This window comes from Prionailurus viverrinus, chromosome A1, assembly GCF_022837055.1.
Source record: "Prionailurus viverrinus isolate Anna chromosome A1, UM_Priviv_1.0, whole genome shotgun sequence".
In the NCBI taxonomy this organism is placed as follows: Eukaryota; Metazoa; Chordata; class Mammalia; order Carnivora; family Felidae; genus Prionailurus; species Prionailurus viverrinus.
In genome coordinates this window covers 170329631-170906346 of record NC_062561.1, presented here as the reverse complement: position 1 = coordinate 170906346, position 576716 = coordinate 170329631, and the positions used below count along the sequence as shown (strand labels likewise).

General features: G+C 38.4%; 2 protein-coding genes across 6 annotated transcripts; one reads left to right on the top strand and one right to left on the bottom strand.

Moving 5' to 3' along the window:
• Positions 1–91332: 91332 nt before the first annotated feature.
• On the bottom strand, positions 91333–260226 carry MAN2A1 (mannosidase alpha class 2A member 1). Of its 2 annotated transcripts, XM_047862940.1 has the most exons (22): positions 259745–260226; positions 234948–235205; positions 232224–232368; positions 217500–217671; positions 198155–198282; positions 193884–194057; positions 190757–190943; positions 185963–186140; positions 179989–180191; positions 176997–177179; positions 172026–172140; positions 170662–170729; positions 142708–142873; positions 140802–141020; positions 139927–140049; positions 136603–136717; positions 121290–121423; positions 118100–118241; positions 115220–115353; positions 108390–108584; positions 95716–95826; positions 91333–94127 (listed from the first exon to the last, which is right to left on the bottom strand). In XM_047862940.1, exons 1-22 carry the CDS (start codon positions 259877–259879, stop codon positions 93975–93977), a joined length of 3438 nt encoding a protein of 1145 aa, XP_047718896.1. In that variant the 5' UTR covers positions 259880–260226; the 3' UTR covers positions 91333–93974. The 2 variants fall into 2 exon arrangements, with proteins under 2 accessions (XP_047718896.1, XP_047718904.1); XM_047862948.1 differs by lacking the exons at positions 232224–232368; positions 234948–235205; positions 259745–260226 and adding an exon at positions 226103–226123.
• Positions 260227–260992: 766 nt separating this feature from the next.
• On the top strand, positions 260993–572871 carry PJA2 (praja ring finger ubiquitin ligase 2). 4 transcript variants are annotated; one of them, XM_047862964.1, is made up of 19 exons: positions 260993–261108; positions 269480–269669; positions 432183–432302; positions 441513–441588; positions 445269–445329; positions 454993–455106; positions 456262–456375; positions 463055–463155; positions 468679–468769; positions 471652–471803; positions 521939–522056; positions 524012–524212; positions 525813–526866; positions 536366–536551; positions 548008–548193; positions 553455–553566; positions 567056–567170; positions 567553–567674; positions 569535–572871. In XM_047862964.1, exons 11-19 carry the CDS (start codon positions 522026–522028, stop codon positions 569658–569660), a joined length of 2133 nt encoding a protein of 710 aa, XP_047718920.1. In that variant the 5' UTR covers positions 260993–261108; positions 269480–269669; positions 432183–432302; positions 441513–441588; positions 445269–445329; positions 454993–455106; positions 456262–456375; positions 463055–463155; positions 468679–468769; positions 471652–471803; positions 521939–522025; the 3' UTR covers positions 569661–572871. The 4 variants fall into 4 exon arrangements, with proteins under 4 accessions (XP_047718920.1, XP_047718931.1, XP_047718910.1 ...); XM_047862975.1 differs by lacking the exon at positions 260993–261108 and adding an exon at positions 261425–261439; XM_047862982.1 differs by lacking the exons at positions 260993–261108; positions 269480–269669; positions 432183–432302; ... (5 more) ...; positions 468679–468769; positions 471652–471803 and adding exons at positions 502376–502500; positions 502937–503061.
• The last annotated feature ends 3845 nt before the right edge of the window (positions 572872–576716 follow it).

Genomic DNA, 576716 nt, shown 5'->3' with positions numbered 1-576716 from the left:
TCAGCATATCTGGCAACATTGGGTCACAATTCCCACCTGGCAAAGGGAAGCAGTGGTGTAAAACCACTTTTAAACAGACTTTGTCTCTAGTTCATCACAGTGCCCACCCAGCTCACTTTGCTCATTTCTGTTCCTTCATGCATATCCCCATGCCCTTTAGAGTATTTATATTCCACTTTTTTGAGGGAAAAAATGTGTGGAGGTGATTCTGAGACTGGGATAGGATACACAATTTTCTTCCCAATTTATAAGGTCAGTGTATCCAACAGGGCCAAAAAAAAAATATCTTTATTTCTTTTTTTTTTTTTTTTTAAGGACATTCTCAGGGCCCATGCACCTTAGGTTGAACCTCTTGCTTTTGCTCTCTAACCTGAATAACATCAGGCAGCCCTCACTGGATGACCTCAGGGAAACCTGCTGTTTTGTCAAATGGTTACAATTCTCAGGAAACTTCTCACTAAATTGGCCCCCCTATAAAATCCGCCATCCACTGGTTCTACCTCCAGTTCAGTCCTTGGGGGCCCTCTTCACCTGACACCTCATCAAATATTTGGGAGCGGCTCTCATATCTTCTCTAAGCCTTAAACACCTGATGTTTCTTACAAAAAGCTGCCTGTGTTCTCCACAGGGAAATGTGCATGGTTTCAAAGTCATGGTCATGGTCATCGCGATATGGTCAGCGACATATGACTCTATCAGAAGTGGGGGAGGGCAGCAGTGCCTGAATATCTCCTCTTTTTATATTATTATATCTTAAGAACATGAACATCCTGACAACCAAAGATAATCTTCCAAGCTCACAGGACAGGATTCCCTGAGGCGTTTATGCAGGAGGATGCCTTAGTGGGCAGAAACAGTGTCTCCACCTCTGAATTACATAAATGTTCTGCAAGTTGTCAGTTTCGCAGTGTGCTTAGGACACTCCAGCCTTATTGATAAGTAAAAATTCTCCTAAGCCAAACTCAGTTCAAAAATAATACAAAATGACAAATTCTAAATTTCCTCTAATTTTCCAGAAGTGAATCCCAAGAGCATATGTGTTTGTGTTAAAAATCAAAAGGAGCATTACCCTACCTTATGATACTTGCCAGACAGACAATCAAAGACACCCCAGATCAGCTTAGGACAGGTGGAAATGTCTCTGGGCAGGAGGGGCACATTGGAGAGATGAGGGGGCAAGGAGATAGCTATTGTCCTTTCGTGTGTATAATCTCATATATGATAAATATGAGTCTAGTTTTTAATACATATTTACTATTTATGCAGCCTTTAGGAAGTTAAGAAATCTAAGAAAAACAAAGACAGTGATCCTTTAAAAAAAAAACTTGTACACAATAGAAATCAAAGTTAGAACAATTTGTGGGGAAAATAAAAAGAACAATTTGCGAGGGCTCTAATTATAGAAAAGTTTCAGATTCTCATGAAAGGAGAAAAGTTTAGAATGATTTAGTAAAAGCTTCTTTCTACTCGGAAAGAAAACATCAGAGTGAAGTCTCTCCAGCAAAAGTTGGGTGACCATAACCTTTCTTTTTGAATAGATTGTCTTCTAGTTACTGCTAAAAATAAATCTCAAAGGCAATTTAAGGATGAAAAAAAGAAACACCAAAATCTACCTGAATTAAGCAGAAGAATCGAGGCACCAAGTTTCCTGGGTTAAGTATATTATAGTTCTTAAACCAAAGTGTTGGCCACTGGGAATAATCTTTGTTTGCCCAGATGCATAGAAATGGTAAGACTTAATTCTAGGACTTATGTTTGTACTATAATGGAAACGACACTGGCATAACATGAGCCTCAAGTTCCAGGGTCAAGCAAGTAAGTCTAAGAATAAGGGAACGGTGGAAAAAGAGCAAGAACAGCTGCACAACTCCAGAGAGCACCACTCACCCAGTTTTCCATGTAACAGGAGTTCTACAACAGTGGTTCTGGCTCACAAGCAGATCGGATGACATCATCTACGCACTGAATAAAGCCCCTCCTAAAGACAGCTCTAATCTTGGACCTAGTCAGTTATAGAAGCCAATAAGTTTTCTTTTTCACTTAAGCTAGGTCATAAAGTATGTGCAATTTATACATTTACTTTATAAGCCTCTCATAAACACTAAACAAGGTAATGGATATCGAGTATCTAGCACGTGTTGAAGATGTAATAGGCACAGTTTAACATTAGCTCTCTTCCTCTCCCAAATGTTTCTACTTCATTAAATCCTCACTTAAATTGGACACAATACATTAAATAGTTATTAGTAATTCCAGTAAATGTGATTAACTCAGTTAATTACCATTTCTCCTCTGCTGTTATAAGGATCTTAATCTACTTCTGCCCTTTTGTGCTGAAGTGCCGGAAGAAAGGAAGGAGGAAGGAAGGAAGGAAGGAAGGAAGGAAGGAAGGAAGGAAGAAGGGAGGAGGAAGGAAGGAAGGAAGGAAGGAGGGAAGGAAGGAAGGAAGAAGGGGGAAGGGAGGAAGGGGGGAGGGAGGAAGGGAGGAACGAAGACAAAAGGAGGAACAGGGGAGGGCCTAAGGGGGAGGAAGAAAGGAAGGAAAGGAGGAGGGAAGGATGGGGGGAGGAGAAAGAAAAAGAAACAGTCAACACAGAAAACCTCCAGCCATATTCACAATCTCTCTCTCACCTGCCTCTTTGCCTATGTTAGAAACATGGGCTCAGACTTCTAGAACAAAGTATACATCCCCCTGTATTAATCTGTACTTTTTGGCTGAAAGTAACAGTAAAAAAATTCAAAGAATTAAAAAAAAATTTTAATATTATTTACTGGATCATGGAACCAACACGCAGAAAGGAAGGAGTACAGTGTCCCCCGGAATACAAAACGGAAAAGAGTTTAAGTATTCTCACTGTCTAACCTACACCCTCTCCCCCTCTCATCCACTCCACTTCTACCCATTCCTCATCTTGGTTTCTGTCCCCAGTGACTTCATCCTGTCTGCTCTACTGCCCATTCTGAGGGATCTGGAAACTTTGAGGTCATATCTCTGCAGGTCACTGTGCAAAGGGAAAGAGAGCTCTTCTTCTCAACTTCCACAAAGAGCACTGATTATATAAGCTTGGTTGACCTACCCGTTAGACATCACAGAGATAAGGGCTGTAGGTGCCAATTCTCACAAAAGCACTTGAGTGGAGGAGGACCAGTTTCTCAGGGGAAGTGGGTGCTGTCATAAAAAAAAAAAAAAAAAAAAAAAAGAAGAGATGCTGTTTGGAAACAAACAACAGTTGTTCACTGTATCTACCCTCCTCTCTTTGAGCCTGGAGCAAGACTTAGACTTACGTGGCTAGCACATGCCCTCTTTCTCCTCAGTGAGCCTCATGATGGTTTGAGTCTACAAAGTCAAGGTTGTCCTGCAAGCATTATGCAAAGACAGACACAGATAGAGAATCCCTAAAACCCCAAACTCCAAAATCCACATGGCAGAAGAGCCCCAGGGAACTAAAAAGATGAATTTTTATTATTCCTACTCTTACCTGAGTTTCACTCCTATCCTCTTCCTGGAGGTTCCAGGAAATGTAATTGTTGATCAAAAAGTCTGCCTGCCAAACCTCAATCCCAATATGAAAAACCATTCTACTGCATCTCAGTCTCGCTGGTCCATATTATCCAACTGTTGTGTTTGTTTGTTTTCATCTAAGGACTGACCCCCTATTTTCCCCTGCTGGTCATCTAAGGCTCTCCCTGGAGGAAGCTGAAGTCAATAGGATGCCCAAAGAAGCCCAACGCAGTGACTTTAGGTCACACTAATATCTGTTAGGACAAGGTACCCTTATTCTTTACTTCCAATGTCAGCTCACTTGAACTGTGGGCATAATAGTAAGCAAGGAAAAAATGGCATGTAGCACAAACACATTGTACACTAGCTTTACAATGTAGTTTGAAAGGAACACAGAAAGATAAAAGAAAGACGTTTTTTATTTTTTTTTTCCCCTTATATGTTAATTCTTTTTTTTTTTTTTTTATGAAATTTATTGACAAATTGGTTTCCATACAACACCCAGTGCTCATCCCAAAAGGTGCCCTCCTCAATACCCATCACCCACCCTCTCCTCCCTCCCACCCCCCATCAACCCTCAGTTTGTTCTCAGTTTTTAAGTCTCTTATGCTTTGGCTCTCTCCCATTCTAACCTCTTTTTTTTTTTTTTTCCTTCCCCTCCCCCATGGGTTCCTGTGAAAGGAAAGACGTTTTTTAAATCAAATATTCAAGTACACGATATCAATCTAATATAGAACTGTGGCAGTGGTTCTTTCCTGTATATTTAAATAATAAAACCTTGGAAAAAAGAAAAACACCTATACTCTACCACCCAGCTCAATTACTTTAATTCTTATAGGTGTTCACTCAGTCTTAGACATTGATTTTAAATTGTCTTAACTGTAGTCTTGATACCCCTTAATTTTATTCAAAACCAATCTTGGAAAGACAATTTTCTGCAAACACATGGGCCTATCAAGGATAGTCCCACTGGTAATCATGGATGGTGGCAAAATGACTTCTTATCTGTGTTAGCACGCTGGTGAATACATACCTTAATCTGCACAATCCTAGCTTCACGCAAAAAGATTGAGCAAAATATATAGAACAAAAAGGTGAAGATCAGAAATATCAGCAGGAGGATTTGATTTCACTTGAGACTCTTTTTCAAAGAGGTATATAATCATATACCCATCAAAGTGTGGTTTGCAGGTGTGTGTAGGACAATAGAGGTCTCTTCCAGTCTTATCTCTAACCATGTTGAGACAGGGGTTGTAATAAGATGAGGTGTGATATTGGTTGTGTCTAGTCTGAAAGCTGAATAAGTGATTAAAAGTTTGAACCATATAGAGAGCCACTTATTTGTATCCTACAGGAAAGTTCTGGTAAAAATGACTTGTTCTTGCACTCTAGGCTAGTCTGCCTGCTGGTTGTGATTATCTGCATCCATACCTGTCTCCCTACGTAAGGAGTAAGAACTTTGAGATCTGGGATGGCTGTTCCATCATTTCTGCCTATTAAGTGCTCCCCAACTCCAAGAACTCAGTGTGGTCTGGCTTCAGGTTGGGTGCTCTTCAGTGCATGGGATACATGCACCTCAAACTCATCAGTCCAACACCCACCTCCTTATCTTCCCCATCAAATTACTCCTTCCCTAGTTGGCTCCATTCTACCATCTTAGTACTAGACAGCTCATTCTTCAAATCCTTTAGACCAAGTCCTATAAATATCCTTAATTTCTCTTTCTTTTCTAAATAGCCGATCTACCAGACTCTACTATCACAACATATCAGAATTTACCACTTGCTACTCCCCTGGTCCAGGATGATGACAATACCCCCCTAATGAGTCTCTCGGCTTCCACCTTTACTTTTGCTCCCTTCCCACCCAACACAGTTTCTTCTCAACAGAGAATCCCAAACTTAAATCGGATCATGCATGCCTCTGCCCCAAAATCTCCCATGATTCCCCATCTCCTCTAGAAAAGAAGCCAATATCCCTTCAGTGGTCTGCAAGACCCCACATTTTCTGCCCCTACTATCTCTCTAATCTTATCTTCTGCCACTCTGCCCTTTGTCAAGGTACTCCAGCACAGTGACTTCTTGACTTTTCCTTGAACATGGCAGGAACATTCCTGCCTCAGGAATTTTACACTGTTTCCTTGGTTGGAACACTTTGTACTCAGATATTTGTATGATTCACTCCCTCACTTCCTTTAGGTCTTTGCTCAATGCCACCTTCTCTGTGAAGACTTCCCTGCTTGCTCAATTTAAAATCACCACTCCCCAGCACCTTTCCTCCTTAAATTTTCTCCATAACACCCGTGGTCATTTGTATACTGTACAGCTTAATTATTTATAACCTATTTATTTTCCTTTACTAGATTTTAAACTCTACAAGGGCAGACATTTTCTGGTTTGTTTGCTGCTTTATCCCTACTTCCTGGCCCATATTAGAAATAAATATGTTTTGAAAAGACAAATTGTTGGTTGGATAGATAGATGGAGAGATGGATGGGTAGATAATTGAATGGCTGAATTAATGAATACGTTAGGTCATTTCATTTTAAATTATATGTAAAAAAGTCAATCATGTCAAATGCCCTACCCAAATTTTAGGGAGAGTTAGGAAAAGAACTGGTCTAGATGCTAGGCTGTCAGACTAAAAGATCAGTGCTCTTTCTATGCTGCTAATTTCAAAACACCCCCTAGATTAAACTTTAAATTTGGAAAAGGATTAGAATTAAATGGTTTGGGTGAATAATCACCTCTTTGTGCACATCAGTTATGACAAACAAGCAAGTAAAAATATTTAGGACAAAAAAAATGTGTTGTAGACAGTTTCAGGACACGAAACAGATTAAAATTCCAACCAACTAACCAGAAGTAAAGGGGGAGAGATAGAAAAAAATACACATTGAAGGATGAGTATTCTTGTTTCTTTCTATACTGATAAAAATTAATCACATTTTCCGTGCTTTATTTTATTTTGCACGGTAAGGGTGGAGACTGTACAACTAGGTGTCATCCTTTCCAATTTCTGATCAATAACATTTCATGGCCTTTAAGGATTAGTAGATACTACAATTGGTTTCTCAGGGACATGACTAATAAGCAAGAGAAGCTGACAGATGGCTTTAATGCAGATGGCTGCCTGAAAAGAGATGGTCTTCAGAGAACACGTCAGATCTTATCATTTCATGATAGGATGATGTTCTTTATTGGGGTGAAAAGGAGAGAATATATTGGTCCAAACATTTTGCTTTGTCCTTTTGAGGATAAAGGCAGGAAGCACACGGCCAGGATATCTGCAGTTTGTGGTGTAGGCTTGGATGCTGCCCCTGTCGCCCCACCCCTGCTGTTAATCATTCTTTTTTGCTGTACAAGGTAGGGCTGTCCCTCCTCTCCTGAGAGATTCCATAGAGCCATGTGAGACTGAGGCTTGAAACTAGTGAGTTTGTCTTGACAAGAAGGAGGGTTAAAAATTATGGAAACAACTACAGTTTCAAAACAAGGAGAAGAGATGAACATGAAAGTATTTCCCCCCTTTTTATCATCATGCAGCTGTGTATTATGTCTGTGAAGCAATGTACTATACAGAGCAGTTGAGAGAAAGTGGACAGACGTGTATATGGAAGTGATTACTGCTTCAAAGCCAAGGATGGGGAGATTGCAAGAAAATGAGTACATGGGGTTACGTTGTCTTTTTTTTTTTTTTAATTTTTTTTTCAACGTTTTTTTAATTTATTTTTGGGACAGAGAGAGACACAGCATGAACGGGGGAGGGGCAGAGAGAGAGGGAGACACAGAATCGGAAACAGGCTCCAGGCTCTGAGCCATCAGCCCAGAGCCCGACTCGGGGCTCGAACTCACTGACCGCGAGATCGTGACCTGGCTGAAGTCGGACGCTTAACCGACTGCGCCACCCAGGCGCCCCTTACGTTGTCTTTTTTAAAATATTCTGTGATTTTGTATTGGGAACTAACAGAAGTGGAGAGAACTGATCACGTATGTGACTAAATATTATTTTAAAAATGTACTGGGGCGTCTGGATGCCTCAGTCTTAAATGTCCCATTCTTGATTTCGGCTCAGTTCATGATCTCACAGTTCGTGGGATTGAGCTCTGCATTGGGCTCTGTCCTGACAGTGCGGAACCTGCTTAGGATTCTCGCTCTCCCTTTCTCTCTGCCCCTCCCCTGCTCACATTCTCTCTCCCTCTCTCAAAACCTAAGTTAATTTAACAAAATGTACTGAAACAGCCAAAAGCAAAGGCTACAAAATATGGCATTTCTCAAAATCATGCTCTAGGAAACTTGCTTTAGTCCAAATTTTCATAAAAGATTTTTAGGCTACTATACTGATTTATCCATATATAAATACTACTTTTTTGTAGTCTTTCTTAATAACTGATAAGAATTCATTTTCCCTCCATCTTCCCACTCCCACACACAAATATTTGTTGTAGATGTTTGGGTTTATCTTGCACTTTCGCTGCTTGTCCACTTTCCCTGTCACTTAAGTCCTTCCTCAGACTGCATTCCCAGAGCTTCTTTATCCAATTGCAGTGTTGTTCTCACTCATGTTTAAGTGTCTAATTTCAGCAGACTCTCTTAGAATTGTGATAAGGGGCCCCTACCCTAGGGCTAATTATTCATGCATCAGTGTAAGTCCTTATCATTCTCTACGCATTCTCCATCACTTTACCATAGGCAAGATTTCATTGTAAATCTACTCCTTTTACCTGTCACATTTATGGGTGGCTTTGCCAAGCCAATGAATGAGAAGATGCTTATTTACCTGAGGGCTCACCACTGGTGAATCATCATTTTACTGAAAGCTGTCCAGGCCTTCATTAGTTAGTTCTGCAACTACCCACTGTCTTTTCTACTTCACTTCCAATTTCCTTATTTCTCACCAGTCACTAATAGAAGAAATGTGCTACTCTTAAAATTATAACGTAACTTCTCATGAGGGAAAATAGTGGAGGTCTCTTACCTGTATTGTCATTACCTTTACTGTGATATTTTGGATTCGAATGAGAAACTGTGTGGTGAATTGGAAGGAAAAGTGGATTGAGAGTCAGATCTGAGTTCTAGGATGAGATATGGCCCTGCATAGCTCTATACCTTTAGCCAAGTCATTTAACCAATAGGCTTCAGTTTTTGCAACCAAAAATTGAAAGGATTGTATCAAATCAGGTTTTTCAAGTTGTATGTCTTCCAGAAAACTAGTGTCATGTAGTAAGAACACTTTTTCAAGTTCAGTATTTCATTTCATTCAGAAAAAATTTTCTGAATGCCTACTATATTCTAGGAAAATAGGGCAAATGGTCCTGAACGCAGTGTGAAGAATAAAAAAAGAAAACACAGACAAGAGGGCAAGGGATGGGGAAAATGTAATGACAAGGTAAAAATCCTGGAGAACTAAAATGAGAGAAGAGGCAGAATAGGTCAAGGCAATATTTGAAAAGATGATTTTTTTTTTAAATTTCAAGGACTAATCAGAGCCAGGAATCCAGAGATTTAAGAAATCTAGTGCATCCCAAATGGAATAAATTAAAAGAAATTTTAATACATTATAGTAAAATTGTTGAAAACCAATAAGGGGAAAAATTTTAAAGATGTCAGGGGAAAAAGCCAGATCATAAGAAACAAAATAAGACAGCTGACTTCCCAATACATCAATGGAGTCCTAGTGATAGTGGAATGGAATCGTAAAGAAAATGCCTGCTGATCTGAAAGTCTATATCCTGGGAAACATCTTTCAGGAAAGGAGTAAAAATAAAGACCTTTACAGACCTAAGAGAGTTCATCGTTAGCACACACCCATTAAAAGATCATCTAAAGTAGGTACTTTGGGCAGGAGGAAAGTGATTCTAGATGTAAGCTATGAGATGCAGGATGGAATAAAGTGAACTAATATTAATCAGTTGGTTGTATAAAGCAGTGATAATAATGTCAGCTTTTTAAAAGTAGATTTGAAAATACAACACAATAGCCAAAGTCACAGGGAGATAATGGAATTCAACTTTGAAGAAAACTGGTATTACTGGGAGGAGGGTCCATATTCTGATGAATTTTAAACTTCAACAATTTAAGTATATTTGGTAAAATTCTAGGGTATCCACTAAAAGGAAGAAACAGCACATGTAACTTCCAAACTAGTAGAGGGAAAAATAGAAGATAAAAATCATTCATTCAATCGAGAATAAAAGGCAAGAAAGGAGAGAAAAAACCCACCCCATAATAATCCTGGCACATGGTAAATAGTTTTAGAATATCGGTGGGATAAACAGCTGCATTCATGAAGGAACGGATGGATGAATGCACATGTTGATATTCCTATACTGAAGATACCAGGTAAAAAGAAACAAGGTCCAGGATCTTGCTTAGTTTAGACGTTGCAATTTAGAGATAAATGAGTTTGCTAACCCGACAGACATCAGTACTTGTCCTGAAATATACACAGCTCCTTTGCAATCGTGACTGAGAATTCTCTTTCCTATATCCCCAAGTTCCGTTCCCCTTGAGGTGAGCCAGCTGAAAAGACACCATCTGCATTCCACAGCTCTGATGTATGTTTGGTGGCACCCCAGGATTTCCCCATTCCCCACATGTTTAGGCAAAAGTCATTTTAATTTTTCACTTCATTTCAGTATTTCTGAATGCTACTTACCGCGTAAGATTGCATTTTCAGACTGCCTTGATCAGTAAAGGATTTTCAGTTGTGCTGGCCCCTCTCTCCACTAGATCCCCAGGCGGAACAGCTGCAAAACTTAATCTAGCTTTTGGTAATGAATTCATTCATCTTATTTGTATGCAACTCAGGCAGACTAACCCCAACTTTAAAGGAAAATGAATGCTGATCTTTTTAAAGAGAGTGAATATGGAGCAGCCTGATCCCTGAGAGGCTCCAAGAGATTGAAGTTGTTAAATCTCACCCCCCCCCCCCCCCGGCCTTAAAGGGTAAGGCCGCACAATCAGGAACCTATTTGACCATCCCGTCAATCAGAAAAGCTGCACAGACCTCACTCACCCAGCCTGATTAGCCAGACGGACTTCTCTTAAGATGGTAAAAAGAGCACTGTTAAAAATCAGCAGCTCTGCTCAGTCTCTTAATCTTTCTGAGCCTCAATTTACTCATCTGTGAATTAGGATGAGTTCAAACATAAGCATCTACAACCCTGCTTCTTCAACTTTTGGGTGCATTAAAAGTACCCAGTGTGGTGTGTTGGTTTGTTATGAGTTCAAATCCACTTGTTTACAACTTAAGTGACATGGTTTTGATCTACTTGTTTATCACTTGAGTGAAGTTGTTTTTCTCTAAGGGAAAATTTGGGAAGCCTGGTCAAGATGATATTGGCAAAATTGTTGTGCTAGGGAATGCTTATCGCTACGAATATACAGAGGAGCTACTCTGGTGTAATGCACATCTAAACTTTAAATACCAAGAATTTGTGAGGACTTACTGAGAGTGTTGTCTGGGCAAGACGACTCTTTGCTGATCTAAATAGCTCTCCAAAGATCTTGAGACGCTTGCTCCTTCCATAGCCTCTTGGTTGGCCGTGGTGGTAAACCGTGCAGCAGACTCGGGAGAGAAGGGACACCTGTTGCAGCCTTAGCAAGGCTACTCCTTGCAGACAGTGGTGCAGGCCATACAGAGATCCCTGCAATAATAATAACCTTTGGAGGAGCCCACTTTGCCTTCCAATACCAGTACCATCGTCCGTTAGGTATGTGCCCCCAGCAGCAACGGACCTTAGCTAGAAGCTGATTCACAGTTTTTAGTTGGAAGTTTTTAGTTGGAAGCTGATTCACAGTTTTTGTTTTAATAAGATACATCACCCTATCTGCTTTTGGCTTGTGCAATGTTACTATTAAAACTTATAATTCTGGGGTGCCAGGGCGGCTAACTCGGTTGAGCACCCAACTCGATTTCAGCTCGGGTCATGATTCCAGGGTCATGGGATTGAACCCCACGTCGGGCTCCACACCGAGTATGGAGCCTGCTTGAGATTCTCTCCCCTGTCTCCCTCTGCCTCTCTCTCTCTCACTCTCGCTCAAAAAAATTATAATTCCCACAATAAACCTGTGTTACATAAATTATTGACAAAAACAGATCTCAGTCTCTGAGCATAATTTGCCCCCTGAAAACACTCAGAGAGCTTGTTAAAACACTGACTGCTGGGCTCGCCCCCAGAGTTTTTGATGTGATATGGGAAAGTGTGCTGGTATAAAGACCACACTTTCAAAACACTGAGCTTTAAAGCTCCTTTTAGCTTTATTATTGTACCGTAGAGTGTGCAAAATTCAAGTTACAGAAATTTTGATTTTAATATTAATTTTATATGTAAAATGGCTTTTGCTAGTTTTTATAAGCATGCATATTATCAGACTATGTTGCTGCATTGTAGTTAAGGATAATTTATATTTACTCTCATTATTTGCCTTTAATAGTGAACAAAAGGTCTTGGCACACAGTTTATTTTTCTCTTCAAGTGAATATTTAATATGCAAGGTCAGTGTTCTAAGTATGCAGTAAAAGTGGCCATTTATGTGTTCATGAGCATTAGAAAGAAACGTTCAACTCCAAAAATATGCTTGGTTGACCAGTTCCTTACTTCTAGAATGCATTAATTCTTTTGGTTGAAGACTGGAATTCTATTAAAATGCAAATGTCCCAGAATATAATAGAAATAAACAAACAAACAGATCTTGCCAATCACCTGTTACTGCAAGTGATTTTCTCAAATTATTTCATGAGCCCCAGGTTTGATAGGAGCAGGAAAGTGGAGTCATAGGCATGATTCACCAGAGGTGGCCTCACCATGACAGGAAAAGGAGATGCCATATTGGGAAAGTTCAACACTGACAAAGTTCACCAACGTCACCATTTGGCCTAGGCCTGGACTGGTCTAGACATCTAGCAAGGCCTTCGCTCAGTAGGCTAAACCCTCTCAGTGATCTGAAGTTAAAGACTGTGGAATCAAAATGAATAAAAGCTCCATGGATTCAGATTTACCTAATAAAATATGGTGTCCTCAAAATTCATGTGGTTCCCTGAACATGTTACTGATGACATCTATATAATATAGTATTCTATCTTCTGGACCACAAGTTACCTGTCCATTTGGTAGAAATGGTTAGGGCAATGGCTTCTGCAATCAAGGATGGAAATCTAAGATCCAACCATTCTCTGTGGCACAGAAAGGAGTTAAACATTGCAGATCTCTGCGTATATGCTATAAATGAGAACAAGCAGAATGAAATTTAGCAGCTGTGTGTTCTCCTGAGTGCTTCTTATTACCTTATAACTTGTTTCTTTCTCTCTAACTAGAAAGCATTAGAATATTTGAGAACTCCTGGGGCCTGGAATGTCTTAGGCTACCGTATCCATTTGAACCCAAAATACACTCTCTGTTACAAGCAAGGCAAATTTGTGAAAGAAAAACAAGCAAAATGTTGAGCATAAAAGAAGTTGGAGTATGCATAAATCAGACAACCAAAATCATGAATTCCCATAAAAATAACATCACAAAAGCCCGCCTATGTATAGCTAACAAAGATGGTATACTCTGTGATCTTGCCATGACATTGTATCTACTTGGCATATCATTAAAGCAAGGTATATTTCCAAGATAACAAAATGAGCAGACATTTAATTTGATTTCAGTAAATATGGGTTAGAATCCCTGCTGCTACCTAACTGCTCTAAAATTAGATGCCAGTGACACAATCCTAGAAGAAGCATATCTTTAACTTTGGGTAGCAAAGCCTTTGGGTTGCTGAGATAGAGGGAACTCTTTCTGCTAACTGCCATTTTGCTTTGTACACAACTCTATTACCATGATATAAAGCCCACGGGGCTATAAGTAGCGATCATTGCCTCCACTGTGCAAGAACTTTGGCGCTGGGCTGCCAGGGCTTAAATCCTAGCTCTGCCACTGAAAGACTGTGACTTCAGCAACATACGTAAACACTGGGTGCCTGTTTCTTCAGCTGTAAAATCAGAGAACAATAGTATCTACATAATGGTGTTATTGTGAGGATTAAGTGACTGAAACACTAATACACGTAAAGCACTTAAAACAGTGCCTGGCACACACTAGGTGCTAAATAAACATTAGCTATTGAAAGCTGATCATTTCTGCTGTCTTTCTTCTGCAAGTCTATCCATGATCATAAATGTGTCCATGGGCTCCCCTTGGGAATGAAAATCCTTGTTCAAAGAGAAACTATTCATTCAAAGAGAAAACTCTGCTTGCAAAATGCTAACACACAACGAGACGGGTGCCTTCAAGACACACAAGAGAATAGACCAACACGGAGAAATGTCCAAAGACTGCCCACAACCCAAAGCCAGCACTCCAGCTGGCCTGCAAAGGTCTGCTTTGAGAACTCACCATTCAGGGCTTATGGATCAACCACATTACAAAATATGGTTGCGGGAACTGAACTCGAGATCAAATCTCAGATCTACCGCTTAATTGCCTTGCAGCCTTGGGAAAGTTGCTTACCTTCGCTAAGCCTCAGTTTCTGAAGTTCTAGAATGGCGATGGTCATGCCACCTCGCAGGGTGAGTGTGAGTGCTAGAGAAATGCAGCATGAACTGTGGGGCCTCACACCGTTGTTCAACAGCAAAGGGAAGGCCGTTTCCAAAGGGAACCTCTGTGCTGCTAACCTGTGACCCAAGTATTCACACTAGGTCAGACTCTTTTGTCTCTCTAGCTAGACCTCCGTGTACATTTTTCCCCTAAGTTTAACAGCAAATTTTTATCATTACTGTTAATAATAACAATAGTAACCTGCGCTTTAGTACTTACCATGTGCTGCTTGCTGCTTTGCTCCGTTTCTTGATCATAGGAACTGATGCATTGGGAGCTATGTACATATAATCTATTATTGTCTATATATGAAGTGTACATTTATACATTACCACGACACATGTATATATATCCTTCACATATGTTTATGTCTACGTGTGCAAGTAATGTGTATGTGCATGTGTGCATACACACATATACACACACGTACATGTACATAATTTTTAAAGATTTTTAAATGCCTACTCCAAGACCTATTCTTAGGAAGCTAGGCAGATGTGGATTTCAAAGAAACTTCCCTCTGTGAGTTAGTATTAAAATAATGAGGTGCTCCTTTTTGGATTCAATTGTCTCTTTATTGTCTCTTCAGGCTGAACTTGGTTGTAAGGTCACACAATTTTGTCGAATCAGCTCAATTTGTTCCTTTAAAGTCTTACCATCTTTCCCACTGATGTGACTTTAAGTGAGAACAGTTCAGATCTTGTAAGTTGGTGACATCCTCAGGTCCTCTGGGCTCTAGATCACTGCTGAACCCCTCGACCTACCCCACCCTCTCAGCTTTTACAGGAATGTTAGTGGTCAGTCCCTTGACGCTTTCTATCCACTTGTATCTACTTGTATCTATCTCCCGAGTCATTATTCACCTTAGAATGTCAGGAGCTCAGGCATTAAGATTCAGGCCCCATACAGTCCACCTACTGGTAAACCTAATGTCCATTAACCTCACCTGAAGTCATGCAGCTCAGCAAAGGCAGAGAGAAAGCTTCAGTTCACTCAGAGAGAGTCTACTGAAGTCCTTCAGGGCAGCTCCCACGTTGTCTTATGAAGCCTACAGTAAAACCAAAGACCGTGCAAAGGCCATAGAATTTATTTTTACTAGAATTGTCTCCTGAACTACAAGGAGCAATAATGGTGAACTAGCAGGAGCTTGAATATTTTACAAGAAAATTTTCTACTCACAATAATTGAGTTGTTCAAGCTATGTCCCTACCTTCCTTGTCTCTGTTTCTCCTAAATGTTCCAGTTCTTGAACACACATGCAAGCTCTGTGTGTACGTATATGTTTATGTGTTTGAGGAAAATCTTCAGAGAAAAATATAAGAAATAGTACAACAAACAATCCCATAACATATTAACTACTGGAAAAAATAGCATTGACTATTAAAAATATCCTGAGAAACTTAATAGAAGACCATGAGGGAAGGGAAGGGGAAAAAAAGTTACAGAGAGGGAAGGAGGCAAACCATAAGAGATTCTTAAAAACTGAGAATAAACTGAGGGTTGATGGGGGGTGGGAGGGAGGGGAAAGTGGGTGATGGGCATTGAGGAGGGCACCTGTTGGGATGAGCACTGGGTGTTGTATGGAGACCAATTTGACAATAAATTTTATATTAAAAAAATAAAATAAAATAAAAATATTTTGTTGTATATGCTTTGGACTTTTTATTTTATAAAATAAAAATAGGTCACATTGCAATCTTCTCTGACCATTCTCTCTGAATCCATTAGCATTAATTAGCATGTATATACTTCTAGTCCAGTTTTTATACTTTAACATATATGTGTGTGTGTGTGTGTGTGACCATTAAAAATATGGTATAGTATATATCATTTTTTAAAATTTTTTTAACGTTTATTTATTTTTAAGACAGAGAGAGACAGAGCATAAACAGAGGAGGGTCAGAGAGAGGGAGACACAGAATCTGAAACAGGCTCCAGGCTCTGAGCTGTCAGCACAGAGCCTGACACGGGACTTGAGCCCACGGACCGCGAAATCATGACCTGAGCCAAAGTCGGCCGCTTAACCGACTGAGTCACCCAGGCACCCCTATATATCATTTTTTTAAATTTACCTAGATGATATCATCCTTTATCATTCTGCAAGTTTCTATTTTCACTCAACATTCTGTTGTGATGTATACATATTGATATACATGGATCTATTTATTTTTAATTGCCCAAGGTCACATGATACACTAGTGTAGGAGAAATAAAACCTGCCCATTTTACCACTCATGTACAAGAGGCTAGGAACTCCAAACCATAATCAGCATACAGCAATGCTCTTGGGGAAAAAAAAAAGCATCAGTTAATATTTCCCAAACTGTAGTACTATCTGAGAGTGTTCATGCCCTACACCTAGCTACATAAATAAATTAAAATCACAAAGGGGTACTACCATTGCCAAATTCATAAATGAACTGGGAATAAAAATTTAACACTTGAAATAATTAAAAGATAATGAAATAGATTCTTAAGGGTATTTTTTTAAGGATAAAATCATTTCAGAGCTGGGAGAGAACACCATGGACAGGTACAGTTAGAGAAATGTTTCTAGAAGAGGCAGTAATTGGGACAGGCAATGAAAGCTGGTGAAAAGCTCAAATACCATAAGAGAATGGGAGAGATACTACAGACTGGGAACATAATTATATATTAAAAAAAAAAAAAAGGTTTACAGGTTGGAATAAATATGGAGTATGTAGAATAATCCTGAATGGAGCAGGAAACAGCTCTTAGAGGTTAAGGTAGGGTAAACGTGGAGATTTACCATAGGAATTAGAGGAAGGGTAGGGTAAACGTGGAGAAATCTGCAAACCAGATGACCAGCCTGTGCTTGTTACCAATAGGGAGCCCTTTAAGGGCATCCATGTAGGCTTGGCTCTAACTGCTCTACCTGCAGCTCCTAGGATGTTCCCGGCCTTCTCACACTCCTGTACCTTTGAACACACTCTTCCCTCAGCCAGGAATACCATCTCTGACCTCTTCAGCGTTCATCTCAGGCAGCATAGCTGCAAAGCCTTCCCTGACAAATGTCCCCTGCCCAGAATTAGGTTCTCCTTCTCCTTCGTCTCACATACTCTTATATCTTGGGCTTCATTCTAGCATAGAACTTGTCAAAATGTGTTGTAATTATGTTTAGCTGTCTTTACCATTAAATTATAAAGTCACTGGGAAGAAGGACTTTGACTTATTTATCTTTGTGCTCCAGAATATAACATGTCATCTGTTTCAATTATTGTTTGAATCAATGCCTTAATTAATGATTCCTTAAAGAATATGTATACTCATATAATTTCCCATATTTTAAAATATTTGCATGTAAATATTACCCACTTAGGCTAAAACAGACTCATTATTTTGATGCCTCTTGACTTTTAGAATATTTCTCACTAGAAAAAAAATTATAGGCAACACAAAGAACTGTCAATAATACATGAAATTAGTGATGTAAATTCTGAAAGGTAAATCGAAGTTCTATTTGTCCTGAAATTGTACAAAAACTTAAAACCTTCTCATCTATAGAAAAGAAAAACTACCAAAACTTCGACGTAACAGACTCTGACACTTCAATCATGCCATCTTCAAATGGATATATTGTTAAAAAAGAAAAAAAATTGAAATTTCCCATAAAATCTACTCATAAAATATTAATTTGTCAAACCATCGTTTATCCAAAAAGTGTGTTTTGAGTTCTGGCCCCGGGGATACTGAGTGAGTAAGCCAAATGCCCCATTCATATGCAGCTTATAGTCCAATGGATGGGAGATACAGAAACAAATAATGAATAAATAAATGCAATCATTGCAGAGTATAGCAAGTCATGAAGAAACAAGAAACAAAGAAAAATCACAGAGTGGGTGGGCCAGCCATTAGATCTGTGGTCAGTAGTCTCATCTTGGAAGAGGATAAGCAGCCATGGGCCAAGGCTTTGAGGGAGAAGACATTCCGGGCAGAGGCAGTGGAGGGGAAAGGCTAGGAATGCTCAAGAAAGCACAAGATCCCATGTGCCTGAGGGTGGGGGGGCAGCATGACAAGAAATCACAGAGGCGGGCAGAACCAGAGCAGGCAGACCCTAGTGAGAGGTATGGATATTTTTCTAGGAAAATGAGAAGCCATGAAGGGGTTTTAACAGCAGCAGCATAATCGTACATCGAGCACCTGCTAAGTGCCAGACATGGTGCAAAGGGTGGAAGTGAAGAGCATTAATCCGAAGGCACTGCCTGGGTTCAAATCCTGGCTCTGCCACTTGCCAACCATGTGACCTTGGGCAACCAAGTGACCCACTTAGCCTCTGGGCACAGCATAGGGTGGTGTGAAGATTGAATTAGTGATCAGAGATTAGTGATTAGTGATTAGTAGATCAGAGCCTGACACACCATAAGTGCTTTATATATGTTTTAATTAAAACCTGTGAATATGTCAGGGTTTCCCAACACACTTAAAATAATACCCTAAGTCTTTCTTTTGGTTTACAAGGCCCTACATGATACGACTCCTTATCTAACCTCATTTCCTATGACTCTTCCCTTTCCTACCAGCTTTTAGTCATTTCCCAAGCACACCAAGTCTGTTCCAGTCTCAGGGTTTTCTTTGTTGTTCCCACAACCTAGAATGGTCTTCCCCGAGAGAAAGGCATGGCTTGCTCCCACTGCTCATTCATGGCTCCTCAAATGTCCCCTTCAGACAAGAAGCCCCACCTAATACCCCTTCACTTCCTCTACTCATCCTGCTGCACTTTGCTTCTATCACTGCTTAGGAGCTGACACTGTCTTTTATATTTCTACGTTGAGTTGTTCATTGTCTGTGTCCTCCGTGGAGGCAGCGACTTTATTTTTACACTGATATCCTCACTACCCAGAAAACAAATAGACGAATGAGTTAATGAATAAACCACTGCATGACCTCATTTGATACTCACAATTCTATACGTGTATCCTCGTTACACAGGTGACAAAAGAAAGGCCTAGTGAGGAGAAGCGAGCTGTCCATGCTTGGTTGCATCCACTCCCGGGGTCTCATTCACGACAGTGCCCAGTCTGTGCCTGACTTTGAACCACCCACCCACCCTCAGCCATGCCCACACAGATGAATGAAGCTATACTGGTGCCCAGCCCATGATGATGTTTCTAGCACTTGGCAATTCCTGTCAGGGAAAGGGGGGCAGTCCCTCATACTTCTGCCAACTTTCACCCCACCCCGGAGTGATGTCCATGTCAGAGTGGTACCTCAAGCTCTACTGAGTTCTCCCTTCATCAGACATACATGCTGCTCTCCCGTCACATCATTGCCAGCTGAGCCACCACTTTCTCCCCACTCCCAGCTCTTTTTCCTCTTGATCTTTTCTGGGTGGACTCAAAGATGCAGACCGCATTGGAACGAGGGAGCTATGAATAGACAACCTCCCTTGATGCCTTTCCCTAGCTGCCTACGATCTTCAATAAAAAGGCTACCTCATTCTGCCAGCAACCTGTTGGTGGTACCTGACCTTCTGTGGTTTGATCTTTTCTCAGCCTGTCTTTGCAATCCCCTCAAACCTGGTTTCCCTTTCAGTGCCCAGAATACTGATTTATTTTGAAAGAGCACCATCGGCTGTGTCTTCTCTGCTCCATAAGTTAATCAATAACTGAGTCCAGCCCAGCAGTGGCTCAACTAATATTCCCCTTCTGCTCACCCCAGCCTTCCAACTCTGCTTTGCCCTGAGTTATGAAAGCATTGAGTTCCAGGGCCTGGGAGGGCAAGGTGTACCAGGAAAGCAGAAATGCAAGAGCAGATCAATCAATCTGCAGAAAGTAGGGTAAACCCAACTTCCTTTTGAGGGCAAACCTCTACTCTCTTAGCTCTTTCAAAAGGAAATACAGAAAGAAAAATTCATGCTGCTTCCTCTCCCCCCATTTCCATGGAACCCTGAACATCCTGTGAAGAGATGTGATAGCTAGACACTTCCACCCCAGCTGAAGGAACTATTTCAGGCTCCACCTCCCACTTACTTCTCCAAGCCTGCAATCTGTGGGCTCACCAGGCTTTTCATCACATTGGCTTTAAAATCTAGAATTTCTCTCTCTGCCTAGCCCCTTCAGGCTCATGACTGAAGCAGCCACATAATATTTTGAGATATTAATTTAGGTAGATTTCTTTCCTGTGCTTTCCCCTTTTTCTTCCTTCATCAAAGCAGGTAGCCAACTCTTTGATTCATTGCCTTAGGGCAGGTACATGGCAAAGTACAAAACAAGAAGCCTGTTAGATTTTCTGGTTTGTGCTTCCTTAACCCTAAACACACTGAAGAGGAGAAGGTCTGACAGAAGACGCAGAGGGGCTTGGGAGAAGTAGCAAATACCTGGCGGGATTTCCCCGGGCAGGGGAGAGAGAGTGATGGGCACCCAAAGAACAGGATGACAGCATGGTCTTCTCTGAGGTGGCCACTTGTGGCACAAAGACCTCAGAAAGAGGTGGTTCCATGGGCATCTAAGGGGACAGAAACCTAAGCATGGAGGGTCCTGACTCTGTCAAATGCCCATATCCCATATGATGTGGAAACAGAGAGCTACCGGATGTCAGGAGACACTGAAGGTTTGGATAGTGAGGATGCCAGCGATGGACACAGTGGACTTCGAAAACTTTTTTTTTTTTTTTTTGGTGCAATCCCAAGGGGAAGAAGGAACTCCAATGACAGATGTGCCACTATCTGAACAGGATGGGCGTTCAGGGTCCCAAATCAAGTTGGTTTTTTAAAAAACAAAATGACATTGCTTCTACAATGGGGTTTATTGGAATGAGTTCAAACACAGATTTAGACATCCTCCTGGCTTTTCAATATGCTTTCCCCCAGATGTTATTTCTTAAATCTACCCAAGGCGCACCTCAAGTCCAGGCACTGCCAGCAACCTGCACGGAGATTCCATGCCCGACTCCAGACCAAAGGCTCACTCCTGCTTTGCTAGAGTGCAGAGGGAACATCTTCAGACAGACATCTTAATTCACTAAGGGTTACTGTGTTAAGTAGTTAATTTTTAATTTCCTTCATGTCAATTGGCACCTTGAATCCATCATTCCCAGAACTCAGTTAAGGCTGTCTCCAAGAGGAAAAGCTCAGCTATCCAAATCCTTCTTCCTCTACATAGAATCACTTTCCTGGGGATTCTATATTAAAATGTCCTTCAGATATATCTTTTTTATCTCCACCACCATAATCTTTCAGAACTTTACTAGTCTTTGCTAATATTATATTAGTACACGTTGACAGACACATCATGAGCATTTAAATGAATATGCAATAGCAGTGAGGTAAAGAACCATGTAGCATGTATTTTCTTATATGAATTTAAATGAAGTTCTAATATTTATGATTGGAATTTATTTTGTAGAAAGAGCCTTAAATGTGATATGACTCTCCATTTTACTATTTTCTTACATGTATCTGTTATCTTTGCATGCAATGGGGTTTGGACACTGTTTTACCCAAATGCTAACATTAGTTGAGGTAAATTGGCATGGTCAAGAAATTTGTCTTGTGACAAAATACCCAGCCTGTCAACCAGTCATTTGGACTCAGTTCAGCTTGGGAGGCCAACCAAGGTCAATAGTTGCTATCTAATAAAGTCAAAGGTCTTTCTAATTAATGCTGCAACAATCACAGATTTGCAAAAATGCACCCTGGAAAAAAAAGTTGATGCTAGAATTGACATGGTTATTCTTTCTTGGTGGAACTGCATTTGATCAGAAAGCTTGCCAGAAATTCTTATTCCTTTTTCAGCACTACAGCAGCCAGGGAAAGGGGGTTTGTTTCAGTGGATGTGAATTCATTAGATTATATTTCAGTAATGTGAAGATGGTAGGTTTTGGTGATTAATGGCAGGAAACTTGGACATAGTAACTTATAAGAACATATAAAATAGGACACTGACATCGAGCAGACATGGGAGTGTAGGGCGTGCTGGCAAGCCTCAAAACCAGCATCCTCCAGCAAGGAAAAAGAGACCAGCCTTCTTGTGCCAGAAGAGCAAGGAAGGGAAGCAGATGCTTCATTGAGAGCCACATGCCTCCACTCTTCCAAGTTTGGATGTAACAAATGACATTTTCAATATTCATAGGGTGGGGAAGGTAACCACTACATTCCCAAAATGATTTTTTACCTTTTAGTCATTTGCTATCTATTTATGCTGTCACAAGGAGGTGGCAAAACAGATTTTTTTGAATTTTACATTGACTCCCAGTACAGATATATTTGCAACCAACTTTCTATTGATTCTTCATAGCTACAATAGTTTGTACTTGTCATGTATCCTTTTCTCCTGGTTTGTACTCACCCCCTCACCATCCTAACAGAACAGATGTTATATCTAATGTTTTATTTTATGTAACTGTAGAGCTACAGATGATTCATGGGCTTCACTTAGGACATGATCCTGATGGACTAGCTGTTCTCTTCCCTGAGACCTCTACCTGGGCATCCAGCAGCCAGTGCAGTCCAACCTATTCTGTCCCAGGGCCTCCATTCCCATCCATGCAATTAACCCCCAGGCTTGGCAGTCAGTGTTTGCAAATCATCTTCTGTGATTTTATTTCACCCTGTGCTATCTGAAGCAGAACTCATTATCTTAAAGTTCCATCATCTAAAACTTGCAGATATATGCTCGTTGTCTGTTCTTTTATCTAGACTAAGTGTTTTAGGCAATGGGGCCTCTGCGGAGTAAGTGCTTTCATGTGGAGAACCTTTCCTGTAGTTCATCCATTCCATTCCCTTTAAAAAAAAAATGGGTCTTTTAAAGATGGAGAAAAAAAAAGAACAGTTTCAGTATTAAAAGTATACTAAGGATCAGAGATTTTAATGTTAATTAGGGGAAAATTGTGACTGTTCCTCCCTCTCCCTCTTCCACAATGATCTTTTCTAAGCTCTCTTTCTTAATTTATAATTCTTGAAGTCAAATACCTTCCAATACTTTGTCAGAGTGTCCTAGGCTTCTAAGACCAAGAGAATAATGATCCTGGTCAGAAACTTGGCAGAGTTTGGAAAGGCACCTATAAATCAAGTTGAACATTTTTGATAAAATATATCAAGGTAAATTGGTAGACAAATGATGTCTAGATATGGATTTATTAGCACAGGCAGAATTGCAAGGATATATACCAAAATGCTAGCAGTACTTATCACTAAGGAGTATACTTCCAATGATTTCTATCATCTTATGTAAGCTTTTTGTAAAAAACCTCATTGTTTTCAGGGCGCCTAGGTGGTTCAGTCGGTTGAGTGTCTGACTTCGGCTCAGGTCATGATCTCATGGCTTGTGGGTTCAAGCCCTACATTGGGCTCTGTGCTGACAGCTCAGAGCCTGGAGCCTGCTTCAGATTCTGTGTCCCCCTCTCTCTATCTCTCCCTCTCCCCTTCCTCCATTCATGCTGTCTTTGTCTCTCAAAAATAAATATTTAAAAATTTTTTAAAAACTTCATTTTTTTGAGCAATTAATGCTCACAGCAAAATTGAGGGTAAGGTACAGATATATTATGTACATACCCTGCCTCCACTCAACATAGTTTCCCCCGATATCAACATCCCACAACAGGGCCTTGCATTTGTTACAACTGATGACCATACATTGACACATTATCGTCATCCAGAGTCCATAGTTTACCTTAGGGCTCCCTCTTGGTGTTGTGCATTCTATGGGTTTGGAGAAATGTGCAATGACATGTTTCCAACATTATAGTATCATATAGAGTGTTTTTACTGCCCTCTGTGTTCTGCCTATTCATCCCTCTCCCTACCCCCACCCATATTTCTTTTTTTTTTTTTCCAGTTTTCTTCTACAATGAGAAATTGTAGTTTGCAATGAGAAAAAATGTTTTAGAGTAAAATAAAAACAGAAATGGTCTAAAAAAACTTGGAAAACCCAGAGAGTGGATAAGATTCCAACCACCACTTGGACTTCTTATGTAATTTTTCAAGAGAGAATGTAGAAACTGCTGACATTCTTAAGTCTAGGTCTAGAAATGGGCAATATCACTTCTGCTGTATTCTGTTGGGCAAAGCAATCACAAGTGAGCCCAGGTTCAAGTACACTGCAGAGACGGAGATTATGCCTCTCAGTGTGGGAATGACATGTGTATACACACAGGGAAGGAACTGAAGGAACTGTCATTTTTTAAGATAATTACCATATATTTCCAGAAGGATCTGATAGGGAAGAGAAGTTAAAAGTCTCAGTGTGTTGGCTTCTACCTGATTCTTCAGAGGAACTCTGGAGAGAGAGAGAGAGTCATGTCTCAGAGTTGTCTCAGCCTAAGAGATTACAGTGAAATGTTCTCACACCAAAAAGTTATTCGCCAACAGGGTAGATGAACCCAATTAAAAAAATAGGCAAAGAATGTTAATAGACATTTCTCTAAGAAAGATATAAATGGCCAATAAGCACATTTTAAAAACTATTCCACGTCATTAGTGATCAAGGAAATGTAAATTAAAACCACAATGAGATATGACTTCACACCCACTAGGATGGCTAGAATTAAAAAGTCACATAATAACAAATGTTGGTGACAATATGGAAAAATCAGAACCCTCATACACTAAGGATAGGAAAATGTAAAATGGTGTGTGGCCACTTTAAAAAATAATCTGGCAGTTCCTTAAGCAATTAAAATAAAGTTACCTTATGACCCAGCCAAGTCTACTCCTCAGTATGTGTACAAGGGAAATGAAGGCACATGTGCACAGAAAAACACATACATGAATGTTTATAGCAGCATTATTCACAGTAGCCAAAAAGTGGAAACAATCCACATGCTCACTGGTTGATGAATGAATAAATAAAACGTGGTACATCCATGCAATGGAATATTATTTGGCCACAGAAAGGAATAAAGCACTGAAAGGAAGAAAGCACTGGTACCTGGGTGAACCTCAAAAAACATGGGTGAACCTCAAAAAACACGCTCAGTAAAAGAAGCCAGTCACAAGATATCACATATGATCCAGTTCATATGAAATGTCCAGAATAGGTGCAAATACATAGAGACAGAAGGTTGATTAGCAATTGCTTAGAGATGGAGGTGGATAGAAGGTTAGTTGCTACAGAGTATGGGTTTTGTTTTTGAGGTGATGAAGATGTGCTAAAACTGACCGTGGTGGTAGTTGTACACATCTGTGAATATACAAAAACCACTGAAGTGCACATTTAAATGGGTGATGTGTATGAGATGTGACTTACAGTTCAACAAAATTATTTTTGTTTAACTGGCCAAAATCATGGAAAACAAAAGCAAAAGCTTGAGGGGAAGGTTTAGGGTAGGTAATAAAACTCTTTGGCACCTCCAGTTGTCTGTAGTTGGGGCAAAGTGGCTGGCATAGTCCAAGAGTGGTCCTCAGAAGAATGACCATGGTGTGTGCTCTTGAGAACACATTGAAGGTGTAGGGATAGACAGGGGAAGAGGTTCAAAGAAATGGTAAAAAGAGCTCCCAGGGTATGTAAACTGGATCAGCTTGAGGAATGTACCATTCCTTAACCAATCACCATGATCAAGAAGACACCAAATTGTGATTGTCCACGGCTAGGTCGTATGCCCACCCCAAAAGTAGACCAAAGAGAAGAGAAGAGGGAGCCTGCGAAAGAAAAGTGAAGTGCCTGCATCAGAAAGGAAAGGAAAGCTGAGCAAGTGGCAAACAAAACATGCCCACTCTAAGAAAGCAGGTTTGAGGGTTCAATCTCAGGAATTTTAAAAGTTGAATGGAAAAATCTTCCCCAGAAGTGACTAAGCTTCCTGTACAAGAAGTATGCAGACAAAGATGTGGTTGCCTGAGGGGTCTAAATGGATGGCCCTGAGGTAGGCAGCTTTAAAAGAATCCCCAATGACTCAATCCCCCAGCATTCATGCCCTTGTGTAATCCCTTCTTCATGACTATGGGCCTGATTTACTGACTTTCTTCTAGAGAAAAAGACCCAGCAAAGATGATGGGAAGTCACTTTGGAGATTAGATAACTTCCATATTGGGTGCCTTCTCTCCCTTTCTTGACCTCTTGTTCACTTGCTCACTTATTCTGAGGGAAGCCAGCTGCCAGCCTCTCTGTGGAACCCTTGTGGAGGGAACTGATGTCTCTGGCCAACAGCCAGTGAGCACCCAGGACCTGTCAATAGCCCTTATAAATAAGTTTAGGAGCAGATCCTCCCCCCTGTGAGCCTTGAGACAATGGCAGCCTCAACTGACACCTTAATTGCAGTCTTGTAAGATACCCTGAGCCAGAGGCACCTGAGCCTTGTCAGTTTCCTGCCTTGGCCTCTGTGAGAGAATCAGTGTTTGTTCATTATAGTTGCTAAGTTTTGGAGTACTTTGTAACACAGCACAGCCTTTAAAGCCCCTTCTCATCCTAATATTACATTAGTTTGAGAATCTATTTTTTCAAAGGGACTCTTACTGTGGGATGAATGTGCATGTGTCTATCTGTGTGAACACAGCTGTGTGTTTGTATGTGCCTGCATGTATTTTGAAGGGGAGGCCAGGAAGGTGATGCATAGACAAGGAAAAAGGACAATAATTTCAGACTCCAGACCATTTCAATGCTGATATATCCTGGCTCTGCCTAGTAACACACTGGTTTCTGCGAACAGAACTTGCCTCATCTTTCAAAAAGAAGGAAAATGTGGCTGTGACAATGGTCACTAAAGGACTAGAGCTATCTCTCTTAACCATGTCTCATGCCCTGAGATTGCAGCCAGCCCCTGAATTTGAGCAAGCCAAATTGGCAACCTCCCAAAAATTGTTTAAAGTGTAATCAGCATTACTTAGACTTTTTTTGTGATTAGTATGGGATTGGTCATGAGCTTCTCGAGGACCATTTATCTCACTAATTCTATTCTTTGCTCCACAAGAATATGTTAGCCTCCTTTTCTGCCCAGAAATCTATGGCTGCCCATTCTAAAGCCATAAATTATGCAGGAAGCTTTTCTGTGCAAAGATCAAACCTGGATTACTACATGGCTTTTATTCATGCCCAAAGCATGCAGCCTGTCTTGCCCTGGAGAGAGGGGCCCTCCCCCCAGCAGGAGCTACAGAAACATTGTTGACATGATCAGAAGCCCAGTTTTGCTCCCGCTTCCCTCCTGCCCCCAACAATTAGCCTCACTCAGAATGTCAGCTCACCCTTATCCTAACGGTATACAATCACAAAAGAACAAGAGCTGGCATCTCAGAGCAGTGAGTGAGGGCCTGTCTAGGATTCTTCTCCTCCAACGATAATCAAGTGACCCCTCCCCCCCACCCAAGGTGGCAGAGGCCATCATCTTCATCACCTGAGGCTTTCCAGGGAAGGACTTCCAGAAACTGATCCTAGGGTGGTTGGAGGTCATACAGGAATCAGGAATCCAAGGGTCCAGGAGTTTTTCAGGTTTGCCATTCAGATAGTCATGTGGAGGGGCCACAGTATGGATTTTTGCTCCAGCCTGAGTGAGGATGAGCCCTGGGTGTCAGTAGATCATCCAGTTCGGAAACTACCTGGGGCAAAGCACTGGAGGGAAGGCCCATTTGGGGAATAACCTCTGGTCTGTGCTCCCTGGCTCCACCAGGAAATGGCTGAGCTATCACAAAATAATTCTTCCCCTGTGGTCTGCAGTCAAACTAAGAGACAAAAAGTCTGGTAATGTGGGCAATAGGACCTCCAGGGAAGGAAGATCTGGGTTTCAGTCCTGAAACTTTCTTGGATCAATTTGTCTTCATCAAACTTCTTTTTTTTTTAATAGCAATAAAGCTAAACCCACTCAAATTAGCTTAAGCCAAATAAGGTCTCAGGTATAGGTCTTCTATAGAACTCAAGGCAAATGAGTAGAATTGAACCCCAGAAAAAACTGGAACTGGAAACTAGAAGGTGACCAAGATCCAAGACAGCTTTTCTCTCTCTTACTCCTTTCTACTCCCTCCACCTCCCCCCCACAACACCCCACAACCTCTCCCCACTCCCCTCTTCATGTTCTCTCATCTAGCAATGCTGTATGACTATCATTCCTGCCTGCTTGGGCACGCCCACATGAGTTGGCCCTCCAAGTGCAAATGTTCTTAAGTTAAAACACTGCTGAACTGACAAGTATTGCTGAATTCCATTTGTAAACTCCCAGATGAGAGACGCTGACCAGACAGATGGGGTCAGGGTCCGATCCTGGTCCCATCACCTGTGGCCTAGAACCAGGGTTGAGGTGAGATTCAGGCTCACACAGCACAGGAGAGCTGTTAGCAACAGGCTCCGAGGATTGGGAAGGGGGTGGTGAAAGGGCAGTCATCAGGAGGGGTCTCTTAGGCTGGGCACACTGTCACAATGCATACGTTCTAATACATAGCCTGTTTTGATGCAATTCTTTGAAGAGCTGAAACTTCTAGTGCCTAAACTCCTCCCTTGTGAGTTCAGAGTTCTGTGCAATGAAGACAAACAACCTTGGAGTAGGATAACATATCCTAACTGTGCCTTCAGGAAGAGCAGACAATCACTGAGACAATGTAGGAAGACTTTGGTCACAAGATACAGAATAATAAGGACAAGCCTGAAAAAAAGAGGAGTGAGAGCATAGTAACCATTCACTCATACACTGCACCACCCTCTCCCCAGTGTCTAAGCAAGGAGATGGCTGAAGTCTGATGGAGGTGCTTTAATTAACCTATTGAGGCCCAGAGGGACTCATTGATAGCATCATCACTGCACTAAATGGATCAGAAGTTCCCAATGTCTTGCTAAGGTTTTTTTGGATCCCTAAAGGCTTAGAGACAGTCAATGTGCCACCCTAACTACCAAGCTCTCTGCTCTACCACAGAGCAGATGGGGCACTGGGGAGAGGAAGACTACCTGTGTGGCCAGCAGAGAACTCTTCTAAGGCTATTCACACAAGTGGCAAAGACACTACTCTAGCTTGTACGGAGACATGTGCCCCATATTATACACTCAGGCCCTTTTAGGGATTTCTTACTCTAGTACATTCATGTTGGTTTACTTCCTATCTTAGCCCATGCATCATCTCTTTTTCACTGTCCTGTCTTCCTGCAAATGGTTCAGAAATTATATGACCCAAAGACACCATCCTTGGACTGAGGTTTCCTTTGGTGTCAGTCACTTTTGAATCAAGTACATTTAGCTGCAGTCTTGCTATTTTTCTAAATTACTGTCTTCAGCAAATGCTTCAATAAAACAGTCTTTTTATTATTCTGATGGAATTCAGCAAACAGTGTCTATGGGACTTTTGTTTTTTGTGAAGTGCTCTGTTGCCAGGATACCCAGGGTGAAGATGTCAAAAGAAGACACATTGAAAGGACAAGCTATAGTGACTATCCCAGACTCAGCCCCATGCATACTAATTATTATGATTTACCCTATGTTGCTTCTGTTTGCTATAGGAAAGATCTTCGAGTCCACAGTTTCTAAATAATAAACTATCCAGAGAATAGAAAACATGTATTATTAAGGAGGGCAATGCATGCTTAACTCCCTTCTTTTTCCTTTTCTCCATTCTTTTAAAATGTGGCACTAGGACCATTAGAGACAAATTCTGGTGTTTCGTTAATGCAAGTAGGGAGATGAAAGAGAAATATATTTCTTCACTGACAACTTCAGGAAGAATTCAAAATACAGTAAAAAGGAAAAGGAAAGGAGGAGAGGAACTAAAGCGACTTCTAACAATGGCAGAAAGACTCTGTGGTCACCTAATTATTTCAAAAGCATATATTAAGCATTTTGTTAACAAGCATTTATTAAACACCTTCTAGGGGCGCCTGGGTGGCTCAGTCGGTTAAGCGTCCGACTTCGGCTCAGGTCATGATCTCACGGTCCGTGCGGTCCGTGAGTTCGAGCCCCGAGTCGGGCTCTGTGCTGACAGCTCAGAGCCTGGAGCCTGTTTCGGATTCTGTGTCTCCCTCTCTCTCTGACCCTCCCCCATTCATGCTCTGTCTCTCTCTGTCTCAAAAATAAATAAACGTTAAAAAAAAAATTTTAAACACCTTCTAGGTACATAGTATGATATTATGGCCTTAAACTTAAACTAGATGCATTTGAAATGACATAGATGTAAAGTCCTATATTCAAATAAATAGAAAAGGGAAAAGGCAATTCTACAAGCTCAGAATAAATAGACTCGAGATTATCTTGGTAGTAACTCCCAAGGCCATAGCAGACTTATGATTTATGATAAGCAAAGGGTATGATGTGTGTGGCGATTTAACTTTGCACTGTCTCAGTGGTAGGATCCTGATCACATGAATATATTACACTATTAGAATGTGGGCTAGCCAATTAGATGACACACGATGGAGTATGTTAATGTAGACACAATACTTCAAAAAAAAAAAAAACTTCAAAAGGAGTGTTTCAAGAAAAATTCTGGATGAGACCAACAAGCTTGGTGGTCTTGTGGAGGAGGCTGACCAGAGGTAAAGTTCTAGAAACTACTCTACCAGAATAATTATTTAAGACACTGAGGATGTTTAAGCCAGGAGAAAAGACATTTACAAGGTTAGTAAAAATGCTACTGGAGTTGTAGAAAGCACCAAAATTAACTCTAAACACATCCATCTTGACCGAAACTTGTCTGAGCTCCAGACTAGCACTATTCACTCATTGTTCAACAGAGTAGAAACTTGAATGCTGTATTCTCCAAAGAAAGTTAGTTGGCAGTCACCCCACTGGCCATGCACCGCTAAGTCATAGCACAGGGCCTGGGGTGTGATGGGACCCTTGCTCTCAGATATGGCATCGTGATCCGAGTCCAAGGTATGATCTTGGTTCGGAGGGACTCTTCTCTCTTGGCCCAAGAGAAAGACAATTCAGAGCGCTATTCTCTTCTGGAGAGGAGAGGTTTCTCTCTTGCCAATAACAAGTTCTGAGAGAGCCACAGAGAGGTGGAAGCTGTCATTTTGGACCTGAACTTTCACCTCAAGGAGACACAAAGCAACTACAGATCCTGAACCCCCACTTATGGAAATCCATTCCAAAATTTCTGCCCAATTTTTACAATGCTCATCCACAGAAGCTAAAATAAGATAAAACTCATTCTTTTTAAAACTGAAACATTTTCTCCACAATTTGTGTGCAAATATAAGAAGTGTAGCCCACCTGAGACTTCTTAAGCGGTTTCTAATGGAAGAAATGTCTGCCCTTCCTCTCTTCATGCTGCTAGCTTGGCTTTTAAAGTAATTTTAATACAAAGATGAGCAAAAAAAGGTATCATTAAGACTCTAAGAAAAACATCAAGCCATGAAAAAACATAAGAGTAATAGAATCAACCTCTGTTATTCTAGTATCCAATACTGCATATCACCCATCTTAAGTACAGAAAAGCCAAAATATTTATATTGAAATCTAGATTAACCCATATGCTGTCTTGACCAGCATATGTTACAGAGTGTGGTAAGGATTAATTGCAATGATTATACTTAGTGCCTATTACATATCATTAAAAGATTTTGAAAAGAACACTAATTGTGAATTGATCACAGTAGTTTAAAATATCTTCTCAGTTTTTCAGTAGGCATAAAGAACTTTCAAATGTTCATACCTTTGTCCCTATAATTCTTCTTCCTTAATTTTTATACTAAAGAAATAATCCCAAATGCAGATAAAGACTTATACACAAACATGTGTATTTCATAAATTTGAGACAAATGAACTCTAATATTTGAAGAATAATTATGTAAGCTTTAGAAAATTAATCCAGTAGAATTTCAACATGGTAAAATTATAGCGTGAGCAAAAAGAAAAAGAAAAGGAATAAAAAATTGTGGAAATATGACCAAATAAAATATGCCAACACAGTGGTTGCATATCAATGGTAGAAATGGAGATAATATTTCCCATAATAAGCATGCACTATATCGATGATGCACTAAATACAAACATGTTAAAGGCTCTCACTTCTTGTGTACTTATCTTGACTCTAGGTGAAGTAGTAAGCGATTATAGATACAGAAAAAAGTAGAACCTGGTTGTGCCTGGAACTTTACATCTTGCAGACACAGGACACCTGTCACTGTACTGTATTTCATGTTTAACCAGCCGAAACCAACTGCCTGAGAATGGTTGTGTCTGGATCATCCTTTCTCTTGGTCTCCCCAGCATGGCAATCTGGTTGTTTGTTGTTGTTATTGTTTTTCAGATTAATTTTTTTCTGTTATTGGAGACCCAAGTCTCAGAACACCCACAAGTCTTTCCACAGAAATGCCATGTTTGCAGAGGAAACGAGCTTACTTCAAAAGAACATGAGAGAGGGGCTAGAGCATAGAAAAGCATCAAAACCTCAATACATATAAAATACATTGACAAACCTCAAACATGCCCTGGAGGATTCACGTGCAATTATCATGTAACCCTGAGTGGAAATAATTTCCATTCTGTGTCTAAAATCAGCATTCTTGTGTCTTGCACTAGAATTACTTCTAATTCATTTCCCCTCTTACCTTCTAGCTTTCGTCTTTCACTTAATTCTCTGCCCCATTTCCATCACAAAAATTCATTTAAACTGCAGCCAGGTACAATCCGTCCCTACCCTCACTACAGGTGAAAAACGTTGTCTTTAAACAAACATCATAACTCCTTATTGGGTTCCATGGACATGTCTAGGTGTTTTCATAAATGTATTGACCCAGTTAACACTCACAAAAACTATGAGGTACTATTACTTCCATTCTCTGGGTGAGGAAACTGAGGCTCAGAGAGACTTAAGTTGTCCCACCAGCCATGGAAAATACCTAGGGTGAAGGGTTTCAAAGATGCTGTTTAGTTCTAGTCCTCATTTTTCAACTATACCACAGTGTATGTCCATGGGATATTTGCTCTGGGTCCCCCAGAAATGGCATAACCATATCATTTACCATCCAAATTTGGCCAATTTCTAGAGGGGAAGTGATATTATTCATAATATTAGGCATAAATTTGGGTTAGCCAAGGAAAACTGGGAATAGTTACCCTAAAGTGGGAAAGGTATAAAATATGGTCAAGGGCCTCCTTCAGGCCACCATACACATAACCATGTGTATAAGGAACATGTCACAATCTGATGAATAAATAAAAAGTTGTCAGCTGAATGGAAGTCATTAAATCATTTTTGTGTCTCAAGAAACCATCCATGTTCTTAAGAGAACATGGGCAGGGACAATTCAACCTGTACAGCTACTCAAAATAATCATGCTTGAGAGGAAGCCACACTGTATATCATTAAAGACAGAAAATTCAAAATTGACCTTTAATGATTTCCAAACAGAAGAGTAGGCTTCCTTCCACTAATCATGGAGACGACTGCTTCATAAATCTGTTTCTTAGTTATGATTTAAGTGTTAATAAATTCATCCTTCTGTGTAAATGGTATGTACCAATGCAACATTTTTATTTGGTCCCTTTGCTCCATCACCCTTAGGTAAAACTCTGTGGGCCCAACTGAAAAACAACTGAAAACCACTGCTGGCTGTATTGACTGGGGCTGAGGCAAGGCCCAAGCCAATGGTTGACTTTCAAAGGAAACTTTGCATCTCTTTCCTTCTATCAGGAGATAATGATCAGAACATCAGAAGACCTAGAATTAGCTAGAATTTTACATCAAAGGAGGACAATATCCACAAACATAAGCAATACATTTCAGCTTTGAAGTCAATGGGCATCTCAAGGAAGCCCTTCAATGCCCATTCCTCAAAGGGACACACGATAGGTCATCCCCCACCTGCCAAGCAAGGTCTTCTCTCTAGCAAAAGAGCCAAATGAGGTTTAAGGTTGAAACAGTCTCAGATGGCACTACTTTGGAGGCAAATAAACTACTTCCTGTCAGGTAGAAAAAGCTGAAAGTGTGACAAGGGACAGCCATAGGAGATAAAGAAGAGGAAGATGAGACATTCAAAATGCCTTTAAAAAGGTGAGAGTTTCAGGGAAGCATATTTCTTATCAGAGTTTAAAATTACCAGCAGAGACCAACAGAAAACTCTGGCAAAATCAAACCAATAATTCATGTTAAAGCTGGAATTTCTGGAAAGATCTCCTGGGCTTAGGAAATCAATTGGGTTGTATTTAAGTCTACATGTATTACAGCTCCTGAAGAGTAGCTCTGTACAGTCACTACCTTCAGAATAGCTGATCCAAAATAGTTCACTAAGCACCAATGGATACATTCATGTTTTCACTCATCACATGCATGTTAGTGCACCAGAGGGAGGCAACATCACAGTGGTCAAAGGGCTGGTGTCTCCACTCAGAGTAGAAGATTTCAAGTCTTGGTGCCACCACTCCTTAAATGTGTGGCTTTGCAGGGGTTACTTAATGGCTCTAGGTTTCAATTTCCTTCTCCTCAGCATGTAGGGAGGGGACAATAATGGGGCTTAACTCAAAGGAGTATGGGAGAATTAAGTGAGTCAATATATATGAAATGATGAAACAATGCCTGGCAAATCATACATGCTTTATATAGGTGTTGACTATCATTATGAATAATAGAAACACATTGATTGCTTTTCATAGCTGGACAGATTATTCGTGCTTGTTGTTTGAGTCCCTCTTATTCTGGAAAGAATGTGATACAGCTAACAAAAATAAGTAAAATACAGTAGGATAGCATACTTTTCAAGTAGGAGCAAAAGAAGTTAAAAGCAAGGGTGGAGATGAAATGAAGTTAGAATGTTTGCTGATTGTATTTTTTAAATTGTGAATTGACCTCTCAAAGACAATAACAGGTCAGAGACATGGAGAAGGTGAATCCGCACGTCTGATGTGCCTTATATTAATGTCACAGTCTATTCTTAAACAATTCTCAGGTTGATGTCTCACTATTGCTTCCTCTGAAGTCAACATTTTTCCCGGTTTTGGTCTCTTTCCTTTGCATCACTGATCCTTAATGTTCATGTCAGAAATGTATAGCAGAAAGGAGGAACACACTACTAAGGAGAAGAGGGGGAGGCGGTGAGGAGGTGGAAGCTAAGCACAAAGGTGTCACAGAGCACAGGAAAGGAAAAAGATCAGAAAGTCTAAGGGGCTTAAAACACTCCCTGCCCAGCCCTCAAAAGATGTGCTGTATCTCTGCCAGAGTCCTCTCGAGCTCCCAGGATCCACAGGGAACTCCCAGAATGACCTCTGCTTCCAATTAGTGCTGCCCATTAACATTTTCATGAGGTGATGCATTTGTCTTCTGAATATGGTAATGATGTCAGTGTTCTTCCTAGTCTTGGGAGAATTTATTCACCAAAAGTGTCTGCTCCAGGAAGCAATTAGGAGAGCACTGTCTTGAAGAATTTTACTGTGGTTTGAACATCAGGATTAACTTCAGTGTAGGTCATGTTTATGTGTCACATAAACAAAGAAGTTATTGATATTCTAGAACTAGATTATTACAATAACAACTCATGTTTAGATTCATGAAACTAGAAGGGACCTTTTAGAGACCATTGAATCCTGCTTCCCTATTTACCAGCTGTGATGAAGTGATTTTCCCCAGACCACCATACCTTGTTCTCATTAGAGTAAGAGCAGATTCACAAACGTAAATTTTTGTCAAGAGAGATTAATGGAACACAGTGCATGATTTCCCTTTTTATCTGTGTGTGAGCGTCTTTCACTGCTTCAAGCTGTTGTCTCAGGGGCTGGGTGTGTCAGGATGTTCACCACAGTTGCTTTGTAGTGGGCCATTTGGGACCTTCTGTTGATTCCTTTCCAGCTGTCCAGCTGCCATCTGTCAGTGTGGCCATGGTTATTTCTCATGAGAATCAACTATGATTTGAGAAGAGTTGCCACGGGGCTCCTGGGTGGCGCAGTCGGTTGAGCGTCCGACTTCAGCCAGGTCACGATCTCGCGGTCCGGGAGTTCGAGCCCCGCGTCAGGCTCTGGGCTGATGGCTCAGAGCCTGGAGCCAGTTTCCGATTCTGTGTCTCCCTCTCTGCCCCTCCCCCATTCATGCTCTGTCTCTCTCTGTCCCAAAAATAAATAAACGTTGAGAAGAGTTGCCACTTGTCAGAGTAACCAAGTAACATCACCAAGATGATTACACTGCAAAGCATAATTTTGTTCAGAATGCAGTCAGTAAACTCTACCTGGATACCGGAAGGAGAATCCATACTTATGTGCATGAGTTTCATGGCACCTATTTTCCCACTTCTTGGAAACATGGTAGCAAAAGGAGTGGCCTCTGTAAATAGATTGTCTTGGTTATCAGCTACATGATCTTAGGCCAACCTCTCTAAGCCTATCTTCTCCTTACTGAAATGGAGACTCTGACGATAGTACCTATAACATATGGTTATTGTAAGATGTGAATGAGATTAACCAAGCACTAGTACATGTAAGCATTAAATGAAGCAAACAAGGGGCACCTGTGTGGCTCAGTCAGTTAAGCACCTGACTTCAGCTCAGGTCATGATCTTGCAGTTCACGGGTTTGAGCCCCGCATCGGTCTCTGCGCTGACAGTTCAGAGCCTGGAGCCTGCTTCAGATTCTATGTCTCCCTCTCTCTCTATCCCTCCCCCACTTGCTCTCTCTCTCTCTCAGAAATAAATAAACATTTTTTAAAAATTTTAATAAATAAATGAAGCAAAGAAGTAAGTCAAGACTGGGGAGCAGACAGACACTCCTTCAGCATAATAAAGTAATAAAAGAAGATGCCGTGCTATGAGACATTTTTGCTTCACTAGACAACTGGGGCTTGGAGAAGGGATATATTGTTTTTCCTCATCCTCACATCCGATTTCTAGCAAGTAATTTAGAAGGTAGAGAGAAACAGGGACAGTATTTGGGAACCAAAATAATAACTGACTCAGACAAGAATGATCATAGGATGATAAAACAGTTGGGTGAACATTTGATAAGAAACAGGATAGTTATACAGTTTCCAAATACTTTATTTAAGCAATTAGAAAGAAAAAAGTGGCAACTTTACAGTGGATGCCTCATAACCACACAATCCAAGCCAACATCACCAATAATGAGACAAAGTGACATGATGTGCCTCCTGGTATGATGCAATAGGATAGACACAATATTACTTATGTAGTATTCCTGCAAAAAAATTCATAACTTAACAGTAATCATGAGGAGTCAGAGAAACACAAATCAAGGAAGCATTGTACAAAACAGTTGTCTAGGTAGTTTTTCAAAATGTAAAAGCTCTGAGAGACAACTAAAGGCTAAGGAACTATTCCAGATTAAAAGTGACCAATGAGTACAGTGAATTTTCTTAGATTTGACCATGGATCAAGAAAACATGGTGTAAGAGATGAGATCGAAATATGAATTGTATATTAGGCAATATTATATCAGTGTTAAGCTTCCTGAATCTGATCATTGTATGATGAGTAAGTAAAAGAATATTCTTGTTCTTAAGAGATACACACAGAACTATTCAGAGGCCAATGCCATGGCATCTCAAACTCTTGGCAAGTTTCATAAGAAGAAAGAAGAGGAGGAGAAAGAAGGAGGGGAGAGAAAGAGCAGAAGTGTGGTGGGAGGTTCTGTAGAAAGAGAGAAACAAAGCAACGATTGCAAAATGTTAACACTTGTGAATCTAGGCAAAGGGTATATAAAGTTCAATACATTATACTTGAATTTTTCCATTAAGTTGGAAAATTTTGCAAAATAAAACATTTCTGTAAAACATTGCACAAAAAGGGAAAAAAGAGAAAGCAAGAGATTCTAAGACAACAAGGTGATTGCAAGAGAGATTTGTTATTGAAGGCACTATCCCCTTCCATGAAAGGCCCACTGGCCTGGGTCACACTTCCCTTGGGGGTGCTTGGCTAAGCTCCCATAGTGTTTCTGTCTCCAAGGGTATGACCATCGGTCATTGTGCTTTCACTGTAAACCTAGACTGCTGATCTCGTGTGCCCTCAACTCTTTTTGAATTTACTAATTTTTTCTTTAGTCGAATTCCTAGGCTACCTACCAATCAGAAAAAAATTGCTGACTGGCTAATTATAAAAAGTTTAGGAAGGCAGCAAACTATTTCCAAAAAGTATACATACATGGTTTAAATATTTCTTTTCCCATGAAACTTTAAGTGTACTTCTTTGAGTGGGTGTTTGCCAATTGGAGCTGCATATTGTCTTTCTTGCATCGAGCACACTCACACAGCCCCTACATCAATTATTGCTAGACTTAGTTTCTTTAAAAGTTGAAAGCGTATTTTTCTTAGATGTTTACTTATTTTCAATCACTTACAGGCATCGTGCCCACTAATTTCATAGACTTTTAAACCTGACTTTATTGAATTCCTCTAGAATGTTCCATTTATTTTTCAGAGGGGAAACTCACTTTCCCTAAAGATAACATCAGTTGATGTAATACTTAACTGAATTCTAGAACTACAATCTAAGGCCAAGTAGATGGAAGAGATTCAGAAGCAAACATAACTGGCTCTTGGTAAGCATATAGGCATACAGCTAGCGGAGCAGAAGAAGCATAGGGGCATAATTCTGCGTGGCACCTGGCTATATGTATTCACAAGCTTCAGTCACCATGTATTAGAGAAGAAACGGAAGTCCACTGGTGAAATCCATGAGTTGGGTGTCAGTTAAATGGAGGTCCTTATGAGATCTTCAATAGGACTTATTTTCAACAAGCAAAAGATTTGCTCTCTGCGGGAGTAAAAACATCTCTTCTGGTGATGAATATTAATTCTTTACAAAGTTTATCACCTATCAGAGAAACTAAAATAATGAGTGGTGATTTGGTTAACATAGAGCAACTGAGTGCCTACTATGTGCCGGGCACTGTAAGGTGCAGATTTCCTTTCTGGAGCTTCCATCTAGTGGGTCTAGTTCTGTGGGCGGCTGGGTGTCCCTTCTTTACCCCAGTAAGTCTGCAAAAAATGTCTACTTGACTCAATAAGTAAGGAATTAATTCAAGGCTGTCCTTTTTCTCTTCTGAGGGACTGGAAGGATGAAAACATGGGAGTTTTTTTTTGTCCTGTGTCAAGTCAAATGATGTTATCATTTGCCACATGTGCAACATGTTGTTTATGGTACAGTCAATTGATCATGACGCCTGAAACCAAGTGATAGATGGGACATGGCTGTAGCAGCAGCAGAGAAACAAGGAAAAATAGCCATAATTAACATATGGAGGCACACTGATGCAATTTTGTGTCTTCCTTTATTTAAGCAATTTTCTAAATTTGAGATGATTCCTTTAATTAATCATGGAGTGAAGGCTTTTTAGTTTTCAGTATTTATCTCTGCCTTCAAATTACTTACAAAAGACTGCTGCTGCTATTAGTAGAAAGAACCTTGCCTTAAAGTGGGGAAGCGACTGGGAAGATTAAAAAATGCGTTAAAGAACATAGCCATCGGTTCCAGTGTTGAAATCTGCATTGCCCATCCTCCTAATTGGCTCTGCCCATCTCTGCCTATAACATGTATCCACTCCCCTCCTGCGCTCACCTCTGCACACACACACCTACCTCTAGGTTTGATGCATAGAAGGGGGCACCTGGCTAGCCAGCCGGTAGAGCACATGACCCTTAATTAAGGGTTGTGAGTTCAAGCCCTACGTTGGGCAAGGAGCTCTTTAAAGAAAAAAAAAAGTATCTCTAAGAATGGCTCTTCCTTCATCTCTATAAATTAAATCCTACATTCTGCTAAATGCTCAAATCAAGACTCCCTTTCTCTGAGCAATTTTCTGTCCCTACTCGTGTCTCATGGATACATGATCCGTTACATGAATACTCTTTAGCAATGACAATGTTCAAACTCTTATTTTATCAATGAGAAAAGTGAGACTGGGAGAGCATGAATAAATAGCGCAGACACTGTCATGTGGTAGAACTGGAGCAAAACCCCAAGTCTCCTCTGTCCCAGCTAAGGGCTTTTTCCACTAGACCACACTCTCTTAGTTTTATCACATTAATACTTATTCACATAGACTGCATAACTGCCCTGAACTTGCTTTCCATCAGAATCCCTCTGATTCAGGTATGTAGAGCATGCCCACCCAATTAGCATGCAGGTTCCTTGAGGGCAGGGACTGTGCCTTTCATGTCCTCCGCATGCACTGAGTGCGGAGACACTGGCTTAAGGACGGTAGGTTTAATTAGCTAAATCTCAGATCAGACAGCATCGAAAGCTTCCTCCCAAGAACCCTCAGGTCCCCCAGTAATCTCAGACAGCACACGTCTTCTGATTGCATTTCCAGGCCCCCCCTGTGCTTTTGATTAACTTCTGTATTTTTCAGCCATAGTATTGCCAAAGCATCCGTTTTGTTCCCCAGGTGGGATATAGAACTGTAGGTAACAGGCAGTTAATAAGCTTAACAGGTAGGGACAGAGGCTCATTAATGGTTGCTCTGTGATTTGTGGCCAGTGCCCCCAGCACCTAAATCTTGAAATAAATATATTCAGAGACTCCGTTATCCCAGAAGAGGACATGGATCATTTTTCTTTCATTAACAATGGAGCCGCTACAGCAACATTTTTATTTATATGCACATTTCCAAGCCTAAAAGCTTGTCCCTTTAAACCTGCTTGCACTAAATTCTGATCAGCCCTTGATGAAAGAAGACTTATGGATCGGAGACAACCTGGTAACCATCTGTGCCCAATGCATATTAAAGGAAATGTAAATTCACATAAGACTCCCCAGCATACATCAGTTTATCCACCCAGGGAAGACAGAGGATGATTACATAATCTGGGACAAAATCTCCAGATTCAGAAGGGCCATGTTAATGTGGTACTTTGCTGATGTACAAAGCAGAAAGGTGCCTAAAAAAAAAAAAAGAAAAGAAAAAAGAAAAGAAATTTCTAGATAAAAGGTGGATCCAACTTTCCTCTCTCTATCTGGTTATCTATCTGATGTGGTAGATACGCTGGAGGTTTCCATCCAACCATAAGGCCACACTCTCTCTCTCTCTCTCCCACACACACACACACACACACACACACACACAAATACACATCTCTGAGCCCTAGTGAATGAGGGTCCAGGCAAGCATGTTAATATTTTATGACATTCTCTCTAGTACCACTCCCCTCCCCCACCATTCTCTCTACCTTGTCCCACCAACCTATGATCATAGCCTTGGAGCTGCTCTGGCCCCAGGCTACTAGACATACGATCAGAACTGAGGCAATGACCATATCCCTCCCTCCCAACACTTTAACCTGCTCTGACTTAATCTTAAATTAATCGGATTCCTTTCTGTGACTTCAGAATTTCTGTGACGACCAGCTCAACCGAGGGTTTTGCAAAATTAGGAGCTAAGAGGCGGCCATCTTCTGCCATGTGCTTGAAGAAATAGCTAATGTTAGTGCAGTGAGAGAAAAATAAAGCAGATACATAATGGCATGTGGAGAGCCAGAGTCTGGCAAGTCCCAGAGTGAAACAAAGAGAAAGAAATTGTGTTGCTTTCTGAACATTTTCCAGGTGCTAGTCCCTGCCAGCCCTGGGCCCAAGCCTAGCCACACGTTCTTCCCTTTGGTTTCAGGCAATAGCCCCATTTTCTTAGCATCAGTCCACCATTTTGCCTGCTTTGTGTGCAATCAAAACGAACTTTGAGGAAGCCCTCTGGCCAAGTGAGGGCAAAGTCCAGTCCAGACTTCGGGGCCATGCTGGGATGGGAACCTGCCCACCGCCTGGCCTGACCAGTGCCTGGCCCGTTTCAGAGCCAGATCCTCCTGCTGGCTCTGAAAGAATCTTTTCAACGCTCTGCCTTTGCCAGAAGCACGCGGAGCTAGAAGACAGGCACCAAGGATGAAGGAGAGAGCCTCTGGCAGAAGTGAGAGCAAAGCCAGAGATCGCTGTTCACAACTGCATCTCTCCCTGGCTGTTCTCAAACTATAACTTATTACGGATCCACTGAAGTGTCCCTGAGCTGTGCCCTGGGGTCAAGGACAAAGAAGCTAGGCCACATCACTACAATGGGCAGTGGGTCACACCTGAAAGCTGCAGGCTTCAGTGCCTGTGGCTAGAACACAGTCCTCCTGCGCAGACCCAGAAGGAAAGATAGGTGGGTAACTCCCTTCCTCTCTACCACTCCAGAGGCCTGTTCTTTCTTTCAAAGATACTTTGTATACTATTCCAATTTTATTGAAAGCTCAATACCAAACCTGGTTAAAGTTTTGTTTCTCCTTACCTCTAACACATATTCTAAGATCTGATCACTGGACTGAAAACTCCCCAAGCAAAGCCCGAGCGTGTCCACTCACAGATTTCTCCAAGGCACCCCCATTCCCCACCGGCCCGTCTTGCCCCGGCTTTCCTCCACCCTAATTCCTGGATAAGCCTCCCCATTCATTCTGCAGATTGCCTGAGCCATCGGTACCACACAGGACACCTTATCCTTGGAGTGCTAAATACAAGTTAAGACTTGTGACTCTTTTCAGATCTAATCACAGACTAATTTCTCTGATAAAGCCACTCCGGATTTCTATTCAGCTCAGACCCTTGGCATCGGGCCTTGGAACTCTTCTGGGCCCAGGCTGCAGGGCAGATCCTGTGATCTGAGCTCAGGCAGTCACCACATCCCCTCCCCCTTCAGACCTTTCTACCTGCTTTGTTTTGATTATTTTAAAATCCTGCCAAACCCATTAGGGCTAATGCTCAGCTGAAAGCAGCCACGACCTCCTGTCAGCCCTTGGCAGTGTGCAGAGCCATTGGGGACAAGAAGGAAACTCACCATCTTCTCTGAAAGGGGCGGGCAGACTTCGCTTCCAAAGGGAGGGGGGTGGGGAGCAACCGTGGAAAAGGCACCTCCCACCTCAACCACTGAAGCCAAAGGCTCCCCTCCCCCACCAACAGCTCAGGCCTCCCCTCTTTGAAGGACACAAGCAGCTGCGGAAGCAACAGCCGCCTCCTGGTTCAGAAAGTCCCACCAGCAGCTCACGGAGTTTGTAATCAAAACAAAAGCACACCTGTGTTTTGGCAGGCTTCAAAGAGGTTACGAGTGAGAGCAAAAGCAAGATGGTTAAGAGAGCAGTGCTGTGAGCCCTCGACTGTGTGGATACACCACGGCAATCTGGCACCATGGCTGCTTAGTGACCTTGAGGGGGTCACCTAGCGGACCCTTGACATGCGGGAGATTCACACTTGATTTGCCTTGAACAAGGGTGCCCTCGGGAACTCAGTGCACAGTCAAAGACCCTCACAGCCTATCCTTCTGTGGCTTAGAATTGTTCCACTTTTCTTGAACATTGAACAAATGCTTCCTATAACCTCCCCCTTTGTTCTTGACTCTGAGGACGTCCTTCCCTCCCCCTACTCAAATCTGGCGCATTCCCTAAGACCAAGCTTTACTTACTTTTTCTTAAAGCCTGTCTTAGCTACCTACTGGAGCCTTCAGGTCTCCTCCTACAATCTTTTCAGACAGCCGCACATAATTCTGCAGTCATCTGAGACTCCTTTCTGTTGTTCTCAAGTACTATGCCTGTGTTATCACTGCATCCCTCTGCATCATTAGCTCCTTGAGTCCAAATCAGTTCAGCACACTCTTGGACTGCATGATTGATTAGAAGGAAAAGTAAATAAAACAGTGACAATACACATCCCAGGGCATGGTTTCGCAGTCCCTTCCCATTCATGCTCTGAGTCAAGAGAACACAGCACTCTGTCATTCCCAAAGGTCAGAAAAAGGTGATCTTGGTCAGCCAACAGAGGCCTGGCAAGCCTTGTCCATATGGATGTTCCTGCTGTCTATTTCTGTGTAATCCTCCCCTCAGTGAGGGAGTCAGTGATACAACAGTGGTGGCTTCCAATCCATAACTGTAGCATCTTTCTTTAGTCCCAACTGTGGAGCTGTTCTGGGTCTCTCGCCTTGGCAGCCAAAGGCCTTATCTGGCCCCTATGAACTGCACGAGATGGTGACAGGACCATGAGCCTCCTGCAGTTGCAGGGATGGACAGCAGGTGGCCAGTAATGACTAGAAATGACCTTGAGTGTCCTGGGAGGGCCAGACCCCATTGAGAGAGAGCTGGGGAAATTTGAAATGAGGTTTGCAACGAAGCTCTGGTCGAAGCTAGCTGTGTAGACCCTCACAGGTAAAAAGTCTTATACGACAGAAGGACGAAAATCCCTACCCCCACCATACTCTCCAGGATCCACACAGGCATGCCCTTGACTGTGGCTTATCAACAGTCCTGCCTTCTATATGCCCCAGAAAGCAAGGGGCAGGGACTGTCATGGGCCTTGGAGAACATGATCACTTGCAGTGGTTGAGGAGGAAGAGAAAGAAAGAAAATCCATTCCAAGTCGGATTCTAGCAGAGTCTAAATAAGAGGACTTGGATTTTTTTTTTTTAAGTAATTTTAGAAGGCTCTGGGACCTCAGTCATTGACAAATTTATCAGTACCAAATCCATCATGGACAGTAAATGTTTAGGCTCAAGTGTTTCTAGATTGGGGTATGAAGTGAGGAAATATTTTATCTTTTATTTTGTTCTGAGGAGAAGAAACCAATTCTCAAGGGCAGAATTGTTGGGGAAGAGAAACATAAGCATTAAAAAAAAATGAGATAGAAAAAAATAGAAATGAACACATCCAAAAATGCCTCTTAAGACGTCAATAGTGTCTTTGTGTGCACCTTTGACAGAGCTTTTTGCCCTAAGAGGCCCAGCCAGACCTCTTTGACTTGGACCTTCTTTTTCTTAAAACTGCTCTGTTGTCTGCTCACCACTTCCCTCCCAATACCACACTCCAAGACTTCTGTGCACCCCTCAGCTCCTCTCCACGCGCACACCAGCCCAGCAGCTCCACGGCTGTCAGGAGAATTGCCTGTTATCAGGCTTATGTGAGATTAAATTTAGTCATTATCTTGGAAGAGAGTTATCTCATGTTGACAAAATCCCTCAGAGTTCACTGTAGAGAACTTTAATTTCCACATTCAAATGAGATTTGCATTTGATCAGGCATCAATTAAACACTGTGCATTACTCAGTGACCTAACTTCTAAGAAGAGGCACTGCCTGCTCTCTGCTTATTCAGCTCCAGGGTTTTGTTTCCTCCTGAAACCATCATCTGAGGCTATAGGTCAGACTTGGAAATAATGGGCAATACACTTGCAGTGGTACGCATGGGTTTGATTGCTGCGTTTAAAACGAGCCACAGCATTCTAAATTATAGGCTCACTTTCATGGGTCAGCTCGATCCCAATGAGGACAACACCACGTGGCCGTTAAGAGCAACCAGACAGGCCTGAGTGCAAATCTTACTCTGTCACTTTTAGCCATGTTAAATCAGGTAAGACAATGAAGCTCTCCAAGCTCAGTTTCCTGGTCTATAACATGGGAAATAACAATAACATAATGAACACAAAAAGCTTAGCACAATGCCTGATGTAGAGTAAGCACTCAACAAACAATGGCTACCACTTATCAGTACCTCTCTTCGAGCATTAATCATTTTCTACATTTAATTATGTATTTATTCAACCATCAACATTTGTTGACCACCTACCAAGTCACTGGGGAAGATAATGGGGATAGAGAAATAAGAATATGTGGTCTCTGCTCTCAAAGAGCTTATGGTTTTGCGGTGAGACATATTTCTTGACATGAGCTTATGAGATTGTATGTACAAAATGTTAGGAGAGCATTGGAGAAGAAGCATCCAAAGTTGGCTGAAGAAATCAAGGAAGGCTTTACAGAGGGGGTAGCTGCTGAGCTCAGGTCTGAGGAGTAAGTGTGTGTTGGGGACACAATGCAGGGAGGCCACTCCCTTCCATGGAAATGGCTTGTGCCTCTCAGAGGCTTGCGAGAGTACAACTCACCTAGGTAACTCCAAGCTGGCCGGTGAGAAGTAAAGTAAACGGGAAGAAGCAAGCAAAAGCCAGCTAACAAAAGCCCACCATAGGCTCTCTTTAAGGGAGAAATGATTTTAGTAGTTTTGTACATTGGGGATAAGGCCCAGATCTTATTTATTTGTACCTAGAACAAAGACCTGCTGTGATGGTTAATTTTATATGTCAACTTGACTGGGCCACAAGATGCCCAGGTACCTGGTTAAAAATTATTCCTGGATGTGTCTGTGAAGTTGCTTCCAGAATAGATTAGCATATTCATTGGTAGACTGAATAAAGCAGATTGTCCTCCCCACTGTGGGTGGACACCACCCAACCCACTGAGGATCCAAATAGAACAAAGGGCAGAAGGAAGTTGAATTTAGTCTACCTGACTGCTGAGCTGATGCAGTCTTCTCAGACTGGGACCTAGGCCATCAGGCGCTCCTGGTTCTCAGACCTTTGGACTCAGACTAGAATTTACACTGCTGGCTTTCCTGGGTCTCCAGCTTGCAGAAAACAGGTAGTGGTGTTTCTTCACCTCCTTAATCATGGGAAACCAATTAAGCCAATTCTTTATTAGAAATCATATACATATATATATATATATGAATATATACGTATATATGAATATATAATATATATATATATATATATATAAGTTCTATTTATCTGGAGAACTGTATCTGCACATAGATGATGCTCAATTAATGTTGTGTGAAAGACAGATTAGTTAATGCAGCATTCCAGGATTATTATCTTACCTTCAGGAGTCAGATCAAATTTTGAAGGAGAAAATATTCATAAGGTAGAAATGGAAGTTCCCACATAAACTGAGTCCAAAGCCTCTGTATTTTCCACTGGGAAATCCCCAAGACCCTTTTGATCATCTCAAATATGTTAGATCATAAGACATACCTGAACAACACTTTCCCAGCTCTGTGACTATCACGCAATCAGTTTCTACTCAGGCGACATTGGCTCTCTCTGACCATCATCATTTTCACTCCCAAAACGGGGAACACTTACTGCAGAGTTTGGGTAAGAATCAATATCTCTGGTAGAATCACCCAGCACTTTTCAAAACAAAGAATTTAAACATATGGTTTAGGAATTCAGAAGAGCTAGAGCCAGTCCTCAAGTCTGTAAGCACATCTGATGTGGGAGCGAAAGAAGGGCTGGGCTGGTGGGTGGGAAATGGCTGAGATCCCTGAGGAAAGAAAGCTTCTACCAGGTTCCTCTACAGAAAGGGAACTAGAATGGACGCAGGTGCTTGCCTTCATTTTCTAGGCATTGTATTTCTTTATTAATCATTTTGCTCTCCACTTCCCACGCACATCCCTATGGGCAGAAAACAGTATCTAAATGTATGTTCTATACTTTGCTTATGTTGACATTTAAATAAATATGGCACAATAATGAAAACTGTGCATATACAAGCACCACTTAGTTGGCTAATGAAGGGGAAATATACATACCACACAGAAGAGGCTTTATGAGGTGCCAGTTTGGGGGACTCATCCACATACTCCCTGGCTATTCGAGATTACACAGGAAATACAGTACACCAGAAGGCATGAACCACCTGTTCTCCATATTCATTGTTTTTGGTAGGCACTAAAAGTAACTTCAGGATCTTGGTAGAAAGGCAGAGTAATGTGACTGCTTGTAAGGGTTCAGGGAAGCATAACCCTGTTAATTACAAGAGAAGAGCAAGAATGCCTTGCTCAGTGGAGTGTCCCAGGAAGGGTTTGTCAAGAGCTCTTTCCCAGAGAAAGAGCAATTTGGATGCTGTTTCCATTGATTCTAGTGTGTGTGTGTGTGTGTGTGTGTGTGTGTGTGTGTTTTAAGTTCTTCCATGAAGAGAATTCTGAACAGAAATTAACCTCCAAGGGAAAAGTACCAGCATTGGTAATACATTTTTTTGTAACTCCATTTATGCTCCATCCTTTCTCTGACCTTGGGCATGAGTTAGGAGAGAGCCCCAGACACAAGAAATGCATTTTGAAAGCTGGAGAGTCCTTTGTTGTTCACTTGAAAGAGTTAAGTCTGGGTCTCTCAGACTGAACAGATTTCCCTGCCTGTGCTCCATTAAAACAACCAGGCTGCTTCTCTCTGTGAAATGACCATTTTTGTCACTGAGTGAGACTCTTTTTTCCTCCGAAAGGTCTCCCTGGCAATGTTAGCATGCATGTGAACTCTTATTCTCACGTGTTGGTCAAGACCACGCTTGTTAATTAGATTCCATGGTGACTTGGATGAGTGGTCAAAATCACTTTGCATTTGTCTCATTAACGACTTCACACTTGGAGTCAGGCTTCCTCTGAGTCTCAGCTGCCTGGAGAGGGTGATGTGGGAAGAACCAGAAGGTACCCACCAACCCTTGGTTGAAGATATCTGCACTACCCAGGAGCTACAGGACCAGAAATGTTGCCGTTTTCAATTTGTTCTTGCAAAGTTAGCATAACCTTTCCAAGGATTTCTATATTTTACGTTCAGCAAATATATATTAAGCATCCTTCATGCCCAGGCATTGTGGGAAACACAGAAATACAATATCCTAGACTACATAGACTCTATAGGGAGATGGATATGTATTGGTAATCATTACCTAGGATAAAAAGTATAAATATCTTAAGAGAGTTTCAGATAAAATTCTATGGGAATTCAGAAGAGGAAGTTATTGATCATTTCTGATTCAGAGAATCATTTGGCATTTCAACTGAACCTTAAAAGGTGGATATGATTTAGACCTATCTGGAAGGCATTCTAAAAGCAATGAAATTTGCAAGCTTTTTTCCTACTTTTTGACTAGTAAATAATTTTAAATAAATAAGTAATTTTGTTTTCTAGATACATTTTGTCTCTGACAAAAGAGATCTGGGGCCAGCAACTGTTTAAACAGGTACCACACCAAGCATTTCAAATAAAATGGCACTAAAATACTGGGAAAACACAAGCTAGACTGGTGAACGTTCTAGATTCACATTTTTATTTATACCAGGAAAAACTTGGATACAAGTGATAGAAATGGATGTTTCCCAGTAAGGTCTTTGGGGGTAGATGACCAATGGAGATATGTACAAACCTTGCCCCAGAGTAGCAGGAGAACAAAGCCCTGACTATGGCCGAGTGTGGGGACTTGGAAGGGACTGTCCTTATGCTGGGAGTATAGGTAGGAAAGGTGGACTAGCTGTGGCAAACAGTCCACATTTCTAGAGCTGTCAGTCCGAAGATAGCAGGTGTGATGTCACAGAGACTCTGGGGCACAGGTTTAAATCCAGCAGTTCCTTGAGATTCTGAGAGTAGGCACATGGAATTTTTTAAAGTATTTTTTTAAATTGCTGATTGTGGTAAGATATATTTAACATAAAATTTATCATCGGAGCACCTGGGTGACTCAGTCAGTTAAGCATCCGTTCTTGATTTCAGCTCAGGTCATGATCTCATGGTTGGTGAGATCGAGCCCAGAGTCTGGCTCTGCACTGATAGCATGGGCCCTGCTTGGGATTCTCTCTCTCTCTCTCTCTCTCTCTCTCTCTCTCTCTCTCTTTCTCTCCCTCTTTCTCTGTCTCAAAATAAATAAACAATAAAAAATATATAAAAAATTTATCATCTTAATCATTTTCAAGTATATAATAGTGTTTAGCTCATTCACATTGTTGTACAACCAATCTCCAGAACTCTATTCATCTTGCAAAACTGAAACTTTAGGACAGTTTCAAAAACTGAAAAAGGACAAACAACAACTCTCCATTGAATCGTACGGTATTTGTCCTTTCTGTGACTGGCTTATTTCCCTTAGCATAATGTCCTCAAGTTTCATCCATGCCATGGCACATGCTAGACTTTCCCTACTTCTCAAGGCTGAGTAATATTCCATTGGGTGTGTACACCACATTTTGTGTAGCACTGATTCATTGACGGACACTTGGGTTGCTTCTACTTTTTGGCTATTGTAAATATTTCTGCAATTAGTGTGAGTGTATAAATAGTTCTTCAAGACCATGCTTTCAACTATTTTGGATATATAATCAGAAGTGAGATTATTAGGTCATATAAGAATTACGTTTTTAATTTTTTAAGGGACGACCACACTGTTTTCCATAGCAACTGCACCATTTGACCTCGCCATCAATAGTGCACATGGGTTCCAGTCTCTCTATGTATTTCCAACACTGGTCATTTTCTGAATTTTTGAAAGTAGCCATTCTAATAGGTATGAGGTGACAGAGGGCCTTATAAAATTGTGCCCAATGGACAAGCCTGTTCATGCAGGGAGGGAGCTCTTAGAAGTGAGAGTTGGTGCTATGACCCTTAGTAAGCCTACAAAATAAGGCAGAAGGGAGGCTCCCCAAACAAGTGTTCCCTGCATGGGCAAGACACCCATGGCCGACTATGAAGCTCTTGAGAGATGCATGTGCCCCCCACAGTCTGAAGCTGTGGTGGAACTCCCCAGAACAGTGTAATCAGGTAAAGCCTGCATTTGGCAGTATTATGGAAAGGGAAAATATTTCTCAAAGAAGCAGCTCTTAGGAGGTGAAGGGGGAAATGCCTAACCCTTTCTCTTAGCCCTGATGCAAGCAGAGGGCAGTGCCACAGTCATTAGCAAAGGAATCCAACTAATGGGAGGCAATGCAAGATACTGAAGATATAGCTGGTCCTATCTTGAGCTGAAAACGTTCTGTAGGTCATAGAACAGAAACTTTTTTAGTGGCATTGGATAATACAATTAGCCCATCATACTGCAAGTTCTTGGAGAAAGGAGGATACTGAGTATTTTCTAGGACACTGGTGTGGGTGCTTTCGGGGACCATCTGTTATTAAACTGCTTTTCTGGCCCAATCAGAGAAATCCCCAAGATTCCAAGTAAAATCTTCAACTAACTGAAGGATGACTCCTTGCAAGGTAGGTTGGCTCCTTTCTTGCTGGTATCTCTAACCCTGAGATCACACTGAAATTTCCTCCAAAGATCATATCCTCTGGTAAATAGCCCACCGTCTCTCAGCCAACTTGAACTCTGTCTACTTGTGGCTGCAGTGTCCAGATGCTAGGATCCAACAGTGTAATCTGAAAACATAAGCATCCAAGCAATTCATAATGATATTTTGGGATACAATCTGCTATTTAAAACAGCTGTTGTTGATTTACTTGGGACACATGCTGATTTTACGTCAAACAGAATGTCATGCAAACTTCTCCAAGGAGTCCTAGGGTAACAAAAAAAGAAGAGTATAGAAGATAAGAACAGCATTTATAAACGTTTGCCTACATTCAAAATTCCCCTGTATAAAATTTTTCAGACACTCTTAGAAATAATGTGCCTATCTAACTGACTTTAGATTTCCTATTTCATCATCCATGCTCCTTTGCTGATGTGAGCAAAAGAGAAAAAGGGAAAAATTTCCCCCATTGATGGGGAAGCACTAGCTACACTGAGGAAGCCTTTGGGAAATACTGAAATAATAATGCAAAACAAAAAAAAAGACAATTCTTTATTTTCAAGGAGGCACCTCATGTCTTCAGATCTTCTCTTTTCTGTTTAACCTTCCTTTTGTCTCCTAATTACCATCATCTCAACCAATTACCATCATCTTTATCTTTCTGAAACTAAACCAAGTTTATTTAGTTTAATGAAGATTTGTTACATACACAGGTTTACCAATGACAAAGACACATCAGACTGTGAGTACTTTTGAGGACGTAGAATGGACCTTTTAGCTTCTGGTCAGAAAGCTTGGAAGATGTGGGCACTTCATAATAGCAGTTCAGTTGAATGAAGTGTGTGATTAGTGCTCCTGAAAGCTATCTGAGGGACTCCCCGAGTAGACATTTGTTTCTCCTTTACCACCATGTCCTCTTTTCTGCAGACTGCTATCTACTTTTCTGGCCCAGTCTCATGATCACCTCTTCTGCCTTGCCATTGGCCTGCAATAGCCTCCTACCTTCCAGCAACCAGACATCTTTGCTCTGCCTCAAGGTATCATCTCAGTCTGTGCACCAGACCCTCAGTTCTGCTTTCTTCACTGTTCTGAGACCAAGCCTCAACCTGGCTTACTCTTTTGCCAACTCACTCTCCTCTATTCTCAAGTCTAATTGCTTTAACCCACAGTGTCCATACTGACACATCTGTGTCTCAGGAAGATGATCAAAAAGGAAGAACCCAGATTTTTTATACTTTCATCAAAAAGCCAATTCCAAAGCACATACAAGTGGTCAATTTTTCTTGTGATCTATGATACACGGACATATCTAGGATTCCTTAGGAAGAAAAAACACAGGAGTTATAAAGAATCAGCCACTAAACAAATACTGCTATTCAACTATGAGAATAAAGAATAACACATTGGAGTTAGCTAATACAGCAGGTATCTTCTGGCTCCATGAAGAAGACCTGGTCTCCTTAGGCATCAAAAGTCAAACATAACAAAACAATTTTTAAATAAATGTAAAGAGTGTGGTGAATTAATAAGGTGCAAAAAAAAATCACTACGAAGCACATCTGAGTCAATTCAGGCTGGTCTAACGAAAACCATAGACTGGGTAGCTTATAAACAACAGAAATTTCTTTCTTGCATCTCTGAAGCCTGGGAAGTCCAAGATCAAGGAGCTGGCATGGCCACATTTTGGTGAGGGTCCTCTTCCTGGCTCAAACCAGCACTTTCTCTTTATTTCCTCACATGGTAGAAGGGGTGAGTAAACTCTGTGGGATCTCTTTTATGAGGGCACTAATCCCATTCATGATGGCTTCACCCTTATGACCTAATCACCTCCCAAAGGCCCTACCTAATAATACCATCACTTTGGGGGTTAGGATTTCTACATGTGAATTTGGTGGGAGGGGGACAGGGGCCCAGGAGACATAAACATTCATATGATAGCAGAGTCTTTACTGTATGCCAGGTTTATTCTAGGTACTAAGTATCCAACAATAAACTTACATTTAAGTGCCTTTCAGGAACTTACATTTATTGGGTAGACAGGGAAAAACAAGTGAAAACAAAAAAGGTGTAACTTCAGATAGCAATAAATGCTCTGAAGAAAATACAATCAGGTTTAGGAATTGTGGGGTGACAGGACTATTTCAAATAGGACAGTCAGAAAAAGATTCTTCATGAAAACTCTTTCAAAGATCTTGAAGAAACCCTTCAGACAGAGTTGGAAGAGAAATTACAAGGATCCTGTGGAAGAAATAAGCCTGGTGTGTTCACAGAAACTGAGAAAGTTCATGTGACCAAATGGACTATGTAATGGGCACAAAATCAGGAAATTAGAATAGAGGTAAAAGCCAAATTATATGGGACTTGTTGGCCTGATAAAGAATTTGAATTTTATCATAGGTGTGATAGGAATGTATTAGAAAATTCTAAATGAGAAGTGACAGAATCTGACTTAGGTTTTCGAAAGATCACTGAGGCTATATTGTGGGGATTGTATTTAGGCAGTTTCAAGCTGAAGCAAGACAATTCATTATGGGTCTTTTGCACTAAATGAGGGCATATGGTGATACAGTAGAATAATAGTCTACTATTACTAGAGGAGTAGTTAGTCTCCTCTACTAGAGGAGTAGTTAGATTTGAGATGTAATCTGAAAAATGGACAGGATTTGCTTATGCATATGATCTCAGAAATGAAGGGGAGAAAAAAGATTAAAAGACCACTCCTGTAATTTTGACCCGAATAACTGAATTAATTTATTGGGCATGCTGAGTTTGAGTAATGTATTAGACATTGGAGATGCCAACAAGGCACCTCGATGTGAGTTTGGAGTTCAGAGGAGGGGCTGCAGCTGAGACAGGAGACACATAATGTTTAAAGCCATGAGACTGGACGGAATCACCTAAGGATATAGAGAAGACAGGGTTCTGAGAAATGAATCCTAGAACACCCTAGAATAGTGGTCAGAAAGAAGAGGTGGAATCAGCGAAAAAGCCTGAGAAGTAGTTGAGGTTATACGAATGAATATGAGAATGGCTAGAAGCCAAGTGAAGAGTGTTTCAAAAACAAGAAGTGAAAATGTATGTCAAATGATGCTGTAAGTTCACAAAAGATGGGAGGGCTGTAAGGCAACCAGTAGATTTGGCAATAGGGAAGTGATAGGTGATTTTACCATGATGGTTTCAAAGAGTGGTGAGGGCAAAATCCAAGGGAATGAGTGACAAAAGAGACTCAAAATTGAGCTAGTGGAAGCAGGGTAGACAATTCTATTGGAGTGTTCTGTTATCAAGGTGAGCAATGAAATTGGCAGTAGGTAGAGGAAGATGTGAAACTTGGGGTCAAAGAAGTTTTGTGTCTTTGTCGTTTGTTTTACGATGAGAAATATTATAAGTGCGTGCCTGTGGGAATGATCCAGTAGAGAGGAGAAAATTGATGGTAGATGCTATGGACTGAATGTTTGTGTCTCCCCAGAAGTCCTATGTTGAAGCCCTATTCCTTAATGTGATGGTAGTGGGAGGTAGCACCTTGGAACTCCCATGAATGGGATTAGTGCCCTTTTAAGAAGATACATGAAAGAAATTACCTCTCTCCACCATGTGAGACCACAGCAAGAAGGAGTCCATCTGCAAACCAGGAGGAGAGCCCTCAGCAGGAACTGAATCTGCCAGCACCTTGGTCTTGGACTTCCCAACCTCTGGACTGTGAGAAATAAATTTCTGCTGTTTAAGATACCCAGTTTATGATATTTTTTAAAGCTTATTTATTTATTTTTGAGAAAGACAGAAAGAGCACAAATGGGGGAGGGCCAGAGAGAGAGAGAGAGGGAGACAGAGAATCCAAGCAGGCTCCAGGCTCTGAGATCTCAGCACAGAGCCCAAGGCAGGACTCCAACCCACGAACCATGAGATCATGACCTGAGCCGAAGTCAGATGCCCAGCCGACTGAGCCACCCAAGCACCCCCAGTTTATGATATTTTTGGTATAGAATCGCAAACTGACTAAGACAATAAGGGATGGAAAATCAGGAATTGCTGGAGTTTAAGTAAAAGAGGATAAGCTCCAGTTCCTAAATGGATAGAGGACTTGGCTTTGATAGGACACATTTTTCTAGCCTAAGTGCTTTTCTTTCGGAATACATATATTAATTGCTTCCATTTTTTCCCTTTTTTTAATAGAGACAACCCTGTGGGCTATATATGAAAGATAGGGATTTTTTTTTCACCTTTCACACACCAGGAAACTGAGACAATATGGTTAGGCAACTTGTCTGAAATCAAACAGCTAATATAAATATCAGAGCCAGGACTCGTACTCTGAGCTTCTGAGGCCTCACCCCTGGTTCTCTCTGCTTTTCCACACAGCATGTGCGTCAGTGATAGGCAGTTGAGTGCCACTCTCCGGAGGCCAATTCAAAGCCACTAGTTTAGTATCTTGTGGAAATTAAGTAAGGCAAACTTTTGACAAATCCATTCAGAACAAGTGTTTTCAACTTTGATCTGCACCTGTCTTTTCCCTCGCTAGCCTAGCCCAGAGACTCAGAGCTGACAGATGGTCGTTATTCTTATCAAGGGAGCACTCCTATCTCTCCTCTTCTGCCAGTCCTTCCAGATGCATTTCCTCTCAGATGGCCGTCTTATCGAGGATATAGTTCATTCTGTTAGCAAATAGCCAAGGGACACACTAGAAACATATTAGACAGCAGAGGAAAGATGGCCTGGAATTATTAATTTGCTGGGCCTAATGCTCAAATGCATAATTAGCAGCTGACAATTGTTCTGGGTTGGGCACAGTCTTATAATGGTCAGATCAAGGCATCATCTACAGTACTGAAATCTGACGTTTGCAATTCTCCTCTCCTTAATATAAATTAGGAAGTTGGAAGCTTGCTTTCTTAAACAGATTTTTCTCTTTCCTTTTTTTTTTTTAATCTCTACCACTACCTAACTTGCCCTTTAAAAATATGCTCATGCTCTTCCAAGGATGAACCAGAGTGAGAGACAAAGAGGATATGAATCTGAAAGGTGGTCTTCGCTGTTTTGCCACATCTGCTTGAAATTTCACAGCTGGCACCGAATCTCAGAGATTACCACAATGACTAATGAGTCACACCGTTCCCAGTCTTAAACGCATTTGTGAAAATGTTCAGGGATTTGACCACAGCTTCTCAACATCAAGAAGGAGAGGTGTGAGAGCTCCCAGACATCAGCTAGCTCGTCTCTTGCCAGGTCTGGATTTTTCCCTTCTGGATAGGATTCTAGCACATGCTTTAGCTAGTCTTGTTTTAAATATCTTAAATGATATAACTCCCTCCCCTTTCCACTGAAAGGCTATTTCACAGTCCAGTGGATCTTATCACCAGTCTGTGTTTTCCAGAAAGTTGCCTAAAACTCATCTTTTGTTAATTTCTTAGCGTAACTCACGTTTATTCACTTTGGCAACTCACCTGTGAGCAGCCTTCCTCCCTCATTGGCAATTAAGCAAGTAAATCTACAAAGAAGCGATCATCAGCCAATTGCCTCCCTCTATTCCTTTTTCCTGTTGGATAAACCCAGCTCATGGAGAAACTTGGGGCACTGACGCCCAGTGGTTTTCTCTACTTTGTCCTCTGTCTCTTCAATTATCACCTTGTCACTCTCAGGGGCTGCATGGACTGTTCCATCCACTGGGTTTGACAAGCGTATGCTGTCATCAACAAAGTACAGTGGTTCCCATGGATTCCTCGCTGGCCCTGACTCCACAAGGATTCTTGAATTCTGCTGTCACTGATTGCAGAGTGGGGACAAGCAGCAGAAGGTATACGCTGCAAAGATGGCCAAAGTGGAAGATGCCACCCATCTCCCTCAAGCGGCTCCACATTTCCCACCTCCACAGTGCCTTGTCCATTCCCATGCTAGCTCCTTTCTGCTCACTCACTGATGCTTTTCTTTCTGTGCATCCTCCTGAGTGTAGCCACCACACTTGCCCCCTTTCTCTTCACTAACAAATTCCTCTGAACCTACTTTCCACCAAGCACATTTCCCTCCCCCTGAAATATGTAAATCCCACTCATCTTTTTCTCCTTTGTTAAAGACCACCCTGTGGCCCGTATCAGTCAGATAGTGTTCCTTTCCCCTTATTACAGATAAGAAGCGGAGACAATGTGGTCAAGTGACTTGTCTGAAGTCAGGCAACTAATATCAGTGTCACAGCAGAGCTCACACCCTGAGCCTCTGATGCCCTATCTGTGGTTCTTCCTGCTTTTCCACACAACATGTGTGTCAGAGAATGACACACAATGGAAACAGGCTTTGCTCTTGACTCCGATGTTTTTCTAGGAAGGTGTTTCATACCTAAATACACATATTTTAGGGGCGCTCAGTCGGTTAAACCTCCAACTTTGGTTCAGGTCATGATTCACGTTGGTGAGTTAGAGCCCCGCCTTGGGCTCTGTGCTGACAGCTTGGAGCCTGGAGCCTACTTTGGATTCTCTGTCTCTATCTCTCTGCTTCTGCCCCTCCCCTGCTTGCATTTGCTCTTTCTCTTTCTCTCTCTCTCTCTCTCTCTCTCTCTCAAAAATAAATAAACATTAACAAAATTAATAAAAATACATATATTTATTTTATATGCCATAAAGAATCAACTTTCTAACTTCCCTTTTTTAGTAATTGTGTATCATGGGTGTTATTTTAATGATTATCAACAAAGGAACATTTTTTGCCAAGTTAAATATTTTCTCCCCTTGCACTTAGGCCAAATGTATTTCACTATCTAGAAATGCTTAAGTACATTATATGATGACTGGAAAGTAATTTAATAGAATCTAGGTTTTGAATCCAAGAAAATTACATTAGGCTAAGGATTTATAAAGACAGCTTTTATTTTGCTCGGTTCTTGCTTGAACTAAACAGCCACCCAGCCACAATCAAACAAAAAGTTTCTTTTGTCTTCAGGAACTGATGTCACTTGAGTTGTTCTGCTTTAGAATCCACAGGACTACAGCAAAAAACAACAAAAAGAACAAGCAGTAACTGGAAAGTGAACAAGCAGGGAGGATGTGACTAACATACCTGCATACTGCTTACTAGATCGCTTTGCATTTCCACACAATATAAACTGCGGTCTGCTTCCATTTCCACACTGTATTTTAAGTTTTTGCTTCACTACTCTGGTTTAATTTCTAAAAAAACACGGGGTTTCACAGTTATAGCCAACTGCTTATCCCAGGCAAATTAAATTAAGCCCCTGGCATGCAACTAAAAGTTTGTTTCGCCTAATTGAGCAGCTAATGGGTATGGATGAATTTGAGGTACAGATAAAAATATTGTTTTCAAAGAGCCTCTCTGATTAGCATGCGCTGAAATGGGCAAAGAAAAATATTTATGCAGTCATTTTTATACGCGTGTTCAAATCCGTTGGTTAAGCTCCAGGGAAGATTTCAGAGGGCTCAGTCCTGTCTTTACATGAGGTGATCTGATCATTGCTGAAAGAAGGCTAAAACCCTTCACCAAACACATTCTGACTTTCTGCTGTCAGAAATAATGCTGGGCATTATTAAAGCCCCCTTTAATAATGCCTGTGGACAGGTGCTCTTGCCATCACCAGTCTGTGTCTTCCCTCAGTGACTGGACAGGTCTCTACTCCGGTAAAACTTCATTGTTTGATCTTACAAATGGCCTCATCTAATAACTGTCCCTATGCCACTGTGCCACTGTGTTAGTGGGATGGAGGAGAGAAAAAACAAATAGTTGGGGAGGCTTCTCTGAAATATTAATGTTCTGGAACTTGTTGTATTAGTTCCCTATCACTTTGCTGTGTTTGCTTTTACAGATGGCCATCTCTCTGAAAGAATCTCCTTCTTTGACATTGTGTACTTTTTAACAACATTAACAACCAAACAAATATATGTTGTTTTCCCCATTTTCTAATCATAAAGGAAATGCAAAAAAAAAAATCCATAATGCTTATCCAGTTCACATGCCATTTAGAAGTCAATTAAACAAAACTTTAAAGAGCTGTTTTAAATGATAGCTATCGTTCTGACAGATTTGCCTCCAATTCCATCTATTATTCCCATACATATATGATCTTCCAAGGGTTTTATATTTCTTTTTTTCTGTAGGTTTGGTTTTCATTTTATATCTCTTGCCCCTTTGTAATGAAAGAATGGAGGATAGAGACAGGTAGAGATTAGTTTATGCAAGATGCACAGATCAAGTCCCAGAAGCATCATTTCCTGAAAGCTGACATCAGGTTGTTGTGGGGATAATCCTGCAGCAGATGCATATGCCTCAATGGTCCTCTGTATCTTTGCTTCAGTTAGTCTGTAGGTGAACTTGTCACATCACGTCTGCTGGTCACATCACATCACACTTGCTTTGTTAAGTACTTCCTCAGCCTTCAGTGAGCAACTCCTAGAAGTGTCCTGTATCCAAGTAAACTGCTTTCCATACCTATGTGCAGGACTGATCATCAGAGACACAAAAATAGCCATCTTATGATTTGGCTCCTCGTTTGCTGAGCTAGAAGCATAGCATCTAATGGAGACTTTCAAGTTGTAGACTTGTTAATAAAATTCAATTGAATTGTACCCTTTACCTTCACACCAAATTCATATGTTAAAGTTCTAATCCCAAGTTCCTCAGAATATGGCCAAATTGGAGAGAGGGTCCTAAGAGAGGTAATCAAGTTAGAATGAGGACATTAGTGTGAACCCTAATCTAATATGACTGGTGTCCTTTAGAAAGGGACAACTCGGGACTGGGTGGTTTAGTTAGCTAAGCCTCCGACTCTTGATATCAGCTCAAGTCATGATCTCATGGTTCGTGAGTTCGAGCCCCTCATCCCTGCATGGGATTCTCATTCTTTCTCTCTCTCTCTCTCTCTCTCTGCGCTGCCCATGCACTCTCTCCCTCAAAGTAAATAAATATAATTTTTTTTTGAAAGAAAGGGGCGACTTGGAGACAGAGACAAATAGAGGGAGGATGATGTGAAGGTATAGGGAGAAGACAGCCATCAACAAGCCAAGGAGAAAGGCCTGGAACAGATCCTTCCTTTACCGCTCTCAGAAGGAACCAATCCCACTGACATCTTGTTTTTTGACTTTTAGGCTCCAGAACTATGAGAGAATATATGTCTGTTGTTTAAGCCCCCCAGTTCGTGGCATTTTGTTACGGCAGCCCTAGCAAATTAATGCAGGTATTCATTTAACCATCCGTGTCCCATGCTCATTTAATAAATAATGGAGACAGGGGCGCCTGGGTGGCGCAGTCGGTTAAGCGTCCGACTTCAGCCAGGTCACGATCTCGCGGTCCGTGAGTTCGAGCCCCGCGTCGGGCTCTGGGCTGATGGCTCAGAGCCTGGAGCCTGTTTCCGATTCTGTGTCTCCCTCTCTCTCTGCCCCTCCCCCGTTCATGCTCTGTCTCTCTCTGTCCCAAAACTAAATAAACGTTGAAAAAAAAAATTAAAAAAAAATAATGGAGACTGACCCGAAAAGGCTTCTACATCTACCAGTGGAAATCCCTCACTCTGGTTATTGAGCAATCTTTAAAAGGGAAATTCTGATTTTTCTGTGCCACTCATCAGTCTGCCTCAGATTATATTTGTTCTCATTCCTGGCTCGAGTAAGAAACTTTTACTTTTGTTTGCCCCTTTACAGTTGTAGAACTTTTTTTTTCCCCCTATGGGCTAACATTAGTCTGGCAACTCCTCTCCACATTGAGATCAAGAGTCCAATAACATTCTCCTGTGGGTGCAAAAGTAACAGATTCTAATTGCACATCATTTTGTTGTTCACTTACTATATCAAAATACATAGCAATCATAAGCTTCCCTTTATATAGCATATGGACATGAGCCATATGCACACACATGTACGTACACATATTTATCAATCTACTTTTCCCCTTTCCACAAATTCTAGCTATGTACCCTGAAGTGGTCTACCCTGGAGATCACAGGTAGAGCTCTCACCTGGAATGCAAGGGAAGGAAGGAAGGAAGGAACGTAACATGTATTTACCACCTACTATAAGTATATAAAGTTAAGACATATATTATCTTCATTAATACTCCCAACACCCTGTGAGTTGTGTACTATTACTTTTACAGATAAAACAAAACGAACTCACAGTGATATCACTCATATTTGTGTGTTCTGGCCAGTACCAACACCCTCCTGTTTTCCCAAGTCTTCATTGCAATCCCACCCACGTTCATATATCCGGGTTTCCTCCTTATTTGGAGGTAACTTCTGAAAGATCCAGAAAAGGGCACCATTCAGTCCTCATGACCACAGCAGAGTTTCCTCCTTGAAAGTTTCCATAACAGGGCCATTACTTGGGGCCAGGAACACCTGGAGGCAGGGATCTTTTCTCCCTACCTGTCAGGACTTGGTTCACATGCCATCCATCTCACAGGCCCAGGGAGTGTTTAATGAAGTTGATTTGGATCAGTGGAGATGGGTGTTTAGGCCATCCTCCAAGACCTCTGAAATGTCTGGGAAACATGCCCATTTTTGGCAAGAAGTCCAGTGCTTATTGTAGTTTTATTTCTAAATAAACCTCTCTAACATTTTTTTAGTTGCTTATTTTTATTGAAAGCTCTTTCAATTATTCAAATCAATTCAATCGGAATTTATGGAGCACCTATTTTGTGCCAGGCACAGCAGGGGCATAAAAAGATCAGTGACATACTGCTCCAGGAACTTGAGGAACTAGGAAGATACAGTAAACCCACACATAATGCTAAGAGGCAAAGATGAGAGCTATAAAGGAGTACAGCTAAAGAGCTACAGGACAAAAGAGACTCATTTTTGATTGGAAAAAATCAGGAAAGACATCATCAATAAGGAGTTAGCATTTGATACACACCTTTAGGAATTCATTCAGTCATTCAGTCAATAAATATTTAGTGAACATCTAGGCATGTGCTAAGAACTAGAAACACAAGAGGGACATAATCCTTGCTCTCAAGGCCTCTACAATATAGTGATAAATTAGACAATGAACAAGTCAACAAGTTAATTGAATATGGATTACTATGGATACTAAGAATTGAATGACTAGTATGTCCTGATGGTAGTGACCTAACAGGGGTAGGTGGTATTGGTGGTAGGGGTAAGGGTACCTAGTTTGGCAAAGTGGTCTGAGAAGGTCTTACTAAGGAATTGATTTTTTAGTGATGACCTGAGGAATGAGAAAAAACAAGCCATTTGAAAAGCAGAGGTTGGAATGTTCAAGATACCGTGAGCAGTGAGTAAAAATTTCCTTAAAAAAAAAAAAAACATTTGGGGATTATGAAGGAAAACTCACAAGGTCACTGTAGCTAGAGAATGGGAGAAATGGGCAGGCCAGCTTGAAAAGAGGCTGGAGAAGTAGAGGAGGTTCAGGTTTTGTCAGGCCTTTGGCCATGGGGGGTATTCTTGATTTTCTCCTAATTGTAGCAGGATCTTTGAAGAGTGTTAAGCTGGGCAGTGGCATGAGGCCAATTTGCATTTTGAAAGGAGGAGTTGAGTCAGAATGCCATGGAGAATGCATTGGAGCCAGGAGGTGAGTTAGGAGACAATAGCATTGGTCCACTTGTGGTATGTCTTGTAAGAGGGTGAAGCTGATAGATATAAATTAGATCAATTTGAGATGCATTTTGGAAGAAAAAGACAACAAAAATTTACTAGATGAAGATGGGGGAGGGTATTTAAGCAGAGAAAACAACACAAGCAAAAATTCAGGGGAGAAAAAATTGTGGGTCTGCATGGGCTTCGGTGAGACTAGAACAGCATAACTCTTCCTTGCAACAGAGTCTTGGGGCATGATATAGCATTATCCCCACTCCTTAATTCCAGCTTTATTTTCTACCCCCCACCTCCACTCTTCACATATGACTCATAATTATCAAAGAAGTAAAGTTTGGTAGAGATGACAGAACCCTAAGAATACATCCCCCAGAATGGAGGTCAACATCCCCCAGAATGTATTATTGTAATACTTGTCACATGAGACGCATTTTGAAAAAAAAGTGGAGGGGCTTTGTGGTCAAATAAGTTTAGAAAGTGACTTTCACATCCCCTTCCTGGAAAATGACAAAGCATATTAACATACTAAAGACTTTGTGATGTCCTCAAACACAGAAATCTATTTAGTTTTGTTAACAGTTAACATATTTTTTTCCAAACTAATAGGACATTGGCTCCCTTATGCCACAGAACAAACCTAGGGATCGTATGGAACCCAGAGGACCAGCTACATAATTTGTAGGTCCCGGTACAAAGTGAAAATGGGCCCCTTATTAAAAGTCATTAAGAATGTCAAGACAGGGACAGGAAAGCACTAACCCAAGTGTGGGACCATTCTAAGCATGGGATTCTGAGGGACTGCTCTGAGCTAGCACAACCATGAAGTAAGCCTTGGGGGCTCACTACCTTCAAGTTACAGAGGAGGAAGCAAACCCCGAAAAGTGAAGTGGCCTCCCCATTATCTCACATTAGGACAATGGAGGCACCAGATCTGATCCTGTGCCTTGTGATCATTTACAGTATGCCAGATTGGCTCCTAAAAGATAAACCAGATATTTGGGGGGAGGGATTCCTACTGTGCCATTTGTAATTGATGTCACTCCCCAGTCAGGCACACCAACACCATCTCTGGTTTTGACTCAACTTTAACAGGCTCTACCCACCCTGAGGGACCAATTCTCACACCACTCACCACTAACTTGCTACTCAAGCTAATTCCACGCTTTTTTAGTCGTCACTCTGGTTTATTACACCTGGTCACAGAACCTAATTACTAGCCTAACAGCAGTTCGGGGAACAAAATATAGTTCTTAAAAATATCATAAGCTGTGGGGCACCTGGGTGGCTCAGTTGGTTGAGCGACTGACTTTGGCTCAGGTCATGATCTCACAGCTCGTGAGTTCGAGCCCTGCGTCGGGCTCTGTGCTGACAGCTCGGAGCCTGGAGCCTGCTTCTGATTCTGTGTCTCCCTCTCTCTCTGCCCCTAACCCACTCGCATTCTGTCTCTGTCTCTCTCAAAAATAAATAAACATTAAAAAAATTTTTTTTAAATATCATAAGCTGCTTGATCAGATATGAGTAAGAAAGCAAGGTTAGCAGAGGGGAGGAGAAAACCATGATTATCCGACTCTTGCCCTGTTTGTGAGAAAGAACCAAGTATTTCCTATCCATATTCCATAAGACATTTAACACATTTAAGACATTGTTTTGTGCATAGTAGGTGGACAAAAAAATGTGCTTTATTCCTTAAAGGTAGGGAATCTAGAAAAATCTATGTGGAAACAGAATGAGCAGACGTGAGGAACTCCAGTGCCCTGTGAAACTATAAAGTAGGTGATGCCTAGTTTTTCAAGAATAAAATAAAGGAGGACTTTAAAGGAGAAGTTAAGGATGAGCTCTGGAATAGGATACCCACATATTTCAGGGATAGGAAGGAGAAGATGCAAATAGATAGAACAGAGGGTCTTAAAGAAAACAGAGATTTAGAGAGGAAATGGAGAATGTTGAGAGTTTCTACTGTTTTGCCCACTTTATTAATCAGGGTTCTCCAAAGACACAGAACAAGGATATTTCTATAAATATAAAGATGTTTATTAAAGGAATTGGCTCACACTATTATGGAGGATGACAAGTCCCCAGATCTGCAGGGTGATTCCACAAGCTGGAGACCTGATGGTATAGTTACAGTCTGAATCTGAAGGCCTGAGAACAGGGAGAACCAGTGGTGTAAGTTTCAATCCAAAGTCTCAGGATCCAGGAGGAGCTGATGTTTCAGTTTGAGTCTGAAGGCAAGGAAAAGCCCAGTTCAAATGTATTCAGATACAGAGAATTCTCTTTCACTTGGGGGAAGGTCAACATTTTTCTATTCAGGCCTGCAACTGATTGGGTAATGCCCACCAACATTAGGGAGAGCAGTCTGACTTACTCAATCTACTGATTTAAATGTAATTTCACCCCCAAACAAATACCCAAAATAATTTGACCAAATATCCAGGCACCCTGAGACCCAAACAACTGACACATAAAATTAACCATTGTATCTACTCAAGATCCATTCCTTCGTATTTTAACTCCATGACTGGATTTTCCTTTAGGGAACCAACCCTTGTCCACATTTGATCTATGTAGTTGGTCCAGGGCTGACCTCAAGCCTAAATTTCTGGTAATGGACATTGAGAACATTTCAATCCTCAAGGAAGAGTGTCTGATTCTGAGACAGACCACTGAGTTTCAGATGGTGGGACTTTGGCTATCAGCTATTAGGAGAGACGAAAATAAAATGAAAAGGGAAGTTTTCTTGTGAGTTTAACACGTGAGTAGGATATAGAGCAAGCACTGCTAAAGACCTGTGGGAAGGACCGACCTAAGATTGATGCCAACACACAAGAACAGAGCTGAAAGGTGAAGAGAGAGAAAAAGAGAGAAACTGAAGCTTGGGGACAGGGCTTGGTTTGAACCCCCAACTCAACTTTCCCTGGACATTTTAATTGCACAGGTTACATGAGTTATATGAGTTAGTTGCTTTGAGTTTCATTTCATGCTTAAACTGATTTAAGGTAAGTCCTTTTTTGTGTGTGAGCAATGAGTCCTGACAGATGCTGTGAGCTCATTATGGTCAGAGAATAAGTGAAGGGAATGGGCCTCCCTTATCTTAGGTGCAGTGAGCAAGCAGCTGGCAACTCTGCTTTCCAAACGGTCCTTTTGAACTAAGTTATAGCATTGCTGAAGGCAGTTGAGTGAGCTGGATTTAGCTTCTGAGGCTGAAGCTAAATCTATCAATTACTAACGTCACACTATTAACTGGAAATGATCCTGTCCCTAAAATTCCATCACTTTGACAATAAAAATCATCTGGTGCCATTTAATGTGAGCATATACAGTGCACTGTCAGGACTGGGATTGGGGAGAGTGAGCCAAGAGCTTAAAATCCCATTCCTACCGCTTTGAGTGATGGGGACAGAATTTAGGACCCTGGAGGGTTCCAGGAACTAGTTACAAGTACAGGCTGGGGCTCTCTTGACATCAGGAATATTGTGGAATAGGAAGCCCTAAACGTTCCCTCCTTGTGTAGACACAATGATTCAACAACAGCACATGGATCAAAACCCTTTGTGAGAAATCCAGAAACTAGGTGAAAGGTTCCTACACCCTGGGCAAGTGCAAATCCAGCCACATCAAAGCCAGTATTAAAAACAGAGAACACTCATCATAATCCCCACTCCTGGTACAGAGCCATATGACCAGGAAGGAACTCCCATCTCCCAGTTCGTCCCTAAGGAGCAAAGGAGTTGGAACATAGATGTAGCGTTCCAACTTTGCTGAGTGCCACCCAAGGGTCTGGCTTATACCTAGCCTCTCTCAGAGAGTTGGCAGGGCCGGCATTGGCTAGTCCCCTGGGGTTACAGAGAACAAAGTGGTAGTTTGAATTGGTGTGCCGGTGGCAGTCACCATGGCTCCTCCCTCAAGCTCCGCACAGAGTGAGCTGGCCATAAGCCCCAACTGCTCCCTGAGGAGGGAGAGTTGAATTACACACCTGAAGTCCCAGCTTTTCCTATGCTGCCTGAGGAACTGGCTTCAGTCTTGCCCGTCTCAGAGCCTTGAGGGGGCCTCACATACACTAGACCTGTGTAGGCCACAGAGAACAAAGACAGCAGTTTGATCCAGCACACCACTGGTCACCACAGCTGTTCCTGCCGACCCAGAACAGAGCAGACAGGCAAAACCCCTCAAATCCCAGTTTCTCTTTGGAGAGGGAAAGAGTCGGACAGAGTGTTCAACAATTCAACTTTTCTGGGACTGCCGGAAGAATTGGCTTTAGTCTCATTTGTCTCGGAGTACTGACAGGACCTGGTGAACTCTGGATGCTTTGGGGCTGCTAAGAACAAAGAGAACAGGTTGGATAAGCACAAAGCTGTGAGAGGCCTCCAGAATCTCTGGCTGGGCATATTGCTGAGGGTCTTCTCTTTTACAAGGTCAGTCCATGAAGACTGGGAGAAGTGGAAATTTAAAAAAATATTTTTAATGTATATTGATTTTTGAGAGAGAGAGAGAGAGAGAGAGAAAGACAGAGCCTGAGCAGGGGACGGGCAGAGAGAGAGAGAGAGAGGGAGACACAGAATCTGAAGCAGGCTCCAGGTTCTGAGCTGTTAGCACAGTGCCCAATGCTGGGCTCAAGTTCACCGACCACAAGATCATGACCTGAGCCAAAGTCAGACGCTTGACTAACCGAGCCACCCAGGTTCCTGAGAAGTGCTATTTTATACAACACACAGACACCAACATAAAGAGTCAAGAAAAATAGAGAAACAGGAAAATATGTTCCTTCCCCAAAAGGAACCAGATAAATCTCCAGAAACTGATCATAATCAAATGAGATATATGATTTACCTCATATTCAAAATAACCATGATAATGATGCTTACTGAGGTCAGGAGAACAATGCATGAACAAAGTGAGAATGTCAGCAAACAGATAAGATTTTTTTTTAAGTATCAAGTAACGATCAGGTTGCTGAAAAACACAATAACTGGGCTGAATAATATACCAGCCAGACAAAAACACCACAAGAAAACTAAAGGCCAATATTGCTGATGTACATAGATACAAAAATCCTCTATAAAATCCTAGCAAACCAAATTCAGCAGCACATTAAAGGGATCATACACCATGACCAAGTGATATTTTCCCTGGGATGCAAAGATGGTTCAACATATGAAAATCAATTAATGTGATATGCTTCATTAACAGGCTGAAGGATAAAAATCACATGATCATCTCAATAGATGCAGAAAGGGTGTCTGATAAAATTCAAATCCCTTTCATGATGAAAATGCTCAATAAAGTATGTATAGGAGAAATGTACCTCAATCTAATAAAAGCTATACATGAAAGTCCACAGCTAACATCATACTAAAGCTGAAAACTAGTATCAAGAACAGTGCAAAGATGTCCACTCTTGCCACTTCAATTCCACAAAGTGCTGGAAGACCTAGAAAGAGAAAGTAGGCAGGAAAGAGAAATAAAAGCATGCAAATCAGAAAGAAAAAAGTAAAAGTGTCCCTGTTTGCAAATGGCATGATCTTGTATATAAGAAACCCTAAAGACACCAAACAAATATTAAAACTAATAAACAAATGCAGTAAAGTTGCAGCATACACAAATCAACATATGAAAATCAGTTGCCTTACTATACTCTAACAACAAACTACGTAAAAAGGAGATTGGGGAAAATAGTTTCATTTACAATAGCATCCAAAAGAATAAAATAGGTCAGTGATAGCCAGTGATAACTTCAAACAATCCAGGTTGATTACTAGGTAGTTTCCTTCCTTCTTCTCTCCTTTCCCTCCCTTTTTTCTTTTTCATAATTTTTTGTAAGTAGGTTTCACGTCCAGCACTGAGCCCAATGTGGGTTCTGAACTCATGACCCTGAGATCAAGATCTGAACTGAGATCAAGAGTTGGATGCTTAATCGACTGAGCCACCCAGGTACCTCCTTTTCATAATTTTTGACCCCTCTACTGTACCAAGCACTATGCCAGTCACAGAAGTTATGAAAACAAGCATTGAGGAAGTTTACAGGCTGGGTTTGGGAAGGTCATGGTAGGGGGTAGGGAGGAAAGTATGCATCACTATTATAGTATAGTACCAAAAGTGCTTTGATAGTGACACAGAAATACCTTGAAAGCACTAGCCGGGGGAGGGACGTACTTGCCATTTCTGGGATGTAATCCAAAATGTTTGCCACCACTCTGGGTCTCAGAACTAGGAAAGCAGAAACTCATGAAAATGTAATTTCTATCACTTAATCTTGGAATCTTGTAACTGGTCACAGTGTTTTCTTTGCTCTCATTAATATAATGCTTAGAACTGATAATACATGGCCTATTCTAAAATAACCCTGAGGGATCTTGGGTGGCTCAGTTGTTAAGTGTCAGAGTCTTGATTTCAGCCCAGGGCATGATCTCACGATTTGTGAGATCGAGCTCTGCGCTGACAGATTGTTGTCTCTCTCTCTCTCTCTCTCAAAAATAAACAAACTTTAAAAAAGATAAAGTAATTCTGGTTTACTGTGACAATCATTTCATATCCTAATGTGACCCCTGAATTTACCTTATTTTTAAATTTTTTCTCATCTATTATCATTCTGTTGTACTGTTACATTTGTTTAAAATATTCGAAAGCCTTTGGTAATGAAGCTTTCATAAATAAATTATGTACATACATATCTTAGTGAGTAATTGTTCAGCTCTTTAAATTAAATAGGGTTTTTAAAAATGAAAATTCAAGCACAGACAGTAATTCTTTTGTAGTAACATTATGACTCTTGTTTCAATAAACAAAGTGGTATGAATTGCTTCAAGGAAATATAGGTACATCAATAGGACATAACAAATTGCCAAGAAACCAATACTTGGTTTGTATACACAATATTTAGGGTTTGCATATATAACAATTTAGTGTAAGATAAATGCAGTATCATATCACAATGGGGAAAATAATGAATATTTAATAAATAGTACTAGGTTAACTTCATCACTATTTTGAAGAAAAGAATTGACCTTAACCACATAAAACTTCTGATGGCTTAAAGAGTGAAATGTTAAAAATTAGCCTCAAACAAATGAGAAGACAATATATTTAATACCAGATCTTGATGTTTGGCCTGTCTTTTAAAGAACTGGCCAATGTAAGAATCAAAATAGAAAAGGGCAATAAAATTGGTCATAAAATGGAAACGTTTTCTATACAAAAAAATCTCAATTGTTAAACAATACACTGGGAACTATTATTTGATGTGAAAAATGCTAGTTCAATACCCAAAATCTTTAAAGATGTTAAAGGAAAAAAGTAAGACAAGCAGTAACATGATAATAACCGTGGGCCAAAGGTTTGTTATAACAAACTGAAAAACAAACAAAAAAAACCCCACAAAGGGCCATTAAATACAATCTCTCAACATTCTTGTCTCTGTAAACTGAGTTTTTTCAGATTTTTTCCTAAGGAAACAGTCTGTGGTGAGTCAGAGAGTCATGTTATCCGGATTTAGATGGAGCATAATGCAGAACGGTGAAACACTGGAAATATTCTCAGTGACCAACAAGACAGCAGTTATCAAATAAATGTCCAAGATAAGGTAATAAAATGGGGGGGAGGGAGTTCATAAAACTACTCCAAAAAATAGCATTAAAAAAGTGATAATTTTAAAACAACTTTAAAACACTAATAAGTATGATTCCAAGACTGTGTACATAAAGAAATAAAATAGCAGGCAGTAGGAACATAAGTAATTTTTGAAGCTGCCTTCTGTTTTTTTTTTTCTCAGTTGTCTACAATGAGTATATGTTAATTTTACAGATAACACTGAAATGTTTTGAATTTCAACAAATTTAAGAAAGAAAAAAAGAAAATTCATTTCCTTCATATACTTCACTGATCTTCAGAGAGAAAAGTAGAAGAGAAAAAAGTACATGTAAGAGGACTGTATTTCAGGGGCACCTGGGTGGCTCAGTGGGTCGAGTGACTGACTTCAGTTCAGGTCTTGATCTCATGGTTCACAAGTTCAGGGCCTGCATCTAGCTCACTGCTGTCAGCCTGTCAGCACAGAGCCCATTTCAGATCCTTTGTCCTCCTCTCTCTAACCTTTGCCCCGATTGCACTTTTCCAAAAATAAATAAAATATTAAAAAAAAAAGAGAGAGAGGACTGTATTTCAGCCTTCTGTTCCCAAAACAATCTCAGAATAGAAGGTTCCTCAGGTTTCCATCTCTTACTCAGGAACGCACTGAGTGGGGTCTTATGCAGCCTGAACAAGGTCATGGGCTCTTGCAGCTCTTGAGGTCGGGTGTGGGACAGAAACCACTTTTTCTTTGTAGGAGCTCACTTCCCTGGTCTTCTTGCAGCCAGGCCAACTTCCCAGAATGGGGGAGAGGCGAGGACATATCTAAACTTGTTTTCACATCACACTTGGTACTGAGGAGCTGATAAATGCCGGCCTAGCTAAGAGAAACATCACATAAAGTCTTACCAGACTGGGTACCCTCCTCCCTGTCTTCCTCTAGCTGAGTGACGGGGGCAAAAATACTTAACCTCTTGAGTCTCCATTTCCTTGACTATGAAACAGAGATGGTAATTTCTACCTCATAGTGCTGTGAGCAGGGCTTCCATCCAGATAGCTCACACTCATACAGCTGTATTGACTTAAAATACTGAAATTCTTGAGGTGCCTGGGTGGCTCAGTTGGTTGAGGGACTGACTCTTGATTTCCGCTCAGGTCATTATCTCAGGATTGGTTCAGGAGGTCAAGCCCCACCTCCTGGGTGTGGAGCCTGCTTAAGATTCTCTCCCTCTCCCTTTGCCCCTCATGCACGCACATGCTCTCACTCTCAAAAACAAAACAAAACAAAAAAATTGAAATTCTTCTATATAAGCTGGTAAATAACCACTGCCCCAGGGCCTACAGTGTTCCCCAAGCCTCCTTATCTGCCTTCTCCATAATCTTCTAACTAAAGGTGGAGGGACCTCCAGGACCCTGTTCCAACATTATTCCAGGGTGCCATTTGAATTATCCATAAAGGTGCCTTATTAGTTGTTCAACAGTTTGAGTATTTTCTCTGGTTGTGGGAATTAAATATGAATGAGGTGATCCACAGGGTGAGATCATAGACTGAGGAGATTTGGAGCTTTTTTTCCAAGAAGCATATACTTGCAGTAATCTATTTAGATCAATAGGATATTTTGTCCCCTTGGGACCTACATACTTCCCCTACAAAGGTAAGGAAGACTTGAGGGGAAGTGAAAGAGCACTGAAAGGTATGACCCAGAGGTAATTCTCTGGCCTTTAAGCACTTCCTACTCTAAGTTCAGAGGAGTGGGTGAGGTCAGCCATTCACGAAGCCTCATTATGCAATCACCACAAGTGACCTTCCTTGGCCTCGCTACTTGCACATGAAGAACAAAACTAGTCTTTTTACAATAAAATAGTTTTCCTGAAGAGAAAATACATGGTCTTAGATTTTAATGGATCATCTGAGGGGTTTTGACACTGATAAAGATTAAGAGTTGAATTTCTGGCCTATCTTGCTTTAGGGCTGGGCTGCCAACTCTCAGAAAACAGCCTCTAAGGGGAAAAAAACCTCTTAATTTATGATTCTGGTCTTTTCTTGAAGGCATTTTATCCATTCCATAGAAAAGACAGGCCCGGGACAGTCTGCTCAGAGATATTTCATGGGAGTGATCACTAATTCTGGTAGACATCCCTCATAATGGACAATCGACACTCTTACCCTTCTCAAAAACATTTTTTCCCTTGCCCTTTTTTTGTGAAAATACTGAGAAACCTTCTGGATACTAATCATCTAACACAAATTTGTTTAAAAATATCATCTGAATTTTCTAGGAAATTGGCACATTAATGATACTAAAGTGATTACAACTTACACAAGAATTACTTCTTTCTTGTTTTTGATTAATGAACTATAAAAAATAATATGTGACATTAAACTAGGACAGCTTCAGAGCATTGTTATGTGGTTGGAGTGAGAATTATACTGATCTGAGTGCATGTAAATGGCATATAATTCAGATACTTTTTTTCACATGTTAGATTTCCTGTTGAAAATGTAACTGTATTAACACTATATGCCTTATTCATTCTCAGTCCTTGTAAAGTCCTGGGGAAAAGAGAACAATCCAAATTCTTGTGCCCAAGTCTTTTTTTGGGCACTTAATTTGTATGCCTGTTATACTGATTTGGAGACCTGAAACTCAAAAGGCACCAGAACCCCTAAAGACAGTCTCATGAACCATTATTGTTTTGGTTTTTTTTCTCTAGGATTAGAAAAACCTTCTGAACCTCATAACCAGAGTTTGAATGAGGGCAACTTGCACTTTTCACAGGTGTTCTTGTCTGTGACAAAGGACAAATTAAGTCTCCAAAAAGACTCATCTGCTGGCTTTTTCTGATGACTTCTATTTCAAGGTCTTCTCTCTCTAATTAGCCTCCCCAAATGGACTGTTTAATGCATAACTAATCTTGAACTTGCTCTTTTCTCTGACTGAAGAGAAAATTGCACTTCATTTTGTTGAGCTATGGTGCTTATGTTGCACATTTATCAACGAGTGATATTTTAGAATTCTAGATGGCAGCTGTTCAGAGTTTCCTCATTGGCAATATTAGATTGGGAATTACTAATGATGAATATATAAACCCTCGTTAATATACAATCTAATCAAAATTGTTCTAAATATTTAGCTTCTTAAATTCAAATTATTTTCCAAAGTATACTAGTCTAATGTGAACAAGAAACATTCTCTTTAGGGTCTAGAGAAAAGTTGGAACATTTATAACATTTGTCACATGGCCAAATAAATCATTGATAACAATATAATGCAGTGTGTTGATTTTAATATCTTCCTAGCTCTGCATCTACATCATTTTAATTTATTTCTATTATTTTCTTTTCAACAGTAAACAAAATACGTCAAAAAATTCTTAGTTTGAAAAAGATGGCCATGCTTGCTTTGTGTTGTTTTACCAAAGTCATTTTTTAATTTAAAAAAATTTTTTCCAAAGTCATTTTCTTTTAGTTGGCTTTGTTTGTTCTTCTATTGCGAGTAAAGAAGTGGAAAAAAATACGTACACACAAGCTGAAATACAACTGGCGAAAAGAGTTCACAGCATGATCTTTTTTAGTGCTTGATACCACACTTATGTAGGCAACAGACAACAGTGTCTCTCCGTCCCTACAAGCAGGCAGAGTTTACTCGAAGCGAGAAAGCTCTCTGTCTCTCAAAAATAAATAAACGTTAAAAATTAAAAAAAAAAAGTGGAAGAGGGGAGGAGAAGGCCCCAAACATAAGGAAAGAGAGAGGTGGATAACCCTCAGAGGTTATGTCCTCACCACCCTCTGGTCAGTTGCACAGATCTGTCTCTAACTGAACACAACAGGAAGGTAAAAGCCTCAGTTGAAGCTAAGCTCTAAGACAATAGCTGGAAAGGATTCCCAGATTCTAAAAGGATGCACAAGACTACCTCTGCAAGAATTGTGATGCACGTGGTTCAAATCCAGCTTTGCCTTTCTCAAAAGGAGGGTATAAGAGGAACACGTGGGTGCCTCAGTTGGTTAAGGATCCAACTCTTGGATTTGGCTTAGGTCATGATCTCACAGTTCGTGGGATTGAGACCCAAGTTGGGCTCTGTGCTGACAGCATGGAGCCTGTGTGGGATTGTCTCTCTCCTTCTCTCTTTGCCTTTCCCCCATGTGCATGCTCTCTCTCTCTGTCTCTCTCTGTCTCTCTCTCAAAATAAATAAATAAACTTAAAGAGAAGGATATAAAACGGTTGAAATTAAATACCTGCAGAATAGCAATTAGAGAAAAACATTTCTGTAGAGATTTACCACAGTGCTATGTCTCATCCCTTCCTGCACACTGTACCCTCTCCAACCCCCCAGTTGGGAGAGTGATCAATGTTGCTTTCTCCTGTCTTCTAGTCTAGTGAGGGAGAATAAAGTAGACCACAAGTTGAACCTTCAGTGTGCTCTCTGATACCAGGCTAGCATGAAACCAGTGCCTGAGAAATCTGTGGGTTAACTATGTGGCTGAGGCTTGGTGCTAACAGGAGGCTAAAGGAAAAATGGGCTGTATTTTGGGAAGATGGTGCACTCAGAGATGGAGATGCATCACAAGATACCCAGGAAGCAGGGAGAGAAAGCCGTACTGGTCCTCAAAAGCATGTGCCCACATTGAGAAAAAGGTTGGTGAGAGATTCCCAGCAATGGACAGTCCCAAAGAACCCAGGAAAATGTCCCAGGACAAAGTCAACTTTAAATGCCACAAATTGATGTCAGTCCTTGCCTCTTCTCCTTCCCTCTTATCTTGTCAGGGAGTGGGGGAGGAAGGCAGAGAAGAGCTGGCAGAGTAAGGAAGCCAATCACATTCTGCTCACCTTCACATCTTGGGCCCTGCCAGGTGAAAGCTGGAGGAGGAGAGAGACTGTAGCTTTCAATAAACTTGGAGTTTTGACTGGACAGACATCCAGGTGGCAGAATTGACACTACTCTGCACATGAAAGGGTATTTTATTTTCTGGCGTGTGGTATCATCTGGGGACAGAAAGAACCAGTCTTCGAAGTGGGTTTGCTATATAGTAGTCATAAGAGAAAAAAAAATCAGTTACTTTATGATTGTCCCTTAAAGGTCATTTGTTGAATACAAATGATAACATTAAAATGCACATAAACATATAAACAGGTAGGTGAGAGCAAGTTGTTCTAGAGAACAACTCTAGAAATGGGAATGCATCCTACAGAGGGGAAGTGGAATTAGGTAAGGCTGAATACCTGCTGGAGACATAAAGACAAAAATCTGCATTGCATTTAGGACAACAGAAGAATGGAATTAAAGGGGTCTCTGATGATAGCAACTGGTTCACTGCAATTGTGTCTGAAAAGAAATTGTCCCTGGACTGAAAGCCTAACTTCCTTTCTTGGGGAAAATTAAATAAAAACAATCTATTGATATGGAATAAGCATTCCTGGTCAATCTCTCAAATTAAGAAAGGAATGACATTTGTGGGTGGACGACTGGTCTTGGTCCTGGGTCCACGTGTACCTCCCATATAATACAGGAAATCATTCTCCCAGTATAATGCAATGTTGTATGTGGTTCTGGGTAAGAAGTCAGTTTTTCCAGAACCTCATCACTAAAATGTGCTGATCATCCAAATTCTTGTATTATTGGACTGAGAATGTAACTCCAAGCTGGAAGAGTTTACTGACCTTGTCACATCCATAGGAATGATTACCATATGAACAACAGCTTGGAGAGAGTCATGGAGGTGGAGTGTGGGAAAGAAAAGAACATCGAGTGACTACAAGCCAAGATCAACCAGCCTGGTACATCTTATGCAATGATCCCCAACACCTCTCCATCCTCTTTCTCCATACTGTGTGTAGAAACTGACTCCCTGCATTAATGAACTGTCGACAAGTGTTAATTAGATAAAATCTTGGCTCTTTTTCACTAATCAGTGCAGTGATCCAGACCAAGCCATTTGTTTTGCACTGCAGTTTCCTCATCTGTTACATGAGAGATTGGATAGATCAGTAGTGTGAAGGGCATAAAGCAAATCTGCTATTTAAACTGCAGACCCCAAGTTCATCACTAGAGATTTGTGATTCAGTAAAGGGTAGGGTCCAAGAATCTGAGTTGGAACACAGTTAAGGTGATTCCAATGAAGATTATCCAGAGAAACATTAAAACACATGACCTCTAAGATCTCTTGCAAGTTAACCCTCTTTTGCTCTAGTCTATTGCAAATATTTATGGAGCATTCACAGAATGCACAATGCCTTACAAAAACTAGTGTGCACAAATAACATGTATTTTTATTTGAAATCTGTATTCACTGGGTAATGGGTAGGATAACAAGGATTCCAGTCATCAAAGCACATCACAGCAGTCTGCTGGCTGCACATGGGTAGGCTCATTTTTTTGCTGGTATGGGTTAACTAGGTGGTTGAACTAAAAAATCTCCCTTACCCATGAGATGCTGTGATTTTGAATCTAATTCTATTATATTCTTAGGTCACGCATTAGAAGTGGCTATTTTTTCTCTATTATTTAAGGCTAAATATACATTTACTCCACCAGAAGTCCCCCAAGAAGTTCTCTGTGGGGTTAAGAACACAGAGCATTCAAAAGTTACACACACTTAGTAAAAATAAACTTTCTTGATTCTCTATATATTTGCTATCTAAAAATGCCTCAGTCTTAGTTCAAAATTTGATCTTCTTCTAAGGATTGTTCTGGTCCCTTTCCTTTACCTCATCCTGCTCAAGCTGGATGTGGTCACTTGTGTGTGACCACATACTGTAAATGAAATGTCCTTAGGGTCATGTACTGTCCCCCTGGATCCTTGCTGGTATCTGATGTGCTGTAACTTGTTTCATCTGCTGCCCATGTGACAATAGTGGCTTCCATTGAAGTATACTTTTCCTCACCTGGTTCCTTCATATGCCATGTTGACTCCCGCTGCTGAAGTCACAGCCTTAGTTATAAGGTGACATGTGCAATGCCTTCTTTTTTAAAAGTTTATGTCTTTTGAGAGAGAGAGAGAGAGAGAGAGAGAATGCACAAACAGGATAGGAGCAGAGAGAGAAGGAGAGAATCTCAGCAAGCTCTATGCTGTCAGCACAGAGCCCAACACAGAGCTCGATCTCATGAACTGCAAGATCATGACTTGAGCCAAAAATCAACAGTCGGACACTTAACTGACTAAGCCACCCAAACGCCCCACAATGGCTTCAGTCTGATGTTAGGCTCTTCTGGTCCATTGCTTCTTTCCTTTCCCATCTCTGCAAGGATAAGACATACGGTAGGATATGAATAAATGGGGTGATATCTAAAGCTCAGCCCTCTAGACACCTCCCTCAGCCATTTCTAAATTCCTGTCTGGCACCATGTTAGACGTAGTGTCATGCCAACTGTGGGGATGCTCTGAAATATATGCTAGAATAAACCCACTGTTCTGGAACGTGTTTCCACCACATAATCCAACAAAGTACAACCCCAAGAGGCCAGACTGCTGGGATATTCATGTCTAATGACGTGTATTTCTTCTCCTTTCTCCTCCCCTCCACCTCCTCAGAAATATGAAGGTTTTCCTCTGTTCCTGTAAGGTAGAAACATCCCTTAAAACATATATCAGTCATTTACCCTATGGCTTATAATAAAATTCTGTGACCCAGAGTCCCTAGGCTTAGCATCTGATTTGTAAAAGGAATTTTGGCAAATTTAAACAAACTTTTTCCCCTCCTAACAAAGCCTCGATTTCAATACTATGGTCTCACTGTGAATTTTTAAAAATATGTTTTCCCACTGAAGGCCAAGAAATGACTTCTCTGTTCCAACCTCCTGTGAAATGATGAAGCCCACTGATTTAATAAGTGCAGAACCACACAGCAACATGATTTCTTGGAATGAAAAATTGTCAGTTTAATGTTTGCAAAAATATTTTCCCTGTAAAAACAATAATCTAGATAGATTTGCATCTCAGAAACTGGAAGCTAAGAAGAAAATAATTTGTGCAAATGTAACCATTGCACCTAGGGCCGTAGATGGTAAACTGCTTTAGACCAAATATCATTGAGTTTCCCTACTTTAGGGTCTCTTGAAGATGCTAGAATCAAAGAAATGGGGAGTAAAATACTCTAGAGATCATTACGGAGAAATCTGGTACAAGGAGAGATGACTTTCTTTCAAGAAACTAACATGGTTAGTAGTGTCCATTCTTTGACAACATGGCCCCAAACTAGCATTCCAGTTTTATATCCCACTCCTCACCTCTGCCAGCCTTCTTTTTCAACAAAGCCACCCAACCCATGGACCGTCGGGTCTACTGATTGCATTCCTGTGTCTGTGTCTTTACTTTCATAGTACCTTCAATGGAATGTTCCTAGGTTAGGGCTTTAAAGAGTAGTCAGCAAATCCATTAGGATTAAGTGAGTATCAAAAACCTTGCCTCCTGCTTATATTTCCATCAAACAAAGTAATCTAGTGTTGTGTCAAGGATGGAAGTACCATATTTAGATTCCTTTTACCAAAAAAAAGGTACTATAGCAGCATCTTATTTTGAGGGAAAAAGAGATTCTGTCCAATTTCCATTTGCTATAATTTGTCTATTCTTTTGAAAAGGACTTCTGACTGGGAGCCATAATGCTGAGTCTGGCTCTGAGAAGAGAGAAAAATGGGAGAATAAACACTGAGCAGGAAGCAGGGAGACCACGGTTGTTACCATAGTGATGAACATCCAGTCCGGATGGTGCTGTTGCTGGCTTGTGCTAGTGAGTGGGAGAAAACCACCTTCCTTCTGGACTAGTGTAGCTGAGGACAGAAAAATCTGAGATGACCAATTTAACTCTCTACTTGAGAGTTTAAATTGTATCTCTATAGATATATAGTCAATGCTTATTAAGCACCTAAGTGGTTGGCAATGTGCTGGGCATATTAGAGGATTTAACATATATAAACCCAGAAAGTTAGGGACTAACATCCCCATTTTAAATATGAAGAAAGTAAAGTTCCAAGAGAGTAAATAATTTGTTATTTAATGAACTAGCTAGTAAAAGGACAGGGCCCAGATATAAATACAAATTTTTAAGTTAATTCAATCTAATTTGTTTTCATTGTAAACCTGTTTTCACCAAGCCACAACTGTGTCTGTCAAATGATATGGCAGGAAAATGGTATCCCTTTGAATAATACAAACTTAGGGAACTCTATGGTGGTTACTCCAAGCTTTGACATTTAAAAATTTTTTTTTAATCTTTATTTATTTTGAGAGAGAGACAGAGTGTGAGCAGGGGAAGAGCTGAAGGGAGGGAGACACAGAATCAGAAGCAGGCTCCAGGCCCTGAGCTGTCACCATAGAGCCCGCCACGGGACTCGAACTCATGAACCGTGAGATCATGACCTGAGCCCAAGTTGGACACTTAACTGACTGAGCCACCCAGGCGCCCCTCCAAGTTTTGACATTTTATAGTTTTCTCTGTCTTGCAAGTTTTATAGAAAAATAATTTGTATTAAAGCTTTCTTTCCCTCATTTATAAACTGAATTGGTTTTCTGATAACAGCTTAATTAAATAAGAAATGATCCTAAATGATAGCTTTCAATGTATTTTGCATTAATATGACAACATGAACAGTTCACTGACTGTAGACATTATTTCATAGATAGGCAAAAGTCAGGAATTATACATTCTCTTTTTAAATTTTTCAAATGTTTTTATTTTTTTTTTTTGAGAGAGAGAGACAGAGTGCAAGCAGGGGAGGCGCAGAGAGAGAGTGAGGCACAGAATCTAAGGTGGGCTCCAGGCTCTGAGCTGTCAGCACAGAGCCCAATGTGGGTCTCAAACTTACGAGATCATGACCTGAGCTCAAGTTAGACACTTAACCAACTGAGCCACCAGGTGCCCCCTTTTTCATCCAAAAACAGAAATGCCTTTGAATTTTTAACAACAATCCCATATCACCAATAATTACAATAAACAATATCAAAAAATTAAAGGCATATGTAGTTTCATTCCTATTCCCATCCCTATTTTACAATAGTAACCGTTGGTATTTGTCCCGTTTGAACGTTTATGCAGGCTGTAATGGTGAAGAGCATGGATTCACATTCCAGCTTGGCCACTTAGTGTGAATAGGCAAATTAACCTCTTAGCCCTCAATATTTTATCTGTGAAACACGGATAGGGATACTACCTACCACATGTGGCTATTATATGGAAAAACTGAGATAAACTATGTTAAGTGCTGAGCATAGTACTTGGCACCCTGTAGCAGTTTATAAATTGTTGCATATATATGCTTTATATACATTGTTTACATAAGTGGATCATGCTATACATATCGAACTACAATTCCTACTGAACAAAATATCTTATGACACATTCCCATATCTACATGTAAGAATCTCCCTATCGTTGCTGCATAACCACTATATCCTCACATGGCGTTTCTGCAGAGTGTGTCTGTGGAGAGAGAGCAAGCTCTCTGGTATCTCTTTTTATGAAGGCACTAATGCCATCATGGGGCTCCACCCTCCTGACCTCGTCTAACATTAATTACTTCTCAAAGGCCCCGTCTCCAAAAACCATCACATTATGGGGTTAGGGCTTCAATATGAATTCAATTCAATATGAATTTTGGGAGGAACAGGTATGTTCAGTCCATAATATATTAGATCGGGTAACAGATTTTTAAACAGTAAATGTTAATATGCATATCACATTTTCTACAATTTACACTCCTACCAAAGAATGCAAGAGTGCCCATCCCTCTATATCTCATTATTAACGGTTTTTAATGAACTCACTTTATTCTTTCATAATCTGATGGGCAAAACATTATATCTACCTTTGATTTGCATATATTTGATTATTCATTAGGATAATTATCTTTTCATTCTTCATCTGGGAATTTCCATGGCATATACATTGTCAATTTTTCTTTTTTTTTTTCTAAAGTTTATTTATTTATTTTGAGAGACTGAAAGCACACGCACAAGTTGGGGAGGGGAGAGAGAGAATCCCAAGCAGGTTCTGCACTGTCAGTGCAGAGCTCTGTGCAGGGCTCCATCTCACCGACTGTGAGATCGTGACCTGAGACAAGATCAAGAGTCAAATGCTCAACTAATTGAGCCACCCAGGCACCCTCCTTTGCCAACTTTTCTATACTAATGTTTTTCTCATTGATTTCCATGAGTCCTTTGTACATTAGAGATGTTAACTCTTGTCTGTCACTACTTACCCGTGTCATCCGTTCCCATGGTATCCAGACTTGACCTTTATAATATTCATTACACTCAAAGGTACTTGTTCAGTGTGGATTCCTCACTCAATTCGTGAGGTGAAGCATGCACTTACCTTATTCAGTGTTTTGTTCCCAACTCTGACTACAGTGTCTGGCCCATAGTTGAATAAATAGCTCCAAAAGTGTTGAATAAATTTGCGAATAACACCACTGTATATTGTTTTCTTTTTCTTTTAACTTTATTGATGCCATCTTTGGCCATACAATTTTTAGCTTTTATAATCAAATTTGTCTAATTTTTTTAGCTCTTAAGTTCATACTATGCATTAAGCCTTCTTTACGCTCGAATGATTAAGATATTTTCCTGTACATCTTCTATTATATTTCTAGTCTTGATTTTTGCAATTAAATCTTTCATATGCAAATTATTTTTATGTGTTTTGAGGTGGACATGCAATTTTATTTTTTCTCCAAATAAGCACCATTTATTAATGGTCTACCTCCTTACCCCCAATGTGAAATGCAATCTTTATCATATTCTGTGTAGGACACATGTATATATTTTATATGTGTGTTTTGTTATGTGATAGGAAAAATCTCTATTTTTCTTCTAAAACTTCTTTTTTGTCTGGTCTCGTGCAAGGACATTTCCAAGTAAATATGGTGTCAATTTGTCAAGTCTCTGTTAGGTGCAGTTATTCCCTAAGGGGTAGGTGGGTGAGCAGGGTATTGATTCTGGAAAAATAACCTTCCAATGTGGCTTCCTTCATTAGCTCTCCAGCGTTAAGATGCACAGCTTTGAAAGATCCATAATCATACCTGTCTGACCTGCTTCACAGAGTTATTGTGAGATGAGAGGGTGCAAATTGGTCTGCATATTAAAAGTGCTCTAAAAATTAGAAGTTTCTGAGAAGTGAAAATTATTCATATTCTCTATTATTGACAAGTATCCAGTGATTTCCTCTTGAAAAGACTTTACTCAAATTAGAACTAGATGAGTAACATTCTGTGGTAAATGGTGGCAAATCAGTGAAAACATCTTCCTGTTTTTATTCCAATGTGTATTCTAAACTGTTAGTGGGTAAGTAATCCCACAAAATGAATCAAATACTGAAGGGTTCTTGTCTAGTTTTATGCCTTTCTCATCTTGCCCCAATACCGTGTCTGTCACAAATCAATGTAATCCTGCAGCCTTTCATTCTCTGACAGGATCCTGGGGAGACTGGAGAAACCCCCATACGCTTCTCCAGAAGACAGCAGGATGGTTTAGATAAATGTGTTTTGAGAACGATACTAGTTTTCTGGGCCTGCTGTAGAAATGACCACAAACTGGGTAACTTAACACAACAGAAACCTATTCTTTCACCGTCGTGGATGCCAGAAGTCTGAAATCGAGGCATCAACAGGCCCACACTCCCTCTGCAGATCTAGTGGAGAACCCTTCGTAGCCAGCTTTTGGTAATGGTTGGCATATTTTGACTTACAGCCACATCATTCCAGTCTCTGCCTCTGGGGTCATGTGGCCTCTTTTTCACTGTGTTTTCCAGTCTGTCTCTTATAAGGGTACTTGTCATTAGATTTAGGGCTCACCCAGATAATCCGGGGTGATCTCACTATCTCTGCAAAGGCCCCTTCCCCAAATGAGGTAACATTTGCAGGTTCCTGGAATAAGGACACAGACATCTCTCTTTAGGAGCCACTTTGGACCGACTTCAAATGCCTTGGATCATAAGAGGAGGTGAACACAAAGCAAGCCCAGAACAGGCAGTGTTATATCAGCTTGAGACCCAACAGGCCACAGCTCATATTAGCCACATGGAAGTTCATTTTCAAATCATGCACATGAAGTTCTGACATTTTGCTGTTCCTAAAATATTCGTATAGCTTCTCTCAGACTCAAACTTGACTGAGGTTGAATTCAACGACTTACATTTAATTATCTTCTTCTGGCTCCCACTCCAAATCTTCATACTCTAAATAGGAAAGAGTCAAGACAGGATCACCAAACTAACACGTTTCTTATTTCAAACCACCATGTTGCATCACAGAACAAGACAACGTCCCAATATCAACCTTCCCATCAAATCCTCTTTGTATAAGGCGATAGCTCAGACACTTCTCACAAGGGCAGTCTGTATTTTACTAAACAGTCCTTTCCCTCAATCTTTCAGAGCAAAGCTACACCAGGACTGATTTCAACTATAGAAGGCCAAAGATTGGATTTCTTGAGATCTAAAATGACCCAGCTCTGTTAGTCCTTCAGTGGAAGAATCTCCTGTTCCACAGGCACCTGCACTGATCTGAAGCCCATACTGTGTAGGAGTTTTGGATGTTCCTTCATAGGGTAAAACTCAATGGTTTTCACATAATCTTTTCAGGATTTTTCATATTACTCTTTAACTTGAGGCTTCTACCTCTCCAGAGAAAATGTCAGGCTTAGGTTGTTTCAGGGGAAGGAAACACTGGTGTTCACAAAAAGAAAACAAAAATAGGTCTTTGCATCAAACATATAGTACTATTTCCATCCCCAAACTTCTAACTACTCAAAGGTGCCATAACCAAAACATAGAGAAATAAGACTTCAAAAGGCAACTTGCCAAGGGCTGTGAGAGTTGCCATGGAGAACCAGTGAAATAGCTTCCTGAAAACCAAAAAAAGTGTTTAGGACACCTTCTAATTTGGAAACTTGGCAATGTGGCTTTCATTAGTAGATCAGAAAAAAGATTTCTTAGGAGGCAGAGTGATCGTTCCAAGGTCCCAGGCCACTTTTCGACAGAGGTCGGACTAGAATCCAGAGTTCCAGGTTCCCAGTCTACTGCTCTTTCTTCTACTGCTGCCGCACTTTCCATGCTCTTTTATAACTAAAATACTCCCTGGAGTGACAACTCTCGGGATTCCACATCAGGTGGACTCTACAGTCAGATAGACAAGAGGGCTATTATTTCTCTAAAGGACCATTAGTAAATATTGTTCAGCTTTGGGGGTCATATGGTCTGTGTCACAACCCCTCAACTCTGCCTCTGTAGCCATACAGCAGCCATAGAAAGTACGTAAACAAACAGAGTCACTATGTTCTAATAAAACTTTATTGACAAAAACATGCAGTAGGCTAGCTTTGGCCTGCAGACTGTAGTTCTCAGACCCCTAGATAGACCACGGTTGGAGTTCACTTTCATTAACCCTCACTTTCCCATTCTGTAAAATGGGTATAATAATAGCATAGCTGTATAGGTTGGTTGTAAGGATTAAATGACATAAGTATGTCATGTGTTCACAGTGCCTGGCACATAACGCTCGATAAATGTTGGCAATTATTGAATAGGGGCGCCTGGGTGGCGCAGTCGGTTAAGCGTCCGACTTCAGCCAGGTCACGATCTCGCGGTCCTGGAGTTCGAGCCCCGCGTCAGGCTCTGGGCTGATGGCTCAGAGCCTGGAGCCTGTTTCCGATTCTGTGTCTCCCTCTCTCTCTGCCCCTCCCCCATTCATGCTCTGTCTCTCTCTGTCCCAAAAATAAATAAACATTGAAAAAACAAAATTAAAAAAAAATGTTGGCAATTATTATTATTTTTTTTGTTATTGTATTACCACTGCTTTACTTTTTGCCATACCTTCCAAAAAAGGAAGAGAAACAAAGGAATCAACATTTAGTGCTGCTTTCTTCTTCCCTGGCTTCCAGAAAAGCCAAAATGTGCCCACTGCCATGAGCCCCTCACTGCTTTATGAACATTACTGGGTAGCTGATTGTGACAATCACACAGATGGTAACATCACACTCTGAGCTCCCAGGCCTCTGTATGCCTGAGACAGACAGTTTGTCTTCTACTTGGAACCCTGGCAAGTTCTGAACTCCTACAGCCTCCTGGCTCCCTGACACCAGGTGCTCGAATAGGTAGTTTCTTTTTAAATATTGAACAGCTCTCACTTTCATTGTTTATTTCTAGAGATTTTAATGAAGCCAGGTGCATAGTTTCAAAGACCAGTCGTTTTCACTGGTGCCACCCTGCCCCTTGCATTTCCTTCTAATTTGAAATTTTGTACCCCACAGAACTCCATTTTCCTTGTTAGGAAATGGACAGTTAGGACAGTTTCCTTGTCCTTGTTAAAGCTACAGGAACTTGTTAAAGCTACTGGGGTTTGGACTTTGTTGAAACCCTGCTGGTCTCTCCTCATGCAAATAGGGTGGGATTCAGGATAAGGTGGGCTATTCTTTCACCTTATGCAGTTTTTCACTGAATTACAAAACCTTATTATTATTACATTTCAATGACACAGGCCCAAGAGATTGCATTATGACAAGGATCTACTAAACTTTAAAATATTAAACCCTTTTAAAGTTGAAAGTATTTAATAATGTGTCTCATCAATTCTTTAACCTCCTATCTAGGTGACAAATATTCCTGAATTTATGGTTGACAAATTAAACCCAGGAGATAGTCCTGGAGTAGATTGAGTGTGGACTAATGCAATGCCTTGTAAAATTGTTCTGTCCAAGCTTGGAAAAGGCACTACTATTGCACTGGAAGTCTTCACCATGTGGTCACTACAGATCTCTAGAGTTAAGAGGTTCATAATAAGAAATATACAATTCATAACTGACTTAATCCAGTATCAAGTGGCTCAATAAAAGAACCACAGATTCAGAAATATAGGTGTCCCTTTCTTCACAGTTTTGGCAATTATGTGAAGTTACATTAAAATTTCCTGATAATGACACACCTTCTTCCTGCCTTTCATATTCTTAAATGTGCCTACAGATCAATAGTCATGTGCACACTGCCATATATCCATTTTCTTTGGTCAAGTCCAAAGCCTAGATACAGATTACGGAGAATCTTTAGATTCAGCAAAAATACTTCCAGCCTAACTTCCAGTGATTCCCCTTCACAAAACTTCCACCAGATTTGAGATGTCTTGTTTTGGTGCTGTTGGTTTCATGCCATCTCCTCTTCCACACCTAGTTGGTGATATACTTATATCCTTCCAGGCTCAGCTCAGATCCTCCCACCTCCCTGCCTTCCCTCCTCCGGAAGAAGCCAAGTCTCCTTCCCCTGTACTCCAAATATCCATCATCTGTGCAGCCAGCATTAATGTGGCTCTCTTGCTCCCTGATCGTGTGGCATCTTGACTCCAGACAGGACTTCTCTCCTTTACTAGACCATAGGGCAGGATTATTAAAATCCTCTTCCCTCAGAGCCTGGCATTGGTACCCTGCCCAAATGACAACTTCAGTTAATGTTTATTGAAAGCTCAGTGCAAAATCTAAAACCGATTACCTTCAGACTCTATTAAGGGGAGCTCCATAAATTCAATGAGGATGAATTTGTAGATTTTACCTGAGAAAACAGATTCTAACTTCAAAGTAATCTTATTAACTGCACTTAAAAAAATCCATTTAGCAAGACAGAGGAATGAGTCAAATTGTTTTTCATGAGAACTCACTTCCATACAGCTGGCCCAAAATGATTTCAATCCTGCGTGTGGCAAGGAAATCCATTCCAAGAAAGGCAAGTGCTGTGATCTTCTGCTCCAGAGGGGAGTTTCGGACCTAAACAAAGGCCTCACCACAACTTGAGATCATGTTTTGAAAGCCAACCAATGAAGGCTCCATTTGGTTTAGTGGAATGTTTTATATACCCAGACCCTAGGGACACATCTTGCTTGCTAGCATTGCTATTTAGATTTGGGACCAGAAAATGAGCCCCAAGGCTAAGCCTGTGAATAAAAAAATTGGAAAGCTGTATGAAGCATACGAGCCAAGAACACTAGGCTCCATCAAAGCCCTTAAAATATGCCCTTTTAAATAGCACTATTCCAATTTCCCTCCTTTGCCTATTGGGAGATTCAGAAATTCACTTACAGTCCTTCAATGATATGCACATATTTGGAAAAAAATATTAAAATATTTCAAGTGTTAGCTGACGTACTTCAAAGAAGCTAGTGCCCCTGACTCATTGCTCCCACCCCAGCCCCTTGGTCCTTTTCTCCTCTGCCTCCAGATTTTGTTTGACATTTGGAAGGTTCATCTTGCTACACAGGAGCCGGCCCCAATCCCACATTTGAAGTGAATGAAACACTGACTGTATGTGCCAAAGGAACTCTGCAATCTTTAGGCATGTTGCTAGTACACACATCCTGAATTCACTTTGCATTTTTTAAAACCCTTCTTCTCACCTTACAATTAAAAAACAATCTCTACACAATATAACTAGACACAGTTTTATTAAACATGTTGAGCAAAATATGCAAGGTGGTGATAGCAGTAGGGACAAAGAGGCTGTGTTCTGAGGAACTGACTACCATTGAGCCTTAGTTGCTCAAGTACAAGTGCACCCATTTGGGAAAGTATCTAAACAAGAAAGCGTGGTGCTGGGGCAGCAGTGAGAAGCATCAGTTTACATGTTTTTAGCTCTTTATAACAAAACAGTAAACTCCAAATGGTTTAAATAGTAAAGTGACATTATTTCACATAACAAGAAGGTTGGAGGGGGTTCATTCAGCTGCTCAACATCATCAGGGACCCAGGATCTACTCATTTTTTACTTGGTCATCTAGTTGACTTTTGTCCTCAGCCTTGTTGCTATAGGCTTGCAAAATGGCTGCATCAGCTCCAGCATCAACACTGACATCAATACTGCCTTTAAACATTGCCCTCTAAAGGCAATGCTCTCTCCTTCTGAAGAGAGAGGAGGCCTCTGCCAGGAGTCCCCAGTTGGCTTCCCATGATAGTTCATTGGCCAAAATTGTGTCACATACCAATTCCTAAATTCATTATCCAGCCTGGAGAAGAAAATTATCATGACTAACTTAGAGCAAGAGCAATTCACCTCCTGAAGCTCATGAGTATCTGATTATGAATAAAATCCGGGTTTTATTAGCAAGGAAGGCAGAGGGGCAATGGCTGGTTGTTAAGTAACTATAATATCTTCCCTAAGGAGGCCACATCCTTTAGAGAGATTAGGAATGCAGCTTGAAACGGCTGTACCTTAATTTCTGGTAATAGGACCTTCCTGAAGGTTTTTGAGCAGGAAACTGACATGAACAGATGAAGATGTAAGGAGCTGTTGAAAAACTGTAATTCTGAAAATTACAATTTTTATTTCACAACGTTTCCCGGAGGTAAACGTATCTTTATTTATTTATTGAACAAGTATTTTCTGAGCCCCTGCTGTCCTGTGGATGCAGTGCTGAAGAAATGCTGCGGCTCTTGCCCTCAGGAGAGCTTATGATCCAGTGAGGAAGGCAAACTAAAATCTCAAGTTTGCCTCTATGAAGAAAAGAAGTGGTGTCATAACAATACTCAGTGAGGGCGTGCAGGCGGGACTGATAGAAGTTGGCCGGTCAAGGAAGATCCTTGAGAAGAGGATGCTTGAAGCAAACCAGAATAATAAGGTGCCTGCCAGGGGAAGATTTGAGAGCAACTTTGAAGAAGGGACGAGTGCAAAAAGCCTCCAAGAGGAATAATCTTGGCATGTGAGACACCCATAAGACACCTAGACAACAGTTAGGAGGTGTGGCAGAAGATAAGGCTGAGTGGGGTCAGGAGAGGACTTCTTAAATGCCTCCCCGCTTCCCAAAGTTAAGATGAAGTAGAATAGGGACCAAGCCAGGCAGGGCTTCTAGGCCATGGTGAAAGTTTATATGTTATTCCAAGTAGTAACAGGAAACACAATTTTCAACAGGGAAGAAGTTTTTCCAATTTTACTTTTTGGCTTCTGTGTGAAATAAAAGAGACGTAAGGGGCAGGACCGGAAGTAGACAGAGCTGTTATAAGGCAAAGGCAGAATCCATGTACATGGAGATGGCTTGGAATTGGGTGGCGGTGGGACAAGCGGACAGGTTTTACGGGGTGCTTCCTAGACATTGTAGGGTATAGGAGTTACGGTCAAGAGCTATTTAGAAATGTTCGATAAGAGCATAGAGAAATTACTTCCTGAGGAATGTTCTGGGCCAATGCTTTAGTGTGTATGTGAATCCTCTAGGGATCTTTTTAAAGTGCAGATTGTGACTTAGCAGGTCTGGGGTGGGGCCTGAAATTCTGTATTCCTTTTCTTTCTTTTCTTTTTTTTTTTTTTTTTACTTTTAAAATGTTTACTTTCGAGCGAGAGAGAGGCAGAGCATGAGTGGGGAAGGGCCAGAGAGAGAGGGAGACACAGAATCTGAAGCAGAATATGTTATTCTCCAGCAGGCTTGAGTCTCCCAGCTGTCAGCACAGAGCTGGACTTGGGACTCAAACTCAAGAACTTTGAGATCATGACTTGAGCAGAAGCTGGACACTTAGCTGACTGAACCACCCAAGTGCCCCCTGAGATTCTGCATTTCTAACAGAAACTTCTAACGGAAGTTTCCAGGTGATGCCACTGCTTCTAGTCTGAGGACACTAGCAGCAGGATTCTAGCACAATGTGGCCTTATTTCGTTGTTTTTCCTACTGCTATCTTCTACATACCATGTTCACCACACCGTGCTAAAAACAGTGGCTACATGTTGCTATTTACATTTAATTAAACTAAAATAAGATGCTCAGTTTCTTAGTTGCACTACCACATTTCAAATATTCAAAAGCCACACGGGGCTAGTGGCTGTTATATTGGACAGAGCATTTATAAAGAACTTGCCATTATTAAAGAAAGTTTTATTGGATGGCGCTGCTCCAGACAGAAGAAACTATGTCTAGTTCTCTTTGCTTGCTGTTACCATCTTTCCTCATTCTGGTCTTTTTATGGGGACACGCACATTGTCTCTGTTAAAATCAAATGCATCTTTTAAGAACTATCTCAAGTCTACTTCTTCTATGGAACCTTCCTAGAACTGAAATTAGGTGTGATGCTTCCTTTAAATCTGTATGTTTGGTTTTTCTCTGCCATGTATTTCTACTGTATTTTGTCTGCCTAGTATTTCAAGTATCTCACTCTTTTCTCTGGTTGTAGAATCCCATCTTCTCTGGGTGTGTGGCAGTGGGGTGGGGCAGGTTGGCAGCCAGAGCGGGTGTCGGGGGGGGTGTCTATTTCTCACCCATGTGATTCCATGTGATTCCTTTGACCCTAATTCTGCCCTCACCACAGTCATTAGCATATGAGCCAAATGACAGCAAATGACATCAATGCCAGGACATTTGCTGGAAAATTAGATAAAGGTGCTCTCTTTACAGTGGGGCCACTCAGCTGCATCTTTGCGTCAGCTGCCAGCCATTTTGCCCCCAAATGTGCAGCCCTTGCCCCAAAAGGAGAATGACTGAGAGAAAAGCAAAACCAGGAGATAAAGACAGATCCTGGGTGACATCATCTCATACTTAGCTATGGCTGTATTTGGAGTGCTTTCCATCTATTCTGGACCATCAGTTACTGGGGACAATAAATTTTGTTTTTGCTTAAGCTGGTCTACACTGAGGGGAGTCTTGTCTGTTACAACCTCTCTTCAGGCATCTGTGCTCCGCTTTGACATACAGCAGCAACATGGGCCTTGCTCACCCTCCTCCACAACCCTTCGAGCTACCGCTCAACCACTCAGTAATAAGTTCCCTAAGAACTTAATAAGTTCCCTAAGGTGTGTGAGCATAGACCTACCTAAATTAAGATTTTCTTTACCACTTTTAATACTCAAATTATTTTGACATGTTGATAATCAAATATTATGGAGCCAAAGAATCTTCATTATCTGCTGATGAAATTTTACTGATATTAATATTTAAGTTTTTACAGTTTGGCACATACATATTACAAATTGATTAACCTCTTTACTAACGTCACCCAAAACAAGTCCAAATCCCCCAGTTAGCATGTATCATGTGCCTGGCTGACCATACGAACTTCCCGTATATTTATCCTTCACCTTCTCCCACCTCCTGGATTTGAAGGGACTCCCTGAAAGCTACTACACTGGGTGCTGATTGGGGCCAGCAGGCTGGCAGACTGCCTCGAGATGTCACTCTTGCAACCCACTTTACCTTCCGGATCAGCTCACAAGGAACTTCTTAGCTTATGTGTTGTCTTACTCTCCTCATTTTTATCTTGCAACATATGGAATCTGACCAGCACCTGCCCCTCCAATTGGCTCAGAAGGCTCCACAGGTACCATGTTGTTGAGAAGGCTCTTAGACTCCACGCTCAGAGGTGACCCCTGACCCAGACTTGAAACTCACTACCACCCCTCTCTGCCACTTGCTCTCTAAAACTATCTTTTCTAACTGGAATTGGGCTGAAGATAGAGTGATTCGTTCTTAAAGAAACAAAGAACAGATAGATCCTCACTGCTCCATCCTTCCCCTCAAAATGTATTCATACAGGTTGCTTACAAAATAAGACTGAAGAACCACTCTAGAGGACCATGTACATGGTAAGATTTATCTTTTATTAGAGATCTTATATTACATATTCCCAAAAAGATATAAAATCTTCCAAGAGAAAAATATCAAAACCTATTTGATTCCAAGGTAAGCAACATAATCAAAATGAAAGCAGAGACTTTCTTCCAGACAAAGGAATGTATAAACATTTCGGCACAAGTACAACAAAGACATGGGCAGGTAATTACAACGATTCACCACACGTTTTATAGCATTTTATTTTAATCAGTATTTGAAGAAAACAAGGATGCGGAGTTCTCAAACATGGCAGGTATAAGTTCAAGTTAAAATTAAAAAAAAAAAGCTCATAGAAAGGAAGGAACTACTTGACCAACGGAACACTGTGATAACCAATGTAATAAAACTGATGCAAACAAATATGCCACTGAGATCACAACCGAAGTGTGTGGTTTTTAGTGGGTGCTGGAGACACTGAATTATTTAATCAGTTCTTGACCACAACCCAAAGCAAAAGCATCCTCTGTTCATATCCCTGATGATTTATTCTAAAAATAAAAAGCAGAACCTTGCTGGCTTAAAGAGAATTTCTGCTTTACCTGTGAACGGCTGGTGGTAACACACACTGAAGGCCTGCCTGATGTGGGAGAGACCCATCTTACCCAACCAGGGGTGGCAAAACCACCGTTATTGCATCAAGATTTTTTATGTCAACTGATCAGAATTTCCAGAACGATTAAGCACACCCACTTAACCACAGAACACAGTGAACTCCCAAAGAAGGTTGTACATTTAAGATGCAACGCAAACACTGATCTTGTTCCTGGGATTTGCTTCCAGCAATCCTAACATTGGCAGATGTCCACAAAAAGGAAGTGGTGTTTTTGTTTTCTTTTAGTTGTTTATCCCCCAAAGTGAGGAAGGAAACATACAGTACACGTTTATTGCATGAAATTACTCCCTTGTAATATCTTTATCAACACTAGTATTGTTTCCTTAGTTATTAAAGGCGAAAAAAGTTTATGAATTTCACATAACTTAACAATAATCTTAGGAGCTGCATCTTGGTTAAAAAAAAAAAAATCCAGATGATAATCGGACTACCTGGCAAAACAGAAATTAGGTTTTAACTTCTCTATAACGACGTTGGGATGGCAGGAGGTGAAAGGAAGTTTAAAGTCAGATAATTATTAGGTAACACAAAGAGAGTTTTCAAAAGTGTATGTACTCAAAGAATCCTTTCTATCTTAAAATCAAATACGCTAAATGTTGCTAGTGTGGCTTTTATTTTAATGTCACGTTAGCAATGATCCCAAAATAAATTTTATCAAAAGTATTGTAATGGCACATGGGCTTGGAACTTCACTTTGAGGTTAGCATGTACACAAATTTGGAATTCACTGAACAAACATGTTCTTTAATAAGATAAATCATGATGAGCTACATATAAGTGGGTTTCAAAACAGGGTCCCTTTTAAAGCATTCTCTCTTCCATAGGGTTACCTCCTGTGAAATGGAAACCGCGTATGGATTTTGCAGGTTACAAAATCCTTGCTTCGAGCTGCAGTCTTCTTGGCAGCAGCATATTTTAATAAACAGTATTTTTCTTGTTTTCTGACATCTCAGTACATTCAAATAGTCAAGATGTTTAGAATAACATCACCACAAATTTAATGAAACAGATCAGAATGTGGCCAGCATCGTCAGTCAGGCAAAAATGATACACTTTATGTGTCAAAGGAAGTACCCACCTTCTCCCCCGCCCCCTCCACCTTCCCCCCTTCCCCTAACAGGAATATGGACACCAAAGGATTTAACAAGACTTATAAAAAAATAAGGCACATTTATTTTGATATGGTTATTTTTAAAATAGAAAACCCCTCTCAGAACATCTGTATTCAAATGAGCTGTGTAAAAAGACACCTTGTGGTACCTAAAATAGGTTATGGTACCTATGGAATTGCTTCTTCTATTTTAGTGACAATGGAATAAATTGCACCTATCCCACATTGTCAAGTAATGAAAATATGCCTCTTTTCTACTACTGAATGATTCAAAATCTGGTATTTCTGGAAATACTTACAAAGGGTGAGAAGGGAGGGGTTAAGTGGTACGTTAGAAAAAGGTATGAAGATCAACTCTGTATACGTATCATAAGGGTTGATGGATTGCACTTTGCCACATATTTCAATACACGAAAATTTTCTAATGTGTATGAATGATTGCAACCGTTTTGGCCATTAGCTATTACTCACCAGTTTTTTGTTCCATTTTGGTGAAAATGGGCATTGTTGTAAAACTAATGAAGGATTGGCAACATGAATACTTATAGCAACCTCTTCACAACCCCCAACACAGATATAATTAGTTAGCATTTAACCTGAGATACAATCTGTTGAGAGGCTGTTTTAGACATTTCTTCATTTGTTGTTGCATCAATTCATACTGATGGTGGTGGTTCATGGATGGAACTTAAAAAAAAAAACATTGGCTATAGCATGGCTTTCTTGTTTTTCTTTCTGTACTGGTAAAAAAAAAAAATAGTAATAATCACAGAATTCATGTTCTCACAGTAGCCAGAAGCTAAAATAATGTGCTTCCTTATTGCACGTCAAACCAAGAAGTGTATAAAAGACAACGCTTCCCAATCCAAATTTGAAAGCCAGGTTCATCTCAACTGGATTCGGAATGTGCTGATTTCCATGGGACTCAAACTGATCTCACTTATATTTCGGGCATCTGGAGGTGAATGCATCAAGGATAACGAGGAAGGTATAAGACTTGAGACCGTGAACATGTTAAAAAGCTTCTGTACCAAAATCTAGAAAGTAAATGATAAAAAAAAAGTTGCACAGTTAGGTCTACTTTGAAGAAAGACTAGTAGCTCAACTGTATATTCAGTGGAAAACAGTATGAGAGTGAAATTGCATTTAAAGATTCCTTTTAATGATTAAAAGGGGAACGGGAAGGAGATTCAATACTCCTGTGCATGTTTGGACACACAGACCATCCCAGAAGCGAGGAGAGGGCAGTTCGTTCTCCAGTCCTCTTCTGTATTTCTTGAGAATTTATCATGTGCAGGGGGCACTTTTTCAATAAAAGAAAAAAAAAACCATCTATGGGCCAGCAAGCTTTAAAAACATCTGTATCCTCTTTTACTCAACACTTAACACCTAACAGTGTGGTTCTTCCTGTTCCAAAAGAGCTGAGAGAAAGGACACAGGCCCACTACAAGGGACGTGCATCAGGTCAGTAAGTCCCATTTTCAGGGTGGGAAGACTGCTGGGAAAGTGCTACCCTCACCCCAAGCAGGTTATCCTAATAGGTATCTCCGGATGGTAAATCCCCTTAAGACTTGATGTCTTAATGTGTAAATACAAATGCTCTCACCAAATATACTTATGTCATCAGTAATAAGGTAAAGTATAAACATAATGAAAAAAAAATCAGTGCTTTCTTCACACCAACTCCATATAGGGCATGGTACAAGAAATGGAGAAGCTTATCTGCTTAAGTGGATTTTAACCCCCTACCATATTTTCTTTTCTTTTCAGATCCTACGCACATCCTAATTTGTAGGGTTGAAACTGAATCACTTGAGTCTGATCTGCAGGGTACCTGTGAGGTTTCGGAGAAGAGCTGGGTGAGCTGAGCTGCCCTCTGGGGCAGACCTGCCTGTGTGCTAGGACCTGTTCAAATGTCTTCTTTGAGCACAGCCTGATCAGAGCCAGAGGCAGAACTCAGGAGGTTCATTTCCTTGCAAGGAGGCTTGATGGAACTATCAGCAACAACAGCTTTTTAAAAAAAAAAACTAAAAAATGAGCAGCCAGCAAGTCAGCCTGGGGACCTGTTTGGCCTGCCCAGTACAGACCCACATGCAAATCTGGCTTAATCAGGAGATCTAGATCTGCATTTTCCCCTGGGGAAACTACTGACTGGAGCTAAGTAAGGCTGCTTCAGGGCAGTGGTTAAACTACCCGAATGGCCACAATGTCACTGCTTTCTGCTGCTTCCCTCCTGATACTCCACCCTGCTTTAGTTATTATAAAACGTGCCTTGGCCCTCTAAGACTTCACTGAAATAGATCCTACATGAGTATGTCTGAGAGAAGAGGAAATATGGTGGGGGGGGGGTGCGCTGCAGGGAAGAAGATGCTTTACTTGTTAGCGACGGAAGGCTTAAGAATGGATTAGAGTGTCATCTCCAAACATAAATGTGTTCCAGCCATGCATGTTGATGTTGACAAGGAGAAGAGACTGAAGGTTGGGAAAGTGCTTTCTTAAGATAGAAAGACTTGAGTTAATTATAGCAGCTGAGGGGAACGAGTCAGTGAAGAGGCGAGGTACATCTCACTGTCAAGGATTTCAAAGCGCACTAACTCAACAAGCAAAAGTAACTTTTTAGCTCACCTTTCCCTGGGTGGTGGAACAAAGCAGCCCTGTGTCTCTGCTCGAGAAGCGGCAGTCAAACCCCTTCCTGTGGAGGATCAAGGCTGCCTCATCAGAATGCTTGCCGTCCACCTGCAAATGAGGAGAGGGCCAACATGCCCCAGTGACATTGAGGCAAATACTGACACCACTGTATACTCCACTGGCTTGAAGTCAGCGCCCCCAAAACCACAAAAGCTTGATTTAGTGGGTAAGCTACGGAAATTCGTTTCCCTTCAGGTCCCATGTTCACTGTGCCTTTCCACCTGCTACACCCCCTCTACCTTCCCCACAAGGAGTCAAGAGACATTACGTTTTCAGTCTTCTTGTTAAGCCACCTCACGTTTTGGTTTCCTCCATAGTTCCTGAGGACTTGGGTATCCCTTTCGTCCACATGTTACTGTTTCATAAAAGTTTCTTCAAATAAAGCATTTAATTTTTATTTACTTAGTTTTAACATACACGTTGGTTGAATCATGTGTACCTGAATTTAGTCCTTATCTGGCCACTGAATGATGTATCATCCACCTCAGAACTGAAACACACTTTTTTATTGAATGCTAATTTTTGCTAATTGCATTAACATTTTTAATCTTTAATGCATTGGTTCATTATTTTTATATAAAAGACATTTAAATTGAATTAGTTATGCTTATCACTTGCTAGGCCAACCACATTTATTAGCTTGATGTACCATTTAAATTCACACTACAGAAGCTATTCTTCTTGTGCAGGCCAAGAGAAAAATACTAAATATGACAAGTCAGCTACAGGGATCAAGATACACTTTCTTGCAATAAAATGTCTTGCATCCATTTAAGTAAGGATGCCACGAGTGCTCTGAATATTTTAAGTTATGATTTTCTTAATAAATTTTACATTTCCTAAAGGGAGAAGATGCTTATATAATAAGCAAAATAAATTAAAAAATCCTTGGAAGAATTAAGAAGTGTTCGGCTACTCAAAGGAGTGGAGTATGTTGAGCACCGACCCCATGATGAAAATGATCCCCTTTACAAGTCTGTGGCCACAGATATGAATATGCCCATGTTCTTAATCATCCTCACTAGGGGATACAATTTTTAACTGTGCCATAGAGACATCTTTTCTGAAGAGCTGCCAGCGTTCTCACCACTGATTTGACTTTAATGTGCCTGAACAATTTAAAGCTGTCCTCACCTCAGATTCTTGGCTGGAATAACCTATTTTATGACATTTCACACTGTTATTTTGCAGTGGTACTGCTAAGATTTTGTTTGAAGGGAGACAAAAAAGTCATTTAAGGAATTCTGAGTCATCACGGGACGAACATGATAATCATAGCAAGTTTAAATCATATGATAAAGATTCCTAATACAATTTCAAAAAATTTCACCGAGTTCCAAAATAGCAGGAAAACAGCACAGTCAGAAAATACTTCATTTATCATATACATAAGGTCTGCAGAAGAATAACAAAGAGAATTCTCTCCTGTGCCAATTGTACAGCCTTGGAATATCACTTATCACCTAAGCATCAGTTTCCTTATCTGTAAAATGGAGCTAATACATATCTACCTTCTTCATTGACTCATGGTACATATTAAGCCACTGAAAATACTATGTATGGTGGCTTAGCTTTTAAGACAGAATGTGTTGGTGCAGAAGCTGTAGAAAGTGGGTCAGAACCTGGGGTGGGAGTCAGACAGCTTGAGATCTAGATCCTAGCTCTGCAATTTACTAGCTGCTTTTAGCAAAACCCCATTTTCTTTTACCATAAAATGGAGATGAAATGAAATTCAACTGTTTAACGGGGACTCAGCTCAGTGTCTGTAGCATAGGAAGCCCTCAGTACATTTTAGCTATTATTATTTCTATCAATACAATCAAATAATTATTGGTGATTATTTTAATAATAGCTACAAATTAAACGATAACTCTCATTTAACTTCTTATTCATAAATTTTCTTTACTGACATCATAACTCTGTAGCTTAGGAATCAGAGACCGTCCAAATTATACATAAAACAATTACGCATCAAAATCATAACGAAGTCCCAATTCAGACTCACTGATTAGATGGTTTATTGATGAGACTCTTTTTTTTTAAAATGTTTATTTTTGAGAGGGGACAGGCAGACAGAGAAGGAGGCAGAGAAAATCCCAAGCAGGCTCCATGCTGTCAGTGCAGAGCGCAGCATGGGGCCTGAACTCATTAAACCTGAGATCATGACCTGAGCCGAAATCGAGTCGGGATGCTCAACCAACTGAGCCACCCAGGCTCCCCTGATGAGACTGTTTTAAAAGCACCTATCACTGGGGGGCCTGGGTGGCTCAGTCGGTTCAGACTCCAACTCTTAATTTTGGCTCAGGTCATGATCCCAAAGTCGTGGAATCAAGTCCTGTTTTGGGCTCTGCACTGAGTGTAGAGCCTGCTTAATACTCTATCTCTCTTCCTGTGCCCCTCTCTCCCATTTGCACACTCTCTAAAATAAAAAGAAAAATAAAATGAAATAAAATAAAATAATAAAAGCACATATCACTATAACCTAAAGCTTTGGCCATTTTAATTCACTAGATCATCCATACAAAACCATCTGACAGCAGGTTTTGCTAAAATTCCTGTAACACATTTGCCCTTGAAATAATGAATGTGTGTGTAAGGCCTTTAGCAGACTGGAAGTGACAAATAATAATAATAATAATAAGGAAGGGAAACACCATCTTTGGAATTTTACCATTAATTTTACAAGAGATTTAAATAATACAAAAGTAGAGATTAAAGTAATGAAAAGTAATTTTCATTGATGGGAAAAAAAGTTACACTTTCTCTCAAAACTAAAACTGCACCACTTTTGTTAAGGGCTAGCATACCAACTAAAATAGCAATCATCTTGTCCAAGTTTTTAAAAATTAAATATTCATGAAAGTATCAGTTTTCAAGCAAAAATACCTGAAGCAAAGCAGCAGTTTTTCAGTTTCAAAGTCTGTCTCATCATTTCATTTCCAAGAAAACTGTTTTTCAAAGTAGGGAAACTGTGAATTTAACTTGAATATGCATGCAAGAAAACAGATACCTTCACAAAAAGAGATACTGTATGCTCAAGGGGAGTAAACAGACTGAAAATACCTGCTTTTATATTCATTAATATATTGGGACTATCTGGATCTCAGGAAAAAAAGGGATGGGGGTGAAGTGAAGGAAATTTACAAATTTTCAAATTGTGCCAAGAGCTTCAAATTAAGTGTCTTCGTAAAACAGCTCAGACCACGGTAGAGGCTGACTCCCTTCAGGAAGGCTTGGGCGTTCTGCAGTCACTTGGAAAATCCACTGCAGAACTCACTTCAGGGGAAAAACTGACCTGTGGCTCTGGTCTAGGCAGGGCCTGCGAGGTTTCTCAGGCAACCGGAGGGAGTGGAGAGAAGATGGTCTGGCTTGCAGAACAAAGCCATCGAGGTTAGAAAAAGCTCAATCAGAGGCAAGGTTTGCTTTGGTCCCATCCAAGAACCAGTCATGTGTCTGGGAATACATCATTGAACCTCCAAGAACTTAGAAAACTTGGTGAGACTCGTGAAGCACCCCTTTGGGGATCAGGCACAACCACAGTGACCTTAACAGTAATTATCACTAACACTTTTTTTTTTTTAAGTTTATTTGTTTACTTTGAGAGAGTAAGAGACCGTGCAGGTGGGGAGGGGCAGAGAGAGGGAGCGAGAATCCCAACCAAGCTCTGCACTGTCAGCACAGAACCTGATGTGGGGCCTGAACCCATGAAACTATGAAATTATGACCTGAGCCACAAACCAAGAGTTGGATGCTTAACTGACTGAGCCACCCAGGCACCCCTGCAGCTAACACTTTTTGAGCACTTGTTGTGAGCAGGACCCTGTAGAGAATACTCTTCATGGATAAACTCATCTCATCTCACAAAAGCCTCTGGAATAGTTGAGGCGGTATACAAGTTTGTGTTACTACATTTAAATGCACAGGAATATCCCTATCACAAAGCATCTCCTCTTATACTCCAATAGCAATGATCACTACTTGACCCAACATTTGTCCTTCAGGAGGCTTCCCACAAATGACTGGTAGATCCTTCTAAGCATGTCCCATAATTATGGGGTAGTCACTGAAAAACAGGCAGTGTTCCTCAACATTTTAAGCACTACTGCTCCCCTTCTGTTCTCATGTAAGAGGCAGTCTAAGTTTCTGGGTGAGGATCCAGAGTCACACATGCTGGGATGTGTCTCCCAGCATATCATTTACTGGCTGTGTGACCTGGGTAAGTTACCTACCATCTTTAGGTCAGCTAGTTTCCTCTTCTGTAACAGGGGCGCAATATTGCCTACCTTCATAGAACCGTTGGGAGAGCTGAATATAGAGAAAATACTCGGCCCAACACCTGGCACATAGACAATTTCAGGTGTGTTATTAATAACTGCTCAGCTTTTTCAAAAAATACATGAGGAATACAAGTTAAAGTGATATCAAGATTTACTTTGGGAATGAACTTCAGCCTCCAATTTATACATAAAAAAAAAAACCATGGGGGTGCCTGGCTCAGTCAGTTAAGCGGCCAAGTTCGGCTCAGGTCATGATCTTATCATTTGAGCCCCACGTCAGGCTCTGTGCTGACAGCTCAGAACCTTGAGTCTGCTTCAGATTCTGTGTCTCTCTGTCTCTGTCTGCCCCTCCCCTGCTCATGCCCTGCCTCTCCCTCTATCTCAAAATAAATACACAAGAAAAAAAAGGGCCAACATTTTAATTTCACTTTTAGTAACAATTACAACTACTCATGACTGAACTATCACCATTAAGAAATTTCATTTGTCAAGCACTCAGTGCTTACTACATGCCAGATACTATTCTAAACGCTTCACAACCATTAACTCATTTAATCCTTAGAACATCTCTAAGGGTGGGTACCGTTATCATTGCCATGCTGCTAATGAGGCAAGTGGGAGAATAATGTGACTTGTGCTAAGTCACTTGGCCAGTAATAGAGGGGATACACTCCAAAAAGGTGGTTTGATTCCAAAGTGCATTTAACAGCTTCTTTCTCTTTCTTGCCTTTGCTCTAGCTATGGATTGGTGCCCACAGCTAGCTAGGAGGGAAAAGAGGAAGACTACTTTTGATGTAATATAAGAAAAGCCTAAAACCTGAAGGGGCTCACTCTTTGATTTGAAGTTAGAAAAAGGGAGTACTGGGGTGCTTGGGTGCCTAAGTCAGTTGAGCTTCTGACTTCGGCTCAGGTCATGATCTCATCGTTCATGGGAGATCAGGTCATGATCTCATGGTTCAGCCCTCCATTGGGCTCACTGCTGTCAGCCTGTCAGCACAGAGCCCACTTCAGATCCTCTGTCCCTCTCTATCCCCCCCTGTCCCTCTGTCTCTCTGTCCCTCCCCTGCTGTCTCTTTCTCTCTCCAAAAAATAAATAAAAACAGTAAGAAAATATTATTAACAGAAAAAAAGGAGTATTTATTCAATGGTTCCAGTAGCACTAAAACCATGATTTATCAAAAGAGGTATCAGTTCAGTAAGTAAGGATTAGAAACTGTCATTTCTATCCATCCACAGCCTGCCTACCCATCATCCATCCATTCTTCCCATTATAAACAGGATTTAAGGCCATTCTGAAAATGATACATGCACATGGCACATGGCAGTCCCTCATAAGAAAAGGATGTTCTTTGATGTTCCTTTATCAAAATGGATGAGAGCTCAAAATATAGAGCTGTGCTCTTCCTGTCTCACACCAAAAGAAACTTGATTTGCTCATTAATGATGTGAGGTTCACAGATCAGTAAACTTCTGGAAACTGTAATAAACATTATGTATGTACCTTTTTTTTTTTTTTTTTTTTGTGGAAGAGAGAAAGCCATAACTTTGACTAAATTCTCCAAAAGAAATGTGTCCCCACCCTCCACAAAGAATGTCTAAGATAAATAGAGATTAAGGTATGGCTGAACACCTGGTGGGAAAATTTCTCCAACCTGCCCAGATTCCTCCAAAATGCCTACCACCACCCATCTTTCAGTGTATTCTGGCAACTGGAAAGGTTAGAAAATTGCACGCTGCATTTTCAGTGCTGAGACAGGAAATAACCAGTAGAAATTCATTTTCCAGGGCATTCATTAAAATGTCCAATAACAGTTATCCTTTTTTGATCAACAAGATAAGATGACAGAAAGAAAGGGGAAGGTGAATGACTGACTGTTCTTAGATATGTACAACAAAAGAAATTTTCTCCACAATTTTCACCTTTCCAGAAGTCAGGAAGATTAATAAAGTACTAATCAATTCTTGTAAGAAAGGCAAAATGAAGTAAAAACCTTAAACTGCTTCTTATAAGAAAAGGGGGCAGTGTAAACAAGAGAAAAATCTTATTCAGTAAGTGGTGCTGATGTGTAAATGACGAACTATTTGTAAGAAACAGTTCAGCACAAACCAAACTAAAATGCCATACAGAACAGAGTTAAATGTGGATATAAAGATAACATATCTATAAATGAATTAAATAAAAATATACCTGAACATAAAAGCAGTGGGGGAAAAAAACCTGAACAACGTATCTTTCGTTGTTTGCCTAAATAAACAGCTTCATCAAGTTCCTTCTGGTCCCTAGAATGCCAGCATTCTAGGCTGAACCTATCACTCCAGCCTAAAGAACCCTGACCCCTGATCTGTCACCCTTCCCCTCCCCGGCCCCTGGTGAGAGTCTCCCAGCATCCTCTCTACCAAGACTCCCTTCTCTGTTAATCAATAGGCTTTCCTGACAGCATGGTTTTCCTGTTTGGTGCATTTCAGTGATGTTCCTGTTCTCCAGTTTTCAAGCCTTTAGAGAATCTTCTTTTTAATATCTCAAGCTTTTGATAGTACAAGAAAAGGAGGTTGATAAAGAGAAGGGAGCTGGACGATGAACCTACAGAATGAGAAGGCTAACAGCTACACTCCCAGACAACATTCCCAGACAGGAGTGCGCTGGGGTGCTCAGCATGCTGGGAGGCAGGGTTTTAATAGATGTTTGCTCCTATCTTCACAACTCCAAATATATGACACATAGTTTTTTCCAAAAGCATATATCAAGTATAAAAGCAAGATATACTTTTATAAAAACATAAATTCATCTACCAATAAAGACCAATTCCTGAAAAACTGGACTTTGAGGAACAGACTTGCTGACTCTTAAATAAAAGTCAAACACTACCCTCTGAGGCCCTGTGCAGCACCCAGATTCAGCAAACCTGGATGTGGGTCCTAATTCTGATATTTACTGCTGGGTAATTTTATCTTAGCTATATAATTTCTTATTTATTTATTCTTAGAGAGAGAGAGAGAGAGAGAGAGAGAGAGAGAGAGAGAGAGAACGCATGCACAAGAGACAGAATCCATGCTCTATGCAGAGCCTGATGTGGAGCTCAATCCCACGAACTGTGAGATCATGATCTGAGCTGAAATCAAGGGTCAGATGCTTAACTGACTGATCCACCCAGGCACCCCTAATCTCTAATTCTTACTTTCCCCAATTTAGTAAATGGAGATAATAGCAAGGTCTAGACACATGAGGAGAGTTTTTAAAAATTAGTAATTCCTAAGTTCTCCACACCAGACCTACAGAGTCAGAATCTTAGAGATGGGGAAACCTGTAAAAATCTCTATTTGAAAATCTCCCTGGTACGATCTGCATACAATGACAATAACCACCTGGGTGGATTAGCACATCTCTAGACCCTACCTTGCCTCTCTCACCATTGCATGAGCCCATAATCATTTTCTCAATGAGAAGTCAAGAAGACCAAGTGAGGTGTAGAATTTAAGGAAACTTCAGACAGTGGTCTGGGGAATGGGCAAGTAGGGACATCCTCTATCACACTGCCAATGAGGAAGTTAGGCAGGCAAAAAGGTGTGACTCCATCACATCAAGGTGGTTCTCAGACCCATTTCTCATGGAAATACTGTGAAGTGGTAGGTAGGAAAATGCTTACTTAGATACTAGACCTCTGGTCTTGCTTGGAACCCAATGGCTATGCTGACATTACTTCAATGGGAAAAATGCTGTGCTATCTCTAAAGGAACAATTCATTATCATATGCTGGGAGTTGCCAGAACACAAAAACAGGAACACAATAGAAAATGTTGAGGTCTGGCTTATGGATTTCTTCACGGAGTCATTTTTGTCTTCTTTTAGTGTAACCATGGAATTACACTTGATACATTTTAAGCACCAAGCATTCATTGAATCAGTATCTGCATCAGGCTTCTTTCAAAGATTATTTTCCTATTATTAGAGCTTAGGGGACAGACAGCAACTCTTTAAAGAAGTGATTTTGAATGGACAAATCAATCCCCTAGGATTACTAGTATGATTTTATGTCTGTCTATCTATCTATCTATCTATCTATCTATCTATCTATCTATCTATCTATCTTGAGCATGAGCTGGGGAGGGACAGAGAGAAAGGGAGAGAAAGAATCCCAACCAGGCTCCACACCGTCAGCACAGAGCTTGACATGGGACTTGAACTCATGACCCATGAGATCAAGACCTGAGCTGAAATCAATAGTTGGATGCTTAACTGACTGAGCCACCCAGGCACCCCACGAGTAAGTTTTTAAACAACTGCTAGAAATATGTGCTAAGAATCAAAGACCAACACAGGAACTGGCACCAAGTGATATGATAATGCAAAGCAGACCTAAGTACTTAGTTCTGATCATGTGCCAGCATAGTAGTTATAGTTAAACATGAGCATTTCAGTGTTTATTCTTCCTGGTCAAATTGTTAAATTGCTTTCTATTTCCTCTGCTAAAACCCTACCTTGCACCTGAGCTGGCAAGTACGGTAAGCATCATCAGGGTAATAATGTATGTTTACAAAACACTTCTGTTTTCAAAGGGCTTTCACAGCATTATTTTATCTGTTTCTCACAACAGACCTCAAGCAGGCATATCTCACATCGTTCTCATTTTATAAAGGGTAGCTGAGTCAGCACTCAGCCAGCAATCCAGGAAAGGTGGTGGTCCACCTGTCCACAGGTGAGAAGATCAAGGGAAGCTAGGTGGATACAGTGAGTGGAGGCCAGACCCTAGAAGGTCTGAATGCTCAAGGGTCTGAACCAAATGGGTAGCAATGGAATTTTTCATCTGGGAAGTGATGAGGTTTGTATGACAGGAAGATAGGCAATAAACAGGAAGAATGAAAGGAGCAGGTAACCATAAAAAAGAAATGATCTGGAAAACAAGTGACAGCCCCGCACTGGAGAGGATTAAACCTTCCTCCTACTGACTGCAGTCAGCTGGAACCGCTTCCAGGAAACAATCATGGAAAGGGTCATCTGGAAACAGGCTAAGGAACAGTGGTCACCATGTGCCCCAGAAGTCCTCAGGCTTAGGTTGCTCTACCATCCTCTACCATCCATACCTAGATGTGGCAACCTGAGGCTCAGGGGCTTTGTTACCGCCCCCCCCCCCCCCCCCCATTCTATCCATTCATTCCCTTTAGCACATGAACTGACAGGTAAACTCAGGAAGGCTACCATCTCTGGTGTGTCCTTTCCGTGACTTAAAAAGTAGACCCACAAGAGACTGTAGCAGAACACTAGAAAGAACACTCATTTAAGATCTGCTCAATCAGCAAATTGTTACTGAGCCCTTACTATGTGCAGGCACTCTTTTAGGCAATAAGATGCAGCAAGGAATTAAAGAAAAGGTCAGCTCACGTGGAGCTTCTATTTTCACCACATCATCTGCCTTCAGGCCTCCATACTTTCTCTTAACTCTTCCAGGACCACTCTACCCCCAGAAATCTGCACGAGTCTCTTATTCTCTAACTTCCTGCACATTTTTACTCCATCATCATCTTTTCTGCAAGGTCCTCTGCCAACCACACTCTGCAAACTTGCATCATCATCTAGAATTGCCTTTCCCTTCTCTGTTTTCCTCCTTAACATGTATTACCATCTAATACGTTACGTCTCTCTTAGTTTATCTTCTTTATTTTTCTCCTCCCACCAGAATCCACACTCCAGAAAGGCAGGGGTTATTTTCCATTTTGCTCATGATTGTATGCCTTTAGCTGTAACTGGCACATAGCAGGCCAGGCATGAAGTACATCCTGCAGGTTTGCTCTCATGATCAGACAAGCCTTTGACATACAGAGATACACACGCAGGCCTCTTGCATTCACTTGTATTCATTATTATAAGTCATATGTGTATTCCTACAGAGTTAGGCGTAAGTACCTTATCTTGGTCATACAATTTAAAAAGCCCTAAGTGTCCAAATTCGCAGGCATTTATCCTTACTTTACTTGGTTTGCTTTAGTTCTTTGTTCTTAAACTAAACGTTTTTCTCTTCTTATGTTGTCTTCAAACATGAACACTCTCTCCTTTTCATACTCTGGCCATATATTTCCTACGGAATCCCTGAACACTTACTATTTCCAGCTAGGCATATGCCAGCTCACAATATCAAAACAGCTCTCCAAAAGATAAAGATGATGTCAAACGTCTAATTTTTTATTCATATGTAATCTCTGACTTTAAAAGTAGGCATACATGCCCATAAAAGCAGTCTGAATTAAAATTCCATATCTAATAAAACCTTCCCTGGTTCTTCCTCTAGTGTGTCTTTAGATGTCTCTGAATAGTTGGGTTTCTCAACGCAAGGTCTGAGTTGCAGTGATTTTAAGGAGAAAGATCTGAATGTACAAGGCCTCTGATACAAAAATAATTAAATGTTACGCTTCGTATTTCTCTAACTCCTCAGAACAGTGCCCAACAAGGAGAAACAAATGGAAAATACCAGTAGAGCTGATCTTAAGGCCTAGTTCTCCCACCCACAAATAAGTGACTTCAGGTCAGCTTTTGTTCTCTTATCTAGAAAAAGAAAATATTCCCTGACCTTCTCATCCACAGAACTTTTCTGGGAATAATGTAAATTAGTAGTTGAAGACACTCTAAACTATAGATCAAGTGTCAAATGAAAGGTGTAATGATTTTGCCTAAAGGTAAAGGCCTCTTAACAGTTTCCTGACGCACAGTAAAAACTCACAGTATAGCTGACCCTTGAGTGCAGGGGGTTGGGGATGCAGATACCCCACAGGGTCAAAAATTCGCATGATTTTGACTCCCTCAAAATGGAACTACTAATAGCCTACTGTTGACTGGAAGACTTACTGACAACATAAATGGTTGATTAACACATATTTTGTATGTTATATATATTATACACTGTATTCTTAAAATAAAGTAAGGTGGAGAAAAGTAAATGTTATTAGGAAAGTCACAAGGGGGTGCCCGGGTGGCTCAGTCAGTTAAGTGTCCTACTCTTGGTGTTGGCTCAGATCATGATTTCACGTTTTATAAGTCTGAGCCCTGTGTCAGGCTCTGCACTGGCAGCACAGAGCCTGCTTGAGATCGTTTTTCTCCCTCTCTCTGCCCCTTCCCTGCTTGTGCTCTCTCTCTCTCAAAAGAAATAAAAAAATAAACTTTAAAAAAGAAACACAGGGGCGCCTGGGTGGCGCAGTCAGTTGAGCGTCCGACTTCAGCCAGGTCACGATCTCGCGGTCCGTGAGTTCGAGCCCCGCGTCGGGCTCTGAGCTGATGGCTCAGAGCCTGGAGCCTGTTTCCGATTCTGTGTCTCCCTCTCTCTCTGCCCCTCCCCCGTTCATATTCTGTCTCTCTCTGTCCCAAAAATAAATAAACGTTGAAAAAAAAAATTTTAAAAAAGAAACACATAAAGAAGAGGAAATACATTCAGTACTGTACTGTATTTATCGAAAAAATTTGCATAAGTGGACCAGTCCAGTTGAAACTTATGTTGTTCAAGGGTCAGTTGTAATTAAAAAATTTTTTTTGAAATATAATCCCGACTTCATTAAAAAATATATATATATGCACAGAAAAATGCTTAGAGAGGATAATGTAGTAGCTTAACATGAAGTTTAAAAATAAAAGGAAATTTTATAATAAATCTCAATTGTGATCAAAATATTATTTATGATTTTTATATATTTCCTTCCCATATATCCACATGCACTTAGATTTTATGGTTTTTAAAGAAATTTTTTTAATGTTTATTTTTGAGAGAGAGAGAGAAAGAGTGCGTGAGTGCGGGGGAGGGGCAGAAAGAGAAAGAGAGAGAGAGAGAGAGAGAGAGAGAGAGAGAGAGTGAGTGAGTCACAGAATCTGAAGCAGGCTTCAAGCTCTGAGCTGTCAGCACAGAACCTGTTGTGAGGCTGGAACTCACAAACTGCGATATCATGACCTGAGCCGAAGTCAGATGCTTAACTGAGTCACCCAGGCACTCCTGTTTTATGTTTTTAAGTTCAATAATTAAAAAAAATTTTTTTTGTATTAGAAAATTAATTTTTACATTACCCATACTTAAATAAATTTACTCTTCATGGCTTCTTGAATTTTACTTTTTTTTTTTTTTTTTAATTTAAATCCAAGTTAGTTAACACGTAGTGTAATATTGGTTTTGGGAGTACAATTTAGTGATTCATCACTTACGTATAACACCCAGTGCTCATGCCAACAAGTGCCCTCCTTAGTGCCCATCAGTCATTTAGCCCATCCCCCACCCCAGCTGTATTTTTTTTTCTGCTTCCCATCCCATTATATCAAATATATTACAAAATCGTAATTCTTTATAGATATATCTTGGGATGTACCTTTGACTGTATTGTCCTCAGATTAACGAGATGAATGTCACAAGGCAAAGATGACACTAACGGAGAGAATTCACCTAGCAGCTGAAGGGTTGGCATGGGGATCTTTTCTATCATTGTAAAGACAGGATGATTCAGGAAAGAAGAAGTTATGTGGCTAACAAGGGATGGGTAACTGACAGAGTTCTTTTCTTCTTCCTATCAAGAAAAAACAAAAATGTGTAAGTGATATATATTTGCAGTTTTTGTAATATTAACTAAATTACCCAACAGGGTTTAAGTCGAAAAGAAATATAAACATATATACTCTGATTTTATTATATTTTGTAAATAACAGTCTCAGACAACACACAGATTGCCAATTTCAGTTCTAAGCAATATAAGAAAATGAACAGTGTCCATTTAAACCATGTTTAGAAATAGCTTTTTCCCATTGCTTTAAGCACTAAAAATCCTGAAAATAATTTTTGCCATTTTAGTACAGCGTAAGACTTTTTACGGAAACTCTTTTTCAACTTACCACAAAATTCTTTTGTGGGGAAAAGGTTCTACTTACATAAATGGGTTAGAAAAAGGCTTAGGGCTGAAAGCTGCCACTACGGGGCAAAAGCGCCTGAGGTTAGCTAGCAAGATATTGTAATGGGATCACGAGTAACTTATTATATCACCTGCAGGAAATTGCTTTCCATCTGATGCCAATGTACTATTGTACTTTGATCACAACTCCACTTGTCCCTCAGACCTTTTGCTTCCTGCACACACAAGTTAATGATTACTGTCTGTTTTCTTCACATTCCTCATGTGTGTAAGATCTTGTTTTCTTAATGTTCACCACGCAGGTAGTATCTTGAGAGTTCAATACATATGGAGACAAAACCCCTGTTTGGGGCTCTTATCTCCTCCCGGACATTAGCCTCTCTTGTATTCAATTCTGCGTCCTCTCTCTTGCTGGACAAAAGAGAACTCCAGACTCATAGTCTGTGACATTCTTTAAGTAGATAGGTTGGGATATTCATACATCTCGCATATCATCAAATGTTATCTCTTCTCCCTCAGGTTTTACCCCACATATTCTCATGATTTCTTTTTTTTTTTTCTTTAAATTTATTTGTTTTGAGAGAGAGAGGGAGAGAGAGCAGGGGAAAGGCAGAAAGAGAGGAGAGAGAGAATCCCAAGCAAGCTCTGTACTGTCAGCACAGAGCCCGACATGGAGCTCAATCTCACAGACTGTGAGATCATGACCTGAGCCAAAACCAAGAGTTGGATGCTTAATTGACTGAGCCACCCAAGTGCCTCCATCATGGTTTCATTTAAAAAAAAAAAAATGACATCATGTGTTGATCCAAAGGTGTGCTCTATAAATGTGACCCAATGACAGGATTTTTTTGAAGAAATTCTCAATATGAATAAGGATTTTAAACAACACAGGTAGTAGTATATCTAGATCATCTGTTAAATTTGGTAAATCAATGCCACTTACTTCACTGTACTTTATTCTCCAAACAGAAAGTGTTATATATGTTATGGAATAGTTATTATATACCTACCTAGTACACAATTATTCAGTATAACTTAAAAGTAATTTAGTCACTGCTATGGAATATACTTCCAGACAAGTGGTTCAGCATGTTCAAACATTAAATAAGTCTGCCAGGGCTGGGGATATGCATATGGTAGATGACACACCCAATTAATTAAATCAGTGACTAAGTGGAACCTTAACTAATTATGCCTAAGGTATAAAAGCAGACGTAGAAAAGCACTAAGAAGAGAAAATAATTTATACAGAAAGGTTTTTTAATCAACAGTGACATTTGGAACAAATTTAATTTTGTATCTTCTTTTTTTAAATGTCCATTTCACTGATATCTTCTGATTTTGCACTCTTTTTGCAATACAGGGCTCAAATAAAAGGCTTGGCTACTTATCTGTGAGAAAAGATAGGATTTATAGAGGATACAGAGCTTAAAATTCAGAATGTCAGATTAGCAGAGGGTTAGCAAAGAGTGACAAGCATCTTGCCAGCAGCGAACTGTAGATGTCATTATAATTCAGACTATGGAGAGAGCGAAAAAAAAATTAAAGGCAGCAGAGGGACACTGCAATATTAAGATACTGACAAAAAATATTAGATCTAAAAGAGTTGTAAAAAAAAGTACCCATTCCACACTTTTTTTTTAAAGAAAGATTAAACAAAGCATATATAGCAATATTCTCCAACAATACTGAAATTTAATGCATGTTACTGAATATTGAGGGAAGAGTTTCAATAAGAAACTTTACATGTATTCCAAGATCAAAGGACTTCATAATCTAGGTCAGGATTGCTGACAAAATCACTTTTCAGTAATAAAAGATAAAAGATTCCAAAAGAAAAGAAGACACCTGCCTTATCAGAATTGGAAGGCATTAAGTCCATTCTAGGTCAAGAAACATTCAGAAAAAGCTCTCTGGCTTTGTTCTATGCTCTTGGAGGAATTCCTGGACACTTCAGTGAATAGGTGGGACACTTCTTGATGGATCACCTATACCCTACAAACAGTAATGTGCATATATACCATTCTTCCCAACCCAAACCAGTTCTCCTGACCTTCAGTGCTCCCCCAAATTGACCACACATAAGAATGGCTTGAGGAGCTTTAAACTTAGATCTCTGGGCCTTAATACAAACCTACTAAATCAGAATGTCTGGGAGTGGGCCCTGGGAAGCCGAAGCTTAACAGCTCCCCGAAGTGAATCTCAAATCTCAGTCAGTCACATGTAGCTCTGTGGACATGTGCTGGAAACCATCACCCCCGATATCTTCCCAACCTTGTGGAAGAAAGACAGCTCCTTTTGGAATCAAAAGTATAAGTCTCACCCTTTAACTTTTTCTGGATTAAGAAAATGATTCAGAATCAGAAACATGTGAATGAAAAGTCTTGTCAAAGGAAACAATGTCATGAACGTAAGTACCTCAAGAGTTCAAGAACTAAGCCACTTATTGTCCTAAGTGAGACAAGGAATATAAGTTTATGGTAGAGTGTGGGTCGGGGCTGGGAGAGCACCACCAATAAACAAAACTGCTGGAAGCTGGCCAGGCAGGGTGGGACCAAGTGTCCTGGAAGGCTCCATCATTCATGTACTTTCCTAATATTTTTACAATAACAAGGGGCTCAACAAGATATTTAATTGTTGAATTATCAGTTCTTGATTAATCTCCTGGAAAGGTAATCTTTTAATGTGATCTTTATGATAAACCCAAAGCTTATAAAACATGTTTGCTAGAGGAAAATTTATGTGTTTGTTTAAGCTGTAAATGAATTCCCCAGCCTTGTAGTCACTAATATACTACTATAAACATCATTTGGTTTCTTGTTGGTTGGAAGGCTTCAAGCTGTTCAAGTCTAGCTTTCTCCTTGCAGCCTGTGTGAAATTAAAAATAGTTTCTGGCACATTCTCATCCAAACTGTATCAAGTTGAGATCTCCATTGGGTTCCGGCCCTTATTTCCTAAGTCAGAATTTCTTGCTAGGCTCTGTGGTGCCCTTCATTAAGTCTGCTTAAGTAATCTGATCCCTAATCATCAAAGGTTCCCATTCATCTACATCAGAACTTCCTAATAAATAAGTTATTTAAGATAATAAGAGATGATATTTTGAGTCACTTTTGCTTATTCAGTATGACCTGATTCATGGTGGGACCTTGATAAATGTGTACTGAACTTAATCTATTAAAAGCAAATGAAACATAAATAAATGAGAGAAAAATACAGTAGGGGAAAGGATGGGGTAAAAAGAGAAAAAAATAATGAAGGAAAATTATACTGAATCATGAGTTTTAGAAATAAATATCATTCAATGCAGAGGTGAAGCCTGGTGATGTGTGGGCTAAATTTGCCTATATAGATAGTTTTGGTAGGTCCGCACAACATTAAGAAGTTGTTTGTTTTGGGGCCAACTCTCAAAAAAAGAAAAAAATCCAGGACATTTCACATTAAAGTTGTCAACAAAAGTAACAAAAACTCACAAAAACAGGTGACTTTTTTTTTTTTTAACCCAAAACACTGGAAATCCAAGTCACACTAGGCCCCTACATTCCCTCAAGTGGGACTGAGTTGTAGCTCCTCAGTGGGATATGACCTCATAGTCATCAAAGACCTATGGTCACCTAACTTCAGTGATTCCTGGTTCAATGCCCCTCTTTACTTAGCAGTCATCAGCAGGAAGGGACAGGGAGTAGGCATCAAAGAAACAAATCCTAAAGGGTCAATGCCAAAGAGACAATTCCCATTTACCACTTCTGTTGACCCTTGAGTGTCATAGCCATGGACGACAGTCAGCCTCACATAGCCAGAGCAACCCATCGGGCATCTGTATATCTTAATAGCGATTATCATTCCAGTCCTTGTTCTCAAGGCCTCTCCACAGAACCCTCAAAAACAGGACTCACTTCCATTCAGTCATCCAGATTACTCCCAGGAGGCTCTGGCAGGCTCAAGACTTTCCACTAAAATGCTCTCCTGTACAGAAGAGTGTCTCCTTACCATGGTTTCTATCATTGTTATTTTAAAGATTAGAGTCTGAGTTGAAAATAAAAACACTTTCTAGAAAGTTTAAGTTATATGAGATGGAACATTTCTTTTTTTAAATTTTTTTTTTTCAACGTTTATTTATTTTTGGGACAGAGAGAGACAGAGCATGAACGGGGGAGGGTCAGAGAGAGAGGGAGACACAGAATCAGAAACACGCTCCAGGCTCTGAGCCATCAGCCCAGAGCCCGACGCGGGGCTCGAACTCACGACCCTGCGAGATCGTGACCTGGCTGAAGTCGGATGCTCAACCGACTGCGCCACCCAGGCGCCCCAAGAGATGGAACATTTCTTAATCAAATGTCTTTTTAGTCAACTTCACTAGAAATTAAAATGTATTTTCTCTTCTCTAGTTCATTTTTTATTTAAAAGAAACTATTGATTTAAGTCCAAGAATGTATAGTTGAGCAAAAGGAAAATTTAACCAACACAGGATTATAAAAACATTGGATCAAATTTCAATTACTATCCAAGGAGTTTTGAATGGGAATAAACAAATTATTTCACTTCTAAATGAAAGCTTTATAGATCTGACATGAAAATTCTTATTGCCATAGTTAACAGAAGTTTTGCAAATCAGTGTCTATATAGAGAGAAAAAAACCATAAAAGCCAGAAACATTTTCAGGAGGAGAAAAAGACAGTAGCTGCCAGCACTCAGACAATGATTTTCCTATGCAGTTTTAGACCTAAAATTAAGCCATCTTGTCAGTAATTGATTTAAACCATGAGTCCCAAGAACTGGTATAAATCTTGACATCTAAAAATGGATATTAAAATCTTTTTCCTAAAAGATTCTACATACTGGAAGAATTCTTTGCTTTAATGAGCTGTTGCCATTTCATTCAATCAACTAGTGTTGTATTTATAGAATATGTACCACAGGCAAGAAGGCCCTGTGGGGCACATGAAAAGAAGTAGACAAGTCCCTAGAATCTAGCAGGGGGAGAGAACATGCATAGTATGACAAGGCAGTAAACAGTGGTTGGGACAGATGCAGTGGCACAGTGTGCAATTCTAGCTCGCTCATTTATGTATTTGTGTATTCATTCCTGCACCAAATAGTGACCGCTTCCTCTGCTAGGGACAATCCTAGAAGCAGAGGGAGAGAGCCCCTACTCTCAGGGAAGTTATGGTCCAAAAGAGGAGAAGGACAATGATAAAATAATCACACATGTGCATGGAGGACAGCTGAATAGTCTGAGAAAGCACTGAAGAAGGTGATCTGGCCTGGTCCAGCAGAAGCAGTTGACCAAGAGAACTTTGATCTCAACTACTACGAAGAGTTCCCTGGGCAGAGAATGAAATCACAAGTGGAAAGGTGCTGTAGGCACAGGGTGCATGGGGATTACTTAGGATCGAAAGAAAACCAGTGGGTTCAGAGTAGAAATAGTGAGAGTCATGCTAGATGAAGCTGCGGGAACAGGCAGGGCCCACATCGTGATAGGCTCTTCATGCTACGGTAAGGATTTTGGCTTTTATAATGACAGCACTGAGAAGACATCAGCAGGGTTAAGCAGGGGGAAAGGGTGGGAGTAGATGGCTGATATCTAGAACAGAGAGCACTGTTAAATGGCTTTTCCTTCTGTGAAGTCCATGCGGTCATCTGCTGAAAAGAGTAGAAAAGATTTGAAATGGTCAGTGAAGAAACAAGGAGAGCAGAATAAGAAAAAAAGGGCCATGGAGACGGCCAAATGAGGTGGGATATCAGTATGTATGGAGGACCGTGATGATGACTTCTATGTCACCTTGAAGAAGCATACTATCATATTGGTTCATGTCCAACTGAGCTTTAGCTAGATTATTTAATGGAATGCTGGGGTTTTGTTCTGAGCATGAAAACTGAACAAGACGAACAAGTAAATCAATTTTCAACCGATGAGTCTAAGACTAGAATAGGTACACTAGGTTTTAAATAAATTTTACGAATCAAACTTAATCTCCTAAGTATACAACCACATTCTATCTTTAAATTCAACTCTTTCTTTCAAAATAATTTCATAAAATTTCATCCAAACTGATTCCTTAACATAATTCTCTATCTACATAATAAGCAAAAATAAAAGAAAAAGACGACCTAAATGCAAATCTCACAGGATATGTGTAACTGAAGTTCTCTTTCTTGTCAGTAGAGACTAAGTCTATTACAAAGATATCTCAAAACTAGAAACCATAAATCATAAAACAGTGGAAAGTCAAAATTTCAAATTTTGGATGGCAAAGAACAATCAACATCAGAACATGTGAGTTATTTTTTTTTCTTACCACATTCACAACACTTCTTTTTTCCAGTAGTATTCGAAATAAATTAGCTGTAATCTTGTTATCATGGACACCTTGTTCAAGGCCACGATTATCATCTTGCATGAGTCTTCGATCCATGATAACTTCAATCTGACCTAACAAACAAACAAAAAAAACAAACAAACTGGCCAGGGTTATTAAATACAAACATCCACTGAGGATCACATAAGTATAGGCATGGTCCGACTTAAGTCGAGGAGACCGATCTCTACAACCCACAGTACCAAGGGCTTTCTCTCAAAGCAGCTAGTATAAATACAAAAAAATAGGATTGTATTTCTGTTCTTCATTAATGTCTAGTAAAATGTGAAAAGAAATTTAAAAATCAGACAGATTAAAATTCAAGTGAAATTTAAAAAGAATTAATCTGAAGAGTAAATTATGGCCTCTAAAATTTTTTTTTTTTTAATTTTTTTTTTCAACGTTTATTTATTTTTGGGACAGAGAGAGACAGAGCATGGACGGGGGAGGGGCAGAGAGAGAGGGAGACACAGAATCAGAAACAGGCTCCAGGCTCTGAGCCATCAGCCCAGAGCCTGACGCGGGGCTCGAACTCACGGACCGCGAGATCGTGACCTGGCTGAAGTCGGACGCTTAACCGACTGCGCCACCCAGGCGCCCCTGGCCTCTAAAATTTTTAACGGCAGCATTTGGAATTTAAAAAATGTTTATGAGGTTCACAGAAAATATATATCCATAGAGAATATTAAGACAAATACAGATGCATAGAATCTAAAAAGAATTTGAATACAATTTAACTTACTTGATAAGGTGGCAATTCTCTGAAGAAATGCCAGAATTTGGAGACACCCACCATGTACCCCCTCCTTCCCTCCCTGGTATTATGTTAGTGGCATCAACTGTCCTCCCTCCTCTAGCTCAATAAGGGGTCTTATTTGGTTCCTTCATTTGCTGTGAAATAATCCCACATCTCCTCTAGTTTAAGTTGTAAGATAATAGTTAGGTTATGAGTTGACAAACTAATATATAAATCAATCAACCAATCAATCAAACCAAACCAAAACAACCCAAAAAGCTACCCAGAGCCATATTCATATGTTTATACTAAAAGAGCCCTAGTCATATACACTTAAAAAAAAAAATATATATATATATTCATCCATCCACTCATTCGTATTTGTTACAGTATTAAATGACTGTTCAGCATAAAAGAGCAATATGTAAGCTATTTTAAAAACTATTATTCTGACCTAGTCAAACCAACTCTGTTTAGTTTCTTTCTTCTGAGTTTAGGTATCTAGTACATAAAACTGCCAGTGATGGTTAGAATTCTCGTCATTACTACCTCCATATGTATTGTAGGACACAATGATTTAGAACTTGCTCCTCAGGCAATGGGGCTATCTAGGGTTTGACCATTTCATACCCAAATTAGTACATCAATCTTTTGGCAATTTCTCTCTTCTCCCTGTCTCCAAATGTTAGTCTACACAGTATGTGGCACTTAGTAAATCTCCTGGACTGTTCTCAAATTGTTTTTATGTATGCAGGCATTCAAACCCCAGGGTGCTGGGGGTCTCTAGCAGGAGCAGAGGAGCCTTATCTCTCAGCTCGTCTTTATCAGGAAAGTGGGATAACAATTTAGTCCATGACTGTTCCAGTCCTAATGTCTAGTTCCCTACTGAAGGGCCCAACTTTGAGAACTTAAGGCAAGGTTTAAAATGGGTGGTTCAAGAGTCACAGCTGGCAAAAAGATGTTTTATATTTTGATTTTTAAACAAGCTAAGTCAACATTTACAGATTGGACAGCTTCACATAAAATCCCAGACTTCTGGGTTGCTCAAACACAGAAAAAATTGGCAACAAGGGGCCCCATTCCCCATGGAGATGATGGCCTGCCACCGAGCAGCGGCTGCCCCACTGTGCACGGAGAATGGTGGGCTCCAGTTTGCTGAAGCCCCACCGCTCCCCACTACATCCCTGATGGGAGGCCATTATTATTTTTATAAAGGTAGTAATGTCTTTATGGCATAATCTCATGATTCTGTGTAATGAAAGCCACAAAGAAAAATTAGAAGTAGTATGTTTTTGTGTGTGCATGGACATACAGAATGTATGCATATGCCTAATATAAAAAGTGGGTTTGTGACACAGGGTACACCAGGCACCTTCACTCCTTTATTATCTGCCTGGCTCCTAAGACATTTGTCTTAGCAAGTCTTAGTATGTAAGGAAGAGCAACTGACTACATGTAAAGGATAATTAAAAATATGTATTATAAGGGATATCAGCCTTCCAACAGAAGGTTTTATAAAAATTAATCTGTGTCTACTATTTTTTCTTTCCATCTTGTCTCTTTTACAGAATCCTTAAAGTTGTATCTGTCACTTCTTCATCCCCATATCTGTATCATTACAACTCCCTTTCTTTCTTCTTTCAGGTGGTAGTGCCCTAGAAGGATGTGATTCAGGGAATGACCTAGGTATGGACTATAACCTCCTGCTTTGGGCACTTAGGCTAACTTGGGAATTTCTAACTCTTCTCCCTGCCTCCTTTCCTCCTTAACTTCTGGAGTCTGAGTTTCCACAGCCATTCAATTATGACAATGACAGAGCCTTGTGCAAACAACGAGCTATCAGGAGAGATAAACTATCTTTAAGAAACAATGGTTTCATGGAGTTTCAAGTCCCTCATTCTTCATCAGAAGATTAAGGATATACATTACGTTATTTTCACAAAACCCAAAATTAACTAATATTCTTGTTCTCAAGAGAAGGTGGCTGGTGTCTGAAGATAATAATTAATACATATGACCAACAGAAAAATTATACACTTGGAACTGAAAAAAAAAGAGCAAAAAAGAACCCAAACAATACGCACCACTTTTCAAACTTGAAACCCCTAAAGACTGAGCGGAAAGTAAGGTCAAGCGATGCTTGGCATCCTGGATATAGGCCATTGTTGTCATTGGGTAGACATTTGCTTGAAGAGGTAATTTGCTCATTGTCATTCTAGGCTGAATCTATAAGACCAAACAGTTCACTTTAAAAAAAAGAAATCAAGTGATATTTACATATGTGATTTAAAAAATTAGTACTGACTATGGATGAGTTTTCTTCCAAAGAGAAAAAAGTATAGCTTCCTTTCTTGTTCAAAGACAGAACTAAATTGAAAATTAAAACATTCTTCAAAACAATATTAAAAAAAGAAAATCACAAGGATCTTAGAAAACAACCCTAAAGTGAGAAAGGTAGAACTTATCCTGGTTTTAAAAATAGGCATTCCTATTTAAATTCATAATAAAAATCTTTAACAAAAGTCTTCTAGCTTTCCAGTATTTGCATAAAACAAATTATAAAGGTATTAAGTATTCATTTCTCATCTAAATCTAACATACCGCTTTGGTAATGAATGCTAAGCATAATAGCTCTCTATCCCCTTTCAAGAAATATCTCTTAAAATTCTTGAATCAGTTTTAATAAATACCACAGATCCCCTCATCACATCCTCTAACATATTACATTAAAATAATCAAATTCATATTTATATTTAAAAACTATTCAGTGCTTACTCTTCCTGTTTCGTTTCAACGTAGACAGTTCTAAATTTCAATTTTTCTTGGTCTAGTATCTGAATGCATGAAATACATTATTTTATTTTTTGACTGAAAATGCACTAAGCCGGGTGGGGTCAAGGAGACTCACTCAAACCACACAGGGACTCAGTTATCAAATGTATCTTATTCATACCATAAAAATGACATCTCTACTGTTAAACTCACGAAAGTCTGACATGACAATCGAGAAAAAAAGAAGTACAAAGTTAACATAATAGTTAACACATACTGAGTGCCAATTAACACCAGGCACACTACTGGGTATCTCACAAATAAGATCTCTAATCTTTACAGAAACCCTGTAGTGTGTCCTTCACTTACTGGTTGTACTGAATGGTGTCCCCACAAACCCATGTCCATCCAGAACCTGGGAATGTAATTTTATTTTGCAATGAGATCTCTACAGATATAATCAAGTTATCTTGGATTAGGGTCGGCTCTAATCCAATGACTGGCGTCCTTCGAAGAGGGAAATTGGGACACACAGGGACACATACAGAGATACAAAGAGAACATCATAGCTACTCTGTGACAGCAGAGGCAGAGATTGGAGGGATGTGTCTATAAACCAATGGTGCCCAGGATGGCCTGACGCCACCAGAAGCTAGAATAGTCAAGGAGGCATACTTCCCCAGAGCCTTTGGAGGGAGTGTGGCCCTAAGGACACCTTGACTTTGGACTTGTGGTGTCTAGTACTGTGAGAGAGTAAATTCCTGTTGTTTTAATCCACCCAATTTGTGGTCGTCTGTATCACAGGCCTAGGAAATTAATACACTTGTAGAGAAACAACTGTAAAAGTTGGAGGAAAAAAAAAAAGGATAGCTTGAAAGAATTCTCCATTTCTCCTGTGTAATCCTGATCTTCACATTCAAATTAACTTGTATTCTCATAAAAAGGACATTTAATCTGTCAGAACTCTGGGGCTGTCACTCTCACTCCCTACCTGTGGGTCTAGATTTCTAGTTTTGCCCAAGTACAATTCTATCTGAGGCCTAAAAAATGTTTTTTTTTTTTTTTTGAAGTCTGTTTTTTTAATAGGCCTATTTTAAAAGCAGAAATATTTAGGTTATAAATTTAGAAATAATATTTTCCCATGTATTCAAATGCTTGATCCTTGAAAAGAAAATTCACATTTTTATTCACTTGTACTATTTTTTTTTTCATTCATGTAGACACCCACACATACAAATAATTGCTTCTGTAAGATTTTAAGAAAAGAGTTTCTTTTGTATACAAGGAAAATGAATCACCATAAAGTCGGGGATTCGTTTGAAAACCAAACAGCTGTGGTGGAATTAACATGTAAATTCAAAGTGTATAATGTAATTTTTATGCTTTGAAAAAGGTTTAAATTTAACCTTTGCAGGAAATTGTAGAAGAGAAAATTATCACAATCCCTTTCACTCATTCCAGTTGAAAATCAGACAAAGTAAAAGCATTTGTTGTGAAATTATTTCTATTCATAGCCAGAAATTTCTAAAACGCTAATGTCTCGAAAACATGCTAATGTTTTTAATAGTATTATTTCAAAGATACGTTGTCACACACATACACTCTGAATACAGAAATTTAGGTAACAATCAAAAGAGCCCAATTAAATTAGAGAGCTGACAATCTGAAAAGATTTTTAGTCAATTTTCTCATTACTATTTCAAACTATTTTGTGAACATTTCGATTAAATACATACCTACTCACATTTCTCAATGGATACATGTTTGTATTTGTGTGTCCATGTACACATATGCGTGTGTATTAAGGTGAACATATATACATTATTGATAAAAAGAGGGGAAGAGTTCTCATGAAATTTAAAAGAGCTCATTAATACATTATACATTTAAAAGTATATATGTATTTGGTGTGCCTGTATGGCTCAGTTGGTTAAGTGTCTGACTGTTGATTTTGACTCGGGTCATGATCTCACGGTTCATGAGTTTGAGCCCCGCGTCAGGCTCAGTGCTGACAGTGTGAAGCCTATTTGGGATTCTTTCTCTCCCTGCCACTCTCTCTCTCCTCTCTCTTGAAATAAATAAATAAACCTAAATTTTTTTTTAAAGTATATATGTAATAAGTTAAATATGCACAGACCATTTCCTTATGAGGGAAAAAATACACACTTCTTCAACCCCTGATTATGCTTCCTTTCTATTAGACAAATTTATATACATTTTGGCATCAAGGGAATTAACATGCAAATGGTCACCAAATCTTCCTTTGAGAAAATACACCCTTCCAATCAGATGTTCTACAAACCAATCCCTCAAATATTTGTTTTAACTTTGGAAATCTGATTGAATAAGGAACCTAGAGTACCTGTTAAAATTCAGTTTTATTTTGAAAATAATTTTTAAACTTAAGCATTTTTGAAGTACCCAAAATCAACTGGCCTATTATCATATATAAAAGTTACACACTAACATAGCCATTACTTACAGATTTTAAAGGAAAATTACCTGGTATCCATTCAGGTCAGTATAAAATCTGTTTTGGCTGTTGATGCTAGAAGAAATTCTCATTGCAATCTCACGGTTATGTTCTTTTCGGATGTCCACAATATTGGAAACTTCCACAGACTGTCCATCTATTCCTAAATTTAAAAGAATATGTACCTTAATAGAAGTTTATTGCTCCACTTCTCTTTTAAAAAAAAAAAAACAAACATTTTTAAGTTATACTTTGAGAAAGAGACAGAGACAGAGAGAGACAGAGAGACAGAGACAGAGAGAGTCAGCAAGGGTGAGGAAGAGAGAAAGGGAAAGAAACAGAACCCCAAGCAGGCTCTATGTTGTCAGCGTAGAGCCCAACACAGGGCTCAAACTCACAAAATGTGAGATTATGACCTGAGTCAAAGTCAAGAGGTAGATGTTTAACCAACTGAGTCACCAAGGTACCCTAATTGCTCTGCTTTTCTTATATATGCTGTATAGAACTCCTTGCAAAGTTACACACTTTTTCCTCTTTTCTGTTCTTATTATCTTTACCATCTTTCATGCTAAATGTGTTGCCATTCACCTTTCCCCACCTCCCCCGCCTCTTTTTTTTTTTTTTTTTTAATTGTCAGATGGTAGAAAACAATCACTCCGGGGCACATGTTAACTCAACAGAAGGACGAAGAGGCTGGGATGAGATAAATGCAGATGAAACGTAACATGCAAATGATTCTCCAAAGAGTTCTGCAGGGGAAAGAGGACATTAAACGAGTAAAGGTCAGCTCTGCTACAGGCCAGTCCACCTGTCATCTGCACTGCCATTCCCCAACAGAGCCATGCAAGCCTTTTTCTTCACCATTCACCTTACACACTGGAAATTAGAAGCAGAAATTTACACTCTGTTGGTTCAAGAGACAGTCTATTATTGCCCATGATCTATAATCTAGGAAAAGAGACAAGAGATCCAAGGAGATGATTTATGGCTGAAAGTGATATTACCATATTAGTATTTGTGGAGTATAATCTGGAGAGCTCCCCAGAAGTTAAATCAATTTTAATTGAGTTTGGTATCTCTTAGGACCCCTTGTTATGGAGTGATTCATTTTGCCCTTTGCTATATAAAGCAGAGGACAGCTTGAAAAAGTCCCAGATGTATCAAGCATTTATTTTCTTGGATAAGCCTAAACTGTTCACTAATTTCTATCTGTCATGCTACCCTAACTATACCTACTTGCCCTTAGTGAAGCACTGGGTCTATTTTAGAGATGGAGAGGTGAGTTACAAAGAGATCCAACACTCTTCATACAGACTATGTAGAGGAGATACAGGATCTTCTAAGAAAGACAGCTATCAGGAAAGCAAGCAATCAAAAGAAGAAGGGTTGGTCCTATCCTATTTCATACAGTGTAAGGTTTTTAAGGTTCCAAGAATCCTGGACATTTACCTGCAGTTTTAATTATTCCCCACCACTGCCTACTCCTCACACACAATCTCCCATGGTGTGCTAATAACCAGTACACTCTTTAAACAAAGAGGGCTGTGTAAGGAGAAATGGCGCACAGAAGAAGGGAGCAAGGAGGACTTTTGCTGGGAGCCAAGAAGAATCCCCCGGGCTCAGTGAAGGTACAAGCAAACAGTTAAAGAAAGGAAGTTTGAATCTGTGGGATTTGTGGAAAAGAATGTAAATGCAGGCAGCCCAGGCACTAAAGGTTTATGTGAGAAGTACACTGGAAATTGGAAAACGTAAATAATAATACAGTGACAATACTGAATGGGCTGAAGTGCCCCCACACCCTGCCCCCATCAACAGAATTTTCAGAATTCTCATAGAAGTTCTTTTCTGGTAGATGTCACTCTTGCAACTCAACGACCTCAGTCACAGATGCTTTCAGCTCCTTACTCCGTTCATAAGGCTGTGATGAACAGTAGGACCTCCATGAGTGAGGGAAGGAGGTAGCCTTTTCCCCTTCTGCCATAGTCTGAACCACTAACCTCTTCCCAGTTAGAAAGATACACATATCTTTCCTTCCAAGAATTATGAGAAGAACCTGCCAATATAGCTGGCTGATCCAAACAGCTTCACTAGTATCGGGAAGTTAAAAGAAAAAAAAAATCACATACATTGATGATACAACTTCTCTGAAGTAGGAAATGCATTACTTTATTCTTAAGCCCAAGCGGGGCTCAAGCCATGAATTGTGAGGTCATGATATGAGCCGAAATCAAGAGTCAGATGCCTAACTGACTGAGCCACCCAGATGCCCCGGAAATGTATTACTTTCTAAGCAAACTTTCCTTTTAGTAGGTTTACATTAAAGAACATTTTTCAAAACCAGTGAAGTGTACATGGAATTTTAACAGATAAGCTTCTACAAATGAACCAAAGATGGCCAAAACACACAATGCAACACTAGGGATGAAGTCCCCCATGCGGCATTGGGGAGAACACCAAAGGACAAGTAAACTCTAATCTACTGGAAGCACTCGTAGGGTTTTCAGCATTGTGTTATGCTTTCTCCTCTGTAGACTGATATTCTCTCAGGGGTCAACAGACTACATGAAATGAAAGAAAATCTTAACAAAGAAGAGTGTCATTAATTTCAAGTCATTTATCTCTGGAAAACATATACAAAAAACATGCTTAAAGAAAAAAAAATTAATAATTTCATATTACCTCTAGCAATAATAAATTATTTCTGTTGAGAAAATCATCTTTCTCAAGCTCAGTATTATGCTCAGATCCTGTTGTGGCAACAACTGCTTAAAGATCCTTTAAAAGGAGCCTCGATGTCCATTCACACTTCAGCAAGACATTAATTTAAATTCTGCACCAGGACAGAATAAGATCAAACTTAATATACTTATTATGAATAAACCAAATAAATTTTGTAATGGTAATAAAAGCAAGGAGGTATCCCTGAGTTACCAATGAGAATGTATTACTTTTTAAAGAAGAATCTGTGTGAGAGAGATAACTTATCCTATCCTGTGTCGAGAGCTCCCTAAGGTGTGCAATTCCCAAAGAAGCTCACGGGATTGAGGGGAAAACTCTCTGGAAGGCACAGGTATAAACCCAGTGGTTTCAGTGGTCTGCACAATCTTTGCAGTATGTGGCAGCAAAAGGTACTTTTACCAAAGTGGTTCCACCTGCGCATGAATGGCCAGGAATTTCTAAGCCCCTCTGGGTTTTCTTCAATCCTGGGAATGAAAACAGCCCCTATTTAACAAGGGTAGTCCAAAGGGGTGGGGCTGGGGGATGCCATTCCCAGGTTTTGACAAAAAGAAGGAAGTACCTCCTTGCTGCTAACACCTTACACTCTGCCCCCTGGAAAGAGAGAATGGAGACTGTTTATCTTTCTTAACACAGGTAATGCCAGGTAAGAATAGAGCAAGTTGGGGCACCTGGTTGGCTCAGTTTGTTAAGCATCCTGCTTAGGCTCAGGTCATGATCTCATGGTTTGAGTTCGAGCCCAGCGTCAGACTCACTGCTGTCAGCGCAGAGCCCACTTTGGATCCTCTGTCTCCCTCACTCTTTGCCCCTCCCCACACTTATGTGCACATACATGCTCTTTCTCTCTCTCAAAAACAATAAACAAACAAAAAGAATAGAGCAAGTCCACGGGCGGAAAGCTGTAGCAGAGAAGCCGAAAGAGTCTTTCAGGACCCTGAAGTTTTTTTTCCTTTTTTCCCCTCCCTAGTGCCTGTGACCTTCTTATAGATTGTTTTACACACCATCTTTGCATTCCAGGTGTTAACGACATCTTGGGAATGTAGTAGATGCAGAATCACCATTAAATAGAATTTGTTAAGATGTGATAGGCAGTCCCTCATCATGTAGAAATCAGCTGACATAAGAGGAAAGCAAACTATGCCATGGACAGAGTTTAGCCAGAAAGATAAGGGAATAAGTACTTTAATTTTGAGCAAACCCATGCATGTTACAATGTAAACTCCTGAAGCACAGAGACTATGTCTTCTTTATCTTTATGCTCCCAGGTACATAGTAAGTGTTGCTGAGTGAAGGATAACAGCCATGTGCAAGAACCAGCCAACAATGACCGAATGCTTACTATGTACCATATACTTTGCATGTGATAACTCATTCAATCCTGACCCTAAGCCTACTTGGAAATTCCTTGCTCCCGATCACAAGGTGGACAGAAGTGGCACTAAGCCTCTCAGCCACCATGTCTCACTGGCAAACTCACCACTGGACAAAGTTGAAGTTGCTTTGGGACCAGATTAGAGCAGCTTTGCTCTGACTCTAAGTAGAAAGAAGACCTCCAGATTATTTTTTAAGAAGGGGAGAGGGTACTGACCTGGGATCTGATATCCTGCAAGTGCCACCTGAGTAAAATAAATTAGTAACAGAATAATTAATACAAATAAAATAAAAAATAATGAAAATAGGGTGACAGGCTTGCCAGAATATAAAACTTCTTCAAAACCATCTAAAATCTTTTGTTAAATGTCATAGTCACTTTAGAGGCCAATAAAGTAACACATATGAATTAAAGACACTATGATCTCACTTATCTACCTAAGATAACACTAACGACAAGCCCAAGTGCATTCACTGTGCACTGCTGCCAATGGCAAAATCCTCGGAAAATACGCTGTACGTTCATCAACAGGCAAATGAACAACAAAACCGGAACAATCATGTTAGGGAATGCTCTGTAGCAAACGGAAACAATGAGGTGGCTCTCTGCCCTAGTATAGAAAGATCTGATGCAGAAAGTGAATGCTGCACTTGTACACTGCGATGAACTTCATGCTAAGAACAGACACAGTATTATCTTTCTACAGATGGGCAAATGTATGTGTGTGTGCTTGTATGCATGCATATGAGAGAGAGAGACAGAGAGCGTGTGCGCATGCACAGGTATCTGGATTACCTCTCTTGAGTAGAGGATATGGGCCACACAAGATTCCAGAAATATTTCACCTGATACACTATAATGTGTGAAATTTTTGTGAAAAGAGTACGCGTATACATTACTTGTATACATAGAATTTTAAGCATTTTTATTTGTTTTAAATGTTTATTTATTTTTGAGAGACACATATAAAATAAAAATAATACAAAATAATAGAGATAGAGGACAAGCAGAGGAGGGGCAGAGAAAGAGGGAGATACAGAATCCAAAGCAGGTTGCAGGCTCCAAGCCAGCACAGAGCAAGACTTGGGGCTTGAACTCATGAACTATGAGATCATGACCCGAGCCAAAATCAGACGCTTAACCGACTAAGTCACCCAGGTGCCCCTTAAGCATTTTTAAAAGATGATTATTTTCTAAGAAGGGAGGGAAAAAGATGAAACTGAGTAGGCAAGGGGTCAAAGTAGGGAGGCATCACCTTTTGATTTTGTTGCTAAGCACCAGTCTTAACAAAACTGAGAAGGGTACTCCTTCCTGTGTGGATAGAAACACTGAAAGGCACCTCTGACACATCCTTTGTGGGTGAAAGAGGTAGAAGGAAATGTCGCAGGGGTGGGGAGTGGAGGGGGTAAGTGACTGAGAAATGCAGATGGTGAGCCTGGGGCCATGGCACCAGCAGCTGATGGCCTTTGGAGAATTCTAGGCCTAATTGTCTCACACAGTTTCCTCTCTTCACCATCAGATCAGTACAAAACCTATCTGGACAGGTGAAATTAACGTTGACCTGCAAAACGCCAGAGTTAGTCCAATCCTCTCCACCAACCCAATCACCTTATTCTAGCAGTTTTGAAATGGAAAGTGTACCTTTCCAAGGCGTATACCTTAGAAATCGGACATCACTCACCATACTCCGGTGGTTATAGGAGTGGAAAGGAGCAGCCTGGGAGAAAGGGCAAAACAGAACCTGTCTCACACTTGGCAAGAATTCGGTATCTTCTTAGTGATGCTGAATGTGTGATTAGAACAAGTCCTTACAACAAGATGGAATAATAATGACCCACACCCATCTAAGAAAATGAAAAGTAAAGATGAGAACCCAGGAGAGGTATTTAACTGAATTTGACATAGATATGAAATCATACAAAGTAAATCCTCAAAAAATGCATCTAAGTTTCAAAGAAGGTCTTTAGTGAGTATCCTTAAAATATAGGTTCTTGGGCACAAATGCAACCTTGTTATCAAATTGCTGCCCTCATTCCTTTTTCTTGAATCCGTGTCTGAGCAGAGGGGGTGACTGAGTTGTCACTTCATAGCCGAAGTAGGACAATGGTAACAATAATGACAGCTAACAAAAAAAGCTGCCATGAAAAACCAGGGCGTATTTCCCCTCCAATTTTGGGATTATTTAGTATCTTTTTTGCTATATTTAAATCATCAAAAATATAAAAATACCTTTCCCATTATGTATTTACTTTTGTGACATTGTTTTTGTGAACTTATCCAACTTAACCAGGAGCTGACACTCATGGTTATTAACACACACTGCTTAGTTCAAAACATAAACTTTAATGACAAGTCTTGCAACAATGATAAATTCAGTAGGTCAATATGGAGATGCTGTTTTCTAAAAAGTAAATATTATCATTTTTAAAAACCGTACTCACATTTGAAAGTACCAAGAATAAAAATGGTAATAACTCCCACAACTGGATGACCTTTTTCTCCATGTTGACTTATTCAACTTACCAGCTATTGTGAGATCTAATTTATCCTCTGAGGTACTTGCTGATTTCCAGGTCTGTAAATGTTCACATTGATTATTTCTCCACAAGTGAAAATTTTAACATCTGCTTTCATGAATATAAATTTGAGTAAATTCCATTCCAAGTCTTGAATTTAAGAAAATGGTGATGCACTACTTTGTTTTATTTCTAAAGCACTATATAAATAACTACTACTACTACTTATTGATCAACTTATTATGCGCTTGGCACTAGTCTACATATTTTATGCTTTTCATTGCAGAAATTCTCACAATGACACAAAAGTAAATGTATAACAGGAAAGGTATATAGCATTTTGATTCCATGGATTGCAAATTTTGGTTAAAAATGACACCAATTAACTACAATATATTTGAAGACCTAATGACAGAAAGAATACACAATAAAACTGGAAGCTTTTTTTTTTTTCCCCTAACACACACTGATTTTAAGAAATGACATTTTTTTTTTTTTTTGAAGCTCTGTCTTGGAGGGAACACAACATCTACATCAGTAACATTTTTTAAAATCCCAAACAGGCAAGCTCTAACTAAAGCCCTTCCATAGGAGGTGAATAAAACAGCTCACAACACTGAAGCTTTCCTATTCCGTTCCCCATGATCCACACTTGGCCTGGTCTAGGACAAGTGAGGGAAGAATGCTGGAATAATCACAATGATCCGTTTGAATATCCTCCACACTGACAGCCACTCTGAACTTGCCTACTTCCTGTTCTCCTCGACTTGCTCCTTTCCAAGGCTCCATTAGTCAGGAAGCCTAGATTCTGTACACTCTCATTTCTCAAGCTGATCTTGCCGTTGAGGCAAGAGGTTCTTCCTTGTTTTTGTTTTTGTCTTTAAAACTACATTTTCACCATCCCTTCTCCCAACTTACCAAAAAAGAAGCAATAGCATAGCTCTCATTCACCCTAACTCTAGTGGGCACTGGACAGAGACAGCGTGAAATACTGGTGTCTGGTTGAACTTCGATGGCTGAGTAACAAATATTTTTCCAAAACATGTGACTTTCAATTGTTTGCTTTCAACAAAATTGAAGGGGTATCTAATCAAGTTGCCAGGCAGATCATTAAAAATAATCAACTGAAACTTATGTTTGACATAGACCACTCTGTGATTTATGGAATCTAACTCATAAAGAGTTCAAAGGACTGAATGGCATTCCTATAATAAGATTCCTTCTATTGCCACCTACTTATTTATGGTAGTAACATCATTCCTTTGCCCTACACTTATAAAAATAAAAATTAGTAAAAAAATCGATGCTGAAACCTATCTCATTCTGGCAATACGTAACATTCACCAATGGACACATGAATATATGGGGATACAAAATGTATAATTTATCTCACTGAAAGGCTTCCATTAAAGTTCATGAAATAAATGACAAAATTGGTAATATATAGAGATTGTTTCTGATCAACTGTATACTATTAATAATTTTTAAAACTCAATGCACATCATATTTAATACTTTTAGAATAACAGAAATTTTAAATTTAAATATATAGACACATATATACATACATATTTCTTTTGTAAGAGTAATGAAAGGTTAATCAATAACAAGACTCAAGCATAAGAATATTACTTTAAGCTAAATTTCTGTGAGGAAGTAGAATAGAAATATGAGTTCAAGGAGAAAATAAGGATGTGAAATTTGACTTTAAAAGATGGTCTTGGGGAGCCTGGGTGGCTCCGTTGGTTAAGTCTTGATTTCAGCTCAGGCCATGATCTCACCATCATGAAATCAAGCCTCATGCAGGGCTCTGTGCTGAGGGTAGAGCCTGCTTAAGATTCATTCTCTCTCTCTCTCTCTCTCTCTCTCTCTCTCTCTCTCTCTTTCCCTTTCCCCTGCTTGTGCTCTCTCTGTCTCTCTCTCAAATAAAAAACTTAAAAAAAAAGATCTTATTCAGGCCTTTTTAAAAATGCATGATTTGGTATCAAATTGCTACTCACTGGATATGTTTATTTTTAAATGTCAATATTGATTATATTCCAGGAAAATCATCCTTTGCAATTTTTTAAATGTATAAAGAAAAACTAGATATCAGTTTAAATATATGTAATACAGAGATTTGCAAAAAAAAATTTCTTAATGTTTATTTTTTTGAGACAGAGAGAGACAGAGTATGAATGGGGGAGGAGCAGAGAGAGAGGGAGACACAGAATCTGAAGCAGGCTTCAGGCTCTGAGCTGTCAACACAGAGCCGGACGTGGGGCTTGAACCTACGAACAATGAGATCATGATCTGAGCCAAAGTCAGGTGCTTAACCTACTGAGCCACCCAGGTGCCCCAAGATTTTCAAATTCTTACAGGAACAAGGGTGTCTGATTGATACAACCCCACCTCACACTTTGTAATGTTCTTTTACTCCTTTCTGCCTATTTAAGTGACATTTCTCCAAGATCTGGCATCTCAACAACTCGCTTTATCAATTCTTCCCCAACACTCCCAACCCTCAATGGCTACTCTCTATTGTAACACTTACGCCTTTACTCATCTGGCCTGCACATCCTCCTCAGGAGATGTAATACTTAGTAGGTGCCAGGCTTTATGTATATTAACTCAGTTAATCCTCCAACACTCTTATGAGGTAGACTCTATTATTGCTACCATTTTCAACATTTATTTATTTTTGCGACAGAGAGAGACAGAGCATGAACCGGGGAGGGGCAGAGAGAGGGAGACACAGAATCGGAAACAGGCTCCAGGCTCTGAGCCATCAGCCCAGAGCCTGACGCGGGGCTCGAACTCGCGGACCGCGAGATCGTGACCTGGCTGAAGTCGGATGCTTAACCGACTGCGCCACCCAGGCGCCCCTATTGCTACCATTTTCAAGATGCCAAAACCAAGGACTGTAAAAACCTGCACAAGGTCAAACAGCTGGTAAGCAGCAGAACTGGGATGGGAGCTGGAAATGACACACAGGTGTGTTGACTCTGGAGTCTGAGCTCTTAACCATCACACCTCTCCTACGTTTCCCATCGCCACACCCTTGATCTGAGTTTAGTACGACACATATTTGTGGGGGATGATGCTTCCCTGCTAAGAAGCTATGGCTTCAACACAGCAGCTGCTGTCAAACAGCCCCCAAGATAACCTCTGAGTTCTGAATTTGTGTAACCAGAATGTGCTTATAGTCCCTTAAAATAACCTTCTCTTTCATGCCTGTAGGGAATAATCAGATTCGACACATAGCTACTTATTTCAATTTTTAAAAGTTCCAATTAACAGAAAAAAAATCTTTAGCAGTCAATTGCACATTATGGTATTCCAGAAATGTTTTAATTACCTAAGTCTGCCTAGCCATAACTTACTTAATGCTTTTTACTCTTAAATCAAACTAAATATGGAACATAGTCCTGGGGAAAAAAATATGAGAGATTGATTGCAAACCATTTTAATATCCCCATGAATCTTTTTATGGAAATAAAAACAACTTCAGTGAAGCTCTGAGACCTTGTTTACAAGTAGGAGGACTCCAGGGATAGGAGGCCCAGATTCAAACATCCTTAGAAGATGAATTTAGGAGCAAGGAGTTATGAAAAAGAGAGACTTCATGTGATAACAAGTTTTGTGAAGACTCCTTAATAGTTACACCTACTTGACCATGTCGTTTTTCTATAATTTAAGAAATTGAGTGCATGAGAAATTAAAGGACAAACTCAAGGTCACCCTAGTTGGCTTAAAGGTACAAGTAAAGATTCAGATCTCTAATTCCCAAGGTGATTCTCTTATGTGTTTAACTAGATGAAGTTCACTTTGACTCTCTAAAAGTCAAGGGTCATGTTATGACTCCATTTCGGCTATATATTCAAAAGAGAAAAACTAAGCGACCTCTTTGCGATTGCTAAATGTGCCCAGGCAAGGAAATTATTCAGTCATTTCAGCCAAAGGAAAGTCTTTTCTTCCATACTTCTTGATGGCAGTTCATTACATTTTACCTCCAGGCTACTTGCTTTCTTTTAGTAAGATCCATTACATATAGTACTTTTATAATATGTTGGTGGAAAATAGGCCAGAGTACTGCATTTATGATATTTCTCCTAAGGGTTGAAACATGGTTTATACACATACTCATTCACTCACAAACACCTACCTAGGAGAACGTAGTCCCTGGGGGGGGAAAGCTTGGAGGTATATATTGTAACAGATCTGGAACCTGAACGTTGTGCTAGTGAAAATGTACATGACACATTGGTAACCCATAGCAACCTAATTCTTCAAAGTAGCTGTTGATGTCAGAAAACTAGGGCACCAAAGTCTAATAATTACAGCTCTGAAGACAAATGAAGCCACAGCTATCAAATGTCACTTATTGATCATTATGCCACCGCAAGGTATGTGCTTATTGTGATGGCACAATATCAAATATAACATGAGGGGATACAGGGACTTCTGCTTGTATCACATTCTATCTTCCAATTCAAGATTAACAAAAAAAGCTAAAGTAGTCTATTTAGTAACACTTAAAGTTTCAATTGAATGGAAGATGATTACAGTACAAGAAAAATTAATCCTCACTTCTCCCACATTTTCCTCCAGAAAAATGTTATTTTCTACCAACTAAATAATCTTTGGGGGAAAAAAAAAGGCTCCAAAAGGGCATTTCATTAAATTATGGGTGCTACCAAATGGATTTCTTACTTAACCTGATAAAAGGCAAAGCATTATGTTTCATCAGCAATCTCTCAAATCTCTCTGATCTTGTAGAGCTTTTAACACTAGTGAGCACAAGATTTCCTCTAATTTATTATTTCTTGAACCTTTTTGAATGTAATGTCTGAACAATAATGAAAAGAAACACACCGTGTTTTTCGATAGTTTAAATGATGTTAAGAGAGAACTTTAAGCTGCACTGTACCTCCTACCATTTTCAGAACCTGGAGAGAATGCAAATAGAGAAACTAAAACTTAAATATAAAACCAAGAAAAGAAACAAAGTTGGTTGAACCCATGCCTTCCAACTCAGTTTGTTGTGAAATCAGTAATGACCACATGGTTTTTATAATTTGGAAGTGCTGTTTGATTTATTCCTCATTTTGTTTTCTCTTAAAGCTTAATTTGGGCCAAAAGTTACTTTGAGGAGAAAAGGGTCAAAGTGCAACTAAAACAGAGATTGAGGAATTTAAGGATATTTTATCAGGATTGCATTACTTTAGTTTTTTAAAAGAATATTTCAAATAAACCAAATTTGAAGGATTTAATACAAACAGACATTCAACAAAGATAGATAATTCATAATATCAACTCTTTGTTTCTTTACACTTATTGCTGAGAATAAAATCTTCTGCATAATTAATGGTTTAGTAACCTAACACAATTATAGTATCTAATCATAAAATATTAATAGTTTCTCTCCCCGAAACCCCATTTTTTTTTTCTGGCTCATAAATTTGGTACTAACAACAAACAGGCTCTATTCATTAATACTCATCCAAATAAACTACATCTGGTCAGTTTAATGGGGGCAAAATTAGCATATATCCAAAGATAGATTAATAAGTTAAACTTGAAAGTAGGTATTTTTGTTATTTTAAGAAATATTAAACAAAAGCTGATCTACAAAAGCATGGAAACTGGCTGACGTTTTCTTTGCACGTATTTTGATCAATCACCCAGGTGCTGTGAGGCCAAAGTTCAAAACACCAAAGAACTTTCAAGTATTTCTTAGTATTGCTTTTTTGGTGTGGCATTACCAGACCCCTTTCAGGCACTTTGAACTCCCTGAGATCCAAACACCCTGAAGACTTCACATCTCTTCCTTAGGTTTCGATTAGTGATTTAATTAAAACCCAATGAGCCAGGATGCCAACAACCCGACCCTTCACACAAAGGACAGACGACGTGGGTCAAGAAGGCCACTGAAAAAAGGCTCTCTCCACACCTAGGCTTATTTTTTTTCCAAGAAGGAGATTTGTTGAGAGAGGCTGAGATACGGACATTAGAAGGATGTATATTTTGGATGAAAGCCTTTCAGGTGAGCTGGTATCTTCATCTCCCACCAACTACTTTCATGTTGGGAAAAAAAAAAAAAAATAAATGCTCTGGGCTTGAGAGAGCAAAAAGAAAGATTGCTATGTCACTTCGAATAGTTACATACGCTGGTTTCAGGTTCAATCCAGGCAAGAACAGTAAAACTCATCTGGAAAAGCACTCTAAGTTAACTTCACATTATACCTAACGTATTTATCTGTCATTTCCCACAAACTTCTGAAGCTTTCTGCTCTCAAGCTACAAAAATCTAATACAAATGCTTCAGCCTGTTTATTCCACCCACTGTCACATCCAGAGGCAATCTGAGGTCTGTGTTCTTACTTTTTTTTTATTATTTTTTGTTATGTTAATATTCCAAGTGCCCAGTTGAGAAAAACTTCTGTTTCTTAACTGACTAATCAGAGAGCCGGCACTGTCACCTTGGAGGGCTGGGAATCAGCTAAATCTTGGTGGTTCCTGGTTCTGCTAAGGGGCTATGAATCAGCCGCCACTGGGCATTTTGGACTACTCAGGAGGGAAGAAAGGAAGAGGAGAAAAGAAAGGGATTTAGGGTCTGATAAATACATGTTTGTTGGAATGAGTAAACAGACAAGTCAGAGCCTATTAATTTCCAAATCAACCACTGGGATATGATGGCAAACTAAGCTTATGGTCTCAGTAGCCAAAGAGGGCCCTTTAATTTACAGAAACCATCCTCTGTGATGAGATCTAGATCCCCCGGACAACCTGCAAAAACTGTGAAGCTGCAGTGACAGTGACTGACTCAATTAAAGAAAAGCAAAAGCAATTAGGCAAATATACTTGATTGAGAAGTTGGAATTCTCTGGTGAGCTGCTTCAGCATTAACTCTGAGACACAGCTATCCCTAAGTATTAACTGATGAAAACCAATGCTGAACCACACTTGGTAAACAGGTCTGTGCCACAGTGGGTGCCATGTTGTACTCAAGGAAGACATTTTCCATTAAAAGCAACAGTTGTAAGCAAATCTAAAAGCAGATAAGCAGATCTTCTGTGTGATGATGCCATTTTCACCCATACAATGACACCTTTGGTCATAGCTGAAAGTGTAATTTTAGAGCTCTCAGAGATGTTGAACAATAGCTTATGCAAGAGTAGAGTTGCCCTTGGGGCACCTGGTGGCTCAGTTGGTTAAGCCTCTGACTTCAGCTCGGGTCATGATCTCATCTCATGGTGTGTGGGTTCAAGCCCTGTGTCAGGCTCTGTGCTGACAGTTGGAGCCTGGAGCCTGCTTCAGATTCTGTGTCTCCCTCTCCACCTCTCCCCTGCTCATGCTCATTCTCTCTCTCTCTCTCTCAAAAATAAATAAGCATTAAAAAAAAATGTTTTTAAGAGTAGAAAGGGATGGGGCAAAAAGACTGTGACTTACTAGAGAGCTGAGAAAACTCAATAAAAGATTACTTCAGAACTATGAACTTTCTTACAGGTAGCAAAGCGAACATTCCCTGAACAAAGTACCCTTTGCTTCCCCACATTACCTAAAAAGTAAACAGTGCGTGTCCATATATTTTATCATTAGCTTTAAAATGCTTTATTATTTACTGGTATAAAGACTCAGGGAGGGGTGCCTGGGTAGCTCAGTTGGTTAAGCATCTGACTTCTTCTGCTCAGGTCATGATCTCACTGTTCCTGAGTTCGAGCCCCACGTCAGGCTCTGGGCTGACAGCTCAGAGCCTGGAGCCTGCTTCAGATTCTGTGTCTCCTCTCTCTCTGCCTGTCCTCCGCTCACACTCTCTTTCTCAAAAAATATAAATTAACATTAAAAAAAAAAGATTCAGGGAAACAATTTTTCCTTTCCTAGCTTTTTCAGCATCGCTAATAGCAAAGAAACACCTAAAGTGGCATTTTTATGAGGTCCTTTTCTAAGACAGTTGATACCATGGTTAGTGGTCTGGTTATTAGGATTACATTTGTGGTTAGAAAAGTACTCCATTCTAAAACTGGTGAATTCAACATCAACCAACATAAATGTGCAACTCTTATTGAGATTATCTGGGAATCATAGCTACACCCAAATCCTAGGGAAGGACCAGTGCCAATGCCCGTGGTTAGGTCCCTAAAAGGATTAGAAGCCCACTTACTATTGCTTGGTTGATAAAGACGCTATTCAGTACTGTCCTAAAAGCAATAAACAATCGCCTGATTTTATACTCTACCAGCTAAAAAGTTGTGAATAAAAAGAACTAGTAATGAACATTTTTCTTAAAAGAAAGTTAAATTCCAGTAATACTTGCTATTGCAATACCTTCCATATTTAAGGCAGGCCATATGTGGGGTGTGTGTGTGTGTCAGAGGCAGTCAGTGACCCACTAACTGAAAGCCATATTTGATATAATTTCCATTTTGTAAAATAAAATAAAAATAACATTTTTTAGATCTTAGAAATAAAGTTTCCAATTAATGAACTCATGGCTGGGACACATATTATGATAGAAAAGATACACAGGAAAAAAGAATATGTAGATGCAGAGAGTTAAAAGATTTACCATTTTTGATTATCAAAGGGAAGTATTATATTTTTAAAACACACAATAAGAATGATGGCAAATTTAGAAAGATTATATCTTCAGAAACCACTTGCTAATTGATTAAAAACGACAAACAAAACTCAAGAACCAGTACACATGTTTCACAATTGTGCTTCTCTGTTTTCTTACCCTGTATGTTGTACAGTCGGACTCTATGGGTAACACGTTCAAAAAAGCAAGTCACGTCCGAATAAAACCTTCCATGTTGCACTCTGACAAAGGGTAGTGTTGTGTAAACATAAGGCTGAGGAGGAAATGACATTTTTAAGAAAAAAATTTGGCTTTTAACTTTTCGAAGAAATGTTTATTATAATTTCCAAAATGGCAAATACTTAACACCTGATAATCTGCAATTTCAAGTGAAAACCAAACCTTACAAGTTATCAGAATATGCACAAACTATAAAACTTTACTATAAGGTTTTTCCTTACATAAAAAGTACTAAAAACAGAAAATAATAAAAATGTTTACAACCTGATTGGCCTAGATGATCTACAAACATTCCCTCCCAGCTATAAAAATTTCTAATTAAAATCCTTCTATATTGTCCATTGGTGATTTATTAGAAATACCACTCATTCTACAGCACTGACATTTTCCCAGGCAAACATTTATTAGAACCATGGCCCCTAATGTTCAGGGGTCAGGACAGGTGGTAAGGATGGCCACAGGGAGTCATCTAAGCAAACAGAAAGCAGGATTCACAAACACCATGTAATCACAGTTAGGTTTACTACTCTATAAAACATACTGCCCTTTCACTAGGAAAAGCTAGCAGAATATAACGCAAATTTACAAACTTGAAAAAACTATGGCAACTACTGGTTTAGTTTTCATTATTTAGAATCTAGTGTCAAGAAAAAACTGGGAATAAAACAAGTAACTTCGGTGACATAGAATGGAAAGCATTTGGAAAAGCATAAATGGAAAGCATTTGGAAAAGCATAAATGGAAAGCATTTATAAAGAATTCTAATTTCTTGAGCACTACAGGCTATACAAGCTCAACAAGGTCATGAAGAGTGAGGCTTACAACATGAGCTACCTAAGCAGCATCAGATTTTCAGGACAGTGCAATTTTCTTCCAAATGTACCTCTCTGGCTACAGAAAAATATTTTGAAATTAATACAATGCTTTAGTATTCACAAAGTTCTTGGACCTAATTTTCCCATATACCTAGAAAGTAATGGAAGCAGAGGAAACCTGGCACGGGGATTTCTGGCCTCCTGCCTTTTTCTGATGCACCCTGCTGCCTCCTTGCTGGTGTTCTTTTATTTTCTCTTTGTAAACATACAATAATTCCCTTGGTCTTTTTCTTTAATATTAGAGCTATTTAAAGAGAGAATAATTTTAAATAAATTAGTCCCTATTGGCCATATATAATATTCTGTAAGTACAGCTACTTTCCTTTTTTTAAGCATGAGAACAGTCAATAAAAACAAAATTCCTGTCCAATGACAAAAGCTGTCAAGAGAAAACACACTGACACAGCTTCTACTTAGGCTCCACTGCCCATCCTGCAACAGCTACTATGAGCTATGGTTTACCTTAATTCCTCACTGATTTAAAAAAAATCAAAACAAACAACAACAAACAACTAGAATCCTTCAGGTTGCCAGTGCTACCCTATAAAACCTATTATTTGATGTCGGTTAGCAGGCTCTTCTAAACTGTAGGAAAACAAACAAAAACAAATTAAAATAAATAAATTGTACAACAATTTTTGCAGGAGATAGGTCTCTAGACAACAAAATATGGAGAATCTTTAACTTATCATGAAGTGGAGAAAACCTGTAGAAGTAGAAAAGCAAAAAACAGACAAAAAAAGATGCTGTAAAGAAAAAAAAATACAGGACTACCCCAAAATTAAAAAAACTATAACAACACAAAATAATTAAGTTCAATGACACACTGATGGAAAATTTTGCAATAAATAGGAAAAAGGATTAACTTTTACCATATATAAAGGCGCTTACGTAGGCGCCTGAGTGGCTCAGTTGGTTAAGCACCTGACTCTTGGTCTCGGTTCAGGTCATGATCTCACGGTTCGTGAATTCGAGCCCCACATCAGGCTCTGCACTGACGGCATGGAGCCTGTTTGGGATTCTCTCTCTCTCCCTCTCTCTCTGTCCCTCTCCCACTCTCTCTCAAAATAAATAAATAAAAATAAAAAAAGAATGCTTACAGATCCTTAAGCCATACCAGTAGAACAATGGTCAAAAACTTACATAGGGAGTCACAAAAGAGATATGAGAGACAAATACATAACGTTTAGCCTTCCTAATAACCATAAAATCTCATCAGTGAAATATTTTTTACCTATTACTGTACGGAAAGCTTTTAAATGGCTGATTCTCAGTGCGTGGCATGGTATATTATAGTTACTCTCAAAAACATTGGTGGGAGTGAATATTTATGAAGTCTTTGTAGGGGACAGAGAAGTGGTACATATCAAGTCTTAAAGGCCTCATCCACTGACACAATTATTCTCAGGAAATAATCAACACTGCATAAAAAGAATGTTACAAAGAAGGCTTATCACAATGGCACAGTAGTGAAGTACTGAGAGAAAATCTACATATGCAACAATAGGAAATTCCTTTTTGTCATATATATACACACACACACACAGACACACACGTGTGTGTGTGTCTGTGTGTAAGAACATTTAAGTTCTACTCTCAGCATATTACACAATACAGTATTATGTACTACACTGACCATGTTAGACATTATACCCTCAGACTTTAATCATCTTATATCTCTAAGTTTTTAATCACAACAGTACATATTAAAATTGTTTTCTAAGAACATACCGTCAGATTGTGAGCACTATGACAATGAAAAATAAAATATGTACATGTAGTAAGACCACACTTGAAAATGGGGGAGAAAGGGATGTGCATAAGACAATAAAAAACACATCAAAATATTGGCCCTGGTTTGCACGGCCTTGGAAATAGTTGGTAAATTTTATTGTTCTCTTCAGTTTTCTGTGTTTTCAAAAATGTGTCAAAATTTGCATATATTACCTTTACAGTCAAGGATAGGGGAATTTTTTTTTGTTCTTGTTTTTTAAAGTGCTAGCAGTTAAGGAGATAAATGGCCAGGGGGCAATTTACTTTTCCTGTATGGCTAGATAATTGGTCTCTGGATATATACCATGCCACTTATGTATATACCAGTATAAGAGCACTTGAACCCTAAATCAAATGTAACTTCCATGCGTGCAGAGCAACTGTTCATTGTAGCATCTTCATGGATTCCAAACCTGCAAAAATTATTTGTTTACCTAACATTCGACTACAAATTACCAAATGTCAGTAAGAAAATATCATAGTGGAACCAACTCATCTATGCCTAATAGATGACAAGATAATGAGATGCACTTATTTTTTTCTTCATTATTCTTTCAATCAGTGCTTGTTCACTTCTCAGCTCATTGTCACTTACCTTGGCTTCCCCATCAGGTAAGAAGAGGTAGGCACCACTTTTATCCTTTTTACTCGTCGTTCCATACCATGAAAATTGTACTTTTACTTCATGCCGCTTACCATCTTCTTTATTTATCATTTCCTAAGGATAAAAAAATGTTTAAAGGCAACTCACTATGAAGATATTAATGATGTTGTATTTGGTTCCATGTGTAGGTTGATTAAAAACAAAACAAAAAAAACCTCAGGATAGACTGAAAAATGCTAATAGACTCTAATGTTATAATTCTTGGAGGAACAACCAAAATTTTATACTTAAAAGTATACTTTTATATTTTATACTTAGAATTTAAAACTTTCACAATAGAAACAAAAAGTCAGAACTCCCTTCCTCAAGGAAGAAAGAGATACACAAAGAGATCTGGACCAGTGTTTCTCAAACTTTCTGCACAAAGGAACAGGTTTATTTTTTATCTCCAATATGCATGGACCAATATTTTTGTGGGGTACGATAAAAGTGAATTACTACAAAAATTACATTTAAAGTGACATACCAAACATACACTTGCATTTTTTTATTATTAGATTCAACAGGCATAAATTTACTGTGCCACGGTGCTTTCGAAGTTCCCACAAACATTTCTAAACAGTTATAGCCTCTATACTTATCTTGTGGACCAGTAACAAACAATTCACAAATCAGCACCACCCACAGATCACACCCTTTAGGAACAAGTGACCATAGTGGAACACAAAAATGAGATATATATTGTTCATGCATCCTTTTCCCCAAGAGTGTTTGGGTCAACTTTTCTCCCTTTGCATACCCAGTCTGCACATATTATAATAAAAGTGATAAGCCTTCCATGAATTTGAAAACTATTCAGAACATACCTCCATAAGCCCAGATGGACCAAACTGAAGTTTAAGAAAGGAGTTCTCTAGAGTTATAGCTTCCTCAGCACTTTTTACATTCTTCATGTTGAAAATTCCTTTATCTTTGATGTTACCATTATACAGGACATACTCAGCTAAATGTGGATCTGAATTTGCTGATTCCACAATTGTATACACTTTCATTCCCAATGGTGGTATCTGTACTAGAAAAGAGATCTTTAAAAGGCAGATGAGAGATTTTTTTAAGAAATGTAATCTACTGAAAGAAAAGCATTTATAGGTCTAATAAAAACAAAAAACTACAATATTTTCAAAATCATCTAACACTATTCTACAAACTTCACAGTGGTAGAACTATCAAGGGCATTATGCTTTCATTCAATATATGAAATTATATGAGCATCCTCAATTGTCCTACAGTGCTCTTAATAGATGCCCAGAGGACAAAATTCTCCATGAAGGTAAGGGCTTACTGTGAACAATGATTTTCCCTAATTATCAGGAATCTTTTTATAATACTATGATATTCAAGTACATTAAAAATAAACACGGTAAAAACAATACTATAAATATTAAGCATGTTAACAGCAGTCATCGAATGCCTGGGGTCTAGCAGACAATGCACAAGCATAAAGGATGTGCACACTACAAGACATGACCCCTGCCTTCCAGGAGCTCGATTCGTTTTCTAGATAGGGTGCTTCCTGTAACATCTGACCAAAGCTGCTTTTATACTTTTCCTTTTTACCTTAAATATTATGAATTTATGAAAGCAGCCAGCAATGGCTCTTAACAAGCAAAGTAATTCTCATTTAGAGTTCCTAGCTTATGGTTGTGTCTTCAGAAGTACATGGTTTAAACTACACTCCAGACACCAAATATTGATACTTTCTAGTGAAAAGTTCAGGTTAATATTACTTTAAAAATTTTTTACCAAAAACATCTGTTACTTGAGCCCCAATTTTCCATTGTTATATTTCAGAAAAAAAGCACCTTCTTCTATTTTAGGAAGTCTTTCTCTTTCATGGTGTGTTGTGTCATCTTTGCAATGAAAAGCTGGTAGTATGCTTTTCTGAGACAAATGGCTATTTATCTCAATTTCCATATGCATAACTATCATTAAATTGAGCTAAACAGGGGCACCTGGGTGGCTCTGTCAGTTAAGCGTCCAACTTTGGCTTAGGTCATGATCTCATGATTCATGAGTTTGAGCCTCACATCAGGCTCTGTGCTGAAAACTCAGAGCCTGAAGCCTGCTTCAGATTCTGTGTCTCATTCTCTCTCTGCCCCTTCCCCACTTGTGCTGTCTCTGTCTCTCAAAAATAAATAAATATAAGAAAAAAATTGAGTTAAATGAAAAAATTCACAATTTTATGAGTAATGATTACTTCATTACTTCAGGAAAACATTAGGATATTTATAGAGATATGCAATACATGCTAATAACATATACTAATAATAACATACAGTATACACAGTAACAAAGATATCAGTATTTCAGGAAACACAGGATCTATTTTCCTTTATTCATTTATTTTTAAAGTTTATTTTGAGAGGGAGAGCATGAGCTGGGGAGGGGATAGACTGAAAGAGGAGAGGGAGGGAGGGGGAGAGAGAGAGAGAGAGAGAGAGAGAGAGAGAGAGAGAATCCCGAGCAGGCTCCGCACTGTCAGCACAGAGCCAACATGAGCTCGATCTCGTTAACTGTGAGATCATCACCTGAGCCAACATCAAGAGTCAGATGCTTAACTGATTGAGCCACCCAGGCGCTCCAGGATCTATTTTCCTTTAGCGTCACTTAACTGGCCAGTTAAATCCTCCGGTATTTACAACTTTAACCACTTCACACACATCAGTTTGACAGCTCAAGGGGGCACGTATACAAGCTCCACGGCAAACGTACCTCATAGGCTGTCTGTGAAATAATACTTGCTGTATCCCAAACTGCGCTCATTTGAATTTCCACTGGCTTTCCCGAAGCGGAAGACACTTGTGCTGTGGGGGAACTCACATAGACGGAGACCACCGAGTTTCGGTCTTGTTCTGAAGGATTACAGATGACAAGATACCTGCAAAAACAGCCGTTTCACTTCTTAGGTCTTAAAAATATTTTTACTTCTTTCACACTATGTGTAAGGACTCAGCTCATAGACAGTCATAGAGTCAAACACACAGAGAAGACTTATAAGGAACATTCTGGTAAAATTTCTGGAGGACACGTAGTTTCATCACAAAGAACACAGTACAAAGGGTAACGAAATAATGATTCACTTTCTAAGAATAAAATGCTATACAAATGGAAGACATTAAAAGAACTATAATAAAGTTATTTCCATGGCCCAGAAAATGACCTATATACAACATGGCTTTATTAGTCTTTCTAAAATAATCAGCTTGATACAACTAATATCCTGATCCCTGCCTACTAATCTCACTGAGTAAAAAACCCCATACATTGCCTATTGGTATTTTAGTCACAATTAATTTAAATTAAAATTCTGACATTCCTATTAGACCACTAAAACACAGCAAAAATTTATGGCTATCCATGCAAAATCACATTAATTCACACATATATTATATATATTGGGGACCCTTATTATCCAAGACATTAGTTCTGGTAAAAAGATAATCTGAAGTGAGTCCACTTAAAATAGGGGCTAAAATTTTATAATAAACAGTGCTAGAAAAAGGTTTGATTGTGACTAGCTAGAAAAAGGACAATATAAACTATTAAGGTAAGGTTAGGTAATATTTGCAACTATATGCATTTCTTAGAAGGAACAAAAATAGGGGCGCCTGGGTGGCACAGTCGGTTAAGTGTCCGACTTCAGCCAGGTCACGATCTCGCGGTCCGTGAGTTTGAGCCCCGCGTCAGGCTCTGGGCTGATGGCTCAGAGCCTGGAGCCTGTTTCCGATTCTATGTCTCCCTCTCTCTCTGCCCCTCCCCCGTTCATGCTCTGTCTCTCTCTGTCCCAAAAATAAATAAACGTTGAAAAAAAAAAAAGAAAGAAGGAACAAAAATAATGAATGAACTGGAGTTTCTGGCAGACTTCTTCCAACAATATTTTATATTAGCACATTATGACATCCTTCATGTTACATTTAATTTTTATAGGGTGGTTTTAAACAAAACTACATTTGTAAAAAATATTCAAGGACTTCATCATTTTTCCTAAAGTCCTCTCTCATTTCTTTGATATCGAAAGAATTCTTCGTTGGAGTATCCAGCATCCTTGATTTTCTCAGCTGTGTAACTCTGGCAGATCCCCACTGTTTCATGGCTTTGCCTGTGAGCAGAAACATTCTATACCATCATATCACAGACATGAAATACACAGCCTTTGAAAGATTTATGATTTTACTTTATAATCAATTTGAATCATATTAGATTCAAATAAATCAAAAGGTATTTCAAGAGAGGATGCTTTAATAATGCAACTCTCTGATTTATTAGTGAATATTTTCATGATCTGAAATATTTTGGTTTCCTATGCAATTCTGTAAATGCAGGAACACAGAACTGAATAGTCAGATAGCAATCCCACACCCACTGACTCATAGTAGCTACATCAGAGATGGTAGAAACAAACAAGTTTTGTGTACCTAGTGCATCAGAAAGCCTTGTAGTGCTATTTTATCCTACATGTGCCCTGTGTATTTCAACTGCATTGCCAATCACTTGAGAAACAAAATTAATGCCCACAGCAGTCAAAACTAAAGTGAAGGACAACAGGAAAACACACAAAAAAAGAAAGAGGATGTAGCATAAAATCTATAATATGTTCGACTCATAAATGGTTTATCAGGGGAAGCACTTATGATAGAAATAATATTCTGAGATGCCCAAAGTGACAATAACAGCAATAAGAATGGCGCTTATAGTATGTATCAGGATCACACAAGCTAACTTACATAACTTATGTTCAGTGATACCATATGTATATGAGAGAAGAGAGACTAAAGCCATGTAGTCAAAAACATATTTACAAGGGACACTGAAGCTTAGAGGCACTAGGTAGAACCCTACTTTATCCACAGAAGCAACTCTAAAGGATAGCAAGGGTAATGCCCCTTTGAGAGGTATGCTAAACAGACTTACCTGAGTGATTGTCAACCTATTTGTACCCTCCCACTGCCCTCTACTAGCTGTTGCTTACATGTCACCTGACTTTTTCCATCACAAACCCATCTGGAGAATCACAGCTGCCAGGATTCATTGTTACAGAAAGACAATACCATATTCCTAAGGTGCATTGGGGAAGTAAAACAGTTGAGGATCACCCAACCTCAGCACCAAAGATGTTCAAACCATCATCCTGGAAATGAGTGATTTACTGCTGAACACCATGTTACCAGAGGCTCAGAGGTAGTATGTGAAGAACTCTAAGACACGGTCTAAAGACTCAGGCCAGCTTCCTAATTTTGTAGAAGCCCTGAGCACATCCAGGTACTGAACCTGGAATTCCTACTGGCAAGTCCTTTGGATGCTCCATTACATAGAGCTGGTCATAAAGGCTTTGAATAATAAATTGTAACGTGCCCAAGCAATAAATTAGGTAATAAGCATCCAGAACACTGATTCCTTCCCATTGCCCATAGGGGGTTAAATGATTCACATTTAAAGCAAATAATAGTTTTAACCATACACGTGGTTTTGTACACTATTAAACTGCTTTTTACAATAAGCTGGGAACTAAGTTCTGTTTTGTTTTGTTTTAGTAGCTAATTAGTATTTGACCATAATGATGTTTCTACTATACTGAATGATTATATGATTATCATGCCAGGAATCTATTCAAAAACTACATGTGTAGAGTATATGAGTATAATGCTGAACAAAGAAAATAATTTTTTAACCTAATTAGAAATCCACACGTTTTTCAAGTATATCACAGCACAAATTTACCTAATATACACACACAAACTCCTATCTACATACATTTTAAGTAGAGTACAGAGAAAGTATAATCATAAATGAATTATATTTCCTTTGGAAATAAGTACACAATCAAAAATTAACTAAATATTCATTTTCTTTTTTTTAACTTTTTAAAAAAAGTTTATTTATTTATTTTGAGAAAGATAGTGTGAGCACGCTTTGGGGAGGGGCAAAGAGAGGGGGAGATAGAATCCCAAGCAGGCTGTCTGCACAGAGCCCGACAACGGGGCTTGAACTCACAGAACCATAAGATCATGACCTGAGCCGTAATCAAGACTTGGACTCTTAACGGACTGAGTCACCCAGGCGCTCCTAAATGTTAATTTTCATTATCATATTTGGTGGGTCAAACATTTGTTATTCTGCCAACATCCCTAAATATGAGTTCATTTAAACCCATCAGTTGTGAATAAAACCAACAGGTTTCAATATCCTAAATGTCAAACTCGGTTATTAAAAATTAGTAATATTTGATCCACGCTAACAAAAGAAAACAGTAATATTTATATCTTAAAAATTAGGATAGTTAATTTCTATTTCATCTTGGAAGTAACTGTACAGGAAGCTCAGAACATTCCCCCCCCCCCCCACTTGTCCCCACGTTTACATTCGCTTCCCATCACCTATCACCAAGTCCCATCCAGACTCCTAGTTCTCACTAGGATACTAAGCCCCTTAACTTACTTGGGGTTACAGCAAGTATCCCAATTCTCCAAATAAAAGGAACAACCCTCACCTCATGATAACAAAGCATTCATATGGTACCTGCCAACCCAATTAGATGACAGATTATGATCTACTTTGAGAGAAAAAGGAATGGAGAAAAATGAAGACATCTGCATGCTCATGTCAAACTGGGAATCATTTTATGGGAGAACTAGAATCCCACTGTACACATGGTTCTGTCCTTGAAGACTCTATTGAGGAGGAGTATATTTAGAATTCCTTCACCCCTTTCGTAGAAATGATTCATGTCATGATAAGAAAGACACCTGGGGCAATCCAAGTCCTCTCTTTAAGGCAAATCTAATCAGTGTCCACATGAACAATAGATTAGGACCATTGGGGCTTCCTTCTAGGATTGGATGAAGGGTAGAGTGGAAGGAGTATATCCTTAGTCAGAGTGACCTTGGAGCTATCTCTTAGTTTGCTTCTTGTATGAGGGGCCCAGTCCTCAGGACTGTATGGGTAACCTATAAGACACAGCCTTTCATCCTTCCCACTGGACAGCTAGGAAACTGAGGGTCATCGAGGCTAGGTATTTTGCCAACACTGACCCAGTGAAAAGTGCCACAACAAGGCTCAAAACCTGGCCTTACCTCCCTAGCCATCTTCTTAACCATTTTACTCACGGGACAAGCTTATAAGCACCTTTTTGACAACTGAGGTTTCATGTGGAGATTCCCTTAGTTCCAAATTCATATGTGAAGAACTTTCTCTCCTCACCGATGCCCAAGATCCCCATGGAGCCTCTCTCTTCAGAAAGCTCAGGATGAACAAAAAGCTATTTATATTTCAGTGTATTTGTGAAAGAAAATTTATAAACTGGAACATTGGAACAGAAAAAAATCTTGCAGTATACACTAAGGAGCTCATCTTATAACTTCACTACGTGAGGTAACCAAAACAATATTCAAAGAAAACATTTAAAAAGCATTATGTATATTTATGACTGCGTAAGGGAGACACAAATGAGAAGTATTTGCAAGTCTCCTTTAAATACAGTTTAAAACCGATTAAGCAAACACTAGGTTATATGAACAATCATTGTAGCTTCATGTGCCTAGTGTAGTACCTGACACAGAATAACATTCAATAAATAGTTGATAAATGAGTAATGCACAGAAATCCCACTAGGAGAATATATCATTTATAAATGATTCCTACCAGTGTGGGGCTTTAGAGGTTTATCAGATCATTTTCACTTCTATTACTTCAATTCCATAAAAAAATAGTTTTAAAGTCGACAAGCTATATAATGAACCTCTTTGCAAAGACAGGAAATGACAGATCCAAGATTACAGAGAAAGTTAAGAATAAAGCAGACTAAAGTTCAGTCTGATTCTTAATCAATGACAGCAGAGTAAAAAATTCATTTCAAATAAGAATATATACATCTTCTCTAAGTAGCCTCATTAGTGGAGTGTAATCTAAAGAAAAGTAGTAAACTTACATAATTTTCTGAATGTGGAAATATATAGATTTATATGTTTATAGAAATTTTAATTTCTACACTTGAAGTCTTTTTGATACAGTCCACCTAGTTTTCTGGGTTTAAAACACAATGCTTACCATATTAGCCACTGGGGGGAGGGGAGGGGAATCAAGATATTAAAAACAAAAGGACCCTTTTTGATACATGTCAGTTCTTCAAAAAAATCACACAGTTTTATGATTCCTGGGTTCTGGAATGAAACATATTCAAGCTGAAAACCCCACCATGGCACTTAGAATTTGAGAAGCCTGAGCAAGTAATTTCATTTCTCCAAGCCTTAATATCCTCATCTATAAAATCAGTAGACAAGACTCTTATTAGGGTTAAAAGATAAAATGTTTGGAAAATCACATAGCTCAGACCTGGCACAAAGTGGAATCTCAATAGCGATTAAATCTCTCGTTTTCCTTACAAAATCCTCCTGGCGTCCTGACCAAGGACTCTGGTACATGAATCACACTGGATGGTGGAGTGAATGTTTTAATTAACCCAGGTCACTGAGCTGCCTTAAATGCTTTTCTGTGTAAGGCATATAAAAATCTAAATGATGGAAATTAACAAGACCACATATGTGATAACACAGATCTACCTTGAAACAAGAGTTCAGACGACCAGGGTCAGGGTAGGGGGGGTGGGGGTAGAAATAAATGCACAGGTGCATACAATACATCCATGTACCAAGGGGTTAACCACATGGAATATGGATAAATTAAGAAGCAAGAAAAAAAGTACAGAAGGATATCTCTTGGTATGCATAGCTATAAACTTAAGAATGTGAATACATAGCCCCTGTCCTGGAAGGATCTATAATCTAAGAGAAGAGAGAGAAAATGGGTGATGGGCATTGAGGATGGCACTTGCTGGGATGAGCACTGGGTGTTGTGTGCAGGCAATGAACCATGGGAATCTACGCCCAAATCCAAGAGTACACTTTACACACTGTATGTTAGCCTATTTGACAAAAAAATTATATTAAAAAAAAAAGAAAAAGAAACTGTTAAGTTCAATATAATAGGGTAAGTAATAAGACAAAAGTATGCACAGGGCATCCTGTGACACACACAAAAAGGTGGCAGAATGATTAAGAATTAATCGGGAGAATATACAAAATAGGAAATTAGCTTTATACAAAATGACCGCATATACAGAAAATTACAAAACTTTACTGAGACATAAAAATGAACACATGGAGAGACATTTATTTTAGGAGGGAAAAATTAAAAAAACAAAACAAAACAGAACACAAAAAACAAAAACCAACCAACTTCCCCAAAATTAATTCATGAATCTTACGTGTTGCTAACCAAAATCTTACTGAAATCCTCCTGTTGGGAAAAAGAGGGCAAGAAAATTCTGTAATTTACCTATAATAATAGACAGGCAAGACAAAATGGTTAAACAGACACACTAAAGCAATATGCCAGGACTGATTCTAGATTTAAAAAATTGAGAAATGTAAACAATGACAAGATTAGTAGGAAAAAAAAAAACAAATGTATCATTTGTGGCATAGAGGTCTCTGTAACCATAACAGTAAAAAAAAAAAAATAGCTAAGTGAAAGGCTAGCAGAGTTGATAACAAAAGCTTAAGCATTTTCTGTCTTAAAAATAAGATTAAAGAATAATAAAAAACAGAAAATCAAATTTGGGAAATTTGTAAAGTGCTCTTACAAAATCAATAGCAACATAAACAGCCAAGTAGAAAAAGTGAACATTTTCCAACTATCAAATTTAAGCTGGAATATAAATGTTGCTTCAGCTTCTAGGAGAGATGGAGTAGCTGACAGACAAGAGCTCTCAATTCTATGGCCAACTAGAAAACCCAGATAAATATGGTAATCATCTGCTTGAAAGCAACAGGAACTGCTGAGGAGAGAAAAGAACTTCAGAGAAGTGAGCTTCCTTCTCTAGCCATTTTTACCCTGGGACATGCCAATTCTCAGCACTGGGAAAGGCTGAATTCCATGAAAAGCCTAGAGGAGGATCACAGTGGGAACAGAGAGGCCAAAAAGCACTTAGCTGGAGCTTAGGAGTCTTCAAGTGTACATTTGGCTTTCTCATCGGTTCATGTGCCAAACGCTGGGGTGCTGCATAGAAAGGGAGGCTTACAGCCTAAACAGAAAACTTATGAAAAGTAGAGCAGAGACATCTCATGACATTTTAGAACCCACCAGGGAGTAGTGCCTATAGAATATACTAGACTATCAGTTGAAAACTTGGAGAGCTAGACAAATGAGATATAAATTAGCCTCAGTTTAGCATAGTGCTTGATTGGAGGACGACTGAATGCTTCCTAGAAGAAGATATTTTCTGGAGCCTATGTAAGTGTCTACTACTTGATATAAAATTTTAAGACACCCAAAAGACAGAGCCACATGATTAAACACCAAGGAGAAAAAGACAAAAGAATTAGAACCACACATGATCCAGATAAGGGAGTTAACTGAAAAGACTTTAAAATAATTATTAATATGTCCAAGTAAAGATGAAAATATGAATAAAGAGATGAAAAGATAAACAATTTCACCACAGAAACTGAATACATCAAGACTAAACTGAATGAAATTCTGAAAGGAGAAGTATTTGAAATTACAAATTCCACAGATATATTTAACAACAGAGTATATTCAACAAAAGAAAACTTACATTATTAACAAGGTACTTCCTCTAGATTCTGGTATTATTAGTGAATATTCTGCAACTACTTCTTAATACTTTGGATGTAAAACCATTTTCTACATCAAGTATGTATTTTTAAAGTAATTAGAAAAATACAACAACATAAACAAGAACCTTTTTAAACGTGGGGCAGGGGAGGGATAGCCAGGTAACGGAAAAGTAGGGAAATACAATCTAGGTAGGAAAATTCTAAGAATAAAAGCACAGATGCAAGAAAAAGGATGTTATTTTCAGGACATACAAGCCATCCAACACCACTAAAATCTACACAGTAAGGCGAACTTCTAAAATATCAATATATGAGCTAGAAGGGGAACTAAATCACTAAGTCACAGTGAGGAGTGGGTATATTTAAATCATTATAAGGTGTACAGACCCAATTAGTTATAGGGAGTGACTAAAAGGTTTAACATGGTCAGATTCATTTTGAATAGATATTTCTAGTTGCTAGGTAGAGGAATAATTTAAGGAGTCAAGATTAAAAGCAGGAAGACCAAGCAAGTGGCCATAACAGCCCAGGTAGGAAAGGTGGAGACCTAAGTTACAAAAGTAGTAGAAATGCAAAAAGAACAAATCCGAGAAGCAGGCAGGATAATGTGTCAGTAAAAATTTTTGGATTCCTTGCAGAAGGCTGAGTAAAACCAGAAAAACCATCTACCACAATTCCTGGTTTTCAGTTAGGGTGGGATAGATATGGTGGTGCCATTAATGAAGAATTGAACTACCACCTGGGTAGTGGGAGGAGCTTTCAAGGTGAAGGTGGTAAATCCAGGTTCAGACTTCTTGAATTTGAGGTGCCTGAGATACATCTACATAGATTTATTTTGATGCTCTGAAATTAATTATCCCAAACTCAGAATCCACTTATTCCCTGGAAATACAAAAATTAGGTTTCAAAAGTATGACAGGCAGAACACTTATACTTCCCTCCCCCAAGATGTCCACATCTGAATCCCCAGAACCTATGAATAAGTTATATGGCAAAAGACACTTTGCAGATGCAATTCAATTAAACACCTTGGGATGGTGAGATTTCCTGAATTATCCAACTGAGCCCAATATAATCACAAGGGTCCTTATTAGAGAGACAGAGGAAGGTCCAACTGAGAAGAAGGCCACATGACAACAGAAGCAGGAAGAGGCTGGAATATGTGTGAAAGGGGTCACCGGCCAAGGAATGCAGGCGGCCTGCAGAAGATGAACAAGGCAAAGAAAGAGATCCTCCCCTTGGAGCCTGTGGCAGGAACCAGCCCTGCCAACACTTTGTGGGGCCCATGAAATGGACTCTGGACTTTGGATCTCCAGCACTGTGTGTAAGACAGTAAATGAGTGCTTTTTTAAGAGACTGAGTTTGTGGTAATTTGTTACAGCACAATAGGAAACTAACACCAGGTTACACTATTCCTCTTGAAAATGAAGGCTAAACTCTGGTTTCACAAAGAATGAGACTTTGTACCACCAAGCAAAATAAAGAAAATCTTGAGGTCTGGAAAGTAGGGCAGGGTGGGGGTGGGCAAAGAGCAATGAGAAGAACTTGGGGTCTTTGGAACTGGGCCCAAGGAAAAGACTGCAATGAGGTATATCCAGTGGTCTGACCCTCTCTCCCATGGAAGATGTCCTCCCACATCCTCATCCACTGACCACCAGGCCTGATGTGGCCCAATCCCACCGTCCTAGCACAGGTGGCCACAGCAAACACTACTGAGAAAGCAAATAAGGAAAACCCCAAACCTGTACTTTGTGAGAAGCAAATGACTGAGAGTCCCTTGCAGAGACTAAGGTGGTTATTCCCAGCTTTTTAAAAATTATATTTATTTTCTAATCTTTGAAAACCTTAAACAGACCCCACTCAATGGAGAAATGCACACATGCACAAGATTTTTCATGTAAGTTCCAAGGCCTCCCAGTTTAAACATCTTTCTAATCTTATAAATGAGGCCTTCTCAGGCAAATACTTAACTGTTTTCCCCATAAAAATTTCTCTAGAAACTATATAATAAGTCTTTCTTCTCTTCAATTACCAGATAATGGAATTTATATTTGTAAGAAGAAAAATTAAAAAATTGATGTTTTCTGAAAGCTTCCAGGTGATTAAGTAACAAACATAGTCTCATCTAAGAGGCAAAAAAATTGAACACTAAGGAACAGAACACTCTTTTTCTCAGTAATAAGGATTATACTTGAATATAATAGTGTATAAATGTTACCTGATCTTCCTAACACATGATTATTTCACCATTTTTTCCTATATTTAGGAGAAATAACTTTCTTAAAATTTATGGACAAAAAATATTCTGAATCTATCATCCTATGAACAGTCATCTGCCCAAGGACAGGATTCAAAAGGAAAGTCTACAAGTGCACTGAATATGTGAGTAAATCCAAATGCAAAGCAGTCTTTCAAGAAACAATATGACGACAGCAGGACCTACAATTGCTATTGTCTACTAAGTATTTAATTTCTGAGAAACCCTTCTATCTCAAATCCAAGAATTCCACAAAATATTACCAATAAAAGTTCTTAGTTTCAATGAAAAGTCTGTGATATTGTTAAGCAAATATTCTAGAAAGCTATTCTGTAGGAAATAATTACTTTGAGAAGTATGCTTGTTTGTGATACTAATCGACAAAGCAGTAAATCAGCAACAGCACTGTACCTTAAAGAAATATTTTTGCTATTTTTAACCCAAAGTCAATTTGACTTGGCAGGTGGTGGAGGGTTTCTCAGATATAATGGTAACGATAACAATAATAGTGATAACACCAACAGCTGCACTTAATTTGCGTTTAGAACACTGCCTCACACTCAGTATGTACTTTACTTGAATTAACTCCTTTCAGTTTCACAAGTAACTTATGAAGTCCTAGAATCAGGACTATTTTACAGATGTGTAGGAGTGGTTTGGTATCCTCCTGCTCGTGGGCACATAGCCATTTAAGTGACAGAGCCAGGATTGAAACTCAAGCAATCCAACTCCTGCTGACTGCAGAAGGCAGTCCTGTTTCTCTCCAGGGGGGGAAAGACGCTCAAAGTGTATGTGCTAGAAATACAGCTGCGTCATCTGTAGCACTCGGAGTCCTATCAGAGTCCCCATGTCCCCAAAGCTCTTGGAATGCTGCTTCATTAGAGCTCTGTATCCATCCCAGTGAAAAGCCTACACCTAAGAACCCTCTAACCACCTCCAATGGCAGGACTGTGGTTCAAAGGGGTTTCTTTGAGGTGAAAATAAGGCTAACCTTCCTGAGCTGCTACAGGGCCAACACGTGCTGTTCCCTCAGTCCGTACTTAATTTTTCTAAGAGGTGGTAGGAAGGGAACTGCCATAATAAGTCACCAACTTGCAATAGTGGAGATATTCTGGAAAAGTTTCCTATGTCCCCGTTAATTGGACAAACGTGCTTAATTTCCAGAATTGAGTTTTCTACCCAGAAACTTCCTTTCCTGGTGTTTGCCCAAATGAATGCTTTATATACGATTTATGTTTTAAAAAAACAGACAAGAGGGGTGCCTGGGTGGCTCAGTTGGTTAAGCGTCCAACTTCAGCTTAGGTCATTCTCTCACAGTCAGTGAGTTCAAGCCCCGTGTTGGGCTCTGTGCTGACAGCTCAGAGCCTGGAGCCTGCTTCGGATTCTGTAACTCCTTTTCTCTCTGCCCCTCTGCCTCTCATGCTCTGTCTCTCTCTCAAAAATAAATAAACATTAAAAAAACACTAAAAAAAAAACCAACAGACAAGAAAGTCAATGTTAGCTGGATGTGACCCTAGGAATCACCTACTTGAGCCCCCCTCTCTCCCAACACATGTAGAGACTGGAATTAAATTTTCAAAGAAAAAGATGCTAGTTAGTGACAGCGGTGGGACTAGAATAAGCCCTTGACTCTTGGTCCAGACCATTCATAATACTGTGCTCTTTCTAGGCACCTGACCATGAAATCTGCTCAAAGCTCAGTGGTACAGAAACAAAAGAGTACCATAAATGTTATCAGATATTATCCCTGCAGATACTACTTACAGTTGCAATTCAACATTATAAATTGAAGTGTTAACTTTCAAAAGTACAACTGCTTATTTCAGGAACGGGAAAAGCACTTCTAAAAGCCAAAATACAACCAAAGTAGAATCAACATGCAATTTTGTAACTTTTAAATAGTCCTGAAAAATCTTACAACTATTTCCAGTGCATAACAGAAAATAGCAATAAGAAGGATAAGTACTCCTTTCCAACTATTCTAAAACCTTTGATACTAAAGCAATAATAAGAAACAGATACAAAAACTGTACATAATTTGGCTGACCCTAAGAGTCTTGTCACCAATTAAGTTGCTTTCACTCTGAGAGGAGTTTCGCCTAAAACAAAAATGCCATCTGTTTTACCTAAAACATTAAGATGTTCTATTTTCTTGTCATTTCAGAAATCACATCTGTAGCCATTTTCTGAAAAGACAGCATAAGACATTATATTTATGGGTGACTGCATAAGGAATGATGTTCAATCAAAATGTAATTTTCATCTACTGGGAGAAAATTTCATTTCTCCAATAACTGTAACGCTGTAACTTTGGAGGAACACATAGTACATAAACAGGCTGATTTTCACAAATAAAAAGACCTTAAAAGTTAATGCAGTAAAATAAAGTTGTTTTGTTACTAAAGACAGACAAGGCAAATACGTTTATATTCACTGCGTATGTCTTTGTCGACAACTGAAATCTATCTTGTGTGAGGTTTGTAGGTGAAAAGAAAAAAACAACAACAACTTATTATTGGTGCTAGTGAGCCACCATATAAGAGGTAAAAATATGAAAAGAACAAAACACAAGCCACTTTTACCTTCAAAATACTTTTAGACACAATATTGGTCCTGGGAAAGACATTCTACTCTACAATCCAATGAACCAATTGAAGATACACAAACACTGGAAAAAACATCACTCACAGTGAAGGCAAACACAATGTCACAAGGGATAAAGAACACATGAAGAAAAACACACAAGCCATCCAACTACCTATGATACTTTGAGTATATATTAAGCACCTACAAAAAACCCTAAAACCCAGGTATGTTTTACTTTGAAAGGTAGCCTAATTACACATACAATTTTCTTGCCTAAAATAAAATAAAATAAAATAATGCTGCTCTCCAAATAAGGATGAAATAAATAAGTCCAAAGGCTCTATTTAAAATTTTTCTTTTACCACAAAGTTGTGAAGTGTTCTGAAGTCCAAGATGGGCTTGAAGCCCTTCCTGACTTTTTCAGGATCAGGATACTTTCACTAAAATCCTTTTCCTTGTTCCTCTTGTAGTGCACGCTTTATTAATCTGCATTTAGAAGGAAAAAAAATCTTGTTCAGAAGAACAGAAGACTTTGAAATATGCCATATTACTTCAGTCTTTCCTGTGAACTGCTTTGAGTTAATTAGCTGTATCTTAGTAATTTCAGGAGACAGGATGGACATGGAGAGAAAAGAAGAGAGAGAACAGAAGACTAAATGTGCAAGAAATCAGAAAAACAAACTACGGACTCTCTCTAGTAGAATTATCACCTCCCCCCACCCGAATACACATCACTTTTAAAAATCACTCACATTCCAGATATTTAATTTACTTTATCACTTCCATAGTGCATTCTATAACTCCAACAGGGGGAAAAACTTTGGCACTACAGCAGTAACAGAACAGAATCCCTCAATGATTTGCATTATCCAGCAGATACACCAAAACTAATGCCAGCTTTTCTTTGGCACTGTCTCATCTCCTTTCCAAAATTTTTCTTCGGTTCCACAAAGTAATGTATTTCCAAATACCTTAACTGGAAATTTTTATAATCCTTCCTAGATTGTAGGTGGTAATCCCCAGGGTAACTCTGCCTTTACACTGTAAGGCAAATCTCACCATAATCCAACATGTATAGAACACATATTTTTCCTCTCCATCGTCTGCGCTTTCCTGATTATGATCTCTGATGGGGTAATTGCAAGATGTTGGAAGCAACAAACAAAATCGCTTTAATTTCATTAGACAAACCATGCAACTAAAACACCTTGTATAAACTTAATTCACTGTATAATAATCTGACAATAAACTAGAACCACACAGCTAGTTAAGAAAGTTTGATTTAAAGAATAAACAATAAAAAGGCAATTAAAACACAGACTAACCAGGCAATTTAGCAGGTGTTCACTCAACACATAACTACTTTGCCATTGCTTTTCAAGAAATAAAACTTAAAACTATCATTTCAAATGCAGTCTGTTCAACCACTTCCACAGATAAAATCTAAAGCTAATAAAATCTAAAATAATTTTGTACCTAGGAATAAAATCACAGTAGACTAATTATAACAGCCCGGGAAGGAAGATTCTTTTCAAGTTCACATAAAATTGATGAAAAGAATGATTTAAGATACCATGCCCTGAAAGCAGTAAGAAGACAAATTCTATCCACATTGTAAATCATTTAGAAATCACTATGTGATAATGATAGCAGGCTACTGATAAACATTTTCTTCAAACTTCTAAATGGCAACAAAAATGTATATAATTAATTGACAGTTACAGTATTTAAAGTTGCCTATTACAAACTTTAAACTGCCTAATGCAAGACGTGTAAAAGGTATTATTTCAGGAGGTGCAAGAAAGCATTAAGAATTTCTTTTTTAATTCTGATAATGAGGAAGCCTAAAGCATAGTCAAGAAGCTAGAGCACTAGCAGACAAATAGAGTCAAGGCAAGGACTCTTACAAAGAAGAAAAGTCAACACTTACATTCCTCTGTGCTTACAGAATGTGATACCATGGGCGAAGAGTCAGCACTACTTGACTTAAAAATTTCTTAAGAAACAGACATTTTTCAATTTTTGGAAGGGATGGGAAGCAGAACAAAGAAGAAAAGTTGAGGCACTCAAGCACGATGCTAATAACAATCTGATGTCAGTCAGAGAGTTCTGGTACTTTCTGCTGCAATGTGTCTTTATTAGGCAATTTGCTAATTATTTTAACTAATTACTTCATAATTCCTCCAAACCATTGCTGTGTAAATCTATAATCTCTATCTTCAAAATCTAAAAAACTCTGAAAATCAAGTTTTTCAAAATTCATTTGGTGGCAAAACCTATTCCACTTGATCTTAATATTCGGAAATTTTAAGTTATTTGATAAGCCCTGTCCCAGACCAAAATATTATTTATGCAATATGCCATATATTCATATTAAGTTCCTAAAATTTTAAAAATACTGAATTCACAAAGATTCCAGGTAAAGGACTGAGGATTTTATTTAGAGGTAGGCTATACAGCAGTCCAAGTCATAGACTACTTACAGCAGACATCCTATCTGTGTAGGTTCTGAGCCAAAAGAAAACAAAACAAAAAAACCCACCCAAAACCAAAACCAAACAAAAACCAACAGGAAATGAAAGAAGGAAAACATGAACACATCCCAGCAGAGTGTTACACAAGGCAAGAACACAAAATAAATCTGTCATCGAATGACTATCTGAACTAGGGAGTAAGTATATTTTAACATGGTCCCAAATAGATCACTAAGAAACAGTGAACATTTAAGAATACTGTGTTTTCTTCATACGTGAACACCCCTAATCTCAATAGAACATATGTGCTCTTACTTTCTCTCTCTTCCAATTCTTTATTTTGCAGTATCTAATTAAGTTTTGGTTTTGGAATAAATGGAAAACCTGTTTCTTAATAATTGTGTGGGATATGATTTTTCTACCTAACTGGCAGAAGAGTCTTGAGAACAAGTTTTTAAGAAGCTTCTAGCACCCAGGACTGATTTATTCAGTGCAGATCTGTTTCTACAGTGTACACAACACAACTCTAGTCTGAGGTGACGAGGACAAGGAAGAGTAGTCAATGATCAGAAAACACAGTAGCTAGTCTGGGGTCTAGAAAACGAACCTAATGAGTAGATCATGCTAGCTGCCTACCCACAAGCTGTTTTCATATTTTATTTTACTGAGGATGACAATAACTTTAACTTACAAAAAAAAAAAAAAAAAGCCCTTGATTCCCCATACTTGAGGTGGCCACATAACACAGTTCTGGCCAATGAAATGCAACTAGAATTCACAAAGTGGAGCTTCCCAGAAAATTATTGTATCCTCAATTTAATAAAAGTCAGCAGACTCAAGTGGCATAACTTTCATCCTCTGCTCCTTCTCCCTGCTCCTAGCTGGAACACAATGCAACGTCTGGAGAAGCAGGCACAACCTTGAGACCATGAGAACAACTGCCACAGGCTGAGGCAGGGCTGAAAGGTAAAAGGGGCCCAGTCCTTTAATGACCTTAGGGAACACATCACAAGTCCTGAACTACCTACTATGAAACTCATACCTAAGAAAAATAAACTGCTTTCTTGTGAAGCCAATGTAGTAAGGTTTTCGTTATCTGCAGTTGAATACAATCTGAAGAGAAACACTATACCCACAAGAAACGATGCTGAAGTACCAAGAACTCATATTAATCTTAAAAGAAGATAGCACTGAATGCAAGATGATTCTTCTAATGCAAAAAATTTCCCATAAAGATTGATCACTATAGACATACTTTTCCTTAGAGGGCAGCTTAATTTTAAATCTGTCCTTAACTGCCTATCAAATACTACACATAACTTCTCATAATTGCTACCTTCTCTACCTGAATTTTTAGTTACCAATTCGGCAAACACCTCCACCATATGAAGCACTTCTTCCTCATTTCATTCAACCATATGTAACGTCTTCAATTCAAGCAAGTCTTCTTCATTTTCTCCATGGAAGTTGAAAGGCAGATTTCATAAAAACTTAAGCTCAAACCTCAGAATTTACCAAACCTATGCTCTCTTTAATTTAATACAAAAAGATATGCTAATGTAGGCATTATTTTAAACTTCATATAGAATTTTATGAACCTAAGAGTATTTGACCAATCCCTTCTGGTTATTGATGAACATTTAAGTATTTTAAACATTTAAAGTATTTGTTTGGATGATAAAGCTGAGAGACATATTTTGCCCACAGTTCTCTTCACCTCTATATAGGATTATTTCTGCAAGATACATTTCTTCCAGTGCAATGCCTAATTTGAATGCACCTGGCACATATTACTAGGTTACCTTCCAGAAAGATTGCCAGGTGTCATGTTAGGATGGTGAGCAAAATCCAACCTATGCCTTCATGGGATTTATAGCAAGTTCCTTCAGCAGAATATTACATAGGTGCTAAGTTGGACAACAGTGGTTAAACACATAGTCACATGGGAGCACGTAAGAGTGCCACCTAGTCTAACTCAAGGGTATCAGAAAAAGGTTCCAGGAATATAACATCTAAATTGAGTTCTAAAAAGATAATCAGGAATTTGTGTGTGTGTGTGTGTGTGTGTGTGTGTACGTGCGTGTGTGTATATGACTGGGGATGTGGTGGGAAGGGTTTTTGTTTTGTTTTGTTTCTAGGCAGCAATAGTCTAGAAGTAAGAGAACACAGTATTCAAGAGAATTGATAGTTGAAGGGCTGAAGCACATAGTGCAGGCCGAGGTGACGTGAAAGATGACGCGAGACACCAAAATGCAGACACATGATTCAAGTTAAAGAGTCTGTGAGTTTATCCTTAAGGCAATGGAGAAAAGAAGAGTTTTGAACAGAGAATTTAGAACATCACTGCTAGTATCCAGTACTATTAAGTTCATATAGGTAAACTTATTTAATTCCTCCAACAAATGTAGGAGGGAGGGACACCCACCACTGGGGTGTCACCATCATCCAGGGGAGAGACACTACCAACCTAAAATAGGGTACTGGCACTGAAGATAAGGAGAAGTGGACAAAACTGCAATACATTTAGAAAGTAGAATGAAAAGAGACAAAGATGACCAGGGCAATCCTGAAATTTATTATCCAAATGAATATACCTTTGAGAATCAAAGGGGACCACTAATGAAAAACTGAATACACGCTCACTCTAAAACTGAGGCCCAAGTTGAGGTGCCTGGGTGGCTCATTTGGTTGAACATATGACTTCCGCTTAGGTCATGATCTCACAGTTCATGAGTTCGAGCCCCACATCGGGCTCTGTGCTGACAGCTTAGAGCCTGGAGCCTGCTTCGAATTCTGTGTCTCCCTCTCTCTGCCCCTCCCCACTCATGCTCCGTCTCTCTCTCTCCTTCAAAAATAAATAAAAACATTAAAAAAAAAATTAAATTGAGGCCCAAGTAAGTGGAGGACAAAGCTGACATTTTATTGAAGTGCTTGGGACCACAGAGTGGGTATGAGTAGAGACTAGGAGTTCTGTTTTAGAAAACACTGAGATGGAGGTACAAGTGAGCCATCTCAATGGAGCTATCCACCTGGCCCGTGGGCAGAACTCCAGAGACTTTTCTCAATAGAGATATACATGTGGTGAGTCAACGGTACGCTGACAATAAATGAAGGCAATGGAGTAGGAAATATCACTCTTACCAGGAGCTTTTATCTTTTAAATCTTCCTGAGGCAAAACAATTATTTATTTAAGATCTCTTATATGCTCTTGACTCTCCACCTCTTTCAGATGTTAACATAATCTCAAGCTACACATCTGTATTCCTGTAGATTTTTCTACGGTACACATTTACCTTCAGTTTCGGTAACCGAATTTACAACAATGATTTGGATTCATGACGTCTCCTTACTTCCAGTGCCTTCTTACTTTTGATTCACACATTAGTCAGCTGAGTTGACTTTATCCAGAAAATTTTTAAAGAGTACCTGTGGTACATTTTTATAGGTGTTTTCATATTTGAAAATGTCTTTTTTTGTTGCCTTCGCATATGAAAGAGAACTGTGAGTATAAAATGATTTCAAACCTCCACAGACTTGTCGTTACCGAGAAGAAACCTAAGTCAGTCTAGCTTTTGTTCCATATTATACATGATCTGTCTTTTTGCTTGGGTACTTTTACAATATGTCCTTTTCCTTTTAATTGAACTAAGTTAGCAAGACACACCAGGGGTGACTCTCTTTTCATTTGTATTACCCAGAACTTCACCCTTTTCATCTATAAAGCAAGACCTTCTCGGCTCAGAAAACTTTTCATCAATTGTATCTTTGATCGTTGCCTCTGCTCCATTTTTTTCCCAAAGAAAATCTCTAAGTCTTTTGTTAAAATCTTGCCTTCCATGCCTATCATCTTCTGTCCTGTTGTTTCCACTTGTCTTCCTTGGCGCTGCATTCTGGCAAAGCGTCTCAAGGGTTTTTTCTGTCATATCACTGGACACGCTTGCACAATGTCAGCCTCACTCTTCAGTACAAATAATGAAGATGCTCTCTCATTGCACCCCCACCAATAACCTTTCCTTTTGTGGCTCCCCCATGCCGCTCGCCATCTTTTTATTTCAGCTCTCCGCGTTCTGTTTCAGGCTTCTTAGAGATCATGACTCAAACTTTTTGAGAACACCAAAGAGGTCTTTGTGAAATGTTTTCCTAGTCTCTGTTACAAATCATTTTAAAAGGCAAATCGTTCTCCCAAGTCTTCTTGTACCCCTACTTTTTGTCATTCTGTAGGGCCTTTGCACAGGTTTCCTATGGTAACTTTCCATTTACTTTCCTACCCTCTCAGAAGTAGACATCTACCCAGACTCTGTGTATGCTAAAGGTACCCTTGGTCTTTATTCTGGGATTGGCTGAACTCCCTCTCTTATTCCAGAGTTAGTTTTTTTTTTTGACAAGTATTTGTTGAGCACCTATAATGTGCCAAGTATTTGCCAGGGGATTCAAAAGCAAGTAAGTTCCCTGCCACCATAGAGCTAATATTTTAGCAAGAGAGATGGACAGCAAGAAAGAAATAAAATAACCAGTTTGTTAATAACACTTGAAGGAGGTAAAGAAAATGCAGTGATGGAGAACACTGAATAAGTTTTACCATATATATAATACATATATAAATAATATAATATACATATAATAACATAAATTATAAAATAAGGAATAGAAGTCCAGATGCATAGAGGTAGCCTGAATGCAAAAGGTCCAAAAGGCCAATCAATCAAGGTGGCTATGGCTGTAGTATTCATTCTTTTATGCCAGCTCTGGTGAACAAATGGAGAGGTTCTTTCTTCAGCAAAGAATATCACAGTATCTTTCTGGCCCGTGCCACTGTCAGTAGCAATTTCCATAAATGGGTACTTTCCTAGGTCAGTGCTCTACCATCAGTTCTCCATTTGTTTCTCCCTATTTTATTTCTGTCAGATTGAGTCTCCAAATTGGTTGTAAAATACAGACACAATGGAAGCCCCCTTATTGTGATTAAGGCTGGCAATAGATCTGTTAATTGAAAGAGATAAAATTGACTTGAAAGTCAAAGGTAAAGTAGGACATTTTAAAGTTATACATATATGACTCAATAACTCATATTCATGTATGTTTTACGTATATATAATTTCCTAATCTACTGATACAACAGCAAAGCTACTTTGACTATGGGACCACTAATTCCTGGATTGTACCTACTACATAATCATCATGTGATTGATCATGTATGGTTTCCAGCTTAGGTTTTTGTAAAGTAGACCAAGAACTTCAACATTTAAAAAAAAAATATTAGGCAACAGGAGTACAGACTGCTTCTCCATCTTTATGATTTTCTTCCCAAATATTTTATAGGCATCTCACCGATCAGTGACTTACCTTTGTTGAAAATCTCCAACTTCATGTATAAAAGCAAACTTTTTGTATAATTCATCAGTTTAATAAAAAGTAATCAAATCATGCAAGAAAAGTAACAAGATCAACTGATCTGGGAATAAATAATCGATTCGTGATAATCATACAACTCAACTGAACTACAGAGGGAGAGAATTATACTTGTTTCCCTAGCTAGCAGCTTATTGATGACAAGGTCAAGGTACGATGGGCACCAAAAAGGAATGGAAAGAATCAACTGATCTAGTTGGCTAATTAAATGGAGACTGGTTAACAGAAATCTTAGGCAGAGAGAATGAAAATAATAGCTACCTATCTCCTTAACAGCCTCAAAAAACAGCACTGTCCCTGTATTAAAATATTAGTCCTCTTGTCTGGTTGATAAAATACTGGAATTTCAAAGCTGTGGGAGTAGACACTATAAAAAGGAAAAGGAATCAATCCCCATATCTGCTTCTAGAGACCTGCAATGTTGCTTTTATTTCTAACTGTTTACCACTGGTCAGGGAATAATTGCATTTTTCAGTCTAGTCGATCAACTTTATAGTTTGTGGATATCTTAAATTGTGGCAATAGGTTGACCATCAAGCCAAGGTTTGGTGTTCCTCTGATTGTTCATCATCATCTTTGTTTTCATGAGTTTCATCAGGAAATTGAGAGAGTCAGTCTCAGGGTCCCTAATCAGCCATCACATAAAATGAAAGTGTCAAATTTTTGTTTTTTAATATAATAGGTGTTATTCATCTAAGTCAATATAAGGTTGAAACAGTATTTCAGGAATTAATAACTCATCATGTCTGGTATCATAAAAAAATAGAAATGTTAAGAGTAATAAGACAATCATGGGAAAAGGTAGAGTCTTTTCTCCTTGTCCCTCCCCCAAAGACCTTTATATTTCCCTGGGTGCGGTGGGGGGGAAATACCAGGCAACATACAAGCTGGCAGATGATTGATTTGGAATGGCAAACACCAAAAAACAGTACTTGATGTTGGTATCCAGACATGATTGTTCTAAAATAAGTTCTAACATAAAATTAACTAATATATCTGTTGAAGCTATCTCCAACTCCCTAAGAAACTTTCAGTTACTTCAAGTAATATACTATATTCTACTGAAGTCTTTTCAATATAACATCCTTTCTAAAAATATCCCAGATTACACACAGCCTGAAATGTATTTCTGGATAATTGGAGAACTGGTCAATCTGTATCTTGAAGAAGTCAAAATTAATAAAATATAACTCAGATGCAACAGATGAAAATACACAAACACCTTTCACAAGCAATTAATACTTAAACAGAAAAGCAACTCAGAAGAGAGTTTAGGAACTCATCCTTCAAATCCATTAGTGAGTATTAATTCTTAAGCAGACTAGACTATTAATACCCACAAAGACCTACACTAGACTAGAACAGCTCAGTTTTTTATTTTTGAGATTCTCCACTGCTGTCAGTTAACAATTCCCCCATTAAAAGAAAATTCTAAAGTAGCTTTAAAAGAAAAGGACATTTCAGCTACTCTCATACTAATAGAACCTGCAAAAGGTCCAGAGTGTCAAATCCTAGTCAAATCATGTATTCTATTATTACCTTGAATTCCCTTAGGATAATATTAAAATGCAGCCCGCAATTTTCAAGAATGGAAATCCTCAATCTTCCTGACTTTGTACATTTTCTTGCTAACTAAGGTGAAGGTATTTCTGTACTAGTTTTCTAGTACATGACAAGATTTGAGCTCTCACTATTACAATCCACGAGCAACAAGCACAGTTCTTACACTAGGTATCACTGTTAATCTCCCCCAAGAAAAGCCATGAGGCACAAGTCAAGCTCCATCTTGACATTCATGGCTCTCTCAACAGACTCCAGGTGTTCATATTAAAACCACTCTGGTTCAAGTCATGGAATCTCAGTTCAGTTCTGTACAAATGCTTCTACCAGGTCTGTATTATAATAGATAACACTGACGGAATCTGAGCAGTTAGAATTCTCTCTCTCCTTTTCTTCACTTAAAACTTAAGCTGAAACAACTGTTAGGGATATCAGATATTTTTCTTAGATACTTTCTGAGTGTGACTTGGTATAAAAATACATTGATGACATGGTAACCGATGAGAAAATGATTTCAAGTCTTGAACCTCATTACACTATAGGTAATTATTGTGAGAAGAACTATTTGTGATAACATCAAAAACACAAAATGTGGGATCAGGCAAATCCTCTTTGTCAACAACAACAGAAAGTCTTATGTGTAAAAACTGATCTGATCAAGTCAACTCATTCAGTATCTTTTGAACCCACTCAGTGCAAAGAGCCTCGAAGAATGCAATCTCAACGGAATTAATTCTGTAAGAATACAATGATGCTGAGATGCAACCTAAAATTTTTCAGGTCTCATGGTATGAAACTCTAAAATCTCAAGTGAGCAGCTGTCCAAATGTTGAGCAAATTCAAAGCTCTTCCTAACTGTTGTTTATTTTTGCTTGCAGTAGTAGTGTATTTGGAAACCCTCTGGCATCCAGACTCCAAATATTAGATGAAAGAACTATTTAGGGAAAATATATGCCAGGATACCACATTTTCAAATACAATGTGAGCCATGTCGTATGCACATCTGGTGTCTAAAGTTCAATATTCTCTTCAATCAATAATTAATTGTATTTCAACAAGTCTTTATTCAATTCTTGCTATGTTGAGTAAACTTCCGAAGGTATGTTGGGGGAAATAAATAAAAGAAATAGTTCCTACCATCAAGGAGTTTACAATCTAACAGACTTAACCTCAAATAATTATACTGACAGAAATAAGACAAAATCCATTCACAGCTATATGAGTAAGTCATTTTGGACCTGATTTAGATGAACATTTAGGGCCCCTTCATAATGGGATGACACTTTGGGCATCTAGAGGGGAGGGGGAATACTGTACATATGGTAGGTATGTGCACTGGAGTGGCCAGTGGGTAAACTGTAGTAGACAGACTTCAAGATGACTGCCATCATTCCCTCTGCTTCCTATATATGCTCCTCACATCATGTAATGGAGAAGAATTTCCTCCCCTTGAATCTCGATTGACCTTAATGACTTGCTTGACTAAGAATGTAGTGGGAAGGACCTCCTAGGACTTCTGAGGCTAAGTCCTAGAAGCCTTGCCGCTTTCACTCAGGTGACTTTCTCAGGGTTCTGCTGTGGGTTGATTCCTGTGACAACTACATGCAATAAATCAGAGGCAGAGAGAAACTGATAACAAAAGAGCAGGAAGGCATTGCAGTGGTTCAAGTAAAACGTAAAAAAAAAAAGTGGCTTGAAACCGAAAAGTAACAGGAAGGCAGGAGATGATGGATGTCAGAGATGAGTAGAGGGGAAAATCCAAAAGACTCTCCAGTCCCTGACACTTAAAGAGCAAGAAAAGGTAGAAGTCAAAGTGGGTTCTGGGGTTTTAGAACCTAGACAACCAAAAAGAGAAGGATACTATTAATAAAGATTGTGATCCAGAAGGAAGTATGCATGGAGAAAACCAGAGGAAATTAAATTAGAAGTGCTGGGCAGCCATCCAGGGAGAACCATTCAACAAGCAAATGGCAATGGGGGTATCAAGTGCCTTTTGTGGGATTAAGTGTTTTTTATATCTGGTAGTCTGAAGTCACCCAAGTCCAAAGCACTGACTTCTTTTGTATCTCCACATGCTTGATGGTTTCTTTTAAAATTAAGCCCTTTTTTTTTCGGGCCAAAAGAGACATAAGATCCCTTAACAATAAGTGCCTGGCTTAAAATTAATAGTACTTAATGGTAAATTATAATTGATTTGAATAAATTATTCTCAAACTAAAAAAATTTTCTACTTGAAAAATTAAATTTGCAGATTTACAGAAGTTATCTCAATGTAATTTTAGTTGTATACTTGGTGGCATTTCAAATTATCCACTTTAAAAAAAAAAATTCCTTTATACACTGTCAGAACACACAACTTGCTGGCCTGAGCTATGGCAACACTTGTTTCCATCCTGCCTGAAGGACCAAATGCCAAACCAAGACTGAAATCCCTGCATGTCTCAAAAGTTTACCTTCCATCCTGTATGTCCTCTGCACTCCTAATCCTCTAAATCTTTGTATTAAAGCTTTTTACAATTGTTTCTTTAGGCAATTATATGTGTGCAGAGAGAAAAAGAAACATCTCTGTGCGTTTAAGGATTATTTAAGGCTAGAAAATTTATGACTTGTTCAGGGTGCCCTAACTTTTAACTCTTGTTGTACCTGCTTTCCACACAGACTACAAATGCATACACTACAATAGCTTACGTAACCTTGTGGACTCAAGCAGGTACATGGACATATATCACATCACTGTGAGCAGATTATGGACTACTTTTTAAACACTCACAAACGAAAGTACGTTAAGTTACATAGCTATAACTTATGTTGCCAACAACATGATCAAATTCATTTACATGTGTTACCGAAACTATGGGTTTAGAAACTATGGGTTTCTCATCCTTTTTACATCATAATTCCTTGAAGACTCTTTTGAGACATTTTTTGCTACTCATCCCCCTCATACAATTTTAATATAACACTTAAATGTATGTCTGTTATGCACTATTACATACCATTTTTATGCTATTTTTATATATTTAAAAAAATAGTACTTTTTTTTTTCACACTCTAAGAACCGATTTTTACCCTCCTAAGAAGGACGTCTCCCTCACTGAGAATGCATGTTTTAGTTAGATTAGTAATTTGTTACTTAAATAAGAACTATGCTTATAATCAAAATAATGCTAAGCCTTAGATGATTATGTAAGATTCATGAAGAATATGAGAAAAATGTGTGACCATACTTCTGAAACTTCTAACTCAAAGACTGAGAAGTGCAAACATTTATTTCACTTTCAGTACCTGCTAAATAAAGCTATCAAACTCTTCCATTTTAAAGGTTACCATCATTCCTCATTCTTCAGTGATATTACTGAGAGTGACTCAGTATTTGTGGCTAACAAGTAAAATATAGATTTTAAAACCAGAAGAGTAAGTAGTTCTATTCATGAGGTCCTCAAGTACAAAAGAGATAAAAGTAAGAATTCGACAATTGTTAAGTGCCCCAATTCACCTAACCACAGAAATAGTAGTAGCACTGACGTTTGATAGAAAAGAACTGAGAAGAAGTAATATTAAGATGAAGAACACTGTTTAAATACAAACTGTTTTAAAGGAAATATTAAAAAGTGACAATTTTACTAATAGTCTCAAAAATTCTATTAGATCTCCTCAATATCAAAGCCAAAAAACATATTCCTTAGTTAATACACCTGTATCTCCTTTCTTCCTCCAGCATAAGTAGGACTAAATATCACTGCTAGTTAAAGCAAGGACAGTAGAGGAAAAAGAGAAGCCACAGGGTTTCTCACTCACTGTGGCTCCATCCCACACACCCTTCCATGCACCCAAAGGAAGACGAATAGGGTGCAGAAGGGGCATGAGTTGCTTACAGCAAGCATAACATATTTTTACGGTAGCAGAAACAAAGATCTTTCCCCACCAAAATACAAAAAGGAGGAAAAGTTAAGAGAATTAGGCCTAAAGCCAAAGAGATTTATGGATACCACAATTTATTAGGGGCACAATATTTAAGAAATAGCCATGTAACCCCAAATATTTACTTATTTTAAGACAAAGAAAACATTTAGTAGTTGCAGTATCATTACTCTTCCATGACCTGACAATCTGAAAGCTTTTAAGACTGCAACAAGACTTTCTTTAAAAAAAAAAAAAAAAAAATTTTTATTAAAAAAAAATTTTTAATGTTTATTTATTATTGAGAGACAGAGAGAGACAGAGTATAAGCAGGGAAGAGGCAGAGAGAAGAGGAGACACAGAATCCAAAGCAGGCTTCAGGCTCCGAGCTGTCAGCACAGAGCCTGATACAGGGCTCAAACTCACAAACTATGAGATCATGACCTGAGCCAAAGTCGGACGCCCAACCAACTGAGTCACCCAGGTGCCCCCCCCCCCAATTTTTTTTAATGTTTATTTATTTTTTTTTAGAGAGAGAGAGACTGCAGAGGAGGGAACAGCAGAGAGAGACAGGGAGACATAGAATACGAAGGAGGCTCCAGGCTCTGAGCTGTCAGCACACAGCCTGACGTGGGACTTGAATTCATGAACCAGGTGATCATGACCTGAGCCAAAGTCAGATGCTTATTAACCACTGAGCCACCCAGAAGTCCCCCTGCTTTTTTTTTTTTTAATTTTTTTTTTTAATGTTTATTTTGAGAGAGAAACAGAGTGGGAGCAGGGGAGAGACAGAGAGAGAGGGAGACACAAAATCTGAAGGGACTTTCAAGTTAAGATATAAACTATCAACAGTTAATCCCTTCTTTTTCTGGCCAAAAAAAAGAAATATAGGATTTCTTTGCCATTACTTCAGTGATACTTTATTGTAACTAAAAAATACTTATCTTCTTGTTCTAAGGTATGAACTGTATATGTTTTAAGTCTCTACTTCTTGAAGAAATTTAGCCAACTAAGGCTTTATTCTATGCTTAACCAAAATGTCAACGTTATTACAGCAATTGTGTATTTTCTATAATACTATTATTCCATTTATTTTTAAATAATCTCAATAAAGAATACCTAGTTAAAATTATGAATTATCCTTTACAATTATTCTTTGACCCTACAATTTTTAAATACTAAATTTCTCGGATAGTAAAAAGTTATATAACATAAGAATACACTGTGTATCTGGGTATTGTGGGTACTGATATATTGATATTTGGTTATTAAAAACAGATGATGTGGTTAAATAATTACCAATAAAAACACAAAACATTTCTTTCTAAATGAGAGGTAGCCACCAATTAGTCACTCCATTTTTAGATCACCTGAGCACCCTTCCCAATTACCTTAACATAAACCCACAATGCTAAAATGAGACAGTCTGACCAGCACAATGACAAATAACTAGTAAATAGTTTGCAGTAAAATCCTTAATAATTAAGTTTCTTCCTTCATTTTAAAAATAGGATCAGGGATTAATGAAAATAAGGTAAGTAAAACAATGAGTTAAGAAAGAACATAACCATAAATTGTATTTACCATTCCATCCCAAATATCTGTAAAAAATACTGTTATAATAGTTCATTCAGCAATCAATGTACCAAGCACTGTGTTAGCTATTAACACCGAACATGACAGCCCTGGGAGAAAATTCATTTTTTCAGACAACTTTGTACAATTAATAAATTGATTAAATAAAATACTTCCTCAAAATATATACTGGCTAGAGCAAAAAATGTTGAAAAGCAAGAGTGTCAAGTCAGAACCGCAGCAAAAGTTTGTGAGAAATTATGTATTTACCTTGGATCTGCACTCAGCGTTATTACAGTTTTTTGTGGTAGAGAACTTTGTGAGCTTTGTTTCAAATCCTATAAAAATAAGCAAAAATTTTTTTAATTTTAATTTTAAAACTCAAGTTTCAAAATTAGCTATGTAATAGTACTTACAAGAATCCTAAAAAGGGTAAAATGGGGAAAAAATCCTCTCTCCAGCTACACAAAGTCCATCAAAGTTCAAGATAAGTAATTCTTGTGTGTGTGCATACATGTGTGTGTGCATTTAGATCTCAGGACGGCATATGTCACAGGGACCAGACTCCAATTAGGAACCAAATCAGAGTCCTAAAGATAACTGTGCAAAAAGTTTTACTACTTTACCTTTGTATCACAGGTTTCATTCATATCCTATGCAATGTTTGCCCATTTGTTGGATTTTTTACCTTAATATGAAAATATGAAACCATAATTTGATTACAAGCATCAGTATATGAAAATACTGAAATTATCTCTGATTCCAGATGTGTAAGTTCCAATTACATGCAAAATTTCAAAGCCTATCATTCATAATAGACTCTAATGATAAAAAAAAAAAATTACAATTTTAAAATATCTGAGTCGCCAAGTGGAAGTCTTAAGAGGTCTGCAACCAACCATTTTTTTCAACTGTTCTTTGCTGTGGAATAGCATATTCTTCCTTTCAGAGTATGTTCTGTTTTATTGGCTCATCTGATCCTAACAACAGTATAAGCTATGTCTGGTATCGTCTCATCTTACAGGGCTCATAGATGTTAAGCAACTTTTTCAAGGCCCATGCGATCAGGTTCAGAGGTTGAGGCTAAAAGCTAGTCTCCTAATTCCTCAACCACTCCTCTTCTGTTACACACATCTGAGCACTGCCCACAGCACTCCATGGTCTGATCCTAAAACCAGAAGACAATTTAGGATCATTCAAACTGAAGTTCAGCAAGAACAGATTAAGGATTTACAGCAGCAGTGCAAACACCAAGGGGCTTCTAATTTAAGCCAAGCAAAAATAACTACTTATGATGCCCAGTTATCTCACCATATCATCTTACAATACATTATCATCAACACACTTAAGAGTGTTTTGGAAGCCTGTTATGTTTCACATAACAAAGTAAGTTCATTATTTTATTTTTCATGCTTAGATTTAGTCAGAACAAAATATACACCATAAACCAAATACAGACACACTGATAGGAAAGAAGCACACACAGATATTTCATATAAAATGATATAAATTCTAAGTACAAGGAAATCACAATTTTTTAATGTCTCTTTTCACTAAGCTTCTCATCCCCCTTTCCAAATTAAGAATAAAAGAATCACACACTTTTATGATAAATATAAAAGATATCAACTAACCATGTCTAGGAGGTTATCAAAAGAGTAAGAGTTGTACGAGCTTTTGTCCTTCAAAATAAGAAGTAGTGCAGAATATCCGATTATCTTCTTCAAATTCATTAAGGAATGAAAGAGTCTGTGAACCAAAAATGTTACTGGTCTGAGAAGTAATTCAAATATCTGTATACAGTATTTTCAGTTTCTTTAATAATGGCCAAACCACCATTACTCTCATCCTGTCTTCACAAAGTGCAACCTATAATGAACCTATAAAAGAATTGATACTTTTTTGCCCACAATTAAGTACTTAGAAAAAAAGGAGGGGGGTTAATCACAAGATACCACTAATAAGGATTCATTTAAAGTAGAAAACCTTCTGGACATACCTGAAACACATAAACTTATTCAAAATGATTCTTCTTTTTTCTTTTTTTTTTTTTTTTTTACCTGCTGATACATTCTATGAATATCATGTCAAATAATAACACCCTGCATGATCACTCCAACAGCTTTAAGGCGTTCTTACCAAAAAAGCACTTTGATACTTCAGAAAATTCTTTAGCAAGTGTTGAAATAGCAAGAGAAGACATGAGTTTAACTCTTGCTCACAAAATTCAATCAGTATACACACTTCAAAAAATTCAAATTCTTGTTCAAAAAAAAGAGAAAGTTTTTACAAGTCTGGCTAATGAAATTGTCTTTGTCCCTGTTAAATTTTCTTGGTCATTAAAATTGCTAACTGTATTCAAACTGTATTTTTACGTTAGAGGAACCAAAGAGATGCATACCAGTGAACTGATTCAAGATCAATTCCAGAATATAATCTTAGGACATTACCAGCTATTGCTGAAACACTACACATAGGAAAAGAATTTGTTTGAAGTTTTTCTCAAGTTCAGTCTTGTTTCTTTAAAGAACAAGTATCCCTGTTTATAGAACAGTTATCTCTAAACTCACTGGAGAAATCTGTAGAGAAACTTGGTGACTCATGCTTTAATCAACCACGGAGTCTATTATGTTTTAGAGTGATTATATCATTTTCCCCAACATAGGAAGCAATTTTGCATCTATACATTAGGAAGATTTTTGTGGCATGCAACATCAAAAAAAATTGTAAGAGAATCAGAAATAACTTCTTTTTGCAGAGCATTGAGATTACCTTCAAAGATGTAAGTGATCATAATCGTAAGTTAATTAACTAGGTAAATGTGTTATACATACACAGTATTAAAGTCTTAAGGACATGAGTTCAGGCCATCAACCAGCTAGGCTTCTCAGTCTATTCAAATGTTTTCCTAGATGATAACAAGTGTTCTCTCCAGATTAAGAGACAATATGAATGGCTACAACTCAGTTCTAGAAACAAGCCCCTCGATCTAAGTTTATTTTTATTATCTACATAGCTATCTTTATTAGGCTGTCTGAACCTACAGAATAAAAGTCATGTTTTCCATCAGCTAAAACCTTGTATGTATTACAGCACACTGAAGAGTCCTAATTAAACTGAGGGAATGCCACAAATCAATGTTTGTATCCTAAAGGCACACACACAGTTTTCTAATGAGATAAGCACTAAGTACTGATACAGTATTCCCCAAAGCTTTCTCAGGATGTATAAAGCTGTTTTGTTTAAGGCAAAACAAGACTACACACGGTAAATAAGTTTGGGAAACACTGGGTAAAGCAAAATTTTAATGTTTCACCACTTCAGCATTGTGGGATTTCTCAGAGCCTCTAATTTGCTAACATGCCCTTATCCTATTATTATCAAACAGTTCAGAGAATATCACTTAGAAATCAGTTTTCTCCTTTGTTATCATTACTGCTGTTCAAAGCTGGTATTATCATGTGTTTCAATGAATAGTTTGATCTATATGTTTGGACCCTCATACTCACCCTTTGTTCATTTTTTTCTACCTACCTTAATTACAAGGTATAAACTGGCAGAATTTTAAATCTTTGTGTAGCTGACCTCATTACCATTTCTTCTCTTTTACATAGCCACATTATCCACTTTTAAGCTGAACATTCATCACAAAGTGTCCCAGTCTAACTCATTTTTTCATGCCATGATTAGAATTAACCTTCAAATAGCCATGAGGTATTCTTGCTCTCCACGTTATCATTTTATAAACATTCAATCTACTGTTGAGAGAGCAGTAATGTAAGTATGAATCACCCTTAGATGGCAGAAGAGAAAGCTAGAAGGGTCTGGATCCCTGTTAGCATTGTGGAGCTGCCATACCTGAACCAAGGATCTGCAGAGTTCTTTCATACGGCATAAAAGAACAGAATTTATTCAGTTTCAAGTTGTTATTAGTAGCAGCCAAATGTAATCCTTAACTCATACACTTGTTCACAGGGACACTTCTGCCAATATCTGAATAAACAGTCAACAGTCCAAGAACAAGAGAACACCCAATGCTAGCTGCTTCTTTGTTTGTAATTCTCTAACTTGTGTTTTGAAATTTTCTACTTAAAATGTCTACGCTAATGACTTGATAATTGTGTATGACTTTTCAATGAAGTGTGAAGTGCTTGCAAAGCAAATTTACAAATGTCAAGTACAATTTGAGAATTATTGTGTCTTTTTTCTCTAAGATGCAATTTTGCACGGCATGTTTTCATACGCTAAAAGCGTAACCAAACATATGGAAGAAATAATGACAGGACTTCTGGAAAGTTTACGAGACAGAAAATGTCCTGAAGCAAAAACTCTATGACCTGTACCCAAGTCTCTTTCAATATGGCAGCCAGAGAGAGCAGGTATACAGTGCAGGAGAATGACTTTTTATTTCCTCTTAGAAACTCTGCTCTGAATCTAAGCACCTTCACTTCTAAACTCTCAATAAACCAAGAAGGCAGGAGCAGGTGAAAAGGAAAAAATGGAGGATCGGACCTTACTTTTATTTTTTTTTTAATAATTTATTGTTATACACGCTGTTTTTGCAACTTTTGTTTTGCTTTTGTTTTGTTTTACAATACATCTCACAGAGATTTTTGAATCCATATATTAAGTGTGTCTTTATCCTTTCTTTGTGTTAGTATTAGTATTTCATTATATAAATAACAACTTTTTTCTTTTACTTATGCTCTTAGATCAACATATAGCCACAACATATATTTAAAACGAATACTTGTTTCTAACAAAACAAGGACTAATTTCATAGTACTCTCAGTATGTTAGTAAAATATTTTCCAATGAAAAGTATTTCTTCAGAAATTTTATTTTAGAAAATATTCACTTATAATAATAAATGTATTTGTTTTGCAGGGAAACCAGATTCAGTAACCTCTAAATGCCTCATAGGATGGGGGTTGTGAGGGCAGGGAAGGAGAGTGAATCACCCATGATCTGGGGGAACAGTGGATGGAGAGGGTGGTGCAGACCCTAAAAAGCAAGTTAGTTCGTCTGATCCCATGACTGAACTATTATCATGGACCGATTCCAAGGCCATTTGCTTTGCCTGCAAATGGTTTTTAAGTTTTTGAGGATCTGACCTTACTTTCAAAAATGACTTCTGTGAGTGAAAAACCAGTATCACCATCCATTGAGTGTTTCCCACTTTAAGCCCAGCTCAACCTCAACGGATGCCAAATATATTTGCCACAAGAAAACTGAGACTATATCAAGATATTACCTTGAATGTATTCTCAAGGACTGAAGTCAACTAACGAAACCTCAAGATTTTTCCCCCCAAAGAGTCAAAATATTGTAACTAAAATCTTAATTAACACTTATTACAATTAGTAATATCAGTTGTGGATCAATTTTTAATGTTGACTTTATGTGCTGTATATACTTCACATATGGGAGCATTTATTTCAAAAAGAGTCACCTTTTAAATCTATATTATAAGAAAATAAGAGCATATTTTAACAATTTTAAAATATTATCAAAGCACACCATTATCGATAGGAAAAAATCTTGAAGAAAAAATAATCTAAATCAGTGAAACAATAGTCAAAACTCCTTCCCCAACATAGGAATCTTCTCTACACTGATCCTAATGAATGGTAATCTAAACTTGGGCATGATGGTGAAAATCTATCCTAAAAGGTAAGCCTTTCCATTATTGGGAAGCACTATTTTACAAAGTCCCCTGCTGTTCTGAGCTAAAACCTGTACTCACTGTTTCCAATTCTGCACTGTGAAAACACCTGAGCTTCTACTCCCTCACTCATCTTCATAAACTTTCAGAGAGCTGAAGATGGCTTTGATATCAATACCCAGGCCATCCCCTCTCATCTCAAGTCCTTATATCATCCATCCATATATATCAAGGTTGCAAGGCTCTTCTACTTGCTGGGTATCTTCTAGGCTGATTTTTTTGGTCAATGTCCCTCTAAAAAACAATGAAGTATCTGAGAACAATCGGATATGAAACGGAAATGAAGCTGCTATACAATGAAGTGTGGCTCTTTATCTCCCTGAATTAAAGCTATGATCCATTTGATACCAAATCCTTGGTCAAAAAGGTAACCCCAATTACCACACAATATGTAAGAAAAAACACAATCAGTTTTATATTAATGTGTCAGTACTCCATTTGCAGAAATGCACTACAATAAAAAGTTAGAACAGCTAGTATAACATCAAGAGGTTTCTTGAAAAATGCTTTGAAAACTGATGTTTTTCTATAGCAATACTTATAATGCATATCATTAGTAATATGGTCTAATGTACATTAGCAACTTCATCAAAGATATAAGCCTGTGACCCAAAATTTTTAAAGACTGTTTTATAATCACTTTTTTTCAACGTTTATTTATTTTTGGGGACAGAGAGAGACAGAGCATGAACGGGGGAGGGGCAGAGAGAGAGGGAGACACAGAATCGGAAACAGGCTCCAGGCTCTGAGCCATTAGCCCAGAGCCTGACGCGGGGCTCGAACTCACGGACCGCGAGATTGTGACTTGGCTGAAGTCGGACGCTTAACCGACTGCGCCACCCAGACACCCCTATAATCACTTTTTAAATAATTATATTACCTGGTACCATAATCCACAACCACCCAATCTTTTGCAGTTCCTGTGATAGCATCATGATGTTGAAATAGTCCCAAATTTCTTCTGGCTTCTGTCAGTGCCGTGTAATGGGATGATGAAAGAAATTTACTTATCTTGTATTTCTGAGCTTGTTTCAGGGCGAAATAGTAAAGAATTTCAGCAGCCCTAGTTGCATAAAACAGTCATTAATTTTTATTTCAAAACAAATATTGACTATTTAAAACATGTGGTACTGATACATTTTCAAATGTGGTTTTTCAAAAACCCACAATTTCAGTGCTATTTATTAAAAAAAGATACTGATAATAAAGATTTCTATAAGACCATCAAGGTATCCATCTAATAAATCTAAAGCATTGATCATCAGAGAACATCATGTCTAAATTGATATAAAGGGCCCTTGTTCTAGACGTTCCTGGAAAGAAGCCAGTACCCACTGGCAGCGTGATATTTTTTCACTATGTTCTACGTAAGTTAAACCTATCTCAACACAGCAGTAAGAAGTGGTTAATGGTTTCTGTCCTTTCTATCTCCAAGATCAACACAGACACAAAAGATGAACTTCATCATCAGAAAGCCATTTACTCTCACATATGTACATTAAAGGAGAGATGGTGTGGAGATACATGGTCACATGGGTGGGAAAGTAACAGTAAAGCAGACGCAGAAAAATGATGGCTTGACAGCTCACTGACAATAGCTACTCTAAGTGTTGAATGATAACAATGTAAGTGTTGAATTCAACAATATAAACTGAAAGATGACAAAACATATGCTGTCTTTTCTCATTTATTTAAAAATAAAGCACTTCAGCTTAAGAATAGTTTTTGAGCAAGAATATGGGGATTTATCATTTTAACACTTTTTTATTATTTCATCATCAGAGGATATGGTTCAAGATAGGCTTCAAAAGAAGTTCTTTGAAAGGAGATAATGGCTTGATGAAGTAAAAAATGTAATAAGGCTCTTTATGCCAAACGTATTAAGGATAATGGAGAGAAAATCAAGGCGATATATAAATGCATAAAGATATAGGGAAAAAGAAATGTGAAGTACTTAAAAAAAAAGAATTCCTTTAAATTTTGCAATAATTAAAGGTTACTAAATAATCTCCACTTTTAAATTCTAACCCTTCTAAAATTCATGGCATGAGAAACACTAAATTTGAGTGAAAGAAACTGTATATATGTTCATATATATCCACAGCACATACTCCTGGTTTTGAAAAGAATACACACATATAAGGATATTCCAAAATGTAAAAATGGGATTTAAAAATTATTTTCTTCTTTATACTCTTCTATTTTATCCAAGTATTTTTTTTTACAAATAAGCTATAAGATGAAGTATTTATTACCACACAATAAACTTATTTTCAAATAATTACGTTTTGAAATTCACAATTAAATGGTTTTTTGTTGTTTTATTTTAAAGCAGAATTTCCAAAATATATTACCAGCCCTAAGTACTTCCATTTTAAGTATGATCAATAAATTAAGATTGAAACCACATTTCGTAATTGTCACTAAAAAATAGGTGACACTTTCAAAAAATGCAGTGGTCCAAAAGAAATCTCTATATTACTTAGTACTTTCTCTGTTTTTATCATGGATAGTTTAGAATAACATAATAGATAATTATATTCTATTGGGTAGAAATGCATAAATTTCTCTAATATAGAAATACTATTTTATTACAAATACAATAATATGTATTCTTTTTGCACATTTGTGAGTATCCCAGAAAATAGTCAAAGATCAGGTTTTTGAAATAATGGTAATGACACTTATGGTAACAGTAAAAATAATAAAAACATACTGTTATACCAAAGTACAACGCTTGAAGAAATTCATGATTTTTATAAAAAGGCTTTCCAAAATGTACTGTTTCTACCAGTATATAGAAGAAAGTAGGTGTGACATTACTTTTTAATACTGAGATTCGTCATGAAAATTAATCATCATGAATTCATGATCTGAACGAAGTTGAAAGTGAACTTAACAGGAAAATAAATTAACCTCCTGAGCTACATACACATAGAGAGAGCCTCATGAGTTGCTGGGGTGGTTAATCTTTACCAAAAAACACCAAGACTCAGTTACTTACACTGTCACACTCCTCACTATGACAGCTGCTAGCCACATGTGGTTATTTACACTTAAATTAGTTAAAATTAAATGAAATTAAGAGTTCATTTCCTTAGCCACACTGGTCACATTTCAAGTGCTCAACGGTTACACGTGGCTAGTGGCTACATACTAAACAGTGCAGAAAAGAGAGACAAAATATTTCTATCACTGCAGAAAGTTCTACTGGACACTGATGAAAAGCTCTACTGGATAATGATGGTTTAGAACGTTTTTATTTTCTACCAACTTTTCTGCCTTTTCCAGGTCACTGTACTTTTTCAGCCTATCACTCTGCCTCCATCAGTTCTCATCTCTTTCAAGTTTTGTTCTTCTAAGCAGAAAATCATACCTATAAGAAATATATTTCTAATAAATAAGAACTGAGATGGAGCCTCTAAAGTTCTCCTACATATAAAATACATTAGTTTTGGATTATGTACTTTGAGGCCCACATTTTGGCCACTGAGGGGCCATATTTGTTCCTTTTGACCCTTGTTCTGATTGCTAATCTTCAGACACACATGCTGATGCCAATGTGTGCAAACAATACAGGTGTGCAAACAATACAGGTGTGCAAACAATACAGGTAATTAATTACAAACATATAAAACATAAAATATAGGAGAAAATCTAATTACATAAACTGCTTTTCCTTCCAGAACAAAACCCATGTAATAATTTGATTATGCTTTGGAGACATATCTGATTACATTAAAATTTCGCAATTACATTAAACACATCCTAACACTGCATAAATTTCATATATTATGCAAGACTCTACAAAAAAGGCTATGATAATACAAAAGAGGTGAATAATTAATGTAGCTATCTAAACATAAATGTACCTTAAATGGGATTCCAATATCCTATCCATTCGCTTGTAAAAGGGTCTGGATGTAAAGTAGCCACTCCAGTAATGATCATCTCGGTCAGCGTAAGTGAAAAAATCTCCACTTAGAACAGGGAACATTGATTGGCTATTCTTTCCACTGGTTACATCTTCTTTATCCAGTGCATCAAAGTAATCTGATAAAGTTCCAAACTGTATCTAATGAAAAAAAAAGTTACACTTCAATTATTCATCTCTACCTTAAAATTACATCTAGCACTGAAAGGAGAAGTTAATAATAAATATTTAAGATGTGCTTCCACGTTAAGATGAAAATCTAGCTCAGATTTTACCAAACTCAAAAGCAGGGGGGAAATACACAGTGACTCTTTCTTTTACTTGCATCAAGTCCCAAATTAAATTAAAATAAAACTGATATACCTAAGGGGTTAGAAGAGCTATTGAGATATACCAATTTGGGAATCTGATTAACTCCTTACAAATCTCCAGAATTTCAAAATATGCAGGGGTCATGGCACAGAATTATTCAGAGATGAATGAACGCTGGGAGGAAGCAGAAAAAATAAAACATTTCATTTACATATATTTAGCTATAACATTTTGAGCAAAATGTTCCAGAAGTCTGGAATAACAGTTTTGTTAAGCATTTTCATAGGTCTTATGCACATACACTCTCCTGGCCTCCCCATCTCCCTAGTTTGAGCTCTTATAAGGGAGACTTCAAGAACAGCAGATCATTAAAAATAAACAAAACAGGGGCGCCTGGGTGGCTTGGTCGGTTGGGCGTCCGACTTCGGCTCAGGTCATGATCTCACGGTCGTGAGTTCGAGCCCTGCGTCAGGCTCTGTGCTGACCGCTCAGAGCCTGGAGCCTGTTTCAGATTCTGTGTCTCCCTCTCTCTCTGCCCCTCCCCGTTCATGCTCTGTCTCTGTCTCAAAAATAAATAAACGTTAAAAAAAAATAAACAAAACAAAACAAAAAAGCGACTTTCTCTACCAGCAGGTAACACTGAATAGAAGTAAAACACAAAGAGTGACAAGAATTGAAAGGTTGACTGCTCAAACGTAAAGGTCTTCTGACTAATGATTTAAATTACCAGAACATAAATCCATTTTTATGAGCCCAGACTATTCTATAAATCAAAGGAAAAAAGAAACATTATACCAGACTATGTAAACAGATATTAAAAGGCATGGTTTTTAGAAATAAACAGAGAATTTAACAGGGAATGTATTTCTTTGAGTAACAGTAACATGCTAATTTTGTTGTTTCCTACCTTACACACACACACACACACACACACACACACAGAGAGAGAGAGAGAGAGAGAGAGAGAGAGAGAGAGAGACTAAAACCATTTTGATTCAATGTGGCAGAAAAATAAGAGTAGTTAACAACAGTGAGTAGCATTCTAGTAGAGTGGTTAAGAACAGCACAGAACCTGGATCCAGGTGGAATGGAATTAAATTTCATCTCTACCACTTACCTAACATGTGGTTTTGAGCATATTATATACTGTCTCTGTGTCTTTGTTACAGATAATAGGGTCTAAGTAAAATGCTTAGAAATACAACTGGCAAATAATGGTGTAAGTTTTAGCTATTATTCTTCTATTGTCAAGGCAAATTTCAACTGGAAACACAATGATATTAGAAAGACAAATATAAGTTATCAGAATATAATTGTGACACAATATTTTATGACAGCAAAATAGATGATTTTAAATATTTTAAAATATTTTAATTAATTTTTGTATTAGCCAAGATGAATATACTTCTTTCCTGGCAAATTCCCAGGGCAAAGTTTATGTAAGTGGCCTGGTGGGCTTTCTCACAAACTTAATTCAGTCTCAAAGGACTGAAACGTAATCCTTCATGCTGAGGTTTCAAAAGAAATTATTTAAGACTAAATTTTTCTTACAGAACCTTTTGGTAGCTCAAATAAAGTACATATTTGGGATTCCTAAACAAATAACTAAAAAAATAGTCAAATATTTTTTACATTAAAAGGCAATAAATAATATCTTAAACGTAACTTTAATATTAAAGATCCTCAAACTCCTCTATCTGGACAACATACAGGAAACTTACATAAACTATAAAAAAAAGTGATGATCAATAGCAAACTGACTGTCTTGGCTAGTTCAAGGTCCGTTTTTTAGCCATCTATATTCAATTACTTACTTTTGTTTTTCCTTTCACTAAAAGAAAATAATAAATGTAAGCTTCCAGCTTAGACAAAATAACTTCAAATACCCTACAGAGAAGAGACATAACTAGATAAATCACAAAGAAAAAGAAAAACAAAAAAAAAACACCGAAGAAAAAAAACAACCCACTTTTGTTTGAAAGGTATCTAAGGGCAATCAAAGCAGCCAACACTTGGATGCACAAATTCTGGAAAGAAAGGAAATGCAGGAGGGTTACTGTGTACAAGGTTAGAATGCAAAAGTTAATTACACTTTTTATACATGGACTATACCATGTTCATGGATGGCCTAATATGGATCAATATTCAAATTGATCCATAGGTTCAAAGCAATGCCAATCAAAATCCCAACTTTTTTTTTGGGCGGGGGGGGGGTGGTGGGCAGAAGAAAGAAGACTTATGCTATCAGACATGAAGATCTATTCTAAAACTACAGTAATTAAGACAGTATGAGATGAGTCAAACAGACAAAATTGAATACAGTCTACACAAGATCCACACAAATATAGTTTCATGCATAATGAATGACAAAGATGATGCTACAGTGTAGTGGCAAACTGGTCTTTTCAATAAATAGTGGTAGATATCCATATGGGCAAAAATGCCCTTTGATCCCTACCTTCATAAAATTCATAAAAAATCAATTCCAAATACATTACAGACCTAAATGTTGAAGGTAAAGCAATAAAGCTTCTGGAGGACAACTTCATAAGAAATATATTTTCATGACTATGAGGTATAAACAGAAATTTCTTAAGTAGGACACAATAAGCACTTATCATAAAGGAAAATACTATTATATTATATTTAATTAAAATGAAGGATTTCTGTTTATCAAAAGACAGTATTAAGAAAAAAAAATAGGCTTACATAGTGGGAGACAATATTTGCAAAACTTTCATCTGAAAAAAAAAAGAGTCAAAGGAAAACATATATAAGAACTATAAATGGTACAAAAAGACAGATAACCCAATTTAAGGAAAAGTCATCAAAAGTTTTAAATAGGCACTTCACAAGAAGGTACCTAAATGGCAACAAACTTATGAAAAGAGGTTCAACCTCATAACTACCAGGGAAATACAAAATAAAACAATCACATCTATCATAAAATATAAAAAATGAAAAACAATCATAAGTATACAAAGTCTGAGTAAGGAAGTAGAGCAACTGAAAATGTCATAAAATGCAACAATTAATGCAATCTATTTTGGAATACTGTTTGGCAATATCTGCTGAAGCTCAACATGTGCATACTCAATGACCAAAAATTTCCATCCCACTTTATACCCACATAAACTCACACTTATGTATATCAAAGCATGCACAAAACATTCAAAACGGCTTTATTTATAATAGACAAAAATTGGAAAACAACCCAAATATCCATCAACAATACAATGGACAAATTGTATCATATGGATACTAGAGATATTATACGGCATTAAAAATGAATATGCTGCTACATGCAACAATATGGATGAATGTGGCAAACACAACCTGGAGCAAGGAAATCCAGACACAAAATAACAGATACTTAAGATCCCCTTCTTGTGAAATTTAAAAAGAAACAACACTAATCATGATGACAGAAGGGAAAATAAGCTTACTTTTGTTAAGAGTTGGCAATGATTTGAAGGGGATTTAAGGGACTCTTCTGGATGCTATAAATGTTCTATGTCTTAAACTGGATGGTGATTGCATGGGATTTTTTTAATTTGAAGAAATTCTCTGACACATATGGATTTGTGCGTATCTCCTATGTATGTGATATTTCAATTTTTAATTACTTTAAAAATTGCCCTAGTGGACAAAGGAGGAAATGGGTAAAATACTAAAATCAGGACTTAATTCTGAAGAATCAGGTGGTAGATCCTTTTGTAGACCATAAGAACATTCGTTAGGAAGATGTATTTAGGGATAAAATACCCATATACATATGCCATCTCCCAATCAAGTGTTCGTATATGAGCTTTGTCTTCGAGGAGATTAAGGAGATGATTTAAACACAGACCCCATGCACAGAGTTCATACTTTGGTAGAGAGTCAGTTGTAAATATCTTGAATATACTTGATATTTTATTTAAGTTTATCTGTTTGATACTATTTAAGTTTACTTAATAAACTTGAATTCTCATGACATAGCATGTGGCCTATCATCAGCTTTCTAATCTTCTAAACAGTAACATATGCTTCCTAAACAGAAGCATCTCAGCCCTATGAAAGAAAAAGAGAAAACAAGAATAGTATTAAGAAAAGAACAATGGAGCAACTCATTAAAACGTGTATTATGCTGGGGCACCTGGGTGGCATAGGTGGTTGGGCGTCTGACTTTGGCTCAGGTCATGATCTCACGGTTCGTGTGTTCAAGCTCCATGTCGGGCTCTGCTAACAGTTCAGAGCCTGTAGCCTGCTTCGGATTCCGTGTCTGCCTCTCCCCTGCTCACACTATGTCTCTCAAAAATGAATAAATATTAAAAAATATATATTTTTTAAATAAATAAAAAGTGTATTTTGTTAAAAGAAACTGTTGTATATTTTACCTGAAATCTAGGTTGGTATGATTTATAAGGCAGATTTTTTAAAATTTAAATCCAAGTTAGTTAGCATATAGTGTAATAATGATTTCAGGAATAAAATTTAGTGATTCATCACTTACATATAATGTATAAGGCAGATTTTTTAAAATTGCTTTGCTAATTTTCATTATCCATTTAAAATATTCATAAATTCTTATCACAGAGAAAAACCTCACCTTAGGAAATTAGAAAGCTGATGACAGGCCACATTCTCTTCCTTTCTACAGTATTTTCACAGATATTCTACTGTCTCATGGGTTAGTGTATAAATATAATAAATACACTGGGTAATTTTCTTACAGAGTCTAATATATCACTCTTGTTTGAATGGTGACTCACGAAACATCTGCTAAAAAAAAATGCTTTTATGGGATCAGGAAAATGTGAATCTATCTGGATATATGATATTATTGAATTATTAATTTTGTGATGTAATAATGGCATTATGATTTCATTTGTAAAGTCCTTATCATTTAGAGACAGATACTGAAATGGTTACAGATGAAACTACATGACATCTGAGGTTTCCTCCAAAATCATCCCGGGGAGAAGGGGGAGGGGAGAGTGAGACACAGCTGAAGCTGAAGAGAGTGACCTAGAATTGAGCCATGGATATTGGGAAGGCAGGGTGAGGTTGGGGGGTGGTGGTACTTGAGTCGTTCTCAAAACTTTAGGGTACGTTTTAAATTTTCCACAAGGGGAAAAAAAGAGAACTACAGGCAAATAATTGATTGATTTTAGAAGTCTTCTCATCTAAGAAAAATGCTAGTGTATTCTCTGGACACAAGACATTCATTTGCAAAATTCAGGACATGTCCATCTGCATCTGCCAGTCACACTACTAAATCACCAGGATGCAACTGTCGGAGAGAAACAAACTTTCAATGCCGGTAGAAAAACAGGACATCACTGAAAAATGAACTTCACGCCTTACATGTTTACAGCCACTTAAAACTCATGCCTGTTTACTTCTATGGGAATGGGGAGAAAGGGATCACTTCAGAAACACAACTATAATACTAGAGAATTCTCCTCTGTAAGAACTACAGGTTTACATAAGGACCACATATTCAAGTAAATATTGAGATATGGGAACAAGAAACTAAGGCAACTGTGTTTTAGCCTCACGTAATAATGAGGCCTCAACTTCAAATGCACTTTCATAATTAAATATTTTCTCATTACCTTAACGTTATACTCAGGATGAGAATTCATATAATCAAAAAGCAGCTGGTAATTCTTAAACTGATGATCCCATTCTGTGCGTTCGCAGTAGCGAAAATCATCTCCCAGCGGGGCCAGGAGAACTGTGGTACGGAAGAGCTTTGACTTTTTTCGGTACTGGTCGAGAAGCATCTCAGCCCTACAAAAGAAAAAGGGAAAAAAGGAACAGTAGTAAGAAAAGAACAATGGGGCAACTCATTACAAAGCGTATTATGTTAAAAGAAATTGTATATTTTACCTGAATTCTAGGTTAGTATCATCTATAAGGCAGATTTTTGAAAACTACTATACTAATTTTCGTTGTCCACTTAAAATATTCATAAATTCTTATCACAGAGAAAAACCCATAGTTTTTCTTATCCTTAGAGAAATAAAGTCACAGACCAACTTTGGCATATAATTACTAGGAACATCAATGGCCCTCCTGAAGCCCAGGCACAGATATTGGATCCTGGACAGCCTGTGTTTTAAAATGATTTGGTCCAAAAAGACAATAAGGATTTCTCATCTACATAAACTTTGAAGTTTGCTTTGATTTAACATCTCTTTCTCTAATTTAAGCTAAACTTGCCTGATTAAACATTAAAAAAATAGTTTGAACAAAACCAATTATAGAACCATATTTCCTCTTCAAAAGGAAGAAAAACAACTCATTTAACACCTGCCATCAATAAACTCTGTATCTGTCACAGTGTCCTTCTCAGTACTGATCAACAAATCAAGCTTAGGAATTGAATTAGCTTTTCTGGATTCTACCTCCCTCAGCTCTAACCACCCATGACTCAAAAGGATAGCTAAATACTAAATGTGCTGATGTGCTTTTTTTTTATATTTCATATTCTAGTAATTCTGTAGGAAATCCTTTTGCCAAATGCTGAATTGGGGCAACATTTGAAGAAGACTACGAATATAAGGTATTTAAGAGGAATGGCTTACCAAAGTGAAATTAAACAAGCAGATAAACTCAGAGTAGTTCTCAATGTTGTAATGACACACTTAAGAAATTAGTGATAAATCACTAATATGATTTTTACCCAATGTTCCAATTTTCATTTCAAGGGTTATTCAGAAGTAGGTTCTAATTCACAATATAAAAACTTATGAAAGAAACTCAAAGAACACCAATGATGAAAGAGGTATTTTATAGCAATAGTTAAAAAAAACATTTAACTAAATTTAGAATCTCATGATCTTTCTATAATGATAGTTCTGAAATTGCTTTGCAAATATTAAATTATTAGCAAAATTCGTAACTTGGTGAGTAAAATATAACCATAATATTCTTACAAAACATAGTTTTCTGAGATTAGCATGCAGTGGAGTACTTAATTCTTACTAATAATTTACGAATATTCCACACTTACCAAAACCAATTTTAGATTTTTACTTATAATTAAAAAATACATGTACAATAAGATTAATCAAACAGAAAGACAAATAAAATCAAAATAAATAAGTGAAGAAAACCAAACATATAAATCACAGATTGTAAGATATACTATGTGACAGAGCATCCATCAGATCCCCCAGGCAACCAGAATAAAAAAAAGTAAGTGATCATTTAAATGAATCCCAAGGTTTACTACTAGATACCATATCTTGTGTATATACACATAAGACACATAACAGGAAAGAAATCACAAACATTAAACGTGCCTTTTCCATTTAGCATCTGTCCTCGTGCCCAGGCTCCTGCTCAGAAGGTGTCAACACTGAGAAAGCCAAGGAACCAACCTATACTACCTGGTAGACAGTGGATATTTATTAAATACATGGTACACTACTGACAAATGAACCAATGGAGTATCACTCTGAAGATGTACAGCAGCAATCTGCTCTTCAATTCTTTCACCAGATTCGAAATGTCAACTTACTAGAACCAAGAAAAAAATTCCCTAGAACATCCTACCATTTGACACGTAAATCATCATCATATGTAAAATATTGTGCATGAGAACAAAACCTCAACTTGATAAAGAATGGTGTTTCTTTATTTGGGAAGTAGAGGAACCTGCTGAACTAATAAACAGTATCAAGTGTATCACCTGTAAACTACAGTTCAATTTCATTTCCTTTAGGTTATTAAAACCAAGCACCACTAATCTGGAAGACCTGTGTTTGATCTTCATTCATCAAGAAGTAAAAAGGAAGGTGATGTCTGGATGTGAAGTAACCAGTAGAGTTAAGATTTCAAGACTTGTAAGAAGTTTTTTAAAAAAATCTACTTAAGTATTAAATAGACTCTTTCATCTCTCTGCCCCCAGGTGTCCGGAAACCACTTGCAAAATCAGTGGAACTGACTGAGTGCAAAGTATGTTCCTGGGGGGCAATCTTTGAAGTGTCAGATGGGACACAGCCACAGGATTACACAAAATGGCTTTTTCCCCCCTAAAAATGCACTTTAAACAGATAGGAGGACCAAAAAAAGAGGAGCCTCACAAGGCCTTTGGGTGCACTGAGAGTCCCCAACTGAAGCATCTGGCTGCCTTCAAAGAAATTCCCTATCTTTGACCTCCTGAGCTGAGGATACTCTCCCCACCCTTACCTCTTCTTTTTCACTGTACCTTTTGCTACCTTATACTGGATTACTCTCCCATGCCTAACTAACCTAATCCCAGAAAGCAGGCTATTCACTGTTCCTCAGGGATTTTCATTGCTGTAGGAACCAGGAAAATGAAACCAGGTTGATTCCTAAACTTGGACACTTTAAAAAAAAAAATTATAAATAGATTTTGCTAGAAGGGAACTATGGCTTCAAGAAGGCTGCCACGATAAAACACTTTTGTGTGTGCCACAGTGAGAAGCTCACAATGGAATATTTCATGGCCACAAGGACTCACTCAAGGCAGAGAGACCCAATCTCACCTTCCTCTTCCACACACGATTTTTAAAAAGCAATTTTTTAAAAATAAATAGACTTGACAGTACCTAGTGCAAAGATCTTATTTTATTTAAAAGGCTTTATTGTTGTGCTCTGCAATCACCTGGGGTGATTATGATGGCACTCTATTCTCATTTTTTTGGCCTGGAGACTTTTCAAAAGTTCCCTGGGTGATTTGGGTGGCCGTGGTTGTTAAGTACTGACCTGCCTCACCCTTGCCCGTTTTAACCCTCCTGTGGAAGGTACGATGCTTCGCTTCTTCTCAGCAAGCTGCGCTAGCATGGAGTTCCCTGAAACCATCAAACTTATGACTGGCAAAAAAACTGCACGTAATTATTGTTATATAATCCATGTATTACAATTTGATGAGTTTAAAAATATGTCTACACTTGTGTTACCGTCATGTTACTGAAAAATTTTTTAAGGATGACATGTACAAGAACCTAGGCAGAGTAGGTTTGTGGAAACCTGAAATACTAGGGTCTTAAAACTACGGTTAAAGAATGTTCTGGTTTGTAGAGTTTATGGCTGTCATCATAGTTTAACTGTTTATAGTTTCCCATCTCACTCTCGAAAATTTCCTCATTTGCATAATAAATAACATGATTGATCAAAAAAACAAAATAAAAACCTATTTTACTTTTCTGGCATACATGAGTGGTTTACATTAAAACACAATGGTTTTTTTTAATGTTTTTTACTTTTTTTGAGAGAAAGAGACTGAGCACAACTGGAGGAGGGGCAAAGAGAGAGAGAGAGAGAGAGAGAGAGAGAGAGAGAGAGAGAGAGGAGAAACAGTCTGAAGCAGGATCCAGGCTCTGAGCTGTCAGCACAGAGCCTGACATGGGGCTTGAACCCATGAACCGTGAGATCATGACCTGAGCAGAAGTCAGATGCTTAACCAACTGGGCCACCCAGGCGCCTCTATATTATAACACAATGTTTTATTTATTTATTAATTTTTTAAAATGTTTTTATTTATTTTTGAGATAGAGAGAGACAGAGGGCAAGCGGGGGAAGGGCAGAGAGAGAGAGAGACACACAGAATCTGAAGCAGCTCCAGACTCTGAGATGTCAGCACAGAGCCCGACGCGGGGCTCAAACTCACATACTGTGAGATCATGACCTGAGCTGAAGTTGGACGCCTAACTGACTGAGCCACCCAGGTGCCCCACACAATGTTTTATTTAAATGCATTATACGGCAATAATTTTTAAGTGAAGAAATTAAGCTTCATAAGCACCCAAATTAAAAGTATAGGTAACTAGATAGAATGAGATGCTTCTATCATTAGAGTAATTTTCTTCTTCTTAAAAGAGTGATTCATTCCTTTGATTTTTATTTAGATAAATATGTTTAAATATAAATATTCCTAATTAAAATTTTCTATAAGCCCAAAATGTCAGAAAGATTGAAAGAGTGTATTCATCAGAGCTGGGCAGCATTTACTATTATTGAAATTGTTATTAAAGGAACAGATAATTATACTCTTTATGTGTTCCATTTCAATAAATGTGTTTTTGCAGTTGGGTTGCTTTTCTTACCAATTTATACAATAGAGACCAGAAGTTTTATTATCAACAAAAGTATATGAAATCAATCAAACATAGTAGATGGTTTTTATAATAAGGGCAAAAGAGTTGGTAATAACAGAGTATTATAGGTTCTCCATTGTATATTGATCACCTATTGTTCATTTTCCATTAAATTTTAACACATAAAAAGCACAAAGCTCTGGCATTTTTAAGTCGCTTGAAATCTGGTTTGAATGAACACCTTGAACATGGATAATGTTGGCTACTGAACCCTTTAGCAATGAGCAGCTGAGTTGCTACTTTGTTCGATGGTGTCTTATGAAATGCACATTTTCATACCTCTTTTGGACATTTCCAGGATGTATTGTTTCTGGGGGGACTCCCCAGGGACAACCAAATCTGCCTCCAGGAAGCCGTTTAAAATCAAACTGGCAGCATATTTTAGGATCAGGTCCGCACGTGTGAGGGATGTCATAGCTGTAGAAGGGCATCATGTGGCAAAAAATATCTGTGCCAGATCCCAGATCTAAAATAAAGAGCCAACAGACAAACCTGAATTTATAAATTCTGTTTTCCTATAACTGTTCAAAATGCCAGTACTTTCTACATACGTAATGCAAGTTCGACCCTAAATTCACAACCTACTAAACTACCAGTACATAAGCTTCCATGACATGTAACAACCACCAGGCTGAAGGAGGAGACTCACACCCCAGTCTCTACCTCCTCTATCTAAATTTAGCAGAGACTCATCATTAACCAGCATCCACTGACCTAGGAAGATACAAACCAAACCAAAGCCAAAGCCAAAGTTATGACTGCCTCATCCAAAATTATGGCCATGTCCATCCCTGGCTGCCAGCTCCTGCCCACCCACATCAGTAATGGGAGACACTGAGAAAGACCATTACATTAGCCACAGAAGAAGGGTAAGAAGAGATGAAGAGAATAAAAGGAGAAAAGGAAAAGTAGGGAGGCTTGTGAGAATACTGGGTAAATTCCTATCGACTTCTTGCTGTGAGGAGAAGGAAGTGCCACCAGAAGACTTCAGAGAGTCTCCCAGATGCTCACCAATAAAAAGCCAATGGTACTTTCACCAAGAAGGCAGCACAGGACAAGTAAAAGTAATTTTCAAAACAAAACAAAAAAGCAAAACAAAAACCCACCAAGAATAAAAATAAAGCAAACGAACAAACAATATATATATATTGTGTGTGTGTATATATATGTGTGTGTGTATATATATATATACACACACATATACATATATATACATACATACATATATACATATATGTATATATACATGTGTATATATAAATATAAATACATATCTATACATACATACATACATATATGTATGTATGTATGTATAGATAGATAGATAGATAGATAGATAGAAAGCAAGCACTAGTTCCTGATGCAGAATTGTTTTTATTTAAAACCTCAATGCCAGGAAGTGTTACCACTGCCCTTGAGAGGTCAGAAGCCTACCACCCAGTGAGTGCAGGATTTAACCAGGAGTTAAAAATGGTTATCTTTATAGACTCCTGACCTAGAAGTACCTCCCCGCCTTTACTGAAGTATGGATTTCTACTTTTCAGCAATGGGTATGTACTGCTTTCATAATAAAGAGTTACAACAAATAAAAAATTAAAAGCAACATGCACATTTTAAAAAGTGAAAATACCTGCTTCATTAAGAACCAGAACACACAAAGCAGCTCAACTGAATTCCAACATAATTTTGAAGTAACATCTTCAAATCTATCTGGTGAGCCTACAATACTCCGATTCTATCTCATACTCCATTTAGTTAAAGTCATTACCAGTTCTCTCCCAAATTTCAAAGCTATTATAATCTGTACTTTTCTGTGCTGTAAGTTGTTTCGCTGAATCAGATTCCAGTGTGACATCATGGATGCTGGTCACTAATACCTGCTCTCAACACAGAGGCTGTCACAATCCCAGACACTGATGGCACCTTCTCTTCCTTCTTCCTATAGATCGAAGACACACTCCACATCCCACTGCTTCACCTCACCCCATAATATTTAACAACTCATTTTCACATTGCAGTTTATCTGCTGCATTTGATGTTGTCTTTTATCAAATTAAGACTGTAATTTCCTTACAGGCAAGGGAGTTTTCTGTGTTTTTTCCAAGCATGGTATTAAGTACATAGAAGTACTTAGTAATTTCTTGCTGATTGATATTTATGGACAATTTGAATATAGGCGACTGTTTAAGTAGGGCCTTTTCAAATTAACAATCTTTTTTTTTTTAAATTAATATGCTCTTTGCATTTGATCCAACTATACAGGATATAACCCCCTACAAGTTCTTGTTTTCCCTCCAGGTTTTTATTTTCCAGAATAAAAAATGATACAGTTAATTTCTTTCCTTACTGAAAAAAACAGCAGTACATATAAGGGAGTTACTGTCTAGATTTACAAATGATTTTTTGAGAACACTCGGGAGAGAGCTAAATTACACAGGAAAGAAAATATGATGTAATACAGTAATTCCTGAACATTGTTTTAGCAACAAAATCCTTTTTGCAGATGAAATCTTAAGGAAAACTCAGTATCAGGATGGCAGTGAATACCAGGGAGGTAAAAGCCTGGGTTTGTGAACTACACAAAGACGGATTCAAACCTCACCTCTGTACCTACTTGCCCTTATGACTTTTGGCAAATGGCTTCACGTTCCTAGCATCCATTCCTTCACCATTTAAAAGGAATTATAAGAGAACTGAATTTAAAGGATAAAGATTCAGTGAGAGAGTGGATATAAAGCATACAATACAATGCATGGCCCATAGTAAAAACTCAATAAAGAAGAAATAATAAAGTATTCTGAATTAAATGGGTGTTGGGAAAGGCAAAAATATCTTAAGAAGCCTAAATCTTGTCTTCTCCTCAACCCCCCACCCCCAGCCAAGAGCTGTGAAAGTCTGACCTTGGAACACCTGTGCACCCACAGACCACAACATGAGAACAGCAGTACAGATAACAGGAAGGCTGTTCTAGGAGGGCAGGATTAAGGTTTTAAAAGGCAATTCTTACTAGATGCAGAGACAGGAAAGACAGAAGAAGGAAACAGAGGCTGAACATGAAATAAATGACTGGATACAAGATATAACACATGTTCAACTTTGTATAAAACAGGTTCTTTTTAAAATAGAAAAAAAAAGCATTTAAAAAAGACTAATTCCTTACATTTATTTACTTCCTTTAGGCGTAAAAAAGAATCCACAATGTTCTATAGATAAATATCTTCACCATTGCTTAAAAGAGTCTTAACACAAAAACTCTGGGGAATAAATTCTAAGAATCTGTGTCTTTAAGCAACCTAATTTTCAAGACTGACACTCTGAATAAAACCTGTAAAGCCTGAGTTCATAACCCTTATGAAATAACATCTAGGTCAAGGGAGACCTTCCACGTTCATCAAACCCTACATACCCCAATTCTGTCTCCAAAAAAATTCCAGCGTTTTATGCAATGCAAAATGTTTTTTAACTGCATAATGAACTCTCTGAATAAGCATGTGAGAAAATCCAGCCCGTTTAAGAAGATAAGCCATTGTTGGGGAATGTCCAAAAGGATCAATAGACCAACCAGACCGAGGTTTCACTCCTGTTGATAAAGAAAATAAGTGTTATTTTTTTAACTGACAATGACATGAAAAGAAGTCACATTACCGTCAGAGCCATCAGAGTTTTGTGGTATTCCAGGTATGAGGACAAACGATCTGCCCAGCATTCATTCCCCTTTAGCAAACACTCCCAGCAGGGCTCCCAGAGGAAAGGATCCTGGCCCTGTCATGTCCTCCCAGGCAGGGGAATTGCACAGTAGGTTAATCAAGGAGCTGAAAGAAGTACTCTGCCATCTTTAATAGGTATTAGCAAGCCACTGCCATGCAGGGAAGCTGGAGAAACAAACAGGACCTAACCCCTGCCCTGCCCTCTAAGACCTCACAGTCTTGTTTTGCTTTGAGTTGGACAACCCAGCAACTTGATGTTACAGAATAAAGAAAAGTACGCTAACTCATTTCAACTTGTACTCCTCAATCCCAAGTTAAGGAATTTGTAGGCCATCTTTCATACTTCACAACAGTTCTGTATCATCTTATTATGCAGTGGCAGAACTGGCCCAAATAACTGTTCCGTATTTCGTTAAATCTTAAGACATTTTGATGCTGGTGCTTTCTCTCCACCTAGAAAGGATGAATGGAATTTTTCACAATTGACTCACATCAATTATAAGAGCTATCGACTAAAGATATACCTCAATTTCTCCAAGGATACAATGTAAAAAATAAACATAATAAATGCAAAGACTGGATTAATGAAATATGATTATTTACCTGGCATTATACAAACCTCATCTTTTATTTATTCAGTACACTCAAAGAAAACTTCTACATACAACCTATATAAATCTACATAAGTAGTATTACCTTGTGCATTTTTTTTTTACTCAAACACCAGTTTAGCACCTTCCATAAACCTAAGGCTATGAGAGGTTCTAGGGTTAAAACAGGAGTTAATCCTGATCCTAACAGCACAAAGTATCATGCAAATAGGTATAACAAAGAGTAGCAGAAAAGAGAGGAGAGGGAAGAACTCTGGAGAACAATCCTGAAGATGAACAGAGATGAGAAGCCGGCAAAAGAGACTGATAAGAAAAAGTCAGAACTCTCAGAGGGCCAAGAGCATCTGTCAAAACTCAAAGAACTGCCCACGTATTTTTGCATTTCACATATGTAATTTACCTCTAAAAATTGTAAAGAAATCCTGAACCCTATTTAGTATTTTTGGGTTTTTTCTGGTGATATGGGTTTAACAAATTCTGGAGCTGCTTTTCATGCATTCTGAGATTGAGCAAATTGAGACAAGGGAGCCAAGTTTCACACTGTTAAGAAAAGCAACTACAGAATATGTAAATGTGGGAGAGCAGGATGTACTTTGTGATCTTGAACTGAAACATGAGGTATCAGTACTAACTTATGGCTTTATAACACACACGTGTGCGAGCCTACACAAGAGGGCAAACATGACCTCTTTATAAAAGTTTGGATTTGTTTTATGCTACACTTTTACCTCAATTTGCTCCTTAACTCCTCCTAAAAAAATATGTGCTGTACCAAGGAAAACCTAGCACAGTATTGGCATCCTTTATAGGTCTCTGCCTAGCTCTTACCTCCTTTCATGAAAAAGATTCTGTGCTATTAAAGTAAGATTAAGATTGTCAAAATATATAAAAGTAAAAACTGTTAGGAAAAATAACAGGAAAGCATCATTAAAAAGAATAAGTACACCACTCAATTTCTGGCAAACCTAATAGACTTAAAAATTAGAACTTGAGTAATATGAATAATATAATTAATAAAACTGGATTATTTCAAGTACATTTAGTATTAAAACATAAGACAAGTCAGGGAACAATTATAAAAATGGGTATTTTGGGCAAAAGACAATCTGAAAAACTCAAACTTAAAAAAAAGTTTCTAATGATCATATTAGTTAGTGTAATAAAGTTCATAAAAGCAGAAATTAACAACAAAAACCTAAACAATTTAAAAAAGCATTCCATGGCCAAATATAAAGTATCCAAAATGATATGTTGTTCCAAACTATTTAGAAAACAAAACAGAACATGAATTTACAAGATGCAGCCAAAGCCCACCAGAAGAAACTTCATATTCTCAAATGTATTCATTATCTAAATGTAAGAGCTAAAACCATAAAATTTCTAAGAAAAAAACCACAGAGTTCATGATCGTGGGTTAGATAATGACTTCTTGGTTATGACATCAAAACACAAGTGACAAAAGAAAAAATAACTGGACTTCATCAAAATCAAAACTTTTGTGCATCAAAGGACACCTTCATGGGGCACCTGGGTGGCTCAGTCGGTTAAGCAACTGACTTCAGCTCAGGTCATGATCTCACGGTTCGTGAGTTCGCGCCTTGTGTTGGGCTCTGTACGGAGAGCTCAGAGCCTGGAGTCTGCTTCAGATTCTGTGTCTCCCTCTCTCTCTGTGCATTCCCCCCCCCCCCCACACACACACTCACACTCTGTTTCCCTCTCTCTCTCTCTCAAAAATAAATAAATATTTTAAAAATATTAAGAAAAATTAAAAAAAAAAAGGACACCTTCAAGAAACTGAAAACCCACAGAATGGAAAAAAAATATTTGCAAATCATTGTCTGACAAGAAACTTGTATGAAGAATATATAAAGAACACTTACAAGTCAACATAAAAAGACAAAGAACCCAACTGTAAAAATAGCAAATAATTTGAATAGACAATTTTCCAAACAAGATATACAAACAGCCAATACACACGTGAAAAAATGGTTAACATCATAGTCTTTAGGGAAATGCAAATCAAAGCCATAATGAGGTACCATTTCACACTCACTAGCATGGCTAAAATAAAAAAGACAGTAACAAATGCTGCTGCAGATGTGGAGAAATTAGAACCCTCCTACACTGCTGGTGAGAACGTAGAAGGGTGCGGTCATTTTGGAAACAATTAGGCAGCTCCTCAAAACGCTTAACACAGCACGCTACCCAATGACCCAGCACTTCCGTTCCTAGGTATGTACCCCCAAAGAAATGAAAACATATGTCCTCACAAAAACTTACACAAGTGTGTATAGCAGCATTATTCACAGCAGTCAAAAGGGGAATAATCTAAATGTCCATCAACTGAAAAATGGAGAAACAAATGTGGTATTTCCAAACAACACACTATTCAGCTAAAACCCCTGCCACCCCCATTCACTCTTTATTTTTATTTTGGAAGAATTCAAACTTGAGAAAAGGTGTAGGAATCATATGAAGAACTCCGATAAAGTTTTCAACCAGATTTACCAATTATTAACACATAACAAGTTACAGTGAACATCTGATTTTATCAGTGCAGCATCCTCTTCCAGTAGTAACAGGATTCTTCTTTCGTGGACGACCCATTCACGTGGTTCAGGTGAGGCTTACCCTGCCTTCAACAAACCCTTCCGCCCCATGACCATTTCCAAGAGCTGACTAGGCCTTGGTGATTTCAGCTCCTATACCTCTAGCCACAGAAACTGGCTCAGGGTTATGCACTTAATCCAAAGTGAGCCAATTAGTTAAGGCGTTAAGGAAAACTTCTCCTGGTTCAACTAGGAAGATGAGAGTCCTAGTTGCCTATGGCCATCTTACCATGTGGAGAGAGCCAGGAGAAGATGAAAGCCATGAAAAAATAAGCAGAACCAAAAGAGACAGTGCCTAGACAACAAAATTCGAGTCCCCTGGATCCAACCATACCTGAAGTTACCATATATATCTCTGTAAATCTCAATGACAAAACGAATACCTTCTTTTCATTCTTCTTTTGCTTTTTTTTCTTAGGCAAGTAAATTAGACTTTTGCCTCTTCTAACTAATAGTTTTAACTAATATAAAACTAAAACCCCAGAGGGATATTATTAGAAAAAAACTACTCTAAAATTAATAAGAATAATACATAAAATAATAGATTACAAAGTAGATGACTGTAAAAGTGACCATATTACATTTATGTAACTTAGCTTATGATCAAATAAACATCATAAATTGATGAGGGATAAAAAATACTAGGAAAACTGGTTATTTAAAAAAAAAATAAATAAAGCCTCATCTCATGTTCTCCCAAATTAACTGCCCAAAGTTGTCCAAATGAAGGAGAAAGACGTTAATACATACCTAGATTTTTTTCCAGCCACTGATGTCCTTCAATTAGTTGGTCAATTAAGGCAAAATAATGTGGAGCAGCTTCATCAGGCATAACCCAGCCACCTGTCACAATTTCAAACTGACCATTTTGTAGCAAACTGGAGAGAAAGTAATATAGGAGTTACAATAACACACAAGAAAAGTTCAAATAAAAGATTTGAAACAGCATAAACATTAGGGACAACCCTTAAGTGTAACCAGTATTTATATTAGTTACTAAAAAAAGTTTTTTAAACCAGGGAATAAATTTCAAATTTGTGACTCTGGTGATAAAACATTCTTAGTAAAGTGCCTGTGGTGACACTCGCCCCCACCACTTCCACCCTAGGCAAAGCCACTGTAGGTCACTTTGGAAGTTCCTTTTCATAAAGTTATAATCTCCCGGACAACTTCAAAGATCCTGACGGAAACACATCTGACTTATTTCTGAATCTTGCAAAGCACCTAGCAAAGTGCTTTACTTGTGGTATATGCCAAATGAGGGTTTATTGAAGGACTGTCATTTTAAGTACTACATTTGTTTCAATACACCTATATTGAAAAAAACCAATATTTATTTTAGTCTTTCTGACACTGGTAAGTTAATCATGCAAACTACACAAAAGTAATAATAATAAAGGTAAAGCTAGTAAATATCACATGCTTCTGGGAATATAGAAAACATTATTAAGCACTTTGCTCCAAATTCAGCTAAAATGTTATCTGTATAGTTTATTTTACATCACTGAGTGAAAAGCTCTAACATTACCATTATCCGTCCATTGGGTACTCCTTTGCCATAATGCCATACAAGGTAACTAGATTCCCAGCCCTAGAGCAACTGAATTGTTACAAGATGATAGCTTCCTCCAAGGAAAAAAATGATAAATGACTAAAAATTTGAAGAAGTACCTGAAGAAGTACACAAGTCAAGAATTTAAGCAAACACCTTAAATGTCACAGACTTGTCAGTGTGCAGCACGATGGTTTGAAAAATAGTGTAAATTTTCAGAAAAAAGCAGCAGCTTTAATAGGATACACATCACTGGATACCTACCACTAACAGTCAAGTACCAAGCCAAATTTAGTTGAAGCAGACCAGACATAAAAGATTAACATTTTCCTACAAAGCCTATAACAGAATCCACAGCATTAACACAGCATCTGATTCATTCAAACATATGCATAATCGTATAATCAGTGACAGAGTGGATAATGGACACACTTTTTAAAATGGAATGAATGGGGGCGCCTTGGTGGCTCAGTCGATTAAGTGTCCAACTACAGCTCAGGCAGTGATCTCACAGCTCATGAATTCAAGCCCCTCGTCAGGCTCTCTGCTGTCAGTAAGGAGCCTGCTTCAGATCCTCTGTCTCCCTCTCTCTCTGCACCTCCCCACTCATGCTGTCAAAAATAAGTATTTTTTAAAAATAATAAAATAATTAGAATGAATGAATAATTCTTTGCATAAAGGTTAATCTGTATTGCCATGGGAATCACCAACTAACAATTCACATAAAAGTGTCTAAAAAAACCCAAATGTCCAGTCAAACCTCGGATTCTCATAGGCCCAAATCAAGAATTTATGGTACAGAAGCTGGAAATTAAAAAAAAAAAAAAAAAAAATGCATTTCTTTATGAATACAACTAAATCCAAGGTTCTTCTGACCTGCTTTTACTGTCAAACTACTTCCAGTCAGTTCTCTTTCTTATCTTCCTGGCGACTGCCCGATTTAGCCACACTCTGGAGGCTCTGGCCCAGACCCAGGCTCTTACATCTTATGGCCAGTACTTGGAAGCCTGAGATGTCTGGAAAGATTTGGGATTTAATCTCTGGCCATCAAATATAGAAGTGTGACTCCTTATCTCAGTATTCCAGTAAACAGATCGTTTGGAAAATTTCAGAAATAAATTGGCCAAAGTCTTTGCTGCTTCTGAACAGAGAAGAGAAATTACAGATTAAAAAAACTAAAAGTTAAAATGAAAAAAAAAAAAAAAATCACTCCAATGATGGAACTTTTCATCTATATCAGTTTTATTTTGCTACGTAATTCCTGTCCCATAGGCATGAATGGGCTCCAAGAAACAGCAAACTGAACAAAGAATCACACCTACTATACACAGCAAGTAGTTTCTCAGGTCTCTTTGTAAACAATCTATCTCTTTCCCCTCCCCATGATGCCCAGATGCTACTATGATCATGTATTAATCATGTATGAAAGGTAACACAATGGTTACTTTTTTTTTTTTTAATGTTTAATTTTGAGAGAGAGACACAGAGCATGAGCAGGGGAGGGGCAGAGAGAGGAGGAGACAGAATTCGAAGCAGGCTCCAAGCTCTGAGCGGTCAGCACAGAGCCTGATGTGGGGCTTGAACTCACGAACCATGAGATCATGACCTGAGCCAAGTCAGACACTTAACCGACTGAGCCTCCCAGGCGCCCCTGAACACAACGGTTACCTTAAAGACTGTCTTGTCACTTCATTCTGGGAAGGCATGGAAAGCCTCCCATGCATTAAAATGTTTTCCAAAATATTCTCACCTACTTATTTTCTTCTCTCCTATTCTTCCCAACCTGACTGGTCCCAGTGGTCCTCATGTCTCTGTTCAAATAAAACCTACCCAAAGAAGTCAGCCTGAGCACCTAACCTAAAAATACTCCCACCATACCACCACACTCCATCACACACCAGAATTACCTTGTTCATTTCCATGTCTTCTCTCTCTCCCTCCTCAGCCCCACCCACCATCAGAACACAACATAGGCTCCCAGAGAGCATGAACCAGGATATGCTGTTTTGTTCACTTTTCCACGCCCAGCCCTGAGAAGCATGTTTGGCACATAAATAGGCACTCTGATAGTTGTGAGATGTAAGAGGGATGTGTAACGAGATTCTCAGCTCAGCTTTTTACAGAAAGCTTTACATTAGATGAAGCTCAGAGACATACACAAAATAAACCAGTCAGCACAGGGCCAGGTGGAAAGGAGTCTCGGAATATTCTAGGTATGAGGTGGTACGACCTAGAATACGAAAGTGGTAGGAAATATGGAAGAGGAGAGAGACAGGAGGCGTTTTCATGAAAAATCAGTGCAAATTAGGAAATCAGGGGTGATAGAAGAAAGGATTACAGCCCACATGGCTTGGGACTGTTAATTCCTGGTGTCTGATGGTGGGGCAGTGTTAAAGACACAGTGCAGTTGAGAAGAGAGGTCACTTTGTGATCATAAACGTAAATTTGGATAAGGCTGTTTGATATGACAGTGAGACATCTAAAAGGAGCTAACTGTAAAAGAAAAGTTAAGGAAAAGAGGCCGATATAAAAATTAAGCTTGAGGGGATTAAAACAAAGAGGAAACAGAGAAGGATAGGAAGTCAGGAGAAACAATCAAAAGGAGAGTCAAGGACCAAACAGAAGGGGTAAAAAAAAATAGAGGCAATAAGAAATGTTAAAGATAAAAAGAATCTGAAACATTCTAGAAAACAGTGATGAAGTAAAACCTGCCATTCTACTTGATAAAAGCCATTTTTATAGTTAAAAAACTATCATGTAACTGTGGCTTACTCAAAAATAGACACTTTGGTGGGTCAGACTATAAAGCTATGAAGTCTATTTTTACAGTATTTATACCATTGGGACGACTGTGGCTCAGTCAGTTAAGCGTCCCATTCTTGACTTTGGCGCAGGTCATGATCTCACGATTCAGTCTGTGAGATCAAGCTCCGGGTCAGGCTCTGTGCTGAATGTGCAGCCTGCTTGGGATCTTCTCTCTCTCTCCACCTCTCCCCTGCTCATACTCGCACTCTCTCTCACTCTCAAGATAAATAAACATTAAAAAAATAAAATATTTATACTATTAAAATAGCAAATTAAATAAGTGGAAAAGAATGAGACATAGTTTCATTTATAAAAATTTCAAGCTTGTGGCTAGAACTCACAAACCAAGAGATCATGACCTGAGCCAAAACCACGAGTCGATGCTTAACCGACTGAGCCACACAGCCTCCCCCGCCCCAAAATGTATATAAGCAATAACAGGAAAATAACAGGAAAGCTATGTTAGCCTACAAAAAAGTGCCATATTTAAAATTGTCGCTGTTAGCAACATAATGAAAATAAAATTAAGACGGACCGCAAGTGTACATTTGAGACTTTAATAATTTTTTTAATCACATAACAGGAAATACCTATAACTACAGAAAAAGTTACTTAGAAAAAATACAGGTACTTCCAATTTCCATGTACTCCATATTCAACAAGCATCACCTGAGCTATTTCTCTGCACTAGGAGAATACAAAATCAAAAAAGACATGCTCCCTCCATAGGATCTATTGCTTAGTTTCTGCCAAGAAACTGGCTTTTGGCAAGCTTTTTACGTGTACAATTTTTCCTCATATTTCCTAATAAACATGAGATATAGAAGCAAAAGTGAAAAGACAGGAAAAGGGAAGGAAAGAAAATATATACGCACAGCAAATCTAGAAAAAAGGAAACCAGGCACTAACTTTCAAAATTAACTTTCAAAATCAAAACACTCCTGTTTCACTCTTTTAAATGGCTGACTTGTAACTACTGGTAACGGCATCACACATTTCTATGTTTCTACCATTTCATTGCTTGGGAATTTGGTATAAAAAGCTTAACTAAATAACTGATCAAAATTAGGCTCACTTTGCCTAAGATGTAGAATTTACACTTAAGAATGTACTTGCCAAGCACATGAAGCTGCAAATCATTTTCTCTGAGTGTCACTTTTTCCCTATGTAGGCTCATCACACATTTGGAATTTGGTCACACACAGAAGGATAGACTCAAAGAGCTTTTTTCCCTAATGGGGAAATTGTTACAGATAACTTAGTAGTAAAAAATGCATCATTTAGCAAGCTTCAAAGAATCACAAATTAATTTCACATGAGAAAACGAGTTGAATTTGTAATCATACATCTGGGGAAATATGAAATAATACAAGATGATGTACAGGGATTCATTCTTAAATAAAAATTTAGTTAACTGGAAAATTCAAAAAGATGGAGGCTCCCGATGAATCAATTAATACCCTAAAAACATTTGCTTATCATTTGCTTGATTCGTATGCCTTTCATGGGAAGTACCTAATAAGAAAAGTAAAATCTGTTTTAAGATTCCTCATATAGGAATAATTGGGGAAATTCGTCATATACTTGTCAATATTGTTGATGCCTGTCTTTAAAGATTTAGTACACGAGGCACAAATGGCAAATGAGTTATCTCCCATCATTTCTTCCTCACTTCATTCCAGCCATACTCCTTCTTTTAGTTAACTGTCCGTGCAATCTTTCTTCCTGGAATAACACCACCTCCCCCCAGAAACCATCTACTTCACTGGCTCTTACAGATCCACTGGGAGCCCGTCGTAGCCACCATATCCCATCCCACCTAAATTGTTATCTTTCATGAAAACCCTAAAATTTCTTTCATAGCATTTATCACAAAATCTAATTACACACTGTCTATTTACTGTCTTTCTCCCTCAACAGACTGTAGGCTCCATGAAGGCAGGAGTCTCCTCCAGTTTGGTCAATATTTACCACTCAGGGTTCCTTTTAGAAAAGGGTACCAAGACCTCATAAGACAAGTGAACAAAGAATGTGAAGCATTTATTTCAGAAATTCTTGGCTCCCCAAACTGAAAAGAAATTTAGTCTCACTCAGAAGGAAGTGCAAATTACAACTTCAATGAGATGCCACGTTTACTCATCACACTGGAAACATCAAAATGTTGTGTGTGACGCCACACTATGACATCAAGGATGTATGGACATAGGTATTGTCACATATTGCTAGCAATAACTATCAAATTTTAAAATGCATATATACTTCTGTATATTCATATTCATTAAAATATTCATATTCATTAAAAAAAGTCAGGAAGTATTTTAAAGTATAAAAATAAACAAAAGCATTATGTACACTACATATGAAGATACATTCCATGCATTCACAAAAGACCAGAAATAAAACTACATGGGCATCCATTGCAAAGAGTTAAATAAATTAAGGTCCACTGATAATATAGATTTTTATACCATCTTTAAAAAAGGGGCTCTTCAGAAGCACCTAGGTGGCTCAGTCAGTTAAGCATCTGACTTTATCTCGCAGTTCATGAGTTTAAGCTCCACGTTGGGCTCTGTGCTGACAGCTCAGAGCCTGGATCCTGCTTCGGATTCTATGTCTCTCTCTCTCTCTCTGCTTCTCCTCCAGTCACATTCTGTCTCTCTCTCTCAGAAATAAACATTAAGAAAAAATTTTAATAAATAAACAAACATAAAAAAAGAGGGGGGAGGGTGGGCTCTTCTCTCCTGGAAGGTTCTCCAAGATATTAAGGTTAAAAAGCATGGTACATACACAAAAATAAACTCAAAATGGATGAAAGCCCTAAATGTGAGACAGGAAATCATCAAAATCCTACAGAAGAAAGCAGGCAACAACCTCTTTGACCTCAACCGCAGCAATTTCTTACTCGACACATCTCCAAAGGCAAGAGAATTAAAAGCAAAAGTGAACTACTGGGGCCTCATCAAGATAAAAAGTTTCTGCACTGCAAAGGAAACAAACAACAAAACTGAAAGGCAACCAACAGAATGGGAAAAGATATTTGCAAATGACATATCAGATAAAGGGCTAGTATCCAAAATCTATAAGGAACTTACCAAAACAAATAACCCAGTGAAGAAATGGGCAGAAGACATAAATAGACATTTTTCCAAAGAAGACATCCAGATGGCCAATAGATACATAAAAAGATGCTCAACATCACTCATCATTAGGGAAATATAAATCAAAGCCAAACTGAGATACCACCTCATGCCAGTCAGAGCAGTTAAAATGAACAAATCAGGGGACTATAGATGCTGGCGAGGATGTGGAGAAATGGGAACCCTCTTGCACTGTTGGTGGGAATACAAACTGATGCAGCTACTCTGGAAAACAGTGTGGAGGTTCCTCAAAAAATTAAAAATAGACCTACCCTATGTATGACCCAGCAATAGCACTGCTAGGAATTTACCCAAGGGGGATACAGGAGTGCTGATGCACAGGGGCACTTGTACCCCAATGTTTACAGCAGCACTTTCAACAATAGCCAAATTATGGAAAGAGCCTAAATGTCCATCAACTGATGAATGGATAAAGAAGACGTGGTTTATGCATAAAATGGAATACTACTTGGCAATGAGAAAGAATGAAATCATGCCATTTGCACCAGTGTGGATGGAACTGGAAGGTATCATTATGCTAAGTGAAATAAGTCAGAGAAGGACAGATATCATATGTTTTCACTCATATGTGGATCTTGAGAAACTCAACAGAAGACCATCAGGAAAGAGGAAGGGGAAAATAGTTACAAACACAGAGGGAGGGAGGCAAACCACAAGAGACTCCTAAATACAGAGAACAAACTGAGGGTGGATGCGGGGTGGGGGAGAGGGAAAATGGGTGCTGGGCATTGAGGAGGGCACTTATTGAGATGAGCACCAGGTGTTGTTTGTAAGCCAATCTGACAATAAATTATATTCATAAAAATTTTTTTAAAAAAGCATGGTACAATACACATTAGTATGGAAATTAAAAATAGAAACAAAACAAATTAAAAAAAAAACCCACAGCAAATAGATTCTGATGAGGATGCAAAGTAACTGGAAACCTTGTACATTATGGGTAGCAATGTAAAATGGTGCAATTGCTGTGGGAAACAACATGGGAGTCCTGCAAAAATTTAAACATAGGATTACTACATGATCCAGTAATTCCACTGCTGGATAGATACACAAAAGAATTAAAAGCAGGGACCTGAACAGATATTTGTATACTTATGCTCATAGCAGTATTATTCACAAGAGCCAAAAGGTAGAAATAACCCAGGGGTGCCTGGGTGGCTCAGTCAGTTAAGCATCTGACTCTTAGTGGCTCAGGTCATGATCTCATGGTTCCTAAGTTCCAGCCCTGCACTGGGCTCTGTGCTATTAATGCAGAGCCTGCTTGGGATTCACTCTATCCCTCTCTCTCTCAAAATAAGATAAACTTAAAAAAAGAAAAAAGAAAAGAACAGAAAGAAACTACCCAAATGTCCTTTGATGGATGAATAGATAAACAAAATGTGGTAAATCATGCAATGAATTATCCTGATTCAGCCTTAAAAAGGAAGGGAATTCTGACACATTTCAATATGGATGAACCTTAAAGACTTTATGCTGAGTGAAGCAAAGCCAGACACAATGAGACACATACTATATGATTCCACTTATGAGGTACCTGAAGTAGGCAAACTTCTCGAAACAGAAAATAGAATGGTGGTTGCCAGGGGCTGAGGTGAAGGTGAATGGCAAGTTCTTAACAGGTACGCAGTTAGTTTGAGATGATGAAAAAGTTCTAGAGACAGAGGAAAGTTATAGCTGCACAGCAATGTCAATGGACCTAATGCTACCAAATGGTACACATAAAATCACTAAAGTGGTAAATTTTATGTTATGAATATTTTACCACAATTTAAAAAGAACTCCTAAAAAAACCGGTACAATGTGCACAGCATGCTGCCATTTGCATAATACACATGCATATGTCTTTGTACATATGTATGTATTACATATATTTTCCTGTATATCTAGAAAATAAGTTTGTTCACAGCAGCTGTGTCCCGTGGGAAGAACTAGATGACATGGAGACAGGGGTGGTTTATCTCTTACCCTTCACTATGTACCCTGCATATACTTGGACTTACATTAAAACATTAATGAAAAATTTTTCTAAACTATAAATGTGATACTCTGATTTCTCCAAAGCATTGAAAACTAACACAGCCATAGCATAAGATGGTCATGAAATTTAATTTAAGAATATTTCCCATATTAGATAGCTCAATTAATCATTTCTGTAAAGTTTTTTTTTAATTTTTTTTTTCAACGTTTATTTATTTTGGGGACAGCGAGAGACAGAGCATGAACGGGGGAGGGGCAGAGAGAGAGGGAGACACAGAATCGGAAACAGGCTTCAGGCTCTGAGCCATCAGCCCAGAGCCTGATGCGGGGCTCGAACTCACGGACCGCGAGATCGTGACCTGGCTGAAGTAGGACGCTTAACCGACTGCGCCACCCAGGCGCCCCATTTCTGTAAAGTTTTAATAAGAGGATGTTCTTTATGCAAACTGGTGTAGCCACTGTGGAAAACAGTATGGAAGTTCCTGAAAAAATTAAAAATAGAACTACCCTATGACCCAGCAATTGCACGACTAAGTACTTTTACCCAAAGGATACAAAAATACTAATCCGAAGGGATACATGCACCCCAATGTTTACAGCAGCATTATCAACAATAGCCATTTATGGGAAAAGCCCAAATGTCCATAGACTGATAAGTGGATAAAGAAGAAGTGGTATAAAAAGAATGAAATCTTGCCATTTGCAACAACGTGGATAGAGCTAGAGAGTATCATTCTAAGTGAAATTAGTCAGAGAAAGACAAATAGTGTATGATTTCACTCATGTGGAATTTAAGAAACAAAACAAATGCTCATTGAAGGAAAAAAGAGAGAGACAAACCAAGAAACAGATTCTTGGGTGTAGAGAACAAACTGATGGTTACCAGAGAGAAGATGGGTGAGGGATTGCGTTAATTAGTTGATGGGAATTAAGCACTTGTGATGAGCACTGGGTGTTGTATGTAAGTGTTGAATCACTAAATTGTGCACATGAAACTAATATTACACTGTGTGTTAGCTGCTGGAATTTAAATAAAAACTTAAAAAAATGAAAAGAAAAGAGGCTATCCTTTAAATATTTCACTGTAGAGTAAATATTACTTCATGTTCTCATTTTCCAAAATAAAATAAAATGTTCATTCAAAATGAATCAGAAAATACATAAGAGGTTAAGGAATAGAATTTAAAAATCTAAATATCTTGCTATAAATGCATTAAGGGGTCATGGTAGAGTTTTTAACCAACTTATTTTACTTAATACTATACCATGAGCAACCTATCTTTCCATGTTAATAAATAGACCTATCATTATTTTAGGGCTGCAATGTATTTTCTAAAAGACTTTTAATTGAGACAACAACACACAATATACATGTGTTTAGTCTGATCAGCTTTGACAACTGTTTACATCCCTGTAATCACCAAAACAAGATATGGACTATTTCCATTAACTCAGAGAGTTCCTTCGTGCCTCTTTCCAATCGTTTCCTACCTCAACTGCCCCCAAAGAGAAAGACATTCTTCTTACTTCATGATTTTCATCATAATAGATAAGCTGAGCTACTCCTACACTTGATAAAATAAAATCATACACTATTTACTCTTCTGCATCAGGCTTTTTTTTTTTTTTTGCTTTATACATTCTTTAGATTCATCCATATTACTATGCATCTCAGTAATTCATTATTTTTCATTGTTGAGGAGTATTCCATTGCACAAATATGCCACAAGTTTTTCATCTATTATCTTCTTGATGGGCATTTGAAATGTTTCCAGTTTGAAGTTACTATGAAAACTTCCCTATGAAAATGTGTGAACAAGTCTTTTTGTGAACATGTTTTCATTTCTCTTAGATAAATTCCTAGGAGGGGACTCCTAGGCCACATGATGTATGTTTAACTCTGGAAAACTCTGGTGGCTTTCAGAGAGCAGTTGTACCATTTTACATTCCCACTGGCAATAGGGCAGTTCCAACTGCTGCACCTTCTTCGTGCTGCACCTTCTTCGTCAACTCTTGGTGTTGGCAGTCTTTTTGATTTTAGCCATTCTAAAAGGTTGGGGACAGAATCTTAGAGTAGTTATAATTTGCATCTCCCTGATGACCGTACATTACCCAGCCCAAGCACACACACCTTCCTCCACACTGCTGCAGCCTCAGACACTGCGTCCAGGTGTTTGAACATGCCAAGCTCTTACTAATCCCTGGCCCATAATCACAATTCTCTTCTCATACCCTGGAATTCCTTCCCCACCCTCTGCCACCTCCTACATACCCGGCTAATTCTAACCGCCTTTCAGGTTTCAGCTTGAATACCACCACCTGCTTCAGGAAGTCTTCCAAGACCCCCTTCACGCATCCATAGAAGGAAAACACTTGATTGTGATACTGCATTTAATTATATGTCTTTCCTGCTCTGCCTTGAAGGATGGGATCAGGTCTGTCTTACTGATCACCTATATCCCTGGAGTCTAGCACAGTAAATATTTATTGAATGAAGAGTGGAGTCAATAAGGGAAGGTTTTGGAAATAAGATAATAAAATATTGTCTCAGCTGGGTCTTGAAAAATGAGTAATACTGAGATTAACCAGTGCACAAAAGGGGAAAAACAAACAAACAAACAAACAAACAAACAAACAAACTCTAAGCTCAACTGACAGGCAAATTCCTAAGCAAGAAATAGCAAGAGTCTGCGGACACCCACGTGGCTCAGAAGGGCTAAGTGATGGGAGGTAAGGGTGGACAAGCAGGGAGGAATCAGCGAGCAAAAGCCAGTGTGTGCCAGACAGAGGACATAGATCTGTACCTTTTGACACTGAAGCATCACTGAAGCATTTTAAAGCCAAGAAGGGACATGGACAAAATCATTTATTACAAGCTTAACTCCTGGTGAAATGGAGAACACCTGCAAGAGGCGCAACTAGAAACGGGAAGACCAGGTGGAGGTTTTCAGAATAGCAGGAAAGGAAGAGTAATGGGGCTGGAGCTGGGATTCAGAGCACAGAAATACTAAGGAGGCACAACTCACAAGGCTTGGGGACTGACTGGATGTAGCCTGAGGGCCAGTGGAAAGGTAGAGCACACAATGGGTCAGGGCACCGACTCCAGGTCAAGACGGCCTGGCTCTGGTCCTCATGCCATACTTACTAGCTGGAGGACCCTAGGTGCATCCCTTAACACCTCTGCCTCAGTTTCCTCATAAGGAAACCTAAGTCATCTTAATTCATAAGAAAGCTATAGGACCAACTCAGTAAATACAGGTAAATGCTTACACCATGCCTGGTATACATTAAGCACTCAGGAAGTGTTAGCTGTTAATATTATAACTAAATAGGGAAAAAAAGAAGTTGAGGTTGGAGGTTTGGATCTGGAAGCAGCCCAAACACCCAGTAATTAAAACAATAGTGTGGATGAGCCTGCAAAGTGAAGAGGAGAACAAGGGATGCCACCCCACAGGTGAGTAAAGGGACATTTAGGAAATGAGCAGAGGAAGAAACTGAGGAGATGAAAAAGGAATGCTCAGCAAAGCAGGAATAGGAACAGGAGAGAAAGAGCTCCGGGTCACAGAAGACAAAAATGGGAAGAATTTCAATGAGACTAGAGCGATCAGCGTCGCTGCTGTGAAGAGTCCTCCCAGGAGGACTGAGGAAACATCCGATGCTGGTAGTCCCTCATGGCTTTTGCCAGTATCCACCATGTAAAGAGAAGCCACCAGCTGAAGTGACTGAGGGGTGGAAGAAAAGCAAAGCAGCCTCACTGGAAGTGAACGGGGATTGGACGAAGTGGGGAAGGAATACATACTTTTTCAAATACACATATGCTGCTGCTTCAACTATTAGCACTGAGGTTATTTTAGACACCGGTGAACTGCTTTGATTCCTTTGATGAAATGTTATGTATCTTTAGGCTCTAAACTCAATCTAAATCTGCAATTTACCTTGAACATCACAAGACACACTGTTAACTTCCCATTGCTCTGCAAATTTTACAGCAGCCTTTGGTCAAACACCATAAAATCTGACCTGTATAAAATGTATAATAAGTTAGCCTGTATAAGAACTTTTTCTAGAAACTGAAACCCAAAATGTACATCAATAAGTTAGGATTTATATTATTTAAGAATGTAATCTCAAACATTTCTCTGATTTCAATAAGCAAAGAGAGGGTTAAGAAAAGAGAGTAGAAGGTTCACTTAAATATAGACCTAGGAAAAAAGATGTAAGAGAAGGGTAGAGAGATTAAAGATTTTGCATTCCTGGCAAAGCAATGAAACCCAGCAAGGTGAGGAAGATAAAATATCTTCATTAACTGTAACTTCCATAACAATGCACCGATGGTACCCTTCCTCCCAGCATGTATCTGAAGCCTTATTTCATACCAAAAGGTCCACACAGGGAAGCTGGTCAAGACTCTGGTAAACACACAAACTATTCTAGGTTCTTACAACTCATGGGGCTTCTTCACTGAACACCAGTCTCAACAGCAGGAGCACATACACTGTAAAAACTGTGTTAATGTCTCAGAGCTCAGAGAGGAAAAATGAATATGTAATATGCTGGGTGCTAGTCAAAGGAAATGCTAAGGCTAATGTTTCAGCTGCTTGACTCTGAATAAGGATTCACATTTTGATGTATTATAAACATCATGCAGTATTTAACTGCATTTAGTCGAAAAATATTCAAATATGAAGCCTAAAAAGTAAAAAGAATGTTAACATACTAGTCATTTTCAAAAATAAAACAAGCATAGACAGAAAATGTGCTGATTATTTAACAGGAGGCAGTTTCTTTTAAATGCACTGGCTATGTGTTACAAGTAGGCACCGTGACTATAATTGATTAAATTACACTGAATCACACACACAAAATAAAAAAGCTAGATGTTGTTTGCATGGATCTCCTTTAGTTAACTAGATTCTCATTTTTAAAAGGATGGAGCTGAATACTGCTGCCACAGGGGGTAAGAATCAAACAAGTCACTGCTAGAATAGATTATGGGATCATTTGAGTTATGTTTCTGTTAAGTTTCCACAATCAATTGGTATTCTTCAGGGACAATAAAAGCTTACATGGAACTCTGCTGGAATTAACAGGTTCTGTTCTGCAACAGCTAGCTTGCAAATTTAGGTACAGACATATAATCCATAGACTCATCTTCAAAAAGGAAAAAATAAACCATTGCATAAGCCTTATACTAGCAGTAAAAAAAAAAAAATTCTGTCACTACTGCCAGTTGGGACAAGCTCAGAATTTTAAATAATGAGAGCACACCTATGTATTTATTAACTTTTCCCAAAAAAACATGCATTCAGGCAAGGAGAATTAAGAATGTTATGTTTAAGTAAATAGGAAAAAGAAAATGCTATTACCCTCTTTCCACAGATAAATGTAATAAATGAGTAAAAGTGAATGATTATAACAAGAAGGGAGAAAACTGTGCCAAAGCTTGACCAGAAATAAAACTCGTTTGCCCTATTGTTGCCATAAAGCAATACATTCTTCAAGCAAAATGATATCATTAAGATCAGGCCTATATTGCAGAATATTTCCCATTGCCAAAACAGCATCTCTCAAAGGAAGGTTAAGACAAAAGACTGAACATTAGATTCTAATGTGCATTCCCACTCCCAACATCTTACCATTCTCTCTTCTTAGTATTAGGTTGAATCACGTGAAACTGACATTTTTGTACATCAAAAATGGTACAATTTTGGCAATATCATACAGTTCAACCTAACTAAAATGGCCAAGAGAAAAGAAAAAGGGATAGAAACTTGCATCCAGATAGAATCAGGTAAAGGGGACTACCCTCATGCCATAAAACTGGTGGCATTTCTGACATACTGTGGAGGTGAAAGAAAGAATTCAAGTGTGAAAGAAAGAATTCAAGTACAGACTTGCAATTGCCCTGCAAGAGAAACCAACGAGGAGTCCCGAATCATGAAGAGAAAAGACTCAGAGAGAAATGGGCAACAGCCCCTAAGTTGGAGGGCCAAGGACTGAAGCAAAGCTGAATCCTGGGACAGACACTAATCACAGTCTTCATGCTTCTCTCTTTGGGCTCTTCCTACAGAAGTCTCTCCACCCCAAGGTCTTTACTGCTACAGAGGATGGCTCCCTAATACAGCCACACTGGGAGGAACCAAGCATGGCCTCACCTTACCAAAAGCAGCAGGCAGCAAGCCCAGTTTCCTTCAGACTTGGCTGGACTCTTCCCTACACTCTTATGAAGCAGAACCTTCAGACAGGCCAAAGCTCTTACTTGGCTTACAGGTCATATTAAAAAAAAAAAAAAAATGCTACATGAAGAAAGCCAATCCTGGGCTGCGCAAAGAGCAGACACTTCATAAATTTCTCCATCTTCCCACAGTCCCAGCTCGTCTCTTCCCCTCGGCTAGTGTTGCTCACATCAAGGACATATTTTCCAGCTGCTGGGCCCCTGATGCTCATGCAGCCTTTCAGAATCCAGCTCTCCAACAAAGGATATGAGCAGGGGGAAATACATCAGCTAGCTTTCTTGTTTGCAAGCAACACCTGCTGGCTCTGGAGAGCAACTGCATTGAGAGACTCTCCTGGGCACGCAAAACCAAGGATTAAAAGTCCAGGCTTAACGAAGGGCTGGAAGAAAATGAGAGGCCGTGCTACAGGGATCACAGGGACCATGTCACGGATGGGAAGAGTCTTGGGAATGCACCAGTGCCGTGAGGGATGGCCTGCAACCTTCCCTCCGTGTCTGCTTCCCCTGCTTCCATCTGTCACACTGGCTTCACTCTCCGAAGATTCAGACCCTAGGAAATATTATACTGATCAGCTGAGCTCAGGTCATAGCTGGTCTGTCTGACCTGAGGCAGGAAGATGGAGAGTCTGACTTACGTGTGTGACAGACCATTTCCCAAAAGGAAACCAGGTGGAATGGATGCCGGCCAGCCATTTTAACCAACACCCACCACAAGGAAACAAAGTAGTCAGAACAGGAAGGAACTGGAAGCCTGCTACACTCTCTGTTTTGGGACAAATTCCAGGTGTGGACACATCTGTTATTGCTCAAGGATGAATAAAAAGGAGGAAAATACTTGGACTTACAGGGTGCAATGTAAAGAATGCAGAAGGGCAAAAAACAAACAAAAACAGTTAAAACCAAGCATTCAAAGCCAGAAAAGAACACCTTCCATACCACAAAGAACTGAACCTGAGGAAAAAAAGAAACCTTAAGAAAAATCTCCCAAACACAGGAAATATAACAAAGAAATAAAAAATGCACGTGCAGAAGACTCAGTAACCAGAAAATTTAATCCTAAAACAAAGGAAATAAAAACAGTAAGTAATAAGAGCAGAAAACATAAACTGAAGATGTCTGAATTGATATATGGAAAAGTTAATAGTAAGTTATACACATACCTAGATACATGGTGAAAGTTTAGAATTTTATGGATAAAACTTTTAAAATCCTAAAAACATCTGAGCAGGGAAGTGATGGGGGGGGCGAGGAAGGTTAACTTCACTGAAGCAATACATTAAAAAGTTTTTTTTAATAAAACATTAATTTTATAGTTAAATGCTTTTATTAAAAGATGAAGACTAGGGGCGCCTGGGTGGCTCAGTCGGTTAAGCGTCTGACTCTCGATGTCGGCTCAGGGCGCAATCTCACAGTTCATGAGATCGAGACCCATGTTAGGCTCTGCACTGACAGTGCAGAGCCTGCTTGGGATTCTCTCTCTCTCCCTCTCTCTCTGTCCCTCTCCTGTGCACACACATGCACGCTCTCTCAAAATAAATAAATAAATAAACATTACAAAAAATAAGATGAAGACTCTCATGATGACTTCAAAACTAAAAACTATATTCAGTGTCCAAGAGAAATACTCAGAGTGACAAATAAAAGTTAAAGTAACAAGAGCTTTCAATAGTTATTAAGGACTTAGAATATGCCAGGCATTGTCCTAAGCATTTATTTCTATTCATCCAATCCTTGAAAAAAACCAAAAGAGGTCTCAATATTATCCCCACTTGACAAATGAAGAAAATAAGGCTCACAAAAGTTAAGTAATATGCCCAAAGTTCACACAGTAGATGGGAGTGCCAGGACTTGAATCCAGGTAGCCTCATTCCAGTGACCAGCCATTTGAACTACCACTCTAAATTGCCTGTTTTTAAGGAAAAAGGGCAGCACAAATCAGGTAAATCTAAACAACTACAAGTGACTGGTAGTAATAGCACTTTAGTTCTTAAATGGAGAAAAGATAGTTATTTGTCAATGGTGAAAGATACAATTTACAATCAAGAAGAAAGAAATACTCAGCCCAAGAGTACCCAAACCTCATAGTAACTGGCCCACAGTAGGTGTTCAGAAAGAGCTGTAGAATGAATGAACAAATGAGCTAATAAGCCAACAAAAGATCAGGCATGAACCTTCAGGTACTGAATTTGAAAAATAAAACACCTAAAATAAAAGGAAGCTGACAGGGGAACAGTGGCAAAAAATAGGTATAGTTCCTTACGTGAAAAATTTTTTGTTTCAAAAACAAAAATGTGTTCCAAAGTGATTGATTAGGGAACAAATTTTGTATTGCTTAAGTGAAATTTTGTCCCTGAGAAACAGTAAGTGAAGGAGGCATAAAACTGCACCTAGCTGAACCCATTCACATAGGAATACGTAACTCTCTCTCTCTCTCTCTCTCTCTCTCTCTCTCTCTCTCTCTCTCTCTCCAAGGTCTACCAGCTACCTCAGTCCACTGTCTTCATACCCATGCACATATGCTGAACAACTTTTGATCAGATTTCAGATAACTCCTTTCTACCACTTTGCACCAACTCACAACGTGTACCCTTGCTGACACCCATGTCCACAAGCAAGCTTTACGTCTTTTATCGTAGCATTATGTATTTCTTAATCATCTAACATACATAAAACTCTACTAGCATCTTTATTAGGTTCCCATCTTTTGTGTGTGCATGTCACTAACAAAGTTTTTGAGTGCTGCACCCTATCAAAAAAAGTCTGATGGATAATGATAGAAAACCAATTCCCTCCAAATTATCTTTAAATGTTTATGTCAATTTCCATCAAACCCCCTTTTTTTTTTCCTTTGGTAGGGCAGGAAGATTTTAATAATTAATTCTAAAACTCTTTGGGAAAATGAAGTGGTCACTCATTAGAAGAATTTTTCAGTAAAGAAAGAGGAGATTTTTAACTGTCAATGAAGATAGCAAACCACAATTGCAAACAGAAAAGTCCATGAAAGAGGTCAGGAAGCCCAGAAATCAGTGCATATTTAAAGACAATAAAGATGGCACATCAAATCAGTAGGAAAAAACCGGGACATTTTAGATCTTAGGAAAGCGGCAGAGCACAGCATGGAGGAAAACCTGTGGGGCTGGACAGGCTGCACCAGATAGCACACCAGCACGGCACGTCCCAGCTGGGTGACCCTGGACGACCAGTGTCTCTATCTGTAAAATGAGGACAGTCATTGTACCTACTTCACAGGACCGCTGCAAGGATTATCCGTTATCATTTGTGAAGTATCAGAACAGGCGCTAAAACAGTGAGCGCTGTACATGTGATACTAAATAAAAGAAAGCAATGCATGCTAAGATAATCTTTATACTCTTGGGAGCAGAGAGGAGGGAGGCAGGGGGATCAGAACCTCCCACCATACCATATTAAAAAGATAAATTTCAGGATTTTAAAAAGTGAATGATAAAAAGTTAAACTGGGTGGAAAAAAAGGACTCTTCCTCTGATCTCTAGATTGGGAAAAACCTTTTAAAATATGACAGTAAAGCTATTAAGAAAACAGATTGATATGTTTGATTACAATAAAATGTTTAAAGCATGTATATGAAATGCTAAGATTTAAGAAAATAACTTGAGAAAAAATAAGGGTTAACGCATGTGTGTACAAACTTACAAATCAGTAAGAAGGAAAGTATACCATTAAGCAATTCACAAAAAACTTTGTCAGTACATGAGAAAGTACATAACATTATCAGTAATCAAATTTTCAAATTAAAATATTTCAGCCACCATCAGGGCACCTGGGTGGCTCCCTGGGCTCAGGTCATGATCTCACGGTTCATGAGTTTGAGCCTCCCATGAGGCTCTGTGCTGACAGCTCAGAGCCTGGAGCCTGCTTCGGATTCTGTGTCTCCCTCTCTCTCTGACCCTCCCCCGCTCACCTTCTCTCTCACTCTCTCTTAAAGATGAATAAACCTTAAAAAATTTTTTAAATATTTCAACCACAAAATTGGTCAAAGTTTTAGAAAAAAAATATATTGGTGGCCAAAAGGCAGAGACACTGGTACATGGAAACAATCTTTCCAGGGGTCACTTTGATTATATGCTCCAAAAAGCATTTAAAATATTAAGCCCCTTTGACCTAGTAATTCAATTTCTGGGACAGAGTTGGAACATTAGGATTTCAATAGAACAGTTTCAAGTCACTTTTCCACAGATGAAGCAGAATCAAAGAAAAAAAAGATTTGGAGAAATATTTCAAGTTTCAGATAGAAGGCTAAGAATTTTCATCCTCTAAAAATTCAACACGTGTTTCACTGTATAATTAATATTACCAAATTGCAAAAAAAAAAAAAATCTTGAAACAAACCTTTTAACAGCATCCTTCTTCGGCTTATCTATAGTATCCCACCACTTTGAAAGGTAAGAAATCTCAGACCACATAAATTTCCTCCGTGAGTCTTCTTTCAGCTTGATGACCATGTTATTAAAAATATACTGAGTCATCTCTCTAAAGTAGTCATCAAAAGTCTTCAACCAACCTAAATCAAAACACAAATATACAACAAAGGTCTGATTCATATGTCTGATTTCGACTCAGTCACATTCCATTACATGACCTTTGGATGCCCTTAGATGTTTCATTCATATGAAGACACATTTACAAATTTCACAAATATTTCAAGTAGTGAATTTCAAGTAGTGAAATTCCATTTGAATGCACATGACACTCAAAAAGACACTAATGTTACAATAACAAAAATACCCTGAAATCTGTACAAAGTCAGAAAGAAATGAGAAAAATGAGACAAATGACCTGAGGAAAAAAAGCATTTATTTATGCATGATAATTATAGTACCTGATTCGATTATGTATAATTTATCTCTAATGTAAGGAATTTGTCTTCATTTTAAAAATCTGAACAGCGTTAACAAGTTGGCAGTACTGTTCTCATCATATGGAATTAAGAGTGTATCCTTTCATACCACATCTGAAATTCTCTCCCCATTTTAGTAAGTGAAACTAAGAAAATCGTAAGTACAAACTATATCTAAAAGCCAGCAGCAAAGCAATAAGGTAATTAACAGCACTATTATGAATACAGAGAAGTAGAATTCTGCCAAGCACAGGCATTAGTTTCCAAAGGCTGCAAATTACTCCATTTTTTGGAAGCACAGACTGACACTAATAAAACAACACAAGTGTATATGAAGTCTTTTTCAAAAGAAAATTGTAGATGTTAATGACTTAATTCTACGACTTTTCCTCCTTCTCAAATACCCTGGAAACTTTATCTAAAGATATTTGCAATTTCACTATAAAGAAACCTTTTTAACAAGACCCACAAGTCTAAGCATAGCCCTATCTGGCAGAGTATTAAAGCAACATGATAAGCGGCTGAGGCATACAGTTACCAATTCTATCTACTACCCAAGTGGATCCTCCAAGAACAACCTCTTATCTATGAAATCTTACAGAGATAGAGGTGTTCTATACATCCAGGCTAAACTACCACTCTATTTATTTCCAAAACTCAAACATGTGGGAGGACTAAAATATAAGGAGTCAACTGGTTCTTTTGTCTATAATTAAGTTAATATTTGAAGTACAGTATACTGACTGAAAAAAAAATGAAAATCTGCTAGGGCAGAGAAGACAATACAAGTATTTTGACAATACAAGCATGAGCTTCTGAAAAGGGCATTGCTACTCTGACTGTATTTCTCCCTTCTGCTTTAACTAAAATCTATCGATCTATTCATTCTAGAGTTATTTACTGAGCATGTACAAAGCGACAAGTATGAAACTAGAAGCCAAACAGGAAGGCAGTGGAAAATTGTCTTTACAGGACTTTCTTGATCTGGGGCACTTTCAAGTCACCAAATAAGGGTACCTGGATAATTCAACTTTTCCATGCTAAAAAGCCTGCACCTATAGAAAATTCAAAGATATCTCATGAAACAATGGTCTGCAAAGAATCCCATCTTGCTTGAGGAAGGTACAAACCTGGACTCCTGTCCCAGCGCATGAAGCCAAGATCCACATCTGGATTCCCAGGGACAGGCAAAGAAAATCCAACCTACCCTTAAATGGGAATGTTCAAACTTTCTGCTGACCATGCCAAGAGAAAAAAACATCAAGTGCTCAGACATGAGCCCAGGATATAATATAGCACTTGATAAAGATTAATTGCTATCCATCATCATCATCATGTTTTTAATTGCCCTGTCCCCATCTCTATAATTGAAGCAGGTAAAAAAGGAAATAAAAGATATTTTTAACATGTAAGTTTTGAAAAGGATACCTTTATTTAGAGTGTTTACACAAATTGTTCCACGTCTTAAACATACTGGTTACCCAAAATTATTGTTTTCAAATAATTAATTCTATGCCAGTTGTAGGCTGAATTGTGTCCCCTCAACATGCCTACGTTGAAATCCTAAACCTTAGTACCTCAGAATGTGACTATATCTGGAGACAGGGTCTTTAAAGAGGTGATTAAGGTATAATAGAGTCATGAGGGTGCGCCCTACTCCAATATGCCCTTGTAAGGACAAGCAGATAGACACAGACACACACAGAGGAAAGACAGAGGAGAGAGACCTTCAGAAGAAACCAGCACTGCCAACTCCTCGATTTTGGACTTGCAGCTTCCAGAACTGTAAGGAAATAAGCCACCCAGTCTGCAGAACTTTGGTATGGCAGCCCTAGTAAACTCATATAGTCCTAGAAAAAAATAAGTGCTGCTACCATCCCAAAAATAAAGAATGTAATGTGGAAAGAATTTTTATTTTACTAAGCACCGTCATAATATCTAATTGAATATATAAAGTACCTCCATATTGCAAGACTGAACTGAAATCAAATGCACGTAAGTGACAACAATTTCTGCCCCATGCTATTATTACTCTATATGTGCAGTAAGAACCACGTAAATTATTGAAATGGCTCTATGAGGGGGCGCCTGGGTGGTGCAGTCGGTTAAGCGTCTGACTTCAGCCAGGTCACGATCTCGCGGTCCGTGGGTTCGAGCCCCGCGTTGGGCTCTGGGCTGATGGCTCAGAGCCTGGAGCCTGTTTCCGATTCTGTGTCTCCCTCTCTCTCGCCCCCCCCCCCCCCCGTTCATGCTCTGTCTCTCTCTGTCCCAAAAATAAATAAAAAACGTTGAAAAAAAATTAAAAAAAAAAAAAAGAAATGGCTCTATGAGAACTACCATCTTTAGGCAACACTCACAACTTTTACCTACATTTTTAACAAAGATCAAAACTAAGCCCTAATCATTTGGCTACTCACTCAGTAAAAGAACTACGAACAATGGAATGACTCCAAAATTAACAACAAAACTCTAGTAACCTAACATAGAAAATGAATTTAGAAGAAATCATCTTTATGAAGATGAATAAGTAACAAGTTTTTTTTAAGTACAATTACTTGTTTTCATCAGTTATAATTTATTATTAGCTAAGACCCTTTCAAAGAATAGTTTATTATTGGAGTTGTCATAAAGGAATCACAGTGACTGATTAATCCATTTTGCCTTCGACACTTCATTTGCCCTTCAACAATCATGCAGGATATATGTCAAAGATATTTACATGAGCCAAAGTACATGCTCAGAGATGTCAACTTAAAAGCCTTCCATAAAGCTCATCTATAATAGACATTAATATCACTACAATATAGCACAATTAATGAAGAATGAACTAAAAGATAGCCTCTTGCAGCTTTCAATATTGAGTCATCTAACAGTAAATTAGCTTTTATTGCTCTTATACAATAGAGTAATCAAGTATTCCCTTTTACACTGAATTGGCTATTTCTTTCCCTAAATTACTGTAAAACTACAACTGTATATTAACATGAGACCAATCAGAAGGATAGTATTTTATGAAAAGTTGTATGGGATGAATTTTTGTGACATAAAATTAGATTCCTACCTCTGGATTTAATAATCTTAGGACATTGGGTTGCAAACTGATTTACTTAAGTGGTCAATTCACAGCCTTTTTCTTTCCCTTGAATACACTTGGAAATTGAACCAGGGCTAGAACAGCACACAGAAAACCTTTCCATTTACTGTTTTCCACTCTAACAACACTCTAACCCATAAAACAGCTAATCACTATTTTTAAGTAAGTGAGGAAATATCTGCAACAAAGAATACACAATTAGAAGTTCTGTAAAGGATGAATAACTCTAAATTTGCTCTATTTTATCATAAAAAAAGTTAAGTTCTAGGGACGCCTGGGTGGTTCAGTCGGTTAAGTGCCAACTCTGGACTTTGGCTCAGGTCATGATCTCCCGTTCCTGAGTTCAAGTCTTGTGTCAGGTTTGGGATTCTCTCTCCCCTCTCTCTCTGCCCCTCCCCCACCCACTTGCACACACACAAGAGCGTGCACATGTGCTCTATCTCTCAAAATAAAGAAATAAAACTTGAAAGAATTTAATTTCCATAATATAAAGCCTAGTAATGTTGAAAGCTCTACTGCTTATTTTTTTTTTCAACGTTTATTTATTTAGGGACAGAGAGAGACAGAGCATGAACGGGGGAAGGGCAGAGAGGGAGACACAGAATCAGAAACAGGCTCCAGGCTCTGAGCCATCAGCCCAGAGCCCGACGTGGGGCTCGAACTCACGGACCGCAAGATCGTGACCTGGCTGAAGTCGGACGCTTAACCGACTGCGCCACCCAGGCGCCCCTCTACTGCTTATTTTTTTTTTTTTAATGAAATTTATTGACAAATTGGTTTCCATACAACACCCAGTGCTCATCCCAAAAGGTGCCCTCCTCAATACCCCTCACCCACCCTCCCCTCCCTCCCACCCCCCATCAACCCTCAGTTTGTTCTCAGTTTTTAACAGTCTCTTATGCTTTGGCTCTCTCCCATTCTAACCTCTTTTTTTTTTTTCCTTCCCCTCCCCCATGGGTTCCTGTTAAGTTTCTCAGGGTCCACATAAGAGTGAAACCATATGGTATCTGTCTTTCTCTGTATGGCTTATTTCACTTAGCATCACACTCTCCAGTTCCATCCACGTTGCTACAAAAGGCCATATTTCATTTTTTCTCATTGCCACGTAATATTCCATTGTGTATATAAACCACAATTTCTTTATCCATTCATCAGTTGATGGACATTTAGGCTCTTTCCATAATTTGGCTATTGTTGAGAGTGCTGCTATGAACATTGGGGTACAAGTGGCCCTATGCATCAGTACTCCTGTATCCCTTGGATAAATTCCTAGCAGTGTTATTGCTGGGTCATAGGGTAGGTCTATTTTTAATTTTCTGAGGAACCTCCACACTGCTTTCCAGAGCGGCTGCACCAATTTGCATTCCCACCAACAGTGCAAGAGGGTTCCCGTTTCTCCACATCCTCTCCAGCATCTATAGTCTCCTGATTTGTTCATTTTGGCCACTCTGACTGGCGTGAGGTGATACCTGAGTGTGGTTTTGATTTGTATTTCCCTGATAAGGAGCGACGCTGAACATCTTTTCATGTGCCTGTTGGCCATCCGGATGTCTTCTTTAGAGAAGTGTCTATTCATGTTTTCTGCCCATTTCTTCACTGGGTTATTTGTTTTTCGGGTGTGGAGTTTGGTGAGCTCTTTATAGATTTTGGATACTAGCCCTTTGTCCGATATGTCATTTGCGAATATCTTTTCCCATTCCGTTGGTTGCCTTTTAGTTTTGTTGGTTGTTTCCTTTGCTGTGCAGAAGCTTTTTATCTTCATAAGGTCCCAGTAATTCACTTTTGCTTTTAATTCCCTTGCCTTTGGGGATGTGTCGAGTAAGAGATTGCTACGGCTGAGGTCAGAGAGGTCTTTTCCTGCTTTCTCCTCTAAGGTTTTGATGGTTTCCTGTCTCACATTTAGGTCCTTTATCCATTTTGAGTTTATTTTTGTGAATGGTGTGAGAAAGTGTTCTAGTTTCAACCTTCTGCATGTTGCTGTCCAGTTCTCCCAGCACCATTTGTTAAAGAGGCTGTCTTTTTTCCATTGGATGTTCTTTCCTGCTTTGTCAAAGATGAGTTGGCCATACTCTACTGCTTATTTTTAATGTGCATGAACAATTAAGCACTTAGTGACTGTTCGCTGACAAACCACCATTTTTAGAAATTTGACTCCTGATCTAGCTTTGTAGTCTGAAGACTTTGCGGCAATTTCATCCTCTGGAGGAACACTTAGTTTTATTTGGTTCAAGGGCATACACAGTACTGATTTAGGACCTGGGCAAGGGTATCTCACCCTGAGCACTGGACTTGAGGGATCTTCCTATTCTTCCTCTGACCACATCCCTTTCACAAGGCAAAGAAAGAACTGCCCACCCAGAGCCCGCCTTGACCTGCCCTCCTAAGCACCATGATCCAGAAATGTGTCCAAATAGCCCCAAGCCAGTTTCTAGAGCCCAGAAGGGGCCTTCTATATGTCTTTCTAAAGGACAGTTGACCTGGAGGTGGTAATCTCTGTAGCCTGAGCAATGGCCAGGGGGATACAGTTTGCAGGGATGTGGGAAAAGTGCTGGCGTGTCTGTGCATCTGTGAGCAAAGCCCCTCCTGGTTTAGGACAGGGCCATTTCTGGGCAAGGAGGTTGGGCTGCCCCACAGGCTGGCTTTTCCCACACAAACTCAACACATTCCAGTGGGGAACTAGAGCCCCAGCAATCTCAACCCACATGTGGCCTTCCTGATAACTGTGCTATTCCTCAAGATAGGAGGAAAAGACCTATTCTACTTATCATGTATCAGTTTGATTTATAACTTTCAAATGTTTACACAAAAGGTCTGAGGGCATCCACATACTTTTACACCAAGTCCTACAAATTTGGGAACCTACAACCTGAACTCCCAACTAGTCAATTCTCATGAATCTAGCACCTGGTATGAAGACTACACCATCAAGAGTTGAATAAGTACATGATAGATGAGTGAAATGTATAGCCAAAAGAATAGGGGCAAAAGGGTATATAGAGTATAAATACAAATTTATTACTTCAACTAGAAATGAAACAAAAAGGAAAAGACACCACACACATACACACACACACACACACACACACACACACACACACACACACACAATTAGCTCTAACATAGCCACTGTCTGTTCTGCTAACCTAATCATCTTTGATCAGTATCTTTAAGTTACTAGCTTATATTTAAAAAGGCTCTGTCAGCCTCAAGATGATTTAAAAGATGCATCCCAAAGAAGTCATGCCCCTCAAATCATTGTTACACGGTTGTGGTTTCCACTACTATGACAATTATTTTTTAATGACTACATTAATTCTACTCAGTTAAATAGGTACCAACTGTTAAGAAAAGATAATAAATCTTGCATGAAAAATAATTATAACAAGATAATAAACATTTAAAACCTGCAACTTAAGCTTCATGTTACTTCCATTTTAACATAGTATTCTCTAATTTAAAAATAAGTACAAAGAGGATTCATAAAACAAGAAAGCTTCTTTATTTTAGTAATGAAGTCATCATCTACCAACAAATGATCAACAGGCTTCTTCCATCACTTGTCAAATCCTTCCATATTTGATTGTAACATCCAGTCTTACACTTAAGACATTGCATACCATGTTAATTGGTATTATCATAACTCAAACAATAAACTGTGAGTTTTAATTAATGTCCTGTTCTAGTTTATCCATTCAAACACAAATCAAACATCTAATAAGACAAAGCAAAAAAGCTAATAAATGAAAACAGATTCTACAGTAAAAATAAGAACAAAATGCTATGGGAATAAAGAAGTGATAAATTCCTAGCAGAAGGACAGAAGATTCTTAGAATAGTCATCGTGTGGATAGAGGGAAAAGGGGGTAGATCCCAAATAGAAGCAAGAGCATATGGAAAAGACACTAAGCCATGAAGTCCTGTGTCAATCTCAGGGAGAAGGCAGCCAGGTGTGGCTGTATCGGAGCTTACATGGTGGAGGTACAGTGAGAAATACAAACAGAAGCGGGGGCAGACCACTGAAAATCTTCTGAGCCATTCTTGTTTCTTAGTGAAGGAAGTTAACGTCTTCTGTGTTTTCAAAAATGACTACTGTGAGCGTAAAAGATATACTTCAGTGTACAAGACAAACAGGAAATGAGGCTACTGCACAAGTTCTGCTAGAAAATGATTCTGGAAATAGAAATAAGAGGCCAATGAGGCAAAATGAAGAGCATATGTTGGCTGACTGAAGTTTCCAAGACAGAGTAGAGAGAGTCAAAGATGAAGCTGAGGTTTTCCAAAGACCTAAACCTGCTGAATCCTACAAATGCTTCTGAACTCAAGTTTCCAGAATAACCTCACCTTTTTTCCAGGTGATTCAGTGTCATCTAATAGATTTCAAAGCATATCAGCTTCACTTCCACTAAGGTGTTTGAGATACAGCACTTTTTGAGCCAGTGTAAGATGCTGTCACTGGTAATTCTATCCCACACCACAGGAACCATCTGCATCACTGTTAGGAGAGCTGGAGTTTTGTTCATCCTGCAGCTGTAATATGCACAATGTCCAATTGTGATCCTTTACTCTATTGCTTTTCTAAATGTCCTTTAAAAGACCTGTGTACCTTGATATGTGACACCTGCAATTATGAGATCAACCTCCACAATAATTTCTAAATCTGTGCTAAAGTTACTTCCCTCCTTTGTTAAGGATTCCATCCATGAGCATCAATTCACACGGAGCAGGACACTTCAGGCCTACTAAGTCTTCCCCAAACAGAGCACAGTGGTTTGAAATAATGAGACAGGTCTATAATATGAGAGACATCCTTAGAAGTAAAAGTAACAGTGACTTCCTTCGAGGAGTTACTCTTAGTGTACGTGAGGTTATTTAGCCTTATGAGCAGGCAAATACTGGGCATATAATCAAAGTTTCTAAAAGAAACCATTTAAAAGCTGGAAAATACTGCTTCCAAATTACTTTCTAACTGTAAAATATGTAGCAATGAGGAAAACCACTCACCATCTCATGGACTCAAGTAGTATTTAAGGACAGAGACATCCATTTCAGTAAAGACAGACCAGAAGGAAAAAAAAAAAAAAAAAAAAAAGGATGAGGAACAGTGTGGTGAGGTGTCTACTCTTCCAAGATAGTTCATAAAATGTTTTTTTATCATTAAAAATACTAAAGTAGATGACATTGGCTTGGAAACCCATAAAAGACCTTCCTCCTGGAAGCTTTGCCTGTGGGTTTCAGAAGTATTACCTTCAAGAGACAGTATTAAGTAATGGTTATAAGTCCTAATTCCAGAGTCAGACGGCTTGGGTTAAAGCCCAGCCCTGACACGAACACATTACCTTGAATCTCTTCTGCCTTAGTTTTCTCATTTGTGAAATGAGGGTAATAACAGGACTTTTGTCATGAAGTTGCTAAGAGCAGTAATGGATTTAATACATGTAAAGTACCTAGAATAGTGCCTGAAACATAGTAAAGTCCCATAAGTATTAGCAATAATTTATATAACTGGTGCAGTGGTGAGCTCTGAAGCATCAGTCTCAAAAGACAGACAAAAGTAACCAAAATAGGAGAATGGGGACATGTGTGACAATCACCTGCATCTCTAGGTAATACCTGATACATGTGCTCCTAAAGAATGCAGTTCAGTTAGAGCCCCAATGGACTTTTCCCCTCTAAAACAGAACCTCAATATACCAACTCTAGAGATCTCTTAAAAAGATAATTCTAAAGAGCCATGTAAATATTTAACTCATAATGCCAACATTTTCTTAATTAAGATTACCAGATAAAATACAGGATGCCAAGTTAAATTTGAATTTCAGATAAATAATGAATAAATGTTTACTATAAGTGAATCCCATATGAGATCTGCAAGACATATATACTAAAAAAACTATCCACTGTTTACTGGAAATGTAAACATTTTTTAAGCCAAATCTGGCAATGCTATTAACAGCCAAAGTTCAGATAAATGTGCTGAATTAGCTAATGCCCATAAAGCAAGAAAATCACTTGAACTAAGTAACATATCTTGAGAGGCAGCATAGTAAATGGAAAGAGCATAGACCTCAGAATCAGGCAAATCTGAGCTTTAATTGCCATCCTGTGCCAATATCTAACTGACGGATCTTGAACAAATTAGTATACCTGCTTAGTCTCACTGTCCTCACCTGGTAAATGATGTGTGATTTACTGGTGTTGAGGGTTGCAGAATGTACTACACAAACTAATGTAAGATACACAATGAATACCAGTTCTCACTCCGTTCTTCCTCATACTATCTTAGCTCCAGAAATTCAAATTTCCCACCACAGTAGCCAAAACCAAAGAATTCACCTCATCTCTCAATCACTTAACCAGAACAAAGGACTCCCCAAACTGTCCACAAACAAACTTCCCCTCTCCTCACCATCTCCTTCTATTCAGCAGGTTCCTTTGGAAGCCAGAGTTCCAAGTCCCCCCTGCTTTCGCCCACCCGGGCATTACCCAACTGTGGGGGGACCACAGCTCTTCTCTTATGACTGTTCTTAACAATATTTTGTTAAGAATATTTGTTAAGGATAATAGAGAAGCTTTAAAAATAACATTACACAGTGATTTCCCCATGTTTTTCTTCTTTTGCTTTTTAAGAATAATAGCACATAAACTCATTTCAAATTATAATACAGTACTAAATGCAAAATTCTGTTTTTCAATTTGCCACAAAAGAAAGTCAAAAAATTCTACTCACTCATTTGAATCAATAAAAACTCTGTAAAAGAACTGCAAATGCACAAAAGAAAATTATTTTCCAGTGTGACTCTTGTACCTAGGTCTCCCTTCTATTTGGAGTCAGACCACATGGGGGATTATTTTCTAATGTTCATTTTACAAATTGCTTAACTAACAATATGCTGTCCAACTTTCCATTTAGTACACCTTATCTTCTCTCTACACACTGCGATTTCTTTGAAGGAAAATTAACTAAACATTTCAGCAGTTTAAGTAGTGGGAAGCAAAGAATTAAGATTGTAGATACAAAGGTGCTGTAATTGTGTTTTAATCAGCTTATTAAATATAACATGAACATGTATCAATCAACTAACATTTAATTTCATGGTCTGTGATTCAAAACTTTTTAAAAGCGTAACAGGACAAAGTTATCAGCACTGACTTAACAATTCCCTTCCAATTTTGTTTTAACTCATGTAAACCATATAAAATATATGACAACTGTTACATGTCCTCATGGGCTGGAAGAAGAAATAATTAGAAATTTATTAAAATATAAACATAATTTGAAATTTATCTGTCTTATGAGATATCAGAACATGGTCCAAAAAAGAAAAATATCTACATATATAAAAACACAACAACCTAATTCTTTTTCTTTAACATAATTCTTAAAGTTAGGGAAAATACAGGAATCTTTTAAAAATCTATTTCAGTATTTCTATCCCCAAAAGACAAAACTCCACCAATGAAACAAACTACCGAGCTAAAGTTTTAAATTGTTGCTGTAGAAAATGCAAACAAGTCTCTATAAATCTCATTTAGAAAGTAAACCGCCTAATTGCACATTCATTTAGGCGTATTCCACAAAGATTTCCTGCTACAGAGTCACATTTGGACTTGGAATGTTTGTGCACATACTTCTCTCTATTCCTCAACTGAAAGTATGGTTCTTCATGATCTGAATGATTTGGCTTGTCACAGAACAATTTAGTTTACCTAAATTCTACTTTTGTTAAGGAGTGATGACATTTTTTTAATTTTTTTAAATCTTTTTTTTTGAGAGAGAGAGAGAGAGAGAGAGAGAGAGAGAGAGAGAGACGGAATGCAAGCAGGGGAGGAAGAGAGAGGGAGACACAGAATCCAAAGCGGGCTCCAGGCTCTGAGCTGTCAGCACAAAGCCCAACACGGGGCTCGAACTCATGAACCATGAGATCGTGACCTGGGCTGAAGTCGGACACTTAACCAATTGAGCCACCCAGGCACCCCGGAGCAGTGAAAATTATTTAAAAAGTCAGTGGGTTCTATTCTCTAGCATTTTGCTTTATAGTTAAAAAAAAAAAAAACAAAAGAAAAAATTCCCTGTAGTTTTAAAAGGTCTGTGTCTGACCATTATTTTTTCCTCAAGTGGAGGAGGGCCTGAGGGTTAGGGTCATTAACATCTTTTACTAAGACAAAAAGATTCAATTGTGGTTGCTAAGATACCAAGAGACAGATTCCTCTATTGCAGTCAGACCAGTTATTAGGGATGTCTCCCCACAGAACAACACATGAACCACACCGGGCACTGCTCACCGCACTGCTGAGGCAAACAAAACAGAATCTAAAAGGCGCAGGCAATCCCTGCCCTTGAAGAGCTTAATATCATCTGGTGTTTGTATTTAAAATTACAAAGCATATTTTAAATATTTTTTTAAGGAATAAAAATAAGACAACAGGAAGAAGGGAAGGAGGGAAGATAAAACCACATGTCAAGGTCAAATGCTTCATCTGAAGCTGCAGAGTCAGATGCCCTGGCTCATTTAGCTTATTTAACTGAATGAGTCAGTACTATGTGCCGCTTACTATTCTGGGAGTTAGTGCCTGGTGGTTATAACACAAAGTGTGAGCCCTCATGGAGTTTACATTCTAGAGTAGAGACGATGCAGAAGTGCTATAAATGTTTACATCTGTGCCTATGTACAGGTGTGCATCCAAAGTTCAAGAAGCTAAGGAGGCACACAGAGACAGGTGGAGAAGGCCTTATGTATATTTACCGGTTACTGTATGTCAAGTGGCAGGCTAGGCAATGAGGACGACTGTAACAGGAGGCACATGTACTCTAACTCTCGAGTATACTCAGGTGGGAGATCCAGGTAAACTAATAAGGCATTCTTGTGGGGCCACTTCCTGCCCCCGTAAACTTGGTAACATCTTCCTCATGAATAGTGACACTGATCTCCAAGGGTTATTGTGAGCATTAGATGTTAATAAAACATTCGGCAGACTGCCTGATAAACTACAAATTTTATTACAACAGTTACGTGCGCATGTTATAGAATTACAAGAAATGAGATTGGTGGAAAGTGAGGATGGCAGAAAAGGGGAAAAAGGAAAAAAAAGTCTTTAAAAATCTAAAAAACAGGAGAAATGGATTCACACGAGGGCTCACAAGACATAGCACAAAGTGTATGTATAAACCTATAAGAAATTGGACACAATGGAATCACATCACACACCCAATTAAGTGACAGGAACAGGGGCACCTGGGTGGCTCAGACGGTTGAGCGTCTGACCCTTGACTTGGGCTCAGGTCATGATCTCACGGTTTGTGGGATGGAACGCCACATTGGGCTCTGTGCTGATGGTGTGGAGCCTACCTGAGACTCTCTCCCTCTTCCTGCCCCTCCCCCACTCAGGTGCCCTCTCTCTCCCAAAATAAATACATAAAAACTTAAAAACAAATTAAGTGACAAGAACAAAACTGCAGATGGTTGGCAGAGAAAAAAGGAGAGAACAATTTAAATACTACAGTGGCTCTGCCACTGTTTCACTGAATAAGGGAATGTTTCAGAGTGAATGAGATTTATAATTAGATGTGATTTTCATCACCTTTTGTATTTACTTGATAACTAACTCCTGCTTTAAGATGCTACTCCAACCATATGATCTGCATTTTACAGATACACAAATGTGCCCCCAGGGACATGGGGGCAAGTCTATGGCAGAACCGGGATGCGGGCCTCATTCTGCCAGGTTCCAGACCCCTGCAGTCTTTCCATGATGCCCAGCCATCGGAACTTGGATTTGAAGGGACAGGCTAAGACGAAGGAGGAAAATGATGCAAAACATTTAAGAGGAAAGGTTAATAAGGCTGAAAGGTATTTGTAGGAAAAGGTAAAGTCATTAAGACCAAAGAGAAACCAAGTCAGAAGCTAGTGCAGCAACTGCTCAACACAAATTTCCAGAATAATACTAATTTCCTCTCTTTCATACCTCTCTGCATAATAAACACTGAAGTACTATGGAAATTCAAACATTTCAGCATCCAAACTCTCTCCCTGTGTACCTCACACACCCAAAAAAGCAGCACATGTGCCTGCACCCACCTGTACACACACTTCACCAAATCACACTTCCAGACATAGAGTAACAAGTTCTGTCTTAGCAACAGAAAGAAAGGAATACATGCCAATAAACCAGTGGGAAAGAATGTAAGTCGGAGATAAATGAATGTTGGAATAAAGAAAAAACTTCAAAGTACAGGTGAATAATGGTGCCTCTAATAGTAATGATGAAATGGAGAAGCTGAGAAAAGTAACAAATAGAAGCCTAAGTAAGTCCTTCGGAAGAAGTCTTTGGAAGTGCATTCCCCCCCCAAAAAAATTCCTGCAGTGGAATTCATTAAGTATTTCTTCTGTGCCAGTGTACTCACACTCACAAATATATACATCGAATCATATTTCCCACTGTAATTTTAGCAATTTTCCCTTACCTTGGAGGGAAAAATCTGTGGCACCAATAAGTAACAAAAGTTGTCAAATGAAATAATAACAATGATAACGACAGCAGTTACTTTTGGGCCATGCATCATGCCTTAACATCTCATCCTATGAAGCAGACACTTTAACTTGATTCTATTAGGAAAAAACTTACTTTAATATTAAGTAACTTGCCTAAAGTTGTCTCACACTGATGGGGTTGGGACTCCACACTCACATCTGCCTGACCAAGGCTCTTAACCACTTTACATTTTGCTTCTCCATTTGGAAGATTCAAATGTTCCCATAAACACTCTGCATTTTGTAATGCAGAGTTTATGAACACAAAATAATTCTCTCATGCAATATTTTAGAGAAAAGTAACTAAAATGAACAATCAGCTCCTTAAGTGAGTGCAACTTTTCAATCCCCAAACTAAGACCTTCTTGTGTTTATTATTATTTCATATTGCAGAAGTCCTATCTGTGAATGGCACACAAACTGATAAAGTAAAAACTCAAAATACAAGACATATAAATGGAATATGTTGCTGTCACAAGTCAGCAAATAATGTCTCAAAAATGTGAGAAATTAGGTCTACCACATTCTCATTAAAATACTCTGTGCCTATATGGGCTTAATAACCTGTAGTTTTTTTGAAGTGTAAATTTTACCTGGGTCATTATGGGAATGAGGCACCACAAAGACTTGAAGGGGCTTAGAGTCCCATTCATTAAACACATAGCTAATGTCAAATCCTTGTTTCCAAACTCCACCATCTGGGTTGTCAAAAGGAATCAGACTGTAAACATCCAACATCTAAAAATATAAAAGACACAATAAAGGGGAAAAAAAAGTAAATTTAACCGTGTATTACCATTTTTAATTTAAAGTTAATGTTGGAAAATATTTGCTCAAAGCTATTCATTGCTGTACTGTGTGTATGCACTTTACTAGATAAAGCTATTTCTGCAGACATTAACTGAAGAGTTTAAGGCAGAAAACATTTAATTACCATTCAAATTCTTAAAATGCTACCGTGTTACTTAACTATCCTGATAAATAATCCCCGCCCCCATCTGCTTCTAATGAAAAATAATTCCATTCAATTCCTTCTTGCCCTGTTTTACTTCTATTAAAATCTAGTAGAAATTAATAGGAACTAAACAGCAAGCAAACAATTTCTGATGAAATGTGACTATGAGCAAATATTTCAGCATTTTCAAATACAACACTGGATAATTACTTTTTACTCTGAGTTGTCTTTATTTTATAATTAATCTCATATATTTTAAAACGTGTATCAGAATGGAAATGCATCTACAGCTATGCCTTCAGTTAGCATATGTTCTGTTTGCCCTTTTTATTCTAAAAATAAAACTACAACTGAGTCAACAAGGCATAATCATTTAAAAATAGAAGAATTTTTAAAATTAAGACTCAGTTTCTTAATGTTCAAATGTCGTCTTAAGCTTCCAATGTAGTAGTCCTGGGTAATAACCTATTTGGACACAAAGGAAAAAATACTGCCAAAAAACCCCCACAAAACCTTAAAACCTTGTATTTTTCCCTCTAATACTCTAATATTCCCTCTAATACTAAATGGGACGAAGAACACAAGTGACTGTGGCAAAATTTAAATTATGTAAAAAATTATATCCTAATATATAAGTGGGTTACAAAAAATTTGAAGATATCGAACAAATTATATAAAAAGTGAATACAAAGTATTTTAAGATAGTAACATCTCTCTCACTTCAGAATTTATGACTTTAATAAATATAACACTCCCAAGGATGAGTCAATAAATCTTTGAAAACCAGCTGGGAAGGAGGATGTGTTAGCAGTCTCTGTTATTCCTTCTGGTCCTTTCTCTGGCCCTGCAGCTCTCCTGATTCCCCACTGCCTTGCTCTGCATGCCTTCCATGGTTGTTCTGCAACAGGGCTGTTTCTGTCCAGCCCAGATTTAATACCCCACCTCCAAAGAAAGTTCTGTGGTTCTCCTTTAAAAGGTACTTATTTAAAACCTAAACAAAGCCAAGTGTCACAAAAATAGATACACTTTTAAAGCACAGAATCCTGATACTGTCTGAACTTGGCTACGCACTAGCTGATAAGATTATAGGCACAAGGCCTGGAAAACTCCCATGTCTCCAGCTTAAGGACTGGCCTGTGAGCCATGGCCTCAAGAAAATAACATGTTTTCTGTCCCCAGAAGTTAGTGAAAACATCTACTCTGAAGCAAGGCTAGAGCCAACCCATTTTGTCCAGCTGTAAAATATTCACCCTTCAGGGTCCCATCACCAAGTTCCAGCTTCAGGTCTAAGGTACAGGTTAAATACAACTCTGCTAATTTGCAGAACAGAGCTTATGTGACACACCCTAAATTTAAGAAAAGTAGAAGTCCTTTCTTATATCCTGGTTTACAACTCCACTACCCTCCAGAATGCTATCCAAGAGAAGCAGAATGCAAGCCAAATCCATAATTTTAAATTTTCTGATAAAATTAAGTGAAATTGGGGCGCCTGGGTGGCGCAGTCGGTTAAGCGTCCGACTTCAGCCAGGTCATGATCTCGCGGTCCGTGAGTTCGAGCCCCGCGTCAGGCTCTGGGCTGATGGCTCAGAGCCTGGAGCCTGTTTCCGATTCTGTGTCTCCCTCTCTCTCTGCCCCTCCCCCGTTCATGCTCTGTCTCTCTCTGTCCCAAAAATAAATAAACGTTGAAAAAAAAAATTAAAAAAAAAAATTAAGTGAAATTAATTTTATTGATATATTTTATTTAACCCAATGTATTCATAATATTATTTTCTCAACATACAATCAATATAAAAATGAACAATTTACCTTTGTTTTCGTAAAAAGTCTCAACACTTAGAGCACATCTCACTTCAAACTAGCCACATTTCACATGCTCAGTAGTCGCCTGTGGACAGTGGCTTCCATTCTGAACAGCACAGCTCTACAGTATTTCCCTTCCCTCTTTCACAAAGAGATAGTTAGCAAAAGGAATCTAACCCTACACTGTGTGAAACCTATAGTGTATAACAGAGACATAGTAAGAATACAGCTTTTCTTGTACTCTTTATAGGAAAATGAGAAAATCTCTTTGACCAAATTTAAACCTCTAAACTTCATCTACTAGAGAAAGTCAGACCTTAAAAACATAAAAAAAGGCCACAACGCATAAAATAATAAAAAAAAAAAATTGGAGGAAACACAGAATTACAGAATTTTATCACTAAAAAGAACATTAATGATCAGGTGAATAATCAAGCCAGTTTACAAAAATACAAACTAAACTCCAGACAGTTTAAGCAACTAAGTTAAAACAGACACCAGATCAAAAAAAAAAAGTAAAAGACAAAGAAGCCCAATGATTATTAATGAATGCATACATTACCTGCACATCTGAATGCCTACTTCCACCTTGTAAAGCGAATGAACAGTCTTCAGGGTCCACTACGAGGGACAGCTGTTTTGACGGCAGAAGAGGTAAGCCAGCACCTTGGCTGAAATTGCCTTGTGAACTTTTTGGACCATCCTCCACAGATTCACTCAAATTGATGACCGAGTCTCTAATATTTGAGATGATCTCATTATTCTCAGCTAGCAAACGCTCCAAATGGTCTATTTTTTCTTGCAACATTGAGAGCTGGCCCTACAATAAAAAAGAAAAAGGCAGCTATAGGAAACTCTAATATAGCTCTGCTGAGGCACACACATTTTTTAAAAAAATTATGTGCCTGCCCAAGAGTGCAGCTACTCACCCTTCACTTTCCACTTCTGTAAGTGGGATCACAAAGAGCGTGAATGGCTGGCAGTGCTGAAACACCGACTTACAGCAGAAAATCTCCATGGCTTCAATCTTTGCTTAATCATATTTTAAAATGTGCAACAGAAAGACCGAAAATATTTAGGGATATGCTTCCTACTGCCCCAAACCCAGCCCTAAAAGATCTTTGAGTTCTTTATAATACCTAAGAACCACATACTATGTTCAGGTATGAAATTTTAAATTTAAGTATAATTGATTTTAGTCACTTGAAAGGGTCAAAAAGCGTGAACCTGAAAAAAATCATTCCATCATAATTGGCAACCCTTGTGGACAATCCTAGATAAGAAATATCATCTACAGGAAAATCAGTTAGTCAACTCTTAATTAGCCATGTACATGAAAAAACCTGGAATGCAGGTCCCCCAAGTAATCATACTGTAGGTCATTTGGACTCTCCTACCATACTGTGTGACTTTATGATTTTTTAAGTGATCCTCACATTAAGAGGCTTGTAGTCCTTACAACATAAACCTTGTTATACAGAATAATATCTCAGCTTATGAGAGCAAGGACAATCTTTGTCTTGTTCACTCCTATCTCTGGAATCTCAAATAAACAGGAGATACTTAAATATTTGTCACATGGCCCTTATATTTCTAGAACTCAACAAGAATTCTTTACACCTACTGTACCAGGCATAATGCTACACTGGGGAGACAGATATACGTAAGATAGGAGTCCTTACCTTAACACAAAGTGACACTGTAACTAGCAAGAGACTTCTCAAAAAGTCCGTGCTAGGGTTTAATAAACATAACTATATACATAGTGAAAAACAACTCTGGACACTCAAAAACAAAAGTTCTATCACCAGTAAATAATAGGAAGACAGAAAGAAGGAGGGAGGGAAAAGGGAAAACACCTAAACGTCCAAAGGTAAGGAACTGGTCAAATGGTACATCTATATCATGAAGATGTTCTCAGTCCCTGAAAATACAGAAATATAAATTCTTTAAAAATTAAAATATATGAGAAGGTGTTTTCAGGAGATACAATGGAGAAAAACCACTTTAAAAAGCATGGATAAAAAATTGTAATTTGATACCATCCCTTTTTGAAAAAAAAATACATAATCGAGATGATAAAAACTGATTATGGGTATTTAAATTCTACTTTAGTCTGTTATGAATAGTTGTTGACTGTTTGATAGGGAAGCCAGGAGAAGAAAAGGATTCTACTTCCAGGTTAGTGGCCACTTCAACAAGGGGAGAAGAGAGGTCAGCAGACTGGAGTCTTCCCAGGGAAGGCCACTGCAGCAAACTGTGTAAACTGAAAGACGTCTGAAGGGACTAGAGAAAATATTTTGGAATGAGAAAAGAAATAGCCAAAATTAGAAGCAAATCAGCAGCACATTGTCTTTGTGGGGAGGAGGGAGGTGGAAGAGCAAAAGATAGTCTCCTTAGACCTGAAAGATGCTCTCCCAGGTCTATTTAGAGGCACGTGACAGAAAAAGCCCATGCATGTCAAAACTGTCACCGCTGGGGTGGTGGGCTATTTCTAAGAGGTAGAACTTTGAAACCTGTTCATCAGCATATATAGAAGGAGGAAGTACAAGGTTTTAGCACAGAACTCAACCTGTAAGACAAGCCCCATTTCGTCTACAGAAAAGCAAGAGAAAGAATACGCACCAGGTCACGACTAGAAATGGCAAAGCAAAGGAAATGTGATGGATCAGTACAACACTAGTTCAGGGCTCAAAGAGAAGCTGGCTGAACCAGTTAGATTCCAGGTCAGCAAACCCATTGAGCACTATCATACTACAAACCCTTCTTTATCAGCACATAAGGATGGACAGTGGTTCTCAGTAGAAAGGCCAAAGGGAGTCCCCCAAAGTTCACCCAAAGAAGCTTGGCATAACCCAAAGTTCACCCAAAGAAGCTAAAAACATTTGAATCAGGTATGCAACAGACTAATCTGTGTATATTTTCATAAAATGACATGCTATCAAAGGCTGTCTGAATTAACAGGAAAACTTTTCTTCACTTATTATCAAAACATCAGAGACTGCAGCTTTTTGAAATCACTGCTGATGAATTCTGTTGAATATTTCCAATACTGAAGATACAAGTCTATGTCAGGGATGCTTGCAATTTCTACCACAGCAGGTAACAACAGTAAATCGAGTTCCTGATTCCAAGCAGAATTAGAACATGTTGGCTTATCTTGCCTCTAGTAAAGCTACCCTCATCCATAAAATAAAACTTCTGTCTAAAATACCACCACCCTAGAGCTTTTAAAGATGCAGCATGTTTTATCGGACACTTACAGTGTATAAATTAATACAGTGTCTGCATTTCTCCAGACCTACCTGCACTTTCAGGAAAAGATGATTTTGGAGCCATGCACAAGGCAAAGCTGCCTAGAGCTCAACAAGCACACACTGAGAAACAAGCACACACATCTGGGAATACTCCTACAATGACTCTAGTCCCATAACCCATGGATGAGCATATTATTCAAAATAAATATTACAGGAGGTAGATGTTTCATGAAAAATAATCCTGAAGGCGCTAAAGACGACTTCGATCTCATTGTAGTTTTTAAGATACAATTAATGATCAGTACCTGGAATTCTGTACTGAATTAATAAGTCCATGGAGAAAATTGTGGCCTGAGGATATGTCAGCAGAATGGTCTAATGAAAATCATTTTTTTTAAACTATATTATGCAGTGGAATAAAACCTCCCTCCGGACAGCTGAAATTCTTGAAATATACATACCTCATAAGCAAATTCTTGTACACAAGACAGAAGAAGAGTAGTATGACCTTAAAAGGATGCACTTGTAGTCTGCATTGAAGTAACAGAAATCACAGGTATCGTTTCAATTATGCTGACAAGTCAAAGAATACTGATAGCAATACTGAAAAAGACAATTTTCTGTAGGGTAAGAAAATCACTTGTGAGAAAAACACTTTATTCTTTGATTTGCTAATCAGTTCTATAGGGAGGCCCATGGTGTTTTACTGCTGATGAGTGGAGAAGGAGGTCATGCTATTTGATGTACTCTGCTTTTGATGAAAGGGAAAAACTGAATAATAATAAAAAAAAATTTTCACTGATATCAATGACTTTTGAGGGAGAAAATCTAGAGCCTACTACAAGGCAAAACAGGATCAGTAGCCACTCAGTCCTATGAACAAATCAATCAATGTGCACCTACAGCCAAATCTGAAAGCTTGTTCCGCAATTACTGGCCCCGGGTAAACACTAGCTGCCGGGATCGGCATCACGATGGTCACTGAAACTCGGCTGAATCTGTACATCAGCATCTTCCTTCCTGTTACAGTGGAAAAAATGTGTGCCTTCCCCCTCCCCGCTTCAAAGGCCAACACTTGACTGCGGAGCTCCAAACCCATCTCTCTCAACAGCTCAAAGGCTGTACTCTTTTGGTTAAAACTCTCTCAACACTGCTTCATCAAACTCCCTTTTCAAAAGTAACTCATTCTCAGTAGTATAACATGTAACATTAGGTCAAACTATATGAAATTTGCCATTCTCATAAATCAAATATAGTACAGTTCACCAATTTCCTAGGGTTCAACTTAGCATGATATCCTGTCTAAAACACCAAATCAAACTCCAGTGCTTCCCTTAGCCCCACAATCCCCTTCCAGGGCCCCAGCGCCTTCAGAGACATACAGAGGTTATCAACAGTCGGTACTCACTATATACATTCCTTATAAATTCCTATTCTCTCATCTGCCCGCTGTATTCAGCCTGTGCGTACCACTCCACCCAAACTGCCCCTGAACAGGCCCCAAAGACTTCCATGGAGTCAGTCATGATAAGCACACGCTGTGCTCACCTGACTCATCATCTTGAGGAGCATCTAGCACACCAGACCACTTCTTTCTCCTGGTGACGTTTTCTGCACCTACTCTCAGCCCAGCATGCTCTAGGTTTCCTTCTGCCTCTGGTTTATCAGTCTCCTTCTCTCCCCAGTAACTACATGATGAAGGGCCTTAAGGTTAATTTCTGGGACCTCTGCAGTCTCTATACTATCTTAAACTATCTCATACACTCCATGGTTTAAATTCCATCATTTGTACTGATGTCTCATCTACATTTCTATCTCTAACTGAAGCCTCTTCTCTGGAAAACAAACCCATACATCCAAATGACTACTCCGCTCCTCCACTTGGGTTTCAAACTTATGCCCCAAAGAACCCTCCCAAATAAGCCTTCTGCATCTTCAGATCTTCAGTAAGTAGCTCTATGTCCACCTAGTTAGTCACTCCCCAAATCTTGGTGGCATAACGGATTCTTCCTCCTTCCTCACCCCGCTCACACATCCAGTCTATCTGCAAGCTCTTTCCTTACTACCTCTACAATAGCTGTTGAATCACTCCACGTCTCTCCCTCTCAACTGCAACCATGCTGATCCAATCCTCCGACAATCTCTCCTGTCTCGTACACAGCAGCCTCTTAACTAATTTCCCAATCCTAGGCTTACATCCTTCAACCGTGACCTACGCAGCCGCATTGTATCTTTCTTAATATACAATCCAGAGCTAGTTTCTCACTGCACTTACACTACCATCAGTAAGGACCTGTATCCAACTACCCCCCTCCCCCAATTTAGCTTCACCCTCATCTCATCTCACTTCTAAGCCAGTTCCTCTTCAACCCATCTCGAGACCTTCATACACATTCTTCCTTTATAGAGTACTTCAGATCTCACCTGAAATGTCCCCTCAGCATAGCCTTCCCCAGCCATCCTGTATAAAACAGGCCTTCTCAGGGGCACCTGGGTGGCTCCATCAGTTAAGCGTCAGACGCTTGATTTCAGTTCAGGTTATAATCTCAAGGTTTGTAGGACTGAGCAGTGCAGAGCCTGCTTGGGATTCTCTCTGCCTCTCCCTCCCCCTCTCAAAATAAATAAACATTTCAATAAATAAATAAATAAATAAATAAATAAATAAATAAGCCTTCTCATGTGATTCTCTATTATGTCAACTTATTTTTTGTCTTACTACATCTTTTACCTATTTTATTCATGTACTATTTATTTCCTCATCTTCATCACTAAATAAATATTTACTTGAGAACAGGCACCACAGCTATTGTTTTTCATCACCATACCCTGATGCCTAGCACAATGCCTGATGCACAAAAGAACTGCAAATATTTACTGGGGGCGGGGGAAACTGTGTGCAACATTTTCTCTAAGATAAGGAAGTATTAAATGTCATTTTTTGGCACAGTTTACACCAAAAATAATATGAATAAAAATGAAACACTAACATTTTTTAAGAAGTAAATCAACAAAAATCTTCACTGTGACCCAAAACAGAGGTAAGAATGAGAAGTAAACGATGGGGCGCCTGGGTGGCGCAGTCGGTTAAGCGTCCGACTTCAGCCAGGTCACGATCTCGCGGTCTGTGAGTTCGAGCCCCGCGTCAGGCTCTGGGCTGATGGCTCAGAGCCTGGAGCCTGTTTCCGATTCTGTGTCCCCCTCTCTCTCTGCCCCTCCCCCATTCATGCTCTGTCTCTCTCTGTCCCAAAAATAAATAAACGTTGAAAAAAAAAAATTTTTAGAAAAAAGAATGAGAAGTAAACGTCCTCAATTATAGGGTGATCTTCATCAACTAAGAGGGAAATAATATAGAAATTGAGCCATGTTTGGCCACAGTGACAATCATGACTTTGTGAGTAGGGTAAAATATGTGACTCCTCCTCTAGGGCAAACAGAGATTATGGATTTTCTACAGTCCAACCACAATTTTTCAACTTTCACTACCATTAGTAAGCATGGCTCAATGGGCTCTGACTTTCAACTGATGTGGGGGAGGGAAAGAGTCTGATAAAAGAACCCAACGTGATTCTGAAATTCTTCCTACCATGATAGTGATAGAAAATCTTCACTCAACCAAATCAAGTTTCTAGTTCAGAGACCTATAGAGGAAACAGTATTACATGTTTATAAGATAACCACCAATGCCACCAAAGGCGGCATTCAAAAGAAACAAAACTTCACTCCAAAATGTATGTGTTTGTAAGTCTGAAACTCTAGCTCCATACCACCTACCATTCATGCTTTCTTTTCCTCTGTATTGTTGGATTTTGTTAGATTCAGTATATTACTCCATCACATCAAGATATTTCTGGGCCTGGATTCCATCACTAAATGTGCCCACCATGCAGTAAATGTGACTGGGTAAAAGGCTCTAACAATAACCATCAGAAGCATCTGAAAGACTGCTCAAAATTACAAAACCCAGGAATCCACCCTGGAATCTTGGGAAGAGTCTCAGAAACTGCAGTGTTTATGTTCCACAGGTGATTCCGGTGATCAGCCAGGTTGGGGGCTGATGTCTCTGACTTCACACATGTCAGTGCAATATCTAAGATAAACAAGCCAAAAATAATCCACTTGCCAAATCACCCCTAAACTAGAGGGTAACACAAATTTGTAAACATGCATCTTTTGATAATCTGCTTAACTGGGTATTAATTCTTCTAATTATCCTTGTACCAGATTCTTCCATCTCATGCTCTAGGATATTATACTTCACCACATTTTTATTTTTAAGTAACTGCAAATAATGATTACCTTTATTTTTAATGACTCCTTTTAGCTAATAAAGGCAGTTTAGGTGAATGGTTAAGCACATGGGCACTGGGTCAGATGATGTGGGTCCAACAACAGCTTTGGTACACTAGCACTGTGACCTTCAGAAAATAACTTAATTTTTCTGGGCCTCAGTTTCCTTTTGGGGAAAAAAAGTGCTAATACCTACTGCTTGGAATGGTTACAAAAGAACTTAGCACAGGGCCTGCCAAGAAGCAGGCACTCAAGAAGACATTACTTCTGTTGCTGCTACAATAAAAGTTTGGCTTTGTAAAATCACTTTGAAGAGTACAACTTTCCAGGGTACAACTGTGATTAAGAACAGACTCTAGGGGCACCTGGGTGGCTCAGTCGGTTAAGTGTCAGACTCTTTGATTTTAGCTCAGGTCATGATCTCAAGGCTAGTGAGTTTGAGCCCTGCATCGGGCTCTGAGCTGACAGTGCAGAACCTGCATGGGATTCTCTCCCTCTCTCTCTCTCCCCCCCCCCACCCCTTTCTCTCTGTCCCTCCCCTGCTTGTTCGCTTGCTCTCTCGCTCTCTCTCTCAAAAATAAATAAATAACCTTAAAAAAAAAACAAAAAAAAAAACAAGACTCTAAAGCCAAGAGTATTATCATCAAAACAGCAGCACAGGAGACCCAACCTCCATCCTCCCACAAAGATCAACAATGAAACAGCTATCTGTGAACAAAAACAGCTATGGGACAGCCTTGGAGTCTCCTCACAGCACAGTGGAACAGAACACCTGAGAATAACCACACAGTAAAAGAAGGAAGATGGCTTCATTTTGTGCGCATCATCCCATCCCCCAGGCCGGCACTGTTCAGGGCCACAAGGAAACTCCCCAGTTAGGAACAGTTCCCCTTGGTAGGAAAGAAGAGCAGGGTAAAACCAGGTTTCCCAGTCATTGGGAGTACCACACCAAGAGATATACAGAGATATCTAGGAACAAGGGAAAAAAAAAAAAAAAAAAAAGCAGGGGCTAGCTACCAAGAGCGGCCACACAGCATGAATAAAAATGGTTCACAGTGACCTGCTCTACAAACCCAGCAGCTTTCACCATTGAAGAAGGAACCAGTGGCCAGCACATCTGCCATGGAACCTGTGCAGATTTCACCAACTTTCACCTCACATGTATTGGCATTAACTGATGCCAGCCACCTGTGTCCCTCCTACTCTCTCCCCACTCAGCCTCTCTGGAACTTAGGAACCACACCAGCAGCCAGCCCAGGCCTCTGCGGCTGCTCAAGTGCAAGACTCCGGCCCAGACCCCCGCGGCCGACCCCCACTGCCATGGAGCTAGCCCCTCCAGCTATGCACTTGCATGCCGCCAACCTGATGCTTGTCTCCAACCTCCACTGCCTGCACACGCTCAGGAAGAGACTCTGCAGCCACAGGAGAGCAAGCCTATAGCCAGGGCCTCCACGGCTGCTTACGGGCACGGAGGAGGCCCTGTCTTCGGTCACTAGCCTGCACCGCCACACTCACCTGGCGCCAAACACTCCAGCTGTGCAACTGCATGTCCTCAACCTGACCCCCATCACCAGCCTCCACTGCTGTGTGTCCGTGATGAGACTGAGCCATCGTGGCTCATGGCACATCAACATCCAGGGCCCCTGCAACTACCAGTGCCTCCACGGTTGGCCCCAGCCCTTGCTGCCTGCCTTGGCTCCTACCACTACATGTATGTCTGCAACCAGCCCTCCACCACACAGGCCTCTGCAGCTGAGGGCACCACCAGCTTAGGACACCACTCTTGTCTGCCCTGGCCCCTACCCACTGGGCCTGGAGGTGCCAGTGAGGACTCAAACAGCCCTCACAGCCACTGCAGACACCCTGCAGCATTTGCCAAGGACCACGCAGCTGTCAATGCTGTGGACCCCAGCAACCTGAGCCAAAGAGACATCATGCCACCCTCAAAACCGATGCCGCCACATGCCCCTGCACCGCTAGAACTTGCATCACAGGTGGCAGACCTGGGGTCACATGCTGGGATCACTAGCATGTTCCTGCTTCCCCTCTCCCCTGCGAGTGAAAGACTTCCCTTACCAAAGCCAGTCCATAAAATCTGGAGGTGGAGATTTCTTCAAAGACATAAATTTCCATACAAGGTTATAGAGATCACAGAGGATCTGGAAAACATGACTCTACTAAAGGAATACAGTAAACCTCCAGTAACTGGTCCCCCCCAAAACGGAAATATAGAAATTGCCCAGCAAATAATTCAAAATAATGTTCTAAAGATGCTCAGAGTTACAAGAGAACACAGATAAACAATTTAACAATACCAGGCACACAATATACGAACAAAATGAGAAGTTCAACAAAGAGATGGAAAACATAAATAAAAACCAAACAAATTCGGGAGCTTAAGAAAACAATGACTGAAGTCAACAAAGACCTTTAACATAAGACTTGACCAAGCAGAAGAAAGAATAAGCGAGCTCCAAGACAGAACAATTGAAATTATCCAGAGAAGAAAAAAGAAAAAGGAAAGGAAACGAGTGAAGAAAGCATACATCATCTGTGAGGTAACAACAAAAGAACCAATCTGCATATTATTACAATTCAAGAAGAGGAAGAAAAGAAGGGTTCAGAAAGCTTACTTAAAGAAATAACAGCTGGGGTGTTGGGTGGCTCAGTCAGTTGAAGCCCTCGATTTCATCTCAGGTCAGGATCTTGCAGTTCATGAGTTCAAGCCCCCCATCAGGCTCTGTGCTGACAGCAGGCCAATGGCCTGCTTCGGATTCTGTGTCTCCCTCTCTCTCTGCCCCTCCCCTGCTCGCACTGTCTCTCTCTCTCTCTCAAAAATAAACATTAAAAAAAAAAAAAAGAAAGGAAGAAAGGAAGAAAGAAATAATGGCTGAGAACTTCTCCAATTTGAAGAGATTTGGATATCCAAATTCATGGAGCTAAGAGGTCACCACACCAAATCAACTTAAAGAGATCCTCTCCAAGACTTTACAGGGCAGGAAAGAGTGGGATGATATATTCAAAGTGCTGAAAGAAAAGAAATGCCAACCAAGGATACACTACCTGACAAAGTTGTCCTTCAGAAGTGAAGGAGGGATAGACTTCCCCACACAAACAAAAGCGAAGGGAATTCATCACACAACACCCGCCTTACAAGAAATGCAGAAAATAGTTCTTCAAGCTAAAACACACTAATTAGTAACATGAAAACCTATGAAAATATAAAAACCACTGGTAAAGGTTAAGTATATAGTCAAATTCAAAGTAATATTTTAATATGGTAAAGTGTTATTTAATTCTTGTAAAAATGTTAAAGGACAACAGTACTAAAATAACTATAGCAACAATAATCTGTTAATGGATACACAATAGAAAAAGGGAAGTCGTGACATCAAAAAGGAAAGGAGGGAAAAAGAGTAAAGGGGTAAAGTTTCTGTGTGCAATCGAAGTTGTTATAGTAAAATGGACTATTCTATTTATAAAATGTTCTATGTAAGGATCATAGTAACCACAAAGCAAAATCTACAGCAGATTCACACATGATAAAGAGAAGAGAATCAAAGCCTACCACTATGGAAAATCACCAAGTCACAAAGGAAGGCAGCAAGAGGAAGAAAACACGTGGAAACTATGAAACAGCCAGACAACAATTAATAAAATGGTATAAGTTCTTACTATCAATAATTACTTTAAAACTAAACAGAGGGGCGCCTGGGTGGCTCAGTCGGTTGAGCATCCGACTTCGGCTCAGGTCATGATCTCATGGTTTGTGAGTTCTAGCCCCGCATCGGGCTCTGTGCTGACAGCTCAGAGCCTGGAGCCTGCTTCAGATTCTGTGCCTCTCTCTCTCTCTCTGCCCCTTCCCAACTCACACACTGTCTCTCTCTCCTTCAAAAATGAATAAACATCAAAAAAATTAAAAAAAAAAGTAAATGGACTGAATTCTTCATTCAAAAGACAAAGAATGGCTGGATAGATTAAAAAAAAACAAACAAAAAAACAAGACGTGAGCATATGCTGTCCACCTATCTACATATGGATATATCCCCATACAAAGACGCACACGCACAGTGGAATCTTATTCAAATAGCGACAGAAAAAGGAAACCTTCCATTTGTGACAACATAGATGGATCTTGAGGAAATGCTAAGTGAAATAAGTCAGACAGAAAAAGTCACATACTATATGATAGCACTTGCATGGGGAATCTAAAAAAGGTGAACTCAAAAAAATACTAGAATGGTAGAGGTTGGGAGGCAGAATGGAGAGATGTTGATCAAAGGGTATCAACTTCTACTTATAAAAAACAAAAACAACAAAACTAAGCAAAAAAACTTCTAATCATAAGTTCTGAGACTGTAATATATAGCATGATTATAGTTAATACTGTATTACATAAAGTTGCTAACAGAATAAATCTTAAATGTTCTCATCTTAAGAAATAAATAGTATTTATATGACATGATGGAGGTGTTAGTTAACACTATGGTAATATCCATTTTATAATATCCATGTAAGTGCATCAAATCAACATATTGTACACCTTAAACTTATACAATGTTATACATCAACTATATCTCAATAAAGCTGGAAAATAAAATAAAACAAAATATAAAGCCCAGTCAAATTTAAACTCTGGCTCCACTACCCCAGGGTAACCTTGGGCAAGTTACATAACTTCTCTGTGCCTCAGTTTCCTCATCTGTAAAATGGAGATAATACATCACCCATAGGGTGGTTATGAGTGCTAAATTAGAATGTACAAATCAGCTTAAATGATGCTTGGTGTGGTAGGCAGAATAATGGCCACCCCAATGATGTCCATGTTCTAATCCCTGAAACCTGTGAATCTGTTACTTTACATGGCAAAAGACTCTGCTGATTTGAGTAACTTAAGGATTCTGAGATGGGGAAAACTGTCCCAGAATATTTGGATAGGCCCAATGTAATCACAGGGGTCCTTACAAAGGGAAAAAAGGAGGTGGGAGGCAGAGTCAAAGGAGATCTAAAGATGGAAGAGGAGGTCAGAGTGATGCCATACTGGAAGGGCGCCCTGAGCCAAGAAATGCAGACAGCCTCTAGAAGCTGGAAAAGATGTGGCAATGGATTCTCCCCTAAAGCCCAAAGAAGAGACGCAGCCCTCTCAACATCTTGATTTTAGTCCACTAAGAGCCATTTCAAACTTCTGATCTCCAGAACTGGAAGGTAATACATTTTTCTTGTTTTAAGCCACTAAGTTTGTTACAGAAATTATAGGAAACAAATACACCTGGTAAAGAGCTGACCCTATATAAAGCTTAGAAAGTGTCCTCCCACTTGCAGTCCCTACTAGAGGAAGTCCATCCAAATCCCCATCAGAAGAGTTGGAGCGCTGTGAGCCCCAGCAACCCAGAGCCCATGCAATGGAGGTATGAAAGGTGACACCATGTGACTGCACAACCTCTTTCCGAGGGGCTCCTTTTGGTCTCACAAGACCATTTGAACAAAAGATGTAGGAAAAGACTTTATAGTTAAAAATACTTTTCCAGGAAAGAAACATCAACATCTTCATCTTAGACAGTTGTAGGATCAATGAAGAAAAAGTGTTTTTAAAGCTATTCTGGAGCTGTGGAGGGGCAGTCGGGATAACACCAAACACCAAGGTGGCTTGGACCAAGGCAGGGGAGGCAGAGGAAAGGGGAAGGATTTGACAACACAGAGGAAGTTAGGGAAGGGAGTGACAGGAAAAGAAGAAACATAGCCTTTTGGGGGGTTTTTTGTTTGTTTCTTTTGCTGAGGCAACTGGGAAAATAACGGATGGCATTTTAGGGAAGTAAGGAGTGAGTCCTGGGGAAGGAATGGGGGGGCGGGGGGGGCAAAGGTTCTCTTCTGGAACCATTAGAAAGTGGTCTAATGGTGTCTAATGTGGTATTCGAATAGTGGTGGTATGAGGGTGACAACAAAGTCTGAAAGTCAGGAAAATACACAAACCTGAGTGGTCAGTGTGAATATGAATTTAAAGCAATGGATAAGAATGGGGATTACCTAGACAGAGAGCACAGATCTGCCTTTAATAATTGTAGAAGGCTCACCAGGCAATTCTCACACATCCCCAGTTAAGAGCCGCTGTATTAAAACTAAATATAAAAACAGAGATTTGGTAAAAGAGAGTCTGTATTTGCAGCAGGGTGTCACTGTTACCGCAGTAGTTCCAGGTCAGTCAGCCACCATTCAGCTACACAGAAAACCCTGCTATTTATATTTAGTCAGATCTCAGGCACTTAACAGGAGGGCATTTGGGTTTCATAAAATGACAAGAAACCCCTCAAGTGACCACTCCCCATCTTAAGATATATAGTACTGAGGCCCAAAAAGGCGTGAACTGAGGCAGGGACCGTATTTGTACATGTAACTCTACCAAGTTGTTACAAGCCACAAACCACAGTGACAAATGACCTTTTAATGGTGTTTTCCAGACCTGAAGCTTATCATGCCTGAATCTCTTCCAAGGTATTATGGTCTTTGTGTTTCCACTCGTCCACTCAAAGAAATAAATGCACTCACCAGGTGAGCACAAAGAACACTTAATTACATAAAACCTTGCCAAAACACAGGAGCATCGGGTTTTGCCTTGGCAAATCATTATTCACAAATCTCATGCGCGCCTGGGTATGACGTTAATAGAGACTACTCAGATGCAGGTAGACAAGCGTGCAGGTGACTGTAAAAGGAAGAGCTGGGACTTCAAGCTCACCATGCTTTGCCCCAGGAGGGTACCCCTGGGACTCTGCAGCTGCTGGAATCACTGTGCCTTCCAGTCCAGACCTAGAATTAACAACAGGCCACACCGGTTTTTCCCACTCTTTGTGAACCCCCCCATCCTCTGTGAACACCCATCCTTTTGCCACCTCCAAAAATGGGATCAGGACTCCAGTTGCTGGCGCTTTCTCCAGGCTCCAGGACACAGTCCCATCCCTCCCCCCTCCATGAGTTTCCAGATGTATATTGAGATTAGAACGATATGGCCCCCATCCACACCACCCCAATGCAGCTGCAAAGAAACCACCTCCTGTTAAGACAACATTTTAGACATGAAGCTATTATATAAAGCGAGATTCTGCAAAATGGGTATCTTCTTCAATATGATGATTAGAACAAGGGCTTGTAAGTAGCACAATGTGTTTACACTGTAAAATATTTTCATGCAATGCAGTTTTATAACTTTCAGATACATTTAATGACTGGAAATAAAGTGGTGCTAAGCAAATTAGGTGTTGACGAATAGAATACTTCCTTTAATTTATTACTTCCCAAACTGTTCTGTGGAACATTACCTTTCTTTACATTTTTTTGCAAAATATCTTTTTGAAAACCACACTGGTTTTATTTCTACAACATATTTTTAATGTATTTCTATTCTTATACATAGCACTCTGAGATAATGTCAACAGTGTATCCCACCCAAGAACATGAATGAAAGTTCACGGGATATACTTTCAGACAGCAACAAATCCCAAGGAACCAGGGTCATGCTGTCATATATCACCTGGTCAATGACTGCTGGTCGATGTTGCTACTCTGTCTTATATTTTTGGAGATAGGCCTGTCTTTATGCACAAGGGTTGTCATTATGTACTATTTACATACCACCTAAACTCATTGTGCATGGATGAATGGCATATGTTGTATGCTAGGATCTGATGATAAAAGTTCCGTAGACATGTTTACCCAAGTAATTTTCAGAAACATAATTTCAATGTAAAAAGAGAAGAATTGTAGTGGAAAATACAAATCAACTTAAACAGTGTTAGCCTATTAAAATAAATGCGACTGACATGACTAAGATGGTTTTTCGTACAGAAATAGTATTGGGGGTCTCTGAAGACTTGTTTTAAGTAGATAATCAGCCTGGCTCCAATCTTATTTATACTAATCATCTACTGAATAAGCCCATTTTATTCCTTACTGACCAGAGAAAGGTAAGTATTTAGCCAAGTCCCATCTGAATTATCATAAATTCTGAATTTCCTAACTCTTCTGTACAAGCAGCAAAGATTCTAAAGCTTTTCAAATCCTTTCCTACAGACTTTGTAAAAGTCCATCTGAACCAATCGATCTGTAAGGGTAAGGTGGGGCGTGGTAAATACCACAGAAGGAACAAACGCAATAGTAAGGACAGTATGATATATAAAAATGTAATGAAAACAAATTTCTAAGTACCACACAGTCAGCTATAAAGATGAATTAAGGATACAAATTCCTTGGGTTCTTCTCAAATCTTTTTTTCTTTCTTATAAACAATCATTGGTTAGATCTTCTCCCTGAAAGTTCTAAGAAATACCTTGTATCTCAAGTGTTGTCACTGGACCCTACTAATTTTCAAAAGTTGGCCTTGAGTCAAAGACAGTTATAATTTCTTCAGTCTGGGGGGAGGGTGTGGTCAGCCACTCATCAAAAAGGAAGGGCTCTTCTTTACTATCAACAAGAGGCAGTATGGGGGTACTCAGAAATCTGTCTGACCTTAAAAACAACCGTAAGCTATGAAGTCCCTATTTTAAGTGTTGTTTTTTGATCTTTAATAAACCCATCTCTCCCTCTCTCCTCTCTCTCTCTCTCTCTCTCTCTCTCACACACACACACACACACACACACACACACAGAAAGAAAGAGACAGAGAGAGAGAGAATTACCTATTTTCTGTTCTTATAGCCTAGAAAAAAAAAATCCTTTAGCTCCATAATTTGGGCCCAAAATGAGAAGGGTCTTTTTTAGTTTCCTATTGAAATGCTCCTTTGAAATCCTTCCTTAGGACAGTCTTATCTTTTCTTAGGTATGCTGATCAATGAGCTGGTTTCTGACAATTTGAATACAAGCTGCTTCATTATATTAGCATCTGCTACACACAATAATCTCAATATGAGAAGCATAGCTTTGGCTATAAGAAATGTTCCTTGGCTGTCTGCTCTTCTCACAAAGCACAGTCCAGAGTGAGCTCATCCACTCCGACTTTGCTGATGACTACCAGATCAGCATCGCCCTTCCCTCATCTCTCACTTGGGCACCCCAGCCCCCGTGGCTACTCCACTAACATCCACCTCATCATACATGAACCTGAGGTTGGTTTCCCAAACTGGGTTATCTTCCAAACTATCCCTTTCTGCAAACAGTTTTAGCTAATTCTCCAAACGCCCTAAAGGAAAGAAGTGGGAAAATTTTTCACTCAAGCCACACCCATCGTTACCCTTGATAAAAATCTGTTAGAAAGCCCTGAGGCTTCTTTTCACAAAATGTCTGCACACGTTTTCCTCTTGATTCTAGCCATTTCAATACTGGTACATATAGGGATTTAGTGCCTTATGTCTGTATTACCTCAAACAGATTCTCAGCTGCCTTCCTGCTTCTGAGTCTTCCTACACACTGCTACCAGAATAATCTAGATTGAAAACTCTTAGCTCCCTTCCAGGTCTAAAATTTTCTATGAAATTAATTCTCCAACATGGCTTTTCCTGACATACTCCGTAACTTTCAATGGTTCACTACCATTTCAGTCATGTAACTTCCCAGGCTGGCTCTCAGGGCAATTCACAATCTGATACCATGCTACCTATCATGTTTTCCCAGTTACTCTTTACAAGCACCAAAGATCCTAAATCAAACCAATCTCCTCACCTCTTCTCATGGTGAGAGGCTCTTTCATTACCACAAGCCTTCAGAAGCTCTGTACTCCACACTAGGAATGTTCTTTTTCTCTTCAGAGTCCTACCCAGTCAGAAAAGCCTGTCTTTTGTCCCAGGTCCTTTGGTCAACTTGAGCCAGGCTGTTGTTACCTGGCTTAAGTGCTGAATTCCCTTTAAAGCCTCTGCCCTTAAACCAAGAATAAGAATTAAGATCATGGACTCTTATTGTATTCTTAGGTCCTGTGTCCCAAGAACCCCTGCACAGTGCCTGGTACATGATAGGTACTCCATAAATCTGTGTTCATTGGTAATAACTAGCATTTACTGAATATTTACTATGTGCCAGGCACCGTTCTAACTTTTAAAAATTAACTCTTGTGATGAATAAGTAGCATTCAGCTGTCTCTAATTGTTTCACAAACGGCAGTTGTGTTGCTTCAAATAACTAAAATGCTCTCGCAAAGCAAGTAACATTATCTAGTAACCTCTAAGGTAATTCTCAAATATATGCTGAGTAAAGTACAACAACAAGCACTGAATTATAGGCCAGGATGCATATTCCAGCTATGCTATGACTTGTTACAGGACCCAGGGCAAACTGATGAAGTTAACTTTATGTGTCTCAGTGTTCTTATCTGAAAAATCAAAGACTAAACTACCTGATCTGGAAGGATCCTCCCTACTCTAAATTCTATGCCTGACTTCCTATTATGACTTTTCTAGGGGTGCTCGTGACTATTAAAAGAACGACTATCTCCACAGACTCTCAAAATGCAGATCCAGGACTTTTTTATGGAGAAAATAAATGTGAGAGTAAGTCATATTCTCTGGCTTCTATCTGCTAATGTTCCACAGGTAAAAATGTTACCACAAAGGCCAGGACCCACAAGTCCCACTTTCTTCCATACTTGTGGTATGAAGGAGCAGGGGCAAATTGCTACAAAGTCTATCTTCAGCCCCAAAGTACAGCCTTGCCCTGAATGAGGAGGAATGCTTCCCATCACAAAACACCATCCGTCCTAGAAAAAAACATGTGTTTACAAAGAAAAATCAATCAATCAATCAATCAATCAATCACTGGCAAATTTCCCTGCTCTCGAGACTACTCATTCAGGACAAGGAGGCTGACTGGTGGGAAAAGGTCACATCTGAGGCCCGCTCTGCCTTTGGAAAAGGAATTTCATTTCTCTTGACTCCCAAAGGTGACCGACTGCCTGCAAAGGAAGCCAGTGAGAAATCCAGATGCATGTGAACAATGCACAAATGCATTCATTTAAAAATAGGGGGGAAAATACTTAAAAATTGCAACACCAGTTAGGTTCATTACACTCATTTTGTTCAGACTAAGTGTACTGCAATTTAACGATGACAGTTCAATCTCTGAGGACACAAATGGGATGGTGGCCTGTGCCAAAAGGAATGAAGAAAGTCACACATAACCTTCAAGAAGCATGAAGAAGGATCAAAATTAGCAGGAATTAATTACTCTTGGAAGAGCAGCAGTCCGGTGCCCGTGCAGACATGCTGGTAGTTCTCTGCCTCCGAGGTGAGTAGCCTTCAGGGTCTCAGAGAGGTCTGCCAAGTTCCATCCTAGATCTACAGTTTATGAAGAAGATGCCCGGACCTATGCTCTCCCTCCACAATACTAACTAACCCAAGCAGTCTGATTAGGCTCAGAATTCAGCCTATCTGTGAATTATAGCACATCTAAAATACAATAAAGTCATGGTTTTCGATCTGGAGACTATGGATCAATTTTGCAGTTCATGCCCCAGAACCCTCCATCCCAGAGCAGTCCTGTAGTGAGAAATCTGCAAGTGATAGAAGGGAAACAAATTAAACATGTCAAGCATGTCCATGCTCCAGCACAGAAGTTCCCCAAGGATACTTGGAAATCCGTGAAACATGTATATAACACCAGTTTTAAACCACACTCTGAAAACACAAACTAAGTTTCACTAAGTTTATCTAATAACCAGGTGACAAGAACAAGAATTTTATTTTCAACATACACCTCTGCTTCAACAGATCTAACCATACTATTTGCCTCTAACGTTAATAATAGAAAAACACAGGTTACACCTGGGGTTGGCAAACTTCTTCAGTAAGGGGCCAGAGAAGAAATATTTTAGGCTTTTTGGGCCAGAGAGTTACTGTGGCAACTACTCAGCTCTGTAGTACAGAAGCAGCCAGAGATGATTTGTAGCAAAACGAGTGTGGCTATGTCACGAAATATTTAACCACTTGAAAACATAAGAACCATTTTTAGCTTATGGCCCTACAAAAAACAGGTGGTGGGTCAGATTTGGCCACAGTTAGCTGACTTAGACTGAATTCAAGACCAGACATCTGGGGGCACAAAAGGAAAGGAATAACTGGCAAGAACTTCATTATTTCCCTACCCCACTTCCATCGTCCTTCCTTTAAAAGAAACCTACTTAAAACAAAATGAAATGAACAAGAGGGAAGTCTCTATCCACTTCCTGGTTTTCTTCCAGAAGAAATAGCAAATGCAGTAACTAGAATCATCAAAATTAACATAAATAAAACAAATGCACTTTAGAAAGTAAATAGCTTGCTTGAGAAAACTTCACACATCTCAAATTATGTTTGAGTATGATTTTTATACTACCTTGTTACTAATCAATGTATCTTACCTTCCTAGGCAAAAAGACAAGGGGAATATGCCTAGACTACTTTTAACCTCTAATTCAACCTACAGAAAGTAAAAGATGATTTATTTACTATCACCTGCCATAACATTTTTCTCAGCACAAGTCTATTCAATTAAAAAAAAGGAAGTTTCATTACAATAATCTTCCACTTTTTCTTTAACTTGCATGTGAACATAATATCTACGCTTGTGTTTTCAGTAACATACTGCAATTTAGAATCCTAAAAATGTAAGTGAATTTTCGGCATCCAGAGAAAGGATTCATTTCATATTAAAAAAAATGCTACTTCTCCTTTTGAGAATTAGAGCTAAGTCTTCTGATCTTTCCTTCCTAAAAAGCAAAATGCTAACAAAGTGCAAAGGGTATAAAGAACAGGCCTTTGGCCAAGTGATTTTCAACAGGGTTGATTTCTTCCCCCAGAGGAGATTTAGCAGTGTCTGTAGACATTTTTGGTGGCTACAACTGGGGCAAGAAGAAAGGTGTTTCTGGTTTCTACTGGATGGATGCCAGGGATGCTGCAAAGCATCCTACAATGCACAGAATAGAAAAGGCATGGGAGTTTTCAGCTGAAGTACTTCAAAGGTGACCTTTTATTTAGAAAACAGTATTGTTAGACTTAGAAACACAACATAAAATATTTACTGGATACCAACTATGTGCTTGTCTGCCTAACAGTACAAATAACATGACATTAAATACACTATTTCACAAAAGTTATGTTGTACCCTTGAGAGACTCATTTCATTCAAATCAGATTATTTATTACCCATCACGAGACAAATATACCAATACTCAAGCCCTAGGTCACCAGTATAATCACCCCTCAAATTTGTTTGAACCTAAACATGGTTTCAACCTTAAAATTAGCAGCCTGGCTTGAAATTTATACCCGAAACAGAAACCCACTTTAGCCAAAATAGTCTATCTGCATTCCTGATCAACCTAATAATCACAACTATAAAAAGAAGCAAAACCCACTCTTTGGGAGTTCTTCCTCCTCTCTTTAGCTCTACTTGCACTGTAAAAGCTGATGCTACCTGGAACTCGACCACCAAGACACAACGGGTCAAAAGCACGAGTAAGGCCCTTCCAATCCAGCATCCAGAGGTCATATCCCATGCTTTTGAATATCCTCCCACTTTCTAAAGGTCTCTCTGGAAGCAAGGGAACAACAAGGGAAAACTAGGACCACTGGGATCGAAGAATAAAGCAAGGGATAAACGGCTGCTACTGAACTACTAATTCCAGGAAAAACCTCAACACTTATTCCAGTCTGTTAAAAAAGACCAAAGTTTTAACATCTATCACAAAAAAAAAAAAAAAACAAAAAAAAAAACACCTGACTCAAAGTAAAAACAACAAAGTGGTAATTTTAGTTAATTTGCCCTCAGCCCAGATACCCCATAAAGCTAATTAATGAGTCACAGAGAAGATGCCTTTCTGATAAATAGGATTACAACATCTCCCAAACAAAAGTATTTGTTTAGGCACTGAGAGCAGTGCTGATCTGGAAACAACAAATTCAATTCAATTAAAAAAATAATAGACTTAAGTCTTCAGACCAGATGCACTCTTGCCCCAGGTGGTGTACAGGAAGTGAGCTTGGGTCTTAGTGAGACCTGGTGGGCAGGAGTTCTGCAGAACTGCTGACCTTAAGAGGGGGTGGTGGAGACCAGCCTCTCCAGGGGCTTTCCTGTTCGTGCATTCCTCTTCAATGCCCTTTTGCCACCAATGTCAAAGTTCCATCACGTCCCCAAAGTCACAGATCTCAAAGATTACAGCCCCCTAAATGAAACAAAATCCCTTATACACAAGTGCACAAGCCCTAGCAACAAATGCTATAACCTAGAGAGAGGTTCTCTGCACTAGAGTACGGAGAAGCAAGGCACACCCTATTTTTCTACATAGCATTCTTAAGATTTGCAGATTTCTAAAAGCAAGAAACATAACTGGAAGATTAAAGGCAGCTTTTATTAAATATGAGCTATGTTGGGCTCTTTAAAAGGTACTAGAGATGTAGAGCATTTAAGCATATTTTTATACGGGTTTATTCACAATAGGAGTTAAAAATCCAAAGGTATAAAAGCCTCCACATTCCCAAGTCTTTTAATCAAGTATCTTAAAGACATTCTCACTTTCTTGCTTGATAACTGTTATTTGGGCAAAGATAAAGTCTGACCTTCACTCTCACATTTTCTATCAGAGTCCCAATCTCTGAAGAGATTCCCAAGAGTTAATATTAATACCTATGGTCACAGTCTACACTAGTTATTTAAAGATAAATCATGTGTCATACAAAAGCTGAATTATTAATTTAATTCTCCAGATCCAAACATAAGACATTAATAAGACATCCTATTGCATACAAGGTAGACAGTAAGCAACTTGTTAAATCTGCTTATAAGAAGTGATGAAGAATTTCAGGAAGACCTTAACCAAGTCTCTCTTTTCCAGCTGCTCGAATTCTTGCAATACCTCAAAGCATCTTTCAGGGCATTAGGCCCTGGCCAGCCTCTCAACTGAAGTGTAAGTTTAATTAATTTTTCTAGCTGAGATTTATTAACCCTGAAATATACAGAGAAGCTAACACAGATAAGACCACCTGTTGCCTCCAATCCTCAAAGGAATTCCTCCCAGGAGCACAGGGGATAGATAGCCTTCCAAAGACTATGTCAGAGGCAGGCATCTGCCCCAGGGTGGGACAAATGAAAGTACCCTGAGTTGGGCCTACTTCTGCCCCAGAGTCTGGCCAAGTAGTAGAAAACACAGAGTTGTAGGAGGAAGGAAAACGGATGAAGCCAGAACAACAGCAAATAGACTGCTCTCAATTTAGGATGGCTTTAAAACATATCTTGCTTACAAAGAGACCATATACATTACTAAAGGTTCCACACTGACTAAAAGAAACTAAAATCCTAAATCCTAAACTAAAATTCAGTGGAAATCAATCCCTTTATAGATAAATCATTCTACTAGACACCAAAAATGATGCACAGTGACAGACTAGCTTGCTTCAAATTCACCAAAGATACATAATATATTGCAAGCTCCTTTTGTTATGTCTGGTGTTCTCATCAAATTAAGGTTTACATGGGAGTTAGCAGTAATGAAAAAAAAAATAAAAAAGCAACTCAAAAGACTATATGCTGTGCTGCATAATGGTTTTCATTACAATATTTAGCTGCAAAGTGAGCAACGAGCCATTTTGGGAGAGACATAAATCTCAAACATTAAAGTTTCAGAGAAAGGAGCACATTCATTAGAGCTTCATAATGAAAGTTCCTTTAAAAAAAAAAAAGTCATAAGCTAAGGAACCACAGAGCAACATGCTCTATCTTCCACATCAGACCTTTTCTGCAGAGAGACTGAGGCCTAAACATTAGGCAAGGAACTACTATGAGATAGTATACTATTGAGTGGCTGAGAGCCTAGACTCCACAGGCCACCTGTTCAAATCTCAGCTTTTAGTTGTGTGACTTTGGGCAAGTTAATCTCTCTGTGCCTCAGGTTCCTCATCTACTAGCGGTGGGGATGGAGTTTATCCTGTAAGACACAGAGGTTGATGTCAGACATACAAGAGTTGGACTTACAGAGTGTTTATCGTGTCCACCTGTTTGGGAATTCAGTGGCTCTCCAAAACCAAATCAGTAAAAAGTGCTTTCTTCCTGAAATGAAAATCCAGTCCTGAAAATCTGAGAACAGCAACCTTAAGTATAAAAAGCTCCACCTTCCAAATCCTCTTCCTTGCACACAAAACAGAATACATACAAGAGCCTTCTCTTCCAGCAACCACTGCCACTTTCCATCAAATGCATTCTGCTCTATGCAGAACTTCAGCCCCCTAAGGAGGACTAAGGCTGGATATTAAAATATTGGAATTAACTTTGCCGAAGATTTCCCAGTAACTGAATGAGTCACTCACTTCTTTAGAAACAGTAAAATGTCAAGGTTGCCAGAAAACCCCAGCCCCAGATGTTTGCATAAATCACTTCCAAGTGATCATCAAGCCAAAGCCAAAGGACATTATTCAAGATAACAGCTTAAGTAAAATATATCAACTTTTATGATTTTTCCTGTAATGGAGAAAATTCTGAAAATGTGATTACTGGGGTGAAAAAAAAATCACAGCAAGTTTAGTCCCCAAATTATACAACATATTAAGCAAGGCTTAGAATTCCTTTTGCTATGGCTTCACAGGGTGAACTCCCCACCCCCTTTTATAACTTTTATCCAGTCTCACGAACAGGCACTGGACAGACTCTGAAGTGAAGATTGAAAGATGCTCCACAGTGCTTACTACCTAAGAAGAAGCTTTTAAATTTTTTGAAACATGTTTGTAACAGCATTTCTAATACCTATCACGTGCAAAACATTTTGAGGGCTCTGTATGGATGACAGCATCCACAAAGAGGGCTTTTTTCACTTTCACAATTTAATTTTAATTAAATTCAAGCCTTTCGCCCTAGCATAACACAAGAACAAATGGCAAGGATATTCTCTGACACTTACATGGTCAAAAAAGAAAAACAAAAAACAAAAAACAAAAAAACCTCGTCAACCTGTTCAATATCCCAGGGTCGAGTAGTTAGATCAGCTTGTCACGGCTTTGAGATCTTCAGGTTCATTCATTACAGAGTATACACAACACCCAGTTTTACTAAAATTTCTTAACTGCACAGGTCAGGGGCAAAGAAATTGAAACTGAAATCGCACACGCGGCGCGGTATCCTTACAAACAGAACCGATTGTCTGTTTGCTTATTTTTAGTAACTTTAAATAAAAGACTTAAGACCGGTGGTTTCCCAACTCGATGGAGAATTTGACCACTGGGCGCAGGACTGAGCGCCCCACAGCTTCCGGCTTGAGTATAACACGCGCTTCCCTACTGGGCTCCCACGTCTGCTCCAAACAAACCCTATGTAATAGCTGAAGAATGACGACACTAAAATCAACCCTACAGATTCACATCTAAGAGGTCTGCAACACGAAATAAACTTTTGCTTATTTCTCGAGAGACAGTGGGGTGAAAAAACAGACCAGATGGGGTCTGATCAATTTTGGCGACTGGGGGCGCTCGGGGGGAGGGGGGGGGGGTCTGTGCAGCTTAACCCTGTGTGTGCCGAGGGGCTGCCCAAGAGCGGTAATTGGGCGCTGCGTCGGTTCCCCAACCGGCAGGTGCCCCAGGCCACCCCAACAGGCCCGAATGCGAGTGCGGGAACATGGCCACTACCCTGGAGCGCGATCCCGCCACCGCATGCCGCCCGGCACTTTGTTAACTCGGCGCGCCCGCGAGGAGGAGGCTCACGGGTCGCCGGCACCGTCGTCCGAACGCTGCAGAGCCAAGGCTGTAGGAGGCTCGGAGCCTCCTCCAGTTCGGCCTCGCCCTGCCCCGGCGCGGAACCTCGGCGGGAGGAAGAGGTCGCGAAGCAGCGGGGAACACGGACCCCCACGCCTACGCTCGTGGAGCCCCACGCCGGTGCTTACCTGAGGAAAAGAACCCTCGCGGCGCGGGCTCTTGGGGTAGTCTAAGTGACCCCGGTCCAGCATCAGGTAGAGCGAGAAGATCACCACACAGAAGATCGCGCTGCCGAACACGGTAAACTGCCGGCTTAACTTCATTTTCCTCGATACACTCGGGGCTAGGACACTGTCCTCACCAAAGGAGGAGGAGGGCTGTGGACTCCTGCAAGCGGCCGCCGGAGGCTCTCTGCTCCCGGGCTCCTGCTCTCCGCGCTTTCGGCTGTGGGTGCGGATTCCGACCGCACTCCGCACCTTGTCTCCGGCGCCACCACGCGCCCTCGGCCTTCGCCCGGGCCCACCGCCCTCCCTGGGGTCGGGCGTCCCCTCCTAAGGCGGGACCCGCCTGCAGCCCGGAAGGGGCCCCCGCAAACTTGATCTCGAGCTCGGCGCCGGCACCCGGCAGGGCGCGTAGGGCAGGAGGAGAAGAGGTCGCTGTCCGGACTTCCTGCCACCGCCGCCCCGACCGAGTCAGCAGGAAAAGTTTTCTAGACGAGGGCAGGCGTGTCCCCCTCACCCAAGAGATGCGGGATTGGCGGAGCTGGGGTAGACAGCACCGAGCTGCGTCTGAGCAGCCCAGGGTAAAAGAATCGGGTCGGGAGGAGCCCGGCCCCACAACTTAGCGCCGGGACGGCCAGACCCGCCCCCGCGGCGCCGCCCCCGCCAGAGCGCCTTCCTGCTGCCGCCGCCACCGCCGCCGCCGAGGCCGGGCCAGGGTGCACCCCGGGCGCGGGGACGCACGGAACGGGCAGGAGTTTCCTCCGAGCGCGCGTCCGCCAGCCGGCCTCTCCCGCCCCCCGGCGCCCCTTCCTCTCCCCTCCCGGACCCGGGCTGCGCGGGGAGGGCGCAGGGGGCGGGCGGCGGCGGCGCGCGGAGGAGGAAAAGGAGAGCAAGAAGAGGAGCGTCCCCGGAGAGAAGCCCGCTCCAGCTGCAGCCGCAAGTCCCCTCCCTCCTTCCCGCCCTGTAAATGCGGAGATGGCGGCGGCAGCTGCGAAACGAAGCGCCGGTTCTCCAGCGCCACTCGGCGCTCCTACAACGTCCGCCACGAGCAGGAGGAAACTGCCGCGGCGAGGCGGCTGCTGGGTCAATACGCGCCCGCAGCCCTGGAGCAGAGCAAGCGGCTGGCCCCGCCCATTCTCGACGCGCCGGGATGGGGCGGGGCCTCAGGTGCCCAATCACAGTGCACCGCCCAACGGGCCCGCCCCGCACCCTCCTCCCTGAGCCCAGGCGGAGAGAAGACCTCGGACGGCTTTTGTGAACTGGCAGGCAGCCTGGGTGGAGGTGAGGCCCTCTGAGGCCTTCAGACGCCAGCAGCCCACGTTCCACAGAGTGTGAGCTTTCTCCTCATTTCCTTTTTGGTGCCCAGGTTTCCTGCCCTTGAGGAACCGGGCCTGGCGTGTCTGGGACGGCAACTTGGTGAGGAGCTGTAGAAATAGAGGAGAAAGGGGCTTCTCATTAAGTTCAGGCTCCTCTTTTCCTCTGTTGCTTTTGGTGACTTCCTGATGAAACATGAAGGAAAGGAGACTGCCAACGACAGCTGGCTACAAAATCTATGAGTGGAGCCTAAGAAGTAATGGTCGTGGGGGTTAGTGTTTAATTGCTGCTCAATCCCAAATCAACCCTTTTTGACTGCACCGTGAAAATGGATCTGGGCCCTTTTAAGTAAGTTTTTCTTTGCCAGCAGGTGCTGAAGCTTTGTCAGTAGAGGGCGCTGAAGAGACATCGCAGGAAGAAAAGGGTTTTGCTTCTTGGTTTTGGTACATGGGTAGGCAGGCGCTTGCAGTATACCTGGCTTTCTCCAGTGCCAAGCTCCACTAGCTTGGCACTGGAGATTTTTCCATCAGAAAATTCCTCCATCATCCCTAACTCTAGTGGTTCTGTAGAGGAGGCCCTAAAGTGAGCCACTACCCATGAATAACTCTCCAGGCTCTGTAGAGACAAGATTTGTATTAGGTTCCACAAGGTAGTGTTCTGTAGGTGTGACTTCTCTGCCATTCAGTGAGCCAGAGTTTTAGGACTCTGCCGTCTCCAATAAAGTCTGGATCTTAGCCCTGTGAGGGGCTGGCGAGCTCTTTGGGGAGCTCTGTCCCAGCCCAGGGGTTAATTATAAGATTTCCTCCTTAAAACTGCTGTTTCTATATCTTCTAGAGGTTATCTTCCCCCTAGTGAATCCCTCATTAATTATCTATTGTAGTTTATAATATTTTTGCTTAAGCTTTTTATTTTTTATTAAGCTTTACCTGTAACCCCAAGAGATGAGGTTAGGAATTTGGTTTGATTGGGTCTTTGGCTTGAGCTCGATGCTGAACTCCCTGCCAAAGGGAAATAAGACGCTAGTGATTCATGGCACCCGGGGCATCCCAATAAATCAATGTCCTGTGGCTGATTGTGATGAAATACCAACTAAACCATGTGCCTTGGGGGCCCAAGTAGCTGTGGCTGTAAGGTGACTGGTATGGCTGTAAGGTGACTACAAGGACTATGGTGTGATATGGATTCTTTTGAGTTCCTTTGAATGCTTACAAAGAGAAATGACAAGCACAGATCAAAGGTATGACATGAAAACCAGAGAGCTTCCATAACAACTCTTAAGAGAATTTCAGATAAATGATATTTCTGAAAATTAAACACAAAATTAAAAATTTCTGGTTACTGAATTACAACTTCCATTGAATTCACAGATGTACCAAGTTTCTCATGCAAAAGTTAGGGTATCAGTTATTAAATAATAGGACTTCAAAACTGAGAATGGGTTGGGCCCAGATGAAACTGGCAATTTTGAAACATTAAGTCACTCTGGTCCTTTCTTACCAGTGGAAGTAGGTTGCTCTCCAGTGTCTGAGGAGGTAGATTTCCTCTGCTTGAAAGCTTTGTGACAACCTCACCTGGGGACGATGCTTGAAAGGGAATATATATTCTCCTCAAAACCCACCACAATCACCCTCTGATGCCACTATAGTCTTAACTCTGCATGCTCTTGGGGGATATGTTCACACCAAGGTAACTACAATGTGATTACTATGTTAATACATAGGCAGAAACCTCTTGAACATGTGTGGGAGTGGCTTCTACCGGCATCAGACCATGGAGGGTGGAGTAGAACACTATATTGAACCAAATTCGTTGTTAGGATGTTAATTTTTTGTTTTAGCTTATGCAGCTAGAGGTGGTTCTAACAGTTTGGTTGATTGAAACTTGGACTCATTGGTGGCATACAATTGTTGAAGTTGAGGTGCCCAACTTTCCCAGACATGTGGAACAGGGAATCCATGGTTTAGGGAAATGTTATGCTTATCATATACAATCTGCATACCCGTCTTCAACTGTGTTCCATCAAAGGCCCAGAGACACTCCCTAAGCCGAAAAAATGAGAAATAAATTAGTGAGAGGAAGACATGAATCTTTGAAAATCTGTATGGATGTCCCCCTCTGTAGGCCATGTATGATTATAGAGGATGTACCATTGATTTGGGCATCTGGATTTCAGTGGAGATGACAGAACCTAATAGCAAGAGGACAAGTGGCACTTGGGTATCACATATAATTTGGTTACATTTGTGTTAAAGGGCAACGACAAGTATGTATAGGCACTCAGACTGCCTTGGCCCACAGAGGTGCCCTAGGAACAAAACAGATAGGCAACCAAATAAGAGTACTGCTTGATATTTATAATAGGAAAAGCTGTAAGTCAGGTGGGTAAAATCTAACTTGAGTTAGTATAGTGGACAATCACAGCTTCTCACTCAGTTTTCACACCTAAACCAATTCACAGACTCAAAAACCCCTTGACTGAAGGAGACTCCTTCAGGAAGGACCCTTCACCTTTGCTACAATACACAGTGTAAATGCTCCCTTAAGCGCTGTGTGGCCATTTACTAGAGTGACAGTACATTGAAGAAAATGAAATATGCAAATCTTTTGAGGTTTATTAGACACTGGATCTGAATTGATGCTAATCCCTAAGAATAAAAAACACCACTTTTATGATTCAACCAAAGTTGGAGTTTATCTTGGTCAGTAGTTAAATGAAGTCTTAGCTCATGTCCTACTCACAGTTGGTCCTGTTAATTCATTTGATCCACACACCAACTGTGTGGTTATTTTTTCAGTTCTAGAACTGACAATACCCCCCGCCCATTGGCTTTTTTTCCCATGAGATGAGGGCCATTATGATAAGAAGACCTATATGGGAAACTCCTGGATATTTCACTGTCTTCCAAGATAGCAAACCAGAAACAATACCACGAGAAAAGACTTGAAAGAAGCAATGGTGGTGATACCTATCACATTCCCACTTAACTCACCTATTTAGCCAGTGCAAAAGTCATATGGATCTTGGAAAATGTGGATTACTATAAACTTAATCAGGAGGTAATTCCAATTGTGGCTTTTGTCCCAGATGCAGTATTTTTACTGGAACAAATCAATGTAGCACCTGGTACTTGGTATACAGCTATTGATATAGCTAATGCCATCTTTTCTATACTTATTTATAAAAAAAAACCATCAGAAGCAGTTGGTGATTACCTAACAGGGCCAATGGAATGCCTTTACAGGGTTACCTCAGGGGCACATCAATTCTCCTTAATACAGCCTACAGAAATGTTGATCCTCTTGACATTCCACAAAACATCACACTGGTTCATTTTGGTTGTTCAAAATGACAACATTATGCTAATTGGATCTGATGAACTGGAAGTAGCAGGTATTTCAGATGTCTTGGTATGGTATATTTGAATTAGAGGGCAGGAGAAACTAATCATGAGCATGAGATGACAACTCTAAAGTGGTCCTGGCATGTCCCACACTTTTAGGGTGGGACAAGTTCTAGGATGGTACAAGCTCTACCAAAAAAAAAAAAAAAAAGCCACTGAGAGATGAGATGAATCCAAGAAAATGGCATAGGTTAGAAATGATGAGGATTGGGAAAAAGAATAAAGTGATTGCTGTAGAGACTGGTCATACCAATCATGTGGCTATGGAAGGAAATCAACAGCCTAGCTGGTAGGAAAAGAATACCCTAAACCCTGGGAAGTCAGGGGTTGGGGAAAGAATCACTAAGCTTCTCTTGGCTCTCACTTATAGGACACCTGACCTGGACTGTCCTCTCAGAATTCCTTTGTAAGCTTGAATATCCATCCTTAACTTAAATCCTGGTCTCTTAGATGTTAAAACTCAGATCTGTAGTTTTTAGATCTTAAACTAAGGACTGTTACCTTTCAGGTGGATGACCTCCACCTGAGATGATAGAATAAAATTAATTTTCTGGACATCATTAAGATTCCCACTAGGCTGGTATTATTGTCAGTCCCTTGGGGTCTCTATCATGTAAGGAAAAAAACAAAATTCTCTTGTATGTTTTTTCCAGACCAGCAGTAGCTGAATTTAACTGCTGCATCTATCATTCCCTCCTGACCCTACTGACAAAAACTTAACAGCTTTTCCTTCAAACATTGGAGAATTAAACCTTGACCCCCATGTCAGCAAAATGCCATTGCTGAAGTCACTACAAACATATTAGCAGAATCTAATTCACCTGGAACAGTCCATACCATAAGGGCTAGGCTGGTTGGCTATCATAGCCAGATTGTTCTCTTCAGAAGCATTGCAGCCTGCTTTGCAGGAAATTATTTAGCTCCAATCAAGGAGTTTGCCCACCATAAGGGACACAGAATTGACTCACCTTTATTGTAATAAAGGACATTTAACATTCCTAATACAGTTTATGCCCCCACTAGTGTACTTATACTCATGTGAGTGTACTTATACTCATCAGACCTCTACTTGCCTGACAAACATAAACCATTTTAAACTCTCTAATCCAAGTGATTATAAAAAATCATGTTGCCCCAGACCTCCTGCTAGCCAGTCAAGGGAGAATATTTTCAAATGCCAACACCTATTGTTTCACGTAGATTAATGAATCAGGAAAGTGAAACAGTCTATCTTCTGCCTTAGAAAGCAGTGTGGCTTTCTCAGTTCAGTCTCAACAACACCTGAGACGTACTTAACTGGCTTGGCTGTGGATGGGGAACCTTTTTGTAATTTATCTTTCAAGTTAGACTGACCATCTTTCTAGGAGTCATAGCCATGGTCACTCTGATCTGCTCTGGCCTAAGATGAATGGAAAATATTTGGTCCAAATTTCTACAATCAATCATTATAATTAATTAGGTAATCTAATGGGTGGCCCAGACTCTTGAAAATTATTCTTACTTGGATACATGAAAGGTCAGGGGTGGAGTCAGTGGTATAGAGCCCTGTTGCCACATGACTTTCCATGTCTTTACATAAGCCAAGTCTGATCAGAGTCTTGGTGGAATGCCCTGCAATTCCTCCACGGCCAAGGGGAGATAAGTTTCTTTGGAGAAGCAGACTGCTCTAAAGCCTTTTCTCATCAAACTCCCTAGTTTCAGTTGAGCACAGGACTTTCTATGTTACTCCACCCACTTTCAAATATAAGTTCAAGCTTCTGTGTAAGTCTAGAAACTGCCAGGCTATAGTTTAGATGGCTTCTCAGGAGAAGATCAACCCATAACTCTTCTCTGTCATCAGGTCCCTCCAGTTTACTGTCATCCTGTGGGACTAGAGATGTGGGGAGGTGACACCACACTGATACTGTTTTTGCTGTGTAAGTAATAAATTACCTAAATCCAGTTGAGCCTGTTAGCATCTTAATGGTTGAATCTCTGGAAGCATGGCAAGCCAACATCGTAACTTCAGTAGTTATCCTTGTGGTTCTACCAGCTACCACACCGCTGCATAGGGGGTATTCAACTGCTTGTTGGTTAGAAGCGTAGGATTTTCCTGATCTGGAGAGTGAATAAAGCCACTCTAATGCAGCAGAAAATACTCATGTAGAAAAACAAGGGTGGGCAGAAGCAAGACTTTGACATATTGGGGTAACCGAAGCCTGCAGGGATGAAGCAAGTGGAGAGAGAGATTAAAGACACAGGAAAAGGAAAAGTGAAAGAGCACGGTGGTAGGTAGCAAAGAAGGTATAGTGATGGGAACCAAAAGCTCTGAAAAAGAGAATCACTATGGCAGGAAGAAGACCTCCCCTCCTCCCTCTAAGACCAAAGAAGTCAGCCTCCTCCCTGTCTTCCTATCATAGAGCTCCTGTGATCTTCTGGTCTCTTACTGGATCTCCTGTATGATCTTGTCCTATTGTCACCACTTTCCCAATCCTCCAGCTTTGTGAAAATTTCAATCACATGTTCTTGCCTAAAATCCATCAGTAGTTTCCCAGCACTCTCAGATCTAATTCTAATCACATTGGTATGGACCCTAAGTTCCTTCCAGTTCTGACCCCTGCCTTTCTATCCAGCCTTGTCTCTTCCCGCTCTTTCACACACAATCTTCATCCAAGTTATGCTGAACAACTTGCTTTCTCCCTGTTGAGCCAAGGACACAGGGCCACTATGTACAATTGTATAGACCATACATAGGACACCTTTAATCAGTGCTGTACATATTGCTGATATTGTCAATTTGTGTAGTTATTGGAACTATCTTCTGGAAGATGGCAGTAGAGTATCTTATCATAATGAAATTAATATGACAATTTTGTGATATGTGGAAATAAAGCACCCTGAATAAAGGTCCAATTTTATAAAACTTGAACAAAGGTGCACCTCATATCCTTGGTATAATTCTTTATGTTTAGCATGCCTTTCAGCTGCCTTGTCCATCAGCAAACTCCTACTCATTCCACACAGAAAAAACTCAAACACTCTCTCTTCAAATACATTACCAGGTATTTGTTTATAACTACTTATTTCATGGTCTAGAAGTATTTGTGTTCTTCTCCCTTCTCTGAATTGTCTAGTGATGTGTTTTTAATAGTTATCTTTATGTATTTTATCTTGAATGGGCACATGAGGTGCTCTGGATCAGAGATTTCTTACTACCCCAGAGTAAGTAAGAACTGCATGCTACCCCCTGCCAGCTTGCCCCAGGTATTACCCCTGGGGCAATATCATGAAAGACAATGAAAATTTTTCTACATCAGTGGCCAGGTACTCTACAGACAGGGGACGAGAAGTGATTTTTCTGTGTTTATGAAGGTAAAGGATACAGCTGTTCCTCCTCATCTCCTGAAAGAGTCTCCTCCTTACTCCAGATGTTTCTGAGCTCTGGGGCTTCATTCCTAGTTGGAATTTAAATAACTAGAAAGGTAATAATCCAGTCTCCCAGCACCTTCAGAGCTAACCTAGGTGCCTATCCCAGGACATAATATTTTGCTCTGGGGAAGATAAGAGAAGTTTTATTCTCCCTTTGGATCTGAGCAATTAACTCTGTTATTAGGGAAACAAACAGCTAAAGGTCTCATCCTTATGATATGAGAAAATGTATTAGGAAAAGTAAAAGCAAACATTCTCTATAGTGCTTATGTTTCTGTGGCTTAGGAAGCTAGGGCTTTTTGTACAAACATTTTTTTCTAAGAAGAAGTTTTATTTTACTGTATCTGGAAGCTGCATGAGGGCAGGGCAGGACCCATATCGTAAGGATTCAATCTGATTCCTTCTCCAGGACACATAGCTTTTGTGGCTTTGGGAAAGTTACATGATATCTACAAAACTCCATTTTCCAACATGCCACATGGGGATAGTAATAGCTATTTTTCAGCATTTACTGTAGGATTACAAGAGGTAACACATAACATGTTAGGAGAGCATTCCCCAGACACCTTCCATCTTCTCTGGGAAAGAAGAATGTTTCCAGGAAGCAGTGAGTAGGGTAGAGAACACATGAAATAGCCATTACAGGAAGCAGATAATGGAGCCCTCATTGGACAGCACTGGTATGTCATAGAGGAAGTCTACAATTTTCTCTCCCTGACATTGATCCAAGGAAAGTTGGCTGTAAGGATGAACCAGCAAGGACCCTTTGTAGCAGGATTCAAGAGCAATGGCCATGTGAGGAGTGCTCAGGGAAGGAACATATTATACTATTTTCCCTACCCACATAAGTATATTTTTGCAGCTGAGGTTTGTTAAAATGGGCAATCAATGTAATATTGAACAGGAAAAAAGCCTGGGGTGAGGTTTCTGGAAGGTATGAGGTCTAGTTCCATGCTTCTAATGATGAGAAGGTCTATATCTACAGAAGATCCTGAGGTTATATTTGGTAACAACTGGAAAATTTATCTCTTCCCTTGCCAGCTGCTACTCTAAGTCTGTCTGAACTCTTCAGTTGCCTACATACATCATATCTAAGATAAAAGTTTGGAAGGAGGAAGGAACAAAGTTCTGAGTACTCATAACTTTAGAAAATTTTATAATTGTGATTGCATAAAACATAAAGGATGGAAGGTTCAATCCTTTTATCTCCTACCTGTTTGGAAAATCAGTCTGCCAAGGGCCCTGAGCATCTCTACACATTATTTCTGGGTATGCCAAGAATAAAAGAGACCCTGAGTGCTCTTTATTTGGGTCATTTTTCAGGATTGTATTTGCAGCCAGCAACCTTGAGGAACCAAGTAATACTTCCTTCCAAACAAAGAGTAGGCTTACTTACCAAAACTGTAAAAGCAGTGTGTTCTCCAAGTTCAGTATTCTTTGGCTTATGACAGAAATCTCCTATGTATATGGCACCCACTTGGGCTCCTTCTTTAGACCCTGTGGGATTTGAGGGACATGGGAAACTAACACCAACATCATGCTCATGCTGCTTTGACATGTTCTTTTGTCTCTAATCCAGGCATCTCGTGTTTTCTGCTGGTGTCAATAAAATAGTGACAGACCCAAGACCCTTCGCAGATCTTGAAACTACTCGCCTACCTAAGAGAATCTTGACATTGTTGACATAATCTTCACCTCCCTTTGCTTTTCCTTCCCTGAAAGGAAGCTGAGAGAGAGGATGAGTCAAGTAACAGTAAACTTCGGAGAAGGTAAGGGAAACAGAGCTAAAAGAAGAGTGCCTTTTCTTCATAGTGTTTCTCACTATTTGAAATTACTTATTGTCTTCTGAGTGTCTCTTCCAATAGAATGCAAGCTCCTGAAAGTCAGGGGCCTTTTGATTTTTCACTGTATCTTAGTGAGTAAAATAGTGTCTACAAATGTCAAGGCCTAATAAATATTCATTGACTGAATTAATTATTATTTGGGCCTTGAGGCACCAGTTGGGGTGAATTGGTAACACTCATAATGGGTTGCTCTGGCTCATACTGGAAGTCTCTTTGCTCTTGAACTGCATTTAAACCTACTCCTCTTGTCACTGTGAATCAATCAGCACTCAATCTTTGTGTTCCTATAAGGGTGTTTATATAGATAGAAAGACAGACAGAAGATAGATAAATATACACATATGTAGGTATGTATACAATTTTAATAGAATTTCTCCCCAAATTATTTTACTAATTATCTTAACTACAAAGAGAATTCCAATATGGGGATAGATAGAAATAAACTCCACATAGTGAATGACCAGTGTGTGATATGACCAGTTGTGCTTTTCTTGTGCTGCCCCATGTAATTCTCACAACTCTGGAAGTTTAGCATGTTAAAATCTATTTAATAGATAAAGGAACTTCGATACAGAGTGGTTAAGCAATCTGCTTTGGGATACAGAGATACTAAATGGTGTGGCTTATTTTTTCTGGCTTCCAAACCCCTTGTCTTTTTGATACAGCATTCTACAGAGTTATGGTATCTTATACCTTGTATACAGTGAATAGATTTTCTGAAGTAACTTTCAGGATGTGTATCAGTCAGGGTTTGGTGGTGCGAACAAATAGAAACAATTTTAGTTATTTTTAAGAAGAAAGGCATTTAATAGATTGTGCTTGCAAAAATGAATGTCAGGATTGGAGAAGTGAGTTATAGACGGAGCCTCCAAGAATGAACGATTCCAGTACAGTACAGAGTTGACCTCTCAGTGGAGCTATGACTGCTGAGGACTCTTGGATGCTGGTTTCAATAACATAACCCATGAGGGCAGGTAGAGCCAGAAAACTATTGCTGTCCCAACTGCCACAACTACTTATTGTCATCAGGGGGCTGAATGATGGGCCATGGAACACTACTTCAGAAAAAAAAAAATGTTTCAATGATATTAATTATAAGAGAAATACAGCCAAAAGTGGTCACGAAGATGTCCCGTCTTCTCTTATGTTTTCTAAATCTTGCATGAATGTATCTAATTGACAGTATCCATAGCTCTAGGTGCAAAGAAGTCTAGGAAACGTTGTAAGCTTCCAGTCTGCATTATGAAAGATGCCATAAGAGGAAAGTGGAATGGGCATTAGATGAGCCAACCTGCAGTACTTAACCACCGGCAGTATTAGGAGAAATACAAACACACGAAATGGGTTAAGATGTTTAAAACTGACTCTGTCCAGGAAAACTTATAATATGTAATTATTAATTTGAATTCCAAACTCCTGACATTAAAATCTTTATGGCTATAATTTATCTTGGGGGAAATGTCATCCATGCACATGACAACGAAGGCCAATAATATATCTAGATGTGGATATAACAGAGAAGGGAAAATTATTTGTGGTGTAGGATCACTTTCATTCTTTTATAGTCCTTTGTTTTCTGACACTGTTATTGGCATGGTTTTTGGGAAGAGGAGGCTTATATCTAGCAGGCCCCAGGTCTTCCTCTGGATTATCTTTGGCTCTAGTTTCTCATATGCCAGCACAGTACTCAAATAGGAAAAGCTTAACAATTTAGTACTCCAAAGCTTCAAAGACACTTAGCACATACGAAAATTTTACATGCCCCAGGGAGACACAAAGATTTGCCTGAGATCTCATGGAGACTGGACTTGAAGCCAAGTTCTCTGGCTCCCTGTCCAAACCTTTCTTCATCCCAACAAAATCAAGCCTTGAATTGTATGCCTCCTAAATACAAAGTGATATTGTGTGTGTGTGTGTGTGTGTGTGTGTGTGTGTGTGTGTGTAACAGAGAGAGAGAGAGAGAGAGAGAGAGAGAGAGGGAGGTGGGGGGGGCACCTGGCAGGCTCAGTCAGTTAATCATCCAACTTCAGCTCAGGTCATGATCTCACAGTTCATGACTTCCAGCCCCATGTTGGGCTCTGTGCTGACAGTGCAGAGCCTGGAACCTGCTTCGAGTTCTATGTCTCTTTCTCTTTCACTGCCCCTCCCCTGTTCATGTTCTGTCTGTCTCTCTCAAAAATGAATGAACATTGGGGCGCCTGGGTGACTCAGTTCGGCGTCTGGCTTCGGCTAGGGTCATGATCTCACAGTCTGAGTCCGAGCCCCATGTTGGGCTCTGTGCTGACAGCTCAGAGCCTGGAGCCTGTTTTGGATTCTGTGTCTCCCTCTCTCTCTGCTCCTCCACCACTCGTGCTCTGTCTCTGTCTCTCAAAAATAAATAAACATCAAAAAAATGAATAAACATTAAAAGAGAGAGAGAGAGAGAAAGATTCCATTTATATCAAGTTCAATAGCAGGCAAAACTCAGCTATATTTTCTGGGAAGCATACTTACATGTTAAGTATGAAGCAAAACAAGGACATGTTAACCGTCAAAATCTGGTTAGTAGTGAAGCTAGGGAGTTGTTACCAGTAAAAGGCACATGGGAACTTCTGGGGTGGTGGCATTGTCTCAGGAGACTCAGTTTTGTAGGACTCACGCTTTTTTTGTTGTTGTTGTTAATTTTGAAACCCAGTGTCATGTATTTAACTTTCTTGTCTTTAATAACACTTCATTTTAGTACTTACTGTATAATAGAGACAGGCTAGGTGCTTTTCATGGATTATTTCCTTAAACTGCCAAAAGAACACCCTCATAGAGGCACTGTTATTATCCCCACTTCATAGATGAGGAAACTGAGACACAGCCTTCACTAACCTGCCCAAATCCACACACTTAGGTAGCAGAGCTGATATTTGATTTATCTGGCTCCAGTATGAGCTGCTTAACCACTTTGCTATACTAGCCACCAGAAACTTAAGGGGTGAGTAAATTATGGACCTCTCTTTTCTTTATTATTTTACAGTCATAAAAGTTAGTTATGATAACTATGTTAGTAAGAGAAAAAAGGCAGGATACAAGATTATATGAACACACACATAGTGGTTACATCTATGTTAAAAATATATATGCATAGGTTTAAAAGACCAGAATATAAAACACTGAAAAGTTAGGATGATGAAAATGTGGGTACACCCTCTTCTTTGTTTTCCAAATTTATTTTAAAGTGGCCATATTAAATTTACAATGGGAAATGTGCTATAAAATAAACTTCCCATTTACCTGAAACATAAAATTTCATTTCCACACTCTTCTTTCCTACAGCTTAGTATAATCTTTAGAAGCCTCTTCTGCTCAATAAGTGACTTCATTACTAAATTGATGGCACCAGATCATTCTAGCTATGCAAATCACAAACCCACAGCCAGCTAAGGAAACGGCGGATAAAAGATTACATTAAAAATTAAAGCAACGTGTGGAGATATGGAGATAATGTGCTTACAATTATTTCTACATATTTAATATTTATGCAATTACAAAGCCAGTCATGACAAATCTTAAATCTTGAGTCATATTCTTTTTGTCCTCTGATACTTTTGACCTTGAACTGAGACCGCCAAACAATATATAAAAAATGGATGTGGGAGAAGCATTTCCTTTGGCCTATAAATGATAAATGCTTTCTTCTTAGAAAGTGATCTCATTTCTTCCTAGCCTTTGTTTATTTTCAATGCCTTGTATTTTTTTTTCTGTGTTATATTCTGATCATCCTTGAAAGCACTGGGCTTTCAGTCTTCCACAGTTTGGTTGTGTTGTTTTCTGGTGTTGCTGCTGTGATGTGTTTTCTGTCAGAGGAAATTTACAGGCACATTAGCCTACTTGACAGGCACAATGAGCCACAAGGCTCTCCTAAGGAGAAACTTCCACGTGCTGTGGTAAGGTTTTCTCGGTCTCTCCATCCCACCCTCTCTCTTACATTTTAATACCTCCACCATGATTCAGACACAAATCCCAGCCACTTTCACTTATCGCACTTACCTTGGATCCTGGATTTAACTCTCTGGTTCCTGGTAACAGCAGTACTTTAGTTCTGCATTAATTAATTCATATTTCTGCAACAATCTGGCTACAGTAGTTTGTGGATTAAGCCAATGTCTTTCCTTACAGTCATATAAATACCAAGTAAGAAATGGATGGGAATATTTTTTTTTCCTATGATGAGTCATTGATACAAAGAGGGGAAAATAGCATCCAAGAACTATACAAATGAAAAGCAATATAATTAAATTGTATGTAGGTTGTTTAGAGAGAAAATACTAAAACAATTTACTTTTCTCAGTGTGTCATAGAAAAATGGTCAACAAGAATCAATAAAACTTATTAAAAATTCAAAAACATAAAATGAGACATAACTGAAAGGGTAAACGGTTTTCTTGGCAGATTCCAAATAAATCAAAGTATTTCCCTACAGCCACTGGGGAATGGAAGGCCTGTGCATTTGCAGTTTCATGTATATTATGTTGCCCCTAGGAGAGTAAATTTGCTAAGATATAGCAGTTCTGGTACATTCGGACCCTGACTTCATGCCAAACTATCTCTTCACTGTAACATCTTCCAAGCCTTTTTAGTGAGTTTTGAAGCGTCAGTTAAGTGTCCGACTCTTGACTTCAGCTCAGGTCATGTCACGGTTTATGAGATCAAGCCCTGCATCAGGTTTTGCACTGACAGTGTGGAGCCTCCTTGGGATTCTCTCTTTCTCGCTCAAAAAAAAAAAATTAAAAATAATAATAATAATAATTTTTGAAGGGTGGTTTTGAGATCATCCTCTTTGTCCTTGGTATGTCTGGATCATATGCATGTTAATATGTCACCTACAGAAAGTATTTAGAACAGTCTGTAGGGTGCCTGGCTGTCTCATTTGGAAGAGCATGTGACTTGTGATCTCAGGACCATGAGTTCAAGCCCCATGTTGGGTGTAGAGATTATTTAAATAAATAAACTTTAAAAAAAGGAAGTTATTTAAAATAATCTGAAATCACATGTAAATTTCCTGCATGATTCCATAATCATGAATCCATAATCTTGGTCTGAGCTGCTCTATTTGTTGAATGAATAAAGAAATGAATGAAACTTGCATTATATGGAAAGTTAGAATAGGTGGTTTCCTGGTAGACTCATTCTTTAGAGAATTAATGAGGAACACTCTTAGTTTGACTCTGTCGTAGTTCAGGCTGCTATACAAAGTACCATATACTGGGGAACTTATAAGCTACAGAAATTTATTGCTCACAGACCTGCAGGCTGGAAACCTGAGATCTAGGTACCATCAAGGTTGTGTGAGGGTTGTCTTCTAGGTCGCAGACTTCTTCTTATGTCTTTGTCTTTACATGGTGGAAGGAGCAAGAGGGCTCTCTTTTATAAGAGCACTAATTCCCTTCATGAGGGCTGTACCCTCATGACCTAAGCACCTCCCAAAGGCCGTACCACAAAGTACTATCACCTTTGGGGCTTAGGATTTTAACACATGAATATGGGGAGACACAGGAACATTCAGGCCATTGTTGGCTCCCTTCCCCTTTTTCTTTCTTGGAGCTATACTCTCCAAGTTATTTCAGAGTAGCCAACTGCATCTGTGTTCTCATGTATGCCTCTCTCTCCCTTCCCATCTTTAAAAGGACAAATAAGTCTTCAGTTCTAGCAGCCTACTGGTCCTTAGAGAGAGTGACCCATTCCTTCAGCTCCCTAAGAGTGAGAGCAGGCCATTGATTCCTATCTTTAGAGTGGTTCTTCCTTGGTCCAGTTTTCTGCTATGACAGGGATTCTTCTTTCTGCCCTTTGCTCTTCTGTAATGACTGCAAGGATGAGGAGAGGAAACTAGTTTTCCAGGCTGTCAGGATGACCAGGGACCACCTGCAGCCAGTCCAGAGCAATAATAAGAGGCACCATTAATCTGCCCATCATCTGGAAAACACAAAAAATGTCAAGAACAGGAATTGTTTACCCTCACACAAAGAAAACCAAAGCCCCCGTTCCTGGACTTATATATACCGCCATTGTCCATCTAAAGGTCTTCAGAAATGGAATTCATTCATCTAGAGTGATTTGAGTAAGACTTTTTTCCTGAAATAGGAGGCCAATTTAGACAACACCTCAAGGTGTTTTTAAATTCATTTTTTGTTGGTTTTATTTTTCAGTTCACAGGGTCCTAAAACAATGGATACATTTTTACAAACAATATAAATTTCTGTCCATATCTAAACCAGTGGGAGATTTTCTCTAATTTTAATACTGAATTATTTGTAACAAATAATCATCAAACACTTCTTTTCCAGGCAGGCACTGCTACAGAAGCTGGATATACAATATAATGCAGACTGCATAGAGATGCTGAGAATTATTTGGGCCCTCTGATGAATCCATTCACCTTTTTGTACCCACTCATACTTTAAACTGCACTCAAGTGAGCTCTTCACATTGTAGGTTTCACTTGCCTCCTGGATCCCCTAGGACTAAACCAAAGACACTGAGTTCTAGCTCCTTTATCCCAACCCCAGCCTAGTGGATGAATTTTTATTGGCATGAGCGTATTCAAGAGTAGAGCTTTATTATCTCCCTAAAGTCCTGAGGACGTTTTCTTTTGGTACCAAGAACTCTTTACTAAAAGCCAGTGCCCAGGTAGATGAACTGCCAAAAAGGAGCCTAAAACATGCAAACATTTGCTAGTCTGGATGTCTGTGCTCATAGCTATCTAGGGAGCTGCTACAAGATGGATGGAGAGGCAAAATTACTCACTTGGAAGCTTGGCTGTCAAGAGAAAATCCAAACCCAGGAGCTTTTTTCCTAAGAACCCCTATGACATTTTATTCTTTAAATAAATCTTTTTTTCCTCTCCTTAGGTGAGAGATTGACATTTTAAGATCAATCATGCCTCTGCTTTGCAGGGTTGGTAGACTTAGAACAGGATAAATGGAAATTAAGCAAAATTTCCATTTTTTTGAATAAAAATGCTCAAAATAGCTATATTCTAATTCAGTCTAAAAGAGGGATGCTCTTTCCCCAGTGGTCATTCTTATTACTATGGTTATCTCCAGACCTTTTGATGTCAAAATTTCACCCTGTTTTCTCTAAAAGAACCATTCTGAGCACACACCTGCTGTTTGAATAGCAGCAGAAAGCAAAGGAATCTCATAGTATGTTTTTCTGCATCATAGCCAAGAATGTTTTAGTGCTTCTGATATAGTCACAGGTTACCACCTTTCCAGCCTCTCTGCATCATGAGATAAGTTTCAGCTACTACTATAGGCTACAGATGAATTATTTCCTCCTGTTTATATTCTTCTTCTTTTTGTTTTGTTTTGTTTTGTTTTACTCAAGCTGTAGGTCCAACGTGGGGCTTGAACTCATGACCCTAAGATCAAGAGTAGCATGCTCTACCAACTGAGCCAGCCGATTAGCTCCTCTTCTTATTCGTAATGGTCTTGTTAGCATTTGGCCAGCCTCTCCCCAAACCAGATTTGGTTAGCACTTGTAACTAATTAAAAACTATGTTTTAAAAATATAAGGCTCGGAGGCCATTCAATTAGTCAATACACATTTATTGTGAGCCTACTATGTGCCAGGCATTGTCGTTGGTGCTGGGTGCTATAGAATTCCAGGGAGCATGCTGGGGTCAAAGGAGCACGAGACGAGCATTAGAAAGTGCCATTCTAGGACCAGTCTTACCTCTGACTAGCATGTGAGCTGACCGGGGCAGAGCCTTCAACCTCTGGGGTTCCAGTTTTCTCACATGCAAAATGAGGGGTGGAGAGAGCTACTCTTCCTTCAGACTCCTAATGTTCTGTTGTTGCTGCTAGCTTCATTAACTCACTGCAGTGGAAAACCAATGGCCTCACAAAAGCAAATGCTTTTATAAGCCTTCCCAAAGGGACCTAATTCTAATCCAAGGAGCAATTTCAACGCTAAGACAGATGCCGCTCAGAGACCCAAGAAGACATGTTAAGAATGGGTACATATATGTTTTCATTTAAATCTATATTTGAGCCTAATTACCCCCAAAAGGCTTGCCTGCTTTCCAGTTGCTCAGTAGTATAAAGGAGTAATCTTTAAACATGGAGGGTCAATTAGAACTCCAAACACCATAGTCTAATCTCCCGGGATGATAATAAATCCAACTTACAAAAACAAGCAATAACTCCAGGTAATTCTGGACTTACCATAGTGGCAGGCCATCAGGACATGTTAAAACTCCCCAATTCTGTGGCATTTCAGGAGTTTCAATAGTTTTCAGAGCCCCTGAGACTATTGCTATTTATTTGTTTGTGAGTATTGACAATAAAATGAATGCTTGCTGCTTGTACAATATTGTATTGTTCCTAATTTGCAAGCCGCTAGATATTCTTCTAATATCATGTGAGCACTATGTTTTTTTCTGTCTTCTCACTCTACCAAATATATCTTATAAGATGTTTTTTAAGATGTATCTCAAGTTGCAAAATAATACTCAACAGTTTGGTATTGGGACCAAGCAGATTATTTGAAATTCAGCATGATTCCCCAACTTCTGACATAAAAAACCAGGGGAAAAATAACAAAGGAAGCCTTATATTGCTTTTTATATCTCCTCACTCGGCATTTGTGGTTACTTCATTTCAATTTCTTGTATCAAAAGGATATAGTAGCTTAGCATACACCATTGCTCAGAGGGAGGACAGTTCCTTGTTTCCATTTCTTAAAAAGAAGACCCCACATATACATCATACACATTTTTTTTTTTTTAGTGAAGAACGGTAGTAAGGTATGAGTTACATTGAATGGCTCTGTTTTCCTGACCTGCTGATAACATTTCATGGCTTTCTCTTGTTTCTTTCTTCCTTCTCACTATAAATATCAGAGCTGATGCCTGACTTTTACTGCTGCCTTTCATGCAAATTCATTGGGCTTGCAAATCAGCTACTGATTCTGTGAACCTTCTCCCTGACCTACCCTTGCTCACACAGTTTCCTAATAATGGGGCTAAGGGGCCACTAAAAATACACAAACATTGTATACCACACTGGTTTGAATAGTAAAACTCGAAGGTTGGATTTTGGACTTACTGTTTCAGCTCATTTCTGTCCCTTTGGTGCATGGTACAAGGCAGCTGCCTACTCAACATGTTGCCTATTGGGAGGATGGCAAAAGGGCAACCTGGACAGGTGACACAAATGGAGAAGGAGAATAGAAATGTTTGTAACAAAGCCTTTCTGCAAGCAGTAAGTCTACTCCCACTGCAAACATTGTTGCTCTTTAAAAACAACATTTCAAGGGGCGCCTGGGTGGCGCAGTTGGTTAAGCGTCCGACTTCAGCCAGGTCACGATCTCACAGTCCGTGAGTTCGAGCCCCGCGTCGGGCTCTGGGCTGATGGCTCAGAGCCTGGAGCCTGTTTCCGATCCTGTGTCTCCCTCTCTCTCTGCCCCTCCCCCGTTCATGCTCTGTCTCTCTCTGTCCCAAAAATAAATAAACGTTGAAAAAAAAAATTAAAAAAAAAAAAAACAACATTTCAAGATACTTTACCTTTCTAAAATGAGCCACCTTCTCTACTAATAGTCCAGGTTAACATTCCATCAGACATAGATAGATGTCTGACCTTCTCCTAGCACTTTACACTCACATTCTTATTCTGCCTGATTAAAACTTAGGAAGCAAATGTAGTGGGTGTATTGGGGTGTGTATATATATACACACATACACATACCTCTGTATACTCAAATGCCATACTGATTTAGAAATGGAAGACTAGGATAATTAATCATGGTGATTAGCATTTTTGAGAACATAATATGTGTCAGGCACTATACTCAACACTTTATTACATGCTCACACACACACACACACACACACACTGTCACTGAACACAATATGAGGGAGAAACTATTATCAACTCCATTTTATACATAAGGAAACTTACACACAAAGATGTTAAGTGAGTTTCCCGAATCACACAGCTATAAGGTATCAGAACAGGTAAGCACTAAGCTGCTTTTCCTAAAACCCAAATGCTTATTTACATCAGCCATCAAGTTACGCAATATATGTGTTATTTGGGAACCTGTCTACAAACATTAGATAAACTTGGGTTCTGTTGCCAATCTTCTGGATTTTGTGATCATTCTGTCTTCCCAAAAAAGTGAAAGTTCCTCAGGTTACAGCTCCTGGAAACAAACCTTTAAACCTCAGGCTCTTGGACCATGTTGGCTAATATGATAGCACATATGGGTACTTAAATTAAACTAATGTAAGTTCCTCAGTTGCAGTAGCCACATTTCACATGTTCACATGTGGCTAGTTGCTACTCTGCGAGCCAGCACAGCCATTGAACATTTCCACCATAATAGCAGCACTGCTCCAGGAGGCAGATAACCTGAGGAGATACAGAAGTGCAAATGATCCTTGAGCCCCTTCTAGAAAAGGAACTGACATGTGTTGCCAAAGAAGGACATTTATTGAGAGCCTGCCTTGGCCAGGCACCGTGCTAGATGCCAAAAGCACAATGATCAATATGGATCAATGAGGCAGAAATGACCTCTGCCCTTCCTGGAGCTCCCATAATCAGTCATCCGAGTGAACACTGCTGTGGTAAGGGAGTCTAATGTGCTAGGAGGCCTAGAAGACCTAGAAGATGCATCATCAAACCCTGGCTTCGGAGCAGGAGGAGGGCAAGGCTTTCTGGAGAGAAAGGAATGTAAACTATGATCTTGATCGTGAGAAGGCTCATGAACCACATCCAAGAGGAAAAGTGTTCCTGACTGAATGAACAGCCTGTGTGGAGACTCAGAAGTGTGGATAATGCTTGCTGGGATTTGGGGGAGTTTAAATAAGTCAATAAAATTACTTTCTCCAGCCTGTTTCTTAGAATCAGAGCTTGGATAATTTTTTTCCCCCGCATTTTGACAGAGTTATTTTGCATGGAGGAAAGGCAGTAGAGAAGCAAAAAGCAGAGGACAGTTCAGAGTAGGCATCCAGGAACCATAAGTGGCTGGTAGCTACCCCGTACCACTCAAGTGTTCCAGTATGAAGAATGTGCATGGACAGAAACCTTGGATGATAACAGTACAGCAGCCACTTTATATGAAGGACACTTGCCAGATACTGTGCTGGGCAGTTTACTAGCATTATTTTACCCAGTCCTTACCATAAGCCTAGCTACTTCCCTACATTTATGTTTACAAAATTAAAAATTGGGGGGTGCCTAGGTGGCTTGGTCAGTTAAGCATCTTACTTCAGCTCAGGTCATGGTCTCATGGTTCACGAGTTCAAGCCGCTCTTCGGGCTCTGTGTGGACAGCTCAGAGCCTGGGGCCTGCTTCGGATTCTGTGTCTCCCTTCCTGTTCCCCACCCCCACTTGCACTCTGTCTCTCTGTCAAAAATAAATATAACATTTAAAATTTAAAAAAAAAAATTGGTAGAATGACGCATGAGATAGAACAACCTGAACTCGTGAGCTCTTCTGCTGAAACACCAGATTATACAGTCTCCCCAGTTATTGCTCCTTCCCTGCCCAGGCTAGTACCACCTAAGATGACCAGCTAGAGGAATGGTTTCACTCACATGAAGTCATGGAAGAAAAGCCAAAGAGTAGAAATAAGAAAGCTTGTGCTGCAGAAAAATTAGTTTGTACCAAACTAAAAGTAAAGTGTAACCCAAAAATGAAAGAGGTGGCCAGGGGAAATGCCCTCTTTCTTACAGAACCTGTCTGTTTAATAGTTAACCATTTACTAATACTGATTAATCCCAATAGGAGACTTTTGCTTTTTAGCCCCAGAATTTTCCAGAAAAATAGTAAACCAGGAACACTTGTATTTGTCATCTTATCCAGCAATGATCAGACTAATTTCAAAACATTTATGATTTACAGTGCAATAGTTCAAGCCAACTTTCTTCACAAACTTCTTTCTAAGATTGCCTCAATCTGTTGAAAACTGTTTTATGACTCAACCCAGCTAAAATTTCAGCAGCACGTATCTTCAGATAAAATGCTTCATTCACATCAAGCAGTAATTAAATGTGCAGGGCATGAAATAAGCAGCAAGTTTGGCTTCAGAGCCATCTTGCAATCTGTAAACGATCCAAGATAGACCATATGCCTTTAAATCTAGATGACTGCATACGTATCCAAGAGAAAGCTAACTGCCATTTCTCCACAAGAGTCATCAAAAGATGAAAAAAGAAGAAAAAAAGATGAAAAGGGATTTATGTAGCTTGTCTGATAAATTGTATATTAATATACATTTTCACTGAGACTTGGTAAATGGCTCTTAACTTTCCCCTTTGCTTCTTGATATAGTTCTACTAGAGAAAACATTCAAATTGACAACTCAAACTAACATTATTCTTAAGTAGGTCATTGCAATGGTCTGTGGTAGCTATTTGGACAGACACAGAGTTTTTGTCTGTCTAGCAAGGGTTGCCATTCCTCTTCTTTTGGTTCCTTACAGAAAGTTCTTCCCCATTCTACACTAGGGCTGGCCACCATTGTACCACCCTGACTCTTGAACAAGCTTGCCATGCCGCAGAGGGGTGATGGAGTCAGTCATGAACATGTGAAAGAATAAGGCCAATCTGAATCTCCTTGAGATTGCTGTCCAGATGGGGAAAGGAGAAGTCTTCCATCCATGGGCTTGCAAACCTAAGAGGATGTGAGAGTGGGGCTGCTGGTGGCCATCTTGCTACTGCATGAAGAGTGCCCACGTGAGAACAGTCAAGTGGGGAAAAGCAGAGCTGGGAGATAGAGACAGAGTGCTGACCATGTTGTTTGGGCTTGTGGATTCCATCATGTCTAATGTCACTTCATGAGCATTGAATGAGTTAAATAGTGACTGGCAACAACAGGAGGTGCTCAATAAATGCTATCCCCCATCTCTTTGTCTCTCTCTTTGACTTTGGCAGCTGCCAGATAAAGATTCAAACCATCTTTGGCAGCCAACACTTGTGTTTCAGGCTTTTAGAGGAAAGCCAGTAAGACAGAATGGAAAATGATGAGCACAGTCTGCACCTCAGAGCAATGCAAGCTGCATCTTATAGATATCTCTTTGGGAGCAGCCATTCTTTGCTCAGTGTACTCTCACAGCTCAGACAACCACCTGGCCCATAATCAACTGAGTACAAAAAATGATGCTTTATTTCCTGAAGGAGGAAGGCGGCGAATTGGCCAGACCCTAAAGTGGAACCTACTACAGGAAGCAGGCTACATAAGCACCTCCGTGGGCATGCAGCTTTCCAATGGCCAATCATGTGAAGGTGCCAATCTGTGCTTGTTTGGCTGCTTGCCAGTGGCACCATTCTATAGAAAGCAGGCAATCTAGACTCTTAAAAATACATAACTTATCAACCTCACACAGTGTTTAACCTCATGAAAACCAGACAGCATGGCGGTAATTAGTGCTAAATACTAACAGTGATTTAAAATTCGGTTGCAATTGGGCAAGTAAAGCCACCTCTACTGAATTACATTGGCAAAACATGCATCCTCTCACCCCTGCAAGGTTTTGATGATAAAACCTTGGCTTGCACAATAAATGCTGGTGGTTGATGATCAAATTGGGTTGTTGATACACTACAATCTGTACAATATGAAAATCTTAAAGGTAATTTTTGAGATCTTATGTTTGTGATTGTTCAACTCGATAAGCAACATCATAAATATCATAGAATTAAGAACTGGGATGGATTTTACAGATGAAAGAAACTAAGGCTCAGGAAGGTTTAACGAGCTCTTAAATGGCAAGGCAGGGACTACAAGACATGTCGTCTGGTTTTCAGTTCTGCCACACCCCACTTTCTCAGAGATGAAAGCACAGGACATCAGAGTTGGGCTGGATCCTCAAAGTCATCTAGTCCAACCTACTCATTTACAGGTAAGGCAAGGACATGGGGCCCAAAGAGATGAGGTTTTGCTGAAGATCAGAAAGCAGTTAGGCTAAAACTTATTGACTCCTGGACCAGGGCTTACTCCTTGTGGCCATGGATAAATCGGCTTTATTAAACTTAGTTTTCAAATGCAAGCCATCCCAGGGGTGCCTGGGGGGCTCAGTCAATTGAGTGTCCAACTTTAGTTCAGGTCATGATCTCACAGCTTGTGGGTTCGAGCTCCACATCAGGCTCTGGGCTGACAGCTCAGAGCCTGGAGCCTGCTTCAGATTCTGTGTCTCCCTCTGTTTCTGCCCGTCCCCTGCTTATGCTCTGTCTCTCTCTTTCTCAAAAATAAATAAACATTAAAAAAAAATATTTAAACACAAGTCATCCCACCATGTAACTTCCACCAAAGGGCAAGCAAACTAACAAACACCCAATCTTCAGGGAAATCTGGCAGTAGATAAGGTCTGGCAATAAGTTAGAGAGATGGGGTCTCCTTGTCAAGAAAGTGCATGGTAACATATAAATAAACAACTGAACTGAAAGACTTTGATCTGCCAGGTGTATTATATTTTTACTTTTCTCATAGTCACTGAGATCGAGAGGCTGCAGCTCTTTCTGATACTGAAACTTCACTACTTCAGCAAAAAAGGCCCTTAAATGGCCTAAAGCATCAAGTCTTTTCTCGGTTCTTGGTTCCTAATTTATTCTGATACAGTAGACGGGGTTAAACTAGAGTATGTGTGTTGTTGTTACAGTTTAAAGTTCATTGCTTTCTAAATTCCTGTAGGATATGTGTATACCAGGTAGAGTCTACATAACTGTAAATAAGTCTCAGTCTCTTTCTCCTCTCTAGCTCTTTCTGAAAATTAGAGGAGTTAAGTCATTCTATCTAAGGAAGAGGGGGAAGGTGAGAAGCAAGCCTCTGAGTTGCCTGTCCGCCTACAGAAGAACATTAACATTGTTAATCAGCATTACAGGCTTGGCTTGGCTTCCAGGGAAATGGTTGGTAGAGATATAAAATGTTTTAATCCTTTCTAAGCAATGTTGTCCTTGGTGATAGCCAGGAAGGAGGGATTTCTTCTTTTCATTTATACCTTTTAGCAACCTTGTAAAGTTTTGAGTTACTTACAATAAGAACCAAACTAATGTCAAATTAGGTTAATGAGGAATTATCAGCGGCTTGCTCTATGCCCAACATTGTGCTAAGCCCTCCTGAAGAGATAAAAAATAATATTGTTCTTGCCCTTGAAGAGTTCACTATCTTCATAGAGCAACAATATTTAATAATAAAAATAATAAAATATTGCTGTTCCTTGGGTATAGTGAATTCTAGTAGGGCTGACCCTCATCCAGTGGGGCATGACTCCGGGAAGCAGTCAGAAGGAAAGGAAGGTAGTTCTGAACACTGGGAGTAGTCCAAATATGAACACGAGGGCTGTCTCACAGGAACCCGTGAAAGAAGCCATCTCCATTTTCTTTTTCTTGCTTGTTTTGGCTTCCTGTGATGAAACTCTTAATTAAGGCTACAGTGTGAGTGGTCCCTTGCCCCACACTTTACCCCTTTACGTGTCGTTTTTTATGTGGCTGGGAAAGTGGTGTTGTCAAAGCTTCAGAGAGGTGGTGCAAAAGAGCCCCTTCATTCTTGCTTGTAATACCATCGTTCTCAGGCCCAGGGACTGTTATGGACCTGAACAGGTACTTTCCTCTGATAGTGAGTGATGAGCCTTAAGTGAAACCTGCAGTCTTGATTCTCATTACTGAGATTAAGAGTGTGGTTTTTGTGGGTTTTGTTTTCCTTGTTTATTTATTTTTTTATTTCCCCAGCCCATACCTTTGTCTTTTATGCAAATAATTCCCTTGAGCGATGTCTGGGTGGCTCAGTCAGTTAAGTGTCTGACTCTTGATTTCGGCTCAGGTCATCATCTCATGGTTTGTGAGTTCAAGCCCCACGCTGGGCTCTGTGCTGACATGCAGAACCTGCTTGGTTGGTATCCTTTCTCTCTCTCTCTCTCTCTCTCTCTCTCTCTCTCTCTCTCTCAATAAAATAAATAAACTTTAAAATAAGTTGAGGTAGCAGCCACAATCCTTGAACAAAGAATAATAGTCAACCAACTCCATTTATCCTTTTTGGAGCAAAGTAGATGTGCCTACCAGCTTCCCTTCTAAATTGCTTAAAACAGTCTCCATTATAGTTACTAGAAAGGACTTTGGAGATACACCCAAGGTACTGGGAGTTCCCAAATAAGTTCTTTAATTTCTCAGGATTTCTGCCTCCTTATCTCTAAAATATAGACAACCCTACTTCCTAATGATGTCATGAGAATTAAATGAGGTGGTACAAGCAAGGAGATAAATACTGTGCTTGGCCTGCGGGTGAATATGTAATATTGGCTTTTATTTTTATAATTATCCTTAACATCAATCTGGATCCTCTTTTCATTTAAATTTTATCATATCAAAAAGTATTGGGAGTGAGTCAGGGAAGGCCCACAATGTGCTCTGTCATTAGTAAAAGAAGAGGGAATGGTAAATTCAGGCTCAGATCTGTAACAGATGAATTCTCACAGAAATTTTTATTGTTCATTCAGTGTGTAATAATACCAAACAATAAAAATGAGCAGCAAACCACCTACTACTCCTCCACCCTAACAAATCAATTATTATTTTTCTATATTCTTTTTTGATTTTCTCCATCACCAAACATAATTTTGCAGTTACACTTACAGCAGTTTGGATCTATTCAAAAGCACATAAATGCCCTGATGAGCAATTATTGATTGCCTATGAAGTATCAGGCCTTATTCTATGGTACTGAGAACACAAAGAAGAAAACACCTTGAAAATTCACAGTCAGTCTAAATGAAATATGTTTTTTGTTTTGGTAGTGTGTATATATACATATACATATATATATACACACACATATATATATATACATATACTTCCCACAACACAAGGATTTTTACATGTTGCTACAGAAGAACAGAGGAATAGCAAGAAACAAAAGATAATGCATATTTCAGAGCTGATGGTAAAACAGAGAAATAACTGGAGACTGCCTGGCCAATCTATATACAATGGCTGGGCTCATTCAAAGAGGCATATCCTGCATTAGGAATCATTATATCACAGAAAAGATAAAGATAAGAAATAAAAAGAAGAGGATGAAAGGAATTCACATAATACATGCATTGTGGGATGTCTGCAATAGTGATGACTTCAAAATAAATAGAAATAAGCAATCCAGATGTGAAAAAGAGACTAGTTATAAAATTGAAACCATTCATGAAATGAGAGAGAAGGAAAAAGAAAGCTCTGAAACTTAAAGATAAAATTATGTGTATTCACTCTTAGCTTAATGTTTGTAGGTACTGTAGGTTGTCAACCAAAAGAGAGAAATCTGTCCACTAATAGAAAAGTAAGAAATCAATTGCAATTGCGAAAATTTTTGCTGAAGGTTCAAAAGCAATTAACAACAAAAAACTACAAAAATAAATGAGATAAGTGGGAAGCACTTGGCATATATCATAGGAGAATTGTTGAATTCTCTTTTTCACTTTGAGTTATCTTGCTTTTGTTACTACATTTCTTATGGGAATCATGTGAATAATTAGGCAATGTACACAGGCTCAGTTGAGATCTTACCCATCATCACCTTTCTGGTAAGCATTCGCTGACATCAAAAAGAAAGTTAAATAATCAACCATTAAAATAATCAACTTCCCTAAGTCTTAGCAAATTCTCACCCAGAAATGAAAGTGTAAGTGAATTTTACTGACAAAAGTAATGCTTCTAGGAAGGTTATTGCTTAGTTAACTGGTTTCCACAATATTGCTAGAGAAGCACAATTTGAATCATTGTTGGGACAGCAGCTGGCATGGATTGGATATTGGTGAATTTCAAGTCTTTCCTCTGGTCCATGTTGATGTCCATGACTCAATAATAGGATGGACGATTGAACTGATGTCAATCATTTATTAAAAGTAAGCTAACAACAATGGTAACAACAAAACGCTTGAAATATCTTAAATGTTCATAAATTAAAAATTAAAAATTACATACATCCAACTCAATACTAATCAGCTATGAAAATAACATATATGCACAAATGTATGTAAATACAGAAATCACAAGAACAACAAGGATATATATTGTGGAGAAATATTCAAGATATGGAAAGATATTCAAGATAGCCTTTAAGTAAAATAATTCTAGTTATGTAATGGCATCATATACATATCTTTTTTAAAGGGAAATTATATATACCTATGATTATTTCTGGAAGGATACACAAGAGATTGCAAATAGTGTCTACCTCTACAACAAAACTATGGGGAGAGGTATATTTGTGCTTCTTGGTTATACACCATCATATTCTTTGAATTTTTAGCCATGAGCATGAATTATTATAATAGTAAAGTAGTTTAAAACTGAAAATAAAATATTTAATAAAAAACTGCAAGGACAGTTAATGGCAAATGTCAAATATATCAGAGAAACTATTGAAAGCTTAATTAAGGGAAATCATTTATTGGCCCCCAAAAAGTGAGATAAATAATTTTCAGTGAAAATAAATTTATCTCACGATTCTAAAATAGAACAACCAGAAAATAAATGCTAAACAATACATTAAACACATTAGTTGCCATGTGTTAACAGCACTAAATTATAAGGAAAACTGTGAAACTAATGATTCTTTTTCAGTCAATTGCTTTAATTATCAAGAATCAAATATATAAATGAAACTTTTCTCAAAGAACTTTATGAGCTTCCCCATGAATATGCATCTAAAAGACAGAAGGCCTCTTCCCTTCTTCCTAACCACACTCACGCACACACACAGCTCTGCCACGCACTGTCAGCATATGCTCACTACTGAAGGGAAATTTAATTTCATGACCCACCTAAAATACCGACATCTAAATGTAGACATTCTTTTCATTGGAATAGCTGCTGCAACCATACCCTTACATGGTAAGGAAAAATTCAAAGGGATACATACATTTTTGGAGTTTGTCACGTGGTAATTTAACATGTGGCACTTGCAAAGGATAGGCTTTGCGGTAAGAGGAGCTGCTTCCTTGCTTTACCCATTCTGGGCCAAATCATGCTTATTGTCATCAAATGTGTCTACTCCTTTCAGTATTCATGTTAATATCACAAAGGATTCTTGTAATGCAAAACTTTGTAGTGACAAAGGAAATGACAAAATAAGAATGTCTGGATCCAGACTGGGGAATTAGTACATGGGATCATAAGTAGGAAATTAAGCATACAAATACTCTATGGTTCTCTCAGTAACCCCAAATCCTTCTCATTAAAAGATTGGTGAAGACTTGAGCCTAGTCCCATTTGATTTTTGTTTGTTTAAAGGATATTATTATATTATTATTTTTTAATGTTTATGTATTTTTGAGGGGGAGAGAGAGAGAGCACAAGCAGAGGAAGGGCAAGAGAGAGGGGGGCAGAGGATCCAAAATAGGCTCTGTGCTGATAGCAGAGAACCCATTGCGGTGCTTGAACCGATGAACCATAAGAACATGACCTGAGCTGAAGTTGGATGCTTGACCCACTGAGCCATCCAAGCACCCCGACCCTGGTCTCATTTGGACCCTCACCTTCTTGCATATCTTCCACTGATCCTCATTAATGTTCTTTAACTGTTATTAGTAACTTATTATTAATGATGATTCTTGTTACCGTTTATTGAGAACCTAGAATGGGTTGATCACTGTACCAACCATATTGTATATATTTACTGAATTCTTATAATTCTACAAGGAAGTAAGGGCTCAAAGGAGGCACATGGTTAGAAATAGATAAATAATAAATAATAATTATAATTAATAGTATCAAAGCTGAGATGAGAATACTGAATATCAAATACTGAGATGAGATGTACCAGTTAGGGTTCTGGGTTGCAAATGATAGATTCTGATTCTGGTTAACATAAGCAGAACAGTAATTTACTGGAAGGATATCAGAGACCTCACAATGTTTTTCTTAATTTTTTTTCCTTTTTTAATGTTTATTTATTTTTTAAAGAAAGAGAGACAGAGCGTGAGTAAGGGGAGGGACAGAGAGAGAGGGAGACACAGAATCCAAAGCAGGCTCCAGGCTTCTAGCTGTCAGCACAGCCTGATGTGGGGCTCGAACCCATGAACTGTGAGATCATGCCCTGAGCCAAAGTTGACCACTTAACCAACTGAGCAACCCAGGCACCCCTAATTTTTTCCCTTTAAAAAAGATGTCATATTATGGTGAAGTGGGCTCAAAACTGTTTAGAGGAACAAAGGGGAGGCTAGGCAGTCAGGAGTTTAGCCCAAGTCATACTACTTGTTCATAGTAGAAAACAAAATGGACACATCAAGGAGAATGGCTGGATAAATTATGATGGAATTAATGGAGTATAATGCAGCCATTAATAAAGATGAACTGAGCTCTTGCCAATAGCTTGGAGAGATTTCCACAAGAAGTTGCTGAGTAAGAAAAGCAAGATGGAGATAAGTATCTATAATATGATCCCACCTTTATAAAACATCAGAGCCTAGATAGTTATATACACATACATGAATATGTATTTGTCTACACATGAATACATGGTATGGAGAAAGACATGAAAGGATATATTCTAGCTTGTCACCAGAAGTGTTTTGCTGAAGTGAGGCAGAGGTCAGGATGAAGGATAATAGAATCAAGAACAAAAAAATAAAAAGCATGCTTGTGTATATGATTACATTTCTGCATTTTTGCATAATTATATTCATGTGCAGTACATGTAATAAATAACTTAAAAAATTTTTTTATGTTTCTTAATTTTGAGAGAGAGACCATGAGAATGTGAGTGGGGGAGGGGCCGAGAGAGAGGGAGGCACAGAATCCAAAGCAGGCTCCAGGCTCCAAGCTGTTAGCACAGAGCCTGACGTGGGGCTTGAACCCACAAACCATGAGACCATGACCTGAGCCGAAGTCGGATGCTTAATCGACTGAGCCACCCAGGTGCCCCATGAAGCAGCTTCTTTATTTTTCCTTTCATCATGGGAACCTAGTCCCTGACTTCCACTAGACTCATACACATAGCGGCAGATGCTCCAAACACCTATAGGTGGTTTAGCTGGGTGGCCATTGACACTTAACAAATATGCAGATATCTGACTCTAAAACCCCTGCACACTTTTCACTATTCCAGATAGTTTCCTCTGCAAAGATAACTTGGTGTCTGTGTGTCAATGATGTATCTTTAGTCTGTAGTGATAGGGCCTTTGGCAAGTATATTTCTACTGAATGAGCTACCACTTTTCCTAATTTCTTATTGTACCAATCCAAATTTAATCTGCAATATAATTGCTTTTAGGTTTTTTTTTGGGGGGGGCATAGAGGGTTGAGTAATATCTTTTATATTTCTATATTTTCTCTCTGATGTGTGGTGACAATAAGGATTATACAGATCATCCTGACTTTTGGAGAGAAAGTATCAATTCATACCTGAAAAAGATTCTCCTTCTGAGCAAGAATAACTGGCTACAGTGCTCCTTCTTTTGTCACACCATCAAATACTCCCTGGCTGCAGCCATGACAATTTTGTTATTTAATTATTTCATATCAACCTTAATGGATTAAGCCATTGCACCTAGTTGTTATTGTTTTGCAAGACCTCTTAGTAGGCCAAACGTCCAAAATGACTCCCTACTCTCTAGTCCGAACACAGTTTCTAGGAGACTAAAATCCATGCAGTCATTGTAAATGCATAAAAATTCTTGGAAATCTATTGAACATATGTAACAGAGGTTACATAATGGATACTAAAATTCAAAACCGTGTTTCATAAAAATGCCTCTGAGAAAAGTGAGCCAGAAAAGTACAAAAGATTATAAATACCATGCTACCATTTGTGTAAAAAGAAGTAAGAAAGCATTCACGTACCTACCTATCTTTACAAAAGGAAACATAGGAAGATGTTATGGGCTGAATTGTGTCCCCTCAAAATTCCTAGTTGAAGCCCTAACCCCCACTACCTAAGAATAGGTAGGATCTTTAAGGAGGTAATTAAGTTAAAATGAGGCCATTAGGGTGGGCCCTAATCCAATCTCACTGATATCCTTGTAAGAAGAGAAGACTGGGACACACAGAGAGATAGCAGGAGCATGAGCGTGCAGAGGAGTGACCATTTGAAGAGGCAGTAAGAGGGTGGCCAAGTAGAGAGGCCTCAGAGGAGCACACTTACCCATATTTTGGTGTCTAATATTCTCTTATCAAAAGGAAGCAGGGCTTCCTAGAGAAATAGCAGAAGACTGGGGCAGAATGGGTACAAGATGAACCTATGGCATTTTGTTGTGCCAGAAATAAAGGAAGTGATTTTAAAAAATGATAGAAGTTAGTTTGAAGGGTCTAACACTGGCAAAATTGGGGACAGTGTTATTACCAAAATAACAGTTCATCATTGAATTATAAATTAATAATAAGATAGGAATCCATGTGTTCATACTGATAACAAGATAAATTGAGGGGCACCTGGGTGGCTGATTCGGTTGAGTGTCCAACTTCAGCTCAGGTCATGATCTCACAGTTTGTGGGTTCAAGCCCTGTGTTGGGCTCTGTGATGACAGCTCAGAGCCTGGATCCTGCTTCAGATTCTGTGTCTCCCTCTCTCTCTCAGACCTTCCCCTGCTTGTGTTCTCTCTCTGTCTCTCAAAAACAAATGTTTAAAAAAATTGTTTAATTAAAAATATAGAAGATAAATTGATAAGGGAGAAAAAGGGTTCTTGCTTACAGTATAATGCTGCATGTCAAATGGCAAACATGGAAGGAAGGCTAGAGTTAGATAAATATCAATTTGCAAAGATTGGTCCAGGCAAGAGTCATCAGTGGATGCTATATATAGGACTAATTTTGTTGGGGAACAGAATATTTTCATAGTCTTCAAGAAATTTCCCATAGGCTGCTTGGTAGTTATAAGGGGAAAAATAGTAATTGTGTAGTATACAAATAGCAGGACACCTTTACCATGTAATCAAAATTAACATCACAGTGAAGAATAAATAGACACCATGTGCTTCTGGATGTGATAACCTTGAAAAGGACACAAATTGCTCATGTGATATTCTGGCCAGTAATGTATAACTTGATTTAAATCATGAGGAAATATCAGACAAGCCAAAATAAAAAATATTGTATATTTTTATACTTCAAAAAAAAATCAATAACATGAAAGTCAAATAAAGCCTGTAGAAATTTTCCAGTGAAAGGCTGATAACTAAATGCAATATTTGGATCCTATACTGGAGGGAAAGAAATATTATTGAGATGCTGTTGTGTTACGGGCACCTGGGTGGCTCAGTCAGTTCAGCATCTGACTCTTGATTTCAGTTTGGGTCATGATCTCACAGTTTGTGAGTTTGAACCCTGCTTTGGGTTACTCGCTAACAGTATGGAGCCTGCTTGGAATTCTCTCTCCCTCCCTGTCTCTCTGCCCCTCCCCCATGCTAGTTCACTCACTTTCTCAAAATAAATAAGTAAAGTTAAAAAAAGATGCTATTATTAGTGGACAAAACTCACATATGGATGGTGGACTAGGTAACAGTATTACCATATTTACTGAAGTTGAAAACTATATTGTGATTATTTATGTAAAAAAAATTCCCTAATATTATGAAATATACACTGAAGTATTTAGGGGTAAAGAGCATAACATATACATGCTACTTTAAATTGTTCATGGAAAAATATTATATATATGTGTGTGTGTGTATATATGTATATATGCATATATACATATATGTGTGTATATATATATGCATATATATACATATATATGTTTATATATATATAAACACACCGTGTATAGATAGATGATAGATACCTAAGACAAATGATAAAATAAATGGAGTAAAATACTAACAATAGATGAAACTGGGTAAAGTATATACTAGTATTTTCTGTAATGTTCTTTTTCTTGCATCTTTATATACATTTGAAATTATTTCCAGATTAAAGGGGTTTTTGGTTTGTTTTCTAGGACTTGTTTATGTGTTTTGTATATCTGAGAAGATGCTCTAAGAAAAGGGTTTTTTCATCTGAAGAGATTCCTGTTTAGGAATGGGTGTTCTTACAGTGAGCCAGTTTCCTGTCCTTTAGAGGACACTGATCTATAGAGAAGATGGCAGGAATTAGGAAAGCAGCTAAAGAAGCTGGCTATGACTACTATTTTGATCCAGGAGAAGATAGTTTTTTCCTTACACTGAGGAACTGTTAGCTCAAGAATGAACAAAATTTTAACAGGAAGAATATAAGATTGTGAGTTATAGCAAATTTATTTATAGCTTTAACATTTTATGTGAAAATAAATGACAGTATGGAAGGGAGAACAAACTGCTTTGATTTCCATAGAACAGGTATGGTCTCTTGAGAAGGAAAAAAGCAAAGGTTACAACGCTTCTTTAGAAATCATTGCTGTCGCCTAGTTCTTTCCTCTTTGGGTTAGCTAAGGAATTAATTCCATTCTCTACTTGGTTTTGATTGTGCACCTTCTAGCCTGGTTATGTCTCCCTTGCTCTCCTCATTGTGGGTTAGCAGTAATGCAGCAATTTTCTGAATGCCTGGAACAGCAAAACTCTGTACCTGATCAAAAACCTGGATTTACTTTATTTCAGCTTCAGAGCCATTGGATTATCATTACTTTAAGCACTGATTTGTAATGGATCTAGTTCCAAATGAAGGAACTTTAAAATAGTTCTGTTTGAGGGGCGCCTGGGTGACAGTTGGTTAAGCATCCAACTTCAGCTCCGGTCATGATCTCGCAGTTCATGAGTTTGAGCCCTCTGTCGGGCTCTGTGCTGACAAATTAGAGCCTGGAACCTGCTTTGAATTCTGTCCCTCTCTCTCTCTCTCTGCCCCTCCCCTGCTCATGCTTTGTGTCTCTCAAAAATAAACATTAAAAATTTTTAAAAACTAAAATAGTTCTGTTTGAATTTTTACAAATAGTCATATTCAAGTATATAAAATTGATTGGAATGCTACAAACTCCTTACAGACTACAGTATCTGAAGGCATTTTATAAAATATATATATATATATATATATATATTCTCACTGTATACCTTATAATTTATTTTACTTTGAAACCTTTTTACTACAGAAGTATTCAAATATAGACAAAAGCATAGAACATTATATAATAATCCCCCATGCACCTAGCTTTAACAGTCTTCAACATGTGGACACTCTGGTTTCACCTGTAAACCCACTTTTTCATATCCCATCCAACTGGATCATTTTTGAGGAAAATCTCAGATATTATATCATTTCACTTATAAATACTTCAGTATGTATCTCTTTGAAAAAAATTGCACTGAATAATTTAATAATAATTTAAAAGCAATTCTAAATTAAAATTTTATTTTCAAATAATTGGTTTTTTTCCCCTCTCTTTATGACATTTCTTCTTGATCCTTCTCTTTGAGCTCTAACCTCTCTGTGCAATTTTGGGACATACAAAGGAAGAGGTATTGCTTAAAGTCCAAGAAAACTTCCCAATTATAAGTAGCCTACAGTTATGCTCATAATCTAAAGCTGCAAAAACTAAAATAAAATAAAGCTGCATACACTTACATTTTTAAAAACTCTTTATTGTAAAACAAAACACAGATATAGAAAGCTAGATCAATGTATAGCTTATGGAACTATAAGACGAACACCCTTGTAAACACCTCCCACATCACCTTAGAAGCCTGCCCATATGACTTGTCTCAACCCCAAAGCAATCCCCTCAAAGCAATCACTACCTTGACTTTTATAATTATACCCAACTGCTTTGCTTTATAGTTTTATTACCCAAGAGTGCAAACCTAGACCCTACCTACTGTTTAGCCTTGCCCATTTTTTTTTAACTTGGCATATGTCTTTGAAGCTCCATGTCCTTTAAGACCAGCCACATACTTATTCTGCTGCATTTTCACTACCTTCCCAGCCCATGAAAACTAGGTTTTATTGCTTTAAATGGTCTTTTCTTCCATGTACCATTACTGTAACTAAAATATATCCAACTAAACCCACACAAAAATTAAAAGCAAACACTCTTTCCCTGATGTAAGCAGACAAAATGCTTTGATCTACATTGAGGTAGGAGGCATAAAGCACATTTCTATAATCTCAGCCAACACTAGAAAGCCCAACAGTAAGTATTTCATTGTATTTTGAAAAACTTATGGTGGCAAAGTTTCCTCTTAGTTGTCATGACAATGCTCATTCTTTACAAAGTGGAGACAATTAGAGTACCTGGGAGATTAAAAGCAAAAAAATACATAGAAACTTCTAGACAAAGGTGTTGATTTGGGATAATTAAGGTTAAATAAAAACTAATACATTTAGATCACTTTTGGGTATCACATTTGTTGAAAATCCTTCCACTTTCACTTTTATTGATTAGGGAAACAATATGGCCTCAAAATGACAGCTATGTGATTGATGAAAAATATATAAAAGAGCAACGTTAAAATATGAATTCCCATTTTGTATTCTGTCTCTTTACTAAATCTGTTTACTTGTACATTATAAGGTGAAAGTTCAGAAACAGAGCTGATGCTTTAGAAAGGGTATTCATTTCAGAAATGGTGTCAGCAAAAGTTTTCTTTCCATAAGACAGCGAAGTAAGTAATTGTAACATATTTTTCTTCACCTATATCTCTTAGGCTTACGTGAGAAAGAAACTGGAAAAAAATCTCTAGCATAGCAGTCATATTTGGTAATAAAGATAACAGTAACATTAACTATTTATAACTTGATTTTTTTTTTCAACGTTTATTTATTTTTGGGACAGAGAGAGACAGAGCATGAACAGGGGAGGGGCAGAGAGAGAGGGAGACACAGAATCGGAAACAGGCTCCAGCCTCTGAGCCATCAGCCCAGAGCCTGATGCGGGGCTCGAACTCACGGACCGTGAGATCGTGACCTGGCTGAAGTCAGACGCTTAACCGACTGCGCCACCCAGGCGCCCCATTTATAACTTGATTTTTGTTAAATGTTTTGTATCATGGTAAGAGTGATAGAACCTAGAATTTCATTCTTTTTTTTTTCTTTCCATTTTACATCTAACCTTTCAGAAAAATCAATCAGTCAATCAATCTAGCCTATTAGAAAAATAATCATGTCATTGATTATCTATGAGTTATAACATCAGACATTAATATGAAAAGTGATTTTTCCTCATTAATATGGAAAGTGATTTTTCCTCTTCTAATAGGGTTGTATGGCACTTGAAAGAATAACATAGGTAAAAAACATCCTGAAGGGGCTGATAAAATGCAGCATTATTTAAGTTCTGTCATACTTATCGCCCAATAGAGTGTTAGCGGGGGAAAGAGCCATCATACTATTATCATACATGTACCCCAAGAAATTTTTATTTGAACCTGTATTTTTCCCACTAATATTAGATATGACATAAAGATCCAACTGCATAAATATCTGTCCTTGTGAATTGTGAGACAGCATTTGTTAAACTGTGCTTTCAATTTAATCCTCACTAAATCCTATTATTTATTTTTTCTTAAAAAACTTAATGACTAGAAGTCATTGTTTATCTATGGGATCTTGATATTACCTTAAGCCTTGAAGAGCCTAGCAAAGATGTGACCTCTCTCTTAAGTCTAATATTTCAAATACCTTTAAGAGGAAAAAAAAATGACTTCAAGATATGGTCACCATTTCTCAGCTGTCAAAAATGTCTTTTCTTTTTGGTAGTAGAGAAATATCACACAGCACTGCTTTGTTTCAAGGTCATCTGTCAAGAGTCTCAATTTACCTGCAAGTCTTGATGGATCCTAAACATCAATAAGTGGCTCATTCCTACCTTGCAATACAAAACTGAGTCTGTTCTTGTGTCATGTAATAAGACTATGAATGCTTTTTTTAGCAGGGTTAGCAGTAAACACTCAAAAGCATCACATCTAGTTCCCCTTTCTTTCTTTCTTGAGAGAAGACAAAGATATTTCTCCTAAGGTATAGAAACTTTCTGGCATCATCTCTTTGTCAAAGAGTTATTCATCTCATAGTGAAGCAACAACCTTTCTATATACAGAATCATTTTAAAAAATGTGTTTTGTCCCTATTATGAAAGAGACACTACCCCTGCCTGGACTCCTCCCTTTTTTCAGGGAATTTAAAGCATTTCTGTACATTGATATACTAAATAGACATCTGGACTACACAGCAGTAGGCAGTTTATTAAAGGCAAGTTTTAAATAGACAACTGTAAGCGCCTATTTTATTCTTTACGTTGCAAGTGTAAGGACATCAAATGTCAGTGAATTTATTTTTGTGTGATACTGGGTACCTCTTTGCTGTTGTATGAAACATAAGCTTAATGATTCTTTGTGAAGTTAGAATCCTCATGTCCATGCCCAGGAAGCCTAAATAGGGTGGGATTTGACTGGATATGTTATTTTATGCATTTTCCATAATTATCATTAATGCTAATCATCATAACATTTGTCAGGGCACTCTATTTTATGTGGGCTGGCTTTTTCCTCCACATCTCCCTCCATGCCATTAACTTTTATCCAACAGAGGGTCAGAAAATACATTTTTTTATTTATTCAGCCATCAGCAATATTTATGGGGAGCTTTCTATGTGCAAGGCACTCTTCTTAGTGTTAAAGAATATTCAAATAAGTCTAAAATAAGTCTAAGAAAAGGCCCTTGCTTTCAAGGACCCTATGCTGTTACAGAGACAGTAAGACATGCTCTCAGAAACCCACAATAGAGAGCAATGCTATTTGAGTGCTAAAGGGAAGGGAAATATGTATTGATCATCTAAGTGCACTCACATGTGATCTCATATAATTCTTGTAGCAATCATCCCCCAGAAGTATTACTATCACTCCCATATATATATATATATATATATATATATATATATATATACATATATATAAAGAATAACAAAAACTTACCGAAGGCCATGGGATTTTAAAGTGAATTTGTCTTAGTTCAAAGTCCATACTCATTCTGGTAGGAACACAGTCTTATACTTTGGGGAAAGGAAAAGGTCACTTTGAGGTTTGGTTGAATGGGGGAGAGGGTGTTCCAGGGATAAGGCACAGGGAAGGAAATGGGGTGGAAAGGGAAGAATTTGCTTGGGAAGAACAAGGAGTAATGCTAATACGTAGTGGAAAATAAGGCTAGAATTAGTAGCTGTGGGCCTGAGGAGTAAGGACATTTAGTAGCGGACCGTGGAGGCTACACTTTGTCGTGCAACCAGCAGGAACACTGGAAAATTCTGATCAAGGACATGGGAAGCTCAATGTCATTTTTTCAAAAATATTCTGCCAGTAGGTACAGAGGGAAGAGATACCAGTTATTCTGTCATTTCCACTGCAAGCCACACTCTGGCTTCTGGGCTGGGCCAGGAAGCTGCCAGTTATGTTTTTTTATGGTCTAGGGTGGACATACTCTATTCTTTCCTATGTGAAACTCACAGTTTTTTCTTATTTCTAAGTGTCATGGAGCAGTGCTTCTGTGGCTGACGAGAAAGGGGGGTAGGGCAAAGAAAGGAGAGATGCAAACTAATGATACTGGAATTAAAATAATAATTTTACTCCCTGATTAAAGGAACAGAATAAGCTCAACTTTTCATTGCATTTTTAGATCTCACAGTAAGGCAAATGTCCATACTGGGGGAATGAATGAGAAAAGATAATCTAGAGTCATTGCTTCCAGGTAACAAGACTGTAAATACCTTTCACAAATGCATACATAAGGTTCTATAAGGTGTAGATGAGAAAAGGCAAGGTGTGCCAACCAGCTTAAAAGAGAATGGCATTATTGAAGCTTCTGTAGCATACTATTAGAGATTGAGGGTAGGAGTTTAGTACTAGGAGATGACTACAGGCCAATATCCCTGATGAATATGGATGCAAAAATTCTCAATAAGATACTAGCAAATCGAATTCAACAGCATATAAAAAGAATTATTCACCATGATCAAGTGGGATTCATTCCTGGGATGCAGGGCTGGTTCAACATTCTCAAATCAATCAACGTGATACATCACATTAATAAAAGAAAAGATAAGAACCATATGATCCTGTCAATCGATGCAGAAAAGGCATTTGACAAAATGCAGCAACCTTTCTTAATAAAAACCCTCGAGAAAGTCGGGATAGAAAGAACATACTTAAAGATCATAAAAGCCATTTATGAAAAGCCCACAGCTAACATCATCCTCAATGGGGAAAAACTGAGAGCTTTCTCCCTGAGATCAGGAACATGACAGGGATGTCCACTCTCACTGCTGTTGTTTAACTTAGTGTTGGAAGTTCTAGCATCAGCAATCAGACAACAAAAGGAAATCAAAGGCATCAAAATTGGCAAAGATGAAGTTAAGCTTTCACTTTTTGCAGATGACATGATATTATACATGGAAAATCTGATAGACTCCACCAAAAGTCTGCTAGAACTGATACATGAATTTAGCAAAGTTGCAGGATACAAAATCAATGTACAGAAATCAGTTGCATTCTTATACACTAATAATGAAGCAACAGAAAGACAAATAAAGAAACTAATCCCATTCACAGTTGCACCAAGAAGCATAAAATACCTAGGAATAAATCTAACCAAAGATGTGAAAGATCTGTATGTTGAAAACTATAGAAAGCTTATGAAGGAAATTGAAGAAGATACAAAGAAATGGAAAAACATTCCATGCTCATGGATTGGAAGAATAAATATTGTCAAAATGTCAATACTAGCCAAAGCTACCTACACATTCAATGCAATCCCAATCAAAATTGCACCAGCATTCTTCTCAAAGCTAGAACAAGCAATCCTAAAATTCATATGGAACCGCAAAAGGCCCCGAATAACCAAAGGAATTTTGAAGAAGAAGACCAAAGCAGGAAGCATCACAATCCCAGACTTTAGGATCTAGTTTTTAAAACTAAGATGCCATAAACTTCAGAGACAGTCTTTGACCTTCAGACCACAAGTTGAGCATCCCTAGGGCTAGAGGAAATTCAGACAGAAATGGGACTGATTAATGTCCATCAACTGATGAATGGATAAAGAAATTGTGGTTTATATACACAATGGAATATTACGTGGCAATGAGAAAAAATGAAATATGGCCTTTTGTAGCAACGTGGATGGAACTGGAGAGTGTGATGCTAAGTGAAATAAGCCATACAGAGAAAGACAGATACCATATGGTTTCACTCTTATGTGGATCCTGAGAAACTTAACAGGAACCCATGGGGGAGGGGAAGAAAAAAAAAAAAAGAGGTTAGAATGGGAGAGAGCCAAAGCATAAGAGACTCTTAAAAACTGAGAACAAACTGAGGGTTGATGGGGGGTGGGAGGGAGGAGAGGGTGGGTGATGGGTATTGAGGAGGGCACCTTTTGGGATGAGCACTGGGTGTTGTATGGAAACCAATTTGTCAATAAATTTCATTAAAAAATAAAATAAAATAAAAATTACCTTTAAAATATATTTTGGGCTACATTTACTCAGAGGGTACAGTTTGGCAAGGATCATAATACACAAAATTTTTATATTTTTTCCCTGGCTATTTATACTGGAACATCAAATTAATGATGCATATCAGTGCTCTCTGGGAAGACCATGCAGCATAAGGCCAGGAGATTTTTCCCCTTTGTGATTCAAACCCTTCCCCCTCCACCACCACCAGTGATGTGACCTGAAGGCCTGTTATGGAGGAGTAGTATTATGTGAGAGAAGAGTACAGAGGGCTATTCTTGGTAGTATGATCTGGGCCCCGGAGCTTTACTAGAGACCCTTAGTTTGTTCTGTTATGTACGGAGCATGTAGGAGAGAGAGGGAGCAGCCCAGGGAATTCTGCCAGCACCAGTCTGTCTGAAGGAGGAAGGCTTGCCTTGCGTTGTGCTTCCAAGAACAAGATCTTCTGCATGGAAAAACACTAGAGAATGCCAGACAGCCAAACCCAGTAGAGCACAAAGGAAGGGAAAATAGAACCAGGATTTTAAGGCATTGTTTGACTTCCTTACACCATTAAAACTGCTTCTGAAACATTGATAAGAGGGGGGATTGGGAATGTTATTGGTCTGAAACGTGATTTGAGTAAACATGTAAGCAATTAAACTTGCAAGATATAATTTTATTGTTTGATGTTCATTTCTGGCATTCTTTCTGAGAGAACTGATGACACACAAAACCCCAATTCCTGGAACCAGCTTTCAGAAGCACAGATTTTAAATTCGTATTGGTTATTGACAAAAAGCAAACAAACTCTTAACAAGGCAGAGAAACCACACATGACTTCCATTTCAACTAGCATTAGGCCTAGAAAAATATTTAGTCTCACTTTTAACATTCTGATTTCAGAGATGGGCTAAGAATGAGTGAGTAAATATATGTTAGTTTCGTTAGCTAAATAGAAGCCTTTAGTATCTGCAGATATAAGCATAACTATGAAACAACACCACAGAGTCCTCATGTCCCCTCAACACCCCTGTATGTAAATGGTCACTGAGGGGAATAATGATCAAGAGTTTCCCTTACGCCAGTGAGCAAACTTCGTTACAAGGATTGTCTCATTTAATTCCTGCAACATTTTCATGGTGTTGATCCTGTTATTATATGTTTCACAGGTGAAGGAACTGAGAAGTTATATCACTTATCCAAAGTCAGCAACCTAGCAGGGGGCAGAGGCACACAGGAACCCAGGCAGCCTGATTTCAGACCCAGGGAGAAGCTCAGAATTAATAAGTTCCCACAATAGTGTCCAATATTCATCATCAAAAATACAGCCGAGGGCCCCTGCTGGCCCTATTCAGAGCCAGGATAGGGAAAGCTGGACTGAAACCCATCCCTGGCTTCATTTCCCCTCACCATCCAGGCCTTGGTCAGTCCTCCCAAGAAGAATCGACAGTCAGGTAGTTGTTTTCTCCCCTGACCTCTCTCCTCCCTTTAAGCAACAAGTTCAAAGTGACCAGAAGGACAGTCACGAGATCACTGGTTGGCGTGGCCCCCCTTTGCCTCTCACCTTGTGAACCTGAGGATATTTCAGAACAAGTCAGCAGCAGGCCTGGGCAGTCAGCTGCAGTCGGCTTTCTATTCCCGAACATCTCTACCAGTGTGTCACTGTGCCCTCAAATCTCTCTTTTCAGGGGAACCCGGGTGGCTCATTCGGTTAAGCGTCCAACTTCAGTTCAGGTCATGATCTCATGGCTTGTGGGTTCAAGTCCTGCATTGGGGTCTGTGCTGACAGCTTGGAGCCTGGAGCCTGCTTCACATTCTGTGTCTCCCTCTCTTTCTCTGCCCATCTCCCACTCGCTCTCTTTCTCAAAAATAAATAAAAACATTAAAAAAAAATCTCTCTCTTTTCAACTTTTGAACCAAAGGAATGTATCTGGAGAAATAAGAGTGATAACTAAAGGTCCCGCATAGTACCTATTAACTGCATGCAGCTAAGTAGTTCACATGTACATCTCCCTTCATCCTCATTACAATCCTGTGAGGCAGATATGGAAGTGACCAGCTCATCATCATTTGCTTGCGACTTTCTTGGTTTACACACTGAAAATCCTGTGTCCCAGCGACCTCCTTAGTCTCAAAGAAGTTGGGATGGTTAACCACGCCAGATAGGTACTATAGTAAGTGAAACAAACAAACAAACAAACAAAAAACAATGGAGACCTAGAGAAGTTTAGTGACTTTTTCAAAATCACAGGCTTACCAAGTAGCTGAGGCAAGATTTCAAGCCAGGTGACCTGGCACTACAGCTTTCTCTCTTGACCAATAAGATCTAAATTTTTGTCCCTTGACAGCAGCGGAAACTTAAAGATGGACTAATAGCAAGGAGAATATCCTCCTAAAGACATGTGAGCTAGAAAGTTGGAAAAGGGAGGAGACACTATTGGGACACCGTGATAGGCCCTTTTCCCATATGATTTCGTTTAAGCCTAACAATAAACCTGTTAGATGTCATTGTTCTCATTTTATGGAGGAGAAAACAGGCTGAGGAAAAGTTAAAACTCTTGCTTAAGGTCAAAGAGGTAGGAAGTACAGAGATGGGTTTAAAATCCAATTTTTGCTGTTTCTGAAGTCAACAATTCTTTCATTCTATCTGGCTACCTTTAACAAAAATTTACATTTATAGAGCACTTTACAGTTTGCAAAGCCTTCTTATATGCATCATCTTCTTTGATCCTCATGAACTCACTGAATCAGGTATAGTAGTACTAATAACTCACACATGGAAATACCAAAGACTTGAGAGATTACATGTTCTCCTGAGGTTACATAGATATCATGTGGCTGAGCTGAGACTAAAAGTCGGGTTTCATGAAAAGTTAATGTTATGGAGTGAATGTTTATATTCCCCCAAAATGTAATTCCCAGTGTGACAGCATTAGGAGATGGGGCTTTGGGGGGGGTGATTAGGTCATGAGGGTGGAGCCCTTATAAAAGAGACCCCTTCAGGGTTCTGCTGGTGCCTTGATCTTGTACTTCCCAGCCTCCAGAACCATGAGGAATAAATGTCTGTTGCTTATAAGTTACTCAATTTGTGGTAATTTATTATAGCAGACTGAACAGACTAAGACAGTGTTCTTTTATTCTTTCTTCCTAACTTTTTGGGAACATAACTGTAGGATATCCATGAACCTGTGGGGCAGAAAAAAATGGGTGAGGTAATGGGTGTGAGGTAGGGAGTAGAGGAAATGGTCGGAGCTCTAGTTACAAGAATAAAAGTGACAGGAGGAGTAGGCTAGGAGGCAGTTACCATAGCAACCTCTAAACTGGTAGTTAAAGAGGGGTCAGGATGGACTAGGCCTGGACTTTTTTTTGACATTTCAGCAAACACCAGAACATGTACTTACTATATAAAAAATCCCATGTCTCCAACTTGCTCATTCATTCATTCATTCATTCAACAAACACTTAGTGAAGACCTAACATGCTCCAGGCAAGGAAGATATAAGAATGAACAATGTAGATACAGAACAACTAGACACACAAAGTTTATGGTATGGTGAGGAAATACTACTGCTGCTTATTATTCATGCCAATCCCAGCTCTTTCCACACCAGCTGGGGGTGGCAACACTAATTGGTGTAGCATTTGCCAATTCATGGTGTAAATTGTTCCACCTGTGGCTGATTGTAAACTGCCAAGGTCATGTCAGTTGGCTCTCAAAATTCCTGAAACTTTACCAATCAGCTCTCCAGGCCCAACAGACCACTGATACTACCCCCCTCCCCCACCTCACCCATCCTACCCTCACACAGTTAACAGTGGGAATTATTATTCCTTACAAATTCCAAAGGGTTTTAAAACTAGGAGGGTGTTTCCAGCACTAGGGGGATATCAGTAAAGTTGGTGCACTGTAAAGTAGAATCGATTTTTGCCCAGGGTGACACAAGTGAGGGTACAGGAATCCAGTAATACTGCAAAGCATATCTGGGGAGCTCTAGAGGAAGAAAAGCTAGAATACACTCAGAGCCTGCTAATGATCTAGAAGTGGACCCCCACTCAGGAGATGGACAACTCTAGTAAGTCTGATTTCTCTACAGCTTAGCTTTACTCTTTTAGGTCCAGTCTCTCATGTAAGATCCTTACCTGAGAGATATAACATGAGGACCCATGAATGTGGGTCAGTAGATCACACTGGTCTGCATTTTGCTGAGAATATGTCCTTAAAATTGTTAAAAAGTGGTTTGGACGGAGAGGGCAGGAGCTGGGTTCGGAGGGCCAGAAACTTGCTGGGAGAAAATGTAGGTGAGAACCTAGAAAGCAGAGTGAGGAAAACACCAAAGCCTCATGAATCCCACTTCATAATGTTGCTTGGGCCTGGTGAAATAGGCACATTTGAGCTATCAACAGATATAAAGTGGTGATGATAATAAAAACAGGTCAAAAAATAAAGTAAGATAACTTGGAAGGATTTCTTATCTCTGTCTTTGCTAATAACCCTGAAAAAGACATTTGACAGCAAATGAGAGTTTACAGCTGTTTTGGCTCCCATAGAGATTAAAGGCCAGTCTTGGCAATACTCTGCAGTACTTAGCAGCATGTGTGAAATTACTCATGGAAATGCTTCTCATTTTGTGCATTTTATTTATTTTATATTTTTTAAACCACAGTATGAGGCTGAATTCTTTCTAGATGCAGTAAAGTGAATCCACAAGGTTGCTTTTCAGCAATAGTACAAAACTTTTACCCATCTAACGAAGAAAAAACATTACAAGTGATGTTTGGTACTGCATCAGAGTTCCTTAAGACCTGCTTGATTGGAAATTATTGATGTAATGCTTGAAAGTATTTGATAATCAGAAAATGTTGCAAGTTCATAGCAAGAAATTGGTCAAATGAGTTAGTGGTAATGATATAATTAATTATTTCATTAATACAGAATGTATAAATAAGACCTGTACTCTGAGACATTTACTTGATAAATAATACCCCCCCCCAAAACAAAAAGCAACAACCTGGATGTGATTTTATTTTGCCTGGTCGCCTCAGTGATGATCCATATCTATAACAGAAAGTACTATTCACACAGATGAAAAGATGGTGGCGAAAGAGAGAAAGTGCAGTTTCACTGTGACATTATTGGTCTTAGTATTTCATTGCAATACTTTATCACCATATTTTTGCCAATAACGTCCACTTAATGTGCACATTGCTAAAAAGCACAACTACTATGCACACACAGGCTCTTCTGAAACAATACATTGTAGGATATTCTAGGCAAACTATGGTGGTTCTAAAATTATATCTCAAATAATAAATTCACTTGGACAAAAGTATATGTGAATATACTTTAATTCATAACCTTGTCTATTTTCTAATTCTTGCTTATAAGATCTACTTCCTTTCCGTCTCCCCCTTCCTGTCATTGGGAATTACAGTTTGACAATGTAACAAATGAATATCAAGATTTAGCAGGTGCTTCTTTTAGAAGCTAGATTTTTCTCTTCTTTATAGATTTATAGCCACACCATCTCTAACCTTTATCACAAATGACATTGATCTTAAAGCTCAGTACTCAAGGAATTTAAGTTCCCAATTAAAATTAGGAAAAAATCCCTAAAGAACCAGAAACCCACAAAAATGCAGCACAAACGAGTTAACTCTAGTGTCTAACTTAACTATTTTCCTATTTTATGCTTTAAGTTGTAAGTATAAAACAACTATTAAAGAAAAATATGAAAAAAAGTTTTAAACATCAACTGTCACCTGCATACCAATATAGTTATTTTCAGTTGTACATTTGCTGCTGTATTCCTTAGCTTGAGGTGTAGTTGCAATTGAAGCATGCACTCAAATTTGTATTAGTTTATTTTCATGAATGTCTTTTAGTGATTACTTACTGTCTTTTTTTTTCATTGTTGAATACCCAGTAAGTGCCTAAAATAGTGCCTGGCACATCGTAAGTGGAAGAAATAAATACTTTAATAAAGGATGGCAGACATGTCAGAGTGCCCAGATGTTCTTTAAAAGGATACACTATGTTTCTTACTAAACTGGATCCAGGTAGAGCTGAGTAGCAGTTGTTGCTAGTGAGACAAAGTGTGAGTTAATGAATCACTCCATCCTTTTCACTTTTCTGAGACATTTCAAGTTTCTCCTCTGACAGGATACTCCAGCTTCAAGCCCTATATGAGCTTTGGGTTCCGTCACTATGACCTTGGGCTTGTTATTGAGGACTGTGCACACCATTGGACTCCAGGGCTCCAAGGGGACAAGGAGGACACATTCTTCCCTTGCAACTAGTGTTTGCATTCCCCTGATAATGAAATTAAGCAGTCCATGCTCTTGGAATCTACACAGGGCAGTTGATGGATGAGGCAGGTCATGGTGAGGACCAATGGGACTAAGAGAAATCCGTCTTATTTCTCTGTGGTGTAGCATGGAAGATGAAGATGGGCTTCACCTGAATGGGCCACATTTTCCCAGTGCCAACAGAATTATCTGCTTCAAGGTGGGCTTCTGTGGAGGCTGCCTAAATTCCATCCCACTGCATTTCAAGGTGTGTAAGTGTACTAGAATTGTGGCACAAAAACAGTCCTGTATACTTTTCCCCCTTGTCTGGTCCACAATTAAAGGTGTGTGTAATAAGAAAGTCGATAAACTGTTCTGAGAACTTTCTTGAACAGAAAAGCTCAAAAACATCTCAAATACCATCTTACTGAACTGACCAGATTAATGTCATTTAGTGGAAAGAGCCTGGATTTAGACACATCTGGACTCAAATTCTGGCTTTGCTTCATAATACATTGGTTGTATGATTTACGTCACATGAATGAATTTCTTAGTATCTGGATGTTCCATCTTGGGAAAGGGGGAGAATAGTTCCAACATCGCAGGGGTTTGTGAGTATTAAATAGGATCATCAAAGTCATCATTTGAAATCGCATTAATTGCAAATGATAGGCATTCAATCAGTGAAAAGTTTTCCTTCCTTTCCAGAGATCAACTAAGGGCTTGGGACAACCTGGTTCTGTAAGCACAGCCCTTTGCTTTTTTTTAAGGACGGTGGTCTTCTAGTTTTAAAAATAGAAGTCTACAGCCATTTCAGAAATCATAAAGGTTTGCTAGAAGTTCCTTATGCCCACTGTCACTTTCTAATCGTATGAGAGCAGTTTGGAGACTTGACTGTCCTTACCGGTCTGTATGCTGCCAATCTAACAGAACACTAGGCTCGACCTGAAGACAGATCCTAGGTCTTACATGCTAACTTACACACAGCGAGCAGCCCGACAGCAAATCCCGCAGAGCTCAGATTTCCACTGATAGAATTCAACCCTAGACATAAATTACACGGTGCTTACAAAGCAAATGAAACACAACCTATCAAGATGGAATCACCAAGCTTGCACCTTGCAGCCAAAATGGATGTGATTGAAACAAGTTTCTTTGCAGATTCTTATTTCGGATTCTGACATTTTCCGACAGTTTGTTTAAAAGTTTTCTGAAGTTACTGAAAAGTAATTGTATTTTTTGGCAACATAGAATCCCTAGGAAAGCACTTAAAATGCAGCAGCTGCTGGCATAGGAAGAGGAGATATTAGATTATAGATATTCTGCCAGAGATTTAAAGGTATTTTTGTACACTGAAGAATTGCAACTTAATTATCTTACTTTACCCAAATAACACCTTTTTTGCCTTCAACACAAAATGCTGATAATTTGTCAGTCTACCAGAAACTCTTGACCAGCCTAGTCTTCTCAGAATAAACAATATGCAGTTTTAAGAAAATGAGTGAGCATAGTTGATCATCAAACTGTTTGATCTTTTCCCTTCTGATAGGTGAAAAATTGTATCTCCCTGTATCAACCATGCTGCCAGGTGTGAGCAGGTCCACAGCAATCCTCTCCAGCATGGTTGTAAGTCTCCGTGGGAAGCAGGTGCTAGGCTTGGCAACCGGTGCCCTGGCAGCTGATGTGGGGTTCATTATCATTTGTGCAGCTACCCAATGGGGCACTCATTATCCGCACTACCCTCAAGCAGTGGTCCAGATGGCTTTCACACTGCCATGTGGGTGAGGGAAGAGCTGCAGACAGGGCAGCAGTGGCCAGGTGTGTGGTGTGAGCCCTGTTGTGTGTCGGGGCATGAAAGGGAGTCTTGGGTGGAGAAATGTACCTCCTTCAAACTGTTTCCTCTCCTCCCACTGTCACCTGTCTATTCACTAGGGGTTATAGGGCAATCACACCTGCAGAAACTGCCTCAACTTTCTTGTGTACTGCAGGTGAAATAAGAGAAGATGAACAAGGGGGTATCCTACCTTAGGCCATGGCGGGCTTTTAGGTCACTCTTTGCCATTACCAGAGCATAGGCAGGTAGAAGACAATGTTCTATAGAACTCGTTTGCAAAAAATCATCATTTATTGAATTTCCTATATGAAAATAATTTCTCTGATCTGCTAGATATGTGACTATATTCTGATTCCCTGTCATTTCAATGTCTTTTCTTTTTTGAATTCTCAATTTACTCTAATATTACTCAATATACTCAGTTTTACTACAAAATTGATTGTGACCTTCATCAGGTGACACATCTTAGCATCCATTCTTTTGGACCAGAAACTGACCAGAAACTATTTTTCTCCTCCTTGCTGCATAAGTATTTATCAATAAATTTGAAGAATCAACTTAACATTTATTAATTCGTTTAACAAATATTTTTACTAGGCATTGTGCTAGGGTCTAGGAGTAATAAAGAAAAATGAAATATTGTCCCTGTTCTCAAGATATTTATAGTCTCAGACTACATTTCCCTAAGTATGTTGCAGAGAAGACATGTTCCTATAGTTGTTTCACTCCCTCCTCACATCCCCGTCCTCCTCTGTTCAAACATATTTATATTTTGAAAATGCTGTACACAAGGTACATCAGCTTATTAAAAGCTCTGGAGGTTTGGTGATAAAGAATTCTATTTAATTTTATTTTACTCAGACAAATTTAAATGCACCTTTTGTGTAATACCTGTGGCTGGCCCAAGAAACTAGCATTTCTCAAACAACGAATAAAAAATGTTTTTCTGAACATCTTTCCCAATCTACTGGCGGAAGAATTCAAGAAAAACATTAAGGTTTTAAAACCCAAATACGTATTGAATTCGGAGCATTTTAAGGAGAGAAGGTGTATTATATATTTAAAAGAGTTGTATGCAAGTTCAAATTATGTGTTATTATCACTTATGTAATTGCTTTTTAAAATTCTCAACTCCTCCAGGAAAGGTTTAAAGGATTGTCATAACAGAGCACCTTTCCTTGAAACTATCATTTCGCTTCACTGGTTTCCACCTAATTTTGTAGATCTCCAAGCACTGTATCGTGTCTGGTCCTTTGTTGTAATTAAGGAGATCTCAGGAAGATCAGATGGCTAGTCGCCTGGCATGGGTTGGAAGCAGGAGTCCCCATCCTTTTGGGGGGGCAGGCAAGGCTTACTGTTTTTCTAATGCTCTGACCTCATTGAGGGATTCCTGATAGCATCTGGCTCTGTCACTTTCCTGCTTGAAATACTCTTGAGCAGCTGCCCTTCACAGCAGGGTAGCTGCAAGTGACTGGCTGGGGATCCCTGTTGTAAATGACAGCTGCAGGGTGATTTTGGTCATTGCTGCCAAGAGGCAGAAGTTGAGTGAAACATTATAGAATTTTCATTATTCACAGTGGCAATGTGTTCATGGCCAAACAAAAAGGGTACCAGTTGCATACAGACTAAAATTTGGATCCATTTTCCCAAAAACCTCACTGATGTCCTTTCATACCCAGAAAGTGGAACAAAACTGAAGATGCATTGCATATTTCAGCCCTGGCCCATTCTGTCTGGTTTATATGTCCTTGGCCTGAGAATGTAACAATACTACCGCTAACATCTACCCTTTATGGAGCGCTTACTCTGTACCAGATACCGCTGTCTATAACCCTTATCTGAATTTCTCCTCCCAACACATGTAGGAAGTAACTGCCTTTTTACAGATGAAAAATATGAGATGTTGAGAGGTGTGTAATTTGCCCAAGGTCATAGAGTTAATAGTTTATGAGACAGAGACGCAAACTGAGACAAACACAAACAGGGACTCACTGGAAAGTCTTATGTGATGTGGGAGCATAAGGCAAGCTGACACCCAGCAAACCCCCTCTCCCCCACCAGGTGTACTATGTGTGACATTCCTCAGGCACTCCTGGCTGCCCAAGAACAAAGGAAAGGGAAAAACCAATGGCCAATTGATAGAGATCCAGTCATAAAGGACATGAGTTCCTATCGTTGTTTCACTCCCTTCCCACATCGCCATCCTCCTCTGTTCAAACATATTTATATTTTGAAAATGCTGTACACAAGGTACCTCAGCATATTAAAAGCTCTGGAGGTTTGGTGATAAAGAATTCTATTTAATTTTATTTTACTCAGATAAACAAGGCATTTACAAATGTCTTGGTAAATTACAAGACAAAGGCAATCATATTAGTGGCCTACTCTCCAGAAACTGAAGACTCGGTTTCCTGGAGCCCCAACATCACCATCCCTCCATAGTGATGTGGAGAACAAAGGCAAGAAGGAAATGGTAGATTAAATTAAATGTATTTATAAATTGCAGCTGGCTGACAAATAGTTGAGACAGGCAGAGTATAACATTCCTTCAGGAACTCCCTACTGTCTTGATGTTAATGCCCTAATGGAGGAAAAAACAACCTTAGCTTGACAATAGCTAGGCCTCCAGTATCTCATTAGTCCTTTTAGGCTTATGAAAGTTCTTCTGGAAACCTCCCTTTTGCCTTTACCTCCCTCAACTCCATAATATATAATCAGTCATTCTTCACAACTCCAGTGCAGCTCTTTCTGCCCACAGGTCCTGTCACCATTCTCTAATAAAATCACCTTTTTGCACAAAAGACATCTCAAGAATTCTTTGTTGGCCATCTACTCCAGACCCCACCATCACTCCAAAACTACATCACATGCCATTGACTTATGACTAGGTGAGTTTCTACAGTCTAAGAACAGTAACTGTCATTTAAAGGGATGGCTTTTCCCAGCACTCTGGTCAGAACACAGCACTAGTACAAGGTGGTATTTCTAAGCAAAGGTGAACAATAGGAAATCAAGTTAGCAATTGAATTCCATTTTTGACTGCTAAATTTCAGTGTCAGTTTACAGGGTCAATTTCTGTTCTGGCTTTCCCCTTCAGTAAATAAAGCTAAAGATACTAAATGACTTTTGTGGACATGAAAATGACTACACAGCTTATCCCAATGTAATAGCTTCTTTTAGATTAAAGTGGCTTGATTACTGTTTGCTTCCATTCCTCAAGCACGATCTCGTCCCCTGACTGCACTGACTGAAATGAGGATCAATCCAATCCCTACTTCCCTGCTGAGGGGACAAGTTTGGGGAGTGGGCTATTCATGTGAACGGGGCCTGAAGTTTGTGGAATGCTGTGGAATTATGGGAGGCAAAGCTTGGAAACATCATGATTCCTGTGGAAATGGAAAACTGTACAAGGGAATTGCAGTCAGGCTTCCATCTATGTTGAAGGTGTTGTGTTAGTGCTAAGAGGTGCATTTCTTAGGAGTGCTTTTCTCTCTGAGCACATCTTAGGATTTCCTTTATGGCTGCTCAAAGATTTTCTTTTCCTTTCTTTTAGAGATTAATCAGGGATATTATTCTTAGAGAGCTCAGTTCCAGCGTGAGAAGTCCAGTGATGTCCTGTTCTCGGTCAGGCGGCTTTCAGAGAAAAAGAGATTGGAAACCATTGCATTCATCTCCCAGCCATGGTAGATGGGTGGATGGAGGCATCACAAGGTCTTCAGAAGACCTCTTGACTGAGCGATCTGAAATAACTTCTCTGAGATCATAAGGGGGAGGGGTTCGGTCCCAATGTCACTGTATTTTTCTTGTCCCACATGTCTCACAATTCATCCTGATTTCTTCATTGCCAAGTTTTGACACAGACGTTTCTTTTCTTTTCTTTCTTTCTTTCTTTCTTTCTTTCTTTCTTTCTTTCTTTCTTTTTCTTTCTTTTCTTTCTTTCTTTTTTTTTTTTTTATAAGGCTGAATCCTTGGGGCTGTTGCTCACTGTTCTCAGAGCAGCCAGTGCTGAGGTTTTGGTCAGTATTTGAGATAAACTTTTATTAGAGTGTTTCCATTAAGATGTTCCAAGGCCGTTATGTCAAGGAATAGACACATTTATCTTGTCCTGATTTAATTGTAGAAAGGAAAGTTGGTTTTATATGCTATAAAACTGTTTTCAGGGAAGATAGAGCTTCATATCTATAGTTACAGGCTTTCATTTTGTTGAAACCTTCAGTTTCTCTTAACACTGCTGAGTGTTATAATGCAGTTTCGCTTTATGAGGCCCCTGAAATGGTGGCTTCCGTCACTGCCGGGTTTACCAAATTGACAATGACATGTACAATATGGAGGGCTAGGAGCCAGCTCAGCTGGATTCATGGCAGCAGTTCACAGAATTTGCATGCTCTGCCTTAGGAGACTGCTTTCACATCCGGGAGGATGTCTCTCCCCACCCTTGACCATGTTGCTTTTCTCCTTAACCATACTTCCCCAGAGCCCACCCACGCCTTCTTACTATATCATCCTTAAGTCCTTGACCAAGGTGCTCTGATGAACCAGTCACCTCTAATGGCTCCTCTTAAGATTCTCCTCGTTCTCTTAGCCCAGGTCAGCTTAATGTTGGCAAAGGAATAGACCCAGGTGAAGAGAAGTCAGTGTCCTCGCCTCCTCTTCCAATCATCCAACTTTGTGTACCTTGGGCCCCATCTTGCTCCCTGGCTGAACTGACTGAAATGAGACCCATAAATCAATCTCCAGGCTATTGGTTTGCTGAAACATAAGCACCACTTCTTTTTCTGTTGTTGTTCAAAAGGAATTTCTCACTTGAAAACCAAGTGAAGAACAAACAAGTACCAAAGCATAGAACCTGACAAGTTGAAGACCTCTATGTCCTGGCCTTTTCTACTTCAGAATCAGTGTCTCCTATTGGAATGGCCACAGAAGTTGATTTCTTTCAGACAGTGAGAAAAGATGATTGCCATGTATCAAAGTAATAGGTTCCACTCATCTCCCAAGTGCATCTCCTTAGTGCATTCCTAAGATGAGCCCAAGAGAAACCCTTTCCAAGTCTATCATTAATCTTAAAATGACAAAATTATACATCTACAAATATATCAGGTGTTATTTCAATCTGGGATTAAAAAAAAGTCCTTCTTTTTCATCTCCCCTGAACATGAACCTTCCCATCTTATTTCATTTAACTGAGGTACTCTGGTACTTGGAAGTTAACTCTGTTCCATCCTTTCTATCAATTGAAATCCCAACTCTTTTGTAAGGTTTCCTTTGGTGTCAAGCCTGGCTCTAACTCTCCTGTATTATACTCCAATTGATTGGTCCCATTAATGGAAGAACCTCCAAAGATGTCTATGTCAATTCTTACTTCATTCCTGCAAATAATCAGGGGACTCCATCATATATACAATACATATGTGTGTTCATATATTGTTTGATGTCCTACTGAGATTATCCATTCCTTAATGACAAGGGCTGTGTGTTTAACAGCCTAGGGTTATGACATATATATCTGGTCACTTAGAAAACATTATTTAATGATAATTATATGGAATTTAGGAATTGGGAGATACCTTGTCCATAACTTGAGAATAAGGAGTTATTTCCTTTTAGGCGTAATAAATTGATTCTAGGAAGTTAGGACATTTAGAGATGATACCACTTTGAAAAGAAAACATCAAAAGGATTGCTAATGAGAATCAGTGGAGAAGCTATCCCTCTTATAAAATCCATTATATCTGTACCTTTTTATGGCAAATATTACTTTCTATTTTAAATTATAGTTGAAGGTACAGACATAAGATCTCTGAGGACAGAATTCCTCTTGCAATCATCTTGATTCATTCTTCATATTCACATAAACACCATGTCTTGCAAATATTAAGTACTCAGTGAACTTCTTCTGAATTAATAGTGTTTGGGTGGGCTTTGGAGCCATAATGGAAAGGATGCCGAGAGAGTGGCTTTAAATGATATGCTATCTGTGTAGTTGGTTTGGGCTCCCTTCCTATAGGTGAAGGCCCCTTTATACCACCTCCTTCCTGATCTCTATCTGAAGGGTCACTTTCTATAGAAAAATGTCATGATCATTATTTTCAGCTTCTCACCTATTAATAGCATGTGTGTAGACCTAATCCTTACTTTGTATTTTTGTACCTTTCTCTTTATCTCTCTCCTCTTGTTCTTCCTTTCTGCATCTCTCTTTCCACTCCCGTATCTTTATTTATGAAACCCTTCCTCCCACACTGATTCACTTTCTTCCTACAGACATGAACATTAAAGAGATGAGAATGAGGTACAACAGATAAATACATATATGGAGTGGGATGGAATATACAACACAGTTATTGAACGTGTCTTTATTCTGTGTATACATTAATGCCTGTTTCATAAGATAATTATTTAGGTAATTTTTAAAGACCAGTTCCTTTTCATAACAGGCTTTCTAGTTAAGTGATTAAATGTAGTATTAAATGACAAAACAGTTATGGAATGTTCAATATACTCATGGGTAATTGCAACAATTATAAACTTAATTCCTTTTTTCCTTTCACAAACATTTATTAAGTACAAACTGTATGCCTGGCAAGATATAGGACACTGAGCATACAAAATGGTTAAGACATGATTATTGCTTTTAATGAGCTCTACCAAGCGGGAGGGAGAAAAAATGACAAAATCTCACCTCAAAAGGCCCAGGACAATGTTAGTTCTTCAGTCAGATTTTCTAGGAAATGTTCTTGTTTTGTAGAAAAACACTGCATGAAGCTTACTTTCCAGCACTCCAGGGTGAATATGAGAGAGAGAAACCAACTCTGCACCCCCAGCGTCATTTTAAATTTATGAGTGTTAATACAATACCTATTTGCTATTCGTTTTACTAATCACACAGAGAGTAGAAATAATGATACCACTGGGCAGTTTCTACTCTTCCTCTATAATTTTACCTGTGTTGTTAGTTCACTTATCCTCAAGCTTCACAGAGCATCAGAATCACCTGGGCACCTTCTAAGTATATTCTGATATCTTTTATTCTGATATTCTGATTGAGTTGTCTGAGACGTGGGGAGGTTTTTAATCTCTCCAGGTTATTTTAATGTATAAATTGGGTTGAGAAATATTGATGGAATTGGTTATTAATTAGCTGGATAACTCCTCCATAAAAAATAAAATTAATCATAAATAGCAATAACAATAATTAGGAGCATTTACATAGACGAGGTTGGGGTGGTATAATTCAAATTTTATTTCCCTAAAGGGAGGAAACAAACTAGTGCTTTAGGAAACAGATTTTTCCCTGGCACAAATTCTGAAATTCTCATTCTTGATGACAAATTAAAGGCAGTTTTTTTTTTTAACCATGGTATGCAAGCTTTATTGAGGTATAATTAACATGTGAAAAGCTGTATGTTTTAATGTATACAACTTGATGTGTTTGGAGGTAAATATATGCCCATGCAACTATCACTCCAATGAAGGCAGTTCTTTAAGGAATTATAGGGCTCTGGTTTTAGTCTGTAGTCCTGAGGTCTTCAAATGACACATAGACAGAACTTAGAATACCATACTGGAGGAGTAATCAGATAGCATTTTCCCTACACCTCATCACACCTCACACTTTGAGGATATTACCTTTAAACAGCTCCTCCTGGGAGCTGGTATTATGTGCACCAAATTTCTACTTCCTTAGTAATACCTGAATGAAATGATCTTGTCACTGCTAATTCATTGGCTTTGAAAACCATGTAGATGAGGAGGGGTAAGGGTATTTTATGATGAAAATAAGGCATATTCTTCTCTATGTAGAAGGGCAGGTGTATTTGAAATCCAAGTCAAGATATTTCTTAGGAAACACTTCTGATTTCCTTTTATCACTTGAACCAGTGCTTAAGACCCCATTTACTAAACTGGAGTGTAACCTAAAATAACTCTGGGCCCCAAAAGTATTTAGGCCCACACTAAGCCATGTAAAAGAAAACTATCTGCCATCCATATCATATCTATTTAAAGAGCTCTTTCAAACCAATAGAAAATTCAAAACACTACAGAAATGGGGTCAAAGGTTATGTAAAGAGTTTACAAAAAAACGACCTAAATAACTCTTTAGAAAAGAGGGAAGATGCTTAATCCCACTTATTAAAAAATGCAAATTAAAATTACTCTGATATATCATTTTAAAAATCTTTCATATTGGTAAATATCCAAAAATTATACAGACTGGGAGGAAACATGGACTCTTGTACATTACTGATGAGAGTATAAGTTGACATAGCTCTATGGATGACAGTTTGTCAATATCTAGCAAAATTACAATGCGCATTTGATCTAGCAGTTTGCCTTCTGGAAATTTCACCTGCAGGAATATATAAGGTTACTGCTGCAGAATTATTTGTGAGATCAAAATTTGGATAAACCTAAATGTCTGTATAGTAAAGCCATTATATGTTATATCCATAACACAGAACACTATGAAGCCATTAAAAAAACCTGGGGGATTGTTTAATTTACCAACTAGGGATGATATTCACCTCCTGTTGAGGAAATAAGGCAAGGTACACACAGACACAGACACACACACACACGTATATAATATGTATACATATTTCTATATATATGTATATATAGAAATATGTTTACATATGTATATATATAATAGTATATGTATGTATGTATGTATAAATGTGTATACATATATGATGTTATGTTGTGGCTTGTTTTTTTTTTTTTTTTTTTTTTGATCATCAACCAAATGAAATCCCATCCTAAAGCAAAATGGTCCCCTGGTATGTCTGCCTCTATGGCCAAGTTCAAAACCAAGTTGTTTTTCATATTTACCTACTCTGTGGAAACACTCATTATTGACCTCTCCTATATTGGAGAATGTAAGCAAAAACGATGACTGGAATTTGGCAGCTTTAGTTGATGGGAAACTCACCCCTCTTCACTGCCAGCCAGGATTGAACACATTGTCTTCTTGAAAAATTCTCCCACATGCTCCAACTTTGAACTAACTCCTTTCCCATAACTCCCGATTCTTCTGGTCTTGGCCTACCTATCTATTCCTCCAGAAAGTATGCCTTAATCCCTCCCCCAAGCACCTGGGGTGTGCTCCCAAGTACCCCTTATTAACCATCAGAACGATCTTTATCCTTCTGTATTGTAATCACCTGTTAACTTCTCTTTCTCCTCAAGACTCCTCAAGACTCCTCAAGTTCCCTGTGGGGCAAGGACTGGGTCTTAACTCACTGTTTCCTTATCATCTGTCGCAGCACCTGCCCAGTAATTTACACTCATAATACTTGTCAAATGAGCGAGTATGGGGCATTTTGTTATCAAAGATCACTCCTAAATCACAATAAGGAAACCCTGCTCCCAGTACAAGCTCTCAATTCATTTTTGGAGAGCAGGGAGAATAGGTGGAGAGACATTGAATTTCTCAAAAATAAAATAAACCCTGCAAAGTCATTAGAATGTAAATTCATCAAAAGATAACTCTAAACACATCGTTTTTGTGTTTGTAAAAGTGTCATCACTTGGCATGAAGGGAGGAGTGTTACCAGTAACTTCTGTTCACATTCTTCTCCCCTTGCGGGTTATCTAGCAGGTAACCAGGAGCCCTGCCTCTGAGCAGAGTGTCGCAGTGCCATCCTTGCCAGTTTTGCGTCCGTTCTTTTCAAACAAATGGGCCATTAATTTGAAGCATGGTATTTTTGGAAATTAAATAAATCTGTGGGAGAGCACTTAAAATTAACGTTCAGAATTATTGTCAGAGGACCTATTTTCCTCCAACTAAAGTTTACGCATCAACAGACCAATTGCAAGTCATGACAGGGCATGGAGCCAGTTTCTCATCCTTTCAAACTTTAGTGCTCACAATAATACTTGAATTTTATGTGTGTATACACATGCACGCTGCCCAGTTTGGCTGCTGTTCCCCAAAAAGCTGGTGAGTATATGGCTGACCAATGACTCCAGGCATGGTCAGGAAAAAAAAAAGAGAGAGAGAGAGAGAGACCTCGGTAGATAAAAGCTGTAGTATCCAGAGCAAAAATTAATATTTATAAGCCCCTTCTGACATCTGATTTTATAATTAAAAAGAATATATTAGGGAGGGAAAAGACATTTTGTGGACAAATCCTTGGCTATACTGAGAACATCTTGACTTCCTAAGAGGAGGAGTTTGTTCAAAAGCTTAATGTTTATGTGTGTCGGTTTCAGTATAGGATTTACTCAACTCTCACTGTGTGTGGAATTTTTGTTCCCTTTGAAAGAAAGTTTTCAAACTAACTTCACTGTTCTTTCTTGGTTGAATCTTTTCTTTGCAATGGAAATGGAGGGGGAAAGATTTGGGATGTCTTTATTAATACCAAATTATCAAAACTACCTTCTTTACCCTCTCCCCCTCCTTTCCTTTCGACCAACTTTTTTTCTGGTACTGACTTTAGCAGCTGCCAGAGAGTAAATGCAGAACAAATGAAGAAAATGCCAGACTCTTTCTTCTGCTCTAACTCATCTCTCAGAAGAGGTTGGCTCATGACCTCTAGACCTTGGCAGGCAGAGTTGTGCCTTCTTCTTTTCCCACTACTTCCTGCAGGAATTTGTATGTTCCTTAGGAGTTGAATAAGTGTTTTAAAACAAGCAGTGTGATGGTTGAAGCTTGGAGTAGAGCCCATTATGAGTTGAAAAGAATTCCCAGCTGCGTTTTCACTAGTCCAGAACCCAGCTGCAGCAGTGTGCAGGGGACTCTATTTCTTAAGCCCTGTATGTATATGTACATATTCACATCAGTGTATATGAGTGCATGACTTTGAAGCAGTTAGGAAGCCCTGAACCTTAGAGATGAATTCATTTTCTTTGTGATATAGACCTGAGTATCTACAGAGGCAGGGTAAATACATCATACTTCTCTGTTTATTAAATTGTAAAGATTCCCAGCATGATTTCAGGCATTAGGGGTATCAAAAGAAATCCAAAGCACAGAATCTTCACGTCAAGGCAGGTAAGGGCATGGAAACAAAAAATTATGATTCAAGGTAGGTCAAGGGATATCACCATACATTGAAAATAAGAGCAATGAAGTTTAAAGTGGATTCAAGATTAGTGTATAAAAGGACTCCTTCTCTCTGGCCTTTGATAACATAGTCTAAGTCTGAATTTCCTCCTTACTGGGGGAACTGATTCTCATAAATATATGCTGACTTTCCCTTTAAGATGACACATAAACAAGGGAGAGCTAATTATACTGAAATGAAAAGGAAAATTTGGAAGTGAGGTGCAGAGTGAAGGCAATGCTCTTCTAAACAAAAAAAGGAAATTATAACTTTGGGTATCCGTCACTTTTCAGTGGATCAACAGAAAATGAAGCTCCGGAGCCTAACCCGGAAGACAAAGTCAGAGTTAGAAGAAATGTGTCTTCAACTTTCTTAAACAGTGCTTATGTGATAAGGAATAGGTCCACCATTTGCCACTTTAGTTACAAAGTATAATCCGTCCAAATAAAAGCATCCAGCCCAATATCCCCCATCATCAAGCATGATGCCATTTGTATCTTGACCAGTGTTCCACATCATCTGACACTAACTATAACCCATATTGGGTTTCTGAGTGCCTGATTGAATGACCTCAGATTTCTGTATCAAGTATTGAACGCCGGTTTTCCCCAAACCCTGAGCTTAGGTTTTGCTCTCTTTGTTTACTGGTTCACCCTAGTGTCTTCATTATCTGTCAAATTAGGAGCTTTTGAAACATTATCTTCCATGGAATCATTCACAACCTCCTTGAAAATCCTAATGCATGAAAGGAGTTTTAACACTAAAAGAGCAAACAACAAACTCCTCAACAAATCACAAGGGGAAAACATAGCAAAGGCTAAAATGACCAAATGTCTAAATGTCCTCAAAAAACCTGGGCAGGATGGAGGAGGAAGAAGGCAGTTTGGGAAAGGCGTTGCTATGCCTAGAAAGACAGAGACAATGTTTCAGCCTTAATTGCCAGCAATTTTCTCTGGATTCATTACACTCATTCACAAGCCTCGTATTATTTTGATGTCATTATTCTGCGGATGGCCTTGGTTTTATTTTTTAGAATACAAGAAAGGGACAAAAAGAATTTCATCAGGAGCCTGTCAGGCAAGCATTCTCTTCTCAGAGGAAGTGAGTGGTTGAATCTGTGTCAGCAGAACTATTCATTACAGACAATTTCCCTAGAGCTAGAAACCCAGTGTTCAGGGTGTGACTTGTGGTCTTCTTGTTCTCAGTATCGAGAGTGGGGTCAAATTTGGGGTCTGATTCCTGAGTCTGTGCTGGGCCACAGTTCCTTGGCAGCAGCATTTTTATGATGAAAGGAAAATACACAGCTGACTAGGATTTAGAGATTTGCTCAAGGTCAAAGGGGGCACCTCCATGTGACAAGCTTCCTGTGAAAAGCCCAGGGCACCAGCAGAATCAAAGCTATTTGTTAAGGCATATCAGGCAGCCAAGAGCATCCATTAAGACTCTTTGTAGAGAGTTTAGGGTATTAAATGAAACAGAAGATATGGCCTCTTCTTTTAGGAGTGTGAGATCTAATTGAGGGAAAAAATACACAGGCAAGAAAATGGGACAGTTACAAATGAAAATAGATAGGAACACTTATACAGGATAGCAGCAGAAATATGCAAAGACCATCACTGTGCTAACTGGACATGTAGAGAGATATATACTTGTGTGCTAAAATAGCCTGGTAGTTGCTGGGGTGGGGAGAGTCTGTGTGACCTTCAAAGTGAAAAATAAGATTTTTGGAAAGATACATTAGCTTCAGGTTTCTTGATGACCCATTCCCCCTCTGAGGTCTATATGCTATGTATCCCCTCCACTCTGTCTTGTGTTGAGAATGACTGAACCTGATGCCAGAAAACACAGTATGGGAAGAAAGGAAGCAGACACTTGGGATGGGGGTGGAGAAGGGGTTAAAACAATGTGAAGGAGGGACTTTATGGAGAATTTGCCAGCAATTGATATGGTAGGCATGTGCAGCTCTCCAGAGGGCTAGAAATGTGTGCCCATACCTGTAGACAAGGCATAGGAACAAATTAACCAGACTAGAGACACCTACCACAATTTGATTATGTCCAGTAGATTATATTACATGAATCTGAGGTAAGGAACTAAGAATAGTTTAAGGATTTCTTTGTAACACTGGCCTGGCTGAGAGAAGGGATCAGCCACGCAATTACAGGCCCTTCCACACCCCATCCCTGCTCTACAGACAAACTCAGTTCTTCCAGAGTAGAAGGTAAAGGGAGTCAAGGCAGGGCATGAAGGATCAACCAACCCACCATCCAGTAAAGAAGGCCATGTGACTATCCAACCTGCTTCCTACCCTGGATGGACAGAAGGGCTATATTACAGAGATGTGGACGCCTGTTAAGCATAGGGTGTGTGACAGCCGGAGGAGTTGGTCTGATGAAAGAGTCCAGGGAGCATGACCTCACAAATTTACCTTCAGCGACCATTCCTGATGGATTGCCCAAAGACCTTTCTGTACTGTTTGCACAGCAAGCTTGCTTTTGGTGAACATGCATAGTGGATTATGATAAAACCATACTGTTTTTTATCTGCATTAGAATTGCATCCAAAACATGATACTTCCTTCATCCAGTGTGCAACCCCTCACGTATAAACTTCAACAGGGAGGGGCGCCTGGGTGGCGCAGTCGGTTAAGCGTCCGACTTCAGCCAGGTCACGATCTCGCGGTCCGGGAGTTCGAGCCCCGCGTCGGGCTCTGGGCTGATGATGGCTCGGAGCCTGGAGCCTGTTTCCGATTCTGTGTCTCCCTCTCTCTCTGCCCCTCCCCCGTTCATGCTCTGTCTCTCTCTGTCCCAAAAATAAATAAATGTCGAAAAAAAAAAAAAAAATTTAAACTTCAACAGGGAAAGGGGAAGGCCTACAACTCCTCAGGTCTCCCTCTTCCAAAGCCTTCACTGTGAAGTGACATTCATTGTCCTAAACTCTAGGTAAGAAAATGGTATAAAGTATCCCAGAAACCCTCTCCAACAACTTTCCACTGCCACCGTCCCTGGTTGATAACCCTTTCATTCATTTGCACTAGAGGAAGGAAGAATTCTGACGATGGTAAAAACATATACATTAACTAGTTACTAAAAGTATTATTCACTTTATCTCCAAATAAATGCCCCCAAAGCAACTTCAGGGGCAGATTTCTTCATCCTCTGTTGCTTTTTCTTGCAAAATCAATTCTTTTAAACTATAGACATAGATAAAATTAACATCAAGCATAATCAGAAAAGGTGAGCTGAAAGAATTAATTACACATCCTTAAAAACATGCACCTATCAATACTCCTTTTTATAAATTATTACTTTTAAAATTATGTTTTGTTTCATGATGTTTGTATTTCGGAAACCAACTTTGATAATCTTTTCTTCACTAGGGATACTATGGGGTAAAGAACTTACACTAGCCATGATCGAGGGTTTGTAACTTGTGCCTTTTAAAAAAAGAAAATATTATAAGTGGCAGCAGGAATAATGAATCACTAAACTGTAATGGCAGAAATCCTGGGGATTTTTCATGGAAGGGTTAGAATTCCCACAAACTGCCTTTTACTAGCGGCCTTCAACCCAGTGTATGGGGGAGAAGCTTTGCTCTCAAATGAGGGCCCTCCATCACCAGGTGGAGAACCGAGTGTGTGGAGTAAGTGTCATGAAGGAGCACAGAATTCATATAATTTTCTTCACAATTAAAATTTCTTGCTAACAGTTTGTAAGTGGATTCACAAAAGGTTAATTCTACAGAGAGCAGGAGGGAAATAACTATTAAAAACGGGACAATCACAATTCACCACAGGAACATTTGCCAACACAAAATTTTGGCCCAAGGTACTGATATTGAGCTGCAGATTATAACATTTAGTATGACCGTGGCTGTCTACAATTAATTGAAAGGAAATCATTTCCTAATTAGGATTGCCTCCTATCCAGAGCCTGGGGTTAAAAGAAGGAAGGGGAAAAAAGGAAAGGAAAAAAAACAAAAAAAAATAAAAAAAACTTCTGCATGCTAATTTCATGATCTTTTGTATTTTTAATGCTCAGCTGGCTTAAAGTAGCTCTAAGAAAATGAGATCTGAGCCTAAAAATTTAAATATGGCATTAATTCTTTTTCTAAAAATTAGATTATTGATTCTCTAAACATTTGGTTGCTAAATAGCACTTGTCCCTGGGATTGAGTCTTATTGCATAATACTGAGGAAGTATCAAAATCAGGAAGAACTGAATTTCACTCCAAGTTTTTTCCAAGTACCTAAACAAAGAACACTTCTCCTTTGAGGTCTTCTCTGTTCTTCCTCCCTCAGGAGGGGTAAGGGTTGTTGCAGAAGAACACAGGCCTTGGTGTCAAAGGATAGATGATTCAGATCCACCCCTGATTAGCTCTAGGTCTTGGGACAATCACTTAATCCCTGTAAGCCTCAGTGTGCACATCCATACAAAGGGCATAAACCTACCCTACATATCTATCTTAAAGGTCGTAATGAAAGTTAAATGATATAACACACCCAAAACTGACTAACAGAGGATAGAAGATCACCTGGTTCCCACATTTGTCCTCAACAAGCTATTTATTCACTAGCCACCAAAGAACAGTGTGCCAATAAGAAATCTTTTCACTCCACATAATAGCCAATACAACTCTAAGTGGTTTGAATAAGAAAAGGAACTCATTAGCTCACATCTTTGAAAGTCTAAGGATAAGGCTGGCTTCAGGCATGGCTTAGTCCAGAGACTCAAATCATGGCTTTGGATTCAGTTCTCTGTGTGTTGGACCTCAGTGTTTTCTGTGCAGCCTCACTCTCTGGCTGGCTTCCCTTGAGGCAGCAGGAGGGTTACAGCCCAAAGCCTGGCATCTGCATACCACCATAGTCTGTGGAATAATAACGACAACATTGGAAACAACAGCTGCTACTATCCACTGATCTGTGCACTAGGTACCTCTTCTTTCTTTCTTTTCTTTTTTTCCTTATTGTATATACTTAAGATGTACCACTTAATGATTTGATGTATGTGTATGTTGCGAAATATTCACTACAATCAAAGTAATATCCATCTCCAGTGCCTTTCTAAGCAATACATACACACAGGTACAGAAATAGATACAAGTATATATGGGAGTATATCTGTATTGTATATACTTCTACAGTCTCATTGTGTCTATTTTACACAAGAAAAGGCTGAGACACAGAGGCGCCTGGGTGGCTCAGTCAGCTGAGCCTCCGACTTTGGCTCAGGTCATGATCTCATGGTTTGTGAGTTGGAGCCCTGCATCGGGCTCTGTGCTGACAGCTCAGAGCCCGGAGCCTGCTTCAGATTCTGTGTCTCCCTCTCTCTCTGCCCCTCCCCCGCTCATGCTCTGTCTCTCTCTCTCAAAAATAAATAACATTAAAAACAAAACAAAAAACTGAGACACTGAGAGGTTAAATAATGTTCCCAAGGTTTTTCAGCTAGATGGTTGTGCAACTGAGACTCAGACCCAGTCTAGAGCTAACTTTTGTGCTTATAACTTCTCTGAAGAAGCCTCAACTAAGAGCTGCCAACAGGTCATTGTTTCTGGGTTATGTACCTCTTCTTGAACCAATCACTATGGGCTGCTGCGAACAGCGTATGTTGATTGGCTTGAAGCTATTAGCATCCACCCTGGAGCTGAGAGTCTGGTCAGTCCATTAACAGCACCTGGCTGACAAGGGTGCAGGAGTACTTATCAAAAGGGACTGTTAAAAGAAGAGGGTGTGGACATTAGGCACGTTCCCTAAAGGGTTATGGATAGAAACTGTAGATGGAGCCTCCCAACAAGCTTACAATTTAGAAGGAAAGATAAACACGTATGCGGTACCACAGTCTAAGGTGCTCAACAACATCTCTTAACAACACTGCAGCAGATTGCTTACTGTCTACATGGGATCAGGGTGCCAGCATTTGGGCTCTGATTGGTAAGGCCCTATTCTTTGCCTTCTCTTGCCTTCAGTTGCTCCCCTCCTATTTTTATCCATCCATCCATCCACCCAACAGATCAGAGCACCAACCTTGTGCCATGTATTGGTGACACTGGGAGTTCTGGAGTGAACAAGGTGGGCACACTCACTGCTTACATCACAGAACAGTGGAGGAGCCACTGTTGCAATCACTGTGTAACAAGCCGTTGCAATAGGGAGCTGTGGTTAGGAAAGCGCAAGGTGATATACAAATTCATATCAGAGGAATATAACCTAGGTGTGGGGTAAGAGGAAGTTTCTGGGAATAAATGACCCCTAATTTGAGACTGACAAGTTGGCTAAAAATAGAAGATGGAGATAGGATCCCAGAAACTCTGTCCTGTGAATACTCTGGCCAGCTGTCTTCTGTGAGCCTTACAGCAATGGCCTTCCCTGATGCCTACATCCTCAAAGCCTCCATTACATTTCTTCTAAAGAAAATTAAAATACGAGGGTAATGAACTGACTTACCTATGCTTTATTTTGGTAAGATTGTGCATCACTGAATCATGCTCAGGGGTCTCAGGGGCTTAGGGGGTTGAAAAACTGGGTGAAAATGGAAGATCTTCCTTGCAGAGGGCAAAGAAGCTGAGCAAGATGGGCTCCTGGGTCTCCTTTCCCTGATTTGACCAGACCGGCTCTTCTTGTATACTTTATATAGTGGAAAACATGGGTATATATTATTGGAGAGCTTAAAAATAAATTTTGAATAACTCTGAGATAGCATATGGATTTATTAGAGTTCTTCAAATTTATTGTTCCAGAACATTTCTCTATATTCTAGCAATCAGGTCCTTGACCAAGAGTATAAGCATTATCATGACACAGTCTCCATGACAAAATCCAGATTCATCTTTTGTATTTCAATTACATGCCTTTTCCAGGAATTCAGCCCCCTAAGGCACTATCTGGATGTGGCAAGTAAGATATTGAAACCTGAGGTTTCAACATGTGCAATAAGATTTCAATAAAGAAAAGTGGACTTTTGCTGGGGGTGATCAGTGATGCTTTCACAGACGTGGGGGCTTCTGAACTGGGTTTTGCTGGTTATCAATAGTCATAGATAAGAAAGAGGAGGGCTTTCCACATGAAAGGGAAAAATGGAAAAAAAAAATGGAGGCAGGAACACAAAGCATGTTTGGAGAACAGTACAAAGGATGATTTGGCCGGAGCCTAAGTACTGTGTGGAGTTGTTATATAAGATTAGACTAAAAAACTAGTTTGGATCAACATGGTAAGGTCCAAGAATGACAAATAATTCACCTTCCCTCCTGAGGACCTTTGTACTTGCTGTTTTCTCTATTCAGATGCTTTCCCCACAGATCTCCAGATAATGAGGTTCTGCTTGTTATGTAGGTCTTTAATCAAAGTCATTTCTTCTAAAAAGTCTACCTTGACCAACTTGTTAAAGCAGTTCCCTTTCTATCCAGCAACTCACTCTCTACCCATTACAACACTTCTTTTCCTTCATAGCACCAGGTTATCTTCTTCATTTGCTTGTTTTACTGCCTATCTTATCAAAAGCGATGAGAACAAGAATCCTTTCTATCTTGTTCACTGTCAAATCCCAACATGGCACATATTAGGTGCTCAATAAATATTTGTTCAGTGAGTGATTGCATGAGTTGTTCTTTCGTCAATAAATTAAGAGCTATAAGAATTTTTGAGTAAGGAAATGAAACAATCCCAGCAGTATACGATAAAAGTTTATATGAAAGCAGCTTTTAGGATGGAAGGAGGTAGTATGAGATTAAGGGCAGGAACATCAATAGGAGGCTCTTTTAATAGTCCAGAAAAGGGCTCAGCTCCCAAACTCTGGCAGTGGCAAATGGGCCTGGATATATGGGCTGGATGAGAGAAGTGTGAAGATCAAACACATGCCATTCTGGGACTGATTAGATATGGAGGGCGAGGCACAGCTGGGAATTAAGGGAATGGTGAGACTGTACTTGGAAAGAGAAACTTTGGGAAAAGGAACTAGCTTGGACAGAGTTCAATTCGAAGCATCCTGAGCTTTAAGTGACACATCATTTGGAAACGAAGTAGAAAGTCAAGTAGGAAATGTGTGTCCTTGCCTAGAAAAAGGCGCTAGGGGAGGAAATAAAGATCTGGTAGTTAATAGCTCAGAAGCGGTAGTTGATCCCTTGAGAGTGAATAAGGTCTCTGAGGGAAGGTACAGAAAGAAATGAACAGAGGGCTGAGAATAGTGTGGATGAGAAAAAGGATGGGGCACAGCAGGAATGGAAAGAGCAAATTGTAAAGAGAGGATTTCAAAGTAGCCGTAAGGTGCCAAGAGATGGAGGATGAGGATAAGAAGACAGGAATCTCCCCTTTCTGTCCCTGCAAGAGGAGGAACAGTATTTGGTGCACTCTACTGTTTGTCATCATCAAGACCCTCTGCCGCATCACCATGCTTGCTAGAACCCTGTGGCTCCCCACATATAAATTCTGCATAGCTCCTCAGCAAGCACACCTGTTCAAAGACCCTCCATAATTTAAAAACTCAGTTGCTCTTTACTGCTTTCCCATATGTGAATTTTTTCCTTAATATCTCACACCTTATGGTTAAGATCTAGTTTGAATCTCTTAATTGCTAGACATCAACAGTAGAGCCATGCAAATCACAATAACCGTAGTAATAGTCCGTAACAGTTAATCATTTACACCTAATCTCATTAACATTGCTATTGCTTGTCATCACTGTGTACCTATTTTAAGGATATAAGAAGGAAAAAAAAAAGATAATGACTTCTTTTTCCTTTTTCAAAGTCAGGAACTGTCTTTCTCATCCTCTCTGGAATGTGTCTCTATAGCCTTGTTTTTTTTACTGAGGTCTCACTGAATTTCAGTGACAGTAGAACCTCTGGTGCAGAAAAAAAAAAAAAAAAAAAAGAAAAAGAAAAACTCTATAGCACCAAAATTATGCAGAAGCATAACTAAGGAAATTTAGAGCTTCCACCATCCCTTGAGGACTCCCCTACCTAGAGTCAAGTTAGGTGATAACAACTGCTGCCCTACAGGACTTTAAAAATCAGAGTGATCCAACATCTCCTCAGTCAGCCACATTTATTGAGCACATTTTATGTGTATTCACAGAAAGTGTGAAGAGTATGAGGGGTGTTGACACCAGCTTTGGGCAGCTCACGGGCCAGGGGAGGGGCAAGCCTGGTGCCATGATGATTGTGAGATAAGATGGAAGGTGGGGGACCTGCAGCTTGTGCCCCTGAGCCCTAGCAGTACTTTGTAACCCGGCTGCGGGCAGCAGATGAGGCAGATGGGCCACAAATGAGAACGGCAGGAGCCAAGACAAAGACCAGAGAAGAACAGGGGTCCATGTCATAGTCCTGGATTTTTTGGGCTCAAGACATTGCTCTTTACTGCTTTCCTGTATGTGGTTTTCCCTTAATACTCCACACCTTATGGTTAAGATCTAGTTTGAATCTCTTAATTGCTGGACATCAACAGTAGAGCTATGCAAATCACAATAACCGTAGTCATAGTCCGTAACAGTTAATCATTTACACCTAATCTCATTAACATTGCTATTGCTTGTCATCACTGTGTACCTATTTTAAAGGATATAAGAAGGAAAACATTGATTTGGGTACAAGACCCTATGGTTATGAACCAGAGTTATGTAGCCACTGAACTAAATTAGTCTTTCTGAGGAATGGGCATCATTTGGGACAAGAGGAAATCTGAGACCTAGTGCCCAAGAGAAAATTGCTTCTGTCCCATATTGGAAACTTGGTATTTGTCCAATATACATGTAGGGTGAGGATGTCAGTTGGTATTTAAAAATTAGGAAGAATATAGTTGTCATATGCCTGTTTGAGGTCTCTCACGAGTCACTTGGGGGTTTTTCTACCCTCTGAGATTTAGGTAAACTTTCCTCAAATATCCACCCTCACAACTAGGGATTATTGAGGGCCCACAACTACTATACTCTTCCAGGCTTATTTTTAATGGCTGTCTCTGACTCCACTCCTGCATCGATGTCCTCACCAAACCATGGATCTAACTTGGATGCAAAGCCTATCCCTCATTAACTTTCACACGAAATCCAATCACACAGAGTTCTATCATAATTTTTGTAGTTCTATTGAATATTTGTGGAGGGCAAGGGGCAATCACATCCATTCATTTCTTGAGCACCTACTGTGTTTTAGTTGCTGTCATAAGTGCTTTGGATACAACAGTGATAAAAAGATGAAATTCCTATCTTCCTACAATTTCTAATCAGTGAGACAGATAGAAAATAAACTCCTAGAAGGGTGTAACCATCTGCCAGCTTCCTGTTCCCTAGTCATTCCACCCCTCCTCTTCCACTAGAGCCACTGTGTCATGCTCTGTAGCTTTCTGAAGACCATACTCTGATGTGTGACCTCATGTCCCCACCAGGTTGCTTTGTCTTTCACAGTCCCCCAGCCTTAGAATTCTAGCAGACAAAAATGTCTCTGTCTTGTTACACAAGGTTGTCTAAATCTATAGAGCTAGACTGGCAAGAACTCGTAGGTGCTCAGGCCACCCTGCTGCCAACAGGAACTTAGGATGGTGGATGGGACAATGAGATGAACATAGAAATTTGGGATCAGGCAGTTCTGGGGTCAAATTTCTGCCCCTTGCGGGTTGTACTACATTGCAAATATTCTTTAATCTTTCTAGGCTTTGATTCTTCTCATCTTCAAAATGGGACCATTAATAACTTCTCCTTAATGTGAGAGTAAAGAGTATATGTGATAAAACATAAAAGTTACCAGCACAAGATAGGTCTTCCAATATGACTAGTTTCCTTTGGGTTCTAGAGAGATTCTGCAGTAGACCAAGAAAAGGAATCAATCAGAACTCAGGACCAGACACAGAAAAGTCATATGGTCCAAAGAGAGAAAAGGTTAGCACTTGATGCACTTTAAGGAGCAACACAAATATTTATAGGTCACCCTTAGCACCCTCTGGTGAGCAGTATGGTAACTCGGTCCAATGTCATGAACTAGGTGGGAGATGTAACTAAACACCTCCTTCCCACAGACCTTGGAGCTATGCTTATAGCTCTCACTCCTGCTCCAACAATACTGGTTTAAGATGGAACTGAACTAGAACTAAGCACACAAAGGGAAGTCATCAGTAAGCCAATGAGTGAGTAGCTGGCACACAGAGAGAGACAGGGCAAGGTGAGAAGACAATAAACATTGTGATGAGAGTAGAGGTTGGATATCCCACCTAGCAAGTATGAAAGCCCCAAATATGTCCCAAGAGCAGAGGATGCCCAAGGTGGCCGGGGCTGGCAGAATTCTGACATTTAGTGTAGAAGCAGGCTACTGGCTCTTAGGGCATGGCCCACTGGGGTTGGGAAGCTGAGATTCTCAGAGTCTTCAGCTTTCAAGGGCTCCGAAAGGTCACCTAGTTCAGGAGTTCCTAAACACGGCCCCTGACATGGCACTACTGAATATGAATCCCCCAGGTTTGAGCCAGGCCAAACACTTAAATATTTCTTGGGTGATTCTTGTGGCTTGGGGTGGGGACCCGAGATTCTACATCCCTTTCTCTCTCTTTTTTAAAAAATATTTATCTATTTTGAGAGAGGGAGACAGAAAGAGCATGCATGAATGAGAGAGGAGCAGAGAGAGAGAGAGAGAGGGAGAGAGAGAATTCCAAGTAGGCTCCATGCGGTTAGTATAAAGCCCATTGTGGAGCTCGATTTCATGAACGCTGAGATCATGGCCTAAGCCGAGATCAAGAGTCAGACATTTAACCAACTGAGCCACCCAGGTGCCCTGAGATTCTACATTTCTAACAAAACTCCCCGCAGATGCCTATGTTGCCAGTTCATGGACCATATTTTGGGTAGCAGGGTCCTGACAGACTCCCCAACAGACTCTTGAATCTTTTCTTCTGTATCCCCACCAGGAAGTCATTTAACCTATACTTGATTATCTCCTGTGAAAGAAATCTCATTACTTCTGATGGGGCCCTTTCAAACTTTATCCCTCCTGGTTAAACACCTGTGTGTGTATGTGTGTTTCCCAAGCCCCGCTATTGATATTTCTAGCCTACTCTATCTTTTGGCAGCTCTGCCAGAAAATTCTTACACATGTTTTTCTATCATTTATCTTTTTAAAGGTTATTATATTAACTATAGGTTTTGGTTAGACAATATGGAAAATATATACAGAGAGAAGGAAAAACCTATAACAACCATTAACACTACCAACTAGACATACTTGTTCTTGAAATATTGGAACATTTCCTTCTAGTTCATTCTTATTGTGTTTTTAAATTTATTTTCTTTTATTTAGGGAGAGAGTGTGAGTGAGGGAGAGGGGCAGAGGGAAAGAGAGAGAGGGAGAAAGAGAGAGAGAGAAAGAGAGAGAGAATCTCAAGCAAGTACCATGCTCAGCATGGAGCCTGATATGGGCTCCATCTCACAGCCCTGGGATCATAACCTGAGCCCAAATCAAAAGTCAGACGCTCAACTGACTGATCCACCCCAAGGCCTCTTTCTTATCATGTTTTTAAAATCTGATTCCAGGGCACCTGGGTGGCTCAGTAGGTTAAGCATCCAACTTCAGCTCAGGTCATGGTCTCGTGGTTCATGAGTTGGAGCCCCACGTCGGGCTCTGTGCTGACAGCTCGGAGCCTGGAGTCTGCTTCGGGTTCTGTGTCTCCCTCTCTCTCTGGCCCTCTGTCTCTCTCTGTCCCTCCCTCACTCATGCTGCCTCTCTTTCTCTGTCTCCAAAATAAATAAACATTAAAAAAAATTAAAAATAATTTTAAAAAAAGAAAAAAAATCTGATTCCCGTGTCTTTCTCCCTCAGAGCCTCAGAGAACAAAGCTCAGCTCCGTCTCTCCACTGTCTGGCAGCTTCGGGCAATGGGCAGCAGTTCTCCCCTGGCTGATGCTCCAGTGCCTGTCTTTCCCCCTGACCTTGCAGCCCCCACTCCTTGCAGGAGCAAAGTTTGGGCAGAGATGAGAGGGAGGAAAACCCAGGCCCTCTGGGTGACATGGCACTGCTGGCACTCACTGAGCAGTGGGCTGTTTTTCAAGTCATCAGAATGGCTTTACAATGAGCCATTCTGTTTCTTTCACTTGATACTGCTTGTCACCAACAAGTAAACATTTTAAGTCATCTGTGACCACAAAACAGAATGCTTTTCACTCGAAGAGTAGATTGGCTCATAGCCAATCATATCTTCGCCCTCACTCAGTTGTGTTAGTGTTCTGATCTCCTGAGCGTGGGCTCATGTGTTGGAACACCAGGGTTGAAATCCTGGCTCCATCATTTGTTGCTAACTGAAAAGTTGGACAGGTTACTTAACCCCTCCATGCTTCAGTTTTCTCATCTTTAAATGAAGATAATAATACCACCTACCCCACAAGATTACTCGGATTACATGTGTTAATCCATGTAAGGTTTTTAAAATTTTTTTTAATGTTTATTTCTTTTGGAGAGAGAGAGACAGAACATGAGCAGGGGAGGGGCAGAGAGAGAGGGTGACACAGAATCTGAAAGAGCCTCCAGGCTCTGAGCTGTCGGCACAGAGCCTGACGCGGGGCTCAAACTCACCAATCGCGAGATCATGACCCGAGCCAAAGTCGGACACCTAACCACCTGAGCCACCCAGGCGCCCCTATCCACGTAAGGTTTTTAGAACAGTGTCTACCTCATGGAAGAACTCAGGAGATGGTATCTAAAATGCACACACACAAATAGCCACAAAGTCAAGTTTAATGGATAAGATTTATTGAGATAAGGGGTAAGTTTGGTGCTTATTTCCATGTTTTAACCTTGAGAAAGACCTGGCTAAGAAAAACTTCACCAAGTGCCCAGAGCCAGCTGTGATAAGGAGTATGTTCTTCTTCGGAGGCCACAGCAGAGACTCTTATCTGCCGTCCTGCGCCTGTGCAGGAGGGGCTGGGCTCTAAGCTCTGAGCACAGAAGCTGGGAACAGAACAGGTGCTCAGTAAATGTTGAGTGGTGAGAACTGCTGTTGCCACCTCCCTCACTTTTGCTCATTCTGCCCAGTGGGCAGATTTAGAAAGTTCCCTGGATACAGGGGAAAATCTGGGAAATTGATACTATTTTGGGGGTAGGCCAGGTTCTCCCTATGACAGGGGTTGAAGATTCTGTGTCACTGTCTCTGCATGTTGCCGAGACCTCTGTCTGAGCGTCAGATGCTCTGAGTCTTGAGAGCTTTGCTGAGTCCCCAGGGAGTCACTGGCTCCTCTCTGAGCAATTACTGCATTACTGCAATTATAGCTGGTTTTCTAGAGAGCTGCTAAATGGCACCCTGATGACTAGAAAAAGATAATGTTCAAACCTATACACCTAACTTCCTATTAGAGAATTACTTAGACATGGGAGACAATCTGGCTCATTAATAAATAAGTTCATTTCTGCATTTCCTAATCCAGACTACCTCAGTAAAGCTTACCCCATACACTGATCCATGAATTTATAACCCTTTCTTTTTTTTTCCCTCTCTGTCCATCCCTTTATTTTTTTAACAGCTTGATTGAGGTATAATTGATATACAGTAAACTGCATATATTTTAAACACAATTTTATAAGTTTGACATACACAGACATCTTTGAAACCATCTCCACAATCAAGTTAATGAACTTGTCATGTCCATCACCCCCTAAATTTTCCTTATGCCCCTTTGTAATCCTTCCCTCCTACTTCACATGGTCTCAGGCAGAATCCTGGGCAGTCACTGGCCATCACTGACCTGTCTTCTGTCATTATGGATTAGTGGATTTTTTTTATAACTTTGTATAAATAGAATAATGCAGTATATACTTAATTTTTTTTTTCTTGCACTGGCTAGGACCTCTGTTATGATATTGAATAGGAGTGGTGAGAGCAGATATCTTGTTTTTTATCTTGGGGGGAAAGCTTTCACCTTAGCTGTGGATTTTTTTTATAGATGCCCTCTAAGGAAGCTTTCTTTTACTCCTTATTTGTTAAGAATTTTTATCAAGAATAGGGGTGCTCGGATGGCTTAGTCAGTTGAGCATCTGACTTTGGCTCAGGTCACGATCTCGCGGTCTGTGGGTTCGGGTCCTGCATTGGGCTCTGTGCTGACAACTCAGAGTCTGGAGCTGCTTCACATTCTGCGTCTCCCTCTCTCTCTCTGCCCCTCCCCTGCTCATGCTCTGTCTCTCTCTCTCTCTCTCTCTCTCAAAAATAGACATTAATTTTTTTTAAAGAATTTTTATCAAGAATAGATGCTGGATTTTGTCAAATAATTTTTCTGCATTTATTGAGGTGACACAGAATAAGTTCATTAAAAAGACACATTGATTTGTGAATGCTAACCCAAGCCTATGTTCCTGGGTAAACTGCCCTTGATTTTGATGTATTATTCTTTTTATCTGTTGTTGGATTTGATTTGCTACAATTATGTTTAGAATTTTTGCATGTATATTCATGAGGGGTGTGGGTTGGCAGTTTTCTTTTCTTGCAATGTCTTTGGTTTTAGTATCAAAATCATGTGCTGGCCTCATAGAATGAGTTGGCAAGAATTACCTCCTCTTTGGTTTTCTGGGAGAGTTTTTATAGAATTGGTGTTATTTCTTCTTTATGTATTTAGTAGAATTTACCAGTCAAGGCATTTGGAACTGAAGGTACAAGGGGTAGGGTGAGGAAGGTTTTAAATTACTGAATCTATTTCTTCATTTCTGTAATAAATATGGGTCTGTACTAGTTATGTGTTTTTTCTTGGCTAAAGGAAAACCTTGTCTTTCAAGGAATTTGTCTGTCTTATCTAAGTTTCTTAATTTATTGGCATAAAACTTTAAAATATTCCCTTATTATTCTTTAAATATTTATAGAATCTATGATGATGCCTTCTCTTTCATTTCTGGTATTGATAATTAGTACTCATTGGTTACATTCCTTTAATCCTGATGAATGGGGCTAGAGGTTTATCAATTTTATTGATATTTTCTAAGAAATGGCTTATAATTTCAGCAATTTTTTTTCTGTCACTTTTGGTTTTCTATTTTATCAATTTCTGCTCCGATCTTTTATTATGTCCTTTCTTCTGTTTACTTTGAGATTCATTTGGTCAATTACAGTTATAATCTTTAGAATTTTGATTTGGATCTTTTTCTATCTTAACTTTTTGAACATATGTAATACTGTTATGTATGTTTTGATGTCCTTATCTGCTAATTCTAACATCTTTGTCTGTTCTGTGTCAGTTTAGGTGGATTGAATTTTCTCCTTATTATGGTTCATATTTTTCTATTTCTTTGCATGCCTGGGAATTTTTTATATATGCAAGCTCTTACGAATTTTACCTTTTTAGGTGCTGGATATTTTTGTAAGCCTATAAATGCACTTAACCTTTACTCTGGAATGTAGTTATTTGGAAATAGTTTGGCCCTTTAATATCTTGCTTTTAATATTTTTAATACTTAATATTAGATATTAGATATCTATTAATCTGGATGAAATATTATATATTTAATATTTAATATTAGAACTAGAATAATGTTCAATCTAAGGATATTTGCTTTCTACCACTGAGGTAAGATTTTCTGTGTACTGTCTTTAGTTCCTTTATGAAAACCATGAGGTTTTCCAATTTGGCTGGTTAGAACAGACACTATTCCCAGCCCTGTGTGAGCACCAGGCAGTTGCCACTTGTCTTTTTAATGTTTCTTTCTCTTACATCAAGTAGTTTTGCACACACATGCTCTGCCCAGGCTTCAACTGAGGCAGATTCTCTGCATATCACTACAGTTTTGCTCAGTGAAGCAATCTCGGTCCACTGACCAGTTAGTGGCCTTGATGTCTCTGGATACCCACCTCCATCTCTTCAACTCCAGGAAGCCACGAGACTCCAAATGGGTTTCCTCTCCCTGACCAAGGCCTGAAAACACCCTGAAGGCAGGAAGCTGGGCAATTATAGAGCTCACCTATTTGTGTCCCATCTCTCACGTGTTACTGTCCTTTGTTGTCTTGTATCCAGTGTCCTGCAAACTATCATTTTGCCCCCTTTTTATTTGTTTGTTTCATGTAGGAGAGTAAATCTGGTTTCCGTTATTCTATAGTGGGTGAAAGTGAAACCCCTTTTCTCCTTAAATGTACTCTGATTATTTGCATTTAGATGACATATAATCTAGTCTCCCACCATTAGGTACAATCTGTTGAGTGCCTGGAATGTGGTCTTTTGCATTTAGCTCTTGTATGGACCTCTGGGAGTTACTTCAGAAATTAACAATAGGATCTAGAATGTGTTTCATTCCTCTAAGGTCTTTGTTTCTTTCCTTCACCACTTAGCTGATGCCCCTCTTCTAATGGGTTCCTCCCTTACATTTGTTACATGCGTGTCAACTAGGCTAATTGTTCACAGCACCAGAACTTTTAAGCTTTTATTGATTTTTGTCATCACTTAGTGAGAAATATATGTATGAAACCATTTATTTGATTAACTGTGTAATCGCTGATGTTCTCTAATGTATAAGGGCATCTGGTGGATTAGGAGACAAAATACTGAATCCCATGTAACATGACAATAAATACAGTAAACATAACTAAAACTGATATTTATTGAGAACCTGTTATTGGTCAAGTACTGAATGGATCTCCCTTCCCCCCCCCCCCCTGCCACACACACACATTATCTTAATCTTATAAGGTGGATATTTTGTAAGTTAGATATCTCCCACCCCATTTTTGCAGACAAGGCAATTGAATTTCATAGAGGTTTAGTAATTGCTAAAAGTCATTGGGCTGATAAGTAATGTAACCAGGACAACTCAGGTTGTCTGATCCCAAAGTCCCAATTCTTTCTCTTCCATCATATTGGCCTAAGAAGAAATTAGCCTGTTGCTGATTTTGAGACTTGTCCACATTTGCTCACTAGTGTGCCCAACTATACAAAGGCACTTTAAAATCTTCTCAAAAGCAACTGAAATATCAAAATCCTTTCATGTAGAATTTTTATCAATCCCTTTGTATGTCCTTCTCTCAACCTGAAATCCTTTAAGCAGCACATAAATTAACAACTACAAGTAATAGAGGCAGTGAATGAGATGAAGTTCGTTTCTAGTTAGAGAAAGGTTTATTTGGATTATCTAAGGTTACAGTCAGCCCCAAAATAAATGCCATATGAATTAAATATCTAAGAATAAAAATCAAAGTCATAAAGTATTAAAATGAAATCTGAGATAATTTTTAAAATCTGGATTTGGGAGATACATTTCTAATAAATAAGAAACAAAATCCAGAAACCATAAAGGAAAATAACATATGATGACATAATTTTTTTAGTTCCATCTGTACCAACATTTTTCAAAACCTCCAGAAAAACCCTTTTCAAGCAGCAGAACTGGGAGGAAATATTTGTGACCCTTGTAATGAAGTGTTCATGTTCTTAATGGGGCCATCCTCAGCATTACTCCCCAATGGTTCTTAGCATGCATTTCAAAATGAGGTGCTTGCTGGGTGGAGCTTTGTCTCCCAGGCCAGCTTCCCTCTGGCCATGTCGTTGGGTCTGTCGTCATCTGGAGTTCCTAGTATCCTGAAGAGAGTTAACCAAACTTGGGTTACTGTTCTGGCTCTGCCGTTTACAAACTACATGACACCAGACATGTCATGTAACCTCTCCGAATCTCAGCTTTAATGGCCCAAAGGGGATAGCAACAGTACTCAGCTCATAGCATTTTTGTGAGAATCACTTAGGTTGTCCTTGGTTTATAGTAAATGTTCCATAAATGGTAGCTATTGTTCACTGTTACATCCTTAGTGCAAGAACAACAAATGGTACATACAGACACTCAATTAGAATTTGTTGAATAAATCACTTCTACAAATCAAGAAGAAAAAGGCACTCCATAGAAAAATAAGCAAAGGATATAGTAGACAATACACAGACAAAAGCAAATGTTTGCACTCCCATGGAAAGAGGCTCTATCTTAATAATAAAAATGCAAATTAAAATAATAATACAATTTTTTTAACCTTCCAATTTAAATGGCTGATCAGTGCAGTGCAGGCAAGGCTTTGGGGAAATCTTCCTATATGTGGCTGATAGAGTAGAGATTAGTAAAATAGCCCTAGAAAAATATTGGCAGTAGTTTTTAAAATTTAATATACACAATCAGCAATCCCACTTCTCAGCTCGAGCCTACAGAAACAATACACGTGTTTGGAAAGATACGTATTTAAGGCTGTTTGTTGTACATTGTTTGAAAGGGAAAAAGCATTAGCCATAACCTAAATGTCCATCATTTGATAGCTACTTAAAAAATAGTAATACATCCATATTACTGAATTGATCTAAAAGAAGTTCATGATGATGAGGTTTCTGGGGGTGATGGTGGGGTCTGGAGCCCATAGCCAAGAAAGAATTCTTGAAGACATCTTTGGTGCAAAGAGGTGATTTTATTAAAGAATGGGAACGGGCCCCTGGGGGCAGAAAGAGCTGCACTGAGATTGTGAAGAGTGGCTCCTTATATACTATGGAGTTGGGGAGGTGAAGTCAAAAGGGAGGCCTTCCTAGGGACTTTGATATACTAAAGAAGACTCCTAAGATACCTGAGGCCTTGGTTTTGTCAAGCTAAGGTTGTTTTTTCCATCTAGCAAATCATTAACATTAGGAGGGTAGGGGCTTCCTGGAGAAATGTTATACTCTGTATTTGCCTCAAGTATTTGTCAATGGGCAGCAGGTTATAAGGAAATTTAATTTTACCTGTCATTTCCTTCTTGCCTTTGTTCCCCATATCACTATGGAGGCACAGTGATGTTGGGTCTCCAGGAAACTGAGTCTGTAGGTTTCTGGAGATTAGGCTATTGGTAAGATTGCCTTTTTCTTGTAATTTACTAAGATATTTGCAAACTGATGGAGACCCATGTCCTGATGACTGTGATTATGAGTTAGCCATTTGTTTTCTTTCTTCTCCCTTGTCCTTGGGCAGCCAGGAGTGCCTGAAGAATATCACACATACCCCACCTGGGTGGGAGGTGCACTAGCTTGCAATTTGTCCTCAGCCCCACACTCCCTCATCACATGATTTATATATTTTAAGCATGTATGTTTCAAGAGAAAGCAAGTTATAGACCAGCATACTAATAATGGCTAATATTTATTGAATACATATGTGTTAAGTAGTGTGGTAAGCAGCACATGTGAATTATCTGAATTGTCAGCCCATAGACACCTTTTATGGAATTCAGTTTCTTCAGATGTAAAATAAGAAGATAGAACCAGATAAGCTCTAGGCCCCTTCCCATCCTAGCCCATCCATGCTACCTCTACTGAAATAATATTGTGAGAGACATCGAGCCCTGGATGAGGCCAAGCATGATGATACCTCTAGGAGTTGGACAATTACATTAGTATCTATTCATGTGGTTTCTACCATGGAGACTCTGTAGTACATGATTCTGCCTCCTGGAAAATAGTCACAAACTTATTCTCAAATGTTAAATGCAGTGAGGCTACCGATAACTGGTGAGGAATGACTTTCTTACACTAATGTGAATTGGCTTCTCCTGAAACCCACCATATAAAACAAAGTGAGCTCAGGTGTCCTGTGGAGACCAACCACATGCTCTCCTGAGTGTCTGATTGTGCTACAGAACCTGGTCTGGATCACCCAGTGGAAGAACCAAGTGGCACTGGGAGATCTTGGAAGGCAGGAGGTTTATTTCACACCTACGGGCTCAGAGGAAATCACTCTCCAGAGGTCTGAGTCCCCAGCACAAGCATGGGGGACAATCTAGAGTCTGTTACTTCCGCATTCCGCATCAGTAGTAATTTGGCGCTCCTGGCAAGTGGGGCAGGAAGAAGAACCGGAAGGGGAGTCTTGGGGCAGGGACTGGAATTTCCCTGTCAGCCCTGTCAGCCATCTTATAACATAATTTTTCCCTATCTTCCCCCCTTTGATGCTCCTTTAAACAGATCTAGGCTGTTTTAGAGGGCATCATCTTTATTTATTATGGGCCAATAACCTTGCAGGGCCAACACTTGGGCCATAGCCCAGTTTGTGACAGTGTTTTTGGTGATCTCCTCAAGCTTCTGCTGTGCATAGACCAGCCAGCCTCCGGGATGTGGCGGGAGAAGAGCTGAAGATCCTAGGAATCCAGGACTCTCTGGAAGGTCACTTTGAGCGGGTTCATCGGACTTGGGTCAGTCTTTCAAGTCTGGGGCTCCTCAGGATTGGCCCTTTTGACTCTGGAGTGGTGGACCCATGGAATGATACCTGTGACCTTGAGGGCAGTAGGGGTGGTCGGAATAACAGTATGAGGCCCAGTCTACTGTGGTTTGAGAGGGGCTTTTTTTCCAATATTTGACCCAGACTGAGTTCCCTGGTGAGAAGGGGTGTATGGGGGATCCTAAAGAGATTGGGGCCCTCTCTATGGTATATCATTGTAACTTATTTAGGGTGAAGTTGTTCTCTTATTCCCTTATCCCCTATTTGGTGTAGGTTCTCTGGGAGGCTCCCTAGACATGGAGGGGGGCCTCCCATATCTTACTTTAAAAGGGGAGAAACCGTGAGTTCCTGGTGTGCAATGGCCGGAGCAACAGTCCCGGCCATGGGAGGTCTGTTTCCTGACAGATTGGCTAAGGTTCCCTTAAGAGTGTGATTCATCTTCTCTACTTTCCCTGAGCTTTGAGGTGGGTAAGCAGTAATGTCTGCCACAAACTCAGGCCCATTATTGCTGTGGATTGTGGCCAGTAAGCTCAACTGGGTCTTGGTCTGGGTGGCACCTTTGACCTCAGCCCAGTTGTTTTCTTTTTCTTCTGGGGGCATCAGAGCCACAGTAAGGGAGGGAGCTATGTCTACCTCTGTATTCTTTTGGAAGCCAGATGGCCTCAAAGAGCTTTAGTATTTCCTCAGAAGGTAAGAAACTTGTGGGGTTCAGCGTCCACACTGTTTCGAGAGTGACCCGTGGATTCTTACAGAGGAGCCCCTGGTATTGTGCTAGCCGAGAGTTGTAGAGGAAGCTGTATCCTTTAGTGTTTATGCGAGACATGAGAGCATGAGAGACCTTGACATTTAGTTCTTGTCCCAGGGTAAGTTTATCTGCCTCCTTTTTTTTTTTTTTTTTAACGTTTATTTATTTTTGAGACAGAGAGAGATAGAGCATGAATGGGGGAGGGTCAGAGAGAGGGAGACACAAATCTGAAACAGGCTCCAGGCTCTGAGCTGTCAGCACAGAGCCCGACGCGGGGCTCAAACTCACAGACCGCGAGATCATGACCTGAGCCCAAGTCGGCCGCCTAACTGACTGAGCCACCCAGGGGCCCCTTATCTGCTTCCTTAATGAGCAGAACTGTGGCCCTTAGTGCCCTAAGGCATGGTGGCCATCCTGCCACCACTGGGTCCAGCCTCTCCCACAGGTATGCTACTGGCCATTGCCAAGGGCCAACAGTGTGTGTGACAACCCCTGAGGGCCACCTTTTTCTTCTCAAACACAAAGAGATTAAAAGGCTTTTCTATATCTGGCAGGCCAAGAACTGGTGCCTGCCCCAAGGTGGCCTTTATCTCTAGGAAGGCAGCTTCAGCCTCCTCTGTCCATACAGGGGGTTCTTGATCCAGCCCTGCCAGGAGATTATAGAGGGGTCTTGCTTTTGCTGAGAATCCAGGAATCCAGATTCAGCAGAATCCCACAGTCCCCAGGAATTCTCGTAGCCCCCTGTTAGTTTGGGGTTGGGATAGGGAGGCGATGGCCTTCTTTCTTTCTGGCCCTAGTGCCCTTTTTCCTTGGGTGCGGAGGAATCCTAAGTATTGGACTTGATGTTGGCAGATCTGTGACTTTCTCCATGAGAGCTGAAACCCTGAGTCTGACAGGAATTGGAGGAGGGCCCTTGTGCCCTCTGTACAATTCTCTCAGGTATTGCTGGTAAGGGGGAGGTCATCCACATACTGGAGAAGGGTGCAGAGTGTGGCCTCCCTTGGAAAGCCGGCGAGGTCTCCAGCCAGTGCCTCCCCAAAGAGAGTAGGCAAGTTTTTAAACCCCTGTGGGAGGCGCATCCGAGTCAGTTACATCTGATGCCCTGTGTCTGGTTTGGTCCATTCTAAGGCAAACCAGCTGGCAGAGCCTGGGATCTGGCTAAGGAGGGTGTACGGGTTCGGGACCACCGGGTGCAAGGAGACAATCACTTTGTTTATAGCTCGTAGGTCTTGTACTGGTCAGTATCCTCCTCCCAGCTTCTTGACTGGCAAGAGCGGGGTGTTTCTTGGATGCCTGCCCTTGCCTCTTGCGGGAGGGGGTATTGCTGCTGTCTCTGTGGTTGAGCCCCTGGGATTAACTCTACAATGACAGGGACCCGGATGTGGGCAAGTCCAGGGGTGGGAGGTTTTCCTTGGCCCATACAGTGGGGAAGGCTGTCCTGAATTTGGGCAGGCCACTCGGTTGGGCCTGGGCGCAGAATAGCCTCCATTCTTTCTCTCTTAGTGTAGTGATTGCCATTATAAGGGGGCCTGATTCTTCTTGTCTTTGATCCATTTGGATGCTGGTACATCCCATCAGCTCAAAGGTTATTTGGGCCCCCAGCTTTGAGAGTATTTCCTGGCCGAGGAAAGGGATAGGACACTCAGGTAGGTAGAGGAAATCATGCTGTACCATGTGGCCCCCGAGTTCACATTGCCAGTCTTGGCAGAAGACTTGGTGGCCCCAAAGATGGTTGTGGTCTTCTTGCTAAAGGGGGCCATGGGGAGGTGACCACAGAATGTTCAGCCTCAGTGTCAACCATAGTTTGGCCCCCTACTTTCATTTTGACCGTGGGCTCATGGGGTCCAAGAAGAAGTGAGCCTGGTCCCCCTCAATATCGGCAGGGCTTCTGGGACTTTCCCTGGTTGGGACATTCATTCTTCCAATGTCCTTTATTCTTGCAGTAGGCTCATTGATCCCTTGCTAAGGAGGTTCTGGGCCTCCCCCCTTTTGGTGGCTAGACCTTCCCTGTCCATGACTTTCTTGTGCCTTGGGATCAGACGGGGTGTAAGCCTCGCATAACCTCTCATAGTAATCCCTGGGGGATTCCCCTTGCTGCCGGGCATATTCATGGGCTTTTTAGTCCCTGCTTGGATCCTCCAGAGGAGAGCCTCTTGGTACTAGTGGATGTGGACCAGCACCTGGAGAGTGCCTGGGCCTGGCCAAGGGTGCAATCTGGCTGCTGGTCCAGGGGAGAGAGGATCTGCCAAGTTCAGAGGTCGTGGGGAGAACGAAGGTGACGGAGTATTGGGAACCAGGGGATTTGGGGGCAAGATTGGTTCTTCCTCTGGATCACTGGTGAGAATTTGTGGAGGTCGGGACTTCTGTCGACCTTCCTTGGGCCACTTTGTCGAGGCGACTAAGACCCTAGCCTGTCCCTGTTTGTTGCAGGTAAATCACATCCAAGAGGGGAGGGTTTGGGTAATCTCTAAACAGGAGTTGATATACGGGAACTGATCAGGGTGACCTGGGTCCCTGGTGACAACACTCTAGATGCAGCAGACCATTGGGACATCTAAGGTTCCCTCTGAGGGCCATCCTGCACCAAAAGTGGGCCATTCTAACTCACAGAGTGTCCTTAACTTGCCAGGGGTCATCTTAATTCCATAGTCTCCCAAAAACCCCTTTTTTGCTCTGTCCTGACCCCATGATATTCCTGTGAGACAGAATCCTAAAGACAGACAGAGGGGTAGAGGTGCCCCCTGTAATGGCCTATCTGGCCATGTCCTGTAGGAACTTAGGTGACGCTTAGCCTTAGCTGTAGCAGTGTCAGCTTTGTGACTTACGATTCTTTAGAAAGTATTCCAATGCCACCATAGACTGTATGCCGTTCATCATGGAATCGTAGACAGGCCCATTCAGACTCTGTGGGCTTTGGGGGACCTTAGGGTGCCCACCCGTGGAGCCACAGATTCAGTCCCAACTAGAGGACCAGGTTGGGCTGCACATTCATTCACACATTCAGACCAGAGGTTAATACATTCCCTTCCTGGGAATCCCTACCTGTGAGACCTTTAAAAAAAGGTCTCTATTAGGTGATCTGGTTCCCCTTCCACCCTGACAGTTGGGTCTGCCCGGGTTAGGGGCCCCAGACCTTACCGGTATCCAATGTCTCAAATATCAGGCAGGGCGCGCCTTCTCCGTTGCAATTCCTCCTTGTGTCATCGCCTTGCCATTTTCCCAAACCAGTGGCAACAATGGGCCAGCATGGTTGGGCTTCCCTGTCAGGGAACCAAATGTTATGGAACCTGGTCTGGATCACCCAGTGGAAGAACCAAGCGACACTTTGAGATCTTGGAAGGCAGGAGGTTTATTTCACACTGGCAGGCTCAGAGGAAATCACTCTCCAGAGGTCTGAGTCCCCAGCGCAAGCATTGGGGGACAATTTAGAGTCTGTTTCTTCAGCATTCCACATCAGTAGTAATTTGGTGCTCGTGGCAAGCGGGGCAGGAAGAAGAACCCGGAAGGGGTGTCTTGGGATGGGGACTAGAATTTCCCTATCAGTCCTGTCGGCCCTCTCATAACATAATTTTTCCCTATCAACTGTAGCAGGGGCAACTCTCTTCACTGTCTCCCTACTTGCACAGAGGCTCGCCTCTCAATACTCCTGGGACTGGCATGTTGGCATCTGCTTTCACGTTAGCAGCTGGACAGTAGAGATTGAGAGAAGTGTGACAGGCAGTTGCATGCCCCAGTAGATCTTCACTTTTGGTCACTCACCATGCATACCAGGGAGTGAAAGAAATTGAATACCCTTACATCTGCCCTGTGGAGAAAGGGCAATTTTGAATTGTAAACATGTGTGGAATAGTGTGGGAATATAGAAATGTGAATAGTAAATTCAAGGTTTTGACTAAACACATTTCTAGAAAAATTTTGTTAATATGGTTTGTGGAAATTTATCACAAAGGTTATTTTTATAATTGCCTTAATTTTACCTTTTTCTTTTTTTAAACAACTGAGATATATTCTGTCCCTGGATTAGTATCTGATAAAAATCAATGTGTTTTTCAGTAGGTACAAATTCAAAGTACAAAATAAGCTCTGGTTTTTGCCTATTTATAGAGACTCTTTATCAAGTAAAAAAAACTTAATTGGGTAATTATGTCCCAAGCATTGCCTCTCCAGTTATGCAATCTGTTGGGATTTATTTAGACACCATTAGTAGCACTGGTGTGAAAATGACCATCAGAGACACTAGAAGAATTGGAACCACCTATTCCAAGAAAGGGTGAAAGCCCACTTCTGGGGTGTGTCAGGCAACTGGAGCATTAATTTGGAAATTGATAATTGCCTGCCCCCCAGTATTAGTAGAGAGAAGCATATCCTCTTACATGGGCTGCAATAAATTGTTCCCAAAGTGGTGTTGCATCATTAAAAGCTAAAAAGACAGAAAGAGAGGAGGATAGATCACAAGTCTGTTTTACTCCACTGGAAATCTTTAACTGTTTTATGTACAGATCATTTCTACCAACTCTGATCCTCACAGCAGTTTTAACATGCAGATACTGTATTGATAATCAGGTGTCTACATTATGCCTCAGGCTGGTTGCTGTCTTTTGAGTTGAAGTCTAAACAAAAGCCAATAAAATCACTAAAAAAAGAACCTAACACTATTCCTGATAGATTTCTTTCCAAGGGTAACAGAATATAACAGAAATCAATAATGGACTGGCCATGCCTAAAGCCTACCTATTCCTCATGTACAATATTAGCTTGGAGAACTACAGAGTGCAGATTGAATATTTGTCTAATTTATTACATCTCTGTATTCCACAAGCTGACAATCAGGTAAGAGATGTAAATATGTAACTCTAAGATGAGACAGGGGCGCCTGGGTGGCTCAGTTGGTTGAGTGTCCGACTCTTGTTTCAGCTTAGGTCACGATCCCAGGATCATGGGATCATGTCCCAAGCACGGAGCCTACTTAGGATTCTCTCTCTCTCTCTCTCTCTCTCTCTCTCTCTCTCTCTCTCTCTCCCTCTCCCCAATTTATGTTCTGTCTCTCTCTTCTCAAAAAAAAAAAAAGAGGTTCTGACAGTGGCTACATGACATGATTTGGGCCATGACAAAGACAGAGTTGCTACTTTGAACTCATAGCCAATGGTCTGTTTCAAACCTTACCATCCTTCAATACTAGTCTCACTGAAGGGTGTGAAATATCTTGTTCTCCATTTGTGGCTCCTCTGTTCCATAGGCTAGAGGCGGGACTATGTCGTGCTTTCTGGGCTGTCTGTTTCTTCAAACTTAGGAACAAATCCCAACAACAGAAAGGAGTGGATGCAGAGCCAGAGGAGAAGCCAGATTACACACATGAACAATTTCAAGTAAAATTTGTCTTTACAGGTGATGTGTCTCCTTTAATTCTGACCCCTTTGAGTGAACTCCTTCCTGTGAGGCCTCTGTTCTTTATCTATTCCCAGTGAAGTTACTCCCATGAGGCTCCTCTATTACTTCTGGAAAATCTACTCACTTCCTGGGCTTGGCTGAATACTCCAGGAACCTGGTCTGAGCTCTTACACTGGGATCTCAGGCAAATAGTACGAACCATTTCCTCTACTTGAATTATGAAGAGGAGAATAATTGAAGGAGATATCAGCAACTACTCATTTCTCTTTGAAAAGGCTCTTTCTAATTGAAAAATTAGTGCTCCTCTTAGCCAACTTACCTAAATGTTTTAGGTCTGCTGAAGAACCATTACACCTGCTCTTATTTCTGTAGCTAGAAGGATTCATTACTCTTTTATTCCCTTCCCCCTTTCCATTTCAAACACAGATTCTTTCAGAGGTGCTAAGAAGACTGATCTGTTAGGCTCCCCAATGCCATCAACTGTGGCTCCATATTAGAGCAGAAAAGAAAGACACAATCATCCCTTTGTCAGAAAAAGAGACTTAGAAGAGAAACAACAACAACAACAACAACAACAACAACCTCCAATGACTGTTTTCTAAACTTAAAGCTTTTATTTATTTATGTTGTATCACCAAATGATTTCAATTTAAGGTAGTATTTTAATGCAGAAAAAATTAAAACTATCATATTTGACATTTGAAGTTATGCTGATTGGCTAGCATGTTTTAAAACATATCAGATAAGACAGGCATCAGTGTTTGACAAATTTTTACACAAAATACGTGGTAAGAAACAAGTGAAAGGGAAAGTGTCAACAAATTTCTTTATAAAATTTAAAAGATAAATGCACAGAATAGCAGTAGGTATATTAACTCCATGTAGAATTTAAAGTGACTTTTGTGGTTTATAATCCTTTTAAGATTCAATCTGGAAAATTGCTTTGGAACAATGAAAACATGAAATCAAATCATAAAGCAGACTAATGGATAAAGACTGTAACACAAATGGACATATTTTATCCTGCCTGTTCAAAATGAGAGTACATTTCTTCTTTTATAAGCACAAAGAAGGGTCTACATGAATTTACCTTATAATAGTCATTATTTCCTTTGCAAAATTTTATTTATTTCTAAGCTCTAATCTTATTGTGTTTTTTCTCTTTACTGTTGCTTACTGGTTCAATTCTTGTTTGTGTATGTATATCTGTCTATGTATATCTGACACACGCACCATAAAAATAATAAAAATCATATAGATATTGATTGCACAAAGTCAGGGTGTTACCAAACAGCTATTGCAAGGACTAGATCATACGTAGGACATTTAGGGCATATATTTTACATTGAAATTACCATCTTTGAGCTTGAATCTGCTGGTAATCAGTTTCTGCCAGGCACAGACTAGATAAAGCAGGATCAGAAATCACATCTCTTCATTGAGCTTTTTCCATTCACTGTTTCTGTGTAACTTTTCAGAACACATTGGAATTCTCCGCTGTAGTCGCCATGTGATTGGGTTTTAATGTATGGCAGCATATCCCAAGGGCAGAGCAAATTATGCTACCTGAACCCTTTATCTGTAAGCAGCAATACGACAGGGTGATGTAAAATAGAAGACAGATTTATTTAGACATAAACAATGTAAAAAATATTATTCGATACAAGAAACATAAAATCCAATATCCTAATAAATCTAGCTGGCAAGCCTTACCTTATTGCTAAATGATTGCACAAAAGAACAAACTTTCTTTAATGTTTCCAGGTTGACAAATGCAATATGTTCTGTCTACAGCCTCCTAACTTTGTCAGGAGCTATAAAGTCCTTCTCTCTTGGGTGCCAAAATTTCCAAGGAGGTTTACAGGATTTCTGAATCTATCCTGTTGCATCTTACTGAGGCCCTGGCCTTGTATTTGCCCCATGATATTTTTATGAAAACAGCAGACGCTGCTGGAGTGTAGTATTACAGACTTGCTTATATTTTACCTTAAAATTATTAATCATTTATAAAAATTATGTGGCCCATCCCATCTCAGGCATTAATATGCATGCAGATTACCTAAGGATCTTGTTAAAAAGCAGACTCAGAGTCAGTTATTTTGGGCAAGGCCTGGGATTCTTTGTTTGAACAGGTTCCCAGGTATTGCCAATGATGTGACTCTGGGGGCCATATTTTGTGTTGCAGGGATCTATATGGCCTCATTTACAGAAGAAAAAAATCTTTCCCAAAGTTGAAGATTTAGAAACTTAAATTTCTACAGACACTTAGGATGGTTGTGTTGGAATATTTGTTAATCTCCTACTATGTTCCTGGCCTGGAGCAGGCAGTAGGGATACACAGATAAGGGTGCCACCTTCCTGCCCCCATGGTGCTTAAAAGGTGATGGCGAGCCAGGGCAGAGAAGAAGAGGACTTACACAGAGCTCACAGCTGGAGCCAGAATCCATGCTTCCTGAATTCCAGTCCATGGTCCTGCAGAGCTTTTCAGTCTCTTGCTCTCTCACATCCTCCCTATCTTCTCCTATCATTCCAGGTCTCCTATTCCCTGCAGACTCTATGGTAAACTCCTCCATTATAGAGGCCTAGTCAACAATGATTAATTGTTTCCTGGTAAGGGATGTGACTATTATCCCAATAAGTAATGTGGCATTCTTAAAGGGTTTCAGCAGGAAAATGGCACTCAAAGAGCTGGAGTCTGTATTAACTATTACATCAGCAGCACCTAGGGCAGTGTCTGATAGTAAGAATTCAGTAAGCATTTATGGAATGAAGGAATGAAGGAGTGAATGAATGAATGTTTATTTGTATTTTGGATAGGCTAACTACTTGAAGTGAGGGGAATGGATTAAGCGAGAACAACTCTTCTTTGTGAGAGTTAGTGAGAGTGGGTGGACTGCCTGTTTCGGTCCTCTGTACTAAGCCCTGAGGCTGACGCTGTCATTTAATGAAATGAAATCCTTCCAATGATTGGGCGCCTGAGGCGCAGTCGGTTAAGCGACCGACTTCAGCCAGGTCACGATCTCGCGCTCCGGGAGTTCGAGCCCCGCGTCAGGCTCTGGGCTGATGGCTCAGAGCCTGGAGCCTGTTTCCGATTCTGTGTCTCCCTCTCTCTCTGCCTCTCCCCCGTTCATGCTGTCTTTCTCTGTCCCAAAAATAAATAAACGTTGAAAAAAAAATTTTAAATCCTTCCAATGATCAAAGAGAGCAGTAGCTACAAACCACTTCCTGTCTGAGTTTGAACCCAAGGCTCTCTGACCCCAGCACTTCTGTTTTTGTAGTCACTACTTCAGATGCATGTTACATATATTATATACAGTGCTAGGCAAAACAAATCCATGGTAGATGCAAATGTAAAATGGCAACAGGAAGTGTGGCAAAATGATTAAACACTCAAGCTTAGGAGTCAAACAGATCTGGTTTCAAATTCTGCTTCTGTCACTTAATGAACTTGGGCAAGTTAACTAACCTCTCAGCGTCAGATTCCTCTTCTGTAAATGACAATAACACCTACTTTGCAGAACCGCGTGCAAGAAAAGTAATATAATGTACAAAAAGAGTTTATTAGAGTACTTAGCACACACCTACTGTTCAACACATGGAAATCTTATTACTTATTGTTGTGATTGTTGTTAATAAATGTGCTTAAATTTTACTTGGAAAGATATAGGTTGAAGAATGAAGGAAAATTATTTTCAGCAAGGATGTTGTGAATAAGTTAAAGATTTCTCAGAATAAAATGCAGGACAGTTTATTCCTGATGGGTTAATTATAGCCCTACCAAAAATGCTTTCTAGTTCCACAATTCTTTGTTTTCTCAGCTAAATAAAAAGGGCAGTCATAATACTGACCTACTTTACAGATGTCATAAGCATTGCCAAACTCGAGTGTTTAAAATAGTTTGGAAAATGCAATGTAACATATACATTCTAACTCATAATTATCTTTTCCTCTGAGGTCCAATCCAAAACTACTCTGGTAAGGCACCACCTGAACAGTCTATCTCTATCAGGCATTTGTCAATCCAGTCCAGTGGAAATGCCCCCAAATGGTGTAAGAATACATTTTGGGGAGTTTCCATGGCAACCCATAGACCACTTTAGACTGCCTTAAGTCCTCAAGACTCAGTTCTGTTGCAGTCATGATAATCCATCACAATATTAGGCCAACTTGAAGTTTAGTTCAAACCAATTTTCATTTTTATTGAGAACATCATACTTTATATAGTAATATTTTCTCATAGTATGCTTTTCAACTTATGTGAAAACACAAATCACCTGCTCCACCTCATAATTATCTTACCATTTACACCTAAGCATATCTCATATGTAAATATTTATCTCTTAAACATCTCTTTTCTCTGAAATATTTTCTTGAAGACACCTATTGGACCAACATTTTAGAATACTGTTAAATTTCACTGTATTTTTGATGCAAGACCAAATGAAAATCTGGCTTAATATTCTAACATTTGCAAGAAATGCTGGATGATCATTTGATGAGAACTGCATAATATTTTCTTTGAACTCGATATTCAGTGAACCTGATTGATAATTTCAACTCAGAGATCTAGTTATATAGAGAGAAATTCTAGGACAATAAAATATTTAACATATTAACAATGCACTTTCCTAGCTGAGAAGAAGGTGCAATTAAGTTGTTCTGATTAATCACATGACAAATAGGAAGACTCTACACCACAATGAATGCCGGCAGTCTGAGTCCTCAAATAAAAAGGAACAATTACTTTCAAACCACTATTTAACTTCCAGGAAAATCTTTCCATCATTCAGTGAATTATGCCTTTAGAACACATCTCAGTTGCACATCTCAGCCCACATTGGACAAATGCTAAAGCCTTTGTGGGCAGCTTCAAGTGTATTGGCTTGTAGTTTGTGTATCAACTTCAGACTCCTTCCCCCCTGGAAAATCCATTGGAAAGAGTTGAAGGATCTTTTTTTCTCTTCTTCTGACCCCTTTTTAAAGACCCACAATATTTGAGAACTGTGAGAATTTTCATGATATTTATATAACTAGATGAAAAAAATACTTGCTAGAATTCCAAAAAAAAAAAAATGCTTTTTCCAAGGCAATTGAGGCAAGAAAGTAGTCAATATTTTGGTATCACTTGGGGCCTTTTGGTTGGAGCTTTAGCACTAAGTAGAAAAGAAATAAATGGTGTAGGCGAGAGAATTGAAGGAAAAGCTTTAGAAAGAAAATAGGCAGTTTCTTGGGGGTGCAACCTTGTGGATGAATCAACTTCAGCTGATTCAAAGACTGGGATAGAACAGCTGATTGGTCCAGTCTAGGTCTGAAGGCCCTTCTACCAGGGACTCCAGGGCACCTTGATTGACACTTTGCCCAAAATGGCATGCCATGGGTGTGAGAAGGAAAATCTAGGCCCTATTAATAAAAGAAAGGGGTTGAGAATAAGCCAAAACAGGTCTGAAGGACTCTACAAGTAACCTGCGGGCTCCATACAGGATACAGAGTGTCACATGGCAATAACACAGGTTTTGAAAAGGCAGCAAATGACAGCTAAAGGGAAGTCTGAGAAAGTGGAAGCAAACAGGGGGTCTAGGCAGATGGTGCCAAAATGCTGTGTGGTGTCTAAAGTTATCCTTTCATGCAATGACACAAATCTTCAGGGAAACTCCAAAAATCATGATAAAACTATTGCGTTTGCATTTCTTATGCAAGTCAGAGGGAACAGTTCTGTGAGGATTTGGTTCAGAGAGCAGATTGTAAACGTCCAAGGAAGATTCATCTGGGAAACGCAAAGGATCCCTGGAGAAACACAGCTGGGATGTACCCAGACTGTGAGTATGATGATAGGTAATAAGATAGGTTACAAATGTCTTGCAGTGACAATAAGCCTTTATTTGAAGAGAGGTTTGTATGGCTCTTTGTTCTTATTTTTGTCACTGTTTCTAGGTGGGAAGAGGTCCAGGGCCATCCAAGTGGGTGCAGATCTGGAACTAACTGTCCAGGTACTCAGAGCCTGAAAACAATGTTCACACTGGAACAGTAATGTTTAAATTAACACCAAGGACACCCTTGAAAGAAACATGTGGGCAATTTGACTTTAGAGATAAGGAAAGAAAGGGATTCTCTTGAGTTTTGCTTTGATAGGAGTCTAAAAGTTTTGAATGGATCTTATGTGTATAAAACTCTATCTTTGTGAGCACAAATTGAGGGGCATCCTTCTACCTGCCCTCTGTCCAGCCATCACCATCATGACCCACTCATCCCCAGTTATGAGAACATGATAATTGCCCTGAGTCATTCTACTCTACACAAAATTCAATTCATCTCCATCATATTCACATGGAATATATGAATTCTCTTTCATTCAGTACTTGGGACACTGGATGAAGTGTCAGTCACAGAGATTATCTGCTTATGCAACATACATGGAATACATTACTGAGATGGGTTGCTGAGGGAACCTATTGGCTCTCGATTTCTGGAAACCATAGGTAGATAACTTTCCACTCTGACAGGTTTCGGATGCTAAGACCCAACCTTTTGGACTGAAGATACCTTCACTATTAATTTTATTTTATTATACCTAATCATCCTGTTAAGTGTATGTTAAGGCACATCGCTTTAAAGTTAATTAAACTAAATTTGGGTATTTTGTTGTTGTTGTTGTTGTTGTTGTTTTTAAGTAGGCTCCACACCCAACGTGGGGCTTGAACTCATGACCCTGAGATCAAGGGTCACAAGCTTGGGGGCACCTTGATAACTCAGTCGGTTGAGCATCTGACTCTGGTTCATGAGTCAGTGCAGAGCCTGCTTTGGATCCTTTGTCTCCCTCTCTCTCTCTCTCTGCCCCCCCCCCCCCCCCCCGCTCATGCTCACTCTCCCTCAGAAATAAATAAACCTTAAAAAAAAGAAAGAAAGAAAGAAAGAAAGAAAGAAAGAAAGAAAGAAAGAGAGAAAGAAAGAAAAGAGTCACATGCTCTACTGACTGAGCCAGCCAGGTGCCCCAAGTTTGGGTATTTTAAAAGCCCCTTTGTGCTTCCCTGAATTAAGTCCCAAAAATACATGAAAATTCCTGATTTAGGGGCATTCATTTGAATGAACCAAAAAATTACTCCAGGTTCTTTTTAGTTCCCTCATACTATGAAATCTGAGCACCACCATGTAGCTTCTATTTGATTAGAGGTATACTAGTCTTGGCATTTGGAAAACAAAGGTTCAATACTTACTTTGGCTATATGGAATGAAGACAAAACATTCTAATTGGTCACTAGGACAATGATAAGATCTTTTGAAACTTACCTTAAGCACTACTTTTAGTGGCCTAATGCTCTAGTTCCCATGCAGTCATGAATCATCTGCCAGTATTTACCTAAGGACAAGTTTTTTCAGAGCTAAGAACCACCGAATGGTGTCTGATTATAACAAATTCTTCTCTTTGTTTAAAAAAATTATCTTTTGAAAGCATGCTAACCATATCCTCATGTGAAACCTTTAGTTATATATAAAAGTTGTTTTGTATTTCAAAAGCACTGAAATTTGCTGGATACTAATCTTGCTAGATCTGTCCTAATAATAAAACATAAACCATCTCTGTATTGAAACTGTGGCCTTCCCAGGAAGACAATACTTTTCTCTGATGTGTTTTTGAAAGCCCATGTGAATTGTTCATAAAGGTAGCAAGGAATTGTTCATTTCTTCAGACTGCAAATCTATTCCACTTAGAGTTATCTCCATTGAAACCAGACTGATTCATAGTCTAACTAGGATGTTGTCCAGGGTTGGACCAATCTATGTGCTGTCACAAACAGACTAATAATTTGACATGCCTTCAAATCTATATTTCTTAAATATTATTTTAATATTTATTTAAAGCTGGGAGATAGAAAAGGAGGGGCTAGGGGCAGCCTGGGTCCTTCCTCTGTTTCTTTAGGCAACCCAACTCCAGCCTAAATTTGTGCCCCCAGCCCCCACTAAAGCATAAGGACACCCATCTAGGTTTTAAAGTCATTTTCTTACCATCTGCTATTACTCAAGCATACTTTTTGGTATAGCCTTGATGTTAGAAAAGTAGAACGCAATATGATGCAAAGAGAAAACTGTAATTCTTTTCTTCATTGTTCCTTAAATCCCTCCTGTAGATTAATTCCTTCCTTGCCAATGGATGAAATCTTAGCTTTTATGTGCACTTGTGGATAATGTTTTAAAAGTCCTCCAGGAGCTTCTAGGCAAAGCACAATGTCAGTAATTAAAACGTCCTTCCAATATAGTACTCAAAATCGCAAACTGGAATCAAATTGAAAGCCTCTTTCTTCCTGTATATTGGGCTACTTTCAGCCAAAACTTATCTCCCCTTATCTACAACTGATGCAGTCCAAGACATCCAGTGGATATCTCAAACTGTAGATGGTACAAAACCGTATATATACTATGGTTTTTTCCCTATGCATACATACCTATTATAAAATTTCATTTATAAATTAGGCATGGTGAGAGATTAACAACAGTAACTAATAATAAAATAGAATAATTATGACAAAATACTGCAATCAAAGTTATGTAATGTGGTCTCTATCAAAATATCTTATGCCTTGTACTCATCTTTGTTCTTGTGATGATGGAGATGATAAAATCCCTATGTGATGAGATGAAGTGAGGTGAATGACGTAGGCATTGTGACATAGTGTTAGGCTACTATTGACCTTCTGACCATACTTCAGAAGGAGGATCATCTGCTTCTGAACTGCAGTTGACCATGGGCAGCTGAAACCATGGAAAGCAAAACCATGCAGCTGAAACCATGGAAAGCAAAACCATGCGTAGTGAAACCATAGCTAAGTGGGGGTAGGGGGGACTGCTCAATGGTGAAATGGATGTACAGTCAGGCTCCTCTCAGCCTCTTCTTTATTCTCTGCCTTGTACTTATTCTAGAGCACTCCATTTTTATTAGACTGGCTCAGACTTCTGCCCTAGTTTGGGTTACACAGAAAAGCTAGGCAACAGGAGAGGCCTTACTTGGTGATGCTGTTATGATAAGGCATGAGTGCTCTCTGCACTCAATGTATGTCCCAAGGCTCTCTCTGTCTTGTGTGTTTCTGAATGTTTTTCTGAGATTTACCAACTGGGAATATCCAACTATATTTCATATGATTTGGAGATGTATCTCTTTACATTTGCATTTCATAATTCCTGCCCCAGCCTCTGGTCACTTGCAACTCGTTGATCCCCACTGTTGGAAATTCCATCTATCCTCCATCCTGTCTGTTAAGGTATAATCCAAAGCAGCCACTTCCTAAAGCAGCCTTCTTTTATCTATCATATCAAGGCAGACGTGGGCGACAGCTTTATTACAGCACACTTACAGCCTTGTTCTCCATGTAGGCCACATAGGCAAGGCTTGACCAGTCTGATTCAAGCCTTGGCTAAAGACCCTGCAATTCCTCCCAGAACAAGGAGAGATAAGCAGCCTAGGGAAGACCTGCCCAATGAGTTTTTCATATGCCTTTCTATCTTGTGAGAGACTGCCACAGACCATTTTTCGTCTACCTTCCTAATTTCTGCTGAGCACAGGGCTTTCCTCCCTCTCCCCTTTCTCCTTCTGATACAGATGTAGTCTCCTGTGTAAGTCCATACAACTTCTTGGCTATAGTTTAGAGTTGGCTTCTCAGCAGTAGACTGGCTGCTACCCATACCACCCCTCATATTTGGTGTCACCTCCACACCTGTCCTGTGGGAGAGACACATGGGGAGCTGACACCATGGTGACCTTGCTTTTGCTATGTAGTCAGAATCTACCTGAATCCACTTGGGCTTATGTCACATCGCCAGCCAAATCTCTGGGAGTGTGGCAAGCCTACTTAGCCATTTCTACAGTGACCCTTGTGACTCTTACCCACCTGTTGCTGCTTAGAGAGTGTTTACACACTTGACAGCAGCAAACCAGCCACAGTCTCTCATCTTTGTACTTTTCCAGGCTCTGTTCGCTACAAACTTCAGGGACATAGTCACATTTTTTAAGTAGTTTTTCTGAAGCTTTTTTTCCTTGAGATAGATGTAAACACACCCTACCACGTCAACATTGCCAGTGATGAGCTAGCCACGGTACTCCAACACCTCCCTCCCAAAACACCCTCCCTTGCCCAACATCTTCAACCCAAACCTGTTCATATCCTCAAATATTTGCGTGAGCCTGAAAAATTGATCAACTTTCTTTGCCTGGTTTAGCGCTTCGTTTTGGAATGTAAGCACAACTCAACACCTATAACCTATTATGTTATTCTCAGCTTTTGAAGCCCAGGCTTAAATGAAGACAGAAAGAATTATAAGAAAACTCTTTGTCTGGTTTAGTATCAACCCTATATAACAGATTCAAATTATTCCCTCCAGTAAATTCTAAAAGAAGTTCTGGTTAAAAACCACATCGTGTTTACCCAGTGTGTTACATTATTAGTGACACTCTATCACTCTTTATAGATTGCAACTCTTGGTAGTGTGTGCTAATTGGCCATTATTTAATCCAGTTCTGGTGCCAACCATGAAGAGGTTAAATTCCAGGAGCCATGTTTTGTTCTAGGCCACCAAACAGGCAGATTTAATTTAGAGACTGTTTCATGTCTAATGTTGACTCCTCAGCTGCCTGAGTGAAAGCAAGAGTTAACTTCCGAGCACATTAATCTCAATCACAAAGTTGTTGAATTTATAACCCTCTTGCTTGCCTTGATTAAATAACTGCAAAGCCCAGAAATTGCACTGAGCTTTTTAAAAGTTTGAAGCCCTGAGAGTTTTCATATACCTTACTTGTTTCTAGCTAAATGTAGCTGCAACCAAGTCTCTGAAGTATGGTTGGCCTTGGGAAAAAATTGTGAAATAGCTGCTTTGATATTAGCACTGCTAGTGCCCCCTTGGGCTGCCTTCTACCCCTCAGGAGTACCTAATCCTCTTACAGTTTCACAAAGACATAACCTCTCAGGGCTGGACCCTGGCTCAGAACCACACTCTCTCCCTTTCCTACTAAAACTCACCTTTTCCCCTCATTTATCCTGACAAGTATCTTCCCTGAGTTTATAATGAAGGTTTTGGCTTTTCTTGCTTAGTTTTCTCTCTTCTTCTACTCAAGTAGGAAATCTTTGCTTCTCCATATCAATTCTTCTGAACTTTTATAATACAAGAAAAGAGAAAGAGGAGTGGGACAGGAGATAAGAAATTAATAAATTTATTCTGAGATAGTAATATCTCGTAATAATAATGGTTGTTCATTCCCAGTGTATTCGAAGAAATTAGACCATAATTTCTTTGTAAATTTCAGACATTGCAGCAGAGTAAAAATTTCAGACATTGCAGCAGAGTGGAAGAAGTGCAACCTGAGGCCATGAACCTTTATATTAAACCAAGAAAAATATATTCGTACCAAACTTATTCTTCCATTTAAAAACCTGACTTTGTTGTAAAGCTCTCAGAAGACCTTTCTGTAAACCTTTTAATTTATTTGACAAAGCATACACTTGTGTATAGTATTACTCTTTTTTTTTTAATTTTTTAAATGTTTTATTTTTTTTTTTAATTTTTTTTAACGTTTATTTATTTTTGAGACAGAGAGAGACAGAGTATGAACGGGGGAGGGTCAGAGAGAGAGGGAGACACAGAATCTGAAACAGGCTCCAGGCTCTGAGCCATCAGCACAGATGCCTGACGCGGGGCTTGAACTCACGAACCGCGAGATCATGACCTGAGCTGAAGTCGGATGCTTAACCGACTGAGCCACCCAGGTGCCCCAATGTTTTATTTATTTTTGAGAGAGAGAGAGATGGAGACAGGGTACAAGCGAGGGAGGGGCAGAGAGAGAGGGAGACACAGAATCCGGAGCAGGCTCCAGGCTCTGAGCTGTCAGCACAGAGTCCGATGCGGGGCTCAAACTCGTGAACTGGAAGATCATGACCTGAGTCAAAGTCGGACCCTTAACCGACTGAGCCACTGAGGTGCCCCTATAGTATTACTCTCAAAATAATATTAAATATCTGGGGTGCCTGGGTGGCTCAGTCAGTTAAGGGTCTGACTCAGGTCATGATCTTCCGGTTCACGAGTTCGAGGCCCGCATCGGACTCAGTGCTGACAGCTCAGAGCCTGGAGCCTGCTCTGGATTCTGTGTCTCCCTCTCTCTCTGCCCCTCCCTCACTTGTACCCTGTCTCTCTCTCTCCCTCTCTCTCTCTCTCTCAAAAATAAATAAAACACTTAAAAAATTAAACTAAACTAAATATCAGTTGATGAGCACCTATGAATTAGCAGGTACCATACAAAGTATTTAACACACATTAACTATGGCAGACTGATAGTTGACTTTTCAATGTATTCTCTCCTTCTTCAATGGTAATGGATTTTCAGACAAGCGCATGGTTTTCCATAGTTGGAGACTATTTCTCAGCGCACCCTGTAGGTGAGTAGTCATGTGACTGATCGTTTTTCAAAAGAATGTGGGCAGAATAACATGCAAATTCTGCGTCACTTGAATAAAAATTTCTTATCCTAGGTTATCTCTCTATCTTGCTCTTTTTCTACTGGATGGAATGCAGATGTGCCCATAAACTAGCTTGGCCATGCATGTAGAACAAGAACCCAGGTAATGGAAAAGCAACACAATGAAAAGTACCTGGGCTCTTCATTCTCTGTGTGCAGAAATATCTGGTTATTCTTGACCAACTAAACTTTTAGCAAAGATAGAGAAAAAGAAAAAAAAATGTCTTGTTTGGACTGCTGTAATTTTTGGTCTCATTCTTACAGAACTTCAGCCTATATTCTAAGTAATATCTAAACGTAATTCTGCTTCCAAGTCACAGAGGTCTGTGTTGTTATCCTTTTTTAAAGTAAGGATATGTCTGTATCATTAACTTTAGTTGATAATAAAGAAATTAAAACCAAGAGATTAAATAAAAGTATATTTAAACATAAGTATAAAAGCATAAGATAATACAAGTAAAGTAGTGGCTGAACTAGGATTTAGGTTTATATTTGGCTTTTTAAAGTAATATACTTTCCTACTCTGCCTTATTGTTTTAAATTCCTAAATTAATTTGTATATGTGACAGGACCCAATGTATTTTTTAAAAAAGAAATCAAAAAAAGTTTTGAAGTATCCTAGGCTTTTTATACCAGTAAGTTTGTGAAACACACACTAACATAAGGAAAGAAAAGGTACTTCAGTGTTCTACGTAATATATGTAATGCCATAGTCCATTGGGCTCTCAGTCTAAGACTGTTGTCCTTGTGAGACCATGATTCGCAAACTTTTTAATCTCAAGGTTTACACTAAAAACCTATTGAGGACCCCAGGAATATTTTATGTGAGTTATATCTAATCTTGCTTATTCTCTTCAAAAATGAAACAGAGACATTTTTAAGGGGTAGGGGCTGGGCAAAATGGGTGAAAGGGAGTGAGAGATACAGGCTGCCAGTTATGGAATGGATAAGTCACAGGAATAAAAGGCACAGTATAGGGAATGTATGGTCAGTAATCTTGAAATAGCATTGCATGACAGGTGACAGATGATAGCTACACTTGAGATGAACGTAGCATAATGTATAGAGCACTTAAATCACTATGTTGGACACCTGAAAATAATATTGTGTCAACTATACTTGAATTTTTAAAAATTATTTAAAAATTAACTTTTTTATCATTAAGAATCTCCTCTCAACTTGTAAAATACCCCTGAGAAAGATAACCTGTCATCTCACAGCTCAGTGTCAATTATCAAGTAACTGAGAGAGAAGAGAGCACTCCTGTGGCATTTAAGACAAATGTCAACCACTTATACTTATGGTTGTCCTTGCCTTCCTTTTTGAAGCAAATGTATATCAAATAATAATATAAATAATAACTATCAAAAATTATGTATTTATTTAACAATGATAAACCCATTGCATGTTACCATAAATTCACATTTTAATTAAAAATAGCTGTATTAAAGTACAATTAAAATTAGAGCAATGGCATTGTTTTACATTTTGCAAATCTCTTTAACATCTGGCTTAATAAGACATCTGGATTCTGCATTCAGTGTTGCAGTGTGTTGCTTTGGTTAAAATATACAAAGGAAATCCAACCCCACACAGATATATGCTTAAAAAAGAAACCTTTTAATAACCTTTCCAGATGGTTGTGGATATTCTTCTTTGATACCACACCAAAACTCAACAAGTGGTAGCTACTTAAGGTGAGTTGCAAGGTAGCATTGGACACTATATCAATAAACTCTTGGTACTCTGTAATATTAAAACCCACTGATCTGTCTTGCATTTTGATGGGATCTTTGGCCCATGTGTGATTTTACAGCATCATGTATTGATCATTTGGAAAATACTGGTTCACTGAGTTATGCAGATCTTTCAAATGTTGACACATCTCATTATCAAAAACAAAAACATCACACACATAATAACACGAACAGTCTCATTACAAAAATCTTTGAATATTGGGTAGCTGTCAAGCTCATAGTGTAGGTACAAGTTTTCCAAAATGTTAATTTTTATTTGAAAGCTTGGATTTTAGCATTGGCAACATAGAGTGTAAATTATTTTCCTTGAAGTGACAGGCTCATTTTGTTCATTTTAAAGATCATGTCTGCCAGATATCCAAGTCTGAATAATGATAGTTTGTCTGTCAGTCGTTCTTTCAAGCAAAAATATTGTTCTGTGTAAAACACTGCCTAGTTCGGCTTACAAGTCAATGACAGAAGTGCCTTTCCTTAAGACAGCATTGTACTTTGGTATGCGGCAGGAGCGCTTTATATAGATACTTCTTGTATTGTCAAAAAGGATATTAAAATGATGTATACCCAAGGATTAAGACTTAATAAAATAATAATTTTCACTACTTTATCAAGAGTGTTAGTAAGTGAAATGGCATTTTCATTTTTTTAAATTTTTTAATGTTTATTTATTTTTGAGAGAGAGACAGAGTGTGAGCAGGGGAGGGGCAGAGAAAGAGGGAGACACAGAATCCGAAGCAGGCTCCAGGCTCTGAGCTGTCAGCACAGAGCCCGATGTGGGGCTCGAACCCAGGAATTGCGAGATCATTACCTGAGCCGAAGTCGGACACTTAACGGACTGAGTTGCCCAGGCGCCCCATTTTAATTTATTTTGATGATGCAAGTGCATGGTTGTGAAGAATAGCAGACCTAGACTAGTGCAGCTTGGTACCACTGCTTTGATTCTTGTTAAGTTGCCAGAAGTTTTACCCATTATTGCTTTTGCACAACAGTAGAAATTTGATCATGGCGAAAAAGTCAAATCATGTCTTTATATTATTACAAAAATAACCATGCGTCTCAGAAGCCCCTGAAAGACTCTCAGTGACCCTCAAGGATCTGTGGAATGTCTGCTGTAAACAAACATACAAAGTGCAGCAACGAAAGGAATTTCAAAATGACTAAAATCCCCTATTTGTGTTTCTTGAGCGCACCAGGAAATAGTCATATAGTTCACAGCAGTACTTTTGAAAGTCATTTTCCCCTTCCATCCAAAGATTCAATATTGTAGCTACTCAAGTTTTCTCTCCAACCTTCTTAAAATTCCTTCCCTAATCATTGTCCAAGGTTTTTTTACCTACTTAGTCTTATTTTAAAGACTCAAAATAACTGCTTCTAAAATGTGATGGAAAAACAGAAACAGATCATGGGAAAACCATAATCTTCTACTTATTGGAAAGGCAATAGAAGAAAACTTGAATGTTTATATATTACTTGTTGTTGCCACATTTTAAATATTTTTGCGAAGCTGATGATCATATACTCTGCCAAATATTGATTGTTGCACTCAGCATCACCCTTCCAAACTTTTCCCTATATAGTAGGGTCTGGAAGCCTGAAAAATACATTGCTTCAGCTCCCTCACTGCCTGATTTAGATTCTGCCAGTAAGAGGCATCTTGCACAAAATTTGGAAGGCAGAAGAGAGGACAGCCATTATTCTTCCGTAGCAGTGGCTGATTTGACAGCAAGCATGAAGTTTACATGATGCTTGTGGGTGAGCTCTTGTGAATTACCTGCCTTGAAACTTCAAGAGCTGTAATCACCAGTCATTAACTCTGATCCCTGGGTTTCCAAATTTCCTCAAAGCCAGCAGTATGTTTCCATGAACTTTAATTACCCCAGTCCTCCCAACAGCTTTGTAAGTTTGTAATTCCCTTTGTATTTAATCATCCCTTCCTCTATAAACTGGAGAGGTAAGTGCTTTCCTGGCAAAACCCTGACTGATAACAGTGTTTGGCTCCAGAAGTGGTTCCAGGATACAGAAACTCAAAGACAGGAATCTGGGATCAGTTATCTAACTTCCTTAGATTGGAAAGCAGTTAAGACTTCATAGACAATGAAAAACGTGATACTAGCAGTCCATAGAAAGCAGTAACAAAATAATTATCTATAGTTTTCTGGAGTAAAGTGCTTACTGTAGAAAAGCTTTTGAGAGACTACTAATTATTACAGTAGGATTTTAAGAGGAAAAAAAAAGAGAATTGTTAGGATGGTGGTATGGGCTGGCTGCTTCTAAATAAAAGGTTAAGATTTCAAATTCTTAGCTCAAGGCATAGTTAGAGAGCCAGACAGCTTCTAAGACTGCCCTAAAAATATCTCTTATAGCCATATGGCTAATGTATAAATTTTTTTTATCCTGTAGGTTGCATAATTATAACCCAAATGGAATTCACAAACTTGCCAGGCCTCTTATATAAAAGTTAGGGCATTGATTAGGAAAGAGCAAAAATTGGAATGAAGACATTTGGGTAGATTCCAATGACTCTGAGAATCATGAGCTTCTAAATCCCACTGATCTGCTCCTCTTCCCTGTTTGAGGACATTATCTTTCCCTAGCTTGAAGACCCCAATACAATTTCTTTTCATGAGGATGCAGATTCTCTCTATGGTCCACCTCCACCACTTATTTGCCACCAGACCTGTAACTAGAGTCAGAGCTCAACAAACCCTGGGAGGATATCAGAAACCTGGAAAACATTATTGGAAAGGAATCTCATGGTTTTAAACAAGAGAGGAAGAAACATAATTTGGGTAATAGACAAATTTGTTAATATGGGTACAGTTACCATAGATTATAGATTCAATGTTTAGTTTGAGTGGTTTGAACAACCCTATTGAGTTTGCTTGTTTGGGTGACTAAAACCAGGACTCAACAGTAGCCTTCATTAAGTGAAACTGAGATAGTAAGAGTAAATTCAAAGGATTGGAAAGATAAAATTGTTGGCATGGATCCATCATATGTGACTGGCTCATCCACCATTTACCATGTCGCTAAGGAGAGCCCAGAAGACACTCCCATCATGAAGGCATTGAGGAATATAATAGTGAGCGGAGCACCAGCATCCTTGAAAGTCTCAGTGATATTTGTCCCTTTTAATATTAAGGATGGAAGTATAATATAACACTATTCAGAAGGGCTATCAGGAGTTGCAGAGTCCAGCAGATAGCATTTAGCCACCATGCAGACAAGATTATTATACTAGACAACAGGCCAGAGACCTAATCTGAGTAGTTTTATCTACAGAGATCTTTGGAAGTGACTTTTCATAGTGTCTCTAGGACTGAAATGGATTGTCAACCTAATAAAGTCTTAATTTATGAAATAAAAAAAAAATTACAGGACAGATATCTGAACTAGCCACGTAGAGAGTCATGGACTCACCAATTCCCAGGCCTGAGCTAGTTAACAGGGTGCCCTACAAGAAGGGGAGACTGGCACACTTTGAGGAAGGACCCAATGAGACTACAACAAGAATGTACTATAAAATTTCCTTCTAATTTTTTCCAGAAGGAAATGCATCCATTCATCAGGATGATTGTATACTCTGGGGAAGGGAAAATACCCAGACAGTTTGAGATTTTTGGCTCTGAAATTAATCCCCAAATTTTAGGATTCACCAATGAGAGTGGGGACTTAGGGATGTCAAATACTAGATGGAGTTTTGGCTTGAATCCATCTTGCACAGGGTCCAGAGGGTCTGTAAACATAGCTTTGTGGTTTTTTTCCCCCAGTTTTCAAAAGCATATTTGGCAACTGATCAGACTTCACTTCCTGATCCTTGAAGTGAGGGCTTTTTATGATAGGAAGGGCCAAAAGGAAGCCTCTGGAACTTTCTATCAAAGTAGTAAACTAGTAATAATTTTATAATCCTGGGAGACTTTCAGAGATTAATATCATCACCAAAAGCTCAACAGATACAGGGGTGGCTATTGCTATCACATTTATATAAACCTCCTCTCTTTGTCTTGTTCAGAAGAAAGATGAATTTTGGAGAAAAACAGTGGATTATCATAAACTTAATCAGCTTGTGACACCAGTTACAACTACTGCCTCAAATGTGATTTTTTTTTTTTCTGGAGCAAATTAATTCATCCTCTGGCATCAGGTATGCCACTATTGATCTGGCAAATTCTTTCTTCTTTATATCAATTCATAAAGAACACTTGTTGCAAATGGAAATGCTATATTAGGCCTCTAACAAATCCAGATAAGAGAATAACAATGCAACCCTTGGGATTTTAAGGCAAAACCATATTCTCTTCCACAGATAATTCTCCTTTTGAGAAATAACTCTTGGAATAAAACTGGACCCACATAGAAACAGAATGACTGGACATGGTCCATCAACCAACCATATAGCCTGAGCTGCCCAGCATGAACTGGAAATTGTAAAATTCACCGAGTTACAGACTTGGGCATGGGCAGCAGCATTCCATAATCAAATGGAAGTTTTATAAACAAGATCATGTTCAAGCAAGCCTTGAAAACAGATGAGCTACATGAGCAGTTGGCTCTGATTTCCATAGCACCTAGTCCTCTGCTTTGTCATCTGAATTCTTGATGACCAGTTGGCGGATAAAGACACACCTTGAGCCTGATTTTAAGATGATTCTGCATTGTATACTGGCACCGCCCAAAAATGGAGTCGTATTTCAGCTTTATTCAGGGGATGGCCTAAAAAATGCAATGAAAAGGGTCTATGATGGTTATAGGATGGAGCTACCAGAAGGATAAGAAAGAGATTCCCATGTTAGTCTCCCTGAAACCCACATAAAACATTATAATTTATGTATCAGAGCTTACAATTGCAGGGTTATCACCTGTTCACCACCCCCCTCCCTGGCTGCTCAGTCTGGCTACCATTTATTTCATCAATATTCACTAAATGCTGTCCCACCTTTAAGACTTTGTTCAAGATGATGTTTCTTTCTGAGTGACCATTCCTACCCTACCCACAATGCCACCATCTGACTGAAGCCTTTTTGGACTTCTCACTCCTTATCACCCTTCCTCTCTCCCATAACCCCATATAATTTCTTCTATCTCTTTCTCCCATCTTGTGCTTTATACTGGTATCCCCTAAACCAGGGTTCCCAAATCCAAATACTTAAAGAAGCAAAGCATGTGGCTTAAATGAATGACAAAGGCCTACTAGTTGCACATTAAATACATGGGGTTATATTTACTTCTTTAAAGAAATATGTTCCCTATGGCACCTGGGTGGCTCAGTCGGTTAAACCTCTGACTTCGGCTCAGGTCATGATCTCGCAGTCTGTGAGTCCCACGTCATACTCTGTGCTGACAGCTCAGAGCCTGGAGCCTGCTTCGGATTCTGTGTCTCCCTCTCTCTCTTTCCCTCCCCAGGCTCACACACACTCTCTCTCTCTCTCTCAAAAAATAAACATTAAAAAAAATTAGAAATATGCTCCCTTCCATTTTTCTTGAAACGTGGTCCCTGAGGCCTTTCATTTTCCACGTTTGATACAGACATAGGTATAAAAATATTTCTCAAGTATTTTTCAAACTCATTGATAAGGCCCACCAAGATTCAACCTCTGCCTGAGGAAGAAAGAGGGACTGGTGAGGACTGCAGCAACGACTGGAAAACTGACACTCTGTGAAATGAGGGGGCCGTTGGTGAGTGTGCAGGAATTGTGGGACTAATGGTAACAGACTTTATGATTTTTCAGTAGAAACTGGAAAGTCAGATTTTATGTGAAATCTCAATGTCAAATTTAGTCTCAAATTTGCTAAAGCACTGTGTCAATCAAAAAGAGAAGGAACCTACAGGCAGGAATGGACCTGCAGGCACCAATTTGCAATTTATGCTTCACAGTTCCCTTGAGTTCCTGGAGGGCACAGAATGAGTCTTATTCACTTGTGTATATACAGATCCCAGGACAATGATTGACCCATAACACTTTCTCATTAAATGTTGGTTACCTTTAGTTAGATTTAAGAAATCTAATACAAGTGTATACTGCCTAATTCTACAGATATAGACTCTTGAAGATCTTTTTCTTACTCCTTCTATGTATACCCCACATAGATGCTCAAACGTGTTTGAGTTGCTAAAGAGAAATGCATCAAGTGTTTATTAACAGCTTAGTTTGATTTTGCTCATTAGATGAGTATCAAAATACCTCCTAAGGCATAAGGGCAAAGAACATAAGACAAATGATCTGATAAGGAGAATTAGGTCAAGAGATATAATCAATGCTGCCCTCAGCAGGTGTAATACAGCATCTCAGTGATCTCTGCACAAGAGTGGGTAATTGGGAGAACCCTGAGACTTTGGGGGATTTGGTGACACAATAAATCCAACTGACTTGATATCTGTGGCCTAAGTGACAGTGAGACACAAGGCTTTGCTTCTGTAATAATCAAGCAGCTCTGTGGCTGTCACTCCTGGATGTGACTTCTTTGGAAGGCTGCTCATTTATGGTGGTCACTTTAAACATTGCTCTAAATGTCCTCGCTGAGCAGAACCATAATGTATGAAAAAAGTTTTCAATAAAAGGGAAAATGGGCTTTTTGAATTTTGCAAGTTGAAAAAAATTTCCCAGAGTTATAAATGCTTTCAAAGATTAATCACTCAAAAATAGTTATTTTTTACAAATAGTAGCAAGCAGTGCATTTGTAAGGGAAACCAAATAAATAATAATTGCGCATCTATTCATGTATACTACTGTATATAACGTAACTTTAAAAAATGAAGACAACTATTTTATGTAAGCTAAAAAAAATGACTAATTTGCTGAATAAATATTGAGTTGCACCTAATTAATTAAAAAAAGATCAATTATAAATATTTCCTGGTAAACTATCATGCCATACATCAAGTGATGTATTTGCTTGATATATTTCATTGTTTAAAATATAATGAAAACATTTTTGGCAAACATTTGCCATATGTTAAATAATGCATTTTAAATTTACAATAATGACAATATTTTATTATGCACATATAAAGCTCATATGAATTTGAACAGCATTTAGAATATGGATAAGTGAACAAGCGAATCTTTACTTCCAAAATGCCTTTAGATAGGGCTTTAGATTTAATTTATTTGAGATAACAACCCCCCTTACTTCCCAACCCACAGTTCTAATATTATAGTGGATAAAAAGAAAATATTCAATTGTACACAGAAGTAGGTAACAGTCACTAGTACATGAACTTAGATAAAAATATTTACATCCATAATCATTTCAAAAAATATGTAAATCAAACCATCATGTTATATGCCTTAAATTTATACAGTGATATGTATCAATTCTTTTTTTTTTATTTTTTTTTATTTTTTTTTTTTATGAAATTTATTGACAAATTGGTTTCCATACAACACCCAGTGCTCATCCCAAAAGGTGCCCTCCTCAATACCCATCACCCACCCTCTCCTCCCTCCCACCCCCCATCAACCCTCAGTTTGTTCTCAGTTTTTAAGTCTCTTATGCTTTGGCTCTCTCCCATTCTAGCCTCTTTTTTTTTTTTTTCCTTCCCCTCCCCCATGGGTTCCTGTTAAGTTTCTCAGGATCCACATAAGAGTGAAACCATATGGTATCTGTCTTTCTCTGTGTGGCTTATTTCACTTAGCATCACACTCTCCAGTTCCATCCACGTTGCTACAAAAGGCCATATTTCATTTTTTCTCATTGCCACGTAATATTCCATTGTGTATATAAACCACAATTTCTTTATCCATTCATCAGTTGGTGGACATTTAGGCTCTTTCCATAATTTGGCTATTGTTGAGAGTGCTGCTATGAACATTGGGGTACAAGTGGCCCTATGCATCAGTGCTCCTGTATCCCTTGGATAAATTCCTAGCAGTGCTATTGCTGGGTCATAGGGTAGGTCTATTTTTAATTTTCTGAGGAACCTCCACACTGCTTTCCAGAGTGGCTGCACCAATTTGCATTCCCACCAACAGTGCAAGAGGGTTCCCGTTTCTCCACATCCTCTCCAGCATCTATAGTCTCCTGATTTGTTCATTTTGGCCACTCTGACTGGCGTGAGGTGATACCTGAGTGTGGTTTTGATTTGTATTTCCCTGATAAGGAGCGACGCTGAACATCTTTTCATGTGCCTGTTGGCCATCCGGATGTCTTCTTTAGAGAAGTGTCTATTCATGTTTTCTGCCCATTTCTTCACTGGGTTATTTGTTTTTCAGGTGTGGAGTTTGGTGAGCTCTTTATAGATTTTGGATACTAGCCCTTTGTCCGATATGTCATTTGCGAATATCTTTTCCCATTCCGTTGGTTGCCTTTTAGTTTTGTTGGTTGTTTCCTTTGCTGTGCAGAAGCTTTTTATCTTCATAAGGTCCCAGTAATTCACTTTTGCTTTTAATTCCCTTGCCTTTGGGGATGTGTCGAGTAAGAGATTGCTACGGCTGAGGTCAGAGAGGTCTTTTCCTGCTTTCTCCTCTAAGGTTTTGATGGTTTCCTGTCTCACATTTAGGTCCTTTATCCATTTTGAGTTTATTTTTGTGAATGGTGTGAGAAAGTGGTCTAGTTTCAACCTTCTGCATGTTGCTGTCCAGTTCTCCCAGCACCATTTGTTAAAGAGGCTGTCTTTTTTCCATTGGATGTTCTTTCCTGCTTTGTCAAAGATGAGTTGGCCATACATTTGTGGGTCTAGTTCTGGGGTTTCTATTCTATTCCATTGGTCTATGTGTCTGTCTTTGTGCCAATACCATGCTGTCTTGATGATGACAGCTTTGTAGTAGAGGCTAAAGTCTGGGATTGTGATGCCTCCTGCTTTGGTCTTCTTCTTCAAAATTCCTTTGGCTATTCGGGGCCTTTTGTGGTTCCATATGAATTTTAGGATTGCTTGTTCTAGTTTCGAGAAGAATGCTGGTGCAATTTTGATTGGGATTGCATTGAATGTGTAGATAGCTTTGGGTAGTATTGACATTTTGACAATATTTATTTTTCCAATCCATGAGCAGGGAATGTCTTTCCATTTCTTTAAATCTTCTTCAATTTCCTTCATAAGCTTTCTATAATTTTCAGCATACAGATCCTTTACATCTTTGGTTAGATTTATTCCTAGGTATTTTATGCTTCTTGGTGCAATTGTGAATGGGATCAGTTTCTTTATTTGTCTTTCTGTTGCTTCATTGTTAGTGTATAAGAATGCAACTGATTTCTGTACATTGATTTTGTATCCTGCAACTTTGCTGAATTCCTGTATCAGTTCTAGCAGACTTTTGGTGGAGTCTATCGGATTTTCCATGTACAATATCATGTCATCTGCAAAAAGCGAAAGCTTGACTTCATCTTTGCCAATTTTGATGCCTTTGATTTCCTTTTGTTGTCTGATTGCTGATGCTAGAACTTCCAGCACTATGTTAAACAGCAGCGGTGAGAGTGGGCATCCTTGTCGTGTTCCTGATCTCAGGGAAAAAGCTCTCAGTTTTTCCCCATTGAGGATGATGTTAGCTGTGGGCTTTTCATAAATGGCTTTTATGATCTTTAAGTATGTTCCTTCTATCCCAACTTTCTCAAGGGTTTTTATTAAGAAAGGGTGCTGGATTTTGTCGAAGGCCTTTTCTGCATCGATTGACAGGATCATATGGTTCTTCTCTTTTTTTTTGTTAATGTGATGTATCACGTTGATTGATTTGCGAATGTTGAACCAGCCCTGCATCCCAGGAATGAATCCCACTTGGTCATGGTGAATAATTCTTTTTATATGCCATTGAATTCGATTTGCTAGTACCTTATTGAGAATTTTTGCATCCATATTCATCAGGGATATTGGCCTGTAGTTCTCTTTTTTTACTGGGTCTCTGTCTGGTTTAGGAATCAAGGTAATACTGGCTTCATAGAATGAGTCTGGAAGTTTTCCTTCCCTTTCTATTTCTTGGAATAGCTTGAGAAGGATAGGTATTATCTCTGCTTTAAACGTCTGGTAGAACTCCCCTGGGAAGCCATCTGGTCCTGGACTCTTATTTGTTGGGAGATTTTTGATAACCGATTCAATTTCTTCACTGGTTATGGGTCTGTTCAAGCTTTCTATTTCCTCCTGATTGAGTTTTGGAAGAGTGTGGTTGTTCAGGAATTTGTCCATTTCTTCCAGGTTGTCCAGTTTGTTGGCATATAATTTTTCATAGTATTCCCTGATAATTGTTTGTATCTCTGAGGGATTGGTTGTAATAATTCCATTTTCATTCATGATTTTATCTATTTGGGTCATCTCCCTTTTCTTTTTGAGAAGCCTGGCTAGAGGTTTGTCAATTTTGTTTATTTTTTCAAAAAACCAACTCTTGGTTTTGTTGATCTGCTCTACAGTTTTTTTAGTTTCTATATTGTTTATTTCTGCCCTGATCTTTATTATTTCTCTTCTTCTGCTGGGATTAGGCTGCCTTTGCTGTTCTGCTTCTAGTTCCTTTAGGTGTGCTGTTAGATTTTGTATTTGGGATTTTTCTTGTTTCTTGATATAGGCCTGGATTGCAATGTATTTTCCTCTCAGGACTGACTTCGCTGCGTCCCAAAGCGTTTGGATTGTTGTATTTTCATTTTCATTTGTTTCCATATATTTTTTAATTTCTTCTCTAATTGCCTGGTTGACCCACTCATTCGTTAGCAGGGTGTTCTTTAACCTCCATGCTTTTGGAGGTTTTCCAGACTTTTTTCTGTGGTTGATTTCAAGCTTCATAGCATTGTGGTCTGAAAGTAAGCATGGTATAATTTCAATTCTTGTAAACTTATGAAGGGCTGTTTTGTGACCCAGTATATGATCTATCTTGGAGAATGTTCCATGTGCACTCGAGAAGAAAGTATATTCTGTTGCTTTGGGATGCAGAGTTCTAAATATATCTGTCAAGTCCATCTGATCCAATGTCTCATTCAGGGCCCTTGTTTCTTTATTGACCGTGTGTCTAGATGATCTATCCATTTCTGTAAGTGGTGTATTAAAGTCCCCTGCAATTACCACATTCTTATCAATAAGGTTGCTTATGTTTATGAGTAATTGTTTTATATATTTGGGGGCTCCGGTATTCGGTGCATAGACATTTATAATTGTTAGCTCTTCCTGATGGATAGACCCTGTAACTATTATATAATGTCCTTCTTCATCTCTTGTTACAGCCTTTAATTTAAAGTCTAGTTTGTCTGATAGAAGTATGGCTACTCCAGCTTTCTTTTGGCTTCCAGTCGCATGATAAATAGTTCTCCATCCCCTCACTCTCAATCTAAAGGTGTCCTCAGGTCTAAAATGAGTCTCTTGTAGACAGCAAATAGATGGGTCTTGTTTTTTTTATCCATTCTGATACCCTATGTCTTTTGGTTGGCGCATTTAATCCATTTACATTCAGTGTTATTATAGAAAGATACGGGTTTAGAGTCATTGTGATGTCTGTATTTTTTATGCTTGTAGTGATGTCTCTGGGACTTTGTCTCACAGGGTCCCCCTTAGGATCTCTTGTAGGGCTGGTTTAGTGGTGACAAATTCCTTCAGTTTTTGTTTGTTTGGGAAGACCTTTATCTCTCCTTCTATTCTAAATGACAGACTTGCTGGATAAAGGATTCTTGGCTGCATATTTTTTCTGTCTAGCACCCTGAAAATCTCGTGCCAATTCTTTCTGGCCTGCCAAGTTTCAAAAGAGAGATCAGTCACGAGTCTTATAGGTCTCCCTTTATATGTGAGGGCACGTTTACCCCTTGCTGCTTTCAGAATTTTCTCTTTATCCTTGTATTTTGCCAGTTTCACTATGATATGTTGTGCAGAAGATCGATTCAAGTTACGTCTGAAGGGAGTTCTCTGTGCCTCTTGGATTTCAATGCCTTTTTCCTTCCCCAGTTCAGGGAAGTTCTCAGCTATTATTTCTTCAAGTACCCCTTCAGCACCTTTCCCTCTCTCTTCCTCCTCTGGGATACCAATTATGCGTATATTATTTCTTTTTAGTGTATCACTTAATTCTCTAATTTTCCCCTCATACTCCTGGATTTTTTTATCTCTCTTTTTCTCAGCTTCCTCTTTTTCCATAACTTTATCTTCTAGTTCACCTATTCTCTCCTCTGCCTCTTCAAGCCGAGCTGTGGTGGTTTCCATTTTGTTATGCATTTTGTTTAAAGCGTTTTTCAGCTCCTCGTGACTGTTCCTTAGTCCCTTGATCTCTGTAGCAAGAGATTCTCTGCTGTCCTGTATACTGTTTTCAAGCCCAGCGATTAATTTTATGACTATTATTCTAAATTCACTTTCTGTTATGTTATTTAAGTCCTTTTTGATCAGCTCATTAGCTGTTGTTATTTCCTGGAGATTCTTCTGAGGGGAATTCTTCCGCTTGGTCATTTTGGATAGTCCCTGGCGTGGTGAGGACCTGCAGGGCACTTCCCCTGTGCTGTGGTGTATTACTGGAGTTGGTGGGCGGGGCCGCAGTCAGTCCTGATGTCTGCCCCCAGCCCACCGCTGGGGCCACAGTCAGACTGGTGTGTGCCTTCTCTTCCCCTCTCCTAGGGGCGGGATTCACTGTGGGGTGGTGTGGCTCTTCTGGGCTACTTGCACCGTGCCAGGCTTGTGATGCTGGGGATCTGGCGTATTAGCTGGGGTGGGTAGGCAAGGTGCTCGGGGGCAGGAGGGGCAGGCTTAGATCGCTTCTCCTTAGGTGATCCACTTCAGGAGGGGCCCTGTGGCAGCGGGAGGGAGTCAGATCCGCTGCCGGAGGTTTGGCTCCGCAGAAGCGCAGAGTTGGGTGTTTGCGCGGAGCGAGCAAGTTCCCTGGCAGGAACCAGTTCCCTTTGGGATTTCGGCTGGGGGATGGGCGGGGGAGATGGCGCTGGCGAGCGCCTTTGTTCCCCACCAAACTGAGCTCTGTTGTCAGGGGGCTCAGCAGCTCTCCCTCCCTTTGTCCTCCAGCCTTCCCGCTTTCCGAGCAGAGCTGTTAACTTATGACCTCCCAGACGCTAAGTCGCGCTTGTTGTGGGAACACAGTCCTTCAGGCCCCTCCGCTTTTGCAAGCCAGACTCGGGGGCTCTGCTTGGCCGGCGAGCAGCCCCTCCGCCCCGGCTCCCTCCCGCCAGTCCGTGGAGCGCGCACCGCCTCGCCGCCCTTCCTACCCTCTTCTGTGGGCCTCTCGTCTGCGTTTGGCTCCGGCGACTCCGTTCTGCTAATCCTCTGGCGGTTTTCTGGGTTATTTAGGCAGATGTAGATGGAATCTAAGTGATCAGCAGGACGTGTGGTGAGCCCAGCGTCCTTCTAAGCCGCCATCTTACCGCAACTCCTCTGTATCAATTCTCAATATATCTGGAAAAAACATTTTTTAATATAACATCCTACAATGGTAATGCTATCTTATAAATCAGATCACATATTTTATAAAAATTCATTCATTCAATATTTATTAGTGCACCCCAATGTTTATAGTAGCACTATCAACAATAGCCAAAGTATGGAAAGAGCCCAAATGTCTATCAGCGGATGAACGGGTAAAGAAGATGTGGTATATATGTACAATGGAGTATTACTCTGCAATCAAAAAGAATGAAATCTTGCCATTTGCAACTACGTGGATGGAACTGGAGGGCATTATGCTAGGCAAAATTAGTCAGTCAGAGAAAGACTAATATCATATGACTTCACTCATATGGGGACTTTAAGATACAAAACAGATGAACATAAAGGAAGGGAAGCAAAAATAATATAAAAACAGTGAGGGGGACAAAACATAAAAGACTCTTAAATATAGAGAACAAACAGAGGTGGGATGGTCTAAATGGGTAAGAGGCATTAAGGAATCTACTCCTGAAATCATTGTTGCACCATATGCTAACTAAGCTGGATGTAAATTAAACAATAAATAAATTAAAAAACAATAATATGTATTAGTGCCAACTATGTGTTGGACACTGTTGGCCCTGGAAATATATCAGTGAACAAACAAAAAAAGTCAGCCCATGTGGAGCTTAAATTCTAAATCACTGTAATGCCAATATCCCCATTTTGCATTTTTTGCATATTACATATTCTGAACTAATAATAATAATATCTTACAGTACAAATAAAATATAGTACTTAACTTTTCAAAGTACTTTCAAATACATTCTCAGTTAAATTTTACAGTTGCTTGGCCTTAAAGTAAGCTTGATAGTTGTTACTATTTCAGTGGTAATGATGAGGAAACTAGAGATAATAGATTTTCACAGACACTGTCCTAGGATCAGTCTTATTTCTCTCCATATACAGTTTTGGGAGGATAAGAACAAGGCAAGGGTCAGAGACCGAATAGAGTAAAGGAAGTTGTAATAAGCACAAGAGTATTGTATGGAAGTGATGAATCACTATATTATACACCTGAAACTAATATTACACTGTCTGTTAACTAACTGGAATTTAAATAAAAACTTTTTGTAAAAAATCGTTGCCATGGAGAGAGCAAGCTAATTGGAGAAACATTAAGAATACCAGGAGTAGCTGAGATTGACTGTGACAGACACTGGCTAATCATAAATACTTGAATTTGCTTCTTCTCCTTCCTGGACATAGTAAGAGGCACCTCTCCAGCCCCTTAAACTCGGGCACAGCTACCTGAATTCCTTTGGCCAATATAAGATGAACAGAAGCCTTTCAAAGCCAGTCCACTTATCACCGTGTCCCCATGCCCCTGTTGTAGTGACAGTGGAAGCACAAGCTCAGAAGGTGCCTCCATCCCCCTGAGTCCCTGAATGACTAAGAGAAGCAGAACCCCCTGCCAACCCATTCTGGACTTGCAGGATAGGCAAGAAATAAACTGTGTCAAGCCCTTGATGTTTGAGATTGTCATTAATGTTTTGCTTTGCTTCTTGTTTCATTTTGTTTGTTACTGCAGCATAACCTAGTCTCTCCTGATTGAAAGCATGGGTTTATGCTGCTATCAGTTTTCTGGTTGTATCATTTCTTTCTCTACAGCTGTGTTGAGCAGCTCAAGAATAGATACAGACTGCAGATAGTGAATTTATCTGAGGTTAGGATTTTCCCAGGTGGTTGCAACAAAAATACTTAGAATTTTCTTAAGAGAGTGATTGAAACTATGGACCATGAAATCTAAAGCTTGATTGGGAGGGAGGTCAAGCAGGGAAAGGCCTGTGAGTAAAGAGAAAGTAGATAGGTCAAGGGACTGGCTGTTTTGATAAATTGGATGATCAATTATAAAGAAAGTAAATAAATAGTGAATCTCAAAAAATAAGGAGTTGTCATTGAAGCACAGGATGGTTTAATTAGAAATTTCTGAAGTGGCAAAATTTCAGGTCATAACAAGGTACAAGATGTGAAAATGGAACTTAGTGACTCAGCTGGAGAGAAGGAAATGTTTGGGCAAACAGAAGTCCTGGACCTGAGAGGCTGTGTGCTGGGCAGGGTAGCCACATGCACATTTAAATTCTGCAGAATGGTGACAGGAATTGGGGTAGAGGGTGAGCCGGGTTAGCTAGTTGCTAAAGTCACCCATTAATGAGTGAGGGGAAGCTATAGACGGGGATTGTGTCTAGTTGTCGGGAGCTTCACGGAGGTAAGAGTTTTAATTTGTAAGAGACTACAGGCAGAAGTAATGGGCTGAGGACTCTCCTTCCCAATCCTGAGCTACACAAAGTGTGGGAGAGAAAAAGCAACCTCCACTCAAAAGTTTGCAGGACAAGTGGATGAGGTGATTATAAGCTAAAAGTCTGTGGAGGTAAAAAGATTGAGGAAAGCTTGCCTGAAGAAGTTGAGGATGTGGGAAAATTCAAGACCATGGAAAAGGAGTTGTCAAAGGCTAAAGGAGAGAGTTTGGAAGAATGGGAGAATGTGAGATTGGATCAGGAAGAAGAAGAAAGCATAAGAACAAAGATGTTCTTAACGATGTCCCTCAGTAGTGACTAAGAAGAGGCATTTGAGAATGGGAGGAATTAAGTGGCTGTGATAGTGTGATGAATAATAAGAGATATGTGTATGTATTTGGTTTTTGTCCTTATTTCTGGCAGAGCTCCTAAAACTCTTGGAATTTTCGAGGTGATAAGAGTGATAAAGGCATATTTTCTTATGGTAATGAGGTGACTTTTTAAAAGCACCCAAAGGTGGGGCTAGTTGCCAGGAGAACCACGTGATTAGAAGGTTGGAACTTTCAGTCCTATCTCAACCTCAGGAGGAGGGAAGAAGGACTGGAGGGGAGAGGGGCTGGAGGTTGAATCAAGTGCCAATGGCCAGTGATTTAGTCAGTAATGCCTATGTAATGAACACTCCATAAAACCCCTAAAGGCCTGAGTTCGGAGAGATTCCAGGTTGGTGAGCATGTGGAGGTGCTGGGAGAATTAGGAGTACCCCCTCCCACATACCTTGCCCTATGCATCTCTTCCATCTCCATGCTCATCTGTATCCTTTATCATATCCTTTAATAGACTGGTAAATGTGTTTCCCTCAGCTCCATAAGCTGCTTTTGGAAATTAATTAAACCTGAGGAGGGAGTCCAGGAAATCTCTGATTTATAGTCAGACCATCAGAAGTATAGGTAACTACCTTGGGCTTAGGACTGGTGTCTGAAGGTAGGGGATAGGGAGTCTTGTAGGACTGAACATTTAACCTATGGAACCTGATGCTATTTCAGGATTGATAATGTCAGAATTGAGTTGAATACTCAGACACACTTCTGGTGTCTGAAGACTGCTTGGTGTTGTGTGGGCAGCACCCCCCCCACCCCCCCACCCCACATACCATGTTGGAACTGGATCCAGGAGCCCCAAAATAGTGGCTCTCAAGGATGTGGAGAGGTAGGAGCCAGCTAGGACAGTTGTTCTCAGTGTCTTGTGCTCATTTGTGGGCTGACAGACAAGACTAGTAGCTGTGCTTTGGAAATACATACTCCTTTTTTTGTGGGCATGGACCTCATACATACAGGCTTGAAGCCTGTACCTGTTGAGAGATGCTCCCAGCAAACAGATCTTTGCTATAGCCAATACCATGGAAAATACTTTAAGAAGTGTTTAGATTGTTTTTCACTGGTTTTTAGAAGCCACAGACTCCAGAATGATCAGGTAAAAGATAATTCATCCAAACCCTTCTCATTTATTAGATGAGAAAACTAAGGCCCTAAGAACTTCCCAGCACTGTGTGTTTGGTTTGTCACAGATCTCAGTCTATAACTCAGGTCAGCTGACCCTTGCAGCTCCTTTACTCTAAATATCTAGTCTCCTAGAAGAGCAATGGCAGGTCATTGTCACATAGCTGAGAACCCATCAGTCACCAAGCCCTGTATATCATATCTCATTCTCCTAACAAATGAATGTGATGTAGGTACTATTGTTATCTTCATTATATATATATATATATATGAACTATATAAACATATATATACTATATAAACTATATAACTATATAAACTATATATATAACTATATAAACTATATAAAAATATAACTATATAAACTATAAAAATATATATAATATAAACTATATATAAAGTATATATAGTTTATATATAATATAAACTATATTTATAAACTATATATATATATATATATATATATATATATATATATATATATATAAAAAACTAAGGATTAGAGAAGTTAATGATCCATGATCACAAAACCACAATGTGGCAGATCTGGATTTGAGCTGGGACCCTTCCACTCCAGAGGCCTCACTCTTAGCCGATATAATATGGTTTATCATTCACTGTCACATATATTATGGCTTACCCATTCCCCTTTTTTATTTAACAGAATCATGTACAAAAATAGTGTTTCCCCCCCTCCTAAATATAAACATACAGTCTCAGATGCCAGAACCTGCTCTGCTCAGACATCTGTCTGTTGTGGATGTGCAAACATCTGTTTACAGACTGGCTCTTTCTAACTATCCTTGGCTATCAGTTTCTGGAACTAGCCACCTGTGGAATGAATCAAGAAAGGAGAAGTATAAAAACACAAGTTTAAGAAACTGGGTTTCTAAATTTTATTTTGATTTCTAAAACAACCAATATTATCCGAGAACGACACCTGTCTCTTCTTTCATTGTAAGAAGATAACAGAATGGCTTTAGAGCTGACTTGCATTTGTAGAATTCTTAGGTAGTCATCCCAATCTTCTGTAGTATAGAGAGAACTGTACCAAAGTCAGCTTTGGGATAAAAGCTGAAGTCAGCTTTGAGATAAAACCAGGAACATGTACAATGTGCCTGCTGTTTCCTACAGGCTCTTCGGAGATGCAGAACATCTGATGAGCAGGAGAGGCCTCTGGTTGCAGACTTGGCCTGCTTCTTGGCACAGGATGGCATTTATTCAGCAAACATTTTGTGACTTCCTCCTGTGCACCAGGCATGTGCTAGGTGTCCTTCAGGAAATCATCATCTGGGAGATGAAGTGAATGAATAGAAGCCTGGAATACCATGTGATCATTTCTGCATGGGAACACCATGTAGGGTGCTGGGGAAACCCAGAGGAGGCACTTGGGAGTCCCCAGAAGAGTTCTTCCAAGAAACGTCATGAACTGAAATGATGATGAAGCACCCATTTTCCTTTAGAAAAGCAGAATGGCAATACCATCGGGGATTTATTAGTTTTTATTCTTTGGAATAGACAGGGTCACATTTTGAACATGAACAGATGTTTGCATGCAGACCTACATACCTCTAAAGCACACTAGAGGAAAATTGGCAAGGCAGGTTTCTAAATCCATTCCCCTGGCCCGTCACAATTAATAAAGTTCCCTTCTTTTGTTGCCCTGCCACTCTAAAGCAGTACAGAATCACCTCTGAATTGTTTCAGTGATGTGCAGTTTTGTTCCTGTGAGTACTCCATACTTTAGGTGCCAATTCACCTTTTTCTTCCATAAAGAAAATTCAGGGAAAAGAACAAGAGGAATGGTTGAACAATTGAAAATCCAGCATATTGAAAAGGTCATACTACCTTAGCACACTATTTTAATTTCTAAATGTTTTAGGCATTGTAAGTCCTTTCTGACACTCCATTCTACTGACAAATTCTAAACAGGGGGTGGGAAAGGGCACAAGTGATTTCATCTGCTTGTAAAACATGATGGTAAGAATAGGTAACAGTGCACAGTTAATCCATGCTTTCTGTAACATTTCATTTGGAGGCTTGTTTTGGACATGTCTTGCTGTGAGGAAGGTAACAGTTCTGACCTAGTGGTGTTTACCGTAGTGATGTGATGGAAACTAGGCATCTTTCTAAGGTAACATTTTAACCTTCTCTTCTTATTATATATTCTACTCATTCTCATCCATCATGTATTTAGTGACTGATTTACTTTTGGGAAACTTTCAACTAGGACATTTGCCCAGAGTTTTCACTTTACAAAATGCTGGTGGCAGACACTTATTATCTTATCTAACCTCCTTCTCTCCCTGGCTCTCTCCCACTATAGAGGCTGAAAAGCCAACTGCTTGTCTAGCCTCCCCTGCAGATAGATGAAGCCCTGTCACCCAGTTCTAGAGACTATAAGATACAAGTGAAAGTCTGTTGAAAGAGTTCTGAGAAAAAGGGAATGGACAAAGTTCATGCATACTTCTTTCTGCCTGGAACTCTGGAATGATATCTAGAGATCCAGCTGCCATGTTATGATAATGAAGCAATTAGTTGACCTGCTAAGGAAGCTAGAACAGAAAGATAAAAGGATCTTGAGACATTGATGGCACGGAGCTGCTACACCTGCCTGCCTACCTGCAGATATGTCTTGTGATGAGAAAAAGAAATGAACTCCTATTTTTATTTTTCTGTTACTTGTAACTGAAAATATGTTATTCCTAACTGATAAAGTGCTTTTATAAACAATATCTCATTTGAGCTTCATGGCAAACCTGTCATAGTTTGTCATTATTCCTATTTTACTGATGCAGAAAGAGACTGATAATGGAGTGTCACTTAAGAGCACACACCTAGAAAAAGGTGGGCCAGGACTTGAGTCCTGGAAATCCCAAACACTCTGTGCTTTTTCCACCATTCTCATGTCCCTGTCTGGAACTTATATGGGAAAGGAAGATGAGCCATTAAGATTTATTTGACCCATGTACTGAGTGACTTCAGATTCTTCTCTCCCTCCTCAGTGACCAAAGTATTAGTCAGTGCATCAAGCTTCTGCTTTCTCTATTTAAGTATCATGTTTGCATAATATTTTTCCTGCAAAGTTAGAACTGGGAATATGAAAAATGTCTCCGAATGCAGGAAACACCTGTGAAACTTTCTCATAACCAGAAAGATGGACAGTATTATGAAGATACCTTTTGGAACTGAGGGTAGGGTTGTTTTTTTCTTTCTTTTTAACTTACAGGTGAACAGTCTCAAAATGAGCAATCAAACTTTCTATAGTGCACACTATTGGTGGCTCGTCCACGATCGTTTTCCTTTTTCTCTGCTGGCGGATCATGGTGTTTGAGTGTCCATCCTTTTTCCAAGTGACTAAAGTCCTTTCCCCAGTTAGAGGGTTTCTGTCAGCCAATCATAGTAGCTCCTTTCCCCTTACTAGTGATTAGCCCAGGGTAAACATGTGACCTAGTAATAAAACATGAGAAAGGGTCTTCTAAGAAATATGGCTTCCTCTTCCTCTGGACATTATCAGCTTGGCTGCAACTCCTTTCTCATAACAAGACAAAGCTGGTTCACTATGGATGGCAGAGTGACAAAAGAGAAAGAACCTGGATCCATAATGATAGTGTTGAGTCACGGAAATTAATCCTGGAGCATCCCTACCTTTGGATTTTTGTTGTGCCCCAGATAGTATTTATTAGTAGTAGTAGTATTTATTATTATTATTATTATTATTATTATTATTATTATTATTACTTAAGCAAAATTGAAGGCATAGTGACTGGTTGTAAATCTTCCTGATCTGATCTCTGTGGAGATTTGGCCCCATGTAGAAGCACTGCAAGGTAGCTGACACCTGGGACCACCTAGTCCCAGACAACATGGGGAGACGTTTTCTAGGCAAGTTCTGAAAATTTCCCTGCATACTGGTTCTTGCTGGTGGTCTGAACACTCATTACTGCTCTACACAATAATCATGGTGTGACCCCAGGCCGGAGGCATTCAGCAAAGACTATTGAAAAGCCAAATCTAATTAATGTGAACTGGGATTTCCCAAAATAGAATTGTTAATGCTGTTAACTGAAGTGAGTATGTTATAGGAAATGCCTCATGTTGTGAACCAATCCTCTAAACATTTATCTTTTTCAGAATGAACAGTTCTTTGGAGTTTTGCTCTCTGGGAAACAGTATGCTGTAGAATTTAAGAGTCTGGTTTCTGAGTGTAAGCTGCCAGAATTCAAATCCCATATATGTCATTAACCAGATGTGTGGCATTGAGCAAGTTACAGTACTTCTCTACACCTCAGTTTTCTCATCTGTAAAATGAGCACAATAATAGCACTGACTTCATAGGATTTTTGTGATGGGCTATCATTTTACATCTTGTTAATAAGCTGTTAAGTAACTGTTAGCTCTTTTCATTATTTGTTGTCTCAATTGCAAGTGTCCTGTCTTTCTTCCTTATCCTTTTGATTGAATTGGGGGGGGGGGGTTTCCATGATTATCTGGAAATTTTTGTCTATAGTATGATTGCCTTGTATTTATCTACTTCATGACTGGAGAAAATAATATCTTGAAAACTAATTCTGTTATTTCCTTTTTTATAGTTAAGAGTTCCTACTAAACATGCTTTCAAAATCATACAATCCCTACCACTCATAACCTGGTGAACACATCCTGGCTTATCTTTTTTTATTTTTATTTTTTAATGTTTATTTAGTTTTGACAGAGAGAGAGGGACAGAGCACGAGCAGGGGAGGGGCAGAGAGAAGGAGACACAGAATCCGAAGCAGGCTCCGTGCTCCAAGATTTCAGGACAGAGCCTGACGCGGGGCTCGAACTCACAAACCGTGAGATCATGACCTGAGCTGAAGTCAAACGCTCAACCGACTGAGCCACCCGGGGGCCCCTTTCCTGGCTTATCTTAATTTTGAAGGTTAAGTGGTATTGACTTAAGTAAATGACTCCAAGAAATTCCACCTCTTTGGCTCTCGTTTCTCAGTGACTCACTATTCTTGCAGTAGCTATCATCCACCTGTATACGATAATTTAAAAATTTCCCTTCAAAGTGCAGCCAAGACCCTCACAAATGCTTTCTTGATGGGATGTCTTCCCTCAAGAGTCTAACATTCCATTCTTCTTTGCATATAATTTGGTTTTTCTCTTTTAAGAGAATTATCTCTAAATATCCTGCAAGAAAAGATTCTGGAAGGAACATTATGGTACCTAGCTTTTCTTTCGTAGCATTTTAACTGCAGAATTCTACAGCAGAAGAAATACTCTTGTTTGTTACAGCCACCTTATCTACAGAAAACAGTACTCATGCTCTCAGATAAGGCCACTGGATATATTGGTGTTTAAGTCATAATTATGATGTGAAGATTAATGTCTAACTTGCTTGCTGAGATATTTTCTTTTATACAGCTTCACTTTATTTTTTTAACAAGTTCTCAACCATAAATAAGCCTGTAATTACTGAAATCCTTTTCCTGCATAAAAACCCTTTATTTATTCTTTCAAAATTTCACTGCTTATTCTAGCAGGGGCACAAACAACAATGACAAGAACGTAGATTATTTTCCATAATTTCTATAATTAATAAAAATGTAAATAGTGGCAAATTCATAATCATCTCTTCATTATGCGAGTACAGAAGGATGGCGTAGACAAACACTACTTAAATAAAAGGCAAATGTTTTATTAAATCATTAGCTTCTACAAGACACATCTTTTTCTATATGTGAAAAGGAAAAATAAGAGCTGTGCTCTGTTGTGTTTAAATGTCATAAAGAAAAATCAGGGGCTGATTGAAGAATGACTCCAAAAGAAATTCAAATTAGGAAGATACAGGCTGGTTACAAAAGGTAGAAATTCCACTCAGAATAAATGGCAAGACTGAGAAGGTAGAGTAACATTAAAATCATGCAAAGATATATAAATAATAGTTCATGACAGGGGAAACAGACTCACAAATGTTGCAAATAATTTTATTTATTGAAGGGAAAGAGGAAAAAATGGCCACGTGTTTCCCTATGAAAGATAGGGACAGGCTGAGAGAGCCTGAGAGGCTCAGTAGGTAACAATTAACATGAGATTATTGTCTTTGAGAAATTTAGAACATTAATTAAAGTCATATCCTGGCAGGGAGAAAAACCGGCTATCGGGCCAGCTTTAACCACAGAATTCTGGAAGGAGGACAGCTCCAAGGCATTTGATCCTAGAGGAAGGAAGAGAATAAGATGATGATGACAAAATAGGAAGAGAAAGAGGAGGAGGAGAATAGTTACCTTATAGGGCAGCTAGTATGTAGCAGGTACCGTGCTCAGTGCTTATCTGTCATTTCATTTACTCCTCTGGATGATTCTTGGAGACTGTTGTTACAAATGTTTTACTGTTGAGAAAACCAAGGTGAACAGACTTATACAAGATCGCTATTGGATTGTGACCTGTGGTTTGGTAATTCCTCTAACCTCTCTCACTTGGGACACCTCTGTGTCAAAGCTTCTCCATCCCTTCTTTCCACCTCACTTATAAATCTCCAACCTATGTATACCTTTCCCTATCCAACCAGAGTCAGTAAGGGGGATTTTAGAGCATACAGCAGACCTCTCTGGATGTAGAAGTTTATCTCTGCCTGCACGATAAGCAGATAGATCCTGATTCCTGTTGAAGCAATATTCATGCAAAATAATTGCATGTACTGAAGAGAACTGATATTATTCAGGGGCTGATCACCCAGTCTGTGGATTGAGACTTGATGATAAAACCTTGTCAACAATATTACTTTCAATTCACAGGGAACCTTTCATCTGAAAGGGCTTTGTTGTTAAGAGATGAGTGATTGCCCAGATTTATATCAAATTCTGTGTTGGAATTGAGAAATTACAGTTATGGATTTCCATATCGTATTTTATGTGCAGTGTATTTACAATAATTCCAATTTCCATCCTGTACCTTTTGAACTATAAGATAAAGTTTAAAGCGCTATAGTCATTCTTATAGTTGAAAGTTTGGCAACATAGTTTTGCACTTTTTAAGTTTCCACAAATTAATGAAAATAATAACAACTAATGATTAGACAGCACTTGCAATTCACAGTTGTCTTTGCCAGACAGACAAAAATATTATTTCATTTCTTCAGATGAGAAAACTAAGGGGGGAGGAGTTCAGTAATGTACCCAGGTTCACCCAGCTAGTAAGAGTTAAGGCTGGTCCTTCCAGCTACACATCATCAGATTTTTCTCCTGCCCTGCACTGCCCATAGTTCCAAGTATATGATATATACCTTAGATTAGGACTTAACTCCTCAAGTCAGCGAGGTTGCCTGGAAATAGATTGGTGTTCAAACTGCTTGTTTAATGACTAAATAAGTGAATAGGAAAGTATTTTTACTTAAATTGTTTTCATTCAGCTCATTTCCATATTTCATATCAAAAGCACCTTCCTGTCATAAGTAGAAGCCTACCTGTATAGACAGAAAATGAGGTCCAGAGAGGTTAATTAAGTGCCGAGAGCCATATAAGTGATTTACTAGCAGAACAAGTCACACTGAGCCCCAATTCTATTTCCTCTGAGTCAATCTTTGCCTTCTCAGTGTAAAATGTCAGTCTCCTTCCAGCCCGCTCTGTGTTTCAATGCCTGCACTTCCCTGGTCATAAATGTTTTCTTTCTAGTATGCCTAGCCAAAACACATTTAATGGAAGAAAATGATATGAGCTATATAAAAAAAGATAGTGATTTGTTGTTGAATGTTTCCCATTTGGATCTCAACATCTCAATCTAACGCTATGCCATTGATAAGGACTGTTAATGATCAAGTTTCAGGCAAACAGCTCCATTTTAAACATTGCCCACATTTATTTTTTTTTATTTTATTTTTTTTTTTTTTAATTTTTTTTTTTTTTTTTTCAACGTTTATTTATTTTTGGGACAGAGAGAGACAGAGCATGAACGGGGGAGGGGCAGAGAGAGAGGGAGACACAGAATCGGAAACAGGCTCCAGGCTCCGAGCCATCAGCCCAGAGCCTGACGCGGGGCTCGAACTCACGGACCGCGAGATCGTGACCTGGCTGAAGTCGGACGCTTAACCGACTGCGCCACCCAGGCGCCCCAAACATTGCCCACATTTAAAAAAAAAAATGATTTTGGGGAAAAGAACCATATATAGAATTTTAAAAGAAAGCTAAACAATTTCATGTCATTGCATATAGATAGTGGCAACATACCTTTAAAAATAAGACATTATTTCATTTTGTATAAAAAATAGAGGAAAAAGGATAATAAGTATTGCTAGTTAAAAAAAAAAATCCAGCTCTGAGACGTAAAGATTCACCTTAATGACAATAGGGAAAAAAATGCCTTTTCATAAGCAGGTAGTAAAATCTTAATGATACAAATTAATTTCTAAAAAAAAGAGAAGCTGGAAATTTATTTTAAAATTTTATTTAAAATAACACTTCACTTAAATAATGATGAAGCATAATAAATTTAGTGTTCCTTTTTTTTCCTTTTATTAGTGAATTAGAATCAGCACATTAAATAAAAATGGCAAGTCTCCCTCCTACGGCTTATTGATGGCTTTTGTGCCACTCTGATTTTCATTAACTGAAACTTCTGTAACAAATGCTATCCTGTCATAAATGGAACTTTACTTTTTTAATCAAAGGAAAGCGATTTCATTTTCTACCTCGGAGAGAATCCAATGCAAAACAGAGCCAGCATAATTACATACATACTTTTATAACTTCAATATCATAATATTTTGATTTTGCTTTACATCACACACTTTCCCAGCTGGTGGGCAACTTCTGTTTTAGTTTTGTGGATTATATTAGTAATGGGGGAAAGAGATGCCATACACATTGTGAAACTAATGAGACCAACAGTCTGGTGTCATTTGAGGGTATGATAATATGTCTGTTTGATGGTCTTTGACATGCTTTGTTAGAATGCTTTGTGCCCCAGGTGCATTGGCACTTACAATTATTTACAGCATGTAGGTGCTTAGGCAGCAGAATATAGTGCAAGGTAGGTAGCCAGGAAAGGGGACAGACTTAGAAAGGACTAATGAGGAAGCTAAATACCAAGACAGGGGTGAAACCGGCTGACGTGAACAGGGGTCCACACAGTCAGGACAAATCGGGGGAGCAAATGACAACAAAGCAGTAAGGCAGCAAGAGAATACCTGGAGAGCCAGGTCCCTCTGTTTCGGGGTCAAATAAGCAATTTCCTACCTCAGGAAATTGAGTCCATTGATCTCTGGGAGTTAATTCTTCAGCACTTCTAAAACTTAATGTGCATATAGAATCCCCTAGAGATCTTTTAAAATGCAGATTCTGATTCAAGAGGTCTGAGATGAAGCCCACCAGCCTCCATTTCTAACAAGGGTCTAGCTGCTGCTGCTGCTCTGGGAGCCACATATTGTACAGCTGAGTGTTAAGCCAGCCCATAAACAGGAAAGCAGACAAATGGAAAGCTGGCTCTGGTGAGGAGTATAGGACTGGGGAGCAAGTGTAGTTTCTAATGAAGATAATCTGCAAACTTAATGTGTTTCAGATGAAAAAGCAAATTTTATTGATGGCTGCCTCTTATGGGTTGAATTGTCCCCCCAAAAGATATCATTGAAGTCCCTAACTCCCAGTGCCTCAAAATGTAATATTTGGAAATAGAGTCTCTACAGAAGTAATCAAGTTAAAACGAGGTCATAATCCAATATGACTGGTGTCCTTATAAAAAGGGAAACTTTGGGGGCATTTAGGAGGTTCAGTCGGTTAAGCATCTGACTCTTGATTTTGGCTCAGGTCATGATCTCACAGTTTGTGAGTTTGAGCCCCACATTGGGCTCGTTGCTGACAGCACAGAGCCTGCTTGGGATTCTCTCTCTCTCTTCTCTCTCTGTTCCACCCCCTCCCCGCCATGTCTCTCTCTCAAAAATAGATAAGCATGTTTTTTTTTTTTAAAAAAAAAAGGGAAAATTTGGTCACAAAGATAGCCGCCCACAGAAGAAAGATGATGTGAAGGCACACTAAAGATGGCCATGTGACTGGAGTGGTGCATCTATAAGCCAAGGAACACCAAGGATTGCCTGCAAACACCAGAAGCTACAAAAGGCAAGGCAGGATTCTTCCCTAGAGCCATCAGGGAGCATGGCCCTGCCAATACCTTGATTTCTGATTTCTAGCCTCTGGAACAGAGGCCATACATTTCTGTTACTTTAGACCACCCAGTCTTTGGTACTTTGTTATGTCAGCCCTAGGAAACTAATATACTGTTTTTGTATATTATTTTGTATAATTTTGAACAGAGGAAAGCTAGACCTAGAGAGATTTAGTTTAAGGGCACCTGGGTGGCTCAGTTGGGTAAGCATCTGACTTCAACTCAGGTCATGATCTCATGATTCATGGGTTTGAGCCCCGTGTTGGGCCCCGTGCTGACAGCTCAGAGCCTGGAACCTGCTTCAGATTCTGTGTCTCCCTGTCTCTCTCTCTGCCCCTCCCCTGCTCATGCTCTGTCTCTCTCTCCCTGTCTCTCAAAAATAAACATTAAAACATTGTTTTTAATTTGTAAGAAAGATTTAGTTTATTGCCCAAGGTATCTAACTACTTAATAGAAGCCTGGAAACCACAGCACCTAGTTGTCAGTGCCTTTCTGCTTCAGTAGGCTGCTTCCCAAGAGCACACACAAATGGACTTATCACTAAAGCAACATTTCCGTAACCTGTGTTCTCCAGAACTGTTTTCAAGGTTTTGTTAGCAAGTGATGCAAAAGGTACATCGTTAACTAAGTTTTAAAACTCTTCAAATCCACAAACACATTAACTTAATTAAAGATCTAGGTGAAACCTTTGGGGGGAAAACACCCCTTTGGGGTATTTGAGAAACAGGAGTGAGTGACCACAGCTTTGTAAAAGCTTTGGGGGATAAAAAAACAAAACAAAACAAACAAACAAAAAACAACCTCCAAAAACATGTTAAATGTGCCGAAAAGGCAGTTTCATAATTTTTTAGAGCATAGAATATTTTTTTTCCACCATCCTACAGAATACCACTTTAGGATATACTAGATGAAAGGATAAAATTCATTGCAACTGAGAAAATTCATACCAACAAAGAAGTTACTTTAAAATTTAATTGCCTTTTCCTGTAAGTTATTCAGGAGACTACCTGAGTTGTTTGTTGTCATTGCCTCAAGGCAGAAAAGATGATGCCCTCTGGGATGAATTTAAGAAGTGAATTTAAAGGTCTGTCCCAGAAATGAAGTAAAAGATCAGCCAGTGACAAGGGGCAAAATGGAATTGAGAAAAACTGATGGGGTTTGAGAGGAAATGAGAAATCAAATATTTAAGGCCTATGTATATGGCTATAGTCTTTCTTCAGAAAAATCCCAACGAGCATGAAGAAAAATTTTTGACACTTACAATGCTTTTGAATCACTGCTGAAGAAAAACCACTGCACAAGTATGCCATGGGTGATGCATTTTGGTGTTATATTCTACATCTGGTGCACCTCCTAGGGCTACCATGAACATTTGGGCAGGTACAGTGGCACCATACCATTCACACTGTGGGTGTTACAGATTTGTGCACTGATTAGAACAATTTGGGCAGTAAAATTTCAACAAAATCAGTAGCATGTTACAACATGTGCCAACAGATAGAAATGAAGTTTCCTGAGCAGAGGTACCTTTTTCCAAACCACTCAGGAGTTCCAAGAGCTAGCGGCAGCCCTGGGACCCTCTCCCACCAGCTATAAGGCTCAGAACCCCATTTCAATCAGGAAAGTTGTGTAATGTCACCATCTGACATTGGGATGACAAAAGATTTCCATAAGAAAAATAATGTTGCTTTATCCAGTGTATTTTTACTTTGCGTGGAGACCTGGGGCTTATCCTCCCCACCCCTCATCCTGAGGAGCCAAGAATTTAACCAGACGTGAAGAATAAGTTTCCCATTATGGGACATTCATGAATTCTTCCAAAATGTTTATTTCTAGGTCTATTAATAAGAATCGCTGTGCTAGGAAATAGAAGCAGTTGATACACGGGCTTGAATTTTAAATGCCAGTTTCACATATAAGGAAACTACATTTTGAAACGTTAAAGGAAAGAATTTTAAAGAGATAAACCAAATTATGCATTCAAAAGAGAAACTCTAAAATTAAGTCCATGCATTCCAGACATTATTTTAGTTTTTGGAGACGGCAGGAACAAAATAGGCGCAGCTCCACCTCCAGGGAGTTTATAGTCTAGTGGAAAAGACACACTACACAAATTGTTGCACAAATAATTATAGGGCTACAATTGTAAAAACCCTAAGAAGTAAAATTGCCAGGGCACCTGGCTGGCTCAGCCAGTTAAGCCTCTGACTCTAGAATTTGGCTCAGGTCATGATCTCACTGTTGGATACCTGGAGTGGAGCCCTTCATCAGGCTTGCACCAACAGCACGGAGCCTGCTTGGGATTCTGTCTCTCCCTGTCTCTCTGCCCCTCCTCCACTTATTCTCTCTCTCTCTCTCTCTCTCTCTCTCTCTCTCTCTCTCTCTCTCAGAATAAAGAAACAAAAAGAAGTAAAATTACTAAGTGCTCTAAGAGCTTATGATAGCCCGTCTCAGTCAAGACCAGGGAAGCCCTTCCTGAAGGGCTTCTGTAAGCTGGCACCTGTAAGCTGAGATGTGAGGACTGAGTAGAAATTAAATAGAACGGGCAAGGGGAATGAGAGTTGCAGGTAGTGGAGATGCCCTCAGACAGGAAAGAGTTTGGGGTGTTTGAGAAACAGGAGTGAGTGGCCACAGCTTTGTAAGAAAAGAAGGATTGATTAGAGGAGAGCAGTGAGATTATGCAGGTCCTTCTAGGTTAGGCTACACGTGTTAGTTTCTTTCACAAAAGCAGAAGCCTTTGAAGCTTTTTAAGCAGTGGAGAAATACCAGTTTTTTAAAAAGCCTGCTCTGGCTGCTTTGCATGCAAAGATGGAAAGAGGAAAGGAAAGGAAAGAACAGAGAGACCAATTGGCTATTGTATTTGTTGAAGTGGGAGATAGTAGTTGAGTCTTGAATAATGTCAGTAAGGACAGAAAACCATGGTCAGGTTAGAAATATATATTGGAGGTAAAATCTACCATAAATATAATCAGATAGAAAATGAGTTATTTGTGCTAGAAGAGGCAATTGAGTGAAAATGGATAATCCAAAAAGATGTGTGTATTTACACAGTTGTATGATGACATTTCACGTTTTTATGGTATGTGGGCATTTACTAGCCATTTCCTTCAAGACGAAAAACACTGAGAACTGACTGCAAGCCAGACACCATTCTGAGCACTGAAGATACAGTTACACATGATATAGATAAAGTCCACGCCCTCATAAAGCTTGCCTTCTTGTGGTGGAGGCAATCAGTGGAGAAGTAAGCACACAAAGGCACTGTGTTAGGGGGTAATAGTTAAGGAAAGGAGAAAGATTGGGGAGAGGGAGAACAGTGCTGTTCTGGCTACTCTGCACAGCAGGGAAGGCCTCTCTTGAGGAGGTAATGCTTGGCCAGAGATCTGACACCTGTGAGGGAATGAGGCATGCAAAAAGCTGGAGAGAGGATGGTGGGAGATGATGTTGAAGAATGTAGGTGAGGTTGTACAGGACCCGGATGTCAGGGAATTTGTGTTCTAGCTTCTTCGCTATGAAGTGGTTGTGGACTGGCTACGTTATTCCACCAAAGATCACCCGTCTCTCAGGCTGGTGTACCCTATAACAAACTCTATCTTTGTCCAGGATTGGGAATGGAGCAGCCCTTCTTGTTCTATCCCTTACCGGTCCCATCTCTCCACCCATATCTTTGTAATTAGTCCTCTATAAGTAAACCCTCCTCAAAATATGCTAATATGTGTATTCTGTTTCCTGTTAGAACTCCAACTGATAACAGTGTTCAGTAAATGTTTAGACCGGGAATGAGATGCAATGATGGTGCAGATATACATTTGGACTTTAATTTTTTTTTAATTTTTTAAAATTAATTTAATTTTGAGAGAGAGAGATAGAGACAGAGCGTGAGTGGGGGAGGGGCAGAGAGAGAAAGAGACACAGAATCTGAAGCAGGCTCCAGGCTCTGAGCTGTCAGCACAGAGCCTGATATGGGGCTCAAACCCATGAGCCGTGAGATCATGACCTGAGCTGGAGTCGGATGCTCAACCGACTGAGCCACCCAGGCTCCCCTGGACTTTAATTTTTTATGGATAATCTACAAAGTGAGTTTATAGACATTGATTCAAAGTTGAATACACTTACAAGAAATAAATGCCAACCCATTTTGCCTTGGGTGTTTTAGTTTATTCTATTAACTTTAATTTAGAAAAACATACTTAAGATAACCTTAGATTTCACAATAAAAACTGTTTAAATTTTGCTTTAGTTCCTGATTTGAAACATTGAATACCTAGTCATTTTCATTTCTACTTTAAAATTTTAGGCTTTTCCTCAAGTCTCATTCCATGTAAGAATTGTTTCTTTACATTAGAAAAGTTGCTTAATTTTATTAACCAATAGGCAAAGAAAGGCATACATCAAAATAATAAAATTGGTCAAAATGTTTTAAAATTATAATTTTTATTATTATTTGGTGATGGTACAGGGAAACAAGAAAACTCATACTATGCTGGTGCTGGAATACTTTGACAAAACATTTCTAGAGGATGATGTGACAGTCAAAAGCCTTCAGTTAAGTCAGGGGAGCCTGGGTGGCTCACTTGGTTAAGTGACTTCGGCTCAGGGCATGATCTCACTGTTCGCAAGTTCAAGCACCACATTGGGCTTCATGCTGTCAGCACAGAGCCTGCTTAGGATTCTCTGTCTCAAAACAAATAAACTTAAAAAAAAAAAGCCTTCAGTTAAACTGAACCCAAAACTTTACTACTGGGTATCTAATAGTAGGAAATAATCTGATACTTTGCCCCCCAACCCCACTCCCCCACAAAAAAAAAGAGAACATAAATGTCTGGTAATACTGGGAACAAGTTAAATAGATTATGGTACATACATATGATGACTCCTATGCATCAATTAAAGGGAAAAGAATAGTCAAAAGGATAGTCTCAACCCTGGCTCTGCATTGAGATCAGCTGTTAAAACTTTTTCAAAATACTTATGCCTGGGTCTCTCCAACGAGAGTCAAATCAGTAGCCAGGAGTAATATCCAGGTTTCTGTATTTTTTTAAAAAAATGCACACAGGTGATTATATGGAGAATTTAAAACCATTAAATGCAGGACAATGTATAACAAGATGGGAACATGGTAGAAGCAGAATGCTGGTTATAATTCATTAAAACCTATTGAAATACAGACTCAGAAAATAAATGGTAAGAATAGGGCCAAACTCATGGGTTTTTATCTCTGGGTAGTAGGATCATGAATTACTTTTCTTTTTTACTCCATGTACTTTCTAAGATTTCTAGAATAAAAATGTATTTATTTTAATTTTTAGTAAACAATAGAATGCATGTCTTCCTAGCTCATTTTGTCTTTTATGCTTCCTCAAGACCTCTTTTCACTGGCCTTATTCCTACCTTTATATTCAGTTTTTGTTATTTACTTTTAACTAGTTGTTAAAAACTCCCACTAATTTTAGTGGTGTTTAAAGCCTAATTCCCAAATCTAACAATATATTTGTTTTGTACCAAAGCAAACACTTTGACCTACAGGGGACACTGTAAAGTTATATCTGCTGTGCCCTCTTCAGTAGTAGCACAAATGTGATTGAAGAAGAAATACTTCAGTTTTTTTTAAGAACATGGTGTTTCCCAGGGAAATAGCTGCCACTTCCTTAAATACAATTTAAGAGACACAATAAAAAACAAAGGAAATGTAATCACTGTAAATGTTAAAAAGTATTTTCCTATAACATGCTATTACCTTACAACCTGCCTTTCCTATGAAAGAAATAATTAATTTTATCTAGATAATGCTGTTTATCATTTTGGATTTTGTACAAAGGAAAATAACCTGTTTTTGTTATTCCTTTAATTGGAAAGTGCTTCTACTTAGGTCTCCCTATTAGTCTCATTTAAATAAACTTTTATGGAATACGCACAGAAATAACATGTAAAAATTATAAATGTTTGGCTTGATTAACTTCCATAGTATGAACACACTCTTGTAATTAAGAAACAAAACCTGGGGCGCCTGGGTGGCGCAGTCGGTTAAGCGTCCGACTTCAGCCAGGTCACGATCTCGCAGTCTGTGAGTTCGGGCCCCGCGTCAGGCTCTGGGCTGATGGCTCAGAGCCTGGAGCCTGTTTCCGATTCTGTGTCTCCCTCTCTCTCTGCCCCTCCCCCGTTCATGCTCTGTCTCTCTCTGTCCCAAAAATAAATAAACGTTAAGAAAAAAAAAAATTAAAAAAAAAAAAAAGAAACAAAACCTTCTCTGCACAACAGAAACAACCTTTGTGCTCCCTGCCAGATACTAACCCTTTCGCACCCCAAAGATACCCACTATTCAGAATTGTGATACCACAGATTAGTCTTGTTTTCGAATTTTATATAAATAGTACTAGATAGTGGTTACTTTCTTGTGTGTTTTCCCCTTAGCATTATGCTTGTGGGATTAATCTATGTTGTTAAATATAACATCAAGTGTTCTTTTTTATTGCGACATAGTACTTCTCTATGTACATATACTACAATGTATTTATCCATTCTACTGTTGATGGACATTTGGGTTATCTCAGGGTTGGACGATTATGAATAATGCTGCTAGTAATGTTTTTGACTATGTTTTTATCATACATATTTATGCATTTCTGTTAGGCACCTATCTAGGAATTGAATCTGAGTCAGGATATGAAATTGTTCAGCTTTAGTATATGCTGCAAAACAGTTTTCCATATTTACATAACCACTTTTGTGAATTACCTGTTTTAGCTTTTGTCCAGTTTTTAAAATTGGTTTGTCTGTATTTTGAAGTGTAGGACGTGTGTGTGTGTGTGTGTGTGTGTGTGTGTGTGTGTGTGTATCCTCTTACAAATCATTCTTTGTTTTTATGTACTGCAAATATATTGTCCCACTCTGTGAGCTTATTTATTCTATTAATGGTTTCCTTTGATGAACATAATTTTATGTTAATGTAGTCAAGTTTACCAATCTTTTATAGACTGTACTTTTTTCTGTCCTTTTTAAGAAGTCTTTGCCTCCCTCAAAGTCATAAAAGTATTTTTTAATTTTTTTTTAACGTTTATTTATTTTTGAGACAGAGAGAGACAGACCATGGACAGGGGAGGGGCAGAGAGAGAGGGAGACACAGAATCTGAAACAGGCTCCAGGCTCTGAGCTGTCAGCACAGAGCCCGATGCGGGGCTCAAACTCACGGACCGTGAGATCATGACCTGAGCCGAAGTCGGACGCTTAACCGACCAAGCCACCCAGGTGCCCCATAAAAGTATTTTTTAATATTATTATCCTAAAACTTCTTTTTTTTACCTTTGTCATTTAGACCAATAACCCATCTCGAGTTTGTTATCTGTAAGATGTGAGGCGGAGGTAAAGACTCCTTTCCTCAGACCTATCCATTGACTCACCACTATTTATTGAAAAGATTATATCCCCCATTGCTGCATGTTGACAACTTTGTCATAAATTAAATGTCCACATATATACCTATTTGTCTATCTTTGCATCAGTATCACACTGTCCTAATTACTATCCTGACATTTGCTCACATAAGTCCTCCAATTTTGGCCTTCCTCAACATTGTCATGGCTACTGTAGGCCCTTTATATTTCTACCTATATTTTTTAATATGTTTGCTAATTTTCATCCCCCAAAAACATCACCAAAAAAAAAAGACTGGGATTGAGATTACATTGAATCTGAAGACAAGATGGGGAATATTTACAATATTGTAGCTTTTATTATTATTATTATTATTATTATTATTATTATTATTTAAATTCAAGTTAGTTAACATATAGTGTAGTATTGGTTTTAGGAGTAGAATTTAGTGATTCATCACTTACATATAACACCCAGTGCTCATCCCAATAACTGCCCTCCATAATGCCCATCACCCATTTGGCCCATCCCCCCAACCGTCTCTCCTCAAGCAACCCTCAGTTTGTTCCTGTATTTAAGAATCTCTTATGGTTTGCTTCCCTGTTTTTGTCTTATTTTATTTTTCCTTCCTTTTCCCTATATTTATCTGTTTTGTTTCTTAAATTCTGCATATGAGTGAAATCATGTATTTGTCTTTCTCTGACTGACTTATATAGCTTAGCATAATATACTCTTGTTCCATCCATGTTATTGCAAATGGCAAGAATTCATTTTTTGATTGCCAAGTAATATTCCATTGTGTGTGTGTGTGTGTGTGTGTGTCTGTGTGTGTGTGTGTGTGGAGAGGGAGAGAGAGAGTGTGTTGACAGACATTTGGACTCTTTGCATGGTTTGCCTATTGTTCCATTGTTCATAGTGCTGCTACAAACATTGGGGTGCATGTGCCCCTTAGAAACAGCCCTCCTGTGTCCTTTGGATAAATACCTAATAGTGCAATTCCTGGGTTGTAGGGTAGTTCTATTTTTAGCTTTTTGAAGAACATCCATTCTTTTCTCCAGCGTGGTTGCACCAGTTTGCATCCCCACCAACAGGACAAAAGGGTTCCCCTTTCTCTGCATCCTTGCCAACATCTGATGTTTCCTGAGTTGTTAATTTTAGCTACCCTGACTGGTGTGAGGTGGTATCTCATTGTGGTTTTGATTTGTATTTCCCTGATGATGAGTGATGTTGAGCATCTTTTCATGTATCTGTTAGCCATCTGGATGTCTTCTTTGGAAAAATATCTATTCATGTCTTCGCCCATTTCTTCACAGGATTACTTGTTTTTTGGGTGTTGAGTTTGGTAAGTTCTTTATAGATTTTGGATACTAACCCTTTATCTGATATGTTGCTTGCAAATATTTTCTCCCATTCCGTCAGTTGACTTTTAGTTTTGCTGATTATTTCCTTTGCTGTGCAGAAGCTTTTTATCTTGATCAGGTCCCAATAATTCAATTTTGCTTTTTTTCCCTTGCCTTCCAAGACATGTCAAGTAAGAAGTTGCTGTGGCCGAGGTCAAATAGGTTGCTGCCCATGTTCACCTCTAAGAGTTTGATGGTTTCCTGTCTCACATTTAAGTCTTTCATCCATTTTGAATTTATTTTTGTGCATGGTGTAAGAAAGTGGTCTAGTTTCATTTTTTGCATGTTGCTGTCCAGTTCTCCCAGCACCATTTGCTAAGGTCTTTGTTCCTTTGGATACTTTTTCCTGCTTTGTTGAAGATTAGTTGGTCATACATTTGTGGGTCCTTTCTGGGCTCTCTTATTCTGTTCCATTGATCTATGTGTCTGTTTTTGTGCTGGTACCATACTGTCTTGATGATTACAGCTTTGTAATACACCTTGAAGTCCAGAGTGGTGATGCCTCCAGCTTTGGTTTTCTTTTTCAACATTACTTTGGCTATTCGGGATCTTTTCTGAATTGTTTGTTCTAGCTCTGTGAAGAATGCTGGTGTTGTTTGGATAGGGACTGAATTAAATATGTAGATTGATTTGGGCAGTAGTGACATTTTAACAATATTTATTCTTCCAATCCATGAGTATGGGATGTTTTTCCATTTCTCTGTGTGTCTTTAATTTCTTTCATAAGCTTTCTGTAGTTTTCAGCGTACAGATCTTTTACCTTGTTGTTACATTTATTCCTAGGTATCTTATGGTTTTTGGCACAATTGTAAATGGGATCGATTCCTTGATTTCTTTTCCTGCTGCTTCATTCTTGGTATATAGAAATGCAACTGATTTCTGTACATTGATTTTTATATCCTGAGACTTTGCTGAAATCAGGTATCATTGCTAGCAGTTTTGGGGTTTTCCACATAGAGTAACATGTCATCTGCAAAAAGTGAAAGTTTGCCTTCTTCCTTGCTAATATGTTTGCGTTTTATTCCATTTTATTGTCTGATTGCTGAGGCTAGGATTTCTAGTACTATGTTGAATAACAGTGGTGAGAGTGGACATTCCTATCATGTTCCTGACCTTAGGAGGAAAGCTCTCAGTCTATATAAATATATATTTATAATATATAATATATAAATATATATTTATATATATAATAAATATATATTTAAATATATAATATATATTTATATATCTTATATTTATATAAATATAAATATTGTGACTTCTAATGCTTGAATGTGATAAATCCCTACTTTTATTTACATCATAATTTATTTTTCCTAAATAATGTTTTATTGTGTGTGTGTGTAGGAGTACATCTGTCATTAGATTTAGTTTAAGGTATTAGAATTTTATGCCACTTGAAATATTATTTAAAATTTTATTTTCTAAATCCTTGCCACTTATATCTAGAAATAGAAAATGGTTTTTGTATACTGCTTTTGTATTAATAAACTGCTATTTTCACTTATTAATTCTAATAGTGTGGAATTACACTATCCTTTGCTTATTTTTCTTGACTTGTTGCCCAAGTTAGGACCTTTAAGATAATGATGAATAGAAGTATTGGTAGTAGATGTTCTTGTCTCATTCCTAACCTCAGGGAAATGATTTTAGTCTTTCACTATTTAGTATGATGCTATCTGTAGGCTTTTTTGATAGATAGACTTTGTCTGATTAAGGAAGTTTCTTTCTAATCCTATTTTGGTGAGTTTTTATTGGGTATTGAATTTCATCAAATGTGTTTAATTTATTTACTGAATTAATCATATATTTTTTTTCCTTTGTTCTCTTAATGTAATGAATTATACTGATGGGTTCTTGAATAAGTAAACCAAACTTACATTCTTAGTCATACTGTTTGGCTCCTTTTATGTATCACTGGATTTGGTATGTTAGCATTTGTGTAGGATTATTTGGTATCTGTGTTCATAAAAGAGATTGAAGTAATTTTTCTTTTTTGTGATAGTCATATATGAATTTGCTCTCAAGATGTTGCTGGCCTCAAAAATAAGCTGACTTTTTTCCTGTTCTCTGTAAGCGTTTATGTAAGATTAATATTATTTTGTCCTTTAATGTTTATAAGAATTCATTAGTGGAGCTATCTGTGACTGGAGTTTTCTAGGGGATGGTTTTTCAATAAAAATTTGGCTACTTAAATCAGATATAAGAATACTCAAATTCAAATTTTTCTTACATTATTTTTGGAAAAGTTGGGCTTTTCTATCAATTTTCCCATTTTATTGTTTTTCAATTTACTGGCAAAAAGTGGTTTTTTTTTTGGCAAAAAGTTATTAATACTATCCTCTAATGTGTTTGTAACAAATGAATAATCTGTAGTGATTTCACCTTTTCCACAAGTGGTATTGGAAATTCTTCTCTCTGCATCGTTATCTCTCATAATTCTTGCTAGGAGTTTATCTTTCTCATTAAATCTTTCTACAAGACCAACTTTTACATTTACTTATTCTCATTATTGCATTTGTTGCTATTCTTTTTTTTTTTTTGCATTTTTATATATTATTTCTTCCTTCTACTTTTTGGGGTTCTACTAGGTGTTTTCTTTTTCTTTACCTTTTGAAAAATTTACATCATTGATTTTCAGTTTTTCCGTCATTGCAATATATGCACAAAAAAACTATAAATTTACCTTTAAACATAAGTTTTAGCTGCATTCTACAAGATTTGTTAATTTCTATTTTTATTATATTTCAGTCCAAAATATTTTTAAATTTTTATTGTCATCTCATCCTTAACCAATGGATTATATGTATTTATTGGTATTTGGTGACTTTCTATTTTTGGATAAATTGTTTAGCTTAATATCACTGTAGTGAGAGAATACGCTCACTATTATCTCCTTTGAAATTTGTAGAGGCATACTTTATGGTCCAGTGTAGCTCATTTTGTAAATAATTCAAAATCACTAGAACACAATTTATATTCCACAGTTTTGGAGTAGAGTTTCCTAGATATATCCATAAGTTCTATTTTGTAAATCATGTTGTTAAATTGTCTATATTCTTGCTAACTTTTGTATGCTTCTTCAAGCTGTTACTGAGAGATGTGTGATAAAATCTCCCTCTGTGGTTGTGAGTTTGTCATTTCTCCTTTTATATATGTTAATTTTTGTTTTTTAAGTTTCAAAGCTGTGCTAATGAGTGCTTACAAATTAATACTTGTATGTGACATACTGAAATCATCAACTATAATTTTTGAATCATCTATTTTTTTCTTTCAGAATATATCCTTCATGTATTATGGGCCCCCATTATTAGGTGTATATACACATATAGTTTTTAAATCTTCCTGAAATACTGATCTCTTGTCTGTATAATGTCTCCTTTGTCTCCAGTATTGTTCCTGTTTTAAACTCTATTTTGTCTGATGTTAATATTGTTACTTCAGCTTTCTTCTGGTTACTTTTGTGTGGTTCTCTTGTATCTACTATTTGATTAAGTCATTCCATTGTCTTTTGATTTCCTGTATGTCTATCGTAGAATCAGGCTGAAATCTTTGTTTCCCCTTTCTAGGTGTCTTTTTTCCATAGCTATTTTAAATTCTCTTTGTCATTGGTTTTCAACAGTCATACAATTATGTGCCTAGGTGTGCTTTGCTTTGCATTTATCCTGTATTTTTTTATGTGTGTGTTTGTTTGTTTTTTGTTTTGTTTTGTTTTGTTTTTGTAGCACCTGCTGAATCTGTTGCTTCATACTTCCACCATTTTTTTAAAAAATTCATGGTCATTCACTTTTCATTTATTCTTTTGCTTCATTCTCTCCTGCCAAACTGTTTAACAGAGTGATGATACCATTTAGTGTTCACACCAGCAATGTATGAATGATCCAATCTCTGTATCCTTACCAATATTTATGTATTGTCAGTATATTTTTGTTTTAGTCATGTCAATAAGTGTGCAATGATATCCTGTGATTATAATTTGCATTTCCATAATGGCTAATGTTGACAAATTTTAGGTGTTTATTCTCCATTCTGTATCTTTTTTGGTGAAATATCTCTTCATATCATTTATGATTTCTATGTCTTCTTGGTAGATTGACCTTTGTAATCATTATACATTATCCCTCTCTGTCTTTATTATTGTTCTTTACTCTGAAGTCCATTTTACCTGATATTAACTCAGCTATTCCTGTTTTCTTTTGATTAATGTTTGCATGATATATCTTTTATCCTTTTATTTTTAACCTGCCTATATTACTATATTTGAAGTGAGTTTCTGGTAGATAATATATAATAAGTCATGTTTTGTGATCCACTCTCACAATCTGTCTTTATTGGGTGTATCCACACCATTTATATTTAATGTAATCTTTGATACATGAGAGGTGAGGTTTACAATTTTGTTTTTTGTTTTCTATATGTTCACTCTGTTTTTTGTTTTTCTTTTTTCTGTCTCCTTGTGGGTTACTTGAGCATTTTTTAGAGCTTCATTTTGATTTCTCTGAAGTATTTTTAGTGTATCTCTATAGCTCTTTTAGTGGTTGTCTAAGTATTAAATTACATATACATAACTTATCCCAGTCCTCTGGTGTTGTTCCTTGGAGCCCAAGGACCCTAGGTGATCTGCCTGCTCTTTTTCACCTTTTAGAGTCTTCTTATGTTTATTTCATGTATAAAGCCCAGAGTTTTTAATTGTACTTAGTGAAAAATATGTTTATACTCCCAGAAGTGAGAGTCCAGTTCTGAGAGTTTTCACAAACATGTACAATCATGTAACCACCACTGTGTCTACATTTAGCTCAGTCCCACCATCTCTCCATGTTCCCCAAAGCCCCTTTTTGTCTTTCCTTTTCTTTATGACAGCTGGTCTTATTTCTGTCCCTATAGTTTTACCTTTTTCAGAATGTCGTATAAATAGAATCACACAGCATGTAGCCTTTTGACACTGGCTTCTTTACCTTAGCATGATGCATTGAGAGTCAGCCATGTTGTATGTATGAGTAGATGGTTCTTTCCTGTTGCTGGTTAGTATCCTATTGCACTATAGTTTATATAGCCATTCTGCAGTTGAAGGGTATTTGGTTGTTTTTAGTTTTTGGTGGTTACAAATAAAGCCACTATAAACTTTCATTTGTCTTGAGAAAATAAATAGGGGTAGGGTTGCTAAGTCTAATTTTAAGTGTATATATAATTTTACAAGACATTGCAAACCTTTATTTCTTCAAGTGGTTGTACCACTTTTTGTCCCCACCAGCAATATATGAATATTAGTAGCTTCACACATCCTTGGAAGTATTTGGTTTTGTCTTTTTTTTTTTTTTTGTCATTATAACTAGAGTGAGTGTGTTCTCCTTGTGATTTTATTTCCCTAATGACTAATGATGTTAAGTATTTTCTGTGTGTTTAGTTGTCATATATATATATATATATATATATATATATATCCATTGGTTAAGTCTCCTTTAAAATCTAATGCCCCTTTTTATTTTATTAGAGAGAAAGCCTGAGCAGGGGAGAGGGGCAGAGGAAAAGAAAGAATCCCAGGCAGGCTCCATGCTCACCACAGAGCCTGATGCGGGGCTCAATCCCATGACCCTGGGATCATGACCTGAGAAATCAAGAGTTGGATACTCAACTGCCTGAGCCATCCAGATGCGCCTTATGCCCATTTTTTTCATTGGAAAGTTTGTTTTCTTATTACTGAGTTTTGGAAGTTTTTTACATATTCTAGCTAAAAGTTGTTTCTTTTTTTTTTTTTTACCATTTGATTTACAAATATTTTCCCTCATAGTGTAGCTTCTCTTTTCATTCTCTTAACTGCATCTTTCAAAGAACAGGAAGTCTCAATTTTGAGCAAGTCTAATATATCAACTTATTCTTTGATGGATTGTGCTTTTGATATCATAGTTAAGTAATATTTGCCTAACTTAAGCTCACAAAGACTTTCTTCTATTTTCTTTCTTGATAATTTTAAAATTAAATTCCAGACATTGTTTTTGAAAGATTAGAGATAAGTTGAGGCTCTGGATGATGTCAGCTTCTGCCTGGAGAGAATATACTTCAGCTTCTGTCAGGCAATTAGGTTAGAGGCAGATCATAATGTAATTAGGGATTTAGATGATTCAAATCTTGGTTATAGTTTTTGTGAGAGCGGGTATATTTCTTGTTTGCCCCCAAAGTTGAAGGCTTCATGGTGGGGGGCATTAAAAGTCTAAAGTTTTTGTCAGCTGTCCTCATTGGTGGGTCTTAAGTCCAAATTTTTGTCTCATCAGCCTTGTGAGCCTTCCAGAAGCTATACTTAGCTTCTCTTGATTTTAGCCATTGCTTGTAAATCAGCAAATGGCTCTGGAGAAATGTTCAGCTAAATGTCAGGCTCTTTCTTTGCTTCTCTCCTCTTATGCACTGTAGCCCCCTCAAGCACAGAGAGAAAGTTTTTGGAAGTTCTTGGATGCCTTAAAACATTTTCTTTATTCAGCTTTCATAATTTTAATCAATGGGAGGGTTGTTGTGATATGAGATAGTCTGACATAGCCAGCCTATCAGTTTTTTGACATTGACTGTTCTAGAACCATATTATTAAGTCAGAGTCCCAAAGATTTTTTTTTGAACAATTAGGCTATATTGGGAGCTCAGACATTATAAACCTATAGGTTCATTTAGGTGCAGGAAATGACTGCATTTCCCTGCAGAAGCTGAGGTGAAGAAGAGTGATTCTCTCTCTGATATTTCTGGGAGAATGTGTTTTACCAACTTGGAATGAGAGAAGCTGATACTTAACCACCTGCACCACTTTCATGTAACAACTTTCTTTGCCTAAGTAGCATCAAAAATTTAATTATTTTCTCCTTCAGTCATTTTATGTGTTTATCTCCCCCTCACCCCCACTTATGCCCTCAAAAGGGTACCACTAGCAAACAAATGTGTCAAGTAATATCTAGCATTCCATCCAGGACTTAATAGTGTGGTTCCCTAGGATGATCCAGGATGAAGGAATTTGTCTTCAAAGTGTCAGACAAGAGAGAGAAAGTTTCCACAGTCAACATTAAATCTTTGATAGCAGCTCAAAAATAATTGAAATAAGAAACACCAGATATGAATGCACATGCACCAGCTTTCAAAATCTAAAGTAAAATCCTTCTAAGAATCCTGAATGGAGATGTTGTCAGGGCTGCACTGACAGTTGGACCAACTCCAGTGAGATGATAAGTAAAGTGAGTGAAGGGAAGATTTACAGAAGATACAGAAATAGGAAAAGAGAAGAAGGTAGAAAAGGGGAGCTCTTAAAGGTATAGAAATGTTTAGGTTATAAGAAGAAATGAAGGATTTAGCTTAATAAGGAACAGCTTGACTAAGAGAAATGACTACAACCAATTCACAAAGTATGAGCGTTCTAAACTGACTATCTTTAAAAGATGAGGAACAAATACGTCAGTGGCCATTTGCTCCATATACAGAGACAGTCTGTGGGATTAAGTGACCAAAGGAGAGTGTTAGAATTCCAGCTAATTCATGGAGTAGCCTTGGAAAGTTCACTTATTTTCTCTAGGCTTCTGAAAAATGGCAGGTTTTTAATGAAATCATCTTTTAGGATCTTAAAGGTTTGTATGGCTGTAACTCAACTTTAAATATTGATATAAGGAAGTATTGGACCTATAATATATTTTCCTTGACATTTTGCATTCAGCAAAATTTACTCTGATGGGATTTAGGCTGCTTTTTTTCTCATAGGAACATGAATTGTACAACAATTCTTTCTTTCTCTCATCAATCCTTTAATATATACAAATCAAACTGTAAATACAACTATATACAATTTGCAGAGAACCTGGATTCATAAGCCTGATTGCCCTTGGAAGTCATTACTTCAGACTCATACTGAGCTAAGTTTTGTGAATAATTTTACCCCCTGTGTAGTCCTTTTTGGACGAGTGGTGTATTTACCTCGCTCAAGAAGAAAAGAGACTTTGTCACCAAATATTTATGGAGAAACTAAAATTTCACATCAGCAGTTTAAAAAAAAAGCACAGTGTTAACTCTGTCCTTTACCTGGTGTCACTCATTTTTCATTGTTCTATGTCTGGTTTTGAAACAAAAATCTAAACACTGAAGTTATGACAACTCAAAAGCAACCTACGAAACTGATCCTGGAAATGTATATTCCTTTCAGAGATATTATGGTGGATATTTTTATTTTTAAAGTCCTACTGCCTTACTTAAAAGACAGCTAACATTAGGTACTTGCCTGAAATTATCTTCAACTCTCACAAACACTATTTAGTGACAGTTGGAGGAGGCAGGGGTCTTTGAAGGCAACATAGGTCGATGCTACTATCATACAGGAAAGGGATCAGAATTCACCCCACATGTAAGTCACTTACCCAAGAGGACAGTCTTGTTACCAGCAGAGTCTTGTTCTCCTGGCTCCCTCTTAGCTGTTCTTTGAGTCTAACAGGTTGATCAAGTGTCTATTTAAGTGAAAACCATTTTACCAGATGTATAGACTGAGTTACAAAGCAAAGAAAACATAGTTCTTGTCCTCAAAATTAAAAGCTTCAGGACTTCCAAGTTCATGTGAGTCTTATTCATTGGTGTAGCTCAGTATCTGGCTTAGTGCCTGGTACATAGCAAGTGCTCCCTCAGAATATTAAGTGAAAGGAACTTAGGAGACAAAGTAAACGAAGTGGGAGAAAGCTCACCTGTTGTAAAGATCAAGGAACACCGCATGTCAGAAGGCTCCTGAGCAAAAGACTTTGAGGAATAGTTACTACTGACAGAATGTATTCTGTAGGGGGAGATGGGAAAAATACTCACAGGTCCAAGTATTTCCCCAGGAGTAAGTAGTATTTTTATTTTAAAGATTTTTTTAAAGTTTTATATATAAAGAGCTAGCACTGTTTCTTTAGTTGGGTAGTTGTCTTCGATAATCCAGTCAAAGATCACTTGGTCTAGCCTGATAAAGACCTCATCCTTCTTGTACTGGTAGAAGTACTGGAAGCTCATCTTGAGGCTGGATTCACAGATCAGTGCAGTTTTGAGCAAACACACAAGAGCAGGAACCTGCCGAATTTTTGCCCTCCAATAGAGCCTTCTGGGGTTCAGTTAAGGCAAAAGGAGAGCTACTGTATGCATGTGCTTTTCACATTTTGGGGACACGGTTTTAGTACCTTGCATTTTTAAATGTGTTTAAATGTGTTTGTTTTTTGTGGGGTTTCTTTGTTTTTGTTTTTTATTTTGTTTTGTTTTGTTTTTGTTGTTGCTGTTGTTTTGTTTTGTTTTTAAGTAGGCTTCATGCCCAGTTGCAAGACCAAAAGCCTTGCAACTTGAGGGCTTGCAACTTGCAGCCTTGAGGGCTTGAACTCTCAACCCTGAGATCAAAACCTGAACTGAGATCAAGAGTCAGACACTTAACTGACTGAGACACCTAGATGCTCTTATGTTCTATTTTTTAATTTTTTTTTTTCAACGTTTTTATTTATTTTTGGGACAGAGAGAGACAGAGCATGAACGGGGGAGGGGCAGAGAGAGAGGGAGACACAGAATCGGAAACAGGCTCCAGGCTCTGAGCCATCAGCCCAGAGCCTGACGCGGGGCTCGAACTCACGGACCGCGAGATCGTGACCTGGCTGAAGTCGGACGCTTAACCGACTGCGCCACCCAGGCGCCCCTATTTTTTAATTTTTTTAATGTTCATTTTTGAGAGTGAGAGAGAGACAGAGTGTGAGCAGGGAAGGGCCAGAGAGAGAGGGAGACAGAATCCGAAGCAGGCTCCAGGCTCTGAGCTGTCAGCTCATCCCCGATGCGGAGCTCAAACCCCCGAACCATCAGATCATGACCCAAGCTGAAGTTGGACATTTAACCTAGTGAGCCATCCAGGTGTCCCTATTTTTTAAAACACATAGCCTTTACTATATCCCAGGCATTGTTGTAAGCAGCTTGTAGATGTGAACTCAATGACTGTCAGAATAACCCTACGAGGTAGATACTATCCTTGTACTACAGATGAGGACACTGAAGTGTGAAGTTAAATAACTCACTCAAAGTCATCTTCTTGTAAGTGGCAAAACCAGGATTTGAACCCAGGCAGCTCCAAGCACAATGTCATGGCAGCCTCTAAAATTTCTGGCAGCCTCCAAGCACAATGTCATGCTTACTCCTAGCTGTGAGGAATGGGATGAGGACCCAAAGGAAATAAAGTCAACCTTTTGTCATTGCCTGACTTCTTCCAGCAGATTCTTGAGGTATATCAGGGCTTGGACTAAGCTAAACCTTTCATTCCTATATGCATCATCCCTTCATTAGAACCATCACTAATTGTGCTTAGAAAGTGATGCATGAGAATGACTTTATATCATGGACACTGGTAATGGAAATTGCCCTCTTCCTCGACTGGCAGTAGGGAAGGGACCTGGCTGTCTTCATGGAGGGCTTGAGGAAGCCTGGCTGGCAAATGTGGTAAATAAGTATTCAGGAACTAAGCTGATAAATTGTTCAGGTGCACATGTGTGGAGATTGGCTAATTAAAGTGAAGGTCTGGAAGAGAAGAAAATGCTAACTCATGTGCGTGTAGCATAATTATGTGCTGAGCATTTTACCTACATTAGTTCATTTAATTCTCATAATAATCAGATGAAGTTAAAAACTATCATCTATGTTAAAGCAGCAGTTTTAAAGTTTGGGAAGGTTAACTATTGTGTTCAAGATCACACAGCTTCTGTAAGCAGCAAAGATGGGTCAGACCTCTTGCCTGAGTCCCAAACCATGCCCTTCCTACCCCACCACACTAAACACTGCATCAGGACAGCCAAAGGAGCTGAGCGAAAGGCAAATATGCTGTGGACAGCAGTACAATGATACGGAACACAGCACAGGTTCGTTGCCAGTGCCAGGCAGGGCCAGAAAGGAAGAAAGAAGCAAGATGATGTGGTTCATAAGCTGCGTCTGAGTGCAGAGAAGTCAAGAAACCTGTGAGGAGGCACGTGGCCAGAGCTGGAGGCCGCAGTGAGGATTTCTGCCAAAGAGACCCGGACGGCCTAGGCTTCTTGGAAACTGAAGACTATTTTTTAAAAAGGCAGTCGAGCTCCTTTTGGGCAGGCCCTTGGTGGATGTCAGCAGAACAGGCATACCGTGGAGGGAAGCCTGGTAAACAGGAGTGAACTTGAAGAGCCCCGGTACATAATTGGAAGTGCTGCTCAGACAGTGCAGCTTTCACGGCTGGGACTGTGTGTGCACAGAAGGGGTGAAGGGAGGATTCACCAATCTGGTAATTCAGGTTTTTAGACTAACACTGTTGGTTTGTTTTTACATTATTTCTATATAATGTAAATATATATATATATATATATATATATATATATATAAATCTATATAACGTACGGTAGGAGTTTAATAAGTGTGAGTTGAATGAATGCATATTCCTATTATGTATTGCATACATTGGACTTAGTTATACATTCAGTAGCAAATCAAACTGGGACTGCATAACATTCGTATTCTGGTTCCTGCCTTTTCTTCTATGTTTTTTACAGGGACTGCAAGTACTGAGTTTGCATTTAATATTTGTTCAGTGGAGGAATGGGTGCCCGAATTAGTTGTATGTATGGTATTCATTCTTCACAGGGAACCCCCTGAGAGTATTCTGCTGTTCCTTGCCTGGTGTGTGGCATTGTGCATAGGTACAACTGTACAGAAAATGGAGCCCTTCTCTGAATTTCATAAAACCAATATGGATTTGAGGTGCTCTGAGACTTACAAAAGGACTTACTTTTGTTATCTAAAGCCAGAGACCTTGTTTTAAAGTTCTCAAAAAAAAAATTGTCCCAAAGTCCAGTTAATTTACAACTGGCTACTAAGTTGTATCACTTGCTGCCCTGAATAAAGCTGGATTTGGATTTACTTCTAAGAGTTACACAAATTGAGTAACAAATATTTGCCATTACAACTTCACACTAAAAAAAAAAGGAGGTACCTCCGAATGCTCAGCCTGTTGTCCCATCTTCTCAGTCACAGTCTTAAGCAGCCTAGCTCTCAGTTTCACATGCTGCAAGTCGATCACAATAAAGACAACAGGGAAGAGGGGCTTGCTCCGAGAGAGTACAGCAACTGTTTCCTTAGTAAATAAACCGAATCTGTTTTCACTGATGTCTCAAGTAACACATTAGTCAAGATTTTCCTTCTAGCAAGTTATTGAAAAACTAAATGTTATAAATGTGTATAAGGGTCTCTAAACCTAATGTAAATCCATGATATAGTGATTAATGAAACATCAGTCTTGCTTTACAAACATAACCTGTGGTCACCATTCCAAAAGTTGTTCGAAATTTACCAATAAATTAAAAACAGAGAAAAATGTCACACATAAAGACAATGTTATTCTCAATGCAACTGCCTAAGAAAAGAACTTTTATAAAAGCACTCAGAGGATGTCCCCCCCCCAAAAGATTTCATGGTTTGTTACTAAACCCTATGCAAGCAATTTCAGTTACCTTTATTTTAAAATGAATTTCCAAGAAAAGGAATAAATAAAAAGCCTATGCCTTCATGCAGAACTAATCTATGATATAAAAAAGCTGGCCAGTCTAAAATTAAAAAGAAAGCATTACTATAAACATATAAAGTGTGTCTTTCACTTGGGACAGCTTAGTAATTGGGATTAGCAACATTAGAGACCCAGAAATTGATCTGGCCTAATTTTTTGCCCACTGAGAAGTGGTTATTGGGGGCAATCCCTGTGAGTGACTAACCTTGAGGCAGTTAAACAATTGCCATCTCTAGAGTTGAAGTTGTTCTTATCTTTAAACCACTTATTCATTTATTCAACAAATAGGTATTTCAGTATCAACCCTTTGGTGGGGCCGAGAGATTCGATGGTGAACAGGAAAGGCTGGCCCTCACCTCAGGGAATTCACAGTTTAAGAATCCACTAATTCACACGGACTTCTGCAGCCTTATACCAGGAGGGACTGCTGGTAAGGAACCAGACTCTGACATCAGCCCTGCCTAAGTTAAACAGGAGGAATTGTACCCAGTTGCCAGACAAGAGAAGCACAAAAACATTACCACAGTCACACAACTGTTAGTTTTTATGGGACATGTCTCTGTCCCCTGGCTTCTGGCTCAGCTGGAATCTGGTAAAGTTACCCCTCTTTGATTCATCGCACAGGGAGGAATGCTTGGGATGAGCAGAAAGTTTGGAGTTTAGACTTGAAAATGGAGGGACCATGGTCAGAAACATGGTAGCTGAGAGGATGACCTGAGGTCAGGTGAGATGGAGATAAGATTTAAGAGCTATGAAGTGGTCCTGAAACTTGAGAATATAAAGAGCCTGTAAAAGGACCCAGTGCTACCTCACGAGAACAAAATTAGCATTTATTAAATGCCTGGCACTGGTTGTTAGGATTTGGCATACACTAATTGCTTAAAAACAAAACAAACAAACACAACCTATGTGATAGCTTTCATCTCCACTTTACAGATGAAGAGACACTAAGGCATAGAGAAGTTAAGTAACTTGCTCAAGATAACCCAAGTAGTAAATGACCATGGTGGAATTTGGAACTAGGCAATTTGACCCCAGAGGCTATGACCTTGATCATTATGCTTCAGTACCTCTCTTAAAAAAAGTCAGAGTTCTAGAAGGATATTTGTCTGCCACTCAATGTTCTTTTTTCTTTTTCAGTGACTATGGCATACACAATGACAGCAGCCATTGCTTTCTATTTCCATGCGTACTGGGGCTTTTATAGATGATTATGTTTTCTTCTCTTCTTCTAGAAAAGTTCTTGTTCCTTATCTTGAGGGAATAAAAGGTTGCTCCTATATTCCATTCACTTTCTACTAGCTCTGCCCCAACTGCACATTTCTTGGTGTTCTTTTCCAAGCATTAGCCTTTTTGACCTTCAAAATCAATAGTATTTTAATCTGCAGGGAGCTTAGAAATCAAAGTGCTAGACAAGTATGGGACTATCATTGTCTATGAAAAATGTCATGACAGCGGTGGTACTTTGACCACACAAAATGGAATTTGCCTGTGTGGAAAGCAAAGGACTTTGCTCTAAAATAAGAGGGCTAGAATTCTTTTGGCTATTAAGAAATGGAGGTTATAAAATTACATTACCACTAAGTCCATGTGTGGATGAGTTCCAGGTAACCTGAGGTAAGAATCATTGTGCTTGAATTTACTGGTTAGTTGGGCATGGGTCCATCTTGGCACAGGCCACCCAAATTTTAGTAGGTAAAGAGTCAGCAAAGAGTGGCTCCCCAAAAGAAAATCAAGGTGTAATTTAAAAATCAAATAAAATAGGAGTGGAAGGGGGACAGATACAAACCAACAGCAGGCTAATATGAGAGCCCAGTTTTTACACCTCAGCTTGAAAAACTGGGGCAAATTTCTTTAGCAGGGTAGCATTATGGAAAATTTAGATTTAGCCCATGGTTTTCTCTGAGTAAACTAGACAATACAGGGAAAGTAGGGAATAGAAGTACATTTTTGAGCTTGCTAGTGCCAAACACAGTACTAGATGGGTATTTGCTCACCTCCTCACAACTACTTCTGACTTTACCATAATTTTCTTTGAAAAGTATCACATGAGGCTGTTCTGTCATTCAGCCTGAATTACTGTATTGATACTTAGAGTTCCTTAATTGTGTTCAGGAAAACTAAACAGCCATATGGGTTTTAAGCAAATGAATATTTTATCAGTTCAATAATAAATGTGAAAATGGTAAAGGAAATGTAATTTGAATTTCATATTGCCCTTGTTGTCAATTCACCAGAGATTGTATCTAGTTGGAAATTAAGATAATGTCATGGGATTTGGTGACTCAGAAGTCCCATTTTCTAAATGTCCTTACAAGACTCCATGTAAACACCTGTATCTACATGTTGTAACTGTTCCAGTTATTATGAGTCTGACTTGGTTATTCACAAAATCCAAGTGTCAACAGTGGAAGGAGACTTGGGGAATTTATAGATGAGAGACCAGAGGCCCTAAAACATAAGAATAAAATTCAGGTCACTTCACAGTGGGGGAAAAGTTAAATGTAAAAAACTAAGTTTGAGCATTTAGCCATGATCTAGGATTAGGTCTACCATACTAGTGAAGTGTGGGATCATCTTTTTTTATGTATAGTTTTTGGGTCTTTTTCTTTTAAGAAACATGGGTTTCTTACCAAACTCTGGGTTTTTGTTGACTCATAACCTTACACTGAATTAAAGGAGAGATGAGTGCCCCCATAGCCCCAGCTGCTGGGCCACATACCCAATAATATAGTCTTTATGAATAGAGGCCAATGAACAGAACTCATTCTCATGGTCTGTGGTCCATCTTCATGCTTTGGTACTATGTGGGCTGGGCCAGCCCAAGGCAGACTGTCTTCTATGAAGAATACCAGGGCTTGGTACATGTCCTTCATATTTGAATCTATTAGCCTACTCGCTCAGGCTAACCCTACACAGAGGAAGTATTCTTCAAAGCTTTCAGTATAATTTGAACACAGTGACAACTGCTTGTGACATCTGGGCAGTCAGTGCTATGCATGCCCAAAGTCACTCTTGAGCCATGTATAGTTCTCACAGAATTATATGACAGAACAATCATACAACTCTGCCTTTTTACCTCTTTTAAATTTTATTTGCTACCATTATTCTTTATCCTGCCATTGGTCTTAAAAGAAGAGGAGAAACAGGGACCCTTAAAGAGAAAATAGCCTTCAAAGCTTCATTCCTACATTCTTGATGTTTTGACTGATGACATAGCGGCTAATAAGATTAGTGCCTTCCCTTCTGTTCATTTTCTAGCAGAATTAGTTGCTGCATTTACACCCTCTGCTGCTAATTTTGCTGGCAAATCTCCGGAGGATTCTAGCCTAATTTTCTGCTACCAGAAGCAGAACTGCCGTTCTAGTAGGTCACCTAACATTATTCAATTCCTTTAGGGGATCTCAAAGAATAAAACCTATAGTAGTAATTTAGACATAAATATCAAATACAAATTAGGGACCAATTTTTTAGACGGTCAAATCGATTTCTTCAAAGCAGATAATTTCTATTTCCCATAATCCTTATACCATAGAGTTGTTTTAACAAGTAAATTATATATAGGTGGATGTACTTAGATGTGTTATATATATATGTGTGTTTAGTATATTATATATTTAGTATATATATGTTACACATACTTAGTATATATATTGTATATTTAGTGATTTATGTTACATTGCAATATATTACATTATGTCATATTGTATATTCAGGTATAATATAGCACTATATCTATATATTGATTATATTATATTATAACTGACCTCTTGAAATGTAATAAATATAAATTTTTTAAAGCAAACAGGAACAATTTCAGCTTCGTAAATATGCATCTAGGTCATCCTTTGTTTATTTGGGGCTTGAATTACGTAGCCTAAGGATTATACAAGCAACTTCCATTTTCTTCTGTTGATTCCCTTTTCTTCATTTTGTTTACTTTGGAAACACTATCAAAAAGAAGATGAGGAAAGGTAGAGGTGATGCACTTCAGATTCCTCTAGATTAGCACTATTGATGTAATGAAAGATGGCTTGGCATCTCTCCCCCTAGGTGTAATGAAAACAAGGGATAGGCAGAGTCCGGGACATCCTAGGACAGTAGTGGGGATGCTCTACTTGATGTCAATTTTATTCACCACCCATAGCAGAGTCATGAGAAGAAGGGGACTGGTAATGGGGACTCAGAATGATGTACCCAGACCATTCCAGTGAAAAGGAGAAATTTAAACTATATCAGAGAATATAAGTAAAAAATGGAGAAAACTATCCCAGATTGGTGATAGGAGTACTCATGAGACCTCTGTGCTAAATTTACACAAGTATCTTTATCTTTCTGGAGGTGAGAGCCAATGGCAAATACTGTAGAATTCCCCCGAGGGTGTTAAAAGCACCAGTTGGTCTCTGGCAATACACTGGATATAACTGTTGAGTAAGAGACATCTAAAATGTTAACAAAACAGTATGTGTTTTTTAAATTTTTTTTGTTTTCCTGAAGACACACACACACACATTATTCCATGGAAGTAAGGCATGGAAGCACAGCTCATTTAGATTGAATGATGTGAGAATTGTGGCAGCAGGGTCATTAACAGGATAAAAGCTCAATAAGGTGATAGCACAACTCACAAATCACCTCTACCAGATGCCACAAAATGATTTGTAATTGACATAATAGGCTAAAATTGAAAGCACTGTACATTAACGAGCCTATGGACTTAATCGTTTGGGCAGGTTTGTAATTGAGGAAAGCAGCAATTAATGTTGGCTGGTTACAAAGTTGTATTTAAATTTGTAATTATTTAGAACTGATTAAAGATTATGTGGAAAGATACTGGAAATTTAAGTGGACACTACAACAAAGTGATATTAGTAATAGCATAGCCTTCAGTACTCAATAGAAAGTAAAGAAGGGAAGGAGGACACAACAAAACCCAGTGAGGCCTTGGTTCAGTGTTAATGTTGTTCATAGAGGAAACTCCAGCCTGCACATTTTGAGCAGAATGTTTTTCTGATACTATTGTCCCAAAACATGCTTTCATTATGGTATCATGACTCATAATGTATCAGAATCAACTGTATATTTGCTAAAAGTAATGCATACCAAACTTCAAAATTGATTTGCCTTTTAAAATAAATTAGAGGAGATTCAAGATTATCCTTGGCCTAATGCCATTACTCTTACTAACAAAATTATACAGATCTTCCTCAACTTAAGATGGGGTTACTTCCCAATAGACCCATCATAAGTGGAATATATTGTAAGTCCAAAGTGCATTAATATTCCTAACTTACCAAACATCATAACTTAGCCTAGCTTACTTGAGACATGCTCAGAAACTCTTAGATATATATAAGCCTGTAGTTGGGAAAAATCATCTTAACACAACAAAGCCTTTATAGTGACATGTTGTCATGTAATTAATTGGATACTCTACTGAAAGTGAAAGATAGAATGGTTGCACAGGTATAGAGTGGTTGTAAATGTATGGGTTGTTTATCCTAGTGATCAGCATGGCTGACTGGGAGATGCAGCTTGCTGCCACTGCCCAGCATAAGAGAGAATCTTTTTTATTTTTTTTTAAATTCCAATTCTTTTTTTCAACGTTTATTTATTTTTGGGACAGAGAGAGACAGAGCATGAACGGGGGAGGGGCAGAGAGAGGGAGACACAGAATCGGAAACAGGCTCCAGGCTCCGAGCCATCAGCCCGGAGCCTGACGCGGGGCTCGAACTCACAGACCGCGAGATCGTGACCTGGCTGAAGTCGGACGCTTACCCGACTGCGCCACCCAGGCGCCCCTGAGAGAATCTTACTGAATATCCCTAGCCTGAGAAAAGATCAAAATCCAAAAAATCAAACTACAGTTTCTACTAAATGTGTATGACTTTGGCACCATGTAAAGTCAAATATCATAAGTTGAACCGTTGCAAATCAAGGACTGTCTTTACACCCTTGAGTGAGAAGAGTGAGAAGCTGCCTAAAGACTGAGAAAGTTTAAGTGAGGTGAAGGTAAAGAACAGTGTGACACAGGTGGAAGAAAGACTGGAAAAGAGCATTAACCCAATTTGTCTGGTCATAGAACATACCCTCATTTTCTCATGCAATGATTACTTCATGTCCTAAAATTCTGTGGTGTGCTTTTGTCATTTTTTGACTGAGCAGTACCTGAGCCCCTTGGTGATTTGGGAGACCTCCACCTAATAAGCCATGGTTCAGTTCCCCTTGGAGAAAATGAAAACACCTGAGACACATTTTTCTAGTTGACCCTGGAGCCAGTGTACAGACGCAAGACATAAGCATGGCTAAGCTGATGAGCCTCTTCCAGACACTGAATCACAAGATGGTAACAAGTAGAATCAGGAACTGCAAGGACACATTATAATTAAATTTGCAAAATATAGCAGTAAAGAAAAAGTCTTAAAAGCAGCAAGACTAAAGAAATTCCTAACTTACAAGGGAAGACCCCCTAAGGCTTAGCTGCAGATCTCTCCAGAGAAGCATGGCAAGTCAGAAGGGAGTGGCTATTCAATGTGCTGAATGAGAAAAATCAGTTGCCAAGAATACTCTCTTCAGCAAGGCTATCATTCAGAATAGAAGGAGAGATTAAGATTTTCCAGACAAACAAAAACTGAAGGAGTTCATGACCACTAAACCAGCCCTGCAAGAAATGTTAAAGGGGATTCTGAGTGAAAAAAAAAAAAAAAAAAGACCAAAAGTGACAAAAACAAGAATGGAACAGAGAAAATCTCCAAAAACAATGACAAAAACAAGTAATAAAATGGCACTAAATACATATCTAGCAGTAATTACTCTGAATGTAAATGGATTAAACACTCCAATCCAAAGACATGGTGTCAGAATTGATTTAAAAAAAAAACAACAAAAGACCCATCTATTCCATCTATATGCTGCCTATAAGAGACTAAAACACCTGTTAGAACTAAAAACACCTGCAGATTGAAAGTGAGAGGGTGGAGAACCATTTATCATGCTAATGGACATGAAAAGAAAACCAGAGTAGCAATACCTATTATCAGACAAACTAGACTTTAAAACAAAGACTGTAACAAGAGATGAAGAAGAGCTATATCATGATAAAGGGGACATCCAACAAGAAGTTCTAACAACTGTAAATATTTATGCCCTCAAAATGGGAACACCCAAATATATAAAACAATTAATAACAAACATAAAGGAACTCATTGATAATAATACAATAATAGTAGGGGACTTTAACCTCCCACTTACAGCAATGGACAGATTATCTAAGCAGAAAATCAATGAGGAAACAATGGTTTTGAATGACACACTTGGACCAGATGGACTTAACAGATATATTCAGAACATTCCATCCTAAAGCAACAAAATACGTATTCTTTTCAAGTGCACATGGGACATTCTCCAGATTAGATTACATAGTAGGTCACAAGTCAGGCCTCAACAAGTACAAAACTACCAAGATCATACCATGCATGTTTTCTGACCACAATGCTATGAAACTTGATGCCAACCACAAGAAAAGATTTGGAAAAGCTACAAATACTTGAAGTTAAACAACATGCTACTGAACAATGAATGGGAAAACCAGGAAATCAAAAAAAAAAAAAAAAAAAGAAATTCATGGAAACAAATGAAAATGAAAACACAAAGTCCAAAACCTCTGGGATGCAGCAAAAGGAGTCCTAAAAGGGAAGTATATAGCAATACAGGCCTAAATTAAGAAGCATGAAAAATCTTAAATAAACAACCTAACCCTACACCTAAAGGAGCTAAAAAGAACAACAAGTGGAGTCAAAAGCCAGCAAAAGAATGGAAATAATAAAGAGTAGAGCAGAAGTAAATGATATAGAAACTAAAAAAAATAGAACAAATTAATTAAACCAGGAGGTGGTTCTTTGAAAAAATTAATAAAATTGATAAACCCTTACCCAGGCTTATCAAAAAGAAAAGAGAAAGGACCCAAATAGTTGAAATCACAAAAGAGAGAGGAGAAATAACAACCAACACCACAGAAATACAAACAATTAGAAGACAATATTATGAAAACCTCTATATACCAACAAATTGGACAACCTAGAAGAAATGGACCGGAAGAAATGATGAATTCCTAGAAATATGTAAACTACCAAAACTGAAACAGGAAGAAATAGAAAACTTGAACAGACCAGTAACCAGCAAAGAAATGGAATCAGTAATCAAAAGTTTCCCAAAATACAAAAGTCCAGGACCTGATGACTTCCAGAAGAATTCTACCAGACCTTTAAAGAAGAGTTAATACCTATTCCTTCCAAACTATTCCAAAAATATATATAAATGGAAGGAAAACTTCCAAATTCATTCTATGAGGCTAGTATTACCTTGATACCAAAACCAGATAAAGACTACATTAAAAAAGAGGTCTACAGGCCAATATTGCTGATGAGTATGGATGCAAAAAGTCTCAATAAAATACTAGCAAACAAATCCAACAGTACATTACAAGAATCATTCACCATAATCAAGTGGGTTTTATTCCCAGGCTGCAAGGGTGGTTCAATATTTGCAAATCAATAAATATGCTACATCGCATTAATAAAAGAAAGATAAGAACCTTATGATCCTTTCAACTGATGCAGAAAAAGTATTTAACAAAGTACACTATCCATTCATAATAAAATCCAGCAACAAAGTAGGGATAGAGGGAGCATACTTCAACATCATAAAGCCATATATGAAAGGCCTATAGCTAATATCATCCTCAATGGGGAAAAACTGAGAGCTTTTCCTCGCTGGTCAGGAACAAGACAGGGATGTCCACTCACATGACTATTATTAACATAATACTGGAAGTCCTAGCTACAGCAAGCAGACAACAACAACAAAATAAAAGGCATCCAAATCAGCATGGAAGAAGTCAAACTTTCACTCTTTTCACTCTTTCCACTCTGTGGAAAACCCAAAAGACTCCACCAAAAAAAACGGTATAACTGATACATGAATTCAGAAAAGTCACAGGATATAAAATAAATGTACAGAAATTAGTTGCTTTTCTATACACCGATAATGAAATAGCAGAAAGAGAAATCAAGGAATCAGTCCCATCTACAATTGTGCCAAAATCATGAGACCTAGGAATAAAGTTAACCAATGAGGTAGAAGATATGCACTCTGAAAACTGTCGAAAACTTTTGAAGGAAATTGAAGATGACACAAAGAAATGGAAAAATATCCAATGCTCATGGATTGGAAGAACAAATATTGTTAAAATGTCTATACCACCCAAAGCAATCTACACATTTAATGCAGTCCCAATCAAAAGAACATCAGAATTCTTCACAGAGCTAGAACAAACAATCTGAAAATTTGTATGGAACCATAAGAAAAAACAAATAGCCAAAGCAATCCTGAAAAAGAAAACCAAACCTGGAGGCATCACAATTCTGTACTTCAAGCTGTATTACAAAGCTGTAATCATTAAGACAGTACGGTATTGGCACAAAAATAGACACATACATCAATGGAACCGAATAAAGAACCCAGAATTGGACACACACATGTATGGCCAACTAATCTTAGACAAAGGAGGAAAGAATATCCAATGGAAAAAAGTCTCTTTAGTAAATGATGTTGGGAAGACTGGACGACGACATGCATAAGAATGAAACCGGACCACTTTCTTACACCATACACAAAAATAAATTCAAAATGGATGAAAGATGTAAATGTAAGACAGGAAAACCGTCAAAATCCTACAGGAGAAAACAGGCAGCAACTTCCTACTAGACATGTCTCAGAAGTCAAGGGAAACAAAAGCAAAAATGAACTATTGAGACTTCATCAAAATAAAACCTTCTGCACAGTGAAGGAAATCAACAAAACTATAAGGCAAAACTATAAGGCAACTGACAGAATGGGAGAAGACAATGACATATGACATAATCAGATAAAGGATTAGTATCCAAAATCTACAAAGAACTTATCAAACTCAACACCCAAAAACCAAATAATCCAGTGAAGAAATGAACAAAAGACATGAATAGACACTTTTCCAATGAGGAAATACAGCTGGCTAACAGACACATGAAAAGATGCTCAACATCACTCATCACCAGAGAAATACAAATCACAACCACAATGAGATACCATGTCACACCTGTCAGAATGGCTACAATTAACAACTCAGGAAGCAACAGATATTGGTGAGGATGTGGAGAAAGGGGAACGCTCTTGTGCTGTTGGTGGGAATGCAGACTGGTGCAGCCACTCTGGAAAATAGTATGGAGGTTCCTCAAAAAGTTTAAAATAGAACTACCCTACAATCCAGGAATCACACTACTGGGTATTTACCCAAAGAACACAAAAATACTAATTTAAAGGGATACATGCATGTATTCTGTATTTTCTTACATGAAAGGTAAGAAAGGGATGTATGCATACATACATGTACATTTGATCCTCTTGAGAGAATATTCCTCAATTTCTGTTTTTGAGTGTTTTTATTGTGAATGGATGTTTAATTTTGAGGTAAGTTTTTTCAGTATCAATGGAGATGATCATGTGATTGATAAATTTTTTTATATCATATACTAATAGATTTCCTATTATTGAAAAACCTTCACATTCCTAGAAGAAATCCTACATGCTCATGGTATATTTGTTCATGTGTTATCAGATTCTGCTCGCTAATATTTATTTAGTATTTTGGGTCATTACCAAAAGGATATTGGTTTGTAGGGGTTTTTTTGCATTGCCCTTTGCCTTTCTTCCATTCCTATTACTTTCTCTCTGAGTTTTTTTTTTTTTTTTTTTTTTTTACTTTCTTTTTACTTAATCCTCTTAGTATTTTCCTGCCTTTGTTCTGCACCTATTAAATTTTTATGTGAGTCTTTCTCCCTTGGCCACCTTATAATGTATCATTTTTAAATTGCAGATATTTTTGTCTTTTTAATCCATTTCCTTCCTGAATTCAATCAGTTCTCTCTTTATTTCTTCCAGTTTTCATCCTTTTCTGTTCTTAGTTTTTGAATTTCTAATTTAAGGGGTTTTCTTATATCTTTGAGTGAATGAGTATATATGATTCAGTTTGGAGTGTTGACTTAAAAACTTCTGCTTCTTGTGGGAGATGGGTTGTTACTCAGTTGGTATATGTAAAAATTTATAACATGATTTTTTGCAATGGCTCTGTATGAATTTGTTGATATTTCCTTTTAAAAGACATTTGGGGCGTGAAGGGGCAGAGAGAGAGACAGAATCATAAGCAGACTCCATGTTCAGTGCAGAGTGCAATGTGGGGCTCAATCTTTCAACCCTGGGATCATTACCTGAACCAAATCAAGAGTTTGACCCTAAGGGGCACCTGGGTGACTCAGTTGGTTAAGCACCCAACTCTTGGTTTCGGCTCAGGTCATGATCTCACGGTTTTGTGAGTTTGAGCCCCACGTCAGGCTCTGTGCTGGCAGTGTGGAGCCTGCTTGGGATTCTCTCTCTCCCTCTCTCTTTGTCCCTCCCCCACTCTCACTGTCTCTGTCCCTCTCAAAATAAATAAATAAAACTTAAAAAAAAAAGAGTCAGACCCTCACCCAACTGAGCCACCCACACATCTCTCTGTTCATTTTTATGGTATTGTGGTGACTTACAAGATTCCTCACTTAATGGTTATATCTTTTAGCAATACAGCAAGATCCATATGCATTAGAGGTTATTTTGATTATTTGTTTTAGTCACCAGAGGAAGAGCTTTAAGTCCTTCAATGTGGCTTTTCTCGTTGATTTTACAGGGCCCTAAATTTTTCACCTTTTGCTTCTTTTTCCATTCACAACCCAATTACAGAGTGCCCCTCCTTTCTTTTTTGTCTCTTTTTTCTCCCCTTAAACAATGTTTTGAACGATGCCCTTTAAGTAACTCTTGATCATTTTAATCACGCATACTCTGAAGTCCTTTCCCTGAGCCCTGTTATGCTCTGCCTGGACACTGTTATCATGTTTTCATAAAGAGGGCAAACCGAGTCTCTTTGATGGCAGTTTCTGATGAACCTTAAGCCCTCTTGCTAGTTTTCCTTTTTTGGCTTTTCTGGGATGTTTTTCAGTGTGCTTTTTCTCACTACATAGCCTTGTAGCAGTCCAGAGGTTGACCCAGAGAATGAGAGATCATGCACTGGGATGTGTTGACATTTCCCTATTTAGTCACAGTAATTTTTAAGGTTTGGCATTTTCTGTCTTTAAGTTAATGCCGAAGAGTACGGTTTTGCGTAGATTTACATATCCTCTCTTGTTGTTTTGAATCATTCAAGGAGAAAATATCAGGAGGGAAGTAGTTAGGCAGCTGTCAGTATTTTCAGCTACCCAGAAGTCCCCAGTTATTGTGTTTTTAAAGTTCTTGTCTGCTAACTGCAATTATGCAGATCATCTGTCTGTTTGCTTTTGTTGTTTTTTTCCTCTTGATTCTTGGTCATATGACCTTGCCTCTTCACATGTGTAGGAATTCTTGATTGTAGGTATGATACTGTGTATAAAAGACCCATAGAGGTTCCAGATATTATTCTATTCCACAAGAAAAAGTTTCACCTTTTGCTCCTGCTTGTAGATGAACTGTGTCTTTCCAAAATTCATATATTGGTACTCTAACACACAATGTGATTGTATTTAGAGATGGGGTCTCTGAGGAAGTAATTAAGATTAAATGAGGTCATAAAAGTGGGGCCCTAATCTGAAAGGATTAGTGCCCTTATAAGAAAGAGAACTACCCCCCTCCAGCTCCTGTTCTCATGTACTGAGGAAAGACCACAGTGAGGAGACCACCAGCAAGCCAGGAAGAAAACTCTCATTAGAAAAAGAAGACATCCGGATGGCCAACAGGCACATGAAAAGATGTTCAGCGTCGCTCCTTATCAGGGAAATACAAATCAAAACCACACTCAGGTATCACCTCACGCCAGTCAGAGTGGCCAAAATGAACAAATCAGGAGACTATAGATGCTGGAGAGGATGTGGAGAAACGGGAACCCTCTTGCACTGTTGGTGGTAATGCAAATTGGTGCAGCCGCTCTGGAAAGCAGTGTGGAGGTTCCTCAGAAAATTAAAAATAGACCTACCCTATGACCCAGCAATAGCACTGCTAGGAATTTATCCAAGGGATACAGGAGCACTGATGCATAGGGCCACTTGTACCCCAATGTTCATAGCAGCACTCTCAACAATAGCCAAATTATGGAAAGAGCCTAAATGTCCATCAACTGATGAATGGATAAAGAAATTGTGGTTTATATACACAATGGAATATTACGTGGCAATGAGAAAAAATGAAATATGGCCTTTTGTAGCAACGTGGATGGAACTGGAGAGTGTGATGCTAAGTGAAATAAGCCATACAGAGAAAGACAGATACCATATGGTTTCACTCTTATGTGGATCCTGAGAAACTTAACAGGAACCCATGGGGGAGGGGAAGGAAAAAAAAAAAAAAGAGGTTAGAATGGGAGAGAGCCAAAGCATAAGAGACTTAAAAACTGAGAACAAACTGAGGGTTGATGGGGGGTGGGAGGGAGGAGAGGGTGGGTGATGGGTATTGAGGAGGGCACCTTTTGGGATGAGCACTGGGTGTTGTATGGAAACCAATTTGTCAATAAATTTCATAAAAAAAAAAAAAAAAAAGAAATTGAATTGCCCAGAACCTTGATCTTGCACTCCCAGCCTCTAGCAATGAGAAATAAATTCCTGTTTATGTAAACTACCCAGTCTACAGTATTTCATTATGGAAGCCCAAACAGACAAAATGCCTCTTTTAGGCAGAGAATGGGGCCTAATCCAATCAGGCACTAGACTGGGATAACATTTTAGTAAGATTCAGTCTGCTTCTGGTTTACTCATGGTCCTGCTGCATGGCTACCTGGGGCTTTTCACTGCAAGCATGGTGGCTCTTGGCCTCTTTAGTGCTGAAAGGCTTCAGGAGATACATTTCTGCCCTTCAGAAGTTTTCAGCTTTTTCTCTGTCACATGCAACTTTAATATTTGACAAATGTCTTTAGCAGGAGACTGGCCATGGGTTTGAGATAAACCTCTTCCCTGCTGAGAATTTGTTTTCTAAGTTTTGGGAGACTGTGGGAAATTCCAATACTGTGGGGAGAACCAGGCATGCATTTGAGGCTTCTCAAGTATCCAGCACTCCTTCAGATTGCCAGAAGCTCTACTGGTTGCTCTTCTTCCAGCAGAGCCCCTCGACTTTGGTGGAGCCCAAGGATCTGTGCATCCCCCAGACTGACCAGTGCCCCAGGAGAAAAGGAATTGGCTATCATCAGATCCCCTCAGATCATTCTCTCTCTCTCTCTCTCTCTCTCTCTCTCTCTCTCTCTCGAGATTTGATTCATTTAGACTTCATTGCTTTCACAGCTCTCTGATGTTCCTGAAAATGACTTTTGTAATATTTTGTTTGTTTAAGAGTAAGAGTATTAGCCTATTGCTATTAGCACTATACTTCTCAGAAGCAGAAGTCTTTCTTTACACCATTTCTAATATTTACAACAACTCTTGACTTCCTAAAGGGTTTAACAGAACTAAACGTGTGTTTTTTGGAATGAGCAAATAAATAAATAATGCTGATTTTGCCTGCTTCTTGATCTTAACTGAGTTAAATTTTCTACTCTGTTGGGCAAGGGAAAGGAGACAACACTATTTTGGTGAAACAGCGAAAGTGCTGTGGTCAAGAATCAGGAATATGTGTCAAAGGCCATATTTGTGAAGCAGGAACCAATCAGACCCTGTAAGTTTAGGCTCTTGGACTTTCAGTTTTTATTTTCACTAGGTCTTGCTTTTCAAGTTCTCCACTACCACCATAAGGTGGGAAGCAGTGGGTGCAATAGTTGCTTACTAGCTTGTGATCTGTTTTCCTAACTAGACTCCAGGAGGGCAGAGACGTTGTCTTGAATGCTATTTTATCTTCAGGATCCAGCAGCATGTCCAACCTATAGTAGGTGCTCAAATCATTTGGATGAATGAATAGATGAATGAATATAACTAAACTTTTTCACAGTCTGGATTGCTAGCAGATCAATCTGATTGAATGCATAAATTAGAAATAAAACTTGATGGAAATAATGACAGTTACTAACATTGATACACACGTATTATGCATTGACTTTGAGAAACTTGAGAACTACTTTAACAATAAACTGTGATCTAAAAGAAACAGAAGTAAGGGGCACCTGGGTGGCTCAGTCGATTAAGCAACCAACTTCAGCTCAGGTGATGATCTCATGGTTTATGAGTTCCAGCTCCATGTTGGGCTCTGTGCTGACAGCTCAGAGTCTGGAGTCTGCTTTGGATTCTGTATCTCACTCTGTCTCTTCCCCCTTGTGCTCTCTCTCTCTCTCTCAAAAATAAATAACCATTAAAAAATAAAGAAATAAATAAAAATAAAAGAAACAGAAGTTCAAGGATACATTCTATCACATGGTCATTTATGAGGTTAAATTGTCCTAAAATCCCTCAAATAAAATAAGATCCTATCCATTAGAGTAAGAAGAACTTTGGAGAAAATAAACCACAAGCAAAACTGCAAAACGTAGATAACCTTGGAAATATTCTCAACTTCCAGTGCTAAGTGTAATTGTTGGCCGCTTGGAACCTGGCAAAGCACTTTCATCAATAGTTGTATTATACATATCACCACCAAATAAGATCATACAAACTGAAGTTATTCTGAGGAAACCAGAGTTAACCTTGTATATTATTTATCACTTCCTTCTTCTCCTCTGGAGACTATTCTTCCATCAGATTTTTATAAAAGCAGTATAATTTTCTTAAAAATTGCAAGGCTATATGAAATGATTGATTCTTGCTAAAAATCTGGGGAGAAAACAAATCAATTTTAGATGTCTGTAAGTGAAATAATAATAATTAAAACATTATAATGTGTGAACATATACATTTTCTTTATATGTTGTTGAAAATGTTCAACAGCAGGATAATTGGCCATAGGGGATGATTCATGATAAATAATCCAAAAGTCCATACCCTTACAATGTAATTTTCTAAGTCAATCACAAATGATGCAATTATGAGAGAAGCCATAGTAAGAAGCAAAGGATATGGGCTTTGGAATAAAACAGTTCTGAATTCAAATCTTTGCCCTAGTGTTACTAATGATGTAACTAACTTCTCTGAACATCATTGTTTTCATTTGTAAACCGAGAATTATTGAGAGAGCTCAGAGGAGCCATCTGTCATATAGGAGGATAACTAGGGCTACCTAGTAGAAAAAGCAAGCATTTATCTAATAAAGGAGAGGAACTGCATAGATCAACCAGAGCACAGGGAGAGACAAAGACAAAACAAGGAAAGAAAGAGGCAGAACTATGATACGATATTCATTCTTTTAACCATAGAGTAGAAATCTCAGGAGCAAAGTAGGACTCTGCCCAGATAGAAATAAAGGTCTTGATCAAAAGTACATAATTACATTTTACATCAGATTTCCCTGACAATAGGATCTATGCTTTGACATGATGACATTACAAGGAAAACAGTTCCTTCTAATTGTATTTGTTTTGCCTTAAGAATTATGTGGGAGAGAGTTTGGAAAGGGATTAGGTTACACACGAAGATGTATATCAAGATGGAGAATATTAGGCAGGAATGGTTGTCATGCTCTGCTGATGACCTGCTGCTTCTTTTGAAGGGCTGAGTTTGGTGAGAGACAGAGGTAAATAATAGATCGAGTAGTTGCACATCTACATTTTGCCACCTAGTCTAATCAGACTGCTGCTTGGAAGGAAACTCCAGAAATCAGGGTTCCAGGACTGGGAAGTGGCAGGTAGCCCCCCTCCTGGCACTTGCTCATAGAGGTTTGGAACATGCTGGCCTCCCAGAGGGCTCTCCTGGTTCTTACAACTGCCTTGGAGGATGGGGTCTGCCTGGGGAGGGACAAGAGAGCAGAATGGTCCCTTGGGATAAATGTGCCAATCTCTGATGTTCTGAGAATTAATTGAAAAAACTTAGGAAAGTACTTAGTGCAGGGTACCTGGGTGGCTCAGTCAGTTAAGTGTCAGACTCTTGATGTCGGCTCAGGTCATGATCTCATGGTCGTGAGATCAACCCTCAAGTTGGGCTCTATGCTGACAGCGTGGGGCCTGCTTGGGATTCTCTGTCTCCTTCTGTCTCTGCCCCTCCTCCCCCACTCTCTTCCTCTCACTCTCTCTCTCAAAATAAATAAAAAATAAATTAAAAAATGTACTTAGCGCATTAGTGCATAATAAGTGGTGGTTTTCTTACTATCTCTTTTAGCATTTGCCATAGGTTACACATTTACTTTTAAAAAATATATTAAAGTGTTTTCATGTCTTATTTTAAACCTTAACCTACCCATCAGGGCAATATTAGATATATGTGTTTGTAGATAAACTCAGATAAATCAATATACAGTTGACCTTTGAACATCATGGGTTTGAACTGTTGTAAGTCCACTTAGATGGGATTTTTTTGATAAACACAGTACAGTACTCTGTGTTTTCTTTTCCTTATGATTTTCCTAATAATATTTTCTTTTCTGTAGCTTACTTTATTGTAAGAAGACAGTATATAATACATATAACATACAAAATATGTGATAATCAACTATTTATATTATTGGTAATGCTTCCAGTCAACAAGTAGGTTATTAGTTAGTAGTCAGGTTTTCAGAGGGTCAAAAATTATATAAGGATTTTCAACTTAACTCCCTCACTGTTCAAGGGTCAGTTGTTTGTGACTTACAAACTAGGTTCTGGTTTAAGTTGCTTGCCCAAAATTCACTCTATAATTTGGGGGCTTAGGAGTTTTCAAATGAAAACATTAAAAACACTACTGAGATTTTTAGAGTAAGGAAAACAAAAAGCAATCTAAAAATTAACTTGCTCACCCCTCTCTGCCACTAGACAGTGAGAACATGTCTTGCTAGGCTGTGTGTACCAAGTCTGCAGTTCTTGAAAATTTCTGTTATTAGAAAAAAAGGAAGGAACGAAGGAAGGAAGGAACGAATGAATGAAGTAAAGAAGGAACAAAGGAGGGAGGGAGGGAGGAAGAAAGGAAGGAAGTGGGGAGGGAGGAAGGGAAAAAAGAAACACCACTTAAAACTGGACAGCAACATGCAGAAGGTTGAAACTAGACCACTTTCTCACACCATTCACAAACATAAACTCAAAATGGATAAAGGACCTGAATGTGAGACAGGAAACCACCAAAACCCTAGAGGAGAAAACAGGAAAAGACCTCTCTGACCTCAGCCGCAGCAATTTCTTACTTGACACATCTCCAAAGGCAAGGGAATTAAAAGCAAAAATGAACTATTGGGACCTCATGAAGATAAAAAGCTTCTGCACATCAAAGGAAACAATCAACAAAACTAAAAGGCAACCAACGTAATGGGAAAAGATATTTGCAAATGACATGTCGGACAAAAGGCTAGTATCCAAAATCTATAAAGAGCTCACCAAACTCCACACCCGAAAAACAAATAATCTAGTGAAGAAATGGGCAGAAAACATGAATAGACACTTCTCTAAAGAAGACATCTGGATGGCCAACAGGCACATGAAAAGATGCTCAACATCGCTCCTCATCAGGGAAATACAAATCAAAACCACACTCAGATGTCACCTCACGCCAGTCAGAGTGGCCAAAATGAACAAATCAGGAGACTATAGGTGCTGGAGAGGATGTGGAGAAATGGGAACCCTCTTGCACTGTTGGTGTGAATGCAAATTGGTGCAGCCACTCTGGAAAACAGTGTGGAGGTTCCTCAAAAAATTAAAAATAGACCTACCCTATGACCCAGCAATAGCACGCTAGGAATTTACCCAAGGGATACAGGAGTACTGATGCATAGGGGCACTCGCCTATATATATATAAACCCCAATGTTTATAGCAGCACTCTCAACAATAGCCAAATTATGGAAAGAGCCTAAATGTCCATCAACTGATGAATGGATAAAGAAATTGTGGTTTATATACACAATGGAGTACTACGTGGCAATGAGAAAGAATGAAATATGACCCTTTGTAGCAACGTGGATGGAACTGGAGAGTGTGATGCTAAGTGAAATAAGCCATACAGAGAAAGACAGATACCATATGCGTTCACTCTTATGTGGATCCCGAGAAACTTAACAGGAAGGGGAAGGGGAAAAAAAAAAGAGGTTAGAGTGGGAGAGAGCCAAAGCATAAGAGACTGTTAAAAACTGAGAACAAACTGAGGGCTGATCTGGGGTGAGAGGGAGGGGAGAGTGGGTGATGGGTATTGAGGAGGGCACCTGTTGGGATGAGCACTGGGTGTTGTATGGAAACCAATTTGACGATAAATTTCATATATTTAAACATAAATAAATAAATAAATAAATAAATAAATAAATAAATAAAACAGTGTCTCCGTTTAAAAAAAAAAGAAAAAGAAAGAAACACCATTTAAAAAATGCTTCTATCCTGGGGATTTCAGACCTTTACTTTTAGGGACCATTCTTCCCTTTTCAGTTCTGAATAGTAAGTAAACCATGTAGAACTACCTTCTCATGGAATCTCTCTAAAACCTAAAGTGTGTTTTCAAGGGAAACTAGCAGGATTATAAAGAGGTTATGAGTAAGAGACTAGAGTGTTGTGATGAAATCAGTGTACCATGTTTATTGGATCATTTTAAATGTCTGTGATCTTTAAAATAAAAGATTGCACTTTATTATAGCAACTGAAAATGCCATTAACTTTGCAAGCATATAACTGTTTCTGGTCTCAGGATTTCATAATAGAATTTACTTTTCATTAAGAAATAAAATTTTATATCACTGTAGGCTATGTGTTCCCCAAAACATATTTCAGTTGTTCACTAAACATCAAGAAAAGGGGAAGGCTGAATCTTGTGGACTGCACACCTAAGGATTTATGGGGCTAAATGGTCATTGTCCCTAATTATTATTTTTCAGACAAAGAGATACAAAGTCACTGGGGGAAAAAAAGTTGATTGTTTTTTTCCTGAATTAGAACTCTTAATAGCAAGTGACAGAAACACACATCAAAGTGGTGTAAAAAGAAATAAAACAAGAGAAAGAACAACAAAAAGGAATTTATTGGCCTAATTATCTAAGTTGTATGTAACTCTCACTTCAGGCATGGCCAGGTCCAGGGTTTGACATAATACTAGGATTCAGTTTTCTTCTGTTTCTTTACTCAGATTTTCTCTGTATTGGCTTAACTCTCAGACCCTTTCAGTGCTGTGGACCTTACAAGCTCTATAGAGACTCAAATACTTCCATCCTCAAATCAAGGAAGGAAGGAAGGAAGGGAGGGAGAAGGGAGAGATGAAAGGAATAAAAAGAGTCCCCTCCCCCCCACCATGGTCCCAACAAAAGTCCCAAATTTGAGTCTCAGTGATTTAGCTGGGGTAGTGTGACCAATGACATCCAGGATGTGAAGCTTCTTTCTGTTCAGTTCTATATTAGATCATATACCACTCCAGAGGTCACAAGGTCAAGGGTGAAGTCCTACCCAATCCTAATGTTATTTGTTTACAATTACTGTACCTATGTGTGTTTCCTCTAGTGCAGGCCCGGCCTCTCTACCATGTTTGAATTCTGCCTTTGGGTAAGTCATTTCTGAGTAGTCAGTCAGCTTATATTGTTATGCTAGCAATACACACCTAGCTTTATCTCTTTCTTAAGCTTATCAAACTTGGCTTGCTGTATATTAAAATTTGGCTCTGCAGGGAACACCATGATAATTTGGGTTGTTGCAAGAAAGGAAAATATGTGCTGGAGATAACATCATTGGGAAGATGTGTGTTAGTTTGCTTTGAGGGATGAGTCTGATTTCTCTGTGCATGGGACTTAATTGGATTTTAAAGTTGCTATTGCTGAAGCATAGAAAACTTGGGGTATAGTATAAGTTTGTTTTTCTGTTATTAACAGATAGAGGGAATATAATATTAGCCTATTTAATGAATTCGTAAACATATTTTATGATTCATGACATAAATGGCAAGGGTCAGTAAGGTGGTCATATCAGCAATGCTGACTTCAGAAGTTTCTGTAGGTAGGACATTTGCACTATGTAGCGAGGCAATGAGAAAAATGTAAATTTGAAATTATAAAATTAGCTTAATGTTTTGGTCCTACACTTACTATTTGTAGCACCCTGGACAATTTATTTAATCCTCATGTAACCCTCCATGTCTTTACCTATCATGACAATAACAACATATGTCCTACTTAATTGTCTTAGTCCATTCAGTACTGAGCGACAGCAAAATACCACAGACCAGGTGGCCTATAAGCAAATAGGCCTATAAGCAAACAGATAAACTCAGATAAATCAATATACAGTTGACCTTTGAACAACTGAAACTTACCACATTTCTGGAGGCTGAAAGTCAAGATCATAGTGCCAATATGGTCAGATGAGGTCCCCCTTCCATGTCACAGACTTCTCATTGTGTCTTCCCATGGAATAAAGAGATAAGATCTTTGGAGCCTCTTTTAAAAGGCATGAACTCTATTCATGAGGCTTCACCCTTACGAACTAACTACTTCCCAAAGGCCTGACATCCTAACTCTATCATCCTTGGGGGGATAGGATTTCAATATATGAATTTGTGGTGGGGGAGGAGAGACACATACATTCAGACTGTAGCACTAACTTACAGGGCTGGTTTGATGTTGGAATAGAATAAAGTACTTATATGATACTCATTCATTCCCATGTCTCTCCTCTAAATGAAATGCCTTAATAGAAAGTCAAAGTGTGCCCAACAACTTTATTGGATGAATAGATATATAAATGAACCAATGATCAAACAGATGAATGAATTAATGATAGCCGTAGAGGGAAATAGAAAATACTGTTCAGCACTGGCTCAGGGAAGTTCTGAGATTGACAATATTCTAACAATATTTCAGAATGTAGAATCCCTGTATTTGACTCTGCATACCTTTTCTTAGATTGCTCTTAGTAGAAAAGAAGCTGAAGATCAAGATGTGGAAAGAATAGCAAATCTCTTAGTGAAGAAACAGTCAAGAAAATTACTGCTCTCTTAACTTAAAGAGAAACATTAATTAAAGGTAAGACACAGACAAGAAGTAAAATGGAGAACTTACAAAAGTAAATTATATTATAATTAACACTTAGTAATTTTTCTAAATTTTGGAGCATGATTATCTTGTTCCAGAGGCTCTCAAATTAAAGTCTTTCTGAAGGAAGCCTTTGAAATCCCTGGAGATGACTTTTTACCTTTTTATAAAGGTTATTTTCACCCCATTCAGATTCTCTGCACGAGTTCATGTGATCTGTAGTTGAGGAAAATGGGAATGGATTTAGGTAAACCTGAGACTACCTGTTTATTTACAATGACATCAATTGGGAGGGCGGGGATGGTCTCCACCATGGAAAAATATTTCATATGTGTGATTATCTGATCTCCAGAATTATGGTTTGTTTAACCATTTCTGGTGATAAAAATATCTCTCTGATTACTATTGCTAAATCTTGGTGACCATAGAAAAATTCCAATGTCTATACAAAACTGCATATGGGTGTTTGAATAGGGGAGTAAATATTATGGAGAGAGGGTACTGATGCCAAAGGATTTTGAGACAGGTACTATATTATACTCTTCTTGGTTTTTCTGATTAACATATTTGTATTCTATTCCTCATGGCTATAACTACACAGAATGCATGATAGAAACACTTTCACATGTTCATTCAGCCACAAGCACAAGCATGAGGCAAATTACCACCAAGAACCTCTGCAATTTGTGTCAGGGGAGAGAAATATATGGAAGTGGGAAGAAGTCTCTGTGATCACATTTGGATTTTCTCAGAATACCTTGTAGGTGAGGGATGTTTCTCAGCTCTGTGCCAAAATTTTAGAAACTGAAGGTGGTTGGTGAAAAGAGATAGAAGAATCTTGGTTCTCACCCCCACCCCTCCACTGGGAATATTCTGTTTACACTTCCTAGCCCAGAGTACAGGGAAGAATCCAAAGTTACCACAATAATTTCTAGACTGGTAGCAAAGGCAACAGTGTACTGGGGGTGGGGTTTGAGGAAAGATCAGGATCTTCATTGCTCCTTCCCATTCATGGGCATAATCACTAACCCTATGGGTTGGCTGGAGGGGACAACCAGTAATGAAGTCATTACAGAAATAAACTTAGTAATCCAATGGGAATGGGATAAAAACATGAGCTGAGAATTCACATATACACAAAAAGCAAATGGCTTTTAAACACATGAAAATAAACTAAATCTCTCTAATAAAGAAAAATAAGGCAAAGTAAGACTACAGTGAGATACCATTTTCACGTGACAGATTTAGTAAGACCCAAACATTTTATGCTTCAGTGGATAGATGGGGGTGAAGGCCATGTTGGTGGAAATGGAAACTGATAAAATTTTTGGAAGTCTGTTTGGATATATCTACCAAAATGTGAAATGAACAGAGCAAAACTTATAATACACACACATCTCTAGGACTCTTACAGATACAGTCACCCTAATGTACAAAACCATATGTACAATGATATTTATTATAGCACAAATACTATTTGTAAAAACAAAAGAATGTGGACAATCTAAACATCTGACAACAAAATGCTAAAATAAATTTATGCCTGTACAATAGGATATCATGCAATCTTTAAGGAGAGGGAGGTTCTGATCTGGACTGATTTTCAGGATATTTTGCCAAGTGAAATAAGGTAGATACAGGAAAGGGCAGATATTCTGCTCCTCTTCTTCATTCACTGTCCTCCACCCTTTCCCCCAGATAAGAGAGCCAGGCCTTTCTTTCAGATAAGCCAAACTCAGTTCAGCCTCAGGGCCTTTGTACTTGCTAGCTCTTCTATCTGGACTATCAAGATTTTCACATAGTTGGCATCTGCTCATCTTTTAGGTTTTAGTGCAAATTCCTCCTCTATAGAGAGAACTTATACCTACTAGTAACCATATCTTATTGAAGGAGTTAGCCTATTTTGCCAGAAACTGTGTGATATTACTAATATGTTTGTGAAATAGGGTCTATAAATAGCTACAGTGCCCCAACGCCATCACTTGTATTGAGTCACCTGGTTTGATTTTCTTCATAGAACATAGCACTACTTAAAAACATCTCATTTTAAAAATTGTTTTATAGGGTTATTACCAACCTCTTGCACACACTGCAACTTATTAGGATTTAAGGTCCAAAAGGACAGGAGTTTTGTCATGTTTATCTCTATGACTCCAATATTCAGAACTGTGCCCAATACAGAGAGTAGGGTTTTTTGTTTTTTGTTTTTGTTTTTTGTTTTTTTGTTTTGTGAGAGACAGCACACACGTGCACAGGCACAAGCAAGCAGGGGAAGGGCAGAGAGAGGGGGAGAGAGATAATTTTTTTTTAAGTTTATTTATTTATTTTGGGAGAGAGAGAGAAAAAAAGCACAAGTGGGGAAGGGGCAGAGAGAGAGAGGGAGACAGAGAATCCCAAGCAGGCTCTGCAGTGTCAGCGCGGAGCCAGACATGGGGTTCAATCTTACAAACCTGAGATCGTGACTTCAGCTGAAATCAAGAGTCACTTAACTGACTGAGCCACCCAGCTGAAGAGAGTAGGTTATTAATAAATGTTGAATAAATGGGTGAATAAAGGGGATTCCATATATGCAAAAAATATTTCTGGGAAGTACCAAGAAAATGTTAGTCTGCTTCTTCCAGGGGAGGATCGGGAAGGAAACTCATGTTCTGGTTTCAGCATGAGAGAAAAACCAGGTGAGACAGCATGCCTGACCTAAGTCTGCTAATAGGCTAGGAGAAGTTACTTTGCCCTCGTAGGACCATCGTAATAATGCCTCCCTTAATAGTCTTCACTTTATATTCATTCAAGAACTGCATACCTGCTGTGAAAGCAGAGTTGTCACCTCACATTGAAAATCAAGAAATATTCAGAAGCCATTTCTCAGCTCCAAGCTTACCTTCTCTCCTGGTGAATTGGACTTGCTCAATCTGAATCTCCAAGACTTCCTTGCCAACTGGCTTCCTGTCAGGTTCTACCAATGGGAATCACCAGAGGAATATCGGAGGCAACAAGGAGATGAGGAGGGGTTTATTTTCTCTTTCTACTTTCTGTGAGCAATCTTCAGTAATAACCCACAATAATACTTAGCTACCTTCCTCCAGCATTCAGAGTTCCTTTCTCACCAAGCTGCCTGGTAACAGCCAAGTTGAGACCCTTGGCAATCCTCGTAGGGGGCACATAGCATTTCCTTACCAACTGTGCTACTCCTCCTGTGCCCTGGGAGAACCCAATGGGCTGTGTGTGCCCCTCCTCTAGGGTTCAAACACCAGCTGCATGGAGATTTATTCCAGAGGCCTAGCCACTAGATCTGTAGAGCCCCTCCTCCTAGCTCTGGTTAATGGCCTCTTCCTTAAGTTCTCCAAGTTTGAGAGTAGTAGCTGCTTCCTACTGACATTAGCTTCTAGGCACCTCAGCATCTTCCTTTTGCTCCTTCAGCCTTCCAACTTCCACATAACCAGTTCCCTATACAGTTGAACTTCAAATACCATGGGTTTGAACTGCACAAAATACACTTACAAGCAGATTTTTTTCGTTAAGTACAGTACATTACTGTAAATGTATTGTTCCTTATCATTTTCTTAATAATATTTTCTGTTTTGGGGGTGCCTGGGTGGCTCAGTCGGTTAAGCATCCAACTTCAGCTTAGGTCATGATCTTGCAGTCTGTGAATTCAAGCCCCTGTGTCGGGCTCTGGGCTGACCGCTCAGAGCCTGGAGCCTGCTTCTGATTCTGTGTCTCCTTCTCTCTCTGCCCCTCCCCCACTTACACTCTGTCTCTGTCTCTCAAAAATGAGTAAATTGTTAAAAAAAACCCTTTTTTAATAAAAAAATAAATATTTTCTGTTCTCTAGCTTACTTCACTGTGAGAATATAGCATATAATACAGGTAACATATAAAATATGTATTAATTGATTGCTATCGATAAGGCTTCATTCAACAGTAGGCTATTTGTAGTTAAGCTTATGGGGAGTCAAAAGTTTTATGTGGATTTTTGACTACACAGGGATTGGCACCCCTAACCCCTGCATTGTTCAATTTAATTCTAATTATTGTGATTTCTTTTTCCTTCCTGGAAGGTCACCAGTGCAATACTTATTCTGGGCCTTCTCTTGGTCTGTGCTCTTGCCCTGGGCAAACTTCATTAATCTTGACCCATCTATACCCCTCAAAATGCATATGCCACTTCCTGTCTGCTGCTTACATCTTTGTGTCTAATATATACCTCAAAATTTATCTTGTCAAAAGATGAATTCCTGGTGCACCCATCTTTTCCTCTACCAAAATTTGCTGTCTTGGTAAACGGCATTTGCTTAATCCGTTCATTTTTTCAATCCTAAATCCTAGCAGCCACCCTTGCTTCCCATCCTTGCCTGGCTGTTCACATCCAGTGACATCTGTCAGTATGCCATCTTGACCCACCTCCAAAACCACACACCTGTCTATACCTTTCCATCTCCATGTCATTACCCTAGTCTAGGTTATCATTATCTGTCACTCTGCCTCTTATAAGTTGCCTTCTAAGTGGTTTCTATCTTTTAACGCTCTCCTCCCTAGAGTTGTTTTTCTACATCAGGGTCATAATAATATTTTTTAAATGTAAGTCACAATGAAAATTAAATCCAGACTCCTAACCATGGTCCTATAGGATCCGATTCCTGCCAGCACTTCCAGCCTCATCTCTTACCGCTACCTGCTGGCACTAACTGTGCTCTCAGCACAAAGGCCCCTTTCCTGTCTCACACCACATCAAGCTTTTTACAGACTGAGGTCCTTGCAATTCACTGCCTCTTATACCAGGAAGTTTATTCTTTTGGTTGTTCACATGGTCTGTGCTCTCATATTTTCAAGGAGGCTTTTCCTTACCAAATCGAAAATAGCCTTCCTCCCCTGATTCTTTTCTAGGACAGAATCTAATTTATCTGCTTCATACTTTTATCTATAGATTATTTGTCCTTTCCTGTGTTTGTTGGTACTGTTGTATCTCCAGCATTCTCAGCACCTATTTCCTGAAAGGTTCTCAGTGACTATTTGCTGACTAAATTATTGAATGAATGATTTTGGTATCCTCTAATTTAAAGCACTCCAATATCCAAGTCCTAAAACTGTGTAAAGCTTTTCACTACATTGGAATGGAAACCTATAGGATTAGGTTTGTCTTCCATCTACTCTCCTTTCCTATCACACTTTCTATCAAATTTCTTGAGGAAAAGAATCTTAAAAGGCCAAGCCTTGGTGACATGACTGGCATTTTCTTTGGATAAATAATGCATGATTATAAGTCAAAGATGAAGATACAATAGAATCTATGAGATTTTAACAACAGCGAGAACCATGCCCTTTAAACATTTGTAGAACAAGATGAAACAAATGTTTGCAGTAGATGTTCAGGTGCTTTTCCCTAAAAATAACATACGTAACCACAAATCAATGTTTAAAACCAGATGGTTAATGAAGGCCAGCCAGAAAACTCCTATAATTCACAGTAATGAGTATGGTTATATGTTCCAATTATAAACCAAACTACAGCATGACACACGGTATCTATTTCAAATAACAGTAACTTGATTGTTTCATATTTTTCAAAGTTCTAAACTTAATTTACAGGGAAAAATGTTAGAAAGCCTGATTGATGAAATTAATCATTCCCACTTAGTCAAATGGAATATTTTATTAACATGACCTATTCAAATATCAGATGTCATCAGAAAGAAAGAAATACTCAAACCCAAATAAAAGTTAAGATCTTTCAAAACAGGAAAGAAGTCTCATCACTATGGTTGATGGTTGAAGAGAAATATTTTTTTCCCTCAACCCTTTGATGTCTTTATAAATAGGACCCTAGGGGAAAAAATATTCTCTTGAGCCAAGAGCTTTAGGGGCACTACTACTATAGATAAATGCCAGGGATTGAATTTTACTTTAGTTTCGACAGCAAATATTTATTTTTACCTTAATATTCACCTTGATCTCAGAGAGGTAGTTTGAAAAGGCATTCCAACTTACCCTAAGTGATTGGGGCAGGAACACATTGCAATATAGATGATTGAATGTGATTTATATGGAGTCATTCTGCTCATGGGAGACAAGTTACTCTGGGCCACCTTCTCGTAAAAGGATAGAATGCTCAGGATTGAATACTAAGAAAACAAGGGCTTCAATACCCATCATTTCCATCTAATTTGAAGTTTGCTACTAACACAATATATATTTGGAATACAAACCATTATGATAGATATGTATGTTTGATGCTTCATATTTTTGTCATTTTTATTAATCTATTATTTTCCCTTAGAAATTTTTAAGCATCCTTTTGCCCAAAATGTGGCAAGACTATAGTCAGACATGCTTGGGCAAATTCTGTTCTTATATAAGATTTCTGAATGGACATCAGTTATGTTTATTGAGGACTGGAGGTTTATTTTCTGAATTGTGTAAGGCAGAGGATCTTTGGTCTGGGAACAAAAATAAAAAGTTGAGGGTATGAGTACTATATCGAAAATTGGAGAATTAAGTAAATTTAGCCATTTTCCACCACTCTGCTTCCCATATGCTGGTAGCCAGGCCTTCACCATCCAGAGAAGAGATTAAAGGTCTTGTAAACAATATCAACTCAAGAGGAAGTTCTAAAGATGCTGTCATCAGAAATCAGTAGATAACCCAACCCGATTACCCTCCAATGACATTCATAATCTATAAGACACATTAATGCACTCAGTACTAGAAACTATGAAAAGACAATGTATGCCCATGTGAGAAGACAATAATACATCTGCGTATATAATTATATAAAAATATTATAAAATATGAGAAGACAACCAGGGGTTACCAGACAGTGGAAACTAGCATATAATTTGAAAGCTAGAAACCAAAACAAACAGATTTAAAGCAACTTGGAGATAATGGAGACTGTGCAGGAAAAAGGAAACCTAAAAATAAAAACAAAACAGCATTAATATTACAGAAATGAGAGATCGTGAAGCCAAAAGCAAGAACAGGATGCTATAATACAGATTCAGTTCAGTCAGATTACAAAACAGAGCTTTTACAAATGAAAAATATTATAGTTAAAAATGAAAAGAGAGGAGCTTTCAGGAAGACTCCTGAGAGATTTAGATAATGGTAGGAAAGAGGTTGAGTAGTGATTACACACATAGAAAACGAAGCAAATGAAAACAATTGTAACCCTAGGGAAAACAAAATTCTGTGCAGGAAAAGAATAGTGCTCATAGTGTAAACTATGTCTCATCTAGAAACAGAATTTTTGTAGTCATAACAATGTATTAACATGTAAATATTAATTTAACCAAAACTACAATATAACTGTACTGGAGGAGAAGGAAATGAGAAGACCATGCGTATGTGGAGAGAGAAGGGAGGAAGAAGAGGCAAGACAGATACATGGTCTCATCTTCTATAATAGGAAGTCAGTTAACAATGCCAGAAATGGAAAATTTGAAAAGGAGCAATGAAGAATGCTACTAGAGTCAGGAAGCCAAATGACAACATAATCAGGTGAAAGAGATGAAAGTGATTAATTCTGGGGAGGACAAAAGTTGAAGAAGGGGTGCAGTTATGCAGTGTTCCATAGCAAACCTTATAAACTAGGAGAGTCATCAGATACTGTATATGATCGACCTTAACTATGAATAAAAACTGAAAGGAAAATGAGGGTGGAGACGTGGTAGAGGCAGTGACCCACCTCAGGATCAGTGAATACAAGGGAAAGAGATCTGGGCTGGTGATGGTTTAACGTTAGATCTCCAGCTGTCTCCAGCATTGATAACATGTGGGAAAAGAGAAGTCACTGCCCACGTGGTGAGCAGAGCAGAGGCACAAACATGGCTTAGTGCAGGAGTCATTGATGGTACTTAAGGATCCTTGGCCTCCAGCTGTGTCTTGTTTGTTAATTTCTGGCTTTGCCTGAACATAGATGGGTGACCTTGGACAAGTCAGCTAATCTGCATGCCCCGTTAGCCTAGCTGTTTCTCATTTTGTATGCTTCACAGTGTGTAGCAGAGAGCTTTGTAGAGAGTAAGCACCCAGAGGCTTCTTTATGGATTATCTGGATTGCTATTTTCTTTGGGAAAATGTTCCCCATATTTAAACAAATACGTAAAATATATTTTTGTAGAATGTGTTTGGAAACTGACAAGACGTAGGGGTAGTCCTGAGTGATCAGCGCATGAAGCTTTTACATAATAACCCACACATGAACAAAATGTTTTTGAAATTCCTTCATTGTAATCACCCTCAAAATTCAAATCACTTAAAAATGTATGCCTGTTTTTTTTAATACAAAATAATACATGCTTTTTATTGAAAACTTTGAAAAATATGAAACATTTACAGAATCAATGTTAATCTTACCACTCAGAAATAATCATAAAAGAGTGTGGGTATATATTACAGTTATTTTTCTTATTTACCTACATATGCATGTATGTATAAATTTGGAAAATATACTGTACATTTTGTGACCTGATTTTTTTCAGTTAATATGTTATAAATATCTCCCCTTATCATTAAATGTAATTGTCACTATCATTTTTAATAGGTTCATAGTGTTCAACAGATGTATAATAATTCATTACCAGGTGTAGCTTAATGTTTTCCATGATTTGTTTTTAAAAATAACATCGTAATGAATAACTTATATAAATTTTGTACACATCTATTTATTTCAATGGAAGTAGAATTTCAATTTCTAGAAGTTATTTTAATTTCTAGAGGTAGAATTTCTGGAAAAGGGAGAATGTATATTTTTTAAAACTCTTATTACTACCAATTACTCTCCAACTGACTCATTCATCAGCATCCCACATTTCATACTTTTGAATACACTCAAAATTGACAAAACTTGATTTTTGGAAACACTTAAATTCCTTAGTAGATATCCTACTTTGACTCATAGATTATAAACTTTGAACTTGGAGATCACTTTCTAAAAATTCACCTTTTGTATTCCCCAAAACATCAAGAAAAAGTAATTTTGTATTAGTTCTTGGTAAATAAGGTCAGTGATCAAACTGGGTGATGCTGTTTAAGCTAAAATAATATGACTGTAAAGTAATAACACTGATTGTGTACATTGCCAATAGGCTTTGGAATACAGATATATACTCACTTGTGAGCATAGAGAACAACTATTATAGAAGTCAAATGGAAGATAATGTGGGATTTCCTCTGGTGGCCTCTTCAAGTTGGTGGTTGTTTTTTCAGATTATCCAAAGGTGATACCCATTAAGAGGAATCCCAAAAGAAGAGAACACTCACATGATGACAGAAGTGCATGCTGGTTAGTGTTGTTTTACATAATGAGACAAAATTGAAGCAAATATGTAAAAGTAGATGAATAAAGTAAACCTCAATGAAAAAGCCTCTGAGAAAAACAAGCATTCCTTTTTGTTGTTTTTAATTGTCTTTTGAAAAAATAGCAAAATAGGATTCTAAAAGTGGCTCTCAAGAAAAACTTCCTTCAGCTAAGAGAGCACTGTTCAGAAATCGTTTTTAAAACTATTCATGGTGTTTGCACCAAGGCAGGACAAACAGAAGCTTGACTTCTACCTTTCCAGGTCATGAAAGAGATGAAGTTAGATGACCTATACATAGACTATGTTAATGGCCAATTATCTCTGTCAAAGACACTGGAAGGGGTGCCTGGGTGACTCAGTTCGTTAAGCTTTCGACTCTTGATTTTGACAGGTCATGATCTCACAATTAGTGAGACTGAGCCCCGTGTCAGACTCTGCGCTGAGCGTGGAGCCTGCTTAAGACTCTCTCTCTCTCTCTCTCTCTCTCTCTCTCTCTCTCTCTCTCTCTCTCTCTCCCCTCTCTCTCTCTCTCTCTCTTTCTCTGTATTCCTCTCTCCCACTAATGGGAGCACACCTTCTCCCTCTGTCTCTCAAAATAAATAAATAAACTTTAAAAAAAGACACTGGAAATAGGACTCTACTTCCCATAAATCTGTTTAGCCTCTGGGAAGTGCTTGCCTGGCCTCTCCAACTGTGGGCATCCTTCGTGATTCACCTGGGACTCCTCCCTCAGTGCTAGGTGACACAGACTTTCTTCTGTCATTGGTAAATTCTTTCCACCAGCCAACTTGACAGCCTTCCACGTCAAGCCAGCCTAGAGGGCTGATGTAAGAAAATGAGCTCACACCTTGTGGGAAGGAGAGAGCAACTGTTTTACTTGTTTTCTGCATAGACAGAGCAATGGCAGGCTGCACATTCAGAACTCGGTCTCTAAGACAAACTTGTGAAGAGATGGGCTTGAAGGATACCTCTGGTCCTGTATTTAAGCTTCCATCAATAGTGTTGAGAGTTAGTAAAATTTTGGTTCTGTAGTCAAAATTATGGAGAGGACGAAGTGTGTCTTCAGTTAAAAAAAATAGAGAGAGATCCTTCGTCACCTACTCCAATTTGAGTACCATTCTAGGTGTTTTCACATTTCTTAGCTCATTTAAATCCAACAAGATTCCAGGGAGGTGAGTTAACTGCCACTTTCACAAATGAAGGAACTGAGCTAAAAGAAAGGAAGCAATGTATCTAAAGTTAACCAGTTAGTAAATGGAAAAGCCAAAATGTAATCTTGGGTCTTATTAATTCTGAAACCCCTTTTAACATATCCTTTTTAACATACTATTTGCATCTTTTGCCCCCTCTTCTCTGAGTTCCTCCTGTTCAAATTGACTTTTTACCTGCTACCATGTTGGAAGGAATTTAATAATATAATTACAGTATATTACCTTTTAAAGATTTGGTTGGATTTGAATAGGAGGCAACCACCAAATGAAATTTGAGCAGTGAAATTTTAGATATCAGTGACAGATTGATGCAGGAGATGTTACACACTTACAGTCTCAGAAGAAGAGGCTGAGGTGTCTGGTGGGACACTGAAGAGTTTCAATTATAAAATAACCTGAAGTTGGGGTACCTGGGTGGCTCAGTTGGTTAAGAGTCAGACTCTTGATTTTGGCTCAGGTCATGTTCTCACAGTTCGTGGAATTGAGCCCCGCATCAGGCTCTGCACTGACAGCACATAGCCTACTTGGGATTCTCTCTCTCTCTCCCTCTGCCCCTCTTCCCCTCTCATTCTCTCTCTCTCTCTCTCTCTCTCCCTCTCTCTCTCTCTCTCTCTCAAAATAAATAAATAAACAAACATTTAAGATAAAAATTAAAATTAAAAAGTTTAAAAAAATTGGAAATCCTGAAGTCAGGGGCCACGTGTCTTTGTCCATCTCTGTTGTAGTGACATGGACAGAACATCCTTAAAATATATCTTCTGATGAGAAATGATGAAAAACTGTATTGAAGTTTCAAGAGAAAAATACATCTGAAGGAGGAGATGGTAGCAGAATGAGAATTCCTTTCTATGAACATCAATATAGTATTTTTCCCAGTCTTTCAAAAATATCACTATAAACATAAAAACCCCACCTATCCCTTTCAACCCCTAATTCATTAGCATGCACATTCAGAATAATTGAGTAGTGTAAATGAAACATTTTTCTTGTCAGTAGGTAAAAAAAAAATGTGTTATGCAATTCTCTTTGTATGTACTGGTGATGCTGAAAGAAATTACAAGTTGAAAGTAAAAGAAAAAAAAATTTTCCGAGCTTATGTAGAAAAATTGTTAGCTCAGACCTTAAATTGAATATGCAACTGAAAAGTCTATAGATCAAATATTTAGCACTCAGAAAAAAAATGCACACAATCTGAGCTTGCAGAGGACACTTGATTATCATTCTCAACAACCAAAACAAACATTTTTTGAACATCTAGTATGTATCAAAATCTGAACCAGACAGTGAGAAAATAGAGTAGGAGGTCCTAAAATCTATTTGGGGAGACAGAGTATGTCTGTACACCCACCTACACATTAAAAGAGAACAAAACAAAGTGGATTCCATTTTGCTGAATGTCTTCCATAAATGACCTCACTTTATCCTGTGTCTGCATTACATAATTGTTTTTGCTTATGAAGAATAATCTGTTATATTTTTCACCTTTTCACCTTATTTCCTAGCATGGGAAATAAAACCAGGGTTTTATCACAAGAGCTAATAAATAACTCACTTTTTTATTTTTTTAAAAACTCGTTTTCATTTTAAGATAATTTTTAGGCTTCTAAAAGAGTTGAAAAATAATGCATAGAGTTCCCATGTACACTTCACTTAGCTTCCCTTAATGTTAACACCTTACATAACCAAAGAGATAAGAGTGCTTATCTCTAAACTAAGAAATTACCATTGATATAGTGCAATGAACTACAGACTTTATTCACATTGCAGCAGTTTTTCTACTAATGTCTTTTTTATGTCCCAGGATCTAATTCAGTTTCCACACTGTACCGTTTGTCATGTATCCTTAGTCTGCTCCAATCTTTAACATTTCCTCTGTCTTTTGTTGTCTTTCATTACCTTGAGGCTTTTGAAGAGTATGGATCAATTATCTTGTAGAATGTTCCTCAAGTTAGGTTTGTTTAATGTTTTCTTTTTTTAATATTTTATTTATTTTTGAGAGAGAAAATGCATGAGCAAGGGAGGGTTAGAGGGCGAGGGGGACAGAGGATCCGAAGCAGGCTCCCGGCTCTATGCTGACAGCAGAGAGTCCAACGCAGCGCTCAAACTCACTAACTGTGAGATTATGACCTGAGCCAAAATCAGACGCTTAACCAACTGAGCCACCAAGGCGCCCCTGTTTAATGTTTTCTCATTGTTAGACTGAGATTATGCATTATTAGAAAGAATACCAGAAAAGTGACGTGCCCATACTCACTTTACCATGATAGAAGGTACATGATGTGGATATGTCATGTTGGTGATGGTAATCTTGGTTAAGCCTGTGTCTGCCAGATGTCCACACCACAGATCACCTATTTTTCCCCTTGTAATTAAGTCTTCATTTACTTTTAGTAAGAGATACTTTGAAATTATTCAAATGTCCTCTTTCTCCTTAAATTTCACCCCCTAAACAGCTCACTTTTGAAGAAAACATACCCCACAGAGAGGAGAACTCTACCAGTGACTCTAAAAGCCGTAAGTAATTGGTGGCTCATAAGACCTAAAGTAGAGAATCTTCAAATTGCTAAAGACATAACATGTAAAACCAGAGGCACCATAAAAAGGGAATAAGGAGTCAAACAATTTGCCATTCGTACTAAAACACACACACACACACACACACACACACACACACACACGATGACAGCAACAACAACAACCTTCCTCTTTTCAAGGGCAGCGCTAAAATTAAGAAATAAATTGTGAAGAGAAACAGAAGGAATTCCAGACAGATTCCATAGTTATCAGAGCTACATTATCACTTGTATTTCTTAACTCATTTTTGTACCAGTAAGTTATATGGTTCACTGATGGTTTAAAAATCATATTTCCAGGGTTCCTCAGATCATGTACATAAAGAACCATGAGCTTTGGGGTTTTTTTATCACTAAACTTTGGCAGACTGCTGAATGCCTCTTGTATAATTGGTTTGTTGATTTTCTCCCAACATTCAGTTATTAACATTGCAAGACCTAGGTTCCATTCACACTGTAAAATATTTCTTCAGAATTAATTCTGTACCAGCTGCCCCATCCATAAGAGGTGAAAAATTCATGAATCCTGTCTTGGCAGAATTGACTTGACCCTCCACGAGTCCCAAATGAATTAACTACAGCATACAAAAAGGAATGTTACTATCAGTTTATCACATGAAAAAGCAATTTGAAATGTATACAAAATACCAAAATATCTATGTTATTAATGAACCAATTATGTACTGCTTTTTTCTGAGTCAGTAGTAGCATCAATATCTAATACATATTTAGTACTTTCTATGTGCCAGTCACTACATTTTTTTACACATATTATCTCATTTAATTGTTCGTTAATTACAGCTTTATAAGGTATCAAGAATTGTGAAGGGTTTGAAATGTCACCCTACTTGTAAGCTAACAAGATGGCCTGCCAGTTTTATGGATGCTGACAGAAGACATAAGACTCTTGGGTCAGAGACAAAGGGCTTTATTACCCATAGAATTAGTAGTAACCAGAGAATATCAGCATTTTCTTGGGCTAATTCTCTAAACCCTAATTCCCATGGGACAGCAGAAAGAAGGTCAGATTACATGTGCACACAGTGGGTTGCATTACAGGAGAGGAGCCTGAATTTAGGGAAAGTGAATATTTTTTAAAATGTTTATTTATTTATTTTGAAAGAGAGAGAGAGAGAGAGAGAGAGAGCAGGGGAGGTTAGAGAGAGAAGGAGAGAGAGAGAATCCCAAGCAGGCTCCACGCTATCAGCATGGAACCCAACAAAGTGTTCCATCTCACGATTATGAACTCCATGATATCATGACCTGAGCCAAAATCAAGAGTCTGAAGCCTAAGCAACTGAGTCACCCTTGCACTCCAGGGAAACGGAATATTTTAAAATAAACAGTAATCAAATAAATAAATAAAAATAAATAAGTAAACAGTAACCATGCCACCCTTTGCTCCAGAGGGGGACACTACCACTGTCTTCTGAGGCTATTTACTATACAAACATCCTTGAACAAACAGGCCAGAACAAAGGCAGGCAGTGCCTCTGCTGGCAAGACACTCAGAAATGCAGGACACTCATGGAGAATTACATCCCACCATGATGTAGGTACTGTCATTATTTGTCTTACAAATGAGGAACTTTAAGCTTAGAACTTCAGGAGCCATTCAACGAGGACATAAGGTATATGATTTTCCATAGGAGTGTGTTAGTATTTACATGCTCCCCATAAAGTGTTGCAAATCGCACCTGCATCAGTTTGCAAATGGTACAGGAGAGGGATTGGGCATAAAGGTGCACCGTAGGTAAACTTTTCATTAGGTGTTTTGAAAAACAAAGTGTGCTTTCCTCTGTGATGTCACTTTTAATAAATTAAAGTATCAACATTCATATATATTTTCACATCTACTATGCTCAAGGAGAAAGTATGCTGCTGTAGAAAAAAAGCATGATCCCTGAAGTCAGACAATGTCAAGTTGGAACCTCTGTAAGGTGTTTCCTGATTTGTGAAGGGGGAATCCCTTGCAGGGTCATGGGAGGAGTTAAATGAGATCATGGGTGCAAAACTCACAGCATCATACACTGGCAAACAGTACGTGCTCAGCAGTAGGAAGCAATAATGGTGACTTGTAGGGTGATTGTTAGCAAAGTCCTTTCAATTTCTGTTGCTCTCAATTTGGAAAAGTCAACAATAAAATCAGAAAGAGATTTTCAAGCCCTGTTTTTCCATGTAAAAGCTTTTGTAGGCATTGGAGATGTGTCATATTGAATTTAACTTTTTTTTGTTGTTCAAAGATTAATTTTAAATATGGGGTGAAAACTCTTTAAGCTGTCAAAGCATTACCTTTTAGCATTGGAATGGATGTTTTTCTTTTAAAGGGTCTCCTAGTATATTTTTTTTAATGACTTGGAGCAGAAAAGCTTGTCATTTTCCCTAACACAGTGTGAATAAAATACAAATGTATGGTGGGAATCAGAGATGGGAGGAGCCCAATAATCTACACCTGCCATGTGTGTCCTAGTGATCAATTCAAAGGGACCTTTGACTTTTCATAGGGAAGTGTGCTATGTTAGAGACAGCTCTGTTGATCTTTTATCCATTCACATGGGGAGGTGTTGGAAGATGAAATTGCATTTTGCATTCACTTAAAAGTTACGCCACAGCCATTAGATAAAAGCAAGAATAATTGCCTGCTCAGTGGGCAGGCTGCTACAGAGGAAGAAGCACACTCATCAAACAGTTGTGTTTTTCAGCTTTGGCAGATGGAACATCACATTCTTTGGTGAGTTCCTCCACCCTGTAAAATTTAATGATTTGCCCTCCCCGCAGATTGCTGAACAAATTATTGTCCACGATAGCTTGATGTCAATTTGCTTTCGAAAGCCTCTCAACTTTAACTAATAGTTGCAATCCAAATTAACAATAACCAAGGAAGTATGGAAATTATGGGTGCATTCTGGTAATTCACTCCAAACTAAGCTTGTTATCTACATGAAATACAACCGTGGCTCCATGAATAATTCTCAAAAATGTTGAATTTAAAATGAGCACTGGGTAGGATAAACAGTAGTTGAATAATACTTAAACTCCACCATCTGGTATTCTAGTATTTTAATGTGAGCTAAATTTCTTTTATTAGGTGTTTATTTGAGATTCTTTATAGATTCTTTCCTTCTGCAGAGGGAGCTCCATAAATTGGGGAGGAGTAAGAGTTACGATCCAGGATGGTTTTCTTTTATAGTCATTCTCTTAAAGAGAAACACAAGTTTCAGAATCTCAGCCATTTTCCCAAAGGAACAACTGCAGAAGTCCTAAAATAATTTGTTTTAATTCATAGCACTTACTTATAAGATACCACAAGATCAATGGGTGTGGAGGGAGTGAAACAGTTCCTCAGGTGGTAGGAGAAAAAAGAGTATATGCTACAGATTGATGATAGGAAACAGACAAAATGATTAACAGTAGGAGACAGGGCAGGACCAAAACATAATAACAAATATATAGCAATGGTCTTTGAGAGAAAAATAAAAGACTAAAATAAAGAATTTTTGAAACATGAAATGGGTATCATGAAAGGAAGATTGAATGGGCTCATCATGATGGAAAAAAAAATCATGTTATTTCCCCAAAACTTTTATACTAGGCTATTCCAGTGACTTAATGTGCAATATGCATGAGAATTATTTTTCTTCTTCCTGATGTGAGAAAGGCAATATAAAGTTACATGGAGGAAGCAGGAGACAGTGATAATGACATTTACATAGCTCCTTACTGTTTACCAAAATACCTTTATACACATTACCTGCTTTCATAGTTACAATGCTCTGTGTACGCTATCATCTCCATTCTCCATATCGCTAACAAGCTAGGCTAAAGAGTAACAGTACCTTGAGTTCAGTCTTATTTTTCAAAACTCTCGAATTGTTGACAAGGAATTTCTGGGCATGTTCCAAGCAAAACTACAATTTGCTTGAAATGCATCTTCCTCCTCAGTCCAAATTTAGTTCTTATTTAATTACGCGGTACCACCAACAGAAATCTGGCTCTGCCACCGACTGGCATATACGCCTGGGAGTAGTCCCTACCTTCTGGAAGCAGTAGTTTCCTGAACTAACATTGATAGAGCACTTACAATTTTACAAAGCACTTTGCATCCATCACCTCATTTTCTATTCATAGCAATTGTGTAAGGAAAACATGTCTATTTTTTTAATAGAGTACATTTAAATTTCGTGTTGATAAATGGCCCAAGATCACACTGACAGTAAATGTTGGATGCAGGTCTCCATTCAAGACCTCTAAGCCACCACCTTATCACGAAATGTCAAAATCTCAGTTTGGGTTACATACCATCTAAGATTTCCTCCAGTTCTATCTGGCCTGACTTTAAAGACTGGGAGACTCTAGAGTTATTTGCATCTATAGTATTTTACTAATAAATTGTATAATATTTGGAATAAAAAATAAAATTAAAATCTAGTTATGAAAGTACTTTCTGTCATTTCCTTTCTACAAGTGGGGTGTAAAGAGCAAAAAATAACGAAAACCTCTCTGAATCCTCAAAAAGTGCATCCTCTGGTTTGGGCATAATCTATAAACATCCGCTGCCAGAAAAGCACCACAGACAAAGTGTTCTGAGAGTCAGAGTAGTAGAGAGGGGGCTTTAAGCTTTAAACCGCAGGATCGGTTTAAACACCTAGAGACTGGAGCAAGGAAACAGAAGAATGATAACCCAGAAAAATCTTGTCTGCTATCTACCTTATTAGCACATCTCTTTTCTTTTTTTTTTTTTTTCAACGTTTGTTTATTTTTGGGACAGAGAGACAGAGCATGAATGGGGGAGGGGCAGAGAGAGAGGGAGACACAGAATCGGAAACAGGCTCCAGGCTCTGAGCCATCAGCCCAGAGCCCGACGCGGGGCTTGAACTCACAGACCGCGAGATCGTGACCTGGCTGAAGTCGGACGCTTAACCGACTGCGCCACCCAGGCGCCCCAACACATCTCTTTTCTACCAAAAAAGACAATGTCTTTTTTCTTGTAAATAATAGCATTATTGTTATCTTTTTTAAATTTTTATTTATTTTGAGAGAAAGAGCATGAGCAGGGGAGGGGCAGAGAGAGAGAGAGAGAATCCCAAGCACTCTTCGTGCTGTCAGCACAGAGCCTGACACGGCCCCCAAACTCACAAACTGAGCCATGACCTAATCTGAAATCAAGAGTTGGATGCTTAACCTACTGAGCCACCCAGGCGCCCCGTATTGTTATCTTTATTGTTATTCATTATCATTGTAGCCCTCCTAGTAAAATAGTTAGGCAATATTTATTCAGTACCTGAAATATGATTAATATGTATACTCAAATCCAGAGAATTACAAATCTAAGAAAGCGTGCAAATTTTAGGCACCACCTTCACTTTTGTCTTCAAAGTGATCTTTCTTTTTTGTTGTTGTTGTGTCTTTATCAAGAGCTGCCAAAAAGTCATTCAAGTGACCAGTTCAAATTTTTCTTCCTCTGTGTCTAATTTCCCAAAATACTAAAGTAAAACACTGGAATGAATGAAATACAAAAGGACAGAATGGAAAAAGAACAGAAACAGAGGACTAAGGCAATTATCCCTGAATGATAGACGTCTGACAAACTTCTCTATTACCCGTAATTGTTCAGTGTTATTTAGTTGTATCCTATGCCATTATCCCAAAGCCAAAATAACATCCACTTATACTTGTAACAGTGCACATTGTACAGATTCTTCTCCATGAAACAAGTAAGATGAATGTCAGAGCAGGCCTGGGAAGATATTGAAAACGAAGAACTCAATAGTGGATCACTCTGGCAGCAGATTAAATAAGTAATACATGAGCATCAATTCCAAACACTGGTTCCATTTAAATTTCAGCACTGCATCAAACATCAGGCAACTGTGTAAGATGAAGCAGGACCAAAGCAAGAAGGAAATTATAATAATGTAGCTTGCAGTACAACTTCATTTCAAATAACATCTTTCATATAAACTGATATCCAAAGTGCTTTACTGAATAAAATAGTACAAGAAAGTGGACAGCATGTGGTATAAATTACAGAAAACAGTGGTGCAAAGATATTATATGTGGAGCAAATTAAAGTATTCTATCATAAAGCCAACAGCAGTGGGAGAGAGCATGAAGAAGTATAGCAAAGTGTGTAATTTTAAATGAGGTGTAAGAAATTTGGACATTGATAAGAAAACCATTTTTCTCCCCACTTATTTTTTTTTAATGAAGCACTTACCATTCTCTTTTAGTAGAATGTGTTAAGCTGTGGTATTGATAAAGGTGAATTCTAGGATGCTTTGTTGAATACTGCAATCAATCAGAAAGAATGAGGGGTTCTGTGTGAGGAATGAAACGTCTTCCAAAATATGTTGCATATCTTGAAGTGGCACCTCTACAGGTGGAAACTTCCTCTTCCAGTATTTACAGCATGGTAGTTTAGAACATGGGCAATGACATCAGACCGATCAATCAGATCCACTTAAGAGCTGGATGGTCCTGGACAATGTAGAACCTTTCTTTGCCTCAGTTTCCTCATGTCTAAAATGAGAATTACAATAATATGAAACAAGATGTCATAAGGATTAATAACAAAATGTATATGAAATGTTTAGCAGAGGGGCAGTAGTGCAGCCATTTAAAATGTTAGCTATGCTAAATATTAGGTATGAAAAGGAGGTCTGAGTCCTCATTGGCATTCCAGAACCACCAGTGAGAACCTCTAGATTTGTCAAAGGCCAATGGCGTTCAGATAAAGTAGTCAGGATTCACTTCAGAGCACTGCCCACTAGGGTGAGCCACTTGCACACCTGCCTCCAGAGATGCTACTGTCAAGGATAGATGCTCAAGGGTATGAATCTCTGAGGTCACATGACTTTGGGTTTGCAATCAAGAAGATAAAACAACAGAAAACTGACACTCCTTAAAATCTGCCAGAAGATCCAGGGTAGGCCTTTGGTTAAGAGGTTCATAAGGGAGGGGTGCCTGGGTGGCTCTGTTGGTTAAGCGGCCAACTTCAGCTCAGGTCACGATCTCGCGGCTCATGAGTTCGATAGTGCGTCCGGCCCTGTGCTAACAGCTCAGAGCCTGGAGACTGCTTCTGATTCTGTGTCTCCCTCTCTCTCTCTCTGTCCCTCCCCAGCTGGCACTCTGTCTCTGCCTCTCTCAAAAATAAATAAATGTTAAAAAAATTTTTAAGGGGCGCCTGGGTGGCGCAGTCGGTTAAGCGTCCGACTTCAGCCAGGTCACGATCTCGCGGTCTGTGAGTTCAAGCCCCGCGTCGGGCTCTGGGCTGATGGCTCAGAGCCTGGAGCCTGTTTCCGATTCTGTGTCTCCCTCTCTCTCTGCCCCTCCCCTGTTCACGCTCTGTCTCTCTCTGTTCCAAAAATAAATAAACGTTGAAAAAAAAAATTAAAAAAAAAATTTTTAAAACAGAGGTTCATAAGGGAAGTTAGGGTACATAAGTTCATCCATTATCACAAGCAAGTATGGAGGCCTTGCTGTAGAACCACTGCTTCTCCATGCTTCTATGGACTTCCTAAATTATGCTCTGCTCTGTGGCCTTGTGGGTTCCTGTCAGATGATTTCCATTCATGTCCTCCCTGTAGGAGCCTACAGCGTCCATCATTCCTCTGGTATTAGTTAACTATCGTTGTGTAACAAATTATCCCAAAATTTAGCACTTTACGACAACAAACATTTATGATCCCACAATTTCTGAGGGCTAAGAATGCAGGAGTAGCTTAGCTTTGTGGTTCTTGCCCAAGGTCTCTCAAGAGGTCTTTACAAAGTCAAGCTGCTAAGTAAGGATGCAGAATCATTTCCAAGCTCACTCATGTGCCTATCAGCAGATTTCAGTTCCTCACCATGTGTATCTTTTCAAAGGACTGCTCATGATGCATGAGCTGGTTTTTCCCAAAATAAGGATCCAAGAAAGCTGGAGAGACCAAGGGAGAAGCTACATTGACTTCTATACTCTAATCTTCAAAGTGACATGTTGTTACTTCTGCCCTGTTTTATTGGTCACCCAGACCAACCCTTGTACAATGTGGCAAGGGTGTGAATAGTAGGAGGAAGGGAGCCCTGGGCCCATCTGGGAGGCTGGATGCCACATCCCCTTGTGGGTAGCTCTTCTTCAGCCCTGGCCACTCCTGGGAATGCTTAGCCTGTTGATGAGTATGATCCAGTTTGTCTCTCATTTTCTGTTCCTTCCAAGCTAAACTATCATGGACTACTGAATGATGCTCAAGTTTTCCTTTCTCAAAGCACAAGCCAAAACATTTACCCTATTACATATGCTAAAGTACTTAAAGGCTTTTATCTGTCATTCTTCCAAGTAAACCTGAATATATTTATTGAATAGCATTAGCTACTAGAGCTCAAGGATCAGATATCTGTAACTGACGATACGGCACCTAACATCCTCATTTTTTTGAGACTCTAAATAATTATGATTATCATCAATAGATGATAATGCTTTGATGGTAATGCTTGCCTTAAACTATCTTTTCTCTGAGTCTTTGCTCTCCATTCATTCTCTATTCATTCAGAATATCTTTCTCTCGTCCATTCCCCAGGTGTTCAAATTCTCTCATGGCCTCATTTCAGTGAAAGCTCCTTCAGGGACCCTCCTCTGATCCTTCATTTCTCACTTCTCCGAGCTGCATTTTCATTTCATTTGTAGATCTCTTTTTCTGTTGTTTACCCATTAGAGAGTTCATATAGCAGAACTCTGTAATGGGGTAGTCCTGGAAGCCAGTCTGTTAGATATGAGGCATGGTGAGGCACAGGTGAAGAAATCATCAAAGTTGTTTTTTTTTTTTAAATTCATTTATTTTGAGACAAAGAACGGGGGGGGGGGGGGTGGGCAGAGAGAGAGGGAGAGACAGAGAGGATCCCAAGCAAGCTCTGCACTAACATTGCAGAGCTTAAAGCAGGGCTCAAACCCAGCAACCACAAGATCATAACCTGAGTTGAAATCAAGAGTCGGTCGCTTAACCTAGTGAGCCACCCAGGCGCCCCGTCAATCACAAATTTAAAAAAATACTGCCAGCTTCTCAACAGTCATGGAAGGGTTCATCCCTAGGCTCCTAGGATAACATGTTTCTCTTCTTGGAACAAGGGTGTGTTTACCTTCCTGCAGGTCCCTGATTATCAATAGACAGCATGACCTTTAAAAGCTGTTTGCTCAGTGACCTTATGGACTCTCAATCCAAACTTGGCTTCACTGAGGGCAGTTTAGCAATTGCCCTAGAGGCAATGGAGTGGGACTGACCCCCGTTTGCTCAGCCTTTGCTAGCTCAGTGCTTCTCAGGGGCTGAAATCCTGAACTTTTCTGCTTCTGTGGATGGCTTATTCTTGTCTGTCTTTTTACTACAAAAACAATGTAGCAGTTTTCAAGAACTTTTGAAAAAGAAAAAACAAACTACTGGGAAAAACAAAATTCCAAAAATCCCAGTACCCAACTGCATAGAAAAGAGTCTGTGAGTCTGAGCCTATGTATTCTACGTGTTTGGTAAATGGGTTCAAATTTCCTGACCCCTTTACCTTGTCCAATTAAAACCATTGTGCATACACACCCATACACATACACACTCAATCTTTTTTTTTCTTTTTTTCTTTTCAGGTGTGTTCCCTGACTCTCTTAGCTTCCTGGACACAAAAGAAAGTGGCATGTGACATACGCTTTCTTCCAAGCCATTGTCCATGTTTATATAATGTTTCACAACGTTGCATCACAGTGTGTATACAATTTTCTGCTCTTCTTTTGGCATTTAGCATGAGACCAAAAGCAATATCTCCATGTTGCTGCATAGCCTTCATAATTCAGCATAGGGAGTATTGGTCTCACAGACCTGGAAACAGGTACCACCTCTGTCATTTAGGAGTTGTATTACCCTGGATAATTAATTAACCTCTCTGGGAATCACTTGGTCTCTAAAATAGAGTTAACAATATCTGCCTCATGCTGTCAGGATTAATAAATGAGTTACAGGATGCAAAGTCTTGGTGCCGGCCTATCCTAAATGTCCAATAAATTTTACCTAAAAATAACCTTTATAAAATATAATGTTTTTATGTGGTATAGTATTCCAAGTGGAAAGTGGAAAGCAGAAATTATTTTTGAGATAGAACCACTCTATCACTTTAAATTCCAATTAACCACTTTAAATTCCAATTTTACATTTTACGGTATAAATGTATATCACATCATTATGTTGTACACCTTAAACTTACACAATGTTTTATGCCAAATATATCTTAAATTTTTTTAATGTTTACTTTTTATTTTATTTCTGAGGGAGAGAGAGAGGGACAGAGACAGAGCATGAGCAGGAGTGGGGCAGAGAGAGAGGGAGAGACAGAATCCGAAGCAGGCTCCAGGCTCTGAGCTGTCAGCACAGAGAGCTCTATGCAGGGCTCGAACACACGAACTGCAAGATCATGACCTGCGTTGGAGTCGGGCGCTTAACTGACTGAGCCACCCAGGCACTCCTATGCCAAATATATCTTAATAAAGTTGGGGGGAAAATTCTAATTTCAGCCACTTGAATCTGATGCTTATCTACCGTTGAGTGCAGTGGTGTCTCTAATTACAGCCCTGGCATGTGAGAATGTACTTTGGTTGATTCCCCCAGTGTCCTTTTCTTCCTTCATCCTGGATACACATTGCTCCTAATGAAAATATTCGCCTGCTGATGTTTATGTTTACACTGAAGATTTTCATGGGCTGATCCCCAGGTTTTTCATGTGATAGTCAACACTGCATGCAATATGAAGTAGAATTTCAGGATGTTTGCATAACAGGGAAATAAGTGGTTAAGCACCCAGTAAATGAATAGAGGTTTTGAGGATATCAAATGTGTGTTAATGAGGAAGTTGTCAACTTTCACAGGTTCTGTTTGAATCCTTGGAACCAAGGCAACAGGAAGAATGAATTCTGCTGATCACTGCAAAGAGACAGAAGAGGCTTTGGCCAGAAAGTTCTTTTTTTAGTTACCAAAGCTCTGTAAGTAAATAAATAAATAAATAGCACTGATTTACATTTAAAAATTTATTAAGGGGCACCTGCATGGCTCAGTCTGTTGAGCATCCAACTTCAGCTCAGATCATGATATCACAGTTCCTGAGTTAGAGCCCCATGTCTGGCTCTGCAGTGACAGGTCAGAGCCTGGAGCCTGCTTCAGATTCTGTGTCTCCCTCTTTCTCTGCCCCTCCCCCATTCGTACTCTGTCTCTGTCTGTCTGTCTCTCTCAAAAATAAATAAACATTAAAAGAATTTTATTAGTATCTATAAATGTGGTTGGTCTTGGTAGTTATTAAACAACGAACAGTGAAATTTTACTAGGGTTGGCATTGTTTTGTTTTGTTTTGCTTCGAGGAGGGAGAGAGTATTATGATTGGGCAAAGTGCTTAACTGCAATCTACAGAATCCATGTTTGCAAATTTGAGCAGAAAAGGAATTGATGCAAGGATATTAGACTGTTCACAGAATATCTGGTGGGGGCAGAGAATCCAACAGTAAACCTGAACATCCATGAGCAATGGTCAAGCACTTCTTTTGTGGCAGAAACACCCCTGACACTTGGCATTTATGGTGCTCAGAACTGGTTCCAGAAGCACTGCCACTCCCTGTCACCAAGAACTGGATCCCTCTACCACCTGGACTGCCCCCAAACCTAGGTGTATCTTTCCTCTGTGCTCTCTCCAGAGATGTCTCCCAAGGATAGTCTGGTTAGAGGAAGCGAGGCCAAATGCCTGCCCCCTACTTGAGGGAGTCTGAGACTGCAAGTTTTTGCCTTCCTGTTTGGGAAAGTGAGACATAATGTGGGGAATTATCACAATGGAAGAAGAGTGCTCAAACCTGTCAAGTAGCTCAAGTGATGAATGCACATTACAAGGTTAATCGTTTTGAGTGTTCTGTCTACAGTGATAGTGGATTTCTGTCCCTGAGGTGAAATTTCTTGCTGCCAGTTTCTCACCTCTCTGGAGATGGACTCCACATTCTTGAGATGCCAAAAGTTTTCAAACCCTCTGCTGCCTCAAAGAAAATTTGCCATTCTTGCAATATGTATCCCTGCTTCCTCCGTTTCTCCCCTTACCAGCATACCAGCATACCCAGTGTTAGCATGGGTATTGAGAAGATAAAAATAAAACTGATAAAAGTGTGTGTGTGTGTGTGTGTGTGTGTGTGTGTGTGTACTAGGTACCATGGAGGAATTCATGACCTCACCTCTGGTTTATAACAAAAGTGAAAGGAGTACATTGTTTCTTAGAAATTTGATTGCATACAAGGGAAATAGGATGGATGATTAAGATAATTAGAAAATGCCTTGTAATGCAAAAATATATATACATAATTTCACCATTATTAGGCATGCTGTCCTAAGACAAAATGCTAATTACTGACTCTAATTGGAAGTATAATGATTAAAATGGTCAATGTTTCCAAATAATAACTGTAGAGTAGTTAGGTGGGAAGAAAACAAAACTGTTTTTCAGTGGTATATTTAGAAACCTTATCAATCTTTGGCATTCATAGCTAAAAATGGACTTAATCTGTTTTGTTAAATACTTGTAAGCCAAATAATTAATGTACGAAGAGAATTAGTGAAAATGTGGCAAGGTAATCACAAACCAGGTTTAAATAACTGATTTTACTAATGATGAGTTTCTCACTGAATAATCTGTATGCATTGGAAATTTTCTCTAATACTATTTAATGTATTTCACAATACCTTTTAAAATTATAAATATAGTATGCTCATTGGAAAAAAATTTGGAAATACAGATAAGCAAAGAAAGGAAGACAAGAAATTTTAACATCTCTTGTGTATTATTAGTCTTCTTGAGCTGCCATAGCAAACTACCACAGACTGGGTGGCTTAAACAACAGAAATTTATTTTTGTGGGACTTCTGGAAACCAGAAGTCCCATATCGAGGTGTTGGCCAACATGGTTCCTGGTCAGACCTCTCTTCCTGGTTTAGATGGCTGCCTTCTTCTCACAATGTCCTCACATGATGGAGAGATAACAGACTTTCTGTTGTCTCTTCTTATAAGGGCACTAATCCCATAATGACCTCATCTGACTCCAATTACTTCCCAAACACCCCATCTCCAAATACCATCACATTGGCAGGTAGGGCTTCAACATATATATTTTGGGAGAACACAAACATTTAGCCCATAACATCACAACTCAAAATATAAACATTGTTGAATTTTAATTCTGTTTTTTTGCATAAGAACAAAAACAAATATTAGAAATAAATGAAAATACACTGATTTGTAATGCACTCTCTACTTTTCATTTAGTATATTCTGAGAATAACTTCCCTTTTAATTATGTAATTACACAATTAAGTATGTAAAAATACTTTAAGTGTCTGTAAATATTATTCTGTAGCATTAGAGTTAATAATAGCGTAGAATTCTACTGTAAGTATATACTCTAAAAATTAGTTTCCCAATAGGCCTACTAATGGACATTTATTTTTTTATAATTTTTAAATATTTTAAATAGTGCTATAAAGATATTCTTGTAATCATTTCTTTGCTACATGCCTATAATTATGAGTAGTGGAATTTCTGGGGCAAAGGCTGTGCATATTTTAATGCTTTTGATACCATTGCCAAATTTCCCTTGAGAAAGTTTGTTCCAAGTGTATATTCTCAACTAGTAGTATAATAAAGCCTATTCTTGATGTCTTCATCATTAACCTACATTAATGCAGGACATCATCAATTTTAAATTTTTACCAAAGATATGCCACTGTTGTTTTAATTGTTGTTATTATTCTATAGAAGTTTTCAATCAACCTTACTCTTAGAGGTTCCGTCTATCCTTAGAAAGGTCTTCCCCACTTCAAAATTAAATAATCATTCATATTGCACTTTTAAAACCTTTTTGTGTGCATAACATTTTAAATACATCTTGAGTTTATTTTAGAGTTAAATATACATTTTTCAAGTGATTAGCAAGTTGTCCCAATATTTTTTGAAATTGAGCACATTTATGCCTAAAATTTTGTTATTTTCTGCACAAAGAAAAAATTCTAATTACTAAAATATAAAACTAAGCCTAATTTTAAAGGGTCCTTATCTAGAAGTTAGTTCTCGTGGGAAAGACTGTGAGGATCCTATAAAGGTCATATGGATTGACTTTGGCCAGCTGTTGATGTTATTTTTAAAACATTCTGTGAACATGACCTATGATAACTCCTTGAATAACAATCCTGAAAATTAAATCTCTACATACACAATCTGCTTCCAACATGGGAGGTTGTACATAATTTTCTCTATAAGCATGCCTCATTCTAATCTTGAGGTCAACAACGCTTACGACAACACACATAATTAATTTTGATGTGTCAAATTAATCCTTGCTGTTTCTTGACATTTCCAACGAGGATATTGATTACTATCATGATATTTTAAACACAAATATCCAATAAAACCTGAAAGTACATTTGCCAATTCACTTAGAACTTCAAACTACCACTAGATGGAGTCATTAAGTCTTTACCAAATTGGATCTAATATAATGTAATGATCTTAAGGCAACAGATCTGCAATGTTTTAGTCAGCACTCCTATGCAGGTAATTTTTTTTTTTCCTATACAGGTAATTAATTCATCTTTAGACAACCATGACTTTAGCTGAATTGTAATGAATGTCAAACTTATTTAGTAAAACTTAGTGGAATAAGCATTACAACTTGGCCTTAAAAGTTTCTTCTCAAGATGAGCATGCAAAAATTAATAATATTACTATATATACACTCATAATAACCATTTGGAAAACATAATATAAGCTATTATACCATTCACAATAAATACAAAAGATATAAAGTACTCAGGAATAACTCTAACAAAAGATATACAAAACCTTTTTATAGAAAATTGTCAAACATTATTAAACAGAATTAAAAAGTCCTGAAAAAAAATGAAGAGATATACAATGTTCATGGATGGAAAGACTAAATAATATACCAATGTTAGTTTCTCCAAATTAGTCTACATATTAAATATAATTCCAACCAAAATATCAATCCAATTGCTTGTGTAAGTTAATAAGTGGGTATTAAACCCATATATAATAATCCATATATAACTCATATATATAACACATGATTTAAAATAGAATTTTATGAAGAAGAAGAACAGTGTGGAGGTAGGGGATACATACCTTATATGACCAATGAAATGAAGTAGAAATCCAAGAAAAAAATCCATGGTGGCATCCCCAAAATCAAAGACAGAGTTGGTTATTCATGTGAGAAAACACTAAATATAAATAAAATTAAGTATTTATCTCACGTGAGCCAAAAATAAATTTCAGGACAACTAAGGACCTACATATTTTCAACCATACCTTTAAAACTGTAAGAAGAAAATGTAGTGTGTGTGTGTGTGTGTGTTATCTCAGGATAGGGAAGAATTTCTCAAATAAGGCACCAAAGCACACAACAAAAATTGATAAATTTTCCCACTTTAACGTTTGTGTTTCAAAATATCACAAGGAGAAAAGACAATACTTGGACCAAGTTATTTGCAATACGTATGCAAATATATATGTACTTCTTACAGGTAAATTTTTTAAAATAAATAATCTAATATAAAAATGGACAGTCCCTTTACGGTACAGGAAACTTAAATGGTCTACAGTACAGGAAACCTAAATGGCCAATAAAGATAGGAAAAGATGTTTTAAGTTCACTATTATTAAAGGAATACAACTTAAAACTACAGAAAGTCACCTGTCACACTAATGAAAATTTAAAACTCTGCTAACTCTAAATTTTGTGATAATGGGTAGAAACTGGAACTCCTGTACACTACTGGTAGAATGTAACTTGTCATCATTCTCTAGGGCAGCTTCTCAATATTAAGTAAGATTCAACATGCTCATACTCTACAACACAGCAATTCCACTTCTAGGTATATTATAGAGGCAACATCTTTCGTAACAACAAAGATTTGGAAACAACCTAAATATTCTAAAATAGTTTAGTGGGTAAGTTTGGTTTTTATAGTGTTGCATTATTTTACAATTGATATAAAATTTAAAAAGCATTACAAGTTGTTTATGGATATTTGTTTATCAAATTATAAAGAAATTTTTGGAAGTAAGTGTCAAGTTCATGATCATGTTATTTCATGGAAAGAAAGACACAGGAAACTTCAACTGCTTGACTTCTTTTATAAAACAATAAATCTAAAACAAAAATGTTGGTAAACTTAAGTAGAAAGTATATGAGTATTCACTGTATATTTAAAATATGTCATAACTTGAAAAAAACTTTTTTACTCCAAGGGTGCCTGGGTGGCTCATTTGGTTAAGCATGTGACTCCCGTTCAGGTCATGATCTCACGGTTCATGAGTTCGAGCCCCGCGTTGGTCTCTGTGCTGACAGCTCAGAGGCTGGAACCTGCTTTGGGTTCTGTCTCCCTCTCTCTCTGCCCCTCCGCCACTGGCACATGCTCTCTCTCTCTCTCAAAAATAAATAAATATTTTTTAAAAATTTAAAAAAACCTTTTTACTCCAACATTCAAATTTTGCTTTTAAAGAAATAAAAGCATTCTGACATGTCAGTTCATCTATTCCTTCCGGCCTTACAGTTTTATAGTCATTTTTGCAATATTATCTTATTTTTGTGTTTAGGGAGTAATATCAATAAAAAATAGCAAAGTGGGTTCTGTTTATTGTTTGATCTTAAAATTTTTGTTTTATTAAATAATCTCTATGCCCAACACACAGCTCAAATTCATGACCCAAGATCAAGAGTCACGTGCCCTACTGCCTGGAACCAACCAGGTGCCCTTTTTTTGTCTTTTAAAGTGATTACTTCTAGTGCTTTCTCACAAAAATTAGAATTTTTATTTTAGTTTTTCTTTTTGAGAAGTAGTGGTATTTCTATTTTTAGAGTCATGTAGACTATTAAAATCATTTTACCAGAACCCTATAATATCATTGGTAGAGTTTTAAAAAATGTATTTTCCGTTCTTTGTTTGGCTATCAGAGCCCTCATCTTGCAGCTTCCCTAAGCCAGCCAAGAAAAAGAAATTATATTCATACCCTTTGTGCAAGAAAGATACAGTTCTGCTGACCAGATTCCTCTATCTCACGCTTCTTTCTCTTTCATATCCACTACATGCCATTTTATGTAATAAATTTCAGCCTCCAACTTACAAATAATCATATTAAATTATACACTGAGTAAACAGGAAGAAAATCATAGCCATAGCTCTCCAGGAACCTGGATCGAATGGCAAGAGCTACTTCTCCCGTGCTGTTATAAGTCTCCACCAAACAAAATTAATTTGCAAGACACTTTTCTACTTTCAGTTTCCCATAAATTGTACCCCAGTTAAGTTACCTGAAGTAATGGGAGGGAAATTTTAGTGATTCATTTATATTTTATGAGAAACTAGACTGACATTTTTATCCCTCCCTACATATCTTCACCCTAAATCAACTGTCCGCTATGTCATTGTTCTTTAACATCATAGAATTCACATGCTTTTTTAAAATCTGATCTGGGGAAAATTTCAAAATATAAATGCCAACTTTGTTCCTCATCTCGAAAGTTTGCAAGAAAAGGAGGAAATATGAAAATCACTAAGGGAGAAAGTGCTTGTGTGGAAGAAGTAACATTTTCCTTTCCTTTAAAAACATTGCTTTTAGGGAATATTCACCTGCTGGAGTATTACATGGATGTCAATCGTTCAACTGTGGCTGAGGTTTACAAGAATAGGAGATGGATGTCACAACTTCTGGTTTATATGGTATGCTAAGTAAGGGTCAACTCTGGGTCAAATTTGCCAGTTGGATATATTCTAAGAGTTGCCCATGGAATTGATTATTTATAATCTTTTTCTGATTAGTGTAGAAAATTTGGAAAACATAGTTAGGTTATGATGTTTTCACTTAGCCTTGCATTGTAAACACAACATCTTAAATAAGAATAAGTCTTTAAAAGTTTTAAAGTTTTCAGATTTGAAACTAGACCCAAATGGAAATAAACTTTTAATAAAATGAGTAAGTATGCCCCAGTCATGTTTTACTGGAATAGTTGGATGTACTTGAAAATACTTCTCAAAAATAACATTCTATTATGTTTGGAAGTATTAAATAGTCTCAGTGCAGTTCAGCAATCATTTATTGGGAATTCACTGAGAGCCAAATTGTTCTTGCTCTTCCTGTCCCCTCTAGTTCTTTTTGTCACAGAACTGAGAAAAATAATTAGCCCCCTATAGAGTCATAAACAAAGATCAGTTAGGGAGCAATATATTAAATTCCATTTGGTGCTCTTTCCCAAGTTCCATTAGAATCATTATTTGTCTTGCACACTAATCCAGTGATTGGTTGTGAGGTGCGTTTCAGTGTTTGCGCAAATGCTTATTTGTTTCATTTCCAATTCCTGGAACAGTACAGGCAGTCCTCGTTTATGTACACAGTGCATTTCTGCAAACCACAACATATAGGGATCTTTTGTAACACAGATCATTTCCCCCTTAAGACTAGTGTCATAAGAGTCATAGTCCTAAATAAGGGACACAAAAACAAATAAACTGTAGCTATTTTCAGCTAACTAACCGTAAAAGCAAAGATTCAACAATGAGATACATCCATAATAATTTGAACAGAGAAAACCATAATTCATATCTTATAAAATGAACATGGGGCTTCCATATACTTTGATTATACAGTAGACAATGTACCTATAGCACATTAAAAAATGAAATTCAGCTATCATAGACTGATCACAAATGAATTTAATAAATTCAAATAGCATTAATTTTCTCTTCCTTTCTAGAAATTCAAAAGGGAGGAAAACTTGTTTTGACTGGCCTAAATCTTAAAAAAATTAAAAATAAACAAGGAATCTACAAATGTGTCTCCACTTTTTTTTTCTTTATAAATATCTATATACAGTTATTGAAAATCCCTCCACAGAGTAGAAGGGAGAATTTAGTGAGTGATTTTAAAGATGATTATAAGAAAAAAGATGATAATGGCAATGGTAGGGACCTCCTTTCCCTTTAACGTCTCCCAGTGCCTCAGCATTTTCAAAGCTACCTTTGTGGCCGTTCTGAGGTCACCACATTGCTGCAGGTGTCTCATACCATCTCCTTCCTGATCCACTGGCACTGCCAATGCAGATTTCAGACTAGGATAAAGACAGGACATGGTAGATTAAAAATGTCTTCAAATTCTTTGCTACTCTTTCCATAGACTCTTCTCCCTTGCCTTGAATCTCAGCGGTCTTAGTGACTTACTAGATCAATGTGGCAAAGGTAGCATTCTGACACTCATGAGGCTAGGTCATAAGAAGTCTTGCAGCTTTTTTCTAGGCCCCTTAGAGGACTCTTTTTTGTTAGTCAGCTTCTGTGCTGTGAAGAAGCCCAAGAAACCCTGTGAAGAGGTCCACATGGAGAGGAACAGAGGCCCCTAACCAACAGCTAAGCTCCCAGTCTCCAAAGTGTGCTATATTGCAAGAATGAACTGTCTTCCACCATACCACCTGATACCATGTGGAGCAGAGAAGAGCAGGCCCTGCTGAGTCTTACCCAAATTGCACATTTATGAGCAATTAACAGAATAGAAGTAAATGATTGTTGTGGGTTGAAGCCACAATACAATTGTAGGGCGGTTTGTTATGCAGCAATAGATAACTGGAAGGGGGCGAAAGAGAAGAAAACTTTAATGTTTCATGCCTGGATGAACAAAAGGATAATACTGTTTTCAGGAGAGAAGTCAATGGAAAACAGTGAAGGTAGAACATTTGATTGGAATAGTATGGAAAACTTGGGTGTATGAAGGGTATTGCTGGGGATCAGTGAGAATTATAGTTAGGATTTAGTATTGTTTACTTTATTATCCATAGTAGCATATCAGCCTCTATAACATCCAATTAAATCTAATGTGAATTGCAAGTTTATTTGAAAGTATACATGACAGGAAGGGGAAGCTTTTCAGAAAATAATACTGGACCATTAAGTAATTTGACTGGAGAGTGTATAATTACCTTTTATAAGATATGAATTATGCAAATAATGAATCAGATCAATATTGGTCTTGAATTCTTCCGAGGAAGCAAATTAGCATAAAATTCATGAAATGGCAACATTCAAACTTCTTTAACTTTCTCTTTGTCTCTGACAGGTTTAAGGGGGCTTTCAGATTTTGTACACCTAATTAATGTCCTGCAGATCATATATTGATATATTATCTATAAATAAGTAATATATCTAAAAAGTTTTTGCTGAAATTATCCCTGTAGGTGGTTGCATTTAAATGCTCTACTTGGTCATGCACTGTAACTGTATGAAAATTGTAAGCTTCTTTTTTATCTAAAAGTAGGTAATCATTAAGTAATTTATCACTTTAATCAATAACTTTAGAGATAAACCATTGCTAGAATAATACAAAACTAAACAGTTGGGTAGAACTACAACTTTCACCCTTGCTTATAGCTCATAAGGTCAAATAATTTCCAAGAAATAACCTTCATCAACCCATTCAGTGTGGGAGATTCGCATTCTGCACTCTATCTACTTTGTTAGAGAGGATTATGGCAACGATTTAAAAAAAAAGACTTCAGTAAATAGACTATAAAGTTGAAATTGGAGTTATTTCTATTTAATCTTTTCACGTGTCAAGAAGTTCTAAGGACATAACTCACAGCATCATTCTAGTGAACTAAGAGTCAATGTATTTTTACAGCACTTAACTTTATGTGGAATGGCTTTCACCTTTTCCAGAATAGGTCAAAATAAGAAAAAATATTGGAATCCCTTTCATCTCCTATCTCATCAACTGTAAATATTTTTTATATGCACATTGCCTGGAACATCTTAGGAAAGAAAGGAGAAATACGGGGAAGGAGGCAGAGAGGGCTCCCTTAGAAACTTGCTTTTGTATTACCTTAAGGTTTAACCTGAGACGTTTGTGCTAAGTCTTTGTGATTTACAAAATGCAAATAGACACTTGTACCTGTAGGATAATATGTCATAGATTGGGAAGCTATAATTTCAACAGGGGAAATCTGGTTTGAAATACTAAGCATGTCTCTTCCCTCATTACCATTAATGCTGTGTGGGTCTGTCGCTTAGATGGCATGACTTTTATTAGGGCTATGTCCTCATAACCATGCCAAAAATTGATGCTGCAGATATGACAGAAAAAGTAATACCATTTACCATTTTGCTAGGTGACTAACATAGCACTGAGCAGAGCTGGGTTTTCACTTATAAAGCTTTAAAGGGCTTGGGTTATACATAAACTGAGTCTATTCTCTGTACTATATAATATCAGATCAGTTGATACCAGGAGTAGTCATAACAAGGATCATGATAACTACCAGTTAGTGAGTGGCCATAAGTACCAGGGTCCCAGGCACTTTGTTGAGCTCCTATTTTGAAGATAGGGAAGTAGAGGTTAAATAACTTTGTAAAGAATGGATCTAGGATTTCAACTCTAGACCTTTAGTCTCCAAAATTCCTTCTCTTTCCACAACCCCTACTTTATATTCAAAAACACTATCTTCACTGAAAAATTGTCAAGTAACCATTACCATGAAGAGTATTTGGTATAGAGTACTTGTGAGCTCCCAAATTTATTTAGAGAGAACTACCATTAAAGTTTTCCTATGAAAGTCCAATCATGAGAACTCATTTCTTCTTTCTTTATCAAAGTCAATTGGATTTTTTTTTATAATTTATGTAATTTATGTCCTAAATTTGAGGACTCAAAGAGCAAATGTTGGATCTCAGAATTTCAGGACAGGATTGGTTCATTTCTTCCACGCTTACTATGTGTCAAGCACAGGATTTGTCACAGAGCTTATAATAATAATGACATACAGGTAGCCTTGACCTTAATGGGCCCACAGTGATGCCTCTCCTTTAAAGTCCAATGAAACAAAATGCAATAATGTTATTGGGGTAGGGAGAATTTATCAAAGGGAGCAAATGACACTAATCATTTGGAGGCTCTGAAAATTTGGGGGGGGTCTGAAAATTTTTTGGAGATCTTAAAATTTTTGAACTACAAAATTCAGCGCCAGATTATTTTAGGGCAGGTAAAAATATTGATCTCTCTCAGGACCGACACTTAGGCCACCCCTTTCAAAATAATCATTCTATCAAAATACCATTCTGTTATGAATTTCCAGACAGAAACTGAAGCTCACTGATGCACTTTCAGTTCCATCAAAGAAATAGAAAAGAGAAAAATTTAAGAGAAGCTTTGGACATGGTTGGGTACTCTTAGATATGGTTACTACTTACTACATCTTAATTCTGTTTGCAAATATTCTTGATAGTGGATAACAAGGAGAAATTAGGATGTGGTACAGTAAAGCATGTTTCCGCCAGGAGAAGCAGTTCAATCTGTGACCAGTGACGTAGATTTTCTTATCTAGTACTTTTTTTGGAAAAACTTTCCTCTGCTACACTTCCATATAACTGTCAAGACATCGTCCTATTTATTCCTCCTGCTCTGTGCTTCTAATTCACGTGTCTCCTTCAAGTTAGGGAAATAGGCTACCCCTAGAGCAAAAATATTACTGACAATGCCAAAGCGAAGACAGTTGTAATGGGAAATACCTTGACACTATTGCAGGTACCGCCAGTGCAGCTGTTTCTGGCTATCAGTTAGGAACTGGCAGATGTTAAATTGACATATGTTAGGAAATAGCTTCTGGAGACTCATGTTTCAAAACATATAAAAGAAAAACAGATGATACCACTTTTTTTTCCTTTGGCTTAAACGGGATAACTAGAAAACCACACCAGATGTGTTAAGATGTTTGTCTTTAAAAACATTTTGTTTCCTGAGAAAGAATGAGCTAAAGCAGGAGTGTGAGATGTGCTTCTCAGAGTATATGTTAGTCTTCTTTCATAGACTTTAAGTTTCTATTTTGATTAAAATATTTGACCGAAATTGATGGAGCAAAAAGCCAAAACAATGAATTCAATATTTCTATGGTTGCTCTAGATTTTAGAAACTGATGAATTAACTCAGTTCCCCATAAAAATTGGTTAGTGGGAGATCAAAATAGAATCCTAAGAGAAAACACATCATGGAGAGGCCCAAAATATGTAAAACAATTGAATATGATAACTGAATAAGAATTTAAATGTTAATTTCATTTGCTTTATTTTTGTCTTAAATAATTCACTGTCACATTGGTAAGGTATTAACACAAGAAAACATACTTAGGTAATTGGCATTTTCTCTGTAGAGATTACAGTTTGACAAGGACATTTGTTGTTTTTGCCTGTTTTGTCATTCTCCTCCTTCAGGTGACAGCACTTTTAACGTATATTTGAGGAACCATCCTTTTCTACACTCCATGGAGCTATTTTCCACAACTGACCTGCCAAGTCTCGGGGGGTGAGTATGTGATCTGAGATTGGCCAGGGAGTGAATTCTAACCTCATGGCTACAATGATTGATTCAGCACTGAACACATGACCTAACTTAGGCAGAAAGACGCATTCTTGGGGCTTTTGGTACGGTCATGAGAAAAACAAGGCCTCTCTGCCTGTTGAAATTCAACTTGTTGGATTTAATCATTGAGCTACTGGAAGGTATTTTGCCACCATGAAAGAAGTATATATTCAAAAATTAAGACAACACAGTGAAAATCAAGGGAATAGAGATCAAGGGGAAAGAGAGATAAAGAGAAATTGAACAATGATCTTATCTTTAGCTTGTGGATCCAATCTATTCTTGAACTTTTAATTAGTTGAGCCAATTCTCCTCATTGCTTAAGCCCAGTTTGGACCAAGTTTCATTCAGTTGCCATCAAGAGAGCATGACAACAACATGTGAAGTCATATTAGGCTGAGGGGATAAAGGAAGGTTCCATGGAGGAAATACCACTGGGCAGGATCTTGAAGGAAACTAGAATGGAGTAAGCAGAGATGGAGAGAAGGGCATTGCTGATGGTGCAGCTGCATGACCCAAGGCATTGGGGTCAATCTGAGAAGGGAAGGTGCCCTAGGGTCACTGAAGCTCAGGATACATGAATGACCCCAGGTTGCATCTTGGTCCCAGTCATCCCATCTAGACTCCAAACAGCCCTGTCAACTGCACAGTACTCCATGGTATGGAATTTACTCTTCTAAAAAGAATGAAGGTGCTTTCATGTGAGGAGACACACAGTCTAGAGAATCTGCGTACACTGGCAATAGAGACATAAGCAGAGGGACCAGCCTATAAAGGTGGGAACCCACATCCACAGTCTGAAACTCCTGGCCCCACCATGATGGAAAACGTGCCTATTATATATTGGTTGCTCAAGGCGAACTATCGAAATCTAGACCCGCTGAGAAAGGTCACCACTGAGGATAACGGCTTTCTAACATTTTTGAGCACAGTAAGAGAGATATGTTAGGACACATATGCTTATAAAAAAATCAAACAAAAGATCACACAAGAGGACTTACCTTTACTACTGGTTACGTACTCTGAAATTTTCTGTTATGTGTGATTTTCTCTCTTTCTTGAATGCCGGTTGGATTCACTAACTTGATTGCGTGGCCCACTTTCAAAATAGCAATTTGAAAAACACGGACCTAAAATAGCTGTCAGGAAGCACCAGCAGATGTCACTGTAGGTGACCACACTAGTGTGACAGCTGCAGCAGGTGACCATAGCAACAGCTGCTCCCTGCCGGGAACCACTGCATCTGCTGCAGTGTGTTTGTTTTTATTTAATTTTTGTATAGATCATATAGTCGTAAGGTCTCACATTTCAAAAATATAGAGGGCACACAGTGAAAACTCTGCTTCCCATTCCTGCCTCTCAGCTACCCTGCTCAGGGGCAAATCAATGTCACTAGTTTCTTCTGTTGTCTTCTAAAGATATCTCCTGCATATTCTAGTATAGACACACACATTCTTTTTTTCCTTCTTTTACACAAAGAAGCATAACACCGTTCTGGACCTTCCCTGTCTCTCCTTAGCATATAGATTCTTGCACCAATACAGAAAACTCCACTCTGTTTATGACTGCATAGTATTCCACTGTACCAAGTACCATTGTTGAACCAGACACCTGCTGACTGTACCTTTAGGTTATTTCTGATATTCTTATCTCACAAACAATGCTGTATTGAATAACTCTGTTGACTCATCATCTCCCACATAAAAGAATATTGATCCTAACGTCCTTAGAAATGGAATTCCTGAGTCAAAGAGTAGATACATTTGTAAGTTTGATACATATTGTCAAATTGCTTTCCAGAATCTACTAGTCTAGTTTCAACAAGCTTTCACTTGAATGTTCTTAAAAATACTGTTAAGTTTCCTGATCTTTGCCAATTGATAGGTGAATTATATCTCAATATGTTTTTAACTAACATTTCTTTTATTGTGAAAGAGATTGAGCATTTTCCCAAGAACCAATGGTATATTTCCTGTTACTCTTTTTTTCCACATCTTTTACATCTGCTTTAAAGAGCAACCATGAGCTGTCAAGTAGAAAAGGCACTAGCTCTTGCTTGTCTAAATAGCAAGTAATTGTGTATTTATTGAGCAAAAACTAGACCTTGCAGAGCGCTGCGCAAAGTACTATGAAGTAGATGAAAAATCTACGCTAACAATGATTAATCTGTGTGGAGCCAACCTAATTATTCCAGCTGCTTTCATAGCCAACACTCTTAAAGTGCAAACAGCCACTAGTCAATTATCAACCACTGTGGCAGATAAAACTATCCATCATCTAAATCCCAATTAGGAACAAATACCACACTAGGTTATGGTAATACAAAATGAACAAGACAGAATTTGGAGGGAAAAATAAAACTAAGAGACAAAATTAAAGGTATTTTGTACTGAAAGCTGTTCATGGTACAACAAGGGATAAGGTCAGGAGTGGTCAGTTCTGCTGGGGTGGAAAAGTTGACGAATCAGGGTCCATAATGCGGGGGCTCCTTGATGTCACATCCCTCCCCATCTCACCATCCTTGCTTGAATTCTCAAAACATGTGATTGTCTCCAAAGTTGAATCTTAACTTTGCTCATTTCTTCAAATTAATTGTGCATTTGCCTTACATTGATCACTTATCTTCCTTGTAAGTTGTAACCATCTAAAAAGCAAGGAGTCAGTCTTACTCATGTGAATGCCTGTACAACGTAGGCAATCAGAAGGTATTCCTGAATCGGTAAAATGATGGGTGGAGGGGTGAATACATTCCTTCCAAAAGGCCTTCTCTAGCCATGGTTACCCTACTTACTGTATTATCAGTCAGCCAAAGCCATTCTTCGCAGGTGCAACACCCTGAAGATGTTAAAGCCAGACCCAACATCTACTCGGAAGACACTGAGGAACGTATCTCTCTAGGTATGTCAATTATGGAACAACCACTGACTCTGGAATGCTACCAGGACCCTAGATTATCGAATAGCTGCATCTGTGTCAGGTGGGTTTTAAGATTTTTATAATATCTCAAAGGGTTATTTAATTCATCATTTTGGAAAATGGATTAAGTAAATAGTAAGATGTGTACTAAACTGCCAACTTAGGTATAGGGCTATGTATATATAAACCATACAGGATGGTTTATGAGAATAATATGTCTAGTCTAGGTACGGTCTTACTAACTTTAATCTCACTTTACCTGAAAGCTCTATGACTATAATATGCATATACATACATACATTTTTCAAACAATAAATGACTGGTGTGTCTGCTACTGATCTTAAAAGGGGTTACAACCTTGAACCATCAGCGATAAGATCCCTGACTTAGTTCTTCAAGCCTTAAGTTTAAGGACACTTCCAGACTTCTCCCAAATCTCTCTTATCATTCTTCTCTACTTGACTCCAATGGCTATGCTGACCACTGGAATACTTAAACCAATTTGGTCACATGGCTGGCTCGCTCTTGGCTCCTCTGACCATTGGGTTTAATGATTGCTGTGGCTTATGCTTTAGAACATTGCAAAGATATGTGTTTTCTGTTATTTGTTTTGAGGCTAGGAAGAATAGCTTAAAGATGAGAGTTACTTTTTCTGAGTTCTTTTCCTCTTTCATGCAACAATTTCCCTAGCACCCTGGCCCACAGTTATGACTTTGGAACTAAAGGCCGCAGAAATTAAATGAAAATCTTTGTCTTTTTGACTCACTGTTTCTGAGTCAATGGGAGCCATGTTTCTCCTCCTTTCTTAGTTAGCTTTTGTCATCAGTGTTGTTAATAGCAAAATGAGAGAAGAAACCTCTTGTGGAATTTTTAAAAAAAACTTTATTTTTGTGCTTCTTTCTCTGTGTATTTATTTATTATTATGGCTAAACTAAAACTTTGCATCACTTCCAACACTAAAGTTACTTTTTGGGGATTTCACCTGTTACTTATTTGAGACCATAAAGAGTCTAGGAGCAAAGCTGGAACTCATAAATATCGTACCAATGCTCAGACCTGCCAGGCCAGCTACCATATATAACCCTTATGTTGTACCCAGTAGGTCAACCCACAGACCTCAAATGACAGCTATATGGTGTGTTCCAAGTAACCTGTGTGCCAAGGAAAAGTCTAGGTATGTTAGATATATAGCCTTTGATTCTTTTCTGTACCCAGGATATCTCCACATTAATAAAGCAAACCAACAGCAAATATTTCAACCTTCTCGGACTGCACTTTAAAGTTTGGAAAGGAAAGGAAACTTGTTTAAAAAAAAATTCATTCTGGTAGAGTTCAAAATTACCTGAAACTATAAAATGTGGGGACAATTTTGATTCTCATTTTACATTAAAAATGCTCCCAGAAGAGAGAGAATTTTAAGTTATGAAAATACCTCATTTATCTCTGTGACATTTATAGAGTATTTTTATTAGATATAATTTCATTTTTGTTAATGTAGGCTCTCAGCTCCATCAAATGCTTAATGCAGTAAAAGTTTTAAGACCATATTTATTATCAGAGGCATGCATCAGTTTTGATGGTAATATTTTCAAAAGCGAAACTAAAGTCACGATGAGAGATTCTCTCTGCTTAGCAATACTGTAATCTGATACATTCTTACATCTCTGGTTCTTCCTTATTTGCAATATCCATTCCAAATGAAACAAATGGTAACATTAAATCTTGGAGGCAATAATAAGCCAGGGATGTTCACAAATCCCATGAATTGTGGTCAACTATATGTAAATACATGGTTATTGTAACACTTTCCATCATGAAGAGGAGTCAGAGATGAGTAACGGCTCTAATTTGTTGTCATTCATGGAAGGTTCTCTTTTTCCGAGGATATTTGGTTTTAGAAAAAGTACTTTCAAAGGGGCAATGCTTTGTGTTCACCTAGTCCTATTTCATTTTCTCTTCCTGAACACCAGCAAAATAGCATTTTACAACTTTCCTTGTAGTCAGATTGTGGCCCTGTGGCTGATTGTAGTCGGTGATCTGTAAGTGGAGTTAAAGGTGCCTCTGGCACAGAAATCAGGGTCACATGTTGAGACCGCAGAACCACAGAATGGAAGCTTCCTGAATCCGTGAGTCACTACATAGCTGACAGTATCACTCTTACATTAGAATTGTTATCAACAGGAAACAAACCTTTGTTGTGTTAAGTGATAGAGATTCTAGGATTAGTTTGTTACTGTCCTAAATCAACTGGGATAACAAATTTTCAATATAAGTACTAGAAAACATGATTTGACTGGAACTTTACCTTTAAAAAAAAAGGTTGAAAATCAGTTCATTTTCTTTTATAGTTAATAAAATATAGATTATGCTGTTATTATAATTATGCTTAAAATAGTGAAGGAATCAAATATTGGGATTTTGACACTTTTTAAAGCGTTTATTTATTTTGAGAGAGAGAGAGAGAGAGAGAGAGAGAATACGAGCAACCACACTGCACAGGGGAGGGGCAGAGAGAGAGAGGAGAGAGAGAATCCCAAGCAGGCTCCGCTCTGTCAGTGCAGAGCTCAATGTGGGGCTCGTGACCTAAGCCGAAAACTGTGAGTTCATGACCTGACCTGAAATCGAGTCTGATGCTTAACTGACAGAGCTGCCCAGGCATTTCTTGACATGTTTTTTCTTCTTTAAAATGCTTATTTAAATGTTTCTCTGCTGCACAAACAGCAGACAGCCTGACATGGGTCTGGAAGTAATGAGCTGTGAGATCATGACCTGAGCCAAAATTGATCGCTTAACTGACTAAGCCACCCAGGTGCCCCTTGACATGTTTTTACTTAAAAAATTTTTGTTAATGTTTTTTTTTTTTGTTTTTTGTTTTTGTTTTTGTTGTTTTTTTTATGAGAGAGCGTGAGCAGGGGAGGGGCAGAGAGAGCAGGAGATACAGAATCTGAAGCAGGCTCCAGGCTCTGAGCTGTCAGCACAGAGCCTGACACAGGGCTCGAACCCATGAACTGTGAGATTATGATCTGAGCTGAATTCAATCGCTTAACCAACTGAACTACCCAGGCGCCCCTTGACATGTTTTTTCTTAAGGACTCATATGTGCCTATTAGGCTTCACAAAATTATTTGAAGATGGAGTATGTCCCTTTATCACCATTTGGAATTACTAAATTGACATATAATACATGTCCATTTACACATCCTAAGGATTCCTCTTAGGTAAAGGTATGAAATTTAACCATCTGGAGAAAGTCTTACTTTTAGAAAGTTAACTAAGTGTTAGGTCCTTAGAAATCCTTTTGGAAGTTTTAGAAAAGATTTTACAAAACATAATGTTTTATATACTTCTTAAAAAGAATAGGTACTATCATTTTTACTGAACTTTAAGAAATTCCCTAATTCTGAATTTTTATCCAAAAATGTTTTAAAAATTAGAATTTATTTCAGGATGCTCAACTAGAATCAGTAAAAAACATTCTTCTCTTTAGATACAAATAAACCCAGAAAGGAGGATCTGATGGGTTGGGTGACATCCCAAGACTCCACAAGGGTGTTTTGATACCAAAAGTGATATTGACTACAAAAAATTGAATGGAATTTCTGAAACCTTTAATTCACAGTAATTACCACCTGTAACCAATACATTAAAAAAAGTTATTCAATAGGCAGTACTAAGAATCCATAATGATAGTATATACCACATAGAAAACAAGAAAAAATCCTTAGCCTACCTGATGGAATTCTTTTGAATACTAACACTTTGAGAAATATTCTTTGGAAAGCAAAAAATTCAATATTTTCCTTACCTCATCTCCCCAAATGTGATGTTGTCTCTTTAAACATTCTTAATTCTTAGACAAACTCCATGAAGAGCATAAATACTTGATCCCTCATTAGATGTATGTAAATCTGATATTTCTGGTACACCTCACAAAGTTTTACAAAGGATTCATTGCACAAATTTCATAGAAGTGTTGATTAGATCATTTGACCCATTAAACACAATTTTAATTTCACAGGAAAATTTTGGAAGTTTGTATATTTTGCTAATTTGATATGAGCATTAGTAAGAGAGTTACAGTGAGTCTAATTAATGTTATTTTAATTTACTGAACATGTATTACATTTACATAATTCAAATTCAGAAATTTTAGAAGGTATGCGAAATATAAAAGTCAGCCTTCCATCCATATTCCTTATCTGCCCCAGACCTACTCTGCTCTGCAGATAACCACTGTTGGATTTTTATGACTCATTCCTGTGTTGCTCCTCATGCATACAAGCATGTAGAGGTGCACATACAGACCAGTGATGGTTTTCACTTTTAGCTTACTTGTCTTCTCTGTAGCAGTGAACAGGGCTCACTATGTTCTGCACCTGGAAACAGTCATTCCTTGGCTTTTCTCCTGTTTTTTTTTTTTTTCTCCTGCATTACCAGCCACTCCTGCTCCATCTCCGCCATACATATTGCTTCTTTGATGCCTCCCCTAAAACCAGTTCTTCTGTCTTCACATGATTTGTTCTTTGCAAGTGATTTCATCTATTCCCATTGGGGAGTAAATAAAAGTATTGGCATCAAAGTACTTTGTGGGCTAAGAAAGTCTTTTCAGAATACCAGAGTGTGCAGGATAAGGAGGAGTTAGGTAGGAAAGAAAGAGGGTGGGGAGACATCTAGATGGAGGGAGGCATATATAGAAAGACATAAATAGATAAAAGAGGGGCAAGATTGGCAGTGATCTGCCCAGAGTCTAGGTTGATAAATATTTGTTGTGAATACTGAATGAAAGAATGAATAATATCCAAGGAATTTTTTTTATCAGAATAAAAGTAATTATTTTTGCTAAATCAGCCATGGAAACTATAGAAACTGAGTAAGATTAAACTAAACCTAAATGAACTGGGTCTATGAGTAATGTGAAGTATGAATAGAAGTGAAACCTATCACATGCTCTAGTACATACTACACTAGTGTCTCAGTCTGCTGATTATTACCAACATAGCACTCTGCTTTAAGTCACTACGATGTGGCAAGGTCAACCAGACAGCTTTACAGGTTGACAATCTGTAAACCTGTCTCCAGATGCTATAAAAGATTTTGCAGCAGAACTTGAAAGTACGCTTCTCCGCAGGGCGGAAGACCTTCATTTCCAGTTGTACTGCTTTTTAAGTCTATCAGCCATAATGAGGGCATGTCAAAGCCCAGTTGCTTTCTAATCTAACACCCCAAACGACACGTTAAACAGTATGAAAAGCATTTGTTCCCTTTTTGGAACCAATTTAAAAAATAAACATTTAATAGTCTCCCAAAGTTACAAAGTCATGCCTAAAAGCCAGAATGAAAAGAAGCCACTCTGAGTAAATTTACTGAAGACCATCCCTGCCCCTGTGAGGAGAGAGTTTTGACTGTCTAGGTGATGGGATTTTTGCCCTTAACAGAATACTTTCTGTGGTTTAATCTTTATGTTCTTCTGAACTGATTGTTTCTCTGTCTATAAGATTCCTACAGCTGCATCAACAATGAAGTAAGGGCCTATGGAGTGGTTCCTCACGCACAGCCAGAATTATGATTAAGTCCCATCACTTCATTTCTCTGGACCTCATTGTCTTCATCTGTATTAACACACAGAAACAATAAGAGAATCATATGAAATAAAATTTCTTTTTAAATAATGGAATTCTGGGGCACCTGGGTGGCTCAGTTGGTTGAGTGTCCCATTCTTGATTTCAGCTCAGGTCATGATCCCAGGGTCGTGGGGTTGAGCCCCATGTCAGTGAAGCCTGCTTAAGATTCTCTCTCTCTCTTCCTCTGCCGTCTCCCCACTCACACTCTAAATCAATCATTCAATCAATCATAGAATTCTATCGTACAGTTGTAGGGATCTCCTAAACTTGAAGTTACCTCTCACTTGGGTTAAATTTCTCTTCGTTGCAATGAGAAGGAATTAGCACGAACCCGAAGAACATTTCATACTTCATTCCCTGTGAATTTCCAATCAATAGCCAGATCATCTCCATTCCTCTGCCTGAAGGTGAGAATCTTCATCTGTCTGTCTGAGCCCCCAGACTGAAGTCTGTTTATTGGAAACTGGGGAGTACATGACAGAAAATTTTTTCCGTAGTTCTAAAACCAAGTCTCTGTAGCACCTCCGCATAAAGAAGGGTGTATTCTGAGTCTTTGTATTATTTTCCACTAGGCAAAACTGTGACCTCAATGAGATATTCAATTACAGCTTCATTTCAGGAGAGGCACTGATATTATTCGTGTACCCTCATTGCAGACATGTAGCCTGTGTTTCAGAAAGGGCCCAGTGACCCTGGCATACTTTGCCAAAGAACAATGGTCATGAGCTAATAATTCTCTGTTCCCGTAAGAAAAAAAATATCATTACAAAGAAATGCCAAAGGTCTTGAGCCCATTTGGAAGTTTTCAGGAAGCTCTCTCATAACAAGTAGTGTGGCATGATGGGACAAAATGGCCCCAAATTGAGAAAAGCTGAAATCTGGTAATCCCACTTTGTACTGCATAACCCTGACAGACCACAGACTATTTGTTTCTTCACCATCTGTTTCTTCACCAGCAAAGCAAGTCTGTAGGATTTCCCAGATCCCTTACAACTCCAGCATGCCATGAGTTTTCTCATGACAGCTTTCTTTAAATATATGAATCCTGATGTCACGTGTTGAAGGGGAAAACAGAATGGAGTTTGAGTCAATGAGTTTCAAAAACTACAGAGAGGCAAAATCTTTAGTGGTGCTAATAAAGGCCTGATAACGATTTTCTCTTCTTCATGCAAATGTGGAAGGATGCAATCTGCATATAGGCTAATTTTGTCCACCACTGAGCCAGAACAGATCCAATGACTCTGTCTGAATGTCTATCTCAGTGAGACTGCAAAAGGCATTGATAAGAGAGATGACAGGGGCTGAGGTCTCTGTATGGAATAAATCATCTATTTGCAGCAAAACGTCATGGTGTCTATTCAAATGCCATGTTTCTGAAAGGGGCAGATATTCCTTGGCTGGTTCAAGAACTATTAAGCAGTTTGGGGTTTCTATTCAATAGAATAAAGGGCAAGAACCAAGAATTCTAAGTTTGGTTCAGAATTGGAACACCCCTGAATGTCAGCCTGCTACCAATATTGCTATATGCATGACTTCCCAGACATCACCGTGTCTCTCAGTTTGCACATAACTTTGAAAAATTAATTTACTTTAGCATCAAAGATTTACTTTAAGATAATGAGATCAGGGTTTCAGTACAGGGGAAGTCATCTCACACAAAGGTTAAATTTAACAACAAAAAAGCCTTGATTTTCCCTACACAAAGGTAATCATAGTAAATTCAGATAAACAAGAAATAACAAATTTACAAAATTAAAATCACCTGCAAGCCCATTAGTGCATTCATATTTTTACGAGTCTTCTTAATTTCTTTTTCATGTACAAATGGGGATACTTGTTTTTTAACAAAGATAGAACTACATGGCACCTACTGCTTTTTAACTTGCCTTTCTTACCAACACTATGTGTTGAACATTTGTTACCTATCCCTGGATTTTTATATTGTGTAAAGAGATAGTTTCAAATTGGCACGCTAAGACCGAGAGCTTCCTGTGAGATGCAGGAGGGGTTTTCAGGTTTAAGAGTGTGGTTGAGTGGACAGAGTTCCATCCCTACCTCTCCAGCCTGGATCCCACCTTTATTAATGGCAGCTTTTTGAAAAATATGCTTTCCTTAAAAAAAAGGTCATTTGTTTAAAGGGTTCTGGTGATAGAAAACTTGAAAATCACTGGTCTATATCATTTTTAATATCTGTAATTTTTGGCACACATATACGTATCATATTCTGATCCATAGTTCCCTTTTGGGTTCGTAGGGAAGATTCACTTCCTGGGTTTGAATCCCAGCTCTGTCACTGACCAGCCATTCTACTGTCATGGTTTTAAAAACACCCACAAATTCCTTGACACTCCATAAATATAAAGACATAGTTATTAACCAAGAACTTATATTAATCAGAATGCCTTCAATTATAATGACAGATAATCCAAACCAAAATGATTTGTGTAAAAAAAAAGATTGTATATATTGGCTTACATATCTATTCATAATAGCATCAGGAAAGGCTGGATCCAGGCACTCATCAAATCTCAGCCTATATCTAACTCTCTCAGCCTTCCTTTCTTCTATGCTGACTTCATTTTCAAACATCTATTTCCATGTCAGAACCCCTGAAATTCCAGGTCTACATCTACCAGTTTTACAATATAGCCAAGAGTTCTTACTTATAACTATAGACTCTGACTCCGAGGATTAAACAGAAAGGGAGTTTATTAAAAGACTGCTTTGTGGGCTACAGAATTGTTGTAAAGGCCGGCGAACTACACCGACAGCCAAACTTCCAAAAAAGAATGGTATAAAGAAACTACCACTAGTTCTCCCACTGCCACCAGCAACGCTGGGGGCCTTTGTTTGCACTGGTGCCAAGGACTTCAATGCTGCTGGTACCAGAGCCACTCCAGGTCCAGAAACTCAACAATGCAACTACTGCCACCCCAAAAGCCATACATCTCAGTCACTCTCCTCACCAGCCAAATAGGGTCCCAGACCTTCATTCCTTGAGCTGCTGACTTCCCAGAGTCTCACATGACCAAGTGATTGGTGAACTCATCTAGGTCACCTGTCTGTTTCCTCACTGGACTTAATTTCTACATAAAAGTTTTAGACATTTTGTTGCATCAATGAAATCACTCCTTCTTGCCTACCCAGGGCCCCACAGAGTGACCGTCTAGGAGTTACTGGCTTAAATTCAGAACGAATTGCCCTATTTGGACACAAAAGCATAGTTTTGCTGTAGCCTGCAGAGTCAGAATTTTGGTCTGTATGAACCAAAAACAAGGCAGAAGGAACCCTTCCAGCAGACAAGCTATTTCATACAACTAACATATTATGAGCTTTTTAAAATGTTCTAAAATAAAAGCCATGTGAGAAATGCAGTTAACTTGGCTAATAGTCAAAATATAAATTGCAAATGAGTTGATGACATTTCATAATTCTAAGCTTTGACTAATTGAAAAATAATTGAGATTTATCACTATCTCCTACATGAACATTTATGAAAAGAAAAATAACATGCAGACAACAGCATCTGAATAGATTTTAGTTGATAATATCATTCCTTAGGTATTGTTTATGCATTTGGATCTTCCACTCAAATATGAGCTGTGGTCTTCACAAAAGGGTTTTAGGACATTGTTCGCTCATTCCAGAAACAAATTTAATCTCATCTGATGCTGATCTCTTCTGTACACTTATTAAGATAAAAATGCATCTAATATTAAAAATCAGTTAAGCCACAGAAAAACATGAGGAATGATCCAAAGGGATTGCATGCCATCTAGGCTAAGAACAAATGTCTGCTTTGATTATTTAACACACATATCTTTTGTAATTCATTTAACTTGGCAACTCAACATTTTTGCACCTGTCTAATGCATTTCATGATATAAAGATAAATTTTTAAGGCTATTATCCATCAGTTTCTTACAAGTTTTTCTCCATATGGCAACAAATTGAAAGTGCTGTGCTTGTCCGAAACTGGATGTGGTGTGTATTGAGAGCTATATATAGAAGTGGCCCTCAAGAACTTAGAAATAAAGGAAATAGATTGCTTCATGAGAAACTGTAAAATGAGCATAATTACCATATCTTTAGTGGGCAAAGTCTCCTGTGACATAGACAATTTTCTAGGCCTTCAGAGATATAATGTAAAGGTGATATTTACATACATACCTGTCAGATCAGCCTGAACTGATACCAGTCCAGATAACGTGGACAAGGAGAGTCTTGGAAGGTGGTCTGGGGTCCTTCTCTGTACACGCAAAGGAGAATTATAGCAGATAATGTTGGCAGTATCCATCCCAACAGGTTCTTGATGAGAGAGAGTTTTAGGCATCTTATTTTGAGGACCCCAGTCCCTATGGAAAAACTATGTCCATAGAGATATGGACACTTCAGTCCTGATAGTAACAAACATTTGACTGATCTAATGATTCTTATTAAAATCTCTGTGTTCACCAGTCTTTTAATCACATATACCTATACCTTGATTATAGGGAGAGAATAAGCTCTTCATTCTGACTATGGGTCTTCTATTTCCTAGGACAGTTGTTTTTTCATTTGAAGTTAATAAATTCACATTCTGATATCTCCTTCAGCCTCCTGGGTAGCTTAGACTTAATTAGTGTCACAGGACTTCTAGAAATTGACTGTTATTAGTGGCCTCTCCTTGGGCCCACTTGCAAATGCTGATCTATCTGGAGGTTACTATGCTGGAATCTAAAACTAAGCCACCATGGCTACAATACTATGAATCAAAGAAGGGTCTGTAAACAAAGTGAGAAATTATAATTTAGTAAGAAAAAAAAGAACTGCAGATAGCTGATACCTCAAGTTGGATTTCAATATCCATTACCGGTAGATGGCCCAATCATGTGAAACCTACAAAAGTGCATCTTCTCAGAGCCTGGAACAGAGATCAATGTGGCTTAAGCAGCCTTTGAAGTGAAATATTCTGCCCACATATCTCTTAAGTTTATGATGAACAAAGAGTATGTGTATGAGAGAGAGAGACAGAAAGAGAGAGACAGAGACAGACATAGAGAGAAAGGAGGGTAGGAGGAAATCCCAAAATAGATTTTCCTGATGGCTAGCCTATAAATCAAACTAATACCAGTGTAACTTTTCACTGTGGTGGCCAATGTGATAGATATCCATCATCCAAGTAGGAAAGGGAGAGCAGAATCTGGGTGCCTCCCTATGTAGCTGCATATCATATATCCTGACCTTGACCCAACATAGCATCCTGACATATGTGTACTAAAATATGTCCTGATACTCCTATAACTCCACTGCCAACATTGCTGCCTCTATTATGACCACTAGAGTGACTATTAACCTCTTTCCAATCTCCCAGACCTAGAGGAGGACCGTGTTTCAATTTCAAGCCATCCATGAATAGAAGTTTTCTCAAGTGTGAGTTTTGCTACAAGCCACATAACCATTTGTTAGCTAACAATGACTGGGTGCTTAGTATGTTTCAAGTGGTTTTGATAGTTTTAACTGGAACCACAGGGATGGAGCTGGGTAGAAGAGCACTTTTTTTAACAAAAGAGGGCAAAGCTTCCAGAAGAGAAAAAGTGTTCGGAAAGATGAAATAAGAAATGTTTTAATTTGCATTTCTCTAAATGTGAATGGAATTGAACAGCTTTTCATGTAATTAAGGGAAATTTTTATATCCTTTTTGAGAGTTGCCTGTCTCTATCTTGCCCACATTTTCTAGTGATTTTGATCTTCTTCCCCTCTATTTTTTATCTTTTTCTTTAAATAGACATCATGTTTTAGAACAATTTTAGATTTACAGAAAACTTGAGAAGATAGCACAGAGTGTTCCATACATCCCACACCCAGTTTTCCCTATTATTAACATCTTACATTAGTAGGGTACATTCCTTACAATTAAGGAGCCAATATTGATCCATTATTATTAACTAAAGCCCATTGTTTATTCATTTTTCTTTAGTTTTTACCTAATGTCCATTTTTTCTATTCTAGGATCACATCCAGGTTACAACGTAACAGTTGTATATCATTTTAGGCTCCTCTTAGCTCTGCAGTTTCTCAGCCTTTGCTTGTTTTGGATTACCTTGATAATTTTGAAGAGTACTCATCAGGTATTTTGTAGGATGTCCCACTATTATAATTTGTCTTCTATTTTACTTATAAGACTGGGGTGATTGGGCTTTTTGGAGGAAGACCACATAGGTAAAGAGTCATTTTTATCACATCCTATCAAGGGTGCCTACTGTCAGCAAATGATTTATGAATACTGATGTCGACCTTGATTATCTGGCTGAGTTAGTGTTTGTCAGGTTTCTCCATTGTGAAGTTACCCTTTATTCCCCACTTTCTGTAGAGTACTCTATAGGAGGAAGTCACTGTGCATAGCCTACACCTAAAGAGTGGGGAGTTACGCTACCCATCCTTGAGAGCGGAGTAGCTACATAAATTATTTGGAATTCTTCTGCACAGATTTGTCTATTATCCCCTATTTATTACTTTATTTAATCATTTACTTACATTGTATGGGCTCAGATATTTATTTCATACTCTGAACTATACCACTACTACTTTATTTTGTTGTTTACATTATTCCATCTTTGGCCAATAAAATCATCTAGGCATGGACTTTTGCTTTTTTGTTTGTTTTTTTTGTTTTTGTTTTTGGAAGATTATTTAAACTACGAATTCAATTTCTTTAGTAGTTAAAGGACTAGTCATTATATACTTCATCTTTTAGTTTTTAAAAAAAAAATTTAGTGTTTGTTTATTTTTGAGAGAGACAGAGACAGAGTATGAGCAGGGGAGGGGCAAGGAGAGAAGGAGACACAGAATCTGAAGCACGCTCCAGGCTCTGAGCTGTCAGTACAGAACCCAACATGGGGGCTCAAACTCACAAACTGTGAGATCATGACCTGAGGTCAAGTTGGACGCTTCACCAACTGAGCCACCCAGGCGCCCCTATTTCATCTTGTAGTTTAAGGAATTTGTCCATTTTATCAAGTTATTGAGCTTATGTGTATAGAGGCTTTTTTGAAGTGATCCTTTATTGTCCTTTTAATTTCTGCAAGGACCCTAAGTATCTCTTCTCTTGAATTCCCAATGTTGGTTCAATTGATGTCTTCTATTTTTCTTTGTCAGTCTCACTAGAGATTTATCAGTTTTATTAATCTTTTTGAACAAATGGCTTTTATGTTTCTTGATTTTTCTGTATTGTCTTATGTTTTCAATGTCACTAACTTTTTGTCTTAACTTTGTTACTAATTTCTCATGCTTGCTTTGAGCTATTTTGGTTTTTTTCTAGTTTCTTGAAGAGGAAACTTTGATTATTTATTTGAAACTTCTTTTCTTATATAAGTATTTAATGCTGTAAATTACCTCTAAGTACTATTTTAGTGGCATCTTACAGATTTTGCTATGTTGTATTTTCATTTAGTTCAACTTTTTTTAATTTCCTTTGAGAATAAGAATAAGATAATACGAAACATTTTTAAATAGATGGATTTAGAAGTGTATTTTAAATTCCAAATGATTAAGGATTTTCCTGTCATTTTTCTTTTGCTAATTTCTAGTTTAATTCCATTATGGCTAGAGGATACATCTTGCACGACTTCCACTCTTTTACAGTTGTTAATAGTGTTTTATAACCCAGGATATGATTTTCTTGGTAAGTGTTTGTGTGCTTCAAAAGAATGTGTATTCCAGGGACGCCTGAGTGTCTCAGTAGGTTAAGCGTCCAACTTTGGCTTGGGTCATGATCTCGCGGTCTGTGAGCTCGAGCCCCATGTCGGGTTCTGTGCTGACAGCTCAGAGCCTGGAGCCTGCTTCAGATTCTGTGTCTCCCTCTTTCTCTGCACCTGCCCCACTCATGCTCTGTCTCTCTCAAAAATAAATAAATATTTTTTAAAAATAAAACAAAACCGTGTATTCTGCTATTGTTGGGTAAAATGCTTTATCAATGACAACTGGATTCTGTCAGTTGATAGGATTCAGGTTCTTTCTGTCCTTCCTTGATCATTTCCTTTCTACTAGGTATATCTTAGTGAGAGGGGAATGTTGAAATTTCTCCTTTTTTCAGTAACAAAATTTCCAAATTATAGTTGGGCATTTTTCTTCCTAGCTTGAGGTTACATTTTCTGACTTCTTTGCAGTTGAGTGTGAATTTGTGATTAAGTTCCAGCAATGGGATATGAGCTGAGGTAATGTATCTGACTTCCTAGTTATACCAAACAACAATGGAACTACCTTCCTCTTCTCCATTCCCTCTTACTTGTCTGGGAAGAGGGAAGAGCTAGAACTGAGCTATCTGCATCCCACAGATGGAAACCACATGTTGAAGATAGAAGACTAGCCTTGCACCACCCTCCTCTGGATTATTATGTGAGAGAGAATTATACTTTTATCTAGCTTTAAGCCAATTAGATTTATTATTTCATCATGAATAAAAGTCAAAAATACAATTTTCAGTGAAAAGAGGTTAAGTTGCTGAATGATTGATACAGGTTTGTGTAAGTGAAAATGTGAAAGAGAAAGTTACATTGTTGATATATATATACGTGTGTGTGTGTGTGTGTGTATATACACGTATATATATACACACATATGTATATACATATATATGTGTGTATATATATGTATATCTACACATATATATACATGTGTATATACATATGTGTGTATATATATAAAATTATGAGAAGTATACACAGGAATGATACATTCAGTTTCAGAGATTTATGGAAGATGGGTAAACTACATTCAAGGGACTTTGTTGTATTTTATTTATTTAGAAACACTGAGAAAATATTGCAAATTTTAGAATTTGGCAAAACTGGGTGGTAAACATGTATATTCAGAGTCCAGAATGCTGACCATTACACCATGGGACCTAAACATGTATATTCATCATAAATTTCTCTAAATTCATACAAACGTTGGATACATTTCACAACTAAAAATTAATTTAAAATAAAAGACTTCATGGAGAAAGTATTATTTGCCTTGAAAGATATATAGGATTTACAGAGTCATGTTTTATCACTATATATTAATTTCCTATTGTTACTGTTACAAATTACCACAAAATTAGTGGCTTAAAACCACACTGATTTATTATCCTACAATTTTGAAGGTCAGAAGTCCAAAATAGGTCTGGACTAAAAGGAAAATGTCAGCAAAGCTGTGTTTCCCTGGATGCTCTGGGGGAAAATCCATTTTATGACATTTTCCAACTTTTCTAGAGGCTGCCCACATTCACTGGCTCATAGTCCCCCTCCATCTTTAAAGCCAGCAATAGTGGGCCATATCTTTGTGAAGATGTATTCTCTCTCTTTTGCACTCTTCTGCTTCCCTCATCTTCAATTAAGAACTATGTTGTTACAGTAATCTCACCTGGGATATTCTCTTCATTTTAGAGTAAACTGAGTCTTAATTTCATCTGCAACCTTAATTCCCCCTTGCCTTGTGGAATAGTGTATTGACAGGTTCTGGGGATTAGGACATGGACACCTTTGAGGAGCCATTATTCTGCCTACCACAAAGTCCATCGTGTATTCTTTGTTTACAAGCAGTAGAAAATATCTCTAATTTAAGCAGATGGGGAATTTATTCGGTGGATAAAGGTTTAGCTAATCAAGTTACAGAGAAGCTACATAATTTTATGTTGGAAAAGATGTGAAATAGCAGCTGTGGATATCTAGAAAGAAGGAGATAACAGATAATCTTCTTAATAGATACTATTATCTTAATGAATTAGCTCTAACTATGTTTTATTCTTATGCAGCTCAAGTTTCAAATTCCAGGGGCATCTAGGTGGCTCCACCGGTTAAGCGTCTGACTGTTGATTTTGGCTCAGGTCATGATCTGACAGTTCCTGAGATTGGGCCCTGCATCGGGCTCTGTGCTAACAGCTTGAGCCTGCTCAAGGTTCTCTCCCTTTCTCTTTGCCCCTCCCTTGCTCACACACACACACACACACACACACATACTCTCTCTCTCTCTCTCTCTCTCTCTCTCTCTCTCTCTCTCTCTGTCAAATAAATAAATAAACATTAAAAAAAAGATTCTAATTCTAGGGAATGATAGAATCTGAATCTGACTGGTTTACCTTAAGTAGTGTGCCCACTCCTTGGCCAGAGTTGGGATGACTATCTTGACTGAAGGACCCACCAAGATTTTACACAATGAGAGGAGGCTCTTCCCCACGCCCCCACGCCAAAAAAATCTAGATATTATTACCAGAAGAAGGAGAAATATATGTTAGACAAACAAAACAGGAGATGCTCACTGTGGTAGGAAAAGGTAATAATATTGTCAGGTATGTTGTTATAGAACCATAAAAATGTATATATTTTATGAAAAAGTTTGTCTAGCATACAGCATGAAAATAGTACTCACAGAATAACAACAGGAAGGTAGGCACAGCTGTGTAGCACTTCTCCTGGATGCACAAGGGAAAGATTTTACCTAGTGTCACAGAGAATATGCAGCTATAAAATGTTTTTGGATTGAGGAATAATACAACTGAAACTAGTTAAGGAAGTTCATGTTAATGCCTTTGCAAACAAATGAAATAGAAAGTCACATTCAGAGATACAGGTATGCCCCTAATAGCTAAGAACAAATGCTACCTAGTAATTTCTAGTCTCTCTTGTATTAGAAGCTGAATTTCTCATGAAAGACAAGTCTGATTTCCTGGAAATCAAAATGTTTTTCAGATCTTTGGAGAAGGATGCAAGATTCAAGAATTTCTGTGATGACATATCTAAAAACCCCTGCACACAGACTCAGCATAATCCCCTATAATAGCAACCACAAAGGCAAGCATACACAAGCATTCTTTATCTTTCTCTCTTCATTTTTGTCTATCAGATCTCATAATTATTTACCTTATTTTTCATCCTATCCAGTAGCCATTTCCCCCAGTTAATTAGTAAAAGAATTACACATTCATCTTAATCATATCTTTAACTGGAATATGTTCCACATAAAATTGAAGATGATTTTCAAGGAAAGTAATAAAGCCACACATTTGAAGGTTGACGTTTAGGCTTTAAAAAGAGAGATCAGTAAAGTAAGTTATGTGGAAGTCAAATATGTTTACAACTTGCACACATGATGAGGATAAAATAATTCCTGGTCAGAACTACTGAGGAATCCTAGAAGCAATGTGAAACTCAGGCTGTGAATCTGAAAAGGAATGTAAAGTATTAACAAGTACTATCAATGTACCATCATCATTGCCTAGAAATATTTTCCCCTTGCTTCTGAAGCATCATCCATTTTTATCTGGATTATAACAGCTCCTCTTCTATCCCCCTTGTTTTTCTGGCCAGTGGAATAGATGAGTCATTTCACCATCTGGGCTAGAGGAAAGGGAGATGTATGGCTGAATAAAGCTGAATATTATCTGCGTAATGATGGCCCTGTGGTCCAAAATATCTCTCTTTCTCAGTGTCCTCATCCACACTTAGTCTCTCTCCAAAACAAAATTAGGGGGTATTCTACAAAAGCAATTTCTGACTACTTATTCCCAGTTCTAAGTCAACATTTCCAAACTTTTGGTAATAGATAGTCCAGGCAACAATGACTTTTCAAAGATTTGGTAATGGCTGAAAAGTTTGGCTTAAATTAATTTAGCAAAATATGTAGCACCATATATTTTTTTGAAGTGCCATTCAAAATTCTAAATAACACCACTCCTCAAAAGCAAGGTCACACTTGAAAAGGAAAATGCCAGTCTTTGCTTAGAGGTAGAGTTAAAGTTGCTCAAATGCTGAACATTTTCAGTTCATCGTGTGTATGTGTGTGTGTGTGTGTGTGTGTGTGTGTGTACATGCATATATACTCTCTAAATACCAGGGTACAGTGGTGAACATATCTTGCCCCCATACAGTTTATAAATAAGTGGGATCAAACATATAGACTATATGATATATATATATATATATGTATATATGTGTATATATATATGTGTGTACACACACACACATATATATACACATATATACATATATATGTATATGTATATATGTGTATATATGTGTATATATATGTGTGTGTGTGTACACACATATATATATACACATATATACATATATATATATATATATATATATATGTATCCGCGACTTCTATTTAAAACATAATGCAGGGCGCCTGGGTGGCGCAGTCGGTTAAGCGTCCGACTTCAGCCAGGTCACGATCTCGCGGTCCGTGAGTTCGAGCCCCGCGTCGGGCTCTGGGCTGATGGCTCAGAGCCTGGAGCCTGTTTCCGATTCTGTGTCTCCCTCTGTCTCTGCCCCTCCCCCGTTCGTGCTCTGTCTCTCTCTGTCCCAAAAATAAATAAACGTTGAAAAAAAAATTTTTTTTAAATAAATAAATAAAACATAATGCAGATCATCAAATTTTGCATCTGTAAGATCAGAGCCCTATCTTTTCATAGTTAATGCAAGCCATATGGTTCATAGCTTTATATTGCTGTATTTTGTATATATAGCTTTATGCTTTCAATTTTTTAAATATGGATAAGGATTCTGTAGAACAAACATGCTAATAAAATAATAGCCTGAACACTAACAAGCATTGCTGAGGAAAAGTGACAGAGGCTATGATGAATCGGTTGATCAAGTTATATGAGGTACAGTTGAGGAAACTGGTAATGTTCAGTAATAAAAATGACATAAGTGCATATAGGGTTTCAGGAATTTAGAGCAGAAAGGGATCTTACGAAAATATTTAAGCCAAATATTTCATTTTGCAGAAAGAATAATATGGTAGTTTCTTTTAGGTTATGGAATTGGTTAGTGGTAGAATCAGGATTACAATTGAAATCTCACATCAGGTCATTGTTCTTTCTCCAGTATCTTTCTAAATTTCCATGGCAGCTTATTTTCAACTTCAGAAGTGCTGTTGTTGTCAATCAATCAATCATTATCATTACTAATATTTATTTAATGCTCACTATGTGCTGGTTACTCATTTAAGCACCAAGTTATCTCCGTATAGTTGACAATAACTCTTTAGGGTAGATGCTGTTATAATCCTATTTTGTGAGATGTAGAAAACAAGAATTAAAGAGGTCATTCAGCCAGCAGGAAACAAAGCCAGGATCAAATATGGGTCTGACTCCAGTAGTGAAAATAAAACTTTTAACTACTGTGCTCTGTTCAAAGTAACTAGAGGCATCAGATCTAGGTCTCATGGGTGGATGTTATAAGAAGGAAATTTTCATCTTATATAAGGTGGAAATTCCTAACATTCCACTTCTAACAATTTAGAATTGAAATGAAACCCTATTTCAATGAGCTCCCCCAGTACTTTATAAATGTTGAAATGGATCTTGGGGAAGAAGGACTTCCACATTAAGTAAGAAGCTGAACCAAATGGTACCAACTCTTCCTTCTAAATCTTCAGATCTTTTATATTTTCGGTAATTGGCTGATAGCTTTGTAGATCTCAAAGCCTATTTGTTCATTTTGCAACTACTATAGTTAGAAGAATATATTTTCTAGAGGCATCTAAGCATTTACATTTCTAAAAGTCATATTGAATGTTGGTTCTGAATATTGGCTATTTGCTCTGATGTGTCATTTCTTTTGAATCATGTGTATCATTTCTTCTGGCTGCCTCAAATCTCAACCTTTTTCCTGTTTGAGGAATTCCCTATGATACAGATCTTAAGGGGAGGCAGAGATTCCCATTATAGTCACAGAAAATGCCAGATACTTGCTTTCCTACACTTTACTGGCGTATGACTTGGGCTCTAGTAATCAGGTGGCCCCTCCAGGGACTTGGACTTAGAAGCTAGCAATTGTAAAGAAGCACAGGCAGGGAAGAATTTGGTGACAACAGCAGCCAATTCTGAGTGGCAGACTTTCCATGGAGCATCATCCTGTACTGATGTAGTCTGTATCATCCAGTGCTCAGTGGGGTCACAGCAGTGTTCTCACCAGCCTGGTTGGGTAGCATGGCTCAGGCTATAATTCTGTATGTCTAGCCTGTGTTTGTTCCCACCAATTTCCCAAGCTTGCTTTTCCAGTCTTTTCTACACTTCTCTACACTTCTCTACAGCTACTGAGTATCTTTTCCATAATTTTCTTTTTTTTTTCTTCAATTAACCAGTTTTGGTCAATTACAACCTTACTGATACAGTCCCCATCAGAAGGAAACAGAATTCATCACTTTCCATTTAACTGTATAGTTTCTTTCTTTTACAAATATGACATTCATTAGAAATTAACTGAATCTCTCCTGTTTTTAGTGCTTGTGCCAGGCAATGCTGAAGACACATACAGTATATATCCAGAGAATGTCCTCTAGACTGGAATAATCTATTGTGTCAAAGAGTACGTTCATAACAGCATGTTCTTTCCTCTTCTTCCTGAATCTACATGAAAGTAATATTAAATTTAAATGTGTAACCCTAAATTAGAAAGATAATGGGAATAAGGACATCAGCACATGAGATCTCAAAAATTTTAGATAACAGAAATCAAAGGGAGGAATGGACTGATTGGAGCCAGGCAGAAAAAAAGCTAACAATTCAAGGAGACTTGGAAGGAGGTATAGCTGACTTGGGAAACTAGCAGACTAAAGAATCTCAGAGATGGGGTGCCTGGGCGTCTCAGACAGTTAAGCATCTAACTCTTGATTTTGGCTCAGTCCATGGTCTCATGGTTGGTGAGTTTGAGCCTCACATTTGGTTTTACACTGTCAGTGCAGATTCTCTCTTGGGATTCTCTCTCTCTCTCCCTCTCTGTCTCTGCTCCACTCCTCCCACCCCAAATAAATAAATAAACTTAAAAAAAGAATCTCAGAGATACTTGATATTTCAGAAAGCTAGGTATTGGTACTATGAAAAGCAGAAGATACAGAACTGAAGAAAGATCACTGAAAGCTCTACTATATTAATGCTGAGCAACAGAAATATAGTTCAAGCCACATGTATATTTTAAATACTATCGAATTCAAATTAAAAAATAAAAAGAAACAGTGAAATTAATATTGATATATTTTAATTAGCCCAACATACCTAAAATATTAAACATGTAATCAATATAAAAATTTAATAATTTTTATTTGACATGTTTTCTTTTCTTTTTTACTGAACTAAATCTTTACAATCTGCTGTGTATCTTACACTTCTGTGCATCTTAATTCAGAAGAGCTACAATTCAGGTGCTCAGCCACAGGTGGCTAATGGCTATTATATTGTAGTTCTATATGAAATTCTGTGCAGAAAAATAAAACAGTCAAGTGTCTCTCAAAGACAAAGAAGTTAAATATGTTTTCATTCCTCTGAAGAAACTGGATGGCCTTAGAGCAAACTTTTGGCATCTTAGTATTTATGATTCTCTCAGCAAAAGAGCTAGTGCCTCTTAAGGTGAGGTCTTCCACTCAACAAGCTTCATTCACATTCCCTGAACTTATAATTTATTATTTTCAAATCAAGGGTTATCATATATGTGAAGAAAGTTTGTATTAAGAAAGAGGAATACTGATTTTTTAAGTTTATTTATTTTGAGAGAGAGAGAGAGAGAGAGAGAGAGAGAGAGCAGGACAGGGGCAGAGAGAGAGAGGGAGAGAAAGAATCCTAAGCAGGCTCTGCATTGTCAGTGCAGAGCCCAATGTGGGACTTGAATCCACCAACCAGGAGATCATGACCTGAGCCGAACTCAGACGGCTAACTGACAGAGCCGTCCAGGCGCCCCAAGAAAGAGGAATTCTGATTTTAAAATACTGTGAAATTCAACACTGAAGGAAACAGAAATACTTCAAAGAACAGAAGGGAACTTCAAAATCAATAAAATAAACCTCTAATTAGAATCTTTGGGATCAGTAAGATGGCAGAATAGGAGTATGCTATTATCATTCCCCCACAGAACACTGATTTTGGACAAACACCCACAGATCAGAGCACCTTTGTGGGAGTCCAGGAGTCCAATGGAAACATTGGAGCAAAAAATCCAAGAATGCATGTGTTGAAGAAGGTCAGAAGAACAGTTTCACTTTACCCATGATGTCCCTCCCCCAAGGCAGCACATCTTAGGGCCAAGTGATATCTGTTTAATCCACAATTTCTCCCATTGGGGAAAGTGAGAACATAGTGAATGATTACCTGTGAATAATATTCCATTATATATATATATATATATATATATATTCGCATCAAAAATATAGAAACCCTGCCATTGGTACAATGTGGATGATCCTGGAGGACATTATTCTAAGTGAAATGAACTAGACACAGAAAGATAAATACTGCATGATCTCACTTAAATGTAGAAACTCAACTCAACTCAGTAAAACAGAGAGCAGGATGGTGGTTATTGGGGTGGAAGAATGGGAGTAAAATTGTAGTAGGGTACAAATTTTTAATTATAATATAAATAAATTCTAGAGACCTAATGTACAGCATCGTGACTATAGTTAATAACAATTTATTGTATACTTGAAATTTGCTGAGAGGGTATATCTCAAAAAAAAAAGAAACATAGCTATATGATGTGATAGATATCTTAAGCTTCACTGTGGTAGTCATTTTACAATGTGTATGTATAGCAAAACATCACATGGTATGCCTTAAATGTATATAATTTTGTCAGTCATATTTCACGAAAGCTGGGGAGAGGGAGAAACTTTGGAAAGATTCAAGAAAAGATTATATCCCCCCCCCAAAAAAGAGCAGTATAACACCAGAAGGGAAAAAACTTAGAAATTAAAAATATGATGGCTGAAAACAATAATTCAATGGAAGGAATTAAAGATAGAGTTTAAGAGCTCTAAGAAATCTGGAGAAAAATAGGATGAAAGGGTGAAAGAAAAGAACTGGAATATATCTAAAGAGCCAAGAAAAGAGAGAGGAGGAAATTAGCTATCTAATAATATAGAAAAATTTCCCTGGGCTCAAAGATTTAGTTCTTTATACAGAAAAAAATGTACTTAATGCCTGAGCACATGAATCAAAACAGACTCCACATTTAAAACAAATTGTTATAAAATTTTAGAACAAAAAAGATAAGGAAAATGTGCCAAAAGCTTCCAGAGAGAAAAAACAGATCACCTTACTGTTATCATTCAGAATCAGTTTCAGAAAACTTAATACACGCTTTCAAGTCTAAGCAAAAAAAAAAAAAAAAAAAAAAAAAATATATATATATATATATATATATATATATACACACATTATAAAAAATGGCTGGTAGAGTTGATGAAATAGGCTCTGTTTTGGTCATCCAAGTATGACCCCCCAAGTTGCACTGAAAAACTGGGTCACCAAGAGAACTTGTGCCCTTGCCATGACCAGAAAAACAGAGAATCAAAAGCTGTTCAGCAATTCAAGGAAACGGTCACTATAGTTCCCAGCTCCAGAGCCCCATCACCTCCACCACAATCCACACCAACAAAATGAATATTTCAAACCCTAACAGGACTTCCACAAAACTGGACACCAGATACTAGTATCTCTGCCACAGCTGATGGAGGTAATTCCATTTCCTGTAACCTGGGATTGCAGCAGAAATAACCAAAACCATAAAAGAGTACATTGTCTTGAGACACTCATTTTCACCTTGCAAATCTCACGTGGATGTATCTAATTGGCAGAACCTAAATCACATCTGGAACCTAGCAACAATAACATCTAAGAAGTGAAGTCAACTTTCCAGTTTCTCCAACGTAGGAAGTTATGTTATAAGGTTTAATGACGGCTGAAGAAGCCAGTCAGTATTGTCTATTGTAGTGCAGCCATCACACTCTTGTCACGATTAAACTTTCACAGAAAACCAGCTACTATAAACTACATTTAGTTTGTCTAGGAAAGGAGAAAACCAAAATCTTATCAATCACCACACCCGCTTCTCAGCCCAATATTGATGTACTGAAACCTAGTGGTTCTCAAATCCTAGCCTGCATTAGAATCACCCAGAGGGTTCATTAACCACAGTACTGGGCCCATCCCCAATGTTTCTGACTCAGTAAGGCTAGGATACAGCATGAAAATTTGCATTTAGTTCCTAGGTGATATTGATGTTACTTGTGAAGTTTCAGCAGCATGAGAACCACAGGTGTAACCAATAGAGTAAATTATGTCACAGGCTGTAACTGGTTGAGTATTTATACCTTCTTTTTTCAATTACCCATTTCATGTTCTTTTGTTTTTAACCAGGATGCAGCTGGTCAAAGTTCTTTAACTCTTTGGTGGGGATTCTCAGCATAAACTTGGAACACATGATTGAAGATGGCTTTTCCTTTATCAGCATGGGTCATTGAATTACAGTAGAAAGAAGTACCTCTCTCCCATTAACTCTCTCCCTCACCACTAGGTGGACCTTATGTCTTCAGGAAATAGATTTCCAATGATTGTTTCATAACAGTTTAGTCTTTATCTGTTACATTATCTAGAGTTGCTTAATTAATACATGATTTTTTTGTAACAAAATATTGTAAGTACCGGACACTGGTTTAGCAGTTGGTCAACGAATGGTGAAGCAACTTATTTCAGACTCTGTAAAGATGGAGATCCATGCTATGCAATACCAAAGCATTTGGTTAAAACACCTCCATCACTGAGGGTATTTGGGAGCAGATAAAGTGCCTGCCTGTAACTCCAGGGAAAAAGTTTTGAAAACAGAATGTTGGAGGTGTATATTGTTGCCACTGACTGTTTAGCAAAATATATGATTAAAGATATGAACTCAGACAAGAAAGGGTTGTATGCAAATAGAAATGAAATAGAGAAATTCTAAAAAACTTCGGGGCTGCAAATGACTGGAACAGTGGACTTCCACCAGACCTAATACTATAGATAAAAGACTAAGAAAGATTTTGATCAACACAGGCCAATTATGACTAATATTTATGAAAAAAATTCAGTTTAAGATTATAGCTTTCTTGGGGCATCTGGGTGGCTCAGTCAGTTAAGCATCTGACTCTTGACTTTGGCTCAGGTCATAATCTTGCAGTTCGTGGGTTTGAACCCCACATTGGGCTCTGTGCTGACGGCGTGGAGCCTGCTTGGGATTCTGTCACTCTCTTCCCCTCCCCTGCTTGCTATTTCTCCCAAAATAAATACAAATAAGCTTTAAAAAAATGTTTAAAAAAAGACTATAGATTTCTCCACCAAGCTTGATGGTAGTCACCATTAAATTGAAAGAGAGGCATGGAGGGTTTTTTTTTTATTTTTTTATTATTTTTTTTTCAACGTTTATTTATTTTTGGGACAGAGAGAGAGACAGAGCATGAACAGGGGAGGGGCAGAGAGAGAGGGAGACACAGAATCGGAAACAGGCTCCAGGCTCTGAGCCATCAGCCCAGAGCCCGACGCGGGGCTCGAACTCCCGGACCGCGAGATCGCGACCTGGCTGAAGTGGGACGCTTAACCGACTGCGCCACCCAGGCGCCCCGAGAGGCATGGAGGTTAAATGCAAAGAATTAAAGCAGACTTAAGAATTAAATTTGGGATTTGGATATAGCTAATAAATCATAAAACTTATTGAAAGAAAACAATATCAGAACTTTTAAGATTTTAAAGAAATTATATTGATAAAGAAATATGAGTCTAGACTAGAAATACATTTCCCTGTCAAACTTTAAAACAACCATTTAGTGGACTTCTGGTTATAACCACAATGAATTAACATCCATCAGACTAACCTTCCCACTGAAAGCAATTATAAAAACTGGGGAAATATGTAAAACAAATATTTGAAGGCATTGAATAGTTAGCAGTGCAGGTAGGACTTGAGAGCCTATTATTCTTGAGAGAAGTTAAACACAAGGTGAGCTTCACATTATTGTGGCTTTTCCCCTGAGAATATGTACCAAATTGTGGAACCAGGGACTAGAGTTCAAGCAGAATGTGGTATTCTTAGTACACAGAGGAGAAAGGGGTCAGAGTACAAAGTTGCCAAAATGGCTGAACTATAGTGGAAACTTTCCCAAGAGGAAGGAACTGCAAATAAGGAACCTCAAAACCTCCCAATAAATTCCCTTTAAGTTGTTGGCTGACTAGTAAATGGTTCAGGCAAAGAGCAAAACTCCAAGAAACCCAGAAGGAAACAGTGACTTTGATTTTAAAGAACTAAGCAGAGGTTTCAGTAGTTGTACAGTCTGGGAGTCAAAAACAAGAATTTAAGTCCTGTCAAGAGTGAGAGATCTCAGGGCTGATGGCTCAGAGCCTGGAGCCTGTTTCCGATTCTGTGTCTCCCTCTCTCTCTGCCCCTCCCCCGTTCATGCTCTGTCTCTCTCTGTCTCAAAAATAAATAAATGTTTAAAAAAAAAAAAAAAAAGAGTGAGAGATCTCAGTAAATATCCCAGGCTTCCAGTTGAGACCCTGAAGGGTGATATTCTAAGAGTCAGAACCACACCCTAGGCATAAGGACTACATACTAATAGTAAGGACAAAACCAAAATATAGTCTAACAGAGCCTAAAACCAAGCCTCCATAGGTTCAAGGTGATCTCCTGGAAGATCATGATCACTAATGGCTAGACTATATCCACGGTAGGCTAATAAAAATCTCTGATATCCTTCACATTTTCCCTTCCATGCTTCCTTTATTCTATTGGCTGGTTGTTGGTACTCAGACTTTTAATGAAATCCATGTATTAAAGATGATAGAGCTCAGGTCCCAAAATGTGAAGCAGAGCTTCCCACCAATCCTACTGAATGAACTTTTAATAATAAATAATCTTGTGTAGATGCTACTGAGGCTTAAGGATTTTAAGAGTTGTTTCAGTGGCTAGGGTATCTTATTTTTTTTTAATGTTTATTTATTTTTGAGACAAAGAGAGAGAGAGAGAGAGAGAGAGAGAGAGAGAGAGAGAGACCAGGAGAAGGGAGGGGCAAAGAGAGAGAGGGAGACAGAGACTCCCAAGCAGGCTCGACGCTGTCAGCACAGAGTGGCTAAAGTGTCTTAATATACCTAATATACACCTAATAAAACCTCTCTATCACCTCATTTAAATATATGGCATAGGGATTATTATATCTGTTTTCTAGTTGAAGAAACTAAGACTCAAGATAATTGAATGACCAACCTAAACTAAGGTCATTCAGTTCATAAATGACAAGGCTAAGATTAGATTTTCTGTTTCTTCTTGAGTCAGTTTTTATGGTTTGTGTCTTTCTAGAAAATTGTCCATTTTTGCCTAGGTTTTCTAAACTGTTAGCATACAAATATTTGGTTTGCCCTTATAATTTTTTTTTATTTCTGTAACATTAGTAGTAATGTCCTCTTTCCTGGTTTTAGTAATTTGAGTCATCTCTCTTTTTATTCTTATTCAGTATAGCTAAAGGCTTGTCAATCTTGTTGATCTTTTTGAAGAACCAACTTTTGGTTTTGTTGAAAACTAGACATTTAAAAAACATAATGTGGAAACTCTGGAAATCAGATTCTTCTTCCTCCCCTGGGGTTTTTTGTTGTTGCTATTTGTTATAGATGCTTTTTGTTTGTTCAGTGGCATTGCTGAACTACCTGCACAGTCTGTATTCTTTGTCATGTGTGGCCAGGGAAGATTCTGCTTGGTTAGCTTAGGGCTCAGCTAATAATTAGATAGATTTCCTTAAATGTATGGAACCAATATATCTCCCAGTGTTTATTGAGAGTCTGTGTGTGCTGAGTCATGGCTTCAACACTAAGCCAGGGATTGCCAATTTTCCCTTAGCCTTCGTTTCTAACTTTTACAGAGCCTCAAAGTCAGCCTATAGTGAATGCTATGAGCCCCCTCAGGTCTTGCCTGATCTTATGCACAGTTTACTGCAGCCCCGGGGCATGTGTGTGGGTTTCTAATGTGTTTGGGTTTCGAGATTCCTATGAATATGTTGGAGTTTTTCAAAGTCCTATAGGACCTTCTCCAACTTTTCCTTTTAAGCTTTTTGGTTAATCTGTTTTTTGTCCCAGCTGTTTCTACTACCTAAGGTGACAGGAAAGTTAATCGATTCCCTCTCATTGTTTTTGACAAATGCTTCTGGGGAGAAGGCTTTTTGCACTGGTTTGGCTCTGAATCAAATCGAATGAAGACAGCCTTGCAAGTGAGATCTTCTAGGGAAGCACAGGTAGGTCAAATTATTCTCTTAGAATTAGGTTTTGAAGGCTCTCTAGTCTCACTCTGCCTCATCAGGTGGCTGCCAGGCTGCTGGTTTTCCCCATGATTGTGGGCTATTGTTTTTCAGTGCAAAAGCAGAACTGGAGCTAGAGGGATTGGGTTAGAATAAGTCAAAACATCACAAAACTTACTGTTCTTACTGAGAAATTCAGCTGTTTTCCTGCATAAATGCTTCCTGGATTGCTGCAAGCCTTTGGTTAATATCTAGAATTTGGAAAAAGTTGACTCTGACAAAATTGCCAGTTTTCTCACTGCTTTTGTGGAGAAAAGAATTTTCAGAGGTCCTTATGCCTCCATTTGGCTGATGTCACTTTAAGACTATAATTAAAAGTCAGGCCCTCCCACTCCTTGACTAGTCAGTTCTCTTTCTACAATATCTGTGGTCACCAAACTTTACATACATCAGAATTGTCTGGAAGACTCACTAAGCTACAGATTGCTGGACTCCACAGTTAGAGTTTCCAATTCAGGTCTGAGGATGGACCTACCTGAGAATTTGTATTTTTAAAAGTTCCCAGGTAATGCTGATGCTGTTGGTCTGTATCACTCTTTAAGGACCACTGTTTTACATCGTATCTTCAACTCATTGCTTTGGGGAATGCTTCTCATCTCTGGAGTCAATAAGAATTATATGTACAAGGCAATAATACATATTATTATCATCTCTATTTACACATAATATATCAGCTAATATGTATTTAGTACTTACAACATGGTATGATATGCTTTACCTTTATTAGGCTATTTAATGTATTCAGTGACTCATGAGTAAATATTACTACTTTTCCCATATTTAAATTGGAAATAAGAGGCCAGAGAGGTAAATAGATTGTCCAGAGCCACACAGCTATAAATGCAGGAGCTATTATGAGAATACGGTCTGTTTGATTATAGAATACATGACTTAAGCCTCCACAGCAGTGTTTCCCAAAAAGTAACACAGATCACTTCTGATGCCTTGGATGACTTTACTTGGGGCATGCATGCAGGATTAAAAACAATGACTCATTGTGAGAAAGTGATTCCTATTTTAGCTCTATTTTTCTATCCTTTGATTACATCATGATAAAAATGCCATTTGTGTGCTTGATCTTTAATATGTGTCTAATGCTTGGTAACAGACCCTTTTAACAGGAAGTGGGGTTTAGGTTCAGAGACTTTAGCAGGCAATAGTTTCTAGCCATCATTTAAAAAAATTATTTTGTTCACTTTTCTTACTGTTACTTTCAAACTAGAATCGATGATGGAGGTTTTCTTCCATTCATAGTACTTTTATAAACTTTCCCTCTAAAGAAATTGAAAAAAAAATACATTTAAAGAAAATAATAAATAATACTGTGAGTAGTATACACAAGTATGAAAAAGATTGAAGTTGAGAAACCCTGCCCCAACAAACATGTTGGTATATCCAATTGGATCAGTATGCAACATCCTAAGGGAGATTAAAGAAATGTGATTAAAGTATGAATTATCTTTCAAAGTGGGAAAACTTGGATGGAAAAAGAGCCACAGCTTCTAGAGCAACGTGTGTAAAGGAGAGAAATATCAAGTGGGAAATGGTTTCTTGGTAAGAAATGTACTACATGGGTGGGCTGAGACTTGGATTTGATTGCACAAAATGCCTATAGCAAATCTCGTAATTTAAGTTCCCATAGTAAATTTTGGATAATTTGTTTTAACCAACAGGAAAAAAAAAAAAAGTCTGAGATCACTGGCAGATTTTGAAGTTGCCAGGGACAGCACAAGAAGTGGGGCTCTTAATCCTTGGGGGAGGGGACACGATAAATATATCCTGGGCACTGGGCATATGTGTGAAAGGAGTTGAGGGGGTTGGGGAATAAGGTGGCAGGAAAGCAGGATTGTAATCAGAGAAGCGGACATGTTCAGGATGAAAAAGAAAGGACATGTGCCGGACAAAGAAACAATTTAGCAACACTGACATGATTAAGTAAACTGTTACCCGTGTTTAAATTAAGCAAGATGTCCAGGGACTACAGCTGTTGTATTTATTTTGGTTACATGTGATGGGAGCTGTTACTTCTCGCCTTGACAGCCGGTTAGCCTCTAGATGCAAACTGGAAGGTTCTAATTAGGCAAGGTCTATAGAGAGCGAAAGCAGGTATCCGCTATACTCCGCTTCCAACAGAATGAGAAATGAGGATGCAAGGGTGTGATTGTAGGGTGGGAGGGGAAAACCCACTAGATAGTAAGCCGAGTCAGGATGGGCCAATGTGTCCTTGTTCCATCTATTTTTTCTTGTCCCACTCATATCTGAACTGCAACGCTTTGAACTTTATGTCAGGAGACCTTAACCTTGTCAGTCAGGTTTCCAGTGGAATTAGGATTGATTTTAACGCCTCCATTTTGGTTGTTGCTTCGGGTTTTCTGAAAAAGTCTAGCTGCGCCAGTTCTTCCCTTGGTTCTCCACACCCCCTTCCCTTTCCCTGAGACCCCGCCTTTTCTCCCAGCCCGAACCACAAAAGGCCTTGCCGTTCCAGCCCCATCACGGTGCCCCGCCCCCTGCCCGAACGTCGCAGTGCTGCAGGGAAAGGAGGTGTGCCCAGACCCGGACTGGGTTGAGAGTGGGGGGAGTGTGCCTTCATCCTTCCGCTCTTCGGCCAATCGGTGAAGTCCTACTGAACGAGAAGGGAGTACCAGGGAGTACATACGGTCCAAGTATTTTGCCGTTTTTCTGCCACGTCCCAACCATTGACGTGAGCCCACTCCTCGGGTTCCGATTGGACATGTGGATTTTTCCCGCAGAGGCCCTTTGAGTCTATTGGTCGGTGCTGGCCTCGGGGCGGGGCTTGAGTGCCCTCCTCCTTCGCCTCTACCGCGGCACAAGGGGCGGGACGCGCCGCCACCGCCTCTGCTTCCGCCGCCGCCGCCGCCGCCGCCGCCGCCGCCGCCACCGCCGCCGCTGCCGCCTGCCGCTGCGCGTTCCGCGGGGGAGGAGTCGGAGGCGGAGAAGAAGGCGGTGGTGGCGGGTGGAGGATCGAGCGCTGTTCTCGCTCCGGAGCCGCTGCACAGTTCGGTGAGGGGATTTTTTTTTTTTTTTTTTTAATCTGGCTTGTTCTGATGTCAGGAATATCAGGGTCGGGGCGAGGAAATTGCTGCCTTCACCCCCTCCGTTTCTTAATTTCTCTCCTCGAGAAGGAGTGGGGCCTGTCCCTGCCCGCTGCGCCGGCCATGGTGGGTGGGGTTGATGGCTGTGAGAGGCCTTCTTCGCCTCCTGGGCCCGGTCCAACCCGGACCTGGGGCCGCGCTCGAGTCCGTGGCCACCGCGCCTGCTGGCCCCAGCGAATGGCATCGATTGATCTCGGGGTGTCCACCGGCCGCTCTTCCCAGCTGCTGCTTCTGCTGTCCTTGGTGCCTTGGCCAAGGACCCCGCTGCCTTTCTGCCGAAACTGGCGGCTGTATGAGTGTGCCCCCACCAAAATCTCACAGCCGCCTTCTCTGTCCATTTCCAGTCACCCCACATAGAGCTGATCCATCTTACGCCACAGGCCTGCACCCCCCCTCCCTCAAGAAGCCTTCCGTTGCGGTCGCTCTCCTGGCTGTATTTGCATTTTCTCCGATTGTCACCAAGGCTCGGGTACGCAGCACATCCTGTACAAATCATAACAATCGTTTTTCTCCCGATATTAACGCCATTCCATCAATGCTTCTGCCGGTTAGCGATGTCAGGTCTGAGCCCCCCTCTCGCAGATCCACCTTCAGTTTTGGCCTCCCTAAGATTACTGCTTGTAAATCATTTTGCGCACATTCAAAATGGTGAGTTTAAAGTCGCCCAGACCAAGTTGAAGAAAAAAGGAGGAGGTAAATACTCTTTTTTGCAAGGAGGAAGAATAATCTGTTTAGGAGACTTCCCTCTCCAAGGCATTAAAATTTTTTGCGTATGCGTGGACCCTGCTTTGAGTCTGATGTTTCTGTGAAGTTTACGACTTAAAAAAAAAGGCGCACTGTATTATTTTTTATCATAATCTATTTGGTCAGTTGAATTTCCTTAAAATGACAGTCACCTCTGCTGAAGACTACAGATCATTTGAAGAGTATGTAAATAAACATGGTGATAACAGAAATAAACGTTTAAACTATTTTTTTATTTTTTTTCTCCTAGAATTCATGTCATTTTTGTATAAAATAATTTTAAGTGTTAAAAATTAATTACAGAAATGCAAACTTGATGTAAAATTTAACAATTTAGAAAAAGGACTGTCAGGTAAAAGTGAACATTTTTCATCCCCCAGCCCCACTCCACTGTCTAAAGTTAACCATTTACTGTGCATCTTTCTAAATGCATTTCTGAACACATTTACATACATGTAAAGTTGGGTTTGGGGGGGAGAAGTGGGAGGAATACCAGACACATTGGTATATCACTTGCTTCTTTCACTTGTTTTTATGTGTTGGACATCTTTATTTGTTATATATAGGTCTTTCGGATACTGACAAAGGTTAAGAGGTATTTCATTAGTTTGAATGAGCTGTAATTAACCATTCCTTTATTGAAAGACATTTAGTTTTTTTGCAATCACAAATAATGCTTTATTTGAAACCAACTTTTTCATGTATTGATTAGTTTTTAATTACAAACTTTAAATCTTAAAAAATTAAAAAAAAATTCAAACAGTGTGGAAGAATGGTAAAAAGTGCAGTTCCGACCCCCCTTGTAGTCCTACTTTTATCCTAAAAGTCAACTGTTAGGGAAACTTCCTCTGTATGTGATTATTTCTGGAGCATGGATTCCTATCAATGGAATTGCTGGGTAAAAGGGTATGCATATTTTAAATTTTGATAACCATTTTTCCCTTTTTTCAAAATTACTTGACTCTTATGCATTTCTTCTCCAGATGAACTTCAGACTCAATTTATAAATTAAATGAAAAATCCTTAGGTTTTTTGAATGATGTCATATTGAAATTTTAGATTGATTTTGGGCAAACTGATCTTTATGATACTGAGCCTCTCCCCTCAGAAAAGTATGCATGTATGGTATGTCTTTCCCTTTTATTCACATCTTGCTTTATATTCTTAAGTATTGAGTTTTATAGGTCCCCTGCCTCCCCCTCCATATGTATCACATTCCTTTCTAATATTCCTAGCTATCTTATGATTTGATTTGCTCTGGTGGATGGAAACTTTCAGTAAAATTTTCTCTTTCTCTTTCTGGTTATAGGAAAACTTTTGAATTTTTTTTGTTTATCATGTATCTAATCACTTGAGTTGATGATTATCTGAAAGTTTTCACAGATTTGTGGCTTTCTTTTCATTTTTTTTTATAACTTAGGTGTTTTCCTCGTTGCTTTGGCTGGTATACTTCCTATATAATTTTGAATAATAGTGATAGCCAAAAACGCATTGTTTCTGTCTTTGAGGGGAATGCTTCTGATTTTTTAAACATCGGTTATGATGTTTGCTGAAACTTTCTGATAAAGAGAATATTAAGTTAAAATATTTTCTTCTATTCTTGGCTTTCCAAGGTGATTTTATTGTTATTTTTAATTTCGGATGACATTTTTAAAAACCATAGTGGGTATTGAATTTTTTTGATGTTTTTGACTTCTTTTTAGTGGTTATATAAGGGCATTACCAATATTCCTTGGTTTATATTTTCCCAAAAGAGTTCCATTTTAAAGAATCACCTTTTTTGAGGATAATTTACATACAATAAAATGTGTGTATTTAAAATAGACAGTTGAGTATGTCTTGGCGAACACGTACACCCCTATCACCAGCACCACATTCAACAGTAGAATGTTTTCATTACCACTATCAAGATAGAGAATATTTCTCTCATTCCCAGAAGTTCCCTTCTGCCCTATGCAGTGACATTTTTACCGCTCAGCCCCAGGAAACCATTGTCCTCTCTTTCTCACTGTAAATTGGTTTCATTTGTTCTAGAGTTTCATATAAATGGAATTACATAGTCTGTTGCATCTAGCTTTTTTTTTCTGTTAGCATGATGGGTTAGAGAATCCTAAATACTTTTCTGTGTTTAACTGATTCATGACTTTAATTGTTGAGTAGCAGTCCATGGTATTGGTCTACCACAATTTGTTGACTATTTCACATATTTATGGATAAATGGATTGTTTCCAGTTTGGGGGTATTATTGATAAATCGCTGTAAACATCCGTTCATGAAGTTTTGTGTTTCTCTTGGGTAAATATCTAGAAATGCATCTGTTGCATTGTATCGTAACTGAATGTTTACATGTAAAAACCTGCCACACAGCTTCCCATGTACAGTTCCAGTTGCTCTATACCCTCATCAACAGTTGGTTATTTCAGACTTTTTTTTTTTTTTTTTAATTTTTTTTTTCAACATTTATTTATTTTTGGGACAGAGAGAGACAGAGCATGAACGGGGGAGGGGCAGAGAGAGAGGGAGACACAGAATCGGAAACAGGGTCCAGGCTCTGAGCCAGCAGCCCAGAGCCTGACGTGGGGCTCGAACTCACGGACCGCGAGATCGTGACCTGGCTGAAGTCGGACGCTTAACCGACTGCGCCACCCAAGCGCCCCTCTTTGTATATTTTTTTGTGGAAGTCCTTTGACCCACACAGACACATACACACATAATGCAGTCTGAAGCTTACCTTTTTATTTTCCTAACTTTTCAGAACAGAAGAGTTTTTAATTTCGATTAAATTCAGTTCATCAATCTTCCTTTTAGGATTTGTGTTTCTGTGTTCTAAGTTTGCTTAGTGGAAAGTTGTACAGATTATGTTTTCTTCTACAGGTTTATAGTTCTGGCTTTTATGACAAGGTGTATCATACATTTTAAGTTAGTTTTTATATATGGTGTGAGATAAGGGTTAAGGCTTGTTTTCTCAGTTCTAGCACCATTTGTTAGGAAACCTTTGATTTCCTCATTGAATTAACTTAGTTAAAAATCAGTTGTCCATACATGTGGGTCTATTTCTGGACTAATTCCTTGATCTTTATACCTGTCGTTTTGCCAGTTCCACATTGTCATGGTTATTGTTGCTTTACAGTAAATCTTGAAATCAGGTAGTGTGAGTACTCCCAACTTTGTTTATTTGCAGTACTTACTTCATTTTTAAGTTTTTATTTGTATTTCAGTTAGTTAACCTACAGTGTAATATTAGATTCAGTTGTACGATATAGTGATTCAGCACTCCCATACACCCATTGCTCATCACAAGTGCCCTCTTTAACCCCCATCACCTATTTCACCTATTCCCTCCTCACCTCTCTTTTGTTCTCTATTTTGTTTGTTCTCTATTTAAGAGTCTGTTTCTTGGCTTGCCTCTCTCTTTTTTGTCCCTTTGCTCATTTGTAAATTCCACATATGAGTGAAATCATATGGTATTTGTCTTTCTTTGACTGACTTGCTATTTTTTAAAAAATTTTTAAAGTTTATTTATTTATTTTGAGAGAGAGAGAGAGAGAGAGAGCGAGCGAGCATGAGTGAGGTAGGGTCAGAGAGAGTGGGAGAGAGAACTCCAAGCAGGCTCCTCACTGTCAGTGCAGAGCCTGACCCGGGGTTCGAACTCATGAACCACGAGATCATGACCTGAGCCGAGATCGAGATCAAGAGTTGGACACTTAACCGACTGAGCCATGCAGGTGCCACCTGACCTACTCTTTTTCAAAATCATCCTGGCTGTTGCAGTTTTTTGCTTTTCCATAAAATTTTTTTAGAAGTGACTTGTTGGTTTCAGTCTTTTATTGTTAAGTATAATAGGGCCTTTTTATCAAATTATTATATATTCTATATATTCTGTGTTACCATTTTAAGTATACTAGGCCTTTTATGAAGTTAACTGTCTTCACATTCTGTTCCTTGATTGCTGAGAATTTTTAACAAGTGGACACTGAGTTTGGTCTGATGTTTTTACTGTTATTTATTGAGATGATCATATGGTCTGTTAATATTTTATTTTTAAATGTTGAATCAGCCTTGCATTCTCTAGATATCTCATTTGGTCATGACGTATTATCATTTTCATGAATTGGTGGATTAGATTTGCTCATAGTTTGTTGAGTACTGTTTTGTATTTATGTCCACAAAAGATGACTTTTCATGTAAATCTTTGTATTAGGATCATGCTGGCCTCAGAATTTGAAAGTGTTAAATATTCTGAAAAATTTCCGATAAGAGTGGTCTTTGTTTGATAAATCTTTGCTAGAGTTTTCAAGCTAACCCCTCTGGGCCCAGAGTTCTCTTTTTGAAAGGTTTTAAAGGATACATTCAATTAATAGGTATAAGATGATTAGGGTTATCTATTCTTGAAAGTTTTTCGTCTTTGCATGAATCACTTTTACTCACTATATGAATTTTAGTGCTTTGTGTCTTTCAAGGAATTCATCTGTTTCATCTATTCATTGCCATAAAGTCGTTTCTTTATTATCTCTTTACCGTCTATAGCTACTGTAATGATGTCTTTTCATTTATTTCTCATGTTGACAATGTGTCCTCTCTTTTGCCTTTACTAGTTTGTGTCCAGGTTTATCAATTTTATTAATTTTTCCAAAGATCCAGTTTTTTGTTTTATTGCATTAAAAAAAATTTTTTTTTCAGTTTCATTGATGTTTGCTCTTTACTATTTTCTTTTTGTATGCTTTTGGGTTTAAATCCAGTCTATTAGGATTTCTTAAGGTATAAACTTGAGCCATTGATTTGAGACCTTCATTTCCTTCTAAACACTACTTTAGATATTCCCACAACTTTTGTTCTGTTGATATTTTCTAAATACTTAATGTGACTTTCACTTTGACCCATGGTTATTTAGAAGTATATCATTCTTGCACTGGGTGTTGTATGGAAACCAATTTGACAATAAATTTCATATTAAAAAAAAAATGTATATCACTCAGTTTCCAAATATTTGGAAATATATATATAATAAATATGTAAAATGTATACGTAAACATATCTTTATAATTGATTTCCATGTTTCTCTTTTTTTTGTAGACCAATAACATACTTTGTATAAAGACAGTATTCTGTTTTCTGCAGTCTATTTTATCTGACGTTAATATCACTCTACCTTTCTTTTGGTTAGTGTTTGCATAGTATATCTTTTTACTTTACATCTATGCCTTTATATTTAAAGTAGGTTTGGTATTGACAACCCACTTTCTTTTTAACCCATCCTGACAATATGGCTTTTTAATTTGGTTGTTTAGACCATTTATGTGTAATGTAATTATTAATGTGATTACATTTAAATCTCCCTTCTTAGTAGTTTTTTATTTAACCTATAAAAATAGGTTCTCTATTTTTACTTTTATTAGTAGCTCATTACTTATACTTAAGTTTGCCTGTTTAAAAAATTTATACTGGCTTCTTTGTGATTTGTATTATACATCTTTAATTCCAGTCTTTATACAGGCAGTGTTATACCACTTTTTATATGGTATCAGTGCTTCATAACAGTATATTGCCAATTTCTTACTATGTTAGCACTACTATTGTCATACGTTTTACTTTTATATATGCCATAAGTTCATAATACCTTGCTACTGTGTTTGCTTTAGACCTGCATTGTCTAGTATGTCCTAGCCAGTGTGACTAATTTGAATTTCAAGTAGTTAGTATTAAGTTTAAATTAATTTCTGTATATTAGCCATTTTTTTAAGTGCTTAGTAGCCACAGGTAGCTTTTAGTTTTCAGATCGAACTGTGTAAGATATAGAACATTTTCATCATCTCAGAAAGTTCTATCAGTGAGTGCTACTTTATACAGTTCTGGTTTGAAGTAACTAAAAATGAGGAAAAAAAATTTTGCATGTACCTTCACTTTAATTATCTTTAGAGTTCCATATTCCTTTGTAGAGTCAAATGTCTGTTTTGTACTCTTTCTGTAGTTCAGGTCTACTGGTAACAAAGTCTCTTGGGTTGGCTATAACATACTCTATTTTACTTTTTATTTTCCTTGCACAGTATTTTGCTGGGTATAGGATTATTTGTCCCCAGTGTTTTTCTTATGTTACTTTAAGGATGCCATTTATATTGTCTTTTTGCTTGTATGGTTTCTGACAAGAAGTCAGGTGTAATTCTTCATTTCTCTCCGTCAAAAATGTTTCCTTTATTGTTGGGTTTTTATAGCAGGTTGAAAATGATTTGTCTTGGGGTATTTGTGTTTTCTATATATAGTGCTTGTTGTGATTGTTCACTGAGCTTTTCTTAAATTTATGTTTAATCTCTTAAATAATATTTGGAAATTTCTCAGAATATCTTCTTATATTTCATCTGTACCACTTACCAGCTCTGCTTGTGAGAATCCGGTTATGTAGGTGGTAGTTGATTTCATACAGTCCTACATTTCTTGGAGGCTCTGTTTAATTTCCTCCCCACACTTTCCTTTTTTTTTTTTTTTTTTTTTTTTTAATTTGTATTTCAGTTTGGGTACTTTTTAATGACCTGTCTTGAAGTTCATTTATACCTTCTTCCCCTGGTCCTTTGATGAGCCCATAAATGCCTTTTTGTTATATGTCAATGTGTCTTATTTCTTGCATTTGCTTTTCCATCTCTTGAAATCCTTGATCTATTTCCTAACACTGTTCAGTAGTAAAGGTTGTTTGTTTTGTTTTTCTTCTTTTACCTATCCTCTAGCCACAATGGAGGACAGTAATTGGTGTCATTCTGTCGGTAGGGTAAGTCTTTTTTTTTTTTTTTCTGTATGGGTGAAAGGTGTAGTTAGGACTTTATTTTATTCACTTGTTGGCAATCAGTACCTTCCTTTCACCCTGAAAGAAGGCCTCTTTAGTCTCCAGCCTGTTCCCAATCTTTTCAGCACCTAGTAGAGATTCATAGATAAGAGCCTGTGAGTGGGTACCAACTTTCTGTTTCTGCAGTTCTCAGATATTTTGTACTTTCATCCAACCCACACTTTGTCTTTACCTGCAGTGTAATTACCTGAGATGAGAAAATTTAAAACACTCTTTAAAGGAAGATAAGTTATTCTGAGCCTCTAGGAAATAACATTCAGCAAATAAAAAAGATGCATTTTGTAATTTCAAGGGAAACCACTGAAATATTGATACTAAAAGGTATTTCAAACAAGCTAGTAGGTGAAATAAAATGGAATAGTAAAAAAAAAAAAAAAAAAAAAAAAAAAAAAAAAAAAAAATTGACCAGTACCAAAGAAGTCAAGAAAGGAAGAATAAAGAAACAACACATAGGAAGGTGATACTTAAGCTAATCTGTATTATGGCAATTATGTTAAATGTAAATGGTTTAGACACTTCAGTGGCAATACAAATATTGTTAGCCCTTATAAATAAGATTCGTGTATGGGGCGCCTGTGTGGCTCAGTTGGTTGGGCGACTGACTTCAGCTCAGGTCATGATCTCACAGCTTGTGGTTTCGAGCCCCGTGTTGGGCTCTATGCTGACAGCTCAGAGCCTGGAGCCTGCTTCGGATTCTGTGTCTCCCTCTCTCTCTGCCCCTAACCCACTCGCATTCTGTCTCTGTCTCTCTCAAAAATAAATAAACATTAAAAATAAATAAATAGATAAAGATTCATGTATGTTTAATTTATAAAGAACACTTTAAGTGCAAAATGCATGTAAGATCAAAGTAAAAAGATAAAATTGAGTATTGTCTGCAAACACCAAAAGAAAGCTGATCGTATTAATTTGTACAAAACAGATGTAAGACAAGATGTATTATAATAAGTAAAGAGGAATATATTATAATATGTCGGTCACTTCATCAAGAAAATATAATTGTAAGTATGTGTTCACTTAATAACATAGATTCTGAACAGAGAAATTAGTATAACTAACAGGAAAGATGGGTATGTATTCATAGCTGAGATTTTAAATACATGTTTAAGTAAATGATAGAACAGTTATGTAAAAAAATCAGTAAAGGAATAAAATTTGTATGACATGATTAATCACCTTGACATAATTGACATTTAAAGAACATCGTGTCTAACAACTGAAGACTATACCTTTTTTTGTGTGTGTAAGTGCACTTGGGACATTTGACAAAATATTCTAATTCTTAAAGAAGTATCAAATTTCAGATTGACATTATGTAGTGCGTGTTTTCTGATCATTGTGGAATTAATTACAGTTCAGTAATAGAAAAATAACTGGAAAGACTCCAGATGTTTAGAAGTTAAGCAAGACATTTTTAAATAGTGCATTAATCTGAAGTCACAATAGAAATTAGAAAACATTTCAATCTGAAAAAACAAAATATTGCATCAGAATTTATGTATAGGAACATTTATAACAACATGAACGAATTGTGTTGATCAAAAGTAGATAGACGCAAAAGAGTTCACATTGTATAATTCCACTTGTGTATTTTAAAACAGTAAAAGCTAATTTGGGGGAATAGAAGTCCAGAAAGTGGTTGCCTTTGGATTGAGAGGAGTTAATAAATTGGAAGGGGTAAGAGAGAACCTTCTGAAATGATGGTAATGTTTTATATCTTGAACCACGTGGTAGTTATTCAGATATATAATATATGTAAAAATCCATTGAACTGTAACATATGTTTAAGAGTTTTGCACTTAATAGTTCTTCAACAAATGACTGCAGAGAAAAGGAAAATACTTGAAAAGTTTTTATCATGAAAATTTCTAAACAAATTTTTGTGAAGTATAAGGAACCACTCTTACACAACATCTTGCATCAGCGTTTTGTCATGCTTGTTTTTTTATCTTCCCAAACCCACACACATAAGCTCTTTTTTTTTTTTTTTTTTTTTGTGGTTAGCAGGCTTCCAAGTCTCTAAATATCATAGGTGTATTAATTTGTTCTGAGCACATTATGTGAATTTTTATCATCAAATGAAATTTGCTACATTTGGTATGCATAACATTGAATTTTCTATTTTCCTTTTTTTCCTGTACTCTTGTTATTTCTTTTCTTGGCTCACTCATTGACATGGAAATAAATCTGTGCTGTTTCTTGATTTGAAACTGATTTTTCTTGGCATCCCATAGGAGGGTGAGTTGAGCAGGGCCCTTTTTGTGCCATATCTGAATCAGATCTTCCTATCTAAATGGGAGGTAAATTTGAAGAATATTCTTCATCCTATTTTTTGATGGATTGATATTTTATTCTTCCATCTCAATTTGTCTTCGACTTTAATCTTTTTTTCCCCCTTAGCCAGTTATATTTCCAGTAAACCAGAGAAAATCTTTATTGTTCTAGTGTGTTGGTTATATTCTCATTCAGTTCTTTCTTCACAGGTTTTTCTGTATGGTTAGTCTTTTAGAAATAGCAGTTTGTAACAATTTTTTTAAATAGAGTAACAGTTTATAATCATTTGTGAGATAGAGGCTTTACCGTAACAGAAATTGGAAATACAGTTTTATAACTACTTAAATACAAAAGTTTGGATTATCAAATGGTCTCTTTCTGATTACATATATTTTATGTTTTTCAGTGTAATTTTCACTGTATCAGTGCTGAGTTTATTGTTCCTCTTTTACAATAATTTACAGGAATCATTGTCAAGAAAGGTAATAGTTAAATACGCTTAACCTTTTATCATATTATCTCGTCACATTACTAGGGATAGCAAGCCCATTTGATCTGAGAAGTTTAACAGTTGTACTTTTAAAATTTCTCTCTGATTTAGGTACTCTTATCATTTCTACAGTTGTTCACGTACAGAATCTGGTAGTCATATCCTGGAAGTTTTCTTGTGTATAACCTAGAAGTCCAGTGGTTGGTAATACGTTATTTGATTTACCGCAATTGATTTTATTCATGTGTCTATTTGTTTATAGAAATATATAGGAATAATATCACCTCTGTCCTTATTAATTGTATCTATTAATTACATCTAGTGGAATATTTTGCATTGTTTATATGTAAAAGAAACCATTTGAGCTTGTGACTAGAAGACACGATAAATCTAGAGATAGATTAAAAAGAATATGTAAGTGTGAGAAGTACTTTAATTGCAAGCTTAGATTGTTGTTCAGAGTAGATACTTTTTTAACCTCTTGGAATATTTGCTTTGCCTTAGTAGCTGAAAATAGAAAGATAATGTTAGTAAACTAAGGTAAAGTGTAATTAGTTCTGGCATATATGGAACAGCTTTCTAGCTGTATTTGTCGTAGTTTATCGTAAAGTCATTTTGTCATGAAGTTTGTATGCTATAACTTATAGCTCAAGTATGATAATAATCACCAACATTCTATATAAATAAATATTTTACTGAAAGGAACTGCAGGCCAGATAATTTTAGAATTTTGTTTTGTAAGGAATTTTAAGAGCCATTTTTAGGGCATTTTGCAGGCACATATATATAAAGGGAAATATGAGAGAATATAAAACAAATTTTGCAGAGGGCTGGGAAGAATAATCAAGAATCTTTGCTCTTCATATTGTTGGATTAAATCGTATTTGTGTCTCAACTTTTTTATTTCTAGAAAAGATGCTTTAATTGTGAGTTATTTATAGGCAGCTTAATAAATGAGAGAAGATATTTCCAAATTATATATCTGACAAAGGGTCAATATCTAAAATATTAAGAAATCAGGGGCGCCTGGGTGGCGCAGTCGGTTAAGCGTCCGACTTCAGCCAGGTCATGATCTCGCGGTCCGTGAGTTCGAGCCCCGCGTCAGGCTCTTCTGGGCTGATGTCTCGGAGCCTGGAACCTGTTTCCGATTCTGTGTCTCCCTCTCTCTCTGCCCCTCGCCCGTTCATGCTCTGTCTCTCTCTGTCCCAAAAATAAATAAACGTTGAAAAAAAAAATTAAAAAAAAATAAATAAAATATTAAGAAATCATAAAACTCAATAGCAGAGAAACAATCCAATTAGAAAATGGGTAGAGGAAATGAGTAGACGTTTTCCCAAAGACAACATACAAAGACAACATGTACCTGGCCAACAGGTACATGAAAGGATGCTCAACATCACTAATCATCAAAGAAATGCAAATCAAAGCCACGATGAGATATCAACTCATATCTGTTAGAATGACTTTTATCAAAAAGACAAGAAATAACAAGTGTTGGCAGGGATATGGAAAGAAGGAAAACCTTGTATACTCTTGGGGGGAATGTAAATTGGTACAGCCACTACGGAAGATAGTATGGAGATTTATCAAAAAATTAATAAATAGAACTACCATGTGATCCAGCTATTCCACTTCTGGGTATTTATCCGAAGAAAACAAAAATACTAACTTGAAAAGACACACGCACTCCCATATTCACTGCAACATTATTTACAATGACCAAGATATGGAAACAACCTAAGTGTTCATTGATGGGTGAATGGATAAAGAAGATGTGATGTATAGCCAAAGAATGCAAAGGTTTGCTGGCATTCACCACCAGCTAGAAGTACAAAAGAATTTCCTCCAAAGCCTTTGAGAGGAAATATGACCCCATTGGCACCTTGATTTTGAACTTTTAACCTCCAGAATTGTAAGAGATAAAATTCTGTTGTTTTAGGCAACACACACACAAAAAAAAAGAAAAAAAAAAAAGAAGGAAGATTGATTGATTGATCTTCCTCAGGTCAAAAAAAAAAAAAAAAAGATGTGGGTTGTGTGTGTACAGACACATACATACAAAATGGAGTATTATTCAGCTATAAAAAAGAATGAAATGTTGCCATTTGCAACAATATGGATATGGATGGACCTTGAAGGCATTATACTAACCGAAATAAATCAGAGAAAGACAAATATTGTATGATCTCATGTGTGGAATAAAAAAAAAAAAAAAAAAAAAAACCAACCTCATACATAGAACAGATCAGTAGTTGCCAGAGGTGGGAGTGGGAGGCAGGCAAAATTGTTGAGCACGGGGGCAAAAGGTACAAACTTTCAGTTATAAAATAAATAAGTCATAGGGTTGTAGTGTATAGCATGGTGTTGTAGTTATTAATACCATATTGTATATTTGAAGGTTACTAACAAAATACAAGTTAGAAGTTCTCATTTGTTACTATTTATGGTGATGGATGTTAACTAGACTTACTTTGATGATCATTTAGCCCTATGTACAAACATCAGATCATTATGTTGTATACCTGATCTAATATATATGAATTATGTCTCAGCTTTTTTTTTAAAAAAGTGAGTTATTTTTGGCTCCCAGCAAATGGGTCACAGGTGTAAAGATCCAAGCTTTCAGTTGAAGCTCTTCTTCTGGAAGTTCAACTGATTTCTCCTTTGCTTTGCCTAAAACTTCATTTAAATCAGATTTAAATTCTAAAAGTAAGTGTTCCTGATTCAGTAGCTAGTTAGTGAATATTTATTAGGTGATAGGTAGAATGTAAGAGCTAAGCAACGGTTCTGAGATTGCCAGCAAACAAAACATAAGTATAATTCATTTTAATTCTGTAAGCCATAACCTGGCACTTTCTATGCTGAGAATAAGCAGCTCTTTCAAAGGGAGAAAATATACTTTCATGAGATGGCATTAGAAAATCTTTGTTCTTGGGGCACCTGGGTGGCTCAGTCGGTTAAAAGTCTGACTCTAGATTTGGGCTTAGGCCATGATCTCACAATTCTTGAGTTTCAAGCCCTTTGTGTCAGGCTCTGTGCTGAATGCACAGAGCCTGCTTGGGGTTCTCTGTCTCCCTCCCTCCTCTCTCTGCCCCTCCCCTGCTCGTTCTCTCTCTCTCTCAAACATTTTTTTAAAAGAGCTTCGTTCTCATAATAGGTGGAAATACAGGAAAATTCAGTATCCACATACCTATCTATCCATATCTATCTCTCTCTATATATAAAATAATATAATTTAAGTTATTTGTGTTTGTTAATTTTTACAGGATAATTTGTTATGCTTCAGTAGACCATAGTTTCTGTAGGTGAGAAATTCAGGAGCAACCTGACTGGGTGGTTTGTCTCAAGATCTTTCATGAGGTTACCCTGAAGATGTGGGTTGGGACTGCAGTCATCTGCAGGTTTGATTGTGACTTAAGATGCTGCTTCCTAGGTGGTTCGTTCACATGGCTGTTGTCAGAATACCTCACTTCCTTCTGCTCTTGGCAGGAATACATTGACTTTTCCATAGGACTACCTGAATGATCCCATGATGTAGCAGCTTGCTTTTCCCAGGGAGAGGGAGCTGAGAGAGAGCAAGGAGGAAGCCACAATGCCTTTTATGCCATAATTGTGTTCATTATACATTGTCATTTCTGTCACATTGTATTCAATAGAAACAAGTGTCTAAGTACAACCCACCCTGATAGGGAGCAGATTAGGCTGTGCTTTTTGAAGGGAGAAGTGTTAAAAAAATTTTATCAAAATTATTTTTTAATTATTCTGTATTATTCTCATAGAGGTTCGATGACATTACTGAAGTAGGTAGACTATGTTGCAAAAATAATAAATGTGTTATTTTTAAATATTATACAAGCTTTGTTATTAGTTGATTACTCACTGGAGTAGAAATATGTTGATACCAAAGACAATTCAAGATGTAGGTCTACTGTGTACCAATATTAGTATATATTGTGTCTATATAGGAATGTGAGCACTCATTACTCTGTTTGCCTAAGTTCCTTTCATTCATTACTATTTATATATATATATTTTTAAATCACTTAAACTACCACTAGCTTTCATTTAACTTGCCTGAGTATCAGAGCTGGGATTTAGATCCAAGTGTACCCAACACTTAGCCCTCTCTTTTCATTATATTTCCTTATTTCCATCAGAGAAAGGAGCACGTGTTTGTTCATTCATTCATTTGTCCAATCATTTACATACATACTGTGTTAGTGCAGTAGAAACAAGCATTTAATAGACCTAGTGCATGCAAGTACAAATAAAATAAGGCCTTTGTCTTTAAAATCACAACTCTTTCAATTCTGCCGTTGGAGGTGTATGTCCTACACGCACGTTTTCCCTTGTATTGTTTTGAAGGTTGTTTTTATTGCCTGTCTATAGCTGCTGGTTATTAAAATGATAAAGTGATGACTTGTGGGTTAAATAAGATCTAGAATTAATACTTGATTGATTTACTTCTTTAATTCTTAGACAACAACACATTTATATATTTTGCTTTATGACAATTAGTAAGAAATGTGAATAATTGCACTTGAAATGAATAAGCATCACAAATAGAAAGAAGTCATGTGTTACTTATTAAGTGAATAGTACAAGGAGCAAGAGATTAATTCAGCAAAGCAACATCTCTTCAGAGAGAACTCAGAGACAATGTTTCTGATTCACTTAAGATACAAATTTGGGACTAATGATTTAACCATTTTAATCTTGATATACCACTGTGGTTTTTATTTCTTATTATTCATCCTCCCCCCTCCCTGTTCTGCTTTTTTTTTTCTTTTTTATACCTTTTTTTTATATGGAAATGAGAAAGTATCTACCACTGTTGTAGATACTTGAGCATGTCTGGCCTTCAATGAAATAGAAATAATTAGTATATACAGAGAGACTCTAGTCTAGATTTTAGTCATAAGGCATGAATCACTGTTAAAAATGATAATAAAAGAAGCAGAAAACAAGAAACTACAAGAAATTTAGAAGATTATTACAGAGAATACTGAAAGGTTCAAAGTAAAATTGGATGAAATTTACCATCTCATAGAGTGAAAATTAGAAAAGTTTACAGGATTAATCTTTGTAGGCCAAATACAGGGAAAATAGCCATTATTAAAAAAGGACATCTTTGAGACAAACTGATATGAGTCTTATTTAAAACAGCCCAATAGTGGCTGTGTAGGAGAAATTATAAAATGGCCTGCCCCTAAAAAAGTCCTTGTGGCATTATAGAATACCACTTATTAAGAAGATATCCTAAATATTCCAGGGAGAAAAATTGGTTTACTTACCAAAAACTGAGAAATAAATTGGCAGAATGGGATGCCATATTGCAACATGGGATGCTGGAAAACCATGCCTTTCAAAGTTAGGAAGAAAATGTTTTTTCTTGAACTATACCCAAAGTCTGAGGGATAGGTGAAAATTTTTTCACACATGCAAGGACCCAAAGTTTACCTCCTTACATAAAATTTCTGAAACAAATACTTGATCTTCTAGTAAAGACACACACACACACACACACACATACACACACACACACACACGAGAACACGGGATCAAATCGGGAATGAGCTCAGAAGTAGTCAAAAGTTAACACAGCGGGGGTCACAGGGCTTGAAAACAAGTAGATTAAATTTTGTTGGAACACCTTTAGAAAGCAAGTGGAATCACGTTAAAGAAAATTATTAAGAAACGGTGATTTTCAGGACGTATGTACTCTTTCCAATTCCTTTCCTTTCACTGTCTGTGATCAGGCTTTTACACCTCCCATTCTACCAAAGTTGCTGTTGTCAGAGATCTTCAGTATCCTCCATGTTGCTAAGTTCAGTGGCCAGTTACAGATCCTTCTTATACTTTATTTCTTAGCATTTGGCACAGTGGATTAGTTCTTCTGTCTGAAGCACTTTCTTCATTTGGCATCCATACTCCTGGATTTTCCTTTTCTTTCCATTGGCCTCTGTCAGCTTTTTGGTATTTCTTTCCTGGTCTCTTAATGTTGGATTGTCTCAAGGCTGTCCTTGAATCTTTTTCCTTCTCCAAGTACACTTAGGTGTCCTGTCCAAGTTCATGCCTTTTTGAATGTATCTATATACTGGTAACTCCCAAATTATACTTGCAGCCCAGAATTCTTTTAGTCAACTCCAGGCTTCTACTTAACCTTTCTTTCTTTCTTTCTTTCTTTCTTTCTTTCTTTCTTAAAATTTTTTAATGTTTATTTGTTTTTGAGAGAGGGAGAAAGAGAGAGAGAGAAGCAGAGTGTGAGCAGAGGAGGGGCAGAAAGAGAGGAGACACAGAATTTGAAGCATGCTCCTCCAGGCTCTGAGCAGTCAGCACAGAGCCTGATATGGGTCTTGAACCTATGAATGTGAGATCATGACCTGAGCCAAAGTCAGACGCTTAACTGACTGAGCCACCCAGGTGCCCCTCTACTTAACATTTCTGCTTGAATGTCTGATAGATATCTCAGACTTAATACATGTAAAACTGAACTGAAGATACTTTCTCCTAACCTGCATCTTTCACAAATTTTCCTACTTCATTCAGTTAATGGTAACTGTGTTGTTGTTGTTGTTGTTGTTGTTGTTGTTGTTTTCAGTTGCTCAGGCTATAGAACTTAGAGTCAGCCTCAACTCCTTACCTTATTTTATAATCTATATCAGAAAACTTTGTTGGCACTTCCTTCACAGTATATTCAGAATCTGCATTTCTCACCACCTCTAGTTTTACCCCGGTCTAAACCACTGTGATCTCTTGCCAATATTATTTCGATAGCTTTGCAAACAGGCTCCTTGCCTTTGACCTTGTTCCCCTTCACTCTATTCAAAACAGTAGCCAGAGTGTTCCTATTAAAACAGAAGTTAGGTAATACCTGTTCTGTGTTCAGAACTCTTCAGTGGTTTTCCAGCTCACTCAGAATAAAACCTACATTTCTTGTGTTAGCCTATAAAGGCCTATGTGACCTGTTCCATCTCACCCCCTATCACCCACCCTAATTAATTTTCTAACCTCATCTGTTGCTTTCTGTCTTGTTCATTCCATCCCACACTTCTTGCTATGATCACTTCTGGAAGTTGTCACCTCAGGAACTTTCATTTATTCTGCCCAAAATGTTCTCTCCCTAGGTTTACACATGGCTGTCTCCCTTACCAGGTGTTTGCTCAGATGCTTCCCTCTCAGAGAGATTTTCCCTAACCACCCTATTTTAAATTGCACACCCCCAGCAACCCTTTATTCACTGCTTTCTTTTGGTCCTTTGTATTTATTGTCTAACGTATATTTACTTCTTTGTTTTGTTTAGTGTGCGTACCACATACTGTAATTTTAGGAGGGCAGTGATATTTGTCTACTTTGTTCATTTATTTGAAGCCTCAGCACTGAAAATAATGCCGGGAACATAGTAAAATAAAGCTTTATTCTAAAGAAAAGACTTTGGGTGAAATACGAATTTAAATGCATGGTCATCCTTTACGATTGTCATGTACTATATTATGACTGAAGATTCAAGTTATTTCAGATCATTTTTCTTAGTATTAAAACTATTAATTGGAGCTTATCTTTTTGCCTCCATGTTAAGAATATTTTTTGGGGCGCCTGGGTGGCTCAGTCGGTTGAGCGGCCGACTTCGGCTCAGGTCATGATCTCACGGTCCATGAGTTCGAGCCCCGCATCGGGCTCTGTGCTGACAGCTCGGAGCCTGGAGCCTGTTTCAGATTCTGTGTCTCCCTCTCTCTCTGACCCTCCCCCGTTCATGCTCTGTCTCTCTCTGTCTCAAAAATAAATAAACGTTAAAAAAAAAAAAATTAAAAAAAAAAAAGAATATTTTTTGGTAAGCTATTCTTTGGTAAGATTGTTGCTAACAGTCTCATTTGGTTCAGACATATTAGAGGATCATAACGTGTTGCTGAATTTATAATTTATATGGGAGAATGTGTGTTTGTACTCTGATGTATGTTAATATAGAGCTGTCTGTGGTTTCACAGATAACAATACAATTAACCTCATTTGCAGAACTATCATCTTCTAATAAGTGGTGGTATAAAATTAGCAATAGCTTCAGTGTTTACGTAAATAAGCTGTTTAAATAAAAACATAACCCTTACCAAACTTTTAAAAGAGCCCAGGTTGCAACTTTTGAAGTAGTAAATGGATTAATTTCAAACCAGAAGGTCTTTTTATATTTGTTACATGACAAATTTTAGTTTTTCTAATGTAGAATAGGTTCTTATTTGGAATCAAAATATTTGAATAGTTAATTGACTATTGTAAAGAATAAGTATATTATTATTTACACACATTTTTTATTTTATTTTTAAAATATTTTTTAATATTTATTTTTGAGAGAGAGAGAGAGCATGTGTGCAAGTGTGCGTGGGGGAGGGGCAGAGAGAGAGAGGGAGACATAGAGTCTGAAGCAGGCTCCAGGCTCTGAGCTGTCAGCACAGAGCGTGATGCAGGGCTTGAACTCATGAACCGTGAGATATGACTTGAGCTGAAGTCTGATGCTTAACTGACCAAGCCACCCAGGCGCCCTTACACACATTAATTTATAATTGTCATAAGCCATTATATATTTTGAAAATATGGTCTGTATTCCTAGGGTTGACTTCTTTTAACAATGCCAGAGCTAAAGAAACTATATAGCGCTTGATGCAGAAGCAAAGATAGCATAGTGTAGTAGACTCCCAGATAGTTTGGTCACATACTTCAGTCAGCACTTCTTCCAATATATTTGCTTATTTACTTTTAAATTATGAATGTACTGTTAATTATGTCAGTCTTAAGGATGATACATGCTTACAGCAAGAGGTTTTTCAAGAGGAGATGTAACTTTTCAAATAGCTATCTTGATAGTTTTAAGGTTTTTTTGATGGATTGTCAGATCTGATTGTATTTTTCTGATATTACAGGGTTAACAAAGTGCTTCACCAGAAGTATTACTTTGTCATTTTTATTTTGTGCTTATATTATTAATATTTTGTTTAATCTGCGGTTTCCTTGTAGGAATCTTCTGCAGCATATTCGTTGTGTGAATAAAAACTAATTCACATCCATAATTGCACTGAACTGGGCACACAAAAACTGCCATATATGTCACAATATACTGAAAAAGAGCCAGCAGGTAAGCAGAGTGTCTTTGTCAGTCCCTCTACATTAAGGATTTTATATTTTTCTCCCTGGATACCTTAAGTACCATACATGACATGGAATCATCTTTTTTTTTTAATTAATTAATTTAATTTATTGTCAAGTTGGCTAACATACAGTGTATACAGTGTGCTCCTGGTTTTGGGGGTAGATTCCCGTGATTCATCACTTACATACAACAGCCAGTGCTCATTCCAACAAGTGCCCTCTCAATGCCCATCACCCATTTTCCCCTCTCCCCTCCACCATCAACCCTGAGTTTGTTCTCTGTATTTAAGAGTTTCTTATGGTTTGCCTGCCTTCCTCTCTGTAACTGTTTTCCCCCCTCCCCCATGGTCTTCTGTTTAGTTTCTCAAGTTCCACATATGAGTGAAAACATACGATATCTGTCTTTCTCTGACTTAATTCACTTAGCGTAATACCCTCCATTTGGGATCATGGGCTTATATAAGGCCATTTTTGATCCATTTATTGAATATTTCTAAAGCTTAATTTCTAATTTTTGATATGAAAATAAGTATAAATAAAAATTGTTATATTTTTTGTACCCTCCCTTGGCTTCTGTTGTGCTTTCCGTTTTGGAGACTATTCCTTTGGAGGAGTTGTTAAGGGCACTAGTTCTGGAGTCATACTGTTTGATTATTGGACAAGTTACTAAATACTTAATTTTACTCTTAATTTCTTGATTTTTAAAATGAAGTACAGTATCTGCCTCATAAGGCTTTTGAAGGGATTAAATAATATAATGTAAAACTTGATAACTGTATAAATACATGTTTGTTTTTTATTTGTGCTTGGGAGCATTTCTACTTATTTAATGCAGTAAAACAAAAACATGTTACTTTTCCATTAACTGACTATTTTTTATACTGTGAGATAAGACTTTGTTTAGGGGTGTCTGGGTGGCTCAGTGAGTTACGCATCCCAAATGGCGGTTCAAGTCCTGATCTCACAGTTAGTGGGTTAAAGCCCTGCATTGGGCTCTGTGCTGACATCTCAGAGCCTGGAGCCTGCTTCATGTTCTGTGTCTCTCCCTCTCGCTGCCCTTCCGCCACTCATGCTATATCTCTCTCAAAAATAACATTAAAAATTGTTTTTTAAATACTATGTTTAGTTCTTGTATAGTATATGTAAAATATCGTTGATTAAAGAAACTTACACTTTTATATATATATATATAGATATGGTAATGTTCTACTTAGTTACAGGTGCTACTGTTTACTACTGTGTATCCCTCAGCTGTCAGAACTTAGTATTTAAATAGTTGTTAAAGTGTTGATGGGTTTTGCTACCATAATGTTTACCGTAGTTTTGAAAGGTGAGGTAGCATGTCTTTGACTTGGCTCATCGCTGTTTTCTTGTGGATAATTTTATCTGACCCTAGTCTTTGGGATGTTTTATTATGGTCCAGTTATTTCTTCCTGATAGTACAGATGCCATTTAAAGAAGTTGCATGTTACCTTGGATAGAAATGTATTCACAATTAATGTAATTGTGCAGATTACACACATGTAATTGTGCTAATTAATGTAATATGCTAATAATTAATCCAGCAAATATGTGTTAAGCATTTATACATAAGGTACTTTACTTAGATAATTTGGAGGATCATTGTCTAATTCTTAATGAGCTTTTGCAGTATGACTTATGAATTTGGCATATGAAAAATCATTTTGGGTACATTATATTATAAAACTCTGAGACATCTTAAAAGTGCCAAACTTTAAAAGCTATTTTGGGGGGTAAAGAGGCCAATTAACTCTCATAACCTAATATTCATGTTTACACTTACAGTGTTAGTAAGGTGCATGTAATGTTCAGTAGCAGATGATCTGGCAAGCAATAGCATATATGTTTAAACATTACCTCTACTGGTCACTGGAGTAAAGGTCATTTCATGCCTCTCTTATTTTTAACTCTGTTTTTCAGTAATGGATCAAGAATCCAGCAAGGCTGCCTGGCCCAAACCAGCAGGAGGATATCAGACAATCACAGGCAGGAGATATGGAAGAAGACATGCATATGTCAGTTTTAAACCATGTATGACCAGGCATGAAAGAAGTTTAGGTCGGGCTGGTGATGACTATGAAGTGTTGGAACTAGATGATGTTCCAAAGGAAAATTCCTCAGGTATGCAACATGGAGTTATATAAGAGCTATTAATAAGCATGTAGGAATTGATCTTATAATATTAGAAATTATGTGTGGGTTTTATGTGTCTATGAATACAAATATATCCTATCAAGAAATTCTATTCTGATATTTTTATTAAATTTAATATGAACGATATATACATTTAAACATGGAAGAAAATAGAATACAGCCAGTTGTTAAAATATAACTGTATCATGACATCCTTCTGCTAGTGGAGATTTATTTTTCAATCAAAAACTTTTTAATGTGAACTGAATATATTTTTCCCTGCATATTATGTTTAATAGCTTTCTTGTGTTAATTGTATCCCTAAATAATTTAGCTTGGCTAATTTAATTTCTTAAAACCATTTTATGAAATACAAGTGTCGAGTAATAGTTATTTAATTAAAATCTCTTATTCAGTAGTTTGAAAAAGTATTTTGCAGTGGGCGCCTTGGTGGTTCAGTCAGTTAAGCATCACTTCAGCTCAGGTCACAATCTCATGGTTTGTGGGTTTGAGCCCCACATTGGGCTCCACGCTACTTGGGATTCTCTCTCTTTTCCTCTCTCTCTGCCCTTCCCCAACTCCTGCTTTCTCTGACTCTCAAAAAGTAAATAAATAAGCTTAAAAAAAAAAAAAAAGTACTTTGCAGATATCCAGGTAGTAATTACACATCTTTGGACTAGAGTGTAGTCTTCTGGTCTTGAGAAAATTTGCTAATTGTAAATTATTTTTACTGTCATTTATAAGTAAGAATCTGAATTATTAGTTAATGAGTTCACTCTGTTAAAGAAGCCTTTCTGTGATATGACAAGACTGCTCTTTTATAAATTTTTGTTCCAGCAAATCTCAGATGTCTTCATTATTTATTATTACATTAGTAGTGATAAAAGATAGGCTTAAAGTGATTTGTAAAACAGATCTGATTTTATTCTTTTCTCAAGATTCTGACAAACTATGGCAGAGTCAACATGTTGACTTTTTTGTTGTTTTGCAATCATAGCTGTAACATAATGTAAAGGTAACTCATTATAGGTGTATTAAAAAACCCATTTTGGGGTAGAAATCTAATATATCTAGAGACTGAGATACAATTTTCTGAATTGACATCAAACACAATAGAGTTTCATTTCTGTTAGATGTGTAACCTGTTCCTTTATCTATCAAAAGTACTTGTGAAGTTTTTTTACTTGCACATAATAAAAGAAATGAAGTTTGAATTGTGCACCTTAACAACTAGAAGGGCACATTGGTTACCCTATGACTTGACTTATGCCTCTCACTGTGTAGTTTTTCAGTAGCCTCTCCTTTTAATGTCTTTTACAGAATGTTTTAGGTATTAGCAGTTAGCTAAAAGACTTCCAAAAGACATCTGAGAGAAGATATTGAATGGCTATACAATGGCATAAATGAACTCATAGGGTGACCAGTGGGCTCTCTCAGTTAAGTTCAGGGGCATAGAAGTACCTGTCAGAAATTCACTCATATTCAAGTGAGTAATGATTGGCATAATATCTATTTAAATAGTCATTATTAAATAAAATTGTATCTAAAATTAATGTTTCCAAAAATGTTTTCTTTGTTCTCTATGAAGGTTCCAGTCCATCGGATCAAGTTCATTCTTCTTTACCCAACGGCCCTTCGTTTGAAAAAAGTGAAACAGAAATTCCCATTTGTGATACAACATTAAATCAAACCATTGAGAGCAGTCCATCCTTTGCTGCAGTACATCATAGTGAGGAAGGCAGGGAGACTTTAGGAAGCAGTACAAATCTTCATAATCACCCTGAGGGAGAATATACTCCAGAAGCTTGTGATGCTTCAAGTGTACAAAATGGAATTTCATTGGTTCATACTGACTCTTACGACCCAGATGGTACACACAGAGAGGCCAATGACCGTCTTCAGCTTTCTGCAGAAGTTGTGGAAGGTGGTGGATATCAGGAAGCACCGAGCAATACAGTATTTGAGTTGGCAAATGGAGAGGTAGAGGCATACACTGGTCTTTCACCACCAGTTCCCTCTTTTAACTGTGAAGTAAGAGATGAATTTGAAGAGTTAGATTCAGCACCGTTAGTCAAAAGTTCTACTGGTGATACTGAGTTTGTCAATCAGAGCAATCAGGAATTTCAGAGCTCCTCTTCTGAAGATGACGTTGTTAGAAAGAAACAAGAAAATAATACTAGCCAGGAGAGTCAGAGAGAAAATGCAACTGAAGATTCAGTGTGTGCTCCTGGGCATATTTGCAGTGAACAAAATACTAGTGATAAGAACAAGAACCAGGGAAGTTCTCCTGAACAGGTAGTGAGACCCAAAGTTAGGAAATTGATAAGTTCAAGCCAGGTGGACCAAGAAACAGGTTTTAATAGGCATGAGGCTAAACAAAGAAGTGTTCAGAGGTGGAGGGAGGCTTTGGAAGTTGAGGAAAATGGCTCAGATGACCTCTTAATAAAATGTGATGACTACGATGGAGAACATGACTGCATGTTCTTGGATCCACCTTACTCAAGAGTTACACACAGGGAAACAGAACATAACCAAATTACAGCAGAAAGTGGAGCCACAGCAGGAAGGCAAGAAGTTGTGGATAACACCTTTTGGAATGGTTGTGGAGATTATTACCAACTGTATGACAAAGATGAAGATAGGTAAGATTTCATGCAGTGCTTTGTCAGATTGCATAATAAGCAAGGTGGTTTATTTCTGGTACCATTATGTTTGATGGATGGGCTCTGACGTGGTCAGGGAATTAGATATTTTGACTTAGCAAATATGCCTATTTACTGAATGCTAACCATACATGCAAACTACTGGTTAGTTTTTCACAGAAACTTTCTTTGAAGCATTTTAGGAGTTTATAGAAATTGTAAGTTCAGATAATGATAATTAGTTATTACAAAGGATACAGATATTAATTATTTTAGTTCATAGTATTTCAGGTAATAAAATGCAGGGAAACATTTATTGTATTTTAAAAAAAATTATGTTAACCCATTCTGGGTTTAAAAAGTAAGATCACAGCAAATTTTGATAATATTGGATTAACTTTGTTAATAGTTATTAATGTCACCTGTTTCTCTGTTCCTCCTGTTGCTCCTTTTGTCACTTGTGTTTTTTTGTTTGTTTTCACCTATTTTTATTTAGCATTTGATTTTTGGTCACAACTCTATGTGGTGTATATTATTATTTGCCCTGTTTATAGATGAGGAAACTGAAGCACAAGAGAGTTAATTTCTCAAGGTCACAAAGCTAGTAAATTTTGGAGCTGGAATTTGCATATCTGCTTACTGCCCAGTCCAAATTTACAGTTGTTAAGAGAACATACAACCTTTCTTAAATAAGCATTCTGGTTCTTCTTACGTAGAATCCTTTTTTCCCCCCAAACTGTAAGACCATAGAAAGAAGAGAGAAATGGAAAATTTCTTTGTCCATCTTCTTTTCATTACCCTAGAGTCCAAACTTTCACATAACCTTTTGAGCTAGTTGAAACTGCCTATGCTCAGTTACAGTGCAGTTTCACGATTTTATTAACTTGTAGAAATATGGTTACTTTTTTCAACTAGAAAGTACTACAAAAGAAGTTTTTCCTTTTGAATATGAATACATTTTATATATTTTATTTCACATCATAAAATTAATAAAATATATCTGGTTTCTTTGGGCAGATGGATAAAGCTTCTATAATACAGTGTAAGTGACTTGTAGAAACAAATGAAACGTAATTTCTACTGTCTTTTTAAGTTTGTAAACTTCAAGGGTTGGCAGACAATACTTATATAACCTACTATTTTTTAAGCTTAAGGGTAAAATGAGTTAAGAACTTTGGCCTAACTTAATTCTGTTTTTTCAGTTAAGGTCCACAAAATTCTTAAAATGGAAATTGACAACAAAACCTAAATTGGTGTTAACTTAATTCGATGCAGATCTGGATCTGAACTAATATAAGGCCTGTTTTTGAAGCAGTCATAACAGTTTGCTGCAGAAATATCAAAGTATTTGATTACTGAGTTTTTGACTTGGACCCCACTGGGAATTATTAAGTAGTATTTGTAAATCTCGGAGAAAAAAATCTGAATTCCAAAACATACTCAGTCCTAAGATTTTTGGATTTGATTGTAAACCTTTGGTATACCTCTAGATTACTATTGAAAACAATAATAACATCAATTTTTAATCTTAGATAACTTGCCTTTTTGAAAGTATAAGATTTTTTTCCCACAGTTACATTTCTGCTTTCCTGAAGGAAGTAATTTGGCCATTCCTTCATCATTGACACCACTGATCAAAAATAATAAAAACCTCTTTTTTGTGTGTGCGTTTTATAGTCAGGCCTAATGTCATCTAATTCAGTTGATGAAATTTTTGCATTGCAACCTCAAGAGTAATTTTCTTGGCTCTTGGTTTTGAAGTTGTTGGTTTTTGTTTTTTTGGGTTTTTTTTTTTTTCTGGTCAGTAGCATTAGCATTTTATTTGCCTGGAATGACGGTTGGACTTGTAACAGTTATAGGGTATTGTTTTAGTATGTTTGTTTATAATTTGTCTCCTTAAGTGATATGTCAGTATTCTAAACAATGATAGGTCTTTACGAACAATATACAGATGAGAAAAACACAGTTAATGGAAACTTTTTTTCTTTTGACTTTTTAGTACTATATTGACTTAAAGAGCCTGAAGTTAGGGTGTGCTTAAAAGATGGAACTAATTTTGGAGCAATCTTCTCTTTTTTTCTCCATTTATTTTTGAGAGACAGCGTGAGTGAGGCAGGGGCAGAGAGAGGGAGACACAGAATCCGAAGCAGGCTCGAGGCTCTAAGCTGTCAGCAGAGCCCAACACAGGGCTTGAACCCACGAACTGCAAGATCATGACCCGAGCCAAAGTTGGACGCTTAACTGACTGAGCCACCCGGGCACCTCTTTGTAAAAAAATTTTTTTAATGTGTATTTATTTTTGAGAGAGAGAGAGAGAGAGAGACTGAGCATGAGCGGGCAATGGGCAGAGAGAGTCAGAGACACAGGATCTGAAGCAAGCTCCAGACTGAGCTGTCAGCACAGAGCCTGATGTGGGACTCGAGCCCAGGAACCTTGAGATCATGACCTGAGCTGAAGTGGGATGCTTAACTGACTGAAGCACCCAGGCACCCCTGGGGGCAATCTTTAAGACACATTGAAATACCAGAAATACTTAGGGTTTTTTGTTTTGTTTTTGTTTTTTGAAAACTACCATCACAAGAATAACTTCTCAAGGATAATGGTTCTACATTTGCATCTGCAAGCCTTGAGATATGTTTAGGACCTCACTTCAGTAGTCTGGACAATTTTGAGGAGTAGTTCTATTTCTATGCTACTGTTTCCAGTTCCTCTACTCTCAGCTCCCTGCAAAGGATCACAATTGCCAGAATGCCTTTTAATATGGTTTCAGATAAAGGTTGAAGTTTAATAACCATACATTCCAACTTAGTTTCATTTTGCCACTTGTTCATCTACTAGATGTTTTACTATACTTTGGCTGAGTTCTGATAATAGCAGATTGCAAAAATGGGGAAATAGTGATTCTACAATAAGTGTCTTGAGAAGGAAAGTATAAACATCCTTTCCCTTGAGTCTGTAAGATTCTTTCTGAGTTTTCTCTGCTTTGTAAAACTTAAAGATGCTTTACTTGAAAATTTTTCTTGCCATGTTTGTATTATAATAGCTGCAAATAGAACCCTCTTATCCAGAACATAACTAAAATCACTGTGACGTTTTTAGTTATAGGAATTTTAGCCACTTTTAAAAAATACAGTTCAAAAATATGTATAGCTCATACTTTCTTTAAAAGTGAAAAGTATTGGGGCGCCTGGGTGGCGCAGTCGGTTAAGCGTCCGACTTCAGCCAGGTCACGATCTCGCAGTCCGTGAGTTCGAGCCCCGCGTCGGGCTCTGGGCTGATGGCTCAGAGCCTGGAGCCTGTTTCCGATTCTGTGTCTCCCTCTCTCTCTGCCCCTTCCCCCGTTCATGCTCTATCTCTCTCTGTCCCAAAAATAAATAAACGTTGAAAAAAAAAATTAAAAAAAAAAAAAGTGAAAAGTATTTGAATGAATGCATGATCCATTTCTTCCTGAAAACTTTTAAATGATCACTTAATCATACCTGAAACATTACACTTTATGGAATAAACATTGCAGCTGGTAGAATTGCTCTGAGCTGTTTGATAGTAACTGAACACCACCTTATTAAATTAGAATTGTGAGGGGAATTTTAATAGGCAGTATGTAATTACCAGACTTGAAATTAGACCAAAGAGCTAAGGTTAACATCCTGCTCTTTTGAAATATACCCTGAGAACTTTAATGACTGTTTGAGGACAAGATCTTGAGTTTAAAAGAACCTTTTAACCATGCCAGCACATTTTAACCTTGGACCTAACTGTTTGAAGGAAGAGGCATGCCATCCGCTGACTATTTCTTATACCACTTGAGGTTTCTTTCAGAGCTTTTGACATTGAATAAAAGTTAAAAACCTACCTGAGATAAAAATGTCAGGACAACTTTTTGTTATTGATGATGTTGGGAAAATAAAAGGAATATTAGCCAATTAGTTGATTTCAGTTTGATATATTCAAAAAGGATTTATTGAAATCCTTCTAAATGTCAGACTTTGTCCCAGGTACTCTGTAAATGCAAATAATAATGATCCCCGTTCCCTGGCTGTTCACCAGCCTTATGAGGAAGACAGAATATATAGATAATTATCATGAGACTGAATTAAGTTTCTTTTCTCTTCTATATAAGTTAGTTGAGAGCCATGAAGAAGGAGCTCCTTTGATATCCATGTATTCCCAAAAAATAAAGCAACTATGAGCAGCCAAAGCAAAGATCTGAAAGCATATGCTTTAACATTTTAGCTTTTTATCTTGTTTCCAAGTTCATAAAAGTTAGAAGGAGTATATTAGGCATAAATAGCTTTGTTCCTCAGGCATTTTAAGGGGTTATAGATTACAATATTCTGATGTTTAGGGAAAAGACCGGAAAATTGTAAAAGGCAGGCACAATTCAGAAAGAACCATCTGGACTTTGCTAAATTAAGCAGCCTTATGGATTTGAACAACTACCATTTGTATCACTGTATTGTAACAGTTCACTGTTAATAGGGGTAAAATGTCCCAGACTGCTTAGATTATGTTCAGTATACCGTCTGAAAATGCAGATATGATGTATCTTAACATAATGTTCATCCAGAGTATTTTCAGTAAAATTCAAAAGGTGGTTTTGATCCTCAGATAACAAAATTATCTAAAATTCACTTTTTTCTTAGCTTCTATATAGTTGATTTTTTATCAGTGTGAAAATGCCAGGGAAGACTAACAAACCAGTTCCTTGGGGGATTTGAGGAATAAGAGCTTGCTTTTGGATGCTTTTACTTCTATATCTTATTTCTACTTAAGATTTATACTACATGAATTATTTTGTCTAGAAATCATATGTAATTGTATCCAATATGTGAAAAGAGGTGGGTTTTTTGTTCACAGTTGAATGTGTGAAATGTAACATTTGAGTAAGTTAATAGTTGTCTGCTTTTGAATACAGCTCTAAATGCTAATAGGAGACAATCCTATTGAAAAACTGTATAAAAATCAAAGTGGTACTTGAGAATTTAAAAATGTTTAACTAATTTGCATTTATATTCCAGGACAAGGGTTCTCACTATTCCATGATTGTTTTGTGCTATTTATTCTGTTGCTTATTCTCCTTGAAAAGTTATTTTTAAATCTTTTCTCTTTCTGCTTTCAGTTCCATATACTCCTGTCACCCTTAGTAGATAACTTTGTTTCTTGCTTTCTTAGAGATAGGAAAATAATTAAATCTGAACTTTCTTGTTTTCCTCTTCTCCATATTACGATATGTTAGTATCCATTTCTGTTTTTAATTTGTTCTTCAGTGAAGGGTGGTGACTTTTCTCATTCTGCATCTGTAGTCATATCTGACCCCTGAATTTATTATTCTTATGCCAAAGTTGCTTCCTTCTCCCACATTCTGTAATTTTTCTAAATCCTGAGGGGAAACCTTTACTTGATTTTGCTTTTCCTTTAACCAATTGCCTGTTTGTTTTCTTTTCCATTGTTGAATTCTCAGAATAAATGTCCTGTACCCACTCTTTCTGCACTCTGCACTTTTAAATGCATTGAAATCTTAACTCCTAGTAGTATTTGTATATTCTATAATGTGAACAGTGACCTCCTGTTTCTCAAATCCAATTGACTTTTCTTGGTACTATTTTTTGTTTTTTTGTTTGTTTATTTGTTTTACTTCAGTGCTACTACTGAGCAATTTGCTCACCCTTTCCTGCTCCATGATATCTCTTCCATTTACCTGTGTTTGGTTTTTCTTTGCTGTGTCTTCGCTGGATGGACCACAGGGGTCTGCAAATATTTTAGGCTTTGTGGACCGAAAGGCAAAATCAAGGGTATTATTTAGGTATTTCTATAACCACTTAAAAATGCCACAAAACAAAACAAAATAAAAACATTCTTAGCTTCCAGGCCACTAAAAAACAGACAGGTGGCCAGAGTTGGCTCATGGGTCAGGGCATAGTTTGCTGACCCCTGGTATAAAGAGACACTAAAACTAAAGTTGATTGGGTGACCAGAAAGCTGATATTTCCATTCAGTAAGACAAACCAAGGATTTAGAGTAGATTTTCTGTGGTAGAGAAGAAAGAAAAATGGTGGTGTGCTGTTGGAAATCCAATTGAAATGTCTAAGCACACAGCTTATATAATAAAGTAACTGTCACCTTTACCATTTTCCAAAAATTGTGCTAAACATTTTATCTACATTGTTCACTTAAATACCTTTGTAGATCTGAAAAGGAAATACAGCATTTAAATTAAAAAAATACTAAAAATGATTTGCTAACAGTTATTGATGGGTTATCATTTATCAGACACTGTTAAAACATTTTGTGTATATTAACTCATTTGCTTCTTATATGAACTCAGGGAGTTATTAGATACTACTATCAAATACACCTGGTGTGTGAGGTGATAAAGGCACAGAAAGGTTAAGTAACGTCACAGCTTTAGTAAGTGGTGTATTCACAACCAGGCAGACTGAATCCAGAACCTGTGTCCTCAACTACTGAACCTCAAGACACAGCATTAGTGGACACCTGGAGCAAAAATTGTGAGGGCAGTAGGCAGATGGCTGAATTTTGTGAAATACTGGTTTAGGAAAAAAGTGAAGGATTTGGAGTAATTTGATATAAATTGAAGCAATAGTGATAATTCAGAATACATTTTAAAAATTTTTTTTTAACATTTATTTATTTTTGAGAGAAAGAGACAAAGCGCAAGCAGGGGGAGGGGCAGAGAGAGAGGGAGACACAGAATCCGAACCAGGCTCTCAGCTGTCAGCACAGAGCCCAACTCGGGGCTCGAACTCACAAACTGTGAGGTCATGACCTGAGCCGAAGTTGGATGCTTAACCGACTGAGCCACCGAGGCACCCCAGAATGCATCTTTTAAGTGAGTTGAGTGAGATTAAACTTAGGGACAACGATTAATAATTGACTGTCTAGGTGTAGGTTTAGAGGAAAATACTTGAGCCAGGGTTTTTAGGAGAAATGGAGAAAAAGTCATTTTACAGAAGGAATGGAAAATAAAAAGGACTTAAACATGGGGTTTTGTGAGGAGTCAAAGACCTGTGATTTTCAGCTTGGGAGTAGGGAAATACCCTTAGAAAGAAACTCAAGAAAGGAGTTACCTGTCAGATGAGTTTTGCTTTATAACTTTTGAAAAGAAGGGTGAAAATCTAAAAATGTTTGGTGCACAGTTAGTGATTATGAAAGCCAAGTGGTCAGGGCTGAGGATATATTAAAGGTTAGCTACTTAGGGGTGAAGGTTATGTATAATGAGTAGTAATAATATAGGCCAGGGATCTGCAGACTTTTTTCCTAAAGGACCAGATAGTAAATATTTTAGATTTTGCTAAGAGGCAAAATTAAAGATAAAGCTGTAAAAAAAAAAAAAAAAATTGTAACTCACTGACCATAAAAAACCGGTAGAAGGACCAAATTTGTCTGAAAGGCTTTGTCACCAGTCTGTGACATAGGCTTCTTAAATATATTGACTATTGATCATAAGCATGCTTTTTATATTAAAATTTGTAAATACTCCATCAGTTATATCATTAAGCAAAAAAAAAAAAAATTACAAACTTTTTAGGTGTTGTTTTTCTGGACAGGATCATAAAATGTTTAAAATATGAGGTTTTTGTTTAAGTAAAATTGCTACAAATTAATAAATTTTAGCTGAATTGTTAAAGATGTCAAAATTGGAGCTGGTAATTTAGCTTTAAAGATGATAGTCTAAGGAACGCCTGGGTGGCTCAGTCAGTTAAGCCTCGGACTTCAGCTCAGGTCATGATCTCAAGGTTTATTTAGTTCATGAGTTGGAGCCCTGCATCAGGCTCCGTGCTATCCATGCAGAGCCTGCTTCAGATCCTCTATCTCCCCCTCTGTCTACCCCTACCTGGCTTGCACTCTCTCACTCTCTCAAAAATAAATATACGTTAAAACAAAAAAGTAAGAGCTTACCCCTGATGTTTTGGGGTGCCTGGATGGCCATTCGGTTGAGCATCCAACTTCACCTCATGTCATGATCTCACGGTTTGTGAGTTCGTGCCCCGCATCAGGCTCTGTGCTGACAGAGCCAGGAGCCTGCTTGAGATTCTGTGTCTCCCTCTTCTCTCTGCCCCTCCCCCATTTGTGCTCTGTCTCTCTCAAAAATAAACAAACATTAAAAAAATTTTTTTAAATAAAATTGAGAGGTTTCATAGGCCAGGAAACTTCATTCAAAAAGTCTTTTTAAACTATTTTCTATGTTAAATTTTTATACTGGAACAAGTATAGAACTGATTTATTTGATCTTAGATTTTTTGGGGGGTTAGAGAAAATTTTACAAAATATAAGCAATTGGGCTTCTATCCAACTGAAGGAACACCTTTTACTTGCTATGCCAGAGCTATGTAAAATTCCTTCTCAAGAATGTGACCTGCTGCCCATCATTTACTGACAATTGGAAGTTGATTTTTTTTTTTTTTTTTTTTTTTTTACTTCTAACTCCTCAGAGCTTACATTACTGCTGCTTTTTCTTAATAGCATCTTGATCTCCTGGATTCATCTGTTCAGAGAAGGAGGAACTCATTATAGACTAGTTAATATGTCAATAATATAACCATTAGTAATATATCATCATAAAGAAAAGGTAATTTCTTACCAATTATCACTTCTTTCAGAAACTAAAATTTATTAATTTTTTGTTTCTCAAACATCAAGGCACAAAGGGAAGTTTTTAAGGGGATTCTTGACCAGAATGGTTGATACGGTTGGAAGGGGCATTTAAGGTTTATTTTCACCATTAATAATATTTTAACCTTTGTAGTACAAGATGACTAGTACTTAAAGAGTCATTAAATGAAACCAAATTAACCAAAGTTAAATACAACCAAGTCATTTTCTGAGATTCTTCATTAACCCTGTTATCATCCCTTTGGTTCCTTATCTAAATGTTCTCTTGAATTGAAATTTATTTTGTGTTCATAGTCCTACCAAAGGACTTCAGTAAAGATTTGTCTCTGCTGCTTTTTATGAATTTGAATTTCCTCTTAAAATCTTGTATAAAAAAGGAAGGAAAAATAGTTAAGCTTTTAGAAGATGGTAATAGAAATTTATGCATACAGGATAGGATTTCCATTGTCAATATGTAATTAGAAAGTTGTTTTAGTCAGGTCAGATGAGTAATAAATCTATTATTATTTATTCCAGAGCATTTAATTTATGGTTGCCAAATTATATTTAAATTTTTATTTAGAAATATGTCTAATAAATGAAGAACCTCTATCCAAGCAACATGGAATTACTTAGTTTAGTGAAGAAAATCATAAATCGATAATTCTGTAACTTGCCATGTGCTATATTCATTTGAAAAAGTTACATTCTGCTGAATGTATTTATTTCTGTATTTATTTTTAAAATATTTTTTAAATTGAATTAGCACCTGATGAATTGTGTGGCATCAGTCATCCACTCGATACCACGATGTCTTCAAATGGTAAATGCACATATAATGACGATTATAATGACAATTTATTTTCTTTCTGTTCTGAATTTGCAGTTCAGAATGCAGTGATGGAGAGTGGTCTGCTTCTTTGCCTCATCGATTTTCTGGTACTGAAAAAGATCAGTCGTCAAGTGATGAAAGCTGGGAGACTTTGCCAGGAAAAGATGAGAATGAACCTGAACTACAGAGTGATAGCAGTGGTCCTGAAGAAGAAAACCAAGAATTATCTCTACAGGAAGGGTATGTTTTGTTTAACAGCGAGGTTTATTTATATGTATTGTACAAGAATGGTATACGTCACTTCCAACTGTTGGATATGCTGTTGATCCCATATACAAGCCCTATGTAGGACCAGTAAGTCCTGAGTTTTTTTCATTATGCTTTTGGTGTTTTGTTTGTTTGTTTGTTTTAGTGTTTATTTTTCAGAAAGAGAGAGAGTGTGAGCGGGGGAGGGGCAGAGAGAGAGGGAGACACAGAATCTGAGGCAGACTGCAGGCTCCGAGTTGTCAGCACAGAGCCTGACGTGGGGCTTGAACCCACGAACCGTGAGATCAGTGCACCCCAGTGCTTTTGGTGTTTTACAAAGAACAATTAAATTGAAAATTTTAGTAATTTAATTATCTTTTATTGAGATACAGTATACATTTCTACTTTGCTTTAAAGAAAATTAGGGCATTTAAAAGATTCTTTTGGTTGAGTTAGGTATGAGTTTAGAGCTGCCATTGCCAAACAATGGAGAAAGGGCAGCCTCAAGATGGAAATCAGTGATTTATTCACAGAAACAGAGAAAGTTACAAATGTTGAAGTTTTAATATTTGCCTAATCGCATCAGATGGTATTTCTGAAATCAGTGATTGATGGTAAACACCTTTGTCTTTTCTTGGTTTTAATGAGAATGCTCTACTACAGGGGTTGTCAAACTTACACGAGAATGCTCTACTATAGGGGTTGTCAAACTTACACTGTGAAGGGTTGGATGGTGTTTTCAGTTCATATGCCAGTCTCTATTGCAGCTACTCATCTCCAGTGTTGTAGTGTGAAAGTAGTCATAGACGGTATGTAAATGAATGAGTGTGGCTGTCTTCCAGTAGAATTTTATTTATAAAAACAGGTGGCAGGCTGGAAATAACCCATGGGTTCACAACCCTTGCTCTAATATTTCCCAAGTAAGAATGATTCTGGCTTTTAGGTTGATTTTATACACACACACACACACACACACACACACACAATTTTTTTTCTTCTAAATCATACTAAGGAAATATCCCCCGTTACTATTTTATAGGTTTCTAGCAAGAATGTTTGTTAAATTTTATTAAAGTTTTTTTAGTGTCAGTGGAAATGATCATAGTGACTTTTCACCTTTGACCTAATGATCATGAGGAATTATTTTATTAGATTTCCTAATAGCCACTTACCCTTGCTTCTTGACATAAACATGATCATATAGTCATGAAATGTTGTTTGAGCTGCTGGATTCTGCTTGCTAATATTTGATGTGGGATTTTTATGTTGAGATGCATATGTGCAGATTGTCTCATTTTTTGTCTCAAAAACAGTTTAATACTTGCTTTGCTAAAACAATGTGTGCTTTTTTTTAACCCTTTGATGTTTAGCTTATTCCTTTAAAGGGTTGTTTAAAAATTTAAACAGCTTATTCTTTTAAAGGTTGTTGGTATCGTGAAACCTTGGCTTTGTGTTTTCTGAGGTAGTTTGTCTTTGTTAATTTAAATTTTTTTTCCTGATAATTGGTTTGCTCTAATTTTTAGTCTCTCATGGAATCTGTTTTGGTAAATGGGTTTTCTTAACTCTTTCAACTTGGACTAATGGTAAAGTTTGTTCTCAAAGGTTTAAGTTTCCAGCTTGAAATTAATTCTGTAAGAAATAAAATACATTAGAAAATCTGTAAAGAAAGAAGTTTACAAACACAATCGATATTGACAGTGATTGAAATGGTGTTTATTTTTCTTTTCTGATTTTATGTTTGATCTTCTTGAATCACTATTAGTTTACTATTAGTAAATTTTTCATATATAATTTGTGATATAATTATTCATTCAACATATATTTATTGAGCATTTAATATGTACCAGGCGTTGTGCTGGATCCCATGATTATATCCATGAACAAGACAAACTAAGATTCCCTCCTGAAGCTCACAATGTGGTGGGAGATGCAGATATTAAACAAAATACAAATATGCTAAATTATAAACTGTGATGGTTACGGTAAAGGAAAGCAAACTCTTGTGTCATAGAAGGTAACTGGTAGGGCCTACATTAATTAGAGTGGCCAGGGGCTACTTATCTCCGGAACTGACTTTTGAGCTGGGCTCTAAAAGATGAGAATTAGTGGTTGAGGAAGAGCTCTCTAGGCATAAGGAAAGGTAAGAGCAGAGATACTGAAAATGAAAAGGCTTGCCATGTATGAAGGTAGTGGGACTGAAGTGAATGAGTGAAAGGAAGAGTGACATGAGATGAGGTGTGCAGATACCAAACTATGCAGGATAGATAGCCTCTGGAATTTATTCATAGAGCAGGGAGATTTTAAGTGAAGAGTTAATTGCCACACATTTATATAAGATCACTCTAGTTGCTTTGTGGAGATTGAAGTACAAAAGAGGGGAAGGTTGGCCTAGGGCATTAGACTGGGGGATGGTAGTGAGGATTAAAAAAAGTAAACAAGTTTGAGCATGTTTTTGAGTGATCAATAATAAGGTAGATTGGGTGTGAGATGAGGGAAAGTGAGGAATCAGTTATGGCAGGTTTTTTTGGTTTGAGCCTTAGGTGGTTATTACTCTACTGACTGAGATGAGAAGGTGTGGGAGAGGAATGGGAAGTAAAAACTTTCTTTGAAAGTTTTAAGTGCTATTTAGACATACAGTGTAGATGGTAAGTAGACACTTTGATATTTAAGTTTAAAAGATCCTGGACTGTAATTAGATATAGATAGATATAGAGATATATAGAGATTGAGATAGAGATATATAGATATATGATGTGGAGGTCATCAACTACTTGCATTGATACCCTACAGTAATAAACCCCAGTAGTTCATTTAAAAAAATAGAAGTTGGGGTGCCTGGGTGGCTCGTTTGGTTGGGTGTCTAATGCTTGGTTTCTACTCAAGTCATGATCTCAAGGTTCAGGAGATCAAGCCCCTCGTTGGGCTTTGCACTGACAGCACATAGCCTGCTTGGGATTCTCTCTCTTTCTCTCTCTCTCTCTCTGTCTCTTTCTCTCTCTGCTCCTCCCCTGCTCTTTCTCTCTCTCTCAAAATAAATACGCTTAAAAAAAGTAAAAGTGAGGGGACAGAACTAAACAGTGGACAGCAGTGGTATTTAAGTTGAAAGGGGGAGATCAAAGTTGAATTGTATTGTTTGGGAGAGGGTTCAAAGTTAACTTTTGACATAAGAATAAAGAGTATATGTACTAGAGACCTGTAGAGGAGGAAAAAAGGAATTAAGACATGGAAAAGGATATTTACAGTCAATCCAAATAAAAGTAAAGAAAGAGAAAAAAATCATTAAAACGGGGAAAAAAAAGAAATGGGTAAAAGTAATATGGAACAAGTCCTGTAATAAATATAATTGCCTAATCTCTGCTTATAAAAATCAAAGCTTCAAATCAGTTGGAATTTTTTTGAGTTAAATGTGTTTTACAAAAGATGAACTTAAAGCATAGGTATACAGACTGAAAATAAAAGGATAGACAGTGGTATTTCAAGCAAATGCAAACTAAACAAAAACGGAACAGTTACATTAGCGTTAGCAAAGTAGACTTCATTATTGACGAGAACGAGGGGTCAGTATGTAGTAAGTCCAGTTTACCAGTAAAATGTAACAGTTTTAAATTTGAATTCATCTAATAAAATAGACTCAAAATATGTAAGTCAGAATGTAACGAAACTAGAGAATATTGACAAATTTACTATCATTTTGGGAAACTTTTTAATACTTTTCTCAACTGCCTGTAATTCATGGATATAAGAACTTCATCTGTCTTTAGCAGATTTGAACAACTGATTTAAGCCTGGTTTAATGAGCAGTCCAGTTTGTGGAATACACAAACACACAAAAACTGAGCATGGACTAGGCTGCAGAGCACAGGTTAACACATTTCAAAGAATCAATATCCTACAGACCAGCAAAAATATAAAAAATTTAAAAATCCATGCATTTAAAATTATTCATCCTTCTAAATTACCAGTAAGACAAAAAAGAAATTACAATTGAAGTCTAAAATGCTCATAACTTACCGGTTTTGAGAATGCCATCAATCAGAATTTGACGGATTGGAGTGAAATTGGTAAAGGGAAATTTATCTTTATAAAATACGTACATTAGAAAAGAAGAAAAGAAGAATACGTACATTAGAAAAGAAGCCATGCATTTAACTTAAAATGGAAAAGGAACATTAAAATAAGGAAAATAAGGGAATAAAAATAAGAATTAGGAAAGATAAGAGCAAAACTCAATAAGTTAGAAAACAGGATAGAGAGGATCAAAGAAATCAGAAGGTGATACTTTGAAAAGATTAAGAAAAATAGGCAATCCACTTGGATAGTGAACAAGAAAATAAAGGCAAGGCACAAATAGGTAATACTGACATATAGAAGTGTATACAGCCACGAAGTGTATACAGCCACAAGTACATTAAAGATTGGATAGACTAAGAATAGTACTATGAACTTTGTAGCAGTAAATTTGAAAGCTTAGAAGAAATTGAGAAATTTTTAGAAAAATACAATTCACCAAAACTTGTAGGAAGCCTGAATAATATTATACGTATTGCAGATATGTAATTAGTAGTTTAAAATCTTACTGTGGAGAAAATACCTAATCCAGATGGTTTTAGAGCCAGATTCTCTTAAACTAAACTTTCAAGGATCCACTCTTCAAGATAATAGAAAAAGAACTATTTCTCCAAATCATTCTAAGGCCAGTATAACCCTAATACCGAAAGAGTATGTGAAGAAAATTATAAACCTATATCATTCATTAACATACATGTCAAAATCTCAAACAGAATTATTGGAAATCTGAATTTGTAAGTATATTCTTTACAGATAAAACTCACCAATCTGAGTTTATTCCAGAAATGCAAAAGTGATTTAATGTAGAATACCTGTAAATGTAATTCACCACATTAGCAGAATACAGGAGAAAATTCATATGATAGATTCTGTAGATACAGGAAAAAAATCACTTAGTAATGTTCAAGACCTCATCGTGATAAAAACTCAGAAACTAAGATCAGAACAGTTGACCTGGTAAAATGTATCTCCCCAAACAAATCAGTAGATATCATTTTTAGTAATGAAGCATTAACTCCCCCCCCCCCACCCCCCAAAATCAGGAGCAAGGCAAGGGTGTTGCTCATAGCACCATTTCAGTAGCCATTGTCGTGGAGATCTTGATGGTCACAGCATGATGGGAAAATAAAAGAAGAGGAACTGAAAATGAAAAGGAAAGAAACTAGTAGAATGTATTTATAGAATACAGAGTGTTAATGTGCAGGATATAAAGAATTCCTAGAAATCAGGAAGAAAAACTGATAGTCTAATTGCAAAATGTTCAAAAAATTGAGCAGATGATTCACTGAAGAGGAAATATTAATGAATAAAAATATCAAAAGATACATAGATCATTAGTAAATTAAGATCACAAGGAGGTATCATTTTTTAGCTACCCATTGGATTAACAAACAGGAAATTTAACAATATCAGGTGTTTTGGAGGATGAGAATGCGTGTTGAGATGTGAAGTAGGTCATATTAACTAAAATGATATAATAATTTTAACATTTTGCATCGTGCACTATCAGCAGTTCCACTTTTAGGTGTATACTCTGGAGAAACTTCCCCATGTGGCCCAGGAGTTGTGTACAAGAATGTTCGTTGCAGTATCTTTCATGAAAGCTATGAACTGGATATTACCCAAATATTACTTAACAGGAGAAAAGTTAGTGATGTATTCATACAGGGAGTGTTACACAGCAGTGGGAATGCATGAGCCCCACTTATATGCAAAACATGGATGAATCTTAGAGGTATAATATTGAATGAAAACAACCATTTCTAGAAAAATAATGTGTATGATCTCTGTTTCACAAAGTTTAAAAACAAGAAGTTAAATATCTTGTTTAAGTATACAAAACTAGTGAAAACTTCTTTCAGAAAACAATGGAATGATAAGAGCTTTCACATAGTACTTTTTTTCTGGGGGGGTGAAGTCAAAGGGATAGGATAGGTATGGGGCACAAGATGTATGCTAGTCAGTGATAATATTCTAGTTTCTGCTTTGGGTGGTGGGTTTATGGATATTCAATATAATTACTTTATAACTTAAGTCGATTGTTTATCTTTTTCATTTGGGGAAAAGAACTAAAAAAATGAAGGGAATTGAAGGTAATAGAGTAGAGACAGTTATCATACCTAACTCTTTACAAAAGGAAGGCGCCATAGATAGATGCTGGGCCTAAGAAAATGTTGTCTTCACTTCGCTACACTGGACACGTGATTGTTTGCTTATAGAATGTTCCAGAGGAGAATAACTGACTAATAATTATAGGAAAGATAAAGTGAAGTCCTTGAGAAGATAAGGATTAAGCTCCATATCTCAAAGAGAGAACCTTTAGGAGGTGAGACTTGCAGTGTAATTAGTGGGAAGGTAGCAGGTAGGTACAAGTGTAGGTAAATCTGTAGGTTTGCTGGTGGGAAGAAAAGAGGAGTCTCTGGTGACTTCAGTGTCCTCATTGTTACTAGATATTGAGGATGGGGAGGATAGGAAGATTGTCAAATTGAAGGAAAGAAGAAAAGGTTGGAAATAGGCTTTCAGAGAGGTAGACAACAAACTTACTAGGTAAACATTGAATAATTACTGGACAATATTGAATGTCCATTTAAAATTTGTGTTTTGAATTTAAATTAATACATCACACCTACGTGTTTTTCTTTAAGTTTTTGCCACTGTTTTGTTAACTTTACAAACTCTTTATGTAACTACTCTTAAATTTTTTTTAAAAAAATTTAATAAATATTTTGCCCTTCCTGTTAACACTGAATTTATTAGGATAAGGAAACATTTCTTCAAATTAGGTGCTGGGGTTCCATCTTTGTGACTGGATGACATGGTACTCTGGTACCATTGATTTTATAAGCTGTAATTCCCTTTGAGGCTTTTTTGATTCTTAATTAAAATTTCAGTTACTTTCTTTATTTATTTAAAAAAAATTTTTTTTAATGTTTATTTTTGAGAGAGAGAGACAGAGTGCAAGTGAGGGAGGGGCAGAGAGAGAGGGAGAGACAGAATCCAAAGTCGGCTCCAGGCTCCAAGCTGTCAGCACAGAGCCTGATGCAGGGCTCGAACCTGTGAATGGTGAGATAATGACCTGAGTGGAAGTCGGAGAATCAACTGACTCAGCCACCCAAGCGCCCCTCAGTTACTTTCCTTTCTACTTTTTTTCATTACTATTTTGTGTTTATTTATTTATTTAGAGGGTGGGAAGAGGCAGAGAGAGAGGGAGACAGAATCCCAAGCAGGCTCTGCTGTCAGTGCAGAGCCCCGTGTGGGGCTTGAAACATGAACCATGAGATCATGACCTGAGCTGAGGTCTGATGCTTAACCAACTGAACCACCCAGGTACCCTTCTTTCTGCTTTACCTCCAAGATAGGGGTTTGAAATCTTAACCATTTGCTATACAATTAGAATTATTAAAAATGAGCTTATACCTAAAGCTTAGCAATTTCTTACATGTGTCTTGAGTTATAAAATGAAAACTGGTTAATCGAATACCAGTTAATTAGGAATCTTAACCATGCTGTCCAGGATTTTTATAAAATTTCTTATAATATAGCTAGATTATTTTATGAAAGCCTCAGCTCTTTAAAATGTTGGCATTAACCCAAAGGTCTAAAATTTTGTGCTGCAAATAATGTATACTCAAATTGCTTATCATTTAGCTAAAGGAAACGACTCGGTTTTATGTGATTTGTCTGCCTTTCATTTTCTTCATTTCACAGAAAATTCTATGTTGCATGGTTATATGATAGCATATTCTAAAACTTTTTAATGAAAAGTTCTTTAAAATATTCCATATTAATTTATTGTATATTTTGATAATTTTAATATTGCTATTCACATATTATTAAATTTAGTTTCTATTATTGAAGACTATGGATCTTTAATCATATATCGTAAAGGGAACTTCTGTCTGTTTGTCTGAAGCTTTGAGTTAACAATGTAGCCTGTAGTCAGGAGATTAGATGATGCTGATGGCTTTCTAAGATTTTCACCTACTAGGAGTAGGTTGTGGGACTAAGTTAAGCATTTTCAGTTTCTTCTCAGGGCAGCAGCATTGATTTCCTCCAGGCGGTGCTGAAAGTGCTCAGAAGGAAAGGACAACTTGGCAATTTCCCTTTGCAGTTGAAATACCTGTGACTTTAGTGGTGGTTGTGGCAGGCACAGGCTTCCACGTCTTCCATCTACTGGAATACTTTTTTGGAATTGACCATTAGAGACATGATTAGATAATATGTCTTTTTAAATCTCATAAATTACTGTGTAGCATGATAATGGTATCTTGTTAATATTTGAATTACCAAAATGATTCAGAAAGGACATTGAAGGTCTAAATTTTTGTGAATTTGTTGTTACACATGGTATGTCTGGTATATGTGTAAATGTGTATGTATAAGGAGAGAGAAAGAAGACTGAGCTATTGCTTTAAATATTTCCAAGGTTTTTGAAGCATTTAAACTTACATTATAGTCTCATATTCCCATGGGGATATTTGTTTCTTTGGTTAGCTACAGAAAATAAAAGATTCTTTTGACATTATTGTTGAGAATCTTTTTTTTTTTTTTTTTTTTTTTAAAGAGCAGAATTCGTTTTGTTGTAATATCAAGCCAACTCTGGCCCAGCACAGTGCCACTCTTCTAGCCTGGTAAATTTTGTGTTAAGTGGTAAGAATTTATGTGAACTTTATGTAATAGGTTGAAAGCATGTACCATATGTGACTTATTTTCTATTTCTATAACTGTTATTATGAGTCATTATAGACAGAATCAAATGTTTAAGCAACATACGTAGCCAAGAATTGCTTATATAGTAAAAGTATTAATGACATGTTGTAAACTATTTATATTCAGAATAATTTCTTTAGTTTTATTCTTCTTTGAATCAAAACCCAAAAATTAATATTTATTCTTATACTGAATCATTTTCACCAACATATTTGAGTTTTATGTTCTATATCTGAGTACAGAGTAGTAACTGACTTATTTGCTATCTGTATAATAGGAAAAAGAAGAGCATTTTTTTTGTAGGAGTACATCAGAAATAACAAAAGTTCCGAAGGGCTATTTCAGGCTTGATCTCCAAATTTTTTTTTTTAAAGATTGTTTTTCAAGGATTTATTGGTAACATTTGCAACACAAATAGAGTACCTACTGTGTGCTAGGCACTTATTACAAGGGGTGAAGCTACGATGTTGAGAGACAGCACTGTGTGTGCCTTTGGAAAGCTCCCGTCTAGGAGGACACAGATGAGTCACCAGAAGAGTTATAATACAGTATGGCACGTGTTCTCATAATGGTGTAAACAAAGAACTGTTGCTTAGAAATTTTTACTTTGATTTTGAATTTTAAATCCATTTTGGGTTCAGTTTTTCACTGGACCTAATTATGATGCATGAAAGGAAAATATCCACCCACTTTATATAGTAGATATTAATTGCTTCTCGGCCTTTTGGCTGAGATCAAGTGTATAGTAGATATTAAACCTTCAACAAATTAAGCATATTTTATTCTAATTTCTCTGATTTTACTAGACAAGTGATACTGGATACTAAATCTTACAATCCTGTTATTTTGAGGTGTTGTTTAGGACCTGAGATTAAAGAAACAATTATGGGTTTAGGTGTGTAGAGAGCTACAGTTTTTGTGTATGTAAAATGTGTTGATTCAGGGGCGCCTGGGTGGCTCAGTCAATTAAGTGTCTGATTCGACTCAGGTCATGATCTCGCAGTTTGTGAATTTGAGCCCCGCGTCAGGCTCTGTGCTGTCAGCTTGGATCCTGGAACCCACTTCAGATTCTGTCTCTCTCTCTCTCTCTCTCTCTCTCTCTCTATCTCTCTCTCTCTCTGTCCTTTCTCTGTTCTCTGTCTCTCTCTAAAATAAATAACCATTAAAAATTTTTTTTTAAATGTGTTCTTATATGTGGATATCATCTACATCTCTTGCATAAATGTTTTTATCTCCAAAGTTAAATTTGCATGTTAGAATGAATAAAATTCTAATTAGACCTGCTTTTGAAATATGTAAGCTATTTTATAACATTATTTTTCTTCTTAAAACCCAGACTAAAATTCAGCTTTGCCAAAACTATGCTGTCATATCTAACTTCCTTTTGATATACTTTGATATACTATTTCTGTTAAATACAAAAAAATAAGAAAATGCTACCAGTATGTCTTATTTATAAATTCATAGAGTACCTTTTGTCCAGTCATTGAAGCCTTGACTTTTGTTTCTCATGTATTACGAAGAGTTATTTTCAATTTGATCTTTGTGTCCAAAGTTTTGGTGTTTAACTCTAATGTATAAGTTGTATGAGTTAACAATCTTGTCTATGGCCTCTAGATTTTGCATCATGGCATACAATGACACAGATTTTTGTAAAAATTTCTCATGATTCTTGAGAATCATGTACTTACGTTGTTTTAGAAATGGTGGTGGGGTGCACATGCATTTTTAAAATATGGATTTGGATTTTGTTAAAGGGTAAATAATGACATAGAGATTTAACTTCCTTCCATCCAGATGAAACTCAGTTGTCCTGACACCATTTATGGAATAATTTTTTTCTTGTGTTTTGAAATGCTGCTTTTTTCTCTTCCTTGTACCATTTGTCTGTCCCTGTTCCTGTGACCTTATTGTTTTCTAGTGGGAGAAAGACTAACAATAAACGAGTAAGAAAATGACAAGTAGAAGTAATTTCTATAATGAAAATAAACAGTTATGTGGTAGTGACTGAACAGCTCCTTAAAATGAGTTGTCAAGACCACGCATTCTGAGGAGCTGCCATTAACTCTGACCTGAATATCAAGAAGGGAATAGCAAAAATCTGGTGAAAGAACATTTCAGGTAGAGGAAATGCCCCGAGGTGGAAATGATCTCTATGTGTTCCACAGGTAGAAAGAATTATAGGAAATAGAATAAATAGGGGGAAGAGTGGTGGGAGGTAACAATTGGAGAAGAGGGCTAAGGAGAAAGCATGTATGATGTAGGGATTTGTAGGCCAGGCTGAGGAATTTTGATTTTATTTGAACTGTGAAGGGAAACTACTCAAGAGCAGTGTTTTAAAATTAAAGTTGTCTAGAATGAACTTCTCTTATTTTTCTTCTGCACAAAGAGGAAGTATAGGAGCATAGGTAATTTGTATATCAAATAAATAGGTTCTTATGTAACTGGGAGCTATTTCTACATACATATGACCCTATAACAAATTTGCTTCCCTTTTAAATAACTTTACAGTTAAAGAAAGCAGACTTTTAGAATCATGTAAGTACCAAGAGTTTAGAACTTAAAGAATAAAGAATCTGTTTGTACTAAATATTTAGAACTGTTTTTAGAGAACAATTTTATGATGTGTTCTAAAATAATGTTTTTTTCTTCCGTTAAAATGTTTGTATTAGGGAACAGACATCCTTGGAAGAGGGAGAAATTCCTTGGTTACAGTACAATGAAGTCAATGAAAGCAGCAGTGATGAGGGAAATGAGCCTGCCAATGAATTTGCACAGCCAGAAGCTTTCATGCTGGATGGTAACAATAACCTTGAGGATGACTCCAGTGTGAGTGAAGACTTAGATGTGGACTGGAGGTATGTAGCAGTGTTATTACCATGGTTAATTGTTCACTGAGTAGAATTCGTTCATGATTCTAAATTATGAAAACTGAATCTCTGATCTCTCAAAAGTGTTTTTTTCCCATCTTGTTAGTCTTCCTCTCCTTCAGAGCTCATCCTGGATGTCACTTCCTACATGGACTCCTTCCTACTACTCCAGGCAGTGACCTCTTTTCCTCTTTGACCTTTGGCTCTCTTGAAGCCCACCTTATATCCTGGTTATTTATAAACTCATGGTTTGAGGTTTCCAACCTGTGAGTTTAGCTCTATATGGTAAATATAGCACTTGGTATAATCCTTTAAAAAAAAAAAAGAAGATAATAATAAATATTATTTTAATAAATACTACTTGAGGAATTTCAAAACATGTGATTAAACCAGAAGAATCATAAGAATGTAGTTATCCTTCTCTGTATGCAAAATATGGAAAATGACAATTATATCTTCCCAGAGATGCTGAAAGTATTCAGTTTACTTTATGCTGACAAAGAATAATGAGCTTCAGGGAAAAGCAGCATATAACAATTAAGTGGATTATTGAATTGTTAGGTCTCATGATATAAAGGTCAGAATTTAACTGTTTTGGCTTATAGTTAGATTTATCTTTCAAGCATGCAGTCGGCCTCTGGAAGTAGCTGGTTATTGACATGTAGGAAGGATATATGGTTCAACGGATCTCTTGTTACTTTTTCTGGAGAAAATAATGGCTTGGTACTACTTTTGTTTTCATGTCTACCCAGAAATATTTTTAAGAATTTGTTTTAGTTTTCCAGCTAAAATTCCATTACAGAAAATAGAGAAAAATAAAGAAAAACTCATTTATATCACCTGATAACTCTGCAGATTTCTAGAAGTTATGATTTTGAGTCTCTTTCCATGTGTCTAGCTACTTCTTTGTGCTTCTCCAAATTGTTCCAGATATGAAACTCAGCATCTCATTGAAACCCTCCTTACTCTTTCCTATTCTCACTCCCTAGGGGGGAGCAAATTAGATGTGTGAAGCACACTTTCATTGCCCATTTGTGGAAGTAGAAGTGGTGTTTTATCACAGCCACACAAACAATTTGTAATTCCATCTTAAACATTCCTACCTCCAAAACCCATTTTCTGGCTTCCTAACTTTATGGAAGAGCAGTGGCTCACCAGATCCCAGTTTTGCTGATCTTGGTACCACTAGCTCTCCCCCACCTCTCTTATGTCTGCCTATTACCCTCTTTCTGAACTCCTTGTGATGCTGATGATGTCTTATGCCTCCACTATGCAAAGTCATTCCTCATAATGCTCAGCAGATGACGGAATTGTCAATTTAGGTAACATCATCTGTGCATGTCTGGAGGCAATTAGGGTTTAATATGAAGAAATGTTTTCTTTTGCACATTTTCAAAATTTTATCAGAATAATGTTTTACAGCTCCATTATGTAGATGCTCCAGTCTGTAGTTGCACTAAAATTTAATTGTTCATTTTCCCCATTGAAATAGTACAGTGAACCTTTCCCCTCATATAACTTGTTTTGTACTTCAGGTTATTTCTTTAGGACAGATTAATAGAGGTGACATTACTGAGATAAGTGGTATTTATTAAGATCTTGATATATATTTCTAAATAACTTTCAAAAAAGGTTGTTCCATATAAAAATTTGAAGAAATAATGAGGTCTTTTTTGAATATAATTTTAACTTAAACTTGAAAACTTGATTTTAGGTTCTAATTCATTGATGATCTTTCTGGATACATCTGTTATGTTAAGATTTTAGAGATATTTGTGATTGTCCCCAAATTTGGGGAGCTTCAGTAGTTTGTTTTTTGTTTTTGTTTTTGTTTTTTAACATAGAAAGCATTTTAGCATTAATTTTAAGACAAACTTTTTGAAGGTTACTGTTTTGAATTTTATATAGGTATGTAACACCTCATTATTGCTTATGTGGTACTATGTCAATTTATATGGCAGTAGCTACAGACTGATAAAGTAAAATAGGATTTGACTTTCATATTAAAGTAACATGTCATTTTAACAACTAAAAGGAAAAGTCATGGCAAACAGCAGTTCTTATCTCTAGAGCTAAAATGTGACTTTTTTTTGGTTTGTTTTACCACAACTTAAAAAAAAGGTAAAGCTTTTTGATTCTTTAAAAGGAAATGGGAAAAAAAAAAAGGAAATGGAAAAAATGCTTTATCAAAGTTTACTTATTTGTTTTGATGACATCACAGAAGTGTTGTAGAATACCCAGAGAATATTTTATAAAATGGTCTGGTGGGAGTTGATGTGGAGAAGACATGAGTTTCAGATTTAGACAGATCTCAACTGTACCATATATTTATTTTTTGATAACTACCTAACTCTCTATTTTCCTGGAAGAAGTTGGGGTTATACTTATTAACCTATTAAGGTTGTGAGAAATTAATTCCCTGTGGCTATAACCATGGCTTAATAACAGAAATTTAAAATGTCTTTTTTTAATGTTTTATTTATTCTTGAGAGAGGAAGAGACAGAGCATGAGCGAGGGAGGGGCAGAGAGAGAGAGAGGGACACAGAATCTGAAGCAGACTCCAGGCTCTGAGCTGTCAACAGAGCCTGACATTGGGCTTGAACTCACGAGCCATGAGATCATGACCTGAGCCGAAGTCAAACACTCAACCAACTGAGCCACGCAGGTGCCCCCCTTAATAGAAATTAAAAAGAATTTCCATATATCTTTCACTAATACTCCCCAAATATTGACATTTACCACATTTCTGTTATTCACTCTTTCCTTTCTTTCTCTATATTTATTTTATGGTATTTCCCCCCCCCCACATTTATGAGTAAGTTACAAACAAGATGCCTGTTTACCCATAGTCTAGCATGAAGTCCCTAAGGACAAGGACATTTTCTTATATAACACAGTAAAATTTTCAAAATCAGGAAATTAACACTGTTAACAGTACTATTATCTAGTCTACGGACATTATTCAAATGTCTATAGTTGTCCCACTGATGTCACCAGAGAAATTTTTTTCTAGTCCAGTTCAAGGCTACTCATTGTACTTGGTTAACATGTTTCGTGAGTCACTTTTAATCTGGAACATTTCTCGGTTTTTGTTTTGCATAACCTTGACATTTTTAAAAAGTATAGGCCATTTATTTTTTAGAATGGTTCTTAGTGTAGATTTTCCTGATGTCATGATTAGATTCAAGTTAAAAGATTTTTAGCAGGAACGCCACAGAAACAGAAACGATGTTTTATTTTTCTTAGTCCATATCAGAAGACACGTGATGCCAAATTGTCCCATTTCTGTGATGTTAATTGCGATCATTTGCTTGAGGGGATATCTTTCAGATTTCTTCACTGTACTGTTGCCATTTTTTAAAACAAATAAGATATTTTGAGACCATGTTAAATAACCTGTTTCTTCTCAAACTATCAAACTTCTATCCACTGGTTTTAGTATCATTAGTGATTTTTGTCTCAAACACTTACTACCATGTGATTGCCAGATGAATGATGCTAGAATTTTTAATGTTAGCTGATTATTTTGCAGTGACCAAATTACAGGCAGATAATATTCTTTGAATGTCTACATTTGTTTAGTCTGGAGAAGAAAAGAATTCGGAGATAGTTGGCTCTAACCGTTTGAAGGAGTTTTCTGCAAAGGAAAAGGGAACATAGTTTTCGCTGCTTCAGCAGGCAGATCTAGAGCACTTAACTTCACACGAGCTTCATACTTCTGATGGAGCTCTTCCGCACAGCATGTACCACCCCAGAGAACAGTGTTTCTTCCACATGGAGTCCTGCTGGTTCCTGGATGCCACGACCGTGGTGCCAGCTCTGTGCCGGGCGCGTGTGTGCATCAACTCATTTCATTTGTTTTATAGCTGAAAAAGCAGTTAGATAAAATTTTCACGTTGTCTGACTCTGACTCAGTTCAATGGAGAGGTAAATCCCTGTGTTACCGGCTCTAGGGCTCTCCTTCCTTGCCTTGTGTCTCACTGCTAGGTGAAGGGGTTCTAGTGTCGCAGGGGAGGTTGGATTTGCTAATTTGTGGTTTAAATTCTAATTTTAAAATCTGTGATGGTATGAGGATGTTTCTTTGTACTATGTGATGTCTGCTGATTTTTAGATGGTACTAAGCTATTATCTTCATAATAACACTTTTGTATTTCTTGGCAGTAGATTTATAATTTTAATGATGGCACAAAAGTTGACATCAAAATTATTTTGAATTGGTTTGTGTAACTGGATGTTCCTGACTGTATTCAACTTCTGATAGGACTGTAGAAGTCAACAGAAGGTTGCCTTTAGGTAGACATAATAAGCTCAGTTTTGGAGATACTAGATTTGAGGTGGTGGGTGTTAAATGAGGTAAACTGCCCCATAGAAAACTAAAAATGTAGGTCAGGAGCTCAAGAGGGAGTTTGGAATTAGGTGGAGGTTTAGATAACTGAAGAAGTGGACTTGAATGTCATTGCCAAGGAGGCAAGATTAGAAAGAAGAGGACTGAGGAGTTATTTAGGGTTCCTGAATTTTGAAATGGGTATCTCCAAAACTACAGGAAAAGGAGGAATCTGCGTATGTCTAGGGGTGGAAGAAGGAGATTGGGACCAGAATAAAATATAATGTTTTCTTCAAGGGGATTAAAATCCTTTAGTAAAAAGAAACAGTAAAAATGAGCAGTCAAGAGGTAAGTATTTTTCAATCTGAATAATAATGGAGGAGGCCTCGTTCTCAGAAGAATAGAAGAGAGATTAAGGAGAAAGATTTGAGAAAATAAAATATTTTTAAGCCCAAAATAATTAAGCAGTACAAGGTAAGAGAAGGAAAAGAGGCTTTGTCTAATGATAGAATTGAAATAAATGCAGTAATTGTCTTTACCATGTTCTCCTCTAAATTTAGGTTGGAAACTCAAACAAACAGAAAGTATATGAGACAGAATTGGGGAGAAAAATAATACCTTTATACCAGCCTTAAACAATCACCCGAGTTGGAACTAAGAACTAGAAACATAAAAAGAATTTTCCCACAAATTTTGTGTGTGATTGTGACAGCTTATTAGGAGAGGTAGTGGTGTCTTAGCTCCTTATGCTTAGTATTTCATTTTTCTGTTGGGTTCATCCTGCCTCTCACTACATAAGATTTATGTTAAAATATTTTAAGGTTTTCTGCTTATAGTATGTTTATTGGTTTATCAGTATGCTAATATACTTATGTCTTCACCATAAAGATTTCCCTAATCGTGGTTGTATTTTTTTTTTTCCAGCCTGTTTGATGGCTTTGCAGATGGACTAGGAGTTGCTGAAGCTATTTCCTATGTGGATCCTCAGTTCCTCACCTACATGGCTCTAGAAGAACGCTTAGCTCAGGCTATGGAGGTATTGTAGTGACTCTGATGCCTATATATAAGTTGGTAGGATACAAAATGATAAAAATTAAAGGCTTTTTTAATTGCTTTCAGGAAAAGGTGAATAGTTTTTCATCACTTTAATAGCATTTCCTGATTAATGATTGCCACTAGTTTGTGTATATAAATCACACTAGACATCCTGCCAGTTTGCCTAATTGCATTATTTCCCAGGTTTTACTGCAGAATAGAGAATGTTTTGCTTACATTTAGAAAATAGACTTTTCCTTTATTAAGTTATCTGGGTCTGTGAATCTGAATATTTTTTTAATGTTTTATTTATTTTTGAGAGAGAGAGAGAGAGAGTGTACACAAGTGCATGGGGGAGGGGCAGAGAGAGAAAGGAAGATAGGGAATCTGAAGCAGGCTCCAGGCTCTGAGCTGTCAGCACAGAGCCCAATGTAGGGCTTGAATTCACGGACCATGAGATCATGACCTGAGCCAATGTCGGACGCTTAACCAACTGAGCCACCCAATCTGATTACATTACACAGACACAGGTATATTTGTAAATGAAATTGAAGATCTCTAAGGATATATTATACATCACTTCCGCTTTTTTGTCCTCATAGTTTCTAAATACTACCTTGCTGCTTAATGAATATAGCAATTTTATTTCCATTATCTCCATATACAAATACACTTAAATAAATGTAGCACATAATTTTGTTTGGCTTTCTTTTCCTTATTTGATTGCAGTACAAATACTCATGATTGTATTTGCCTAAGGTCAAAAGCCCAAGCATTTTCGTGTTTGGGAAATTTCACTGCACTTGTGGATTTCATTGTTAGAAATCTTTTCTTTAAATTACTATTTCTGAAGTGATTTCCAAAGTAGAAAAACAGTAATAATGTGAATGAGTCAAAAGTGAGAGAACAAAAATAAATGAGAGAACTTTCAGGGACTATAACAGCATTTTATCTTGAAGTTTTCTGAGGTTAGAAAGTGCAGTTTAGATTCATAAAGTATACAATGGGTAGGTAGACAGACTGACCTGTCTACACACAAACACTTATGTACATGCACACACACTTAAGTTAGCTTTGCTGTGATATCACTTTTTTTTACATCTGAGTAATCTTCCATGGAGATCATTGATTGATTATGCTTTGTGTGGTGTGTTTTTTTTTTAAAGGAACCTTAGAAATACTGTGTAGTAGGAGGAAAGTCAGAAAGAACATATTACGACAATACACTTAGGAATTTTCCCAGATTATTTAACTTGCCTTAGTCAATTCTGACACATGAAATAATGGCACAGTGTGATAACTTGTGTCAGGAATATAATATGTAAAGATGAAGGATCACTAACTTTTTTGAGATAAATAAATTTTAAGTGACCACAATGGAATATATCCATTCTAGAGTCTAGTTTCACAGTGTTTACATAGTTTTTCCCATTATTATGCTAGTGGTCCATGTTTTGAAAATTAAAATAGAAGTTTTAATAGAAGTTTTCTTGGGGTGCCTGGGTGGCGCAGTCGGTTAAGCGTCCGACTTCAGCCAGGTCACGATCTCGCGGTCCGTGAGTTCGAGCCCCGCGTCGGGCTCTGGGCTGATGGCTCAGAGCCTGGAGCCTGTTTCCGATCCTGTGTCTCCCTCTCTCTCTGCCCCTCCCCCGTTCATGCTCTGTCTCTCTCTGTCCCAAAAATAAATAAACGTTGAAAAAAAAAATTAAAAAAAAAAAAAAAAAAAAAAAAAAAAAAGAAGTTTTCTTGTTACCAGTAGGAATTGTGACATTTGATTGGTGTCTTGAAAGAAGCACCAGAAAGATTGGTCGGGGGCAGGGCATCATACCGTGTGAAGGCACTAGCAGTGTGTGCAAAGACCAGAGTCAAGAAAGACTAGTATGTCCAGGGAACTTACAGTCCCCACATGACTTCTGCTCTTTGGGAACCCAGTGACACTGCCACTTGTCACTCTTAACCATCTGTCCTTCTGTTCTGACTAATGAGTGGTGTTGTGTCTTCCTTCCCTACAGTTTAGCAGCTTCCTCAGATTTAGTGCTCTTTATTTTATTTGAATTTGACTGAAAATCAATACAGTTCCATCTTCCTATCACTCTCTAGAAATCTTTATTTTTCTGCCTACTATGCAGTTATTTAATCATTTTGAAAAGTGAGGATATATTAATTTATAATTTATGATATTTTCTTTTAAATTTAACAGCATTCTTTAAATGAAAGAAAAGCAACTAATAAGACAAACTGAGTGCTTTTATTTGTTTTTCTCTCAAGCAGCCTGATCTCTTTTCAGCACTGGTTGTTTTCATTTCTCTTATTTTCCCAATACCAGACTGATCTGTTGTCTCAGGTAGTGGCTATTGGTGAAAATATTGGCAATAAATATTTGCCTATACTTTTGTCTCAAATTTGAGTGAGAAAAGGACAAAATACTCAAGATCTTTAACTGTTTGAAACAATGATATTAAAGCTTTTTACTCTGAACAAGTTTTGAAAAATACTTCCCTTTGCACATTTCTGTTCACATTTAAAGTTTTTTAGCATAAACCCTAAGTAATATTGTTTACCTTATTATACCTCTTTGCAATAAAAGTATGTTCAAGAATTTAAATATAGTTTAGATTGATTTAAAATTGTTAGCATCTAACTGATCAAAAACAGACTTCTAAATGTTGATAAATATTTAAATGTAAAATTTTACTGGAAATATATCTCTTAATAAGATAGAGGGAGACTTTTTCTTTCCTTATTATTTTATGAGTGAATTTTATTTATTCCTAGAATGAGATCTAGTCGAGCATCAATTTTATTTGTTTTTCATATTTATAAATGTAAACTTGAGAAACCTTGTTCACATAAATAAATTGATAGGGATGGAAGGAGTTTATCATAGCATTGTCACTTAGTTTTTCTGAGATATTTGCCCAAATCACATCAACTTGACAGATTGTTTAGATCCTCCTTTTTTTTTTTTTTTTTTTGAAAGCAGATGACTGGAAGCCACCTACAAAATTTGTTATTTAGTCATTAGTTCAGTGTGACCCCAGTATTTGAAAGTGCCCCCTTTGAATGGGTAAGAAGTATGCTTTTATTTATAAAGTGGAGAAAAGGTTAGTATAAAAAGGAATATGGAAACAGAGACCCAGCACGGTACTTTGACTGCGGGTATATTCTTCAGAAGGTCAGTTTGAGGAAGGGTTACATAAGAAAGTTAAATGAATTGAAATTTAGTCTCTTAAGACTCCATGCCCTTGGCTCCCTAGAAAGTCTTTACACACTTACAGAACACTGCCTATACACTGGGTTATAGGCATTGGGAAGGTAGTACATGAACTTTAGGTTTGTGACCTTGCACTCTTCACTTAACCTCCTTAAGCTTCAGGTCCTCATCTACAAAATGGGAGTAATAAAATTTACCTTGTGGATTCTGACACTGTGTTAAAGCACTTAGCGAAATAGCTGGTGCAGTGATAAGCTCTCTTACAAATGGCGGTATTCAAAGATTATTCAAATCATCAGTCAGCCAGGTGGTAATCATCTAGCACATGTGGACTCAGTGATCATTGAAAATCAGTATTAAGTCACTTGTTATAAATCTTTACTTTTTAAAAACTGAATTGTGTTTTCTTTAAAAACTAAATTTTGTTCTGACAAAGGATTATGCTACTTTAAATCTAAATATATTCCAGTTGTGCTCTTTAGCCTATTTAGTTGTCTTTCTGACACTTGGAGTAACTTTTGAAAATACACTATACTGCCTAAAGTGTAGATAGATTTTTATATTTTTACAGATTTCATAGCAGTGGTTTCAGAATGGTCTCTCTTAACTCTTGTTGCTTGTACGTGACTCCAGATCACCTTAAGTATTTGTCAGTATCAAGGCAATAAATTATTTTTACATATATGAAATTCCAGGTATTTATTAGCACTACAGACATGCAAATCATCATCAGAAAGGAATAATGAACCTATTGCAACAAACATGTGTCGAAGCATAAGTAGCATCCCCAAATGGAACTTACTGTAAATAATATCCCTTCTTTTTTTATGTGTGGAGTAGCACAGAGGAGTTCTTGCAGTCTGTCTTGAGAAGTACACAAGGAATTGGAGGAGATTTATGGTTATAGTTATATGAGAAAGGAGGGACAAATAATAGGCTATTACCTTCTATTTTCTATTTCCTGAGGGGAAATTTTAATATAAAGAACTATAAACTATAATAGGGGATTAAAGTAACAAAGATTTGCTTAGTAAGGATTAAAGATATTTCTAAAGAATACAGAAAATGCACATGTAAGGAATGGCTCCCACACGTTAGGCTAAGATCACCTAAGAAAGAGTCTCCGCCTCCAAGGCTCGGATTCAAACTTTGATGGAGATGGCACAACTGTGGCTCACTGAATGGCAACAAAGTCACTGTAGTGCTACACTGGCAGAACTTGCTGGAAATCAGCCCTGTCGGGTGCTGCTGAGGAAAGCTCTTTATAGGGAGATGTCTCACTGGAAGCACTCTGCTCCAGAACTGTCCAAGGTGGGTGCTGGGGGAAGCTGCTGGCCGCATGCACTACAAGAGCAAGATGCTGGAGAAGCTGTGGGTGTCGGAAAGTCTGCTGCTGGAGAAAACCATGCATGCCATGGAAGCCTGGGTGAAACAAGCTCACTGGGGTTAGAAGTAAAGCCCTTTTCCTCCTGCAGTGTCTTTTCAGCATCCTCTGTGAACAAAGCTTAATTAACATTGTGACAGCTATCAGAGGAAAATACTTAAATAGCCCAAATCCTTTTTCACAGAGCTGACAAAAATAGCTAATTTGGATTTGAGGAGCAGTAATAATAACTGGAGAACAGTCCATCCCTTTGATTACTTGGATCCCATATACACCTTTCTACACAACATTTGAACTCTATGCAACAGCAATGCAACTTTATTTCCGCCTAACAAGATATAGCTAGTTTTTGTTATTTTTTTCTTTAAAGTTTATCTATTTTGAGAGAGAGAGAGAGAGAAAAAGAGAATCCCAAGCAGGCTCCACACTTAGCACAAAGCCTGATGCGGGGCTCGATCCCATGAACTGAGACCCAAGCCTAAATCAAGAGTCGGGTGCTTAACCAACTGAGCCACCCAGGCACCCCACAGCTAGTCTTAAAATGAAGTTTTCACTCTTTCTCTAGAATGAACAAATGTGAACGGACTCCCAAGAGTCATTATGTCCATCACTAAGTATTAATCACTCCACAAATTCATTCAGTCACAATGAATATTCTCTTATATAAGATTAAATTGTAAAATTAACTGCTATATGAAATAAAAATTGGAAGGAAAGAGAAAAAGACAGTGATTAGCAGATACAAATAAACACATAACAAACAGAAAATATGCAAAGCCTACTCTTCCTTGTTTTTATATTTGGTCACGGGCTATAACTGATAGCTGTGGTTTCCTTCATCCATCACCCATTCCATATTTTCTGTACCTTCAGCAAGAATCTCAGATGCTTAGGATTCTTTACTTGGTGGAGTGACCCAAATCTACATTCTTGAAGAGCATGTGTACTCGGTGATCATGCCTTTTTGGGAGATGTCCTTACCTGATAACTTTACTGTGGGTATAGAAGTAATAAGACATGTACACTCCAAGTGAGATGATCACGGGATTTTTAAGTGGAGGAAGGTTGGTCTGTGGAGCATACACTACTTCTGGTAAAAGGAGGCTCAGAGTGGCTTGGAGATTCAGCATAGTCCACTGTTTCGTCTGAGTCCAATCAGATATTCCCATTTCTAAGTTTCAGAATCCTGATTTAACCAGTCAATGATTCAAGAAACTTCACAAGACATCATTAAACTCTGATTTTAATTCAACAGTTCACACAATTAAATTTTGTTTTTGATTTTCAGAAATAATATGTTTGTTTTAGGGCTGTCAGGGCTACTTTCTGGTTCTTATACAGTACCTTGCTCTGAGAGTTAACCAGCCTAAGTTTGTCCTTTTCTCTTTGTATGCGAGCAAGTGCACTCAAAAACATTCCATCCCACGTTAGTTTTTACAGTCATCATTATTGCCATAAGGTCAAGTGCAGTAGCCACCTGGGCTCCCAAGACACATGTATTAGTTGGCACTTCATTGCAGTGGATCACAGTGGTAGTTTGATTGTGACTAATAAGATTATTTGTAATCAGGGTTTGTATCGATAACATTCCATTCCTGTTGGCCAGGAGCAGGAATAGCAGATCTAAGGAATAACCCTTAGGGCTGAGATAGAGTGCAACCCCCACTACCAGGGCTGAGGTCCAGACTGTGTTGGGAAGGACACAGCCATGGCGCTTAGAGAAATGTTTGTACTACTGTGCTGGCAGAACTTGCTGGAAATCTACCATATGGAACTTGGCAAAATCTGCCCACTGGAGTGCTGGAGAAACTGTTCACAGGGAGGTGACTAACTGGAAGCACACTCCTGCAAAGCCACCTAAGATGGGTGCCAGGGGAAGCTGCTGGCTACCTTACACTGCAGCTGTCAGGCACTGGGGAAACTGCATGTACTTCTGGAGCCAGGCACTGGAGAAGCTACTTGCACGGGAGGACCTTGGTGCTGGAGGAGCCATCTGTGATGCAGAAGCCCACAATAGCGAACCCTTACACACTACAGGGGCCTGCCCAAGAAGCCCACTAGAAGAAGAAGAAAAGTTCTTCTGGGATGTCTGTCCAGAGCTCTCTACTGACAAAGCCTAAGGTCATGCCAGCTGACAAGGGAAAAGTGTTCAGAAGGCCCAGATGTATTTCACAGAACAGAAATGAAAGGTGAACTTGGAGCTAAGAGTTAATTGAATTTCCGGCACACTTTTTCTTCGCTCTCTCTGCAAACCCAGTCAAATTGGCATTCAGTATTATTAACTGTATTTAGTAACTCTTACGAAGAACCTTTTTTGCTTTCTCTTTTTTTTTTTTTTTTTGCTTTTGTCTCTGCCCTACCCTCTGTTGTAAGTCATCTCAAATCCTTTTTGGAAAGACATAATTCATTGTGAGATTATCTGGACTAAATCCTAAATAGTATACAAAAGGTTAACATTTGCCATCCAAGACAACACAGGGTTAACTGTCAGGCAGAATCTTCCTCCTATAAGGGAGGCCCAGTTTGCTTTTTATTGTGGTAACACACATAGTGTAAAATTTACCCCTTCTAACCATAATACAGTTAATTCGCATCAAGTACATTATAAACAATAACTCTCTGTTCCTCCTCTCCCTAGCTCATGGCAACTACCATTCTGCTTTCCATGTCTCTGAGTTTACTCCTTTAGGGACCTCATATAAGTGGAATCATACAGTATTTATCCTTCTGTGACTGGTTCATTTCACTTAGCATATGCTTTCAAGTTTCATCCATATTGTAGCATGTGCCAGAATTTCCTTCCTTTTAAATACTGAGTAATATTTCGTTGTATGTATATACCACATTTTTTTCAGTTTTATTGAAGTATAAATGACATATAACATTGTGTAAGTTTAAGATGTACAGCATGTTGATTTGATGCACTTATATAGAACAAAATGATTATCACTGTAGGGCTAGTGACACCTCATATAATTTCTGTTTCTTGCTTGTGGGAAGAACGTTTAAGATTTTTACTCCCAGCAACTTTCAGCTATATACCACAGTATTATTAATTATAATCACCGTGCTATACATTAGATCCCCAGGATTTATTCATCTTATAACTGGAAGTTTGTACCCTTTAACCACATCTTCCTGCTCCCTACTCCTCACCCTCTGACAATCACCATTCTACTCTTGTTTCTGAGTTCAGGTTTTTTAGATTCCACATATAAATTATATGATATAGTACTTAGGTTCTGTTTTCACTTAGCAGGATTTTTTTCTTTCTTATGACTGGAATAATATTCGTGTGTGTGTGTGTGTGTGTGTGTGTGTGTGTGTGTGTGTATCTCCTTTATCCATTCATCTGTCAATAGATACCGTAAGTTGTTTCCATACCTTGGCTATTGTGAATAATGCTGCATTGAACATGTGAGTGCAGATATCTTCAAGATCCTGATTTCATTTCCTTTAGATATATACCCACAAGTGAGATTGTTGGATCATAGGACAGTTATGTCAATTTTTGAAGGAACTTTTATACTATTTTCCACAGTGGTGTACCAATTTACATTCCCACCAACCGTGCACAAGGGTTCGCTTATCTCCGTATTTTCTCCAACACTTCTTATTTCTTATTGTTTTGGTAATAGCCATTCCAACGGTTGTGAAGTGATATCTCATTGTGATTTTGATTTGCATTCCTCTGATGATTGGTGATGTTGAACATCTTTTCATGTACTTACTCTTTTGAATGTTTTCTTTGGGAAAATGTCTATTTAGTCCCTCTGCCCATTTTTATATCTGTCTGTCTATTTATTTACTTTTGAGTTGTATGAGTTTTCATGTTTCGGATATCAGTGCCTTACCACATACATGATTTGCAAGTATTTTCTTCCACTCTGTAGGTGGGCTCTCCTTTTGTTAATGGTTTCTTTTGATACACAGAAGCTTTTTGGTTTAATGTAGTCTGCTTAGTTATTTTTGCTTTTGTTGCTGTGTCTTTATTATCATACCCCAAAATTAATTGCCATGATCAGTATCAAGGACCAGTGTCAAAGAAATTTTATGGTTTCAGGTCTTACTGAAAGTTGGTAATCCATTTGGAGTTAATTTTTGTGAATGGTATTAAGTTAGAGGTCCAGTTTCATGCATGCAGTTATCCTGCATGTGATTATGTGGGTTTTCCAATATTATTTATTAGAGACCTTATCCTTTCTGCAATAAATATTCCTGGCTCCCTTGTCAAATATTAATTGTCCATATATGCTGGGATTTATTTCTGGATTCTTGATTCTTTTCCATTTGTATGTATGTCTGTTTTTATGCCAGTACCATACTGTTTTGATTGCTATAGTTGTGTAGTATAGTTTGAAATAAATTGTATTGCTTCCAGCGTTGTTCTTTGCTTTGGCCATTCAGGGTTTTTAGTGGTTCCATACAAATTCTAGGATTTTTTTTTCTATTTCTGTGAAGAATGCCATTGGAATTGTGATAGGAATTGCATTAAATCTATGGATTGCTTTGGGTAGTATGGACATTTTAATATTAGTTCTTCCAATTTCTTAACATGGAATATCTTTCTATTATATCTTCAGTCTCTTTTATCTTTCATTTTTCAGTATACACAATCTTTCACCTTCTTGGTTAAGTTTATTCCTGAGTATTTTGTTGCTTTTGATGCTATTGCAAATGGGATTGTTTTCTTTATTCTTTTTCAAATATTTCATTATTAGTGTGAAACACAAGTGATTTCTGTATATTGATTTTGTACTATATAGCTTCCATGAATTTGTTGATTATTCCTAACAGTTTTTTGGTGGAGTCTTTAGGATTTTCTATATAAAAAAATCACATCTGCAAATAAAGACAATTTTACTTCCACTTTTCCCATTTGGATGCCTTTTATTTTTCTTGCCTGAATACTCTGGCTAGGACTTTCAATACTATGTTGAATAGGAGTGGTGAGAATGAGCACCCTGGTCTTGTTCTTGATCTTAAAGGAAAAGCTTTCAGCCTCTCACTGTTGGTTATAGTATTAGCTGTGGCTTGTCAAATATGGATGTTTTAATTTTATGTTAAGGTATGTTCCTTCTGTACCTAATTTGTTGAGAGCTTTTATCATAAAAGGATGATATGTTTTGTCAAATGCTTTTTCTGCATCTATTGAGATGATCATACGATTTTTATCTTTCATTCTCTAAATGTGATATATCACACTTATTGATTTTTGTGTGTTACCACCTTTCTTGCATCCAGAGATAAATCCCATTTAATCATGATGTATGATCCTTTTCATGTGCTGTTGAGTTTATCTTGCTAGTACTTTATTGAGGATTTTTGCATCTGTGTGTTCATCAGGGTTATTGGGCTCTAATTTTCTTTTTCATGTCCTAATCTGGCATTGGCATCAGGGTAATGCTGGCCTCATAAAATGAGTTTGAAAGTATTGCCTCTTTCTCAATTTTTTGAAAGAGTTTGAGAAGGATTGGCTTTAATTCTTTAAATGTTTGGTAGGGTTTTCCAGGGAAACCATCTGATCCTGGGGTTTTCTTTTTTGGGAGATTTTATATTGCTGATTCAATATTCTTATGTTAGTCTGTTCAGATTTTCTATTCTTCATGTCAGTATGCTGTAAATATATGTTTCTGGAAGTTTACCCGTTTCTTGTAGTTTATCCAGTTTGTTGATGTATAATTGTTTATGGTAGTCTCCTCTGATCCTTTGTATTTTTATAGTATCAGTTGTAACCTCTCTTTCATTTCTGATTATATTTGAATCTCTTTTTTTCTTAGTCTAGCTAAAGGTTCATCATTTTGGTTTATTTTTTCAAAAAAACAGCTTTTTGTTTATTTTTTTATTTTCCCATTTCTACTTCATTTATTTCTGCTCTAACCTTCATTATTTATTTCTTTCTGCCAACTTTTTCTTTGTTTTTTTTTCTTTTTCTGTTTCTTTGAGGTATAAATTAGGTTGTTTATTCGAGATCTTTTTTCTTAATGTAGGCATTTTTTGCTATAAACTTCCATCTTAGAACTGCTTTTGCTTCATCCCATAAATTTTGACATGTTGTTGTTTCCATTTGCATTTGTTTCAAGATATCTTTTGATTTCTTCTTTGACCCATAAGTTTGTTCATGAGTGTGTTGTTTAGTTTTTACGTACTTATAAATTTTCTAATTTTCTTCCTGTTGATGTTTTTGTTTCTTGCCATTTTTGTCAGAAAGATAGTTGGTATGATTTCAGTCTTCTTAAATTTGCTAAGACTTGTTTTGTAACCTGTACTGTGATCTATCCTAGAGAATGTTGTGTGCACTTGAGAAGAATGTATATAGTCTGTTCGTGTTTTATGGAATGTTCTGTATGTCTGTTAGAGCCATTGTATCTCAAGTGTAGCTCAAGTCTAATATTTTGTTTTTGATTTTCTATCTGGATAGTCCATTGTTTAAAGTGAGGTATTAAAGTCCCCTACTGTTATTTACTGTTGTGTAATCTGACTTCAGATCTACACTTATTTGCTTACTATACTTAGGTGCTCTAATGTTGGGTGCATATTTGTTGGTGATTACTATATCCTCTTGATGAATTCACCCTTTACCATTAAATAATAACCTTTTTTGTCACTTGTTACCTTTTTTGGCTTGAAGTCTATTTTTTGTGATATGACTATAGTTACCCCTGCTCTCTTTGGTTTCCATTTTTATGGAATATCTTTTTCCATCCCGTTACTTTGAGCCTCTGTGTCCTTAAAGCTGAAGTGAGTCTCTGTAGGCAGCATATAGTTAATTGGGGCTTGTTTTTTTAATCCAATCACCACTCTGTGCCTTTTCCCTAGAGAATTTAGTCCATTTACATTTAGAGTAATCACTGAATATTCTGAATTTGACTCTGTACGTCCCTTTTCCAACCATATTCTGTTTATCCATTCATCTTTTGATGGATACTTGGGTTTCTACAAGTCCCACCTGTAGTTCTAATCTTATTGTAGCCAGAAGGGCTAATCAAGGCACAAAAGGATTATACTAGGTGGTCATATGATCTGTTGTTCCTTTCATCCTCTTTAGAATAGTAACTTTATGTAGACACAGAACCCCTAAATAAAGTTTGCATCCCAGGTAACCTAGTAATATTAGTGAGCTAGTCATGTGTGTGCATGCTGGTTCTATGCCAGTAGTAGATATAACCATTCAGGAATACATTATTTGCTTCTATACCGTGAATATTGATCTGGTAGCCCTAATCATATTTTGTCTTTCATATGTTGAGCTTGTCTAAAATGTTTACTTTCTTTCATGTTACTGATTCCACACAGGAACTGATAAATTGAAAGAGGTAACCACTCTTCTGAAAATATAAATATGATGGGCAAGTAGATATTATTGAGACAAGATAGATTTTTGCCATTCTTGTGAAAAGTAGGGTGCTTTTCTTGCTGTTTTTTGATGTTTTGGTTTGATGGTGGTTCCTTTTAGAAGGAGGCTAAAGGGCAGGGGATTGAAGCAGTAAAAATTAACAGGAAGAGAATTGTGGTACATATAATGTTGGATAACACCTTAAAAAATAGTTTTCTATTACTGTTTTAAAGTGTTTTCTAAACTGGATGGCGACATACAGAAGAACGAAACTGGACGACTTTCTTACACCATACACAAAAATAAATTCAAAATGGATGAAAGAGCTAAATGTGAGACAGGAAACCATCAAAATCCTAGAGGAGAAAACAGGCAGCACCTCTTTGACCTTAGTCAGAGTAGCTTCCTTCTAGACATGTTGCCAAAGGCAAGGGAAACAAGCAAACATGAACTGTTGGGACTTTTTCAAGATAAAAAGCTTCTGTGCTGTGGAGGAAACAGCACAAATAAAAGGCAGTCTGTGGAGTGGGAGAAGATATTTGCAAACAATATGTGATAAAGGGTTAGTATCCAGATCTATAAAGAACATCTCAAACTCAACACCCAAAAAGACAGTCCGTGAAGAAATGAGAAGACATGAATAAACATTTTTCCAAAGAAGACATCCAGATGGCTTAACAGATATGAAAAAATGGTCAACATCACTCATCATCAGGGAAATACACATCAAAACCATGATAAGATACCACCTCACACCTGTCAGAATGGTTAAAATTAACAACACAAGAAACAACAGGTGTTGGTGAGGATGTGGAAAAAGGGGAACCTTTTGCACTGTTGGTAGGATTGGAAACCGGTGCAGCCACTCTGGAGAACAGCATGGAGGTTCCTCAAGAAACTAAAAATAGATCTTACCCTATGATGCAGCAATTGCAAATACCATTAGGTATTTACCCAAAGGGTACAAAAATACAGATTTGAAGGGGTACATGCACCCCAATGTTTATAGCAGCATTACCAACAATACCCAAATTACGGAGAGAGTCCAAATGTCCATCGACGAATACATGGATAAAGAAGATATGGTGTATGTGTATGTATGTATGTATGCTTATATATATGTGTATACATATATGTAAACATACCTACAGTAGAATATTACTCAGCCATCAAAAAGAATGAACACTTGCCATTTGCAACAACGTGGATGGATCTAGTTGCTATTTGATGGAGCAAATCAAATGAACATATGGGAAGGGCGAAGGGAAAGAGAAGAGAGGGAAACAAACCAAAAGAGACTCTTAATGATAGAGAACAAACTATGGGTTAATGGAGGGAGGTGGGTGGGGGATGGGTTAGATGGGTCTTGGGAACTAAGAAGGGCACTCATTATGACAAGGATTGGGTATTGTATGTAAGTAGTGAATCACTGAATTCTACTCCTGAAACCCATATTGCACTGTATGTTAACTAAGTTTAAAAAGGTGGGGGGAGAAATTTAAAAATAATAACAATTAAGTGTGTTCTAACAAGGAGCTGTGACTTTTATTTTTCAGACTGCACTGGCACATTTAGAGTCTCTTGCAGTGGATGTTGAGGTGGCTAATCCACCAGCCAGTAAGGAAAGCATTGATGGCCTTCCAGAGACCCTTGTTCTTGAAGACCATACTGGTAAGGGCAAAGTTGGTCTCTAATGTCATATGACACATTACATGTGTAAGTATATTATCAGTGCACCTGAAAGATAAAATACTGACCTTTAGAAACTCATTAGTTTTTTGTGAAACCAGATTCTGACAAACTTTCATCTAGTAGAAGAGTATTTTTAATTTATTAAGTGATGGGCTAGAATAAATGTTCCCCAGTCAGCTTTTCTACAAAACCAGTATTTATTAAATTCCAAATTGTCATGTATTGCAGAAACATGTTTGCCAATTAATCAAAGTCTGGTTCTTTTGTCTGTCATTGGTATCACCTATGAGTTAATATGTTTGTTTTCAGTTTTATTAAAATTGAACTCTGTGGGATTGATCAGATCGTTTGTTGTTTTCAGCAATTGGTCAGGAGCAGTGCTGTCCAATCTGTTGCAGTGAGTATATTAAGGATGATATAGCAACAGAGCTACCCTGCCACCATTTCTTTCACAAACCTTGTGTCTCAATTTGGCTACAGAAGGTGAGGTTTTTTTTTTTTTACTTTTTTAAAAAATATTTTAATAGTTCCTCCCGAAAGTTAATGGTAATAGTATCTTTTAAGCCTATTTTAGTCAGCTACATGTTTATATTTCTTTTTAATTAAGTGTTAAAAATTTATTACCTTTTAATATTTAGAGTTTAATGATAACATGAAACTATTTTACTTTACTAACATTGTCTAAAAAACAATGTAGGCGATAATACTTGCTTGACATATTTCATCATTTCCAAGAATGATGAAATATGTCAAGCAATTATTTTATGCTGAAGCTAATTAGATCTCCCATCATATCCCTGAAATTTGTGTTTTCCAAAGTATTGCAAGCAAAAAGCCTTTGGCATTACTCAAAGTACTGTAATAATGTAGAGATATTCTGCTAATACAGATCAATGTCTCTGAAAATGTATATGAGAAATATGGTATAATAACCTACCAGGTACCTCCTATTCCAACTTTATATACTGTCCTTAAATATTTACCCCAAAATTTTTAACTATATTTGAATTACTTAAAAAAAAAGAAAGAGTTTTACTTAAATGATCTCTCTGAACTCTATTTTTGCATAAGGACATTTATAGACAGTAAGGTAGAAATTGCCAAATCATTTTCACAGCTTATTTACTTAAGGATATAGCTCCCTCTCTTCCCTACAACCACTCCGTTCCTTTTCCCCTTCCTCCACCTCCTTCCTCCCTTCCTTTTCTTTGCTTTCTCTCTTTTTTATTTTTTCAGATTCTGTGTCTCCTCTCTATGCCCCTCCCCTGCTCATGCTCTGTCTGTCTCTCAGAACTGAACAAACGTTAAACAATACTAAAAAAGATAAATAAATAAAATGTTGTTAGGTCCCAGTCTGTATGGCAAGTGAACAATAAATGCTTGCTAAATTAAATTCTTGAATTGTAAACATTATATATATATATATATATATATATATATATATATATATATATATGTTGTACAGCCTTGAATTGTCATTGACTTGGCTATAACCCAAGGTAATAATCTCCTTGGTCTCTTTCTGTCAAGAGGCTTTTGTGTGAAGCCTCTCCTCTGGGGAGAAGATCCCTAGGATACAAATTTTTGTCCTTCATCAGCATGATTTCTTCAGCCTACTTTTATCAGGGTATCTCTTTGGGGGGAAAAAAAAACAGATTTGTGAGGGGATAATCTATCACCAGATGATACATCCCTATAATCTTTGGTCCAAAAATGTACTCTTAGTATGACTGCTTTCCCTGTCCTATCTAACCTCCTAGTTAGATTTCTTTTATCATTTAAAAGGCACTTAACTCTCCGTATCTTTTTGAAAAGGAATTATATGGCTAATAAAGAAGGTCTGAGCTCCATGTGTTTTGACATGCACTAAAGTAAGGCTTAAGTATATGTAAGGGAAGCCCTAGGAGATGATTTGGTGTCATGAATAGGTGGATTAATTAGGTCCGTGGTTTCTCTAATGTAGGCATCATGGATCAAATAATAAAATTAATTCAGTTCAGGTGAGGACATGCCCTGTGACTTCTTGCTCACTTTCTGCCATAGCACCAGTGCTGAGCAAGGAGGGTAGTAGACTCTTGGTTAATACTAAATGAAATATGACTGACCTGAAAGATACAAACATGATTAGGAGACACTATTCACCCTCAAAGAAATTAGAATCTGATTGGGATGAAGAGGAAATTGCATCACAATTTTGCCTCTCTGGTTTGTGTGGATTTGAAGTTTTGTTTTTAAGTTATTTGGTTTATTTTAGGATAATGATACTGTTTTTACTTGATGAAGATACTGTGTGGCAGATAAGACCTTTCCTTTGGCTCTGAACTTGTTTTCTTTCCCCTGCAGTCCGGAACATGCCCCGTGTGCCGCCGCCATTTCCCACCTGCCGTCATCGAAGCATCTGCCTCTGCTTCCTCCGAGCCTGACCAGGATGCCCCACCTTCAAACGACAGTTCTGCGGAAGCCCCCTAAATCTCAACACTTGAATGAGATCATTCTATCAAAGTAAATCTGCAAATTCCTTCTAAATCTGATGTGCAAATAATTATATATAAATAAATTTAAAATGCTATATATAGTCTATGCCATAGTTTAGGAAGAAGAATATTAACCTTTCTAAACTAAATTTAGGTTCACATAAAGTACTAAACATTTTCAAGCTGAATGTTGAAGCAGTGCATCCATTTTCTTTAGTTGCATATGTTGATATTAATTGTAAAGTCAAGCTTACCAATTAACCCTCTCCGGAAGAAATAATCACGTATGTGGCACACATTATTGGTTTTGTCTGAAGTACTGCCACTAAGTGATTGTAATTAAGCTCTCCTGTTTGCATCAAATGTGAAAACTGTGATCACAACAGTAGTAAAATTTGGTTTCATTGGAAATAAAGAGAATTCTAAAACATGCTTTTTCATTGGTCCCTTTGCTTTTGCTACATCAGAACCTCTTGGTTCATAATACTGAGTGGTTTTTTAGGAAGGTGTCCGCTCTTACATCCTTGTTTAAAATTAGGACTTTTTAGAATGCCAAACAAAAGCCAAAGTTTTAGCTAGGATATGAAAAAATGTTTAAATCTTAAATGTAATCCCCCTGGAATGGTTAGGTAGTAAAATAAACTTTTTTTTCCCTAAATGGCGGATGTGCTTAAAAGTAAGGTTAGTAAAGCGTGAGTGCTTTACGGTGGTTGGTGCTTGAAGTAAGGTTAGTAAAGCTTATGAACAATCTGGCGTGCTTAGTGCGTGGTATGATGAGATGAATTAGATGGCCTTATGAAATCCTTTCTACTTGGTTACAGTTATACTTGAGAACATGGCACCTTTGTTTAATAAATATTGGTTCTTAATTTATAAATTTATAAATAGATACATTTATAATAAGTGTAAGTGTAAATACATTTAAGTATATGTATTTATTTATAAATTTATAAATATTATAGTTTAAAATAACCTTGGTTCTGAAATACTTCAGAAAGTCTGAAAACAAGCATAAAGTGTTTCAACATCCATTCTGTTGTATCCTGAGGGGAAATCTTATCCTTACTAGAAGGTTAATTGTACCAACTTGTATAAAGGATAAAATTGATGGGGTACAGAAAAGATTTGGCCACATTTTTTTCAATATACCTAAACCTTACTGTGTTATAATTTATTCCTTTAGAGAATTCCTGAACAAGGATTATTCATACTACATTTTTAGCAGTTGTTTCTTTACACTAATTTATTCTAATAAAATTATTCACCTGGAAATAAATGATAAAAATAGGTAGTTTCAGAGTAAGCCAAAATGAGCCCTGGGTGAAAAGAAAGTAGATTTTTATGATCACCTAGTGACTATGAGCAGGACTGAACATGTAACACAGTTCCTTTCTTATTTGTCTTTCTCTAAAATAGAGAAAAGAAGATCCTGACCCCAGATTTGCCCTCTGAAAGGGTCGTGTTCACATATTTCTATAAAAGTGAGGAAATGAGCTTTCCTTAGTTGTTTTTATGGGAAAGTTGACACTTGGGGTCATCCATAATTATATAACCGCAAAATAAGATTGCACAGTTTTCCATTTAGGTGATCACACCCAGCAGGCAAATAATGTACAAACAAGGACATAATATTTAACTTACAGATGTGATTTGCTATCAGCACCAGAGAATGATGGGTGTTAGAATGCCACATTTGAGCAAGTAAAATTGTAAAGCACGTCGTGAGTGTACATCCATCTGAGTAGTACGTTGATAATTTAGTTTGGACACATAAAAGGAGTATTTCTATGGCTTCCCAAATGCAAAATTACATTTTATTTGTGTAATTTTCTCTGAGTATTTATATTCCATCTCGTTTCTCCATTCTTAAATGAATTTTCACTGTTGGCACATTTGAGGCTTAAATATAAGGAACATAACACTTGCATTCTAATTTTTGCATATATTGTAAATGTGTGTCTGGTATTTACAGCAAAATACTGTGTATCCTTTTATGGATAAAACAAAACTGAACATTGCATGCATGTAATGTGGTGACTTTGTAATTTAGGGGTTCTTTGGGGCTTCTGTGACTTTGGAAGTGCTTACATTCAGGCCTTAATGTTGCATTAGCTAGCATGTTTTCCTTCTGATGTATATAGTCACTGTTGTATAAACTAATCTTTGCTTGTTTTCTACTCTGTGATCTTTCCATACCATATTTCATTGATGATCAGTTAGTGTCAAAGAGTCAAATCAGATTAAAATTAATTCTCATGTGTATGTTGTGGAACTTTGTGGCTGGTGTGATTTTTAATTTTTTTCTTTTCTTTTTCTTGTTTTCTCTTTTGTTGTTTCCTTCCTTTAAGTAATATTGATCAGTTGTGACACTCGTTAAACTGACATTGCTACAGATTCCTCTGTAGTAAGTAAGCCACACATTATATTTAGGCAGTATTAAGGGACGTCAGTTTCCTTCTCCTAGATAGCAGCTGTCCCAAAGAAAATATTTCCTCTTTGCCTGTTAAGATTTAGCTATTATCTGCCAGTTGTTAAGAGGTTTTGGTTCCAAACTCAACCAGCAGTGTTGAGAGCTGAACTTAAGATAACTGTTGTACTTTTTGCTTTCCATCTGTTCCTATCCTTCATTCTTGGCTCCCTACTATCTGTAAACAGCTGCTATGAAGGAGAAAAGTTGAATATGAGTTGGCTTAAAAATTTTCTTCAAGAAAATTGGGATTTTAGGATTTTCATTGTAACAAGTTGATACAGGCTGAGGCGAAAAAGTTCAGATACCAAAATACAGTTTGATTCTCTGAAACACTGTTTGGATCCTTTTGGAAAAGTTAAGGAATATATGAAGGTAAATTAGGAATAAGTATAAATATTGATAAAAGAATTGTTTCTCTTATTTCTCTATGTTAAGTGACTTGACCTAATAATTTTTTTTAACATTTTCTTCTTCCTTGTAATATGAATGCTGATATTTAAAGGTAGATCCATGTGGTTTTCTGTTGTGTTTCTTGTTTATCTCTGAGCTAACTAACTCTTAAGATTATTTGTGATTTGGATTTATATATAAGCTGTTAAATATATATGAACTGTTAAAATGGAATGCAAGTTTTTCAAAAGCCCAAGTCTAAATGTAATGATTGGTTTATTGTTCAACAACCCCAGTCCATCATTTTCCGTGTAAATCATAAACAATAAACAGGATGTACTCAGTGGTCCTTTCTAATATTTAATTGTGCAGTCACATCGCTTCTATAATTTAACCCCTGAAGGATTTAGCATTAATGGCAAAGAACACAGCTATTAAGAAAGTCTGGAATAGGCTCCTGGGCACATGATTTTTTAGTCCTTGAACTGTGACCTAAGAAGGCCCTAACAGAGAGCCCAGCTGTGCAGAAGTAGTTGGGGGACTTCTGGACGGGCTCTGAAGGAGCAGTGTCTGCCTTCTCCTGCCTAATAATCTTAGCAATCCTGTGGGTTCAGCAGAGCCTGATTTCCACACTGACTCAGGACTGCAGAAACCCTCAAAGTTTCAGGACAGAGGTCCACCTCTCCTCAGTGGTTTCCTCCAAATCAGGCATAGGACTGTTATCAAGTCTACCTGTTTAGGAACATTCCCCGTGACTTCCCGAGGATTCACAGACCTCACCCATTTCAGAAAAGGAAATTGAGTGCTGATAGATATGTACACATTACATTAGAAAACTAATCATTCTTTTTAGAAGCTTTAGAATGTTTAGAATTGTGATTCTCCCTTAATAGAATAAACGTGTGCTAGAAAAATACAGTTTCAGAGCAAGAAAGGAATGCTACATCTCTTTGTTAGTGCCAAATCGTTTTATAATTGTGTCCTATGATTTTCATTCAGCCACTGCCTCCAGAGTTAGAGCCACTCAGCACTCCTACAAGGGATGGATTTTGTTGTTAGAAGAGTGTCACCCAAATGTTCCTAAAACAGCACACATGTGACACTAGACAGGTCCTGTCTCTTTTGTGTGGTCACCTCTTCATACTTTCCCTCAGGCTTCGCGTTTTTCTCAGTTCTTAACATGATACCCATTCCAGACCAACCTGGCATTGGCTCTTTCAGTCGCTCTCTTAAAATATGTTGCTCAGCACTGAACACAGTTCTTCTGTGGTCTGATGAGAGTACGGTCCAGAGGCGTTATTGCCAGCTTCAAAGTGATTCTCATGACTGTTATGATTGGAATATGTTGATGTTACCTATTATCATCACCATCATCATTAGGCAAGCCTATCTATTGTCTCTTGCTGACTTTATAGTCATTGCTAATAAGCCAAGTCCATCCTAAAATTACTCACACAGTTTCTTCTTAACCTAATTGAAGGACTGCATTCATCCTTATTAAATTTAACTCATAAAGTCCTTATGAATTCTGATCCTTAGCCTTGTGTCAGTTTCAGTTTTTGATGAAGCATGCCTTTAGTTATTTAGTGGCTTTGTCAAAGTTGTTCATAAATATTAAATAGAACAAGATGAAATACAGACCGTCTTAAGAAAACCACTGGACTGTACTCCAGGCGACTTTGATCCATTAATCGGTACTTTACAGTTGTTGAAGTGCCTACCAGTCACTTAGATGTTCATGGTTCTTCATCTTGCCTAAAAGGACACCATAAGAAATTGGCTGACAATCTGATTGCACTGTCTATGGAAGGAGCCTAATCTACTTACTAATACATTAAATCAAGAAAGGAAGTTAGCTGGAAATGCCTTATTTTTTTTTCTTTAATGTCTTTAATGTTTATTTTTGAGAGAGAGAAAGAGGGAAAGAGAGGGAGAGAGAGAGAGAGCAAGTATGGGAGGGTCAGGGAGAGAGGGAGATGTAGAATCTGAAGCAGGCTTCAGGCTCTGAGCTGTCAGCACAGAGCCCAACGCAGGGCTCAAACTCAGTAACTGCGAGATCATGACCTGAGCCGAAGTCTTAACTGACTGAGCCACCCAGGTGCCCCAAGGAAGTGCCATATTCTTAGTAAAACCACAGAACCTCTTTTTCCAACTGCTCACAGACCGTCTGTTTATTTATCTGCCCTAGAATTTGATAAGTGTCAAGCTCATTTTTATAATTTTTAGAACCTACCATTTTTTCCTCTCAAAAATTGTGATATTTGATGTAACATGACCCTGACAAGTCACTTAATTGTTCTGCTTCTGTTTTTTCTATAAAGTAATGAATCTAAATTATAGGTTCAGTACTACTGTTTGTGCATGGGAAAAGGTTTGAAAAAAATGTTCTGTTGATAGGCAAAGTCATGGGGAAATATGGTTGCTTTCCATCACTGTTTGATTTTTGGTACTACCTTTTAGGATTGATGAACACTTCAGATGAAAATCTTACAAGCGTCTTAATCACCTTTCAGAAGTTGAAAGATTCTGACAGAAGAACTTTATTAAATAGAATTTAATAATAATTTTACTAAAAGGCTTCATGCCTGGATATGGCACTTTCCTCCATCTTGTATTCTTAGTTTATAATCAATATGCAGTTTTTGTAGTGAAAATTGAAGATGGGAAGGTCTTTATCTTTTCAGGAAGATTCCACCTCTTAGTCACTGTCAGTAAGAAATTCTGCAGGCCATTATGATTTCTTTTCATTATAACGCTGCATTTCTTCTTAACAAAATTCATTGGAAAAAATGCATTTTTACATTATAAGACTAGTTCCCACTTACGACATGCTAAGTATTAGACATTGTTCAGGCTCTCTGTTTTAGTTCATCTTCATAATGAATCTGCAGGGAAGGTTGTTTCATTCCAACTCTACAAATTAAAAAATTGAATCCTGGTTCTTTTTTTTCTTTTTTTAATTTTTTTTTTAACGTTTATTTATTTTTGAGACAGAGAGAGACAGAGCATGAACGGGGGAGGGTCAGAGAGAGAGGGAGACACAGTATCGGAAGCAGGCTCCAGGCTCTGAGCCATCAGCCCAGAGCCCGACGCGGGGCTCGAACTCACGGACCATGAGATCGTGACCTGAGCTGAAGTCGGACGCTTAACCGACTGAGCCACCCAGGCGCCCCGAATCCTGGTTCTTAAGAGCTCAAGGATTCTTTATAATTCATGCCATCTTCCTGGATAGGAGCAACCTATCTGATCACTGTTAATATTTAGGTAATTTGTTTGAAATGAAGTCTGAGTTTTAAAAATGAGGGAAAAAATGGAGTGGGGGAGCTGTTGAAAATTCTAGAAAGTATTTTGTTCGTTTTTCCTTGCCATATTATTTTGGTAAATTGTTACAGAGAGATATTTTTGCCTTAAGTAATGTACTGCTGACTAAAGCTCTAATGTCCTCTTTAGTAAAGTTTTTTAGTCATCATTAAGATCTGATGAGAACCTCCTAGCTGCCTGACAGTTTGGGATCCTTAAATTATCCTGCCGAGACTCTGGCCTGAGATGTATGGCATGCTCTTGTCTCTTCAGCCAGTCCGACCTCACTAATGTAGACACCTGTCTATAAGTGACTTAGCCCTACCCTTTTCAGAAGTCTCTGGATTTTTTCCTTAATTCCCTGAACAATTGTAATCACGTCAGAGTAAAGAACCTACACACAAATGGTTTCATCAGTAGAAATAGACATTTGACAGAGCGTTTCCTTTTGATTTCAATCCTTAAATGCTATTTTAAATTCTTTCCAGGCACTTAAGCTATGCCCTAGTTCCATTTGTCTTTTACTTATGTTGTTGTTAATAGAACCCAAATGTTAATGGCTATTATAAGGGGCTTCACTACATACCATCATCCTGACCAACCAGTCTTTGGCCTCAACAAATAATTCCTCCTTTTGACTAGCTATTCCAAGTACCCTCAAGCCTGAGGAATCTATAGTTATGTTGCTATGTTTGTAGGTTGAAGATCTCTTAGGAGGTTTTGGCCCTGTGACTCCCAGCAGATCATGATATCTCACAACCAGGGAAGCTGGAAAGTTGATCTTCCAGAGATGGGGCTGAGCAGAATGGAGGGAAGAAGAAAACCTAAAAGTGTTTTACCTTATTTCCCATGCTCTACTTTTATTACTTTTCCCTCCTACTCCATGTGTTC

Coding starts and splice junctions, on each gene's coding strand:
- MAN2A1 (XM_047862940.1), bottom strand. CDS start 259,879: ATGAAGTTAAGCCGGCAGTTTACCGTGTTCGGCAGCGCGATCTTCTGT. Junction 235,206..259,744: donor GCGAGGGTTCTTTTCCTCAG/GTAAGCACCGGC, acceptor TTTTTATTGTAG/GGCCAGCTCTCAATGTTGCA. Junction 141,021..142,707: donor TTTCACAGACAGCCTATGAG/GTACGTTTGCCG, acceptor TGCCTTTTAAAG/ATCTCTTTTCTAGTACAGAT.
- PJA2 (XM_047862964.1), top strand. CDS start 522,026: ATGTCACAATATACTGAAAAAGAGCCAGCAG. Junction 526,867..536,365: donor TATGACAAAGATGAAGATAG/GTAAGATTTCAT, acceptor CTGAATTTGCAG/TTCAGAATGCAGTGATGGAG. Junction 553,567..567,055: donor GCTTAGCTCAGGCTATGGAG/GTATTGTAGTGA, acceptor TTTATTTTTCAG/ACTGCACTGGCACATTTAGA.